The 517,419-nt window shown below is 46.2% G+C and overlaps 2 protein-coding genes, 1 long non-coding RNA gene and 1 pseudogene across 5 annotated transcripts; 1 reads left to right on the top strand and 3 right to left on the bottom strand.

Moving 5' to 3' along the window:
- Positions 1-41,593: 41,593 nt before the first annotated feature.
- SERTAD4 (SERTA domain containing 4) lies at positions 41,594-50,558 on the bottom strand. The gene is made up of 4 exons (XM_006136905.5): positions 49,708-50,558; positions 49,278-49,429; positions 47,658-47,773; positions 41,594-44,467 (listed from the first exon to the last, which is right to left on the bottom strand). Exons 2-4 carry the CDS (start codon positions 49,414-49,416, stop codon positions 43,715-43,717), a joined length of 1,008 nt encoding a protein of 335 aa, XP_006136967.3. The 5' UTR covers positions 49,417-49,429; positions 49,708-50,558; the 3' UTR covers positions 41,594-43,714.
- A 50,734-nt stretch (positions 50,559-101,292) lies between these two features.
- On the bottom strand, positions 101,293-385,211 carry SYT14 (synaptotagmin 14). 3 transcript variants are annotated; one of them, XM_089777423.1, is made up of 10 exons: positions 384,078-385,211; positions 372,362-372,409; positions 349,374-349,441; positions 285,655-285,733; positions 283,335-284,655; positions 262,759-262,977; positions 163,830-164,098; positions 160,415-160,864; positions 116,376-116,565; positions 101,293-108,584 (listed from the first exon to the last, which is right to left on the bottom strand). In XM_089777423.1, exons 5-10 carry the CDS (start codon positions 284,290-284,292, stop codon positions 108,271-108,273), a joined length of 2,400 nt encoding a protein of 799 aa, XP_089633549.1. In that variant the 5' UTR covers positions 284,293-284,655; positions 285,655-285,733; positions 349,374-349,441; positions 372,362-372,409; positions 384,078-385,211; the 3' UTR covers positions 101,293-108,270. The 3 variants fall into 3 exon arrangements, with proteins under 3 accessions (XP_089633549.1, XP_075781221.1, XP_025034134.3); XM_075925106.2 differs by lacking the exon at positions 283,335-284,655 and having other exon boundaries at positions 285,655-285,819; positions 384,078-384,760; XM_025178349.3 differs by lacking the exons at positions 283,335-284,655; positions 349,374-349,441 and having other exon boundaries at positions 285,655-285,819; positions 384,078-384,760.
- LOC149525162 (zinc finger BED domain-containing protein 4-like) lies at positions 274,311-280,700 on the top strand (annotated as a pseudogene).
- A 5,519-nt stretch (positions 385,212-390,730) lies between the features above and the next one.
- On the bottom strand, positions 390,731-398,254 carry LOC149525161 (uncharacterized). Its single transcript, XR_016349250.1, has 2 exons — positions 397,328-398,254; positions 390,731-393,481 (listed from the first exon to the last, which is right to left on the bottom strand). It is a non-coding gene; the product is annotated as an uncharacterized LOC149525161 (long non-coding RNA).
- Positions 398,255-517,419: the final 119,165 nt, after the last annotated feature.

The following is a 517,419-nucleotide window of genomic DNA, read 5'->3' as shown; positions in this document are numbered from 1 at the left end:
GTAAACCTCATTTTACGAGGATTAAGCCTAGTTCGAACTAGCTAGTTCGAATTAAGGGCTGTGTAGACCCTTAATTCGAACTAGTGGGAGGCTAAGGCTTCCCAAGTTTCCCTGGTGGCCACTCTGGCCACTGGGTCCAGGAGGACCTGTGGCTGCGCCGGAGGAGTCTGGAGGCCCTGCGAGGCCACCTCCAGAGCCTGCTCGACCGCTTCCCATTTCCTCCTCCCTCTGCTCCCCCTGCTCCCCCTTCTCCTCCTGCTCCCCCTGCTCCCCCTCCTGCTCCCGCTCCTGGTTCTGCTCCTGCTTCCTCCACACCCCCTGTCCCTCCTGCCCCCCCCCCCCACAACCATTTCCCACCGACGCCCCCGGACCCGCAGTGTGGCGAGACAGGAGAGGCAGCCGGACTCCCACCACTGAGCTTTCCCTTCCTCCCTTCCCTCCCCTTCCAGCTCCCTCGTCCCAGGATTCCCCCTCCCCTCTCCCACCCTCCCCCCTCCCTCCCCCACCCCACTTATGTTTGAAAAACAGGTGTCTTTATTTTACAGTAGGTAGGGAGGGGAAAGGGGAAGGGGGGTAGGGTGGAAGAAGGCCCCAGTGGGGCATGCAAGGGAGAGGTCAGTCCTCCTCCTCCACCAGGAAGCTCTCCCGCAGGGCTTCCCGGATCCGGACGGCCCCCCGCTGGGCTTCCCGGATGGCAGCGGTGCGGGGCTGACTGTAGTGTCCAGCCATGCGGTCAGCCTCAGCCATCCAGGCTGGCAGGAAAGCCTCCCCCTTCCGCTCACACAAATTGTGGAGCACACAACATGCTGCCACCACGGGAGGGATGTTGTGCTCGGCCAGGTCCAGACGGGTGAGGAAGCATCGAAAGCGGGCTTTCAGTCGCCCGAAGGCCCCCTCCACCACGATGCGGGCCCTGGTCAGCCTGGCATTGAAGGCCTGGCGGGAGGGATTGAGGTGCCCCGTGTAGGGCTTCATGAGCCAGGGCTGCAGTGGGTAGGTGGCATCCCCCACCAGGCACACGGGCATGTCCACATCCCCGACCCTGATGTGGCGGTCGGGGAAGAAGGTCCTGGCCTGCAGCCACTGGCACACGGAGGAGTTGCGGTACACCCGGGCGTCGTGTGCTTTGCCGGACCAGCCCACATTAATGTCTGTGAACTGTCCCCGGTGGTCACACACGGCCTGCAGGATCACGGAGAAGTACCCCTTGCGGTTGACGTGCCGGGACGCCTGGTGTTCCGGGGCACGGATGGGGATGTGCGTCCCGTCGATGGCCCCCCCGCAGTTGGGGAAGCCGAGGGCGCCGAAACCCCGGATGACGGCGTCTGGGTCGGTGAGGCGGACCACCCCGTGGAGCAGCACCGGGTTGATGGCCTTGACCACCTGCGGAGAGAGACACAGCAAAGCGCCAATCAGTGGGGTGCCCGGGTGGCTGGGAGCATTCCTGCCCTCATTGCCCCGTGCCCCACTCCCGGTAGCAACCCCCCTGGCGGCGTGTAGTATGGCTGGGACAGCCCGACCCCTCCGGTGCGGGGCGCTTTCGCCTCCTCCCGCCCCCCCTTTGTCCCTAGGGTGGCCCATCCCCTCCTCGCAGCCTCCCTCCCCCCCGGCTCGGTGGGCGACGAGTGCCATACCTGCATGAGCACCGCTCCGACGGTGGATCTCCCCATGCCGAACTGGTTCCCGACGGATCGGTAGCTGTCCGGCGTGGAGAGCTTCCAGAGGGCGATGGCCACCTGCTTCTGGAGGGGGATGGCGGGCCTCATGCGAGTGTCCCTTCTGCGCAGGGCAGGGGCGAGCCACTCGCAGAGCTCCAGGAAGGTGTCCCTCCTCATCCTGAAGTTCTGGGTCCAGTGTCGGTCCTCCCAGCGCTCCAGGACGATGCGGTCCCACCAGTCGGTGCTGGTGTCCAGACGCCAGATGCAGCGGGGCACGCCGGTGCCGGGGCGCCGCCGGGGCTCCTCCACGGCCCGCAGGGCGGCCAGGCGGAGAGGCAGGGGGCTGACGTGCACCAGGAGGTGCCAGGCAGCCTCGAGCCATTGCTGGCAGGCTTGCAGCAGCAAGTCCAGAAAGTGCACCAGAAGGTGCAGGGCGAGCCGTGGCTCCATGTTGCCACCTGCGGCGGCCCCCCCGAAGGGAAGCACCAACACAGACGGGCACAGAGACCAACGCTTTGCTGTCCCTCGGCGAGGTTGGCAAGCAAGCAGGAAAAGCTGAGAACCGGCTGTCCAGGGGGGTCCCTTTAAGCACGAGCCTCAGATAGCCTCAGACAGCAGCCACACAAAGCAACTACTGACCTGATGCCCTGCCAGAACCGGTTTCAGCTGCCCTTAAATGCCCCCCTGCGTCCAATCAGTGTGGACGCACTAGTTCGAATTAGCAAAACGCTAATTCAAACTAATTTTTAGTTCTAGATGCGTTAGTTCGAATTAGCTTAGTTCGAATTAACTAATTCGAACTAAGTTAGTTCGAATTAGCGCTGTAATGTAGACGTACCCCTTGGGGGTTACACTAATTTTATGAAGAATAGCACCTATTTTGAAATAGGTGTAGACAGAGAATAGGGGCTAATTCAAAATAGGGAGCTTCCAGCCCTTCCCAGGGTGCCCTGCTGGCTGCTCTGTCCACACACACAGGAAAACTCTATTTCCCCCACCACCCTTGGAGCCCTTAAAGCTGCAGTCTTTGCTGGCAGGGTTTGTGTCTCACAGCAGGTCTGACAGCCCTGAGCTACCTTGCAGCTGCCCTGACTCCATTTTGGCCTGAGATGAGCCAGACAGATGGTGCCAGGCAGCTCTCCACTGCTCCCCGGGAGTATTCAGCCAGCTCCCAGGAGCCTGCCAGGGGCTGCAAACAACGTGCACCTTCTTGGTCTGGTGCAGACATCATGGACCTTATTGAGGTTTGGGGGGATGAGATTAACCTCCAGGATCTCCATACAGGAACGCAAACATCTATGGCTATATGGCAGTCAGCCTAGCCTCAAAAGGTTACATCTACACCCAAAAACAGGTGCGGATGAAAGTTAAGGCGCTCCTCCAGGCTTATGCCAGGGCCATGGAGGGCAGCTCCCAATCTGGGGCAGAGCCCCAAAGCTGCCCTTATTTTAAGGAGCTCGACTGCATCCTGTGGATCACGCAGCACCTTGTACACGTGGGCACATGTGCCATGCCACTCCTGGGCATGTGGCCCCAGGCGGCTGCCACAACGGACCTTTGTGCTATTGGCCAGAGGGTGTCTGTGGAGGCCTGCCATGCTCCTGACCCCGGGGTGGGACACCCTCCCTCCACAAGCCACCTCTAGAAGGGGCAGGGGACATACACACAAACAGAGCACTCCTGCACATGGCACACAGGCATGCCCACAGTCTTGTATCAGCCACCACTCTCAGGGACATCTGGGGCCACTGGCCAGAGCACACATGGACTGGCTTCCAGCACATTGCCTGCAACGACGCCGAGAACTGTGACTCTTGGCTTCCAGAGGGGGGCTGGGCTTCAGGCACAGTGTCCCCTGGGATGACTGGCCATCTCTTTTTCTTCCCCACAGCCAGACCAGCTGTGAGTGGAGGGCAGTCAACACCACCTGGGACAGCCTCCCGGACCCGAGGCTTCCACGGGTGCACCCATACCAGAGGCAGCACTCAGCGGCATTGCAAGCCCTGCATCGCACCATGCAGGGCTGGGTCCAGGAGGACCTGCAGCTACAGTGGGAGATCTGATGGGAGCTGCTTGTGCAGGGCCGCTCCCTGTGCACAGATGTGCACTCCCTTGTGCAGAGCATATTGCCTCCTCCCGCTCCAGCCTCTGCTCCATCCCCTGCTGTCGCTCCTCCTCCCACTGCATCTCCTGCTCCCACTTCTCCCTCCACACTCTCCCCACTCCTCACTCCCTGTGGATGCTGAGGCCCCGCACCTATGGTTGTGGGATCCACAGAGCCCTGAGCCTCTCCTCTTCCTTCCTCCAAGGTTTTCAGCTCCACCCTCTTTCCTCCCCTCTCCCAAGTTCTTTCCCCAGTCTCTCCCCGGTTTCTTTGACCCCACAGTTAGTTAAAATCTGGAGTGTTTAGTTTTTCAGCAAAATAAGGTGTCTTTATTTTTTCATTAGGAAAGGGGGAAGGGAGGGTAAGTGGGGGGACGGCAGTGAGGGGTGAAACAGAAGCCCCTAGTGGGGCGGACCAGGGGAGAGTGTCACTGGTCCCCCGTGGAGAAGCTCTCCCTCAGGGCCTCCCAGATGCGCACGGCCCTCTAATGGGCCTGCCAGATGGCAGCCATGAACGGCTGCTCGTAGGTCCTGCCTAAGCAGTCCGCCTCCACCTCCCACCCTGGTAGGAGGGCCTCAAAGGACTCTAGGGGTATGTCTAGACTGCATCCCTCTGTCGGCAGAGGGATGCAGATTAGGCAGGCCAACATTGCAAATGAGGCAGGGCTTTAACTATCCTAATTTGCATAAAAATGGCCACCGAGTTTTGCCGACTCAGCACTTTGTTGGCAAAAAGTGGCAGTCTAGAGGGGGATCTGTTGAGAAAGAAAGCCTTTTTCAACAGATCCTGTAAACCTCCTTGCAGATTACAATTACTGGCTGTCCGCTGTTGACACATGAGATACTGTGTACTGCATTCCAGTGTTCACAAATGAGAGGCAAACACTGCCTTGAGACATGAGCACACAACTGCCATTGTCCCTGAGTCAGCCTGCTCCTCAGCCTTCAAAACAACCCTCTTTTACCCCATAGTGATTCAAGGCTAAGATTCAGCCTTTGTCTTCCTGTAGCTGTACCCTGTGTTTAACCACAGGATTGCCCCTTAACATGGTTGTGTGCACATATCCCATTCCTCTGTCTGTGCCACATGGTGAGGCAGCCACCATGCCCTGGTGCAGGGCAGACCTGAGCCAGTGTATCCAGTGTATCCAAAATAACATCAGTGAAAACAAGCAGCCACACGTAGTCACAGCAATTAGTAGATGATGGTTCTCTAGATCCCTTCTCACAAGTCCCCTGAACATCAGTCCTATGTATTTATCATGCCATTTACTTATGTTCTGAGCCTGGCTCTTCACATGCCGCTGCTCAGCATCCCTGGTCCCACACTGCTCACTTGTATTCCAGAGTCAGCTCCAGTCATCTCCGGAGTGTGGTGCCAGCAGGGTGCTGTTGCAGCCCCCGCTCAGAAGCTGACATCAGAATCTTGGCGTGCCATTAGTACACCCCACGACTGGCTTTGCTCTAAGAGGAACAAAGGCCTATCCCAGCTCATGCAACAAAGACAGCAGGGCAGGGAGATGAAGGGGCTTGAGGTGAAGTACTGAAAGGTGCAGGATAATTTCAAATCCAAGGCTGCCCAACAAGCTCCTTGCTCTACCTCAGCTGGGACATGTTCTCATCAGTCTGATGAGCATGGAATACTATTTGGCCATGTGGGTTTCAAACGTTGTTGATGCCCATGAGGACATCAGCACCTCCTCAGCCCATCACACAACGGACTCAGAACGGGATAGGACTGCAGCCCCCAAATCACGGGAGGTCTTCCTTGGTCAGGCCCAGGAAGAATACCAGAGTGGATGAACCTTACAGAAAAACATCAGGGGAGCATCACAGCTAGGGCTTTCTTCCTATTGTTCTGAAGTCTGTTAGGAAATATTTACATGGGTTTTACCCTATAATTCTGGCTGCCACTTTAGTTGTGAGCAGATGCAGTTCACTACCACTGCCATGCCTCATTCCCTCCTAATGTTGTCAGGGGTCTGGTTTTCAACCAAACACCTGGTTAAAAGGGGCCCTGTCAGCTCTGGTTGGTACCGTCAACAGGCACATTAAATGTCCAGTCAATGATACAGCGGGGGCCTGAGGCTAAGGCAGGCTCCCTATCTGACCTGGCTCTGTTCAGCTCCCAGACGTGTCTATGAAGTCCCTGCAACCCCTAGGTTGAGGGAAGCATCGTGCATTGACCCCATCCAAAGGGTCCACTGCCACAGCTCCCGTTGGCTGAGAACTGCAACCTATGGGAGCTGTGAGGGCAGTGCCTATGGGTAGGGCACAGAGCCTCCCTGGCTACCCCTGGGCTGAGGAGCTGCAGGGACCTGACAGCTGTCGTCAATCAGGCGGGGTCATCCCAATGGGTTTCTGACAGGTCTTCTACTCAGTAAATCATGATAAACTTTCAGCTGCGTGCATGTGTGTACGTGTACCCCTATCTACCATGTTAACCATGCAAACTTAGCCAACACAACAGACTCCGAGAGAGCTTCCAGAGACCACAAATCAGATAAGGATCGAAAGCACCCAAACATGTTTATTGTCAAATACAATAATAGTTGTCAGCAAACAGACTCACCGCTCCACCACTATACATATGTGCTCTGTGAAAATGGACTAACACCCAATTAATGCTCTGGATTTTAGCATCACCCCCTCAGTCAGCCAATGACCACCTTTTGGGGTGCACTTTTATACACAGGTACAAACAAATTACACATCACTCCTGTTGTATCAGGTTGCCACCCTTTGTTAGCTAGTTACCACTCCATGCCTCTCAGAAGAGTCCATTACCATCCATCATGCTCCCAATTTAGACCTGGTCCTGAACCTGGGTTGGTGTATGTGTGTTATTTTGGGGGAGGCAGTTGGTGCCAAGGTGTTTCTGAATGAGCTGTTCTGTTACAACCCCTCTGGAATGTGTTTTAGTCTGTGCCTTGCACCTTTTGCAATTCTATATACTTGACTCTGTCTTATTTCTCTTTAGCCAACCCTCTTTCCTGCCTGCAGTTTCACTGAGCCAAAGTCTTGCTCACTAGATTTCAGGCCTGCTGATTTTATGTTACAGACCCTCATCTTACTACAACAGTCACTTCCTGGGAGCCATGGTAAGCACCCCTGGGGCGCCACACCCCAGAGTCCACTCCCACATCCCAGTCCACTGCCCCAGCCAAGAGTCCCCTCTCCACTCCAACCCCTGTCTGTACCCCAAATGCCACTTCTGTACCCCAAATGCTTCATCTTCAGCCCCACTACAGAGCCAATAGCTCCACCCAGAGCCCTCACCCCCTCTTGCACCCCAAACCCCTGCTCCATCCAGGTAAAAGTGAGTGAGGATGTGAGAGAACAAACAGGAAATAGAGCCTCTGAGAAGGGGTGGATCAGGGTGTTCCGTTTTATGCCCTTAGAAAGTTGGAAACCTTCTTACCTCAAATTCCAAGACTGCTGCTCAAAATGGCAGACAAGCAGAGAAAACCCCCTCTGCAAACCAACCAGTTATAGTGGCTTAATGTGCTAGCATTTTATTAGTGGAAAAGCAAAAACCTTTGTGGCCCTACTGCAGCCAAAATATAACTTGCCAAAACATGGTCCTTAAAGGCACTAGTAACAAACTACACAAGCACATTAAGGCACCCTATCACTAATGCTGTGTTATTGCTGATCTGATTTTGTTCCATTCCTGGAGAGTAATAAAATAGAATTTTTTGCTTGGTAAAAATTCCAGGCAGTCTCTAAGATGCCTTCCACTGCAAACCTACCTCTGCTTCCCTTGTAACTGAGAAATCCTTTCCAGTCATTTATCAGTTCATCTGTTCCAGAATGCAGAAAGGCTTAGAATAGGAATAACTGCTCCCTCATCCCTTCTGGAAGCTCAAGCAAGACTAAATCTTGTAAGCAGCAGCCTGAAAAGGTTTTGACACACTTGCCAATGCTTCTCTGCCTCCCAGGACCTGGACTCCCCTAGTCCCACTTTCGGGAGAGCTGGAATGTAAATTAACTCTCAGTTTCTTTTCCTGGGAACAGTCCTTTTCTAAGCATCACACCAGGCAGAATGTTGCTGGGTGGGTGAATCAATAAAACGAACTGCACTTTCCAGAGCTAAGAGCGGATACTTTTTATTTGCAGCTGCATACACTGAAAAAATTCTAGCCTCTCAAGCTTCTTTATCCCATGTGTCAGTCAGTACCATCTGCAACAGCAGAAAACTCCGTGAGGGAGAGGAGGGTAGCAAGGAGACCAGTGATTGTTGGTGAACAGGTTCAGAACCTGAGGCCTGAGCAATGAAGGACCAGGCATTCATTGCTCATGGAAGAACATAAGGACTGATCCAGGTGATTTGGGGGCAGAGGGGAACACAACGCACACTCCAAAAGAGATGACTAGAGGGAAATAGAAAGAAGGATAATGTGAAGTTGAAGAAGATGTGATGGAAGGACAGGGAGCCTGAAAAGTTCTGGTGAAATTTCTCCCCCATGACTAAGGAGATTAAGGAACAGCATCTGGCATTTCAAATAGACATGTTTGAGAGACTGTTCAGGCTCCTAAGACAGTCCCAGCAAACCTCCATGCCACTAATGCGGGGGTGGAAAAGCAGGCGGCCAGCAGGCTGACTCTGACCCACCAAGCCACTGGATCCGGCCTGCAACCACCTCATCAGGACCCTTAGCACAGAGCAGCTCATGCTTTAAGCAGCTGGCTGCTCTCTACTCTATGCGCTGGATGCTAGGGAGGGAGGCTTCACCAGCTGCCCCACCCCAAGAAAAATCTTTCTGTTCCTATTGGCCAATTTCTGGGGGGCAGGGCAGCATGGGAAGTCTCCCTCCTCCCATGCCTCCATGCCTTGAGAAGAGCCACATGGAACAATCAGGCAACCGGCCTGGGACTTCAGCATACAGTTAGAGAGCCTGCATCAGGTTCCTGCAGGGCTGCTGCCTGGGAGCTGCCTAGGTAAGTGCTTCCCACCCAGAACCTGCCTCTGACACCCCACCCTTTCTCCCACCCCCAACTACCTGCCCCAGACCACCACCTAAACCCTCTGTACCCCTTTCCCCCCTTGTCCTAGGTCACGACTCCCTCCCAGACCCTGCACCCTCTCCTGCACCTGTCCTCAGGCCAGAATCCTCTTCTGCACCCTGACTTACTCCTGGACCCTGCACTCCAAGCCCCTGCCCTAGATCACAACCCCCAAAATACCTCTCAGAGCCCAAGCCTCCACCTGTACTCCAGTCTTCTACATCAAGCTCTCTTCGGCATCCAACTCCATCCCAGACCCTATACCTTCTTCATACAAATGTGGCCCATGACCACTTGCCAAAGTCTTGGAGTGGCCCTCTCATTAAAAATTATTGCCCACCCCTGCACTAATGCCAAAACTCATGGCTGCACCTAGACATTGCCATGACTCACAACCTAGGGGCAACAATGCCTGAGGGACCCAGTCCATGAGCCAAAGAGCTGCACCCCATCAGCAGTATCTGCTGTGCTCTGTGTCTGCTCCAGTGAAAGGATGCATCAAAATCTGACCACAAATCAATGTTTTGTGCTTGTGTGTGGGTTTTTGCCCACCTTTGAACCATGTTAGATTAGCTGGTCTGCCCACATTTTTAGCTTAAATAAAGTTAGAGAAGAGAATATTTTTTTCTTTAAGTCATGCTGCTCAAGAATACAAGCACACGGGGTGTCCCTTACGGCCTTTGCTTTCACAGACTATGTGCCAGTGAAGGGTGCATTTGAGGGCTAGCAGTAAGTAGACTTCAAAACATCAGCACCATCTCATCCTATCCTGCAGCACTCTTTCTTGTCCCCACCTACATTGTGTGCTACTAGAAACACTAGCGCCCTAAGGAGCCCGTAAACAGTGCCGGTCACTCCCAGGCACGTTCCGCCGCACTGGAAATGACACACCTGTTCGGCGTGTAGTTCAGCTGCCACTTGTCTGGGGAGCATAAGTCTGGATAAGCCTCACTAGAGTGGCAACAGCACATAGGATGGGGTGATCTACAGTCAAACTGGGCACAGACACCCCCACTTGATGACTATCAGTAGGAGGAACAATGTACCATCTTGTCTATATTGAAACAGGCCAGACTTGAATACTCTGGCATTATGCACCCATCCAGAGCATGCAGTTATGAATGTGTCATGGTGATCCACAAGAGCCTACGTACTATAGAGTAGTATTCTCACCTGTGAATAAACTTGCTTGCTTGAAATGGCAGACACAGGCTGGGTGAATGCTTGTCATCACTCACACCTGCACAGCCTCATCTATTCCATTCCTGCAATTATTGCAAGAATATTTTCCAAGTTTTACAACCCTCAGGGCCAGAGGTTTGCACTGGAAACCTCCATGACCACTGTGCCAGCTATGGATTTGTCTACCTCAGGCAGGTTGCCAGCTTGTACAAGGAAATAGCAACTTGCTTCTGGACCATTACTGGCTCTCTCAGTTGTCTGTTCTACTGTTCCAGAATGAGGGCAAGTGCATCATGCTGCTCCTTATGTGAGAGATCTGGCCCACTGTGGTGTGATGCCATTTTTCCATCACAACGTAGTTCCACCACTGAGTGCTCCTGAGCCTAGTCCAGAAGCAACAGGCAGCAGAGGAGGTGGTTTGCTATGAAGAACAACATCAGCTCAGTCTACTCCTCCACATCCATGTGGTCCTGATCTGAGCTTGTTGTTATGCTTCTGCTTACAATTGCAAGCCACTTCTGCCATCTTCTCTGGGGAAAAAGCTGCCTCTGAAACACCTTTTGGCAGCAGCTTCTGCAGATTTGTGCCAAAACAAATACAGGCCTAAAGCACAGCAGCTGTTGGCCCCAGCTATTGAGATGAGCAGAAACCATACCTTTGACATGTAACACCAGCTGGCTCCTGCCAGGAAATAAATTTCCTGGGCCTAGGCCACTTCCTCCCACAAGCTCCAGAGTAGGCAGACAAGCTGACCCACGACACCCTGTGAATACAAGCACACTCTGTCTTTCCACCATGAGTTGTGGGGCTATGAATCACAGGGTGCTTCTCGTGGACGGATACAGCACCAGTATGGGCATGGGACATGACAGCAGTGCCCTGGTATCTACAGCCTGGTTAGTCTATACACCAGTAGGTTAGGCTGCTGTGTGCTGATTGACACCTGATTGTTCACCCCATGTTTAGCCTGCTGTGAGGACATTGTCTTACACTCTATATGGACTTGAACTAAAATGGGTCTGGATTCAACTCAAATCTCTCCCTGTTACAGACTGGATCCAAACAAAAATTCAGATCTGTATTTCACTTCCATGTTCCCAGGACAGAGCTACCAAGACTGATTCTGATCCAGAATTTGGCTGCTGTTTTAGCTTGGATTTCATTTCTAGTTTAAACTTTGGTAGAATACTCAGACTTGTTCCATGTGGTGGAACAGTAAGTTCTATTTACTAGATAACTTTAACAAATAGCTGGGTTACAAAAGAACTGTCTTCACTGACTCTGGGTGGAGATCAGACATGATGTATAGTGATTAACTACAGGATCACAGAGATGAAGGGGGGAGGGACAAGTTAAGTCATTGTAGTCCTTCTCTAATGGTAAATCGAGAACTGCTCCTTCCAGCATGTTCTTCAGCCCCTTGTCCAGACTAGTTATAAATGACTCAAGCATATAGGCTTTCTCAGCTTTCCTTCTGAAGCTCTCTAAGGCTTCGTCTACACTGCACAGTTATTGTGAAATAAGCTATTCCAGAACAGTTATTCTGAAATAGCTTATTTCAAAATAGCGTGTCTACCCTGCAGGGAAGCCTCAAAATGAGTCCGAGGCAGGCTTCCCTCATGTGGATGCACTACCTTGATTTAGAGCCCCAGGAGGAATAACTTAGAATGGCCCTGGGGAGGGGCTATTTCAAAATAGCAGAAGTGGAACATCAACACATAACTATTTGGGAATAGGAGTTATTCTTCGTAGAATGAGGTTTACAGAAGTCGGAATAAGCCGTCCGCTATTTCAGCCATTATTCCAAAATAACTTTGTTGTGTAGACACACCCTAACAGATCTCACTGTTAGGAACATTTCCTGATACTCAGCCTCAATTTCTCTGCTTATTTCATCCCACCTTTGGCCTTTATCCCCTCCAAACACCAGTAGAGGTCATCTCTTGGTTGGTTACCTAGCGCATACATGTTTGGTCTTCTTGTCTTTCCACTCTAGTTCCACAGGCTCGCAAACAGGCTCCTTTACCAGCCCGGGAAGATTTCAGCACCATGCTCACATCCATGCAGACCATTCTTCAGAACATAGCTCATTAAGTCAGACACAAACCCTCACAAATAACAAACCAAAGCTATTCCCCAGAAACCTTTCCCCTTGCACCGCTCTCTCTGCCCCTGGAAAAAGGGACACACCTCTTCCCTGAAAGCCCTGCTGAATCATGTGACAGGCAGGCAGGACTTAACCCTTTCCTGCTTGTCCCATCCTGTCATATTTACCATAGCTAAGTTCCCAGTATAGACTACATAATGTTCCAGGAGTGGTCTGAAAAGTGCCATGTAGACAGGATCTTGTCAGATCACTGTACTATAATAGGCTGCTTCTGTGTCATCTTTTTTGCTGTCATGTTACACGGGAAGATCACACCTAATTTTCTGCCTACTCTGAGACAATGTTCAGATGCCACAGACATGAGCATGGATGGCTAGAGCTCCCCAGCATTACTCCCTTCCAAGTTGCCATTAAATAGTTATAATTTTTCTTCAGCTGTAATAATTTGCGTTTTTGTAGGTTGACTCCCATCATGCTATTTTCTGTTCTTTCTTCTGACTCTTGATGAGATGCTTCCTATTTATTCTAGTGGGACTGAGCTCAGACAATGCAGTGCTAGAGAATCAATCCAATGGAATGTGTCAGGGTGGTAAGTGATGTCTCTCTCAACATGCTTAGTTTTGACAGTTCTTCATAATCAGGATAGTTACCTGCCAGAGATGGGTGAAGGCCTGTCTTGAGTGCCCCGGGAATACAGAAGGTGGGTTTTTACTCTAGCTTGGATATTCTGGGCCTGCTGTTGCACAGCCTGGCACTTGGTGTAATCATTTACACCTGTGCAAAGTGGTTATAAAATGCTATTGCGGATGTAAGATAAAAGAAGAATTCTCATTAGGTGTCATTGTACAATCACTTTGAACAGGTGTAAACTACTACATAGGGTGCAAGGCAAGAGACAAAAAATCCTTTTTTATGTGCATTCTACTGGACTGTTTTATGCTAGAGCAACATTAGATTTTACAAGCAGTAAATAACCAAGTATGTGTCCTAGATGCTTCACTGTATGACACAGAATAAGGTATGTAACCCCCAAGGAGATTACTTACATTGGTGGGGCTCTGTCTGCTGGCAGCTCAGGGAGAGGCACACTGTCCCTGGTAGGGAGGGGGAACCAAGGCAAACTCAGAGTCTGCCCAGCAACCAATAGTGAGTGAGATGCCCCTCCCGGGGATTTCAGGAGAGAGGAGAAGCCATTTTTTTGGTGTGAATCAGGAGCAGCCAGGGTAAGGGCAGGCCTGGCTGTGTGGGGAGCTGGTAAGCCCCAGGCCTGCATGCAGAGTCCCCCCTGAGAACTGGCCTCTAGGGACCTGAAAGCAAGATCCCTCAGCTGGGTTTTCCTTCTCCACTGATGATTCTCAGTTTGTAGAGTTTGCTGGGAAACTTCCCTAGCCAGGCTGAGTCAGCCCTCCAGCTTTCTCTGTGAGACCAATCACCACATAGAATCATAGAATCATAGGACTGGAAGGGACCTCGAGAGGTCATTGAGTCCAGCCCCCCGCCCTCAAGGCAGGACCACGCTCCGTCTACACCATCCCTGACAGATGTCTATCTAACCTGTTCTTAAATATCTCCAGAGAGGGAGATTCCACCACCTCCCTTGGCAATTTATTCCAATATTTGACCACCCTGACAGTTAGGAATTTTTTCCTAATGTCCAATCTAAACCTCCCCTGCTGCACTTTAAGCCCATTACTCCTTGTCCTGTCCTCAGAAACCAAGAGGAACAAATTTTCTCCTTCCTCCTTGTGACACCCTTTTAGATATTTGAAAACCGCTATCATGTCCCCCCTTAATCTTCTTTTTTCCAAACTAAACAAGCCCAGTTCATGAAGCCTGGCTTCATAGGTCATGTTCTCTAAACCTTTAATCATTCTTGTCGCTCTTCTCTGTACCCTTTACAATTTCTCCACATCTTTCTTGAAATGTGGCGCCCAGAACTGGACACAGTACTCCAGCTGAGGCCTAACTAGTGCAGAGTAGAGCGGCAGAATGACTTCACGAGTTTTGCTTACAACACACCTGTTGATACAACCTAAAATCATATTTGCTTTTTTTGCAACAGCATCACACTGTTGACTCATATTCAACTTGTGGTCCACTATGACCCCTAGATCCCTTTCCGTCATGCTCCTTCCTAGACAGTCCCTTCCCATCTTGTATGTATGGAACTGATTGTTCCTTCCTAAGTGGAGCACTTTGCATTTCTCTTTATTAAACCTCATCCTGTTTACCTCTGACCATTTCTCTAACTTGCTAAGGTCATTTTGAATTATGTCCCTATCCTCCGAAGAAGTTGCAACCCCACCCAGTTTGGTATCATCTGCAAACTTAATAAGCGTACTCTCTATCCCAATATCTACATCATTGATGAAGATATTGAACAATACGGGTCCCAAAACAGACCCTTGAGGAACTCCACTTGCTATCCCTTTCCAGCAGGATTTAGAACCGTTAACAACAACTCTCTGACTACGGTTATCCAGCCAATTATGCACCCACCTTATCGTGGCCCTATCTAAGTTATATTTGCCTAGTTTATCAATAAGAATATCATGCGAGACCGTATCAAATGCCTTACTAAAGTCTAGGTATATGACATCCACCGCTTCTCCCTTATCCACAAGGCTCGTTATCTTATCAAAGAAAGCTATCAGATTAGTTTGGCATGACTTGTTCTTCATAAACCCATGCTGGCTATTCCCTATCACTTTATTACCTTCCAAGTGTTTGCATATGATTTCCTTAATTACCTGCTCCATTATCTTCCCTGGGACAGACGTTAAACTGACCGGTCTGTAGTTTCCTGGGTTGTTCTTATTCCCCTTTTTATAGATGGGCACAATATTTGCCCTTTTCCAGTCTTCTGGAATCTCCCCTGTCTGCCATGATTTTTCAAAGATCATAGCTAAAGGCTCAGATACCTCCTCTATCAGCTCCTTGAGTATCCTGGGATGCATTTCATCAGGACCTGGTGACTTGCTGACATCTAACTTTCCTAAGTGATTTTTAACTTGTTCTTTGTGTATCCTATCTTCTAAACTTACCCTCTCTCTGCTTGTATTCACTACGTTAGGCACTCTTCCAGACTTCTCGATGAAGACCGAAACAAAGAAGTCATTGAGCATCTCCGCCATTTCCAAGTTTCCTGTTACTGCTTCTCCCTCCTCACTAAGCAGTGGGCCTACCCTGTCCTTGGTCTTCCTCTTGCTTTTAATGTATTTATAAAAGGTCTTCTTGTTCCCCTTTATGCCTGTAGCTAGTTTGATCTCATTTTGTGCCTTTGCCTTTCTAATCTTGCCCCTGCATTCCCGTGTTGCTTGCTTATATTCATCCTTTGTTAGTTGTCCTAGTTTCCATTTTTTATATGACTCCTTTTTTATTTTGAGATCATGCAAGATCTCCTTGTTAAGCCAAGCTGGTCTTTTGCCATATTTTCTATCTTTCCTACACAGCGGAATTGTTTGCTTTTGGGCCCTTAACAACGTCCCTTTGAAATACTTCCAACTCTCCTCAGTTGTTTTTCCCTTCAGTCTTGCTTCCCATGGGACCTTACCTACAAGTTCTCTGAGCTTATCAAAATCTGCCTTCCTGAAATCCATTACCTCAATTGTGCTGGTCTCCCTTCTACCTTTCCTTAAGATCATGAACTCTATTATTTCGTGATCACTGTCCCCTATACTGTCTTCCACTTTCAAGTTCTCAACTAGTTCCTCCCTATTTGTTAAAACCAAATCCAGAACAGCTTCTCCTCTGGTAGCTTTTTCAACCTTCTGAAACAGAAAGTTGTCTCCAATGCAGTCCAGAAACTTATTGGATAGCCTGTGCCTCGCTGTGTTAGTTTCCCAACATATGTCTGGATAGTTGAAGTCCCCCATCACCACCAAATCTTGGGCTTTGGATAGTTTTGTTAATTGTTTAAAAAAGGCCTCATCCACCTCTTCCACCTGGCTAGGTGGCCTGTAGTAGACTCCTAGCATGATATCACCCTCGTTTTTTACTCCTTTTAGCTTAACCCAGAGACTCTCTACACGGCTATCTCCTACGTTCATCTCCACTTCAGTCCAAGTGTGTACATTTTTAATATACAAGGCAACCCCTCCTCCCTTTTTTCCCTGTCTGTCCTTCCTGAGCAAGCCGTACCCTTCCATACCAACATTCCAATCGTGCGTCCCATCCCACCAGGTTTCTGTAATACCAATGATATCATAGTTGTATTTATTGGTTAGCAATTCCAGTTCTTCCTGCTTATTACCCATACTTCTCGCATTTGTATATCGGCATCTAAGATACTGATTTGATCTTGCCTCCCTGTTGTGCCCTGACCCTCCTTTGTCCTTGCCATTATAGGCTGTAGTCCCCCCCATTTCCAACCCATCTCCCAGTCCCGCACATGCAGCACTTACCTGTGGGCTTTGCTCACCTGCCCCCGTCGAACCTAGTTTAAAGCCCTCCTCACAAGGTTAGCCAGTCTGTGTCCAAACAAGGCCTTCCCGCTCCTGGAAAGGTGAACTCCATCTCCGCCAAGCAGTCCCTCCTGGAAGAGCACCCCGTGATCAAGGAAGCCGAATCCCTCCTGGCGACACCATCGTCGCAGCCAGGCATTCACCTCCAGGATGCACCTCTCTCTGCCCGGGCCCCTACCTTTGACAGGAAGGATCGAAGAGAATACCACCTGCGCTCCAAACTCCTTCACCCGTACTCCCAAAGCCCTGTAGTCACACTTGATCCGCTCAGTGTCACACCTGGCAGTATCATTTGTGCCCACGTGGATGAGTAGCATGGGGTAGTAGTCAGAGGGCCGGATAATCCTCGACAATGCCTCCGTAACATCTCGGATACGGGCCCCTGGCAGACAGCATACCTCTCGAGATGAGCTGTCAGTGCAACAGATGGGTGCCTCCGTTCCCCTCAGAAGAGAGTCTCCAACCACCACTACCCTGCGTTTCCTCCTCGCAGTGGTGGCAGGAGACTGCTCAACCTTGGTGGTGCAAGTTATGCCTGACCAATCTGATTAGCTTCTATGATGAGGTAACTGGCTCAGTGGATATGGGAAAGTTAGTTGATGTGATATACCTTGACTTTAGCAAAACTTTTGATATGGTTTCCCACAATATATTTGTGAGCAAGTTAAGGGAATATGGATTGGATAAATGGACTGTAAGATGGATAGAAAGCTGGCTAGACTGTCAGGCCTAACGGGTAGTGATCAATGGCTCGATGTCAGGTTGGCGGTCTGTTTCTTGCGGAATGCCCCAAGGATCGGTTCTAGGACTGGTTTTGTTCAACATTTTTATTAATGACCTGGATGAGGGGATGGATTGCACCCTTAGCAAGTTTGCAGAAGACACTAAGCTGGGGAATAGGTAGATAGGGGATAGGGTCCAGAGTGATTTAGACAGATTAGAGGATTAGGCCAAAAGAAATCTGATGAGGTTCTAAAAGGACAAGTGCTGAGACCTGCACTTGGGACAGAAGAATCCCAAGCATTCTGTAGCAGTTCTGTGGAAAAGGACCTGGGGGTTACAGTGGATGAGAAGCTGGATATGTCAGTGTGCCCTTGTAGCCAAGAAGGCTAACGGCATATTAGGATGCTTTAGGAGGAACATTTCCAGCAGATCTAGAGAAGTGATTATTCCCCTTTATTCGGCTCTGGTGGGGCAACATCTGGAGTATTGTGTCCAGTTCTGGGGCCCCCACTATAAGAAAGGATGTGGGTGCATTGGAGAGGGTCCAGCGGAGGGCGACCAAAATGATTAGGGAGCTGGAGCACATGACCTATGAGGAAAGACTGACGGGTTTGTTTAGTCTGCAGAAGAGAAGAGTGATGGGGGATTTGATAGCAGCCTTTAACTTCCTGAAGGGAGGTTCCAAAGAGGATGGAGAGAGGCTGTTCACAGTAGTGATGGATGGCAAAACAAGGAGCAATGGTCTCAAGTTACAGAGGGGGAGGTCTAAGTTGGATATTAGAAAACTATTTCCCTAGGAGGGTGGTGAAGCACCAGAATGGGTTACCTCGGGAGGGGATGGAATCTCTATCCCTAAAGGTTTTTAAGTCTTGGCTTGACAAAGCCCTGGCTGGGATGATTTAGCTGGGGTTGATCCTGCTTTGGGCAGGGGGCTGAACTTGATGACCTCCTGAGGTCTCTTCCAGCTATATGGTTCTATGAAATGAACTATATTTTTTTAAGAAAACAAGGTGGTTGAGGTAATGTCTTTAATGAATTAACTTTGGTTGGTGAGAGAGACACCGTAGAGCTACATAGAGTTCGTCTTCCTATTTGTTTTGGACAGATAAGGTTGTCTCGTTGTTTCTGGTTTTTCAGCACAGGGATAAAATTAATGTTTGGGTGACCTTTACATTCCTACTCCATATTTTCTAATCTTTAGGATCTTTCAGGATCTTAAACAAACTTCCTGGTTGTCTAATATTTATTTTCTCAATACTGTCAATGATCCTCTTATGCTTTTACACCTTTAGGCTAGAAAGAAGAACTCAGCTTCAAAAGGAAGCAGTCACCTTCAAATCAAATCAACTTAAAAAGGAGGTAGAAGTTGTCTCAGGTATTACTTATCCTCCTTTCCTACAGACATTGGCCAAGTTGTGTGTTTTCACAATTACTTTTTCCTTTAAAAAAAAAGATTCTTTCACTTCTGTTGCTGTGTGAAAAACTCTGACAACAGAGGAAGCAGTGAAATCGAGTGTATACAATGAACTGGCAAAGGGAACATCACAAATAAAAAGTATATGCAATTCTTTTTCTCTAATCTCTTTTAGGGTGTGTCTAGACTACATGCCTCCTTCGACGGAGGCATGTAGATTAGCCAGATCGGAAGAGGGAAATGAAGCCGCGATTAAAATAATCGCGGCTTCATTTAAATTTAAATGGCTGCCCCGATCTGCCGATCAGCTGTTTGTCGGCAGATCGGGGGAGTCTGGACGCGATGCCCCGACAAAGAAGCCTTTCTTCATCGACACAGGTAAGCCTCGTGAAACCAGGCTTACCTGTGTCGATGAAGAAAGGCTTCTTTGTCGGGGCATCGCGTCCAGACTCCCCCGATCTGCCGACAAACAGCTGATCGGCAGATCGGGGCAGCCATTTAAATTTAAATGAAGCCGCGATTATTTTAATCGCGGCTTCATTTCCCTCTTCCGATCTGGCTAATCTACATGCCTCCGTCGAAGGAGGCATGTAGTCTAGACACACCCCTAGTCACAGAGCTATTTAAAGAGTTACTTTTAAATGAAATAGGTAAAACAATTCAGATGGAGGAGTGCATTTTAAGTTAACAGTGCCCATTAACACCAATTTAAAGATTTGCCTAAAAAATATGATCTATTATAATTCACAGGTGGAAAGCCCAAACACTGGGGGTGCGTCTACACAGCAGCTTTATTTTGAAATAACACCCATTATTCCAAAATAACAATGCGAGCGTCTACACAGCTATTCCATTATTTCAAAATAAATGCAAAATAACGGACAGCTTATTCTGACTTCTGTAAATTTCATTCCACAGGGAGTAATGCCTATTCTGAAATAGCTATTTTGGAATAGCAGTAGTGTGGACACTCCACTGCTGCTATTTCAAAATAGCTCCTCCCCAGGGTCATTCAGAGTAATTACTCCCCAGCGCCTCCTGGGGCTCTAAATTGAGGTAGCACGTCCACATTAGGGAAGCCTGCCTCGGACTAATTTCCAGGCTTCCCTGCAGGGTAGACGTGTTATTTCAAATTAAGCTATTTTGGAGTATTTCTTCCGGAATAGTTTATTTTCAAAATAAGCATCCAGTTTAGATGTACCTAAGAGAGTTTTCAATAATCATTTGCAACTAGACATGCCCAAAGCTTTCTTAAATCTACTGCAAATGCCTGTGTAAGAACCATAACATCTTACTGCCATCACTTTTCTTTGTCCTCACCTGCCCCAGAACAGAACTTCTTTAGCTGTACATATTGCAGTGCTCTTTTGCATTGCTTCAGCAAGCCTGTTGTTTAATGCATAAGCAAGACTGCGCCACGGGACCCAGTATGCTCTTTGCTACAGTAGTGTCTCTGTGTAGCCCTCTTTGGCTAGGTTATCCTTACACATGGGCTGTGTCTAGACTGGCAAGTTTTTCCGCAAAATCATCTGCTTTTGCGGAAAAACTTGCCAGCTGTCTACACTGGCCACTTGAATTTCCGCAAAAGCACTGACGATCTCATGTAAGATTGTCAGTGCTTTTGCAGAAATACTATGCTGCTCCCGTTCGGGCAAAAGTCTTTTTCCAAAAAACTTTTGCGCAAAAGGGCCAGTGTAGACAGCAGAGATTTGTTTTCCGCAAAAAAGCCCCAATCGCGAAAATGGCGATCGGGGCTTTTTTGCGGAAAAGCGCGTCTAGATTGGCCACAGACGCTTTTCCGCAAAAAGTGCCTTTGCGGAAAAGTGTCCTGCCAATCTAGACACGCTTTTCCGCAAATGCTTTTAACAGAAAACTTTTCCGTTAAAAGCATTTGCGGAAAATCATGCCAGTCTAGACGTAGCCATGCAGTATATTAATGAAAAAATAGCACAAGTGGGTGATAGCTGCCACGGCACAGGAGCCAAGCAAACAGAGCTGTAAACGGAAGTTTGAGTGGGAGTTTGTAAGGGGTGTTTGGATACTGGAACTTGTTTGGAGTTTGTTTTTGCTGTGGAGGGGGTGTTCTGGTTTCTTTTTGTGTTCACCGGACTAATAGGATTTTGGTGAGAATGTAGGTAAAACACAGAGGCATTAGTGGCCATGGCCCAAGTAGTAGAAAACACAAGGAGGATGATTGGATGTGGTAGCTGCAGTATGTACATGATTCTGGAGGGGGTACCTGAAAGGAGTTTTGTTTGCATGAAGTGCCGCCTGATAGAGCTGATGGAAGAAAAGATCCGAGGACTGGAGATGCAGGTGGAAATTCTGGTTGAGTTTAGAAGGGGGGTTGAGCAGGTGATGGGGCAAAGGCATGACATGGCTGAAGGGGAAAGCTTAGATATGCAGATGGAAGCAGGATCAAGGGCCTCAGAGGAGGGACTGCTGGGCGAAGAAAATGGACAGTGGAAGCATGTGACTCAGAGGACCAGGCAGAGGAAAAGATGGGTCAGTGAAGGAAAAATAGAGCTCAAGAACAGGTATGTGGAGCTGGAGAATGAAGAAGGGGTACAGCAGGTAGATAATGAAGATGGAAGGGTGAGGAAGAAGAGAAGAGTGGCTAGTCCCATAGATAAAGGGGAAGACTTAATGGAGACAACACCAATAATGAGCATTAGGATTACAAGGGAAAATAGGAATGGCAAGGACTTGCAGCCAGAGGAAGCTAGAGATAGACCAGAGAATATCACTGTCACTAGGAAAAGGCAGGTCTATGTGATTGGGGACTCCTTATTGAGAAAAATAGATAGGCCTGTAACCAGAGCTGATCCAGAGAATAGAAGGGTGTGCTGTCTGCCAGGTGCTAAGATACGAGATGTGGAACTGAGGTTGAAGAGAATTATTAAGGGAGCAGGAAGGAATCCATTGATCATCCTTCATGTAGGAACAAATGATACGGCTAGATTCTTGCTGGAACGAATTAAGGGAGACTATGCTAGGCTGGGGAGGATGCTCAAGGAAATTGAGGCTCAGGTGATCTTTAGTAGGATTCTGCCTGTTACTAGAGAAGAGCAACTAAGATGTGACAGGATTATGATGATCAATAGATGGCTTAGACAGTGGTGCTATAAGGAGGGCTTTGGGATGTATGGTCACTGGGAGGCATTTATGGACAGAGGACTGTTCTCTAGAGATGGACTTCACCTAGGTAGGGAGGGAAATAGACTTCTAGGATGGAGGCTGGCTCAACTTATTAAGAGAGCTTTAAACTAGGAATTTGGGGGAGACGGTTGGGAGATGCCCAGGTAATCTCTACGCCAGATTTTAACACTGAGAGGGAGGAAAACGAAGTAAGAAAGGATATAGCTGGGGGTAGGAGAATGAACATGAGGAAGGGTGGGGTGGATACTAGTCTAATAGGTCATATTGGAGGTATAGCGTCTGTGCCAAATTGGGTAAAGAATGTGAATGAGGCCAAACAGCAAAAATTAAGATGTTTGTACACCAGTGCGAGGAGCCTAGGTAACAAAAGGAGGAACTAGAGCTATTGGTCCAGGAAGTGAAACCAGATATTATAGGAATAACAGAAACATGGTGGAATACTAGGCCTGACTGGAGTACAGGTATTGAAGGGTATGTGCTGTTTAGGAAAGACAGAAATAAGGTAAAGGTGGTGGAGCCGCATTGTATATCAAAGATGAGGTAGAATGTAAAGAAATAAAAAGTGATGGAATGGAGAAGACAGAGTCCGTTTGGGCAAAAATCACATTGGGGATGAAAACTATCAGATCCTCCCCTGGGATAGTGCTTGGGGTGTGTTATAGACCACCAGGATCCAATTTGGATATGGATAGAGACCTCTTTAATGTTTTTAATGAAGTAAATACTCATGGAAACTGTGTAATCATGGGAGATTTCAACTTTCCAGATATAGACTGGAGAACAAGTGCTAGTACAGGCAGTCCCCGAGTTAGGGAGCCAGCAGACCAGGGAGACGCTGAGCAAAGCCGCGCAGGACCCGGCCGGACCCACGGCACTTCCAGCTGATCTGGAAGCGCCCCGGGTCCGGCCCCGGGTCCTCCGCCGCTTTGTTCAGCATCTCCCTGGTCTGCGGCGCTTCCAGCTGATCTGGAAGCGCAGCGGGTCCGGCCCGGGTCCTCCGCCGCTTTGCTCTGCGTCTCTCTGGTCTGCTGGGGGGGACGCAGCTAGTGCCCCCCTCAGCAGACCAGGGGGATGTGGAGCAAAGCCCGGGGCCTGTGGTAGAGCAGGTGGGGCGCTGCCGGTTGGTCCCACAGCACCGCTCCTTGGCGCTACTGGACCAACCCAGCAGCACCCCAGCTACTCTGCCCCAGGAGTCCTGATTCAGCCGCTGCTGATCAGTTTCAGCAGTGGCTGAATCAGGACGCCTGGGGCAGAGCAGCTGGGGTGCTGCTGGGTTGGTCCAGTAGCGCCGAGGAGCGGCCGCGCTACTGGACCAACCCAGCAGCACCCGAGCTGCTCTGCCCCAGGCGTCCCAAAGTCAGCCGCTGCTGAAACTGACCAGCGGCTGACTACAGGAAGCCCGAGGCAGAGTTGCTTTGCCCCGGGCTTCCTGGAATCAGCTGCTGATCAGTTTCAGCAGCAGCTGACTTGGGGACGCCTGGGGTTCTTAAGTTGAATCTGTATGTAAGTCAGAACTGGTGTCCAGATTCAGCGGCTGAATCTGGATGCCAGTTCCGACTTACATACAGATTCAACTTAAGAACAAACCTACAGTCCCTATCTTGTACGTAACCCGGGGACTGCCTGTAATAGTAATAGGGCTCAGATTTTCCTAGATGTGATAGCTGATGAATTCCTTCATCAAGTAGTTGCTGAACTAACAAGGGGGATGCTATTTTGGTTTTGGTGAGTAGCGAGGACCTCATAGATGAAATGGTTGTAGGAGACAACCTTGGCTCGAGTGATCATGAGCTAATTCAGTTTAAATTAAATGGAAGGATAAACAAAAATAAATCTGAGACTAGTGTTTTTGATTTCAAAAGGGCTAACTTTAGTAAATTAAGGAAATTCGTTAGGGAAGCTGATTGGACTAAAGAAATTATGGATCTTAAAGTGGAGGAGGCCTGGAATTATTTTAAGTTAAAGTTGCAGAAGCTGTCAGAAGCCTGTATCCCTAGAAAGGGAAAAAAAATTATAGGCAGGTGTGTTAGACCAAGCTGGATGAGCAAGCATTTCAGAGAGGTGATTAAGAAAAAGCAGAAAGCATATAAGGAGTGGAAAATGGGAGGGATCAGTAAAGAAAGCTACCTTATTGAAGTTAGAGCATGTAGGGATAAAGTGAGAGGCTAAAAGTCAGGTAGAGTTGGACCTTGCAAAGGGAATTAAAACCAATAGTAAAAGGTTTTATAGCCATATAAATAGGAAAAAAACAAAAAAAGAAGAAGAAGGACCGCTAATTACTAAGGATGGAGTGGAGGTTAAGGATAATCTAGGAATGGCCCAATATTTGAACAAATACTTTGCTTCAGTCTTTAATGAGGCTAATGAAGAGCTTAGGGATAATGGTAAGTTAACAAATGGGACTAAGGATAAGGAGGTAGATATTACCATATCCGAGGTAAAAGCCAAACTTGAACAGCTTAATGGGAGTAAATCGGGGGGCCCAGATAATCTTCATCCAAGAATATTAAAGGAACTGGAACATGAACTTGCAAGTCCATTAGCAAAATTTTTTAATAAATCTCTAAACTCAGGGGTTGTACCATTTGACTGGAGAATTGCTAATATAGTTCCGATTTTTAAGAAAGGGAAAAAAAGCGACCCGAGTAACTATAGGCCTGTTAGTTTGACAACTGTAGTATGTGAGGGTATTTCTACACTACAGCGCTAATTCGAACTAACTTAGTTCGAATTAGTTAATTCGAACTAAGCTAATTCGAACTAACAGATCCAGACTAAAAAACTAGTTTGAATTAGCGTTTTGCTAATTCGAACTAGCATGTCCACATTAAGTGGACCCTGAACCGGGGTTAAGGATGGCCGGAAGAAGTGCCGGCAGGGCATCAGATGAGGACTTAGAGCGTGGAGCTGCTGCCTCAGGCTAGCTGAGGGCTGTGCTTAAAAGGACCCGACCCCCACCCCGGACAGACAGTTCTCGGGTTCCCCGCTTGCAAAGCAGTCCTGGCTTGGAGTGCCCTGAGTGCCCACACTGGGCACATCACAGCACTCAGCCATCAGATCGGCTGCACTTGCCGTAGGCTGCCATCTGGGGAGAGGGGGCAATTGGGGGGCTGCAGGAGAGCTTCCACCCCCAGAAGCCCGCAGAGCCAGCCCAGTCCTCCCCATTCGGGGGCTCGTACCCTCACCTCCTTCCACTTACCCTTCCCTAGCCCCTCTTCCTGATGTACAAAATAAAGAAAACGTGTGTTCAAAAATAGAATCTCTCTTTATTGACCAAAACTCTGGGAGACTGGGAAAAGGAGGTGGGAGAGGGGAAGAGAGAGGGTGGGAGAGGGGAGGGCAACTACAATGATCAGAGGTTTGGAACAGGTCCCATACGAAGAGAGGCTAAAGAGACTGGGACTTTTCAGTTTAGAAAAGAGGAGACTGAGGGGGGATAGTATAGAGGTCTATAAAAGCATGAGTGGGGTGGAGAGGGTGCATCAAAAAAAGTTCTTCATTAGTTCCCATAAAGAAGGACTAGAGGACACCAAAGGAAAGGAATGGGTAGCAGGCTTCAAACTAGTAACAGAAAGTTGTTCTTCACAAAGCAAAGAGTCAACCTGTGGAACTCCTTGCTCCAGGAGGCTGTGAAGGCTAGAATTAGAACAGAGTTTAAAGAGAAGTGAGATAAAGTCATGGAGGTTGGGTCCATGGAGTGGTATTAGCCAGGGGTAGGAGTGCTGTCCCTGCCCAAAGTTTGTGGAAGGCTGGAGAGGGATGGCATGAGACAAATGGCTTGGTCACTGTCTTTGGTTCATCCCCTCCAGGGTCCCTATGGTTGGCCGCTGTCGGCAGACAGGCTACTGGGCTAGATGGACCTTTGGTCTGACCCAGGACGGCCATTGTAAGCTCAGGGTCGGGGGTCTCAGTGGACCACCTTGATTTTCATGCACACCTGCTCCTGGGTGGCCAGGCTGGCAGCTCTCCTGCCCTAGACGGCCACTTTCCTGTGCCTAGTGCGGAGGTCGTGGACGAGGTCCACGATGTCCGCACTAGACCAGGCGGGTGCCCGCCTCTTGCGGTTCCAGGCAAGCTCCCGGGAGCCGCCAGCCTGGTCCCGGGAAGAGGGAGAGGGCTGGGGGGCATCGGGTGGCTGGCTCGAGCCGTGCCAGGTGCAGGTCTGCTATCTGGGTGCTGGCAGGCTTGCACCTGGCACAGGCACCGTAGCCAGCCCATGCCCCTTTAAGAGGTCCGGGGCCGGGAGGGGGGCAGTAGAGTTTCCCTGGTTGTGCCCAGAGTGGCCACCAGGGAAAGCTGGGGAGGGCTAGCCTCCCACTAGTTCGAATTAAGGGGCTACACACCCCTTAATTCGAACTAGTAAGTTCGAACTAGGCTTAGTCCTCGTAGAATGAGGTTTACCTAGTTCGAACTAAGCGCTCCGCTAGTTCGAATTAAGTTCAAACTAACGGAGCGCTAGTGTAGCGCCTATGAAAGTTAATTCGAACTAACGTCTGTTAGTTCAAATTAACTTTGTAGTGTAGACATACCCTAAGATCCTGGAAAAAATTTTGAAGGAGAAAGTAGTTAGAGACATTGAGGCTAATGGCAATTGGGACAAATTACAACATGATTTTACAAAAGGTAGATTGTGCCAAACCAACCTGATCTCCTTTTTTGAGAAAGTAACAGATTTTTTAGATAAAGGAAATGCAGTGGATCTAATCTACCTCGACTTTAGTAAGGCATTTGATACAGTACCACATGGGGAATTATTGGTTAAATTGGAAAAGATAGGGATTAATATGAAAGTTGAGAGGTGGATAAGCAACTGGTTAAAGGGGAGACTACAGCGGGCCATACTGAAAGGTGAACTGTCAGGTTGGAGGAAGGTTACTAGCGGAGTTCCTCAGGGATCAATTTTGGGGCCAATTTTATTTAATCTTTTTATTGCTGATCTTGGCACCAAAAGTGGAAGTGTCCTAATAAAATTTGCGGATGACACAAAGTTGGGAGCTATTGCCAATTCAGAAAACGATCGGGATATCATACAGGAAGATCTGGATGATTTTGTAAATTGGAGTGATAGCAATAGGATGAAATTTAATAGTGAGAAAAGTAAGGTTATGCATTTAGGGATTAATAACAAGAATTTTAGTTATAAGCTGGGGACACATCAGTTGGAAGTAACGGAGGAGGAGAAGGACCTCGGAGTCCTGGTTGATTATAGAATGACTATGAGCCACCATTGTGACATGGCCGTGAAAAAGGCTAATACGATCTTGGGATGTATTAGGCGAGGTATTTCCAGTAGGGATAAGGAGGTGTTAGTGTCATTATACAAGGCATTGGTGAGACCCCAGTTGGAATACTGTGTGCAGTTCTGGTCTCCCATGTTTAAGAAGGATGAATTCAAACTGGAACAGGTACAAAGTAGGGCCACTAGGATGATCCGAGGAATGGAAACCCTGTCTTATGAAAGGAGACTCAAGGAGCTTGGCTTGTTTACTTTAACCAAAAGAAGGCTGAGGGGGGCCATGATTGCACTTTTTAAATATATTAGAGGGATAAATACCAGGGAGGGAGAGGAATTATTTAAGTTTAATACCAATGTGGACACAAGAACAAATGGATATAAGCTGACTAGTAGGAAGTTTAGACTTGAGATTAGACGAAGGTTTCTAACCATTAGAGGAGTGAAGTTCTGGAACGGCCTTGCAAGGGAAGTAGTGGGGGCAAAAGATCTATCTGGTTTCAAGATTAAACTAGATGGGTTTATGAAGAGGATGGTTTGATGAGATAACATGATCTTGGTAACTAATTGACCATTCATTATCAGTGGTAAATAGGTCAATGGACGGATGATAGGAGTTACTATAGAGAACTTTCTGGGTGTCTGGCTGATGAGTCTTGCCCACATGCTCAGGGTTTAGCCGATCACCATATTTGGGGTCGGGAAGGAATTTTCCTCCAGGGTAGATTGGCAGAGGCCCTGGAGATTTTTCGCCTTCCTCTGTAGCATGGGGTACAGATCACAGCTAGAGGATTCTCTGCATCTTGGGGTCTTCAAAGTATTTGAAGGCTTCAATATCTGAGATATAGGTGAGAGGATTATTCTAGGAGGGGTGGGTGAGATTTTGTGGCCTGCACTGTGCAGGGGGTCAGACTAGATGATCATAATGGTCCCTTCTGACCTTAAAGTGTATGAGTCTATGATAAGACTTACTTAGCCCCCTGCTGCAATACATACTGCCTGGGGGTGGTGGGGTGGACAAAACTGGTGTCCTAATCTAGGATTTACTCTTCTGCCCTGACAGGGACTTGATCCAGAGAGTGGAGAGAAAAATCTCATATGCAGTTTCGGTTTTCAATTCCTCAGTCAGAGAACATGAAGCATCTGTGTGCTGCAAATCTATCTGACAGCCATTGGACCCAGGGGAGGATCAGCTTCAAGACATCGTACCACTGCTCCCTTGCTTCTCTTGCTTCATTCTCTGTTCCTATGCTAACTCCTTGTATATGTGATTTCACTCAACAGCTAGCTCCACAGGGAACAGCCTATACAGCCATCACAAGATACCAGCACCCACAGGGGAAGCACAGCCCCGTTAGGATAAAAGAGGCAGATTAAAATGAAATGGGGACTGCAGTGTATGCTATACAAGGGTCACATGGCTTTAATAACAGACTCAATCCAGAATTCTAACCGCAGGCAAGAGGAGACATGTCAAGAACCGTGGCTATGAAACACAAAGGACAAAGAGAAGCATTAGCAGTTCTGGGGGGTGTGCCAAGCCTAGCGTCTGAGCAGCTGGATAAAAAGTTTACAGGAGACCCAAGAACAAAAACTTAGTCTCTTGGGTTTCTGGTTTGTTTAGCCAAAATAACACAAACCAGCAAAATCTCTGGCCCTATTCCCTACATGCAGTGTGAGTTTGTAAAGTCCAAACCAAAGAATATTAATAGGATATCTTCCTTGCCTTTAGATTATGCACAACAACCCTCTTTCTCAGGGGCAGATCCGAGTGCTCCAATTGTGTTAGCTTTTAGGAAAGGGTGTGGGTATGTGTCTATGTGGATTTCTATATTACTACCTGGAATTCAGGTCTATGTAACATCCTGAATGGTGTCACGCTATTTGAAAGCTCAGAAATGCAAAGTACAATGTCATAATATGGCTCTTTGTTATTCTAATGATTTCTTCCCAGCCGTTCTTGCAAAGACCTAGCCAGCCCATCAAATAGGAATGAAACCAGCGAGTAACCTCTCTTTACCTACTGCTAAATGTTTTCTTTTGAGGGGCAAAAGTTGAGTCTTTCTTGGAACCTGTATACAGTGCAAAGAGCAAAGACAGACCAGTTTCCCATTATTTGTCCATTGCTATGGAGTGATCACTGCAATGAAAAATGATGCCCCCTGCCTACAGTGATTCTATCATTTACATGTTTTCCTCTTTTCTTCCCCATTCCCCAATCTGTTCCCCTTTTCAGCAGCGTGGAAAAAGAGGCAGTGTTACAAAACCACTCATAAAACTTCATATGATATAGGTACTTATGTGGCCCCCTCAATGTATTTATGAAGATTTATTATTTGTATACTCATCATAATCTTACCCAGGAGAATTTACAATTGGGGGATTGAATAAGAGAAAGAGTAAGTGATTTTGCCAAGAGCACACAAGAAGTCATGACAGAGCCAGGATCCGAATGCACATCTCCTGAGTCTTAACCCCTAGACAATCCTTGGTTCAGAATGCCTGCAGCCTTAAAAACAAAAAAGACCCCTGCGTTAATTTATGCTCCGTTCATATTTTTAAGTTACCTTCACAGTTGTGGGGATGAAGAACATTTTAAAATCAGATATAATGGAGCACTGTTCTATGGCAGTGGGACAAGGACAGGATTCTATGGCAAATTCCATCATTGCAGAGTTTCCAGACATGCTATTTTTAAAAGGGAACTGATCTCTTTAGATTAATGAATCCCCCTGTAAAACTAAGCCATATTTGCAATGAGAGGAATGGGCCATAAAGGAACAACATTTACTCAGTTTTCAGGGATCCAAAATTACACAAAGTAAGTGTAGAGGAAAATAACATATGGCGGAGAGTTTTGAAAAACACAGATAGTGGTTGATAAACGCACTGAAATCAATTTCAGAGACATTTGGGCCAAATATGATATTGACATGACCTGACATTTACAAAACGAATCCATACATCACTTAAGCTATGTATATCAGCTGGCTAGTCACAAAATAAAGGACCTCTAAAGTTCAATTCAACTGCTGATCACCTTACGGAAATGGGCTTGTAGTAGTCATGTGGATCTGTAGGCAGTAGATCTGGTCACATGAATAAGGGGAGCAGGAATTTGCCCTTAGATAGTGACTGATGATAACAAAGAGCCCGGCATTTCGTCCTCCCTTCCTAGGATAACAAAGACCAAATGATCATCTGTCACCTGAGATGCTCTTCTAATCCACTTCCCAGAGTGTGCCATTTTCCCAGTAACCAGGAGGTTAATCTGGGTCCACTCTCTACTCTGGGTTGCAGCCCAGGGACACGATGTCCAGCAATCATGCTCTGCTCAAGCTCTGACCCTTGTTGCAGTCTCCCCTTGGACTCTTTTCCACCTCTCTGGACAGTGACTACAGACCTCCTTTCCTAGCACCAACTCTGTATCAGCCTATCCCAGCTCCTGCCCCAGCTGGGCATCATCAGTCATGAGGCCTTATTAGGTCTTGGCTCTCCTCCAGGTGCAGCCTGTCAGCTAATTGCCCATTGTTATTTATTCAGGCCTTGTGGAGGGGTAGACACCCCATCACAGATGGGCATTACCTTGCATTCCTCAAGGAAAATGCTGTGCTCAGAGGAAGAATTAAATGTACCAACCTAAGTGGGGCTGTTTGTTTGTCTTCTTTCTGCAAGCTCAGTGCATCTGAAAAGATGGTCTCTGTTGTAAACTGGAAACTGATGTGGAGCTGTCAGAGGGCATGTCTACACTGGGGAGTTACTGTGTGATCCAGGTGGGTTCCATCACTTTCCCTAGACATGTGGGGGCAGGTGGCGAGCATCCACCATGGCTTAACCACCATGTAAAAGAAGCAGTGAGGGACAAAAAGGTATCTTTTAAAAAGTGGAAGTCCAATCCTAGTGAGATAAATAGAAAAGAACATAAACACTGTCAAATCGAGTGTAAAAATGTAATAAGAAAAGCAAAAAAAGATTTTGAGGAACAGCTAGCCAAAAACTCAAAAAGAAATAACAAAATGTTTTTTAAGTACGTTAGAAGCAGGAAGCCTGCTAAAAAACCTGTGGGTCCCCTAGATGATTGAGCTATAAAAGGAGCAAGGATGATAAAGCCATTGCGGAGAAACTAAATGATTTCTTTGCTTCAGTCTTCACCGCTGAGGACATTGGGGAGATTCCTGAATCTGCACCATCCTTTGTGGATGATGAATCTGAGGAACTGTCCCGGATTGATTTTGATCTGAGGAAGTGGGTCTGGCCCACGAAAGCTCATCATCTAATAAACCATCTTGTTAGTCTTTAAAGTGCTACATTGTCCTGCATTTTGCTTCAGCTACTCCAGACTAACACGGCTACATTTCTATCACTGGATTGAAGTGTCATTAGAGGAGGTTTTGGAACAAATAGAAAAACTTAATGTTAACAAATCTCCGGGACTGGATGGCATTCATCCAAGGGTTCTAAAAGAACTGAAATGGGAAATTGCTGAGCTATTATCTGTGGTTTGTAACCTATCCTTTAAATCGGCTTCCATACCTAATGACTGGAAGGTAGCCAACGTGACACCAATATTTAAAAAGGGCTGTAGAGGTGATCCTGGCAATTACAGACCAGTAAGTCTAACTTCAGTACCGGGCAAATTAGTCGAAACAATAGTAAAGAATAAAACAGTGAAGCATGTAGAAGAACATAATTCGTTGGACAAAAGTCAACATGGTTTCTGTAAAGGGAAATCCTGTCTTACTAATCTGTTAGAGTTCTTTGAAGGGGTTAACAAACATGCGGACAAGGGGGATCCAGTAAATATAGTATACTTGGATTTTCAGAAAGCCTTTGACAAGGTCCCTCACCAAAGGCTCTTGTGTAAATGACATTGCCATGGGATAAGAGGGAAGGTCCTTTCTTGGATTGAGAACTGGTTAAAAGACAGGAAACAAAGGGTAGGAATAAATGGTAAATTTTCAGATTGGAGAGGGGTAACTAGTGGTGTAGCCCAAGGGTCAGTCCTGGGACCAATCCTTTTCAACTTATTCATAAATGATCTGGAGAAAGGGGTAAGCAGTGAGGTAGTAAAGTTTGCAGATGATACAAAACTGTTTAGGATAGTCAAGACAGAAGCAGACTGTGAGGGACTCCAAGAAGATCTCACCAAACTGAGTGATTGGGCAACAAAATGGCAAATGAAATTTAATGTGGATAAGTGTAAAGTAATGCACATCGGGAAAAATAACCCCAACTATACGTACAGTATGATGGGGGCTAATTTGGCTACTACAAATCAGGAAAGAGATCTTGGCGTTATCGTGGACAGTTCTCTGAAAACTTCCACGCAGTGTGCAGCGGCGGTCAAAAAGGCAAGTAGGATGCTAGGAATTATTAGGAAAGGGATAGAAAATAAGACCCAGAATATCTTACTGCCCCTATATAAAACTATGGTACACCCACATCTTGAACACTGTGTACAGATGTGGTCTCCTCACCTCAAAAAAGATATTTTGGCCTTGGAAAGGGTTCAGAAAAGGGCAACTAAAATGATTAGGGGTTTGGAACGGGTCCCATAGGAGGAGAGGTTAAAGCGACTGGGACTTTTCAGTTTAGAAAAGAGGAGAATTGAGGGGGGATATGATAGAGGTATATAAAATCACGAGTGGTGTGGAGAGGGCCGATAAAGAAAAGTTATTTATTAGTTCCCTAAATAGAAGAACTAGAGGACACCAAATGAAATTAATGGGGAGCAGGTTTAAAACTAATAAAAGAAAGTTCTTCTTCACACAGCGTGTAGTCAACCTGTGGAACTCCTTGCCAGAGGAGGCTGTGAAGGCTAGGACTATAATAGAGTTTTAAGAGAAGCTAGATAATTTCATGGAGGTTAGGTCCATAAAAGGCTATTAGCCAGGGGATAAAATGGTGTCCTTGGCCTCTATCTGTCAGAGGCTGGAGAAGGATGGCAGGAGACAAATCGCTTGATCATTGTCTTCGGTTTACCCTCTCTGGGGCACCTGGTGCTGGCCACTGTCGGTAGACAGGATACTGGGCTAGATGGACCTTTGGTCTGACCCAGTACGGCCGTTCTTATGCTCTTATGTTCTAAGCCCGTTATTTCAAAATTGTTTTGAAATAACGGGCTTGTCATTTTGAAATAATAGCCCCTGCTTGTGATGAGGAATAATGCCTATTTTGAAATTATTTTGAAATAGCATTAATGTGGATGCTCAGCTGCTGCTATTTGGAAATAATTGGCCTCCAGAGGCCTCTCACAGCTCTCTTTGTGTCCACTCTGGCCACACAACAGACAACTCCACTGCTCCCCTTCTCCTGCACTCTTTAAAGCAGCAGGCAGAAGGGAAAGGGCTTGTGGCACCACACTGGCCCTGCTAGCTCTGGGCCACACAGCAGCCTCCTTTTTTGGAGCCATGAGCGACTCCTGCACCCCCTCTGAGTCCCCCGTGGCTGCAAGCATGCCTGCAGCCACCTCACAAGCCTCTGGCTGGGGAGAAAGGGGGAACCAGCCTGGAGAGTGCAGAATTCCTGCATCTCATTGCAGTCTGGGGCGAGGAGACAAACTTCCAGGATCTCCACAGCAGATGCTGAAATGCCAATGCGTATGGATGGATGGCTGCCAGCCTGGCCCAGAAGGGGCACAGCCAAGAGTGGATGAAAATTAAAGAACTGTGTCAGGCTTACACAAAGGCCAGGGAACAAAATTCCCACTCTGGGGCAACACCACAGACCTGCCGCTTTTACAAGCAGCTGCATGTCATCCTGGAAGGGGAGCCAAGTTACCTGCCCCTCCATCATTGACTCCAGCCAGGACACACCCATCATCAGTCTCCACAAGGGTGGGGCTGTGGAGGAGGACAACGATGAAGAGGAGGAGGAGGAGGAGCAGTCCAGCCTGAACAACATGTGTGCCAACCAGAAGGTCATTACCTGCCTGAAGCTGGTCTCCCCCCTCCCAGGATGTCGCCCAGGGCTCGGACGAACCCAGAGAATGTAGTTCAGGTGAATTCCATCACTTTCCCTAGACATGTGGGGGGAGGTGGTGGACAGAGAGAGGCTGCACACTCCTTGCTTGGCCTACTCGGCCTAGGGATCACACAACAGCCTGTGCATGTGGGTTTACATGGAGCACCAGTCCAGAGCACTCAGCCCCATGATGCTCTCACACAGGAACCCCTCGCTCCTTCTCACAAGACTCCTGCACAGGGCTGCGTTACTCCAGCCTCTCTGGTGGGACACTTTCCCATGACAAGCCACCACTAAGGAGGCTGGGATCTTGGAAACACACAGCAGTGCTGCACATGGCACAGGCTCATGCCTGTATCCACTCCTGGTCAAGGGCAATGAGGTGGCAGATGCCAATCCCCTGCATGGGAACCTGCTGGGGGAAGAAGAGGAGGGAACTCCAGTAGCAATCTCCCCAGAAAGCATCTGCCACTCACACACACCTTCCCCAACACCCTTCCCTTCTCCAAGGGGCAGGGATAGAAGTTCTCTCTTTGTGGGATGCTACCAGTGCTGGACAAGGTGTATGAGGGACACAGAAGGAAGCTGAGTTGCCCTGCTCCCCTCTTCTCTCTACCCGACCCCCTCCCCAGGCTCCTTGCCTGGCCAGCACCTTCCCATGCTGGCTTGTCCTCAGGACATGGGGATAGTGAGGCTCCCCTGGGACGTTCATGCCCCAGCAAGACAGGGTCTGCCATCTAGGCCACATATGGCCTTGCTTGAAGCACATCGCCATTGTCTGAACTGAGACGTTTGGTGTGGGCTCAGAGATTACAGCTAAACTTCTCCTGGGATGACTGCTCCTGTCACTTTTCTTCACAGCTAGGCCAGCTGTGTGGTGCATCCACCACCTCCTGCAACATCTTCCTGACCCCGTGAGAGCTACAGGCGAAGGTGACCCTGTGAGGACCTGGTGTGGGAACAGCTTGAGTGCTTCTGTTCCCTGAACTGAAACTTCAAGGAGGAGCACCAGGAGCATTGGGCTGACTGGGAGCAGAAGTGGATGATTTAAGAGCAGTTTTCATGCCAGCACAAGGCTATGTGCTTCTCAATCAACACCGTTATCAAGAGCCTGGTCGCAGCTATGTACATGTCCACCAGCCACACCCTCCTCACCTGCCCCTCCAATTCCCTGCCCAAGTCCCTGCAACCACCCTCCACTCCCAGCACCTGCACCCGCTCTCCCAACTCCCACACCTACCCCCATCTTCCTGGCTTCTTCTCCTAACCTCCTCAAGGGCTGTCGAGGCCTTTGAACACATGGCCTTGGGACCTCCTGGGCAGCCAAAGCGTCCTGAGGTACCAGAGGCAGGCACTAGTCCCAGCCCCATCCCTGAGCCCCTTCTCCCCCTCCCAAGTTCTTTCCCCAGGCTGTTTTCTGTTGAATATTCCACAAATACAAATTACGTGTTTGTGTTTTCAAGATTTCTTTATTACACATATGGTTGGAACTGGTGTCCCGGCACCAGAAGCAGCGTTGCCCGGTGTGCAGGGGCGGACGGAAGGGAATGTGGTGCATGAGGAGCGCCTGTGTCTGGGTGAGGAGGTCCCCCAGTCCAGGCTGGTCGTCGTGCTCCTGCAGCACCACGTGGGCAGTCTGCATGAACAGCACCATGAAGTGCAGCAGGCGGCCAAAGAGCCTGGCACAGCTTTGCAGCAGCTCTGGCTCCATGTTGGCAGTGTTATGGTATCCGCAAGGGCAACCAAAGCATGTGGCGTAAGTTTGCTGTCCCTCAAGGAGGTAGGCAGCGGAGAAGTGGCTGTATAGCAGAGCCCCTTTAATCACGAGTCTCAGCTAGCATCAGGAAGCAGCTACAGGACGCAATTGCTCTCCTTATGCCTTCCCCGGAGTGCTTCCAGGGGGCTTTCAATGTGATTCAGGCTCCAATCAGTGTAGATGCCTATTTCAATATAATTCTGCGCTATTTTGATGATGCCTTGTAGCATGGAAGCGCTATTTTGAAATAGTTATTTGGGCAGTTATTATTTTGAAATAAATAATCTCTTGGGATACGTCTTATTTTGAAATAAGCTATTCCAGAATTTATTTTTCACAAAAAATCAATTATTTCAAAATAGCACATCTACACACAAAAGACTTATCAAAATAGCACTGAGCTATTTCGAAATAGAGCGTCCTCACTGATTGGATCTCGCATTTAAGGCCACCTGGAACCAGTTCAGGCAGGTCATCAGGATAGCAGTGACTTCCTGGAGCTACTGCCTGAGGCTATCTGAGACACAAGCTTAAAGATACCCCCCTGTACAGCCATTTCTCAGGTTCTTCTCCTATTTGCCTACCTCTCTGAAGGAAAGCAAAGCATTTCCACTCTGTGCTTTGGTTGCCTTGTTATTGGACACCACAGCACATGATGGCCCCTGACTGTCGTGTTGCAGTTTCTGTAGGCTGCCCTTCAGGCCCTGCAGGAATGGAACCCTCAATCACTGTCTGGGAGCGCAGCTCTTCCAGCTGCACCCCACTGTGCACCGCCACTTCTGGTGGCTGGACACCAGTGTCAACCAGCAGTGGCTCCAGAATTTCCACATAAGGAAGGAGACCTTTCTGGAGCTGTGTGCTTGAATCGCCCCTTCCCTCACACAACAGGACACCCAAATGAGACCTGCCATCCCCCTGGAGAAGCGGGTCGCCATCACTGTCTGGAAGCTTGCCAAACGGGACAGTTACAGATCCCTGTGCTGCGTTCACACACTCCCTAGGCATTACTCCTCATGGAATGAGGTTTACAGAAGTCAGAATAAGCCCTCTGTTATTTTTGAATGTATTTTAAAATAACAGAATTGCTGTGTAGACACTCGCATGGTTATTTCAAAATAACACTAGTTATCTCAAATTAACGGTTCAGTGTAGGCTCACCCATAGTGTAGACATAGCCAGAGAGAAATAACTAGCTGAGGAGATAAGAGATACAAAGTGAGTGAGGTAGTATCTTTAATTGAACCAGCTTCCGTTGGTGAAACAGAAAAGCTTTAGCTTACACAGAGCTCTTCTTCAGATCAAGATGTTACCTTGCTTACCTTTTGTAACATCCTTGGACCATTAGTACTATGACTCTTCATACAGCTGAGGAGACATCATTTTCCAATAAAGCAGCTTTTCTTATTGACTTTTCCTGACATCCTAACAACCTGAAATCTTATGCCTTTTCATTGAGCACATTGCTCTGTGCAGTAAGGATCTAGAATGCAAGAGTGTTTGCGCCAAATTATACAGTAACTTTTGAAAAGTCAAATAGGCTTGCAAACTTGCCTATTTGGTCTATGGGCCTAGCTGAATTGGGTGGGGAAACTTTGCTTAACTATGGACTCATGAGAATAAAGTCTCCACCGTCTTTCTGGAGGCATTTGCAAAACTGGAATGTTAAAATCCCTTCAGCCTGCATTTGTAGCATCATTAGTGATGGACAGCATTGCCTGGCATAAGAGTTTGAGAAAGCAATTGAAAGCCACACAGCTCTGGAGGTAGTAATGTCTGAATAATCACTTAGCTGAGTTCACACGTCTGATCTGAGACATTCCATCCTTTCCCACAGGTTTCTCTGATTTAGAAAGCCACAGCCCCCAGTGGTGAATTCAGCCTGGCCCACAGCTGCATCAGCTTTGTTTGACCCTTCCAGCCCTCAATGAGTCGCTCTGCACCCAAAAGTGATCTTTGCTCAGTTCACCCAGCTAAAACACTGCCTTACATGGCCTTTGCAACATAGCTCACATTGTCAAAAATAATCTGTGCTGGATTCACTGGTGCAGAAGCTCTGGGCAGAATGCCCAAGTAATGTTTATATTAGAGAAAATGGACCTCACAGAGATAGTTTGCAAACATCACAAGGAGAAGTTGTGTAAACTCCCTTAGTTTAGTCATCCTTTTCCATCTGTTATTGAACTGAAAAGTGATATTCAAAAACACAGGAAATTACTGTATATTCTAAGTGCTCTTGATTGGACTCATTGGCAGTTGTGAAAGGTTCATATCTTTACAACCTCCCACCTGGTTCTTTGTAAGTACTTTCGTAATTGTATTCTAGCAGACGTGTCTATATTGCTAGGAAATTAATTACTATTGTTTCACACCACTGTGAAATAACTTTATTCCTAAACTAAGTATACTGGATTTTTATCTTAATAAAATAAGGATTGTTTCACTTCTTATAAATTGCATGGAGATGAGTAGACAAGCCGTTTGAGATCCTTAGTGTAACTGTGATAGTAATTTAATAAAAAACAAAATAAAATCGGTGATTTCATAGCTGTTTAAACTGTCCATTTAAATAAATTAATCATTTTAATAAAAATTACCTAATTTTTATAGCTGGACATTGGTCTAAATATACCTAAGCCAGCCTCAAAGTGGAAGCATGTGTTAGCCGACTCATGCCGTTCCTTCCAGCCCTATATTTCTATGGTTATAAAATAAAAATTGTTTTAGTTACACCATTGGATTTCATCTTTATTTCAGGAAGTCAATGAGATTCCTTAGGCATGCAGAATTTAGCCTGGTTTGTCTGCTTAAAATATTGGGTTAGATTTACCAGTACTCTATCTGTGTGCCATTCTGGCAACATAAATTAGCTGTAAATCCAATTTAGCCAGACAGTTAAACTGGTTTGCAATTGCTTTGTATTGCCAGTCTGGCACAAAGCAGCCAGAATGAATTGGTGAATCTGGCCTGTTGGTTTTAGTTTTCTTTTAAACACTCAAGTCTTCCTGTATCTTTTAATGAGTTCCTTGTATTTGCTGTGCGGAATTGGATCTTCCAATTAGTAGGGCAGCAAATGGCACAGCACTGGTTAAAAGTTCAAGATTTCAAATCCAAAGGAGATTTGGTAAGATGGTAAATCTGGTAAAAGAAGAAAAGAAAGAAGAATGACCCTGGAGTGATGAACCCTAAGAACAGCCATTCCGAGTCAGACCAATAGTCCATCTAGCCCAGTATCCTGTCTTCCAGCAGGGACTGGCACCAGATGTGGAATGAGGGAATGAACAGAACAGGACAATTGTTGAATGGCCCATCCCCTGTCATCTAGTTCCAGCCTCTGACAATCAGATGTTTAGGGCCACCTGTGGCATGACATTGTGTCCTTGACAATCATGGCTAATAGCATCCACAGACCTATCCTCCATGAATGTATCTAACTTTTTTTAACCCAGTTGTACTTTTAGCCATCATGACATCTGCTGGCAATGAATTCACAGAATGAGTTGTGTGAAAAAGTACTTCCTTGTCTTTGTTTTAAACCTGCTGCCTACTATTGTAATGACTAATGTAATGAGTGGTCCCTGGTTCTTGGGAAGGGGTGAATAACACAATCTATTCACTTTTTCCTAATATAAAAACAGCAATTACTCTCCAATTTTTGCTCTGGAGGGGATCACCTGTAATAAGCAGTGAAAGGCTAGCTCAGCTTTCATGGCCCATTCAGCTTTTGCCCCCCAACTTGTCAATTAGTGCCAGTTATGCTGGTGATATTGACACTTGTCCTCTGCCCATATTTAAATGCTTGCACTTCAAATACCTAAACAACTGTAGCTCAGGCTGTTTCCAAAAGTTATCCAAAGAGTATACACTGTAAACTCTTTTAAACTATAATAAATATGCACTAAGCACAATAGTGGTACTGTGTATGTTCCAGAAATGAAGTGCAGTACTTTTTTCAACTGAAATATACTCTCCATTTCAATGGGAAATGTATGATCTACTGGGAAATGATCCTAGAGGTAAAACAGCACTTTTATTCCTACCCACAGTAAAACAGGCATAGCAAAAGAAACACCTTGTTCTGTTTCTACTTTTTGTTGTATTCTAAGATTTGAAGTATCAGTATAAAATTGCCTGATGAAAATCTCAATGCTTTATATTTCTACATGTCATGAGTAAAGTATCTTATGGTGCAGAAGAAAACAATTATTGGATAGATAAGAAGTTCTGAGCAGTTCTCTCGAGCAGATAAATTGGTATCAAGTTGGGGAAGATGCATTAAGCTCCACATAAAGATATAAAAAAGAAGGGAATTAATATGATCTTGGAAAAGAACCAATTGTTGGAAACTTGTGCTACGAACAAAAGTGACTTTGGTACTGAACAGTCATAGGGAAAAGACCCTATCTGGTGTATTCCTTAGTATAAGTTAAAGTAGACCAAGACAAAAATGTAACTTCAAAATACACTATGATTGTTTAGGTTGAAACTTATAGTAATAGCTATTATATTTTTGACAGTTTACCCAGCTTGTCCAGACCTCCTTCTCTTTTTCTTTTTAACATAATAATAGTTTTCCCCTCTGAAAAACAAATAGTAATATTTAGTACATTGTTGAGTTTTACAGATTTACTCTCAATATGTGCTATATTTTGTAAAAAGGGGGCAGGGAAAAACATAAAGGATCACTTAAATTCACATTGCTGTTCTCAGAGAATAGATAAAATAACACCATCTTTGTATAAATTCTGAAATGTCTTAATTTTGTCCAACATTTAGACATACCAACATGGTAAGTGGCTGAGAAATACATTACATGTACAGAGATAATTATAGAATTGTTTCAGATAATTCAACATTTCAGGAGAATGTAAACAAGCCCCATAAACTAATACCATGGAATTATGGCTTCATGCATTGGATGCAGTTTTCTCAAATGGGCCTTAACTGGATAGAGTGCTGAACACAATGGGACTAGCTGACAATCAGCACCTCACAAATGTTCATCACTCTGCAAGACTAGCCCTTGCAAAGTTTGGGCCAATTCTGTCCATTACATATACCTATTACAATCCCAGATGCTGCAAACACATCTTTTACATTTGTCAGCATATTTTAAAATTCTGTTCCACAGTATTCTAAAAATTGACAGCTCTGTATTGGTCTGCATCTGTGGTAAAACAACTGATTGTAATTTAAATCTTTTCATCATTGGAACAATTTAATTAAATGATATTTCTTTTGGGCAGGCTGAGAGGAAGAATTCAACAGCCATTAAAGATGTAAAATCAAAATGAATTTTGGTCATTTTAATAAACATATACCAATGAAACTTCACTTTACTACAGCAACACATTAATATTCAAGGGACTAATAGCTATGCTTAAAACATCAAATGTTTATCAAGTACTGAAAAAGCAGATATTACTAAACTAACTAGGTATAATACAAGAAAAACAGCTTTTAAATAATTGGTCCGTGTGGACAGATGTCCAAATGATGATCCTACTCATACACTGTATGAATGAGATCTATATTTGATATAATTATTAATAATAAAAAGCTTCTCTCTTGGAGAAATCTGGTGTAATCCATATTTTCTGTTTCTTGTGTGATTCCTGTTACAGCGATAATCCTTACAAACATATCAGCTTTGTTTTAGGTCACTAAATAAAGGTTATCTCAGTTATTCAATATCATTCCTTTAGGAAATGTTGCAAATATTGGAGTAACTGTATTAAACTATGTAGTTAAGACAGTTAGGGAGCTTCCAAGTATAACCAGTGGAGAGGCTGCTGAAAGATGACTAATTTGTAATCTTAAGTATGGAGTATACATATTATCTGCCATAAAGAAAAATAATGGCAGGGCAGGTTTTAGAAAGGCTCTTTGAAATCCATGGGCTACATTCTAAGAGGGACCAAATGCAGTAATGAATCAGAACTTGATTGTGTATTATTAAACTCCATGGATTTGCCAGTGACTTGAATGAGTGCCGAACTATATACTTAGAATGAAATTTACTCCTATGCAAAAGACTAGCATGGAGGTTTGCGATCCCCCATAAGTCCCACTTACACCCAATTTGGAACCAGGCTGCTTCCATTCACAGGGGTGAATTTCAGTTTTAGGACCTGTCCATACTACAGAATATATTGACCCTCCGGAGGTCGCTCTTCTAGCATTCAATTTAGCTGGTCTAGTGTAGACCCCCCAAACCAAATGCTTGAGGGCATTCCCTGCTGACATCCTGTACTCCTCATTCTGTGAGCAGTAAGGGAAACCGATGGGACCATGTGCTCCCATCGGCCTCCTGCAGTGTAGACGCTGCGGCGGCTCAGATTAAGGTAAACCGAATCCAAACTGGATTCGGTTTACCTTAAACCAACCTGCCTGGTCTAGTGTAGACTAGGCCTTTGTGAACAATGTACAGCATAAGCACAGCTAATGGTTCCTAAGGCAAAAGCTAATAAGAAAGAGCTGTTGTTTGGATTCACAGTGTCCCAGGCAGAGACAGGATACAAAAAGGTGGCATCTCAGATTTTGATTTGGCTGGTATGCACAGCACATCTGGCCAGTTGGTCAGGTGGGTGTGGAAACCAAAAATGAGATGGATTCAGGACTCAACATATTCTCAATCAACCCTTGAAAAATGCAATATATATGCTTTTAAAAATGTGCATTTTAAAATGATATACCTACATGTGACCAAATTTTGCCTTTAATCATTAAAACTTCAAATCCTGATTCTCCAGAATAATCCTTTTAAAAATTAAAACACATTTATTTCAAATAAAATTTGATCGCCACATCATTTATTAACATTGTGCTTTTTGTTTTGTTTTAAATCAACAGCAAAAGTCATATAAAACCCTCACGTGCTTTTGCAATCTAAAAGAGAGAAATTATGCTAAACAGAATAAAGTATAAAGCATGCCATTGGTTCATGAACTTCATTATATGGAAGAATTTAAAAAAAGATCCTCAGCAACAGACAGTTGCCATAGAAATGCTCAAGCATCTAGTGCTTGTATACAAGCCACATCTCTCTATTGTTTCTTAAATCCCTTCCTAAGGATAGCAAATCAAAAAGCAATCAAGCATCAAAAAGGAAGAATAGAGCTGTTTGAATAAGAAGTTGAATTCAGCATTTTGAAGGTTATAGGTTTCTAATAATATTGATCCATCTTGGGCTTTTTCCCTGTTTAGATTAAATCCCTGCTGTAGCTCAGATGTTACACTCAATTTTCACGCTGGCAAAAATTAAGGTAAAAAGTAAGGCACCAAAAAACCTGCCCTAGATAATAACAAACCACCATAAGCCTCATTAATTATTACAGTTGAGCTGAAAATGTGCAAATGATTGAGCTGTGTGTGGTATTTCTGGCTAAGATCCCATAAAACAGAGATTTCCTTACATCCTATCTTTGTCAGGTGTACAAGACTTTTAAATGTGTGAATTTAATGGTGTCATTGGGACAGCTGTTTAATCCCAGTCCACTGTATCACAATCTTTTGTGATAACAAATATTGTGTTACAAGAAGAAGAGCACCCTTGCTGGTAATATCAATTTGTTTACCAGACATCTAATTAATTGGTAAACATAATGGAAGTTCCTTCTAATTAATGGCAGACTCCATGGGGGAGGGCACACATAAAAGGGTATGTTTCTCCATCTGGTGTACTGGTATTTTCAGTAACAAAAATTAAACTACAGTTGTATGCAGTAATTCAACTGTGCTCTTTATGAAGTCTCCATATTAATAAATAGTTCACTGATGCAGACTGTTCAGATGCTTTATGCAATCTGCTCTCTGGTCATTTAAAACTATATGCAAGGTTTGTGGCATGATTGTGTCAGTTGTACAAAACTATAAAAAAATCCATCCAAAATAAAATGTTGATAGATAACATTCTGTGCATGCTTCCAAGTTACAGCAAAAAAGATGGCTCATATTTGACTTCCTTTGCTGCAATACATTTTATTATTTGGTAAAGATTCCTTTTTCCTTAAGGACTTTTTCCAAGATTCATTTATGTTGCTCTTGTCATTACATCCAGTCTCAAAATAGTTATAAAATTTGCCGTTACATTCAAGAGCAAGGTTTCCTTTCCTAGGTTCACAGTTTAGAGTGACACCATCTGGTTCAGTTTCATTACCTCCTTTCTCATTTAATTTTGCCTTTTCCTGATTACCATGAGACTTGGCATTAGTAATGAATATTTCATTAGCAAGAATCTGGTCATCATGCCTGTAAACAGGGGCACTGGTGATGCTATAATCCACCTGGTGGGAACAACTTGGCAAAGATATAGGGCAGGAGGAGGAAGAGGAGGAGTAGGAAGAAGAGGAAGAAGCATTCTCCCCATTAGTATTAACAGAGAAGGGTAAATTTAAATAGTGACTGCCGCATTCTTGATAAACGCAGCAAGTATGGAACTTTTCACACTCTTCCTTTGCCATCCGAAGACGTTTTCGATAAGGACAGTCTTGAGGCATAAACCACTCTTGCGAGGATGGACCACCAAAGGAGTAAGCAGAGAAGCACCAGTTATTTTGCATGATAATTTCTCCATGGATTCTCTTCATTAAATTGTTGATGAGGACTGATCTCCGTAGATAGACTTCAGGGTCATCGATAAATTTCAGTTTTTCCAAAGACATGTAAAGAATGTGTGCTCGCTCCTCAAAAACAGAAACTGTCTGAAAATGAAAGAGACAGAAAGATGCAAAAAGGGGGATGAGTGTTTTGCTTTATGCAATAAGAAGAAAATTTAAGCACTGCACTGGCAGTATGTAAATCAAGGTAATATTTTGGGTGGGCCAAATTTCCATGGGGATCTTAGCTTGGCCTCTGAATATGTGCACCCATGCATTTAGGGACCCTATTGTTTCTGGCCAGAACGTCAGATGCGCAGTGCACTCATCATACCAGGGAGACAAATAGCTCAGTATTTGATATGTGTAGGCAAACACTATCTGCATGCCCAAAGTCGGTTTTAGAGGGACCAAATATATGTGAAAAACCGACTCTTTAGTTACATCCTGTGTAAACTATAAAGCTATCATGTAATGTCCCTGAAATTTTAGCTGATGTGTTTTTGTGCGAGAATGGAGCAGGGATCCGGCCCTATCCATTGTTAAGGGTCACCAAAGCCACTGGACTGAAAGAGGGCTTACTCCTGGATGTCCTTTGTACCAAAAGCCTTCCAAGTCTAGAAAGCCAGCTAGTACCAATGATGCAGATGGAATGAATGTCAGAACTGTCGATGAAACAGGCCTCCACAATGAAGAGTCTATTAGTCAAAACGCTTTTATAGAACTAGTGTGTAGAAGAATGTTAGTAGCGTGGTAAAAACAATCAACTAGCACTACAGCATCTGGAGTGCAGCTGTTGGGCTGAGTACTACACCCAACAATCCCTGGGTCTAGTGGGAATGTGACTGGGCAGGAACAAGGTCAGGAAACTAGAAGAGGCTGGGGATTTATGAAAACCCTGGCCACCAGCTCACAGATTTGCTCTCCCTTCAGGCTCCTGCCAGAAATTCCTTCTCAGCATTGGCAGTATGGTCAGGTTACTACTCCCAGGAGGTCCTGGGTCTGCTCTGTGACCTCTACCATGGGAACCGAAGTGGGGAGGGGTAGTGAATGTTACTGCCAATAGTATTAACTCATTTCCATTTTTAGCACAGAGTTTAATCTGAGTAGGAGTGGAAAAGCACATCACACAGGCTGCTCAAATTCCCCCAGCTGTGCTTTGCTCATTCCCCCTTTTCCTATTTGGCCACATACTTTGTGCAGAGGAGAGAGTGGTAGCTAGGAGGACTGGGGCACTCTCTACACAGTTGCTTTCCTCTACTCATCCGCTCCTCTCAGCCCAGAGGCTGTGGCTAAGAGAATACATTCATTCTAACAACAACTATTAGCTGTATTATGAGTTCACAGCCAAAACTTGGCTCTCTGGTGCACTAATTTTCTACAATCTAGTTCCAATTATTCGCATAGGTTAATTTGAGCCCCTCATACTCTTCTGCTGACTGTCTAAAGACTTAACTGAACAATTAAGCCTGGTGCTTTAATCTGAACACCCCCAGATTTGTGCCCTGGAGGACCAGTAATGGCAAGTTCCAGAGACCTTCCCCTGTGTGTGCTCTGCTGTCAGTTCTGGAGACTGACTCCAGAATTGGGCAGCAACAGTGACCCAACGAATCACACCCACTGTGACAAAACAAAAGGAAGAGCAGTCTGTGCCAGGAAAGGGGGCGGAGGGATATATGTCTTTCGTTATACCACGAGCACAGGAAAGAGAAGTGTGTGAACTCTTCCATTAAATCTGAGAAAAATCATCTCTCCATCTCCCCTCCTGCCCTAACGCTACTGAAAACTGGAAAACTTTTTTTGCACTTGAAGGAATATGAATAATTTCAGCATGATACATTTCATTGATAGCAACAGAATGGTACCACAAAATAGACCCATCGGAGCTCTGCATGCCTACTATGTATCTAGTCTTTACACTAGCTCCTTCCCAAACCATAGTTCTTTGCCTCTTTCTGACAAAAAAACACAATTCATTGTTAGAGGCAAATGAGACATGGAAATGAAAAACGCCCTGTACAGGACAAAAGAACTGGTTTAAAATACCACTATTTTAAATTATATTATACTAAAGCACATTGTCTGTACAGCCAGTGTATTGTGTAGATGATATTGAGTAGACTGAACTCAGAATGGGACATAGCCTTTCACATCCAGTAAAATAGTTTCATTCCAGCCAGTGCTATCAATTGAAAATTGGTAGCCTGTTCTGGGTCTTTCAGAAAGGATCTTATAGTTGCTCTGCATTTCCAAGTGTGAAGCTGTCCACAGAAATCACTACCATAACTGGGATCCTTCCTCAGTAGCAAGTAGTCTGTGGTATGAATGGGAAACTACTACCTTATCACTCCTAAGGCTTGCCTCTCTGGGGAAAGGTTGAGATGTGCTACAAGGCTCTGTGGGAAGTTTGCATGGTTTCTGGCCTTGCTTTAACTATTCTAGAGATAGAGAGAGGGCTTCAATCTCTGGGATTGTCAGCTTTCACTAGCAGTCACTGAAACAGATATTTGCAATAAAATACTATATTGAGGGACTTGTTAGCTGTAATTCAGATACTAAATGTACAACGTAGCACAGCCAGAGAAATCAGTAAGGGGCAGGGCAGGGAGTTCAGTACCTTTCAGGATCGAGCACTTACTGAGCAGGAGCCTAGAGAGTTTTCTGAACATCTCCCATGAACTGTTGAACATCAATGTATATGCTCACGTGTCAAATGCAAAGTAGAACTTCACCCAGGCCCCTTTTGGAAACAAATGTGTTGTCTGGGTTTGAATTTCTTGTTTTGAGTTATTAGAAGGCTTTTTTTAAAACAAGTAAGATTAAATTTTGGGGTAGACTGTATTCCCCTTTCAGATATTTCTGTTTCTATGTAGGCTTCAGATACCCAGTGGAGAACATTGAGCTTAGCAATCCTAGAAAAAGAGTACTGAAAAAAAAAGGGAGAGCCTGGAGCTTACTCTTGTTAAATTTACATTATGCATTTTTGGTGTGTATTCTCCAGAATAACCTCTGTAAACACAGTGTAAGTGTTTATGAATAAAATGTGTGACAAGTAAGATATTCAGAGTGTTTCTATTAACTGTTATTATGGTTGAACAAACCGCTTTGTTTCTTAAACTATGTGATGACAATAATAAAATAAAATAAAATAAAGTGTGAACTATTTGTTTCCATGCAAACAGCTGGGCTATTCTCATCATCTGGGTGGAGTATTTCAACTTCTGGAAATGAGTCAAGCAAGTGTTACTAAATATCTGAAATGCCCAGTAAAAAAAACCATCTATTAAAAACATACTTTATGCGTACAGCTGCTGAATGATGGATGAATATCCTCTTCTTCCACATATTTCCTTTTAAAGTATGTGATCTTGGATGTTGTTATAGGATTTGAAATTCCCCTGTAATGTGATCCTGTGGGTAATAAATCAGATATGACAAATGACATGTGGTTTGCCTGAGGTTCTCCAAACAAAATACTTTTAATTTCCCTTCTCACTACAAGATAAGTCTACCACATCTGTTTATATATATTTGCAGTGATCAAAATAAACTTTTTACCGTACGAATAAATAGCTTGTGATGCAATAGGCTAGCACGAGCAATTAAAGCTCTTTGTGATAGACACTGTAAGACATTTGTGTGTCTGGCATACTTAGACATTCTCTGTATATTTTTCTTTAATAAAATTTTCATCTCGAGTTTACAGGTCCAACAAGTAGCGGCATTCACCAGCGCATCCTGTTCAAATTCCAGGGACCATGAATTACAGGTGAAATTTTATTTTACAATTGCTAAATATATTCCATATATCTGGAATAAGATTTAGTAGTTTAAAATAATGTTTCAAAAGTTGGTCATTTTGTGTCTTAGTGTAAAACCAGAAATGTACATGGAAACATATAATTGACGAAAGCAAAGATCAGATATACTCCACCAAAGGTAAGAGTTTGTTACTACCTTTCATGACAAGAAAAGATAACATGTCTTTGGACAAATACATTTTATAGAACCATCATTATTCAATATTTTTATTAATTGGCACCCAGAATAGTTACAATACAATTTTGTAATATTTTATCTTTGCAACTATGTAAAGAAAGATGGCCATGTTTGGACTCCTTTCTCCTCCCACTCCACATTAAAGAAAGACTCTAGAAAGCCCAAGACATATATTGTGTTTATGACAAATCTCTTGTTATTATAACCAAATATGAGCAGGATTCCTTAAAGTCAGTAGAAAAGAAATGACAGCTAGCCAAAATGTTGTGACTTTTACCCCTTTGGAGAGTGACTGTAGGATAATATGGTGTGACTATCTAAGCAAGTCTTTTTTAATTCTAGAGAGTCCAAGCATGAATCAGATGTACAGAGCCTTTTCTCTAAACCAGTGGTTCTTAACTGGGGGTGCATGCACCCCCTGGGGGTGTGAGATGCCCTTTCTGGAGGTGTGAGACATACCAGATTTTTATGATATATCTTAGGTTTAAAGAACTGACCTACTTCAACGATTTTTAAGAAGGGGTGCGAGAACATATTTTGAGAACCACAGGGTTGCAGGCTGCAGTAAGGTTAAGAACCACTGCTCTAAACCTATGCTCCGTGTGAATTTTCACTTCAAACATTACCTTTAATCATTTTCCCCCGGGCCACAGTCTCCAACCTATCCCTATGCTTCCATAGATGGTGAAATTGAAATTACTGCCATCTGTACACACACACACACACACACACACACACAGGCACTCCCTCCCCCCTTGGATGAATGAAAGTAGCTGCATGTTCGAGCGGCCCCAGGCTCTGGTGCCTTGGATACACCCAGAGGCGCGATACTGCGGTTCATGTTGCCCGGCTCACCGTGCGCGTCGGGGAATGCCCCCTCCCTCCCCCCGGCCACCAGCCCAGCTGCCGTGCCTACCTGGCGTCCTGTTCCCCTGCGGCGCGGCCCGGCTGGGCTCCGCGGGGCTGGCCTGGCTGCCACAGTGCGACTCCCACGGGGTGTGGTACTCCGCGAGCTCGGGCCCGCAGAACCGCTGCATGGACAGCACCAGAGTCATCGCTGCCCTCTCCCTGCAAGCAGAAGGCGCAGCGGGTCAGAGGCCCGTGGGACCAGAGCCCGGCGGCTGCCTCCTCCGCTTCCCAGCGTCTCTCGCGCCGGGCCCCAGCGCCCCTGCCCGGCCGGCTCAGCGCGCCTCTGGCTCCCGCTCTCCCTGGCTGGATCCCGGGCTTTGTCGTTCCCCGTACCCGCCCCGCCTGCCTGCACCCAGGTGCCTGGTGCTCTCCGCGGGGACGCCCCGCGCTCCGCTGAGTGACCAGCTCACTCGCAGCAGGGCCCCCCAGCCACGCACCGATCTCTTCTCGTGAAGAACCGCCAGGCAGACCCGAGCCGAGCGATGCTCGCAGCGCGTCGGGGTCAAATCCGCTCAGTCGCTTCCCGGGCTTGTTCCTAGGAGCCCGGCCGCGGCAGCCACATCGCGCGGGGCCGGGGGGCGGCTTTCTCCCGGAGCCCCAGCGACACACACCGAGAGGCTCAGGCAGTTGTTTCCACTAGCCCCGATCGGACGGAACTGGATCTGCCTCCAGTCAAAACACTGGGAGAGTAAGACAGAAAATTGGCTGCCGTTTCAAGCCGGGAGTTGCAGTCCCCCAGGAGCCAAGCACAACATCGCCGGAGCAGGCAGAATATTAAGCAGGAGCGGGGACTCCAGGGCCAGGGCCAGGGCCAGGCAGCGATCTGCCTCCCATTGCCAAAGCGAAGCGAGGGAGAGAGCGCGCAAACTTTCGGAGAGGGGCCACCGCTCACTCCCCCCCGCGGCCCCGCATCTTGGCACTGGAGCACAGAACAATGCACCGAGACAGAGCTGGCCCCGCCCCGCCCCTCGCCAAGAAAGCTGGAGTTCGTTTCCTCCTCCTGCGCCTCGCAGCTCAGTGCTACTGCAGGAAGACAGGGATCCAAGGGGAGGGCAGTAGGGAACCGGGACAGGGTGAAGAGAGGGGTGTCTGTGGTCCCAGCGATTGAAAGTGCAACCAATTAAACACTGCCCGACAGGAGAAAGATATGCGAGGCTGTAGAAGAGAGCAGTTATGAAAAACAAATCATTAACATCTGTCAGGTACAGTGAAAATGCACAGGAGTGCCACTTGCTTCTGAAACGGACAAGTATCGACTTGCTAGCTACTCTGATGGCTCAATCCTGTAGACCTTACTCACGCAAAAATTCACGTTCACTTCAAACTGAACAGTGGGAGTCAAATGGGTTTTCAACTAAAGTATGTGCGAGTTTTTGGCTGAGAAAAGACTACAGAATCCAACTATCAGGTGCAATTTCAACTTCGCCCCGGGAAACCAAATTATGATGTGGCTTGGAATTCTCCTAGACACTGGGAAACACACAATGTATTTTTAGTTCATACTTTCAATGATAATATATTAATTACGTCTTTCTTTTACTGGAGAAAGAACCAATGGCACAGGGAATTACTGACCACGACCTATTAGCCTCGCAGATTGTATTATATTAGTTACTGTAGCTTATTTATTTACCATTCGAGTGCCCCCAAATGGACAAGTTGATCCCGACTAAGAAAAAGTCAGTCTCACCCAGCACAGAGAATCAGCTAAAAATCAAATATATATGCTACCGAAAAAGATTATGCTGTCATTGGCAAGCACTCATGAACTGATCTACTCATTAATCTGAACAGTCACTCACAGTTAGACATCAGTTTCCTGATGCTGGCACTATGTCAAGACTTTGCATTTGTCCTTAGAGAAAAGAGGCTTGGAAGAGACCCTGTACTGCTTTGGAGAAAGCTTCAGAGGGGTAGCCGTGTTAGTCGGTAACTGGAAAAACTTAAAAAACAACGGATAGTCTAGCAGGTCATGATTTCTCTGCATGTAATAACTTCTGTCAAAAAAGGTATCCACGAGAGATGCTGATTTATAAGATGTTTTTATTAAAATGAAATGTGGAATATAAGTTTTCAACCCTGCTTTTTAAAAAACTATTTCATTTCAAACAGTGCTTTCTGTATTTGAGCACAAATACACAGACCGCACACACGAAAAGAACAGACAGGGATGCTTTCTGCCCAGTTCTCAGAGTAGAAACAGATTCATCTTGAAAAATACAACGTTGCCGTTTTTAAAGTAAATTAACTGTGCCTGCTATTTAGAACATACACAATCAATAGTTTGATTGCTTTTAACTTTTATAAATTGCTACTGTCCATGGACAAAATGTGTTCTCTGTAACATTTCATAACAGGATAAAAACAAAGCATAAATAATAATAATAATAAAAAATAATAATAATACATAGCACAGAGCATTTAATCTGCTGATCTCAAAATACTTTGCAAAAGTGTCACCATCTCCAGTTTTGCAGCAGAGGAACTACTTTACATGCACAGAGGTCGAACTGCCCTTACTTCTCCCAACTCCACTTGTCTTAAATGAAAGTTGCCGGTACTCAGAACCTCTGAATAGCTGGCTCCAGAGGGCTATAGGGAGACTCCAAATCAAAGGGCATATTTGAAAAATAATGTCTTAAAGCATCCTGCTTCCCTAGTAACTCAAGGTAAGTAATACCTGACTGCACAAATAGGGACTTCATCGTGACTGCCTGCAGGCTAGGGCAAGTACCATTCACCCTGAGTAAGGACGACAGAATTCGGACAAAGGCCTTTAGCGAACCAGTGGCACAACCAGAACTAGAACCCAGTTCCCCTAGTCTCCCAGTCACCTTGGCAATCCATTAACACTACTTTGTGATATGCACTATGGATTCCAGTCAATAGGCACTTAGGTCATTGAGCCTTTTTAGAAAATCATGAGAATAGTGAGTTTCCAACACAACCGGCTAGAAAAGGACACACTATGTATACTTGAGTGTACATTACAGTCACTACACGAATCGGCAGCAAAAGGTTGACATTTAGGGCTACAATTAAAAAAAACCGCCAAACCAATCCATTGTGTAGCCTTGTGGGGGTTCCGTAGCATTTTTACTGACTCCAATCCTTAATCCGTACACTGCCACATCCTTCCCACGTTGTCAGCCAAATGCCTGCAGTAGGACACCCTGAGGCACCTACAGCGGCCTGGAGGTTAAACGTCAGCCGTTCTCCGCACGCAGTTGTATATGGTAAGGCCACTCCACATTACTGCTCGCTGCCATCTGCTAGGATGTGCACTCGCTATTCCTGCAGCGGCTCTCTGGTGGCAATCGGAAAACTCCGGGGATGCCACTCCCTTTGTAAGAAGCTTGGTGCAATGCCAGGGAAAGAGCTCTGTGCACTCGGGGAATGCCTCTGAGACATTAGCTATTGTCAAACGCTTGTTACAGCATTGCTGCGGGGGGTCACACTGGGACAGAAACCGACTTACCGTGGCTACTCCCTGCCTACACAGCTCAGGTCTCTCTACGCGCCGTGTGGTTCGGGGCCAGGCCGCAGGGCACCGGCCGGACTTTCTAAGCACTGCCGCGCCTTGCGCCCCCCAGCGGGGCTGAACAGCCCTCGAGCCAGGGAGGTAAGAAGTAAACTGGACCCCATGGTCTGGCTGCACCACGCCTTGGGCTCAGTCCAATCCCCGGCACCCACAGCCCCGGCCCAGCCGAGCTTGCGGTCCAGGAAGGCCCCTGCCACGCCACGCGGGGGGAGGAAGGGGAGAAGCGCAGCCAGGCGCGCAGGGGTGTGCACGAGTCTGGCCGCTGAGCGCGAGCGAGCCCCTCTCTCCGGCGGAGCTGTCAGCCGCACGGGCGGTTTCTGGGCAGGGCTGGGCCCTGCGGGTCTGACGGGGCGTGGCCGCGCCCGTGCAAAGGAGGCTTCGGCGGGAAGCTGGCCCGCAGGGAAAGCCAGGCCGGAGCGGGCCGCAGGCCGAAAAGCCGCTGGCACTTGGGGCAGGGCGGTGGAGGGACGGGGGCGGCGAGCCCAAGCCCACAGTGGCGGTAGCTGCAGGAACAGCGCTGGGCGAGGCTCCAGGCCGGCAGGGGACGCGGCGCGCTGGCCGAGACGCTCCGGGTGGGGCCGCAGGCCGCCGCGGACCCAGCCTGGAAGCGGCAGCCAGAGGAAGGAAGCCTTCAGAGAGCCCGAAGCGAAGGGAGAACGGCTCTGTAGCCCACAGCGGCAGAAAGTCCCAGGCGCTGCTGGGTCACCGCTCGGCTCCCAGGAGGAGCTGTGGGCTTGCGCGGGGAGAGGGACACGTGGGAGCGGAAGGAAAGGTTGTCTGCTCCCTGCGCCTTCGGTGCGGTCATTAGGATAAAATGCTCATAGAGCTGCCCAGCTACGGTGCCCTCGCTTTGCAAATCGCGGGGCAGAGCTGGTCCCGGCCCTGCCCAGCTTGAGGTGGGACACACGAACAAACACCCACGGCCTAAGACAAAGTACTTGCCCACAGATGAGGTGTAGGGAAAGGCGGGGCTGTTCTAAAGAGAAGCAAGCAGGAGTTTCCTGAGGAGGTTGGTTTGAAAAGAGAGAGAAGGTAGGTCACAGATGGCTACGTCTAGACTGCAGGCTTCTTTCAGAAGAACCTTTTCTAGAAGAGATTTTCTGAAAAATCTTTTTCCTAAAGAGAGCTTTCACACTGCAAAGTGCATCGAAAAAGCGATCTGCTTTTTCAAAAGAGAGTGTCCAGTTTGAATGGATGTTCTGGCATGTAAGCTGTGATTGCTATGGCTGGAATAGCCACCAGGGCATCTGTGCTTTTTCCTCTTTCATCTTCTTCCAAAAGATCACCCTCTTCCCCGTCCACACACGCCTTTTTCCAAAAGAGCTCCTTCGCAAAAAGACTTCTTCCTTATAGAATGAGAATTACCAATGCCAGGAAAACCCCTCTGTTCTTTCGATTTTCTTGTGGAAGAACACAATTGCAAGTGTGGACTACTCTGTACTGTAGATATATCCAGACAGAAAGGAAGCTCTTTCAGCCAGAAGGTATGAAGCAGATTGAGGTAAAAAGTAAAGTGGAAGAAAAGTGCAAGGGGAAGAAGGGTAGAAGGAGGAAACGAGACTAGTTATGTCGGGGGAGGACAAAATCATGCAGGGCCTTGCAGTCATGTGATTTTCCATTGCTTCATATGGAAATGTAGATACAAGCTACTGGGCATACATCTGCATGTGCCAACAGCAGCAGCAGAATTAAGTCAGAGCTGAAATACCTAGACTGTTAGAACAACAGTTCTACGCCTTCTGAGGTAAACTACAGACCTGCCAAATCTAGCATTTTTTCCTATAAGTTCTGGCCCTTCATTCAGGAAAACTCAAGCAATCCACCAGTTTTTCTCATGTCGGACTTCCAGCTCAGTATGAGGGTGTGATCCTGAGGGTGTGATCCGTGTGTTTTAAGAAATAGCTCTGGCATGAAAATGCTTCTAAATTATCATTTGCTTCTTTGACTTCTCTAATTTAGATTATCCAAAACCAGCTGCTCCAGCCTCTCTCACAAGACCTAATTCTAAGAATATTTTCTCTGATTTTTTCAATGGACACGTGCCTCAGATTTTTCATTTAATCCCCTTACTACTGAAATCATCTTATGGAAATTTCTTGAGGCTACGTTTTGGGAGCTTGTTGGGGCTACCGGGTTAGTCCCTGATCTTAGACAGCAAACACTTCCATAGTAGAAAAAATATACTTTATTTTCCAGTGTACGGCATTAAGATTTTATTACCATTTAAGCCAGAACACAACCGTTTTAAATTTGTTGACTGCCTGCATTTCCCTTTCATATTTTGAGTTTAATTGATAATAGCACTAAGGGGACACTGCTATCCATCATTTTCTTACTGCTTCTCATGATGCAAACAAAAAATGGCAAAGAGTCTGGAGAGTTTTTATTTAATTATTGGGCTTTAAAGAGTATATTATACCTCCCAGGCACTCCTATCACTTTTGTGTAAATATCTCCCCCCACCCCCCTGAAACTCATTACAGCTAAACTTTAAATGGGAAGGCATTTATGCAATGACAACGTATGCAAATTTGCAATTTTTGCCAGAAGATTTCAGCAGGTGTGAAACTAGATTCCATGAAGTATATATTATACTCCCCCACCCAGATGGGCCCTTAAAAGCCCAGGGTCCTCCCTGTTCTGTGAGAACAATAAGATTTGTGATATGTTCTTAAAAATAAGAATAGATGCTTGTTTTCCTCAGCCAGTGTTCTTTGTCCACTGCAATGTGCCTCAACACCAGGTGGCTCTTCCCTTCCTGCTCTACTGAAGTGCAGGGAGATTTCGTTTGCAGTACTGTATACTTTGGGATCCTGAAATCCTCAGCGGTGAAAGGTGTTCCCGTTACTGTAAACTGTTATTTTAACATGAGGTAGGAATTCTGTTATTAGTATTTCTAATTGGTTAATCTTTGTAAAGTTTGGTGTAGCGAAATAGGGCTGGATAGAATTATGACTGAAATAACAGAAAGGGGTCACACAAGTCTGGATGCACTGATGAAGCAAAGCAGTTTAATAGCAGAGTTCCAAAATCCCAATGCAGTTCTCTTCATTTATTCTTCCAAGACGCACCAATTACATCTGCTTTCCCAATTCACTGGCACCATACATTAGATATTTTATCAGATTAATTATGTTGCCTTCCTTTTGTCCGCTTAAGCAGGTAAACAAAACCACACAAAACATATTTTGGAACAAAGAGCAAGTTGTCTTCCACTGTACTGTGTGCTACTTTCCATTATTCTTTTACGAGTTTCCTTCTAAGGGAAATAAACACCAAAGGTAGGATTCCAAGGAAATGACTCACAAATATTGGCAACAGATTTTGAAAATTGGATCCAGTCTTCACAAAAGCCTGTTGCAGAATACTCACCCTTATTTTTTTTAAAAAACCCACGTTTCAACTAGGTCAGTGGTCCCCAACCTTTCGTGGCTGCCGGGCGCCCCGAGGCGGGGCTACTCATACGCCGTGCTTCCGGGGGTGGGGCCATGCATGTGCCACACGCCAGGAGTAGGGGCTGCCCATGCGCCACATGCCTGGGGCCGGCACCACCCACGTGCCAGTGGCTGGTGCCATGCACCGGGGACGGGGCCAGCCAAGATGTTTCGGCGGGCGCGCATAAATGCCCCGGCAGGCGCCATGGCGCCCTCGGGCACCGTGTTGGAGACCACTGAACTAGGAGATGAACCTTAGTTGGGTGTGTAGGGAACTCATTTTTCATGTGTCTCCTGCCTCCCCTGGGGGCATGGGTTCTGAGACCATTTGTAGCTGGCAGCTGGACTGGACGAGTGACAGTCATCCTCAGGCAGAAAATGAGACGCTCGCTTTCTTGCAACGTGCTCTCCCCAAACACCTCAGCTGGCTACGGGGTGCAATGGGATAGCGCATCAAAGTAACCTTCAGCCCTGCCATACCTCTCTGTGCGGCCAGCCAAGGGAGAGCCTGGAGGGCCGCATCGCCTTTCCCGCCCGCGCTTACGCCAAAGCGGACTGGCTGGGTTACACTGCTTGCGGTGCGGTCCCAGTCCCCAGGCGCACCGTGTCCCAGGCTGCTGTTTTGCAGCCCGGGGGCCCGCTCCCCGGAAGCGCTTCCCCGAGATCTCCGTGCTTGTGTCGCCTGGCTTCAATGAGCGCGCGGCCGGGCTCTGAGGCGAGCCCGGCGTGTCCCAGCACCCGGCGCGCTGGCCCCTCTGACACGCCCCAACCCGCCGGGCTGCCGGGCCCGCCTAGCTGGGCGCCGAGCAACGGGCTGGGAGGGAGCTGCCCAGCTCGGCGCATCCGGGGGCGCTGACAGGAACCCGAGCTCGCGCCCTTCCTCCTCAGCCGTTGGGCCAGTGAGCCCGGGAGCTCACCAGGCTCTACCCCCACCCCGCTTGCCGGCGCCGGGCCCTGAGCGCCCTCTGCCGCGCGCGCCGCCTCCGGGCTAGGAGCCCTGCAGTTCGGCGCCGGCGTGGCTCCGCTGCGCATGCGCAGGGCGGGCTGGGTGTGCAGTCGACGGGTGCTGCTCTGGACGCGCCGCGCAGGGTTTGCGCAGCGGCGCTCTGCCCAGGCCCAGCACGAGGGGCGAATGAGAGGAGGAGTGGTGCTGCGGCTGTGCGCGCAGTTGCGAGGGGTGCAAGCCGAGGACTTCCAATAAGGGCGTAGCTGGCACCCCGTGGTGTAGCGCTGCGACCTAGTCAAGGGCCTTTTCAATTCTGCCCCTGCCCCCCAGGTTCTTGTGAGGCCGCTTGGGGTCACTGCACGTGCCCTAAGACATTCCGCGCTCCCTCACCCCAGTAACAAACGAAGCGATTGAATAGTACAGGACCTAGTTGGGTCCACCAGACACTGCCTTGCGATCTGACAACAGTCCATAAGGCGTGTGCAGCGCATTTCATTAGGGTGTGCGCCCAAAGAATTTTTTAAAAATGTACTTTGACCCCCCCACTAGCCACACCTCTGACCCCTGTAACCATGCCCTGACCTCCCCCCCTTAGCCACACCCCCTGACTCCCATTAGCAGGGGAATCTCCCCTCCCAGGGCACAAGTAAAACATTCCCCAGCACAGTGCCTTCTCATGGGGGCGGATTTGAACCCAATGTGGCTGAGTCCACAGGTGGGCTGGGGAGCCGAAGGGCTTCTCCCACAGGGACAAGACAAGGTCCCTTGGGTGGGTCTGTTCTCTTCCCTTGCCCCTGGCTTGGCATCTCTAAGGGATCGCCCCGCCACACTCCTGCTCTGCGTCTCCCTCCTCCAGCAGCCTCGTCTGTGTTCGGGCGGCTTCGCCCCCCGCACCCTGCCTCAAGCCCAGGGGCTAGGCGAGTCCCTGTGGGTTTATCCTGCCCTCCTCCAACCTGGCCTGAGGCGGAGGTACCGAGGGAGGATGCTTGTGTGTGTCCCCCACCCCCAGGAGCCTGCAACTGCGGGCGGGGAGTGGAAGGGGTTAAAGCCCCACCTCTCCGCCTGCCCCCACTGCAGCCCTGCTCCACCAGCTCCGGGCAGCGCTAGCGGCTGAGCTGTCCCCTCCCTCCCTCCCTTGCTTCTGCATTCAGAGCCTGATTCTGAATTATCCACCCCCACTGGAGCCTCTCCCTCAAAAACTTTCAGAGAGTGGGCAGGGCCTTGCCTGCGCGAGTCTGACCCTGCCAGGCAGCCTCCCCAGCCCAGCGCTGCTGGCCCATGGGCTCTATGCCTCCTGTACTGCACCTGGGCTCTGTGCGGCGTCCACCAGCCGGAGGACGGCCCACTGGGAAATTCCCTGGGCACAGGCAGGCCAGCAGCACCAGCGAGGCTGGGAGCCCAGCCGCATCCCTCCCCCTGTGAGTGGCTCCACTCCGCTGCCGCCAAAGCCACACCAGGGTGGCCGGCAGTGGGGGTACACAGGTGGGGGGGGCCCCACAGGCAGGGAGGGGAAGTTTCAGGGGGGCATACGGGAGGGGGTTGCCAGCCGGAGGGGGCACACGGGCAGGGGGGAGTTGCAGGGATGCACACGGAAGGGGGTGGCCGGCCAGGGGGGGCCATACTCATCTGAAGGCCTCCCACGTCCTCCGCCAGCTTCATGGTGTGCGGCCTTGGTTTTAGAAGTGCCCGCAGGGCTGCGGGAGCATGCGCAGCAGCGCCAAGGCATGCTGGGCTGCTCAGCTCCTGATGCCACGGCTGCCGGCGTCTTCTTGCGGGGGCAAGGGGACAGGCTTGCACTGTCACACCCCCTCCTCCTCCAGCAGCCTCCAGCCGGCCCGTCTGCCAGTCTGCCCCTGCCTATGAGTCCATTTATAACTGAGTACAATCTTCCAAGGATTTGGGCACCCACTATGCTATTCTGGGGTGCCGTCCCAGACAGTGAGGGGTTGTGTCATTCTTGGGTGCTTCACAATCACTGGATACTGTAACTCCCAGCTGGGCTGTTCACAGATAGTCAAACAGAATGCAAATCACTGCATAATGCCATTGTTTACAGCTGCAGCTTTCCCACACACTCCAAACATATTCTGGCTTCCATCAGCTTTAGTGAATATATGCAGGATGATCTGAAAACATTCCATCCCCCCTCAAGTGGGTTTTACAGTGCATTTATCAGCCCTTTCCCAGTCAGTTCAAATAACAAAAGTATTTTGTTCTCTTACAGCAGTAGTCATCAACCAGTTTATCGCAGATCGACTGGTCAATCACGAGGACACTTCCAGTCGATCTCAACACAGTGTTCCCAGACCCCCCTTGTTGCTCCACACCTGCAATGAGGACCCATGCTGGCACTACAGCCTCCTGCCCCTCACAAAATTGGAGCCAAAATTGGAGAGGAGTCCTTGGCTCCGCACCAGATCTGGCTTCTCAGGAAGCACTTGCTGCTCCTCCCCTCCCCATAGCAACACCCGCACTTTCTTGTCTTGCCTTCCTTCCCCCGTGCACCAGGGAGGGGGTTCTAGATGGCAGTGGAGCGGCTGGATTTCTTAAAGGAGCTGCATGTGCACTTCTTCCAGTGCTGCCTGCAGATCCTTCCCAAGAGACTCCCAGGTAGTCGCCGAGCTGCTCCTGCCCCCCTCCCCCTTGGCCAGACACCCACTAGCACCCTGCCCCCTGGCCAGACACCTGCCAGCACCCTGCTTTTGCCTCCACCTCCTGGCCAGATACCCACCAGAAGCCTTCCACTGCCCACTCTCCCCTGGCAGACACCCACCAGCATCCTGCCACTGCCCCCTCTGTCCTGGTCAGACACGCACTAGCACCTTGCCCCTACCCCCTGGCCAAACACCACTAGCTTCCTGCTTCTGCTCCCTGGCCAGACACTCACCAGCACCCTGTTCCTGCTCCCTCCCTTATGGCCAGACACCTACCCCCAGCCAGCTCCTACTTCCCACCCAGATTCTGCACCCCCCCATTCCTATCCCACTCACTGGCAGTCCTGTCTTGCACATTGGATCCCTCATTTTTGGTCCCACCTCAGAGCTAGCAGGGCCCACAAAATCCACTAACCCTGCAACCCCAGAAGAGTTAATCTGGCCTGAGGCCTTGAACCTCAGTCCTACCTGCCCTCCCCCCACTAGGGGCTGGAGTGCACCCTCCATGCCTCCCAACCCTGAGCCCATCATACATCTGAACCTCCTGCCATGAGTCCCTCATATTCCCGAACTCTTGCACCCTCACATCCCTGGTCTTCTGCCATAACACTCCTGCACCATCCACACACCGCAAACCTGTGCCCTGAGCCCATCATACACCCAACCCCTTGCCCTGAGCGCTTTACACACCTCAACCCAAACTCCTGCACCCCCACATCCACAAGCCTGCAGCTTGCTCAGCACCCCAATCCTCCATCTCACCCCAACTCTCTCCAGCCTGGGACCCCCTCCCCGAGCCAGCATCCCCGTCTCCACTTCCCTCCTGCACCCAATTCCCTCCCAGAGCTTGCACCTCTACCCCTTCCCACACCCAAATCCCTCATTTCCACCCCAGAGCCTGCACCTCCTGTCTCAAACCAGTGAGAGTGAGTAAGGGCTGGGGACAGCAAGTGATGGAGAGGAGGGACATGGAGAGAGCGGGGCCTCAAGGAAGGGGTAGGGTCTTGGGGCAGGGAGGGGATAGATCTTTGCTTGCCCGGACATTTAAAAGGTGCTATTGGGTGTAAAAAGGTTGGAGATCACTGTCTTGCAGGACATTGGGCATCAGCTTGCCACCTTAAATGGAGTTACTCACATGGTTCAAAACACTGAATTAATTTTGCTTGAAGAAGAAGAAGAACAACAAAAATGTTTAACTGCAGAGAAATAGGTTTGAAGTGAGTACAAATAATAGGCCCTTAAAGTGAGAAATGGTTGCAAGAAAAATAAAGATAAAGCACTTTCTGAGCTTAAACTACACTTGATTTAATGTAAAATTCTTATCTCAGGTTTCCAGTACCATTGCTGAATAAGTTTGTCGGCAGGATCTGCCCCTCAAGACCATAGGGTGTTTCTTGTATCTTCTTAGGTGAAAAGAAGGGTACAGAGAGGTAAGTTAGGGTGTTTTTGCACCTCACTTTGGGTATGTCTACACTGCCACCCTAGTTCGAACTAGGGTGGCTAATGTAGGCAATTGAAATTGCAAATGAAGCCCGGGATTTAAATATCCTGGGCTTCATTTGCATCTTGCCGAGCGCCGCCATTTTTAAATCCCCGTTAGGATTTCTAATTCGAACTACCTACTCCGTGCCGCGTGTAGCCACGGGCATGGAGTCCGCACTAACAGGGATTTAAAAATGGCGGCGCCCGGCAAGATGGAAATGAAGCCCGGGATATTTAAATCCCGGGCTTCATTTGCAACTTTGATTGCCTACATTAGCCACCCTAGTTCGAACTAGGGTGGCAGTGTAGACATACCCTTTTATAGTTAACGTAAGAACGGCCATACTAGGTCAGTCCAACAGTCCATCCAGCCCAGTATCTTGTCTGCCGACAGTGGCCAATGCCAGATTTTCCATAGGGAGGGATCACAACAGGTAATCCTCACGTGATCCGTCCCCTGTCACCCACATCCGGAGAAGCAGAGGCTAGGGACACCATTCCTGCACATCTACTCTAATAGCCATTGATTGACCTAACCTCCATGAATTGATCTAGCTCTCTTTTGACCCGTTAAAAGTCCTAGTCTTCACCACATCCTCTGGCAAGGAGTTCCACAGCCTCCACTAATGACACCTCAATCTGGGACAATTCCTCAGAGTTCTCACCTAAAAAGAATGGCTCAGGTCTGGGAATCTCGCCAGTATCCTCAGCCATGAAGACTGAAGCAAAGAATTCATTTAGTTTCTCTGCAGTGACTTTATCATCTTTGAATGCTCCTTTAGCATCTCGGTCGTCCAAGGGCCCCACTGATTGTTTAGCTGGCTTCCTGTTTCTGACGTACTTAAAAAACATTTTGCTATTTCTTGTTGAGTTTTTGGCTAGTTGTTCTTCAAATGCCTTTTTGCTGTTTCTTATTGTATTTTAAAGTTAATTTGAAGAAGTTTACGCTCCTTTCAATTTTCCTCACTAGGATTTGACTTCCACTTTTTAAAAGATACCTTTTTATCTGTCACTGCTCTTTTATTTGGTTGTTAAGCCACGGTGGCACTTTTTTGGTTCTCTTACTGTGTTTTTTAAATTTGGGGTAAAAATTTAAGTGGAGCTGCTCTCATGGTATCTTTGAAAAATTTCCATGCAACTTGCAGAGATTTTCCTTTTGTCACTGTATCTTTTAATTTCTGTTTAACTAACTTCCTCATTTTTGTGTAGTTCCCCTTTCTGAAATTAAACACCACAGTGTTGGGCTGCTGAGGTGTTTTTCCCATCATAAGGATGTTAAATTTTATTACATTAGGGACACTACTTCTAAGAGGTCCAGTTATATTTACCTCTTGAACCAGTTCCTGAGCACCACTTAGGACTAAATCAAGAATTTCCTCTCCTCTTGTGGGTTCCAGAACCAGCTGCTCCAAGAAGCAATCATTTAAGGTATCAAGAAATTTTATCTCTGCATCTCGTCCTGAGATGGGGCTAGTTGCAATCTCCCACTATTACTGAGTTTTTTATTTTGGTAGCCTCTCTAATCTCCCGTAGCATTTCATAGTCACTATCATTGTCCAGGTTGTCGATAATATATCCGTACAGCTCTATTCTTACTATTGAAACATGGAATTACTACCTATAGAGATTCTATAGAACATTTTGACTTATTTAAGTTTTTTACTTCATTTAATTCTATATAGTGCCACTCCCCCACCAGCATGACCTGTTTTATCCTTCCGATATATGTTGTACCCTGGTATGACTGTGTCCCATTGATTGTCCTCACCAAGTTTCTGTGATGCCTATTATATCAATATCCTCCTTTAAAACTAGGCACTCTAGTTCACCCATTGTACTATTTAGACTTCTAGTATTTGTGTATAAGCACTTTAAATATGTGTCACTATTTATCTGTCTTCCATTTCCTGATGTGTTAGACACTTTTTCATTTGTTTTGTCTCATCTGATCTGACCCAGACTTCTATACTCTCCTCCTGAATAGAACATAGAGCATCTCTATTAATAGACCCTCTTCTAATAGATGTCCCTGTCCGATCTATGTGTTCCTCTGCACCCATCAGCTTTCCCCCAGCTCTTAGTTTAAAAACTGCCCTACAACCATTTTAATGTTAAGTGCCAGTGGTCTGGTTCCATTTTGGTTTAGGTGGAGCCCATCCTTCCTGTATAGCTGAGACACTGAAGCTCTGCCTGTCTAACTAGCCCTGCTCATGGAACTGGAAGCATTTCAGCGAATGCTACCATAGAGGTCCTGGATTTCAGTCTGTTTCCTTGCAAACTAAATTTGGCCTCCAGAACTTCTTTCCTACCCTTCCCTATGTCATTGGTACCTATGTGTACTACAACCACCAGCTCCTCCCCAGCACTACATATAAATCTATCTAGATGTCTCCAGAGATCCACATCCTTCACAACAGGCAGGCAAGTCACCATATGGTTCTCCCAATCATCACAAACTCAGTTGTCTATGTTTCTAACGATCGAATCCCCCATTACTAACACCTGCCTTTTCCTAAAGACTGAAGTTCCCTCCCCTATACTGTTTAGACTACACCTTTCTGTAGACAGAGAGATGTAGATTAGGCACGTCAAATTTGCTAATGAAGCAGGGATTTAAATATCACGTGTTTCATTAGCATAAACATGTCCGCCACTTTTTTTTTTTTTAAATGGAGCTTTTTTGGGAAAAAAAATGGCAGTCTATACGCGGATCTGTCTAAAATAAACCCTTTTTCAACAAATCCTGTAAATCTCATTTTTTGAGGAATACAGGATCTGTCGAAAAAGAGTTTATTTCTGACAGATCCGCGTCTTGACTGCCTTTTTTTTCAAAAAAGCTCCATTTCCAAAAAAAGCAGTGGCCATGTTTATGCTAATGAAGTGCGGGATATTTAAATCCCTGCTTCATTAGCAATTTCAACATGCTTGATTTGCATCCCTCTGTCGACAGAGGGATGCAGTCTAGACGTAGCCCTAGAGATTTATCCTCAGTGTGAGAGGAGACCACAACATCCTCTGGGAGGAGGGTTCTAACTATGGGCTGGTTTCCCTCTGCTCCAGTTGACTTTTCTTCCCTGAGACTTTCATCCTCCTTAACAGCACAGGGGCTGTCTGACTGGAGGTGGGACAGTTCTACAGTGTCCTGGAAAGCCTCATCTATGTACCTCTTGGCCTCCCTTAGCTCCTCCAATTCAGCTACCCTGGCCTCCAAAGCGCGTACATGGTCTCTGAGGGCCAGGAGCTCCTTGCACAGAATGCACACATACACCACCTGTCCATTGGGCAGGGAATCATACATGCTACATTGGGTGCAATGAACAGGATAACCCCCACTCTGCTGATGAGCTTCTGCCTGCATTCTCTCTTAGAGCTACTTAGGTTATTGATAGGGTTTTTATTTAAATCAGGAAGTTTTGGTTTTAGTTTAGTTTAAAATTTAAAGAATGGGAAGTATACCTTGTCCCCTTACAACTCCCCTTCTGAACTCCTTGTTTGCGAAGCCTTTCAGTCACCTTTGAAGTATATTTTCCCGAGAGTAACCCCTAGATAACATTCTTTCCAGCTGCAGAAACTGAGGAAGGAATAGTGTGCATACAGGATTGTCTCCTCCCTAGTCAGCTGGGAGCAGATGCCCAGGACCAAATGGCTGAGTCAGCATCCTTGCATTCAGGCACTTCGCATGTGACTCAGGTTTGGAGAGGGAATTTCGTAACTCACCTCCAGGAGGGGAGAAGTCCTTGATTTTTCAGAGAGTGAGAAAGGGGTGATGGAGAGTGTGATGGATAGGAGAAGTGCAGGCCAGCACTTGATGACTAAAGGGTTAAACTCTGGTAGCTTGGAGGTGTTGGCAAGAAGCCAGAAGAACCAATGGGACACAGTGCTGAAATTTGAATTGTAAAGATTACCTGCTTGCCATTTCTCTTTGTGTGAGTTTAAGACATAAATTTGGAGCAACAGGATGATTTAAATCCAGGCAGGACTACCATGCCTCCAAGGAATACTGGGCATGGAAATGGACAGGGCTGTCCCTTCCCCATTTGCCGTATTTAAGCTGCAGCCCAAAGAGACTACTTTCTTTGTGTTTTAGTCTGTTCTTTTCTCAGTTGCACCTAGCCACCAAGTACAATTTATCAAGTACATCTCTTTGTTTCATTAATAAAATCACCTTTTTAAGATGATGATTTGATCCTTGTGTCCTGAAAAGTAACAGGCGGTCTGTGTATGTGCCTGCCTAGACTGAGAGGTCAGCTATCAGAGAATGCAGTTTGTTTTCTGTGGGTTCCCCCCCTCCCCCAAGCTCTCTTATAGTAAAAGACTTTGGGGGTACCCCTCAGGAAGAAGTTCAAGTGTTTCTTCCTCAGTTTCAGGGTTTTAATTCACTTGATGGTGACAGCTATCTCCCAGGGCCAGTGAATCTGTGACCCTGGGGAGTTTGTGTAAGCAGAAGCCTATTAAGGCAAGCTGTTTTTAAGGTCTCTTGTGGGCTCGCACCTTCTGCTCTGGGAGTGCCAGAGTGGGGAACTGCCCTGACAGAGGGTTTCCCAACCCACTGCCCAGTTTTCAGGGTGCTATTACTTGTAAGTAACTGTGTCTCTTGAACTCAAGATGCAGCTCCAGAGGCGTTAACATGGGTGGTAGATGAACCCAGGGCTGGCGCCAAACCCAACCTCTCCCACTCAGGCAACGCCCGGGGCGAGTAGATGGCGGGCAGCCTCTCTGGCCCTGGAGTGTGGGCAGCACCCAATTCCAGCCTCCCAAGCCCCATGAGGGTTGGTGGCAGACAACGCCAGGAGACAAATGGGGGGACTGGAGATGAAGTGTGGGTAGGCCTGGGCTGCCAGTTTGGAAAGGCCTTGGCTTCCCTTGCCTTTTGTGCCCACCACCCATGGATGCTGAGACCAGGAAACTGTCAGGTGGTGGGTGAGAATGCAAATAACCCAGTTGCCAGGGAGAGAAGTGTGTTCCCCCAGGCTAGTGTGACACAGAGAGCAGTTATGGGAAAACCACACTGTTTGAATAGAAGGCATGGTACACAGACATCTGTGATAACAATTTTGATATCGATGTTAAATTGTCAGATAACACTACTTTTCACCCTGGGAGGATCCCATCACAGTATAAAAAACATATATAGTCCATTCTCACCAAACTTTCTCTCCAGCAAAAATCCTGCAGATATCTCACTGATATTTGAGCAATCAGAAACAATGTGGCTGAAGGACAGGTTCCAGGCAGCTTATGATTCTTGAAAGAATAGTACAAAGATGATCCAGTGAAAACTTGCTCATGAGAAAATTATTAAATTCTTATTATTCTCTATCAATTTATTTTCATCAAATCACCAAGAAAAAAAACAGTGCTCAGAGGTTATATTCTGTGGCTTGCTTATTGCCATTTCAATGAAATTTGAATAAAATAAAGGCTTAGATCTTCAGTTAAAAACAGAACTCTAGCACAACTCACATCATAATTAACTAAAGTTTCCATTCCCTCCTATCTCGACATCTGATCGCCCCATTACCTTGCATCATTGCCTCTCTTCTACACATCCTTCCCTATTTTTTCACAAAAGAGTGAGAGAAAAACATATTTCCTCTCCTCCTTTCCAGAACCTGCCAGCCATATTCCGGTGGAATTGTTCCTCACCTTATCTTAGGCTATGTCTACACTACAGAGGTTTTTTTTTTTAAACAGCTGTTTTTTAAAAAAAAAACTTTACGTCTACACTGCAATCATGTTCTTTTGAAAGTAAATCAAAAGAACAGAGAGCTACTCAACCTGAGTAAATCTGAAAGAACCTATGCCCAGGAGTCATCCAAAGAGAAAACAAACAGCACAATTCCATGGGAAAGAGTCCCATTTGAAAACTACGTGCCAAGATTCAGCCACAGGCTTGGGAGAGGTTTGATCAAGGCTAAATGAAGACTAGTCAGCGCTGGAGAGGGGATTTGTAGTTGCTTATGAGCTCAAGCAATTCTGTTACTATGAAATAGGAACATATACCTCATTTGTATTTGTAATTAAATGTACAGCCCTACTTCTGTTTTTTCTCTTTCACTGTTTTTAACAAGAAAATTTTAACAAGGTTACAGAACCTTCCCATGTAAATATCAGAAACAAGACAATAATTACAACAGTTAGCTTTTATTGAAAGAGAGATTAGATAGCAGCATAGTCATCAGCTCTTTAAGAGATGGTACCATATTACAGAGTGACCATCATAACAACACATTGTACACAACACAATTTCATAACAATTAAAAAAGGCCTTTACTTTTAAAAATATCCAACCCTTTGGGAGAGTACATAGAGTCTCTTGCAGCTTGTGTGGTGCTGCTTTCTAAACAGCAGCTTCATAGCATCATTTGAAGAGAGCAGTTTTTATAACAAAAATCTTGTTGGGTTTCATAATCAATAAAGATAAAAATGACAATAAAAAGAAATCTTAGGAAGCAATTTCTAAACTGAACAGAGGAGGTGGGAGGGTGGGAGGCAGGAAAGAGAGCATGTTCAAGGCTGTGACGTTAAATTAACAAGCTCAGTTAACTTGAGAGCCAGAGCTGTTCATAGTAAACAGTAAGTGCAGGCTAGAGTTGTTGAAAAAAATATAAGAATAAATTATTTTTATTGGGACCACAGTTGCATATTTTCTTGAATAATTTGACCGTATGGATAGATTCATCTCTGTTTGTTCCTAAGTACTCAAAGTAGAAAGGAAAAGAGTGGGGGATTCATGCAGTAGCGTAAAGTAAGTTTAAGATGAGGAAAATTTGAACTTTAGCCTTTTACCAATTACAAAAATTGTAGTTGTTCTGCATTTCATAGTTTTAAAAATACTAAAATAAAAGTTTCATATACAGTACATATACTATGTGTGTTGTCAAACATGGGTGACTTTTACCTTCAAAATCTGACTTCTGGTAACATCTGATGTATCTTATATTTTAATGTGCATATGTAAAGGTAATAAATTATGTGATAGAAGTATAAAGGTAGATTAATGAATCTGAATATGGACTTTAGCTATTTGGATCACAGTTTCTATTTGCTATAAAAAGTGTGGAAATGAAAGGACACTGAACTGTGTTTAATCTTGTGCTTGTATAGCATCTACAACAATGAGCCCATTCTTTGCTGATCTGGAGGCACTATTATCATCATGTTTATTATTATTAGTCATCATCATTCAGAATAAAATGTATGGTCATGGATGGAGTTGACCTTAAAGTTATGTAGATCATTAAGGCTCTTTACACTGCCACAGTGGTGCCCTTAACATAACTGAGAATCAGCCCCTTGTGTGTATATATTTTTAATTTTACCAGCCCATTTTCAGGTTAAAATTATGACTCAATCAATCAGTCAGTCAATTCCTGATCTCCATTGTACTAACTTAGCTTAATAAAACTGACTATATGTATTTACTTTTGCATTTCACTCCTATTAGATGATGAAAACAGTCATGGCAGTTTTACTCTAGTCTTTCCAAATCTCAGGAACTAGCACAGTTGCAAGTTCTATGAAGGAAGGTTAAACATACACAAAAATTGGTCTTAATTAAATTGCAACCCCCTTTTAAAATACAAGTTCATACACATTTTAAAGTCCTTTGCTTTTAGGAGGGCTTTTGTTTCCATTAGTAAGGTTATCTTGTGCTGTAGGTGGTGTTTAAATAAATAAAATAAAATCTATTTATACAGTAACTTACATTCTGGGCTTAGATAGCTTGCCAGAATTCTTTAACACACAAGTCAATTCCAGTACCAATGGGACACAATAAAATCAGCTCTGGTCTGTTTTATGCTGGCAAGACCTTTTCAGCCCATACATTTTTCTTCAGTCACACTTTCTCCAAACTTGAAAGTAATATTCTCAGAAATACAGATGGTCTTTAGAGAGAGAACCTTTATAGACATGGAAACATCATTCATCCCAGAAAAGTAATTCTCCCTGGGATGTACACTGTCGGCAGAAAATCCTGATACGAAATCTTTCTGGGAAAAAAGAGGGTTTCCAGGTTACAAAGGATGCCAGTGAATGATTCATCTGTGTCTGGACTATTAAATAGCTAAATAGGTGCTCCTTGGTATTAATAAGAGACTTATTATTAAAGTACAGGCCCTAGCTGTTGATATTCTCCAGCACTTGGTCATCTGCCGTAATGATTGGTTCGGATAATGGTATGACAGGTGTTGGCTGAAAGAGCACCATGGTCTTACATGTATTAAGAGTCAGTCCCAACCTGTGGTAGACCATGGTGAGAACGTTGACGATTGCTTGGAGCCCATCTTCTGAGGTGGCACTGACCTGGGCATCATCAGCGTATTGGAGTTCTACCACTGACGTTATTGTGGTCTTGGTCTTGGCTCTGAAGTAGATTGAAGAGGCTTCCATCCATCCTGTAGGTTATTTCAACTCCTGGGAGGCCATCTTCAATAGTCTGGAGTATGGCTGCCAAAAAGACACTAAATAGCATAGGGGCTATCACACACCCTTGTTTGATTCCAGTCCTTACGTCAATTGGTTCAGTTACGTCATCATTGTTGAGTATCATGGCCTGCATGCTGTCAAGTAAGAGATGTATAATACTGACAAATTTTGCTGGACAACTAAAGTGTCGCAGGATCTTCCAGAGGGCCTCATGGTTGACAGAGTCAAATGCTTTTGTTAAATCGAAGAATGCCATATACAGAGGCTGATGTTGCGCCTGACACTTCTTCTTCCCTTATCTTGGAAGCAATCTGACCAGCAATGCTGACATCGACAATGAAATCCGCCATCGAATCTTCATTGCCAGTGCAGCTTATGGATGTTTATGGAGGCGAGTTTTCAATGACCGTGACATCAAGATGCAGACCAAGATCGATGTCTACAATGCCCTAGTCATCCCAACGTTGCTGTATGAAGCTGAAGCCTGAATTCCCTATAGATGACATATTAAAGATCTAGAGAAATTCCACCAAAGGTACCTGAGGAGACTATTGGGCATCACCTGGCAGGAAAGACGGATCAACGTTAGAGTCCTCACAGAGGCTGACTCTTGTAGCATCGAGGCAATAATCACCCACAGGCAGCTACAATGGTCTGGTCACGTGGTTAGGATGCCTGACACCCATTTGCCTAAACAGATTTTCTATGCTCAGCTGAGGACTGGGACAAGGTCTCATGGTGGGCAGAGGAAGCACTACAGGGATGTTCTAAAGAACACCTTGGTAAAGTGCAGCATTGATGCTGACACCTGGGAGAGGCAGGTGAAGGATTGTGTAGACTGGAGGACTACCATCAAGAACGGTGCCCAACACTTTAAGGTCAAGCAACGTCTCCATGAAGATCAGAGAGCCCGATGAAAGGAGTGTGCCCGGCCCCGTGTTGGTGCAGCAGGCGTCGGTGCCACTGGAGATAGAGACCTCACATGCAGCCACTGCCAGAGAGTGTTCCTTGCCAGAATTGGCCTAATTTCTCATCTACATACTCATCAGTTATAGGTGTCCAAAGGGAAATCTTGCCCGATTCGAGGAATTTCAGAGAGCGAGAGAGAGACAGGCCCTAACTACTCCTCCTTGAGGTCAATCCACATCTACATTGGTGCTGCAGAAAGCAATACTGTGGAATCATTGGGTTGCACTTGGCTTTCAGCCAGTCTGGAATCTGTGCTCTAGAACGATGACAGAGAGCACTGTCTTTCCAGACATGCCATCTTTTAAAGAAGATGTAATACTAAGATCTTGGGTGCTTGTGTTCATAAAAGACCTTCTGGCATAAGAATAGAGGTGTTAATACAAAGCTCTAACAAAATTCCAACTCCATTTAACAACCTATATTCCCCCTGAAATTTTAGTTGCTGTGATATGTATCATCACTTCTTCCCCCAAACTGTTAAGCCTGAAGAACTGCTGTATAGTATTAAGAAGCTTATATGGTCCAAATGAGAGCTGGCTGCATTTTGAGGGCGGGTGAAATGGTCTTTGATTTCTCTGTATATTCATTGCCTTGTTTGCAGCCATTTTTCAGGATTATAATGAGTGTTTGGAAACGTTACCTTATTTCACTAAAGACCAACCCAGGGTTACACTTAGATTGATTTATTCAATGCCTCTAGTGGATCAAATGGCAAGGGAATTGAACCTCACACACACACACACACACAGAGTTCAGACACTTATGTAAGGCGCAAGTTGCACAGAGACAGCAGACGAATCCAAGCACGATGGGTGCGGTGTGTCTGCCTACAGTCATGAATCCGGGCCGCGAGCTGATTGTATGACTTGAGGTCTGCATGCTCTCGCCTCTTTATTGAGCTGGGTGGCTCCTGTCACGTACACTGAGTTCTTTTTCCATATCTGTCACCAAGAAGCCTGCCCACATCTCATTCTCCTCATGCATTTCAAGTTGTTCTTCTCACCTTCACCGCCCTCCATCTTTGCTTTTCTCATGTGCAAGGGAAGATTACATTAGACACCACTTAGGCATTGCCTGGATCCAGGCTCCGAGTTTACAGCCTTGCAGTTTCTTTCCATCCACACACAGACATGCCCTTATTCCAGTGATCTCCAACCTTTTTACACCCAAAATGTCAGGGCAAGCCAGGTTCTATCTCCATCTCTTTCCCAAAACCTCAGCCCTTCCTTGAGGCCCCGCCCTCTCCATTTCCCTCCTCTCCATCACTTGCTGTCCCCAGCCCTTACTCATTCTCACTGGGTTGAAACAGGATGTGCGGGCTCTGGGGTGGGAATGAGGGATTTGGGTGTGGGAAGGGGTGAGAGGTACAAGCTCTGGGAGGAAATTGGGTGCAGGAGGGAAGTGGAGAAGGGGATGCTGGCTCAGGGAGGGAGCTCCAGGCTGGAGAGTGTTGGGGTCAGGTGGAGGGTTGGGTTGCTGAGCAAGCCGCGGGCTTGTAGATGTGGGAGTGCAGGAGTTTGGGTTGGGGTGTATGATGGGCTCAGAGTTTGCAGTGTGTGGATGGTGCAGGGTTTGTGGCGTGTGGATGTGGCACAAGACAGGGGATGTAGAGGGTGCAGGAGTTTGGGGATGTGGGGGTCTCAGGGCAGGGAGTTCAGGTGTATGATGGGCTCAGGATTGGTGTCGGGGCGGGTGTGCAGGAGTGTTATGATGATGCGGCCAGATGGGGGCTTGCCCCCAATTGGGGCTTGCTGGCCAGGCTTCATTTTTAAATAAAATAGTATGTCCAACACAAAATGTTTGATCATTTTGGGGGAGGGGCGGGGAAACTTTTTTTGGGGGGGGCACTGACCCACAGAAAAATCAGTCAGGGACCACACAAGTGGGATGCAAAAAGCAACCCCTCCAACCCCTCTCCCCCAAACCTTACTGATGTGGCCCCAACTGAGACACCTCATTCCCCTGGCACTCCAACCCCATGGGAGAGGAGGGTCGGTAGGACTGAGGTTCAAGGCCTCAGGCCAGATTAACTCTTCTGGGGTTCCAGGGTTAGTGGATTTTGTGGGACCCCTCTACACTCTGAGGTGGGGCCGAAAATGAGGGATCCAGGGTGAGGGACAGGGCTGCCAGAGAGTGGGATAAGGATGGGGGAACAAATTCTGGGTGGGAAGTAGGGTACAGGAGCAAGCTGGAGGTAGGTGTGTGGCAGGGGGTAGGAGCAGGCTGCTGGTAGGGGTCTGGCTAGGGAGCTGGAACAGGGCACTGGTGAGTGTCTGGCCAGGGGACAGGGGGCAGGAGCAAGGTGCTGGTGGGTGTCTGGTGAGGGGACAGGGGCAGGTTGTTCGGTACCTGGGGATCTCCAGGGACAAGTATTTCTCGGGAAGGATCTGCAGGCAACACTGGAAGAAGTGCACGTGTGGCTCCTTTAAGAAATCCAGCTGTTCCAGATCCTCCACTGCCATCTAACACCACCCTCCTCCCCCCGACCCTGCCTCCCTGGTGCATGGGGGAAGGAAGGCAAGACAAGAAAGTGCGCCTTGTTGTGGGTGGGGGGGAACAAGAGGGACTGGGAATACTGCATCAAGAGCGACTGGAAGTTCCTCCATGATCCATCAGTCGATTGCTATCACTGTCCTATTCACACTCCCTGATCACTCACACACAAACATACATACACCCTTCCTTGTCACATGATGGAATGTTACATAGCTTAAAGGTTGTACAAGCAATACAAGTTACAATGCTTACAAAAAGTTACCTGATTTACAATATTTGAAAATTACAAAAGACAGAACTATGTAGCACTTTAAAGACTAACAAGATGGTTTATTAGGTGATGACCTTTCGTGGGCCAGACCCACTTCCTCAGATCAATATGTGGAAGAAAATCGGCACAACCATATATACCAAATTGATACAATAAAAAAAAAAGCGAACGCATGTGAAATTGACAAATCAAATTTTAGAACCGAGTGGGGGTGAGGGGAAAAGGTAAGTTTCTGTGAGATAGTGACATAGGGGTGATAATAGGGGAGGTTTCTGTGAGGTAATGACATTAGGGGTGATAATTGGGGAAGCTATCTTTGTAATGGGTGAGATAATTAGTCTTTGTTTAAACTCATACATAAAGTGTCAAATTTAAGCATGAATGACAATTCTGAAGCTTCTCGTTGAAGTTTGGAGTTAAAGTCTCTTTGAAGCAATATGCATGTTTTATGGTCATTAAGTGAATGATCAGTCTGACTGAAATGGCAGGCAACAGCTTTCTCTCTGTGAGAGAGTCTTATGTCTGTTTTGTGTGCATTGATTCTTTGGCGAAGTGTCTGAGACGTTTGTCCAATGTACATAGCAGACGGACACTTTCGGCACATGATGGCATAAATTATATTTCTGGATGAATAGGAATATGTGTTCTTGATCTTGTAACTGGCACCAGACTAACATGGCTGCATCTCTATGAAAATTACAAGACTGATAATAACAGAAGTGTACATGACTTACAATAATTGAAATGTACATGACTTACATCCACATTATACTGGGTTGGGCAGAACTTTTACACAACAGAACATGCTTAGAGATTGTCATAGGAAAGGCAATACAGAAATGAAAGCATTTTGTTAGTAAAGGGTGCATTGTACTTAGCAGAGTAGCCAGAGGAGACTCTCTTGTAGTCTTGCTCAGAAATCCATAACAAACGGTAGACTAGGCGGGTGTAAGTGAAGGAGATGCAAATACTGACTTTTATGACATTTTAAACTGAGATTTTTTAAAAAATCTGTATAATATTTATATACTGTATTACTTCTACTTTTCATTCCCAACATGAATATTTGTCATTCATTGTTCCTGGAGATATGCATTGTAAATTTCATTGCATCATTTTACAGCTTTTGTTCTTTTGATTGCTGCATTTGCAAATCACATTTAATTTGGATTACAATGAACATTTTAAGTGTATTCTGCACTTCACACTTTTGTTGTAATAGATCTTATGCAGCATGATGCAGCATGCCTACCCTCTGAGAAAACTAACAGTGAAAAAAATGTGTAATTACATGGAGTAGGATATAGACCAAGAGAAAATCCATTCCTTAAAATGTTTCTACCAGTAAAAATCTTTACCTCAGGCTAGATCACCCCATGCTGCAGAAAAATTCTTTGAAGGAGGCAAAGGGAGGATCTCTGGGTATGTCTACACTACCGCGCTAGTTCGAACTAGCGGGGTAATGTAGGCATACCGCACTTGCAAATGAAGCCCGGGATTTGAATTTCCCGGGCTTCATTTGCATAAACCGGGCGCCGCCATTTTAAAATCCCAGCTAGTTCGAACCCCGTGCCGCGCGGCTACACGTGGCACGAAGTAGCTAGTTTGGATTAGGCTTCCTAATCCGAACTAGCTGTACTCCTCATGGAAGTAGCTACTCCGTGCCGCGTGTAGCCGCGCGGCATGGGGTTCGAACTAGCCGGGATTTAAAAATGGCGGCGCCCGGTTTATGCAAATGAAGCCCGGGAAATTCAAATCCCGGGCTTCATTTGCAAATGCGGTATGCCTACATTACCCTGCTAGTTCGAACTAGCGCGGTAGTGTAGACATACCCTCTGTAAGAAATGGGAGGGTTTGAGCTCTAACATCTTTGGATCTCGGGGGATCATCTGGAAGCTTCTGTGCTTAATAACCTTCAAATTTCCCCTACCTCTTACTACTTCCTACTAGTGCAGCTCTACTGGACCCCCCACTTCACACTGTCTTATCACCAACCCCCCCAGCGCTCTCCCTAGGATCCGACCACCTTTGCAGAGAGCCCTTCTGCGATACAGACCCACAGTCCAATCTAGCCCAGGGATAGTCACTAGGCAGACAGACTATGGGACACATATGGACTGACAGTTACTTTTGAATGAACCTCAGTCTTTTCATTTACTTATTCAGTGTTATTTTAATTAGTTTCTCTGGCCTTGACAAAGACATTTGGATCTTTACAAAAAGTAATTGACTATGCCTGATCTAGCCCCATAAAAATAATTAGCAGATTTTATTTTTAAGGATTGGAAGACCCCCTTCATAGGGAAGTCAATTAGAATTCAATAAAAGTATTCATCATTGTTGTCATGAATAGGAGCTGCAAAGGAGAGTCTGGTTTATCTGTAGAGTGAGGAAAGGATTAAGCAACTTTAGAGATGCACCTGAGGCTTTGGGCATTCAGCCAATGAAACATAGATAATGTTACCTACCAGCCCTGTGCTCTTGGGAGCCACGGAGTGACATTCATGGAAAACCATCCTGCTCCCCCTTCCCCGAAGCCTTTGCTAGAATCAGACAAAGCAATGAAAAGGCCAGGGAAGACACACCTAAACTAATTAAGGAAACACCCCAGCCTCATCTGCATTGAAGATAGAACTCATTAGCATACAGAATGGAGACCAGCTTTCTTCCAAGGCAGGAACGGCAGTGAACTATGGGATACCGAAAGCAAAGAAGCACTGCCTGATGGGAAATCTCTATTCCAGATGCTAATGAACCCAGGCCTGCTCACACCCAAATTAGTCATTATCAGACCAATTCTAGTAACAATCCTATTGACATCTAAAATACTGAAACTGCCTAGTTGCATTGTGAGCTCATTCAAGGAACATCACCCATAACCAGGGGTGATCAGTCTCTATTGTCTCTCCTCTTTCTCTTTGAACTATTGTCCTATCCCTATAAAAACTCCTACCTTTGCCCAAGAAAAACTGTTCTGATACCTGGATTTAAACTGCATCAGTTCCATTGAGACTTCTTCATCTCCTGTCTGATCATGCTGGGGGTTCTGCTCTGCTTGTCTCCGGCCCTCTGGACCCTCGGCTACCATCATCATCTGGGAACCCCAATCAGTGCATCATCTGGAGTGGTGAGGTCTCTCTCTCTCTCATCAACTACCTCTCTAAGCATAGCCTCCTGCCCCTGCCCTATGTAAACTGTTATAGGGTTAGCTAGCCCTAACATTTGTAATCAGTTCCAATTTAGATTTAATATTGTAACTGTTAGATTTAATATTGTAACTGTTTTGTGTGTTTGGCTCCCTATATATATAATAAATAACTTTCATTGTTAAGCTGGTTGCTTCTCTCTCTTTCCTTCTCTTTCGCTCACTCTTCCTCAAGGGGTGTTGTTCTGTCTTCCCTATTCACTCTGCAACAATGCTTCTTGTACCTGAGCTAAAGATCTCTGTAGTGCCCAAAGTCCTGTGGGGTTTGCTCATCATGTGGTTTACCAGTGAATGATTGTGGTGTGAAAGTGGGGATAGAGAAGTGCTGAACCTGGGGGCGTATGAGGATGGCAGCTTTAAGTGCTATTTAATCCAGCCCACGGAGTCCAAAGGCACATGAGGGTGCAGTGTGGCATTGCTGTTAAACCCAGCCAGCTGAATCCAAGGACATATGAGGGGGTCAGCTTGTGAGTGCTGATTACCCAGTCCTCTCAGACGTGCTCTGTCAGTGGGTGTGAGTATCTGTGTGTGTTGCTAAGGTGGTAAGAACCCCATCCCGAGGAACCTAGTTCCTGCAGGAGAGCTCCAGTGGGAGGGGGAATTGGCAGCAGGGAGAATTCAGCTCCATATAAGAACACAAGTAAGCACAAGCAGCACACTGATAACCTTCCCCCAGTCCCATAAGAGTAACCCTAATAAATGAGCATACCCCAGAGTATTGGGCAAATCTGGTACGAATAAGGAATTTCAAACCAAGAAAGGGTTGCTCTAGGGCTACTTTGCCCAACCACAAGTGCATGCATTGGGCTACTTCCCTGCCCTATTCTAGCCTAGTTATCCAGTTGCCCCAAAAGCTAAAAAAACTTGTTTAGGTTGGCCTGTCTGGCTTTACAGGGTTAACCTTCTGTGTGCCTTTCCAAAGGCAGAAACAGACAAGAAGAAAGAAAAAAACTCAAAAGCTTGCAAGCAGTCAAAAAATAAAACCTGTGTCCTTTTAAAATTCTGGGTTCTCAAAATGATCCCACTGTTAACACCATGTCATGGCTCAATTCCCCAACCTGGCACTTCGAGTGTAGATATGGCAGCCGGCTAGCAGAATAAACTCTGTAAGAACAACAACGCTAGGATAGGAGGGAGAGCAGGGCAGAGCAGGGAGCAGCCAGCCCTCAGCACTGCTCAGCATGCATCACACCATGCCCCCTGCTCCTGGCAGCCCTCAGAGCCGCCCCAAGCACACCATGTGGCATTCAGGTGGCAATTTAAAGGGTCCAGAGCTTCGGCCAATGTTACAGTAGCAGCAGTCATGGCAGGAGCTCCAGGCCCTTTTGAATCGTCAGGTTCTGTAGCAATTGCCCCTTTGTCCCTCCCCACCTTCCATTGGCAGGTATGCTCATCGTCAAAGGAAACCTGGGCAGCACCTTCAAAAGATGAGCATGGTGCTTACATTGCTAACTTTGTTTGAACTGAGATGCTGGATGTATGAGTCATGGTAACAACCTATAACCCGTTAACCCTCCTGTGCCCTGTGACTACAGAGGTGTTAACTGCCTACTTTACCTGCAATGGTCTCCTACAACATGTTCATTCCTCTTGCTATCTTGTGCTTAGCTGAATGTCTCCCAGACCTGTAGAAGAGCTATATGGCTCCAAAGTTTCTCTCTCTCACCACCAGAAGTTGGTCCCATAAAAGAGATTACTTCACTCTCCTTCTCTGTCTAATATCCTAGGACCATCAAGACTACAACAACACCGCAGACAGCTAGGCTATGTTTACATTGGCAAGATTTTGTGCAAATACTCTTTAACACAAGAGTTTTTGTGTTAAAGTATTTGCGCAAGAGAGCATCTACACTGGCATGTGCTTTTGTGCAAGAGATGTGCTTTTGCGCAAGAGCATCCGTGCCAGTGTAGACACTCTCTTGAGCAAGAAAGCTCCAATGGCCATTTTAACAATCGGGCTTTCTTGCGCAAGAAATTCATGTTGCCTGTCTACATTGGCCTCTTGCGCAAGAACACTTGCACATGAGGGCTTATTCCTGAATAGGAGCATCATATTTCTTGTGGAGGAAGCCCTGATTTCTTACATTAGTAGACAGGCACCAAGTTTTTGCGCAAAAGCAGCCGCTTTGGTGCCAAATCTTGCCAATGTAGACACAGCCCTATAAAAAGACTGTCTCACTAGTTATTTAAGAAAATTTCTGTCAAACCCTATTACATGTGGCAAGCTCATCTCATCTGAAGAAGTGGGTTTTGTCCACGAATGCTCATGATTTTATATATATATATATATATAGTGACAGGGCAGGTTGGCAGGTTAAAGGGCTTGATGGAAGGGGAGAGAGGCAGCACAAAAACAAAACAAAACAGCAATGGCCCTGGCTAATCAGGGGCAGCTGAGAGAGGGCAGCTACCAATCAATTAAGAGCCAGGTGAGCTGACTTCAGGCTGCCACGGGCTCCCTTTAAAAACTTTCCCTGTTGGGGGAGGGCAGTGGAGAAGGAGTCTGAAGGAGGAGGGGAAGTGAAGTGAAGTGAAGTGAAGTGAAGTGAAGTGAAGTGAAGTGAAGTGAAGTGAAGTGAGAGCTGATAAGGAAGGAGATAGAGAAGCTGAAAACAGAACTGTCAGGCTGCCACAATAGATGAGGAAGGTGAGGGGCCCTGATAAGGAGTGTTTGGGCTCCCTTCTCCAAGTGGCTTGAGAACCCAGCCGTTGACTGAGGAGGACTGGTTACTCAGCCCAGGCTAATCAGGGTGTGTAGCCAAGAGGCAGAAGCCCTAATGCTAGAAAGGGCAAGTGAGACGGTGGGATTGAGGACAGAGCAGGGGTCTGGGACCCAAGAGTGGGTCTGACCCTGCCACAGTTGGGGTATGTCTAGACTACATGCCTCTGCCGAGAGAGGCATAGTCAATGAAGCAGGGATTTAAATATCCCCGGCTTCATTAAAATAAAAATGGCTACCATGCTGTGCCGGCTCAGCTGATCGTCAGCACAGTGCGGCAGTCTAGACGCGGATTGGTCAACAGGGGCAGCCTTTGTTGACTGCTCCTGTAAACCTCATTTCACGAGGCATAAGGGAGCGATCGACAAAGGCTTCCCCTGTCGACCGATCCACATCTTGACCGCTGCACTGTGCCAGCGATCAGCTGAGCTGGCACAGTGTGGCAGCCATTTTTATTTTAATGAAGCCGGGGATATTTAAATCCCCGCTTAATTGACTATGTCGGGTACCCTATTTTACATGCCTCTGTCGGCAGAGGTATATAGTCTAGACATATCTGTGGTTTCAGAAGTGGGATCCTTACTGCTGTGAGATTTTGCCGTGGACCCACTCAGGGTAGACCAATCCGCCCCAGTAAGAAGGGAGTGGAGCAAGATGGAGGACATACTGAAAGTGCTTGTACAGGCCACCAAGTGCAGCAGGAACCTACCCAGGTTCAGGTGGCTGTCCAGTGGGAGTCAGTGTGGCTACAGCAAGAAACTAATCAGCTGCTGATGAGCCAGACTGCCCAGGACTAAGCCACTCTGCAGGATTAATGGAGTTGAAGGCTCTGACTGCTCAGGTGCATAGCCAAGACAGGACTTGGTCCCTGCAGGCCAAGAGTTGCCTCCAGCAGATGACAGGGGAGGAAGATGTGGAGGTGTACCTGTTGGCATTTGAGAGGACAGCCCTGCGGGAAGGCTGGCCCTGAGCTCAATGGGCCAGCATCCTGGCCCTATTTCTGTGTGGTGAGGCTCAGAAGGCCTATTTCAAAATTCCTGAGTAGGCAGCCGCTGAGTACCCCCAGCTGAAGGCAGAGATCCTACCCAGTCCAGAGTAACAACTGCTGTCATAGCCCAAAGGTTCCATGAGTGGAGATGCCAGGGGGACAGAGCCCCAAGGTCATAGCTATTCGACCTGATCCACCTGGCCTGAAAGTGGTTGTGGCCGGAGACCCACAGCCCAAAGAAGATTGTGGAAATTGTCATCCTAGACTGTTATGAGGGGCCTACCATCCGACCTTTGATAATGGGTCAGCCAGAATGACCCCTCTTCATATGAGATGGTAGCCTTTGTAGAAAGACAACTAACGGCTAAAGGATTCTTGCAACTCCTCGGGGAAGAAGTCTGGAGGGGTAAGAGAGCTGGCCTGGTCACAAGGGCCCACCTCTCCAAACCCTCAAATAAGACTTGAAAGGGGAGGAAGGAGATGGAAGAGTGGCCAGAGGCCATGAAGGGACTTGGGAACCGGGGGAAGAAAGGCCAGGGGATAAGACCCAGTAGCGCAAGAAATAGGAGGGTGCCCCGCACAGAGTAGCAATGCTATGCATACGGGGAGATAGGGCATATAGCGGCACAATGTCCAAACATGGAAGAACCCATGTAGTGTAACCTTGGGGACCTAGGAGACCCCTGCAGTCTCATAAAATTGGTAAGCATAGCAACGGCCACCCATCGGTACATCCAGCCCATTAGGATGAATGACATAGAGACCACGGCACTGGTGGATTCAGGGAATGCTGTCACATTGGTGTCAGGGCAGCTGATGGGACAGGACCAGCTGTCCCATGCCAAGTGCATGGGGATCTCCTATGTGCATGGAGAAGTCAGTTATTACCCTGTTGTCCTCATGCAGACAGAGATCCAGGGAAATGTCACAAGGGTGGCAGTGAGGGTGGTCCCGAGGCTCCCATACACAGTTGTGATTGGGCAGGACCTCCCTGGGTTTAGTGACCTGCTCCCTACAGCCGGGGTGAGAGTAGAAAGCCTGCTCCCAATCTTTCACAAATTTTATTGAGCCTGGGAAACCCCAGAAGTCAAGGCAGGAAAGGAGGGCAGCCAAGAGGCTGGGCACTCAAATCCTGACCCAGAACCGAAGGCAGGCCCTGGCCGGTGGTGAGACTGATCCAACCAATAGTGGAGCACCGCAGAAGGTAGCCGAGCCTGAGACTGGGCCAACCTCAGCAGGGGCCCCTGGGATGGAAGGGGCCGATGGTCCCCCAGAGCTTGTGCATATAGGGCCCTCACTCAAAAGTTTTGGACGGAACCAAGCCAATGACCTGTTGTATCAAAACATTTGTAAGAAGGTAGTTGAAGTAAATGGGGTCCCAGTAAAAGGACGGACCAAGAGCCCTAGACCATATTATATCATCAAAGGTGCTCTACTGTACCGGGTAGTGCCAGGCCAGGGACTGGTGGTGGAACAGCTCTTGGTGCCCCAGAAACACCGGCAAGCTGTGCTGGACCTGGCCCATAGCCATTTATTCACGGGTCACCTAGGAACTGAGAAAACAGTGGACTGGATTTTACGAAGGTTCTACTGACCTAGGGTATATGTGGAGGTCCGGCGGTATTGTGCCTCCTGCCCCAAATGCCAACTGCATGGGCCCAGCTGCACTTAAGAGCCCCACTAGTGCCCCTGTCTATTATTGAGGTCCCCTTTGAGTGCATCACTATGAACCTAGTTGGCCCATTGGAGAAGTCAGCCCGGGGCATATTAGTGGTCCTGGATTACACCACCTGATACCCAGTGGCGGTGCCCATGCAGAATACCCATTAAAGACAATAGCGAGGGAGTTGGTTCAGATCTTTTCGAGGGTGGGGATACCCAGGAGATCCTAACCGATCAGGGTACTCCCTTTGTTTCTAAGTTTATGAAGGACCTGTGTGCACTGCTTCACATGCAGGCCCTGAGGACCCGCAGACAGACAGCCTTGTCGAGCAGTTCAACCGCACCCTCAAGGACATGATCTGGAAAGTAGTGGGTCAGGACAGGAAGGACTGGGATATCCTACTCCCATACCTCATGTTTGCCTGCCAGGAAGTTCCACAGGCATCCACAAGTTTTTCCCCATTCAAACTGTTGCATGGATGTAATCCCCAAGGCATCCTAGACCTCACCAAAGAAGCCTGGGAGAAGCAGCCAAACCACAAATGCAATATTGTAGAGCACATCCTCCAGATGAAGGACAGGGTTGCCCAGGTTACCCCCATTGTAAGAGAGCACCCGGAAAAGGCCCAGCAGACCTACTACAACTGTCGGACGATGGTCTGGAAATTCCAGGTGGGTAATCGGGTGATGGTACTGGTCCCAATAACAGAGAGCAAGCTCCTTTCCAGGTGACAGGGGCCCTATGAAGTGGTCAAGGTCCCAGGGGAGGTAGATTATAAGGTGCAACAACCCGGTCACCGGAAACTTGAACAAATCTACCATGTTAACATGCTAAAACCCTGGCAAGACCAGGGGACAGTGATACCAGAGGAAGAGGAAAGACAACAGGGACAAGTGGGGATCTCCCCAGAGTTAACCCCAGCCCAGCGGGCTGAGGTTCTTGCAATGCTGGAGCAACACTCAACAGAGCCTAGGTGGACCACTGAGGTCGAACACCACATAATCCCAGACCCAGGAGTAAGGGTGAATGTGAGGCTGTACTGAATCCCAGAGGCAAAGTGAGAGGAGGTATGAAAAGAAGTAAGAAAAACGCTGGAACTGGGAGTCATTGAGATATTGCACAGTAAATGGTCCAGCCCTGATGGCAGCCTTCGGTTTTGTAATGATTTCAGGAACTTAAATGAGATGTCAAAGTTTGATGCATACCCTATGCCGCGAATAGATGAGCTGATTGATCAGCTGGGAAAGACTTGATTTTTGTCCACCCTTGACCTGACTGAGGGTTACTGGCAAATCCCCTTGGCCAGGGAAGCAAGAGAGAAGACAGCCTTTGCCACCCCCTGAGGGCCTATATCAGTACACTGACCTCCCGTTTGGGCTACATGGGCCCCTGCGACCTTCAAGTGACTTATGAATAAGCTACTGCGCCTACACGGTGCATATGCAGCCGCTTATCTCGATGATATCATCATGCACAGCCCATATTGGGATACACATCTGGAGAAGGTGGAGGCCGTATTGGACACCTTAAGGAGAGCTGACCTGACCGCAAACCTGGCAAAGCATGCAATGGCCAAATACCTGGGGTATTTGGGGCCTAGTGAGGCCCCAGCTGAATAAAGTGGCCGCAATTCAGAACTGGCCCTGGCCAGTCGGAAAGAAGCAGGTCTGGGCATTCTTGGGACTAGTGGGGTATTACTGGAGGTTTATCCCCCACTTTGCATCCAGGATGTGTCCCCTGACAGAGCTAACGAGAGCCTGGGGCCCGGACGTGGTGAAAGGGACCCCTGCAGCAGAGGAGGCATTCATAGACTTAAAATCAGCCCTGTGCAGTGACCCGGTGCTCATTGCCCCTGACTTTGAGAGGGAGTTTTTACTCCAGACAGACACCTCTGAAGTTGGATTGGTTGCTGTACTGTCCCAAATGGTTGGGGAGGAAGAGCATCCCATCATATACATGAGCCGGAAGCTCCTCCCAAGAGAGAAGAACTATGCCATCATTGGGAAGGAACTATGCCTCACCTGGTGGTGAGGTGGGCCATGGAATATTACCCGCACACATTTCTCTATCTTTTCCACACTGTAGGGACACACACCTTTACCCAGTTCCTAGGGCTCAAGGTGCAACCCTATTAATTTATACACCCACCTGGACCCAATTGCTAGGGCTCAGGGTGTAACAACCCACGGGTTGGCAGGATCTTTAGCCACTTGAAAGAGCCTCACACAGTAATATTCTTATACTCTATTAACAATTCCCAAACAAGCAGAATGCACATGCTAAGCACACAGTGTCATGCTCACCAATCCTGATAAAGGCAGGCAGACTTCCCCTGTTGGCCAGGCAATATCAGTCTCTCTGGTCTTAGGCTGTGTCTCAGAGGTGAGTTCTTCTTTTCCAGGTTTTTCCCCCTCCTCCTGGTCCTCTTTCAGCCCTTTCTTCCTTCTGTTGTTTCTGATCTTATTTTTTTCCTTCTTGAACCCCAGGTTATATGATGAAACCTGAGTCTTGATTAGCTATACCTTAACAAATTATTTTAGTATAATTTTACTAACCAATCATACCCCACCACCTTAATTGATTTACACCTAGCAAAATTAATTAAACAGCAGACAGATACAGTTCCAAACCAGACAGAGATCACACAGTCAAACAATAGGAAAGTGTAGTGACAGTGCTCAGAGGATGAGATTTCCACAACATCCTCTATTGATAAGCAGTTTCTTGCCAGACAGAATGGTGTTACGCACAAATTTCTTTACCCATCTTGAGATCTGCTTCTTTATCTGGTGACAGTGGGGGAGCTGTCAGGGCAAAGTCCCTCCTCACAGCCTGGTGTGACACTTTGTAATACAATTTAGATGGAACTGTGAGTATGTGAGTATGTATATTAGCTCACAGACATTTACCTTCCCCTCCCATCCCCCTTCTGTTCTGAAATTTGATTTGTCCTTTTCGTATGTGTTCATTTTTTTAATTGTATCCTTTGGTATATATGGTTGTGACAATTTTCTTCCACTATTTGATCTGAGGAAGTGGATCTGGCCCACGAAAGCTCATCACCTAATAAACCATCTTGTTAGTCTTTAAAGTGCTACATTGTCCTGCATTTTGCTTCAGCTACCCCAGACTAACACGGCTACATTTCTATCACTAAAGACAGGAATGAGAGAGTAACGTGGAGGTTCTGTCCCTGCAGACCACCTGTGGAGGGTGCACTGCCTGCCATCTCAAGTAGCCCAAGCCCACAGTGTTGAACAGGGGAGGGGATTATGTGACAGGGCAGGTTAAAGGGCTTGATGGAAGGGGAGAGAGGCAGCTCAAAAACGAAACAAAACAGCAATGGCCCTGGCTAATCAGGGGCAGCTGAGACAGGGCAGCTACCAATCAAATAAGGGCCAGGTGAGCTGACTTCAGGCTGCCACGGCTCCCTTTAAAAACCTCCCAGGAGGGGCAGTGAAGGAGTCTGGAGAGGTAGAGGGAAATGAGAGCTGATAAGGAAGGGAACAGAGAAGCTGAAAACGGAACTGTCAGTGCTGCCAGACTAGTCGAGGAAGGTGAGGGGCCCTGATAAGGAGTGTTTGGGCTCCCTTCCCTGAGTGGCTTGAGAGCCCAGCTGGTGACTGAGGGGGACTGGTTACTCAAACCAGGCTGACCAGGATGTCTGCCCCACCACCCATGTAACCACGGGGCAGAAGCCCAAATGCTGGAAAGGGCAAGTGAGACTGTGGGATTGAGGACAGAGTGGGGATCTGGGACCCAAAAGTGGGTCTGACCCTGTATCTATCTATCTATCTATCTATGGGTGTGTCTACACTGCATGATTACCTGGAAATCAGCTATGCAATTTGCACTATGCAGATTGTGTAGCTTATTCCAAGGTAATTTCAAAATTTGAAGCTGTCTCCACAGTGCCAGATTTCAGAATAAAGCGCTATTCTGAAACATCCCTTAAACCTTGTGGAATATTTCAAAATAACGGGCATGCTCAAAAGATGCAGAATAGCTATGTTGGGGATACTTCCAATATCCTGAAATAGCGTCACAGTGTAGACCTAGCCTAAGGTGCCACAGGACTACTCACTGTTTTTTTAAAGTTACAAACTAACACGATTACCTCTGTGAAACTACTACATGTGGGTTCATTTTATACCTATTTTTATAGGGCCTCTTAATAAAGGGTTAGAGAGATTCCTTACAGGCAGGAGGCTTCATGGTAAAACTTGTCCAAATTAGTATGATAGGAATCACACAGTAGTCTTCTTTGATTCTTGATTATACTGAGGATTATGGAGAGATCCTATACTGAGCTATTTTATACGTCTGAAATTAATCTTATGACTTCTATGTAAATGCAGGATATATGCTGCTTTTTTGTATAATAGCATTTATAGAGGGTCAGCCTTTGGGAAAATGGTGTCTTGGGCACTTTGCATTTTGGTGCCTCTCCCTTCCCCCCCAGGCATGGTGCCCCCCCATTTCCCTTGGAAGCTGCTCAGTCCTTTGCTCCCCTGAGTGCAGGGCTATTGTCTTTCCCCCTTGCAAAGGCAGTTGTCACAGCCCTTTACCAAGCCCTTCCTTGAAGAGCTACACGGGCAATGGGTTATTTGTAGATTAAATATTCTCCCCCCCCCCCCCAGATATGACACACAGAAGATGGCTTCTGTGTGAACGGCATCAGAGAGTGAGAGCAAGAAAAATGCTGCTTGAGAACTTGTTAGAGTTAAATTCAATGATATAAAGTTGGGAATGGGGCAAGTAAATGAATAGTTAAATCAACAAATCATGTCTAATTAGGATTGTATTTTGTATATTTTGACATGTGATATGGTGGGTTTTGCTGTTTTGTTGTATTCATGTCGGGGCCCAGAGAAGAGTCACGAGATGAGTGACTATCTTTAATTGGACCAAATATGGTTGGTGACAGACACAACCTTTGGAACTCCTGAGAGCTCTTCTCCAGGTCTGTGAACCTCAAAAAAGGCTGTGTCTACACTGGCCACTTATTCCGGAAAAGCAGCCACTTTTCCGGAATAACTTGCTGTCTACACTGGCCGCTTGCTTTTCCGGAAAAGCACTGACGATCTACTGTAAAATTGTCAGTGTTTTTCCGGAAAACTATGCTGCTCCCATTCGGGCAAAAGTCCTTTTCCGGAAAAACTTCCGGAAAAGGGCCATTGTAGACAGCACAGTAGTCTTTTCTGCAAAAAAGCCCCGATCGCGAAAATGACAATCGGGGCTTTTTTTGCGGAAAAGCGCATCTACATTGGCCGGATGCTTTTCCGGAAAAAGTGCTTTTCCGGAAAAGTATCCTGCCAATGTAGATGCGCTTTTTCTGGAAATACTTATAATGGAAAACTGTTCCGTTTTAAGCATTTCTGGAAAAGGGTGCCAGTGTAGACGTAGCCTCACCAACCAAAGCTGTTCCAAAATTTTTAAAAAAATTACTTCACCCACCTTGTCTCTGTTTGTTTGAACAGATGTAAAGCTTGAACTCTTTGCATCTCTGCTTTGTCTGTCAGACCTCCCTCCACAATTGCCCATAACTGTGAAAATTATAAAAAGCTTAAAACATATGACAGTTATAAAATATACAAAGTGCATTTTACAAACCGTTTTATAAGCCAGAGCAGCAGGGGTGAAGCACTGCAGAGGGGACGGGGCAGAGCCTATGTTCCCACTGAGTTCTTCTGAGTTTAAGGACCTGATTGCAACTGCAAGTCACAACAATCACACCTTATCTCCAGATTCTCACACTAAGAACCCCAGTTACTTCCAGAGCAGGAAGAAGGTTTGCAAGTTAAGATGGGAGCAAAGCAAATTTCCTTATTCTTAATCTTGATGCAAGAACAACACTGCTCAAAAACAGCATTAACAAGGCCCCTGCCCTGAGACATTTCAGCAGACTGATGAGTACAACTTGTAGAGAAAACACAAACAAAATCTGAGGGTGTGGATTGTGATTGAGTTGAATGGAAGGTAAATATGTTTCAACCATCCAGCTGGACATCACCCACTGTGCCTCATTTCCCTGGGGTCACATGGGAAAGCTGATTTCAGTAACACCCATCTCCTCTGCACCCACTTGCCTCACATTGAGGAAGCAGCAGCAGCCCCCACCCATGCCAAAAACATGAGCAAAGCTTCTGAGCCAGCCAGGGAAGCAGGAGGACAGGACCAACTGCTCATGAGGGGAGTGGGGGCAATGTAAAGGTTCCCCCCCAACAACTCAACTGTCATATCCCCCTCCCCAGATGGTAGGTCAGCCCTCCCCCTCAGTTCCCCTATGGAGTTCTTAGGGGAGAAGGGGAAGAAAGGGGGTGTGTGTGGACCCAGACCTGCTCCACACTAACACACCCCCTGATAGCAGGGCTGCTGCAAGCCCTAGACAGCCAGCATACAGAGAGCAGCTGCACACACACACACGCCTCATGGTATCATGAGCTTTCGTGGGCACAGCCCACTTCTTCAGATGACCGGAGTCTGTAAAGTGTACACTCTGATTATCTGAAGAAGTGGGCTGTGTCCACGAAAGCTCGTGATACCATCTCCATGTTTTGTTAGTCTATAAAGTGCTACCAGACCATTTGTTGTTTTTAAAAATTTTTCTGTTACAGACTAACTCCGCTACCCCTCTGAAACAATTTTTTATTCTGATCCAAAAATAAAGCTACATCTAGACTGCAAGCTTCTTTTGGAAGAAGTTTCTCCAGAAGATCTCTTTCAGAAAAGCTTATTTTGAAAGAGAGCATATAAACAGCAAAGCGCAATCTTGCATATAAGGCCACCTGGAACCACTTCAGGCAGGGCTTTAGGTCACCAGTTGCTACTGAGTGCTGGTGCCGAAGCCTAGCTGAGAAATACGCTTAAAAGGACCCCCCTGGACAGCCGTTCTCTGCTTTTGCTGCATGCTTGCCTGCTTTCTGAGGCTATGTCTACACTACAGAGTTTTTTTCAGTAAAATGGCTGGTTTTTCCAACAAAATTTCACTTACGTCCACACTGCAATCACATCCTTTCGACAAAAAATCGAAAGAACAGTGGCAATGGCCCCACACTAACATGATGCAGGTTCTGCAGACGGTTTTCATGGTTCTGCATGAGCTCAAGTCCAAGCCCTTGCAACCACACCCCACGGCACAGAGACACTTTTGGAGGCTGAACACCAGTTTTGACTGGTGGGACTGGCTGATTATGGAGTGGTGGGATGACCAGCAGTGGCACCAAAATTACTGCATGTGGAAGGCCACCTTTATGGAGCTGTGTGCCTGGCACGCCCCTGCTCTCCGACAGCAGGACACCCAGATGCAACCGGCTTTCCCCCTGAAGAAACGGGTCACAATCACCATCTGGAAGCTTGCCACCCCAGACAGTTACCAGTCCAAGGGCAACCAGTTCGGCATGGGGAAATCCATGGTCGGGGCCCTCCTCATGGAGGTAAGGCACCCTGCGGGGGGGTAGAGGGGGGGGGTTGGAGGAGTCTTGGAAAGGGGAACCTTAGGGAAAAGGGGATGGAGGAAGTCCTGCCCTCACACAGCCCTGCAGGGGGGGTGACCTCACAGGGGGTGGCTCCCGAGGTATTTGGGAGGATGGGAGTAGGGGTGGGCACCTCCCAAGGGCTCAGGCACCCCCTCTCAATCTCTATTTTGTGAGTTTCTTTGTCTCCTTCTGCAGGTGGTGAGGGCCATCAACACCATCCTGCTGCACAGGGTCATCCGCCCGGGAGACCTGGACCCAACCATTGCAGGATTTTCCACCCTGGGGTTCCCCAACTGTGGGGGAGCCATCAATGGAAACCACGTCCCAATCCACGCACCACACCATTGAGCTGCCCAATACATCAACCAAAAGGGCTATTTCTCCATGATGCTGAAGACCCTGCTCAACCACTGTGGAGAATTTACAGACATTTTTGTTGGGTGGTCGGGCAGGGCACACAACAGCCACATTTTCAGAAACTCCAGCCTGTACCACAAGCTGGAGGCTGGCACATTCTTCCCCCAGTGTGACTTTCGCATTGGGGACATACAGATGCCACTGTGCATCATGGGGGTCGTGGTCTACCCCCTAATGCCCTGGCTCATGAAGCCCTACACCGGCCACCTGGACCCCAGCAGAGACCAATTCAATGAACATCTCAGTGAGGCCCGAACGCAGTTGGAACGTGCATTCGGGTGCCTCCTGACCTGCTTCGATGTGGGAAAGCACAATATCCCTGATGTGGTCTCAGCCTGTTGTGCTCTCCACAACATTGTGGAGAGGAAGCGGGAGGCCTTCCTACCTGGGTGGAGGGCAGAGGCCGGCTGGGAGGGAAGGGCTTCCAAGCAGTTGCACATAGCTGCCATCTGCCAGGCACATCAGGCTGGGTGTGCATCCAGGAGGCCTGGAGGGAGAGTTTCTCTCAAGGACCCCAGGAACTCTCCCCGGAGCCTTGCCACTAGGGATTTGTGCCTTCCCCCCTATGCCTTTCCCACCACAACCCCTCCCTTCCCTCTTCCCTGTACTCTCAATAAATACACCAGTTTTGGGTTGAAAAACAAAACCTTTGTATTTTTTTCAGAAAAGTAACTGGGGAGGGTGGAGGGGGGCTGAGAATCTGGATGGAGGAGGGAGGACGGGGTGCTCAGGGCTGGAAGTGGCATGTGGTGCAGCTGGAAGTGCCTCCTTGGGTCTGGGGACCTCAGTGGTGAGTGGGGTCTGGGACAACAAAGGACGGGGCAGGAGGGGGGTTGGAGCGGGTCAGGTAAGGCAGGAAGGGAATGGGGAGGGGGCAGAGGCATAGTTAGGGGGCACGGAGTTGGGGCAGAGGCATAGCAGGAGAAGCTGGGGGGGCAGGAGCAGGGACAGGAGCCTGACGTGCTGGCACGCATGTTTTCGCCGTGCCGCACAAGCTGCTCCCACTTGCGGGTCTGCCATTGGGTGTCATCCTGAACCTGCTGGGCCAGGGTTTGCTTCATGTCGTGGAAGACGGCCATGTACTGTCTCACGAGGTCCTCATGGACCCTCCTGTGCTTGCAGCTGCCTCTGACAGTATGGATAACCTGGTCTGCTGTGAGGAATAAAGAGGGAGAGATGGTCAGCCATCTATGCAGACACTGTCCCTGAGGCCGTGCCCTCCTCTGCGAGCTGTGAGCAACAGTCTTCAGGCCAGAAGATGGGGAAGTCCAAGGAGCAAGGTCATGTGTAGCCTGCATAGACCAGGGACCACACTTCCCGCTTCCCCCTCCCATCCCATCCCACGGACAAGCAGCCAAGAGAAGTGTCCATCCACGCTCGGATCCCATGGGCAGAAGAAGGGCCTGGAGTAGCCTGGCCTTCCAAGGGGCTTGCACACACACCTGTGCCTGGCAGCGCTGTCTGTGGTAGCGGGTGGTGCCTCATGGGCAGGCATGCCTGTGTGCCACGTGCAGCACTCCTCAGTCTGTGTGCGGGCATGCATATGCCCTTGCCCCAGACTCCTTCCAGCAGTGGCTGGTGGTGGGAAGGTGTCCCCTGCAGTGGTCAGATGTGTGTATGGCCACCCCAGAGCCCATGCATAGGAGCCCAGGGGTGCTCTGGGGCTGCTTCCTGAGGCTGCATGGCACAGACTGGCACTGCTCATGATTCCACATGCACCGACTGCAGCACGATGTCCAGGCCGAGCGACGATCACACCCTACCCCCTCTGCACCCACCTCCCCTGCTCAGTGTCTGTGGAAAACTGAAAGCACTCACCTGATGATCCCTCACCACCCTCAGAGGATGCTTGTGACATGTCCAGGCCTTGGGGTACCAGCTCCAGGGTCAGAGTGACCATCTCCTCTTGCTCCTGCAGCTCGTCCTCCTCCTCCTCCTCCTTGGTAGGGAACTCTGGGCAGGTGATGATGGGCATCTCTAGCCCCTGAGTCCACCACCACGGGTGGGGAAGGGGCTGCACCCCCCCCCCCCGGATTTGGTGGAGCTCCTGGTAGTAAGGTCAGGAGTGGGGTCCTGTCCCAGAGTGAGAGCTAAGCTTCCTGGCCCTGGTGTAGCTCCTTGACCTTGCTCCTGACTTGGTCCAAGTGTCAGTGTTTCATCGCTGGGAGCAGACAAATTGTGGTTGGCCCTAGAAAGATATGTGGCCATGCCACTTGGTATTAGAATTCATTTTCAATCTGGTATTTTTTCATGGGGATGGGGATAGAGATAGTGATGTAAGCAACTAGTCAAATGACTATTTGACTACTCGTTTCCTCCTCGCCGCTGCCTATGTATCAGGAGCAAGTGCTGGGGAGAGGAGCCAGTGCCGGGGGGAGCTGGCTTAAAAGCCAGTTTCCCCCAGCACCATCTTTGCAGTGCCGGGGGAAGGGCCAGGGAGGCAGAGCCACAGTGGTCCTGGAGCTGGCATGAGCCGTGACTGTTTAGTGCTGGTTCACGCTGGCCCCAGGAGCTAACCCCATTGTGGCTTTGCACTTTAAAGGTAGTAAAAGCCCAGCGGTTCTTACTACATTTAAAATGCAGAGTCACAGCAGCAGCAGTAGCAAGTGAACTCCTTTATTGATTTATCGAGTAGTTGATGGAAATTCCATCAACTACTCAATTAGCTAATTAACCATTATTTAACATGGTTATTATTTAACATTTATTTAATAGCTGGGGAGTTCTCAACAAAGGGTTCCCACCCTAGGGCAAGTCTATTTAAGGAATGGAAAGCAATCTTTGTCTTCAGCTGGCCTTTGAAACTGCCTTGCCCACCCTAAGAGGATACACAAAGTAACCTGAAAACAAACAACTCTGAAAAAGATCAGCTCTGGCTTGCATCATTTTACCTGAGCTAAGAACAACCGTTTACGATAAGAATTTGCATGTAACACGTTTCTTAGTGTATTAGAATGAGCTGGTATCTTGTTTTTGGAATCAGTAACTTACTCTGAACTGGTTTCACTTGCAATCACTTAAATCCTACTTTTTATAGGTAATAAAACATTTTTATTATCAAGCCCAGTATAAATAATTGTTATTTGGGAGGAGTGACCAATGTGCATAGCTCTCTTTCATCGATAAAAGGGGAAGACATCATGATGGGCTTTCTCTGTGTAAAACTTTTACACAAGGTAAGACAGATTTATTTGGGGTTTTTGTCCCTTGGGGGTTGGGTTCTTGGATGCTGCAAATTACCTTATAGCTGAGTCCTCCAAGAGCTCAGTTGGTTCAGTGTCTATGTTGCCCTGCAGGGGATAACCCCTATCGTGCCTTGGTGGAAGAAGACCAAACCTTCTGGCCCAGCAGGACATGGTGGTGGGGAGTTGCAGAAGGCAGGCCTCAGTAGGGTGACAACTCCAAGGGACCTCTGTGATCTAACCCATAAATAAAGGTAGTCAATGCTCACGAACAGTATCATGTAATTCTGCTCTGTAACATCCATGTAATCCCACTCACCATAGGATGCTGCACAAATGTCACAGAAGGCAGAACTTAGTATAGGGAGGACAATACACGCCCTATTCATGATTATTCCTCATGCCAGTACTATAGATATTTAAGTTGAATGTATGTAAATCAACAGATACCAGACTGAATTTTTTCTTCACTGCATCATGAGTCTTTTCCAGTTCTCTACCCACCATATTTTCAAAGCTTCTTAAATCACTTTTCTCTTCATACTTGGTTTATAGGAATATGGTGGGTCACACGTCACACCGTTGTAGAGCTCATAGTACAGATTATATTCAATCATAAACACAAGGCCAAATTTTATTAATATAATAATAGCAATTTGTATACGAGTTGGCTGGAGGCATGAGAGAGCTACTCTGCACTTTGAACCACCTGTCCTCTTTTCTTGCCATATGCCAAAAAGCAGTAACTAGTGCACAATCCCATCCCAGGCCCAAGTTCTACTAAGCACATTAGCTCACTGCCAGCTACCAACTTAGTTGGTACACCAGCTATGTGATCTAATAAACACCACATTGCTCAATAGATTGCTACCATTTGCAAGACTTTTTTCTACTACTAACTTTTCATACACTACTCACCTGTAATGTGGTTGACTATCCTCCTCCGTGACAGATCAGGGCTATGTTCCTCCACTGGCTGCTGCTCTGCTTTGCTCTTCAAGACGCACTGCTCTTTGCACTCACACATATTTTGCAAAATTTCAGCATTAAAACTGACAAGACCGACAGTAACATACTTGCAGAGATCCTGTGGGCTGCAGAGAAGATTGGGGGTGGGAGGCAGGGAAATGGGGTGGTACAGTAGAAATGCATTCCTGCTTCTGCACTCTATCTTGGCTCCAGCTGCCAGGACTGTGCCACTTCCCCCTGCAGAACTAGAGGCAATGACAGGGCTCCTGATGTTACTTTTCCTATTTTTTGGGCAGAGAAAATTGTATGTTTATTTTTAAGCAAACTAATCAATGATTTTTGTTTTATTTTTGTACGTATGTCATTTTGGTAAAACTCCATGATGAAAAAGTATGTAATCACACATTCTTTAAGCAGAGACATTGTGATGGCACTAGAAGTTTTGTTGTAACATGCATAACAAAATCATTAGAGTGCTGTGGAGCACTAGTGTGTGTGTGCGTGTGTGTGAATGAAAATGTAACTTTCAGTAAATAATCTTAGGTTATTTAACTCTGTCCTTTAAAAACTTGCCATAACTTAAGCATACCGCTGTTCTGTGAAATCTACGGGTAGAATAAATTCACAGAAGCCTAGATGAGGTCTACAAAATGCTGTATGAGCCCTTTTCAGATGACAATCAAACTAGCCATCTGAATGTTCCTTTCTTTGCATTTGGAACATATGATACCAAGGAGCTGTTAAAAATTCTGTAGTTAGTAGATTCAAGATACCAGCAGAGCCTATGACAGCTGCAAAAGGTATCCAGGAAACTCTTTAAAAAGTTAGGAAATAATACTAAAGGCAGTGTGTTGTGTCTAAGTTTAGCTTCATCCTTTCCTTAAAACTCACACTGTCAACCTGCAAATAGTGGAGTTAATTATATTTTCACAAGACTAAGAAAACTTCAAAGTAAAAGAAACATTAGTTACTACAACTTCTTTTTCTTTCACTCAAATATTTCCCAGCTAAAGGACATCCCCATTATAAGTCACCCTGGTATACATCAGTTCCACACTAGCATTGTTGACACTTGTAGGAACTGATGCGTTATAAGTCCTCCCATTCCCCACTCTTACATGACGTAATCTCCCCCCCCCCATTTGTGCAAATGGAAGTGAGCCGTGGGGAAAAAAATCACTGCTTTAGGTCATTTCACTATACATCCATGTTTTTTGGAACATATCTTGGATGTATAATGGGGACATCCTATATTGCGTTCAAAATGCAAAAGTTCTTTGTTTCTATTTCTAGTATCAACAAAAAGATAACCCTTTTCAGGAAGAGGGGTGGGGAAACCACTAATAGGACATTGATGTTTCACTTCAAAAAAATTAATCGGGAAGGCTTCTGGTTAATTCATAGAATTACAGGTTGAAAGGCTGTCAGTGACTTGATCGGAATGTATGGATTTTAATTTCTGTCATAGTTATAGTCTGATATTTAAAATTCTTTTTCATGTGCTGAATAAGACTTTGAAAGTAGGTAAGTTGTCTTAAACTGCTCTTGTTGTTGTAAGTCTTTGTTAAGAGTGTGCAAACAATTTGTAAAGATAGAAGAAAATGGAATAAGAAAATCCTGTAATGTTCTATATTAACCATCTAATGAAAAGCATTTAAATGGAAACATAGTGCTTGGAAATTGTGTTATATTACAAAGATTAACACTATTCACTTTAGTATGATAAGTATCTGTTTTGGTAAAGTCACTAAGAGTGTCTAGACTACACAGTTTTTTCGAAAAAAGTGGCCTTTTTAAAAAAAAACTTCACCCGCGTCTACACTACTGCTCTGGTCTTTCGAAAGCAAATTGAAAGAATGCGGCAGTTTTGTCGACAGCGGTAAACCTCATTTTACAAGAAATAACACCTTTTTCAGCAGTAATCTGTCGAAAAAAGGCGTGAGTAGACGTGGTTTTTTTTTTTTTTAAACAGACCTCCAGGGAAAAGCCCGGGTGGACACTCCATCTGTAGGAAAACCTCTATTGTTCCTGTCTGTAGCCATGTCTTAAAGGCACAGGCACCCTGGGCAGCCATTGTGGCAGGAAGGCAGCCAGAGGAAGCCTCTGACCACACGGCTCTCCCTGCCTCTCTGAGAATTCATCATGACACAAGCCCAAGACCCCCGAGGCCCACAAGGACCTTCCAGGGAGCCATCCCAGCAGCCTTCCAGGGGCAAGAGGTGAGCTCCAGCCTGGTCAGGGCCAGAGGTCCTGCCCCTTTTAGAACTATGCTCCAGGCTCTGCGTTCCCGTCGCCGGAATGCAGACATTGACGGCCGCATGGCCGAGGGGCTGGCCGAAAAAGGGACACCAGCCCAGAACCTTGGACCAGGTGCAGGTCAAGGTTAAAGAACTAAGGCAGGGCTCATACTTCCAGGAGCTGGACAGAATCCTGGATGGTAGGAACCCCTCTCTGCCCTGGTTCTGGTCCAGATCAGGTTGCAGACACCAGTGCAGCGTTGCCAGGAGGGGGCCAAGGATAACCACGAGGAGAGTACTGCAGGATGAAGAGGAGGAGGTGGAGGAGGACCCCAGCCGCAGTGTGGTTACCTGGACCCTGGAGCCGGTCCCCGAGACTCAGGAGGCCTCGCAGGCATCCTCTGATGCTGGTGAGGGACCATCAGGTGAGTGCAGTCAGGGTCACACACACAGAAGGGGGTAGGTGGGAGCACAGGGAATGCGGGGCAATCTGCACATGTCATGCTCTTCCTGCATGTGTAAGCATGTTCATTCCCAGGGCACACATGAACAGCTGCTCACAGCTCAGGGAGGACCCCACACGTCTGACCCCAGGGAAGGCTGTCCTCCCCCTGCCAGGAACTGCGGGAAGTAGGCTGGTCACAAGGGCGCACGCACAACACCACACTGACCACTGCAAGTGTCACACCTAGCACTTGGGCATGTATGCACAAGTGACACAACAATCAGTCCAGCAGACAGTGCTGCCACGGACGGGTGGTGGGTGTGTGGGTGGGGGCCCTGGGAGACCCAAGCTGCTCTGGGCCCCTGTACTATGTCTTGTGATCCACTGTGACTGCACACTTCCCTGGGCTGTATGGCCATTGGGGCCCCTGTGAGGCGGGGGCTGCTGGCCAGGCCAGACGTGGGCTTGCAGTGAGAACATTCCCGTCCCTTGTTCTAAGGACTTACTCACTGATCACAAGCAGGGACAGTGTGTGCATTCATAACACTGATCACTTCTCCCTCTTCTCCTCCACAGCCAGAGCTGCTGGATCAGAGCGCCATGTGACACCTGTGACACCACCCACCTGGTCCCACGGAAGCCGCAGGCACTGGAGGGTCTACAATGACCTCATGAGGAGGCCCTCGAAAGGATGGAAGAGACCATAGCAAAAAGGGAATAGGAAGAGGCTCAGTGGCACAACCGATTGCTGGAGGATTTCCTCCCACAGTGGACAGCTATGTGTGGGAGTATCTGAGGGTACGTCTACACTACAACGTTAATTCGAACTAACGGATCTAGACTAAAAAACTAGTTCGAATTAGCGTTTTGCTAATTCGAACTAGCATGTCCACTCAGAGAGGACCCTGAACCGGGTTAAGGATGGCCGGAAGCAGTGCCGGCAGGGCATCAGATGAGGACTTAGAGCGTGGAGCTGCTGCCTCAGGCTGTGCTTAAAGGGACCCGACCCCCACCCCGGACAGACAGTTCTCAGGAGTGCCCCGCTTACAAAGCAGTCCTGGCTTGGAGTGCCTGGACTACCCACACTGGGCACATCACAGCACTCGGCCATCAGACCGGCTGCACTTGCCGCAGGCTGCCATCTGGGGAGAGGGGGCAATTGGGGGGCTGCAGGAGAGCTTCCACCCCCAGAAGCCCGCAGAGCCAGCCCAGTCCTCCCCATCGGGGGCTCGTACCCCATTCCTCCCTCACCTCCTTCCACTTACCCCTCCCTAGCCCCCCTTCCTGATGTACAAAATAAAGGACAATTGTGTTCAAAAATAGAATCTCTATTTATTGAACAAAACTGGGGGAGACTGGGAAAAGGCGGTGGGAGAGGGGAAGAGAGAGGGTGGGAGAAGGGAGGGCAACTACAATGATGCGGGGTTTGGAACAGGTCCCATATGAAGAGAGGCTAAAGAGACTGGGACTTTCCAGCTTAGAAAAGAGATGGAGGGGGGATATGATAGAGGTCTATAAAAGCACGAGTGGTGTGGAGAGGGTGCATAAAGAAAAGTTCTTCATTAGTTCCCATAATAGAAGGACTAGAGGACACCAAAGGAAAGGAATGGGTAGCAGGCTTCAAACTAGTAACAGAAAGTTGTTCTTCACAAAGCAAAGAGTCAACCTGTGGAACTCCTTGCTGCAGCAGGCTGTGAAGGCTAGAACTAGAACAGAGTTTAAAGAGAAGTGAGATAAAGTGATGGAGGTTGGGTCCATGGAGTGCTATTAGCCAGGGGGTAGGAGTGGTGTCCCTGCCCAAAGTTTGTGGAAGGCTGGAGAGGGATGGCACGAGACAAATGTCACTGTCTTTGGTCCATCCCCTCCAGGGTCCCTAGGTTTGGCCGCTGTCGGCAGACAGGCTACTGGGCTAGATGGACCTTTGGTCTGACCCAGTACAGCCATTGTAAGCTCAGGGCTCAGGGTCGGGGGTCTCAGTGGACCACCTTGATTTTCATGCACACCTGCTCCTGGGTGGCCAGGCTGGCAGCTCTCCTGCCCTAGACGGCCACTTTCCTGTGCCTAGTGCAGAGGTCGTGGACGAGGTCCACGATGTCCGCACTAGACCAGGCGGGTGCCCGCCTCTTGCGGTCCTGGGCATGCTCCCGGGAGCCGCCAGCCTGGTCCCGGGAAGAGGCGGAGGGCTGGGGGGCATCGGGTGGCTGGCTCGAGCCGTGCCAGGTGCAGGGTCTGCTGGCTGGGTGCTGGCAGGCTTGCACCTGGCACGGGCATCGTAACCAGCCCATGCCCCTTTAAGAGGTCCTGGGCCGGGAGGGGGGCAGTAGAGTTTCCCTGGTGTTGGCCAGAGTGGCCACTAGGGAAAGCTGGGGAGGGCTAGCCTCCCACTCGTTCGAATTAAGGGGCTACACACCCCTTAATTCGAACTAGTAAGTTCGAAGTAGGCTTAGTCCTCGTACAATGAGGTTTACCTAGTTCGAACTAAGCGCTCCGCTAGTTTGAATTAAGTTCTAACTAGCGGTTTGCTTGTGTAGCACCTATGAAAGTGAATTCGAACTAACGTCCGTTAGTTTGAATTAACTTTGTAGTGTAGACATACCCTGAGAGGCCCTGGCTATCCTAGATCCTGTCCCCATTGCTGCTCCTCCCGCTCAACCTGCTCCAGTCCCCTCTGCCCGCCCTTCCTCCCCTTCAGCCCCTGCCACTCCGTCACCCCCTGCTAGCATAGAGCCAGCTGCAGCTCCACCCCCCCCCACACACACTGTCCCAGGCCCCACTTGGCCCTGAGGACGTTTAAGGCCACGGACCCAACGCGGCAGAGTTTTGCGGGCCAGGCGACACCCTGAGACCTAATCTGCCCACTCTCCCTCTCTCCCTCCTTCAGGTTTACATCCCGCCTCCTCCCCAGTTTTAAAAAGACTTCGCTAGTTGCACCAGAAAGTTTATTTTTGAAAACATTTTGCACACAGTTTTATTTTGTTACAAAAAGTTATTAATTTGCACATAGTTTGTTAATAAACATAATGTTTTTTATATTAAACCCGGTGTGTGTGTGTTCACTGTCCAGAGACTGGTGCAGGGATGGGTTGTGGGAGGGAAGGTTTTGGGGCGGGGGGCCCAGGCCAACAGGTCCCATTGGGGAGACACTGGGGAGAGTTATTGGGCTCCTGCTGAGAATCTCTCTCGCAGAGCTTCCCAGATGTGGACCCCCACCTGATGGATGGCAGCTGTTTGGGGCTGCTTGAACCACCTCCCCTCCACATCAGCCCATGTCCCCCACCCTGGAAGGAAGGCCTCCCCTTTGCTCTCCACCAGGTTGTGGAGCACACAAAATGCAGCCACCACCTCAGGGATATTGCATTCCCCCATGTCGAGGCGAGTGAGCAGGCACCTAAACCTTCCCTTCAGCCGGCCAAAGGCGCATTCCACCTGCAAGTGCACCCGTGTCAGGTGCGTGTTAAATTGTTCCCTGTTCACGTTCAGATGCCCAGTGTATGGCTTCATGAGCCAGGGCATGAGGAAATACATCGCATTGGCCACAATGCAGATTGGAATCTCCATGTCCCCAACAGCAAAGTTTTGCTGGGGGAAGAAGGTTCTAGCCTGCCGCCTTTGGTAAAGGTAGGAATTTCGTAAGATCCAAGTATTATGTGCCCAGCCCGACCACCCCACACAAATGTCAGTGAATAGTCCACGGTGGTCAACCAGGGCCTCAGCACCATGGAAAAGTACCCTTTTCTGTTGATGTACTGGGCTGCTTGGTGGGGCGGTGCGCAGATCAGGATGTGAGTTCCATCGAGCGCTCCTCCACAATTTGGGAATCCCATCCCAGCAAAGTCAGCCATGATGGTGTCCAGGTCTCTGAGGTGGAAAATCCTCACCACCTGCAGAAATAGACACATACAAGCACACAGAATAGGAAGTTAGAGGGGTTGCCCGAGTCCTTTGGAGGTGCCCCTTCTCCCTCCCCACCAAAGGCCCCAGGAGTCCCCCCCCCCGGTGGCCGCTCCCAGCAGTAGGGCAGGGTGAGGCTAGGAGCCCTCCGTCACTCCCACTCCATTGTCCCCCCCCTTTCCTGTTACAGTCCCCCTACCCCGCATGGACTGTCCCCCCAGAGGGACTTACCTCCATCAACAGAACGCCAACAGTAGATCTCCCCACGCCTAATTGGTGTCCTACTGAACAGTAGCTGTCAGGGGTGGCCAACTTCCAGAGTCCCATTGAAGTATCTTGGGCTACTCATTGAGGACTGAGTTCTGCCACTGTTACTCCTTTACCTTGTTCTGCGAGCAGTTTCACTGCCCTCAGTGGAACTGTGTGTGCAGTAACAGTAGTTCTATTCAACATGAAGAAATGTGGCAGAATCAGATCCTGAGTAGGGGCAGTTGGTTCAGACCCTTAATCATTAGTAAAGGTTGGATCTCCCTGGCCCGGCACCTTTGGGACCACACACACTGATTGTTCCCTTGAGGTAACAAGTATTTACACTGGGCTTGACAGTAAATAAAAGTGATTTTATTAAGTACAAGCAGTAGGATTTAATAGGTTGCAAGTGAAAACAGGCAGAGCAAAGTAGATTACAAAATTAAAATAACAATCAAAAAACCCCAACCAAAACCACTTAGCTAATTCTTACATACACTCAAGCTTATTACAAACTCACCCTAAAATTGTTCTTATTCCAGCTAAGCCTTGAAACCAGGGATGTCTCCTTTTCCCTGGGGTCTTTAGTTATCTTCTTGGGTATGCCATGCCAGCCAAGACAAAGAAACTGATAGGTTTCCATTGCTTTATAGGTTCCACTTTGGGCAGGAATTCTGTTTCTACATTCCACCCTTACATGGAAAATTACCTGGCCAGCCCCTACCAGTTAGGGAGGTCACATGACTTCTTACGACCAACCAACCACTGCTAAGACTTAAAGGACAAAAGGGCTGTTTACAGGTGACCAGACCTTGAGGGAAACACTCTTGATGGCTTATATTTGCACATTTAAAACCATACACCATTCCATACTCCATATCTCTAACTTTACATACAAGAATGATACATGCACCAAAATAAAATACACAGATCCAGCAGATTATGACATTGATAGATTACATGAGGTAATTTGTTCAAAGCATCTATGAATTATGCGTATTTGTGTCCATAAATTCATTTAATAAAGCATGGAGGTCTGTCACAATAAAAATAGATAAGAAAGCTCTGTAAGAAAGTATATATCCTATACTCCTGTATATATCCTGTATAAAGCCTCTCCTTAAAACAAGCAAAGAAAGGGGAAACGTAAATAAAAAGATTTTCCTAATTACCCTTTGTCAGGAAAATTGCATTAAAAATAGTGGCAATAAATTAAACAGTTAGTGAACTTGGTAGTTTACTGGAAAGACAACAAACTAGCTGTATCATAAAAAAAATGTTGCTTTTTATTTTCTGATATTTCTGAAAACATTCAAGCTACTTAGAAATGTTCTTAAAATGTCATAATGAAGCATATCAAAACTATCAAAACTAGTTCAAAGTTCTGCTGCTGAATGTACTGTGTCTCAGTGCCCCACTAATGTTTCTAACTCATTTATATTTTGGAAATCAATCAAAAATGATGAATCAATCCACTCTAGGAATAAATGATGGAGGAAAGATTTTGGAAAGCACACTGCTATAATTAACTATACACAGCAGGCCAGGTCAATCTCCATGGACACAAGAGGAAAGAGGAGGTACAAATTATATCCTCACTACAGCCAGAAGCTACTCATCCTTGTTGAGGGCAGGTGATAGTACAGCTGTCGCCCTACTCCAATAGGTTTCTGCCATGAGTGGGCAGCTTTATTTGATGGCTGGCACTCCCTAGGCAGTCTCAGTCTGCGTTGCACTAAGAGAAGCTAACAGTGTCTATGGAGGGACTTGGATACAATATTTCTCTATGGACACATTATGCACTCAGTCAGACCATTTTAAATAAGAAGTAACTTCACTAAAGGCAATGGAGTTACTGCATATTTACACGGCTGCAATCTAGATCTAAATCAGGTAGCTGAGCCTCAAGAAGTTCTACAGAGCCCATGGCTGGGAAGAATTCCAGATCCCAGGATACAGAGTGGCAGCAGGAAAGCTTTAAAATTGCAGTAACCCAGACCATTCAAGAGGAGACAATGGCCAGTGGTACAAGCCGCCTCAAGTCCATAGCCTCTGCTCCTCCCACATGGTTTAACCAGAGGGTGTTAAGACCCACAGAGCAGTGTATGCCTTTTAAATGGGGGTAGCCCCCACAGCTCATCAACAAAGCATTCATTTTCCTACATCTGGGCTTTCACAGCTCTAGAAGAAGGAAACAGACTTACTACTGACAGCAGAATTTGACCCATACAACAAAAGACTGTTTAAAGCTGTCAAACGTATTTTTAATTCTCACCTGCTTTGCTGACATTTTGTCAGGCATTCCCTCAGTGACAAGCAAATGCTTCCCTGGATCTTCCTTGAAACAACAACAACAACACAAACAAACAAACAAATCTGACATCTACCTACAGTAAATTACAAAACCTGGTAATAGATTTAAGAGATAACAAGTCCTACTATATCCCTGGGGCAGCTTACTTTAGCACTGTATTTTTCTGAATGCTACAGTTAAAAACAATCCAAATATGTGTGGACCATTTTTATTACAGGTTAAGTTGATGCTACAATAAAAGAAAGACTGAAGAAGCTGGAACTAATAGAACCAAAGCAGAGAGAAAAAATATTGACTCAAATGGTCTCTTGATAATTGGCCTTTGCTGCCATCAAAATTGAAATCACATTTGGTTGTATTGCTCTAATCTGTATCATGTTCTATCAATGTTCTAATCTGCTGATCCCATTACTGTTTTGGGGTCGGGTCTAGTCTCCCATTAGTGTCTGTCAGTGCCTCACATTAACATTAAAAGGAGTTAGGCATGCTTTTCACTTCGAGACTGGAATCCTTCAGCTGGTACTGAAAATTCACCATACGGAGAGAGGACAGTGTGCTTTACTGGACAGCGCTGAAGGGCTGGTAGGAGGAAGACTAGCCATCCAATCCCACCCCTTCCTCTTGAGGCCCCACCACTTCTGCGATCACCTTGCTCTGGGACCCAGCAATTCTGTTGGTTAACTTGACTGTGCTGTACTTGTCAAGTAGCTGAACCCACAGCTCTTGCATACCAGCAAAACCTCAGATGCTGCTGTGTCGGCCAAGAAGCTAAACCCTACTTTAAGGCCGAATTGTGCAATGGCCAGCATGTAGATTTGCTGCCATAGGAACAGATAGGGAACCAGACTGTGACTTGCGAGTGCCATGTCCCCTCTTTTTGAGGGAGAAGTGATCTGCACCAGTTCTATGCCTGGCAGACAGTCACTCTCCCCAGAGCACGGCTTCCAGATGTTCTGGTGGGAAAATGGAGCCCTCCTCCACCTGCACAGCAGGCTGTCTTCCCTCATGCACTGCTCCATGTCTGGCCAGTGCAGAGGGTAACAGCATGCTTGATAACATCATACTACCTCATCTTGGCCTGTTAGTCAGATCGCAATCTGCCCCTTAATCTTTTGTGCAAACTCAAGTGTGAAGCCAGTCATTCTCTTTCACTTTTATAATCCTTTTTGCAATGAACCACGTATATTGTGGAAGGTTTTAATCCTATCTTCAAATATATAGGTCTCTATAGTACAGAAAAGATAGAAAAAGTATAGTTTCTCCAAGAAACCTTTTATGTCAATCTAAGGGTAAGGGAAGGGGGGGATAAAAACAATTGCAGTGATGAATCAAAGCCCAGTATCAATTCAAGGATATTAATTTCTGTGTAATCCTGATATACAGGAAAAGATATTTTTAAAACGGAGGGTTGAAGGGTAAACAATAAAAAAAGTCTAGAGAAAAAACAGAATCATGCATAATTCTGAAGCAAGCACAGAGTTCATGGACATTTGTTCTTTGGGTTGTCTGTTACTTGGCTGAGGTTTGGTCACTCTGAATGCATACAAAAGACTCCATGGATCAGCCACTGAGGTAAGATTTGAATAAAGCTTTATCTAAAGGCAGATTTAAAATATGACGGGGTAGATTCACATTAAGCTAATAACAATCCCCTCCCCCCAAAAAAACCTGCAAGTCATAACATTGATCTAAAGAACAACATAGGAGTTACCAGTATTACCATTAATTTATAAGAATTCCCATGTGAATTCCAATGGACAAAGATGTGATTAGTTTTGCAAAGACAACACGTCTGATCCTATTCTGTTACCTGTATAATATTTCCATCTAAAATTAGAAATTCCTTCAAGCCCATCATATACATTTGTACTGCATAAGTCTAAATAAGTAAGACCTTGAACTTTGTGATATACTTGTTGAATCTGCAGTCTAGTAAAATCATATATGAAAATCTTGGAAAAGCAACATGATCTAACAAAAATAAACTTGTTAGATATACTCAACGTGCATCTAGACACATTTTGTCTGAGTTAAGCTGTTAATGTCTTATTTGTCAGAACTGTTAATACATGAAAATGTCATTCCTAAACCATATCATTTTTCAAAAGGAATATGATTGCTCACATGATTTAGTGTAGTTTGGCTTTATTTTCCAGGTTACAAATTTATAATATAGTCCGTGGTGACCTGAGATATTTACCACCTTCTGCAATGGAATTACCGTGTTCAATAGTTACTATGAAATACTGTGTGCTGCTATATACAGTGAAACCACCATTTTTGTTCGTAGAACACTGCCTCAAAATATTCACAAATATGAGTACAATTTTTATAAGAACATCGGCATTAAGAAATTTCCTTTTATCCTTTAAGTGGTTCATGACTCTTAAGTTGCTATTTAAGACATGTTTACTGGTCATAATTCAGTAAATAACAAGCATGTCTATTGTAAGTGAAAACAAAATCAGCTGGGAAAACGAGGGTGGTTTGTCTTAAGTACATAAAATTAATGTATATTTTAATTTAAACATTTATGAGTTTGAAATTGCACCTCACAAATCGAGCAGCAAACAGAAGTGAAGGGAACATGTTATACTGTACTACTACTTACAATGTTTCTGGCTAATCAAAGTTCTTGGATGTCTGAATTACCAAAATGGAGATTATTGTGCCATGCACACAAAACAATCCAGCCTCGCTCCCCCCCAAAACAAACAAACAAACATGCAAGACAGGGAAGACAATTCCTGTGAAAATGTTCTGAGAAATCCTTAAGTCAATAAAAATTGGAGGCCCAGTTCTACAAATACAACCATCTGTTTGTATTAGCAGCTTCAACTGGTGTGATATGAAAGGCACGAAATAATATTACAGTAAAACTCCAATAGTCCGGCATCCAATAGTCCGGCACTCCTGATAGTCCGGTATCAAAATGGCAAGAGCCTAGTGAGTGAACTCGGCAAAAAATGAGTCACAAGATAGCAGCAGCAGCAACAGCAACTGAACTGAGCCAAAAGGGTAAAAAAGGCTTAAAAAAACTAAAACATTACAGTATACTGTATACAGTATGTACAATAAAAAGGGCTAGGAACACTTTATATATAGTATATAATGTATACAGTATATATAAAACCAGCTTATAGTACACCTCCTGATAGTCCGGCATATCTGATAATCCAGCACCACCTAGGTTCCATAGGTTCTGGATTATCGGAAGTCTACTGTAATTGAAAATTGTAACTGCAGATTTCTTCGGAAAGAGATTATGAAATCATTAAGTATTGTGTCTGAGAAGCACATGCTGTATCTTTAACATTATACATTATGCAATCACATAGTACCTGACTGTTTTTGTATCCCAAAGTTTGAACTGTTCAGAGGTAAGAAGAGTTTCTTTCTTAATCTAAATTCATTGAAACATCAGTAACTCTCACCAAAAATAACATGGTGGTTGTTCACTCCTTCTCAGTGAATGCTGTACTAGGGGTCTCAAATTAGTAAGACTTCATTATTTTAAGAAATTAACTATGGTATGTTTGCTCACATGCTCTACAGTAGCAATGAAATAAAATATTGTTGTAATACATAAAAACACATTTTGAGAATCCCGATTTTTTAAAAAATGGTGTCATTACTTACTCAATCATCCGCAATATTCAGTAATATGAGTGTGAGTCAGTGAGACTCTACTGTACTTCTGATACTTTGGCCTAAACCTCACCTAAACACACATTTATATCTCCCTAATGCCAGTGGAAGTTGGGGGTATATAGCCAAAGGCAGAATTTTTCTATTATGCTGCAACTTTTTTTTACTGTGATGTTGTTTATGAAGCCAACAGTGCCCACCTTAAATACATGCAAAGTAAATGGACCCACACTTTTGGGAGTTCAATGTTTTCATGAAAGCCCTGACAACTCATGGGCTAGCCCCTTCTCTCTCTGCCACCCAGAAAACAGGGAAGAAATAACTCTCTGCTAGATTCCCTGTATTCCTCCTCCAGCAATAAGACTAGAAACTTATGGTCTGAGTCCCTATTTTCTTCTTTTGAAACTCTACAATTAATATGAATAGCAATGGAAACAAAAATATCTTTCTTTTCCCGAATGTCATAGAATTTCTTGTTTGTCCTCAGCAGTTTAACTACTACTGTTTCTTTTGTGGTCTTTCAACATAATTTTCACAATATTGTCATTTTAAAGAAATGCATATCAATTGGTTTAATTAAAAGAAATGTTTAGTAAACTCGTGCTTTATGAGCTTCCTATATTGGAATACAATGAATACAGGAAGTGCTTTCAACAGAAAGTTACGTAGTTTTATAGTACAACCTGTCTAAACAGACTTGCAAAGGACCAGAAGAGTAATCTGGTCTCTTTGGGTTAGGCAGAAGCCATTTAATGCCATAATGTGGAGCTTGTCCTGTCACCGATTGAAGAAATATTTATTTTATGTCAAAGTTCACCTGATTCCACTGAGTCCTAGAGTTGTTCAGGCTAATTTCACATCAGAAATGAAAACTTAATGCTACTAAGCTCCTAAAAATAAAATCAATCTAAAATATCAAGATATTCAAAATTAAGCTTTCTTTCTAAGTGGTTGTGATTTTGTTGTTGTCGTTTGGTTTTCTTGTTTCACGGTTTAGTATTCTGTTTCTTGTATTAAAGGCCTGTGTCTCTAAATTGGGGTATATGCAGGTGATACATTAAAATAGAAGAGCACAAAAAAATAACAACACGAGAGGATTTTATAATAATTTGGGGATTTTTACATAACATATATGTGAATTGCTAAACAGAAAATAATCCCAAACCAAAGCAGTACTGAAAACATCAAGAAATGGAACAATTGCTATCTCATCTGTGTACAGTAAGGGTAATCTGACACCAGTGAGGTGTTTGATAAATTAATTGAAGATGTGTAAAATGATCTGTGCATTCTTTAAGGTGGAATGTTAAATTTGTCAGTCTTGTTAAATATGAAACTCCCTGGAACCACAATTGATCTTTGTTATTACCTATTAAGACTCTAATAATGAGTGCCATCTACATATTTGTTGTCCTTTTGATTCCTTCATTTCAGTCCAGTGATTTAGTTCCTCATCTCCTGAGCTGTTGAGACCTAGAGAAATCCAGCCTATCATCTCTTTTCGTTTCATGCTGCGTTTGTTATACACAGACAATATGAGTGTCACATCTGAAAGCTGAAATAGTGCCACTTGAAAAATGAAGGTTTCTTTGTATACTGGATTTGGCTGCCCTCGGCGGATGGATGTCTTGCACTTGGACATCTCCTGACCCATGGAATTCAGCAGTGTTAACTTAACATATGTATCTATAAAATAAATAATATTTTGGAATGTTAGTTTGTGTTACACTAGAACTTTTTGCTAATGAGACATGTAATAACATACTACATAAGGATACAGAGTATACCATGTTGACTGAACATAGTTCTTTTGGAACATACATAGTTATAATGTGACGAAGAAAATAAGTAAGCAAAAATATTTTTATTGCATTAATGACATAGTTGGTATTTTCACTATGTTAATAATATTACTTAAAAGTATCCCTTGTAATTCTTCTCTTCCCCTCCACCCCCACCATCTGTACACAAAGCAGACTTGTATATCATTAACGCTTAGCAAGCTTCAACTAGCCACAACACCATTGAGTTTTCAGAAAATATGAACACACAAAGTGGAATGAAGACAACTAATGAAGAGGAAAAATGAACATTGGTGTGCAGCAATGACATCAAACAGCTAAGGATGAAATGCTTAAAAAAATCTCTGCATGGATGTGGTTTCTTATTTAAGGCTTTTTGGTTTTATTTACATTTAAAGACCAAAATGTAGCCATATGTATTAAATGGTGGATATTTACAAAACAGATTAAGTCTATTTTATAGTTCCTAGTTTCATACAAAATTACATTTAATGTGTTTGGAGAAGAAAATAAAGACTCTTTGCACAATTTAACATGGTTCTTTAAGATGTGGCTTGCCTACTGCTTCAGGAAATACTTTAAAAAGCGGAAGTAATATTTAAAATAAATACTGTAAAATACATTTAACACACCATGGTTTTTAATATTGGAGTGATAAGCCATTTATTTTGAAAAACTATTTTTTCTTGTTTGTCTCCTATTAGGGGAATAAACAACTGTCTCAAAAATCTCCCTTTTTAATTCCTATCTGTGGGTGTGTCTAGACTACAGGGTTTTGTCGACAAAAGTGGACTTTTGCCGACAAAACTATACCTGCGTCTACACTACCGCCGAATTCTGTCAACAGTAAGTCGACAGAACATGGCAGTTTTGTTGATGGTGGTAAACCTCATTCTATGAGTTATGTCGAAAAAAGGCGCTATTGCATCCACACTGTGCTTTTTCAAAAGCGAGCGGCTAGACTCTGTCGAAAAAGCGGCTTGCTTTGTCGACAGAACTGGCTGTAGTATAGATGCTCTTTGTCTACAAAGCCTCTGTTGACAAAAGCCTGTAGTCTAGACATTCCCATAGACATGACAGGAAGATTATTAAAAAGACAAGAGATTGTGTAAAAAGAAACTCATTCATTGTATGTTTTTACTTTTTAGATACTCTGAAATACCCATCATCCATAAACAGAGATAAATGCTACTACCGCTTTTAAGAATACCACAGATAATAAAAATACGTTTTGGAAACCAACATGGTGGACAGTTGTGGACAGCTTTACTACTGGCAAAGTTTTTTTTGCATGAAAAAGACAACATCCAATTAGTCTGTACAGGGAACTCACCTCGGATTATATAAACCTGTCCACCTATCAAGTGTTTTAGACAACAGAACAGTCCGTCTGACAACAGGGGGTGGAAAGCAGTAAAAGAAATAATGACCAGATGTCAATAGTTTGGTGAGAGAGGGTCAAAGGTTAAAGTTTAAGAGGAAACACTGTTCATAGGAGCAGAAGAACACAAAACTTTAGCAGTTTAGTTCAGATAGAGGATTGAACACAAGGATTGTTGGGTAAAATTCAATGAAATGAGAATTTTGTACATTCATTGTGTAATCTTTACTAAATTACACTGTTTAAATAGCAGGAGATTTGTATTAATAGGTATTGGATTTAAAGAACACTGAACACAGAAAGAATCACACAACTGATCAGGTTATAAAAGACAGGATTAATATCACCATATTGTCTTTACCAAACCTTATGCTTTTTCATGCAAACTCCAGCATATTAAGTAAGACTATAGACAGAAATTATACTTAGTATATTACAAATAACAGAATGAAAGATGATTGACCTGGGAAGGTATTCCTATAAATGTATAATTCTCTTCATCAGTCATTATTTTCAATGTTACCTGGCTTCTGTTTGATGAAGCAAGATGAAGTTGAATCACAAAGTGAAACTGATCTAAACTTCTGCAAAATTCACAGATGTTCAGACCTAGGATTCAAATGTGGATCCATCTTTTCTTTAAAATGTAAACAACTCATCAATTAAAATTAATTATCTCATGAAAGTTTATGCATTACTTTATCACCTTTAAAATGGAATTTTAAAAATACATAAACATTCATCAGGATTAGTACATTCATCTTCATCACTCCATAGAGATAATTATAGGGTGACCATATTTCTTTATGTTGAATATGGGACATCTGATCAAATTACTTGTATTGAAGTGTGTTCAATAGCAATGAATCAGAACTAGGCAGTACTAACTTTTAAATGAACACTAAGCTGACGTGTTATAGCCTGTTAAAAAGAAATACTGTGTAGTTGGACTCTATTTACCTTCTTATCTAGACAGCTTTAGGGTTCACATAGGAAGGGGTGAGCACACACACACTCCCACTCACCTCTTACTCAGAGGGGGAAACAACTGACCCTCTCCTCCCTGCCCAGCATTCTCCACTCTCCCATGCCTGCGTGGGTCCCTAGGATGGGCTCCCTCTCCTGGGACCTGGCACCATATCTTCCCATGGCAGCACATGGGGAGGCTCACAGGACCCCTCCACAGCTGCTTCTAGCCACAAGTGGGGGAGGAGGAAGGGATAACTTGGCCTTTGTCTTTGCAGAGCTGTAGCCAGACATGAACCCCATCTTGTTTCCTCCCCTCCCTCAGAGAGCAAGAGAAAGGCAGTCAGCCTTTGATGCCCTGGGAACGCAGGTGTGCTGCCTGTCCCCGACTCTACCATAAACAGAAACCAGACAGTAAATGGGCTAGCTGATGACCCAGGGCCTCCCGTCGCCCTGATGGCTAGTACCAGTAATTGACAAGCCTGCACTGTCCCAGGAGAGAAATCTTCGCCCATCACATACCAGAGGTGCCCATTGTCTGCATTTTCCCAGGTGTGAATTATGCTTTGCACTCTTTATGGGAAACTTGGTGTTCAAAGCCATTTTTCCTAATTGGCCACTTGAGACCAGGAAGAAGCCTACGTGACCCAAGCCTACGAGACCAGGAAGAAGCCTACGTTTAGTAGCCCACCCCATTTGAGCTCCAATCATCTATACCTGCTGGCAGGTATTGATTGACTCCCGAGGTCTGTGGGATGCCCAACCTCGCCCTACTTCTTCCCGAGGGATTGAGAGAAAGATGCTGGCCACGCCAAGCCTGGAACACAGGGGTGAGAATATATACCTGCTAGGTGTCTATTTTGCATGCATTTAATAAGAGCTCAGAAAACCAAAAGGGTTTCATGGGACCTGTAAGTGACTTATTAGTGTAATTTCTGTCCTGTCCTTTGTAGTGGCTGTGTTATCTGTAACATAGTAGTAGCATTTAACAGCTAAGTTTACCCTGTAACAATAAAATAGTAACTGTTTAAGCTGTGACCTGACTCCTTCGGTTGCTGTAACAGAACCACAAATTTTAGAACAAGCACAATTTTAAAAAGGAACTCCAGCCGGTCATAAGGGACAGATATAGGGAAAGCTTGAGCGCTGGATCATGTTGGGGCATCTCTCAGCCTCCCCAGGCTGCCCGCTGCGAAGAGATCGTGTATCCTAGCAGTAAAAATCTGAGGTGTAATAAGTTCTCCCTGTAAACTTCTTGGGGCGCCCGTCAACCTTCTCCAGGTTACCCGCTACGAAGGGATCCTGGTCCCAGCAGTTGAAGTCTCGGGTGTATAACACACACACATACCACTCACTCCCTGACCATCGGCTGACAAGAGCTCATCTCTTCCCCCTTTGTACACACTCCCCTGTGGCTGAAGGCAGCTTGTCCCTCCCTGGCTGCCCAGCATTTCAGGGCAGCTGACACCTCCAGGCTGCTGCTGGCTACTAATAGAACACTGCCACCTCCTGTCCCCTGCCTAAAACATGGACAGGACCAAGTTAAGCCCTAAACTGCACTGTGCCACCAGGGCCCAGGCAACGTAACTGCTGGGACTTGAGCAAACTCAGCCAAAGCAATGGCTGAGCAGGGGAGGTGGTTGCCTAGGCCTCAGAGGAGCCGCATGCTTCCCGTGGGCAGCATCCAGGGAGGGAGTAATGAGGGTGCTAAATGCCTGTCCTGAGGGCAGCTGGGAAGCCTGCCAGGTCAGGGCATGAACAGACTGGAAATCGCTCCCCTCCCCATTCCATTCCGGAGCTTAGTGGGGGTGGAGGGGCTTCCTTGTTCCAGTGCCAGGCATGGGTTTGGCACATGACAGGCTTTGTTCCTCTGGGAGGCTCTTGAGTTTTCCCAGGGCATCAGCCCAGCCAGAGGCAATGGGAGAGGGAATGAGTCTGGCCGCCAGGCTGTAGGTGAGCTGAGCACTGCGACCTGGGGCTGGTTCCCTGCACAGTGCGGGGAGCAGGATATGCCCCATTGGGGAGCATATGGAGGAGTACTGGGGCTTTGATAGATGAGGATGCATCAGTAGGGATGGGATAGAAAAAGGGGGAACATGGTAAGGGCCAATGGGTGAGCAGCAGAAGCTACCCAGAGCCGTCTGGCACCTGCCCATACTCACCAGCCATCACATCAAGTAGTGAGCAGCTAGTGACAGCTGGAAATGAGACAGGGTCCGAGCCAGCAAACAGTTGTGGCTGCACTGGTGGACCAGCAGTGGGAGCAGTTGGCCACTCATGCTGCAGCCTTGCCCCACTACCAGCCTTGCACTGCCACTGCCATCACTGGGCCCTGGACCCCGCCCCTCACTCACCACTGGTGGGTAGGTGGCTGGCAAGCAGGGATCTGGCCAGCAGCAGACCTGCCAGTACTGACGAAGACAGAAAATAGGGACCATTTGCTTATTTTGCAAATCACACCTGCAGGAGGAAGTAAATATGGGATTGTCTCTTTAAAAACAGGACATCTGGTCATCCTAGATAATTATACTATAGAACCTAAACCAGGCCAAATTCCAAACTCTTCTTGTTAGTATAGGTCAGTCTGTAGCTTGATAAGTTCAGTACCACTCTTCCATCAGTAACAGATATGTGGACCCTCTGTCAGGTTTGGCTAGAAAAGACTTCGCCAAATGTATGTGGGTTCACAGCCGTTCAGAGCAGTGTCTGAACAAGCCCTTATTTTTCACAGTCAAATCTCATTGAAATCCATGGGTGAAACTTGGATTCTATGGAACCAGGAGTGTTCAGGAACTCAGATCAGAACTAGAAATTAGAATGTAAGGAAACAATAGAACTCTGGTCTCACATTTGCACACATGGAATTAGGCCCTCATGTTAATCAAACCATATACTAATACAGTAATTCCTAATAACTGGGAAATAAATGAAAGTTAAATATTAGGGCACTGCTACACTTGCCATGAATGACGCATTAAAAAAGCTCAAGATCTAATTTGCATAAAATGTGTACACTTATATCTAATAGGAAACTGCAGCTTATTCCCCCTCCAGCAACTTCAAGGGCAGTCATCTATTCTTTCATCCCTCAAGGAATACAGGGTCATCTCTGTCCTTCCTGGATTCGTACATCTCCCCTTCCGCCCCCTTATTCTAACTTCCCTTGTCCCACTCCGCACTCACCGGAGGCCCCCATCTCTCCATGTTTCTTCTGGCTTTTCCCTCCTCCGGGGCTTTGGCTCCTTCACATTTCCTCATCTCTTGCTCCCCTCTCCAGCCTTTCCAGTTTCTCTGATCCCCACCCTCTATTTGGTTTTGACTCCAAAGAGATGTCTTTGGAGCTGCTGTTTGGCCACACAAGGACGCTGGAGAGGATTCTACACACTTTTTTGAGCTCAGCTCCATCGCTATACAAAGCTGTTCAGAGGAGGAGGAGGTGGCTGAGGCAAAGGTAATTGGGATAAATAAGGACAAGAGAAGGGAGAGGAGAGAGTCTCAAGTCTCGGTGTCTACTCTTGACTCAGCTGCTCAAGACAAGAACAGCCCTAGAGATGGGCAGGATATGAAAACAGCTTTTTTAATATTGGCAACCAGCCAGATAAGCCTTCAAAACCGTAGGAAAATTACAGATTGGGGAATAATGTGGTGAGAGCATCCAGGCATATTTGGCAGCAACCTGCGTGAGTCAGACAGACACCCATTGAACCTTGCCAAGCTGGAGCAGAGAATTAGAATGGAATATCACAGGAACCAAATCAAAGGAATTCTTATTAGCTGGGCTTATTCTCCACACATGAGAAAGAGCAACCAGTCACGGATTGAGGTATAGTTCCAGGATTGTCCTGGGGATCTCCAGAATTTAAGATGAATCTCTAATTAAAGATTATGTCATGTGAAAAAAACTCCAGGAATACATCCAACCAAAATGGCAACTGTAAATGAGGCTATGTCTAGACTGCAGTGCTTTTCTGGGATTCCAGAGGTATCCTGGAAAAGCACTGTCACGTTCAAGGAACATGTCTGCTTTTCCGATTTTTTTGGGGGGAAAGTGGACACATTCTTTCACCAAGCCTGTAAACCTCATTTTATAAAGAATAAGGGATGTGCCGAAAGAGGAGGTTTTTCTGAAATTTGGCACCGGAAGGGAAGCCTCTTTTGGAAAAAAGCAGAAAAAGATACACAAATTGCGTTTTGCAATTTGCATATCTTTTTTCCGACTTTTCTTTGTAGTGTGGACATAACCTAAATGAAAAAAATCACATGACTTATTCCATGTGTCTTATTTCAGCAAATTATGCTCACATTCAAAATACAAATTTAGAAAGTTTGGAGATATTTTCAGATACAGGTTCATCTTAAACCAAGTTTTATTTGGGGTACTTTTAGAGACTAAGTTAGAATGAAAATGTTTTCCCAGCTATAGCCAATGATGAATTTTCCAAGTTAAGTGGTACTCTGTACTACATCACATAGAAGGGTAACCATATTTGTCAAAGGGAAAATGGGACACAGCATAGGGCTAGCCCAAGGCCCCCTCCCGCAAGGTACTGACCCCAGACTGTCACTGGACACTGGTACCCTGCTTGCCTCCCAATGAAACTCTTTCTCCCTCCCCCCACTAAGCCTCACTTCTGCACATGGCTGGCATCATCAGTTCCCCCCTCCCATGTTTCTCAGTACTGCACCCCTCTTTTTTGATAAAGTTGATCAGTTGGCAAGAGCAAATGGGACAAATGCCCAGTTTTGCTAAAAAGGTTGGAACAGCTGGGACAAAGGTTAAAAAAGGGACTGTCCCTGACCAAATAGGATGTACACATGTGACATTTCCTGTCACATGGAAAAGGCTAGAATTTGTCTTAGATTGTCTTTTTTGAGATTTCCGAAGTGAAACATAACTTTCCAAATGGATCACATACATACACAAGCCCATACACAATTAAAGACTGTAATGTTGATTCCCTAGTAACAGCAATAGCTTCATCAATTTTACACTAATATTGGTTGGAACATATTTTTTCTTTAAAAGCTATATTTTTTTATTCGTGGCCTGTGATATGAGGTTAGCAATTAATCATTAATAAATTACCTTTATTATAGTCATCTTGAAAAATTAAAACACTCTTGTCAACTTATAACTAATATTTTGAATTTTAGATTTTTGCTATTTCCCAACTGAGTAGAAATATAAAACATGAAACAGATTAGTTGATGATTGCTGTATTTCATTTTGACTGGATAAGACTAAATGATAGGATTGAAGTTCCCACCACTGAGAGCCCCACAAGTACAAAAGTATTAGGATAATTAAAAAAAAAGATTATCACTCACTGGGTGGTCTGTTTGCTGCCAAGTTTTTGAAGTGGCTGCCTTTTATCACTTCTGCTGATAGTCTTCCAGTTGTGGCATTGTAAAGTAGGCCGATGAGGATTTCTGGAGTTGAGCCATGTACGAGGGACTGACAAGAAGAGGTACTTTCACTGCAGGACATTTCTGACATGCTCATCTGAGAATCACAGCCCTATAAGCAGAAAAGAAATATTTCAATTGGCTTTATAGAGTGGAGTTACTGGAGATATTTTTTTAGTGTAGCTCTTAGGGAATTACATGAGTAACTTCAACAATAAAAGGCGTTGCATGCCTAAAACCTTGATGCATCAGATGAGAAATGTAGTCCTTTAATGTATTTGAGTTTAGATATACACTTGAGGCAATAAAGAATAAAGTTATCTGGAGACACAGTTATTATTACTATTTTGATTCCATTATTAATCAGTCAGGAAGAATAAAAGGACCAAGACAAAAACACCATTTAGGGCCTTTACTTTCTTGAATTAGTAAAAAGAGGTATACAGTGTAGTTTGCTGGCATCTTAGAGCTCACTAATCTTAGGATATTTGCTGTTTTTCATAGAGGGAAATCACCATTTAAAATTGGAACACAATAAAATACAAAGAATTCTTATTTCTCCTTTGAAAAGGCTATTCACTAGACTGAAAACTCATAAGAATATAGTTAAAAAATATGAGGAGAAACACAATATTAGAACATAAAAACACACATTATCAAGAAGCATAAAAAACAACAAATGGTCCTGCAGCACCTTAGAGACTAACCAAAAATATAGATAGCTTTCATGGGCACAACCCACTTCTTCAGATGACAAATAATGAGCAGAAAGCACAGAGGGTCAACTATAAAGCAGAAAAAGAGAGAAGAGGGGGAGGAGAAAAACACCTGTCAATTAAGGTGTCCGTGCTAAATGAGGCTAATAGAGTGGGCTGTAACTGTCTGATACTTATATTAAACACCCAAATGACATCAAAAGCTAACGGCCTATCCAAGAAATGTCTTTGTTCAATCCCTGGCTAAATGTGTCAAATTTGCATATGAAGGCCAGTCCCGCAGTTTCTCTCCCTAGTTGGCGCGTGAAATTGCTTTGTAATAACGAGGATAGCCACTTTTAAATCCATTAATGAGTGTCTGGGCAAGTTAAAAAAGATTTAAAAGTGGCTATCCTTTTACAAAGCAATTTCAGGAACCAACTAGAGAGAGAAACTGCAGAATTGGCCTTCATATGCAAATTCGACACATTTAGCCAGGGATTGAACAAAGACATTTTTCGGATGGGCTGTTCTATTCAACACCCAAATGACATCAAAAGCTAAACATTGGGCACTTACAACCCACCCTACTAGCCTCATTTAGCATGGGTACTTTAGCTGACAAGGGTTTCTTCTCCTACCCTTCTCCCCTCTTTTTCTGCTTTATATTTGACCCTCTGTGCCTCTTGGTCATTATTGGTCATCTGAAGAAGTGGGTTGTGTCCGTGAAAGTTCATGATACTGTCTACACGTGTTGTTAGTCTCTAAGGTGCTGCAGGACCATTGATTGGTTTTTTTTAAAGTTACAGACTAACATTGCTACCCCTCTGAGACTGTCAAGAACCAGTTTGCTTCTTAGGCAGACTGAGTCAGACACATGGGCTGTGTCTAGACTGCATCCCTTTTCCGTAAAAGGGATGCAAATTAGACACATCGCAATTGCAAATGAAATGGGGATTTAATGGCTGCCGCTTTTTTCCGGCTCGGGGTTTTGCCGGAAAAAAGCGCCAGTCTAGATGGGGATCTTTCAGAAAATAAAGCTTTGAGGAATAAGGGATCTTTCGGAAAAGGCTTTATTTTCCGAAAGATCCCCGTCTAGACTGGCGCTTTTTTCCGGCAAAGCCCCAAGCCGGAAAAAAGTGGCAGCCATGTTTATGCAAAGGAAGCGGGGGGGATTTTAATCCCCGCTTCATTTGCAATTGCGATGTGTCTAATTTGCATCCCTTTTACGGAAAAGGGATGCAGTCTAGACACAGCCCTGGAGTGTAACAGGCCTCTGTGCCCTGACTAGTATGACAGGAAAGTCATTTTAAGGTCACGCAGGCAGTGATCCACTTCCTCCACACTGGTTCCTGCTGGGAGGAAGCTTTAATTTCCACCATGGGAGCCTCTAAGAGGATACAGATCTCCCAGCCATTATGACTGTGCTGCTTCCCTGATCCTGGCTGCCCACACACACATTGGCCTCTTTTAGACTCCCAGCTTCACTCTAGTGCAAACAAAACTTTGGCCCAAGCACTATTTGCTTGGAAGCTGTGCTGAGAATTTAAAATACCAAATTTATTCCTTTAAATTCCTCCCTGAAAGAGCCTAAGGATCTGTCCACATTGCAGCTGGAAGTGAACATCGCAGCCTGGGTAGATGGACTTGCACTAGTGAGACTCAAACTAGCTCATTGCCCTGGGTGGGTATTTGGACTAGCAACCTAAGATCATGCCCACTGCCACACACCTTTGGGTCTGGGGTCAGGCACTTAGCCCAAGTCTTTAGCAGAGCCATAATATCTACACTGCTATTTTTCAGGGCATTTGATTGAGTCCCTTACCACAAGTGTGCCCTTGTAACCAAGAAGGCTAATGGCATATTAGGTTGCATTAAGAGGAGCATTGCCTGCAGATCCAGAGATGTGATTATTCCCCTTTATTCAGCTCTGGCGAGGCCACATCTGGAGTATTGTATCCAGTTCTGGGCCCCCCACTACAGAAAGGATGTGGATGCATTGGAGAGGGTCCAGCGGAGGGCAACTAAAATGATTAGGGGGCTGGAGCACATGACCTACGAAGAGATGATGAGGAATTTGGACTTGTTTAGTCTGCAGAAGAGAAGAGTGAGGGGGGATTTGATAGCAGCCTTCAACTTCCTGAAGGGAGGTTCCAAAGAGGATGGAGAAAGGCTGTTCTCAGTAGTGACAGATGGCAGAACAAGGAGCAATGGTCTCAAGTTACAGTGGGGGAGGTCTAGGTTGGATATTAGGAAAAACTATTTCCCTAGCACTGGAATGGGTTCCTTAGGGAGGTGGTGGAATCTCCATCCCTAGAGGTTTTTAAGTCTCGGCTTGACAAACCTTGGCTGCGATGATTTAGTTGGGATTGGTCCTGCTTTGGGCAGGGGGCTGGACTTGATGATTCCTGAGGTCTCTTCTAGCCCTAGGATTCTAAGTTTATTTACCCTGGCCGGGAGGATTAGTGCCAAGGCAGACATACCCTAAGTTGTGACTACCTGTTCTTCAAAGAGAATTTGGGATGGCTTCTTTCGTTATATAAAGGTGTTCCTGAGGGAAGAGGGATTCTCAGCAACAGAAATAATGCTTCCAAATAAATGTACATTTCCAGATCTTGTATGTGAATGCAAAATGGTATTACTAAATTCATTCCTGCTGGAGAAAGTCCTAACCCAAATCCTCAGAGCCCAGTCCCCTGCAGCATCCAAATTTGCATTTTCAGCTTTTGGTAATTCTTCCCAATGCTCATTATTTCAGGCTGAAAATGATCTATCATGTATTTTCTCATTGCATTTACTCCGTGCTTCTTTGGTGTACAGCAAATAAGCCCCCCACAATCCACAAACTAACCCATGAAGCACAGAGTGCAAAGCTGAAAAGGAACATGACAACTGCCAGAAGCACTGTGTACATGGTCCATTCCACAAGCACTAGCTGTCAAGAAACACATCAAATCAAGGTCTGGCCCATCTGCTTTTACAATGTGTTTTCACAACTCCAGGTATAGCATAGAAGAACAATTTTTCCCAGCTGTTGAAACTATATATATTCTCTATTGAACTTATTCATTTTGTCTACTTGAACTGGAATTATACTCTATGATTGCACAATTGATATACCCACTATTGGTCAGTAAAGTAGGCAGTAAAGTTAGCCTGTGAGCAGCCTAACTGTTGTTAAGCTTTTGAAGGCATCAAGGCAATGGAGAGCTTTAAATAGAGATCTGAAGGAGGACAATTGGAGGGAGGCCAATGGTAAAAATGGCGGGGTTGGGAAATGTCAAATCATCTGATAGCTTTCTTTGATAGGATATCAAGCCTTGTGGATAAGCGAGAAGTGGTGAATGTGGTATACTTAGACTTTAGTAGGACACTTGACATGGTCTTGCATGACCTTCTTATCAATAAACTAGGGAACTACAACCTAGGTAGGGCTACTATAAGGTGGGTGCATAACTGTCTGAATAACCGTTCTCAGAGAGTAGTTATTAATGGTTCACAATCCTGCTGGAAAGGTATAACAAGTGGGGTTCCGCAGAGGTCTGTTTTGGGACTAGCTCTGTTCAATATTTTCATCAACCATTTAGTTATTGGCATAGAGAGAACGATTATTAAGTTTACAGATGATACCAAGCTGGGAGGGGTTGCAACTGCTTTGGAAGATAATATCATAATTCAAAATGATCTGGACAAACTGGAGAAATGGTCTGAGGTAAATAGGATGAAGTTTAATAAGGACAAATGCAAAGTACTCCACTTAGGAAGGAACAATCAGTTTCATACATACAGAATGGGAAGCGACTGTCTAGGAAGGAGTACAGCCGGTCCCCGAGTTACAAACGGTCGATTTTCAACCGTTCACATTTATGACCAAACCTCCCATTAAGCGGTCGTAAAGGCGGTCCCCGATTTACAAACGCAAAGCACGCTTATGAACAGCGCGGTTGCAATGTAACTCAATTGGGTCCGACTTATGAACATTTTGAGTTACGACCAAGTGTTTGGTCCGTAACCCGTTTGTAACTTGGGGACTGGCTGTACTGCAGAAATAGATCTAGGGGTCATAGTGAACAACAAGTTAAATATGAATCAGCAGTGTGACACTGTTGCAAAAAAAGCAAACATGATTCTAGGATGCATTAACAGGAGTGTTGTGAGCAAGACACGAGAAATCATTCTTCGGCTCTACTGTGTGCTCATTTGGAGTATTGTGTCCAGTTCTGGGCACCACATTTCAAGAAAGATGTGGAGAAATTAGAGAAGGTTCAGAGAAGAGCAACAAAAATGATTGAAGGTCTAAAGAACATGAGCTATCAGGGAACACTGAAAGAACTGGGCTTGTTTAGTTTAGAAAAGAGAAGACTATTAGGGGACATGATAGCAGTTTTCAAGTATCTAAAAGGGTGTTAAAAGGAGGAGGGAGAAAAATTGTTCTTCTTGGCTTCTGATGATAGGGCAAGAAGCAATGGGCTTAAATTCCAGCAAGGGAGGTTTAAGTTGGACATTTGGAAAAATTTCATGCCTGTCTGGGTGGTTAAACACTGGAATAAATTGCCAGGGTTGTGGGAGGGTTGTGGAATCTCCATCACTGGAGATATTTAAGAGCAGGTTAGACATCTATTTGGGATGATCTAAACAGTGTTTGGTCCAGCTGTGAGAGCAGGCGATTGGACTCAATGATGTCTCGAGGTCCCTTCCAGTTGTAGTGTTCTATTATTCTAAATTGGTTGTTTAAAAATGTGTTCCACTATCTTTCCAAATCCCCCAGTTCACTTTTTCTCCCTTTTTAAAAATAGGTTCTATGTTCACTCTTCTTCCATTTTCTAAGTCCTGCAAAATGAACTTCATCAGGTCTGATGACAACCATATGTAACTTATTAATATATTCTTTAACCTGTTCTTTCCTTGTTCTGATTTGCATTTCTTCCCCCATGTTGTTAATATTACCTGTGAGTATCTGATCACCATTAACTTGTTTTAATGAAGACTGAAGTGAAATAGGCACTAAATGACTCAGTCTTCTTGATCTCTTCTGTTATTAGCTCTCTTATGCTGGCTAAGAAGTGGCCTTACAGTTTCTTTCAGCTTTCAGCCCCTAATGTATTTACAGAATTTTTCTTCATTCATTTGTATTATTCTTTGGCAGATGATGACATTAGGTTTTGATGAAAACATTACTATTTGAATAATATTGAACAAACACTGGGTGATGTGGGATGTAATGTCCTTTTTTTCACCCAAACTTGTCACTGAAAATTCTGAGGGCTCAAACCTACAATGGAGTGAGCAATAAGATGGTCAATTATAATGGAGTATAACTTTATTAATACTAGGAATTAGTATTTATGCACTATTGATCTGACAATGGAAACCCTACAGATGATGAAACAATAGTTGTAATTTGTGACCCATATGGACTGGTGAATGAAGTGGATACATTTTGTATCCATGCCAAGTTATACATTTTCCTATCTTCACAGGTTAAAAACATGCCTTCATATTTGTAATAAATAAAAGCACCTGAAACTTTCAGATTTAAAAAATGTACATATGAGAGATTAAACCTTGTTGATAACTGTAGCAAAAATGTGATCCACTACAAATTGTAGAAATGTCTAATATTTAAACCATTAATATATACTGAACTCTTTTGGACAGCTTTTGATTTGTTAGTACTGTATTCATATAATATATTGAAATACTAGCCTTAATGACTAAGTTGAACTGGATTTGATATTGTAGCTTTCATTTGTTTCAAACATTCAGCTCGATATGTACCCTTATTATAGGCTTTTACAGAGCAAAGTTGGAAAACGCTTCTCCAAACCATCTCAAGACCTGTATCTGGTATATACATTCCTTGCAAGCTTTGTTTGGGCAGAGAAGAGAAAAATGGAAAATATGAAGTGGTTTTAGAGCAAAATTCTTCAAGTAAATTCAGTTTTTCAGACTTTTGTACAATGTAAAGGCAACTCTCAATGGACACTGTTACGCGGTCTCTATTTGATATTAAATCTCCACCAGAGTTAAGACCACATGACAACTCAGGAAATCGGTGAGATGGTACAATATACATGACGTAATCATAGTATGTTTTATAGGGCTTGTTCCCAGGAAGCCAGTTTAACCTAATGGTAATGAATGACACTGACAGTTAGTTAACTAGGACAGTATTGGCATAAATTCTGCTTAGTGGAAACATATTCTGCAGAGATAAGTGATGCTTATATCCTCCTGTTAAATATACATGAAATAATAAGCTTCACTCTATTAGTAAAGATGTTGCCAAATAGCAGTTAAATGAAGAAATAAAGATTAAATGCAACAACTACGGCTTTTAATCTAGGTTTAGAGGGGTTTTTTTTGTAGTACAGCATTTTATGTAATTTTACAACTTTCAGACTTTTGTTAAAATGATCTCTAAACTGGCTGCCCACTGTGTTTTCCAGGTACATTTCTATTTATGGACACTCATGAAACTTAATCCAAATGAACTAACATTGAGCATTTAAACAGGATTAATAAAGCCACTTTAATCCACTGTTTGGACACATTTATTCAGAATTAAATCATCTTAATTTGGTTTAGTTTAATTTGCTTTAGAAGTACATTAAACTGAGTTACAGTACAGCCAATGTAATTCTGAATGGGCGTGTTTGCAAAGGGGTTTAATCTAACTTAAAAATTAATTTGGATTATTTTGGATTAGACAAGCTCTAATACTTCTGAAAACTGAAGGAAGGCAACTTCCAAACACATTTTATGGGAATCTTGACCCTATTTGAAGTCATTGGGCATTTTTCCATTTGGTAGGTAAGGTTCCATGAAAAGCAAGACACAGAGGAAAAATAATTGAAGAGAGTTGGCAAGTTTTCAAAAGGACTTTATTAAGGGCCCAGAACCAAACTATTCCTCTTTGTAGGAAAGATAGAAAGTATGGCAAGACACCACCTTGGCTTAACCAGGAGAACTGACATGATCTGAAAATCAAAAAGGAGTAATAAAAAAATTGGAAGTAGGTCAAATTGCAAAGGATGAATATCAGCAATCAATACAGTATGCAGGGGCAAGATTAGAAAGGCCAAGGCACAAAACGAGCTCAAACTAGCTACAGACATAGGGTATGTCTACATTGCAAAGTTAATTTGAAATAACACTGTTATTTTTAATTAACTTTAATAGCGTCTATACATGCAAACTGCTATTTCGAATTTAATTTAATTCACAATAGCGGAGCGCTTAATTCGAATTTGGTAAACCTCATTCTACGAGGTGTAACGCCAAATTTGAAATAGCTAATTTGAAATAAGTGCTTAAAGGGGTAGGCTCTGTCCAGACTGCACGTGCCAGATCCAGGCCTGCCAGCAGTCTCTGTCCCTGACCTAGTGGCCCCACCATGAGCCGGGCAGCCAGGGCCAGCCAGCTGTCCCCCACCCAGTCCCCCAGCACCCAGGTTGTAGACGCCGCGCTTCCTCCTGGACTAGTGAGGCAATCATGGACCTTATTGAGGTTTGGGGGCAGGCCCCCAGTGTCCATGATCTCCACACTAGACAGAGGAACGTGGCCGTCTACGGCTCTATAGCTGCCACCATAGCCCAGAAAGGCCACAGGCGCACCCAGGAGCAGGTGCGCCTGAAAATTAAAGAGCTGAGGCAGGGGTACACCAGGGTCACTCGGGGCCCCTACTTCGAGGCACTGGACCACATCCTGAGGGGCGGAACGGTCCGTGCCACCCCGGGGGGCAGCGAGCTGGAACCAGAGCGTGGAGGAGGAGCTGCCACGGAGGGAGACACACCGGCCGGACCCCCGAGCTGTCCCATCAGCAGAGTCACCAGGGTCATCCAGGGAGGCCACACCATGTAAGTGCCATCACTGTCCCCTACCCGGGGGGGAGGGGGAAGGAGGGAGACCAGGGACCGCGCACGGGCCCTTGCTTACCACAGATCACGCAGCAACCTGCGTATGTGCAAGCACGTGCTGTACCACCCCTGGGCAGGTGGCTCCAGCTGCGTGCCACACAGGGCCTGTGGCCTGATAGCCACATGTGTGTGTGAAGAGACCTGACATGCTCCTGACCCCAGGGTGGGACACAGCAGGATGCCCTCCCTTTACAAGCCCCTTATAATATCTCCCCCATCTCACCCACACTATACACAGCACAGGGGCATGGGTGCGGTCTCAGGGCAGCTCCCATTCCTGGGGATAGCCGGACATTCTGACCATGGCCTCTGTGCAAGCACAGTGGCTCTGACGGTGCAGGACACGGTCGCCCTCACCTCGCAGAAGGGGGCTGGGCTTCACCCACTGTGTCCCCAGGGATAACTGACCACTTCTCTTCTTTCTCCACAGCCACATCAGCTGCACGTTCAGGGCACAGCACCCCACCCGGGACACACTCCCGCACCCAAGGGCTCCACAGGATGACCGCAACATGGCAGGGGTACCGAGAGCAGCAGCTGGGGACCCTGCAAGCCCTGACCCGCATCATAGAACAGCGGGCACAGGAAGAACGGGAGTTCTGGAGGGAGCTGCTTGCCCAGGGTCATGCCATCTGTGCCCATCTGCAGACCCTGGTGCAGAGCGTGCTGCCTCGTACCGCTCCAGCACCTGCTGCTGCCCCCCAGCTACCGTTCCTCCTTCCACTTCTTCTCCCCCTCCCATTTCTCCCTCCTCAATCTCCTCCTCAATTTCCACACCCCCCACCTCAACCTCCACACCCTCCTCCCCATCCCCCCAGAGGTCAAAAGGCCCCTGCACCCGCTGTGCTGGGAGATATGTGGCCCAACGAGACCCCCCAACCCTGAGTGCTGAGCTTTCCCTCCCCCTTCTTCCCCTTGCCAACCCCTTCCAGCTCCCTACTCCCAGTTTTCCCCCTCCCCTCTCTCACCCTTTCTCCTGTTTCCTGCCTCCTTTCCCCAGTCTCTCCAGAGGGTCATCCCCCCCCCTCACAGTTTTGTTCAATAAACCCAGTTTCTATTTTTGAAAAAGGTGTCTTTTATTTGACATCAGAAAAGGGGGCTAGGGAGGGGTAAGTGGAAGGACATGAGGGAGGAATGGGGCACGAGCCCCTGGTGGGGAGGACTGGGGAGGCTCTGAGGGGTGGACGCTCTCCCACAGGGCCGCCTGGACCCTGACAGCCCCCCGATAGGCCCCCCAGATGGCAGCCTGCAACAAGTGCAGATGGGCTGATGGGCTGATGGCAACGACCCCACGAGATGCACTGGCATGCCCAGGGGCAGCTCTGGCTTCATGTGCTGTGGTGGCCCAAGTGCGGGCACTCAGGGCACTCCAAGACAGGACTGCTTTGCTGTCCCTCATTGAGGTAGACAAGCAAGCGGGGAACCCTGAGAACTGTCTGTCCGGGGTGGGGATAGGATCCCTTTAAGCACGGAGCTCACTTTGCCTCAGGCAGCAGACCCACACACTAAGTCCTAACCTGATGCCCTGCCGGCACTGGTTCCGGCCAGTCTTAACTTCGGACATGCGGTATTTTTTGGTCAAGCAAAAAAAAAAAAAAAGAAACATGGGATAATAAGCCCCTCTGTTCTGGGGTGCCCTGTTAATAAGCCCCTTTGTTCTGGGCTGCCCAGAGCGGCGATTGCAACCCCGCCTCCCAGCTGGGACTCCCAGGCTGGGAGGTGGGGCCACAATTAGTGCTAGGAATTTGTGATTGCACAGAAACTTCGTAGGGGTGAGGGGAGTGGCCGGGAGTCCCCACCACTCTCCCCGCCCCCGCCAGGCTTCTGCACAATCACAGGCTCCTAGCACCAATCATGGCCTTCCAGCCACTCCCTCTACCTGTGCCCCTTTTAATAGGTTAAATGACATTTAACCAATGAAATGGCCTTTTACATCCCTACTCACTTCATCCTTATCCTTAGGACAGAAGAGACAGGGAGAAAACAAAGAAGGGACAAAGATGGAGTATGTGGAGCACACAAATTCCACTCTTGGGCTCAACCCTGCCCCAGGCCCACTCTCAGGAAATGGAAGGTGGATTATTTAAGGTTGCTGAGGCCTGATGGGTGCTTCTGTCCCTTCATCAGGCTAACTGCAGGGCCTGTAACTTTGTCAATCGGCAGAATGTGTCCAGCAGTGCAGTTCCTGCCTCAGCTGCACAATTTGGTTCAACTGCTTTCTTCCCCACTTCCCTGCCTCATCTCTGCTCTGCCTGGACTCTTGGGATAGTGAAGATGGGAGCAGTAAATGGGAAGGGAAGTACCTGGAGTAGGCTGTAAAGCATAGATAAAATTCCATTGCTGGACCTCTTCTTAGAAAAGGCAGGGAAGGGAGGACAGTCGCTCTTAAATTGATGGAACTGTCCCTGAGCCAACTTTTTCTTTAATAAAGATCTATGTCTTGGTCAGTGGGGGGCATTGTGCCAGGAAAATAAAATTTTGCTTAAAAAATTGGGATTCAGGAAAAAAACCTCTTTTAGTTCTAACAAAGCCAGGAAAGTTTGGCCCAGAGCTGCCATTGTCTGCCTTTCTGAGGCTGGCAAAGTCTGGAGTTGAAGGAGTGCATCTCCTACAATGCTCTTGATCCATGCGCCACAGACTGTCTAGGACTCAGGTCTCAGCCTGGCTAAAAGTGGTCTCTGTGAGCCAGGAGATGACTCATGTAAGGGATAGAACCGGCAGGAACAGGCCCCAGGAGTTCATCCTGACTTTCCCAACCTGAGAAGAGCAGCTCTGGGCCAAAATCCTCTTGCTTTGGCAGAACTACAATACAGAAAAAAGAGGCAATGGTAGCCAATTAGACTGTTCTGAGTTGTTCACCCAACACTTAAGAAGCCTGTTAATGGTGCCCCACGTGATTCGTTCAGGTCAAGTTATAACTCATGGGCAGAAGATCCCCAGATGTTTTGCAGTTTGAAAATGATCTGCTTTAGTCTTACAACTATCAAGTAAACAAGAAAGAAGGATAAGAAGTGCAGATAAGATGGATTCTCTTGGGATCCAGCAGCCAGTTCATTCCGCACATCAGAAAGACAGGAAGTATAATGTACAGTATGCAGGGCAAGGTCAGAATTAGCAGAGAGCTAAGCATTGAAAAGAGGCTAACCTTTCTAAGGCTATAAGAATCCTTCTTAAAGGGACAGCCTAAATAGAAATGTTTAATCTGAAACAGGATGATGACTGCATGAATACAAAAAAACAAACGAAAATCCTTATGTCTAAAATGGAGAAAATTAACTAATAGTTTTTATGTTAAAATGTACTAGCCAAGGAAAGGAGAGAGCCCACCAAGAAGCCACAGAGGACAGAGCATGTAAACTGAAAATTAAAATCACAACACAAGAAAAACATAAATCAAATAGCTGAAAGGCAAACATAAGAGAGGATGCATAATAGTCTATATCCTTTGTTTGATTAAATTCACTGTTAATTCCTAACTCCAGAGCTAGTCCATAGGGCACTAAGACTAGAAGCAGACAGTTCAGGTGATTTGGCAGGAAAATCTAAGCCTAAAATACACCCTTTGGCTTCCTGCTAGATCCGTGGTCCCCAACAAGGTGCCCGCGGGCGACATGGCGCCTGCGGGAGCATTTCTCTGTGCCCGCCAAGTGCTCAGGGCTGGCCTGGCCCCGGGCATGTGGCGCATGCGCGGTGCCGGAGCTGGCCCCGGGCGCGTGGCGCACGGAGATCGCCGGCCCCGGGGACGCCACGGATTCACGCCCCGCAGCGCATGGGGGGGGGGGGGGGGGAGAAAGCGCTAGCGCCGGTGCAGCGACCGAAACACTAACTTCTCAGAATTTGTGACTTTGGGTGCACTGAGCATGCGCACCCGAACTGAGCAAACTCAGTATCCCTCGCTGTAGCCGCTGCCCTCTCTCTGCCCTCACTGCCTCCTCAGATTTGCTTCCTCCTCTTTGGAGGTGTTTAAAATGATGAAGGGGGGCAAATTGCAGGGGTGTGTGTGTCAGGTTCTGAGCATGGGGCAGAAATTTACCGGCTGGAGGCATCGATCTTCTTTTTTTAGCTGCAGAAGAGGGGCAAAATTTGAAAAATCAGGGGGGTGGGGGGTGGTAGCCTTGGTTAAGCCCGGGCTGGGGGGACACTGCCAGACCCTGTGCGTGGACAAAACCCCCTCTCAGCCAAACCAGTGATTTCAGCTCTCAAATGAATCCAGCTTTCACTGGACTAGCAAACAAAAAGACTCCTCAGGGAGTCTGCTTTAGGTCTGTCCTTAAAACAAAGGGGGAAAGGTGCAGGCTGGGCCAGTCTTATAGCTCACACCTGGTAGGTGTGAAGCAGGCTGACTCAAGTCCTTTAACCCTTTCCCCCAGCTCTGTCCTCTCAACTCTGGAAGGGGGGAGGCTTGTTCTTCCGAGACCTCTTACCATGATGGTGGTGTCTCTCCTGCAAGCACTGGTGGCATGTTTTACAGTTCCCACATTTAGGGGTAGCATGATTAGTGACCCCCACAACAGTCCCAAATTATATACAATTCTCCACATTCCATTCCAACACTGACCCTCCATCAACCCTGGCTGAATGGGATTTACATAGCCACACCTTGGATTCTCTCCTGAGCAGTATTTACATGTCAACAGTTAACAGTTAATTACCTTGTAGAGCTAAACAACTGTAGTGGGCACACCCACCCCTCCTTTCAGCTGGCTGACAGCAAGCAGCAGTTCAGCCCCTGCTTACATCCTCCCCCCAGTCAAAAATTTGCCGTCCCGGCAAAATATGTTCCTGATTATACCAGCAACGTGAGTTCTCTTCAAAGGGTCTAAGGAACCCCACTATGGCCTCTACCAGCCTGTGTGCCAGGTGTATCACATCCTCACTAACCACTCCTGGTGCATTGTAAGTTAGCCTGTTCACTGGTTTTATAACCCTATCACGCCTATCGAGCACAGGCACAGCAGGAACTGTGGGGACTTCTTCTGGGGGTAGGGCTGACAAGGGGTTATGTGTAGGTACCCTCTCTTCAGATACATGCCGTTGCACCTCTTGTTGAGATGCTGGTATGTCCAGGGCACTGGGGACACCTTCCCCTGGAACATACTCTCTGTCCACTGACACAGGTGTGTCATCACAAGCCTGTTCCTCTCCCAGAAGTTCTGAAGATGTAGATGGGACAAACTTATCCTCCGAGGTTTGTCTAGGTGAGTACACCGAACCTCCTTCCACAGGCCTAAATGCCTCAGCCATAGGATTCAGAGCCAAAGAAGTGGAGCTCTCTCCATGTCTCATTGATGGAGTCCGGAATCTGGTCTGCATCCCAGTATACTCAATGGGATCATCTTCCTCTTCAGATTCACTCTCAAAGGTGCTGGATAGAGGCAGATTAGCTTCACTGGACTCACCACACATGATGGGTGGTTGACTTGGCCGGACACTTCTTTTTCGCTGAGGCCCCATGTCATGGTCCATTTCGTAAGGAGCGCCTACCAATTCTCCCACAGGCAGCAGAAGGTTCCGATGTACTGTTTTTACTTGCCCTGGCCCAGTTTCTGGTTTAATCTTGTAGACCGGTAGATCTCTAAGTTTTTCCACCACCCGGTAAGGCATTGCCTTCCATCTGTCGGCAATCTTGTGTTTGCCAGCAATACCCATATTTCGTAGCAGAACTCTGTCCCCAGGTTGGAGCTCTTGTGGGCGCACTCGCGCATCATATCGGTGTTTATTACGGTCTGCATTTTTCCGGGCAGCTGCAGTAGCCAAGCGATAGGCATTCTGCAGTTTTTCTCGTAATCGGGAGACATATTGCAAGTGTGTCTCATAACTCTCGCCATCTCCTGATACTCCAAAGCATATGTCTATAGGCAGCATCGGCTCTCGTCCAAACATCATGAAGAATGGGGTGACCCCTATAGCATCATTTCTTGTAGCATTGTAGGCATGCACCAAAAATGCGACATGCTGGCTCCAGGATGCTTTCTGGTCTGGGCGTAAAGTCCCCAGCATATTTAGTAGAGTCCGATTGAACCGCTCAGGCTGAGGGTCACCTTGGGGGTGGTAAGGTGTTGTTCTGGACTTCTTAACTCCGGACAATCGTAGCACCTCCTTCAAGAGGTGACTCTCAAAGTCCCTCCCCTGGTCAGAATGTATCCGAGTTGGGAGACCATACACTGAAAAATATCTTTCCCACAAAACTCGTGCCACAGTAGTGGCTCGCTGGTCACGTGTGGGATATGCCTGTGCATATCGGGTATAATGGTCAGTCACTACTAAAATGTTCCCCATATTTTTCCTGTCCACTTCTAAAGACAAGAAATCGATACACACCAGCTCCAAAGGCCTGCTGGTGGTGATATTCTCCAGATAAGCAGCTCTGGTAGGCAGAGTTTTCCTATGAACACATCGGGCGCAGGTCTCACATTTTTTTCGTACATCTTCAGCCATTCGGGGCCAGTAAAACCTACTACGGATAAGTTCCAGGGTTTTCTCCATTCCCAAATGCCCAAAATCATCATGCAGGGCTCTCATGGCCAAGGCTCTGTACTCTTTTGGTAGCACTAGTTGCGTTCGTCGATTTTGCAAAGGATCTACGGTGATCCGGTGCAGCACCCCCTGCATTAGTTCCAGTTTGCACCACTCCCGCAACAGTAGCTTACCCTCAGGGGTGGATGTGGCAACTGCACTAGGGCTTTTCCCTTCTCTTTTTGCAAGTAGTGTGTTACGGATGTCGACATCTTGCAGCTGTGCTCTCTGCCAGTCAGAAGCATTGAGCCTGGGCAAGGGGGACTGGTCCAACATAATGTAGTTCACGGAGACAGAGGGTACACTCTCAGGGGGTAGGCCCAGTGTTTCTGCAACACACCCATGAGGACTCTCATGTGCCTTGGATTTCTGATAACTACCGTTGCAGATAGCTCTCACTCCATCTACAGGAATTTCACCAATTTCTGTTGGCTGTGGACGCCGAGACAACGCATCTGCATCTACATTGTTTCTCCCTGATCGGTACTGTATGCTGAACTCATAGCTGGCCAGGGCGGCCACCCATCGTTGTCCAGTAGCATCCAGCTTAGCACTTGTCAGTACATAAGTCAGTGGGTTGTTGTCTGTCCATACCTGGAAATTAGCACCGTACAAATAGTCCCGAAATTTCTCAGTGATGGCCCACTTCAAGGCCAGGAACTCCAACTTGTGGATGGGGTAACGACTTTCACTGTCAGACAGCCCTCGGCTCGCAAAGGCCACAGGTTTACGGTTGCCGTTCACATCTTGGTACAAGACTGCTCCCAAACCATCCAAACTGGCGTCTGTATGTAGGAGGAATGGCTTGTTTGGGTCAGCAAAAACTAAGACTGGAGCATGAGTTAGACAGCTAATGATCTCTCGGAAAGCCCTTTCACATCCCTCCTCCCATCGTGGTCCAAAAGGCTCTAGGGGGCCATATTGTCTTGGATCGGGAGGTCGTAGGGGTCTCCCCTTATTCTTGGTCTTAGCTTTCCTCTTGATGGCCGGGTATCCCCTGGTAAGATCATTCAGAGGCTTTACAATGGTGGCATAATTCTTCACAAACCTCCGATAGTAGCCACTAAATCCAAGGAAAGTCTTAAGCTCTCTGTAGTTTCTGGGGCGCGGCCAGGTAGTGAGTGCTTCTACTTTATCCGGATCGGTACTCACACCTTCTTGGGATACAATATGACCAACATACTTCACTGATGTTCGGCAGAATTGACACTTATCAATGGAAAGTTTCAGCCCATGGGCCTCCAACCTGTCAAGTACTTTAAGAAGTCTCTCTTCATGCTCTTCCAAGGTCCTTCCAAATACAATCAGATCATCCAAATAGACCAAGACTTGCAGTAAGTTCATATCCCCTACAACTTTCTCCATGAGGCGCTGGAATGTGGCGGGGGCCCCAGAGATCCCTTGAGGCATGCGTTCAAACTGATAAAACCCCAATGGGCAGATGAAGGCGGTCTTCTCCTTGTCCTCTGCTCCCAAGGGGATCTGGTAGTATCCACTTCGAAGATCCAATACTGAGAACCACTGGCTTCCCAATAAACAATCTAATGCATCTTCTACTCGGGGCATTGTGTACTGGTCAACCACAGTACGGCGGTTCAGGGTGCGGTAGTCAATACACATCCGAATTTTCCCATTCTTTTTTCGGACTACCACAATGGGTGAAGCATAGGGGCTGTGGGACTCGGAAATGATGCCAGTTGCAGCCAGTTCCTGAAGGTGATGTCGCACATCATCCATCTCTGAAAGTGCAATTTTTCTAGATCTCTCCCTGAAAGGTCGGGGATCATGTAGTCTGATGTTATGCTCAACCCCTTTGGCACACCCCACATCCCACTCATGCAGTGAGAATACCTTGGGTCTTTCAGAGAGCTTCTTCCTCAGGCGATCCTTCCACTCTTCGTCCAAGGGTGAATCTCCAAAGTCAAACCTTGATGGATCTATAGTCTGAATGTGCGGTTCACACTGGGGACTCACAATCGATTCAGTCTCGAAAAGATCTGCTATCTTTTGCCCTTGATTCACAATAATATCACGACTTGTTTCATTCGCAATCAGTACTGTGACTGTGTCCTGGGATGCTGCTGGTAAAGTTATAACTCCACAGGGGACCAGGACCCCATCAGGAAGCTCTCCCTCAGTTGGTTGTTCTACCATGGCGAACACTCGTTTATTGCCTTTCAGCCAGGTGCTCATGACGAGCACTTCCTGCTCTGTCCTTGCAGGCACTACTAAAGGGTTTGCGCCTGCATACCTTAGAGTACCCATTGGTAGCTCAGACATCTCCTGTTTAGCATCTTCAATCTTCCTATAGGCTTCAGCACAAAGGGTATGGATCATCAGGGTATCCAGATATTGGTCCCCAGCCCGTCGTCTGCAGTATTCTGCAAGCACCTTGAAGAGACTGGAGTTGGTCCCTATCAGTACTGACACATCAGGGACCCCTTTAGGGTCAGGGCATATCAAGGCTACTGTGTCCACCTCTTCTCTTACCCCTGCCACCTCCTCAGGGAATTCCAAATGCACTATGACATACCCTTTGTAGGGATATTCATTCATGCTGAGACCACACAGGCCAAGGCCAGTCAATGGCTGGATAGGCAGGTGCCTGAGCACCTGTTGGTAGAATGACTGGAATATAATTGTCACCTGAGATCCGGTATCAAGCACTGCTTTGCACTCTGCCCCTTCAATCCTTACAGTGACCTCTGCTCGAGGCCCTATCAGTCCTGAAGGGATCCTAGCTGAGTGGTCTCTTCTGGGGAATCCGTCAAATCCTGGGGGTCTGGGTGGTCCCTGTCCCCCGACCGTCTCATGACTGATTCTCAGCTTTCCATAAACGAAACTGGGGTTTTCCTCATTTGGGCAATGTGCAGCCCTGTGCCCATCTTGACCACACCGGTAGCAGAAGAATGATCCTCTCCTCTTTTGGCTGGGTGGGATGGCAGCTCCAGGCGCTGACTTATCCATCACCACAGCCTGAGGTTCCTCATCCCTGCAAATCCGCGCTTGGTCAATGGCTCTCTGCAACTCAGCAATCCGTTCTGTCAGGATCTGAACTTGCTGGGCAATGTCTCCTCTGGTGTTCACCATGAGCACACCGGCTGTTTGTCGGGGTGCAGGACCCTCCATGCTCCCAAAGGTGTGAGTGAGGGCCTCTAGGCAGTCCTTTACACTGACCTCAGGGTTAGTGAGCTTCAAGGTGCGAATCACATCTAAAGCTGGGCCCCGGAGACTGTCTACTAAACATCTTCGTTTTTCTCTGTCTGGCACAGCCCAATGCTCTAGCATTTCAGTGGTGTGTTCCAGCCAGGGTTCAAACTCCTCTTCCCCAGGGAATAATCTTAACTTACAATAGGAGCTTGCCATAGCATGGGATAGCACACATTTCTCCAAGATTTGCCCCAGGGCTTTTGCCCAATCATCTGCTGAGGTTGCTGCCTCTGAGCTAGAGGCTTCTGGGCCAGGGCCCAACAAACCTGACAGACAAGCCATGATACAAACAGTAATGCCCTCAAATACAAATCACAATTATTTCCCACAACAGCAACTCACTCAACATGTGCTTGCGAGGGGTACTGACCCAGTAAATCCCGGACGAGCCCCCAAAATGTAGCCCTTCTGCCGGGTAGGCCTGGCAGGAACCAGGGCTGGGTTCAATATCTTGGGGTCAATCTCACAAAGAACCGGCTCGAGCCCCCACCCAGTGATCTGGGAAATTCACGCACCCCTGGGCGCCTCTGAGAGGCAATGCTTCCCCACTCGCAAGCACTGAGTCTGAGTGTAGGAAAAGAACATTTAATGAAACAGAGGAAGAATTCATACGGCATTAGCTTGGGGAAAACACCACAAACAGAGTTCATAACCCAAACATGAGCCCCCACCCCGGCCAAGATTCGCCCGAAGTCCACCGACTCCCCAAAAGTCTCTGTCCCCACAAGTCTCTGTGCCACCCAGAGTCCCAAAGTTCACCCGCAGGGTTTCACCTCCCAACCTGGGTAGAAATGGGGGTGGGGAGATAGATAGGGGGCACCTTATACGAAAACTCCGCTACGCTTCACCAGCTGTCTCGTCCCACACCTCTGGACGCTCCGCTGGGCACCTGTCGCCACTTCTCGCCTGCTGCCGCTCCACGCCACGCCACTGGTCGCCGCTCCTCGCCTGCCGCCGCTCCATGCCATGCCGCTAATGGCCGCTCCTCGCCTGCCACCGCTCCACGCCACGCCGCTGATGGCTGCTCTTCACCTGCCGCCGCGCCGCGCCGCGCCACGCCGCTAGTCGCCGCTCCTCGCCTGCTGCCACTCTACTGGCTGCAGTAGGTCTGGCTCTCAGCCAAACCAGTGATTTCAGCTTAGTGATTTCAACTCTCAGCCAAACCAGTAATTTCAGCTCTCAAATGAATCCAGCTTTCACTGGACTAGCAAACAAAAAGACTCCTCAGGGAGTCTGCTTTAGGTCTGTCCTTAAAACAAAGGGGGAAAGGTGCAGGCTGGGCCAGTCTTATAGCTCACACCTGGTAGGTGTGAAGCAGGCTGACTCAAGTCCTTTAACCCTTTCCCCCAGCTCTGTCCTCTCAACTCTGGAAGGGGGGAGGCTTGTTCTTCCGAGACCTCTTACCATGATGGTGGTGTCTCTCCTGCAAGCACTGGTGGCATGTTTTACAGTTCCCACATTTAGGGGTAGCATGATTAGTGACCCCCACAACAGTCCCAAATTATATACAATTCTCCACATTCCATTCCAACACTGACCCTCCATCAGCCCTGGCTGAATGGGATTTACATAGCCACACCTTGGATTCTCTCCTGAGCAGTATTTACATGTCAACAGTTAACAGTTAATTACCTTGTAGAGCTAAACAACTGTAGTGGGCACACCCACCCCTCCTTTCAGCTGGCTGACAGCAAGCAGCAGTTCAGCCCCTGCTTACACAATGATAAGGGCTTGGATACAGGACTGGGTTCATGCCAGGGGTAGGAGTTAGTGATGTATGCTCCATTTTGTCACTGCTGGTGACTCCTAGATGGTGGTGGAGTGTGCCTAAGGCAGGCTCACCCATGGCCTTGCCCTGTAACACTACCTAAAGCTGCAAGAAAACTCCATCCCTGGTCCTGTGTTGAAAGGATACAGAATGGTATATGTTGAACCCTGACATCAGCACCCCTCTTTTTCCTCCCCTGCCGTGCACACAAAGCAGCAGACTCCCAGGCGTGGTATCAGCTGCAAGGCAAAGTGCAGGACATCGACAGCAGTGGGGGGAGGCGCATGTAAGTGCTGGCACTTGATATCCTCTTGCCCACACCAGTCAGGATCACCTGACAGAGGATACAAGATCTACCAGTATATCCCTATCTACTGGTTGGTGACCACTGCCTCATAGCGACTGTCTGTCCAGGGTCAATGTGTCATATCATAAGAACATAAGAACGGCCGTACTGGGTCAGACCAAAGGTCCATCTCGCCCAGTATCCTGTCTACCGACAGTGGCCAGCACCAGGGAGGGTGGACCGAAGACAATGATCAAGCAATTTGTCTCCTGCCATCCCTCTCCAGCCTCTGACAAACAGAGGCCAAGGACACCATTTTATCCCCTGGCTAATAGCCTTTTATGGACCTAACATCCATGAATTTATCCAGCTTCTCTTTAAACTCTATTATAGTCCTAGCCTTCACCGCCTCCTCTGGCAAGGAGTTCCACAGGTTGACAACACGCTGTGTGAAGAAGAACTTCCTTGTATTAGTTTTAAACCTGCTCCCCATTAATTTCATTTGGTGTCCTCTAGTTCTTCTATTATGGGAACTAATAAATAACTTTTCTTTATCAGCCCTCTCCACACCACTCATGATTTTATAGACCTCTATCATATCCCCCCTCAGTCTCTTTTTCTAAACTGAAAAGTCCCAGTCTCTTTAGCCTCTCCTCAAATGGGACCTGTTCCAAACCCCTAATCATTTTAGTTGCCCTTTTCTGAACCCTTTCCAAGGCCAAAATATCTTTTTTGAGGTGAGGAGACCACATCTGTACACAGTATTCAAGATGAGGCCTACTATAGTTTTATACAGGGGCAGTAAGATATTCTGGGTCTTATTTTCTATCCCTTTCCTAATAATTCCTAGCATCCTATTTGCCTTTTTGACCACTGCTGCACACTGCGTGGAAGTTTTCAGAGAACTGTCCACAATAACTCCAAGATCTCTTTCCTGATTTGTCGTAGCCAAATTAGCCCCCACCATACAGTACGTATAGTTGGGGTTATTTTTCCCGATGTGCATTACTTTACACTTATCCACATTAAATTTTATTTGCCATTTTGTTGCCCAATCACTCAGTTTGGTGAGATCTTCTTGGAGTCCCTCACAGTCTGCTTCTGTCTTGACTATCCTAAACAGTTTTGTATCATCTGCAAACTTTACTACCTCACTGCTTACCCCTTTCTCCAGATCATTTATGAATAAGTTGAAAAGGATTGGTCCCAGAACTGACCCTTGGGGTACACCACTAGTTACCCCTCTCCAATCTGAAAATTTACCATTTATTCCTACCCTTTGTTTCCTGTCTTTTAACCAGTTCTCAATCCAAGAAAGGACCTTCCCTCTTATCCCATGGCCATGTAATTTACACAAGTATACTATAATCCAAGTATACTATATCTACTGGATCCCCCTTGTCCGCATGTTTGTTAACCCCTTCAAAGAACTCCAATAGATTAGTAAGACAGGATTTCCCTTTACAGAAACCATGTTGACTTTTGTCCAACAAATTATGTTCTTCTACATGCTTCACAATTTTATTCTTTACTATTGTTTCGACTAATTTGCCCGGTACTGAAGTTAGACTTACCGGTCTGTAATTGCCAGGATTGCCTCTAGAGCCCTTTTTAAATATTGGTGTCACGTTGGCTACCTTCCAGTCATTAGGTACGGAAGCCGATTTAAAGGATAGGTTACAAACCACAGATCATAGCTCAGCAATTTCCCATTTAAGTTCTTTTAGAACCTTTGGATGAATGCCATCCGGTCCCGGAGATTTGTTAACATTAAGTTTTTCTAATTGTTCCAAAACCTCGTCTAATGACACTTCAATCCGGGACATTTCCTCCGATTCATCACCCACAAAGGACGGTGCAGATTCAGGAATCTCCCCAATGTCCTCAGCGGTGAAGACTGAAGCAAAGAAATCATTTAGTTTCTCCGCAATGGCTTTATCGTCCTTGATTGCTCCTTTTAGAGCTCGATCATCTAGGGGACCCACAGGGTTTTTAGCAGGCTTCCTGCTTCTAATGTACTTAAAAAACATTTTGATATTTCTTTTTGAGTTTTTGGCTAGCTGTTCCTCAAAATCTTTTTTTGCTTTTCTTATTACATGTTTACACTTGATTTGACAGTGTTTATGTTCCTTTCTATTTAGCTCACTAGGATTGGACTTCCACTTCTTAAAAGATACCTTTTTGTCCCTCACTGCTTCTTTTACATGGTGGTTAAGCCACGGTGACTCTTTTTTAGGTATCTTGCTATGTTTTTTAATTTGGGGTATACATTTAAGTTGGGCCTCTATTATGGTATCTTTAAAAAGTTTCCATGCAGCTTTCAGGGATTTGGCTCTAGTCACTGTGCCTTTTAATTTCTGTTTAAATAACCTCCTCATTTTTGCGTAATTCCCCTTTTTAAAATTAAATGCCAGGGTGCTGAACTGCTGAGGTGTTCTTCCCACCACAGGAATGTTGAATGTTATTATATTATGGTCACTAGTCCCAAGCGGTCCTGTAACGGTTATATCCTGGACCTGATCCTGCACTCCACTCAGGACTAAATCGAGAATTGCCTCTCCCCTTGTGGGTTCCTGCACTAGCTGCTCCAAGAAGCAGTCATTTAAGCCATTGAGAAATTTTATCTCCACTTCTCTTCCTGAGGTGACATGTATCCAGTCAATATGGGGGTAATTAAAATCCCCCATTATTATAGAGTGCTCTATTTTGGTAGCCTCTCTAATCTCCCTCAGCATTTCTATGTCAGTATCGCTGTCCTGGTCAGGTGGTCGGTAATATATCCCTACTGCTAATTTCTTATTATTATATCACCGCAGGTACAGCCCTGCTCCACCCAGCCTCGTACAAGGGCACTACTTACAAACTGACATACAGTAGCCCTCCTGGCACTGAGCTGATGCCATCATGCATCTTCTTATTGTGGGCAGGCCCATGCCGCACTGTGCTACCCTGCCTATCACCCCTCTAACCCCCTAGACCCAATGCCACAGCACCCAGAGACCCCCACAAATTACTATGCCTATTGCCCTCCCGCAGACCGCTATGCCCTGTGCACCCCATAATCCCCCGCCAATATTCATTAACTGTTCAGTTCCCCCCATATTCCCACCAGCACAACTGCAGTGCTCCTCAGACCCCCCACGCTTCACAGTGCACTGACACCCATAGATCTATCTCCCCCACTGCACATCCCCCCTTCACTTCCCACCACCTCACCAGTCCACTGTCCACAATACCAAGCCTTGATAACAGGCGAGGGTCCAGACCCATCTGTATTACTGTGCCTGCTGCCACAGTGCCATTGTATTTCCCTTAATAAAACTCAGTTGTGGTGTTTGGCTTGGCTATTTCACAACACCAACAGAAAGTGGAGGGTTGAATCTGAAATCATTGCCTTGATACTGACAGTCCCCTTGAAAAACGGTTAGAGTCCAATCGTCTAGGCTATCCACATTAACAGGGTGGTCAGGCTAATCAGGGAGCAAGGATGCCCTTAGTTTCCTGTCCTCTGTGTGTGCTTGATTACCCTTGTTCAGACACATTTGGCCCCAGCTTAGCATAGAGCTAGTCTTGCCAGATGTTTTCACCAATACTGCGCACACTTCCCATTACGTCACAATGGACATTCCATCGTCCTGATCACATGCTGAAGACAGTGCTATTGAATCAATAATACTTTATAAATTGTTTTCGAAAATAGAAAGTTAAAATAATGGACTGACTGCCTGTCTGTTCAAAACTGTACACCTGGGAACCCTACATAGAGCATTTCTCAGAGCTGAGCTGTGGATCTGAGCAGGGCCAGAGACACAGGTGCCACAAAATCAGCACAGGAAGCATAGAATCATAGAATCATAGAATAATAGGACTGGAAGGGACCTCGAGAGGTCATCGAGTCCAGCCCCCCGCCCTCAAGGCAGGACCAAGCTCCGTCTACACCATCCCTGACAGATGTCTATCTAACCTTTTCTTAAATATCTCCAGAGAGGGAGATTCCACCACCTCCCTTGGCAATTTATTCCAATATTTGACCACCCTGACAGTTAGGAAATTTTTCCTAATGTCCAATCTAAACCTCCCCTGCTGCACTTTAAGCCCATTACTCCTTGTCCTGTCCTCAGAAACCAAGAGGAACAAATTTTCTCCTTCCTCCTTGTGACACCCTTTTAGATATTTGAAGATCACTATCATGTCCCCCCTTAATCTTCTTTTTTCCAAACTAAACAAGCCCCGTTCATGAAGCCTGGCTTCATAGGTCATGTTCTCTAAACCTTTAATCATTCTTGTCGCTCTTCTCTGTACCCTTTCCAATTTCTCCACATCTTTCTTGAAATGTGGCGCCCAGAACTGGACACAGTACTCCAGCTGAGGCCTAACTAGTGCAGAGTAGAGCAGCAGAATGACTTCACGAGTTTTGCTTACAACACACCTGTTGATACAACCTAGAATCATATTTGCTTTTTTTGCAACAGCATCACACTGTTGACTCATATTCAACTTGTGGTCCACTATGACCCCTAGATCCCTTTCCGCCATGCTCCTTCCTAGACAGGAACTGATTGTTCCTTCCTAAGTGGAGCACTTTGCATTTCTCTTTATTAAACCTCATCCTGTTTACCTCTGACCATTTCTCTAACTTGCTAAGGTCATTTTGAATTATGTCCCTATCCTCCAAAGAAGTTGCAACTCCACCCAGTTTGGTGTCATCTGCAAACTTAATAAGCGTACTCTCTATCCCAATATCTACATCACTGATGAAGATATTGAACAGTACGGGTCCCAAAACAGACCCTTGCGGAACTCCACTTGTTATCCCTTTCCAGCAGGATTTAGCACCATTAACAACAACTCTCTGACTACGGTTATCCAGCCAATTATGCACCCACCTTATCGTGGCCCTATCTAAGTTATATTTGCCTAGTTTATCAATAAGAATATCATGCAAGACCGTATCAAATGCCTTACTAAAGTCTAGGTATATGACATCCACCGCTTCTCCCTTATCCACAAGGCTCGTTATCCTATCAAAGAAAGCTATCAGATTAGTTTGGCATGACTTGTTCTTCACAAACCCATGCTGGCTATTCCCTATCACTTGTGTTAGTGTTCGTAGCAGAGTCACAGAAGCAGGCCACAGAGCAGACTTGTGCTGTATTCAAAGCTGCAACAACCAGAGCCAGGGTGGCCAGACAATCATCCCTGTGAACTAGACGCAGATTAGAATCATTTCTAAGGAACAGTGAAACTGGAGATGAGTCATAGGGGTGGAGCTGGAACCATCTGGAGCCAGTTTCATTCAGGGGGACACTGGGCAGTGGTCCTAGTGTATTGAGATTCCCCCAGGCAAGAGTACAGCTGCAACATGAGAGGATTTTTCCAGCGACAGAGCACGTGTCTGAGCCACATCATGTCCGCACTACAGCCAGGTCCTGAGATGGGGCCTGTGACTTGTGATGAACAGAAATAACTTCCCTTGCATTCCTCATACACTGTGATATCCCACTGTGTGCCTTCTAGTGCATTTTTATTTTCCTTTGAGCTTTTCACAGTTCTAATAAAAATTAAAAAAATTTTAGCAGTGTCTAGATTGGCAATATTTTGCTCCAAATCATCCCCTCTTTCAGAAAATCTTGCCCCTTTTCTTATCTGGCCTTGAGTATTTGCACAAGAACACTGACCTTCTCTCTGGGAAAATTAAGTGTGAAGAAGGACTTAGAAATAACTTTGTAGTGTAGACGTACCCTAACTAAGAGACGTCAATTCGAATTAACTCAGAGAGGCGCTACACACGCGATCCGCTAGTTCGAACTTAATTAGAACTAGCGGAGCGCTTAATTCGAACTAGGTAAACCTCATTCTACGAGGACTAACGCCTAGTTCGAATTAACTAGTTCGAATTAATGGCTGTGTAGAATTGATAGAATTGCTAAGCTCACCCCAGTACTATATCTGTAACAGGGACCAATTTTGTGCAGAACCTCACATCCATTACAGTGATATACAATTTTCTCTATAATCTAGTTACAATATATTATTTTTGACAATTAACATTTTTGTTAACTGATTCTTTAAATGCAGTATTGAGTATCAAGTCATACTTATATGTATGGGTATGTCTAGACTACAGGGTTTTGTCAACAGAATTTTTGTCGACAGATACTGTCGACAAAGCTTCTGTCGACAAAGAGTGTCTAAACTACATCCAGTTCTGTCGACAAAGCAAGCCGCTTTGTCGACATAACAGTGTGGACGCAAAGAACAGTGTAGATGCAATAATGCCTTCTATCGACAGAACTCTGTCGATAAAAGGCATTATTCCTCGTAGAATGAGGTTTACATATGTCGACAAAACTGCTGAGTTTTGTCGACGTTATGTCGACATAACTCAAAGGCAGTGTGGACGCAGGTATAGTTTTGTTGACAAGAGTCCACTTTTGTCGACAAAACCCTGTAGTCTAGACACACCCCAAATGTTCTACTTATTTCTTTTAATTCACATCCATCATACTTTTTCTACAGTATCTGTTCCTCATATATTTTCAACACGCAAAAACTTTCCTGTACTACACACATCATTATGGAAGGTACGTTTACTTGTCCAATATTCATACAGAACTGTTTTATTGTTCATTCATCTGCTTTATGAACTATGAGTTTTAGGGGTTAGGAGGCAGCATTTTATAGGGTAGCTTCTGGAGCAATGGGAGGAGACATGGAAAAATAGGGCAGAAAGTTGAAGATTATAATGCATGCATTGATAACAGGGAGCATATTTTATTACTAATGTATTTGCAAATACTGTTCTTATTATTACTCGGAATTTATTAGCTTTAAGTACATTTTTTTTCTTGTGGTATCAAGTCCCTTTTCTGTCTGTCAAGTCATGTTTTCTATTATTTGTCAAGCAATGACTATAACCAAGGTTCTAGGTAATATCACTCTCAAAAAACATTAGATCATCATTGATGGAATACATCCTTTTTTGGTTACACATCAATTCTGGAGAATTGTGCATGGTCCTTAACTTAATTTATGTCTGTGTTGTCAGTGGCTTGACAATCAGGCCATGTTAATATTGTTTGACCTTGCTTATATGTATGCAATATTCATCTCATATTTTCTAATTGAACTGACTGTTATATGGATTGATTTTCCTATTTTCAAATTCACTAACTATTTCCTGTTTTGAACAATTCTCAGGGAAATGTTTTGAGGGAAATGTTTTGAGGACCAAAAACCCCAGTTCCTCTGAATTTGTAACCCATGGACCAGGAGCAAAAGGCCCCCGCCCAAGGCAAAACACCAGCATCCCCTGAGTCCGTTATCAAGGCGGTAGCAAATTGAGAGATTTTTCTACCAAAAAACACAGTCCCTCTGAATTTGTGACCCATGGACCAGGAGCAAAAGGCCCCTGCCCAAGGCAAAACACCAGCATCCCCTGAGTCCGTTAGCCAGGAGGTAGCAAATTGAGAGATTTTTCTACCAAAAAACACAGTCCCTCTGAATTTGTGACCCATGGACCAGGAGCAAAAGGCCCCCGCCCAAGGCAAAACACCAGCATCCCCTGAGTCCGTTAGCCAGGAGGTAGCAAATTGAGAGATTTTTCTACCAAAAAATACAGTCCCTCTGAATTTGCAACCAGCCAGCAAAGGTAGGTAGCAATTCCTGAGCAGTTGTACTGAATGTCATGTATGTATGACAGAAACTGTGACGGTCACAAAAACGGAGAGGTTTCACTTTTTGCCTATACACCGGGCCCGGGCCCGGGCGCGCGGCGCTTGGGGGAGGAGGGGGAGGGAAGAGAGTGCCGGCCCCGGGCGCGCGGCGCTTGGGGGAGGAGGGGAAGGGAAGAGAGTGCCGGCCCCGGGCGCGCGGCGCTTGGGAAAGGGGGGGAGAGAGCGCCGGCCCCGGGTGCGCGGCGCTTGGAGAAGGAGGGGGAGAGAGTGCCGGCCCTGGGCGCGCGGCGCTTGGGGAAGAGGTGGGGGGGAGAGAGCGCCGGCCCCGGGCGCGCGGCGCTTGGGGAAGAGGTGGGGGGGAGAGAGCGCCGGCCCTGGGCGCGCAGCGCTTGGGGAAGAGGGGGGGGAGAGAGCGCCGGCCCCGGGCGTGCGGCGCTTGGGGAAGAGGGGGGGGGAGAGAGCGCCGGCCCCGGGCGCGCGGCGCTTGAGGGGAGAGCGCCAGCCCCGGAATGCGGCTATGGGGAGGGCGCCCCCCCGGCGCCCGGCGGGTGAACGGCCACGCCCCCTGGCGCCTGGCAACCCCAAATGGTTGGGGACCACTGTGCTAGACGAATAATCCCAAAGATGCAAAAGACAATAACTTGTTCTGAGCTAAAGCATCTTTAATTTGAAACATTTTGGGGGGTGGCCAGCAAAGGGAAGATAACAATGTATATAAACCAAGCTTTGGAAGAGAGCAGAAATGAAAAAAAGATGTCACCAACTGCTGAGTTTATGGATGGTTTCAGATTAGTAGGAACAGAAATCTAAGAGAAAATAGTGAGTTAACCATGTTCCAATTCTTCAAAATGTCTCATTGCTGGGGGAATTAGCAAGTGTTTTTTGAGGATCCATGATTTTTAAGGATGCTTGGCAGACAGTTGAAAAAAGTTTGAAATTTCATTTCTGAATTCCTTCAATGTTTCTAATTACAAATTCTTTTGGGGAAAAAACTTTTAATAAAATAACTATCTATGGTTAGTGAAGCCGCAATAGTATTTTAGGAAGAGTGATTAAACTAGATTTTGGGCTCCAATTCTATATTTTCATTCAGTGGTGGCTGATTTTTTTTTAAACATTGTCCAAGTGTTCCCAGTCCAAGGAAGGTAAGCCCTTCCTTACTAAGGGGTGAAAAATAGGCAACAACACATCAAGCAATGTTCCTTAATACTCAAACACCTCTACATGGTCAATTGTACCAAAAAGGGTCTAAGAGGGCAAGAATGATCAAAATGGCCAACCTCACTCTAATCTAAAATAGGCAGATGATCACTGACCAGTGTTCCCTCAAAGCTGCAGCACAGCTTTACAGGTGATTAATTGGCCTGCCCAGTCAGTCAGCTCCAGAACCCTGAGCCTCTAACTAGGTGGGGCTGATTAGTCACCCATGAAGCTGTGTTGCACGCAGTTTGGGAATACTGATCATGACAACCAGGATCTAAATTAAAAAGGAAGGCTGAAAACCCAGATTTAAATCCGTGCCAGATATCAGTGGTATCCAAGAAAGTCAGGCTTGTTTGAGTTATGGATATAAAATTCCATTTAATTAGGGTATGTCTATACTACATGGCTCTGTCGATGGAGCCATGTAGATTTGTTTACTGGGCATAGGAAAATGAAGCAGCGATTTAAATAATCACAGCTTCATTTAAATTTAAATGACTGCTGTGCTGAGCCGATCAGCTGTTTGTCGGCTCAGAGCGCTAGTCTGGACGCTCCGCGGTCGACATCAAAGGCATTTGTCGACCTCCCCGGTAAACCTCATCAAACGAGGAATACCAGGGAGGTCGACAAATGCCTTTGATGTCGACCACGGAGCGTCCAGACAAGCACTCTGAGCCGACAAACAGCTGATCGGCACAACGTGGCAGCCATTTTAATTTAAATGAAGTGGCGATTATTTAAATTACTGCTTCATTTTCCCATGCCGGGTAGCCTAATCTACATGCCTCTGCCGCCAGAGGCATGTAGTCTAGACATATCCTTAGGCTACGTCTAGACTGGCCACAAATTCCGGAAAAGGGATGGAAATCAGATAAGTCAGCATAGGGAAATCCGCGGGGGATTTAAATATCCCCCGCGGATTTAAATAAACATGTCCGCCGCTTTTTTTCCGGCTTGGGGAAAAGCCGGAAAAAAAGCGTCTAGACTGGCGCATTCCTCCGGAATAAAGCCCTTTTCAGGAGGATCTCTTATTCCTACTTTCAAGTAACTGTCATGTAACAGCATGAAATCTTAGTGGTTACATGACTATTCGATAGTCCCCGGGGGTGGGGCAGTTAGCCAGCCCCATTCCTGTGGAGCCCCCCATCACCCTACACTGCTGCCTCTGTATCAAAGGCAGCAGCACAGGTTGGCAAGTGGGAGCCGGTCTGTGAAGGGAGCCAGTTTAAAAACCAGCTCCCCCCTCAGACAGGCTTCATTTACAGGTTTGAGACCCATCACAAAGGTATGAATAAAGACATTACCTGGCTAGCGCATGACTTTCCACATCCTAATGACTTAACCAACCAAACAATGGGTACTTAAGAAAAATTTGGCCCTTCTCTATTAGCTTCATGTAACATGAACACTCTAATTCGCTATTTTCCTCCCTTCCTTTTCCCCACCCCATCCTGTATTTATTTTGGAACTGAACTTTCAATAACTCCATTCATCTGAAGAAGTGAGTTGTATCCATGAAAGCTCATGACACCATCTTCATGTTTTATTAGTCTTTAAGGTGCTGCTAGACTATTCGTTGTTTTTTGATTTTTTCCAGGCTTATTGGTTAATCATGTAATCATCTACACATTTAGGGTATGTATACACTAGCCCCCTAGTTCGAGTTAGGGAGACTAATGTAGGCATTCGAAGTTGCAAATGAAGCCTGGGATTTAAATATCCCGGGCTTCATTTGCATCTTCCCGGACGCCACCATTTTTAAATCCCCCTTAGTCCGAACTCCGTGCCCGCAGCTACACATGGCATGGAGTAGGTAGTTCAAATTAGGATCTCTAATTCGAACAACCGGTACACCTCGTTCCACAAGGAGTAACTGTAGTTCGAATTAGAGATTCTAATTCGAACTACCTACTCCGTGCCGTGTGTAGCCACGGGCACGGAGTTCAGACTAAGGGGGATTTAAAATGGCGGTGCCCGGGAAGATGCAAATGAAGCCCGGGATATTTAAATCCCAGGCTTCATTTGCAATTTCGAATGCCTACATTAGCCTCCCTAGTTCGAACTAGGGGGCTAGTGTAGACATACCCTCACAGAGTATGTTTTATAATTCTTCAAAACAACCCTATATTGAAGAAATTTCAAATAATCACTTCTATAGTATGATGTGAACCTGAGTATAAAGCTTTCTTTGTTACTCTTCATAGAGAGTATTCATAGGCCATGGAACAAACTCACCATTGACAAACAACTGGCAACGCCACTGACATTAAGAGTTGCAGTATATATCAGCTATTAATTTGGCCCTACACCTAAAGTGTGCTGTTACCTTGGTGAATGAAAAGCTCCAAAGCCCCAAGGGGAAGCTCTTTAGAACCAGTATGGATCTTTCAGAAAAGGCTTTATTTTCCAAAAGATCTGCGTCTAGACTGGCGCTTTTTCCGGCAAAGCGCCGAGACAGAAAAAAGCGGCAGCCATTTTATGCTAATGAAGCGGGGGCGATTTAAATCCCCGCTTCATTTGCAATTGCGATATGTCTAATTTGCATCCCTTTTACGAGAAAGGGATGCAGTCTAGACACAGCTTTGTGATTCTTTGTGACATGGAGAAACAACTACTAGATATTGTTGTTGTCTGAGACCACTAAACTCAATTAAAGTGAAATTCAGTTCACCAGCATATAGCCTAGGTAATCAAGCTTTATGCAAAAGAAATGCACTCCAAGCTGGAGCCACATCCTTACACATCTACTACCCATGGAGACAGACAGTGGCTGCATGCCTTCCGTGTGATTACACTGGATGTGAATAATTATTGTTCCCATGACCAGTTGTCCCTCTAAGCTACCGGGAAGCACAACTTCACAGGTGATTAATTAGCCCCGCTCAGTCAGTCAGTTACATACACAGAGCCCTGAGTCTCTGACTGGGCGGGGCTGATTAATCATTTGAGAAGCTGTGTTGTCATGCAGCTTAGGGGGAACACTGCCCATGATCTACTTCCTGTCTTGAAAGCTGAGGCACATGCTGTGGTACACAGGGCTAGTACACAGGTCCCTTGCTGGTCTGCCCCCTGTGATTCTACCACAGGATATAAGTGGTGTCAAGAATTGGGCACTAACCATCTGCATCCATATGAATTTCACCCTTAGTTTTTGACTAAAACACAAACCAAGGTTTTCAGACCTGAAAGGTCAGTGTGTTAAGGCTATGCACAACATGCTTGTATCTTCCAAGAGCTACATCAGTACACAGAGATTCTCTTATAACCTGATAATAGCCTAAATGTGCAGTATCACCTTTCCTTTTTAGATTAACACATTTTAAAATTTCCAAACTAGCTCTATTTAGTTTATCTGGTCATAACCAATTCCATTTAGAACAACTTCGAGCTGAGCTGCCTTTTCATATATTACATGTCAGGTTCTGTCAAATTAACACACTTTAATTAAAGATTACGCATAATCTTTGGTTAAATTTTGGCATCTGAATCTGAAAGTCTGCTTTTCTTCAGGCATCATGCAAAACTAACATTGCTTTTGCTTTCTTTCCTTTAAATTATCTTAACTATACCTTCTTATAAGGCTTACTTTTAGACCCCAGTTTATCTATATAGCCAACAAACTCTGCTTACAAAATACCAGTAAATGCCAGCAACATTTTGAAACTGAAGATATAGAAATATTTACTGATCTCTAAGAAGAAAACCTCTAATTATTCATGCTCGAATTTCTGTTTTAGGCTTTTGTAATGCACATTAAAAAGATCAGAGTCTCACAGCAAGCTCAATGAGAGCTCACAGCCTGATATGTTTAATTTAGCTCAGCCCTGTTAATGTTTGATTTGTTTTAATCCTCTATTAAACCTTTTCAAAGAAATCCTAAAAGTTTCATGATCTGCATTATGAACTTCTATGCCTGATTCTGCTCTTACATATTTTATACCAATGTAACTCAATTAATTGACTTCAGTTGAGTTATTCTTGATTTAGTCCTGTGTAATAGAGATGAGAATGAAGCGGTAACAATCTCAATATCTTACACTGGAGTTTGATTTTATATTTTCATGAGTTTCCTTCAGCAACTGGATAATTAACAATAGGGATGTGTGATTTTGATAGAAGAGGAATCTTATACTCTTTTCTATAGATCTCTCAATCTCATTGAAACCAGTTTTTCCAGTGACAATGTTATATTTGGAGTTGCCTGTAATAATTTATGAATATTATGTGTTGACCTCATTGGGGTAATTTTTACTATATGCGCATATTGAGATAATTCAATAGGAGGACTGTCACAAAGTACATCCAGAAAGGTGCAATGGATCCAGATATAAACTTGAGATAATGCAAGTGCCATTTGCTTTGAGGCTGTGATGCTAACCTTTCCTCTCCCTCTCCATGGACTTGTCAGTCAGGTTTCTCCAAGACCAATAAATCTCTGTGAAGGGTGAGATGGATCAACAGAACTAAGGGGAGGAGAAGGTATGGAGTTCCATAGAATCTTAGAACACTAGAATTGGAAGGAACCTTGAGAGGTCATCAAGTCCAATCCCCTGCCCTCACGGCAGGAACCAGTACCATCTAGACCATCCCTGATAGATGTCTGTCTAACCTGCTCTTAAATGTCTCCAGAGATAGAGATTCCACAACCTTCCTAGGCAACTTATTCCAGTGTTTAACCACCCAGACAGTTAGGAAGTTTTTCCAAATGTCCAGCCTAAACCTCCTTTGCTGCAGTTGAAGCCCATTGCTTCTTGTCCTCTCCTCAGAGGCCAAGGAGAACAATTTTTCTCCCTTTTCCTTCTGACAACCTTTTGGATACCTGAAAACCGCTATCCTGTCCCCTCTCAGTTTTCTCCTTTCCAAACTAAACAATCCCAGTCCTTTGTCTTCCTTCGTATGTCATGTCCTCTAGACCTTTAATCATTCTTGTTGCTCTCCTCCGGACCTTCTCTAATTTTTCCACATCTTTCTTGAAATGCAGTACCCAGAACTGAACACAACACTCCAGTTGAGGCCTAATCAGTGCAGAGTAGAACAGAAGAATAAATTCTCATGTCTTGCTCACAACACTCCTGTTAATGCATCCCAGAATCATGTTTGCTTTTTTTTTTGCAACAGTGTCACACTATTGACTCATGTTTCACTTGTCGTCCAGTATGACCCCTGAATCCTTTTCAGCAGTATTCTTTCCTAGACAATCACTTCCCTTTGTGTGTGTGTGCAATTGATTGTACCTTCCTAAGTGGAGTACTTTGCATTTGTCCTTATTAAACATCATCCTGTTTACCTCGGACCATTTCTCTAGTTTGTTCAGATAATTTTGAATACTGACCCTATCCTCCAAAGCATTTGCAACCCTTCCCAGCAAACTTAAAAAGCATGGGTATGACTACACTACAAAGTTAATTTGAACTAACAGCTGTTCGTTCGAATTAACTTTGATAGGTGCTACATAGGCAAACCGCTAGTTCGCGCTTAATTCAAACTAGGTAAACCTCATTCTACAAGGACTAACGCCTAGTTCGAATTAAGGGCTGTGTTGCCACTTAATTCGAACTAGTGGGAGGCTAGCCCTCCCCAGCTTTCCCTGGTGGCCACTCTGGGCACCACCAGGGAAACTCTTCTGCCCCCCTCCCGGCCCCGGAGCTGTTAAAGGGGCACGGTCTGGCTACGGTGCCCGTGCCAGGTGCAAGCCTGCCAGCACCCAGCCAGCAGACTCTGCACCTGGCATGGCACGAACCAGCCACCCGCTGCCACCCAGCCCTCCGCCTTTTCCCGGGACCAGGCTGACCAGGAGCCTGCCCGGGGCTGCAAGAGGCGGGCGCCCGCCTGGTCTAGTGTGGAGATCATGGACCTCATCCACGACCTCCGCACTAGGCACAGGAAAGTGGCTGTCTAGGGCAGGATAGCTGCCAGCCTGGCCACCCAGGAGCAGGTTTGCATGAAAATCAAGGTGGTCCAGTGAGACCCCCCGACCCTGAGCCCTGAGCTTAGAACGGCCGTACTGGGTCAGACCAAAGGTCCATCTAGCCCAGTAGCCTGTCTGCCGACAGCGGCCGACACTACGTACCCCAGAGGGGATAGACCGAAGACAATGACCAAGCCATTTGTCTCGTGACATCCATCCCCAGCATCCCACAAACAGAGGCCAGGGACACCATTTCTACCCCCTGGCTAATACCACTACATGGACCCAGCCTCCATGAATTTATCTAACTTCTCTTCAAATTCTGTTCTAGTTCTAGCCTTCACAGCCTTCTGTAGCAAGGAGTTCCACAGGTTGACTATCTGCTTTGTGAAGAACAACTTTCTGTTGTTAGTCTGAAGCCTGCTACCCATTCATTTTATTTGGTGTCCTCTAGTCCTTCTACTTTGGGAACGAATGAAGAACTTTTCTTTATGCACCCTCTCCACACCACTCATGCTTTTATAGACCTCTATCATATCCCCCCTCAGTCTCCTCTTTTCTAAGCTGAAAAGTCCCAGTCTCTTTAGCCTCTCTTCATATGGGACCTGTTCCAAACCTCTGATCATTTTAGTTGCCCTCCCCTCTCCCACCCTCTGTCTTCCCCTCTCCCACCTCCTTTTCCCAGTCTCCCCGAGTTTTGTTCAATAAAGAGAGTTTCTATTTTTGACCACATGTGTCCTTTTATTTTGTACATCAGGAAGGGGGGCTAGGGATGGGTAAGTGGAAGGAGGTGAGGGAGGAATGGGGTAGGAGCCCCCAATGGGGAGGACTGGGCTGGCTCTGCGGGCTCCTCGGGGTGGAAACTCTACTGCAGCCCCCCGATTGGCCCCCCCCTCCTGGATGGCAGCCTGCGGCAAGTGCAGTCGGGCTGATGGCCGAGTGCTGTGATGTGCCGAGTGTGGGCACTCAGAGCACTCCAAGCCAGGACTGCTTTGCAAGCAGGGAACCTCTGAGAACTGTCTGTCCGGGGTGGGGGTCGGGTCCCTTTAAGCGCAGCCCTCAGCTAGCCTGAGACAGCAGCTCCACGCTCTAAGTCCTAATCTGATGCCCTGCCGGCACTGCTTCCGGACATCCTTAACCTCAGTTCAGGGTCCACTCAATGTGGACATGCTATTTCGAATTAGCAAAATGCCAATTCAAACTAGTTTTTAGGTCTAGATGCACTAGTTCGAATTAGCTTAGCTCGAATTAACTAATTCGAATTAAGTTAGTTCGAATTAGTGCTGTAGTGTAGACATACCCCATGCTCTCTATGCCAATATATAAATTGTTGATGAAGATATTGAACAGAACCAGTCCCAAAACAGAACTCTGCAGAACCCCACTTGTTATGCCCTTTCAGCAGGATTGTGAACTGTTAATAACTACTCTCTGAGAAAGACTATCCAGCTAGTTATGCACCCACCTCATAGTAGCCCCATCTAAATTGTATTTGCCTCATTTATTTATAAGAAGATCATGCGAGACCATATCAAATACCTTACTAAAGTCTAAGTCTGTCATGTCCACCACTTCTCCCTTATCCACTAGGGTATGTCTACACTAGAAAGTTAGTTCGAACTAACGGATGTTAGTTCGAACTAACTTTCATAGGCGCTACACTAGCGCTCAGTTAGTTCGAGTTTAATTCGAACTAACGGAGCGCTTAGTTTGAACTACGTAATCCTCATTCCACGAGGAGTAAGCCTAGTTCGAACTTAATAGTTCGAATTAAGGGCTGTGTAGACCCTTAATTCAAACTAGTGGGAGGCTAGCCCTCCCCAGGTTTCCCTGGTGGCCACTCTGGCCAACACCAGGGAAACTCGTCTGCCCGCCTCCCGGCCCCGGACCCCTTAAAGGGGCACGGGCTGGCTACGGTGCCCATGCCAGGTGCAAGCCTGCCAGCACCCAGCCAGCAGACCCTGCACCTGGCACGGATCGAGCCACCCACCCGATGCCCCCCAGCCCTCCCCCTCTTCCCGGGACCAGGCTGGCGGCTCCCGGGAGCTTGCCCGGGACCGCAAGAGGCGGGCACCCACCTGGGCTAGTGCAGACATCGTGGACCTCGTCCACGATCTCCGCACTAGGCACAGGAAAGTGGCCGGCTTGGGCAGGAGAGCTGCCAGCCTGGCCACCCAGGAGCAGGTGTGCATGAAAATCAAGGGAGTCCACTGAGACCCCTGACCCTGAGCCCTGAGCTTACAATGGCCGTCCTGGGTCAGACCAAAGGTCCATCTAGCCCAGTAGCCTGTCTGCCGACAGCGGCCAACCCTAGGGACCCTGGAGGGGATGGACCGAAGACAGTGACCAAGCCATTTGTCTCGTGCCATCCCTCTCCAGCCTTCCACAAACTTTGGGCAGGGACACCACTCCTACCCCCTGGCTAATAGCACTCCATGGACCCAACCTCCATGACTTGATCTCACTTCTCTTTAAACTCTGTTCTAGTTGTGGCCTTCACAGCCTCCTGCAGCAAGGAGTTCCACAGGTTGACTCTTTCCTTGGGGAAGAACAACTTTCTGTTACAGTTTGAAGCCTGCTACCCATTCCTTTCCTTTGGTGTCCTCTAGTCTTTATGGGAACTAATGAAGAACTTTTCTGTATGTACCCTCTCCACCCAACTCCTGCTTTTAGAGACCTCTATCCTGTCCCCCCTCCGTCTCCTCTTGTCTAAGCTGAAAAGTCCCAGTCTCTTTAGCCTCTCTTCATATGGGACCTGTTCCCAACCCCTGATCATTTTAGTCGCCCTCCCCTCTCCCAGCCTCTCTCTTCCCCCTCCCACCTCCTTTTCCCAGTCTCCCCAAGTTTTGTTCAATAAAGACAGATTCCATTTTTGAACACAATTGTCCTTTATTTTGTACATCAAGAAAAGGGGCTAGGGAAGGGTAAGTGGAAGGAGGTGAGGTAGGAATGGAGTATGAGCCCCCGATGGGGAGGACTGGGCTGGCTCTGCGGGCTTTTGGGGTGGAAGCTCTCCTGCAGCCCCCCGATTGGCCCCTCTCCCCAGATGGCAGCCTGCGGCAAGTGCAGCCGGGCTGATGGCCGAGTGCTGTGATGTGCCCAGTGTGGGTACTCCGGGCACTCCAAGCCAGGACTGCTTTGCAAGCGGGGAACCCCTGAGAACTGTCTGTCCGGGGTGGGGGTTGGGACCCTTTCAGCGCAGCCCTCGGCTAGCCTGAGACAGCATCTCCACGCTCTAAGTCCTACTCTGATGCCCTGCCGGCACTGCTTCCAGCCATCCTTAAGCCTGGTTCAGGGTCCACTTAATGTGGACATGCTAGTTCGAATTAGCAAAACGCTAATTCGAACTAGTTTTTTAGTCTAGATCCGTTAGTTCGAATTAGCTTAGTTCGAATTAACTAATTCGAACTAAGTTAGTTCGAATTAACGTTGTAGTGTAGACGTACCCCAAGACTCATTATCGTATCAAAGAAAGCTATCAGATTGGTTTGACATTATTTGTTATTTACAAATCCATGCTGGCTGTCACCTATTACCTTATTATCTTCCAGATGTTTGCAGATGAATTCCTTAATTACTTGCTCCATTATCTTTCCTGGCACAGAAGTTAAATTGACTGGTCTGTAGTTTCCTGGGTGTTCTGATTTCTCTTTTTATAGAGGGGCACTATATTTGCCCTTTTCCAGTCTTCTGGAATCTCTCCCATCTTCCATGATTTTTCAAAGATTTTAGCTAAAGGCTCAGATACCTCCTCTATCAGCTCCTTGAGTATTCTATGATGTATTCAATCAGACCCTGGTGACTTGCAGACATCTAACTTTTCAAAGTGATTTTTAACTTGTTCTTTTTTTATTTTATGTTCTAAACCTACCCTGTTCCCACTAGCATTCACTATGTTAGGCATTCCTTCAGCATCAGACTTCTTGATGAAGACTGAAACAAATAAGTCATTAAGCACCTCTGCCATTTCCAAGTTTCCTGCTATTGTTTCTCCCCCTTCACTGAGCAATGGACCTACCCTGTCCTTGGTCTTCCTCTTGCTTCTAATATATTTATAGAAAGCCTTCTTTTTACCTTTTATGTCTGTAGCTGGTTTGAGCTTGTTTTGTGCTCTTGCCTTTCTCATTTTGCCCCTGCATACCTGTATTGTTTGCTTATATTAATCCTTTGTAATTTGTCCTAGTTCCCACTTTTTATATGACTCCTTTTTGCTTTTTAGATCATGCAAGATTTCCTGGGTAAACCAAGACAGTCTTTTGACATACTTTCGATCTTTCCTATGCAGCAGAATAGCTTACTCTGAGGCCCTTAATAATACCCCTTGAAAAACTGCCAACTGTCTTCAATTGTTTTTCTCCATAGTCTTGCTTCCCTACCAGCTCTCTGCCAGCCAAAGTTACTGATGTCATCAGTACCAACAGTGCAGATGGAGTCCTCTTCGGCTTCTGTGCCAAGACTGCAGGGCACGCTTCCCTGGTTGGCAAAGGTCCTTGGGACTTGTCTACGCTGGACGTATCTGGTACCTCTGCATCCCCCAGAGACCGCACTTTTGGTGCTGAGGAAGGCATCTGCTGGGGGGATATCTTTTTAGCAGGTCTTTCGGCAGTAGGAAAGTAGTGATTCCTCTTCAAAGTTTTCTTGGCTGGAGGATCCTGTGGTGCCACTGAATCCTGGTCCAAAACCGCTGTGGGGGACATACACAGTGGAGAGGCTTGGGGCATCAGTTCCAAAGCTGGTCTCACCATCTTCTTCATGGTCAGGAGCTTCAGTTGTAGATCCCTGGCCTTGAGGGACCTGGAGGACAACTTTTTACAGTGATGGCAGCTGTGTGAAGAATGCTCCTGAGCTAAGCATTGCCCATCTGATATTGGGATGGACATTCTGCAGGTCAGGCATCTCTTAAATCCAGGAGAGCCTGGTATGACAATTCAACTAATTGGGGAAGAATAGGAGAAAAAGGCAGGCACAGATTGGCCAGCCCTGGACTAGACAGTGCTTGGTCCTGCTGTGAGGGCAGGGGACTGGACTCGATGACCAGGTCCCTTCCAGTTCTAGTGTTCTATGATTCTATGTTGATGTTTGTTCCTTGTCAAGTTCTCTGAAGATCTATGGACTGGCCGTGAATTTTTTAAGTGACTAGAGACTTTTTTATGGGTTTTTGTCCAAAATGTCCTGTAATGTTATTATTATCACTACATTTTGTGTACTATATCTATCTATATTTTATAAATATATAATACATGGCTTTTTGCACTCTATCCAATGCTATTTTGGCTCTTTGTCTCTAATTGGTTGAAGCCTTTTTTTTAAATGAGAAAAAGGGAAGAAAAAGGCACCCAAAGAAACTAGGGGGAAAACAGTAACAACTCCTTTAATAACTAGCTTATCTGAGAGGAAAAACGGGGAGCTGCTGGGTTCTGACCAAGCCTGGAGTGGTTGAGAAGGAACTGGGGGACAGTTGACGGTGCGCTCACATTGGTACACTCGCTACGTGTGAGTGGCACTGTGCATGCGTGCTGGCACCCAGGAGTACTACTGCTAAAAAGTTCCAATTATAAGCGCAGGGATGCCGAGCCCGCACAAGAACACTCCGAAAAGAAAAACTATTTCCCCATAGCACTGGAATGGGTTACTTAGGGAGGTGGTGGAATCTCCATCCCTAGAGGTTTTTAAGTCTCGACTTGACAAAGCACTGACTTGGCTGATTTAGTTGGGTTGGTCCTGCTTTGGGTAGGGAGCTGTACTCGATGACCTCCTGAGGTCTCTGCCCACCCCGGGATTCTACGAGGTACTGCATTATGTATAAGGAACACAATAATGTAGCTAGACTTCAATTAAGACCTCAAAAAGCCCTGCTCCTCACCCAAGGTAAAATATCCTCCCTCCTTGCATACCAAAGCCTGCATTGGTCTATACCTGCATGTGCCTGAAGTGGGGAAGGTTGCCATGGGACACAATGGCAACTGTATGTGTCTGTGGGGCAGGAGCAGAGTTGAACTAACCCATTGGCTTGGTCTCTTGCTAGGATCCCTTGAAAGTATTTTTAAAGGTGGAAGTGAAGCTATGCTTCATGAGACTTATGCAGGACATGTCATTTTTCCAGACTGATTACTAGCAAATAATAATATATTAATATATTATCAGGCAGCAGCAAATATTATCAACTTCTTGATTATTACAGATGTTTCAGTGAAGTTGGAAAAGTTCAGTGACACACGTGTAATATTACAAATATAAATATATTTTAATTTTAAAATATATTTAATATATAATTATATCTTAGATATACACAATTAAAATAATGAGAACCAAAGCGGGGAAGGTAGCTACTGTTGCCTACATGGGAAATATCTGTATGTACAAAGAATCAGTCAAATACAGGTAGGGAATGTCTTCCCTCGCCGTGCCAGAAATCGACGTCTTGGCATTCAATTTAGCAGGTCTAGTATAGCCCTGTAAATTGAATACTAAGGGCAGTTCCGACCGGTATCGGTACTCTTTGCAACCGTAAGGAATAAGGGAACCGGATGGGAGCAAACCTTCCACAGTGTGGAGGCGCCAAACTCGGCTTAAGATAAGCCAACTCTAGCTATATATTCTCTGTAGCTCGAGTTGCGTTCCTTAAGCCAATCTTCCAGGTGTAGTGTAGACCTGGTCTTAGCATTTAGCAACAAAACAGACTAACACTAACATAGATAAATTTGGTTTTAAATTCAGAAGCCATGTAAGTATAAGATTTATAATTTCCCTAATCAGTTGTAGCTACCCAAATTAAAACAATCCTCTCCTTTTCTTTGTTAAGTAATTTTAGCCCTGCTTTTAGGGTCACAAGAACAATAACAAAATGCAAGCTTTAACTTTACTGTGGAATCATGTACACTTTTAATTAGCCACACTAACACAGGTCCTACAATCAACACATATTTGTGCTGGTATATAGATACATATCTTGTGTTTTATTATTTCTACTCCAATTCATCTAATGAAGTAACTTTTACCCATAAAAGCCCATGATTCTGTTAGTTTCTAAGGTGCCACAGGACTACTTGTTGTTTCAGAACATGAAGTAAATCAGCCTTCCCGTTGAAAAACTATATATAAAACACATTGTGAATATCAAAATAAGGTCTTCAAAAGATTTGGCAACTGGTTCACATAAGTCCAGAAGTATGAATTCTTATTCAAACTATCCAAACATGAATGCTTCTGGCAGGTCATTTGGCCTTCCATTCTATGCAATTCATTCACCTGCAACAGGCTATGTACAAGATCCTTTGACCTACCACCAATAATCTCCATTTCCCTCATCCCTGGCATTATCTTTTAGTGAAGAAGGAAGGGGAAGACTGGAAGACTGACGCACATATCTATTTTCTCTAGAGGATGGGAATCTCAGTATCATCTCTGATATCTCTCAGAGGCATACCTCCAGTTCCCTGCTAAGGGCTGGCCTACACAACTGTGATAAGTTGACCTAAGTTATACTACTTCAATTACACAAATAATATGACTGAAGTCAATGTAGCTTACGTTGACTTACCTTGGTGTCTGCAGAATGCTGTGCCAACAGGAGATGCTCTCCTGCCCACTTACCCCACTCTTCTCAGAGAGCTGGAGTATAAGAGCCATTGACTTAGTGGATCTTCACCAGACCCAGTAACTCAACACTACTGCATTGATCACAGCAATGCCGATCTACCAATAAGTGTAGACTGGTTTTAGAAAATAATTCAAAATTACTTCTGATGAGTACCAGATTTATGATCATATAGGGCTTGATCCACTCACTTCCATAAGCTTTGAATCAGACCCTTAATCAGAATTTCAGCCATGTGACCAAGCCCATGTCAGCTTAGAGCTCAAAACTTTAGCAAAATAAAGCTTTTGTTGACATCCAAAGGGCATGGAGGGAGGGGAAGGAACTCAAGCTCAGCACAATTTTCACTGACACAAAAATGTTGCAAAATACATATCATTGTTGCAGGATATCCAAGAACAAGAAAAACTCACTCTAGTACTAAGCACTTCAATAGTATGAAAGTTCACTTTAAGGCATATGATCAGAATTTGTCCCCAGAAAGCACTACCCAGGATTCCCTTGTATTTCTTAGAGAATCATAAAAAATAGGAGATGATAAAGTCCTCTTATATCACCTGTTTCATCCCCAGGACTTCATATTCCACTTTTAGCTGATCTTAGTTTCAAATCCCAACAGATTATTGTCCTATATATCTTAACATGACTAAAAACCAGTTTAACAACACTTTATTTTGTTTGTCCTCTGAAGTAATTAAAATAAGGGCTTCAGCACCTTCAGGTTCCCTATTGTTCCTGGGAAAGCAAAGCATGGATATTCTATCACAAACTGGACTTTATTACGGAAGACAAAAATCACTGACTAATACAGATTTTTAAAAATGAAAGCACAATGGTTAACAGTTTGATAAACTGAAGCTGTAAAACTAATCTCAAATTAATATAATATTTTTAACTCCTTCCTACAATTATAATATTTGTATAGTGGAAATACCAAAGCAATCAAAATGAAAAAGTATAGGCAGCTTTCACACATGATTAATAAATTGACCTAGCAGTAGCTAATTGGATCGTTGAGCTGTAATGACCTTCCTTCCCCAGACAATTATTTTGCATAAAGTGCGCATGACAATGGAGATGGGACGAGTCAGTGGAATGTTGTCTCTATAAATACATAAACTATTCCTAATAATCAGGACAATTTATATAATCACATACTCATTCTGCTTTGTGCAATACTCACAGAAAAACTGTAAGAAGGCTCCATTATCACTGGTACTGACATCTTCCCTTGAAGATTCAATTTGGTTAAGTAAAAAATCTTTTCCCCAACAATCCTCTCTTTTTTCATGCGTCGTACACTGTACAGTCTAAAGCGAACAGCATAATTCCCAATCATCTCAGACTCAACATGATTAAATTTGAATGTCTCTGTGAAGACAGGGCATGGTCCCCGTTGGATGCTGGTTTTTGCTCTCTGTTTCTTTATAGGTAGAAGAACTAGATGTACTTGCCATGAATTTCCACCTGTCCTGTTATATGTTGGGATATCTGTGACAGCTGTCACTGTTACTAGAAGTTTCTGTTCTTGTGAGTCATAGTCAAAAGTCACATCCAGCGTGCCATATTTAGCTACGGGCTCAGGATCAAAAGTTTTAGGAAGCTGTGAAGATGATCCTCGAGCTGACATATCCTAAGAAAAGAAATATAAATGCATTTATTTATTTTTGGTGTTCTATTATTAACTCTAACATGGAAATCCATGGTTTTCTCTAATCAGCATGTTGTGATTATGATCTTTTTGTTCACATCATAAACAAGATAATTAAACACTGCAGAATGAAGAGGTGGCTGACTGGCAACCAAGGAAAATCCAAAGCTATCTTCAGCTGGTCAAAACAGACAAACCCAGGTGCCAATTGGAAAAGAAAAAGCTAAAACTAATGAAGTTATACTAATCACAATTTTTTCAGCTCCACATATGCTTAGATAAATAAAATGCCATTCAAGAAAGGGATTCTGCAGATTTTTAAAAAAATACTCAACTTAATATATTTAACACATTAATACCTGATTGATGGTAACAGAACATTGTGAAATATACACAAGTAAGGCAAGTAATGGGCCAAATGCTGCAGTTGGTTGCCCATACAATATCCGCTGCACTCAGGGAAAACTGTGCCCAAGCAGCAGATGGCTATTATAGCCCATTAAATATATCTTCCTTAGAAGTATACAAGAAACATACCTTTGTTTCTGTATCTTCTGTTCTTGCCATATACAGTGTATCAGTCCATAAAGCAAATATTACTAATGCTTAATTTTTAAAATCTTCAATGTTCTTTTTAGATGTGCAATTACATTTTTAATAGCTAATAAAGGCGTAAGGACATCCTGTTGCTTTATGTTTCAAATATAATTGCTTTGGTTTGCCCAATGAATCCTTCTTTAACATGGGTTGATTTTTCTCCCTTACATTAGAAATAGTTTACTATGAATATACTGCATTTGCATGACATTGGTAGTGTAGAAAAAATTACCTAGCTGTACCTACAAATATATTCTAATCATGAGGCATGATTAAGGCTGTATTTTTTTATTAAAATAAATACTATTTTGTGTGGAGCAACTTGTCAGATTTCACAGAACAACCTTCAATGTCATAAATACAGCGAATGCTTCACACAGTGCTAGAAATATTTCAACATATCTCAACAAACAAACAATTTCTATTCACTATTTGTCAAAATAATTTTGTTTTTAAAATGTCAGTGATAAGGAAATAATTTGTGTACCTCACATTCGAAAACACAATAATATTTCAATAAAACCAACAATCTGAAACCCCTCCGATCAAATTTTTTTCTGTGGTGTTCATTCAGACATAGGATGTCTACATAAAAATTCTCTGGCATTTATCATGCAGCAGAACATGAAAAGAATCTTTTAACGCATCCACTGTGGACTGGCCCAAAAGATGGCTGACCACTATGGTGACCAGATGCCTTGATTTTATAGGGACACTTTCAAGCTTTTCCTTATATAGGCAGTTATTACTCTCTACCCCGTTCTGGTTTTTCACATTTGTTATCTGGTCCTCCTACTGACTACAGTATTTGTCAAACCTATACTTTTTTCTATTTGGGAAAGCCTATTTGTGCATCTGTGTTTTCATTCCCCATGTGATTGTTGGGCTCTGTCAGGACGCTCAACCCAAGTAAGCCCGAAGACCAACCCAAGTAAGCCCGAAGACCAGACAAGCTATTTCCAACCAAGCCCTCCACAGTACCTCTTGTATTCTCTTCCCTTGGTCAGCAATACTCTTTGTTCAGTAATACCTCACATCTTTGGGGCTTTTTGTCTCTAAAAGTGCAGCATAAAGTTTCAATGCACGTTTTACATTGCAAATTGTCAACTCCACACTTTCCATTAGATCTGTGATTATATGGAAAATGATACAACCTGTCATGAGGACAAGGATCAGAGTGAGCAACATCAGGAGTGAGAAACAGGTCTTTAAACCTACTGGGTGTTCATGAAGTTACAAAAGCAACAAGGAGTCCTGTGGCACCTTACAGACTAACAGATGTATTGGAGCATGATCTGCTTTTGCAGATCCAGACTAACACGACTACCCCTCTGATACATGAAGTTACATTGATTCCCATTTAATGTATTTATTAATTAATGAATGGGACAATTCTAGATCACCTAAGGAACATTTAACCAAATGTTGGGCCTGAATTGACTTTAAAACACAAAATAGTTTTGATCACAATAAATGGTTCTGTATGGTTGCACACTGTACCTCACTAACTTCACTCCAAGGACTGATACAATCAGCAGTGAAAGAAATCCAATGGCTAGTGTGACAAAAGGTAATGTATGAATAAGATATTTTGAAGTTATTTTGTATTATTAATATAACATTCAAAACCTCAATATAAATCTTGAGGTCCTTTCAGGACTTGTTCATCTCAATGAATAGCATATGTTAAAATATAGTTTTTTAATCTAAAAATAGTTTTCTTATGGTTTACAAATTGTTTTGATTGGTTGTCTTTACACATGCTAGACATCTAAAGAAGTTGTAGTAAAGTTTCAATTTAGGAAGAATAATCATTGCAAATTATAAGGAAAAAATAAGCAAGTAAGTATACCATAAATATACTACATTATCCATAATACAAATATTTCTTTAATCTCAAAACCATAAGGATTGTTAATCAAGGATATTGTCCAATTGTTTGGGGAGTTTAATATGAAAGGCACTAAGAGAAATATAATTTTGATTGATTTATTGCTAAATTTTTAATTGAAAACTTTTGTGAGAAGCAAATTGTTAACACATAGTTCCCCATGATTATAATATCTATCAGAGCTTTTTACTGGTTTACAAAATAAGCCATTCTTGGTGGGGGATTGCTTTAAAATGAAGTGTCATTATACATAGCAAGTTAAAAATCTTATTGCTATACTATTTGGCAATATACATTTTTCTTTTTTATAATGGAGCTTTACATTTAACATAGACTCTGCAAGATGTAAATTAGAAGCAAGACATTTATAAATTTATAATATCAACCAGAGAAGTTAAAATACTATTATGTTACATCCAAGATGCCTACAAATGTAGTGCTAGACTGTATTTTATTTACCTCTGGGCTAAGGATAGCTGTGCTATCACTGGGTACATCCTCTTCATATCCTTTGTTATGGAAGCTTTCTATTTCATGACCAGTGCTTCCTTCACTTGGGCACTTGTATGAACATCTTGGACTGTTGCTACAGTGGGAAAATTCACATTTATTGTCACCAACTTCAGAGGGGGTACAAGAGAGGTGAGGAGAACCACTATCATCCTGATACGGGGGAGGCTGCAGTTCATCCAGCAGAGGTGTTCTTCTCATTCGCTGAATGCAGTTTGCTGTGAATAATGATAGTTCTTTACTTATACACTTTATGAATTGAAAATCGATGTAGCATTTGGTTATTAACTGCTGAAATATTTATTTGCAAAATACTGAATTCAAACATCTGAACACAACATTTAAAAATTACTATTAACTTTAATTTCTTGACGATTCAATTTAAATAGGATATACTTGAAAACATACTATGTTACTAAACTAACTCATCTGTCTCTTTTAAATACAAATCACAGGGATACATGAACTGGATATGCATGCATGACACAAAGATGTTATAAAATATGAATACTTGGGCCCTGATGGTGAGATGTACCAAGCCCCTGCAACTCCATTGGGTGCAATGTCAGAGTTCCGGGTGTGAAGCAGCTGGGGAAATGAAATCCATTCCGAGCCCACAGTAGATTGATGAGCGGCTGCGATGTGGCTGCTGTTCCAACAGGCTGAAAGAGTGACTAGCACCCCTCCATGTCAGAAGCATGAAGTGTCAGGGACAATGGACCTATGTAAATGAATATCTGGCACCCCAGTATGTATCAGTAACGTGATGTAGTACACCGTCTTAGGGAAGGCTGGCACCAAGGCTTTTTCCCCATGACTTTTAGAAATTGCATTGGCACCACTGTGGGAAATGCCCAGCCTTTACACAGAGAGACTATCAACGCGCTCCTTCACACAGATCAATTTCACTCACTGAATTTAACACGCTTACAGGCTTCTCAGGATCATCTCCTGTGTTAATTATAAAAACCAAAGGGCTCAACGTTTGGTATCTGGGAATCAGACATTGGTGCCTAACCACTGGAGCCAGAGGAAAGACTAGAGTGAGCTTTAGATTGATCCTCAAAGTGGCATGATTTTTCAAGGGCAAAACTTTTTTAGCTTCCACTCACAAATGGATCTTTGTCTACTCAGAATCATGGAAAATCGAGGTGCCTGAATATAAATGTAGAAACCTGATTTTATGCACTCATTTCAAATTTTGGTTTATTGCTTTACCACTTGGTACTACCAAGTAAACTGCAGTTGGAAAAATAAAATATTGTCTGTGCTAGAGGAAGAAATAGAAAATTCAATGACATAGGTAAAATATGTATAACATATTAGGGCCTGAGGGTGGGGGAGCATCCGAAGCCTTCTCCGCTTTGCCACCATCCTGAAAGCAGCGTGTGGTGCTTCAAAGTGGGGGGGAGAGTGGAGGAGGCTTCGCATGCTCCCCTGCCTCCAGGCCAATCAGGACCTGGGGGTAGGGGAGCTGTGTGACGCTTCCTTCACCCTGCCCCGGCCTTGTGAGGAGCCCGCAGCACTTCAAAGTGCCACGTGCTCCTCGCAGGGCAGGAGGAGGCTTCCCACGCTCCCCCACTCCCAGGCCCTGATTGGCCTGGGGGTGGGGGAGCATGCCAAGACTCTTCCAGGACATGGGTGTTGTCAAGGCTGATTCCCCACTCTGGCATGATAAATGCAGAAGTGGGGGCTCGCAAAAGTATCCCAAAACCTTATCTTTCCAGGCTTTGGTATAAAGTTTCCCCCAAAAATCTTAAAAACCTATATTTTGGGGGTAAAAATCTGCTGCCACCACCCAAGTAATGGTAAGAACAACCAGGGAAGAGATCACTTGGGAAATCTCAGCCCTAAAGTAAAACCAGGACACAAAAATTAACCAATACCAGGTTAATAAAAAAGAAAGAACTTTTATTATCACCACAATACTCCTATTACAAGCATACTGACAAGATGGAAAAGTCACCAATTAATATACTCATGGGGGGACTCCCCTGGGCCAAAAACTTAGTTACAAAAGAGAGGAAAACCCATTTTTAAATGCACAGACATCAGGTTCCCATTCCCAAACAATAAAACAATGAAACCTAACAGATTTATCTAAACTTTACCCTACTTACAGATAGTGAAGAGCCTTTTCTTGGAGATAGACATGTTGTCTGTCCCCCTCAGTATCTGCAGTCAACTGCCCAGGGACAAAGGAGGGAAAAACCAAAAATTCCTTTATCTCAGTTTGAAATCCCTATCTGCATTTCCATTGGCTGACAGCTACCTGGCGAGGTACAGTTAACCCCTTAGTCCCCAGGCTGCTGCCCATCCCTCATGGTCATGACAGGTGCCTAGTGGGAAGGGGGGCCAAGGCGCTCCCCACTCCCAGACCAATCATGGTCTGGGGGTGCGGTAGCTCCACCTCTTCCTATTTAGGCCCTGCCCTTCCCATTTAGGCCCTGCCCCTTCCGGGGTGGCCGGGAGCTACTTCAAAAATTTTTGAAGTGGCCCCTGGGGAAAATTATTACCCATCCCGGCTCAGATGATGGTAGGGGCAAAATTATGAGCTGTTGATGGTAAGATCTTGTTTGATAAAGCAAAAGACATGGCAACACAAACATTTCTGACAATGAAGAGAGACCACAATCATATTCATACAAGCATTTGTGAAACCAAAAAATTAGTGAAAGTACATTAAACAATGTAAGATTTTATTTCAGTCTGTTTTTGAAGTTTTTTTTGTTGCAGGATGGCTACTTTTAAATCTGCTACTGTGTGTCCAGGGAGACTGAAGTGTTCTATTGGATACATAGTAGAAGATTTAAAAGTAGCCATCCTGCAACAAAAAAAAAAAAAAGTCAAAAAAGACTTCAAAGAGAAACTGCATAGCTGCAATTCATTTGCAAATTTGACACTATCAGTTTAGGATTAAACAAAGACTGTGAATGGCTAGCCAACTACAAAAGCAGTTTCTTCTCCCTTGGTGTTTACACCTCCACATCAGCTGCTAGAAGTGGGCCTCATCCTCCCTGACTGAATTGACCTCGTTATCTCTAGCCTTACTCTTGATTGGTACTCTTTTCATGTGCCTGTATATTTATACCTGCCTCTGGATTTTCCACTACATGCATCTGATGAAGTTAGTCTTTGCCCATGAAAACTTATGCTCTAATAAATGTTAGTCTATAAGTGCCACAGGACTTCTCATTGTTTATGCAGATTCAGACTAACTCGGCTACCCCTCTGACAATTGTTTCTGTATTAATTGTATGTGCCCAGAGAACTGGATCGATACATTATTTAAAATCTAATTAATACTTTTATAGTATCACTCCAATCTATTATGTAATTAAGGCTTCCGTTTTGCAAGTAATGTTGCTAATGTTATTTCAAATCTAATGCAATAGTTTCTGCTCAAAGTGGCAACATGCCCACAAACACTAAATGAGACAATAACTATCATACATCTATGCCTCGATTTTTTATATTTTTTTAAGGTTGCAATCTACACTGACAATTTTTTCCAGCAATTTATGCGCAATTTAGAGAAACCAAAGTGTGTCCGGATAGCTATAAGCACCATTATTGTCTTAAATGAGTAAATAAAATGACTGTGTGATTCTTTTTTCACTTTGATGAACACTATTATACATCCCTATGGGGAAACTACATAAGGCTGTATGACAGAAAAGGTGCTCTTAACGTAGGTGGAGTAAAAATGAAGAGAAGAAAATTCCTTTTAAGCAGCTAGAGTGATTCATAAATGTCAGAAAAACTGAAACATAAATGCAAGTTTTTAAACTATTTATTTTTGAAAGCTTACTTAGTAAAGAGAACTACAATGTAAACTATTAAAAACAGGTTTTGAATGCTGATATTAAGGATCTAAGTACATGTTTCTATAATCAGTCTAAACAGGCACAAAGCATTTCAGAATCAAAAAAGCCTTTTAAAAGGTAACAAAGCTTTTAAAGGAATTAGACTGAATTTTTGGGGGGTAAAGTACTTTAAAAAATACTAACCCTGGACTTTTTGGTATTAAGATTCATCTAATATTAGATAGACTTTTCTTCAGGTGAAATTTTATTTCCCCTATGTGAGCACACACAGATGTTACTTGCCATGACTTGAATCGGAACAGCAAGTAATCCAGCACTTCTGAAAATCAGGCCCATTAGCTCACAGCTGCTTACATTCTTGCTGATACATTAGCACAGTGGTTCTCAAACTTTTTTGGCTCATGGCCCACATGGCTCAAGGTAAACCTTTCTGCAGACCTCCAGCAGCTAATGGAAACTAGCTGCTAATTATATAATCATGCCCGAGCCATCTTGCTAGTGCTGTGGCTAGGAAGAATGGTTTAATTCAACCAGTAAGAAAGGAAGTATTAATTGAAATTATTAAACAGATTAAGTGCTTTAACTTTCTCATGTTAGTTTATCAAACTTCATTTTAAATAAAGTAAAATACTAATTTATGTCCAACACAAAACATTGTCTTTATTTATGGCAGGGGTAGGGAACTTTTTTGGGTTGGGGGCCACTGACCCACAGTAAAATCAGTCAGGGACCACACAAGTGAGAAGCAAAAACAAACAAATGAAAACCTTTCCAAAACCCCCCAACCCTCACTGATGTGGCCCCCAACTGAAACACCTCATTCCCCTGGCACTCCAGCCCCATATGGGGGGAGAAGTAGGACAGGGAGGACTGAGATTCAGGGATTCCCAGAGGCCAGATTAATTCCCTTCTGGGGTTCTGGAGTTAGTGAATTTGGTGGACCAACTCAGGCTCTGGGGTGGGGCCAAAATGAAGGATTCAGTGTGCGGGACAGGCTGTCAGTGAGTGGGATAAGGGTGCAGGATCTGGGCAGGAGGTGGGGGGGCAGGAGGGAGTGTGGGTACAAGGTCTAGGTGGGAGGTAGGAGGCAAGAGTGGACTGGGAGGAGAGTGCAGGAGATGCGGGGTCTCGGTGTGTATGTGTGAAGGGGGTGAGGTGCAGGGCTTGGGCATGAGGTGAAGGGAGTACTAACCTACCTTCACAGTCCGCACCTCCCCCAGGCACCATGTAACATGACTTCCTGGTGCTCCCATTGGCCGGAATCCAGCCAAGGAGAGCAGTGAGGAAAGCCTCTAGGCAGCACATCCATGTGCTGCTGTTCCCTCCACCAGGGAAGGAGGAAGGGAGCAGCAGCGCCTGGAGCCATTTCTTCCCTCAGAGCCAGATCACACAGCAAGGTTTGGAGCTTTCTCCCCACTTCCCAGAAGGAAGCCACTGCTGGTGCTCCAAGCTCATGATATGGGGGGGGGGGAGGGGAAGGAGACGGAGGAACAAGGCTGGAACACCAGCATGGGTTCCCCACTGCAGGGGCACTAATAGGTTTTGAACTTGAGCTGCAAAGCACCTGCAAGGCGTCCATGACCCACCAGAGATCTGCGGATCCCACTTTGCGAATCACTGCATTAGGATACAATTGTTCCTGTTTTCAATGTGTTTAAACCCTTGCCCCAAAGTTCAGAGTCAAGCAAACAGAAGTATGGATTAGTAATTGCCCAGAATTGTAGACCTAATTCATTCTGGATAGAATTCCACTAAATCCAATGGAGTTGTACTGAGATTAATTCGCTCTTGCATTTTTCTACTGCCATAAGCCCATCCTTTACAAACCAGAAGTATAGAAGTACTGCCAATTAGGGATGTGATAGTGTAAACCTTCCCTCCACCCCATGTAAACATGTACCCACTGAAAATTTCAGCATGTACGCATTTACCAAATAACACTTCAGCAGTCACTGAAATGGGATTATATGGATATTTTCCTCAGACAACGCAGGTCACATGGAAGACCATCAAGGAAAGAGTTGAAATATAGCAGAAGCAATTAACACTTGCTAACTGCTACCACACAGTTACCCTGGATACCTCGCACCCTAATTGTGCTAATTTTATAAATGCTAATTTATAAAAGTCTATCACTGTGTATGTATCATTGCATGCACTAAAGTACTATCAGAAGGAGCCCTGTGAAGATAATTTAATTGTTGGCAGACACCAGTGACCAGTGAAATCACAGAATTCAACAAAGCTTATAATAAGAAGTTGGGCATTGTCCCTAAGAATGTAACTACTAAAAGAGGTAGAAGAGGAAGTTACTCACTATGGGCAGTTACGCATGTTCTTTGAGATAAGTGTCCCCATGGTGCTCTACAGCAGGATTTGGGGTGCCCCTGTGCCATCGACCAGAGTCTCTAGAAGTGTGTTCTGGGGTCCACACATATGCGGTGCCTGGAACACCTGTATTCAGTGTCCTGACACTGTGCATGTGTGGCCCCCTCCTTCAGTTCTTTCTCTACCTGGAGAACTGGCTCAGACACTCTGAAATAGAGGGGAGAAAGGGAGGATAGGGATGCTCAGGTTGAAGAACATCAGTTACTGCACACAGTGAGTACCTCCTCCTTTTCTTCTTCAAGACCCATCCCTGTGGGTGCTTCAGACCAGATGACTACAAAGCAATATGCATCATGGAGGTAGAGGCCTTGGATCAGGCAGGTATGCTGTGGACAATACAGCCTCGGCTACATTAGTGGTAGGAAGTGTTCTGTGAGACATTGCATAATGCTTGGGGAAAGTCTGGTCAGAAACCCATATGGCAGCTCTGCACATGTCTGTTATGGGAACCTTGCATAGACAGGCTATGGATGCAGCCACTGCCCTGGTGGAATGCGCTTGCACTGAGATAGGTGGGTTAATCAGATGGACTCGTAGCAGGGACAGATACAATATGAGATCTCGAGGAAAGCCTCTGGAATGAGATGGCCTTGCCCTTGTTGCAGTCTGCTATAGATTCGAACAATTTAGGTGAGGATCTAATAGTTTTTGCCTTGTGTATATAAAAGGAAAGTGCTCTGCGGACATCCAGTGTAAGCACTGATTATTCAAATTGGTTAACATGAGGCTTGGGGAATACATGGGAAGGTGAATCATCTGATTTATGTGAAAAGATTATCAAATTTTTGGTAAAATTTTGGGAGGGTATGGAGGTCACTTTATCTTTAAAAAAGACAGTATATGGGGGTTAGCAATAAGGACTGTGATCTCTCCAATGTGCCAGGCTGAAGTGATGGCCACCAAAAAGGCAGTTTTAATTTACAGGTGGAGTAGAGTAGGTGGCCATGGGTTCAAAGGGCTGTTGGGTAAGAGCATTAAGTACTAATGATCCCAAGGCTCAGTTGTTGGTCTGATATCTGGTTAAAGGGCCTGGAGGCCTTTGAGAAATCTTTTTGTCATTGGGTGCACAAATATCGTTTTGTGGCCGATGTTCATATGGAAGGTCATTATTGCAGCTAAATGAACTCTGATGGAGCTCATCAAGTTGCAAAAGGTATTTACTTGCAGAAAGTATTCAAGAATGGAAGGCAGAGGCCCTACATCTGGTATAATCTGTCTCTCTGAACACTCTAGCTCTAGAGCAGAGAATCATCTAGGCACCATGTCTTGAGGTAGAGCATAGATAGGATGGGGTGCTGCGCTGGTGTCCCTGATTGGTTTAGTGGATTAGAAATTGGAGGGAGGATGGCTGGAGGGAAGAGTGCCATCTTAGTGAGGAATGGATACCAGGTTGTCTGGGACATGAAGGGGCTATGAGTCTGACTTTGGCTTTGACCCGTCGTATCTTGTGTACAGTTTTGTTGAGAAGTGGGATGAGAGAGAAGCCTAAAGCAGGTGGTGGTTTCATGTGATTAGGGGAGCATTCCTTAGGGATCTCTTGCCTATGCCAGCGCTGGCGCAAAAGAGATTGCACTTTTTGTCATTGCTTTTGGCAAACAGGTTTATCATGGGGCAGCCCCAGTGGTGATAGATGGTTCTGAGGATGTCATTTACTTGCCAATTGTGCTCAGAGGTAGAGCCCTGCTGAGAGCGTTGGCAGCGGTATTGAGAACCCTCAGGAGATAAAAGATGCTTATGGTGATCTTGTGCTTGAGGAACCCATTATGGTGGTTTGGCCTCCATACAGAGAGGGCTGGGAATGGTTTATGTAGAACATACAGACTACATTGTGTGTGTAGACTCTGGTGTATCTGTTGACAATGATTTATAAGAAATGGGAACGAACATACCTGATCACCATTAGTTCTAGCACATTTATGTGTAGTGATCTGTCGGTGTTGGACCATAAGCTTTGAGTCGTGTGTTATGCTAGATGGGCTCCTCGTGTAAGAGAAGCATCTGTGATGATCATTACTGAGGGACTTGAATTATTGAATGGGACTCCTGTGCAGAGATATGCTGTTTGTCCACTATTGTAGTAAATTTTTTACTCATGTGGGAATGAAGAGAGACTTGGACAGGGGGTGTACATTTGGCTTGTAAACAGTTCGGAGCCAACTCTGGAGGCATCACATGAAGAAGCATGCATTTGGCACCACATGGTTGCAAGAAGCCATGTGACCTAGTAGTTGGAGATAGTCATGGACCATGACCTGAGGACTGATCTGTAGGGATAGGGAGTTGGTTAGAGGGAATGGAGATAAATGGAATAGTGTATCCTGATCGAACTGCTTGCAGAACCCATCTATCTGATGTTATGTGCTGCCAATTGAAATAGAAGGGTAGGAGCCAGTGCTCGAATAGTTTTTGTGGAGATGGTGACACTGAAGAGAATGAGTGGCTTTCTGAACCCTGGACAAAAGCCTCAAATTTGTTTATTTGATTGGGGAGGCTGGTTTGTTGAATTTGATGGCGTGAGATGAGGCTGAGGCCTGTTATGGCTACGTTGATATCGCAGGGCCCTCAGCAATAACTGCTTTATACTGTTGCTTTTTTGCTTCTGGGATGTAATTAATAAAGTTAATAAATTTTGAGTAATTGTTGTAATCATATTTACTCAATAGAGCAACATAGTTTGCTACTCTACATTGTAGTGTAGTGGAAATATAAACTTTCCTCCTAAACAGGTGAGTGCTAACAGGGAGTTTAGAGAGGGAGTTTGGAAGGGGAGAAGGAAGGGCGGGAGGTTCTCTTGCCTTTCTTTTAAATCCCTTCTCCAGGACAGCAGTGATGGATGGTGATGGATCTGCTGCTGTTACCTGCACAGCGTAGCTATGTTTGTCTTCCTCCCGGAAGACAGAACAGATTTCATCTGCACGAAGTGCAAGCTGGTCGACATTTTGGAAGAAAAAATTAGAGGACTGGAGGCCCAAGTGTTGACCCTACGCTCGATCAGAGAGGATGAAGACTTCCTTGATAGAAGGCAGCGTTTAATCCTTCAAGCACGGAAGGCAGAGGAACCAGAGAGGGCAGTATGTGACCAAGAAGAGAACTGGCAGCATGTAACTTCTAGAAGGGGAAAAAGGCCAGCATAGGAATCCCCCGATGCTATAGAGGTAAGTAATCACTTTCGAGCTCTCTCCACAGGCTCTGCAGAGGTGAATTCTTTGGAAGGGACCTCACAAGGAAGAAACCAGAAGCGAACACCATCTACTGGAAGGCATGGGATGCATAGTCCTAGGGATGGGGGTTCCACGGCCACCAACCCCAAAAGAAAAACGACGGGTGGTGGTGGTCGGGGACTCCCTCCTAAGAGGGACTGAACCATCCCTCTGCCGTCCGGACCTGGAATCTCAAGAGGTGTGCTGCTTACCGGGAGCTCACATTCAGGATGGGACTGAGAGGCTTACCAAGCTGATCAAACCTTCCGATCACTACCCCTTCCTGCTTCTCCATGTAGGAATTAATGATACAGCCAAGAATGACCTTGAGCGGGTTACTGTGGATTATGTAGCGCTGGGAAGAAGGATCCAAGAATTCGGAGCGCAAGTGGTGTTCTCGTACATCCTCCCTTTTGAAGGGAAAGGACTGGGCAGGGATCGTCGAATTGAGGACGTAAATGCATGGTTGCGCAGGTGGTGTCGCAGAGAGAGCTTTGGTTTCTTTGACCATGGGACTCTGTTCTGGGCACAAGGATTGTTAGGAAGAGATGGGATCCACCTAACGAAGAGAAGAAGGAGCATATTCGCGGGAAGGCTTGCAAACCTAGTGAGGAGGGCTTTAAACTAGGTTCGTCGGGGGATGGTGACCAAAACCCTGAGGGGAGAGAGAAAGTTGGATACCAGAAAGAAATGCAGAGAGGAAGGAGCAAGAAAGGAGGACCCCTGTCTCGAATGGAGAAGATAGGGCAATCAACTGGTTACCTGAAGTGTTTGTACACTAATGCGAGAAGCCTGGGCAACAAACAGGAAGAACTGGAGGCCCTGGCCCAGTCCAATAAATATGACTTAATTGGGATAACAGAGACTTGGTGGGATGACTCGCATGACTGGAGCACTGTCATGGAAGGGTATAGACTGTCCAGGAAGAACAGGCAGGAGAGAAAAGGAGGAGGAGTTGCGCTACATGTAAGAGAGCACTACGATTGCTCTGAACTCCAGTATAAAGAGGGAGAAAAACCTGTTGAGAGTCTATGGGTTAAGTTTAAAGAAGCAAACAACAGCAATGATGTTGTGGTTGGTGTCTGCTATAGGCCACCAAATCAGGTGGATGAGGTAGATGAGGTTTTCTTTGGACAACTGAGCGAAGCTTCCAGATCGCAGGCTCTGGTTCTCGTGGGGGACTTTAATCACCCTGACATCTGTTGTGAAACCAATACGGCAGTACACAGGCAATCCAGGAAGCTTTTGGAGAATGTTGGGGATAACTTCTTTACACAAGTGCTGAAGGATCCGACCAGGGGCCGTGCGCAGCTTGACCTTCTGCTCACAAACAGGGAGGAACTAATAGGGGAAGTAGAGGTGGGTGACAACCTGGGAAGCAGTGATCATGAGATGGTAGATTTCAGGATCCTGACCAAAGGAAGAAAAGAGAGTAGTAAAATACACACCTTAGACTTCAGAAAAGCAGATTTTGACTCCCTCAGAGATCTGATGGGAAGAATCCCATGGGATGCTAACATGAAGGGGAAAGGAGTCCACGACAGCTGGCAGTATTTTAAAGAAGCCTTATTGAAGGAACAGAAAGAAACCATCCCGACGCGTAGCAAGAGAGGCAAACATGGTAGGAGACCGGACTAGCGTACAGGGGAAACCCTTTGTGAACTTAAGCACAAAAAGGAAGCTTACAAAAAGTGGAAACTTGGACAAATAACCAGGGAGGAGTTTAAATGTATAGCTCGAGAATGCCGGGGGGTTATCAGGAAGGCGAAAGCGCAAAAGGAATTGCAACTGGCTAAGGATGTGAAGGATAACAAGAAAGGTTTCTACAGGCATATTAACAAGAAGAAGGTGATCAGAGAGGGTGTGCAGCCCCTAATGGATGAAGGAGGTAACCTAGTGACAGATGATGTGGGGAAAGCTGAAGTACTCAATGCTTTCTTTGCCTCTGTATTCACGGACAAGGTCGGCTCCTGGACTTCTGCGCTAAGTGACACAAGATGGGATGAAGATGGACAGCCCGTGGTGGGTAAAGAACAGTTTAGGAACTATTTAGAAAAGCTAAACGTACACAAATCCATGGGCCCAGATTTAATGTATCTGAAGGTACTGAGGGATTTGGCAAATGTCATTGCGGAGCCTTTGGCTATTATCTTTGAAGAGTCGTGGAGATCGGGAGAAATCCCGAATGATTGGAAAAAGGCAAATGTAGTGCCCATCTTCCAAAAAGGGAAGAAGGACAATCCAGGGAACTATAGGCCGGTCAGTCTTACCTCAGTTCCTGGAAAAATCATGGACGGGATCCTTAAGGAATCCATATTGAGGCACTTGGATGAGATGAAAGTGATTAGGAATAGTCAGCATGGATTCACAAAGGGCAAGTCGTGCCTGACCAATCTGATTAGCTTCTATGATGAGGTAACTGGGTCGGTGGACATGGGGAAGTCAGTGGATGTGATATACCTTGACTTTAGCAAGGCTTTTGATACGGTCTCCCACAATATTCTTGCCAGCAAGTTAAGGAAGTATGGATTGGATAAATGGACGGTAAGATGGATAGAAAGATGGCTAGAAGGCCGGGCCCAGCGGGTAGTGATCAATGGCTCAATGTCAGGATGGTGGTCGGTTTCTAGCGGAGTGCCCCAAGGTTCGGTTCTAGGACCGGTTTTGTTGAATATCAAAGCTTGTGGATGACACTAAGCTGGGGGGAGAGGTAGATACGCTTAAGGGCAGAGATAGGGTCCAGAGTGACTTAGACAAATTGGAGGATTGGGCCACAAGAAATCTGATGAGGTTCAACAAGGACAAGTGTAGAGTTCTGCACTTGGGATGGAAGAATCCCAAGCATAGTTACAAGCTGGGGACCAACCAGCTAAGAAGTAGTTCTGCAGAAAAGGACCTGGGGGTTACAGTGGATGAGAAGCTGGATATGAGTCAACAGTGTGCCCTTGTAGCTAAAAAGGCTAATGGCATATTAGGTTGCATTAAGAGGAGCATTGCCAGCAGATCCAGAGATGTCATTATTCTCCTTTATTCGGCATTGGTGAGGCCGCATCTGGAGTATTGTGTCCAGTTCTGGGCCCCCCACTAGAAAGAGGATGTGGACGCATTGGAGAGGGTCCAGCGGAGGGCAACCAAAATGATTAGGGGGCTGGAGCGCATGACTTATGAGGAGAGGCTGAGGGAGTTGGGTCTGTTTAGTCTGGAGAAGCAAAGAGTGACGGGGGATATGATAGCAGCCTTCAACTTCCTGAAGGGAGGTTCCAAAGAGGATGGAGAGAGGCTGTTCTCAGTAGTGACAGATGGCAGAACAAGGAGCAATGGTCTCAAGTTATGGTGGGAGAGGTCCAGATTGGATATTAGGAAAAACTATTTCACTAGGAGGGTGGTGAAGCACTGGAATGGGTTACCTAGGGAAGTAGTGGAGTTTCCATCTCTAGAGGTGTTTAAGTCCCGGCTTGACAAAGCCCTGGCCGGGTTGATTTAGATGGGATTGGTCCTGCCTAGAGCAGGGGGCTGGACTTGATGACCTTCTGATGTCTCTTCCAGTTCTATGATAAGGGGATGGTTTGAGAACATGATCTTGGTAACTAATTGACTATTCATTATCAGTAGGAAATAGGTCGATGGAGTTACTATAGAGAACTTTCTGGGTGTCTGGCTGGTAAGTCTTGCCCACATGCTCAGGGTTTAGCTGATCGCCATATTTGGGGTCGGGAAGGAATTTTTCTCCAGGGTAGATTGGCAGAGACCCTGGAGGTTTTTTGCCTTCCTCTGTAGCATGGGGCACAGATCACAACTGGAGGATTCTCTGCATCTTGGGGCCTTCAAAGTATTTGAAGGCTTCAATATCTGAGACTTAGGTGAGAGGATTATTCTAAGAAGGGTGGGTGAGATTCTGTGGCCTGCACTGTGCAGGGGGTCAGACTAGATGATCATAATGGTCCCTTCTGACCTTAAAGTTTATGAGTCTATGAGATCCAACCTCTTACTGTCGCAGTCAGAGAGTGTAGACCGAAAATGTTGCTGTTTGTTCCTCTAGTGTGCCAACTCCACAACCAGGGAATTTGGAGAGATGTGAGCAAAAAGAAACTCAGAACCCTTGCGGGGGGGGACGGGGGGACGGGAGACAGTATTTCCTGTGCACTCTTTTACAGGTAGGTGGAATGGGGGTGGGTGTTTGCCTGATGGTCTTGGCAGGGTCTATTATTTCAGGGTTGATGGGCAATGCAATCTTTGATGATGATGCTGATTGTAAGATGCTGGTGAGTTTGTGCTGGTTCTCTGCAACTTCTTCCAACGTGATGTTAAGATCTGCTGCTACTCTTTTAAAGAGATGCTGGAAGTCAGTGAAATTCTCTGCAGCCGCTGCTGGTGGTGGCATAATTGCCTTATTTGGGGAAGATGAGGAGTTAGGGTATGTCTACACTACCGTCCTAGTTCGAACTAGGAGGGTAATGTATGCATACCGCACTTGCTAATGAAGCCTGGGATTTGAATTTCCCGGGCTTCATTAGCATAAGCGAGGAGCCGCCATTTTTAAATCCCCGCTGCTTCGAACCCCGTGTAGCGCGGCTACATGGGGCACGAACTAGGTAGTTCGGACTAGGGTGCCTATTCCGAACTACCGGTACACCTCGTTTCACGAGGAGTAACGGTAGTTCGGAATAGGACCCTAGTCCGAACTACCTAGTTCGAGCCCCGTGTAGCCGCGCTACACGGGGTTCGAAGCAGCGGGGATTTAAAAATGGCGGCTCCCCGCCTATGCTAATGAAGCCCGGGAAATTCAAATCCCGGGCTTCATTAGCAAGTGCGGTATGCATACATTACCCCGCTAGTTCGAACTAGGAGGGTAGTGTAGACATACCCTTAGTGTCTGGGAATGTATCTGGACCAGTCTGTTGGGGTTGTGGTTCTTGGGTTTCTTCCCCTTGGTGTTGCTATGATGGGTATTGTGGAGGTGGAGATGAGGCATGTTGTGTTTTGTATTCCTTTGTAATCCTTGGCCTATAATTGGGTCCCTGTGGGCTCCAATATGGCCAATGTCAATGTCTCCAATACTGCATAGGTGGCGGCATCCAGCCCAGGAAGAAAAGTCTCTAGTTGCGGCATATCTCAGCTGAGTATGGGCTGACAGTATATTTGTGGTGAAAAAGTTATGTTCATATCATCATTTTCATCACTAGAAAATTCTGTAGGCAACAACTGTCACTTAGGTGCCGGGGTGCCTGGTGAGTTATTGGCACTGAGAAATGGAGAGTTAAATGTGGCAGAGACTAGCAGGTCTCATATATCTCAGGTTTGGCATATATCTCAGTGCCAGAGTAGACAGTGTCATGATGGTCTGCACCATGGTAGAATTTGGTATGGATGGTTGTATCGGTGCTAAATTAAGTGCTAAATTGTGGCGGCTCCACGGTGCTGGCAGTTGGTGCGGAGAGAGACTGAAGGATGGTAGACAGGTCTTACTGCTCCGATGAGGCAGCATCAGTTGTACTCGGTGCCACAGTTGATGGTGCTGCAGTACGTGAGACAAGCAGCTTTAAGCCTTTAAGCATGGTGTCTGTGAATGCCATGCATATTTGCAGTGCGGACGGTGTCAGAGATGCCTGGAGCGTTGTACATACTGAGTTGCGGTACCCTAGGGTACGTTTAGACTACAGGCTTTTGTCGACAGAAGTTTTGTCGACAGATACTGTCGACAAAGCTTCTGTCGACAAAGAGCATCTAGACTACATCCAGTTCTGTCGACAAAGCAAGCTGTTTTGTCAAGACAGTGTAGACGCAAAGGACAGTGTAGATGCAATAACGCCTTCTGTCGACAAAAGGCGTTATTCCTCGTAGAATGAAGTTTACAGCCATCGACAAAACTGCTGAGTTCTGTCGATGTTATGTCTATAGAACTCAGCGGCAGTGTAGACGCAGGTATACTTTTGTCGATAAAAGTTCACTTTTGTCGACAAAACCCTGTAGTCTAGACACAGCCATAGATGTAGTTGGTACCATTTTGGCTGAAGAGTGCCATTTGGGAGATGCAGCACTGAGGAGGCACGCTTTTTTGAAGGTTTCTTTCCTTTGTTAGGCTGAGGGACTTCTGATATCTCAGTGCCCGGGTTGGAGGCTGGGTAGATGGATTTTTCAAGCAAGATACACTTGTTGCGCAGGCCCCCATCTATGTAGAGTCATGCCTTAAAATTTGAGCAATGGTGGCAGTCATGGGGAAGGAGATTCCCCCACAATGCATGCACTTGGAGAGCCCAATGGACAAAGGCATAGAGTTGTTACAAGTACTACAATGTTTAAAACTTGGAGAGCCAGGCATAATTATCTATAGAATCTTAACTGGAACAAGAATATGGAAAGAATTTTTTTATATATATAGGGAGAAGAACTTGGAGAACTAGTCTTCATTTTTTCCCTTATATAGTTACAAACTACTTATCTAACAGGAAAAAAGTCTAGTGAAGATAAGTTGCTGAGGAACACTGCTGAGCTCCGTCTCTGGCTGGGGATGGTAAGAAGGAACTAAAGTGGAGGGGCCACATATGGATAGTGCCAGGACACTGAATATACGTCACCCAGGCACTGTACACTTGGCTCCCAGGACACTGTTCTAAAGACTCCAGTCGATGGTGCAGGGGTGCATCAACACCTGCTCTGGAGCACCCACAGGGATGTCTCTTGAAGAAGCAGCACAATTATATACCTAACAACAAATATTGTATTTCATCCATTTGTGTATAGATCAAAGTTTAAAATTATAAAAATTTTTTGTTTCTATGTGTTGTCTCTTCCTGAGAGATACTATTGATTGCAATCACACTGAGTAAGAGGGCAGAAGTGGACTTCAGAAGTGAAGATCTTCTTTAAATTTTGTTAATCAAAAGATGATTTTTAGTCTATTTTTCAAGAGTCTCTCTTCAAAGCCCACTGAAGTCAATAAAAGTTCCACTGACTTCAGTGGGATTTCCATAAGTCCTCATAGAAATAACCTATTTCTGGCTGAATACCACTAATAGAAAAAATTCACTCTTTTCAGAGTGGAATCATGCTTTAAGATTGGAAGAGCTTATTTCATAGAAAGCTTTTCTTCCCACATTTTTGGTGTTTTTAAAAATGCTTCATCACCTATTTTTGTTAATTTTCTCCACTTTATTCTGGTCCATTACCTTCCATTTTCGTCTTAACAAAAGTATATTGTTATTGGTAAAGCTCCTTTCCTTGGCTGTGTCTACACTGGGCCACTTATTCTGGAAAATCAGCTGCTTTTCTGGAATAAGCTGTGAGCTGTCTACACTGGCCCTTGAATTTCCGGAAAAGCAACGACGCTCTACCGTACAAAATCAGCCGCTATTCCGGAAAAACTATTCTGCTCTCGCTTGGGCATAAGTCCTTATTATGGAACACTGTTCCGGAAAAGTGCCAGTGTAGACAGCCCAGTAGTCTTTTCCGGAAAAAAGCCCCGATCGCGAAAATGGCAATCGGGGCCCTTTTCCGGAAAAGCGCATCTACATTGGCCACAGACACTTTTCTGGAAAAAGGGCTTTTCTGGAAAAGCAGCCTGCCAATGTAGACCCTCCTTTTCCAGAAAAACTGAAAACGGAATAGTATTCCGTTTTAAGCAGTTCCGGAAATTCATGCCAGTGTAGACATAGCCCTTGTGTTTGCAAATGTAGGATTTGGGGTATTTCAACTACTTCCCTCAAATGGTCATCATCTCCACAATCCTACAATTTTTTATTCATTTTCTCCAATCTACTTCCAAGAATCACTCATTAGCATCTGGAATCTACAACTTCATGTAGAATGTAGCCTCTAATGGACTATTTCTTCCCCTACTTTTTTTCCCTTCTTTCCCCCCCCCCCCCCTTCCCTTATTTATTTTGGAACTGGACCTTTAATAACTCCTTTCATCTGAAGAAGTGGGTTGTGCCCACAAAAGCTCCTGATATCATCTACATGTTTTGTTAGTCTCTAAAATGCTGCAAGACTATTTGTTGTTTTTTAAGTTTTTCCAGGTACAGACTAACTTGGCTACCCCTCTGATACTTTGTTCTTGTGATTGTAATTCCCTAGACCAATGTTTTTCAAAGTGGTTTGCAGAACCACTCTGAGAAAGCTGCTACTGGGCTTCTCCAGTTTGTTTACTTATCGGCACCACAGCCATGGAGTCTCCGATTGAGACTCCGATTGGCTGTAGTTTGCTGTTTGTGGCCAAGGGAAGCCGTTGGAAGCAGAATGACTGGGTCACTGCTTCCCATGGTGCCCCTTGGCTGCAAATGTTGAACCGCAGCCAATGGGAGCCATGAGGCTCTGTGGCTGCAGACCAGAAAATAAACAAACCAGAGCAAGCCAGTGGCATCTTTCTCAGAGTGGTTCTAAGGACTGCTTTGAGAAACCCTGCCCTAGACACATAAATAGCAATCAATACATATTTTTAAGTTAGTTTTGAATATCCCATGTGTGTTATTTCTTTAAATATTCACAGTAGACAATGAGGGAGACAATCTTTACTATAAACATCATAGTGAACCTGGTTCTGAGTTTCTTTAAAATAATGGACTTCATACAAATTCACAATTTTTGGAAGTCATGTTTTGTAGTTACTATGAATATCTTTACACTCAGGCTACATCTACACTGCAGGCTTTTTGCACAATAATAGTGTTCTTGAACAAAAGCTTGCAGAGCATCTACACTGCATGCGTGTTCTTGTGCAACTAAATTTACAGTACAGCATCGGAAAACAGGGCTTCTTCCGGAAGAGTTATTCCTCTCCCCATGAGGAATAAGCCATCTTGCACAAAAGCTCTTCCACAAGAAGACAGTGTAGACAGGAAACACGAATCTGTTGCACAAGAAAGCCCTATGGCTAAAATGGCCATCAGAGCTTTCTTGCGCAAGAGGGCATCCACACTGCCATGGACACTCTTGCGCAAAAGCACATGGCAGTGTGGACGCACAAAACAGTTCTGGCGCAAGAAGCCTGCAGTGTAGACGTAGTCTCAGTGACTTCTTTCCTTCCTCTGCAATTTTGCTAGATACAATATTTTTCTCTTCGTTTTTTAATCTACTGTAAGTTTTTAGTTTTAATCCTTCAGGGGATCTATGCAAATGTTAAGAATTTAAATAAAACATAAAATGAAATACATGTTTAAAAATTAAAGGAATCCTTTTTTATTTTGAATGATTAAGCACCCAGAGCTGTTGCTGTTCTGCAGCTCAATCAGTCCAAATGGAATTTTCAGGTTTTAATATTTTGGATGGGAGAAAAGTTCAATGGACTGAATAAACGTACATCATAATAGTGAATGAAGGGTTTGTCTTCCCTGTAAAAGGAAAAGATTTTGAGTATATGTAAAAATGTTGTTTTACAAGGTAGCACATTCTCTTGGAATTTTAATATTTACAAAGGAAATTATGTATATGTGATTCACCTATCAAAATGTGGAGAATCTAAGGTCAACATGGAGGCTACATCTACACTGTCCCCTTTTCCGGAAGGGGCATGTTAATTTCAGAAGCCGTAATAGGGAAATCCGCGGGGGATATAAATATCCCCCGCGGCATTTAAATAAAAATGTCTGCCGCTTTTTTCCGGCTTTTAAAAAAGCCGGAAAAGAGCGTCTACACTGGCCCCGATCCTCCGGAAAAAGCGCCCTTTTCCGGAGGATTTTATTCCTACTTCAAAGTAGGAAACTTTGAAGTAGGAATAAGATCCTCCGGAAAAGGGCGCTTTTTCCGGAGGATCGGGGCCAGTGTAGACTCTCTTTTCCGGCTTTTTTAAAAGCCAGAAAAAAGCGGCGGACATTTTTATTTAAATGCCGCGGGGGATATTTAAATCCCCCGCGGATTTCCCTATTACGGCTTCTGAAATTAACATGCCCCTTCCGGAAAAGGGGCCAGTGTAGACGTAGCCGGAATGTATCTGCCCAATGGGAGCAAACCCCTTTTTAACAATCCTCTTTTTCCAAATACCATATTTTGGGGGTTTTATTCACAACACAGTGATCATGGATTATCTCTTCAAATGTAGAGGTTCGTATAGTGTAGAGGATGCATAGTCCTAGGGATGGGGGTTCCATGACCACCACCCCCAAAAGAAGGCAGCGGGTGGTTTGGTGGTTGGGGACTCCCTCCTAAGAGGGACTGAGCCATCCATCTGCCATCCGGACCTGGCATCTCAAGAGGTGTGCTGCTTACTGGGAGCTCGAATTTAGGATGTGACTGAGAGGCTTACAAAACTGATCAAACCTTGATCGCTACCCCTTCCCGCGTCTCCATGTGGGAACTAACGATACAGCCAAGAATGACCTTGAGTGGGTAACTGCGGATTACGTACAGTTGGGAAGAAGGATCAAAGAATTCAGAGTGCAAGTGATGTTCTCCTCCATCCTCCTTGTTGAAGGGGAAAGACTGGGCAGGTATCATCGAATTGAGGAAGTAAATGCGTGGTTGCGCAGGTGGTGTCGCAGAGAGGGCTTTGGTTTATTCGACCATGGGACTCTGTTCCAGGCACAAGGATTGTTAGGAAGAAATGGGTTCCACCTAACAAAGAGAGGAAGGAGCATCTTTGCGGGCAGGCTTGCAAACTTAATGAGGAGAGCTTTAAACTAGGTTTGTTGGGGGATGGGGACTAAAACCCTGAGAGGAGTGGGGAAGTCAGATACTGGGAAGAAATGCAAAGAGGAACGAGCAACAAAGGTGGACTGCTGATTTGAATGCAGAGGGTAGGGTGATCAACTGGTTACATAAGGTGTTTGTACACTAATGTGAGAAGCCTGGGTAACAAACAGGAAGAATTGGAGGCCCTAACCCAGTCCAAGAACTACGATTTGATTGGGATAAGAGACTGGGTGGGATGACTTGCATGACTGGAGCACTGTCATAAAAGAGTATAAACTGTTCAGGAAGAACAGGCAGGGGAAAAAAGGAGGAGGTGTTGCACTGTATGTAAGAAAGCATTATAATTGCTCAGAACTCCAGTATATTGAGGGAGAAAAGCCTGTTGAGAGTCTATGGGACAAGTTTAGAGGTATAAGCAACCTCAGTGATGTTGTGGTTGGTGTCTGCTACAGGCCGCCGAACCAGGTGGATGAGGTAGACAAGGCTTTCTTCGGACAACTGAGAGAAGTTTCCAGATCACAGGTCCTGGTTCTCCTGGGGCACTTTAATCACCCTGATATCTGTTGGGAGACCAATACAGCAGTACACAGACAATCCAGGACGTTTTTGGAGAATGTTGGGGATAACTTCTTGGTACAAGCGATGCAGGATCCGACCAGAGGCTGTGTGCATCTTGACCTGCTGCTCACAAACAGGGAGGAGATAATAGGGGAAGTTGAGGTGGGTGACAACTTGGGAAGCAGTGATCATGAGATGGTAGATTTCAGGATCCTGACCAAAGGAAGAAAACAGTAGTAAAAAACACACCTTGGACTTCAGAAAAGCAGACTTCGACTCCCTCAGATACCTGATGTGCAGAATCCCCATGGATGCTAATGTGAAGGGGAAAGGAGCCCAGGAGAGCTGGTAGTATTTTAAAGGAGCCTTATTGAAGACACAGAAAGAAACAACTGAGGAGAGTTGGCAGGGGAAAAACAACTGAGGAGAGTTGGCAGTTTTTCAAAGGGACATTGTTAAGGACCCAAAATCTTTCCGCTGTGTAGGAAAGATAGAAAATATGGCAAAAGACCGTCTTGGCTTAACCACGAGATCTTGCGTGATCTAAAAATAAAAAAGGAGTCATATAAAAAATGGAAAGTAGGACAAATTACAAAGGATGAATATAGGCAAACAACACAGGAATGCAGGGGCAAGATTAAAAAGGCAAAGGCACAAAATGAGCTTAAACTAGCTACGGGAATAAAGGGAAACCAGAAGACTTTTTATAAATACATTAGAAGAAAGAGGAAGACCAAAGACGAGGTAGGCCCACTGGTCAGTGAGGAGGGAAAAACAGTAACAGGAAACTTGGAAATGGCGGAGATGCTGAATGACTTTTGTTTCGGTCTTCACCGAGAAGTCTGAAGGAATGCCTAACATAGTGAATGCTAATGGGAAGGGGTGAGGTTTAGAAGATAAAATAAATAAATAAAAAGTTAAAATCACCTAGAAAAGTTAGATACCTGCAAGTCACCAGAGCCTGATGAAATGCATCCTAGAATACTCAAGAAGCTGATAGAGGAGGTATCTCAGCCTTTAGCTATCATCTTTGAAAAATAATGAGAGACAGGAGAGATTCCAGAAGACTGGAAAAGGGCAAATATAGTGCCCATTTATAAAAAGGGAAATAAGAACAACCCAGGAAACTACAGACTAATAAGTTTAACTTCTGTGCCAGGGAAGATAATGGAGAAAGTAATTAAGGAAATCATCTGTAAACACTTGGAAGGTGGCAAGGTGATAGGGAACAGCTAGCATGGATTTGTAAAGAACAAATCATGTCAAACCAATCTGACAGCCTTCATAGAATCATAGAACTGGAAGAGACATCAGAAGGTCATCAAGTCCAGCCCCCTGCTCTAGGCAGGACCAATCCCATCTAAATCAACCCGGCCAGGGCTTTGTCAAGCCGGGACTTAAACACCTGTAGCCAGACAGGAACCCCCTTGTAACATCCATTTTTGCTTGCCTGGAGCATACAGGGCACACAGAGCAGAAGGCCCAGGCTGTGTGACCGTGAATGGCTGTAAACAGAGATACGCCAATTGCTGACCAAGAGGCTGCCAAGGAGTGTCCTTGACTCAAACCCATATTGATACGAACACACATCCATCCGCGGGGGGAGGAATCTCTCGCCCAGTAAAAAAATGTCTAGTGCTCACAATTTAGTTATCTCTCTTGCAAGTGTAAATTAACTTGAAACTTGCTTGTAAGAACTGGCGCCACAAAACGGACCAGTAGAATTCGGCATCTTAGATAAGAAAGAGAATACGGGCCCCTAGGGGTATAAAGATAGGTCCAGCAGCGCATTCTCTTTGAGTGTCAATCTACCATCTATCTGCTGGTCGGGTTTGGTGTTTGATCTCCCGAGGTTCCAAGGGGACGCCCACCTCGTATTCGTCTTTCCTAGGAATTGAGAGACCGGCCCTGGCCTGACACGCTGAAGTCGAGAGGCACAGAAAGGGGTAAAAATTGTACCTGGATGTGGTCCTTTGTTTAAGTATATATATACATAGACTTAGAGCTCTTTAAAGATTAAGCTGTCACTTGGTACCATTATTTCTATTTTCTATCTTTATTTTCTTTGTAACCATTTTTAAAATCTGTATTTGTTAGCATTTAAGAAATAGAGCAATAGCCATTGTAACCATATGCTTTTATAAGTCTTTTAATAAACCTGTAACTGTTTAAGCTTTAACCTGACTCCTTCAGTTGCTGTAACAGAACCAAGCACAATTTAAAAGAACTTCAGCCGGTCATAAAGGGACAGACATAGGGAGAGCTTGGGCGTTTGGATCTGTGTCACTCCCAGGTGACAAGATCCATTGGGGGCACCTTTCCAGCCTTTCCCAGGCTGCCCGCTGCGAAGGAACTTTGTGTTCTAGCAGTTAAAATCTAAGGTGTAATAAGCTCTTCCTATATAACGGGGCGTCTGTTGGCCTGCTGGCCACCCTCTGCGATGGGACCCCGGTCCTAGCAGTAAAGACACGGACGTTAAACCTTTTCTCAGAAGCATACATACACACACTGCCCTGACCGTCGGCTGACAACACCTCTAGAGATGGAGACTCCACTACTTCCCTAGGTAACCCATTCCAGTGCTTCACCACCCTCCTAGTGAAATAGTTTTTCCTAATATCCAATCTGGACCTCTCCCACCATAACTTGAGACCATTGCTTCTTGTTCTGCCATCTGTCACTACTGAGAACAGCCTCTCTCCATCCTCTTTGGAACCTCCCTTCAGGAAGTTGAAGGCTGCTATCATATCCCCCGTCACTCTTTGCTTCTCCAGACTAAACAGACCCAACTCCCTCAGCCTCTCCTCATAAGTCATGCGCTCCAGCCCCCTAATCATTTTGGTTGCCCTCTGCTGGACCCTCTCCAATGCGTCCACATCCTCTTTCTAGTGGGGGGCCCAGAACTGGACACAATACTCCAGATGCGGCCTCACCAATGCCGAATAAAGGAGAATAATGACATCTCTGGATCTGCTGGCAATGCTCCTCTTAATGCAACCTAATACAGGCAGTCCCCGGGTTACATGGATCCGACTTACATCGGATCCCTACTTACAAACGGGGTGAGGCAACCCCACACTAGCTGCTTTTCCCCCTAGCAGACCAGGGAGACGCGAAGCTGGCGCCCCACCCAGCAGACTAGGGAGACGCAGAATGGCTTTTCTCAGCAGACACCTCAGCTTGAGAATAAAGGACTGAGGGAAGTGAGGTGCGGGAGAATAAAACTGAGCTCTGGAGAAATGTTTGGCTAGAGTTTCCCCTACAATATGTACCAGTTCCGACTTACATACAAATTAAGAACTTAAGAACAAACCTACAGTCCCTATCTTGTACGTAACCCGGGGACTGCCTGTATGCCATTAGCCTTCTTAGCTACAAGGGCACACTGTTGACTCATATCTAGCTTCTCATCCACTGTAACCCCCAGGTCCTTTTCTGCAGAACTACTTCTTAGCTGGTTGGTCCCCAGCTTGTAACTATGCTTGGGATTCTTCCATCCCAAGTGCAGAACTCTACACTTGTCCTTGTTGAAACTCATCAGATTTCTTGTGGCCCAATCCTCCAATTTGTCTAAGTCACTCTGGACCCTATCTCTGCCCTTAAGCGTATCTACCTCTCCCCCCAGCTTAGTGTCATCCGCAAGCTTTGATATTCAACAAAACCGGTCCTAGAACCGAACCTTGGGGCACTCCGCTAGAAACCGACCACCATCCTGACATTAAGCCATTGATCACTACCCGCTGGGCCCGGCCTTCTAGCCATCTTTCTATCCATCTTACCGTCCATTTATCCAATCCATACTTCCTTAACTTGCTGGCAAGAATATTGTGGGAGACCGTATCAAAAGCCTTGCTAAAGTCAAGGTATATCACATCCACTGACTTCCCCATGTCCACCGACCCAGTTACCTCATCATAGAAGCTAATCAGATTGGTCAGGCACGACTTGCCCTTTGTGAATCCATGCTGACTATTCCTAATCACTTTCATCTCATCCAAGTGCCTCAATATGGATTCCTTAAGGATCCCTTCCATGACTTTTCCAGGAACTGAGGTAAGACTGACTGGCCTATAGTTCCCTGGATTGTCCTTCTTCCCTTTTTGGAAGATGGGCACTACATTTGCCTTTTTCCAATCATTCGGGATTTCTCCCGATCTCCACGACTCTTCAAAGATAATAGCCAAAGGCTCCGCAATGACATTTGCCAAATCCCTCAGTACCTTCAGATACATTAAATCTGGGCCCATGGATTTGTGTACGTTTAGCTTTTCTAAATAGTTCTTAAACTGTTCTTTACCCACCACGGGCTGTCCATCTTCATCCCATCTTGTGTCACTTAGCGCAGAAGTCCAGGAGCCGACCTTGTCCCTGAATACAGAGGCAAAGAAAGCATTGAGTACTTCAGCTTTCCCCACATCATCTGTCACTAGGTTACCTCCTTCATCCATTAGGGGCTGCACACCCTCTCTGATCACCTTCTTCTTGTTAATATGCCTGTAGAAACCTTTCTTGTTATCCTTCACATCCTTAGCCAGTTGCAATTCCTTTTGCGCTTTCGCCTTCCTGATAACCCCCCGGCATTCTCGAGCTATACCTTTAAACTCCTCCCTGGTCATTTGTCCAAGTTTCCACTTTTTGTAAGCTTCCTTTTTGTGCTTAAGTTCACCAAGGATTTCCCTTGTAAGCCTGTCCTGGACTCCTTTCCCCTTCATGTTAGCATCCCAGGGGATTCTGCCCATCAGATCTCTGAGGGAGTCAAAATCTGCTTTTTTGAAGTCCAAGGTGTGTATTTTACTACTCTCTTTTCTTCCTTTGGTCAGGATCCTGAAATCTACCATGTCATGATCACTGCTTCCCAGGTTGTCACCCACCTCCACTTTTCCTATTAGTTCCTCCCTGTTTGTGAGCAGAAGGTCAAGCTGCGCACGGCCCCTGGTCGGATCCTGCAGCACTTGTGTCAAGAAGTTATCCCCAACATTCTGCAAAGCTTTCTTTGATAGGATAACAAGTCTTGTGGATAAGGGAGAAGTGGTGGATGTGGGATACCTAGACTTTAGTAAGGCATTTGATACGATCTCGCATGATATTCTTATCAATGAACTAGGCAAATACAACTTAGATGAGACTACTATGAGGTGGGTTCATAACTGGCTGGGGAAATCCTTGGTGAATTTAAGTACAAAAAGGGAGCTTTCAAATAGTGGAAACTTGGACAGATGACTAGGGAAGGGTATAAATGTATAGCTCGAGAATGCAAGGGAGTTATCAGGAACGCAAAAGCGCAATTGGAATTTCGACTCGCAAGGGATGTGAGGGATAACGAGAGAGGTTTCTATAGGCATGTTAGCAAGAAGAAGGTGAACAGAGGGGGTGTAGGGCCCCTACTGGATGAAGGCGGTAACCTAGTGACAGATGATATGGGGAAAGCTGAAGTACATAATGCTTTCTTTGCCACTGTCTTCACAGACAAGGTCAGCTCCCAGACTAATGCGCTAAGTGACGCAATATGGGACAAAGGTGGAAAGCCCTTGGTGGGGAAAGAACAGGTTAGGAGCTATTTAGAAAAGCTAGAAGGACATAAATCCATGGGTCCAGACTTAATCCATCCGAGGGTACTGAGGAAGCTGGCAAATGTCATTGAGGAGCTTTTGGCCATTATCTTTGAAAAGTCGTGGAGATCAGGAGAGATCCTGGCTGATTGGAAAAGGGCAAATGTAGTGTCCATCTTTAAGAAAGGGAAGAAGGACGATCCAGGAAACTATTGGCCGGTCAGTCTTACCTCAGTCCCTGGAAAAATCATAGAGGAGACCCTCAAGGAATCCATTTTAAAGCACTTGGAAGAGGGGAAGGTGATCAAGAATAATCAGTATGGATTCATGAAGGGCAAGTCGTGCCTGACCAATCTGATTAGCATTTATGATGAGGTAACTGGCTCTGTGGATATGGAGAAGTTAGTGGATGTGATATACCTTGACTTTAGCAAGGCTCTTGATATGGTCTCCCACAATATTCTTGCCAGCAAGTTAAGGGAATGTGGATTGGATAAATGGACTATAAGATGGATAGAAAGCTGGCTGGAAGGTAAGGCCCAGCAGGTAGTGATCAACGGCTCGATGTTGAACTAAACATTGGAAAAAGTTTGGCAACTGCAGTTATCAAAATAGCAAACTGATTCTGTCACAAAAGTGCATCCGACATTGTCAAAACTGATTAATTTTTTGACTGATCAAGTTGGCTTTGAAGTGTGAGCATATCTTCTTTCAAACAAATGTTAGGCCAAGCAAATTGACAAGGTCTTAAGAATTAGCAATGTGAAACTGAAATGGGTTTTTCATGAATTGAAATCCTGACATGAAGCTTTCAAAATCTGCAAATCTTGGTTGTTAAGCCATGGAGGCACTTCTTTGGTTCTCTTATTGTGTTTTCTTAATTTGAGGTATATATTTAAGTTGGGCCTCTATTATGATGTCTTTGAAAAGTTTCCATGCCATTTGCAGGGATTTTACTGATGTATTAGACTCTTTTTCATTTCATTGTTTCTCATCTGATCTTACCCATACTTTTTATCATCTTCCATCCTCTCCTTCTGACTAGAATGATTAAAATTTCAAATAGCTTGTAAATAAGATTTCATCCTCCAAAACAACTAGCATCACACCTAGTACTTGCTCCTTCGGACTCACATAGCAAAGAACTGGCCGTAATGGAATACAATTTACCATGTATTGATTAGTAACACAGGAGTTAAAAATGATTAATATCAGAGTTTTAGATATCTGCAAAACACCAAAACATTCTGTTAAAAGAATCTTTTTCTTTTTTACCTTAAGCCACTAACACCTATGTAAACTATGTTTGAAATGTAATCATACATATGTCCTGGCGCACGCGCGCATGCACACACGCATACTTTGCAGTCTGCTTTCCCCCCCTCTTCCTCCAAGACAACCAGAGGGGACTTCAGCAAGTGAGTCAGGACACACCAAACAATCTCCCCCATGTCTCCACCTCACTGTACAGATGCCAGTACCCACCCATCCTCTTGTCTCCTACCTACTCCTGTGCAATCTGCTCCCCCCAGCCCAGCCTGGGGCTGGGATAAAATCCTTCTCCTCAAACTTGCATGCATAAACAGCCTACAGGACATAATACAAACAAACTCACCACCCCTCCTCACCTCATCCCAGGATATGCAGCACAAACTCCCCCACTCTCCCCAATGCCAGCACCCACCCACCCATTCTTTCCCCCACCTACTCCATGTAGTCAGCCCCTTATCTCCCACTCCCAGACCAGAAGGCTTGATGAGGATGCTGATTTTCTGCCTCTGCCTCTCTCTTCACACAGATAGGACTCTCCAAACTCCCCTCCCGTCTGGGACCCCCCCAGTCAATTAATCTCACCCTCTTCTTCCCCCTTCCCCTCCCACTAACCACTTATTCCCTCTTTATCTCTCCTCCTTACTTGCTCTGGGAGCTCTTCCATTTGAAGCATGCAGCAGTTCCCTTTGAAATCACTGCTTAGCAAGAAGGCCCTCCCCCAGCAGTCAGCTAAGATCCCTGCCTGCACGGGAGCTTTGAACCTCTGAGAGGGGCTCAGAAAATAGCTGTGCAGCCATGCAGCTGTGCAGCTTACAGGGAACTTTGCTCTTGTCCTTCTTTCAGCATCGCCAGATGACTTCCCTGTACCTTTAAGCAGGGGACATTCAGTTGGCTGGCAGAATGAAGTGAACAGTGTTTTATGGCAGGGGAAGAGGGCAGAGATGGAAACAGTTGAAAAGGAATCAGCAGGGTCACTGATTCATACTTGAGGAATGCTAGGTTTAAAAGAAGCAACTGGGCACCTGAAGCCTCTCTTGTACATGCAGCAGGCTGAAGCAGGTCCCATCTTCTTTCCCCTTTAGTTTATAAAATGTAAGGTTTGGTCAAGACCTGCTGTGAGCATTATACTAGCCCTCCCCCCCCCCCCTCCCCTCACACACACTTTTTAGGAGGATTGGGAAAGAATTTTTCCCTTGCCATCATATTTACTTGGGTGCAGTTGGGGTTTTTCGCCTTCACCACAGTGTGTTCAGGAAAAGCTCTGTTCATGCATCATAAAATGGGCATATGCTTTATGTCACAGATCATTATTTAGGTTCTGGACACCCATGTTTAGAAAAGGACTTAAAAGAGGCATTCATAAACAAACCAACAGGGGACAGTTAGGACTCCTATGATTAGTATGGCATGGAACCAACCCTCCAATATTCATGACTCACCTTAACTTTTCTACAAGGGGGGCATGGATGGTAAGGTTCCCATAATGGATTTATTGGAGGGACTTGGATGGAAAAAGAAGGGGAGCTGGTAGAAGCCTACAGGATAATTATGGAATAGTCATGAGGTTACCTGCACTATATACTTGTATCTGCTGGGTAGTCACAGACATCTAATAATAAAATTACAGCTTAATTAAACACGTAAAATGTGTCTTGTACTTCTTAGGGTGTAGCCAGACAACCTTCATATCCACAAAAGGTTTTTTATCATTTACTCTGCATTAAAGTAAGCAAAATTTTCATTCAGCTGTTCTCTGGCAGCAATAAAGTCCCAAAATATAGGCTGTGTGCCATATACCATGTGGCTTAATAGAACTGGATAAAGTGCTAGAAAGGTGAAAAGGCTATCTATGGGTCCAAAATCTTACTTCAACAATGCAAAATATTGTTTTCTCTACTGATTACTCCAGCGCAGTCTGAAAATCCATGAATGAGCTATACAGAAATGCCAGTTTTTTGACCAATGCATTTGCTCCAAAACTTGGTCTCATAGACAAGGAAAAGCAGATGTGATGATGTAGATAACAAAGTTCTTAAACAGCTTGTTTCAGAAATGTTACCATGTGACTTGACAAACATTATCAGAATAAACATCTTTTCCAGATATCACAGAAGAGTTACTTCTTTTTCAGGAATTACATTAATAAGAATATTAATATGTAATAAATGCAATCCAATCAGCAGGTAAAATAGTCTCAACACTTTCCTTAATTCCAAGAATTCCACTTACATTTTAGTTGGTTTTCTGTATCTTCAACTTAACAAGGCATGTAAAGCATTGCATTTAAAAAAAGCTGTTATTATAGGTTAAGCTATAATTTCCCCTTTTATAGTTTCTTGGGAAAAACTCTAATTTACGTATTTAAGACTATCACCATGGCAGCTAAATCTTGTAGTAACTTTCAGAATGGCATTGGGCAGTTTTACATATATTAGGCCGCATTCATTATTGCCTTAACACCCCTTTACACCAGACGGACTGGAGCAAAGCTCTGTAAACGCTCCATATTCACCTTCTCGGAAGGGAGCAGGGTTTCAATACCAGATACAGAATCCTCAGGTGCAGGTGCATTCTCAGTTCCTTCTCTATTCCAGAACCATGCCTGTGAAGAGGCCAGAATTCCGAAGTAGAGGGAAGAAAGGGAGGGTAGTGGAGCACCCACAGGGATATTCAAAGAACGTCGGTTATTATTGAGGTGAGTAACCTCTTTTTCAAGAGAGATTTCCCCGTGGGTGCTCCAAATCAGGTGACTCCAAAGCTATTCCTGGTTAGGGAGGTAGGAACTTCAGATCTGGTAGAAATGCAGTGGAAAGAACCACTTTAGCAAGCTTCAGTTTGGTGAGAGGTCCCAACTGTGTAAGTGCGTAGTGTTTTGCAAATGTGTGATCTGGCAACCACGTAGCAGCTACACAAATGTCTCTTTTGGGTACTTTGCAGAGGAATGTTATTGAGGAAGCCATGGTTCTGGTCAAGTGTGCCCATATGATGTCTGGAGTGGGCATCTCTGCTTGGGAGTAACAGAGCTTGATACAGTCCAAAATCCAGCGTGATAGTCTCTGCGATGAGACAGCCTGGCCCTTATTGTGGTTTGCTATCAACATAAACAGTCTCGGAGATGCTCAGAAAGGTCTAATTTGTTGCAGGCAGAAAGGGTATGTCTACACTACCCCGCTAGTTCGAACTAGCGGGGTAATGTAGGCATACCGCACTTGCAAATGAAGCCCGGGATTTGAATTTCCCAGGCTTCATTTGCATAAGCGGGGCGCCGCCATTTTTAAATCCCCGCTGGTTCGAACCCCGTGCAGAGCGGCTACACGCGGCACGAACTAGGTAGTTCGAACTAGGCTTCCTAGTTCGAACTACCGTTACTCCTCGTGAAATGAGGAGTAACGGTAGTTCGAACTAGGAAGCCTAGTTCGAACTACCTAGTTCGTGTCCCGTGTAGCCGCGCTGCACGGGGTTCGAACCAGCGGGGTTTTAAAAATGGCGGCTCCCCGCTTATGCAAATGAAGCCCGGGAAATTCAAATCCCGGGCTTCATTTGCAAGTGCGGTATGCCTACATTACCCTCCTAGTTCGAACTAGGAGGGTAGTGTAGACATACCCAAAGAGAGCACTCTGTGCAGGTCAAGAGTATGCATTTTCATCTCAAAAGAGTTGGCATGTGGTTTGGGGAAGAAGGTGGGAAGGTGTATCGTCTGATTGAAGTGGAAGGATGAGTTTACCTTGAGGAGGAATTTGAGGTGGATACGTAAAGTGACCTTGTCTTTAAAAAAGGGTGGTGTATGGAGGATCAGCCATTAGGGCTGTGATCTCTCCCACTCATCTCAAAATTGATGGTATTGGAAGGTCACATGATTGCCAGAACAGCATTGCAAGCTGCATAAGATGCTGCTGACACAACTGTACAATCCATAGCAACAGCAGTAATAATGAGGAGGGCTTCATAGTTTAACTCCACTCTGTTCCCCAGAGAGATCCAATTGACGGTAGAAGATCTTCCATTTGATGGTTAGAAGCTGTTCTCAGCCAACACCAATGAAATTCTTCATTTCAGGAAGAATTCCAGAGCAACGCTTTGCTCTTTAGGGATCCACAACCAGGCACCTAGAAGAAGACAATACAGGTACCAGCCCTACCCAAGACCTCAATACCCTCTGTATACTCAACATTACAGCAGACAAGATCAACACCACCAGAATAGAGGCAGAGCAGAAATCAACCATGATGCCTTTCCTCTACCAACTCTCAACAGTCACAGCAGTCCAATAAACAAATCTGAACAAGGTCAAGGGTCATGAGAGCCTCTCACCTATTCCAATGCCATCGTCACAAGCAAACTTTTTCCATTATCGACTGTTACCCTTCTTTAACAACTGGCAATGTATAATTTCTGACAGATGGGTACTCCAGCTAATTGAGAGAGGCTATCTTTTCCCCTTTGTGTCTCTACCATCTTTCTACCCCGCATCCTAGTCCCTCTTCAGGGACCACTCTCATGAGATTATACTTCAACAAGAGGTAGAACACCTCTTGCACATAGGTGTAATCGAACCAGTACCTGCACAATTTAGGGGCAAAGGTTTTTACTCCCAGTACTTCCTGATGGAAAAAACATCAGGATGTTGGAGACCCATCTTAGACCTCTGGGCAATCAACAAATTCGTTCAGAAACAAATATTTAAGATGTTAACACTTGCCACTATCTTGCTGCTGTTGGAACAGGCAGTAATAATAATCTACAACCTGTTGATAATCTACAATAAAACTAAGAAAGCATCTCTGAGCACCTGGAACGAAGGGGATTCATTTGGAGTTGAGCCTCGTTTTACTGATTGCATTTAGTTTTCATTTACATGGGAGGCCCACAAGCCCACAGCCCTATCTGACCGGTACCTTCTCAGTAGACCCATGCTAGCTGCCAGGAGAGGCTCCACACAAACAAACTATTTTAGTGGCAGGTGGGGCAGGAGCAGGAAGGGTGTTTGTGGGAGGCAGGGAATGGTCAGTGATTGAAGGGTGCAAGTGGGCAAGATGGGTCAAGAGTGTTCAGATAGAGGAATGTGGTGGGGCAGAAGAGGAAAAGGGTCTGAGTGACTTTGGGCCATGAAGAGCGCAGCTAGGCTCAGTGTAAGATTAACAGGCTCTCTGGCCATGAAAGCAGTACAGTGAGGGTATGTCTACACTACAAAGTTAGTTCGAACTAACAGACGTTAGTTCGAACTAACTTTCATAGGCACTACACTAGCACTCCGTTAGTTCGAATTTAATTAAAACTAACGGAGCGCTTAGTTCGAACTAGGTAATCCTCATTCCATGAGGATTAAGCCTAGTTCGAAGTTAATAGTTCGAATTAAGGGCTGTGTAGACCTTTAATTCGAACTAGTGGGAGGCTAGCCCTCCCCAGCTTGCCCTGGTGGCCACTCTGGCCAACACCAGGCAAACTTGTCTGCCCCCCTCCCGGCCCCGGAGCCCTTAAAGGGCCACGGGCTGGCTACACAGTTTGTGCCAGTTGCAAGGCTGCCAGCACCCTTGCCAGCACACCCTGCACCTGACACCCATGAGCCAGCCACCCGATGCCACCCAGCCCTCCCCCTCTTCCCGGGACCAGCCTGGCGGCTCCCAGGAGCCTGCCCGGGGCCGCAAGAGGCGGGCGCCCACGGGGTCTAGTGCGGAGATCGTGGACCTCATCGAGGTTTGGGGGGAAGCCTCCAATATCCACGATCTCCGCACTAGCCACAGGAACGCGACTGTCTACAGCCTCATGGCTGACAGCCTGGCCGCCAGGGGCCACCAGCGCAGCCGGGAGCAGGTGCGCTGCAAAATCAAGGACCTGCAGCAGTCCTACTCCCAGGCCTGCCTGCCAGGGGCCGACCCGGAGGCGTGCCCCCACTTTCACGCCCTGGACCGCCTCCTGGGGGCTCATGCCGTCCCTGCACCTCGGGACGTGATAGACCCCGGGGCAGAGGGACCGCTGCAAGAGACCGAGGAGGAGGAGGAGGAGGGCTCCGAGAGTCAGGAGCCTGCCGGCAGCGTTCCCAGGACCTGGGACCCCCGAGGCACCCCACAGAGCCGCTCGCCTGTGTCGTCCGAGGCCGGGGAGGTGTCCACTTGTGAGTACCATCGTACTCCCCTTATGTGTACAGGAGGCTGGGGTGAGAGGGAGCCCCGGGACCGTGCGCCTGGGCCTTGCCCACCACGGAGTAGCAGCTGGGGATCCTGCTGGGGCCCTGGCCTTGCAGCGGGGAGCTGGGTTTCACACACCTGGGCCCCTGGGGTAATTGACCGCTGTTCTTGTTGCACCACAGCCGCAGCACCTGGGACTGCAGGGCGCACCACCCCACCTGCAGCAGCCACCCGCGCCCGGGCCAGCAGGAGAGCCAGGAACCAAGAGGAGAACCAGAGGCGGCACCTCCAGTTCCTGGAGCAACAGATCCGTATACAGGACCACTGGGTCCAAGAGGACCTGAGGCTGCGCCGGAGGAGTTTGGAGGCCATGGAGGAGCAGGGCCTTGCCCTGCGAGGCCACCTCCAGAGCCTGCTGGACCGCTTCCCAATTCCTCCTGCTCCTGCTCCCCCTGCTCCTCCTCCTCCTCCCCCTGCTCCTCCTCCTCCCCCTGCTCCCCCAGCTCCTCCTCCTGCTCCCGTTCCTGCTTCCTCCACACCCCCCGTCCCTCCTGCCCCACCCTCCACAACCATTCCCCACCAATGCCCCCAGACCCGCAGTGTTGCGAGACGGGAGAGGCAGCCGGACCCCCACCCCTGAGCTTTCCTTTCCCTTCCTCCCTTCCCTCCCCTTCCTGCTGCCTCGTCCCAGGTTTCCCCCTCCCCTCTTCAACCCTTCTTCCTCCCTCCCCCCACCCATTATGTTAAATAAAAAGACGTTTTTCTTTGAAAAACAGGTGTCTTTATTTGACAGTAGGTAGGGAGGGGAAAGGGGAAGGGGGGTTGGGTGGAAGAAGGCCCCAGTGGGGCATGCAAGGAAGAGGTCAGTCCTCCTCCTCCACCAGGAAGCTCCCCTGCAGGGCTTCCCGGATCCGGACGGCCCCCCGCTGGGCTTCCCGGACGGCGGCAGTGCGGGGCTGACTGTATTGGCCAGCCATGCGGTCAGCCTCAGCCATCCAGGCTGGCAGGAAAGCCTCCGCCTTTCGCTCACATGAATTGTGGAGCACACAACATGCTGCCACTACGGGAGGGATGTTGTTCTCGGCCATATCCAGACGGGTGAGGAGGCATCGAAAGCGGGCTTTCAGTCGCCCGAAGGCCCCCTCCACCACGATGCGGGCCCTGGTCAGCCTGGCATTGAAGGCCTGGCAGGAGGGATTGAGGTGCCCCGTGTAGGGCTTCATCAGCCACGACTGCAGTGGGTAGGCGGCATCCCCCACCAGGCACACGGGCATGTCCACGTCCCCGACCCTGATGTGGCGGTCGGGGAAGAAGGTCCCGTCCTGCAGCCGCTGGCACACGGAGGAGTTGCGGTACACCTGGGCGTCGTGTGCTTTGCCGGACCAGCCCACATTAATGTCCGTGAACTGTCCCCGGTGGTCACACACGGCCTGCAGCATCACGGAGAAGTACCCCTTGCGGTTGACGTACCGGGACGCTTGGTGTTCCGGGGCATGGATGGGGATGTGCGTCCCGTCGATGGCCCCCCCGCAGTTGGGGAAGCCGAGGGTGCCGAATCCCCGGATGACGGCGTCCGGGTCGGCGAGGCAGACCACCCTGTGGAGCAGCACTCAGTTGATGGCCTTGACCACCTGCGGAGAGAGACACAGCAAAGCGCCAATCAGTGAGGCACCCAGGAGGCTGGGAGCATTCGTGCCCTGGCAGTGCCCCGCGCCCCACTCCCGGAAGCAACCCCCCTGGCGGCGTGTAGTACGGCCGGGACAGACTGACCCCTCCGGTGCGGGGCGCTTTCGCCTCCTCCTGCCCCCCCTTTGTCCCTGGGGCAGCCCATCCCCTCCTCGCAGCCCCCCTCTCCTCCCGGCGCAGTGGCCGACGAGTGCCATACCTGCATGAGCACCGCTCCGACGGTGGATATCCCCACGCCGAACTGGTTCCCGACGGATCAGTAGCTGTCCGGCGTGGAGAGCTTCCAGAGGGCGATGGCCACCCGCTTCTGGAGGGGGATGGCGGGCCTCATGCGAGTGTCCCTTCTGCGCAGGGCAGGGGCGAGCCACTCGCAGAGCTCCAGGAAGGTGTCCCTCCTCATCCTGAAGTTCTGGGTCCACTGTTGGTCTTCCCAGCGCTCCAGGACGATGCGGTCCCACCAGTCGCTGCTGGTGTCCAGATGCCAGACGCGGCGGGGCACGCCGGTCCCGGGGCGCCGCCATGGCTCCTCCACGGCCCCCAGTGCGGCCAGGGGGAGAGGTAGGGGGCTGATGTGCACCAGGTGGTGCCAGGCAGCCTCGAGCTATTGCTGGGAGGCTTGCAGCAGCAAGTCCAGAAAATGCACCAGAAGGTGCAGGGCGAGCTCTGGCTCCATGTTGCCACCTGCGGCGGCGGCCCCGAAGGGAAGCACCGACACAGACGGGCACAGAGACCAACACTTGGCTGTCCCTCAGCAAGGTTGGCAAGCAAGCAGGAAAAGCTGAGAACCGGCTGTCCAGGGGGGTCCCTTTAAGCACGAGCCTCAGACAGCCTCAGACAGCAGCCACACAACGCAACTACTGACCTGATGCCCTGCCAGAACCAGTTTCAGCCGCCCTTAAATGCGCCCCTGCGTCCAATCAGTGTGGACGCGCTAGTTCGAATTAGCAAAATGCTAATTCGAACTAGTTTTTAGTTCTAGATGCGTTAGTTCGAATTAGCTTAGTTCGAATTAACTAATTCAAACTAAGTTAGTTCAAATTAGCGCTGTAGTGTAGACGTACCCCTCGAGGGGAATTGGTGAGTGCAGCAAGCAGGGTGCAGCCCCCTAGTTATATATTAAGTAATCCAGTACTGGGACTATATTATTTCAAATGTCTGTTCAGCATCTGTTTTAAGAAACATAAAATAGCTCAGCTCCCCATGCAGTTAACTGTGCAGCTCATTTCGGATCTGCAGTTGTTCTAGTCTACTTCTGAAACTCATCTGAATCTACCAGTCATGCTGTATTCTACAAATCATACATATTGGTATTTCTGTCACATGAAAAAACCCAGCAGGGATTAGAAAAGACACATTTACTTCATTAGCATTTATGGTATAACCTAAAATTTTTACAAGGTCAAGTGTTCCTACAGTAATTCCTGCTGTGAACATAATATCACTGAGAATTTGTACTTTGTCCAAATTAATAAAAGACGTGGATTTCAGATATATTTAATAACTTTGTAGTTTTAAATTTAGCATGACTAAATCACCATGTAGCCAAGAATGTCATAAATAAAAATCAATATTAAGAACACTTATGATCTATCAACTATAACTAAGATTAGATTTACCAAGTATAAAACAGTTACCTGTTCTGTAACCAGTGCTCTTTGAGGTGTGTTGCTCATGTCCATTCAACATAGGTGTGTATGTGTCTGCCACATGCACTAGTGCCAGAAATTCTTCCCTAAGCCGTACCCATAGGGGCCAGGGTCCCCAGCGACTCCTGGAGTGGTGCACATATGCCATGCTATAGAGGATGCTCCCCAGCCCCTCCTTCCTCAGTTACTTTTAGAAAGAACTCTGACAGAAGGGAAGAGGGGGGAAGTTGAATGGACATGAGCAACACATCTTGAAGAACACCAGTTACAGAACTGTGTTTTCTTCTTCGAGTGCTTGCTCACGTCCATTCAACACAGGTGCCTGTAAGCAGTGTCTGTGGAGGTGGGTGGGAGTTAAGGCCATGCAGAGTGCAGTACAGCCCTGCCAAATGCAGCATCATTCCTAGCTTGCAGTATGATGGCATAGTGAGATGTGAAGGTGTGCACTGATGACTACGTCACTGATTGGCAAATGTCCTGAATTGGGACATGCATGAGATCAGCGCACAATGAAGCCTGAGCCCTGATAGAGCATACTCTGATCAGCACTGGTGGCTGAGCCTTTGCCATCTTGTGGCATATACAGATGCAGGAAGTGATCCACTTCAAGAGTCTCCGGGAGGAAATCAGAGAACCCCGCCCTTGCTCTGCATAGGCTACAAAGAGCTGTGTGGATTTGCAGAAGGGCTCGTCCTTTCTAGGTAGAAGGTCAGTGGCCTCCAAATGTCCAAGGCATGGAGGCACCTTTCTTTACTGGTCAAATGAGGATTAGGATAAAAGACTAGCAAAAAAATCCTGGTCCACATGGAAGGTAGAGACTACCTTAGGAAGGAAGGCCAAATGAAGCCACAACTGGACTTTGTTCTTGAAGAACCAGGTATATGGAGAGTCCAACATCAGGGCTTGAAGCCCAGACACTCGTCTAGCTGATATGATTGCAATGAGAAATGACACTTTGAAAAAAAGCAATGACATAGGGCAAGTGGCCAGGGGCTTGAACAGTGCTCCCATGAGCTGCACCTAGGCCAAGCTTATGTCCCACTGTGGGAGAGGATCTCAAGTCTGGGGGTAGTGCCATTCCAGACCCCTCAGGAACCAGGATGTGACATCATGGTAGAAGACAGAGCAGTCTTGGAGGGGTGGATGGAATGTGGAAATGACCACAAGGTGGACTTTTATGGTGGCCAGAACAAGCCCTTGCTGCTTCAGGTAGAGCAGGTAGTTCAGGATTTCCTGAATGACAGCCTCAAATGGAACAAACTGTTACTGATGTGCCCACACCGAGAATCAAGTCCTCTGAACCTCACTCAAAAATACTTGCTCCTGAGGGTTCAATCATGGATGAACCACGCCATTAGGTGCAGCGAGCTAAGGTTCGGGTGCAGAGATGTCCGTGGTCCTCAGACTGCAAATCTGGTCTCAGGGGCAGCTGCGTGGGCACATGGGATACCAGGTTCTTGAGCGCCCTGAACCAGTACTGGCAAGGCCAGACCAGAGTGATAAGAATCACTATCACCTTGTCTCTCTCGACCTTCTGCAAGACCTTGTCAATGAGGGGAAACAGAAAGAAGCCTTAGAGAAGACCCTCCAGCCACTGGAAAAGGAATGCACCCAGAAGGGAACCCTGCTCGAGACTGAACTGAAAGCAAAATCAACTGCATTTTGCATTCTATTTCACTGCCAAGAGGTCCACTCAGGGAGAGCCCCGGTCATGAAAGAGGAAAGCAGTCACCTCAGGGTCAAAAGCCCACTTGTGATGAGAGGAGAACTCTCTGCTGAGACAGTAATAGAAATGTAGCCGTGTTAGTCTGGTGTAGCTGAAGCAAAATGCAGGACAATGTAGCACTTTAAAGACTAACAAGATGGTTTATTAGATGATGAGCTTTCGTGGGCCAGACCCACTTCCTCAGATCAAATAGTGGAAGAAAATAGTCACAACCGTATATACCAAAGGATACAATTAAAAAAAATGAACACATATGAAAAGGACAAATCACATTTCAGAACAGAAGGGGATGGGGGAGGGAAGGTGAATGTCTGTGGGCTAATGATATTAGAGGGGATAATTGGTTGTGACTATTTTCTTCCACTACTTGATCTGAGGAAGTGGGTCTGGCCCACGAAAGCTCATCATCTAATAAACCATCTTGTTAGTCTTTAAGGGTACGTCTACACTGCAACCCTAGTTCGAACCAGGGATGCAAATGGAGACAACCGAAGTAGTTAATGAAGTGGGGATTTAAATATCCCGCGCTCCATTAACATGATCTCGCCGGCACGCTAGTTCGAATCATAGCTGATTCAAACCAGGAAGTGCGCACCGGGACGTATTAGTTCGGACTAAAGCCCTTAGTCCGAACTAATGTTACTCCTCAAAAAATGAGCATCCTACTACAAAGACCTTTCAAATCTGCACTTGAAAGGGAATCCTCTGAACTGTCATTCATGCTAAAATTCGACACTCTACATCTGAGTTTAAACAAAGGATCTAGTTATCTTACCCACTATAAAGATAGCTTCCCCAATTATCACCTCTAATATCATTAGCCCACAGACATTCACCTTCCCCCCATCCCCCTTCTGTTCTGAAATGTGATTTGTCCTTTTCATATGTGTTCATTTTTTTAAATTGTATCCTTTGGTATATATGGTTGTGACTATTTTCTTCCACTACTTGATCTGAGGCAGTGGGTCTGGCCCACGAAAGCTCATCATCTAATAAACCATCTTGTTAGTCTTTAAAGTGCTACATAGTCCTGTATTTTGCCTCTGCTGAGACAAAATCCATTTTACGAGGATTAAGCCTAGTTCGAACTAGCTAGTTCGAATTAAGGGGTGTGTAGCCCCTTAATTCGAACTAGTGGGAGGCTAGCCCTCCCCAGGTTTCCCTGGTGGCCACTCTGGCCAACACCTGGGAAACTCGTCTGCCCCCCTCCCGGCTCCGGAGCCCTTAAAGGGGCACGGGCTGGCTACGGTGACCGTGCCACGTGCAAGCCTGCCAGCACCCAGCCAGCAGACCCTGCACCTGGCACGGATCAAGCCACCCACCCGATGCCCCCCAGCCCTCCCCCTCTTCCAGGGACCAGGCTGGCGGCTCCCAGGAGCTTGCCCGGGACTGCAGGAGGCGGGCACCCGCCCGGGCTAGTGCAGACATCATGGACCTCGTCCACAATCTCTGCACTAGGCACAGGAAAGTGGCCGTCTAGGGCAGGAGATCTGCCACCCTGGCCACCCAGGAGCAGGTGTGCAAGAGAATCAAGGGGGTCCACTGAGACCCCCGACCCTGAGCCCTGAGCTTACAATGGCCGTCCTGGGTCAGACCAAAGGTCCATCTAGCCCAGTAGCCTGTCTGCCGACAGCGGCCAACCCTAAGGACCCTGGAGGGGATGGACCGAAGACAGTGACCAAGCCATTTGTCTCGTGCCATCCCTCTCCAGCCTTCCACACACCTTGGCCAGGGACACCACTCCTACCCCCTGGCTAATAGTACTCCATGGACCCAACCTCCATGACTTGATCTCACTTCTCTTTAAACTCTGTTCTAGTTCTAGCCTTCACAGCCTCCTGCAGCAAGGAGTTCCACAGGTTGACTCTTTGCTTTGTGAAGAACAACTTTCTGTTACTAGTTTGAAGCCTGCTACCCATTCCTTTCTTTTGGTGTCCTCTAGTCCTTCTTTATGGGAACTAATGAAGAACTTTTCTGTATGCACCCTCTCCACCCAACTTCTGCTTTTAGAGACCTCTATCCTGTCCCCCCTCCATCTCCTCTTTTCTAAGCTGAAAAGTCCCAGTCTCTTTAGCCTCTCTTCATATGGGACCTGTTCCCAACCCCTGATCATTTTAGTTGCCCTCCCCTCTCCCAGCCTCTCTCTTCCCCTCTCCCACCTCCTTTTCTCAGTCTCCCCGAGTTTTGTTCAATAAAGACAGATTCCATTTTGGAAGACACGTTATCTTTATTTTGTACATCAGGAAGGGGGGCTAGGGAAGGGTAAGTGGAAGCAGGTGAGGGAGGAATGGGGCACGAGCCCCTGATGGGGAGGACTGGGCTGGCTCTGCGGGCTTCTGGGGGTGGAAGCTCTCCTGCAGCCCCCCAATTGCCCCCTCTCCCCAGATGGCAGCCTGCGGCAAGTGCAGCCGGGCTGATGGCCGAGTGCTGTGATGTGCCCAGTGTGGGTACTCCGGGCACTCCAAGCCAGGACTGCTTTGCAAGCAGGGCACCCCTGAGAACTGTCTGTCCGGGGTGGGGGTCAGGACCCTTTAAGTGCAGCCCTCGGCTAGCCTGAGACAGCATCTCCACGCTCTAAGTCCTCCTCTGATGCTTTGCCGGCACTGCTTCCGGCCATCCGTAAGCCCGGTTCAGGGTCCACTTAATGTGGACATGCTAGTCTGGATCCGTTAGTTCAAATTAGCTTAGTTTGAATTCACTAATTCAAACTAAGTTAGTTCGAATTAACGTTGTAGTGTAGACATACCCAGGATGAGGGAGGAGTATAAATATGTTGCTTGAGAATGGAGGGGAGTTATCAGGAAGGTGAAAGCGCAATTGGAATTGCAGCTAGCAAGGGATGTGAAGGATAACAAGAAAGGTTTCTACAGGCATTTTAGCAATAAGAGGGTGATCAGAGAGGGTGTGGGGCCCTTACTGGATAAGGGAGATAACCTAGTGACAGATGATGTGGGAAAAACTGAAGTACTCAATGCTTTCTTTGCCTCTGTCTTCATGGACAAGGTCAGCTCCCAGACAACTGCACTAGGCAATGCAGTATGGGAAGGAGGTGGACAGCCCTTGGTGGACAAAGAACAAGTTAGGAAGTATTTAGAAAAGCTAAACATACACAAATCCATGAGCCCGGATTTAATGCATCCGAAGGTACTGAGGGAGTTGGCAAATGTCACTGCGGAGTGTTTGGCCATTATTTTTGAAAACTCATGGAGATTGGGAGAGATCCCGGATGACTGGAAAAAGGCAAATGTAGTGCCCATCTTTTAAAAAGGGGAGGAGGACAATCCAGGGAACTACAGACCAATCAGCCGTACCTCAGTCCCTGGAAAAATCATGGAGGGCATCCTCAAGGAATCCATTTTGAAGAACTTGGAGGAGGGGAAAGTGATCAGGAACAGTCAACTTGGATTTACAAAGGGCAAGTCGTGCCTGACCAATCTGATTAACTTCTATGATGAAGTAATTGGCTCTGTGGATATGGGAAAGTCAGTGGATGTGATATACCTTGACATCAGCAAAGCTTTTGATATGGTCTCCCACAATATTCTTGCCAGCAAATTAAGGGAATATGGATTGGATAAATGGACTAAGGTAGATAGTAAGCTGGCTAGACTGTTGGTCCCAATTGGTAGTGATCAATGGCTCCATGTCAGGTTGGCAGTTGGTTTCTAGTGGAGTGCCCCAAGGATTTATTCTTGGACCGGGTTTGTTCAACATCTTTATTAATGACCTGGATCAGGGGATGGATTGCACCCTCAGTAAGTTCGCAAATGACACTAAGTTATAGGGAGAGGTAGATACGTTGTAGGGCAGGGACAGGGTCCAGAGTGACCTGGAGAGATTAGAGGATTAGACCAAAATAAATCTGATGAGGTTCAACAAGGACAAGTGTAGAGTCCTGCACCTTGAACGGAAGAATCCCAAGCATTGTTACAGGATGGGTACTGAATGGCTAAGTAACAGTTCTGCAGAAAATAACCTGAGGATTACAGTGGATAAGAAGCTGGATATGAGTCAACAGTGTGCCCTTGTCGCCAAGAAGGCTAATGGCATATTAGGATGCATTAGGAGGAGCATTGCCAGCAGATCCAGAAAAGTGATTATTCCCCTTTATTCGACTTGTGAGGCCACATCTGGAATATTTTGTCCAGTTCTGGGCCCCCCACTACAGAAAGGATGTGGATGCATTGGAGAGGGTCCAGCGGAGGGTGACCAAAATGATTAGGAGGCTGGAATGCATGAACTATGACCTATGAGGAGTGGCTGAGGGATTTGGGCTTGTTTAATCTGCAGGAGAGAAGAGTGAGGGGGGATTTGATAGCAGCCTTCAATTTCCTGAAGGGAGTTTCCAAAGAGGATGGAGAGATGCTATTCACAGCAGTGACGGATGGCAGAACAAAGAGCAATGATCTCATGTTACAGTAGGAGAGGTCTAGGTTGGATATTAGGAAAAACTATTACACTAGGAGGATGGTGAAGCACTGGAATGGGTTACCTAGGAAGGGGATGGAATCTCCATCCCTAGAGGTTTTTAAGTCTCGGCTTGTCAAAGCCCTGGCTGGGATGATTTAGTTAGGATTGTTCCTGCTTTGAGGAGGGGGCTGGACTCTATGACCTCCTGAGGTCTCTTCCAGCCCCAGGATTCTATGATTCTTAGTGGACTCCATTAATAGTGCTTAGAGTCAAATGCTCCTTTCTTTAACGGTTCTGGGATGGTAAGATCTGAAAATTTGATACTTGTCTAAGTTTTGTCCTTTCTCTAGACACGGAAGGCAGTCAGCATGTGGCTCACTTACTGGTATAGCCTAGGGGCACACTGCATGGGCTTTGAAGCCAGGGAAGTGGAGCAAGGCCTGTCCCCCAGGCAAAGTCTCTAGGAGAATCAAAGTCTAACTCCGTGGTCACCAACCAGTAGATCGTGAGCTACCGATAGATCTCAGGGGCTCTAAGAGTAGCTCTTGAGCCCTCTCTGAACTGCGCACCTGCGCAGTACATTTACATTAGATTTCCTCATTTGAGGAGCAGCTACTCACTGAGCAACAACACAGGTGAGTAGCTGCGAGGAATGGTGGGAGTTGGGAGGTCGGGAGAGCTGAAACACCCCAGCCAGCTGACTGTGGCTTTCACAGCTGGAGCTAGGCGCAGCCTCCCTGAGCTGAGCGCTGGGCAGCTGGGCTGGAGGGAAGAGAAGCAGCTGCCTGGCCAACTGGCCATGGCGCTCAGCCAGGGTGCACCATGCTCCACGTGGGCTGGCGCAGAGGAGAAGCTGCCTGGCCTGCTGGCTGTGGCATTCAGCCCAGAGGAGGCTGAACCGCGCTCCAGCTGATTGGGCGGCTTCCCTTCTGCGCTTGCCCACGTGGAGCTTGGTGGCACCCTGGCTGAGCACCATGGCCAGCTGGCCGGGCAGCCGCTTTTCTTCGCTCCAGCCTGGCTGCCCTGCAGTCAGTCCGGAGGGAGTGCGGGTCGGAGGCTTCCCTCCGTGGCTGGTGTAGGGAACTCCCTGCCTCCAACCTTGTTCCCTCTCCTCTGCCCCAAACTTGTCCCCTGCCCTCCTGGCCCCCTGTTCCCTCTCCCTTGCCCCCCGACCCTGCTGCAGAAACCTGCCCCCCCTGCAGAAACTTGTCCCCTGGCACCCTGCCCCCCCTGCAGAAACCAGTTCCTTCTGGCACCCTGTCTCCTACTACAGAAACCTGTCCCCCTGCTCCCCTCTGCAGAAACCTGTTCCCCCCAATACCCTGACCCCTGCTGCAGAAACCTGTCCTGGCACCCTGCCCCTCTCCCCTGCCCCCACTGGCACCCAGTTCCCTGCTCCAGAACCCACTAGCACTCCTCCCCAGTACTGTGTCCCCTGCTCCCAAATTACTTTTCTATGGGTCAGTGATCCCTGACTCAAGGCAGGTTCCCTGCCATTCTCATAAATAAAGATAATGCAGAAACATTTTGTGTTTAACATAGTATTCTATTTAAAAATGAAGCCTGGCCAACAAACCCCCAGTTGGGGCCAAACCCCCATCTGGCCACAATCACTCCTGCACTCCCCCTTCCCCAGACCCTAGATCTGAGCCTATCAAACACTGGAACCTCATGCCCTCAGCCCCTCACATACCCCAACCCAAATTCCTGCACCCTCACATTCGCAAGCCTGTGGCTTGCTTAGTATCCCAACACAGCCCAGCCTGGAGTCCCTTCCCCGAGCCAGTGTCCCTTTCTCCACCTCCTCCTACATCCAGATTTCCTCAAAGAGCTTGTACCTCTCACCCCTTCCCACACCCAAATCCCTCATTCCCACCCCAGAGCCTACACATCCTGTCTCAACACAGAAAGGGTCCAGCTAGACTGCAGGAGTTTTTCAGGATTCTGGAGATATCCCAGAAAAACTCCTCTGCATCCAGGGTTGCGTTTGTTCTTCCGCTTTTTTAGTGGAAGAGCACACAGGCTCTTTTGGTAACCCCTATATTCCTCTTTCCACAAGGAATAAGGGGGCTTCCAAAAGAAGAAGTTTTTTTCTGAAATTTGGTCCAGTGTAGACAGGCCAAATGTTGGAAAAACCTCTTCCTACAGAAGAATAAAAAAAATAAGCAGCAGTATAAGGATTGGGGATAGCAAGTGATGGAGAGGAGACTAGAGAGGGCTGGGCTTCAAGGAAGGGGCAGGGCAGTAGATCTTGGCTTGGTCTGTCATTTAAAAAGTGATCTTGGGTGTAAAAAGGTTGGAGACCACTAGTCTAACTGTTCAGAGATACTTAAGCTATTGATAGAACTATTTACAAAACAATCAGATTAGGTCCTTGATGTCTGTATAGAAGCTGGTGTTGGTCATCTTCCTTTCCAAGTGCAAAGTAATAGTTCTTATCAGCCACTTGTAACTACTTAGTCTTTAAGGTGCTACTAGACTATGTTGTTTTTTAAGTCTTTCCTGTTACACACTAACTTGGCTACCCCTCTGAAGCTTATCTAATCACCGTCTCTTTTTTCTTCCTCCCCTCCATTTTTTTCCTTCTCTCCCCCTTCCCTCCTTCCCTGATATATTGGATCTGGACTTCCAACATTCCTGACATCTGAAGAAGTGGGTTATGCCCATGATACGGTCTACATATTTTGTCTCTAAGGTGCTACTAGACTATTTGTTGTTTTTTAAGTTTAATCAGATTAGGGAATGCTAGCTACAGCAAAGGCTGAAGCACCCTGTTCTAAGCAACATCAGTGGCATTAAGAAGGAACTGAGGAAGGAAGGGCTGTGGAGCGTCTTAAACAGTATGATATATGCGCGCCACTCCAGGGGGCACTGGGGACCCTAGCCCTTACAGGTATTGCTTGGGGAAAAATTTCCAGCACCAGTGTATGTGGCAGGCACACACACCTATGTTGAATAGACATGAGCAAGCACTTGAAGAACTATTATACCATTCTGATATTCGATAGAAATATGTAATTCAGCAAATAAAAAAGACTTAACTTTCTTGTAATTCAAGTTTATACAATAAGTATGGTAGCTTAAGCAACAGAAACAGATGAATGTAAACAAACAAACAAATCAAACCAATAACCTCATATTAACATTTTGCCCAGTCAACAATTCATCAATATTGAAATATGTAGCTTTAGTCGAAATCAGATGAAGCAATTTAATAACTTAAAATAAGAAATCAATTCTGAAACATTAGAATGCTGATAAGTGATCACAGCTGTACTACAATTACTTTCTACAGCATCAGAGAAGAAATAATGTGATGAATTGCACCACAATACAAGATAAATTATTTATGAATGATGTAATTCAAACAGAAATCTTTAAAATAATTTATTTTGTATTTTTTAAAAAAAATTATTGAAGTATATTATATTCTGTACTTTATTTTTCCTATTTTGTTTTTCCTGGAAACAATTCTAACCCATCCACTCAAATTTCCAATTACATTTCCTACACACCATTGCTACATGCTCCCTTAAAAAAAAGAAATTAAAGTCATATTAATGTAAAAATAATGTAATTTAACCTAAGGCTGGTCTGCATTTTCAACTATACAGGCAGTCCCCGGGTTACGTACAAGATAGGGACTGTAGGTTTGTTCTTAAGTTGAATCTGTATGTAAGTCGGAACTGGCGTCCAGATTCAGACACTGCTGAAACTGACCGCCAGTTCTGACTTACATACAGAATCAACTTAAGAACCCCAGGCGTCCCCAAGTCAGCTGCTGCTGAAACTGATCAGCAGCTGATTCCAGGAAGCCCGGGGCAGAGCAACTCTGCCTGGGGCTTCCTGTAGTCAGCGCTGGTCAGTTTCAGCAGAAGCTGACTTGGGGACGCCTGGGGCAGAGCAGCTGGGGTGCTACTGGACCAACCCAGCAGCACCCCATCTGCTCTGCCCCAGACGTCCTGATTCAGCCGCTGCTGAAACTGACCAGCAGCGGCTGAATCAGGACCTGGGGCAGAGCAGCTGGGGTGCTGCCGGGTTGGTCCAATAGTGCCCACGGGCGCTGCAGGACCAATCGGCAGCGCCCCAGCTGCTCTGCCCCAGAGTCCAAAACAAAAGCCTGGTCTGCTGGGGGGGGGGGACCACACTAGCTGCGCCCCCCCCCCCAGCAGACCAGGGACACGGGGAGCAGAGCGGCAGCGGCAGCGGGGTGCCGCGCCTCTGAGGCTTTGCTCTGGCAAAGCCTCTGAGGCGCGGGACCCCCGCGGCTGCGGCTTCAGTCAGGGTGCCTGTGGTCTGCTGGGGACCGTCCCCAGCAGACCACAGGCACCCGGACTGAAGCCGCAGCCGCGGGGGGCCCGCGCCTCAGAGGCTTTGCCAGAGCAAAGCCTCAGAGGCGCGGGGAACCGTCGCTGCTGCCGCTTTGACTGAAGCGGCAGCAGCGGCGGTTCCCCGCGCCTCTGAGGCTTTGCTCTGGCAAAGCCTCAGAGGCGCGGGACCCCCCCGCGGCTGCGGCTTCAGTCCGGGTGCCTGTGGTCTGCTGGGGACCGTCCCCAGCAGACCACAGGCATCCAGACTGGAGCAGCAGCAGCGGGGGTTCCCGCGCTTCTGAGGCTTTGCTCTGGCAAAGCCTCAGAAGCGCAGGAACCCGCCCGCTGCTGCTGCTTGGGTCCCGGTGCCTGTGGTCTGCTGGGGACGGTCCCCAGCAGACCACAGGCACCGGCACCCAAGTGGCAGCAGCAGCGGTTCCCGCGCTTCCGAGGCTTTGCTCTGGCAAAACCTCAGAAGCGCGGGAACCCGCCCGGTGCCCCTGGTCTGCTGGAGACGGTCTCCAGCAGACCAGGGGCACCGGAGCAGCTTACGAACGGGGCTTTCTCGCCCTGACTTCCGGGGCGAGAAAGCCCCGTTCGTAAGTGCGGATCCGACGTAAGTCGGATCCGCGTAAGTCGGGGACTGCCTGTATCTATTGTGTTCTATCTGCATAGAGGCACATATTAAATATATCTTACCAGTAATACATTTCTAAAACACAAAGGAAAGATTTAAAGATGATATTCATAAGAAGCAGCATCATAGCGATAGGAATTAACATTGATATGCAATTTCCAAAACTTGTAGTCATGAGACTTAAGACTACCTTTTATCAATGTACTCTTTCATGTTCCAAGCATGATTAAGAAACCATGACAAATCTATTAGTATTTGTAGTCTGCCTACACATAATACAGTAAGAGAAAAGCCTATCAGTTAAGCATATCTTTATATTTTAAATGTTGCCCATTTCAAAGAGTTATATTGTTTCACCGCAGCTTTTCTGTTTCCAGCTATTTTTGTAAACTAATTAAAAGCATATACCTGAACCTTTTATGTATTTTGCCCTTATAATGAGACCTATTACTGTGGCTTACTCTATCCTTCTGAGTTCCAAAGTATCTCTCAGTTACCAAGGCAACGAATGACATGCTTTCTCTCACAACTGCTTTGTGCCTCTTTCAAACATCAGAAAATTGACACACTAGGAATTCAAGGCATCTATACTGGATGAATATTTAAATCTCTTGGTAGCATTGCTCATGCTTTCAAGAACAAGAATACACCACACTTTAAATATTTAATGAAACATACCAGTAGGTTGTTTCCTACTTTAAAGCTACTATTGTTTTTAAGAAAACCTGAAGTGAAATTGTGGTTGTACATACTAGACTCAAACTAACCTGATCCAACTTCAAGATGGAATTATAAATGGTGTCCAATGGGAAATAAATGTCCTTAAACAATTTCATGTTTGCTGTTCATTTTGAGTGGAGAGAGTTTAAGTGTTTTTGAAATGATACCCAATGTTTCTTGTGAAAATACAATGTGTTGCAAGTTTCAGAACTCATCACAGGACCAAATTCAGAGATACATAAAGGTGAGGTAAATTAGATTCCTTTAAACATAATTAGACCTCTTGATATTTTTTTACTATATGTATGTGGTTCATGGAAGCCCAAACTAGTGTAATTTACATTTCAAGGAGCCAGGAAAATATGTAAAAAGCAATACGTTAGCATTATGAATGGTCTATTAGTTGATTTTCTTGTTACACTCCTATTTGTTACACCAATTTAGACTCCTTCACACACAGATAGCCAAAATCAGAGATGATGTAAATGCAGGGGATAACTTACATGATGGTTCTGAGTCTAAACTGATGTAACATACTTGTGGGAGGGGGTGAGATGGGCCGAAGAAGAAAATATTAGTTAAACTAATTTAGACTCACTATAGGGTCATTCAGAATCAACTCAAATTTTGACTCACCGAGCTCAAGATTATGGTAAGGTTTAAAGGAAGGGAGGTCAACATTGTGAAACAGGCATCCCAGAACAAGAATAATGGAATAGTTTTAAGGCATATATGCAAAGTGGATTATCTACTACCCAAACATGCTTCAGGATTCCCATCTTAACCTCCTCTCTTTATGAACCTGTGAAACTAAAAACAAGTGGAAGTAAATATTTTAGACTTCAACATTATCTAATCACATAACACACAGGACAGTGTTAGAAAGTTTCAGTTGTTTTTTTCTCCAATTAGAACTCTTTGGCAAATAGAACTTCTGTCCAGAAAGACATTCTGATATTTTGACATTTGTTTTTATCAAGAAGTAAGACAAAAGTCAAAATATATAAAAAAAATTGCATGACAAAAAGCTTTGTGTCAAAATAAAAAATGGACATTTTTGATCAAAATGTTTTGTTTTAAAATGTTGATCTGAAGAAAAATATTTCATTTTGAATTTTTCTATCAAAAATTGTTTTTTTTCTGTGAAAATTGTAAAATTTCACTGGGATTTTTTTTCAGCTGAAAAATGTCACCCAGTTGTAGTTCCCCTACATATGCTCTTGTTATTTGTATTAGCTTCTCAGCATTTTTTCTCCCACATTCTGGTTGCAGGTGAGAGATGGCAGAGCAGTAATACATGTGATGCCACAGTAGCTGCAGCACAGGGATATAAAATCACTGTTAAAAAGATGTCTTTTTGTTTCTAGCCACCTCTCTTAACTCCGTTGTTTAGCCAAAGGGGTAATTTTTTTTGTCCTCTTACTTTTCCCCTCATGCAGGGTATGCATATAATTTGGGCTTCTATCATTTTTACATAGGATCCTTTTTTTAAGTTAAATGCTACTGTGATGTATTTCTTTGGTGTGTCCCCCCCCCCCAATTAAGGATGTTAAAATTAATTTCATTATGGTCACTATTACCAAGCATGTAGCTGAGGGTAGAGCTTGGGTACTGAACCTACAGCCTGAGACACAGCTTCCAAGTGCTGTTTATGTAGCATTTTCAGAGTGCTAGCACAAATCTAGCTAGCTCAACTCTGTAAGCTTGGGCTAGGAGGCTTCTTCCTGCTCCTTCCAAAATGCTGTGTGTAGTAAGTTGAGAGTCTGCAACATAATATCAGCAGGCCTGAATAAAGGTCTGTAACATACAATCAGCAGGCCTGAAATCTAGTGAGCAAGACTTTGGCTCAGTGAAACTGCAGGCAGGAAAGAGGCTGGGCTAAAGAGAAATAGTACAAGCAGAGTCAAGCATAAAAAAAAATGCCAAAAGGTGCTAGACACATTTCAGAGGGGTCATAACAAAACACCTCATTAAGAAACATCTTGGTACCAACTGCCGCCCCACAAATAACATACATACCGATCCAGGTTCAGGACCAGGTCTAAATTAACAGAATATTGAATAGTAAGTAACCCCCCTATCTGTGAGGTAAGGGGCGGCAACTAGGTAACAGATGGTGACAACATAAAAAAATGTCAGAAGTGATGTGTAACGTGTTTGTACCTTTATACAAAAGTGCACCCCAAAGAGTGATCGCTGACTGACCATGAGGAGGCGCTGGAAATCCAGCATACATAGAGTGTAGTGGCTCAGTGGCAAGTCTGCTCATTGACAACTATTATTGTATGGCTCTTGGCAATAAACCTGCTCGGGTGCTTTTGATTATTATCGGCTTTGTGGTTTCTGGGGGCTCTCTGGAAGTCTGTAGTGTTAACCGATTGCAAATGGTTAACATATTTAGACAGGGGAGCACACGCGTGCATTCAGCCAAAAGTTTATCATCATTAGTGGAGTAAAGGATATGTCAGGAACTCATCGGAATGACCCTGCCTGACTGACAACACTGGTGACCCTTTCACTGTGTAGACATACCTTTAGACTAGGGCTGTCAAGGAACTGAAAAAATTAATCACAATTTATCACATGATTGATTGTGCTGTTGAACAATAATATGGCATTGATTTCAATCTTCTTGGATAGCGTCTACATTTTGCAATATGTTGATTCCAATTACAACACAATATAAAGTGTACAGTGCTCTTTTTATATATTACAAATAATTGCACTGTAAAAAACAAAATAAATAGTATTTCTCAATTCATGTAATACAAGTACTGTAGTATAATCGCTTTATTATGAAAGTTGAACTAACAAATGCAGAGCTATGTGCCAAAAATAACTGCATTCAAAAATAAAATAATGTAAAACTTTAGAGCAGAGGTCAGCAACCTATGGTTCACAAGCCAAATATGGCTCTTCAGATATGGAGCCCCAGCTCAGCCTCCTTGCTCCCCTCACAGCAGGGACCCTGCACTGGCACTACAGCCTTACAGCCCCCGCAAGACTTGAACATCAGTGCTAGGTTCCTGTGGGGAGGGGCGGAGGGAGAAAGCCCCCTCCTTGCTGGATCCAGCATGCAGAGAACAAGCATAGCTAAACACGGCTTGGCATGCTAGTGTTTTCCTTCCCTCTGACGTGAGGGGTACCAGGAACCAAAGATGGCTCCCTGTGGACTGACATTTCCTTCCCTCGGGACACACTTCCCACAGACTCCCCTGCCAGCCCTTCCCAGAGGTTTCTAGGGAATGGAAGCACGGTGCCTGCCATGAGGCAAGAAAACAAGTGCCCCCAAGCTCCTCATTCCCAGACCCTCCCACTTACTCTTCCCAGCCAGACAGCCTGCTCCGAGCCCCATGGCCAAAATCCCCTCTACCCCCAGCCAAACAGTCCCTGCTCCTGGCCAGTCATTCCCTGTCCCCAGTCCCTGGCCAGACATCTTCTGCCCTCTGGCCAACATTCCCCACGACCCCAGACCCCTGGCCAGATACCCACTACCCTCTCTGCCCCTTGGCCAAAATTCCCCCAGGCTCCCGGCCACACATCTCCCAGGCTCCCTGCCAGACATCCTCTGCCTTCTGGCAACATCCCCTGGCCAGACACCCTCTGCCCTTGACCAGAGAGCCAGCCCCAGCCTTCTCCTGCCTTCTAGCCCGGCAGCTTGCCACCTGGCCAGATCTCACATCCTCACCCCTCCTACACCCCACCTCCTCCTTCCCAGATCCTGCACTCCCATCTCTATATCATTCACTGGCAACCCTGTCCCGCATACTTAATACCTCATTCTGGCCCCACTATGGGACTGGAGCCCCAGGGAGCGGGGAGAGGTTTTGTTGGGTTTTTGTTTTGCTTCTCAGTGTGGTCCCCACCAGATTTTTCTGTGGGTCAGTGGCCCCTGACCCAGAAAAGGTTCCCCACTCCTGCCATAAATCAAGACAATGTTGAAACCTTTTGTGTTGAACATAATATTTTACTTTATTTAAAATGAAGCGTGGCCAACAAGCCCCCACTTGAGGCTCAGTCCCCATCTGGCCACAGCATCATAACACTTCTGCACCCCTGTGTACACCAACCCTGAATCCATCATACACCTTAACACCCTGCCCTGAGGCCCTCATATCCCACATCCCCAGACTCCAGCACTTGCACATCTCCAGTCCTCGGTCATAACACTTCTGCACTCCCCACACACCCCAACTTTGTGCTCTGAGTCCATCATACACCCAATCTCCTGCCCTGAACCCCTCGTATACCCACACCCAGACTCCTGCACCACCATGACCCCAGCCCCCTGCCATAAGATTGACAGAAGACAGCCTGAATGCGTGCATGAAGTTGGATTTGACCAGTTATGATGGAAACTTCAAAGAAATGTGCGAAAAGATGCAGCAGCAGAAATCCCATTAAATAAAGTCTGTGAGTGCAATGTTTCATGTATGCTATTATTAATCATCATGTCAAATACCAGTAATATTACGTTGTATATTTTCAGTCATGCAAATGGGCATTCTTATAGGGCTCTTTGTTGACACTTGTTCTGAATTTTGATGTAGTTTGGCTCTTTGGTTTGAAAAGGTCTCTGACCCCTGATTTAGAGCGTATGATCCACTTCACCCTATTTCTTGTTCAGCTAGGCACTCCAACAAACAAGTTTGGTTATAATATGCAGGAAATAATGCTGCCCACCTATGATTTACAATGTTACCCTAAAGTGAGAACAGGTATTCACATTATTGTTGTAGCCAGTGTTGCAAGATATTTATTTATGTGCCAGATGCTCTAAAGATTCATATGTCCCCTTATGCTTCAACCACAATTGCAGGGGATGTGTGTCTATGCTAATGATGGATTCTGCTCAGTAACGATCCAAAGCAGAGCAGACTGAAGCATGGTCATTTTTATCTCAATCAGATGCCACCAGCAGCAGACTGATTTACTTTTTAGGTGGTTTGGGTTCTTAAAAAAGCAACACTCCGATGCAAAAAGTAAGTCTTCTGAAAGCACACTGCACACCTCATTTCACACAGATTTTGGATGGTGCTCCAGATCCATAAATCCCCTAGGTTGACTGCTGTAGCTATTTTTAGACTCTCATACTGGATACTTCTTTGCGTTGTGTCAAATCTGCTGTGGAAGTGTTCTTATAACAAGAATGTACCAGTCTCCACCTAAGCATGACAGAACATGAACTATGTGGCAGAACGTGGGTTAAATAGAACAGGAGACATACAATTTCCCACCAAGAAGTTCAGTAACACATTCAATTATCAAATCATTTTTTAACTAGCATCATCCGCATGGAAGCACTTCTTCAGGATTAGTGAATGAGCCATAAAGGGACATATGTCTGGCATGTAAATACCTTGCAATACCAGCTACAACAATGATTTGTGATCGCCTGTTCTTGCTAAGAAGCGGGCAGCATTATCTTCTGCAAATTGCAACCAAACTTGTTTGACTTAGTAATTGGCTGAACAAGAAATAGGATTAAGTAGACTTGCAGGCTTTAAAGTTTTACATCAATTTGTTTTAACGTGAAGAAAAAAAAAGACTACACAATAGGGATGTAAAACTCTGATTAATTTGTTAACCGGCTAAATGTTAGATCAACTAATGTTTAACCGGTTAAGTGATGAAGCAGGATCCCAGGCAGGAGACCGCTTCAGTCCAGCGGGAACAGCTCCCAGCTTATGGGGCTCCCATTCCTACCCCCTATGCAGGACTGGCTACCAGGGTTTGCCAACTGCCAGTCACAGGGAGCTAGCTGTCAGGGCCTTCTCCCAGCCCCAGACGCACAGGATAGGCTACCAACTGGCAGCTCCACACAGGGGCCAAATAGGTTGGAGCACTCCTCTGCCCACAACAGGCTGCAGATGGGGAACTGCTCCCAGGGAACTGGTTAACCATTACCTGGTAAGTATCACCCAGTAAGATAAATTGAAAATTTATCTGACATAAATTGAAAATACTATTTCTTTTATCATTTTTACAGTGCAAATCATAGAATCCTAGGGCTGGAAGAGACCTCAGATCATCGAGTCCAGCTCCCTACCCAAAGCAGGACCTACCCCAGCTAAATCAACCCAGCCAGGGCTTTGTCAAGCTGGGACTTAAAAACCTCTAAGGATGGTATCAGATATTTAAAAGGGTGTCATAAGGAGGAGGGAGAAAACTTGTTCATCTTGGCCTCTGAGGACAGAACAAGAAGCAATGGGCTTAAACTGCAGCAAGGGAGGTTTAGGTTGGACATTAGGAAAAAATTCCTAACTGTCAGGCTACGTCTACACTGGCATGATTTTCCAGAAATGCTTTTAACGGAAAAGTTTTCCGTTAAAAGCATTTTCAGAAAAGCGCGTCTAGATTGGCAAAGCGCTTTTCCGCAAAAGGACTTTTTGCGGAAAAGCGTCCGTGGCCAATCTAGACGCGCTTTTCCGCAAAAAAGCTGCGATCGCCATTTTCGCCATCGGGGCTTTTTTGTGGAAAACAGTACTGTGATGTTTACACTGGCCCTCTTGCGCAAATGATTTGCGCAAGAGGGCTTTTGCCCCAATGGGAGCAGCACAGTATTTCCGCAAGAACACTGACGATCTTACATGAGATCGTCAGTGTTCTTGTGGAAATTCAAGCGGCCAGTGTAAACAGCTGGCAAGTTTTTCCACAAAAGCAGATGATTTTGTCAGTCTAGACACAGCCTCAGGGTAGTCAAACACTGGAATAAATTGCCCAGGGAGGTTGTGGAATCCCCATCTCTGGAGATATTTAAGAGTAGGTTAGATAAATGTCTATCAGGGATGGTCTAGACAGTATTTGGTCCTGCCATGAGGGCAGGGGACTGGACTCAATGACCTCTCGAGGTCCCTTCCAGTTCTAATATGCTATGATTCTATGCCCTACGAAGGTAACCCATTCCAGTGCTTCACCACTCTCCTAGTGAAACAGTTTTTCCTAATATCCAACCTAAACCTCCCTCACTGTAACTCGAGACCATTGCTCCTTTTTCTGCCATCCGTCACAACTGTGAACAGCCTTTCTCTATCCTTTTTGGAATCTCCCTTCGAGAAGTTGAATGCTGCTATAAAATCCCCCCTCACTCTTCTCTTCTGTAGACTAAATAAGCCCAGATCCCACAGCCTTTCCTCGTAGGTCATGTGCTCCAGCTCCCTAATCATTTTAGTTGCCCTCCGCTGGACCCTCTCCAGTGTGACCACGTCCTTTCTAAAGTGGGAGGCCCAGAAATGGATGCAATACTCCACATAAGATCTCACCAGTGCCAAATAAAGGGGAATAATCATTTCTCTAGATCTGCTGGCAATGCTCCACCTAATGCAATCCCAATATGCCATCAGCCTGCTTGGCTACAAGGGCACACTGTTTACCCATATCCAGCTTCTCATCCACTATACCCTCAGGCATTTTTCTGCTAAACTGCTTAGTCAGTCAATCCCCATCCTGTAACAGTGCTTGGGATTCTTCCGCTCAAGGTGCAGGACTCTACACTTGTCCTTGTTGAACCTCATCAGATTTCTTTTGGCCTAATCCTCTCATTTGTCTAGGTTACACTGGAACCTATCCCTGCCCTCCAACGTATCTACCTCTCCCCATAGCTTAGTGTCATCCGCAAACTTGCTGAGGGTGCAATCCATCCCCTCATCCAGGTCATTAATAAAGATGTTGAACAAAACTGGTCTAAGAACAGATCCTTGGGGCACTCCACTAGAAACCAACTGCCAACCTGACATCGAGCCGTTGATCACTACCCATTGGGCCCGACAGTCTAGCCAGCTTACTATCCACCTTATAGTCCATTTATCCAATCCATATTTCCTTAACTTGCTGGCAAGAATATTGGGGGAGACTATCAAAAGCTTTGCTAAAGTGAAGGTATATCACATCCACTGACTTCCCCATGTCCACAGAACCAGTTATCTCATCCTAGAAGCTAATCAGATTAGTCAGGCATGACTTGACCTTGGTGAATCCATGTTGACTATTCCTGATCACTTTCCTCTCTTCTAAGTGCTTCAAAATGGATTCCTTGAGGATCCCCTCCATGATTTTTCTGGGGACTGAGGTAAGGCTGACCGATCTGTAGCTCCCTGGATTGCCCTTCTTCCCTTTTTTAAAGATGGGCACCACATTTGCCTTTTTCCAATCATCTGGGATCTCTCCTGATCTCCACGAGTTGTAATCAAATATTTGTAATCAGATATTGAAAATAAAAAATAATATAAATGAACACTTTATGCTTTGTATAGTGCTGTAGTAGAAACAATGTATTGGAAAATATAGAAAAAAAATCTAAAACACTGAATAAAATTTCAATTGATCTTCTATTGTTTAACCATGAAAGTAATCACTGTTTTTCTTTTAATCATAACTTTTTAAATCAATCATTTAAGTAACCTTGATTAACCAACACCCCTACTTTGGAGGGATCATCCTTATACAGTTTCATTTCGCAAGGTTCACTTTTTCCAGATATGCACTTATTACCTCTATTTTTAACCTTCTGCTCATACAGCATACTTAAAATTCAGAACATGCTTACATTATCCATCCAGCAGGCTAATGGAACTGCACACCAGACAGTCATGCATAATTCAAATCAATATCCTCAGGCTTGCAACTTTAAGTCAAAGCTGCCTTTAAATAAGGTAGGGTGTGACTTTAACATGAATAAAGTGCATCTCATTTTTAACTTCATCTGACAAATTGATACATTCTGCAAGGGAATGTCATAAGTGTGCTTCATCTGTATAATAATTCATTTGTAAACTACTGGAAAAAGATAAATAATAATAAAAATAACTAAAATAGTCTTAGAAAATGAGCTCTATCTGTGACAGTGTGGAGTGGTTCAACAAGATTCAAATACAAAAAGATGCAAGAAGACAATAGACACATTTTTACAAAATATTCTACTAATTTTCATGAAAGTTACAGTGTCTGAAGTTTAAGTAGTTAAGAGTGATTTCTCCTTTGCAGACCAAGAATGAAACATGTTCAGTTTGATTGATATCAAAACCCTATGCCCAATTTAACACAACTAGGGTAGGCTGAAAATTAGAATAGCAGAGGTGAAATTGTAGCATCTGAAATGAACAGTTTTGCCACTGATTTACATGAGGCTGTTTATGTACATTGCAATCAGGTATGTGCACATCATGTACAGATATTGGAAATTTTTTCCTCTAGTAGCACCCATCATGTCGGCTGTGGAGCTCAAGAGTGGTGCTCTATATATAATTCAGCCAAGCTGACTGCCATGCCCCTCATTTCCCTCTTGTTGGCTACTCCCACAGAGGGGAAAGAGGGTGAGTACTGGAATGGACATGAACGTATCTCAAAGAACAACAGTTACGAGTACGCGAGTAACACTTTTTTCTTCATGTGCTTGTTCATGTTGATTCCAGGCAGGTGACACCGAAGCTGCTCCCCACAAAGGTGGGGTTGGAGTTAATGAACCACGGATTTAGTTCTACTCTGCACTGATTAGTCTTCAACCGGAGTATTGTGTCCAGTTCTGAGCTCCACATTTCAGGAAAGATGTGGACAATCTGGAGAAAGTCCAGAGAAGAACAACAAAAATGATTAATGGTCTAGAAAACATGACCTATCAGTGAAGATGGAAAGATTGGGTTTCTTTAGTCTGGAAAGAAGATTGAGAGGGGACATGATAACAGCTTTCAAAGGCTGTTACAAAGAACAGGGAGAGAAAAATATTCTCCTTTACCTCTGATGAAGAGAAGCAGCACTGGACTTAAATTGCAGCAAGGGAGGTTTAGGTTGTACATCAGGAAAAGCTTCCTATCAGGGTGGTAAAACAGTAGAAAAAATTGTCAAGGGAGGTTGTGGAATCTCCATCATTGGAAATTTTTAAGAGCAGGTTAGACAAACACCTGTCAGGGATGGTCTAGACCTGTGGTCACCAACCCATCGAATGCAATCGACGGGTCGATCGCGAGGGCTCGACCAATTGATCACGAGGCATTCGGCCCCCCCCCCCGATTTCTCCCCAACCTGAAGAAGCCTCACTACCTACTTCCAGAGTCAATGGAGGTAGTGCCAGCTTCCTGCGGGGTGGACGGAAGTCCTGCAGCTGCGCGCCAGTTCCAGGGGTGTTGTAAGTGCGCTGGCTGCTCCCCTCCCCCAGGTCTGTGGCATGCCGTGAACTTGCGGGAGGTATGGGGAGTTCCCAGAGGAGGCTCATACCGGGGAGGAGAGGTAGGAGTCGTTAGTTCGAATTAACTTTGACAGGCGCTACACATACAAACCGCTAGTTCGAATTTAATTCGAATTAGCGGAGCGCTTAATTTGAACTAGGTAAACTTCATTCTACGAGGACTAACTCCTAGTTCGAATTAAGCAGTTCGAATTAAGGGCTGTGTGGCCACTTAATTCTAACTAGTGGGAGGCTAGCCCTCCCCAGCTTTCCCTGGTGGCCACTCTGGGCACCACCAGGGAAACTCGTCTGCCCCCCTCCTGGCCCCGGACCCCTTAAAGGGACACGGGCTGGCTACGGTGTCCGTGCCAGGTGCAAGCCTGCCAACACCCAGCCAGCAGACCCTGCATCTGGCACAGCACAAACCAGCCACCCGCTGCCACCCAGCCCTCCGCCTCTTCCCGGGACCAGGCTGGCGGCTCCCGGGAGCCTGCCCAGGTCCACAAGAGGCGGGCGCCCACCTGGTCTAGTGCGGACATCATGGACCTCATCCACGACGTCCGCACTAGGCACAAGAAAGTGGCCGACTAGGGCAGGAGAGCTGCCAGCCTGGCCACCCAGGAGCAGGTTTGCATGAAAATCAGGGTGGTCAAGTGAGACCCCCGACCCTGAGCCCTGAGCTTAGAATGGCAGTACTGGATCAGACCACAGGTCCGCCTAGCCCAGTAGCCTGTCTGCTGACAGTGGCCAACACTAGGGACCCTGGAGGGGATGGACCGAAGACAATGACCAAGCCATTTGTCTCGTGCCATCCATCGCCAGCCTTCCACAAACAGAGGCCAGGGACACCATTTCTACCCCCTGGCTAATAGCACTCCATGGACCCAACCTCCATGACTTTATGTAGCTTCTCTTTAAACTCTGTTCTAGTTGTAGCCTTCACAGCCTCCTGCAGCAAGGAGTTCCACAGGTTAACTATTTGCTTTGTGAAGAACTTTCTGTTATTAGTTTGAAGCCTGCTATCCATTCATTTCATTTGGTGTCCTCTAGTCCTTCTATTATGGGAACTAATGAAGAACTTTTCTTTATGCACCCTCTCCACACCACTAATGCTTTTATAGACCTCTATCATATCCCCCCTCAGTCTTCTCTTTTCTAAGCTGAAAAGTCCCAGTCTCTTTAGCCTCTCTTCATATGGGACCTGTTCCCAACCCCTGATCATTTTAGTTGCCCTCCCCTCTCCCACTCTCTCTTTTCCCCCTCCCACCTCCTTTTCCCAGTCTCCCCGAGTTTTGTTCAATAAAGAGAGTTTCTATTTTTGAACACACATCTCCTTTATTTTGTACATCAGGAAGGGGGGCTAGGGATGGGTAAGTGGAAGGAGGTGAGGGAGGAATGGAGTATGAGCCCCCGATGGGGAGGACTGGGCTGGCTCTGCAGGCTCCTCGGGGTGGAAACTCTCCTGAAGCCCCTTGATTGACCCCCCCCCCTCTGGATGGTCATATCTGTATAGCTAGGTAGCTTGGTGACCGGCACCCCCATTGGACGGAGAGTAAGTGCCATCCCTGGTGACCTGGGATGGTGGCCCTTTGAGGCTGCCTAGTAGGAAGCCAGTGAAGAGGTGCCATGGGCCTGGTGGTAAGCCCAGGGGGTCAAGAATGGCCACTGAGGAGGTGAAGGCCACTGTGGCTGCCAGAACTTAATAAACAATTAATAGTTTTGCAGCACTTTGGAGACTAACAAAAATGTAGATGGGATCATGAGTTTCCGTGGGCACAACCCACTTCTTCAGATGAAACTGAAGAAGTGGACTTTGCCCACGAAAGCTCATGATCCCTCTAAGTTTTTGTTAGCCTCCAAGGTGCTACAAGACTACTAGTTATTTTTAATGTTTTTCAGTTACAGACTAACACGGCTACCCCTCTGAAACTTGTGGCTGTCAGGACATGTGGGGCTTCCCCTTGTGCTTGCTCGACCTATGCCTGACACTTCTGGATGGGATTGACTAGGCTTCTGACACAGACAGCCCCAAAGGAGAGGACCCGGAAGGTGCTGACTTGGATGGCGGGAGTGGATGCCATGTCGAAGAAGAGTGAGACTGGTGCCAGAAGTATGACAAGGAATGGTGCCTGCTACTGAGGGAATAGGAACACTGCTCATCCCATGGCATTGGGAAGCAGTCTCCGGAGTGGTCTCTTAGTGCTCTTGGAGACTACTAGCCAAGGGGTGGGGAACCTCTGGCTCAGGGACTGGATGTGGCCCCAGGCTTGCCTGGATCCAGCCTCTGAGGCTCAGGGCTCCCCTGCAGCTCTGGGGAGCCTGCGCTGTTGCTCCAGCCCCCTGCCACTCCACTGTGGGGCTGGAGCACACAGAATCTACTAGTCTGAACCCCCTTGACTGAGGTGTACAAGGGAAATGCAGGGAATGGTGGCTTTTTGGCTTCTCACTTGTATGCAGCCCTCAACTGACTTTTCTGTGGGTCAGCAGCTCCTGACCCAAAAAAGGTTCCCCACACCTGATATAGCCCATCAGGGCTCAAAGAGGGTCTCTTCCCCTTCCAGATCAGTGGGTGGTCACTCCACCACTGTCCAAGTCCCAGTAGTCCTTGTGCTCAGGCACATGGTCAGATCAAGTCAACTGTTAACAGGTCAAAGACTCTTCTCAGGGCAGGCAATACTAGTTCTTGGGCTCAGGCCAGTAGTCGAGCTGATATAACAGTTAATGTTCTATAGGCCCAGGCCCTGGGCCAGGGTGGGGACACATACAAATAGTAAAACAGCTTAGAAGCCCAGGCCCTGGTTCAGGTAGAGGCGGCAAATAGACAGTTAATATAGTGTAGAGGCCCAGGCCCTGGATTAGGGTTGGGTGGCAAATACACAGACAGTGAGAAGCAGTTTAGAAGCTCAGGCTAAACAGCAGCTCTTAGGCCCAAACTCTGATTCAGAGATGTTTCTTTGGATCTACTGAGAGAAGTTCAGGTTGGGGCAAACAATCAGATTTCCTTGCTGAGGTGGAGATCCGACAAGCACAAGCAGTTGGCCTGGAACAGCAAAGGGCAGAAAACTGCCACCTAGGGATTGAGTGGCAGGGGGACACAGACCCACTCGCTCCATTGCATCCCAGCTCAGGGCCCTAACAGCAGCCAAACAACAGCCTTGGGTCACTAGGAGTTCTGACTGAAACACACTGACTCACAATCTCTGTTTTGGTCAGACTAACATTGGCTTTCCCAGGACTTCTTCCATTCTCCCCCTCTGTGCATACCCGGCTCTGGGGCACGGAGAGGTCAAAACCTTTGGCAGGTTTGTAGTTCCTCCAGATCAAAGTCCGCAAGGGGTCCCAGTGGTTCAGGCGAGTCTTCAACTTCCTATAGTTCTTCAGCAGGTGCCCAGCTTAGGAGCACGGGGCAGGCACCTAGTTTTTCTGGCAGCTGAGTCCTGACTGAGCTCCTAGGATGGCCTTTTATACTGCTAGCCATGCCCCCTGACTTCTGGTCCGTTGACTGGTTGGAGCAGGGTTCTACCCAAGAAGGGGCTCTCCCCGCTTCAGTCAGTGGGCAGCCACTCCGCCTCACTACAGAGATCAATGAGGAGTGGCGTGAGCCACTTGGTGCTGAGAAGCATGGCGACATCTGCCTCAGTGATGGGCAAATCTGAGATGCCACAGGCTGATGAGCAGTCCTGGGAGGACAAGGACCGGGAATGGTGCCTTGGATGGTGCCAGTCAATGGATGGAGAGCAATAGATCAAAGAGGGCTTGCCTCAAGATGGTACCTGCCTAGGCAGTACTAGGTCTGGACTTATCTGCCTGAGCCAGGGAAGTCATGGAGCTTAATCAAGTCTCTGGCTGCCTCAAATGTATCAGTAACTGAAAGCCTGAAAATCTCCACCAGGTATTGAATGGTGAGAGAGCTGCCTGGCATCAGATTAAACAGTGCCTGGGCTCCCGGAGTCAACAGTGTCGGCTCTCGACACTTGGCGGGAGAACCCTGCCTGGTTGTTCTCTGGCCTATAGGAGGTCTGGCAGACCTATTCAGGGAACAACCTTTGTCTCCCTTATAGTGGTTGGGATAGACCTGTGAGGTTGAGCAATGCTGTGGCTCTGTGTCACAATGCGGTACCAGAGACTTGTGGTGCAGGGGCTCCTTTTTAGAGTCCTTTTCCTGCACCATATCACAAAATGATGCCAGGCTGCTCCACACCAAAGAGCTTGGACTCAAGCATCAGGATCTGCAGGTCTAAGTGCAGCTTTCAACAGAAGACGCTTAAGTATGAAGCCTCTTTCTTTTTTTGTGCAAATCTTGAAAGCCTTGCATATTTTGCAGCGTTCCGTTTAATGCATTTCCCCCAAGCAGAGTAAGTGGGAGTTGTGGGTGTTGCCACAGGGCTTAGACTTTTGGCTACAACCACAAACCTTGAAACCCTGAATTTGTGGCTTATCCCGCAGTCCTGGGCAGGCATTAGGGCAGGCGAACATTGATGCCCAATAAACTACTAACATGTCCCTAACTACAACTAACAGAAAAACTACAGGTTGGACTTCACTAGTCTGGCATATTTAGGGGTAAATTATTCCTAAAAACCAGCACAGAACACTGAGAGCCAGGACTGGTCGCTGTAAACTTTATGGGACCACAGGAAATGTCGCCACACCCAATGATCAGTGGCCATCTGGCTAACCAAAATCATGATGGACCACGGATGTTGCCGGACCAGAGTGTGCCGGATTAGAGAGGTTTAACCTGTAATAACTGACAAACTTTAACTACTCTTAACTGTAAAATGATAACGCTAAGGAGCACTTGGAACATGGCTCAGTTGCTCACAATACTGACACAGATGGTAAGAAGGAACTTAGGGCTGTTTGAATTGGCAGGGTCATATATAGAGAGCCATGCTGGACCACTGTGGGGCTCCACAGCTGACCTGATAGGCACCACTAGAGGGAAAAGTGTCCAATGTCCATGTACATAGTGCACAGACATTTACTGTAATTGGAATCGACATGAAAAAACACTTGAAGAATTGAAAGCTACCTAGATGCAAATGGTCATAAACCAATTCCATTTGTTATTTGCAATCACAATATAGTCCCAACCAGTCAGACAAAAATACTAAAAACATCACTGAAAATAATCTGTGGCCAGTAAAGATAAAGACTATAAAAAGGAATTAAATGTCAGGAACAAATGAAATTCCAGTGATGATATAAGTTTGATACTAGATAGCAAAATTGTCATTCATCATGAAAAGGCAGAATTATTCAATATATTATTTCTATTTGGTATTGCAGAGAAGCATGTTTATGTATTCGTATCTTATAGTGATAGTGAAATACTTTATTATATCAGTAACTAGTTAGCTATTGAAGTTACACATTTTTAGATCTGCAGGACTAGATAATTTGTACCCATGAGTATAAAAAGAGTTAGTCAAGAAGGAGTTCTCTGCATCATCAATATTGATTTTTAAATATATCATGAAGCACTGGCAAAAAAGAATACAGTGCTAATATATAAAAAGGATAAAAGGGATGACCTAGTTATATAAGCTGATTAGCTTGACATTGGATCTAGGTAAAATCATGCAAAAGCTGATTTGGGACATAATCACTAAATAATAATAATAAATAAATAAAAGATGGCCACATAATAAATGCCAAATACATGATTTCATGGAAAATAGGACTTATCAATAGGCCTTGCTATTTTGTTGTTTTTTTTTTTTTTTTGGCTAAGATCACAAATTTGGCTGATAAATTCTGTTGATATAACATATTAGATTTCAGTAACACAAATTGCCCTTGTACTTCTCCACATGGGCAATTTGGAGCACAGTAACATAGGGTGTTTAAATTTATAGTGCTTTGCATTAACTCCCTGTATTGGCAGCTTTACCACACACTCAAAATACCATCAAGTGATATAACTTAATGCATTTCTAAAATACATTAAGGCAGAGCTACTGTACACAAAGACACTCCTAGAGTTTCTTGACATAGGGGACAATCAGGAAAGTGAATCTGAATTAACTTTAAAAGTGGATTAAGCTAAATCAAATTGAGGTCACTTCAATTCTTAATAACAGCATCCATACAGGGATTTAATGTGATTTAACTAATCCACTTTAAATTCACGTTTTTAGTTAATTTGGAATTTCTTGAGTGTACCTATATCTACAAATCTTTAGTATGCAGTACAATTATTCACAATGGGTAAGAACATAAGAACATAACATAAGAACATAAGAATGGCTGTACTGGGTCAGACCAAAGGTCCATCTAGCCCAGTATCCTGTCTACCGACAGTGGCCAGCACCAGGTGCCCCAGAGAGGGTGGACCGAAGACAATGATCAAGCGATTTGTCTCCTGCCATCCCTCTCCAGCCTCTGACAAACAGAGGCCAAGGACATAATTTTATCCCCTGGCTAATAGCCTTTTATGGACCTAACCTCCATGAATTTATCCAGCTTCTCTTTAAACTCTATTATAGTCCTAGCCTTCACAGCCTCCTCTGGCAAGGAGTTCCACAGGTTGACTACACGCTGTGTGAAGAACTTTCTTTTATTAGTTTTAAACTTGCTCCCCATTAATTTCATTTGGTGTCCTCTAGTTCTTCTATTTAGGGAACTAATAAATAACTTTTCTTTATCCGCCCTCTCCACACCACTCATGATTTTATAGACCTCTATCATATCCCCCCTCAGTCTCCTCTTTTCTAAACTGAAAAGTCCCAGTCGCTTTAACCTCTCCTCATATGGGACCAGTTCCAAACTCCTAATCATTTTAGTTGCCCTTTTCTGAACCCTTTCCAAGGCCAAAATATCTTTTTTTGAGCTGAAGAGACCACATCTGTACACAGTATTCAAGATGTGGGCATACCATAGTTTTATACAGGGGCAGTAAGATATTCTGAGTCTTATTTTCTATTCCTTTCCTAATAATTCATAGCATCCTATTTGCCTTTTTGACCGCCGCACCACACTGTGTGGAAGTTTTCAGAGAACTGTCCACAATAACTCCAAGATCTATTTCCTGATTTGTCGTAGCCAAATTAGCCCCCATCATACTGTACGTATAGTTGGGGTTATTTTTCCCGATGTGCATTACTTTACACCTATCCACATTAAATTTCATTTGCCATTTTGTTGCCCAATCACTCAGTTTGGTGAGATCTTCTTGGAGTCCCTCACAGTCTGCTTCTGTCTTGACTATCCTAAACAGTTTTGTATCATCTGCAAACTTTACTACCTCACTGCTTACCCCTTTCTCCAGATCATTTATGAATAAGTTGAAAAGGATTGGTCACAGAACTGACCCTTGGGGGACACCACTAGTTACCCCTCTCCAATCTGAAAATTTACCATTTATTCCTACCCTTTGTTTCCTGTCTTTTAACCAGTTCTCAATCCAAGAAAGGACCTTCCCTCTTATCCCATGGTCATGTAATTTACACAAGAGTCTTTGGTGAGGGACCTTGTCAAAGGCTTTCTGAAAATCCAAGTATACTATATCTACTGGATCCCCCTTGTCCACATGTTTGTTAACCCCTTCAAAGAACTCTAATAGATTAGTAAGAGAGGATTTCCCTTTACAGAAACCATGTTGACTTTTGTCCAACAAATTATGTTCTTCTACATGCTTCACAATTTCATTCTGTAATGCACAGTAGTTACTGCAAGCTTTTTGGTGTAGAAAAGCCCTTAGCCTCACATAACATAATAAAATAATTAGTTCTGTACAAAATCAATGTAGCCCACATTAAATTGTTTAAATGATAGCTATGCGATAGACCTCAAGTAGTAACTGTAATTGAGGAACAGTCATCCAATAGGAGTATAATTACTGGTTCCTGCAAGGATCTATTCTTGGCTGAGTGCTATTCAGTATCTTTATTATCTGAAAGAAAGTATTAAACCATTATTGGTAAAATTTGTGGACAACACAAAATAATGAGGGAGACATGTCAGCTGTACAGCCAAACCTGGATTACACAGAGAAATGGGTGGTTTCTCTACCAGTTCAAGTCTTTACATAGAGGTTGGATAAATCTCTCAAAGGACTGGTTCTCACATTGGTTTGCAGACTACTAGTGGTCTGTGTCACCCTCCATGTTTTCTGCAGCTCAAGCTCAGCCCTCACCCTTCCCCCCACTGGCATTCTAGCCTTACCTCCACCACCATGCAGTTGGAGTGTACAAGCGACAGTTTCTTGCTGGGTGGTGGGGGAGAGAAAGCCACAAGCCTTGCTGCACAATCTGGATCACATAGAAGAAGTACTCCCCTTCCCCCAACTGGAGGCTTTTCCCATTTCTCCCATTGGCTGGAGGAGGACCAATCAGAGCAGTGGGAGATAGTGCCTGGGATCAGCTCGGGATGTGAAGGCAAGTAAGTGCCCCATATCCACTCATGCCCCAAACCCTGCACCCACTGCCCCTTCATGCACCCCCTAGTTGCGGGCCCCCGAAGGGTGGGGAAAGGTAGGAATGCATAAAGCAGGACAGGAGGCCACCTGGCCTGCAATACGTCCCCCTTGGACTCCGGTCCCTGCCCTAGATAGGAGTAGTACTCGAGGCACTTCCTGTTCCTGTGGGAGGCAAAGAGGTCTACCCAGGGACAATCCCAGCTCTGGAAGACCTCCCCCAGTACATTGTCCCTGAGGGACCATTCATGGACAGTGAATGAACAAATGACTGGCTGAGCATTCCTGCTTCCTGGTAGGTAAGCTACCTCCAAATGGATGTCGTGGGCAATGCAGAATTCCCAAAGGAGGAGGGCTTCCTGGCACAGGGAGAGAAACAAGCTTCACCCTGTTTGTTGATATGGAACATCCCTGCCACGTTGTCTATCAGAACCAAGACCACCCTGTGTCTCAGGTCGGACAAAAACACACGGCAGGCCAGTCTGATTGCCCTAAGCTCCCTGACATTTATATGAAGGGCCTGCTCTGCAGGGGACCACATACCTTGAGTCCAGTGATCGGACAGATATGCGCCCCAACCTGTGTCTGAGGCATTGGTGACCAATTGCATCGATGGGCTCTGAGTGGCGAAGGGGACCCCTGCTCACACCACCGTCTCCTGTAGCCACCATAAAAGGGAGTGAAGGATGTCCTGAGAGACTGTGTCCCATGGGGTGTAAGCCTGATTGGGGGCTCTTGCCAACCAAGCTTGAAGTGGCCAGAGTGGCAGACATACATGACAGACCACGTAAGTGCATGCTGCCATGTGACCCAGCAGTCTCATGCAATTCCTTGCTGTTATGAGGAGCAAGATCCTGAGACCTTCTATGATCAGTCTCATTGTCATAAACCTGGCACGTGGGAGTAAGGCCATGGCAGTAGTCGAATCCAAGTGAGCCCCCACAAAGTCTATCACCCGTGTGTGCATAAGACTGAATTTCTCATTTATGAGGAGGTCCAGTCTGCAAAACAGCCTTCTGATAAAATGTGTGTGTTGCAGTAACTGTTCCCTGGAGTGGCCCCTTATTAGCCAATCATCCAGATAGGGAAAAGCCTGAACCCTGTGCCTCCTTAGGAGGGCCACTACAGCGGCCACACACTTTGTAAAAACCCTTGGTGATGTAGATAGGCCAAAAGGGAGGACCGAAAACTGGAAGTGGCCCTCCCCTACTGTAAACCTGAGGAATCTCTTGTGGGTAAGGACTATAGAAATGTGAAAATATGCATCTTTCAAATCAAGGACAGAGTACCAGTCCCCTTTTACCATGGAAGGGATGACAGAGGCCAATATGACCATCCTGAACTTTGTCTTCGTTACGAAGGCGCTGAGGCCACTGAGGTCCAAAATAGGTCTGAGGCCTCCTTTCAACTTTGGAATAAGGAAGTAAGGAAAATAAACTCTCCCCCCCTTGAAATCATTGGGAACAGTCTCCACAGCCCCCAGCTGTAGAAGGGAGGACATCTCTTGGTGTAAGAGATGCTCACGCAAAAGGTCCCTGAAGAGGGACGAGGACAGGAGGTGGGAAGGGGGTAAGGAGTGGAAAGGGATGGCATAGTCCATTGCCACCAGGCTGAGCACCCAATGATCAGTTGTAATTTTAGCCCAGGCCTGGTAAAATGGGAAAGCTGGCCCCCCCAAAGGGTGGGGTCAAGGCAGGTACTAACACTCTGTCCTTGCATGCATCTTCAAAATAAAGACTTTGGCTGTTGAGGGGGGAGGTGGCCCACTGCCCCTTTCTGAGTTGGATCATGACCTCTGGTGTCCATTGTGCCTATTACCATTGCTGTTGGTACCACTACTCCTGCCCCTACCCCTGCCCTGACCCTACCTATAACCCTGATAGCCCAGTCTTATCGGGGGCCTGAGGTTAAAGGGGAGTCTCTGTGTTACAGCAGTATGGATGCCTGGAAACTTAAGTGTGGCCCTAGAGTCTTTCAAGCTATGCAGCTTGGAATCCATTTGCTTGGAAAAAAGGTCCGTGCCCTCATATGGTAGGTCCTGCAGCATGTTCTGGACCTCAGAAGGTATACCGGACACATGTAGCCAAGCTCTGCAGCGCATCACAATGCCCATGACCATTGTGTGTGCTGCAGAGCCAGCCGCATCCAGGGCAGCTTGTAGCACAGGGAAATCACTCTGCCCTCTTCTGAGATCGCTGTGAATTCTTGGCGAGAGTCCTGCAGAAGACGCTTCCTGAATTTCTCCATCGCCCACAGCTGCAAGTCCCCCCATGTCATACACCTTTCTACCCAGTAAGTCCAGTTTCTTCAGTTCTATACTTTTGGGTGTTGCCCCAGGCTCGCCCTGTCTATGAACAGGCTGGCCCTGTTTCTCTTTCTGGTTGGTGGCCTATACCACCAGAGAGCCGGGAGTGGGTGAAAGTATAAATGTTTATGTCCCATCTGATGGACAAAATATCGCCTTTCGATTCCTTTCTGGGTATGCGATTTAGATGCTGGAGTCTGCCATAAACTCGTTGAAATCTTTGAGATGGTCTTGTTCAGTGGCAATGCCAGTCTCTGCTTGAATCCCCAAACTGGACACTAGCCTATGGAGTAGGTCCTGATGGGTCTTGGAATCTATAATTGTGGCAAGGTCTGCTACTGCCTTGTCAAGGGAGGATGATGACAACTCCCTAAGGGTATGTCTACACTGCCCTCCCATTTCGAAGTAGGAGGGTAATGTAGGCATACTGCACTTGCAAATGAAGCACGGGATTTGAATTTCCCGGGCTTCATTTGCATAAGCCGGGCGCCACCATTTTTAAATCCCGGCTAGTTCGAACCCCACGAGGAGTACAGCTAGTTCGGATTAGAAGCCTAATCCGAATTAGCTACTCTGTGCCGTGTGTAGCCGCGCGGCACGGGGTTCGAACTAGCAGGGATTTAAAAATGGCGGCGCCCGGCTTATGCAAATGAAGCCCGGGAAATTCAAATCCCGGGCTTCATTTGCAAGTGCGGTATGCCTACATTACCCTCCTAGTTCGAAATAGGAAGGTAGTGTAGACATACCCTAAGAGGAGGCTGATCCTGGGGAGGCTCAGCACTCTGGGGGGTGGGCATTAGTGGGGAGTGATCCTGGGGCCTAGGCCCTCATCCTCAGCTGGGGGCTGCTGTATTTCTTTCTGTAGACTACTCCTACCCTCCAAGGTCGAGGCTCTTGTCAGGGGGGTGGCTAAGGAAGTACCCCTGGAGTAAGAGGTCACAGATCTCTAAGCTGACAGCATCGGCCCCTGGGCCCGATGGTAGGCCCAAGAAGTCCAGAAGTGAAGTCCCCGGTGCCGCAGAGTGAACTGTCGTGGTTACCAATGCCTGAAACTGCACTGATGCTGCCAATGTTGGTGCCATCAACATGGCCAGTACCACTATCAGTACTAGAACCTGTGGACCCATCTGGGCTACTGGGTGTCTAGCATGCTGCGGGTCCAAGTCCGGTGCTGGAGGAGAATCTGGAAAGGCTGTGAGCTCTATCCCCTCTATGGCAGTGTCAAAAGTGTCTGGAGTTGACAGTGGCCAGATATAATATTGGGAATAGTGACCATAATACAATAACATTTAACATTCCTGTGGTGGGAAGAACAACTTAGCAGTCCAGAACTCTGGCATTTAATTTCAAAAAGGGGAATTACACAAAGATGAAGAGGTTAGTTAAACAGAAATTAAAAGGCACAGTGATTAGAGCCAAATCCCTGCAAACTGCATGGAAACTTTTTAAAGACACCATAACAGAGGCCCAACTTAAATGTATACCCCAAATTAAAAAACATAGCAAGAGACCTAAAAAAGAGTCACCATAGCTTAACCACCATGTAAAAGAAGCAGTGAGGGATAAAAAGGTATCTTTTAAGAAGTGGAAATCCAATCCTAGTGAGATAAATAGAAAGGAACATAAACACTGTCAAATCAAGTGTAAAAATGTACAGGCAGTCCCCGGGTTACGTACAAGATAGGGACTGTAGGTTTGCTCTTAAGTTGAATTTGTATGTAAGTCGGAACAGAGTTGCTCTGCCCTGGGCTTCCTGGAATCAGCCGCTGATCAGTTTCAACAGCAGCTGAATCTGGACACCTAGGACAGAGCAGCTGGGGCGCTGTCGGGTAGGTTCCCGCAGCGCTGCACCTCAGCGCTGTGGGGACCAACCCGGCAGCACCCCAGCAGCTCTACCCCAGGTGTCCCCAAGTCAGCTGCTGCTGAAACTGATTAGCGGCTGATTCCAGGAAGCCCGGGGCTGAGCAACTCTGCCTCGGGCTTCCTGTAGTCAGACGCTGGTCAGTTTCAGCAGCAGCTGACTTGGGGACGCCTGGGGCAGAGCAGCTGGGGTGCTGCTGGGTTGGTCCAGTAGCGCCGAGGAGCGGCGCTGTGGGACCAACCCGGCAGCGCCCCAGCTGCTCTACCCCAGGCGTCGTCAGCGAGAAAAGTCTGGTCTGCTGGGGGTGGGGTGCACTAGCTGCGCCCCCCCCCCCCAGAAGACCAGGGAGACGCGGGTGGCGGGACCGCCGAGACACGCCGCGGTCCCACCCGCATCCTCCACGGCTTTGCTCCGCATCTCCCTGGTCTGCTGTGGGGGGTGTTCCCCCCAGCAGACCAGGGAGACGGGGAGCAAAGCCTCGGAGGACGCGGGCAGCGGGACAACCGCGGCGCGTCTGGGCTGTCCCGCTGCCCGCGTCTTCCGCAGCTTTGCTCCGCATCTCCCTGGTCTGCTGGGGAGAGCTCCCCCAGCAGACCAGGGAGACGCGGAGCAGCTTTTCTCGCCCCGGAGGACGTGGGCGGCGGGACCGCAGTGCATCTGGGCGTCCCGCCGCTCGCGTCCTCTGGGGCGAGAAAAGCCCCGTTCGTAACTGCGGATCCGACATAAGTCGGATCCGCGTAACTTGGGGACTGCCTGTAATAAGAAAAGCAAACAAAGATTTTGAGGAACAGCTTGCCAAAAACTCAAAAAGAAATGACAAAATGTTTTTAAGTACATTAGAACCAGGAAGCCTGCTAAAAAAACCTGTGGGTCCCCTAGACGATTGAGATACAAAAGGAGCAATCAAGGACGATAAAGCCATTGCGGAGAAACTAAATTATTTCTTTGCTTCAGTCTTCACGGCTGAGAACGTTAGTGAGATTCCCAAATCTGCACCATTCTTTGTGGGTGATGAATCTGAGGAACTGTCCCAGATTGAAGTGTCATTAGAGGTGGTTTTGGAACAAATAGAAAAACTTAATGTCAACAAATCTCTGGGACCGGATGGCATTCATCCAAGGGTTCTAAAAGAACTCAAATGGGAAATTGCTGAACTATTATCTGTGGTTTGTAACCTATCCTTTAAATCGGCTTCTGTACCTAATGACTAGAAGGTAGCTAACGTAACACCAATATTTTAAAAGGGCTCTAGAGGCAATCCTGGCAATTACAGACCAGAAAGTCTAACTTCAGTTCCAGGCAAATTAGTTGAAACAATAGTAAAGAATAAAATTGTGAGGCACGTAGAAGAACATGATTTGTTGGACAGAAGTCAACATGGTTTCTGAAAAGGGAAATTGTGTCTTTCTAATCTATTAGAGTTCTTTGAAGGGGTTAACAAACATGCGGACAAGGGGGATCCAGTAGATATAGTATACTTGGATTTTCAGAAAGCCTTTGACAAGGTTCCTCACCAAAGGCTCTTGTGTAAATTACATGGCCATGGGATAAGAGGGAAGGTCCTTTCATGGATTGAGAAAAGGTTAAAAGAAAGGAAACGAAGGGTAGGAATAAATGGTAAATTTTCAGAATGGCGAGGGGTAACTAGTGGTGTCCCCCAAGGGTCAGTCCTGGGATCAATCCTGTTTAATTTATTCATAAATGATATGGAGAAAGGGGTAAGCAGTGAGGTGGTAAAGTTTGCGGATGATACCAAACTGCTTAGGATAGTCAAGACAGAAGCAGACTGTGAGGGACTCCAAGAAGATCTCACCAAACTGAGTGATTGGGCAACAAAATGGCAAATTAAATTTAATGTGGATAAGTGTAAAGTAATGCACATTGGGAAAAATAACCCCAACTATACGTACAGTATGATGGGGGCTAATTTGGCTACCACAAATCAGGAAAGAAATCTTGGAGTTATCGTGGATAGTTCCCTGAAAACTTCCACACAGTGTGGAGCGGTGGTCAAAAAGGCAAATAGGATGTTAGGAATTATTAAGAAAGGGATAGAAAATACGACACAGAATATGATAGAGGTCTATAAAATCATGAGTGATGTGGAGAGGGCAGATAAAGAAAAAGTTATTGATTAGTTCCCATAATAGAATAACTAGAGGACACCAAATGAAGTTAATGGATAGCAGGTTTAAAACTAATAAAAGAAAGTTCTTCTTCACACAGCATGTAGTCAACCTGTGGATCTCCTTGCCAGAGGAGGCTGTGAAGGCTAGGACTATAACAGAGTTTAAAGAGGAGCTAGATAATTTCATAGAGATTATGTCCATAAAAGGCTATTAGCCAGGGGACAGAAATGGTGTCCCTGGCCTCTGTTTGTCAGAGGCTGGAGAAGGATGGCAGGAGACAAATCACTTGATCATTGTCTTCGGTCCACCCTCTCTGGGGCACCTGGTGCTGGACGCTGTTGGCAGAGAGGCTACTGGGCTAGATGGACCTTTGGTCTGACCCAGTACAGCCGTTCTTATGTTATGGTCAGATATGTTGTGGAACCATGTCCTGCACTGGATTCTTTCTGCGTGCTGAGCTCAATCGGTGCCTGGATGGCTCAGGAGCATCAAGGCACTGAGGGGACATTTCTCCATCCAGAATCTTGTCAAGGTGCCACCCTTTGTGTCCGTGTTTAGAGGGGGACCTCCCTCTATGTTGCCTTGTCTTCATGGGCACCAGGGATCATAAGCAGTGCTGCAGTTCTGTGGTGCCACTGAGTGCCTCAGTGCTGTAGAAGTCTTGCATACTGAAGTCGGTGTGCTTTGCACCACCGGTGCTGATTCTGGTGCCAGTTACAGCACAGAATAAGTTTTAGGCAGGAATCACGTTCCCATTTCGTGCGAGGCTTGAAGATCTCACAGATTTTATATTAATCTGCCAAATGGCCCTCCCCCAGACTCTTCAGGCAAGAGTCAGAGTGGTCTCCACATTGCTTGGGCTTAGAGCAAGTTGCACAAGATTTAAAACCATACATACCTGGCATCCTCTCTCTGGTGTGGAGAGATAAGTGCTAATACTGCTATCACTACCTAACTGACTAACAACACTAACAGAAACAATTAAATTTATCTACAAGGTTAACTATATACAAACGCTGGGGTGTAGCGACAGCAAGAAGATGCTCCAGCTACCATAACGGGTGGTAAAAGGAACTAAGGGCGGGGACGGCCAGCAGGGGTATTTATACCCCAATATATTGCCGCCTCTCCAGGGGGCTCTCTTGCTGTCCCAACAGGTACTGCTCAGGAAAAAAAGCACTGGAATCTGTGCATGCAGCACCTGCACACCTCATTCAAATGGACATGAGCAACCACTAGAAGAACTAAAACTTTATATCATAGTGCAGATATCCCCGTCTGAAATTGTGTTGGGAAGGATTCTTTTGTTGACAATTTTCATACATCATACTACCACCACTAACTCTGAACTTGGCTACTTCTTTCTCTGTTGATCATCTGTTGTACATATTGTTCAGTATTTGAACATGACATCATCTATCAGCTCTGCTGTTCATGACCAACTAGCATGGTTTTGGGGATAAAGTTTTGTGTTCATCTAAACTTCCTTCACATATATCAATAGACATGAGACTCATCTCCAACGAGATTTTAAGGCATTTTTCAACTCAGACATCTTTATTTACCTATACTGTCTTCAATATTGATACTAACCTGACCTTAGATTCTCTTCCTCCTGTCACTATCTCCCATACCTGCAAATCTATCTACTGCAATTCCATCTCTGCTGCAATATCCAGCTTTACTTTCAACTTTGCTCACTTTAATTACTTCATTTCTATGGACTCTGTACATTAAGTAATCCAAATTCTAATACGCGCAACATGTTTGTATGCCACTTACTCATGCATAAATACGCAACCATCCCATGATATCAAATAATTTGAGTGGCTTTCTATTCACTTCAGTATCATTTCAAAACTGCTCCATCCCTTTAAAACAACTCCATCCCCCCAAAAAACACAAAAAGATCCCCTCAATGGATTTGTTCCAGCCTGCCTCACATCTCATTTTATTTCACCAGTTTGCTAAATCAATGCATTCATCTAGTTCTACCCTTCTTTTCTTTCCTCTAAAGTGTGTATCACTGCTGGTCTGAGAAGTTTGCCCTGTGGAGCTCTTGCAACCTGAACTTCTTGCAACCAGTCTTGCAACCAGACTTCCTATCTTTTTGTTTCTGGCCCTCCCCATTTCAGATCTCAACTGTAAAGAGAAAATTATCCACTTGTAATTCCGCTTCCCTGAAGATCTCTGGTAACTGGATTCCTACTTTTGAACTTGTGCTTTTAATGTGAATAAATGAGCTCCAGGTCTCAATGTTTTGGGGCTCTTGGAGACATCATCAACTGTCTTTTATTCTGACCAGCTGCTAGTGCCTCAGGGCACATCTACACAGCAGGGCTAAAGCCAAAATAAAATGCGCAACTTCAGCTATGTTAATTGTGTAGCTTAAGTCAAAATAGCTTGTTTCTGTTTTTGGAACTTCCTGCACATCAGGAACTGCACTGTTCCGCCAACTTCCCTTACTCCTCGTAAAATGAGGGTTACAGGAGCTGGTGTAAGAAGTCCTCCAGCTCAACATTATTTCAACATTATGTTGAAATAACTGCTTGTAGTGTAGATGCAGACTATATTATTTCAGAATAATGTCAGTTATTCCAAAATAACACTACTGTGTAGACGTACCCTCAGAGTCCTGCCTCCTTAATGAGTGGGAAGCAGAGTTTCTCTAACCACTTCACAAAATTTAGGCATGGAAAATATATCTATATAATCAGATGACCACAAATCATGTCACTAGGAAATACTGTAGCTCCCAACTTTGAAGGACAGGAGAAGGGATGAGTAGAAAGCATGTAGAATCATAGAACACTAGAACTGGAAGGGATCTCGTTCTCCTGCCCTCATGGCAGGACACAGTACTGTCTAAACCATCCCTGATAGATGTCTATCTAACCTGCTCTTAAATATCTCCAGAGATGGAGATTCCACAACCTCCCTAGGCAACTTATTCCAGTGTTTTAACCACCCTGATAGTTAGGAAGTTTTTCCTAATGTCCAACCTCCACCTCCCTTGCTTCAGTTTAAGCCCACTCCTTCTTGTCCTATCCTCAGAGGCCAAGGAGAACAATTTTTCTCCCTCCTCCTCGTGACACCCTTTTAAATACCTGAAAACCGCTATCATGTCCCTTCTCAGTCTTCTCCTTTCCAAACTAAACAAGCCCAATTCTTTCAGTCTTCCTTCAAAGGGCATGTACTCTACCCCTTTAATCATTCTTGTTGCTCTTCTCTGGACCTTCTCCAATTTCTCGACATCTTTCTTGCCCAGAACTGGACACAACACTCCAAATGAGGCCTAATCAGCGTAGAGTACAGCGGAAGAATGAATTCTCTTGTCTTTCTCACAACACACCTGTTAATGCATCCCAGAATCATGTTTGCCTTTTTTGCAACAGCATCACACTGTTGACTCATATTTAGCTTGTGGTCCACCATGACCCTAGATCCCTTTCTGCAGTACTCCTCCCCAGTCGCTTCCCATTCTGTATGTATGAGACTGATTGTTCCTTCCTAAGTGGAGCACTTTGCATTTGTTCTTATTAAACTTCATCCTATTTATCTCAGACCATTTCTCCAGTTTGTCCAGATCATTTTGAATTTTGAGCCTATCCTCCAAAGCAGTTGCAACCGCTCCCAGCTTTGTATTGTCTTCAAACTTAACAAGCGTACTCTCTATGCCAATATCTAAATTATTGATGAAGATATTGAACAGAACCGGTCCCAAAACAGACTGCTTCGGAACCCCACTTATTATGCCTTTCCAGCAGGATTGTGAACCTTTAGTAACTACTCTTTGAATACAGTTATCCAGCCAGTTATGTACCCACCCAAATTTCAAATTTTACTTTTTCTAAAGATACTGTATTGACAGGATTAATACTTCTGGAGGTGAAAAATCTCAAGGGAAGCCTCAAAACAATCACAGCTTTTTAAATGCTAAAAGAACAAGAAGCTACTTGTGGTGGGTTCATATATTTCAGAAAATTTTAAATACCTCCCAAAAGTGCATTCCACCAAACAAAAGGTGACACAGTTAGGGAAAAATACTGGAGACAAAGTACTCTTCCTCCTCTCTCCTCCCCCCCCCCCCCCCCCCCCCCCGAATCAACATCTCAGGACATTTTGAGCCATTATGGTCAATGGATTCCTGGAATTTACTTATGGAAAGGTTTATTGATCTTCAACTGGATAACTCAGGTTCAAGTTTAAAGAGTATGCTTAGGGTCTATCAGCATCTATCTAGGTATTCCTTTTAATGTGTTATGGAGAAATATTTCTGAATTACTTTGATTGGTACATGTAGAGGAAAGCAGCAAGCAATGCAGTAGACTTTGAAGGGATCTCACAAATTCCAGTATGACCACCAAACAGTCTAGCTGAAAAATGTGTACCTCTGGCTGTTTACCACATTACACAACTACAAGATAACATTGGAATGGTTATTTTAAACCTGAATATCTATAGAATGGAAATTATATACTGTATCATCATATGTATATAAATTAATGAACTACCTGACCCTTTATGAATAAATTATTACCATTTTTTCTGCAATATGGGAAATGAGGAACAGTTGTAACAGTAGGAAAAACCTAGCATTCTCATTAGAAGTGTGTAGAAAGTTTAGGTTCTGCTATTATGAGGTCATGAAGACTATTTTCTTTATTGATTTGGAGACATAATAGGAAGAATATCATAATATTGTCACTGTTTTTATACATTTTATTAAAGGACAGGAATAAGTATATATTTCATTGTCACTATAATTTGCTATCCAGGGTTCACTCTCATTATTTTCCTGCATACAGAATAAACAGCAGGAAAAGCATAAGTAATAAACAATTTGTGCATCACAAGAAATAAAAAACTGTTCAGACACTCACTCTCGGTACAGGCTCCTTTCCCATCATATATATAGTAGCCCAGTGTCTGTGAGTCTGTAATGCTAACGTACACGGCTACGCCCGCTGGCCGTGTACGTCAGCGCCCCGTCCCCCTTTCCCATTCTACCGTGGCACTCTGCGCCACTCAGCTGGGCCCCGGCAGGGAAGCAAGCAGTGGTAAGCAGCCGTTTGGGGTCCGTGCTCCCCATGGATCCCGCGCTGCTCAGCTGTGCCCTGGCCGGAGCAGAAGGGGGGCGGGACGCTGACGTACACGGCCAAGGGGCAGGGCCGTGTACATCACTGTCCCCCCTTCTCCCACCGTGGCGCTGAGTGCTGCATCCCTCAGCTGGGCCCCGGCGGGAGAGGGGAAGAGGAGGTGGTGACGTACACGGCCCCACCCCCTGGCCGTGTACGTCAGCACCCCGCCCCCCTTCCCCTCCCTCTGTGGTGGCTGGGCTGAGTGTTGCGCACTCAGCCGGGCCGCTGCGGGGGAGGATGGGTGGGGCGGTGACGTAAACAGCCAGGAGGCGGGGCCGTGTACATCATTCCCCACTCCATCCCCTCTCCCGCCAGGGCCCGGCGGAGGGGCGCAGCACTCAGCCCAGCCACCATGGTGGGAGGGGAAGGGGGTGGAGCAGTGACGTACACGGCCAGGGAGCGGAGCCATGTACGTCACCACTCCCCTTCCCCTCCCGCTGTGGCACACAACTGAGTGCTGCGCCCCTCAGCCGGGCCACCGGGGAAGCCAACAGCGCAAGGGGCCGTTTGGGTTCACCCGCGGCAGGATGGGAAGGGGGGCGGGGCGGTGACATACATGGCCCCACCCCCTGGCCATGTACGTCACCGGCCCGCCCCCCTCCCTCGTGGCAGCCCAGCTGAGCAGGCAGCACTCAGCTGAGCCCACGGCGGGAGGGAAAGAGGGCAGGGAGGCAGGAGGAGAAGAGAAAGGGAGAGTGAGGGGCAGGAGGGGGAGAAGAGAAAGAAAGGGACGGAGAGAGAGGCAAGAGGTGGAAGAGAGCTGAAAGAGAGGGGGGAGGCAGTAGGAGGAGAGAGAAAGAGAGAGACACGGAGCGAGAGAGCTCAGGAGAGAAGACCTGAAAATCCTGTCTTATGACGGGCTAATTGGCTAGTTAGATATGGGAAGGGGTATTCATAGCACCACTTTCCCCTTGTGGCCAGAAGCAAGATGACCAGAAGAACAGGGGAAACATTTTTCTTCTTTTTATAGGAGGTGAAGGAAGAGGAAGCTGCTAAGACAAATCTTACCACATAGAGTTGAGTGGCAGGTTCAGAACTCTGCTTGATACCTGCCAATAGGGAGCATGGTTCAGCACATAATTCTATCATATCAAAACACACAAAATATGGTTGAAAACATTTTTCAATCAGTTTTAGCTAAATATAAAAATACTACAAACTTAGACTTCTCAGGAGCCCTCGAGTCTGTTGTTGCTTTTAACTTGGAAGCTTGTACTCAAAGGCTCTGATACTGCCAGTGGAGTTTTTGAAATAGAAGCAGTTGGGGAAGAAGAGAAGATATTAAGTTATCACAAATGCTTTTTTTAATGGTTACTTTTTTCTTGTTTTCATGACTGTGCTGACAAGAAAACTGTGTTTAAAAATACACTCTGTTTACTTCCAACTATGTCAATTTCACACACATTAAAATCAGTCTTTCTATCTGGAACTGCTCCTAGACTAAAAGCTTCTACTTCAGACTTCTGAAGGACTAACACTGCAGTAAACTTATACTAAGTTAAACTAAAAACTAAAATAAAAATAGTAAAAAAATAAAAATGCATACGTTTACTGAACCATATATATTTTCTCCCATGGTCTCACAAATTCTCTGGTTTGGCACTGGTCAGGTCCCAAGGGTGCTGGACTAAAGAGGTTGAACCAGTGTCTCATAAGGAAAATTGCTAAGGCAACATCACTTATGTCAGGGCAGGGCAAGATGCAGCCCAGGGGCCAACTCCAGCCCACCTAACACTTTGATTCAGCCTGCAGACTGCATCTGGATGCTTTCTATTTATATCCTGCTGCCCATGCCTCCAGATTTCCAGGTGGTGGTCAGGCAGCCAGATCCTATTTAAATGGCTCATGGCTCCCAGTCGTGGTGTTACCTCAGCAGGGCTGGAGCTGCTAGCCTTTTAAATAACCACAGGAACCCCAGGCGGCTGCCAGACAACATGGTAGCAATGGGTTCTGTGTTTTTAATTCAAAGCCTTGGGCCCCAGACAACTGTGAGGTGAGGCTAGTCCCCAGCTCTGCCCCTTCTACCTTAGGCCCCATGGCTGCCTGGGGTGGAGCTGGCCCATGACTACCTACCACAATTCATAAAGTGCCCACCTCTTACTTATGTGTTCACTAACAATACAAATGAAACAGTACAGCCAGAATTTTATCATTTTAATGCCAATCGCTTTAGTGGAACTGCATCAAGGATTAATTTGACCTTAAAAGCCACATCCTAATCTGTTAGAAGATTGGTTTATGCAAATACAAGACTTCAGCACATCTCTTTACATTGCACACTTCTCCCTGATTGTACCCTTGGTAGGGATGTCATAGGTTAACCAGTAAGCATTACGCTTACCCAAGTGATGCTTACCACTCAACTGGTGGCCAGGCTGAGCTGGAGCAGCCCTCATCCCACTGCACCATGGGCAGGAGACGCTCCAGCCAGCTGGGTGCCCTGCCTGTGGGATGCCATTGAAGAGGTTAACCAATTAAACATCACTTTTAACTGGTTAACTGATAAAATGGAATTTTACATCCCTAACTCTTGGACCTTCCACAGATCAGTGTGTGTGGACTTGGCTGTGAGTAGGTTTTCTAGAACCAGACTGGCAAAATATTGTACTTATTTAGCTTATAATTGAGACCAATGTAGGTCTCTAGTTGAGGGCTTCTTTACACTACCATGATAAATCAATCTTACCTGTGCAACTTCAATTATGTGAATAAGACACAAGCCAAGGCTACACTGGTGGAGAACAGTCGATGCAAGATATACAACTCCAGAGACGTGAGTTGCATAACTTGAGTCAACATACCTTGCAATGTTTTTCTGGAGTGGCCCCATAGTGGGAGGCCAACAGGAGAAACACTCCTGTCGACTTCCCTTACTCCTTGTGACAGAAAGGAGTACCGGTGCTGACAGGGTACCCTCAGCATTTGATTTAGTGGGTTTTTTCTAGACTGGCCAAATCAAATCCTGAAGGATCGATCATCAGAGCATCAATCCTCTGGCAAGCGGAGACATGGCCACAGACAACTTTCTAATGCCCCTATTTTAAGAAACTCAGGAGTATGAACTGCTCTTTCAAAAGTCCACCAGTGTGGAAATGTGCACTCTGTTTCTCTCACTAGCATGGGAATAAAATTTTGGCTTTAGATCAAAATACATCTCTTATCAAAAAGAACATAAAAACATGGATCTGAAAAACCATATTTTTTTAATAAAATGGAAGACTATTAATAGATCAAATGTTAAATCTGAGGTTGTTGTCAGTCTCCCAAAAATTAATTTTACTGTATTTTCAGATATTTACAGTGTGGATTTATGGCTTTTACTAGCAGAACTGACTACCTTGCATTGTTGCACAAGAACTAGATGACCCAGAAAGCCATTTCCTGATCTATGATTTATGAAAACACCTTAAAATATAACAAAAAGTCTTATAAAATGAACAGTTTCAGACTATGAAACCATAAAGCAAAGGAACAATGAATAATATTTTAAGATTTCTAAATTTACAGAGGTGCATAAGGCATACAGTGTTGGTGGTAATCACGAGCCATTATAGATCCAGTAGAGGCTTCTGGAAAGGAGCCTCTGTTAGGAGCGTGGGAGAGAGCCCTACGCTGACACTTGAGACACCAAGGCAAGGTCTTCATCAGAATCTTCCTCAAGCCAACTCTGAAATGGTACAGTGGTTGGAGAAATCCAAGATGAAAATGTCAGACAATCTTGATGTTATTTGGCATTCAGTGGAAAGTGCAGTTGCTAATGGTACCGCCAAAGAAAGCACTGAGTCCAAGCAGGTTTCTTGTTATTGAGGAAGGAAAGGAAGAGTGCTTCGGCCCAATAACTGTATCAATGGCCTATCTGGGCCCAAGGCTTTATCATCTTTAGGTCTAGCCAAGCCCTGGTTCCCTGAAGAGCCAGCAGCCAGAAAACATGATTGGACAGATGATTATACTGGTGCAGCAGATATCAGTGGCCTCAACTTCTTAGAGTTAGAAGAGTTGTGAGCCAAGACATGTTCCACCAAAAGCTTATGGGAGGAGTCCTGTGTCTTCCTCTTAGATATCCTGGAGGTGTAAAGTTTTGATGTTGTAGAGGCAGCAAACTTGCTTGAAGATCAGTGTATTGTCGATCTCCTGGTTTTGAAGGCAGGCATAGAGAGTTCACCATAATGAGGAGGTGAAGCTTTATCTCTTTTGTTTGTTTGTTTGTTTGTTTGGCTGGGTTTTTTTGGCTCTAGATTTCAGTGCCTGTCAAAAGTTATTCTTCTGGACAATGTATGATTCACCAAGGCAACGGATGCAGTGGGACTCTATTGCTGAACTAAAATCTCCTCCCTGAATAACAGACAGCATCTGATGCTGGTATAATGGAGCATAACCTCTCAGTAAAAGAAAAAACTATTAATCTAAATATGAAAAAAAATATTTTTAAAGAAGAGATAAGCTGTACCACTACTGCTTACCAAATATAGAAACTACCACTACCACTGACTATTAATAAAAGAAGCAGGAAAGTTAAGGAAATCTCAACAGGAAAACTGCCAGAGCTCCATCTCAGGCTGTGTCAGTTGAGAAGGAACAGAAGGCAAGTCGACCATGTGGTGCTATATAACAGTGGCACAGGGCACGAGGTTGACTGACATACATATATGGGCTGAACAGACACGGCTATGAGAAGTCTCCAATAAATGGTACAGGGAGCTCTAGTGCACCTAAATTGAAGCACCATAGGGACACTACTCCTAGAAGAATCAGAGCTCTGAGTCCCAGAAAAACCTCTGCCTTCCTGTTTAGAGACTCCACTAGTCCTGGCAGCTCTGGTCTTAGGCTGCGTCTTGGAGGTGAGTTCTTCTTCCAGGTCTTCCCTTCTCCTTCTTCTTGTTCCTTTCCTCTTTCCTTTTCTTCTTTTCCCATCTCCTTCTTCCTGATGGTCTCTTCTTCTTGGACCATAGTTAATATAGTAAAACTTGAGTCCTGCTTAGCTATACTTTAACTAATTATTTTAGCATAATTTTACTAATTAATAAAAACATACTGTAACAGAATTACCTAACCAATCATACCCCAACACCTTAGTTCATTTACACCTAGCAAAATTAATTATACAGCAGACAGAAACAGTTACAAACCAGACAGAGATCACACGATAGGAAAGTGGAGACCATAATCATAGAATGCGGATTCCACAACCTCCAAAAACTTATCTAGTTCTTTTTTGAACCCTGTTAAAGTCCTAGTCTTCACAACATCCTCTGGCAAGGAGTTCCACAGGCTGACTGTGCACCGCATGCAGAAAAACTTTTTTGTTTTAAACCTGCTACCTATTAATTTCATTTCATGACCACTAGTTCTTATGTTATGGGAACAAGTAAATAACTTTTCCTTATTCACTTTTTCTACAAAAGTCTTTATTTTATAGACCTGTATCATACCCCTCTTCATTTCCTCTTTTCCAAGCTGAAAAGTCCCAGTCTTTTCATATGGCACCCGTTCCAAAACTTTAATACGTTTTGTTGCCCTTTTCTGATCCATTTCCAAAGCCAATATCTTTTTGGAGATGAGGTAACAACATCTGCACGTTGTATTCAAGATGTGGGCGTACCATGATTTTATATAGAGGCAATAAGATATCACTGGTCTACAATTTTTTAGAAGTCGTCTGCCTCAGAGATAAAATGTGCTATTTATTATGTATTTTGATGTGCTGAATTCAAATATGACAATTAAAACAACTGATTGGCTTCTGTTTCCAAGATATTTGTTTTTACATTTTACGTCTATGTATATTGTGTAGATAGTAGAGTTTTAATCATAAATTGTAAACCTAGGTCTTTTCATGAGTTTATGCTTGCTTTACATGATAATATTTCACCTGTCCTGTTTATGTAACACTTTAAAAATCAGCAAAAGGTTATATAAATAAAATTTATTATGAAACAAAAGGCAAAAAACTATTATGTACATAGTTTAGTCCTACTCAGTGTCTACTCGGCGCTTCTTGGCTTGTCTCTTGTATTCATTAAATGGAACATCTCTTGTCACTGTCCAGCAATAGTCTGCAAGCATTGATGGGCTCCATTTGCCCTGATAGCGTTTCTCCATTGTTGCAATGTCCTGGTGAAATCGCTCGCTGTGCTTGTCGCTCACTGCTCTGCAGTTCAGTGGGAAACAAAATCTAAATGAGAGTGCAAAAAATGTATCTTTAGTGACATGTTGCAACCAAGGCTTTTTATGCAGCAAAACAACTTTAAGACTCATCTTCGATGAATCAATGAACAGTCTCCACTCATCTGGATCATGAACGATGTTGAGGGCTGCCATCACACCATCGATGTTGTTGCAGGCTACAAGATCACCTTCCATGAAGAAGAATGGGACAAGATCCTTTTGACGGTCACGGAACATGGAAATCCTAACATCACCTGCCAGGAGATTCCACTGCTGTAGTCAGGAGCCCAGCAGCTCTGCCTTACTCTTGGGTAGTTCCAAATCCCTGACAAGGTCATTCAGTTCACCTTGTGTTAGGAGGTGTGGTTCAGAGGAGGAGGAGGATGGGAGAAAATGTGGGTCCTGTGACATCGATGGTTCAGGACCATAAGTTTCATCCTGTTCCTCGTCTGACTCAAGTGAGAATGATTCTGGTGCATCAGGAACCGGCAGTCCTTTTCCGTGGGGTACTGGGCGTATAGCTGATGGAATGTTTGAATAATGCACAGTCCACTTTTTCTTCTTTGACACACCTTTCCCAACTGGAGGCACCATGCAGAAGTAACAACTGCTGGTATGATCTGTTGGCTCTCTCCAAATCATTGGCACTGCAAAAGGCATAGATTTCCTTTTCCTGTTCAACCACTGGCAAAGATTTGTTGCACAAGTGTTTCAGCATATGTGTGGGGCCCACCTCTTGTCCTGATCTCCAATTTTGCAGCCAAAATAAAGGTGATAGGCTTTCTTAACCATAGTGGTTATACTGTGCTTTTGTGATGCAAAAGTCACTTCACCACAAACATAGCAGAAGTTATCTGCACTGTTAACACAAGTACGAGGCATCTCTGCTCACTTTGGCTAAACAGAAATGTGTCCCTTTGCAAAATCAAACACTGACAAATAAGAGAGCACGACACTGTATGATTTCTAGAGCTGATATAGGGCAATTTGTTCAGCAGAGCGATGTAAGCTTCATTATGATTGCATCATCCATGACTTCTAGGAATAACATGATGTAATTCTTATCATGTATGACGCAATACCAGCTTCAGATTGCATCATTTCATATTTGGTATGATGTAGCAGGGCCAGGGAGCAGTGGAAAAGTGCTAGAAGGGAGATATATAAGCCGTAGGCTAATTAAGGCATGATTCCCTGTAGACTAGGGAAGGTTACTACAAGCCACTTGAAGCACCTGTAGCCAATTAAGGCCCTGTCAGGATCTAATCATACCCCTTTGCTTTAGGCAGAGTGAGTAAGGAGCAAGGACTGGAGTTTGGAGTTGTTTTGCTGAGATTGGAAAGACAAGAGGAATGGAAGAAGGGAAGCCTTGTCTCAGCAGAGCAGGAAGATTCCCTTCCCGAGTGTCAAGTACTGAGAGTAACCCTACCCAGAGGGAAGAAACCTGCAAGAGTTGAAAGTATCTAGGACTCAGATCCAGATTCCTAAAATCATAGAATACTAGAAGTGGAAGGGATCTTGAGAGGCCATCAAGTCCGGTCCCCTAATTTCATGACATGGCTGGGTCTGGCATACAGACCACCCTTCCCGAACCCTTAGGCATGTAGCTGCGTGGTATAAAGCTCAGTCTATGCATCTCTGCTCTCCAGGGAGAGGGAAGCTTCGTGTGATCTCCCCACCCCAGTCCAATCCTCGGCTCCTATTGGCCAGAAATAACCAGCCAATAGGAACTGACCCCAGCCAATCTCTCAGCTCCTATAGGCTGGAAACAACCAGCCAATAAGAGCTGAGAGATTGGCCTGGAGGATGAGAGCAGCACAAGTCTCTCAAAAAATGAGTAACGTTATTTCGAACCAAGGGGTTTGGTTCGAACTAACGCATCCCAGTGCGCACTTTCACTATCAAAACAGCTGTTGAGTGGAGTAACGCGCTGGTGAGATCATGCTAATGAAGCATGGGATATTTAAATCCCCGCTTCATTGATTATTTCGAATGCCTACGTTTGCATCCCTAGTTCGAACTAGGGTGCAAGTGTAGACATACCCTCAGGCGAGGGTCTATTAATAGAGATTCTCTATGTTCTAGTCAGGAGGAGAAGATGGATGAGGATAAAGTATGGGTAAGATCAGATGAGACACAAACAAATGAAAAGAGTCTAAAATGTCAGGAAATGGCAGACAAATAAATAGTGACATGTTTTTAAAGTGCTTATACACAAACATTAGAAGTCTAAATAATAAAATGGGTGAACTAGAGGGTCTCATATTAAAGGAGGCTATTAATGTAATAGGCATCATGGAAACTTGGTGGAATGAGGACAATCAGTGAGACAGTCATACCAGGTTACAAAATATATCAGGATAGAACAGGTCATGCTCGTGGGGGGGGAATGGCACTGTTTATGAAAGAAAATATACAATCAAATGAAGTAAAAATCTTAAATGAACCAAATTGTTCCCTCGAATCTCTATGGATAGTAATTTCATGCTCTGATAATAAGGATAAAGCAATTGGAATATATTATTGACCACCTAAACTAGGAATATATTATCGACCAACTAAAATTATTAGGGGTTTGGAATGGGTCCCATATGAAGAGAGGTTATAACGACTGGGACTTTTCAGTTTAGAAAAGAGGAGACTGAGGGGGGATATGATAGAGGTATATAGAATCATGAGTGGTGTGGAGAGGGCGAATAAAGAAAAGTTATTTATTAGTTCTTATAATAGAAGAACTAAAGGACACCAAATGAAATTAATGGGTAGCAGGTTTAAAACTAAGAAAAGAAAGTTCTTCTTTACACAGCGTGTAGTCAACCTGTGGAATTCCTTGCTGCAGGAGGCTGTGAAGGCTAGGACTATAACAGAGTTTAAAGAGAAGCTAGATAATTTCATGGAGATTAGGTCCATAAAAGGCTATTAGCCAGGGGATAGAAATGGTGTCCCTGGCCTCTTTTTGTCAGAGGCTGAAATATTCAGTGCTTGTGATGAAATAAAGAAGTTTTTGCATGTAAAACTGGACCAGATACAGCAAATCGGGTAACAATATGTAAGAAAGATTTCTTTTTATCTAACAGGATCATAGCAGCATTTGAAATGCTAGGAAAGGTAACTAAATTTACAATAAGAAAGGGAGTATAATTAAAAGTGACACAGCAATCACACTGAGCTAGGAACAAGGAATAGTGATTACTTCACTCTCTCCCTTAGAAAACATTTTGTCAAGATGTTAATGCCACAGATACTTTTTTGATAATGATAATGAATAAGGTGACCCTTGTCTCAGAAGATGGTAGAACATGATGGGAAAAGAAAAAAAAAAGAATGTGACACTGGGATCCGAACAGACATCTAGTATGTCATGGAGAATGGCATATGTCTAACTTGAAGAGATGTAAAATGATCCTTTGGCCTATGCAGAAAAGACTGAATTTAAACCCAGTTCGGGTCAAACTTCCATTACAAAGGTAAATTTTGATTCTACAGAACCTGAATACATCATATTTGCTACAGAAATACATGAAGCCAGATAGATCCATCTCGTAAAGCTATGTTTGACCTCCCAGAATTAGAAGAACACTATTTTTCTAGATAAAATAATTAACAAAAGATTCACAGACTAAATTAAAATGGAGTCATAAAACAATGCACTTAAAAACAGAAATCCAGAAAAAAATATTACAAAAATATAGATAAGCTGTTATTACTTGTTTTCTCCATTTGAATATTATTTGACATGATATGTAGTTTCAATACTTATAAAGTGTAAAGAAAGGTTAATATGCCACCTACAGGAGAAAATAACAAAATATGCCACATATTTCCAAGCTTCAAAATAGCACCTTTTCAGACTATATGCATACTGTAAATGTAAAATTAAATACAATCTTCTGGTAAAGTATAGATACATGATTTCTAATTAATATCAGTATTGTATTAGTAATATAAGAAGATTTTAGGACATTATCATTGAGTTTTTGCAAGTGTTTAATTAGAGGGCAGAAGAGAAGAGTGAGGGGGGATTTGACAGAGGCCTTCAATTTCCTGAAGGGAGATTCCAAAGAGGATGGAGAGAGGCTGTTCTCAATACTGACAGATGGCAGAACAAGGAGCAATGGTCTCAAGTTGCAGTGGGGGAGGTCTAGGTTGGATATTAGGAAAAACTATTTCCCTAGGAGGGTGGTGAAGCACTGGGATGGGTTACCTAGGGAGGTGGTGGAATCTCCATCCCTAGAGGTTTTTAATTCTTGGCTTGACAAAGGCCTGGCTGGGATGATTTAGTTGGGATTGGTCCTCTGCTTTGGGCTGCGGGCTGGACCTGATGACCTCCTGAGGTCTCTTCTAGCCCTATATTCTATGAATTAGCCTGTGTGTTCTAGCAAGTTCCAATTGATCCCAGGTGCCTGCCTGATTATGCTGGACTTGGGTTTGCCCTCCACCCCACACACACACTTTTTAAACCCAGGGAAGAGAAAGCTGTTTACCCAAGCTCCAGCATGTATTCCCTCAACCAGGGAACAGCAGACTGCTGGTCTGGTCTGTCACACATATAACAGCAGGATTGGCAAAACCAAAAAAGGAAACAAAAATATAAATATTTATGTTTAAGTGCAGAAGCCTTACCCGTTGGGCCATTGGAGGACCCAGGCCACTACCCTATCTGCAGTAGCTGCTTTATCCTCCCTACCTTCAGCTGGTGCTAACTATAATACTCTAAAAGTAGAACTAAAATATCTAGGGTGCAGAAGTGGAAAAAATTAAACACATTTTCAAAAACCTCATTATATCGAGAGCAAAGATGTTACTAAGTAGTAAAATTGTTTATTTGTTATATGACATTTTCTATATGTTCATAGAGCAATGTTGTTCCTTTTCCCAAAGAATTACAAAATTTCTCTATTTTTTCTTTATAGCATATATATTTTCAGTTTAATACAAAGTCATATTAAGTAAACTACAACTAAACTATTTGTTAAAAATTTCAGTTAGGATTGCTGTGAGGCCTCATAGCATTAAGGATTCATGTCTAGATTTCAGAAACAGTAAGACTTGGCACTGCATAATTTGCACTGAAACATAATGGCTAAAATGTCCCTTGATGTTCTTCACTTTTAACCTGAGATGAACTTCAAATGTTTAAATATGTTTTTCTCTGAACATGTACAAACTGGATGATTATATGCTCCAACCTCTTTCTATGAACTGCAGGTGTTCTTTATCAGGTTCCCACTTTCTCTGTCACTAAAGCTCTTGGACGTGAAGCTTGCCTTTATTGGTGAATAAATTGCAACCATGCACACTCTTCCTTCTCTTTTCCTGTATTCAGAGCAAATTTATATGGGACATATTTTAATAATAATGCAAGTAATTTGCTGTTATATTTGAAATTGTTTTTGAAGAACTAAGTAGTATCAACAAAATATACACCGTAGTATGCCACCTTCTGGTCATAACATATTAGAAATAACATCGTTTGGGTTTTTTGCTGACTTGTGCAACATTATTGAGCAGCATCTCCTGGAGACTAATAGCTACAGAAATCATTATAAAACCTGGCCCTAATTCTACAAATGCTTTGCTTACAACTTCAGCACAATTGAAGGTTTTCTGGCAGACAACACTGCTGGTACTGAGTTCTTGATAATGAGTTGAAAAAGGATGTCATCTTACATACAACAGCAAATGCAACATAAGCATTTACAAAACTCTGATAAATAATGCTTTGACATGTTTTTGCAAATTAAAATACAGTATATGCAAATAATCTGAAACTGAACATATATTAAATAAAATGTTTAAAAATTATCTTTAATTGTGTGCTATAATCCCAAATACTTTTTTAAAACTTCAAATGCTCTTCCATTATAATAAATTAATCAATTTACTACTTTAGTTGAGAGTATATTTCAGTTTTTTGTGACAAACTACCCCATTTCTTGAATGGAGACACTGTTTAGACTCATGGGCACTGATGACATCTACAGTAGGACACATGAAACAGGTGGGCAGATTCCTAACTGGTATGCTTAGAACCTGCCAAAGATGGTGCATCGTGCTCTAAATTTCCAACCTGAGGAATAAAGACTCCAGCTCAGGAGAAAGGGAGAAGCTAGCACGAGCCTCAGCATTTTCAAGACAGGGGTGATACAATCTTACTACCCCTGAAAGACAAGCTTGGGAGATGATTTCAGATCCAAAGCTCAAACTTGGAGGTAGGAGGAAGTGGGCAAGTGGAAGCTACTTGAAGGAAAAGCAGCAAACAGCATTGAGCTTCATTAGGCTTTGTATCTTTCTTTGATTTGCTGATGGCAATATCTCCCTTTCCTATCATCAGTTATATTTCTCCCCTGGAAGTAATTCCAACTGAAACTGGCTTCCCCACATTGGGGGAAAAGACAGCCGGCAATGAGAGGGAAGGTAGAGGATGCTGTTAGCAGATTTAAGTGAATAAAAGGTACTGAAACAGAAAACACATTCTTCTATCCTTACTCATCTTTGTCTTTCTCCAAGTGCTTCCTAAGCATACAAAAACCATCACTTCTCCTCTTCCCTCCCTATATGCTGAGACACAAACTCCAAACGCCAAGATGTGGTCTTGAAGCAGAAGGATTGAGAAATTTAGATAGTGAAGATGGAAAGTGACATTTTTCCAAAATAAAAATAAATCATGCATTTACATTATGAAAAGACTTTCCAAATTTATAAGAATGTTTTTAGGTTGCAAGCTATGCTTACATGTAAACACTCATACATTTGAGATGCATTGCTTTTTTTGGCTAGGAAAAGTTATCTTTAAAAAATTTCATGTCCATTAAAATATACTTGTAGTTTTATTACATTAAACACTTTTAATTACTCCATCAAGAAGGTCTAACTGTTGCACCCACATGAAAAATATAACCTGATTTTTTTAAAACTGAACCTCGGACAGACAGCTATTTTATGCATGCAAATGCACAATTTTGCACCTGGAAGTAGATGAACCAGATAAAAATATCATTCTGATATCTCCATACCTGATTTTATACTTAGATATTTACCTAGCAATCATGGGGGATGACTGCGGTTTGTCTAGAACTATCTGAAATAGCTTTAATCTAGCAAGCTTGGATATCAGTAGCAGTGAAGCTGTAGCAACACAGGTTTCAGTCTGGGCTATACAAGCCCACTCAGAACCCTAGGTAATTGTGTACCTATACTATCTTTCGTCTACAGTAGGGTATGTCTACACTACCCCGTTAGTTCGAACTAGCGGGGTAATGTAGGCATACCACACTTGCAAATGAAGCCCGGGATTTCAATTTCCTGGGCTTCATTTGCATAAGCGGGGAGCCGCCATTTTTAAAACCCCCGCTGGTTCGAACCCCGTGCAGCGCGGCTACATGGGGCACGAACTAGGTAGTTCGAACTAGGCTTCCTAGTTCGAACTACCGTTACTCCTCGTTTCACTACTCCGAACTACCTAGTCCGTGCCGCGTGTAGCCGCACGGCACGGAGTCCGCACTAGTGGACATTTAAAAATGGCGGCGCCCAGCTTTATGCAAATGAAGCCCGCGAAATTCAAATCCCGGGCTTCATTTGCAACTCCGGTTGCCTATATTACCACCCTAGTTCGAACTAGGGTGGTAGTGTAGACATACCCATAGCTGCCAGCACTCCTGCTGCTCCCTTGGCTGCCACCGGCCAGAGATGCAGGACAGCTCTGGCCTGGACTGGTGCCGAGATCCTGGACTTCCTTGAGGTTTGGGGGGGAGGAGACCAACTTTGAGGATCTCTGCACCAGAAAAAGGAATGCAGTGTTCTATATCCAGATGGCCACTACCCTGGCTGAGAAAGGCCCCACCTGGACAAATGACCAATGTCAGATGAAAATTAAAGAGCTCTGACAGGCCTACCACAAAGCCAGGGAGCAGAGTGGATGCTCCAGCTGCTGCTACTATGCTACACAGCTGCTGCTACTATGACCAACTGGATGCTATCCTGGGAGGGGGCCAGTTACGTACCCTATCGTCATCATGGAATCCAGCCAGGACACACCCAGCGTCAGCGTACAGGAGGGTGGGGTGGCAGATGATGAGGGGGAGGATGAGGAGGCAGCCAGCCAAGAAATCATGCCCACCAGCCAGGACCTGCACCTCACCCTGGTACCAGTCCCTGCCCTGTCCCTCCCCCCCCCCCCCGCCCTCTCCCCGCCCCCCGAATGCCTCCCAGGCTTTGCACAAATGCAGGGAAGGCACTTCAGGTGAGTTCTATAACTTTCCCTATCTGCATGGGGGGGCAGGCGACAGGCTGCGAGAGGCTGCGTGCTCCTCTCTCGGCCTACTTGACCTGTTGGTGGCACAACATCCTGTACACATGGGTGCACCTGGAGCGCCAGTCCAGAGCACTCAGCTCCATGACACTCTCACACAGGAACCCCTCGCTCCTTCTCACAAGGTTTCAGGAGAGGCCTGCCTTACTCCAGCCTCTGTGTTAGGACACCTTCTCATGACAAGCCACCACTAAGGAGGCTGGTGTCATGGAACCACACAGCAGTGCCACACATGGCACAAGGGCATGCCTGCACTGAGGCAACATTAGCTCTCAATCGATCGTGGTAATGTGGAAGAGACTGATTCCATGCATGGGAACCAACTGGGGGAAAGAAATGGAGGGGAACCCAGTACCACTCTCTTCGGCAAGCGGTGTCCACCATTTACACAAAACTCCCCCAACAAAGACACTCCCTCCCTCCCCCCCCAGAGAGCAGGGATAGAAGTCCTCTTTCTGTGGGACACCACCAGTGCTGGACCTGAAGTGTGGGGGACACAATAGGAAGCAAAACCGCCCCACCTGCAAGCTCCTGGCCTGGCTGGCACCATCCCATTCCTGCCCGTCCCTGGGCCATGGGTGTATTGATGCTCCTCTGGGATGTATGTGCGTCTGCAGGGAAGTACCTGCTGTCTAGGCAATATATAGCCTCACTCAAAGGAAACACCACCACCTCGAGGACCTCCTGAAAGAGCAGATGGCTTCCCTGCAGTCCCTCATCTGGGGGCTTGAGGAAGAACACCAGGAGCGGGCTGCTGACAAGGAGGAGTGCCAGGTGGACCAGGAACAAAGGAAAGCCACCTGGGACCAGTTGGCGAGCCAGCACAATGCCATGTGCTCCTCCCTCACCTCTGAAATGGAGCGCATGGCATTGTGCATGGAGCGGGCCACCAGCCACCTCTCAACCCATGGCTTCCCCTCCTAGCTGCCCCCCACCAGAGGCCACGGGACCCCAGAACATGGGGCGGTGGGACCTCTCGGACAGCTGAAGCATCCCAACCACTTGGAGGCAGGCACCAGTTCCAGCCCCATCCCTGAGCAACCCTTCCCCCCTCCTCCATTCCAGGTTCTTTCCCCAGTCCCTCCCTTCTTTTATGTCCTTCCCCAATAAACATGTCCTTATTATTTGCTCTGCAGCGGAGCAAGGGAAGGTGGGAAGTGAGGGCAGGGGAAGAGAAGGGTGGGGGAGGATAGACACACAAGAGGGCCTCCCTGATGTGCTCTCCTGATGGCACTGGTATACAGCTGCTCAAATTCCCTGGCCAGACATTCAGCCTCAGCCCCCACACCTGGCAGAAGTCTTCCCCTAGATCTCATATAAGTTGTGGAGTACACAGCAGACTGCTACCACAAAGGGAAGTTGCATTTTCTGAGGTTCAGACAGGTGAGGAGACTCCTGAATGTCCCCTTTAAATGGCCGAACGCACATTCCACCACCATACGGCACCTGCTCAGCCTGGTGTTGAACTGCTCCTTGCTGGGCTCCAGGATGCCTGTGTAGGGCTTTATCAGCCACGGGAGCAAGAGGTAGGCTGCATCGCTCAGGATGACAAAGGGCATGTCCACTTCCCTGACTCTGATGGTGCGGTCGGGGAAACAAGTACTGGCGTGCATCTTTCAGAACAGGCAGGAGTTCCAGAAGATGTGGGCATCGTGCACTTTTCCCAACCACCTGACGTTGATGTCGGTGAAGCAACCCTTGTGATTCACAAGGGCCTGGAGCACCAAGGAGAAGTACCCCTTGAGGGTCATGCACAGCAGCAGGAATGCCAGGACATGGGTAAGCAGGGCCTATGGTCCAAGCTGGAGTTCATCCTGTAGGTCGTAGTCCTCGTCCTTCTGGAGCAACATGTGGGCAGTCTGAAAGTACTGTGAAATGCGGTGCAGCATGAGGCCTGTGAGCATTGCACTACTTTGCTCACGGGGTGCTCTTCCAGGAGGGACTGCTTGGTAGAGATGGAGTTCACCTTTCCAGGAGCGGGAAGGCCTTGTTTGGACACAGACTGGCTAACCTTGTGAGGAGGGCTTTAAACTAGGTTCGACGGAGACAGGTGAGCAAAGCCCACAGGTAAGTGCTGAATGTGCGGGACTGGGAGATGGGTTGGAAATGGGGGGGACTACGGCCTATAATGGCAAGGAGAAAGGAGGGTCAGGGCACAACAGGGAGGCAAGATCAAATCAGTATCTTAGATGCCTATATACAAATGCGAGAAGTATGGGTAATAAGCAGGAAGAACTGGAATTGCTAACAAATAAATACAACAATGATATCATTGGTATTACAGAAACCTGGTGAGATGGGACGCACAATTGGAATGTTGGTATGGAAGGGTACGGCTTGCTCAGGAAGGACAGACAGGGAAAAAAGGGAGGAGGGGTTGCCTTGTATATTAAAAATGTACACACTTGGACTGAAGTGGAGATGAACGTAGGAGATAGCTGTGTAAAAAGTCTCTGGGTTAAGCTAAAAGGGGTAATGTCATGCTAGGAGTCTACTACAGGCCACCTAGCCAGGTGGAAGAGCTGGAGGAGGCCTTTTTTAAACAATTAACAAAACTATCCAAAGCCCAAGATTTGGTGGTGATGGAAGACTTCAACTATCCAGACATATGTTGGGAAACTAACACAGCGGGGCACAGGCTATCCAATAAGTTTCTGGACTGCATTGGAGACAACTTTCTGTTTCAAAAGGTTGAAAAAGCTACCAGAGGAGAAGCTGTCTGGATTTGATTTTAACAAATAGGGAGGAACTAGTTGAGAACTTGAAAGTGGAAGACAGTATGGGGGACAGTGATCATGAAATAATAGAGTTCATGATCTTAAGGAAAGGTAGAAGGGAGACCAGCACAATTGAGGTAATGGATTTCAGGAAGGCAGATTTTGATAAGCTCAGAGAACTTGTCGGTAAGGTCCCATGGGAAACAAGACTAAAGGGAAAAACAACTGAGGAGAGTTGGAAGTATTTCAAAGGGACATTGTTAAGGGCCCAAAAGCAAACAATTCCGCTGTGTAGGAAAGATAGAAAATATGGCAAAAGACCAGCTTGGCTTAACAAGGAGATCTTGCATGATCTCAAAATAAAAAAGGAGTCCTATAAAAAATGGAAACTAGGACAAATAACAAAGGATGAATATAGGCAAGCAACACGGGAATGCAGGGGCAAGATTAGAAAGGCAAAGGCATAAAATGAGATCAAACTAGCTACAGGCATAAAGGGAAACAAGAAGACCTTTTATAAATACATTAGAAGCAAGAGGAAGACCAAGGACAGGGTAGGCCCACTGCTCAGTGAGGAGGGAGAAGCAGTAACAGGAAACTTGGAAATGGCGGAGATGCTCAATGACTTCTTTGTTTCGGTCTTCACCGAGAAGTCTGGAGGTGTGCCTAACGTAGTGAATACAAGCAGAGAGAGGGTAAGTTTAGAAGATAGGATACACAAAGAACAAGTTAAAAATCACTTAGGAAAGTTAGATGTCAGCAAGTCACCAGGTCCTGATGAAATGCATCCCAGGATACTCAAGGAGCTGATAGAGGAGGTATCTGAGCCTTTAGCTATGATCTTTGAAAAAGAAGACAGGGGAGATTCCAGAAGACTGGAAAAGGGCAAATATTGTGCCCATCTATAAAAAGGGGAATAAGAACAACCCAGGAAACTACAGACCGGTCAGTTTAACGTCTGTCCCAGGGAAGATAATGGAGCAGGTAATTAAGGAAATCATATGCAAACACTTGGAAGGTAATAAAGTGATAGGGAATAGCCAGCATGGGTTTGTGAAGAACAAGTCATGCCAAACTAATCTGATAGCTTTCTTTGATAGGATAACAAGCCTTGTGGATAAGGGAGAAGCAGTAGATGACAAAGTAAACTTTAGTAAGGCATTTGATACGGTCTCGCATGATATTCTTATTGATAAACGAGGCAAATATAACTTAGATAGGGCACAATAAGGTGGCTGCATAATTGGCTGGATAACCGTAGTCAGAGAGTTGTTGTTAACGGTGCTAAATCCTGCTGGAAAGGGATAACAAGTGGAGTTCCGCAAGGGTCTGTTTTGGGACCCGTACTGTTCAATATCTTCATCAATGATGTAGATATTGGGATAGAGAGTATGCTTATTAAGTTTGCAGATGATACCAAACTGGGTGGGGTTGCAACTTCTTTGGAGGATAGGGACATAATTCAAAATGACCTTAGCAAGTTAGAGAAATGGTCAGAGGTAAACAGGATGAAGTTTAATAAAGAGAAATGCAAAGTGCTCCACTTAGGAAGGAACAATCAGTTCCATACATACAAGATGGGAAGCGACTGTCTAGGAAGGAGCATGGTGGAAAGGGATCTAGGGGTCATAGTGGACCACAAGTTGAATATGAGTCAGCAGTGTGATGCTGTTGCAAAAAAAGCAAATATGATTCTAGGTTGTATCAACAGGTGTGTTGTAAGCAAAACGCGTGAAGTCATTCTGCCGCTCTACTCTGCACTAGATAGGCCCCAGCTGGAGTACTGTGTCCAGTTCTGGGCGCCACATTTCAAGAAAGATGTGGAGAAATTGGAAAGGGTACAGAGAAGAGCGACAAGAATGATTAAAGGTCTAGAGAACATGACCTATGAAGCCAGGCTTCATGAACTGGGCTTGTTTAGTTTGGAAAAAAGAAGATTAAGGGGGGACATGATAGCGGTTTTCAAATATCTAAAAGGGTGTCACAAGGAGGAAGGAGAAAATTTGTTCCTCTTGGTTTCTGAGGACAGGACAAGGAGTAATGGGCTTAAAGTGCAGCAGGGGAGGTTTAGATTGGACATTAGGAAAAAATTCCTAACTGTCAGGGTGGTCAAATATTGGAATAAATTGCCAAGGGAGGTGGTGGAATCTCCCTCTCTGGAGATATTTAAGAACAGGTTAGATAGACATCTGTCAGGGATGGTGTAGACGGAGCTTGGTCCTGCCTTGAGGGTGGGGGGCTGGACTCGATGACCTCTTGAGGTCCCTTCCAGTCCTATGATTCTATGAACTCTGGCTCCATGCTGTGAGTGCTATGGTGTCCACAAAGGCTATCAGAGCACAAGGAGGCACATGCCCATGGTGTCTCTTTTGTGTCTGCAAGTGGGGAGGCAGCGGAGGAGTGGTGTGTGAGACACAGCCATAGAGATCAACCCCTGAAAGCACGAATCACAGCTTGTCTGACCAAGCAGCCACAGGGAGTATCCGCCCTCCTGATGCCCTCCCCAGAGTGCTTCCAGGGGCTCTAAGTCAGAGGCAGGCTCCAAACAGTATGGATGCACTATTTCAAAATAATTCTTACTAATTTCAATGCTTCACCATAGTGGGGACGTGCTATTTCAATTTTGTTAAAGTGGGAGTTTTATGTCTTTGATTTTACTTATTTCAAAATAATTTCCTACTGTAAACATGCCCTACTTCATGAGGAACCACCCAAAAAGTTTAAAAGGAATTCTTACAAGAAAAATATTACTGTTGGTTAAGCTGCATTCTATTAATACCTGTCATATTAAATTCCATATGCAATGCTTTCAGGAAAGACATGAAAGCATGTTGGTACCTATCTTCTACAATGTGTGCAGATAGAAAAAAAATTAGAATTGCTAGCAGAAAGTGATTATTTTTAAACCAGTCTGTTTTTAACTGCAACATTCTTATCCACAGTGTAACCTGAAAGTAAGGGATGATGGAAGAAATATTGTAAATCACATCTTACCTTCATCTATTGAGGCTTCACTACTGTACCCATCATACTCTGCTGACAGAGGACTATATTTTTGTCTAGTTTCCCAAATGTAATTTTTTTGCTGTCTGCTATCTATCGTTGATGGCCTGGAACTTTGTGTTCTGGACAAGGCCTCATGGTATTTACCCAGTGCCTCATCTTCACTTTCAGAGGAGGAACCATGCTGATCTTTATTCATATATGAGTTGTCTGTTTGAAGAAAAAGAAGAGTAAATGACAGTTCAAGAAAAAGTGAAACAAAATCAATTACAATTTAAATATTTTTATTGTTGGCTTAAATTTATAGTGAAAAACAATATATCTAACCAACTTTTGTAATAATTTTACCCAGACTAAAACTGAACTGTACTAGCTCAGAAATTATTATTTTTGTACAAATAGAGAAAAATTAAAAATTCTTAGATATAATACTATATTATATTTAATATATATAATATTTATATATATATTTAATGAGAAATGAGCTAGGGTTTGGTGGTTTGTTTTTTCTTTTTTTGAGAAAGCATACTTATCCAACTTCTTGAATCTATTTATTTAAGAAATAAAATTCCCAAATATTTTATGTAATTCGACAACACTGTAATGTCATATTTTGGATTACTGACTCACAGTAGAAAGTAAGCTACTGATAGCTTTGTTGTGAAAGGGCTAATAGAGTAAAATATGGCAAAAACAAAATGTTGGTGTAAAAACAAAACAAATTACGAAATTATTTGAAAATATTTCAGGCTAATAATACCTAGTATACCAGTGTTTCTTAAACTGTGTTTCGCAGCACACCGGTGTGCTGCAAGACAGTCAGAGGTGTGCCGCGGAGAACAACAGAATGCAAAATGGCCACCCTGAAAGGGGCAGGCTCCTGAAAGGAGCAAAGCTCAATAACTTTCCCCCAACCCTTTTTTTTCCCCTCAATAACTTCCTCACCCTCCGGAACCGTTTTCTTCCCCCTCCCCAACAAAAAAAATCCTTGGTGTTCCTCATAAAAAAAATTGTTTGGTGTTCCTCAGTCTTAAAAAGTTTAAGAAACACTGTAGTATACCATTTCTCTCCAAAAGTGTTGCTGCATTTTTAAAGAAAATCTAACAAGCTGACCAATATGTTCACTACTAAAAAAGAAGATTTACACATACCAATAGATGCACATATCCACAGATGAGTACTTTTATACACCTTACACATTTACAGGAAAATCAAAATGTGCATAGTGTCCTATTTTACTTGCAGCAACTGACCTAGGTTGGATATTAGGAAAAACTGTTTCACTAGGAGGGTGGTTACCTAGAGAGGTGGTAGAATCTCTATCCCTAGAGGTTTTTAAGTGTCAGCTTGACAAAGCCCTGGCTGGACTGATTTAGTTGGGATTGGTCCTGACTTGGACAGGAGGCTGGACCTGATGACCTCCTGAGGTCTCTTCCAGCTCTATGATTCTATGTTTCTATGATTATTTTTCTCTAATGTGGAATTGATTCAGATTCTCATAACAGCCACCTACCAGTAGTAAAGGTTGCATAACGGTTTCTATTCTAACCTCTGTTTTTATCTAGTTATAATTTCCAAAATCATCACTTTTGTGTTTACATTTTTCCAATATGACATCTTTTCAAGGTTTGTTTTTTGCTTGTTTGTTTTTTTTAATTTCAGCTGCTTTCAGAATGGAGTGAAAAATAAACCCTTTTTATAAGAACATAAGAAAATAAGAACAGCCATACTGGGTCAGACCAAAGGTCCATCTACCGAGTATTGTTTTCTGACAGTGACCAATACCAACTGCTCCGGAGGGAAGGAACAGAACAGGTTCCCATCGCCCATTCCCCGCTTCTAGCAAACAGAAGCTAGGAACACTATCTTTGCCCATCTTAGCAAATACCCATTAATGGAGCTATCTTTCATGAATTTATCGAGGCCTTTTTTTAACCCTGTTATAGTTTTGGTCTTCACAACATCCTCTGGCAAGGAATTCCACAGGTTGACTGTGCATTGTGAGAAGTACTTTCTTTTGTTAATTTTAAAAATGCTACCTATTAATTTCATTTAGTGACCTGACCCATAGTCTTTGTGTTACAAGAAGGAGGGTATGTCTACACTACAAAGTTAGTTCGAACTAACGTTCGTTAGTTCGAACTAACTTTCATAGGCGCTACACTAGCACTCCGTTAGTTCGAACTTAATTCGAACTAACGGAGCGCTTAGTTCGAACTAGGTAAACCTCATTTTACGAGGATTAAGCCTAGTTCGAACTAGCTAGTTCGAATAAAGGGCTGTGTAGACCCTTAATTCGAACTAGTGGGAGGCTAATGCTTCCCAGGTTTCCCTGGTGGCCACTTTGGCCAACACCAGGGAAACTCTATTGCCTCCCTCCCGGCCCCGGAGCCTTTAAAGGGCCACGGGCTGGCTACACAGTTTGTGCCAGTTGCAAGGCTGCCAGCACCCGTGCCAGCACACCCTGCACCTGCCACACCATGAGCCAGCCACCCGAGGACACCCAGCCCTCCACTGCTCCCCAGGACCAGCCTGGCGGCTCCCAGGAGCCTGCCCGGGGGCGCAAAAGGCGGGCGCCCGCTTGGTCAAGTGCGGACATCGTGGACCTCATCGAGGTTTGGGGGGAAGCCTCCAATGTCCACGATCTCCGCACTAGCCACAGGAAGGTGGCTGTCTACAGCCGCACGGCTGACAGCCTGGCCGCCAGGGGCCACCAGCGCAGCCGGGAGCAGGTGCGCTGCAAGATTAAAGACCTGCGGCAGTCCTACTCCCGGGCCTGCCAGCCAGGGGCCGACCCGGAGGCCTGCCCCCACTTCCACGCCCTGGACCGCCTCCTGGGGGCTCATGCCGTCCCTGCCCCCCGGGACGTGATAGACCCCGGAGCAGAGGGCCCGCTCCAGGAGACGGAGGAGGAGGAGGGCTCTGAGAGCCAGGAGCCTGCCGCCAGCCTGCCCAGGACCCAGGACCCCCGAGGCACCCCACAGAGCCGCTCGCATGTGTCGTCCGAGGCCGGGGAGCCGTCCCCCTGTGAGTACCATCGTACTCCCCTCATGTGTATGGGGGGCTGAGGCGAGAGGGAGCCCCGGGACCGTGTGCCTGGGCCTTGCCCACCACGGAGCAGCAGCTGGGGATCCTGCACGGGCCCTGGCCTTGCAGAGCGGAGCTGGGTTTCACACACCTGGGACCCTGGGGTAATTGACCGCTGGTCTTGTTGCACCACAGCTGCAGCACCTGGGCCTGCAGGGCGCACCACACCGCCTGCAGCAACTATCCGTGCCCGGGCAAGTAGGAGAGCCAGGAATGAGGAGGACTACCAGAGGCGGCACCTCCGGTTCCTGGATCACCAGCTCCGCACCCAGGACCACTGGGTCCAGGAGGACCTGAGGCTGCGCCGGAGGAGTTTGGAGGCCCTGGAGGAGCAGGGCCGTGCCCTGCGAGGCCACCTCCAGAGCCTGCTCGACCGCTTCCCATTTCCTCCTGCTCCTACTCCCCCTGCTCCTCCTGCTCCCCCTCCTGCTCCCGCTCCTGCTTCCTCCACACCCCCCGTCCCTCCTGCCCCCCCCCCACAACCATTTCCCACCGACGCCCCTGGACCCGCAGTGTGGCGAGATGGGAGAGGCAGCCGGACTCCTACCACTGAGCTTTCCTTTCCCTTCCTCCCTTCCCTCCCCTTCCAGCTCCCTCGTCCCAGGTTTCCCCCTCCCCTCTCCCACCCTCATTCCTCCCTTCCCCCACCCCAGTTATGTGAAATAAACATACGTTTTTGTTTGAAAAACAGGTGTCTTTATTTTACAGTCGGTAGGGAGGGGAAAGGGGAAGGGGGGTAGGGTGGAAGAAGGCCCCAGTGGGGCATGCAAGGGAGAGGTCAGTCCACCAGGAAGCTCTCCCGCAGGGCTTCCCGGATCCGGACGGCCCCCCGCTGGGCTTCCTGGATGGCGGCGGTGCGGGGCTGACCGTAGTGTCCAGCCATGCGGTCAGCCTCAGCCATCCAGGCTGGCAGGAAAGCCTCCCCCTTTCGCTCACACAAATTGTGGAGCACACAACATGCTGCCACCATGGGAGGGATGTTGTGCTCGGCCAGGTCCAGACGGGTGAGGAGGCATCGAAAGCGGGCTTTCAGTCGCCCGAAGGCCCCCTCCACCACGATGCAGTCCCTGGTAAGTCTGGCATTGAAGGCCTGGCGGGAGGGATTGAGGTGCCCCGTGTAGGGCTTCATCAGCCACGGCTGCAGTGGGTAAGCAGCATCCCCCGCCAGGCACACGGGCATGTCCACGTCCCCGACCCTGATGTGGCGGTCGGGGAAGAAGGTCCCGGCCTGCAGCCGCTGGCACACGGAGGAGTTGCGGTACACCCGGGCGTCGTGTGCTTTGCCGGACCAGCCCACATTAATGTCCATGAACTGTCCCCAGTGGTCACACACAGCCTGCAGGATCACGGAGAAGTACCCCTTGCGGTTCACGTAATGGGACGCCTGGTGTTCCGGGGCATGGATGGGGATGTGCGTCCCGTCGATGGCCCCACCGCAGTTGGGGAAGCCGAGGGCGCCGAACCCCCGGATGACGGCGTCCGGGTCGGCGAGGCGGACCACCCTGCGGAGCAGCACCCGGTTGATGGCGCCCGGGTGGCTGGGAGCGTGCGTGTCCTGGCAGTGCCCCGCGCCCCACTCCCGGAAGCAACCCCCCTGGCGGCGTGTAGTACAGCCGGGACAGCCCGACCCCTCCGGTGCGGGGCGCTTTCACCTCCTCCCGCCCCCCCCTTTGTCCCTGGGGCGGCCCATCCCCTCCTCGCAGACCCCCTCTCCCTCGGCTCGGTGGCCGACGAGCGCCGTACCTGCATGAGCACCGCTCCGACGGTGGATCTCCCCACGCCGAACTGTTTCCCGATGGATCGGTAGCTGTCCGGCGTGGAGAGCTTCCATAGGGCGATGGCCACCTGCTTCTGGAGGGGGATGGCGGGTCTTATGCGAGTGTCCCTTCTTTGCAGGGCAGGGGCGAGCCACTCGCAGAGCTCCAGGAAGGTGTCCCTCCTCATCCTGAAGTTCTGGGTCCACTGTCGGTCCTCCCAGCACTCCAGGACGATGCGGTCCCACCAGTCGGTGCTGGTGTCCAGACGCCAGACGCGGCGGGCACGCCGGTGCCGGGGCGCCGCTGCGGCTCCTCCACGGCCCCCAGGGCGGCCAGGTGGAGAGGCAGGGGGCTGACGTGCACCAGGAGGTGCCAGGCAGCCTCGAGCCATTGGTGGCAGGCTTGCAGCAGCAAGTCCAGAAAGTGCAGCAGAAGGTGCAGGGCGAGCTGTGGCTCCATGTTGCCACCTGCGGCGGCCCCCCTGAAGGGAAGCACCGACACAGACGGGCACAGAGACCAACGCTTTGCTGTCCCTCGGCGAGGTTGGCAAGCAAGCAGGAAAAGCTGAGAAACGGCTGTCCAGGGGGGTCCCTTTAAGCTCGAGCCTCAGATAGCCTCAGACAGCAGCCACACAAAGCAACTACTGACCTGGTGCCCTGCCAGAACTGGTTTCAGCTGCCCTTAAATGCCCCCCTGCGTCCAATCAGTGTGGACGTGCTAGTTCGAATTAGCAAAATGACTTTGAAGTAGGAATAAGAGCCTCCGGAAAAGGGCGCTTTTTCCGGAGGATCGGGGCCAGTGTAGACGCTCTTTTCCGGCTTTTTTAAAAGCCGGAAAAAAGCGGCGGACATTTTTATTTAAATGCCGCGGGGGATATTTAAATCCCCCGCGGATTTCCCTACTACGATAGGTGAAATTAACATGCCCCTTCCGGAAAAGGGGCCAGTGTAGACGAGCCCCTATTGTATTCCCCCCCTTAAGTTATCTCTTTTCCAAGGAAAAGAGTCCCAGTCTTATTAATCTCTCCTTATATAGCAGCCATTCCATACTCCTAATCATTTTTGCCCATTTAAAAAAAAAATATAAGGTTTATATAGTTTTTTAAAAAAAATCCTCCATTTGAAATGACTATAGTTTAAAAGTTAAAATTTAACAGGAAAATACCTCTCACTTGGGAGCACAATACAGCCATGTTCCAGTAAAAAATTGTTTATATCTTGCATTAATTAAAAATTAATTCAAGTAGACTCATTTTTTTCTCTATCCACATTATGAAAAAACATTCACTCAGTGCAGATGGCTAGTACAATATTTACACTACCTTTAAATTCCACTTAACCCCTCTACAGAAATATAACACCACATAAGTATGTGGAGCATAAACCTATGCACTCTACCTCAAGTACACACCCAAAAATAATACATGAATAAGTACTTCTAAGCAGAGTTAATTTTACAGTCAACTGGCTGCTAGCATAAATTATTGCATATTAGTTGGAATAACTATGACTGAGACCAGTACTTTTTTTGTTTAAAAAAAAAATGTTGGTACTCCAGGGGAAAAGAAAAATGTTGGTACTCCAGGGGTACTTCAGAAAAAATTTGTTGAGCTCTGATTAGAGGTGCGGTACTGCGTCTGGAGGTGCCGGTACTGCGTACCAAGCAATATCATCACAAAAAAGGCACTGACTGAGACTTTGCATGGTGTACAAGGACTAGGAAAAGACTCCTGTAGTTTGTTGGGGATTGCTACTGTCTATGGTATGCAAAAGGATTAAAGAAGGGTTCTGACCAATTCTGTAAGTTGCACAGTAGCTGAAGCAAAGGTATGTCTGGATCTTAAGTTCTGAGAGGGATAACAACCGGCTCCTGAGAATCTGACATTGGTCAACAGGATCATTGCCTGCAACTCCAATGAACTGCATATCATCTGCAGAAGCTCTTTGCCCCTGGCTCACTTTGGTAGATTGGCAATTGGCTGAAGGAAAGCCTGAACAGCAGTTTTTTCCAGTGGAATTTAGGAACTTTGCCAGACTTGAATTAAGACTGCTTGGGGCTACATGCACAACTAGCTTAAGTGCAGACTAGCATTCTCTACTACGATTGCGATTTAAACCAAAGTTTATAATTTAAATTGGCTTACTTGGGAGGTGGCTAATTTGAACAAATCTTATAAACAAAGGTGAGGGGCATTCTAGTGGTATCTAGTCAAGAAAATCCATATTACAAAGTTGCTGCCTCATTCACTGCATACCTTCCAATTTCTGCAACAAATGAGGCAGAAGTATTAAAGGCAATAGCCATTCACTAAAAAACCTTACATAGCCCATCCTGTCCGATGAATCCAGAGGGTCTGTGGGGAAAAATAGCATGTGATAATTTAATTAAAGATTATATCACAATGCATATGCAAAAGAGAGATGATTTAAGTTTCCACATTAATATAACTTTAATACTGACATTTTCTACATTTTTTGCAATCAATTTTTTAATATACAAGGGTGTTTTTTTTCTGTGCAACTTCTCATGTTTCTGAAAAAACAGATTGAAATAACAGACATTCCAACATGTGGAATCAGACTGACATCCACATGACTTAATAGCAGAACTGAAATTCCTGGATTCACAGCACACACTTTTGCTAACTGAGCTAACAGAGGGTACGGTACATCTACACTACAATGTTAATTTGAACTAACTTAGTTCAAATTAGTTAATTCGAACTAAGCTAATTCGAACTAACAGATCTAGACTAAAAAACTAGTTCGAATTAGCGTTTTGCTAATTCGAACTAGCGCATCCACATTAAGTGGACCCTGAACCAGGCTTGAGGATGGCCGGAAGCAGTGCCAGCAGGGCATCAGAGGAGGACTTAGAGCGTGGAGATGCTGTCTCAGGCTAGCCGAGGGCTGTGCTTAAAGGGTCCTGACCCCCACCCCGGACAGACAGTTCTCAGGGGTGCCCCGTTTGCAAAGCAGTTCTGGCTTGGAGTGACCAGAGTACCCACACTGGGCACATCACAGCACTCGGCCATCAGACCGGCTGCACTTGCCGCAGGCTGCCATCTGGGGAGAGGGAGCAATTGGGGGGCTGCAGGAGAGCTTCCACCCCCAGAAGCCCGCAGAGCCAGCCCAGTCCTCCCCATCGGGGGCTCGTACCCCATTCCTCCCTCACCTGCTTCCACTTACCCTTACCTAGCCCCTCTTCTTGATGTACAAAATAAAGGACAATTGTGTTCAAGAATGGAATCTGCCTTTATTGAACAAAACTGGGGGAGACTGGGAAAAGGAGGTGGGAGAGGGGAAGAGAGAGGGTGGGAGAGGGGAGGGCAACTACAATGATCAGGGGTTGGGAACAGGTCCCATATGAAGAGAGGCTAAAGAGACTGGGACTTTTCAGCTTAGAAAAGAGGAGACGGAGAGGGGACAGGATAGAGGTCTCTAAAAGCAGGAGTTGGGTGGAGAGGGTGCATACAGAAAAGTTCTTCATTAGTTCCCATAAAGAAGGACTAGAGGACACCAAAGGAAAGGAATGGGTAGCAGGCTTCAAACTAGTAACAGGAAGTTGTTCTTCACAAAGCAAAGAGTCAACTTGTGGAACTCCTTGCTGCAGGAGATTGTGAAGGCTAGAACTAGAACAGAGCTTAAAGGGACGTGAGATCAAGTCATGGAGGCTGGGTCCATGGAGTGGTATTAGCCAGGGGGTAGGAGTGGTGTCCCTGCCCAAAGTTTGTGGAAGGCTGGAGAGGGATGGCACGAGACAAATGGCTTGGTCACTGTCTTCGGTCCATCCTCTCCAGGGTCCCTATGGTTGGCCGCTGTCGGCAGACAGGCTACTGGGCTAGATGGACCTTTGGTCTGACCCGGGACGGCCATTGTAAGCTCAGGGCTCAGGGGTCTCAGTGGACCCCCTTGATTTTCATGCACACCTGCTCCTGGGTGGCCAGGCTGGCAGCTATCCTGACCTAGACAGCCATTTTCCTGTGCCTAGTGCGGAGGTCATGGACGAGGTCCACGATGTCCGCACTAGCCCAGGCGGGTTCCCGCCTCTTGCGGTCCCGGGCAAGCTCCCGGGAGCCGCCAGCCTGGTCCCGGGAAGAGAGGGAGGGCTGGGGGGCATCGGGTGGGTGGCTCGATCCGTGCCAGGTGCGGGGTCTTCTGGCTGGGTGCTGGCAGGCTTGCACCTGGCACAGGCACCGTAGCCAGCCCGTGGGCCTTTAAGGGGTCCGGGGCCGGGAGGGGGGCAGACGAGTTTCCCTGGTGCTGGCCAGAGTGGCCACCAGGGAAACCTGCGGAGGGCTAGCCTCCCACTAGTTCGAATTAAGGGTCTACACAGCCCTTAATTCAAACTGGTAAATTCGAACTAGGCCTAATCCTCGTGGAATGAGGATTACCTAGTTCGAACTAAGTGCTCCGTTAGTTCGAATTAAGTTCGAACTAACGGAGCGCTAGTGTAGCGCCTATGAAAGTTAGTTCGAACTAACGTCCGTTAGTTCGAACTAACTTTGTAGTGTAGACATACCCAGAGAAGGTGGTGGCAGCTATAGATTCTCATTCTTTCTACGAACCAGCTACTAGGAAAATGAGATACACTTTGCCAGTGGATTTCACAGATAGTTGCTTACATTCCATGTTCTGAAGGGGAATGTGTTCTAATGGTCACAGTCCCCTCTGACTGACATTCCCCCAAGCCTGACCTGTTCTGAAGATTCCCCTATCGTGTTGCTCTCCTGCCTCACCTCTTCCTTCCTCCTCATCTCTTCATCCCAGTCCCCACCACTAGCCCTTGCCCGAGCAGATGTTTTGTTTAGCCAACCCTCATCTCCATTCTATGAGCTCCTCATCCCAGTCCCATTCTCTCTACACAGCAAGTCTCGGACTTCCTCTCTGGGATTCCACCTCAGCTGCAAGTTCCAGTAAACTGCCGTGGTCACCTCATCCCTTCAGTTTCCTTGTCTACCCATTCCTGGGACTTGTGCCCCAGCTCCACATTCAATCTCAGTTTCTCTCAACCAGACTGTGATGGGGTGCATTGACAGAAGACAGAAAACCCTTTGGGGTGCTTCCTGGAGTGCTGGCAAGACCACTGACACTCACTTCTTTGCTTTCTGGGGCTTCTCACAACTCTGTCCTGCTGAGCCAGCTCTGCTGGTCTCCCCCAGCCAAGGCACAGAACTGAGATCGCTACTCCCCACCCCCCCTCAAGAAGCAATACAGATACAAACTCTGTAGGTCCAAGGAAAATGCAGTTTTAGGCCCATCTTCCAGGGAAACCACTCCCCAAATGGGATGAGAACCCCAAATGGCTTATTTAGATAAGCCTCCTTTAGCAATGAAAGGAGAATGTACACATCGATTGCTCCCCCAGGTAACAATTATTTACACTGGGCTTGATAATAAATAAAAGTGTATTAAGCCTCCAAACCAGGGAAGCTCCCTGAGGTCCCTGGTTCATTCTCTCGGGAGACCCATTCCAGCCAAAGACACAGAACTGAAAAACTTCACATCTTATATAGCCTTCCTTTCAGGCAGGAATTCTCTGTTTTACATTCTCCCCTTCCATAGAAAATTACCTGGTCAGCCCCGACCAGATAGGGAGGTCACATGACTTCCAAACACCAACCACTGCTAAAACTTAAAGGACAAAAGAGGCTTTTTACAGGTGATCATCCAGACATTGAGGGAAACTTGTGGAAGCCATCTTTGATGGCTTTTATTTGAACTTTAAAACCATAACTCATTCCATACTTCATATATTTAACTTTACACACAAGAATGATACATACACCAAAATGAGATATACATATCGAGCAGACTGAGACATTAAAATTGATTGGTTACATGAAGTATTTTATCCAAAGCATCTTCAAGTTATGCATATTTGTGTCCATAAGTCAATTTCATAAAGCATGGAGGAAGAGGGGGGTAGGAGAAACTGTCACACAGACCCTAGCTCCCAGTACTCCTATCTAGTCACTTCCACTGCCCACCTCCTCCCTGCTCTCAATCCCAGGCAACTTCATCCAGGGGACTCTGCATTCCACTCAGTTTTTTCTTCTATACAATCAGAGTCAGCAGTGGGGACACTGAAAGCACAGGGTAGAGAGTAGGGATCTAGATATCATGTAACTGAATAGTCGTGTAACCACATGAAATCTTAGCATTTACACAACTATTGGATAATCCCGGGGTATACAGAGGAAGCAACGTAGCATGGCAGCAGCCCCTGTCTGTGGGGGTCTGAGCTCATTGTGAACAAAGGCTGGGATTCTGGAGCAGCCTCTCACTACAGGGAGCGGTAGCCATCTGGGGTGGGTGCAGGCAGCACGTTGGAGCTGGTGATTGAGGGTCTGGGCCCCTTGACTTCTTTCCTGGTCTGCCCTGATTGCAGGACATAACTCTACACAGTTTGGTGCCCTTCCTTGCCGGAGGGTCTGAGCTCTTAGACTCGTTAAGTGTTCTACCCAGACTGAATGTCGCTTGGCCCAGCCATGAAAAAATACTAATTTCCTCCTTTGATAGATTGCCACCCTAAGGGTAGAACAATGAGGAAGTGTGGCCTCCCTCTGAGACTGACAGGGAGGGATGGCAATACACATCTACAAAAACAAAAAAAAACTACTAAAACAGAGCATGGAAAATTTCAGCCTAAACAGTGAAGTCTGGCAAAGTTATAAGCAACTGAAAATTAAATATCAAGATGGAAAGGGTCAAGCAACTGTAACTATATATGGGTATGTCTACACTACCCCGCTAGTTCGAACTAGGAGGGTAATGTATGCATACTGCACTTGCTAATGAAGCCCGGGATTTGAATTTCCCGGGCTTCATTAGCATAAGCGGGGAGCCGCCATTTTTAAATCCCCGCTGCTTCGAACCCCGTGCAGCGCGGCTACACGGGGCTCGAACTAGGTAGTTCGGACTAGGGTGCCTATTCCGAACTACCGGTACACCTCGTTTCACGAGGAGTAACGGTAGTTCGGAATAGGAACCTAGTCCGAACTACCTAGTTCGAGCCCCGTGTAGCCGCGCTGCACGGGGTTCGAAGCAGCGGGGATTTAAAAATGGCGGCTCCCCGCTTATGCTAATGAAGCCCGGGAAATTCAAATCCCGGGCTTCATTAGCAAGTGCGGTATGCATACATTACCCTCCTAGTTCGAACTAGGAGGGTAGTGTAGACATACCCTATGGTACTATCAGCTCTGTTTAGAATAGGTTTACAAAGCCATCTTTAAGTTATCATTTACTGGGTGAGTTGATGCCTTAAGAATATCGCTCATGAGCTGCAGCATTTTTCACTTGTAGGTTACCAGTTTTAATCCAGTCCAGATCAAATATGGATTAAGAAGTATTTTCCATTTTTTGCCTCTACGTGAAATCAGTTTCATAGATTTCAATTCTGTATCCCACAAAACAAACTTATCAGTATCCTTTGTGCTAACTGATCATGATGAACTGCCTCAGACACCTTGCTATCTCTAAAGAACTGAACTGGCCCTCCTCCAGTTCAGAGCTAAAATATGCTGGCAGAATGTGTAAAGGCCATTTGCCCAGCTGCTCCCCTTTAGATCTTCATTTATTAGGCTGTCACAATCTGATGACTTTTACTGGCAATGAATCCAGACAATTTTTAAGACTATGGTTATACTTATAATTTAGTTGAAAATATGAAAATTAGCTCATTAAATAATTTATGTATTGTTGCACAGGTACATATTTTAAGCTTAGTATACTAAAAACAAGTCACAAAAGGTTACGGATGTTAGCGACTAGGCTTACTTACAAGGCAGGGATGTGGAATGGGTTCTGGAGTGGGCTAGCAGCTAGAGTATTTGCCTGGGGAGGGCAAAGCTATGGGCTCAAGTACCACCCACCCTGGGAGCTGCTGGACAGCTGGCCCAGGGACGGAGCAGTGGAGACAAGGCAGGAGCTTATTGATTAGTACTATCGACCAGTCACTTCCCCCCCACTTCCCCCTCTTTTCATTCAGGAGCCCTCACACACTCAGCTGCTGCTCTGCATTGTACAGCCCAGTGAAGCCAGCATGCAAAGGCTCTAGATTGGTCTCTGCTTGCCCACCTGTAGCATCCCAGCCCCCTGCAGGATTTCTATTTCCAAGCAGCCATGGCCTCCTGGCTTGCTCAGTGTCCTGGCTGTCGGTGGTACCTGAGGGTTCTGTGTTACTCCCTGCAACTAATTTCCTTTATGTCTGTCTTGATGTCAGCATTCTTGATGTGGGCTGCTGGCCCCTACTTGGGCTTTTCTTTGTCAACATCAACCTAATCCGCCCCAAACACTCCCCTGCCCTCACACTGGAGCATCCTGCTGGTCTGTCCTATCACATGCCTTTGTTTCACTCTACGTAATCCTCCCTCCCAGACACTTTGCTGCTGTCCTTTCAGTTGCCTCCTACTACGTGTCTTTGTTGCTATCTCCTCCCCAAAGTCTTCCTCCACCTTCACATTTCGGTAGCCATCTTCAAGTAGCTACCACCTGTACTTGTTGGTGTCCCACCTGTTTGTGACACTTTGCCAGCTTCGCAGTTGAAACAGAATTGAAGCTTTAGTTTTACTTTACTGTTGGTGACAGCTACTGGATAGTTAAGATGGAGCGATCAAAAAGGAGTGCTGCCTGGAACTATATCACAGAACCAAGTGCAGACACTGTTAAATGTAAACTGTGTTCTGCACAGCTCAAGTGTCTAAGGAATACTGGAACCATACACAATCATTTGAAGCTGAAATATCCAACAGTTTCATGTGAGCTAGAAAGCACACAGCAAACATGGACAATATTTGTTTCTGGCAGTTCTTCAAGAAGACGCAATGCACAATATGAGGAACAACTGACGGAATTGCTGTGCAGCATGATCACTTCAGATATGTGTTCCATAAGTTTCTTTGTGCTGATGAGCTTTGTGGAACCTGAATACTGTGTGCCTACAAGACAGACGAGGACCTTGCAATTAGAACACTGCTATGAAGCCTGGGTAAAGTCTCTCTGTGAAAAATTGGATAAAGCTGTAACAGTAGTTTTAACCACTGAATGCTGGACTTCACTGACTACTAAAAGCTACATTACAGGCAGTCCCCGGGTTACATGGATCCGACTTACATCAGATCCCTACTTACAAACGGAGTGAGGCAACCCCGCACTAGTTGCTTCCCCCCAGAAGACCAGGGAGACGGGAAGCTAGCGCCCCCCCTCCAGCAGACCAGGGAGACAAGGAGCGGCTTTTCTCAGCAGACACCTCCGCTTGAGAATAAAGGACTGAGGGAAGTGAGGTGTGGGAGAATAAAACTGAGCTCTGGAGAAATGTTTGGCTAGAGTTTCCCCTATAATATGTACCAGTTCCGACTTACATACAAATTCAACTTAAGAACAAACCTACAGTCCCTATCTTGTACGTAACCCGGGGACTGCCTGTACTGTCACTTACCATTACATGGAAAACTGGGAGCTGCCATCTGCTGGGACAGTTTCCCAGCCAAATATACAGCAGAAAGCCTTGATGAAAATGACATGCTGTGGTTGAAAGATGGGGACTGGTAGGCTGTGTCCTGGCATGCGTGCATAACACTGCAAGCAATATTGTATGTGCTACCTCGCCAAGGTTTGTTACATGGGAATCCATCGATTGCTTTGCCCAGACCTTGCAGCTAGCCATAAATGATGGCTTCTCTGGGAAACAAATTCAGAAAGCAATTGCCGCAGCAAGTCAATTAGTTAGGCACTTCCACCACAGCACCATAGCCACCAACGCACTGGAAAGAAAACAAACTCAGCTTCAAGTTCAGAAACACTGTGTGATCCACTCATGTAAAACTCGCGGGAATTCCATCTATGGCATGTTCAAAAGACTCTCTGAACAAAGGTAGGCAATATCAGCTGTGCTTTCTGATAGCACTGTAACAAGACAAAACGATGCTCATACCCTTCAGCTGCACAATGAGCATTGGAAATTAACAGAAGATACGTAACCATTGCTCTCCACTTTAAAGTGCATTACAATTGTCATGTCTGCTGAACAGTCAGAGTCAATTTAAAATATTTACCCAATTTGCAACAGTCTTCTCCACACTCACCTGAAAAGTGAAGCTTCTGCTGAGAATAAAATTGTCAATACCTTAAAAAATGGTGTTAGTACCTCTCTGGAGCGTCGCATGACACCCAGTGACCCTGACATAACTACCAAACCGGCACTTATTGCCTCTTTGTTAGATCCACACCATAAGCCCATGAGGTTTCTGTTATCTGCTGTCCAGGATGCTGCCAAGGCTTCTTGAACTTGCATCAGCACCGGAAACAGAAGAACCTACAAGTGCTGGGGCTGAACTAATAGGTGCTGAGCCAGATCAGCCAAGAGACCCAGCGCCGAAGAAAAAGACAAGTGGCGTGGCAATGCTTCTAGGTGAAGGTTACACCAAAAGGATACTGAGGAGAATGCTGTGGGAAATGAACTGGATAATCACTTCAGGGAGCCTTGCCCTTCATTGGAATGCACTGCTCTGGAGTGGTGGAAGATCAATGCCCAGCATTTCCCAAGGCTTGGAAAACTGGCGAAGAGTTCCTGTGCATTCCAGGGATTTCTGTGCCTCCAGAACGTGTGTTTTCCAGCACTGGCCTTACTATTAATTGGCTGTGCTCAAGGCTGAGACCAGGCCATGTAAACACATTCTTTTTTCTTAAAAATAGGAAGTAGAATTGCAAGTGTAACCTGATATATTGGGGGTTTCAGTTTGGACAGGTCAGGGATACTATGCACAAAGTTTAAAAAGTTTAATTTTTGCACAGAAGACTGGGCTGGTTTTGTTGTTAATGAAGGCATTTGGAAAAGATAACACACAGGTATGCATTATTCATTGTGAGGCACTGACAAATCTGTAGTGGGGACCCTGGATGCAGGGCATGGCAGAGCCAAGCTGTACTGGCAAATACACTGGGAAGGGATGTTGGCCATGAACAGAGCCCCAAGATAGGCACAAGCAGAGTCCCAGGTGAGGGGCTGGCAGCTGTAACCATAGTCCACAGTAGGGTGCACGCTTGTGTGCCTCCACAGGAGGAAATGAAAGGCTTCACATATAAATAGTGGCAGGCAGGGCAGTGGTTCCACTAACTGGGTGCCTCTGAAGCTCCTGCACCTATACCCTGAAGAAGACAAGGCAGGTGGGCTGGGGAGAGGTGCAATAGAGAGGTGTGTGAGGATCAGTGACTCAGGTGGGGGAGGGGGGGCAAAGTTTGAGGTGTCCATCCCACTCCCAGCCAGGCTGCTATGACAGACAAGAGAAGTCCCCACTGCAGTGGCACCTGGAGAGCAGAGGAGCATTCCATTCCATGCAGCCTGGGCTGGCCTGCGGGGTAGGGGGCTGGGAGAGACTGGAAGTGTGAGCTACAGCTGTGCTAAGGCAGCACATAGAGGACAGTGCACCTTCATTTCAGCCCACCTGGGCGGGGGTGCTGGGAGAGACTCAAAGTCTGATCTCTACCCATACTGGGCAGCAGGGAGAAGGGAGTGGAATTGCCTTTGAGTCCCAAGGGCGGAGGTTGGAGGGGGAGGAAGGGGGAAGAAAGACAAGTTTTGTCTGGAGAAAAATTCCAGTAACCAGAGAATCTATGAAAAGGAATCCAAGTATTTGTAATCTGTTATGTCTGACTCTGAGCCCCATCTCAGGGGCTGCAGCAACACTGTGGCTAGGAGAGATGCCTATTCACAAAGCAATTTTTAAACCTCCATGGAAACCACTTGGGTTCCAGAAAAGAGACTGCCATGCAATGTGTTTGGGGACAGGCACTGAAAACCATTCAGGGCAGATGCCAGATTTTTGTTTTCTAGTGTAGTTTCTTGGTTCTTCAGAATAGGAGGACTTGAGCAAGAATTTTACCTGTGGTTGAAAGCAAGGAAATCCCACAGTAGTTTCCACAGTCCATCCTGTTACCCTTTTTAAAGTTGGTCACTATGATGGTATCTCTGAGCTCGCTGGGTATGGTTTCCTCTCTCCAGATCATCAGAATGAGAGAGTATAGGCATGACAGCAGGGATGGTCCTCCCTCCTTGAATGTCTCAGCGGGCATTCTGTGAGTGCCTGTTGCCTTGTTGTTGTTTTTTTGGTTTGGTTTGTTTTTTTGTGGCTGTTTGGATCTCGCAGATGGAAGGTTCACGATCCATATCAACACGCACAGGTAGACTGGTGATCACACTGAAAATACTGTTGTCAACAATTGCGTCACAGTTGAACAGGTGACTGAAGTCCTGGATCTCCTTATTGTTAGTATCAAACCAATCCTGGTTCCTTTTTTTGGTGTATCCAAGTGTTTAACCACAGGTTTCCAGGACCTCAGGTTTCAAGGACCATGAGACAATCCCCTGTGGATCTTGGTTACATAGCTTGTTGCTAAGGCTTTGTCGGAAGATAAGCCTCATCTCATGATTCTTTAAAGCCTCTGTGTTGATTTTCTTGCAGTGTTTTTTTGGGGGGCGGGGGGAGAGGGTTGAGGTGAGAACATGCCTTGGTGCTAGTTGGAGCGGCATAATGGAATGTATTAGTCGGTGGTCAGTCCAGCATTCATCAGCATTTTACGTTTCTTACACGATAACATGTAGGCCGTGATACTCAATAATGGTGACGTAACTGAACCAATTGATGTAAGGACTGGAGTCAAACACGGGTATGTGATAACCCCTATACTATTTAATATCTTTTTGGCAGCCATGCTCCAGATTATTGGATATGGCCTCCCAGGCAGAGTTGAATTAACCTACAGGATGGATGGTAGCCTCTTCAATCTGGGCCACTTCAGAGCCAAGACCAAGACCACAGTAATGTCAGTGGTAGAACTCCAATACACTGATGATGCCCAGGTCAGTGTCATCTCAGAATATGGGCTCCAAGCAATCATCAACATTCTTGCCATGGCCTACCGCAGGTTGGGACTGACTCTCAATACACGACAGACCAAGGTGCTCTTTCAGCCAACACCTGTCATACCATTATCCGAACCAATCATCACGGTGGATGACCAAGCGCTGGAGAATGTCAACAGCGTGCCTTACCTTGGAAGCTATCTGTCCAGCAATGCTGATAATCGATGATGAAATCCGCCATTGACTCTCCAGTGCAATGAAGCTTATGGATGTTTACAGAAGTGAGTTTTCAATGACCGTGACATCAAGATGCAAACCATGATTGACGTCTACAATGCCCTAGACATCCCAACCTTGCTGTACGGAGCTGAAGCCTGGACTCCCTATAGATGACATAATAAAGATCTGGAGAAATTCCATCAAAGTACCTGAGGAGAATATTGAGCATCACAAGGCAGGACAGATGGACCAACGTTAGCGTGCTCGCAGAGGCTGACTCTTGCAGCATCGAGGCAATAATCGCCCACAGGCAGCTACGATGGTCTGGTCACATGGTTAGGATGCCTGACACATGCTTGCCTAAACAGATTTTCTATGCTCAGCTGAGGATCAGGACGAGGTCTCATGATGGGCAGAGGAAGCGCTAAAGGGATGCTCTTAAGAAAACCATGCTAAAGTATGACACTGACGTTGACACCTGGAAGAGGCAGGCGAAGGATCAAGTAACCTGGAGGACATACCATCAAGAATGGTGCCCAACACTTTGAGGTCAACAACATCTCCATAAAGAAGATCAGAGAGCCTGATGGAAGGAGCATGCCCAGGCTCATATTGGCACCACTGGTGTTGGCACTGCTGGAGATAGAAATCTCACATGCAGCCACTGCCAGAAAGTTTCCCTTGCCAGAATTAGCTTAATTTCTCATCTACACACTCATCAGTTATAGGAGTCCAAGGGGAAATCTTACTCCATTTGAGGGATCCCAGAGAGAGAGGGAGAGAGTGTGTATGTGAGAAAAGAGACCCGCAGAGCAGGGACTAACTTAGCACCTTCGCAAACCAGTTTCCCTGGGCTGTACAATGCACAGCAGCAGATGAGGAGGTTGTGCTGTTAACCAGTACAAGCCAGAGTGAGCACCACAACTGCCTACCCTTGTCGACTAATTGAACAGTCAACAGAAAATCTATCGAGTATTCGACTGGGAAATTAACCGCATTTTTACATCCCTAAAAACTATATTTACCAACAGACCACATAAAAAAATTTGTGTGTGTCAGATTGTAATCTTCCTTAACTCAAGCCATAGAAACAATTTAGGAGATTGCAAAATTTGTTAGTCTATAGACTCCTTAATTACCACTTGTCAGGGATTAGTCTATCCTAAAATTACTGTGTTATTTAACTAGAAAACAAACTCTGGGAAATTTTCTACTGCAGTACAAAATAAATTTAAAGATCAGTTTTTTGTTTCACATTCTTTCAAAATCCCATCTGAAAGTTTCTTCAAACCTCAAAAACCTGGTTTATAAGAAGTCTTTAAAAAAGAAAATGAACATAGAATTTGATTTAATTACTTTTGAAGAATAAATGGACAATTAATTTTGATTTTTATTGTTTGAGAAAATATTTTAAATAAAATGTTAGAAAAATAAATTTAAATCTCAATTACATATATATATGCCCTGATCCACATGCAATATTAAGGGCAACAGATGCTTTGAACCTGTTCCTAGACAATATAGCGCAGCTTGCTGCACTAAAAGTTCTCTTACATAATCTGACCACAGCCTCTGAAATAAACAGAGCCAAACAAAGACCTAGAGAAAAATTCCCAGTATCTAACAGAAATCACACAAAGCACTTCAGAATATGCAAAACAGTTTTTATTTAGAAAAAAAGAAATTTAGAATAAATGACATGCATTTAATTATGAGTACTAGAATAGATTCATAGAAGTTTAAGATCAGAAGGGGCCATCACAATGATCTAATCTGACTTTCTGCAAACCCACTCACTCTCATAACAGATCCCTAACCTCTGGCTGAGTTTCTGAATTCCTCAAAAAATGGTTTAACACACTTCAAGTTACAAAGTATCCACCATTTACACTAGTTTAAACCTGACAGTAATCCATGCCCCGGAGTTTCTGCCAATCTGACGCTCAGGAAAATTCCTTCCCAATCCCAAGTATGCTGATAAATTAGACTCTGAGCATTTGAGAATGAACCCACACGTCAAACATCTGGGAAAGAATTCTCTGTAGTAACTAATAGGCCGCCCCCATTTAGTGTCCCATGATCAGTGCAGCTAGCAACTGCAGACTGGCTACAAGTCATTGTAGACAATCTTATCATAGCATCCCATCCCATCCATAAATTTACCAAGCTCAGTCCTGAAGTCAGTTATGTTTTTGCTCCCACTGTTCCCCTTCAAAGTTAATAGAACTTCACTCCTCTGATGGTTAGCAACCTTCACCTAATTTCAAGCCTGAACTTGTTTATGGTAAGTTTATATCCATTTACTCTTGTGTCCACACTGGTATTTACCTTTATTTCCTCTCCCATGCTGGTTTTTATCCTTCTGTTGTATTTATAGAAAACAATAATATCTCCCCATAGCTTTCTTTTGGTTTGGCTAAGCAAACCAAAGCCTTTGGATCTCCAATTATAGAAAGAAATTAACTGGTTTTCAATAAATATAATGGCAATTGGAGAATAAATTACCTAGAAAAGAAATGTATTGTGAAGTGGTCCAATTTAAAAAGCGTTCAAGTGAAGTCTATGATTTAAGTGGTAAAAGTAGTATGTAGAAAAAGATTCAGGAAAGGCCTAATGGAGAAAATTTGATGAAAGACACCTCACCTTTTCCTGGTGTCTTCTTGTTACTTACTTCTCTTGAAATCTTTTCTGATTCTTTATAGTTTCTCTTTTTACCTTCTTTTGAAAATGTGGTTGTTGAATTTTCTTCATGTTTCACTATGGCTTGTTTATTACCATCAGAAAAAGTTTTGTATTTCTTTTCTTTTACTTCATTAACACAATCAGGATGATCTCTAGGTGCCTTTTTAAAATTTGACTCTGATAATCTCTGCTTTTGTACTTCATTTGCTTTTGCTTCTGAATCCTTGGATCCATTTGTACATGGATGTTCTTTGGGGTTCTGAAAATCAATCACTGAAGATTGGGATTTGACATTTCTATGCGAGTGATTCTTAGAATCCTCCAGTGCTACATGTAACCCATTACCTAGGTCTTTAATAACAGAGTCATCTATTGAGTTAAATTCATTAGTACTCAAATTATTCTTTTCGTTTTCCAAGTATGTATTTCCAGTGGCTCCTTTGCTTATAATGTGTCTTCCTACTTTCTTCATATCCTCAGATACATCCATACTATTAAAATGTTTGTTAGCATCTCCCCATTTTAATTGATTTTGTCTTTTGTCCTGGACATGAGCTGACATTTTAACTTGATTCAGTTGTTTTAAAGAATCTAATGAATTAGAATAATGAATCTGCTCTAGTTGATCTTCTGCAACACATCTTTTTTCCTCCATATTAGTTTCATTTGAAACTACTAATGATATTATATTTTCCTCTTTAATAGGCATAGATTTATCTTCTTGCATTCCAGAGTTTTCATCATCTGTGCGAAGGCCATTTATCAAGCTTGTTACCTGCTCTGTGACTGAATCAGCTACAGTATAACTGACCTCTCCAACAGCACTGGTCAGGTCATCTACAGCATTGCTAAGGGCATCCATAAGAGAAGACACAGAAGGAAGGCTCAATTTTGGTTGAAAGTTTTTGAAAAATGCCATTTGTCCAATCTTAACCAAAAAATTATTTTTGGTAGAAAGGTCTTCAGTTTTGTGAATCTGTCACCTACCCAAGAGACTCAAATTTACATGTATCTGGTTTCGATGTCCAAAAAACCTACTATTCTACCTGAAGCAATTGCAGATTTGTTCATGCCCAAAATTCTGTATGTACTGAAGGAAATAATAAATTGAAGTAAAAAAAAAAAGATCTTTGAATTGAAGCCAAAGTCAACAAAACAATATTTTTCCACTTCAAAATAAGTAGTTTTTCATCAAAGTTCAGTATCAACTAGCCATAATACAATGAGTATTTGTTTTCAAAAATACAACAAAACAAGGGGAAATGTGTATTTTATTCTATACCTGCAAAGAAGAAGTTTTAAACATTTTAAAATTATATACTTTTACTATATTAATTACACTGCAATGAACTACTGTAGATTAACAAAATAGCTGCACAACCGAAACACCCCAAAAGGTTTCGTCACCTCAAAATATGTGTTGCTTTTTCAGCAATATAAGATAATCTTGGACTACAGACAGTTGTTCCACAGCTGGCATGAGAGAGAAAGCCCCGGCCCCAGAAAATAAAACATAACCCTCCCTTTTGGAAAGCAACTTGAAAGGAGATAGGAAAGATCAGTCCAAGTAAAATAAACATATCTCCCATCCTCTATACCCCCTTACCCGCAGGCCTCTCTCCTCTTTGCAAGAGAGCCAGCAAAGCTATCTGAAATTTTTCCATCCCAAAAGCCATTTTCCCAACCTCCAATTCCAGAGAAATAAAATATGTGTATCTCTGCCCCCTTTAGAAATTTGATAGGCTAGTTTCTCTAATAATGTTTTGACAGTCTGGTTACTATCTTGGGCTTTCTTAATCTTATTTTACATAAAAGCAAGCTCTAGAAATGAGTTATTAGCTATGGAAGACAAGCCCTTGTGTTTTCTGGTGAGTGATTTCCTTGAAAATTCTTGTATGACTAACTGAATGAGCTACCTGTTCAAGGATACCGGAGAACTCACTCAGTATGCTGAGTGTGAACTAAACAATGTGGCTCACTTACATCTATTTGAGAAGTTCAATTATAGACAACCATGTCATGTTTCAATCTGCATTACATATCCAATATCAAAGAGCATAGAGAGGGAAAATGATCTTCTCATTAGCAAAGGTAATCTCTTTGGCTATATAGCCAAGGAGATTTCTAGAATTTCCAGGGGCAAGCTGTCACAGAGACTGCCTTTCCTCCAAATAGCTCACAATAATCAAACTTTACTGAGAATAGATCTCATTTGGTCCAACTATAAAACTGTCTAACTTTTACATAATTAAATTGAGTAGAATTTATTTCATATACTTACAAAGTTTGTCTTGTGAATTTTTCCTTGCACTGTATCCTGAATCAAGGTCTGGGAAACCACCAACATTTTCAAAACACATCTTCTTATTAATATATAGAAAAAGAAGAAACATGAGGATAATGAACACTCCAACAGCTGACAGAAATCCAACTGCCTCAGGAGACACTAAAAGAAATAAAAAAAACCTACAATAGATTTCAAAATATGATGATTCAATAATCATTCTGTCTCTAATGTATATGCAAGATATTGCTGACATAAAATTATATTTGAGTTTTGACCTATTTTGGGTCTGGTGTTAAATTTAAAAGTGATCAGCTGATTGATCTACAAAAATGTTTTCTTACATCCTAAAATAATCACACAGATTTGCCCAAAATAAAGTTATTATTTAACATTGCTAGCACCATTCTGAATAATTTGTCTTGACATGCCATGCTATACAGTTTTTTAATCACATCTTGATGAACTTCAACTAGTTTACCAGAAACTGAAAACAGAATCATTAACTCTTTTCACACTGAAGAGCATGTGCACAAACATGATTTTTTTAAACTGGGAATATAGGTTGTCTCTAAAAAGGTACATCTATCCCATGGGTATTCCAGAACAATGTACAGGACGTCCCCACTATAAGTCGCCCCGGAATATGTTGGCTCCTCACTAGCATTATTGGTAACCGCACAACAACCAACCAACCAACCAAATAAATAAGACTAATAAGACAAAGTCAGCTGCAGGGAAAAAGATTCCCCGCTTTACGTTCTTTCCCTATACATCCACGTTTTTTGAATGTATCTTGGACGTATTTGGGGGAGGGGACCCTGTAAAGAAACCCTGAATTCTGTAATGAGTAGGTATGGAGAAGAATGAGCTTCAGCTACCGACAACCAAGTTATGTTGAATCTGAATGTTTGATTGGTTAACCTAATGAAAACTAGGGGTGTGAATGGGTAACTGGTTGGGTAACCGGTTATAAGTAAGCATCACTCGGTAAGGTTAATTGGCAGTCCTGTGGGAGCCACAGCCCCATGGGAGCCAGCAGCCCTGGGAGCTGGGGCTGCTCTGTCTGGGTCTGATACAATTTGCCATGGGTGGATGCGGTGCCTCCAGCCTGGCTGGGCTACAACAACCCCATGCCCATGGGATCCCACTTAATCAGTTAATTCGTTAAACATAACGTTTGACCATTTAAATGATTAAATGGGATTTTACACCCGGAGGCCGTGTCCAGACTCAGGGGTTTTTTCGGGAAAAGTAGCCTTTTCCCGAAAAAACTTCCCCTGCGTCCAGACTCAAGCCGCGTTCTTTCGAAATTATTTCGAAAGAACGCGGCTTTTCTTTTGATGGCGGTAAACCTCATTTCACGAGGAAGAACGCCTTCTTTCAAAAGTTCCTCTTTCAAAAGAAGGCGTTCTTCAATGTAAAGAGGCCGTCTTCGAAAGAGAGCATCCAGACTCGCTGGGTGCTCTCTTTCGAAAAAGCGGATTTCTCTTTCGAAAGAGCCGCCTGCAGTCTAGACGCGATCTTTCGAAAGAGGCTCTTTCGAAAGAAGCTTTCGAAAGAGCCTCTTTCGAAAGAAGCCTGCTGTCTAGACATAGCCCTAATGAAAACATTACAAACATATGAGTTCTTTTTCAAGAGAAGGAGAAGTTATTTTCCTGTTCAGTATCTGGAATTCATCAAGGGGTGCATGTACCCAATGCACCTTCAATGAGAGATTTTGTTGCTATTGCAAGCACTGTCTGCTTAGTCCACACATGTGCCTTAAAGTGCCTCATGCACTTTATCCAGGGTACATACGCTAGTGAGAGACTAGCTGGTGATACAGTTTGTTTTCTAACATAGAACCCAGCTTAAACTAAGGTCTTTGAAACAGACCGGAGGGGAGCGGGGAATGGTGGAACATGATACAGATAAATAACGACTCCTCTGTTTGTCCCTGTGGTTGCTCTGTTCTAGGTGCCTCCAAAGTAGTGATTCAGCTGTAATGGTAGGTATTTCAGAGTTCTATTCAAACCAAACTAAAATACAACCACTTCAAATAATCATCTGCATCAGAAACCTAGGCATGTAATTGCCTTAAAGATGTCAAAAACTGGAGGTTTTTCTCAGCACAGCTGTTGATATGGAAAGAGCCCACTGAATGGGCTCCAAGGTTAGGAGAGCAATCTATTATTATGATCTTACAACCCCAATCCTTTCCACAAAGAAGCTTAAAAAAACTCAGTGAGTTTTTGAAAGATCTATTTTCTCAATATAAAAAGCCAACACTGAATGTCTAACACATATAACTTAGATTCCTCATGGCTGACATGAAATTTCACAGAATACTAGTAACCAAGACCATATCACTAGCTGACAATTTATGTCAGCATGCAAATTGCCACAGTCAGCACATACCTAGTTGACTCCTTGTATAAGCAGCATTCATTCTCATCAGAAGAGTTTGCATCAATGCACAGGGCAATGCACTCTGGGTATGTGCCACCATAAGCAATCCACCATCATCCTATGCATGGTCTTTCGGGAAGTTTTGGAAATGCATGCTGGGGTGCAAGTGTGACTGGGAGCAAGAGGTCAGTTTCTCAATATGCAACTGTCTCCAATCCATAAAGTAATCTACATCTCGTAATTTTTGCATGCACCTTTATTAAAAATCCCACAACACTGTGTGGTGTTTCATGCTTTCCATCTCTGACAGGAGCGTGGAATCTGTACAACTCTGACCTATTGTCATAAATGTGACAAGCACAAAATGCCTGGTCTTCCTGTATTGGTAAAGCAGCAAGAAAACTCACAGGGAAAGTGACAATTTGTTGGACAGCCAATTGCTGTGGGGCATAGCAAGAAACAATTCAAGATTGTTGATGGTGTTCACAGACAGTGACAACTAGTGAAGCATCCCTACAAGACCAGAAAAACAAGATTAGACTAGTGCAGACTTTGGATGACAAGCAGTATCTGCAGAACTTTCAGATGTGCAAGGTCACATTCCTAGATGTGTGAACAGAGTTTACCAGTACTCTGATACAGGGACACCAAAATGACAGCTGCAGTGCCGGTGGAGAAGCATGTGGTGATCACGCTGTAGAAACTTGGAATGCTGGATTGCTACTAGTCAGTAGGAAATCACTTTGGAGTTGGAAAATCCACTTCGGGGACTGTTGTCATGTAAGTGTACAGGGCCATTAATCATCTCCTGCTATGCATGACAGTGAATCTCAACAATGTGCATGATACAGTGGATGGATTTGTAGCACTGGTGTTCCAGAACAGCGCTGGAGTAACAACACAGCACTTATGCTCCTATAAGCACCAGACAATCTTATCACAGAGAACAACCACAGAGAGGGCCACTTTCGATGGCACACTGCTGAGGGCATTCTGCACTCCCCCCAAAAAAATCTGCCCCAAAATACTAGAAATTCTGCACACATATTTAAATTCTGAAAGTTTTGTCAAAATAATACTACAAAATCACACAAGTTTCAATTATTTTCATAATTTATTTCAAAATACCTGTCAATAATAATAATATAGACACATTGTCAAGGGACTACCCACTCTTGGAGGTCCCTCGACCCTATTCTGTTTTGACTGGGTGACTCACCCATCATCACGTCATTTTATAGGACGGCTCCACAGCCTCAGTTTGTACCCACGATCCCCTACTCAGGGTATTAAGGCCCTGTGGCCCAAGTTTATCTGTAAGGGTACGTCTAAACTACATGGCTCCGTCGACGGAGCCATGTAGATTTGTTGATTTGGCAAAGTCAAATGAAGCCGCGATTTAAATGATCGCGGCTTCATTTAAATTTAAATGGCTGCTGCGCTGAGCCGACAAACAGCTGATCAGCTGTTTGTCCGCTCAGCGCGCTAGTCTGGACGCTCCCCTGCCGACATCAAAGCCCTTCGTCGTCAGCTCCGTTATTCCTCATGGGATGAGGTTTACCGGGGCTGCCGACAAAGGGCTTTGATGTTGGCAAGGGAGCGTCCAGACTAGCGCGCTGAGCGGACAAACAGCTGATCAGCTGTTTGTCGGCTCAGTGCGGCAGCCATGTAAATTTAAATGAAGCTGCGATCATTTAAATCGCGGCTTCATTTGACTTTGCCTATGTGTCTAATCTACATGCCTCTGACGACAGAGGCATGTAGTCTAGACACAGCCTAAATCCCTGCTCTTCAGGGAAATATGGTCCAGTGACTTATTTCATATGCAAGCTCCTGCTCTTCAGGGTAATATGGCCTCATGGCCCAAATCTATATGCGTGTAGGAAAACTCCCCCACACGGGGTATGTACTGAAGGGGTAGGAGGATCCAGGCCCTCCCATTCTACAGGGTTCCAGCCCCAGTCCCTGTTGGCAGTGACATGGCCTGTTCACTGCCTGCTCAGCAGGGAATCCTGCCGTAACACGCTGAGTACTTTGAGGTGCAATTCCCCACCCAGGGCTACTTCCTACCATCACCTGGCAGATGTCTTCCCCACCTGGCTCACTCTGGGTCTGTGGCTCCTCTGGTAGCCTCTTTCAGCCCGGCTGCCACTGTGTGGTCTGGTTGTGCTTCCTCCTCTGTCTTTGGAGTTCTCTCCGCACCTCCTTCCCCTTCAGCAGTCAGCCCAAACTGAGCTGCTCCAGAGGCATTTATAGTCAGTCTCCAGTTGGAGCATGCCCAGCAATGCTGTGGGGTGAGGCTCTTTCAGCCAACTGGGCCAAGGCAATTCCTTTCGCTTCAGTGAGGGGTTGATATCCTCCATCACACACACACAAATTGCCCCAGGAATAGAAAGTTAAAGAAAACCCTATGACAACTCAATTCTGGTTTCTCTGTCTCCTTTCCCCATCCCTTCCAAGCCCAGCTGCAGGCCTGCCTTGCCCTGATACCTTCCCCGCTCCCCTCCCAGAGCCCACAGATCCAGAGGGAGAAATAACCTGATGGTCAGTCCCAGGCTTGCATGGCGTTTCCTGCATGTCGCCCCCTCCTTCCCTCTGGGCATGCTGGAAACTGAAAATGCCAGGAACCCTTTAGGTTGCTCTCCCTCCCTCTCACAGGGTGTGTCTAGACTACATGCCTCCTTCGACGGAGGCATGTAGATTAGCCAGATCGGAAGAGGGAAATGAAGCCGCGATTAAAATAATCGCGGCTTCATTTAAATTTAAATGGCTGCCCCGATCTGCCGATCAGCTGTTTGTCGGCAGATCGGGGCAGTCTGGACGCGATGCGCCGACAAAGAAGCCTTTCTTCATCGGCACAGGTAAACCTGGTTTCACGAGGCTTATCTGTGCCAATGAAGAAAGGCTTCTTTGTCGGCGCGTCGCGTCCAGACTGCCCCGATCTGCCGACAAACAGCTGATCGGCAGATCGGGGCAGCCATTTAAATTTAAATGAAGCCGCGATTATTTTAATCGCGGCTTCATTTCCCTCTTCCGATCTGGCTAATCTACATGCCTCCGTCGAAGAAGGCATGTAGTCTAGACACACCCACAGTGTCTTCTATGTGCAAGTTAAGCTCTGTTCAATCCAGTAGCTCCCCAGTGGCAGCTAGCAGGACTGCAACCCATTTTTGTGGCAAAAAGGAAATTCTGCACACACACAACATTAATTTCTGCAATATTTTGCATAGTACGGTGGTGCAGAATTCCCCCAGGAATAATGGCTATACAAGCATTGGTGGATCACTGGAGCCAATCACCAACATCAATATTGGCTGGTCAAAAAAGAAGAATGAAGCACAGATTTTTGAGAATGCAGAAGCATTCAGAAAGCTACAAGATGTGACTTTTTTCCCATTGGCGATGTTGAGATCTGGGTAACCAACCCTTCACCTTGCTCTCCTGAAGCTCTAAACTAGCAAAAATACATTTGCACACTTACCTGAGGTTTCCTCATCTGCATCTAGCTGGGACCCGCTATTTGCAGATCCCTCATGCTCCTTGCAGTCCATGCCAGTTTCCTGTGTATCTATGGTGGCATACAGCACAGTAGTAGGGTCTCAGGATGGCATAAAGCTCTGAATAAAAACAGCTGGTCTGTGGCTCAGTTCTGAATCAACCTGACCTTCTGATATGCCTGACACAGTTTCTTCACTTTCACGCAGCTCTGCTGCTGATCCCTATTATACTTTTTCATATAATGATTATAGCTGTGCTTGCACAGTCTCTTCTCTCCACAGGCCCAAGAGATCCAATCTTATCTACTCTAAGATACAGTACATCTGGAGCATATAGCCAGCATGGTCTGTTGTCCACAGCACCAGGGAGCTGCTAGGTGTGCTCATGAAGATGAACAAGTTCAAAAAGACATCTAAAAAATTCAAAGGTTTAAAAGAACACTGGGGAAAGCCTTCTGGGCTCCATGAAATAGCGATCACGATCACCACACTCATGTTATAACTAGTACCCCAGGGCCTGGATATCTCCCAGGCAGCCTAAAAGGCCGGGGAGGAGGCATGAGGTGAGTTCATTCAGATTTTCACATACACAAGGCGGGGGTAGCGGGCGCTGAGGAGATGTGGTGCAATCATCACTTGGTCTTCTTGGCCTGCCCATCACGCTGCCGTCCATGCACGTGGATTCATGTGCAGCACCAGTCTTTATAGCTACTATGCCTTTTGTGCTTAATACTACTTGTGATTAATGTATATATGACGTGGAGAACACATTTTATATATAGCATATATTGAACATCACTGCAATCCAAAAGATGCAAAGGTACTGAGTCAAAAAGCTTGCCAATGCTCATATTATTCATAGCTTTTGCATGCATGAGGTTCCTAAGTTGTACTGCAGAAATGGGACAAATGTGCCTACTGTTTGCCCACCAGCACCACTCCACTAGGTCTCAGGGCTATAAACAGAAAAACATATTTCTCCACAGTGCTACACTGGTTGATCACTATGAAAAGGTCACAAACATGGCTGGCAAGAATAAGAGGCAGGGGGAGACAATGCCGTCCTAAACTGCCAGGTATGGCCCCGTCCACACTTCACCCTCCAGAACACCCACTCTGGGCTTTAGCAGCGTTGGGGCTGAAGACACTTAAGCAGTGTGCCTTCCTCATGCTCTCAGGCCAGGGAGGCTCTTGTGGGGGGCTGGTGGCTTGTCTCTGGCATGTGTGGGGGCTTGGCTCCTGGGGGGTTGGACTCTCAGGCAGAAGGGGTGGGACTAGGGGCTTATGTCCTTCAGCCCTGGGTTAACCCACAACTCATGTTCACAAACATTAATGCAGAGTGGTTTGAAAGGTCCATGCATTCCGAACTCTTCGCCTTAAAGAATAAGAGAGGATTCATCCCCAGGATCATTATCAGCATTAATAATGTTGAGATTATCTCTGGCATTCTGGAAAATATTACTTAGCCTCTGCTCCTCTGACTGATGAAACCATACAGGATAGAAGAAAAGAACTATACTTTGAGCTGCTGCAAGATGATTGTGCATTATGGCAGACTGAAAAGTAGGTAGTGCTCTCTCTCATGACTCGGTTCGAGGCTGCAAAGCACTACCTGCCTCTGATTAAAAGTGTGATATTTTGCATATCAGAGAGCAAATGGCAGTGCCCCAAGAGTGGGTGAAAGACAACGGTGCAGAGGTTTACAAAGTAGTTTGAGCTGCCAGTAAGATATCTATAACCTCGTGGGATGAGGTTTACCAGGGAGGTTGACAAAGGCCTTTGGTGTCAACCGCGGAGCGTCCAGACTACAGCGCTGTGCCGCCAAACAGCTGATCAGCACAGCGCGGCAGCCATTTTAATTTAACTGAAGTGGCGATTATTTAAATCGCTGCTTCATTTGGGTATGTCTAGTAAACTAATCTACATGGCTCTGGCGACAGAGCCATGTAGTCTAGACATGTCCTAGGTGACTTCATAGCAGTGGCCAGAAATAAGGAAGGCGGGATTCGGAGTTAAGGTTTCACCACTGTGGAGAGCACTGCAGAGTCAACTGCTGAGTCACTAATGAAATTGTTGGGAATAGCATAATGCTTTGCAAAGGTGTAGTTAGAAGACCAGGTGGCCACTCAATAGATGTCACATAGGGAAACTCCCTTCAGAAAGGCTGTAGATGCTGCTACTGCCCTGGTAGAATAGGCTCTTGGTGTCTCTGGTAGTGGCTTGTTCTGCAACGAATAGCAACGCACTATGTACTGAACGATGAGTTCGGAGATGTGTTGTGCAGAGAGAGTTTCTCCTTTCAAACGATCAGCCATGGAAATCAACAGTCATTGAGATTTCCAAAACGGTCACGTCCTATCGAAGTAGAAGGCCAGTGCCCTGCGCATATCTAATGTGTGAAGGGTGGCATCATGTTGGGAGGAGTGTGGCTTGGGACTGAAAGTTGGGAGGATGATAGGCTTGTTGATGTGAAAGTCTGAGTTTATTTTTGGCAAGAAGGATGGTTGAGGGTGGAGTATAACCCCCTGATTTGTAAATACTGTATATGGAGGTGCAGCCGAGAGAGCAGTGAGTTCCCCTACCCAGTGTGCAGATGGTATAGCTAACAAGAAGGCAACGTTGGTGGTTAATAGTGACAGAATGCAGGTCGCCAAGGGCTCAAAGGCTGGTAGTGTTAGGGCATCCAAGACAAGTTCTAAATTCCATGGCTGAGGCAGTTCTCTACATGGTGGGTAGAGATTCACCATCCCTTTCATGAACCTCCTAGTAACTGTGTGAGTGAATACGGAATAGTCCTCAACCAGGGCCGTCCTTAAGATTTATGGTGCCCTACGTGAGATTATTAAACTGGTGCCCCTATGCCTGACTTGCTCTTCCACCCCTACTCCCACCCCTTCCCAGAAACCCCAGCAGCCAATCCCTTCCCTCAGACTGTGCTGCAGGCAGTGCATTCGGCTCTCTAGGACCCGGCCCTGCTGTTACATGCTCTACTGCTTCCTGTCAGAGGCATGCACAGCATATTTCATTAGGGTGTGCACCCAAAGAATTTTTTTAAAATGTACTCTTTGCCCCCCCCCCCCATTAGTTACACCCCTGACCCCCATTAGCCATGCCTCTGGAGGCAACATTCTCAGGTCAAGATGGACACATGACCAAAAGTAAAAGGTGTCATCTGACACCCCCCTCCCCAAAGGACTTTTCCCACCATCCTCCTACCAACAGGGATTAGTTTGGCCCCCACCAAACCCCCCTCATGCAACTATCCTGCAATTACATTAACCCAATGTGTGTGACATTAACTCAGGGGGCAGAGAGGCTGGGGGAAGTGTTCCATCTCAGGCTGTGTCTACATTGGCACGATCTTGCACAAAAGCAGCTGCTTTTGCGCCAAAACTTGCTGCCTGTCTACACTGGCCGCAAGTTCTTGCGCAAGAACACTGACGTTCTAATGTATGAAATCAGGGCTTCTTGCGCAAGAACTCTGATGTGCCCACTCAGGAATAAACCCTCTTGCGCAACTGTTCTTGTGCAAGAGGCCAGTGTAGACAGACAACATGAATTTCTTATGCAAGAAAGCCGTATGGTTAAAATGGCCATCAGAGCTTTCTTGCGCAAGAGAGCGTCTACACTGGCATGGATGCTCTTGCGTAAGAGCACATCTCTTGCGCAAAGGTACATGCCAGTGTAGAGGCTCTCTTCTGGAAGAGTTTTTGCACAAGAACTCTTCCGCAAAAGAGTTCTTGAGCAAAATCATGCCAGTGTAGACGTAGCCTAAGAGTTTCCTCCCATGAGCAAAATGAATTTTGTGTTGTGCACCAGTACTGAGTTCATGTGGCTTGTTTGGATGTGCCACTGTGGCACCCAAGTTATTAATAAATATCTTTTAAACCTCTACCTTTTCCCTCTGCTGCCATGTCTCCTCCCCTTGCTCCATCAGCTCCCCTGGTGCCTGCTCCCCCCAACCCCTCACCCTCCTCTGCTGTCCTGACTCCTGTCCTTCTCACTGCCCTCAGCCTTCCTGAGACCTGCCCCCCTCCACCAGCCCTTCTCTCCCCTCTGTGCCCACTCCTCCAGTAGCCCCACTCTGATCATGTGAGCTACCCCTCCTCATCCCCTCTTCTAACACCTCCCTCTACACACCTGCCCAGCCTCTCTCCTCTGGTGCTGGTCTCTCCCCTGCAGGTGTCTGCCCTTCTGCTTCACCTCCAGAATCCCCTGGCACCTGCACCTTCCCTTACCCCTGGACCCTCCTGGTGCCTCCCCCTTCCCTTACTGCCCCTGCCCCCTTTTTCCCTGAGGTCCACCCCCTCACCACTCTCTGCCTCATTCCCCTCCTGCCCCTCTGTGCCCTCACACATGACTTGCTCCATCCCCACCTTTCTCATGCCCACCCCTTCTTTTAAGCCTTTGCCCCTCCCCCTCTAACTCCCAATGCCCTTCCCCTCTCCTCTCCCAGCATCACCCTGTCCCCCCTCCCACTGACACCTCCCCCTCCTGCCCTTTTCCTCATTGTCTCCACTTGCCCCCCCCCCCGCATTAGTCTCTCCTGCACCTCTGCCCCTTGGTGCCTTCCCCTTTCTTCTCCTGACCTGCCCACTCTTCCCCTTCCCATCAGCACAAGCCCCTTCCTCTCCCACCCCTCCCCTTCGCCTTGCTTCGCCTCACCTGCCTTCTGCCTTCCCATTTGCAGGGCTGGAGTTTAAAAACAGTGCCACAACTCCAAGCCATTTTTAAAAACAGCACTGCAATGCCAAGCCATGCATGACCCCACCCCCTTCGGCTAGCCACGCGTGACCCCGCCCCCGGCACAGCCCCGGCTCCTCCCAATGCTGCCACCCAGGCTGACAGCTTCCCTTCTCTAGCCGGGGTCAGCTTGCCGGCCTCCTCACCGGAGTCCCTCGGCTCAGTGGGGTCTTCTGGCAGGGCCATAAGAGCCGACAGCGCCCCTACTGGCTCCGGTGCAGAGCGCACGCGTATGCTTCCCCTTCGTGCCAGGCCGGCAGAGTGGTGCCCCAGAAAGTGTGGTGCCCTACGCAACTGTGTACTCTGCGTATGCCTAAGGATGGCCCAGCCCTCAACTGGCTGCTGGAACCTTGAGAGAACCTTGAGAGAAGCCAGTGCTAGTACGGAATGTTTTAAATGCAGGAAGTAGTCTAGAATGTGATGGATGAGGTCAGATCTAGACTGTTGTTAGTGCAGCAGGAACGAAACCTATGCTACTTGTGCAGATAAGTAGTCCAAGTGATGTATCTTCTACTCTGGAGCAGGACATATTTAACATCCTGGGAGCAGATCATTTCCGAATCTCAAAATCAACTGGGAACCACATTGTGAGGCGAAGGTGATTGGGTTGAGGGTGCAATAGTGTTCCGCAGACCTGGGTCAGCAGGTCGTGGTGTCTGGGTAGGTGGAGACGACATGCAAAAAAGATAAGGGAGTTATGAGAATTATTGTTGCATTGTCCCTGGAGATCTTTTTTAAGGCTCTTGGTTTCATGGGAGTTGGGGGAAAGGCATAAAGCAGGTGAGCACTCCAGTCGAGGAGTAATGCATCTGCCAGGGACCTCGGTCAAATGCCCACTCTGGAACACAGAAGTACCGGCATTTTGCATTTCAATGTGTGGCGAATAGGTCTATAGTGGGGAACCCCCAGATACGGAAGACGTCTTGTAGCACCTGATAATGTACCTCCTACTCATGGTTCGTAGCAAAATACCTGCTGAGCGCATCGGCAGTGATGTTGTCTTTGCCAGGTAGGTACGATGCTAAAATCGTTATGTCATGGCAGATACACCAGTTCCATAGTCATAGTGCCTCTGCACTCTCTGACAGTTTACATAGAAAACTATGGTCAAGTTGTCGGTAAGCACCCTGATGGTGCAGCCTCGGCTAAGGGTAAGGAAGTGCCGGCATACAGTGAAGATTGCGCTAAATTCTAGGAGGATGATATGGTGGGAGGCTTCTCCTATGGACCAGTGGCTCTGAATGCGATGACCGTTAAGATGTGCTCCCCAACCTACCAAGGATGCGTCAGTCATATTTGCATCATGAGCTGAGGTTGATAGAAAGGTACATCTGCTAACATTGGCAGGGATGGTCCATCAACTCAAGGATTTCATCACTTTTGGTGACAGAAATGTAGCCGTGTTAGTCTGGTGTAGCTGAAACAAAATACAGGACTATGTAGCACTTTAAAGACTAACAAGATGGTTTGTTAGATGATGAGCTTTTGTGGGCCAGACCCACTTCCTCAGATCAAATAGTCTATTTTGATCTGAGGAAGTGGGTCTGGCCCATGAAAGCTCATCATCTAATAAACCATCTTGTTAGTCTTTAAAGTGCTACGTAGTCCTGTGATTGTCCTGTGAACATTGTGTTTGCCAGGAACGTAGACCAAGGCTATCCAGTGCTGAAAGCACCGCAGGTGAAACCTGGCATGTGCTACAACATATGTGATAGCTGCCATGTGCTCCATGAGTTGAAGACAGGTAAGTACCAAAATTGTGGGGCTTGTGGAGAGGACCTGTACCAGATCCTAGATAGCCTGAAATCTGTTTAAAGCCAGATAAGCTCAGGCAGTAGTTCAGTCTAGGAGTGAGCCGATGAATTCCAAAGATTGTTACAGAGTCATGGACAATTTTAGGAAATTAATTGTGAGGCCAAGGGCTTCAAAGACTACCCATGTCGTCTTGATGGACTGAAGCACATAGTCGAAAGATGGCCCCTTGATCAAACAGTCGTTGAGATAAGGGAAGATAATGATCCCGTCTCAGCCGAGGTGGGCCCTTATGACCGCAAGCATCTTTGAAAACACTCTGGGTGCTGAAAACAGGCCAAAAGGTAGAACTCAGTATTGAAAGTGTTCCGTTCCAACTACGAATCTCAGGAAGCGCCAGTGCACTGCATGAATTGTGACATGGAAGTAGGTGTCCTGCAGGTCAAGGGACACTGTCGAAAGCTGGGATAATGGATGCTAAGGTCACCATTCTGAATCTGTTTGCAAAGGTGTTGTTTGAATTGATGGAGATCTAAGGATCAGTCATCCAGAAAAAGTTGGGTGAATGGTAAGAAAATAATGTGAACAAAATCCCTTCCTCTTGTACTCTTCTAGTACTCTTTCCACTCCGATGGTAAGGAGACATAGGACCTCTTGTCTCAACAGAAACTCGTGAGAGGGGTCCCTGAAGAGGGATTGAGAAGGTGGGGAGGGGAGGAGAGGGAATTGAAGGGGATCGAGTAACCTGATGTTATTAAGTCGAGAACCCATCGATCGGTGATGATGGTGGCCATCTTTGGAGTTGTTTTAGACAGTGATGGAATAAACGAGTCTCTTCGCATTGATGACCAGACAGTGGGACAGCTTGCAGACAGTGGGAACTTGCTGCTGACTGTTCTGCTGGTGGGACATCTTTTTGTTCTGTTTTTGCGTACGCTGTCTAGGATGGTGCTGGTTGGTGGCCCTATATTGAGGGCCGAGTAAGGGAAAGGTCTGCATCTGTGGAATGGAATGTAGCACTTGCATCTGTATGGGGGTGTGTACATGTCCAATGTTCTTAAAGTAATTCTTGAGTCCTTACTGCTATGAAGGACCTTGTCAGTTTTCTCCGCAAAGAGCTTCTGTCTATCGAAGGGGAGGTCCACCTTCAACTGCAGTTCGTTGGGCACTCCCACAGATTGCAGCCAAGAAGCTCTGCACATTACCACTGATGTTGCTGTAGATCACACGGCTGTGTCTGCAATGTCAAGTGCAATTTGAAGAGCAATACACGAAGCAATGTACCCTTCCTGCACTGCAGATTTTAGGATTTGGCGTTTGTTGTCCAGAAGATGTTCTATCAGTATGGGGTCAAATTTAATGTAATTATCAAAATTATGGTTCATAAGGAGGGCCACATAGTTAGTCGTCCTCAGTGTTAAAATAGCTGAGGAATACACTTTTCTACCAAAAAGGTCTAATTTTTTACTGTCTTTGTCGCCAGTATTGGTCCAATATTGTGGGTTCTTGGCCCCCTGCTGTGCTGCATCAACCATGAGAGAGTTGGGGTGAGAGTGCGTTAAGAGGAAATCCAATCCTTTGGCAGGCACAAAATATTTATCAGCCTTCCTGTTAGTTGCTGGTACTGAAGCTAGAGTCTGCCATATATCATCCACCACTTCTAAGATTGCCTTGTAAAGGGGCAAGGCAACTTTGGACTTTTGGGATGGCTGCAGATTTTTTAAAAGTCAGTGCTGCTTTTGCTGTATCTTGGTGAGGTGGACTTCCTGACTGCCTGCCACTTGTTTAAAAAGGTCCAGGAATTGACAGAGATCATCAGATGTGATGAGTCCCCCGGGATTACCACCTCGTCGGGTGAAGACGAGGATGGGTTGGTTGGCAAAAACTCCTATGGCTCCTTATGGTCTGACAGTTGATCTTCCTCAGGCTCAGAAAGCTGGGGTGGTTCAGGTGTGGTAGGCTGATGTGTGCCAGTTGGGGGAAGAGATTTGATCCGGCTCTGTCTGGTGTCTGATCTGTGGCAGCAAGGAGACCAATGCCCAGAATAGTGCATGGAAATGGAGTAGCGTGATGGGCAGTGATATTCGTAGTAGCAGTGACCCTGGTGGTGGTCACAGTAGTATCTAGACAGTGAGGAATATCTCGAGGAAAACCCACTCCTGCGATCATGAGGATAGTGGACGTACATAGAAAGCATGGGCGATCTGGGTGACCTAGACCTTTACCTTGGTGATCTCGGAGATGCCGATATACTATGGTGTTGATAATAGTGATGGGGGACTGCGGGTCATTGAACTGCGGTGTTCCGAAGTAGTACAGTGCCACAGGTGGTCGTCCAATAGCTGCAGGGAGGGAGACAAAGGCACGGAGAAAAGGTGATAGACTCGGGACTGGGTGAAGGAGCAATAACCCTGCGTGACTTGCACTGGGCTTTAGTCAGTCCCAATGGTTGTGGTATCACTGGCTCAGGTGAAGGCTGCAGAACAGTATGCCTGCTCGGTGCCACACGCAGTGCTGGTGCCAACTGCAGTGCAGATAGAGGTGTCACAGTAGTCGGCACCGCCGGTGACAGGTGCACTGTCAGGTGTGGCCCCGGGTGCTGATGTTCACCATCATTGGTGCCATGGATAGTGTAGGTGTCAGTAGGTGGTGGCGACTTCTGCGCTGGACTCAGACCCAGTGCTGATATGCTAAGGCTTGGTCTTGTTTTGTCTGGACAGTATAAGGCAGCCATACCTGAGGTGCCCAGCTTGTCCCCAAACCTAACACAGAGTGGTGGCAGGGACCTTGCCAGAGAGGGCCTCTTCTTGGCTGAAGCATGGGAGCTCAGCGAGATTGCTCAGCTTTTCTCTCTTGTAGCCGAGTCCAACACAAGCAGGGAAGGTTTCGTTTGAGAAGGCTGCAGTGCTTTGTCGAAAAGAAGCATTCTGACCCTCATGTCTCTGTCTCTGCGCACTTCTTCAGTCAATTTTGAGCAGTCAAGTGCCCTTCCTTGAGACATTGTATACAATGGGAGTGCCCATCCGATGTGGGCATGGGCTCCCTGCAGGCATCACATTTTTGGAAACAGGGTGTATGTTTGCCTCTTTTCTATCTATCTGTGCCTATCTATAAAAATTGTGGGTTTTTTTTTAAACACTGTAAAATGGTTGACCTTACTGCTAAACTTAACTAAGAACTATTAAAGAGAACAACAACTATCTAACAACAAGTAATTTAATGTCTGACGGGATCTGAGGAGAAGGAGCTCACTCCATCTGCGACCAAAGGATGGTTAGGAGAAACTGGCAAGAGCTGCATTGTGCGCTCTAAGATATGGCACAAATGGCACAAGGGTCCTGACGTGCATGTGTGGTCCAGCAGACCACTGCTGAAAAATCTCCAATCTGTGGTGCCAGGACAAGCCCAACAGCTACAGTGGAGCACCCACGGGGACACTACTCAATAACTCACCTTCCTCTGAATCTCGGTCTTTTTTTGGATCCACAGTCTCCTTGTGGGGGCAGAAAGCATCAGCAATGTCCACACCTGAACTGGGTTTGATAATGGTGTGCCTAAAAAAATCCTATCAACTCCTCATAAAATGGACAGGATGCAAGATCATTGCTGGAGACTAGATTTACATTCATGGTTTTCTTGAAAGGATATTAAGCATTTTACTCTTTAGGTAACACCGATTAGTGTCCCCTCTGAGACCCACTGCATCCAACTACTTCACAAAATCTGTGAATACGTCTTTATTGTGGTGGTTGCTGGCAAGAAATAGTTGCACTATTGCTTCTACCCAGAGATGGCAAGATCTCAGAATGGTGAGTGGATGCACAAGGTATTGTATATTACTTCTGTAATAATACCACTGTAATAATGATGTATTCAAATCTAGGAGCAAATGAACAAATCCTGACTCTGTGCCAGCTTTTAAACAGGGCACGGGAGATTTGACTCCAGAGCACTGGAAGGCACATGGGTAAACAGACAAGTCGGTCACGGCAGCACACAAAACAATGTGGGTGTAGTGGCTGGAAGACTGATAAAGGAGTATAACGGAGCATTAGGAGAACTCAAACACTTAATTTGAACTATTAACTAATAATGTAGCTTATGTATCTTAACTCAGTTTGCGATGAATGTGCTACATTTTACAGGTGTATTACTGATTGCACAATTAGATAGTTATTGTGCTTTTTAAGGGGTTGTGTTATATGTGCAGAAGCCATTTCAATGTGAACAAACTCAAGTTAGCATGTAGTAACCTCCTCCCATCCATACAGATAGGCTTAATGTTAATGTAATGACACATCACTTAACAAGATAACTACTGAATTTTGCACTAGTTGCAGTTTCTAGATGGATTTAATATGTACCCTATATAAGAATACATTGCATTAGCCTCATCTCGACGTGACAAAACTACTGAATACATAAGAAACAAGAAATGAGTATATGCTTCTGGCCATCAGAGATGAAAAAAAGCCAACTTAACCTCTTCTAACAGCAGTTGAGAGTTTAAACCCAATTCTCGGCATACAAACTCTGTCCACAAAATAGTATACAGTAGGGATGTCAGCATGTAGCTGATCACATGATTAACCAATAAGCCTGGGCTTCTCAGTTAATCCTATTGAAACCACACACACACCCCTTGCTGCCTCTGCCTCAAAGGCAACAAGGTGGGGGAGGTGGGAGCTGATATGCATGGGGAGCCAGCTTTTAAGCCGGCTCCCCAGGTGTGCCGGTTCCCACAGAGCCAGCTGCCACAGAGGCAGCACCAGCTCCGGGAGAGCCACCTGAATACCCCCTGCCTACTACTGCCTTTTAAACTGGCTCCCCACAATCACTGGCTCCCGCCTGTACCCCCGCCCTCACTGTGTAAACGTGTAACCACTAAAATTTCCACCAGTTACACGTTTACACAAATACATAATATTTAACATCCCTAGTACACATACACTTCTCATCAAAAGGATACAGATATTATTTCCTGCCATATTTTCTGGTTATTTACCTCAATCTACCAAAATCATTTCCAGCATGACTGGACTGAGTTGCAGACAGCTTTCCCTCTTCCTATTTCAGACTCCCACAGACAGTAATGCATCTAACCATTATGGAAAGCTGAGCTGATATGGAGACAAAGTTGTGCCTCATCAGACAGAATACCAAATACAATACAACCCATATCTCCACACTAATCCTCCTAAACACAGCGGGTACATCTAGACTATAGGCTTTTGTCGACAGAAGTTTTGTCGACAGATACTGTCAACAACGCTTCTGTCAACAAAGAGCGTCTACACTACATCCAGTTCTGTCGACAAAGCAAGCAGTTTTGTTGATATGACAGCGTAGACGCAAAGGACAGTGTAGATGCAATAACGCCTTCTGTCGACAGAACTCTGTTGACAAAAAGCATTATTTCTCGTAGAATGAGGTTTACAGCCGTCAACAAAACTGCTGAGTTCTGTCGACGTTATATCGACAGAATTCAGTGGCAGTGTAGACGCAGGTATAGTTTTGTCGACAAAACCCTGTAGTCTAGACACACCCTTAGTCTACTTTTTCAGTATGTCATGTCAAGATGGATCCCCTAAGATATAGGCAAGCGCACCTTCATATTGGAGATGTAGTCTACCACCACCCTGTGGGTATGTCTACACTACAGCGCTAATTCGAACTAACTTAGTTTGAATTAGTTAATTCGAACTAAGCTAATTCGAACTAATGCGTCTAGAACTAAAAACTAGTTTGAATTAGCGTTTTGCTAATTCGAACTAGCATGTCCACACTGAGTGGACCATGAACCGGGCTTAAGGATGGCCGGAAGCAGTGCCGGCAGGGCATCAGAGGAGGACTTAAAGCATGGAGATGCTGTCTCAGGCTAGCTGAGGGCTGTGCTTAAAGGGTCCCAACTCCCACCCCGGACAGACAGTTCTCAGGGGTGCCCCGCTTGCAAAGCAGTCCTGGCTTGGATTGCCCGGAGTACCCACACTGGGCACATCACAGCACTCGGCCATCAGACCGGCTGCACTTGCCGCAGGCTGCCATCTGGGGAGAGGGAGCAATTGGGGGGCTGCAGGAGAGCTTCCACCCCCAGAAGCCCGCAGAGCCAGCCCAGTCCTCCCCATCGGGGGCTCGTACCCCATTCCTCCCTCACCTCCTTCCACTTACCCTTACCTAGCCCCTTTTCTTGATGTACAAAATAAAGGACAACTGTGTTCAAAAATGGAATCTGTCTTTATTGAACAAAACTGGGGGAGTCTGGGAAAAGGAGGTGGGAGAGGGGAAGAGAGACGGTGGGAGAGGGGAGGGCAACTACAATGATCAGGGGTTGGGAACAGGTCCCATATGAAGAGAGGCTAAAGAGACGGGGACTTTTCAGCTTAGAAAAGAGGAGACGGAGTGGGGACAGGATAGAGGTCTCTAAAAGCAGGAGTTGGGTGGAGAGGGTGCATACAGAAATGTTCTTCATTAGTTCCCATAAAGAAGGACTAGAGGACACCAAAGGAAAGGAATGGGTAGCAGGCTTCAAACTAGTAACAGAAAGTTGTTCTTCACAAAGCAAAGAGTCAACCTGTGGAACTCCTTGCTGCAGAAGGCTATGAAGGCTAGAACTAGAACAGAGTTTAATGGACGTGAGATCAAGTCATGGAGATTGGGTCCATGGAGTGCTATTAGCCAGGGGGTAGGAGTGGTGTCCCTGCCCAAGGTTTGTGGAAGGCTGGAGAGGGATGGCACAAGACAAATGGCTTGGTCACTGTCTTCAGTCCATCCCCTCCAGGGTCCCTAGGGTTGGCCGCTGTCGGCAGACAGGCTACTGGGCTAGATGGACCTTTGGTCTGACCCAGGACGGCCATTGTAAGCTCAGGGCTCAGGGTCGGGGGTCTCAGTGGACCCCCTTGATTTTCATGCACACCTGCTCCTGGGTGGCCAGGCTGGCAGCTATCCTGCCCTAGACGGCCACTTTCCTGTGCCTAGTGCGGAGATCGTGGACAAGGTCCACGATGTCCGCACTAGCCCAGGCGGGTGCCCGCCTCTTGCGGTCCCGGGCAAGCTCGCGGGAGCCGCCAGCCTGGTCCCGGGAAGAGAGGGAGGGCTGGGGGGCATCGGGTGGCTGGCTCGAGCCGTGCCAGGTGCAGGGTCTGCTGGCTGGGTGCTGGCAGGCTTGCACCTGGCACGGGCACCGTAGCCAGCCCGTGCCCCTTTAAGGGGTCTGGGGCCAGGAGGGGGGCAATAGAGTTTCCCTGGTGTTGGCCAGAGTGGCCACCAGGGAAACCTGGGGAGGGCTAGCCTCCCACTAGTTTGAATTAAGGGGCTACACACCCCTTAATTCGAACTAGCTAGTTCGAACTAGGCTTAATCCTCGTACAATGAGGTTTACCTAGTTCGAACTAAGCGCTCCGCTAGTTTGAATTAAGTTCGAACTAGCGGAGCGCTAGTGTAGCGCCTATGAAAGTTAGTTCGAACTAAGGTCTGTTAGTTCTAACTAACTCTGTAGTGTAGACATACCCTGTGAGAGTAACCATTAAGCTACTCTCCACCCCACTATATTTCACAAATAAGCCAACAAAACCTCATAGTTTCCTTTAGTACAGTTAACCAACAGATGTAAGAACATCAGCAGGGATGCCTGATCTTTATCCACCAGTAAGAGGAGATCATCAACCAATACAACCATAACCATTTATTTTGTGTACCCAGGTCATTAACCTGATTCACAAAGATAAAAAACTAGAAGAGGGTCAAAAGACATTTTATATTTCAGGCTGGATGTATATAGCACAGCAATACACCCTGTATGCCGAGGTGGGCAATAATTTTTGACGGGGGGAGGGGGGGGCACGCCAAGATTTTGGAAAGTGGTCGAGGCCCACAATCTTCAGTGATACAAATGGAGGAGATGCGGAGTCTGGGATTAAGGTTGGGTGCAGAAGGGAGCTTGGGGTAAGGACCTGGGTTACAGGAGGGAGACTAGAGTCTGGGAAGGAGTTTGGGTGAAGGAGGCAGGAGATTGGGGTGCCAATCTGGGAGGGGGTATGGTTTCAAGAGGAGGACAGAGGGTTTGGTTATGCCAAGTGGGGAAGCAGAGTGTTGGGGCAGAGAGGGGTTGGGGTACCTGTGGAAGGATGTGGCCAGGAGACTTACTACCCAGCAGCCAAACCAATCTGCCTGGCTGCAGAACTAAGGCTTGTAGAGTTTAAACTGTTTCCCAGTCAGCCAGCCTGTCTGCTTGTCTGGCCATGTGCTTCATTGAATAACTAAGCCGAGGAGAGGGGTCCTTCTTGGCTGCCTGTTATTCAAACAAGCAGCGCTCATTGGCTGGTTTCTGGCCAGAAACCAGCCAATGGGATTGTGCTGAAATTTCCCCCGTCCCTTCCAGTTTTGAAACAGAATGGGAGCCCTACAGCTGCGTTTCTGCACGGTACGCAGGGCTGCGGGCTCCCTGAGGCTCCCCGCAGCCTCTGTGGGCCAGATCCAGTGGCTTGGCAGGCCAAATCTGGCCTGTGGCCATAGTTTGCTCAGGCTTGCTCGATGCTGATCTTTATTTGGCTCATCATGCCACACCAAGCACCCAACCACAACCAATTGTACAAAAACTGGTGCAGCAACATCATTCAGTCAGATTTCTGATCCATTATACATGCAAAATCAGGGGCCTCCTGTTTTACCAAATGATAAATTGATGTTACCGTTCTGGCTAGTGACCTTACATTAATCATCTGGTATGCTATCTGTGACGGGGTGCAATCACAGAAGACCCTTTGGGGCTGCTTCCTGGTATGCTGACAGAGCCACTGACACTTGCCTCCTTGCTCCCTGGGGCTTCTCACCAACCTGTCGTCCTTGGCTAGATCTCCTGGTCTCTCAACCAAGGCACAGAGCTGAAATCACCACCACTTCCCCCCCATCCCAAAGAGCAATGCAGATACTGAATCACCTCAGGTCTGAGAAGAATGCAGTTTCAGGCCCAGCAACCAGGACACCCACTCCCCAAAAGGGATCAAAACTCCAATTAAATCAATCAGGCAAGCCCTCTTTAACAACGAAAGAAGGATGTACACACTGATTGCTCCCCAGGTAACAAGTATTTACACTGGGCTTGATAACGAATAAAAGTGATTTTATTAAGTACGAACAGTAGGATTTAAGTGGTTGCAAATGAAGAAAACAGGCAGAGCAAAGTAAATTACAAATTTAAAACAACAAAAAATGTGTAGTTAAAGTTCTAACACGTTAGAGCTTCTTGCAAAATTACCCTAAAAATGTTATTTCAGCTAAACCTCCAAGCCAGGGAAAAAAAATTTTCCCTGGGGGTCTCTGGTTTATTCTCCTGGGGGTGATGTGCCAGCCAAAAACAAAGAGCCTGAAAATTCTGCATTTTAAATAGCCTTCCTTTCCAGCAGGATTTATTTGTTTCTACATTCTTCTCTTCCATGAAAAAGAACCTGGTCAGATCCTACCAGTTGGGGGTAGTCACATGTCTTCCTAAAACCAACACTGCTTATATTTAAAGGACAAAAGGGTGATTTACAGATAATCACCCAAACACTGAGGGAAATACCCTTGATGGCTTTCATTTGCATATTTAAAACCATAAATCATTCCATAGTCTATATTTTTAACTTTACATGCAAGAAGGATACACCAAAATAAGCTATGCAGATCCAGCAGATTGTGACATTAAAACTGTTAGGTTACATAAGGTATTTCGTCCAAAACACTTATGTATATTTGTATCAATAAGTCAATTTCATAAAGCATGGAGCAGGGTTCATCACACTTTCCATTTGTTTAGTTTGATCTTTTTTCATTTCTCGTCAGAAAGGTACATAAAGGAGACTGATCAAGCGGAGTAAAAAGGTCAAATGGCCCAAAATTACACAGGCCTAGGATAACTAATGGTCAACTGCATTTATTTTTTAAAGCATCCTACATTCTCATAGACAGGTGTCTTGTTTCTTTCAATATTTAAATATGCAGACAGAACATGTATGTCACCAGCAGAAGGGAATGAGACTCTTATTTGCAAAGTCTGCAATTTTGTCTCTAATCAGGTTTCTAATCAGTTGATCAGTGGCTCCACATGGGACACAGGGAGGGTTATAAAATAGGTGTGTTTTTGTTCTTTTTATTTTTAAATTAGACATCTTACCATCCAAGTTAACTGCAATTATTTCATCCTAAAAGTTAAGTGTACTTCCAATTATTACTCACACTGGTATTTAAAACTAAAAACAACTGCAAGTGCTTATCTCATTAACATGTATATTGCACAGACCAATCCCGGTCATCCTCAGAGGTGATTCTGAACTATTCAACATGAGCCCTGAAACAAAAGAACCTATACTACAGCTGTTTATTCCACAATACAGTAGCCCTACTATTAAACTAATTAGTATTCAAGCAATACTCAAGAAAAAAAGCAAGTGAGCTGCGCAAAGTATCTGATGACATCATTCTGAAGTAAAGAAAGCACAGTATCTAACCTTACAAGAAGACTGAAACTTTGGCCCCAGAAAGGCTAATTAAATTATGGGACTTTGATATGAAAAAATATAATTTCCAAATTTGCATAAAAGAAGGATCTTAGAATGATTGTATATGGACTGAATACATTAATTTAATATTATTATAAAAGCCATAATAAAAAAGTAAAACTATAGTGTGTTCAAACAATATTTTGATTTTCCACACTTTTATGAAGGTATGATCACTAACAGTATAATATAATATGAACTATGATGAATGATAATGATAAATTAGTTTCTCATAGGTCAAGTGCTAACAAGTTGTGCTCCTTGTACAGAAAACAATAAAAAGTATTTTACCAGGGTGTAAGATATGGTCTTTACTACATTCATGCATGGTATTCTTTTTATTCAAAATCTGTGTACACTTAAATTCTAATTAACAATCCAAATTGACATTAATTGAACCACGAAAAGTATAAAAAAAATTAAGTCTCCAGTGATTATAAAACCAGAGGAGAAAGATTTTTTTTTACTCAAAATACCTTCTGTTAATGATCAAATTCACAATTTTATTGTACTAATTTAATAATTATCTCCAGCTTTTACACTAAACAATAAAATATGGCTGAAAGGAAAGTACAATAATTACCATAATAACTCTCTTTCAATGTATTAAAAAAATCAAAATGTCTTACCACAAAGTTGGTATTATGACTAATACAATCACTGGATGTGAAAGTTAATGTTACAGAAAATATACTCAGTTTAGAATAGTATTATTAAATTAATACATTATAATTATTCAATAGCACTACATTAGAATACAAATTTAGCTCAGCTATCTTAAAATATGAAAATTAGTGCCTCTCTCTCAAATCTAATCTGTTATTAAAATGTTACAAAAAGTAGTTTCAAATGTACTGTGAAATCTCATCAAAATATAAGCATCTTTTAAAATATCAAATGAAAATGTAATTCTTCAGATATATAAAATATAAAAACAAAGAAAATTTAAAAAATAGATAAATTAAGAATTTGTAATTAAAGGCAAATTATTTTTGGAGCTCATGCAATGTAGTATAATGCTCACCTGCCCAGTAATGTATGAAGCCATATGGTAATCTAACTCTCTGTCAATGAAGCTTTAATTATTTATTTCACAGATGAAATCCTATCTGCTGCCCTCTGCACAAATTAAGTAACTATGGGCTTGATCCAAAGTAACTGTGGGCTTGATACCACTGATTTCAACGGACTTTGAATAAGGCTGTGCGTGAGAAGCAGCTTGAATAGAAAAAAAGTATACCTACTTTCTAGTTTAGATATTGGATTTTTTACAGTGACTTATCAAACACATTCTAGCTTTTGCTTTCTGTATTAATCAAATGTAAAGTGCTATTTTTAAAATGTCATCATCTAGCTCATAATATTATTCTAATGCAAAGATTACTCATTATAGTTTGTCATTTTAGTCAACTACCTGAAATAGCATGTGACCTTTCCCTCTTGCCATACAAAATGCATACAATTAATGGCAAAAAGTAATTCAAACTAAAATCCCTCCTATCCATCCCTTAGTCTCCTCCACATATTATGTGTATACACACACACACCCCATCTCACAATGAAAAACTCCAGTTAGTTTTTAAGTGAAATGTCCAGCATGATTTGATAGCAATAAAAGCTGTAATTTTCTAGGTTTGTATCAGTAGTGTGCAGACAGTTAAAATCTCTTCTTTTACAGATAATTATGATATTGATCACTTTTCTAACAACAAGCAACTGAAGCTGAAGGTCACCTTAGTATTTTACTTTTTTACAAAAGAGATTTTTGGTTGACAAAAACGAGTTAAATATATAGGGCTTCAAAACGTGGAACTATTCACCTGAATAATATTTTACTTATAGAAAACAACAACATCTTTATTTTACCATAGATAAAATACTAAGGATGTTAAATATCAATTAATTTATTAGTTGAGTAGCCAATGGAATTTCCATCAACTACGCAACAGGCACTTTCACATTCCTTCTTTGAAATGTACAGGAGGCCCAGCAGGAGCTCTTGTGCATTTCAAAGTTGGAACTGCGTGTGCAGCACAGGCCAGCAGGAAGCTCTTCTGCATTTCAAAGCAGAAGTGCCCATATAGAGCCCAGAGTCAGTGGGACTTCCCATTGGCCCTGAGCTGCACGCAGCATGCCAACTTTGAAATGTACAAGAGTCCTCCACTGATCCCAGCCTCCATGCGGCGCTGCTGCTTTAAAATGCTGCGCAGAGCCTCAGTCAGCTGGTGTCACCCCGGGGTTAGCTTTGCACGGAGCCTGTACCCGGGCTCTGTGCAGCACTGCCACTTTGAGGTATCCCCTTTGTTCTCCCTGCCCCCTTTACTGCCTCTTTCTGTGTGCTCACAGGCTTCCACAGCATACAGGAAGAAGATCAGCTGATCTTATAACATGCCCTCCTCCCACGCTAGCTCAGGACTGCTTCATCACTGAAATGCAGCCATCAGTGCCCTTGCAAGTGCTTGGAAGAGTAACAAATATTTAAACATTGTACTGCAAATGTTCTTACCAGCCTCATAAACCTGTGTGATTTGGAGGATTGATGTTTCTTCCCACCATAATGACAGTATATTCAAATTACTCAGAAGAAGTTCCCACACTCCCAAATAGGGTGGCTAAAATTATTTTTAAAAAATTAAAAAATAGGATTTTTTGGATTTAAATCCGATTTTGGAATATGAAGAGTAAGAAGCCCGGGGTCAGCTGGGGACTCCCCAGCTCACCCCGGGTTCCGTGGAAATGCTGCATGGAGCCCGGGATCAGCTGGGGACTCCATCTGACCCCGGGCTCCAAACAGTGCTGCTGCTTTGAAATGCCACCGTGGCATTTCAAAGGGGCAGTGCCACACGGAGCCCAGGATCAGCTGCATGGCGCTGCCCCTTTGAAATGCTGCCATGGCGTTTCCATGAGACAGCACCGCACGGAGCCTGTATGCTGGACCCTGGGCTCTGTGCAGTGCTGCTGCTTTGAACTACCCTCTCTTCCCCCCTCCCCCCGTCCCCTTTGCTGCCTCTATCTGATAGAAGCATCAAGGGGGAAGTAATTAGTTGACTCGACTATCCAATAAGCATTTGCTTATCAGATAGTCAACAAGTCGACTAGTCTGCAACATCCTTATAAAATACCATAATTAAAATGGTAATATTTTATTGAGCTTTCTGCTTTAATGTTTAACAAATAAATCCAATATTACTTGAACAATTTTCATGTTCTGGATTAAAAACAAGATAGAGCATAATCTGTATTTTAATAATATTCAGGTGTCACCTACTCACCCATACAAGAACAAGTGTCTTAAAACAGATATTGAACTGTTTGTGCTTCCACATAAGTCAGTGGGAGATCTGTGAATAACATCAAGGAGAGCTCGTCCCTTCCAATCATTCCTATAATCTTGTAGTCAATTCAAGTCAGGCCGCTCTCTGTCTGGATCCATAAACCTAAGGTGCATCTCATCATGATTCTTCTTCCTACACAGCATTTGAAATATCTAGCCTCTTCTATCTGTTCATATTGACAATGGTTGCATGTACTTCACCTCCGTCATCTTCTCTCTGGCCTATAGCTGCAGGCTTCAGCCTCTATTCAAGCTTACTCAAAGCACTGCTGTTAGATCATCTTCCTGGCTTATCATTCTGCTTAAGTCATGTTTTGAAAGTTTCCACCGACTATGCCTTTCTCCATTGCATCAAATATAAGCTTCTTGTCAATACCTTGTAAGCTCTTCTAGATGTAGGCCAGACATAATTATCAGATCTACCATCTATCATGAAAATAGATCTCCTACCTTCAATTTACCAATAATTTCAACCTTGATTACGTATTCATCCACTTTTCTCAGAAATGCCTCCAAATTTCTTCCACATAACCCTTTCCACGCCACCTTTTATGTGAGGGAAAAACTGTCAAGAACCACTATTATATCTTTTTTTAAAACTCAGACATCAAGCTTTCTAAATACTGCTAGATAATAATGGCTCAATACAATATGAGCTGTGACTGCAACCTACTATGCAAACATACTCATTCTGTGAAAAAATGTAAAACTGTAGTATATGAACTATGTTCTTGTTATTTGTTTTAACAGTGCATCGCATAATGTTTCTTGACTGGGGCTATCTGCTATTGTAATGCAATTAATAAATATAAAATAATAAGTCCCATTCTCAACTTGTATACAGTGCTCTAAGTTAAAAGGGAATTCTGATAGGGAAAGAAGTAGCAGCATTGTGTGTGCATTGTATGACATTTCTCAGAAACATTTAGAAATTTGATTTGTAATATTTCAGAGGACTAACTAAAGTAACCAATAATATACTGCAGAGCCTATGTGCATTCATAATATTATTGAACATATATATCAACTGCATTGCTCATGACTAAAGTATAATTTTCACATGGACAAAACTGTCAAACAAAAAAAAACATTTCACCATAAATAGAACTGTTAGGAAGATCCACCTATTAAATAGAGGAAGGACCATCTTCATGGACAGGCTTGCAAACCTAGGGTATGTCTACACTACCCCGCTAGTTCAAACTAGCGGGGTAATATAGGCATACCGCACTTGCAAATGAAGCCCGGGATTTGAATTTCCTGGGCTTCATTTGCATAAGCGGGGCTCCGCCATTTTTAAAACCCCGCTCGTTCAAACCCTGTGCTACATGGGGCACGAACTAGGTAGTTCGAACTAGGCTTCCTAGTTCAAACTACCGTTACTCCTCGTGGAATGAGGAGTAACGGTAGTTCGAACTAGGAAGCCTAGTTCGAACTACCTAGTTTGTGCCCCGTGTAGCCACACGGCACAGGATTCGAACGAGCGGAGTTTTAAAAATGGCAGAGCCCCGCTTATGCAAATGAAGCCCAGGAAATTCAAATCCCGGGCTTCATTTGCAAGTGCGGTATGCCTACATTACCCTCCTAGTTCGAACTAGGAGGGTAGTGTAGACATACCCCTAGTGAGGAGGGCTTTAAATTAGGTTAATTGGGGGACAGTGACCAAAACCCTGAGAGGAGTGGGGAAATCAGATACCAGGAATAAATGCAAAGAGGAACGAGCAACAAAGGTGGACCCCTGATTCGAATGCAGAGGGTAAAGCGATCAACTGGTTATCTAAGGTGTTTGTACACCAATGCAAGAAGCCAGGGTAACAAACAGGAAGAATTGGAGGCCCTGGCCCAGTCCAAGAACTACAATTTGATTGGAATAACAGAGACTTGGTGACATGACTGGCGCGTTGTCATGGAAGGGTATAAACTGTTCAGGAAGAACAAGCAGGGGAGAAAAAAAAAAGGAGTTGCACTGTATGTAAGAGAGCACTATGACTGTTCAGAACTCCAGTACACAGAGAGAGAAAAGCCTGTTGAGAGTCTATGGGACAAATTTAGTGGTTCAAGCAACAGCAGTGATATTGCGGTTGGTGTCTGCTACAGGCCACCAAATCAGGTAGATGAGGTAGACGAGGCTTTCTTTGGACAACTGAAAAAAGTTTCCAGATCGCAGGCTCTGGTTCTCATGGGGGACTTTAATCACCCTGACATCTGTTGGGAGACCAGTAAGTCAGTACACAGACAATCCAGGAAGTTTTTGGAGGATGTTGGGGATAACTTCTTGGTACAAGTGCTGCAGGATCCAACCAGAGGCTGTGCGCAGCTTGACCTGCTGCTCAAATACAGGGAGGAGCTAATACGGGAAGTAGAGGTGGGTGACAACCTGGGAAGCAGTGATCCTGAGATGGTAGATTTCAGGATCCTGACCAAAGGAAGAAAAGAGAGTAGTAAAATACACACCTTGGACTTCAGAAAAGCAGACTTTGACTCCCCCAGAGACCTGATGGGCAGAATCCCCTAGGATGCTAACATGAAGGGGAAAGGAGCCCAGGAGAGCTGGCAGTATTTTAAAGAAGCCTTATTGAAGGCACAGAAAGAAACCATTCCAATGTGTAGCAAGAGAAGCAAATAAGACAGGACACCGGATTGGCTTACCAGAGAAATCCTAAGTGAACTTAAGCACAAAAAGGAAGCTTACAAAAAGTGGAAACTTGGACAGATGACTAGGGAGGGGTATAAATGTATAGCTCGAGACTGCAAGGGAGATATCAGGAAGGCGAAAGCGCAATTGGAATTGCGACTCGCAAGGAATGTGAAGGATAACAAGAAAGGTTTCTACAGGCATGTTAGCAAGGAGAAGGTGATCAGAAGGGGTGTAGGACCCCTACCGGATAAGGGCAGTAACCAAGTGACAGATAATATCGGGAAAGATGAAGTACTTAATGCTTTCTTTGCCTCTGTCTTCACGAACAAGGTCAGCTCCCAGACTAATGCGCTAAGTGATGCAATATGGGACAAAGGTGGACAGCCTTTGGTGAGGACAGCCCTTGGTTAGGAACTATTTAGAAAAGCTAAAAGTACCTAAATCCATGCATCTGGACTTAATATATCCAAGAGTACTGAGGGAGTTGGCAAATGTCATTGAGGAGCCTTTGGCCATTATCTTTGAAAAGTCGTGGAGATCAGGAGAGCTCCCAGGTGATTGGAAAAAGACAAATGTAGTGCCCATCCTTAAGAAAGGGAAGAAGGACGATCCAGGGAACTATAGGCACTGGTCAGTCTTACCTCAGTCCCTGGAAAAATCATAGAGGGGATCCTTAAGGAATCCATTTTAAAGCAGTTGGAAGAGGGGAAGGTAATCAAGAATAGTGAGCATGGATTCATGAAGGGCAAGTCATGCCTGACCAATCTGATTAGCTTCTATGATGAGGTAACTGGCTCTGTGGATATGGGGAAGTCAGTGGATGTGATATACCTTGACTTTAGCAAGGCTTTTGATCTCCCACAAGGCTATTGTGGTTTTCCACAATATTCTTGCCAGCAATTTAAGGGAATGTGGATTGGATAAATGGACTGTAAGATGGATAGAAAGCTGGCTGGAAGGTCAGGCCCAGTGGGTAGCGATCAACGGCTTGATGTCAGGATGGCGGTCTGTTTTTAGCAGAGTGACCCAAGGTTCGGTTCTGGGACCTGTTTTGTTCAACATCTTTATTAATGACCTGGATGAGGGGACGGATTGCACCCTCAGGAAGTTTGCAGATGACACTAAGCTAGGGGGAGAAGTAGATACGCTGGAGGGCAATGATAGAGTCCAGAGTGACTTAGACAAATTGGAGGATTGGGCCACAAGAAATCTGATGAGGTTCAGCAAGGACAAGTGTAGAGTCCTGCACTTGGGACGGAAGAATCCCAAGATTGTTACAGGCTGGGGACCAACTGGCTAAGTAGGAGTTCTGTAGAAAAGGACCTGGGGATTACAGTGGATGAGAAGCTGGACATGAGTCAACAGTGTGCCCTTGTGACCAAGAAGGCTAATGGCATATTAGGTTGCATTAAGAGGAGCATTGCCAGTTGATCCAGAGATGTGATTATTCCTCTTTACTTGGCTCTGGTGAGGCCACATCTGGAGTATTGTGTCCAGTTCTGGGCCCCCAATTACAGGAACGATGTGGATGCATTGGAGAGGGTTCAGCACAGGGCAACCAAAATGATTAGGGGGCTGGAGCATATGACCTACGAGGAGAGGCTGAGGGAGTTGGGTCTATTTAGTCTGCAGAAGAGATGAGTGATGGGGGATTTTATAGCAGCATTCAACTTCCTGAAGTGAGGTTCCAAAGTGGATAGAGAAAGGCTGTTCACAGTAGTGATGGAAGGCAGAATAAGGAACAATGGTCTCAAGTTGTGGTGGGAGAGGTCCAGGTTGTATATTAGGAAAAACTATTTCACTAGGAGGGTGGTGAAGCACTGGAATGGGTTACCTAGGGAAGTAGTGGAGTCTCCATCTCTAGAGGTGTTTAAGTCCCGGCTTGACAAAGCCCTGGCCGGGTTGATTTAGATGGGATTGGTCCTGCCTTGGGCAGGGGGCTGGTCTTGATGGACTTCTAAGGTCTCTTCCAGCACTATGGTTCTATGATTCTATGAATTACATCACGCCAAATTTCAATTCTCTATTCTCAACTGTGCTAGCAGAATAGCTATTAAAGTCACAACTTCTCCTTCATTTTCTTTGTTTTCTTTTTAATAAATGAAAAAATGGATTTCCCTATGACAAACTTCTTTCAAAGTTCTGATTTTTTAATTGTTCATACTTAATAAAAAAATAAAACGTCCAGACAGACCAAGCTGGAAATTTTCAGCCCCCAAAAAGTTAAAATTTTAAAAAGTAATGATAGAATGAAAACATGGTGTCAGAATAGAGTTTATTCGGCCTTACATACCAATTCCTCGATAATTAACAGCATTAACGATTTTAGTGTGTGAAATGAACTAAAGACTACATGCATAAGGGATAGAATTTACATTATGTTAACTGAAAAATATAATGCTTTAATATAATAATGCTTTATAAACATTGAAAATACCAAAATATATATTGTAATATTACTAACAAATATCACTAAGGAAATATGTCTTACTTCATTCAATCATTAGAGCTTGTCCACACATGAAAATTTACTGGCATTGCTGTACAGGTATAAGTATTCCACTGTAGTTACGCTGATCAACCCCAACTGGATTTTCTTATTTGTGCTAACAGTGGCCTTTTTTTAGTTTAGTTCAGGTTGTTTCCAAAGTATAAAAATGTGAAATGCAAATACAAAGTTACATAAGCTAATTGGTGCTGCCATCTATTGGCTGACTTATATGTCTAACATGTCACTAAATAAAATCAAAAGCTAAAGGCTTGACCTCCACAAAGGGAAATTTATTGGCATTATTAGACTTGTATTACTGCACAGTGCACACTTTTTTAGAACTACAGTCTTTTTTCAGTTTATCTTATGTCACTTCATATTGTCCCAGTAACATTCTGTCACTACTGTGAAGATAAATCAGATTTAGGATTTATAAAAATGAAATATCTTGAAGCTACTGATGACAGAAAAAGAAAGGAAGTTACTCACCCAGTGCAGTAACGACTGTTCTTCGAGGTGTATGTCCCATGGGCACTCCACTGTAGGTGACGCGTGATGCCTGGAGCCATGGGATCAGAGACTTTTTCATAGCTGTTAGCAGTCAGGCCGCATATGCACAGCAGGTATCTCGCACTGCTAGCAGTTTGACAGCTAAGCGTGGCCCGACCCTCCCTCCCCTCAGTTCCTCTTCTAACGCAGAGCAATTGGACTCTAAGTGGCGGGGAAGAAGGGAAGGTCATGGAGCACGCACAGGGACATGCAGCTCAAAGACCAGTCATTACTGCACTGGATGAGTAACTTCCTTTTCTTCTTCAGGTGATATCCCCATGGGTGCTCCACGTAACAGGACTACAGAGCAGTGCACGCTATGGCTGGTGGAACTCACTGCTTCATAGCACTGCAACTGATTTGTCTGCCACCAGCTGAGGCATGATGGCGTAATGTTTTGAGAACGTGTGGTCCAATGACCAGATGGCTGCCCAATAAATGTCTTTGAGCGGCACACTGTTAAGGAATGCTGTGTTTGTTGCTGTAGCACGGCTGGAGTGTGCTCTTGGTGCCATCTTCAGTGGTTTGTTGCCAAGGGAATGGCACTGGAGGATGCAACCCGCTATCAGTTTGGAGATGCATTGTGTAGAAATTGGGCTGCCCCTGGAGTAGTTTGCAATAGAGACACAGATGTGAGAACTTGTGAAATGCCTGAGTTCTGTTGATATAAAAGGCCAAAGCCCTTCTGACATGAAGGGTGTGAAGCCTGGCGTGTGCAGGAGATGTATGTGGCTTTGGAAAAAATGAAGATAAGACTATAGGCTCATTGATGTGAAAGCAGGTGCTGATTTTAGGTATAAAGACGGAATGTGGTCTCAAAGTCACTTTATCTTTGGCAAAGACCTTGTATGTTAGGCCCACCATTAGGGCTCCTAACTCGCTGATGCTTTTTGCGGAAGTGATGGCCACTAAAAAAAGCACCTTAGTTTGTGAGTAGTAATATTGGGCACGTGGCCATAGGTTCAAAGGAGAGGGTCTCATAAGGGCCTCAAGAACCAAGTTCAGGTCCCATGAGGGTGTCGGTGGTCTGCTAAATGGGTAGAGGTTCTGAAGGCTAAGTGGGTAGAGGTTCAAAGGAATCTTATAGTCATGGGATGTGCAAACACTGATGACCCTTCAATGTGGTCATGACAGGCAGTAATGACTGCCAAGTGCACTTAATGGAAGACATTGAAAGGCTGTCACTCTTGGTGTTGTCAGAGTCAACTCAATTCGGGTAAAGTCCTGACCCATACGATCCTCAACTATTTGCATGGCTTGAACAAGGTCAAAAAGTGGTCAGGAAAGTGAGGAGAGAAGTGCCTGTGAGGAGAGAAGTGCCTGAAGTGGCAGGAGAGCTCCATCTGCGACCAAGGGCAGTAGACAAGGAACAGAGGGGAGGGGGTCAGGCCGCACTCAACTGTCAAACTGCCAACAGGGCAAGATGCCTGCTGTACATGCGCGGCCCGACTCCTAACTGCTATAAAAAAGTCTCCGATCCTGCGGCTCCAAGGATGATCCATCACCTACAGCGGAGCCCCCATGGGGACATCACCTGAAGAACAAAAGTAGTCTGCTCTTCTTACACATCATCAACATTTAAAAAGTGAAAGTGAGAAGGATTAATCATTTAACTTTGCCTGATTTCTCACTGTATCCATTTGGCACTAAATAAAAGCAAATGATATAATGCATCAATACAGTGATTTTCAACAAGAATCTCAGAGCAATTTTGTACAAATACATTAATCCTCATCACACCCCAATGTGATGATCTTTGCTGAAGAAAGATGAAACTAACAATGTAGCACAAAAATCTAGTACAGTCAACGTAGACTCAAAAGGAAAAAAAATAAAAAATGATTACTTGAATATAATGTAATAATCCCTACACACACTTTCTCTCAATTCCTCAGTTATAATGACTTTCTACAAGCTTTCAAGCCACACAATGCTCTTCTTCAAATCTTAAAAAGGTACTCATTGTGTCACAATTAAATTCAAGGTGGTACTGATTTTTTGGCATAAATTGGCAGATACTGTAAGGGTACATCTACACTGCAAGCATATTCTGGAACAGGCTATTCTGGAAGATATCTTTCTAGACACAAAAAGTGCATCAAAATAGCGATCTGCTATTTCAAAATAGAACATCCTCATTAATTGGACATTAACTCACATTTAAGGTCACCCGGAACCAGTTCAGGGAGGGCGTCAGGTCAGAAGTGACTTCCTGGAGCTGCTACCTGAGGCTATCTGAGGTGTATGCTTAAAGGGACCCCCCTAAACAGCCATTTTTCAGGTTCCTCCCCTGCTTGTCTACCTCTCTGAGGGAAAGCAAAGCATTTCATAGACTCATAGACTTTAAGGTCAGAAGGGACCACTATGATCATCTAGTCTGACCCCCTGTACAATGCAGGCCACAGAATCTCACCCACCCACTCCTGGAATAATCCTTTCACCTATATCTCAGGGTATGTCTACACTACTCTCCTAGTTCAAACTAGGAGGGTAATGTAGGAATACTGCACTTTGCAAATGAAGCCGGGATTTGAATTTCCCGGGCTTCATTTGCATAAGCCGGGCACCGCCATTTTTAAATCCTGGCTCGTTCGAACCCCGTGCCGCGCGGCTACATGCGGCATGGAGTAGGTAGTTCGGACTACGCTTCCTAGTCCGAATTACCGTTACTCCTCGTGGAATGAGGGAGTAACGGTAGTTCGGACTAGGAAGCCTAGTCCGAACTACCTAGTCCGTGCCGCGTGTAGCCGCGCGGCACGGGGTTCGAACGAGCCGGGATTTAAAAATGGCGGCGCCCGGCTTATGCAAATGAAGCCCGGGAAATTCAAATCCCGGGCTTCATTTGCAAGTGCGGTATGCCTACATTACCCTCCTAGTTCGAACTAGGAGGGTAGTGTAGACATACCCATAGATACTGAAGTCCTCAAATGATGGTTTGAAGACCCCAAGATGCAGAGAATCCTCCAGCAAGTGATCTGTGCCCCATGCTACAAAGGAAGGCAAAAAACCTCCAGGGCCTCTGCCAATCTACCCTGAAGGAAAATTCCTTCCCGACCCCAAATATGGCAATCAGCTGAACCCTGAGCATGTGGGCAAAACTCACCAGCCAGACACCCAGGAAAAAATTCTCTATAGTAACTCCTATCATCCTACCATTGGCCTATTTACCACCGATAGTGAAAGGTTAATTAGTTGCCAAGATCATGTTATCCCATTAAACCATCCCCTTCATAAACCCATCTAGCTTAATCTTGAAGCCGGATAGGTCTTTTGCCCCAGCTACTTCCCTTGGAAGGCTGTTCCAGGAGCTCACTCCTCTAATGGTTAGAAACCTTCATCTAATTTCGAGTCTAAACTTCCTGATAGCCAGTTTATATCCATTTGTTCTTGTGTCCACATTGATATTGAGCTTAAATAATTCCTCTCCCTCCCTGGCATTTATCCCTCTAATATATTTTAAAAAAGCAATCATGTCTCCCCTCAGCCTTCTTCTGGTTAAGGTAAACAAGCCAAGCTCCTTGAGTCTTCTTTCATAAGACACGCTTTCCATTCTTCAAATCATCCTAGTGGCCCTTCTTTGTACCTGTTCCAGTTTGAATTCATCCTTCTTAAAATGGGAGACCAGAACTATACACAGTATTCCAAATGAGGTTTCACCAATGCCTTGTATAACGGCACTAACACCTCCTTATCTCTACTGGAAATACCTCGCCTAATGCATCCCAAGACCGTATTAGCCTTTTTCACGGCCATGTCACATTGGCGGCTCATAGTCATCCTGTGATCAACCAGGACTCCGAGGTCCTTCTCCTCTTCTGTCACTTCCAACTGATGTGTCCCCAGATTTCCACTGTGTGCTTTGGTTGCCCTGTTACTGGATCCTACAGCACTCCCAGCTATGGAGCCGGAGCTGCCTCTGGGCATGCAATGACCCCTCAATGTCATGCAGCAGTTTCTGCAGGCTGCCCTCCAGCCCTGCAAGAACTCGATCCCGAGCTGCTTGGGGAGACCTTCAACATGTGTCTGGGAGTGCAGCTCTTTCAGAAGCACCCTACTGTGAAGCACCGCTTCTGGTGTAACTGGCTCATTGTGGAGTGGTGGGGCAACCAGCAGTGACTCCAGAACATCTTTCTGAGGAAGGAGATGTTCCTGGAACTGTGTGCCTGGTTCGCACCTGCCCTCACACAACGGGACACGCAAATGAGACCTACCATCTCCCCGGAGAAGTGGGTGGTCATAGCGATTTGGAAGCTCACTACGCCGGACAGTTACTGATCCGTCAGGAATCAGTTTGGCATGGTGAAGTCGACTGTATGGTGCTCTCAGGCTGGAGAGCACCCGGGGTGGGGGGAACACGGGTGTTAAGTGCTGGAAAGGGGAACCCTAGGGAAAGGGGTGGTAGGGGTGTGGGGGGAAGCTCCCTTCCCCAGGTAGTTCTCTAGTCCAGCCCTCACACAGCCCTGTCAGGGGGTGAGCTACATAGGGGGTGGATGTTGGGGCATGTGAGAAGGGAAAGGGTGGGATGGCTCAGGGACCTCCCCAGGGCTCTGGCACCCCTTTGATTCAATGTTTTCTTTGTTTGTCTCCTTCTGCAGGTGGTGAGGGCCATCAACACCGTCCTCTCATGCAGGGTCATCCACTTTGGCAATGTGGCCCACATCGTCGCCGGCTTTGCTGCCCTGGGCTTCCCCAACTGCGGGGAGGGAGGGGTAGGGCGGCTGATGGCATCCACCTGCTCCTAGTCTGGATATGGCCCTTGATGGCCAGGCTATCGGCCATGTTACGACATTTGGAGTAGAGATTCTGGAGGTCTTCCTCCTCGCCCCACACCTCGATGAGGGCCAGGATCTCCGCCCCAGACCAGGATGGTGCACACCACTTGTGGCACCTGGCAGGCTCTTGGGAGCCAGCAGAGTGCTCCCTGGGATGGGCAGGGAGCTCTTGGGGGGTTTGAGGATTTGTCATACTGGCCAGATGACGTGCAATGGCAGCTGCGGTGTGGCTGTAGGCTATGAAGGCCAGATTCCTGTCACAAGCCCTTTCCCCTGTGTCTGTAGCTTTAAGAGCTGAAAGGGAAGAGTCCTGAGGAGTGTGGATGGAGGGGCCAGGAGGGCACCTGTGGGATTTCCTGGAGGCCCCTTATTTCGAAAAAAACTCCCTGTACCATGTCCGCACATTCCCTTTTCTGAAATAGCTATTTCGGAAGAGGTGTTATTCCTCATGCAATAAGGTTTACAAAGGTCAGAAAAAGCCAACTGTTATTTCGATTTTTTTTCAAAATAACACAATTGCTGTGTAGATGCTAGCATTGTTATTCCTGAACAACAGCTGTGTAGACACACCCTCAAAAATTTAAAATCTCCTCCATCAGGATTATCCGGTCAGGTCCAGATTCACAGATCTGATACAATGATTGTCATGACATAGGCTCCTTGGCAAAGGGTGACCTGTTCTTTGTAAACAACTCTCAACTCAGACCTGACCAACTGACTACACCAAATGCATAGATTGAACCTCTCTAAATCATGACTTTTTGATCTGGCAACAACCATAGTCTGGCAACAACCAAAGTCCAGCAGCAGGCGAGTCAGGAGCCCTGCCGGGGCTGGGAGCCCAGCCAGCTGGCGGCATGGGGGACAGCAAAGAAGCCCTTTTGAGATGATGGTGGGGCTAGCAGCAGGGATCCAGCATTGACCTTCCCTGGTCTCGCAAACTTTCTCATTTGGGACCAGTCAGGTCCTGAGGATACCAGATCAGAAAGTTCCAACCCGTATAAAGGATATTTATTAAAAAAGAATAACATGTAAGTTATGTATAGAAAGCTCATCATTTGTCAAGATTCATAATCAATAAGAGATATACGTACTGATTCATTAGAAATATATTATTCTTTAAAATGTAAGTATGCTTTATAGACTTGGAATAAAAATTAGTTATCAGGGAGCAATATGTCTCTGATGGCCCATTTCAGCAGGATGGAGTTGTCACCCTATCCTGGTTAGCCAAAGATATAATGCAAGGCTTAACTTTGTAACCCAGGCTATGGCTACTCTACATGTTAAATCAAAACATAAATTCTGTGGCTCATGGGTATGAATTGTTCACCTTCTTGAGCGATATAATTTATGACAATTTAAGTGCCACTGTGCACAGTATTATATCAGTAGGAGAGTATCTCTTGCCAACATACTGTTTGTAGGGGCTGGAGTAATTAAGCTGAAAGGATATCTCTCTCCCTTCAGCTTCAAGTGGCTACACTAGAGAGTTAACAGCGGCACAGATGCATTGATGCAGCTGCATTGCTGTGAGCTACCCAGGTTAGCCATAGCCCTAATATTTTTCAATTACCATTATGGACTACTGCCTGAGATCTTCCTGACACGATTTAGGAAAGCAGCAAGCAAGTCCTTGATAACAAAAAGGTTAAGAAACACTAATGATTCACACAAGACTTTCACTGGAAACCATCAGAGACAACTCCACACAATTAAAACAGTAAGGGAAGCTTTGATAGCAGACTTTAACTACCTGAACAGAGGTTCCAAAGAGGATGGAGAGAGGGTGTCGTCAGTAGTGACAGATGTCAGAAAGAGGAACAATGGTCTCAAGCTGCAGTGGGGGCAGTCTAGGTTGGATATTAGGAAAAACTATTTCACTAGGAGGGTGGTATAGCACTGGAATGGGTTACCTAGGGAGGTAATTAGAGCAGTGGTCACCAACCAGTAGATCGGGATTTACCGGTAGATGTTGCAGCCTCTGACAGGGGATCCTGATTAGTTTGACTGGGAGACTATCAAGCGCTGGCACTTCAGCTGCCCTTCCTACTACTGCCCGGCTGCTCCTGCCCAGAGCCTCAGAACTGCCCTTGGGAGCTTCCTGCTGGTTGTGCAGCGTTGGGGAGACAGAGGCAGGGGGGCACTGATGTCTCTTTGTCCCCCTCCCCTGTACCCCATAGTCACAGAGTGAGAGGGCGGGGTCTCAGCAAAGGGGTGGAGCAGGGGTGTTTGGGTTTGAGGTAGATCCTGGTCTGACATAAATTCAAAAAGTGATCTCGTGCTTAAAAAGGTTGGAGACCACTGCATTAGAGTCTCCATCCTTATAGGTTTTTAAGTCCCAGCTTGACAAAGCCCTACTTGGGATGATTTAGTTGGGGTTGGTCCTGCTTTGGGCAGGGGTCTCTTCCAACTCTATGATTCTATGAAAACTACCTGAAGATGAAAATAACAAGAATCACCATGACTATGAACAAAGACAAAGGACTTTTTCAGTGGAAAACAAGATAGGGAAAGGTACTCTGTATCCCTTTACTGAGGAGACATCATGTGAAGTTCTCATGACAAATTTGATCTTCATTCCTGTGAAACTAGCCAGCTCTGCAACACACTGAGCTTGAGAGGAAGGTGAAACCTATTTTAATAGACAGAAAAGACAAATGTAGACCCAAGTTTGTTTTTTATTATTTTGTTTGTATTGTAACAAATTTTTTCCATCTCTCCCTCTTATTTCTAATAGAATGTCTATCCTTTTTTAAATTTCAGAGGGGTAGTTGTGTTAGTTGGTATCTTTAAAAACAACGAATAGACCTGTGGCAGCATAGAGCCTAACAAAAATATATATATTATCATGAGTAGTTCTCGCCGAACCGCGGCTGGGTGCCCTGAGAACCATCACAATTGTCTACTGAGATTCTCAACAAAACAAGTCCATGACTACTTAAAATACTTGTATTTTGCTCTCCCTTTATGATATTGTGCAAGGAAGTTTATAGGCTACATGTGAGTAGACTATTGTTAATGCATATCTATATATTAAACAGAAGAGTGTAACCTTCAGAATGGAGCAGCACTCAGATAAGATACACAGCCCGTGACATACACAGGATATAGGAAGGAAGAAAACATCCAGTAGAGTAGCGATTAATCCATAGGCCTTCTCCATTACAACTTCTGTATTCCAAGAAACAGCAAATCCTAGCTGAGTTGCTCAGTTGCAAACTGGTGTGGACTCCCTCATAAACGCTAAGGACTCACTCCTCTCTGATATAACAATTCACAATATCCAGGACCTTCTGCACCTATTGATAAAAAGGGTGAGGACTAGGTATAATCTTTATATGAATTAATTTTCATAAAGACTGCTGTAATACGTTGAAGGTTGGTAACATAAAATCAGCAGACTTGAAATCTAGTGAGCAAGACTTTGGCTCAGTGAAACTGCAGGCAGGAAAGAAGCTTGGCTAAAGAGAAATAGTATGAGCCAGGTCAAGCATAAAGTACCAGGTACAGGTACCAAGCACAGGCTGCAAACACATTCCAGAGTGGTTATAGCAGAACGCTTCACTCAGGGTACGTCTACACTACAGCGCTAGTTCGAACTAACTTAGTTCGAATTAGTTAATTCGAACTAAGCTAATTCGAACTAACGCATCTAGAACTAAAAACTAGTTCGAATTAGCGTTTTGCTAATTCGAACTAGCAAGTCCACATTGAGTGGACTCTGAACAGGGCTTAAGGATGGCCAGAAGCAGTGCCGGCAGGGCATCAGAGGAGGACTTAGAGCGTGGAGATGCTGTCTCAGGCTAGCCGAGGGCTGCGCTTAAAGGGTCCCGACCCCCACCCCGGACAGACAGTTCTAAGGGGTGCCCCGCTTGCAAAGAAGTTCTGGCTTGGAGTGCCCGGAGTACCCACACTGGGCACATCACACCACTCGGCCATCAGCCCGGCTGAACTTGCGCAGGCTGCCATCTGGGGAGAGGGGGTAATTGGGGGGCTGCAGGAGAGCTTCCACCCCCAGAAGCCTGCAGAGCCAGCCCAGTCCTCCCCATCGGGAGCTCGTACCCCATTCCTCCCTCACCTCCTTCCACTTACCCTTCCCTAGCCCCCCTTCTTATTGATGTACAAAATAAAGATAACGTTTCTTCCAACATTGACTCTGTCTTTATTGAAAAAAACTGGGGGAGACTGGGAAAAGGAGGTGGGAGAGGGGAAGAGAAAGGCTGGGAGAAGGGAGGGCAACTAACATGATCAGGGGTTGGGAACAGGTCCCAGATGAAGAAAGGCTACAGAGACTGGGACTGTTCAGCTTAGAAAAGAGGAGACGGAGGGGGGACAGGATAGAGGTCTCTAAAAGCAGGGGTTGGGTGGAGAGGGTGCATTCAGAAAAGTTCTTCCTGAGTTCCCATAAAGAAGGACTAGAGGACACCAAAGGAAAGGAATGGGTAGCAGGCTTCAAACTAGTAACAGAAAGTTGTTGTTCTTCACAAAGCAAAGAGTTAACCTGCGGAACTCCTTGCTGCAGGAGGCTGTGAAGGCTACAATTAGAACAGAGTTGAAAGGGAAGTGAGATCAAGTCATGGAGGTTGGGTCCATGGAGTGGTCTTAGCCAGGGGGTAAGAGTGGTGTCCCTGCCCAAAGTTTGTGGAAGGCTGGAGAGGGATGGCATGAGACAAATGGCTTGGTCACTGTCTTCAGTCCATCCCCTCCAGGGTTCCTAGGGTTGGCCGCTGTCGGCAGACAGGCTACTGGGCTAGATGGACCTTTGGTCTGATCCAGGACGGCCATTGTAAGCTCAGGGCTCAGGGTCGGGGGTCTCAGTGGACCCCCTTGATTTTCATGCACACCTGCTCCTGGGTGGCCAGGCTGGCAGCTCTCCTGCCCTAGACGGCCACTTTCCTGTGCCTAGTGCGGAGATCGTGGACGAGGTCCACGATGTCCGCACTAGCCCAGGAAGGTGCCCGCCTCTTGCGGTCCAGGGCAAGCTCCCGGGAGCCGCCAGCCTGGTCCCGGCAAGAGGGGGTGGGCTGGGGGGCATCGGGTGGGTGGCTCTGTGCCGTGCCAGGTGCAGGGTCTGCTGGCTGGGTGCTGGCAGGCTTGCACCTGGCACGGGCACCGTAGCCAGCCCATGCCCCTTTAAGGGGTCCGGGGCCGGGAGGGGGGCATAGAGTTTCCCTGGTGTTGGCCAGAGTGGCCACCAGGGAAACCTGGGGAGGGCTAGCCTCCCACTAGGTCGAACTAAAGGGCTACACAGCCCTTAGTTCGAACTAGCTCGTTCGAACTAGGCTTAATCCTCGTAAAATGAGGTTTACCTAGTTCGAACTAAGCGCTCCGCTAGTTCGATTCAAATTCGAACTAGCGGAGCGCTAGTGTAGTACCTATTAAAGTTAGTTCGAACTAACGTCCGTTAGTTCGAACTAACTTTGTAGTGTAGACATACCCTAAGAAACATCTTGGTACCAACTACCTCCCCGCAAATAAAGTACATAATGACCTAGGTTCAGGACCGGGTCAAAACTGGCAGCATGATAGACAGTACCGTAAATTAGCATATATAACCTGCACACAAGTATTACCCGCACCCATGTATTACCCGCAGTTTTTCCTGATTGAGTAAAAAACATCTTACATACCCCGCGCACATGTATAGCTCGCGGGAGGTGAACAGCGGGTACTGTTAATGAAAGATAATGAGGGTAATTAACTCAGGTGCCAGAATCTGAGCCTGTCGTGCAGAAGCATTTGAAGCATTTGAGCTCCCAGATACACAACTGCCAAAGTGCAGAGTAGATGGCCGCAACCCGGCAGAGCAGACAGGCTGGCTCTCCCGGGGTGAGCAGTCTGCCCCAGGCTGAATGAGAAGGGAAGGTGACTAGGCTTACTCCTTGAACCATCTCCAACCCTCCCAAGCTGCCTTCCACCCATGCAGTGCACTCCTCCGGGGTGAGCTGTCTGACCCAGGCAACCAGAGCCAGGAGCTGAGCAAAGAAGCTGTGTCCTTAAACAGAGCACTCCCCCCTCATGGAGAGCCTGCCATGTTCAGACAGATGCAACAGAGGGAAGAAAGGTTGCTGGGTATTACCACAGCAGAGGAATCTCCTCTCCCTCCCCACAGTTGATTACCTCTTCCCTGAATTCTCATCCCCCTCTGCTCTGCCTGCTCGGTCCCTCCCTGTGACAGCTGCTCAGCCTATGGCAGTGATTCTGATTCAGCACCTCAACCGTTACTGAAGTAAAAAAAAACCTGTATTACACACGGACGAGTATAACCCGCGGGGGTGGGGAGGTTGTAAAACTTTGCATAACCCACGGGTTATCTACGCTAAAACACAGTGAATTGACAGCATGAAGAATAAAAAGTAAACCCCTCTTCTGCAAAATAAGGGGTGGTAACCAGGTAACAGAGGGTGGAAACCTGATATGTAAGTGATGTGTGGCTTGTTTGTATCTATGTATAAAAGTGCACCTCTGTCAGCTGACGGTCAGGGCAGTGTGTGTGTGTATGCTTCCGAGAAAAGGTTTAACGTCTGTGTCTTTACTGCTAGGACCGGGGTCCCATCGCAGAGGGTGGCCAGCAGGCCAACAGACGCCCCGTTATATAGGAAGAGCTTATTACACCTTAGATTTTAGCTGCTAGAACACAAAGTTCCTTCGCAGCGGGCAGCCTAGGAAAGGCTGAAAAGGTGCCCCAACGGATCTTGTCACCTGGGAGTGACACAGATCCAAACGCCCAAGCTCTCCCTATGTCTGTCCCTTTATGACTGGCTGAAGTTCTTTTAAATTGTGCTTGGTTCTGTTACAGCAACTGGAGGAGTCACGTTAAAGCTTTAACAGTTACAGGTTTATTAAAAGACTTATAAAAGCATATGGTTACAATGGCTATTGCTCTATTTCTTAAATGCTAGCAAATATATATATATATATAGGTCTTAAAAATGATCACAGGAAAAAGGTAAAGATAAAAAATAGAAATAATGGTACTAAGTGACAGCTTAATCTTTAAAGAGCTCTAACACTATGTATATATATACTTAAGCAAAGGACCACATCCAGGTACAATTTTTACCCCTTTCTGTGCCTCTCGACTCTAGCGTGTCAGGCCAGGGCCGGTCTCTCAATTCTTAGGAAAGACGAATACGAGGTGGGCGTCCCCTTGGAACCTCGGGAGATCAAACACCTAACCCGACCAGCAGATAGATGGTAGATTGACACTCAGAGAAAATGTGCTGCTGGACCCATCTATATACCCCTGGGGGCCCGTATCCTCTTTCTTATCTAAGATGCCGAATTGTACTGGTCCGTTTTGTGGCGCCAGTTCTTACAAGCAAGTTTCAAGTTAATTTACACTTGCAAGAGAGATAACTAAATTGTGAATACTAGACATTTTTTTACTGGGCGAGAGATTCCTCCCCCCGCGGATGGATGTGTGTTCGTATCAATATGGGTTTGAGTCAAGGGCACTCCTTGGCAGCCTCTTGGTCAGCAATTGGAGTATCTCTGTTTACAGCCATTCACGGTCACAGCAGCCTGGGCCTTCTGCTCTGTGTGCCCTGTATGCTCCAGGCAAGCAAAAATGGATGTTACAAGGGGGTTCCTCTCTGGCTACAACCTCAAAGGGTGATCATCAGCTGACCATGGGGAGCGCTGAATGGTGCTTAATGTGTATTAGCACATTGCCACGGCTTACATAAGGTACAGCGGCAAATCTGTTCATTAGTGTATGTCGTTTGGCAATTAACCTGCTTGGGTGATTTTGATCCTTATCTGATTTGTGGTCTCTGGGGGCTCTCTCAGAAGTCTGTCATGTAAACTAATTGTGCGTGATTAACACGCTAGACAGAGGAGCAAACTCGTGCATCCACATAGCCAAAAGATCATCATCATTAACAGAGTAGAGGACCTATCAGGAACCCATCAGGACAAACCCTGAAACCTGATCAACAACACTGAATGACAAAACTGGTGACCCCAACCACTGATCTGGTAAGCAAGTGAACGGTTATCCTCTGTTGAGTCGCGATCGAACATGGCAGAAAACCACGAGTTAGGTAACCCCCTGATTCCTTCCCTTCAAATCCCATAGAGTTTGATGAAATATGAACCCATTGTATTACCAGGAAAGAAGGGCAATAGGAGGTGGGGTAACATGAAATGGTATATGTAGAGCCATGGCAGAAACTGAAGTGCTGAAAAATAGTAGTAGTGGTAGTAAAAAGCCTAGGATTTTGCAACTCACGTCTATGGCAACGAGATGGCTTAAACAGCATGCCACGCTGCTAGCCTCCCAAGTAATGGAACAGACCAGGAAAGTAAAAGCAGCAACAGAGCATTGGAAAGCTCAAGAAGGGCAATAGGCAATCCAAACACACAATCTCCTTGAACAGGTAAAGCAGGAAAATAGGAAATAGGGAAAAGCTGTAGAAAACTTGCAAAAGAGAGAAGTGCCATCCCTTACTGAAAAGCAACAGACTTCAGGAACTTTAACAGTACCTGAAGATGTGGGACAGAAATGGATAAAGGTGGCCCTGGCAAATGTAAAAGATGAGACAGGGTCCACTACATTGCAACCACAACCTTATGATAAAAGCCAGGTTCCAGCTGAACTTGAACTGTGACCTAGACTGATGCCTGTCAGAAGGGGAAAAGTCAGTGCACAGGAGGGAGAAGTAGCAAACAACAGTTTCACTGAATTGGTAAATAAAATGAAGGGGGAAATGGAACAGTTCACAGAATACACTAGGAGACAGAGCTGCTACTTGATCGCAGGGAAGTGAATAAAAAAGAATTTCAAAGTGAAAACACAAGATTAAGCAAGTTAACAAGATTGATGCATTAACTTGTAGAGTTGCTCCAAAACAGTTAACTGCATCATGCACGGGCACTCTTGCAATACATCAGGCATGCAGACGCTGGGGGAACAAAATCGCAGGTAACTACCCCCACTCTAATTTTAGAATTAGAATAAAAACCCTTGGTGTGGGTTCCCAACTGCTCTGACCCATGGCACCATACTCCTCACTCAGCTAAAAATGTATCCTTCTTTCTGAAATATTCTAACATACTGATATGTTTTCCTTTATATCCTCTCTCAGTTTGATAAACTTGCTGCTGATGCCTGTACCTTAAGACAACCTTGAGAGTTAAACTCTCTTGGTTCAAGTCCCCTACCTTCCAAAATTGCACATCTCCCCCTCATCTTTCCTCCCTTTGACTTTCTTTATTAAAAGTTAAAAGTTAGTTTTTACAGAAACCTTCAAAATATAAAGCAATTAAAACAAAACGAGGAACAAAAAAATAAGGCAAAAATGTTACTTGGAATACATGCAGTAAATTAATTATTTTAACCCTTCAGAAATGCAATAGCAGGAATTACTACCAATTTTCCAGAAGATAATGTTGCTAAGCAACAGACATGCAGACTCTGCTTCTAATTCTGACCACTATTATTTTAAACACGTTCTTTTCTTATTTCAATACACCTGCATAGCAGAGTTTTAAAAGAAGTAATGGAAAATGCCATGAGTTACTTAAGTAATACAACAAATTTAGCGAACATTAACATACATTTTTATAATTTTATTAAAAGTTTTAAATAAGGTAAAAACTTAGTGATTTAAATGTTTAACTATTTTGTTTATATTTCCATTTATTGTTTGACTTTTGTGTAGTTATACATGTAATTTTGGCCATCGAGGAGTCTGAAGCAAACTGCTGCGCGATCGCAAAATGCCTCATGAAAGTGACATTGGAGGACCATGTTGCTGCTCAGCAAATGTCACGAAATGGGACTCCTCTTATAAAGGCTGTAGATGTCGCTACTGCTCTTGTCGAATGAGCCTTAGGTTGCGATGGGAGCGACTTATTGCATATGGAATAACAGGTAGTAATACATGCAACTATTAGCTTCACAATCCGTTGAGAAGATAACGGTTGGCCCTTGGAGCAATCTGCTAGTGATACGATGTGGCAGTTTGTTTTGCAGATTCCTCGCGTCCTGTCAATATAGAACTCAAGGGCTCTATGTACATCAAGCATATGGAAAATTGCTTCACGCGAAGAGGCGTATGGTTTGGGACAGAAGCAGGGAAGAACGATTGGCTCATTAATGTGAAATTCAGTACAGACTTTAGGAAAAAATGCTGGATGGGATCTCAACATTACTGAGTCTTTACTGAACACCGTATATGGTGGAGATGACATGAGGGCTGCTAGCTCACTTACTCTGCGTGCCGATGTTATGGCCAACAAAAAAAAGCAACTTAATCTTGGAAACTTGGAAATGGCAGAGATGCTTAATGACTTCTTTATTACAGTATTCACCGAGAAGTCTGAAGGAATGCTTAACATAGTGAATGCTAGTGGGGAGGGGATAGGTTTAGGAGATAAAATAAAAAAAGAACAAGTTAAAATCACCTAGAAAAGTTAGATGCCTGCAAGTCACCAGGGCCTGATGTATCCTGGAATACTCAAGGAGCTGATAGAGAAGGTATCTGAGCCTCTAGCTATCATCTTTGAAAAATCATGGGAGACAGGAGAGATTCCAGAAAACTGGAAAAGGGCAAATATAGTGCGCATCTATAAAAAGGGAAATAAGAACAACCCAGGAAACCACAGACCAGTTAGTTTAACTTCTGTGCCAGGGAAGATAATGGAGCAAGTAATTAAAGAAATCATCTGCAATCACTTGAAAGGTAGTAAGGTGATAGGGAAAAGCCAGCATGGCTTTGTAAAGCACAAATCATGTCAAACCAATCTGATAGCTTTCTTTGATAGGATAACGAGTTTTGTGGATAAGGGAGAAGCAGTGGATATGCTATACCTAGACTTTAGTAAGGCATTTGATACGGTCGTGCATGATATTCTTATCAATAAACTAGGCAAATACAACTTAGGTGGGGCTACTATAAGGTGGGTACAAAGCTGGCTGGATAACCATACTCAGAGAATAGTTATTAATGGTTCTCAATCCTGCTGGAAAGGTATAACAAGTAGGGTTCTGCAGGGGTCTGTTTTGGGACCAGCTCTCTTCAATATCTTCATCAACGATTTAGATATAGGCATAGAAAGTGCGCTTATTAAGTTTGCAGATGATACCAAGATGGGAGGGGTTGCAACTGCTTTGGAGGATAGGGTCATCATTCAAAATGATCTGGACAAATTGGAGAAATGATCTGAGGTAAAAAGGATGAAGTTTAATAAAGACAAATGCAAAGTGCTCCACTTAAGAAGGAACAATCAGTTTCACACATACAGAATGGGAAGCGACTGTCTAGGAAGGAGTACGGCAAAAAGGGATCTAGGAGTTATAGTAGACCACAAGCTAAATATGAGTCAACGGTGTGATGCTGTTGCAAAAAAAGCAAACATGATTCTGGGATGCATTAACAGGTGTGTTTTGAGCAAGACACAAGAAGTCATTCTTCTGCTCTACTCTGCACTGGTTGGAGTATTGTGTCCAGTTCTGGGCACCGCATTTCAAGAAAGATGTGGAGAAATTGGAGCGGGTCCAGAGAAGAGCAACAAGAATGATTAAAGGTCTAGAGAACATGACCTATGAAGGAAGGCTGAAAGAATTGGGTTTGTTTAGTTTAGAAAAGAGAAGATTGGGGGGGGGACATGATAGCCATTTTCAGGTATCTCAAGGTGTCATAAGGAAGAGGGAGAAAACTTGTTCATCTTGGCCTCTGAGAATAGAGCAAGAAGCAATGGGTTTAAACTGCAGCAAGGGAGGTTTAGGTTGGACATTAGGAAAAAGTTCCTAACGGTCAGTGTGGTCAAACACTAGAATAAATTGCCCAGAGAGGTTGTGGAATCTCCATCTCTGGAGATATTTAAGCGTAGGTTAGGTAAATGTCTATCAGGGATGGTCTAGTCTAGTCAGTACTTGGTCCTGCTATGAGGGCAGGGGACTGGACTCAATGACCTCTCGAGGTCCCTTCCAGTCCTAGTATTCTATGATCCTATGAATCGTAAGTAAGTGCAGTGAAGCAGTAGCCATTGGTTCAAACGGGGAACGTATTAAGGTGTCTAGTACCAAATCAAGATTCCACGAAGTGGTGGGGGCCTCTGTGGTGGATTAAGATTTGTGAGCCCCTTCAAAAACCTTTTGGTGGTAGGATGGGAGAATCATGACGCACACACCTTCCACGGTGTGGTGAATGCGTTAATTGCTGCTAGATTTACCCGCAAGGAGGCTATCGAAAGTCCTGCTCTTTGCAAGTGTAGGATTTAATCAAGTAAATGGTGCAACGGGGGGAGGGATAGCTCAGTGGTTTGAGCATTGGCCTGCTAAACCCAGGGTTGTGAGTTCAATCGTTGTGGAGGCCATTTAGGGATTTGGGGCCAAAATTTGTCAGGGATGGTGCTTGGTCCTGCTGTGAAGGCAGGGGACTGGACTCAATGACCTTTCAAGGTCCCTTCCAGTTCTAGAAGATAGGCAATCTCCATTAACTTAAAATTTTTTATATCATTATTGTTACACCATGTTTTAAATCTACACCATTTAGCCAAGTAAGTGGCTCTTGTGGAGTCCTTTCTGCTGTGGATTAATACATGTTTAACTTGCTCGGAACAGAGGTTTTCAGATGCATGGAACCAGTTAGCATCCAAGCGGTCAGATGTAGGATTTCAGGTCTTGGGGTGGAACAGAGAGCCCTTCTGTTGAGTGAGCAGATCTGGCGGGAGGAGGGGAGTGGTAAGGTGTTCACGTGGACATTTGGTGAAGTGTTGAGTACCACAGTTGCCACGCCCAAGCAGGGGCTATGAGAATCACCTGGGCTGCATCCATGTTGATTTTTTCTAGCACCCTGGGTACAAGGACAACTCGTAGGAATGCAAAGAGTAACAATGTTCCCTAATGGAAGAAAAAGGCATCTCCCAAGGACTGACGGCTGATTCCCGCTCTAGAACAATATTTTAGGCACTTCACATTGGTGTAAATAGCGAATAGGTCTATCGAAGGGAACCCCCAACAACAGAAGATATGATGCAGAATGTGGGCCCGGATTTCCCATTTGTGGTTCTGAGGGAATTGTCTGCTGCGTGAATCCATAATGGCATTGTTGGCACCAGGTAAGTACAACATTATGAGGGTAATATCGTTGCGGATACACCAGATCCATAAGTGGATCGCCTCTGCACAGAGCGATCAAGACCGAGCCCCACTTGTCCGTAGACATAATATATGGTTGCAATGCTGTCTGTGAGCACTCTGGTTGTTCTTCCCATTATGTAGGATTTGAAATGTCTTCAGGCATGGAACTCTGCTCTGAGCTCGAGTATGTTGATGTGCAGCAACATTTCTGCTTCAGACCAACGACCCTGAACTGTTAACTCGCCCATGTGAGCACCCCAATTGGTGAGGGAAGCGTCTGTTTCAATGATGGGGATGGTGAAAGGGGGTGTCCGCCAGAAGATTCTTTGGTTCAGTCCACCACTGGAGAGATTCTCGGACGTGCTGTAGTAGAACTACCAGTTTGTGGATGCTGTGCTTCGCAGGAATGTAAATGGAGGCGAGCCAATGCTGGAGGCAGCGGAAATGTAACCTCACGTGTTGGACCATGACGGTGGTAGCTGCCATGTGGCCCATTAATTATAGGCAAATACACACAGGAAGTGTCGATGACTGCATCAACGTGTTTATTAGGTCCTGAATTGCATGGAAACGTTTGACAGGTAAGTATGCTCATGCCAAAATCAAGTCTATTTGAGCTCCTATGAAAATCAGAGTTTGAGCTGGTTCTAGTGATGATTTTGGTATGTTTATAATGAGTCCAAGGGACTTGAATGACGGTCTTGCTATCGCCAGCATTCTGCGTGTCTGTAAATAGGTGTGACCTCTGAGGAGGCAGTCATCTAAATAGGGAAATATAACCTCTATCCTGAAAAGGTGGGCTGCAACTACTGCCAGGGTTTTGGAGAGTATCCTGGGAGCAGATGCGAGGCTGAAAGGAAACACTCTGTACTGAAATGTTAATCTCCTATTACGAATTGAAAAAACGCCTGTGCGCCACATGTATTGCAATGTGGAAACAAGCGTCCTGTAAGTCGAGGACCGCAAATCAATCTCCATTGTTCAGCGATGGTATAATCATGGTTAGGGTCACCATCTTGAAACGTTGCTTCCAAAGGTATCTGTTTAGGTTTCGTAGATCCAGAATAAGTCTCCATCCCCCGGACTTTTTGGGAATGAGGAAACACCGAGAATAAAATCCTTTCCTCCGGAAGTTGTTGGGTACCCTCTCTATGGCTCCGATAGCAAGCAAGGGGTGGACCCCCTGTTTCAATAGGTCCTCGTGAGATACGTCCCTGAAGAGGGAGGGGGCCGGTGGGGGAGTTGGGGGTATGGAGGTGAACAGAATAGTGAGACCGGATGCTATTATTTCTAAGACGCATCGGTCTGAGGTGATGTTGACCTACTAATGGGAATAGTCTTAGCCAATGGTGAAACAGAAGAAGCACGTTACACTTTGTGCTGACAATGGGAGACTTGCACACGTCCTCGACAAAGCAGTTAACTCTGCAGCTTTGAAGAAGGTTGAGTTCTCCAGGTAAAAGAGGAGTTCTCCAGGTAAAAGAGGAGTAAAAACGGGACCCTTGTGGTAAGTGGCTGTCTGGAGTGTGTGTTTGTGTGTGGGGGAGTTAGTTGCAGTGTACTGAGCTTGTGTTTGTTTGTTTGGTTTGTTTGTTTGAAGGAGATTCTAAAAGGTTTGAAATCTAGAAGCCTCTGTTAATTGGCTGAGCCTCAGTCAGGGGGAGGGGCTACCAGAGCTATATAAGCCTGTGACTCAGCGACCAGGGAGAGTGCGAACAGGAACAGCTAAAAGGAGAGTTTGGAGAGGAAGTTTAGAGGGGGAGTTTAGAGGGCACTAGTGACTTCTGACCTTCTTTAAAACATAACTCTTAGAATAATCTATATTACAGAGGTTTAAAAAGAATCCCAGTTTATACTTAAACTTATTCATTAGAAAAATGGAGACAGAAGCCCAGCAGCAGAGTGGGGGCTATCCTGTTTATTGTGTCGAGTGTAACATGTATGATTACCTGCCCTGTGGGCAGGTGGCATATGTGTGCACCCGTTGCAAGGAGCTCCTGATCCTCAGAGACCGAGTTCGGGCTTTGGAGGCCAGGGTGGCTGAACTGGAGGAACTAAGGGAGGTAGAGAGCTATGTTGATGAGACTTTCCAAGACACTGTAGTACTGTCCCACCTCCAGTCTGAAAGCCCCAGTGCTCTTAAGGAGGATGAAAGTCTCAAGGGAACAGAGCATTCAATGGGAGCAGAGGAAAACCATCCCGTAGTTGGGACCCTCCTCCCAGAGGATGTTGCGGTATCCTCTCGCACTGAGGATACCTCTGAGGGGGAGGGAATGCCAGTTAGGAAGAGGCAGGTGTTAGTAGTGGGTGATTCAATCGTTAGAAACATAGATAGTTGGGTTTGTGATGACCGGGAGAACCGTATGGTCACTTGCCTGCCTGGTGCGAAGGTTGCGGATGTCTCGAGGCATCTAGACACACTTATGTGTAGTGCTGGGGAAGAGTCGGTGGTCCTGGTACATGTAGGTACCAATGACATAGAGAAGGGTAGGAGAGATGTCCTGGAGGCCAAATTTAGGCTGCTAGGAAAGAGACTGAAATCTAGGACCTCTATGGTGGCATTCTCGGAAATGCTTCCAGTTCCACGCGCAGAGCCAGTTAGGCAGGCAGAGCTTCAGAGTCTCAATGCGCGGATGAGACGATGGTGTAGGGAAGAGGGGTTTAGATTTATTAGGAACTGGGGACACTTTGGGGAGAGGGGGAGCCTATACAGGAAGGATGGGCTCCACCTAAACCAGGGTGGAACCAGACTACTGGCACTAAACATTAAAAAGGCCGTAAAGCATTTTTTAAACTAAGAGATGGGGGAAAGCCGATTTGGTGCGGAGATGCATGTAAATCGGAGGGAGACTTCTCTTAGAGGAGAATCCGTTGAAAGAGATTCTCTAAGCTGTAGTCAGAAAGAGAGATGGGGAGAGGGCAAACCATGGGCCAGAGCAGACAAACAACCACATACAAAGGAATCCAATGCATCAGGGAAGGGCAGACAAATAAGCAGTGGCAAATTTTTAAAGTGCTTGTACACAAATGTTAGGAGTCTGACTAATAAGATGGGTGAACTAGAGTACCTCGTATTAAATGAGGAGATTGACATAATAGGTATCACTGAAACCTGGTAGAATGAGGAAAATCTGTGGGACACAGTCATACCGGGATATAAAATATATAGAAAGGATAGAGCAGGCCGGGTGGGTGGCAGAGTGGCACTGTATGTGAAAGATAATGTAGAATCAAACGAAATAAAAATATTAAGTGAATCAACATGTTCAACAGAATTGCTATGGATAGTAATTCCATGCTCCAATAATAAGAAATTAGCAGAAGGGATATATTACTGACCACCTGACCAGGACAGCGATACTGACATTGAAATGCTGAAGGAGATTAGAGAGGCTACCAAAATAAAGAACTCTATAATAATGGGGGATTTTAATTACCCCCATATTGACTGGATACATGTCACCTCAGGAAGAGAAGCAGAGATAAAATTTCTCAATGGCTTAAATGACTGCTTCGTGGAGCAGCTGGTGCAGGAACCCACAAGGGGAGAGGCAATTCTCGATTTAGTCCTGAGTGGAGCGCAGGATCAGGTCCAGGATATAACCGTTACAGGACCGCTTGGGAATAGTGACCATAATATAATAACATTCAACATTCCTGTGGTGGGAAGAACACCTCAGCAGTCCAGCACCCTGGCATTTAATTTCAAAAAGGAGAATTACGCAAAAATGAGGAGGTTAGTTAAACAGAAATTAAAAGGCACAGTAACTAGAGCCAAATCCCTGTAAGCTGCATGGAAACTTTTTAAAGACACCATAATGGAGGCCCAACTAAAATGTATAACCCAAATTAAAAAACATAGCAAGAGACCTAAAAAAGAGTCACCGTGGCTTAACCACCATGTAAAAGAAGCAGTGAGGGACAAAAAGGTCTCCTTTAAGAAGTGGAAGTCCAATCCTAGTGAGATAAATAGAAAAGAACATAAACACTGTCAAATCAAGTGCAAAAATGTAATAAGAAAAGCAAAAAAAGATTTTGAGGAACAGCTAGCCAAAAACTCAAAATGAAATAAAATGTTTTTTAAGTACATTAGAAGCAGGAAGCCTGTGGGTCCCCTAGATGATCGAGCTATAAAAGGAACAGTCAAAGACGATAAAGCCATTGTGGAGAAACTAAACGGTTTCTTTGCTTCAGTCTTCATGGCTGAGGACGTTGGGGAGATTCCTGAATCTGCACCGTCCTTTGTGGGTGATGAATCTGAGGAACTGTCCCAGACTGAAGTGTCATTAGAGGAGGTTTTGGAACAAATAGAAAAACTTAATGTTAACAAATCTCCGGGACTGGATGGCATTCATCCAAGGGTTCTAAAAGAACTTAAATGGGAAATTGCTGAGCTATTATCTGTGGTTTGTAACCTATCCTTTAAATCGGCTTCCGTACCTAATGACTGGAAGGTAGCCAACGTGACACCACTATTTAAAAAGGGCTCTAGAGGCGATCCTGGCAATTACAGATCGGTAAGTCTAACTTCAGTACCGGGCAAATTAGTCGAAACAATAGTAAAGAATAAAATTGTGAAGCATGTAGAAGAACATAATTTGTTGGACAAAAGTCAACATGGTTTCTGTAAAGGGAAATCCTGTCTTACTAATCTGTTAGGGTATGTCTACACTACAAAGTTAGTTCGAACTAACAGACGTTAGTTCGAACTAACTTTCACAGGCGCTACACTAGCACTCCGTTAGTTCGAATTTAATTCGAACTAACGGAGCGCTTAGTTCGAACTAGGTAATCCTCATTCCACGAGGATTAAGTCTAGTTCGAACTTACTAGTTCGAATTAAGGGCTGTGTAGACCCTTAATTCGAACTAGTGGGAGGCTAGCCCTTCCCAGCTTGCCCTGGTGACCACTCTGGCCAACACCAGGCAAACCTGTCTGCCCCCCTCCTGGCCCCGGAGCCCTTAAAGGGCCACGGGCTGGCTACACAGTTCGTGCCAGTTGCACGGCTGCCAGCACCCGTGCCAGCACACCCTGCACCTGACACCCATGAGCCAGCCACCCGATGCCACCCAGCCCTCCCCCTCTTCCCGGGACCAGCCTGGCGGCTCCCAGGAGCCTGCCGGGGGCCGCAAGAGGCAGGCGCCCGCGTGGTCTAGTGCAGAGATCGTGGACCTCATCGAGGTTTGGGGGGAAGCCTCCAATGTCCACGATCTCCGCACTAGCCACAGGAACGCGGCTGTCTACGGCCTCATGGATGACAGCCTGGCCGCCAGGGGCCACCAGCGCAGCCGGGAGCAGGTGCGCTGCAAAATCAAGGACCTGCGGCAGTCCTACTCCCGGGCCTGCCTGCCAGGGGCCGACCCGGAGGCGTGCCCCCACTTTCACGCCCTTGACCACCTCCTGGGTGCTCATGCCGTCCCTGCCCCCCGGGACGTGATAGACCCCGGGGCAGAGGGACCGCTGCAGGAGACGGAGGAGGAGGAGGAGGAGAAGGGCTCCGAGAGCCAGGAGCCTGCCGCCAGCCTGCCCAGGACCCGGGACCTCTGAGGCACCCCACAGAGCCGCTCGCTTGTGTCGTCCGAGGTCAGGAAGGCGTCCACCTGTGAGTACCATCATGCTCCCCTTATGTGTACGGGGGGCTGGGGCGAGAGGGAGCCCTGGGACCGTGCGCCTGGGCCTTGCCCACCACGGAGCAGCAACTGGGGATTCTGCAGGGGCCCTGGCCTTGCAGCGGGGAACTGGGTTTCACACCTGGGCCCCTGGGGTAATTGACCGCTGTTCTTGTTGCACCACAGCCGCAGCACCTGGGACTGCAGGGCGCACCACCCCACCTGCAGCAGCCGCCCGCGCCCGGGCAAGCAGGAGAGCCAGGAACCAAGAGGAGTACCAGAGGCGGCACCTCCGGTTCCTGGAGCAACAGATCCGTATACAGGAGCTCTGGGTCCAGGAGGACCTGAGGCTGCCCCGGAGGAGTTTGGAGGCCCTGGAGGAGCAGGGCCGTGCCCTGCGAGGCCACCTCCACAGCCTGTTGGACCGCTTCCCAATTCCTCCTGCTCCTGCTCCTCCTGCTCCCGCCTCCTGCTCCCCCTACTCCTCCTCCTCCCCCTGCTCCCCCAGCTCCCGCTCCTGCTTCCTCCACACCCCCCGTCCCTCCTGCCCCACCCTCCACAACCATTCCCCACCAATGCCCCCGGACCCGCAGTGTTGCGAGACGGGAGAGGCAGCCGGACCCCCACCCCTGAGCTTTCCTTTCCCTTCCTCCCTTCCCTCCCCTTCCTGCTCCCTCGTCCCAGGTTTCCCCCTCTCCTCTCCCTCCCTTCTCCCTCCCTCCCCCCATCCCAGTTATGTTAAATAAAAAGACGTTTTTGTTTGAAACACAGGTGTCTTTTTTGACAGTAAGTAGGGAGGGGAAAGGGGAAGCGGGGTTGGGTGGAAGAAGGCCCCAGTGGGGCATGCAAGGAAGAGGTCAGTCCTCCTCCTCCACCAGGAAGCTCTCCCGCAGGGCTTCCCGGATCCGGACAGCCCCCCGCTGGGCTTCCTGGATGGCGGCGGTGCGGGGCTGACCGTAGTGTCATCCAGTGTCATCCAGGCTGGCAGGAAAGCCTCCCCCTTTCGCTCACATAAATTGTGGAGCACACATCATGCTGCCACCATGGGAGGGATGTTGTGCTCGGCCACGTCCAGACGGGTGAGGAGGCATCGAAAGCGGGCTTTCAGTCGCCCGAAGGCCCCCTCCACCACGATGCGGGCCCTGGTCAGCCTGGCATTGAAGGCCTGGCAGGAGGGATTGAGGTGCCCCGTGTAGGGCTTCATCAGCCACGTCCCCGACCCTGATGTGGCGGTCAGGGAAGAAGGTCCCGTCCTGCAGCCGCTGGCACACGGAGGAGTTGCGGTACACCCAGGCGTTGTGTGCTTTGCCGGACCAGCCCACATTGTGGTCCGTGAACTGTCCCCGGTGGTCACACACGGCCTGCAGGATCACGGAGAAGTACCCCTTGCGGTTGACGTACCCTACACAGAAATGCAGGGCTTCTTCTCCTGGGACTGCCGCTTCAAAGAAAGTAAGGGCGTCCCCAGCACGGTCCCTACCAGCTGCTCCAATCGTGAGAGTGAGCTCAGGGGATAAACCTGGCACATCTGAGATGGCCACCTCTGGCTCTCGGCAGATTTTGGGCTGCAAGCCAAAGAAATCAGCTAGCATGGCACCGAAAGCGCGACCATCGCCGGCGTCGGGAAGGCCGCTAAAGCAAACCGGGCATCCCTGGCACTGGCCTTGGCAACATCTCTGACAGCACTGACATTGACCTGACACAGGCACCAGCCACCACAGCGGCACTCATGTTTGCCAGCACCGGGAGAAACGGAGCCGGCACTGCACTACCCGGCACTGACAGCGGATAATGACATGGCACCAAGGAAGGCTACAGCAAAGACACATTCACACTTGAGTCCTCAGTCTCCCTCTCCAATTTTTTCTCCAGAGCCGTCTCCCTCCCCACCACCTTCGCAGTCTCCAATACCGATTGCCTATACACGGGAGCGTAGGGACCACCCTCAGCGTAGCCCACCATCCCCATACCACCGACGCTGCAGAGGCTCTAGCTGTGATCAAAGAAGACTGTCTGTCGCATTCTCCTTAACCGAGACTTTCATCACACCACCCACGATCACCGATACGATCACTGCAAGCTGACTGCCAGAGCTCGACGAGACCAAGAAATGCGCCTAAAAATGATATTGTTCGACATGGCGCTCCCACCTTCTGACGCCCCTGCAGCTGCTAGCTGAACACCCTACACAGAAATGCAGGGCTTCTTCTTCTGGGACTGCCGAGGGCATTTGAAAGGAACTGGGCAGGGCCGGACCACGTGAGAAGGATGAAAGGTGCGAACGGCGCAAGGCGCTGTCCGCATATGCGCAGTCTGGTGGAGCATGGCTATGGCAAGTCTCTGATCAGTAGTGGAGCACCCATGGGGACCACTCGAAGAAGAACCATAGTTAATTAATTTAAACTTGGCTGCTGTTTAAAACCAACTGTTGATTGCGATATCACTGTATTATTGCTTATTGCTGTATTGTTGCTGTACACCTTTTACAATGTGCATAGCATTGCTAAACTGTTTAACCATCACAGGTGGGTACTCCACTCTTGGTGACTGTAGAGCAGTATCCGGAATGCGCTCCAGAGTTAATGTTTGTCCGCAACCGACAATACTGCAGAGGTGACAGCCAAGTCCATGGCTGAATGTTGTACACTCTCATAATGTCAAATAAAAGTAATGTTTGATGACCAGGTGGTTGATCGACATATCCTTCAGTGGAATTTCATGGCTGAAGGCTGTGAATGTAGCTACCGCCCTCGTGGAATGAGCTCTTGGTAGCACGAGAAGAGGTTTATTTTGTATATCGTGAGAGGTGGTAATACATATCCCTATGAGCCTTGAAATACTAGAAAGCACGTTGGCTAGAAAGTGTGTTGCCCTTAGATCATTCTGCTATTGACACTAGTAGTCTGTCTGTTTTGCTCCATTCCCAAGTTCTATCAATATAGAAGGAGAGTGCTCAGTGCACATCGAGGGTGTGTAATAAAGCTTCTCATGGCGATGAATGAGGTTTGGGATAAAAAGATGATAATACTATGGGTTTGTTGACGTGAAACGAAGAGCAGACTTTTGAAATAAATGCTGGATGAAAATGTAGTGTGCCCGAATCTTTAGTAAATAATGTGAATGGTGGAGTTGCCATCAGTGCAGCCAACTCGCTGACTCTAAGGGCTGATATAATCACCAACAGGAAGACTACCTTCATAGTTAATATTCGAAGAGGTATCATTGCTAACAGTTCAAACGGACGATAAATTATGGTATCGAGTATTAAATCTAGATCCCACGAGTGGGGAGGTGGTCTCTGTGGGGGTGGGGGGGAGATTTTCCAGGCCTTTCATGAACCTTTTGGTGGTTGGGTGGGAATATCAAGAATCCTTCTATGGGATTATGGAAAGTGCTAATGGGTGCCATATGTACTTTCAGAGACGAGATCGAAAGTCCCGAACACTGCAGATAGAAGATACAATCAAGGATCTGATGGAGTAGAGAGCCTTTGGGGTTAACTTGGTTGTCAGAACACCAATGCTTGTATCTACACCACTTCATGAGGTAAGTCTTTTGGGTAGATAATTTTCTACTGTGCAGTAAGCCTGCTTTCACTTGTTCTGAACAGAAGTGTTCATTTGCCTTGAGCCAATCAGGAACCAGGTTGTTAGGTGGAGAGTTCCTGGCATGGGATGAAGGAGGGAACCTTGATTCTGTGAGAGAAGATCTGGTCAGGGGGAAAGCAGATTAGGTGGTTTCACCAACACCCTGTGGAAGAATGGATACCATGGTTGTCTCGCCCATGCCGGGGCCAACAAAATTACCTGTGCCAATTTGGCATTGATTTTTTTTATTCTTCTGGGTATGAGTACGGTGGGGAGGAGGCATAGAGCAGTGGCCCCTTCCAATTGATTAGGCGTGTGTCTCCCAATTATCCCTTCCCGATGCCTGCCCTGGAGCAAAAAAGTCAGCACTTCCTGTTGTGCAGAGTGGCAAATAGGTCTATAAGAGGTGTTCCCCACATACGGAAGATTAGTTGAAGGATGTCCAGTCTTACTTCCCACTTGTGGTCGAGTGGGAATTGTTGGCTGACAGAATCTGCAATCGCATTGTTGGCTCCAGGTAAGTAGGATGCTGTGATGGCGATGCTGTTTCAAATGCACCAGTTCCACAGACGGACTGCCTCTGCACACAGGGATCGTGATCTTGCCCCTCCTTGCCGGTTGTATAATACATTGCAGTAACATTGTCCGTCAATACCCCAACCGTAGTACCTCTTATATGAGTGCAAAAGTGTTTGTATTCAACCACAGAGCATCCATGCCAAATCATGCAGGTACGTGAGGCTGGGATGCAGAAGCAGACCTTGGTTCTGTGACAGGAGCTCCAGGTGATTTGGAAGGGGTTAAGGTGGGTAGAGAGCCACACTCATGAGCAGGCCAAACCAGTGCTGGCGGGGCCACACGTGAGTAATTGTAATCACTTGAGCCTTGTCTGGTAAAGCTTGAGTTTCTGGAGGTACATGTTGAGGCCTCACAGATCCAAGATGGGCCACAAGCCTCCATTGGCCTTTGAGATTACTAAGTATCTGGAATAGAACTCACTGTTCTGGTACTGGGGCAGAATTTTCTCTATTACCCCCAGAGAGTCTCGTGAGAATCATAGAATCCTAGGGCTGGAAGAGACCTCAGCAGGTCATTGAGTCCAACCCCCTGCCCAAAACAGGACCAACCCCAACTAAATCATCCCAGCCAGGGCTTTGTCAAGCCAGGACTTAAAAACCTGTAGGGACAGAGATTCTACCACCTCCCTAAGTAATCCATTCCAGGGATTCACCACCCTTCGAGGGAAATAGTTTTTCCTAATATCCAACCTAGATCTCCTTCTTTCTACCAGCTGTCCTTACTGAGAACAACCTCTCACCATCCTCTTTGGAACCTCCCTTCGGGTAGTTGAAGGCTGCTATCAAATCCCCCCTCATTCTTCTCTTCTGCAGACTAAACAAGCCCATATTCCTCAGCCTCTCCTTGAAAGTCATATGCTCCAGCCCCCTAATCATTTTTGTTGCCCTCTGCTGGACCCTTTCCAATCCATCCACATCCTTTCTGTAATGGGGGGAGCCAGAACTAGATGCAATACTCCAGATGTGGTCTTACCAGTGCCAAATAAAGAAGAAGAAACACTTTTCTAGATGCTCTTCCTAATATGCCATTAGCTTTCTAGCTACAAGGACACACTATTATCATATCCAGCTTCTCATCCACTGTAACCCCAGATCTTTTTCTGCCAAACTGCTGTTTAGCCAGTCGGTCCCCAGCCTGTAACAATGCTTGGGATTCTTCCATCCCAAGTGCAGAACTCTGCACTTGTCCTTGTTGAATCTCATCAGATTTCTTTTGGCCCAAACCTCCAATTTGTCTAGGTCACTCTAGATCCTATCCAATGTATCTACCTCTCCCCCAACTTAGTGTCATTTGCGGACTCAGACCAGCATTTGTAGCCCATGCTCTTCTTGACAGCAGGATTCTGGCATAGCTGGCTACCTTGAATGGTAAGATGTGAGGGCCTGAACCGCTTACAACCCATGGTCTTAAGCATAGTGTATGAGTCCTTAAACTCATTTGATTTTGGATCTGTCTGTTTAGAAAACAGAGTGCAGCTGGTGAATGGGATGTCTTACAGAGGCTGTTGAGCCTCTGATGACAGATCGGAGCGAAGCAGCCAAGACACCCAACACTTAGAAATGCCCAACACCATCGTGCAAGCAGCTGAATACACCATATCAGAAGCTGCTGGCAGGGCCAGTTTGGCCATCTCTGCTCCCGCTTCCAGCAGAGTTCTGAGCTCCTTCCTGAAATCCTCTGGGAGAGCATCTTTGAACTTAGGCCTGGCTCACCACATGTTGAAGTCATAGAAGTCAAGGAGGCCTTGGTGGTTAGCCACCTACAGTTGTAGACTGGCAAAGGAATAAACATTTCATCCAAACAAGTCCAGTCTCTTGGAAGTTTTGTCCTTAGGTGCTCCCCCAGCTGTCCCTGCCTCCCCTTCTGGTTAATCACCTCTGTAGTAAGATGAAGGCCTAAAACATAAGCCCATGCAGCACAGGCCTGGCCTGAGGAGCTGAGGCCTAGCTAACAATGGACAAAACACGGCTAACATCAAGCAAAGCTAAGCTGTGAACAAGAGGCAGGTCCCAGCTCACAGAATTTGGCACGAACAGGACTGAGAGTGCAAACCCAAGTGCATAACAATAATTGGTACTGTTCATAAGTTGAAATCACATAGTACCACTAACTCATTAAAAAGACCTTGATACCCACTCCTCAAAGATAGACCAAGGTTCAGGAAATGATCTAAAATGACAGAATGATGGAAAGAGATGGTCTAATCAAGCCACAAGGTACAGAGTAATGGGTGGTATCTAAGTAGCGTCAGAGGGTGGTAACCTCACAATGTCAGAGGGTGGCAACCTGATACATCAGCAGTGAGGTGTGACTTGTTTGTACCTGTATATAAAGTGGTGTCTTGGGGAGACAGCCTTTGTATGACCGGGCGGGGGAGCAGTGAAAATTTCCCACTGATTGAGTCATTCCATTGTGGCAAGTACATGTGCGTAGTGGTTCAACAGAGCCTACTGACAACAGTTATGTACTTCGCTCTAAAATAAACGTGGCCTGGCACCTTCGATCCTTATCTGGTTTGTGGTGTTTGGGGGCCCTCGCGGGATCTGCTGTGGTCTTTGGGCCCACATCATTGAGCACACACGCCTTCTGGTTACCATCATCGACAGAGCCAGAGACCTGTGAGGACACCATGGCATTAAAACCACCTAACTACAACCTCCACTACAAGAGAGTTTGGAGCAGGGTGGGAGTAGAGGTAGTCATGGTCCCTAGCCAGGACAAAATACTTCCTCTCATCTCTTTTGGAGATGGGCAGGAAGGAGAAAGGGAGTTCTGCCACAAGGCAGTGGTAATTTTTCAGATCCCTTCATGCAAAGGTAGGGTCAGCTGAGCAGGTGCTGGGGAGCTCAGTACATCAAATAGAGCATCTGCTGGCTTCTTAAACTCCTCTACCTGATGCCCCAGATTAACTGCAACCCTCTTCAGGAAATCTTGATGCATCTTAGAAAACCTCCTATGGTGAAGAGGACTTATAATGGCCTCTTGCGAGGAGGCTGAGGTGGATACTGATCAGTCTCATCCTCCTGCAGGACAGACTGTAGGATCAATAGGGTGTCAGGGCACAGTGCCAGACCTCAAGAGCTTGCTCTGCATTCCCTATAAGCTGTGTGCCCACAGCTAGCAGCATGGTTTTCTACTGGTGATACACATCCACACATGCCTGAAAGCACATAACAAAATGTATTTATTCTGGATAGTAACTGAGGATTCCAACTGAAAAAAACTGTCTTTTTATGAACTTGTGGAGTAAAGACACATCACATTAAGCACTGACCTGGAGAATGGCCTTCCCTGAAGCAAATTAGAAAAATGAATCTACTGGACTCTGAGAAAATGGAGGTGATAATGAAAATCTTTTAAAGATCGGTCTTCTTAGAAGCTGAGTCAGCCATGACATCCAGAACTGAACCTAAGAAACTCTGGACACTAATTTGTGCAATGGCACAAATGTTACCTAGATTTGGTTTTAGATAAATTTGTAACTATATACACAAAACATAATCTGGGGGATGCAGAAGATTAGACTTTGAATATGGCAACATTCCTATATTTGCAGCTTACTATATAAAAGAAGGAACTGAGGTGACTGTGCATGTCTGGCTACAACAGGCACTACTTATTGGAAGATTTGAATGCTCTGCAGCCCCAGCAACAATGCACCTCGTATGTGGACTATGCAGTAGCCACCTCAAAGAACTGTATTTGTGTTTCAATTTAGGTATTCCATTGAGTCATAGTCAAATACTCAACATCAAAACAGAATTACATCTTATTTTTAAAACCAAAAACTTTAACTTACAGTTTTCTGAAGGCTTAGTGATATTCTATGAACAACATCAAAACCTCAGTTGTAGCTTTGCAACTCATGGGATAATAGCTATAGATTTTCACACAAGACATTTATTACAAAAACAAATATAGGCTCGATTACTGCTTTGCAATCATCTAGTGAATGGACTATTGTTGTCTTCTGAAAGGGTTCTAAAATTACCTCAAAAACTATATTTTGTTTTAGTTCAAGGGGTTTTGTTCCTACTTAAAGCAACAGAGGAAAACTGCTAACCTTTGTATCTTCAATATTATGAAATACATACGGAACAGTAACTTGAGAGAACTACATTTTGTTTCACTTTTTAGTCATGTTACCTAAGTTAAAGAAGCTTGTCATGCTCTGCAGTCTTCTTTTTCTCTTGAGTTCTAGCTATAAACACCAACTGAATGAGAGGCAGGGGAAACAAAAGGAAAAATTACTTTTAAAAAAATCTACTTTTTTATGTAAAATGTGTCAAAAATAAAATGCAATTTGAGTTTCATAGGTAGTTTAATTCTGTCACTCAAACATCTTTAGTAATAAAATGACATTCACAAAGAAGTGTGAATTAGATTTTTGTACACATGAATAAAAGGGAATAGATCTTGGGAACTTAACAACCAATGGGATAAATATCAGGAAATAATATTGCCTTGAATAACTAAAGGGACAAAGAGTACTTAAAATCACAAAATCATGCTTCAGCTAGATTTTATTTTAAACAGAGATTAAGTGACATTTAGGATTACATTACTCCAGCAGACCAGGGAGAGGAAGCATAGCGGCGGAACACGCGGGCAGCGGACAGCCCAGACGCGTCTGGGCTGTCAGCTGGCCGCGTGTTCCGCCGCTTTGCTCTGCTCTGCTCCCCGTCCCCCTGGTCTGCAGACCAGGGGGACGGGGAGCAGAGCAGAGCAAAGCCGTGGAGCACGCGGCCAGCGGCCAGCCCAGACACGTCTGGGCTGTCCCGCTGCCCCCATGCTCCGCTGCTTTGCTCCGGACGCCTGTGGTACAGCAGCAGGGGCGCAGCCGGTTGGTCGCGTAGCGCCGCTCTGGGCGCCACTGGACCAACCCAGCAGCACCCCAGCTGCTCTGCCCCAGGTGTCCCCAAGTCAGCCACTGCTGAAACTGACCAGTGGCTGACTACAGGAAGCCCCTGCCCCGGGCTTCCTGGAATCAGCTGCTGATCAGTTTCAGCAGCAGCTGACTTGGGGATGCCTGGGGTTCTTAAGTTGAATCTGTATGTAAGTCAGAACTGGCCTTCAGATTCAGCCGCTGTTGAAACTGATCAGTTTCAGCAGCGGCTGAATCTGGACGCCAGTTCCGACTTACATACAGATTCAACTTAAGAACAAACCTACAGTCCCTATCTTGTACGTAACCCGAGGACTGCCTGTACTTGTAATCCTGGACATCTGGTCTGTAAGGCAAAGAAAGTCTCAGCCTACCCAAAGTTGGGGCTGTGCTGGCCTCATCCCGCCCCTCCCTGCTTTCAACTGCCACATGGGGGTGCTGTGGAATATTTAGTATGGTTCAGACAGGTTCCAAGGCCTCTGGGAAGGCAGAGAAGCAGGGGGCCTCTTCAACAGCCCACCCCAGAACCTACATGGCACATAAGCAAGGTTTGAATTACAGTCACCTAGCCTCTCCCTGCTGCTGCAGCAGCCTACAATGCCATTAATCTCACCAGCTCCAGGAGGACTGCTTTGCAGAGACCACTGCCCCCAGTATGCTGTGTTTCTATTGCTGCTGCTTGCTTGCTTGCTGGTTTCTTCTCCCGCTTAGTCCCTCACCTCATCCAGGCCCCCCTCCCTGCACTTTGGTCCAAGATGGGCAAAGTGGGCTTCCTCCTTGCTGCCCCCCTTCTCCTCCTGTGCATTCTCCATACTCAGTTCCTGACAAGCCCTGCTCCCCTAAACATGGACTCATCCAACAAGCTCCCCACGCCCACACGCCACTGAGTCCCAGCAAGCTGTATCTGGACCCCCTATCTTATTAAGTCCCACTGCCCCAACACATGGACCCCACACCAAACCCCACCTCCGCTGGCTGGGGTGTAACAGTTAACTTGAACTAAGGACTTAGTTCGAGTTAACGTTTGACTGCCACGTGTAGCCGCGGGCAGTTAGTTCGGACTAGGGATTTAAAAATGGTGCCCCGACAGGAAGATGCAAATAAAGCCCGGGATATTTAAAGCCCGGGCTTCATTTGCAACTTCGAATGCCTACATTAGCCTCTCTAGTTCGAACTAGGGGGCTAGTGTAGACATACCCAAAGGGTTTTTCCATAGGTTAAAAAAAAGACCCCAGCAAATAAGGAACTCCTGTGCCTCAGTTTCACCATCCAAAAAAAGGGATAATATAATACTTGCCTGCATCACAGGAGTTTGTGTAAATTCATTGGTTTTAGTGATGGTGTTTTGATGTCATCAAATGGAAAGTGCTGAGAAGTGCAATTTTGCAAAGTGTTTTTTACAATTTCAAAATCTTTCTGCATTATTCATTCAGTAGCCCCTATTCCTGGCTTGCAGGAGAATTTCAATTTGGGACTTTATGGGATGATGATGACTCCTCCCACTGTGAGATGCTGGAACAATTTGCCAGAAGAGTCAGGGGCAGTAAGAGCAGGGCTTCACCCGGCCTTCCCCGTCATCATTTTTCAAAGGGCTAGTCAAAAACGCAGGTAGGCCAGCCAGCCTTATGCTGTGTGTGCTGCAGGGAGAGTTGGATCACTTGTGGCTGTAGGTACCCTGTGCTGGCCTGCTAAGTGGGACTGGGCAGCACAGTAAATGGCCAGGAGGAATGGACCACCCCTCCACCGGGGCCAGAGGAGCCCTTCAGAGCTTTCCCACAGGTAAGCAATGACCTGAGCCAGGGCAATGTTTTTTTCTTACTTGTTCAAATTCTGTGATGGTCAGGGCAGAGGGAGTTCTTGGTTGGGGACAGCAGTGATCTTGAGCAGTGGGAGTCTGGGGAGAAAGGGGTGTGGAAGGAAGAAAAGGGGGGTAGAGGGAGGAAGAACATGATGCCAAGGAAGAGAGAAGTTATTAGTAGGATAGGCCTCAACTCTTTTCAGTTTCAACACTTCTCAGTGGTTGAGAGATTACATTTGCCTGGTGAGAACAGGGCAGGGGAATTGGTTCCTTCACCCCAGGGATATTGGATCTACCAGTCTGACACAAAGCTGTCACCATCATGCTGCCTCAGTGGGCCATTTTACCATCTTGGTTCTATGAGCTGAATGCGTGCTGTTGTTAAAGCAGCAGCCAGTCTGCCAGTGAAAATGCATGTCCTTATGCATTGTCTGAGGTGCTTACTGCTATTGAAACTATCAACATACAAAGCCCTCACTTGTTTATGTGAAGAAGTGAAAATGAGGTGTCAACTTTTGCAGTCTGATTCTAGTCATTTTCTTCCTTTCAGGGGGCAAATGCCAGCTCAGGGGGAGGCCTGAAGAGTTGTTCGATTGTGTGAAGAAAGGACAGAGACTTCTCAATTAGCTGTGTTCCCCTGGATCAATGAGAGGGGCTAGGGGCATTTGCATGCTGCCTGCGTGTCAGTTATGAGGGTATATAATAAACCTAGTGATAGAAATGTAGCCGTGTTAGTCTGGTGTAGCTGAAACAAAATACAGGACTATGTAGCACTTAAAAGACTAAGAAGATGGTTTATTAGATGATGAGCTTTCGTGGGCCAGACCCACTTCCTCAGATCAAATAGTGGAAGAAAATAGTCACAACCATATATACCAAAGGATACAATTTAAAAAAATGAACACATATGAAAAGGACAAATCACATTACAGAACAGAGGAGGGATGCAGGGGGGTGGGGGGGGAAGGAAGGTAAATGCCTGTGAGTTAATGATATTAGAGGTGGGGAAGGGGAGATGTCTGTGAGTTAATGGTATTAGAGGTGATAATTGGGGAAGCTATCTTTGTAATGGGTAAGGTAGTTGGGGTCTTTGTTCAGCCCCCTGCGGAGAGTGTCGAATTTTAGCATGAATGCCAGTTCAGAGGATTCCCTTTCAAGTGCACTTGAAAGAGGTTAACAAAGGTTTCTAGGTAGTCCCTGAGCAGAACTAGAGACATGGTTCAAGCAAGGGGGCGCTCCCTACATACTTGCTTGAGTTGCAGAAGTAAAATAAGTGAAAGGCTGCATTCCTATACCGGTTGTGATGGGAACAGCTAGTTTGAGAACTGATAAGGTAACTCCCTGTTTCTGTTCTCACCTTGATCTTAACGAACTGTCTCTGCCCTCTGTTGTTTTAACTCCCTGTCTCCTTGTTGTTTGGTACTTGCCTTCTGGGCTGATAAGAAAGCTGTTGCCGTATTATGAATTGCTTAAGGCCATGAAGTATACGCATTAACACTAGAAGCTTCTAACTAATTAAGGGGGGGCTGAGATGCTTGGGCAAATGTTTTATGACGCGACGGAACTGTCTATATAATCTTACTTGTTACTGAAATCGTGGCTGGTTCACTTGGGAGACAGGCTGCTCTCTATTGTAGTGCGCACTATTCAATAAAGAGCTTGTGATTGGATCTTGCTGGTGTTGCCTGTCTCTTTGCGGTCAGACAACAAACGGAGGCCGTCCGGGTTAAAGTCCCCGACATTCCCAAATTTAGCACTGTAAATTAGGTACCTTCTGCATATTTGGCATATGGTACAAAACATGCTCCATTTTGTTAAGAAAGAAATTGCAGAAAAGTGGAGGGTTTTTTCAAAAATAATTTGCTTGGGTTCAGGGATTTCACTGGACGGGGACAAGCACGCAGTGAGCAGGGACACCAGATGTGCAGGAAAAGAGGAGGGTGACAGCGGGAAGAAGGAAGGGCCTGAGCAGACAAGGGGGTGGAGCCTACCTTGGGAAGCTACTGCCTCCTCATGGGCATATCTAGGCTACGCCAAACAGTGGAAAGAGGAATTCCTGCGGAATTTGCATATCCTCTTTCCAACGTTCGGCGTAGTCTAGATACACCCCGGGCTGCGTCTAGGCTGGCAAGTTTTTCCGCAAAAGCAGTCGCTTTTGTGGAAAAACTTGCCAGCTGTCTACACTGGCTGCTTGAATTTACGCAAGAACACTGACGATCTAATGTAAGATTGTCAGTGTTCTTGCGCAAATACTATGCTGCTCCCGTTCGGGAAAAAGCCCTCTTGCGCAAATGTAGACAGCTAAAAACTGTTTTGTGCAAAAAAGCCCCGATGGCAAAAATGGCGATCGGGGCTTTCTTACGCAAAACCGCGTCTAGATTGGCACGGACGCTTTTCTGCAAAAAGTGCTTTTGCGCAAAAGCGTCCGTGCCAATCTAGCCGCTCTTTTCCGCAAATGCTTTTAACGGAAAAACTTTTCCGTTAAAAGCATTTGCGGAAAATCATGCCAGTCTAGACGCAGCCCTCAAGCGTAAGCGTCACCATCCGCCCATGCTTGAGTGAAAGAAAATATTTCAATCTTTTCACAACTTCTTTATGCCAGTGGTTCCCAACCTTTTTTATACCAGGGACCAGCAAACTCATTCACACACTTTTGGCTGACCGATAACATTTTATTTGCATATTCATTATGCAAGTGAATATTCAAATATGCAAATGAAGTGTTACCAGTTTGCCGAAAGTGTGTGAATGGGTTTGCCGGGCCGCGGTATAAAAAGCCCCGGTCCCTAGAAGCCCCAGTGCCAGCCCTAATCCCTAGAGCTCCTCACGCCTCTACTACCTACCCCCAGCACCAGCCCCTGACTGCAGAGTCCCCTGCACCCATCTCCTAGCACCAGTCTCTTGCCCTCAGAGTTCCCTAGTGCCAGCCCCCCTGCCCTAAACAGCTCAGTGCCAGTCTCTTGTTTCCAGAGCCCCACCGCAACCAATCCCCCCAGTTCCTCCTGTGTCAGTCCCCAGTCCTCAATATTAGCCCTGTCCCCAGTGCCAGCCCTGCCTCCCTAGCCCCCTCACTACTAGCCCCACCCCCAGAGCCTCCCTCTGCCAGCTCCCCACCCTGGATGTTGCAGTGTCCTCACTGTCATCCCCCCTGCCTCTTAGAGTCCTCCACCTCCAGAACCCCCCATCATTAGCCCTGCACCCCTCACCTAGCCTTGCCACTGCCTCCCAGCCATCAACTATGCGCAGAGCACTTCCCTCTGGGAAGTGGCAGGAGATGGGAGGGCTGCATGGAGGCTGCAGCATGCCGGGCTCCTGTTGAGTGCCACAGCAGATGGGCTCCACATGGTGCTTGACACCCGCTGAGTGTCGCGGCAGCCGGGCCCCTACTGAGTACAGCTGCAAGCACTCAGTCAGGGCCAAGCACCATGTGGAGCTCGGCTGCCACGGCACTCAGCTGGGGCCAAGCACCATGTGGAGCTCAGATGCTGCGGCGCTCAACTGGGGCCAAGCACCGCATGAAGCTCGGGTGCTGTGGCAGCCAGATCCCTGCTGAGTGCCATGGCAGCCAGGCTCCACGCAGCGCTTGGCTCCGTCCAAGCACTGCAGCTGCCCATCACATGGCCTGCCAGCCAGACCACATAGCAGCCAACAGAGCTGGAACTAGGGCCACTGTGAGGCAGCCCCAGTAGGGTCAGCCTCGCTGCGGCCCTACCTCCAGCACACCCAGTTGCCCACCTGGATACTCACTCTGCTGCTGTGTGGGGAACCCCAGCGGGCGGGGCTCATTACCAGCTGGGGTGTGGCAGGGGCTCATGGATAGATGGTTGAGAACTGCTACTTTATGCTGTGCATTTGCTGAGTATGTAGTCCATTTCACTGTTTCTGCTCTACAGTTTGCTTAAGTTTTTCCTGCTTGTGTGGGTCTTCCACACCACCAGAAAAGGAAAAAAAAATAAATTTGAAAAAAGGGGGAGATAGCAAAACCACAAAAGTTTGCTAAGGTTCTCAGGAGTTCGTGAGGTACCCATAACTAATTTTACTTCAGTCATTAAAAATTGACCGCATTTCAGAATTGAGACGTTCCTTTAAATCCTGGGGAAAAAAACCTATATAAAATCTTTTGTGATCACATAGTGTTTGCTTATAGAGCAGTTTTCATGGGATAATAAGTAATAGTTTGTAAAATATATTTATCATTTTTAATTTACAGTCCAATAAACATTCTGAATTTCATACTCAGTGAAAAAAATGCATAAAAGAGAGTTCAAAGCTTAAAGTACCAGTACAGGCTCTCCTCACTATAAGTCCAAGACATGTTCCAAAAAAAATGGACTTTTTTCATGCAGCTGGCTTCCATTTGCGCAAATTGGTGTGTGGGGGGGTGCGCAACTTAAGAGCACAGAATGAGAGGACTTATGACACATCAGTTCCTATAAGTGTCAATGCCTTTAGTGTGTAATGGAGGTATACCAGGGCAACTTATAGTGGGGAGGCCCTGTATATCTAATACTAGCTAACTGAAAACTGTCCAAGCAGTCTTGCTACAGTGCAGCATAGAGCCAAGTAAGTATCTGAGGGTATGTCTACACTACCCCGCTAGTTCGAACTAGCGGGGGTAATGTAGTCATCCGCACTTGCAAATGAAGCCCGGGATTTGAATTTCCCGGGCTTCATTTGCATGAAGCCGGCTGGCGCCATTTTTAAATGCCGGCTAGTTCGGACTCCGTGCCACGCGGCTACACGTGACACGGACTAGCTAGTTCGGATTAGGCTTCGGATTAGGCTTCGTAATCTGTACGGTGCACGTACAGCTGGCGGTGCCAGCATGGCACACAGCTTTGCCAGCACCCGCTTTTCACTGCTGGCGTCTTAGACGGTGCCGGAGCGGTGGCTTGATCAATCGGGCTCGCTGTACAGCTCTCTAAGGAGGGGCGAGCCCTCTGCTTGTGCTCTTGGCTTTTATGGGAGCCAGCACTAGAGCTTTTAACTGCCCTTCCTGGTAATGTAGGGGCAGCAGTATCAGGTTTTGTGCTCGTCAGTTTCCTCATCAGGGATGTAGACCACAGGAAAGTGTAAGACCTCTTCCTCCCTGAGGGAGATTTTCCTTTGGTGTTTGGGCTTGTAACTGGAATAGCCCTTTCACCAGGGTCTGCCCCTGGTGGACTATGCCGGAGGGTGCAAGTTTGGGGAAGAGTCGGAGGGAAGTTTCAATGCTTTCTCCATTTCTAAAATGCAGAGTTGAAGCTGTCTGGCTTTCCTTGTGCGCTTAGTCAATTTCCTACAATGCTGGCAGCGCTCTATATCATGGTTTTGGCTCAGGCAGCAGACACATAGAAAGTGGTCGTCTGCTACGGATATGGACAGACCGCAGTCCAAACACCTTTTAAACCCAGGCGAGCCAGGCATGTCCCGAGTAATAAACAGAAACAAGGGCCACTGCTATCAAAGTGGAGCCACAGGATGCGGTGAATAACACTGCCTGGCAGAAACTCGGGGTTTTTTTCTTCTTAAGAAAGAAACAGCTGAATAACGTCATAATAAGAAAAATAATTGAAAGGGAGTAAACAAATTAGGCTAAGTAAAGAGAGAGGAGTGTGTGAGGGCAAATGCTGATCTGCGACCGAAGCCGGCAGCAGTCAGAGAAGAACTGAAGAGCTGGCTGGTTGCACATGCGCATTACACGCTCCGAGCATCTCATGCCTGAGACTCACATGCGCAGCCAACTGGGGGGAGCACTGCTACCAAGAATCTCCGACTGGTGCACCTAAAGGTGGAGCACCCTAGGGACACACCTCAAAGAACTGAAGGATTCGTTGAAAACTGTTTCGAACTGGCTTATCAGTTTAAACTTATCAACTATTTCTAAACTAACTACAGTATTTGCTTGTTTCCTCTCAGAAAGGAGGGAACTGCTATGACTCCATCTCCAGCTGAGGACAGTAGAAAAGGAACTGAGGGAGGTTTGCTCCATGCGCACACCTAACAGACAACAACAGTGTGAGACGCAGAGTGCTGAGGCAAAAATCTCCAATCAGCAGCATGAGGACGCACCAAAACCTGAGTGGAGCACCCACAGGGACACTACTTGAGGGAGAATGGTATTTCTCTGATGAATAAGATAATCTCTCTTCTGATGGATTTTAACTTACATCACAACTGAGCAAGCATGAGAGAGAGAGAGATGACAACACTGCACAATTTTGGGGGGGCTCTAGCCCATTGAATCTGCTGTTGCCTACCCAAAACAAATTCCACAGCTATTGTAATTGAACTGGGATGAGAAAGGCTCTTCGCTGTAATGAAATAATTGACCTATTCACATACTAGGGATGTTAAGTAGCAGTTAATTAGTCAATGTAATTTCCACTTGATTAGTTGAAGAGGACGGCACCCACTACCACCGCTGCAGCTCTGCAGTTTAAATGAAGTAGGAGCCGGGCACACAGGGTTTCAACCATCCGAGCCATGTGCCATTCCCAACCACAGCTTCTCCTCACCCCTCCTCCCCCTTTTAGCTCTCTCGTCCCCCTCCAAGGTTCTCATCCCCCCCCTCCTACCCTTCTCCTCCTCCCAGGTTCTTTCCCCAGTCCCTCCCCAGTTACTTCTACCCCAAATAAATAACCGGAGAGGTTTTTTTTTTAAAGTTTGTTTTATTGGCTCAGCAGGGAAGAAGGGTAGAGGGGTGAAGGGAAGAGTTGTTGGAGGAAAGGCAAAGAGGGGCAAGGCACAGGCCCCCAGAGCTCGAGGCCCTGGGGGAGTGTCAGTGGGGTCCCCAAGAGAAACTCCCTCTCAGGGCTTCCCAGATGCACACCCCCCGCCGACGGGCCTGACAGATGGCAGGTGTGTCTGGCTGTTCAAAGGCCCTGTCCTCCCGACTGGCCCAGAGGAGGAATGCCTCCCCCTTCCTCTCACACAGGTTGTGGAGCACATAACAGGCGGCTACCATGTGGGGGATGTTCCTCTCCCCAACATCCAGAAAGGTAAGGAGGCATTGGAAACTGGTTTTGAGATGCCCGAAGGCACACTCCACCTGCATGCAGGCCATGCCCAGCCTGGCAATAAAGAGGCCTTTGCTCAGGTCAAGATGTTCAGTGTAGGGCTTCATGAGCCATGGCATGAGAGGGTAGACTGTGTCCCCAATGACACACAATGACATGTCCACACCTCCAACCCTGATGGTGCAGTCAGGGAAGAAAATGTTGGCCTCCATCTTACGGAAGAGACTAGAATTGCAGAATAGGATGTCAGTAAACTGCCCACAGTGATCAACCAGGGCCTGCAGGACCATGCAAAAGTATCCCAAGCCTCCCCTTCACCTTCTCCTCCCAACCACACCAGGAGCCATCCCCTATATAGCCCACCCCTCTGGCAGGACTGTGTGAGGGCGGGACTGGAGAAATGCTTGGGAAAAAGGCTTCCCCCCACCTCCAAGCCTAATCCCCCTTTCTCTAGGGCTCCCCTTTCCAGCACTTCACACACCCCTCCTGGGACTCTAGCCCAAGAGCACTATACCTGCATGACGAGGGCCCTGACGGTCAAATTCCCCAAGGATTGGTAACTGTTTGGTGTGGTGAGCTTCCAAATCACAACGGTGACCCGCTTCTCTGGGAGGATGGTGGGTCTCATCTGTGTCCCCTGTCATATGATGGCAGGGACAAGCAAGGCACACAGTTCCAAGAACGTCTTCTTTCCTCAGATGGAAGTTCTAGAGCCACTGCTGGTTGTCCTGCGCTCCATGATGAGCTAGTCCCACCAGCTGGAACTGGTGTCCAGCTGCCAGAAGCGGTGCTCCACAGTGGGGTGTGTCTGAAAGAGCTGCATTCCCAAACACATGCTGAGGGTCTCCTCAAGCAGCTCGGAGTTGCGTTCCTGCAGGGCTCGGAGGGCAGCCTGCAGAAACTGTAGCACGACAGTCAGAGGCCACTGCATGCCCAGAGGCAGCTCCAGCTGCATAGCTGGGAGTGCTGTAGGGTCCAATAACAGAGCAACCAAAGCACGCAGTGGAAATGCTTTGCTTTCCCTCAGAAAGGTAGGCACGCAGGAGAGGAACCTGAGAACTGGCTGTACAGGGAGTCCCTTTAAGCACTTCTGACCTGATGCCCTGCCTGAACAGGTTCCAAGTGGCCTTAAATTCAAGTTAACGTCCAACCAGTATGGACACTCTATTTCAAAACAGCCAAGTGCTATTTCAATGGGCTTTTTGCGTGCAGACACGCTATTTATATATAAGCTGTTTTGGAAAATAAATTCCGGAATAGTTTATTTCGAAATAAGATACAGTGTAGACATACCCCTAGGGATTACAGTGGATGAGAAGCCAGATATGGCTCAACAGTGTGCTCGTTCCCAGAAAGGCTAACAACATATTAGGTTGTATTAGGACAGGAGTGGGCAAGAGAGCCTCTGTGGGCCTAATCTGATACTCCAAGCCAGTCAATCTGGCCCACAGCCACCCTGCTGCACCCCTGTCTCCAGGCCCTTATTGGTCTGGGGGCTGGAGCAGCACGGGAAGTCTCCTCCCACCACCAGGGGCGCACAGCACCAGAGAGAACTGCCAGCTGTTCAGAACAGAAGCAGTTCACTCTAGGTATAATGCATCCCTTGTGAGGTAGGGAAGAAAGCAAGAGACTTCTCCCACTGCCAGGGTGCACAGCTCCTAGAGAGAACCACCAGCTGTTCGAAACATCTAGTGGTTCTCTCTTGGCGACAGGAGGCGGGGGGCAAAGATTTCATATGCATCCCCACCCCCAGGCCAATGAGGGTCTATGGGCAGGAGGGGCAAGGGAAGTGCCCTGGCCCCAACCTTCTGCCCAAGGTCCCCTCCTCCTGGGGCAGCCTGGGGCCACATCAAAAATTTGTAAAGTGGCCCCCCCTCAAAAATTATTGCCCACTCCTGCATTAGGAGGAGCACTTGCCAGCAAATCTAGAGAAGTGATTATTCCCCTTTATTCAGCACTGGTGGGACCACATGTAGAGTACTGCGTTCAATTCTGGGGCCCCCATTACAGGAAGGATTTGGACACATTGGAGAAATTCCAGCAGAGGACAACCAAAATGATTAGGGGGCTGGAACACGTGACTTATGAGGAGAGGCTGAAGGATATGGGTTTATTTAGTCTACAGAAAAATGAGGGGGATTTGATAGACTTTACCTACCTATCTGAAAGGGGGGTTCCAAAGAAAATGGAGAGAGGCTGTTCTCAGTAGTGACAGATAACAGAACGAGGAGCAATGGTCTCACTGAATATTAGGAAAACCAACTTTACTAGGAGGGTGGTGACACACTAGAATGGTTTACCTAGGGAGGTGGTGGAATGTCCCTCCCTAGGAGTTTTTAAGCCCGGGCGTGGCAAAGCCCTGGCTGGGATGATTTAGTTGGGGTTGGTCCTGCTTTAGGCAGGGGGTTGGACTCAACCTCCTGAGGTCTCTTCCAACCCTATGATTCTGTGATTCTATTCCATGATGAGATATCTTTGAGGTATGATGTATCTTAATTCAAACTATCTTTACATCGAATGCTTTCTGCGGAAAAAGCCAATCAAAAACTGATTTAAATTAAAAAATCCTATTTTTTTTACTTTTTAAAAATAATTTTAGCCACCTATTTGGGATTATGGAAACATCTTCTGAGTCATTTGAAAGTATTGTCATTATAGAGGGAAGAACCATCAATCTTCCAGATCATACAGATTTATGAGGTTGGTAAGAACATTTGCAGTACAATGTTTAAATATTTGTTACTCTTTCAAGCACTTGCAAGGGGACTGATAGCTGCTTTTCAGTGATGAAGTGCTGTGGAAGCCTGTAAGCAGACACTAGACATAACTAAGCATGTTAAGGAATACAGGCAGTCTCCGGGTTACGTACAAGATAGGGACTGTAGGTTTGTTCTTAAGTTGAATCTGTATGTAAGTCAGAACTGGCATCCAGATTCAGCCGCTGAATCTGGACACCAGTTCTGACTTACATACAGATTCAACTTAAGAACCCCAGGCGTCCCCAAGTCAGCTGCTGCTGAAACTGATCAGCAGCTGATTCCAGGAAGCCCAGGGCAGAGCAACTCTGACTCGGGCTTCCTGCAGTCAGCCGCTGGTCAGTTTCAGCAGCGGCTAACTTGGGGACGCCTGGGGCAGAGCAGCTTGGGTGCTGCTGGGTTGGTCCAGTAACGCGGCCGCTCCTCGGCGCTACTGGACCAACCCAGCAGCACCCCAGCTGCTCTGCCCCAGGCGTCCTGATTCAGCCACTGCTGAAACTGATCAGCAGCGGCTGAATCAGGACTCCTGGGGCAGAGTAGCTGGGGTGCTGCCGGGTTGGTCCAGTAGCGCCAAGGAGCGGTGCTGCGGGACCAACCGGCAGTGCCCCACCTGCTCTACCACAGGCCCCGGGCTTTGCTCCACATCTCCCTGGTCTGCTGAGGGGGGCACTCGCTGCGTCCCCCCCAGTAGACCAGAGAGACGCTGAGCAAAGCGGCGGAGGACCTGGGCCGGACCCGCGGCCGCTTCCAGATCAGCTGGAAACGCCGCGGGTCCGGCTGGGTCCTGCGCAGCTTTGCTCAGCGTCTCCCTGGTCTGCTGGCTCCCGCAGCAGACCAGGGAGACGGGGAGCAGCTTTTCTCGCCCCGGAGGAGGCGGGCGGCGGGACCAGGAGTCCCGCCGCTCCAGTCCTCCGGGGCGAGAAAATCCCCGTTTGTATCTGCGGATCCGACATAAGTCGGATCCGCGTAACTCGGGGACTGCCTGTAGTTGATAGAGGCAGCAAAGCGGAGGAAGACAAGGTACTTCAAAGCGGCAGTACCGCATGGAGCCCAGGGTACATTCCTTCTACCAAGCTCTTGTGCATTTCAAAGCGGAAGTGCCTGCGTGGATCCCAGAGTCAACGGGACTTGCTGCTGGCCCGGGCTGCAAGCAGAGTTCCAACTTTGAAATGCACAAGAGCCCCTGTTTGGGCTCTTGCACATTTCAAAGGAGGAATGCGGAACTGCCTATGAACTAGTTGAGTAATCAATGGAAATTCCATTGACTAATCACAACTAGTAAATTAATAGATATTTAACATCCTTCGACATGACTATATCTCACAATGGGGGACATGATTTGGGAGTGCATAAAGAGATAAACTTAACAAATCAGAACTAAGACAGACTTGGGGTAGAATCTGGTACTTTTTCCAGGAGTAAAATAAAAATTGTGTGATCTGACACAACACAGAGCTGGTGGAGCTGTGTCGCCTTCAGGGGTCAACAAAGCTAGGAGGTATGTGAATAGAGGCCCAACTTAAATGTATACCCCCAAATTAAAAAACATAGAGAACTGAAAAAGAGCCACCGTGGATTAACAACCAAATAAAAGAAGCGGACACAGATAAAAAGACATCTTTTAAAAAAGTGGAAGTCAAATCCTAGAGAGGAAAATAGAGAGCATAAACATTGTCAAATTAAGTGTAAAAATATAATAAGAAAAGCCAAAAAGGAGTTTGAAGAACAGCTAGCCAAAAACTCAAAAAGTAATAGCAAAATGTTTTTTAAGAACATCAGAAGCAGGAAGCCGGTTAAACAACCAGTGGGACCCTTGGACAATGGAGATGCTAAAGGAGCACTCAAAGATGATAAAGTCATTGCAGAGAAACTAAAGGAATTCTTTGCTTTATACTTCGCAGCTGAGAATATTGGGGAGATGCTAAGGAGATTCCCAAACATGAGTCGTTCTTTTTTGGTGACAAATCTGTCCCAGATTGAGGTGTCATTAGAGGAGGCTTTGGAACAAATTAATAAACTTAACAGTAACAAGTCACCGGGACCAGATGGCATTTACCTAAGAGTTCTGAAAGAACTCAAATGGGAAATTGTGGAAGTATTAACTGTGGTTTGTAACCTATCCTTTAAATCAGCTTCCATATCTAAGAACTGGAAGATAGCTGAAGTTACACCAATATTTAAAAAGGGCTCTAGAGGCGAACCTGGCAATTACAGACCGGTAAGTCTAATGTCAGTACTGGGCAAATTAGTTGAAACAATAGTAAAGAAAAAAATCATCAGAAACCTAGATGACCATAATTTGTTGGGGGAAAAGTCAACATGGTTTCTGTAAGGGAAATCATGCCTTATTAATCTGCTAGAGTCTGTGGGGGGCGGGGTCAACAAATATGTGGACAAGGGGCATCCAATGTACTTAGAGTGTACTTAGATTTCCAGAAAGTCTTTGACAAGGTCCCTCACCAAAGGCTCTTAAGCAAAGTAAGCTAACATGGGAAAAGAGGGAAGGTCCTTTCATGGACTGATAACTGGTTAAAAGACAGGAAACAAAGGGTAGGAATAAATGGTAAGTTTTCCAAGTAGAGAGAGAGAGGTAACTAGTGTGGTCCCCCAAGGGTCTGTCCTGAGACCCATCCTATTCAACTTATTTATAAATGATCTAGAGAAGGGGGCAAACAGTGAGGCAGCAAAATTTTCAGATGATACCAAACTGCTCAAAATAGTTAAGACCAAAGCAGACTGTGAAGAGCTTTAAAAAGATCTCACCAAACTAAGTGATTGGACAACAAAATGGCAAATGAAATTTAATGTTGATAACTGTAAAGTAATGCACATTGGAAAAAATCATCCCAACTATACGTACACTATGATAGGGACTAATTTAGCTACAGCTACTGCAGAGAGAGACAGACAGGATACTGGGCTGGATTGACTGTCGGTCTAACCCAGTATGGCCATTCTTATGTTGTTATGAATAGGGAAATGGCCAAATTCACAGGTGTCAAAGGGGGGAGTCAATAATTTTAGATCAGGACATTGAATAGTTCTAGTGCCCTATATGCTGAGAAGATGGGATCCACCTGTCAGACTTGGAAGTTTTAATATTTGCTAAAAACGAGAAAAGGGCATTAGGAGATGTTCGGGAACCCAGCTAGGTATTGAATTGGGTGAAGGCAGCTGGCACTGCCACCTCTTTGTGATGGCTGTCCAATGCAGGTACTCCAGAGAAAAGGGATACAGAGATCAGATAAAACTTACTAATAAAGTATTTAAAGGAAATAATTAAACCACATCCAAAAAATGAGGTTTACAGGATCTTTCGAAAAAGTGCCCTGTTTCGAAAAAACCGCGTCTAGACTGCGGTTTCAATTTCGAAATAGTGCTTTTTCGAAAGAGCGCAATTACATGATTATGCAAATGAAACATGGGATATTTAAATCCCCACTTCATTTGCACTTTCAAAGTGCTTCATTTACATCCCTATGCTAACAGAGGGATGTAGTCTAGATGTAGCCTAAGAGAAACAACTAAGCAGTACCTCTAGCAGTTTGAAGATTTTTTTCTATCAGGCATTATTTGATGTAAATATTTTGTTACTGGCTCAAGTAACCTTTGCAAATGTATATATAAATGCAACTAAACCTGCTTTTAGAAAAAGGTTTTAAAACTTCCTGTCACAATTTTGTAGGAGTGTTTCTTCTTAATTTTTGAAAATGTCATTTGAGATTAGGGATGTTAATGGGTAACTGGTTAAACAGTTAACCAATAAGCATCAGTCTTAACGGGTGATGCTTACTGAGTAATGGTTAATGCGATCCCAGGAGTAGCCACGGGTGGAGGGCTGCTTCAGCTCCATCAGGCCCTGCAGGGGGGGCTGAGAGTAGCCAGGCTGGAGCAGCCCCTACCTGCAGCAGGGTCTGCTCTAGCCCCAGCCCAGCACACAGGGAAGCCACTCCAGCCTCGTTGGAGCAGCCTTCCCAGACACCCTGTCTAATCAGTTAAACAGTTAAATGCAGTGTTAGCACTACATTTAATCATCTGACCAATTAAATGGGATTTTACATCCCTAGTTCAGATAGACTTTATTAATATATCTGGTCTGTCATCCTAATTCAATCCTGGCCTCTGATCCTCTGCCTGGATAGTAATAATGTCCACTAGGGATGTAAAATCCCGATCAATCAGTTAACCATCACATTTAACTGGTTATCTAATTAATCAGGAACCTGCAGGTGGGGCCACTGGGTTACCTGTTCACATCCCTAATATCTACCATCCCTTTCAAACTAATTTAGGGCCTGCTTCTGCAAGGATTGAATGCCTTCAAATTAGGGATGTAAGTGACTAGTTGACTATTGACTCAACTAGTCGCTCCCCCCCTCCCGCTGCCTCTATCAGAGAGAGGCAGCAAGAGGGGGAGAGCAAGATCGCTCTCTCTCTCTCTCTCTCTCTCTCAAGTCTAAAGTCCAGCTCACACCTGGAGCTTTCCACGGTGCTGCTCTGTCCTCCCAGTCAGCCTCTAGATTTGGCTAGGTCAAGCTCCAGTGAGGCCAAGCAGCTTCTTTTATATCAGCCTGCTGGACTCTGACAGGCTACAGCAGAAGTAGACACTCTGTTCTGCTTGGAGGGCCTCTCTTCTGCTCTTCTACCTGGGGTATGGTGCGGCAAGGCCTCCAGCAGGGAGCATTGGGCTTAATCCACCCAGTCATAAGATCCCAGAGCACTGATGTCAATGCTCCCTGCAAAATGTCTCATTCAATAATCAAGCCACAGCATTCTCAGCTAGCTTCAGCCTTTGAATATTTTTAAGATGCATCTTGTGACAGTCCCCTCATACTTTATGAAATTGGCTTATGAATATAAATATGCTACTCGGAGATGCTTTGGACAAAATACCTCATGTAACATATCAATTTTAATGTTACAATCTGCTGGGTCTGTATGTCCTGTTTTGGTGCATGTATCATTCTTGTGTGTAAAGTTAGGAATATGAAGTATGAGACTGTTTATAGTTTTAAATGCTTTCACGAGAGCCATTTCTAATGTCCCCCTCTTCCCCCCACCCCCCCGAACCCTTGAAGACTAGGTGATAAATGTAATGGCATGTAAACAGCCTTGTTTGTTCTGTAAATCCAAAGGTGACTGGGCTAGTAAGACATGTGACCATACTTCTTGGTCCTGGGATTCCATTTTGATGAGATAATTTGCCATGGAAGGGGGAATGGAGAACAAAGGATTCCTACCACAGTGGAAACATTATTTAAGCAAGAGGAAGTTATCAGGTCTTTGTCATTGGCTGGCATGGAACACCCAACAAGAGAGCTGGGGACCAAGGTCAGGGTAAAAGAGTACCTGACCCGAAGATTATGGTTATAACAAGAAGAATGTTTAGTGTCAGAACCTGTTTGCAATAAGTTTTAGTGAATTAGAACTAGCTATGGGTTTTCAGTTCATTTTAATTTGGTAACTTACTTTGATCTGTTTTCACTTGCAACCAGCTGCTTAAATCCTACTATTTATACTTGATAAAAAAATTGTGTTTAATGTCAAGCCCAGTGTAAATACTTGTTACCTGGAGGGAACAACAAGTGTGCATATTCCTGTATAATTGATGAAGGGGGCTTACCTGAATAATCTTTCACTATGTAAAACTTTTACACAGAGAAAAATGGATTTATTTAGGGGTTTTGATTCCTTTTGGTGATTGGTTTCCTGGGTGCTGTGCCCAAGAACTGAGTTCTCCCAGAACTGAAGTAGTTCAGCATCTGCATTGCTCTTCTGGAGGGGAGGGAGTAACCCAACTTGTCTGGGGGAGACCAGAGGATCTGGCACAGCAGGATAGGGTGGCAAGGAGCCCTAGAGAACAAGCAGGCAGGCGTCAGTGGCATGATCAACACACCAGGAAATAATCTCATTGGAGTCTTCTGTGACCGCACCTGCCACATATCCCATGGAAAAGTACACTGCAGTTGCGTAATAGGAAAGTAACAAACATATCAATTTCTGTAGCAAGATCTGCATCCAAAAGGAAAAGTCACAATATCCTAGCCAAATAAATATAGTAAAAAGCTGACTGGGTTACTTCTGTTACATATGTGTTAAACATTTGGAGGGTCTAAAAATCACTTCTAAATTGAGAACCCTGGTAGCTAACAGTACATATACTTCCTCAATAAAAGAAATAAATATTACCTCTGACGTTTCCATACACCTTTAAAATAATCAATATATTTTAAAGAACATCCCTTTTTATAGTCATTTTGTAGCAATAAACCACTTTGATTTTAATGTATGGTGTAAGTTACCCTAAAACAGAAAAAAGTATAATGGAACTCTGATTAACTGATGTGCTTGGGACCAGGGCCCGATCAGATAATCAAAAATTCAGATAATCAGCAGAATGGGCAGTACTCTGGCTGTTAGCCCTCCAGAGGCTGCAAGGCTGACAGCCCAAGCTTCACTACCTAATTGGATTAATAGGGAGAGTCGAATGGTAGAGGCTTAAATAAATGCCATTTTACTGTATTCTAATTATTACATCTTCTATTAAGCAAAAGTGTATTATATAAAGAATTATGAAACTTTGCTAAGTGTTTTTAATAAAGAAATTAAAATTCTCAAAATAAAAGTTTGATTTGTCCACACAAGTTTATCATCTATTAAAATATATATCAACTTGAAATCAAGCTGAATTTTAAAACAATTCGTTAAGAGCTTGAAGTCCTGAGTCCATATACCAAATTTGTGATTGCATATTCAGGTTTCATTATTTTCAAAAATGTTTCTCTCTCACCTATTGCTGTATGAAATACTCATGCAAACAAAAGGGGGAAACTGATTGATAACCCACAAAAAAATTATGAAATTGACTATTCTCAAAATGTTGAGGAACATATAAAGCCCTTTAAAAAGCGGCATGCACCAGGGTTCATCCCACCCCTGCCAGCTTCCCACCCTACCCTCTGCCTCCTGCCCTTCTCGTGCCGGTCGTGTGGCGGCTCAGCCAATGGATAAATAAAACTCAGTTATATTAATCTTAGATACAATTTATCAGAGTAGTAAAATTTTCATGTGTGCCTATAGATTTTTAAGTTGATGATTTTTTCATCACCCTGATACAATTTCTATTACAGTCAGTGGAAAGACTACTATCAAATTCAATGATATTGGATCGGGTTCTTAAATAAACACTAAAAAATTTTTTAAAGCCACTCCATCTACATCTGGGACAAAGCAGGGTACACCTATTGCTTTCAACGTATGTTATGCTTTCTTGTTTCCCCTTTAACTCACACTTGACCCCAAATTCAATGTACCTTTTATTGTAAACTTGGACATACTTTAACTATGTTTGAAATATTCACTTCAATAAAACTTTTCAACCTGCTCTATGCCAAAAATAAATGGATATACACCTGCTTTATATGCTGGATATAAAGCACAGCAACATAACAGGCTCCTTTTAATAGGACTTTCTTGCATATCAAAAATATCAACTGCATTCACAGGACAAAAAAGAGTGTGACTGTGTGCATGCATGTGCACACACACACACAAATAAAATTATAAGCATCTGCAAATATTTCCATTCCAAAAGATAATGATAATCTTCAAGTAGTACATGTGTCATCCAATGAAACTAAAAGATAACATGTTTAAAACAAGTAAGAGGAAGTATTTCTTCATACAATACACAGTCAAATGTGGAACTCGGTGCTGGTGATGTTGTGAAGGTCAAAAGTATAATTGGGTTCAAAAAGCACTTAATTCAAGAATGAAACCCCCATGCTTCAGATGTATCTAAACCTTTAACTGCCAGAAGGTGAACTGGATAATAGGTTGGATCATTCAGAACTGCCTGTAGTTTTCATTCCTCCTGAAGCATCTGGCACTAGCTACTATCAGAAACAGGAAACGGCTAGATGGGCTACTGGTCTGAACCAGTCTGGCCTTTTTTATGCTTTTTAATCGAAGAGTGTGCTGAAACTAGTGTGCACATACCAATGGACAATAAAAGACTTTACCAATATTGATTAAAGGGAAGTATTAGTGACTAGTGGCAAAGTTTCCCTGAATGTTCCCTCTAAGCACAGAAATGAGAGTAAAGATTTATAGATAAATAAAATTGCAACTAAAATGAACATTCAGAGAAACACCACCAACTCATAACTATATTTTTAAATATGGTTTCCAAAGTTAATAGAAACACTGTATGCGCACTGTACCAAAACAATAACTGTATTTAATAGGAAAAATATCTAACTTTCATTACCATTACAAAAAAACTGCTATCCTTATGTTTGCCTATTTTAATAGTGTAGAGTGAAATCTGTGTTCATGCGCACGCGCTCTCTCTCTCTCTATAGATATAGATATATACACACACACACAAACACACACTTGCCTCCTCTATTTGATGTAGATATCTTTGATGATAAATTTGCAGCAGCATCTGATAAACTATAGTCATGTAAAAATAACTAAGTCTTGTGTTGATACAAAATTGGTATCTGCATCTGCAAAAGTGATCTACAGATATCTGCAAATTTGCATTGTTGTAGATCCAAAATTTGTATCCATATCCATAAACATGAGCTGTGGATATCCGCATCCACATCTGCAGATTTGCAGGACTTTAAATATAACTGCTTCATCTGCCTTCTGACCCCTAATCCATCACCACCAGGAATTAAAATTCCAAACCTCTAACATTCCAAATCTGTAAGCAGCTTTCAAACAGTTTTGATTAAAAAAAAAATTTTTTTTAAAGAAGTACAATCTCACACACCACCAACAAAAAAATCACTTACACCTCTCCAAAGATATTTCCTGCCAAAACCACATTTGTCTGACACATAATGGGCAACATTCAACTCTGGATCAATGACATGTGTAAGGTTCAGTAGCTCTCAAACTACAAGAGCTAAAACCAAATATTTGTATATCATGATACTCTTTCCAGTAGTATGCAACATTTTTAGTATTATATTTTCATTCAAATTGAGAGCTTTCATTATGAAAGCTATTTTCAATACACTTTGGAGATTTTGAAAATTTACTAATTGATAATATTTGTCTTGCTCGGAGGTTGAATGGTTATGTCAATCCTAATGTCTTCCACAGAGCTTTATTATTTTTAAGACTTTTCTTCAAAGTTAGAGATGTGTACACTATAAAATAAGTTTGCAAGCATGAGACTATGAAAAATAGCACCAATAAATACAGTCATTAAGGACACCAATTTAAGAAGTAAACTAAGATTGCCAGCACAGTGCACCAAAGAAGAAAAATACAATCACAACTTCAAACCTCTCTGAGTGCTTACTCCTAGTTCTCACCAATCACTCAATCCTGGAATCCATACAAGACAGAATCAAACAACTAAAACCCCTCCTCCATGGTGTATCCATCCTGAATCTTAATGGACTCGTTTAACCTTCACAGTTACATGCAAGTCCACCCCCTTCCAAGTTCACCCCCCCCTCTCTCCCCCCCCCCCACATGCTGCTGCCAATGAGGGGGGAAGGGGCAGGCAGGAGCCAGTGTTCGTGTGGAGCTGCCTTTTAAACAGACTCCTGGGGAGTTAGCTGCCCCCCTTATGCAGCTGTCTCTGATACAGTTCAGGGAAGGAGGCTCCCCATGTGTGCCGGCTCCTGCCTCCCCGCCACTACCGCTGAGAGGGTATGTCTACACTACCACCCCAGTTCAAACTAGGGTGGTTAATGGAGTCATTCGAAGTAGCAAATGAAGCCCGGGATTTAAATATCCCGGGCTTCATTTGCATCTTGCCGGACGCCGCCATTTTTAAATCCCCGGTAGTTCGGACTCCGTGCCTGCAGCTACACGCAGCACGGAGTAGGTAGTTCGAATTGGTAGTTCGAATTAGAAAGCCTAATTCAAACTACCTACTCCGTGCTGCATGTAGCTGCGGGCACGGAGTCCGAACTACCGGGGATTTAAAAATGGCGGCGCCCGGCACGATGCAAATGGAGCCCGGGATATTTAAATCCCAGGCTTCATTTGCAACTTCGAATGACTACATTAACCATCTTAGTTTGAACTAGGGTGGTAGTGTAGACATACCCATACAGAGGTGGGGGAGAGGGGTTTGTGTGGGCTAACCAATGAGCCCAGGCTTATTGGGTAACTGTGTGCATGAGTACACATTAACATCCCTACTGGTTAACTGGGTAAAAGCAATTTTTAACCACCTAATTGATTAAAGAAGTGGGGGGGATTCTGGACTCCTATTCCTTCTCAACCCAGCCAGCCTAGCAATTGGGAGCCCCAGGTTCCTAGCAGCATGCAGAAATCAGATATCACAGGGCAGGGATGGGCATGTTTCCTGGTTTGACACACATTTTTCACAACCGTGAAATTGGTAGGACCCTAGCTTTTATGTCTGTAGTGTAGACATAGCCTAAGTTTCCCAGACCTGAAGAAGAGCTTTGCATAAGCTCCAATACTTTTCTTTTTCACCAACCCAAGTTGGTCTGATAAAAGATTTTACCTCCCCCACTCTGTCTCGCTAACATCCTGGGTCTAACATAGCTACAACAACATTGCATACAAACTAAATGGAAGTATTTTTATAGAAATTTAAAAGTATAGCTCAATATTTAGTTTAAAATATTGTATATATTTCATTGCTTCCAAAAATTAGCCTTAAAATTAAACACGCATTTTAAAAAACTGTGTACCTTTTCTAATGCAGATTAGCTCATGTATACCACAGGTTCGTTCGCCACCTATTTGGGAAAAATAAATTAGAATATAGTAAACAGATATCATGAAATGTATTCTAACATTTAATGAGGCTTACAAACTCCAAAAAAGATAAAAGTGGAAAACTGAGTGTCACTTAATGAGGATATTACAAAATAATAAGTTCCCCTTTTCAGAGGATATATGTAAATAGGAAATATGAAAACTGAGTAAATAGTTCTTTGGTATTACTACTCTACTAAAGGTGAAAATATTCATACGCTTGATTCAATGTATTAGACTGAAGAAGTTATCCTTAAACTTTGTGTGTGGAATTTACATACTGAAATTAGTGAACTGAAGTCACTCCAATTTTTTTCCTAACTATGCTCCAAGTCATCTAGTTTTGAAAAGTTGTTTATCAACAAATGAAGTTTCAGAAAGCTGAAGCTTCTGAATATCATCTTGTCATTCTGTTGCAATGTTTAAACTAAAGTGTACAAAAAAGTTTTTACACAGTACCTCATCATAGGATTTATCAGATTTTTCCATTTGGTGTTTTAAAAAAACCAATTATATTACTCACATAAGCACTTAAAAGTATAACATATATTTGAAAAGTCTTTGCTACTAAAAAAAATTAGGTTGCAATTTTAGATTGCAAATAAAAACTTTAACTATTCTAAAATGTTCAAAGGAAAGCAATAAGAACATGAAAGCTTGTTATGCCTACTCAGGAAAATTAAGAATTGTCAGAAGCCTAGAGAAAAAGAATGAATTTAGAATGGTGCTTAGAGAGAAAGACTTGGATATTGTGTGAAATAAGCTGTCATTAAGTGTTAAAAAAGGGGGGATAGGTTGAAATTATGAATTTTTAGGGAGGTTGTCTTGCCATAATTTATATTAAGTTACAGGTCACCTCTTAACCATATCTTAATGCCCACTAAACTGGTTTCCTCTGACAACAGATTGTGTATTCACAATGAACTTCTTTCTGCCTCCAAAAGATAAGGAAACACACTACACACAATACATTAATCTCCCTCAAAACATAATGCAAAACTTTGATTACATCCTCACCATTTAGAGTTGATAGAAGTGAACCAGTTGAGTGTGTGGTGTATTAACTGTTTATGGAGGAGAGTGCATGAGACTGTAATTAAGGTTACCTTATAAGGGAAATTAATAGTTCATACATAGTATATTTTTTTATATGTTGGAGACAAAATGTTCCTTATGAAGACAGAGTCTGTTCCTGTCAATGAACAAATGCTGTGTAGACATTAAAAATATGGTAAATAGATCTCTCATGACTAGGTATTTTCTTGACTTTTTAGATCTTGAGTTGGAGAAACTACTAATCTCAATCTCTTTAAACAGTTTGTTTATGAAATTTCTCTGATTTTTAATAGATCTAGTGTAGGAAAGTGGTTTTGTTTGAAGGGAGTGGGGCCAAAAGGCAATAAGAATGCCTCTAATTTCCCCAACAGCATAGGGCTATGGAGAGAATAAGATGTTTGAGGTGGGGGGGGGGGAAGAGAGGAGGAAGACAGCAGGCATGGTGAAGGAGAGGACTAACAGTGTGAAAGGAGATGGGTGGAAACAAAAAAAAGATCCTTTTCTATGCTTCGAACTCCAATACAATAGTTCCCACATTCAAACATGGTAGGAGATCTTGTCAAGTGCTGGATATGCTAAACTGAGCAATCAAGTGTATATCTACGCAGCCTGGGACTAGAGACCTGAACTAGCAGAACTCAGGCTAAAGCTCTAAATATAACTGTGTATATAAGGAATGTGAAAGTGTCACCAAGTACCTGGTTAACTGATGAGCCTAAGCTCATCAGTTAATGCTCACAGTTGCACACCGGCTCCTGGCACACATGGGGAGCGGACTTAAACCAGCTCTCAGCGTGCGCCAGCTCCTGGGGAGCTGTCTGCCACCCCGCGCTGCTGCCTCTGATACAGAGGTAGCAGTGAGGGGCAGCAGATGGGAGTTGGTACGCGCAAAGAGCCAGCTTAAAAGCATCCGAAGGGTAGCCATGTTTGTCTGGATCTGCAAAAGTGACAAGGAGTCCTGCGGCACCTTACAGACCAACGGATGTATTGGAGCATAAGCTTACATGGGCAAAGACCCACTTTGTCAGATGCACGTAGTGGAAATTTCCAGAGGCAGGTCTAAGTATGCAGGCCAGAATATGGCTAGAGATAATGAGGTTAATTCAGTCAGGAAGGATGAGGCCCATTTCTAGCAGCTGATTGGAGGTGTGATCACCAAGAGAGGAGAAACTGCTTTTGTAGTTGGCTAGCCATTCACAGCCTTTGTTTATTTCTAACGTGATGTTGTCAAATTTGCAGATGAACTGTAGCTCAGCAGTTTCTCTTTGCAGTCTGGTCTTGAACTTCTTTTGCTGCAGGATGGCTACCTTTAAATCTGCTACTGTGTGTCCAGGGAGACTGAAGTGTTCTCCTACAGGTTTTTGTATATTGCCATTCCTAATATCTGATTTGTGTCCATTTATTCTTTTATATAGGGTCTGTCCAGTTTGGCCAATGTATATAGCAGAGGGGCATTGCTGGCACATGATGGCGTATATTACACTGGTAGATGTGTAGGTGAATGAACCAGTGATGGTGTGGCTGATCTGGTCAGGTCCTGTGATTGTGTCGCTGATGTAGCTATGTGGGCAGAGTTGTCACCGAGGTTTGTTGCATGTATTGGTTCCTGAGTTAGTTACTGTGCTGCACTGCATAGTTGCTGGTGAGGAATTGCTTCAGGTTGGCGGGTTGTCTGTTGGCGAGGACTGGCCTTCCTCCCAAGGCTTGTGAAAGCAAGGGATCGTTGTCCAGGATGGGTTGTAGATCGCTGATGATGCATTGGAGAGGTTTTAGCTGAAGACTGGAGGTGATGGCCAGTGGTGTTCTGTTGGTTTCTTTCTTGGGCTTGTCTTGTAGTAGGAGTCTTCTGGGTACATGTCTGGCTCTGTTAATTTGTTTCCTCACTTCCTCGTGCAGGTATTGTAGTTTCAGGAATGCTTGGTGAAGATCTTGTAGGTGTTGGTCTCTGTCTGAGGGGTTGGAGCAAATGAGGTTGTACCTTAGTTCTTGGCTGTAGACAATAGATCGTGTGGTGTGTCCAGGATGGAAACTGGAAGCATGAAGGTAGGCATAGCGGTCGGAAGGTTTTCAGAATAGGGTGGTGTTCATGTGACTGTCACTTATTTGCACCATGGTGTCTAGGAAGTGGATCTCTTGTGTAGACTGGTCCAGGCTGAGGTTGATGGTGGGGTGGAGGCTGTTGAAATCGTAGTGCAATTCTTCCAGAGTCTCCTTCCCATGGGTCCAGATGATGAAGATGTCATCAATGTAGTGTAGGTAGAAAAGGGGCGTTAGTGGACGAGAGCTGAGGAAGTGTTGTTCCAGGTCAGCCACAAAAACGCTGGCATATTGTGGGGCCATGCGGGTGCCCATAGCGGTGCCACTGGTTTGGAGGTATATATTGTCACCGAATCGGACAGCATGTATTCCATCTATGTGTGGGATGTTTGTGTAGAGAGCCTCTACATCCATGGTGGCTAAGATGGTGTTTTCTGGAAGATCACCAATGCATTGTAGTTTTCTCAGGAAATCAGTGGTGTCATGGAAATAGCTGGGAGTGCTGGTGACATAGGATCTGAGTAGAGTCCACATATCCAGACAGTCCTTAAAAGCAGACTCCCCACATGCACAGGCTCCCAGGAAGCTGCCTCTATATTAGGGATATCAACATGTAATCGATTATACGATTAACCGATAAGCCTGGGCTTATCAGTTAATCTTATCAACTACACACACTCACCCCTTTGCTGTATCAGAGGCAGCAAAGTGGGGGAAGTGGAAGCCGGTGCCCATGTTCCTCATCACAAGCACAAGCACTCCCCATGAGTACTGAATCTGCAGAGCCACCTGTCCCAGCAACCCCCATGCTGGTGCCTTTGATAGAGAGGTAGCAACGCAGAGGTCGAGGGGGACAAATGTGAACCAGTACATGTGGGAAGCTGGCTTTCAAGCCAGCTCCCTGCACATATTGGCTCACATGTGCTGCCTGCCCCACCACACTGCTGCCTCTTTATCAAAAGCAGCAACTCTGGGGGGAGTGACAGGCAGGAGCCAATATACATGGGGAGCCGGCTTTTTAGCCGACTCTCCTTGTGTGCCAGCTCCATGGAGCCACCTGCCCCCCCCTTGCTGCCTCCCACAGAGGCAGCAGGTGGGGCAGGGAGGAGCCAGTGCAAGGGGAGAGGCAGCGTAAAAGCTGGCTCCCCATGTGCACCGGCTCCGCAGAGCCACCTTCCCACCCACACATGCTGCTGCCTCTCATAGAGGCAGCAGCGTGGGAGGAGGGCAGGAGAGGCTGCCGCAGAGCAGCCTCTGTCCGCAGCGGGCCCAGGCTTGCTGCATACAGAGGCTGCGCCATGGGATTCTGGCACAGCTCCTGTCTGCAGGGAGCTCGTCACCTCCCTCCCCCACGTACAGGGGCTGCTGTCACCCCATGCTGCTCCCTCTGTATAATAAGCAACAGCACGGAGCAGCAGGTGGGAGCCAGTCTGCACAGGGAGCCAGTTTTTGGATGCCATGGGCAGCCAACAGCAGGCTATAATAACTTAGATGTGATTCCCCCCCACCTTCCCAGCGTTAGACACCTAAACGCCTCTTCCTCCTGATTCTGTGCTGCACCTCTCACCTCCTGTCTGTAATACACACAGCCTCATTGATTCAGCCCCTCAGAATGCATCTGCCAGATCCATGCACTTGGCTGTGCTATCAATAACCATGGTTCTAACCACAAAAACCTGGATTGTACCCTCAGTAAGGAGACATTGTGAGATATGAAACACATGGTAGGACAAGACTCTGGATAAAAAGGAAGATGATTGTTAAGTTGTGTCTTGCTTTTGGAGATGCAAGCTGGAGCCTCTAGTAAATTTGATCTGTAGATGTTATTTTAGGGAGTTAAGGGAGGGGGGAATTCTTGGAGTTCCCTTGGAAAGGACCTGGGGGGGAGCAAATTCCAGGGGGAGGGTGTGTCAGGACATTTGCATGATTACATTTTAAACATAGTTTACATAGGTGTTAGTGGCTTAAGGTAAGAAAGAAAAAGATTCTTTTAACAGAATTTTTTGGAGTGCTATAGATATCTAAAACTGTAGCCTTAATGATTTTTTAAACTCCCGTGTTACTAATTAATACATGGTATATTATATTGCATTAAGGCCAGATCTTTGCTATCTGGTAGAGTTCTGACTCTTATGAGTCAGAAGTAGCAAGTAGTAGGTGTGATGCTAGCTGTTTTGTAGGATGAAATCTTATTTGCAAGCTTTTTGAAACATTAATCTGTCTACAAACCCTGAAACCATGTGTTAATTTGCTTTGAGGCTTCTTTCAGCTGGTGACACACACAAGCTGAAAGCTTCAAACCAGCAAAATATTCTGGTTTTAGAGGTCTGTTTCACTTGTATTAGTATAGCATGGATCCTTACCATTCCCCAAAGAAACTATATAAGACACAGTAAATGCCTTTTACTCTCCTTTCCGGTGGCAGTAAATATTGAATTAATATTTGCAAGGAGAGCATGACTATTTCTGGTTGAGTAGATTTCTTTAGCATCTAAAAGCTGAGCTATGTGTGGATAGTATTCTTTTTGCTTCATCCAGGTAATCCAAGGACAGTGTTAATTCTCCTTTTATTTGATTTCATATTAAATAAACTTCATAAGCATTGCTCCTTGTTAATTATCCCTTGTTTTAATATATTCCACACCTATTGACTGTTTAAAATATATATTTATATCTAGGGGTTTTGTTTGTCGGTGGACATTCACACATTACCTCATATAAGTGTTGCACATAAAAAATTCAACCCACCCAAGGATGGAAAATATTATAGGGAACACTGCTTGCCACCCAAAAAATGACAAAGAATAATGAGAGATTTGGCTATTTTATAGCAAAATGCTCAAACCTGAACTCAGTAATATAGTCATAACTTTTTTATATCAACTTAATCACCTTCAATGGAATACAATGAAGAAAGACAGAAATACAGGTTAAAATGTTGAAATCAGTCTCTCTCTGATCCAGCAACACTGGATCATGGATATTCCTGGATCTGGGAGCAGGGGCTGGCCAGGTCAGGAGTGAAACCTGGGCTGGTAGCAGCAGGTCTGGAGGCTGTGAGCCCCTGCCACATGGATGACTAGGAGCACAGCCTGAGCAGGTAGGTGCCTGAGCAGCAGCTTCTGCCAGACCAGGGCAGTCATGGGTTCCACCACAGCTGCAGGAGGCCTTCATGAACCCTCCCCTCCCCACAAACCAGCGCCTCCTCGGGCACCACAGGAAGCTCCAATGAGCCTCCCAGCCCTCCCAGTGCCCTACCCTGAGCCCTCCACATCCTCCACCCTGCGCCCTCCCACACACATCTAACTTCCTGTCCTGAGACCTGCAGCCCTGTCCTGACCCCTGCACTTCCACCATCTGCCCTGAGCCCTCCCCCCCACATACTCACCTTCCACCCCCCTAAAATTAAAGACCCAAGCAATCTCAGGTGTCTGCTAGTATCTTCATAATTATTAATATTAAACAATCTCTCCTCCTCACAGCAAAACCTGCAAGAATGAGTATAAATTCAAGAACACAATGAGTCTGAATTGGTGAATTTTAGCTGCATTCTCATCTTGGAAAATAAGGTATACAACTTTAGAGAATGAACAAGTTTAAGTACAGAAACCTGGCAAAAGTACAGGATTTATAAATCTATCCAAAGGTATCAACCCAGATCATAAAGTGTGCATTCTGATCACGTACTTTTCCATACATCCTTCAAACAGCATGGCTAAAGAGATGCTACCATCAGCTTCTCAACTGGGCCCTCTTTCCCCAAAGCTCTTTGCCATATATCTGAGCTTAGGCCGTGCTCGAAAGAGGAAGGGAATGCAGAAGTGGAAGCGAAATTAATGCTGCTATAAGCAACATTAATTTATACCATGTGATGATGAAAGAAGCATTGCTGCAAAGAATGGCTCCTCAGTGGGGCACCCTCTCTCTCCTCCCACCCCAGCACATTGCCTTAAATCTCCCAAACCCCAAACCCCAGAGAGCTGTGGGAAAGTAGCCCCAATGGAGTCATAGGGTGGAGTTAATATGACATATTCCTTTCAACTGCTACTTTCGGTGACTTACTGCTCCACTTTGCTTTAAGTTTTCCCAGAAGCCCACTCTTCCAATCTGTCAGTCACTCTTCCATTTGATACTATCCCTGATTGTGCTTACAACTTTTCCAAATTTTGTGTTGTATGAAATTTGTATTAGTTGAATCTTTATCATCTACTATTAGTGGAAATATTAAGCAACATGCTTTCTATATCTACACACTGTATCTTATACTTGATGTTGTGTGCTATTTGTTTTGTTTGAGAAGGGAGAAACATACCACAGCTAAAGTTGTCAAAGAACACGTGAACCTCTGTACTCCATGTGCCCCTAATCTGGGAACACTGCCACTCCTCTTCCCTCCCAGCAGAGGAAATGGCAATGCAGCAACACGCTTCTCTTAAAGCTTTTCCCCACTGCTCTCATAGCAGCAGAGGGCAGTGCCAGGGAGGAGCAGGGGCTGAGGTGCCAAGTAAGCACCCCACTACTGTTTCCCCTCATGTCCTGACCCCACAGCACCTTCCCTGGCCTGACTAATTCTTTAATTTGGCATACCTTGTTTCCTAAGATTGCCAGATTAAAGAGGTTCAAGTATAAATCTTTAGTCCCATGTCTGCCTGCACCTTTCCTACTTGGTTGATCCTGTGCTGTTTCCTGGTTTCTCAAGCCAGACTAACGACCTGATATTAAAAAAAAAAACATGTTGTTTTTTTAATTACTGTCCCCACATGGACTGGAAATTCAGCTTCATAATGACTTTAAACAATTTATTATTTTATAACAAAATTTATCAAAATAAACATAATATCAGCAAGTTTTATAATGGTAGCCTCTACCAGAAAATGTAGCTAACCAAACTTCACCTCATGAGGTAATACTTCATTTTTAAAACTTTTTCAGTAACCAAGATATTACCCCACTTCAAAAATGTAGCTATAAATATTTTCACTGATCAAAATAAATTGCACTTCCTTTCTTTCCAATAACTCTTAATATAAAGAGCTTTACATAAGAAAAAACCTGAGGTTTTTTCAGTTAGCACTGATGTAAACTGGTATATATTAACATGACTGACATTTTGAACAATAATGTTTCAAATTCTTTAAAACACACCAATAGCAGTCCTTTACTCTAGCTAATAAATAATATATCGAAGTTAATAGTTTAATTTTTGTAGATTTCAAATGTAACTATCATTACTTTGTTGCCAATGTTTTTTTTTAATATTTATTCTAAATACTGAAATTTTTACCTTGCAGATTCCCTGTAGCTACAAATAGTTATAATATTGAACTATTACATGGTTTTTAAAATCACCTTAATACTTTCTATGAACATATTTTATGTATAATTTAGGGTTGCCAGGTGTCAGGTATTGTACCGGACAGTCCGGTATTTGCACACTCTGTCCGGTAAAAAAAAATAAAAAATTCCAGACATGTGCAATGTCCAGTATTTTCTGACTTTTCCGGCTGCACACCGGACAGAAGCCTGACAGGGGTGGGGGGAGGGGCTGGGAGTCCCAGCTGGGAGGTGGGGCCGCGATTGCCTCCAGGAGCCCTCGGTTGAGTGTGAGGAGGAGGGGAACCTCCTCCTCACTCGTGCGTCGCCGGGAGCATGCACGGGACAAGCAGCAAGCGCCCGGGTCAGTCCCACTCCCCGCCAGCCAATTTGCTCACCCCCCCCTTCCCGGCCGGTTCTCACCCACTTCCCCTCCTGATCTTCCCTGGCCAGCCCCCCAACACCGCCCCCCCCAGCTCTGCTTCCCACCGCCCGCTGCTCTCGCTGCACCCCCCTCCCCCCGCCAGCTCTGCTTCCTGCTCCCCCTTCCTCCCAGCCAGCCCCGCAGCCCCCGGCTCCCCCCTCCCCAGCTCTGCTTCCCGCCAGTCCGTTCCTCTTCCTAATCTCCCCTGGCCAGCACCGCTGCACCTCCCCCCCCCCAGCTCTGCTTCCTGCCCCCCTTTCCTCCCAGCCAGCCTCGTGGCCCCCACAGCCCCAGCTACTTCCTGCCCCCCTTTCTCCCGGCCAGCCCTGACCCCCTCCCATCCCCCTCCCCCATATCCCACGGTCAGCTCCATTCCACCTGACCCCCCCCAATGACCAGCCCTGCTTCCCAGTGGCCCCCCCATCTCCCCCAGCCAGCCCCATTGCCCCCCCATTAGCTGTTTCCAGGCCCCCTCCTTCCCGGCCAGCACTGCTCCCCTCCTTCCCCCTGCCCCCCTCCCCCATGAAGCATGTCTGTTTTTGGGGTTTTTTTTTTTAATGACTACCTGGTAACCCCTAGCAGTGATCCTATCCCTGTGATTACCACAGAGATTTAAACTGAGAAGCATCTTGCCTCCCCCCCCAGCCCCTAGGTTCTTGGCGTTTTGTTTTTTTTACTCAACAACTTTGGTCCCCCCCCCCCCTTTTTTTCCTTCAACAGAATTTTTTCTCAGTGATTTTTTTTTTTTTGGTGGAGGGGGGTGTTCGGTATTTTTGTTTCAACCATCTGGCAACCCTAATAATGATATATGTCTTGGACATTCTATATTTTATTTACATTTCGATATTTTAGTGCTGTAAGTCCTGCTGCTGCTTTAGCCTGATTGCAGGGGGAAGACAAAAGCAGTAGCATGTACCAGGGCTAACTAATATAAAAATATCAATTTCATTTGTCGACTGATAAAGAGGTTTGTCAAACAATGAAGGCAAGATGCTAACATGTAGACTAATGAAGGAAGAAAACCAAACTGGGGAGGAGAGAGGACTATATCTATGTGTGTCCATTCTGTTCCATAAGTAATTACGTAACAGTAATGCTGAACAAATGTTTTATATATATAAACTTTTTTCAGCATTACGGATATGTAATTATTTATTAAACAGAATGGATACTACACTTTTGCTACAACCTATAGTAATGAAATTCATTTCAACTCCTGCCTTCAGCAATCAATACTTAACTGCTCAACTTCATGATGCGATTTGCATCAGATTTTCAGAAGAGATCAGCTCCTGTTTTAGGCCACTTTAAGTGTGCAAGAGGAAACTGAGTTCTTTCCAGCTGGCCCCCACTGCAGATTGAGAGCACTTTTGAAGGTCTGAATCTGTTTTGTTTTAACATTTTAAATAGTGTGATTCCTCTTCTTTCTAGCACTCGTCTATCAAAAATAGATTTCAAATACAGATTTCAAAGGATGATAACAATGTTTTATGAAATGATAACCTCTCAGGAATTTGGAAGAGATTCTCTATTTTAAAAGATAAAAGTCAAGGCACTGTTTTAAGGGACACTGTCAACTTGATTTTTTTAACTACTTTAAAAGATTGCAAGTAATGATAGCGCATCCTTTAGATTATATAGTAAGTCCTGGTTTCTCTATTCCCCACAAAGACACCTGAAAAGGGGTTTTTGTTCCATTGCTACTTAAAGGGACTTTTCAGACCAATTCAGATTCCTATCTTGCAAGCTGCTCCATGCACTCCCTTGATTCTGTGTGAGCATTGGAAAGTGTTTGCATAAAGCAACTTTCACAGCTTTAGAAAATCAAGCCCTTACCCTCTGACACTGAAACTGACTAAAAAGCTCACAAATAAACAAAGTAACCAAACTAATAAATAGTTTTGGATTTTTTTTAAACAACTAATTCTTTCAGCTACAGTTAGGGGTGGAAATTCTGACAAATGTGTTCAATTTGACAGTACTTTCATCGTCTCTTTCACTGGAAATTAGAGTTTGGGAGTTTAACTCTTTTTTTTTTCAAAACAAACTATGCCAGTTCAGGAGTAGCACCCTTTTCTAAATAAATGGTCATCTTCTCATAGGACCAACAAGTGTCTATCATCCCTTGTCCGAAATGCCTACTAGGCCCTCACACCTCACTCCTTTAAAAAAAAAAAAAGCGGTGCGTGTAAGGAACCGGGAGCAGGCGCACACGGCCCCGCAAGTCTCACTCCGTGGCCAGCAGAACAAGGGGGTGGGGGGCGAGTTTTCAAGCAGCTGATGAACTCCTTCCCGGAGGAGGAGGGATGCGTGGGTTTCCATGCCTGGAAACAGCGGCAGTCCCCGAACAGGCTGCGTCCCGCTCCGCGCGCACCCCAGCCAAATCCTGCCGCCGCCCTCCCAGTCCTCTCACAGCCAGCACCCAGAGCGGGATCAGCCGCCACCAGCCTGGGCAGAGCCCTCGATAACAGCCTCCTGGGCGGGGGCAGCCGCCTGGCGCCCTCGAATTACTGCTTTACCTGCTCTCACGCGGCTCGGCGCAGGCACCACGGGGGGAAGAGGCCCGGGAGGGAACAGCAACCTCCGCCCCACCCACCTCGGGGCAGCTGCCCTGCTGCAACCACAGCGGACTGGAGCCCACCCAGTGGCTCAGCCGCCACCCGAGTCCCACCGCAGCCGCCTGGCAACGGGTTATTTACCTGCGTGGGGAGTGCCCCCCATTGCCTGGCGCGGGGAGCCCCCGCCCCCCCGTGCCCGCGGCCGCTGTCGGGCGGGAGAGGGATGTTCGGAAGGAGGGAGCCCGTTATTGGCCTACTTACCATCAATCGCCATGATCTTCCAGGTGGGCCGTACCAAGTGCAGCGCACGCAGGAGACACACGGACAGGCAGAGGCTGGAAGAAAGAAGCAGGGGGGGGGTATTACACGGGGAGGGAGAATGGCGCGTGCCAGGGCAGTGGAGCTGCACGTGACTCCGCCCCCTTCTTCCCGGCCACGCGCGGGCGTATTCGAAAGGGCGGCAGTTGGGCGGCGGTGGCCGACACCATCCCGAGGCCAACAGCCGCCGCAGTCCTCGTTCGCTATTGCCGCTGCCAGGGACCCCCAGCGACGCAGCTCTGCGTTCCATCCTGCGGCTGCCCTGAGCCTCGCGCTCTTCCACCCGCTGCCCGCCGGGGTCTCAGCCTGAGCCCAGGGAAGGCAGCGGGTTTTGCGCCCGGCAGTCACTCCAGTGGAAACAGGATTTGGCCCGTTAGGGAGTGCAGGGCTCCTCTCTGCGGCTCGCCCAAGGAATCGGGGGCCAAATCCCGAGTTCACCGTGCAGCTTGCTGGGAATTTTGGCCTAGAGTTCAGTGGGATCAGAATTTGATCCATTTAAAGTTAGGCATCAATTGCAGATATATTCTTTCCCCACTGCAACAGATACCGATGTTTGTAAGCAATGGCAGCACTTTTTCTCATACAAAATAGGCAGAACTTTGAAATTTTGCACATCTGGTATCAGTAGCTGATCATCCTTGAACTGATGAAAATATTCCAGTTCTTGTTAAAAATGGTATATTTTCAAATGGAAAATAATACAGTTGTTCAGGTTTGGGGGTTATATTTGTTTAAAAAGCTATACATTGATTCATATAGAAAACAAAAAGACCTGAAATTGTAAATTTGGGAATGTATTTCAAACACAACAGTTACTTTAATCATGTGAGCTTATGAGCTTTATGCACTAGGTGTGTCTGCAGGAACAGTGCTTAGAAAAGAGAATGAGGTAGTCCTAATTCTTGTATTTCCTTAACTTTCAAGTGCCTCCTTTTGCTACATTAACACTTTTAGTATAACATTTATGTAATCTTGATATTTAAATATGTAAAAAGCAGAATTTAATCCACTCTGTAAAACAGTATTGACTTCCCCCTCTTCCCCACCCATCAACAAGATTTGAGATCTTTAAATTCACAGCACTGTCATCTATCAGTTGAGGTAAATATAACCAGTAGAAGACTTATCTCCTACGTGAGCCTTCCACAATATCATGGGTGGGAAACCTTTTTTGCGTTGGGGGCTGCTGACCCATAGAAAAATCAGTCAGGGATCGCACACAAGCGAAAAGCAAAACAACCCAACCCTTGCTGATGTGGCCCCTGACTGAGAAGAAGAAAGATACTCCCCCCATTCCTTCACACAAACCAGAGCATAGGGAGGCCCTGTCTAGTAGATTTTGAGTGCTCCAGCCCCCTGGGGGTGCTATAATGCCAGCACAGGCTCCCCACTGCTGGGGGAGGAGCCCTGAGCCTTGGGGGCTGGAGCCTAGCAAGCTGAGGGCTGCATCTGGCCCCTGGGCCTTAGGTTCCCCACCACTGCACTAAACGAAAACAGTGGTTTCCACAGTTATTTGCTACAGGCCATACTCTCCCTAAGTCCAAGATATGTTCCACAAAACTTGGACTTATAGTGAAACAACTTAAAGAGAGGATTTTTTTTCCCTCAGCTGACTTCCACTTGTGCAAATTGGGCTTCTTTTTTTTGTGCACGACTTAAGAGCGGGGAATGGAAGGATTTATAACACATCAGTTCCGACAAGTGTCAATGACTTTAGTGCAGAACAGATGTATACTGTGGCAACTTTTAGCGGGGATGTCCTGTATGCAGAAAAGGAATGTTGAGCCATGTAATTGTGAAAATGTGCCCGTTATAAGCCACTAAAAATCTCAGTTTTTACATAGACAGATTTTGGCAGGAAGAGTTTCTAAACATTCATCTGCAATGAGCATGCTCTAGCCCTTAACTGATTGTAAACACCAACTAGATTATGGGTGTGCCATTCCTACACAGCAACTGAATATACCCTGGGTCCCACTGAATATAGGAGTCTGCCCTTACAGGATCTGGGCTCCAGTTTGAAAGACATTAATGAATCATCGCAAATTTGTGGGTGGCATGCAAAAAGTCATCCCATTATCACATGCTTGCATACCATTAATATGTTATGACACACAAGTTTGTCTCTGATAAACTCAAATAAGTGGTAATCCATCCTTTGGAGACAGTGGAGTTAATGGTTGCTTGGGTCACAAATAAAATGGTGATTGGAAATCTCATTCCAGTTCCCCTTTTTTTCACATCAGAAAATCTCCACACAATTCGTCCCAATTAACTGTTTGCTCTGGAAAGAGTTCCAGGACTAAAATAATAAGTCACTTCAGGTCAGCAAAGAGGTAATTGGCAGAGATGTACAAGAATCATGAACATTGCTTGCCAGCAATGTTCAAATCAAAATTACTACCTGCCAGTCACATGTAGTATGTTTACATTTTTAATCTTATACTAAATCAATAGATCATAGAATGAGATTGTTGGCTACCACTATGTCCTATTTTCTCAACTGCAGTGTTACTAAATGAGGATCAAAGCTTTAAATCAAATAGCAAAATTAGTTCTTTGTTCAGGCCATATAAATCAATTTTCTTTTAAAAGTAGTGTGGATGCTTGTGACAAACTGAACTTTGTCTGAATACATATTGCCCTTTATAAAAGTAATATAAAGGATCTGCTGGTGGGTAAAATTCTCTGTGCAAAATTCAAGGATCCAGTCATTGATTAAGAATCGTTTCTTGGACTCTCTCTCTCTGATGTTTCTCGCCCTCCTAACTAACTATTCCCTATCCAAGTCTTCTCTTTAGTTTCCTTTCCACTCTTTTAATTGGCTTGAGTGGAATCACTTGATGACTTTTCGGTTCTTTTTCTTTGTTATCTCTATCTGATAAACAGTTGGGCCAGCTTTGTTAACAATGTGGCATGGTCCCATCAACTGTGGAGACAAAGGATGACTTTTCTCGCTGAAGTGTCGGTATAAAACTTTATCACCGACGTCCCATTCATGGAACTTCAGCTCGTCAGCTAGTCTCTTGTCCATTTTCTGAATGTTGCTCTTTAGGTTGACGGCTACTGATTTTTGAATTTCGCTCATCGTTTTCAGGAGTTGCTTCAAGTACTCGGAGGTTTTGATCCGAGGATGGAAACCATCTGGCGGCACCCCTCCTTCGACCCACCAGATTTCTGGCATTCTCATCGGTCGACCGAAGAGGACCTCATAGGGCGTGTAGCTGTGAGCTCCTACGGTAGATCGTATTGCCATCAAGATGAGTGGGAGGTGTGTGTCTCACTGTTTTCCTGAAGTCTCCACTACTTTTCGTAGAGCTGTTTTTAGGACACGATTCAACCTTTCCAGTAATCCCGAGGACTGTGGGTGTCCTGCTATATGGAAACGTTGTTTAACATTAAGCGCAATGCAGAGTTGTTTTATTACTTCTGCGGTAAAGTGAGACCCTCGGTCACTATCAATGACCGATGGTAATCCGTACCTTGAGAAAATGTCATTCAATAGCACACGGACTGTTGTTTTTGCTGTACAATTCCGTGTAGGGATGGCCTCAATCCATTTGGTGAACGGATCAACTATCACCAAACAGTACTCGTTCCCTTTTCCTGTTTTTGGCAACGGTCCAATAAAATCAATTTGGATCCGCCTCCAGGGTCCGTCAATTGATTGATGCTTTAAAGGGATACGAGTGTTAACCGTCTTTGGGTTATTCTGGGCGCATCTCAAACAGTTGTTTATGTAAGTTTCAGTGTCCGCCCTTATTTGAGGCCACCAAGCCACTGTCTCTATACGGGATAGGGTCTTCTCTAGGCCAAAATGACCTTGCGCATGAGCTAATTCCATTAGATCAACCCTAAGAACTGTTGGCATTATCAGAAGTGGACAAGATCGACTTCCCCCTTCTGGGTCTTCCACGACTTTCTGAGCCATCGCAGGTTTCTTTTCATGTCTTTTGATTACATTATTCCGACACCGTCCTTGCTTTAACAACGCCATAATCTCTTTGTCCGCATTTTGTAACTTTACAATGTCCACCATGTCCTTTAATGGTAGGACATCATTGACAGCAGTAATCTTTTCTACCTGTGTTGGCAGCTTCCAGGTCAGATTCTTGTCTAATATGGCAGCTTGCTTGGCTAGCTGGTCTACTTGATTATTCAACAAGGAGATCTCTTGTTGGTCTTTCCTATGTGCACGTACTTTAAAGAGGTAAGTTCTTCCTCTCCTTGCTTCAGCTAAACTCCAAGCATAATTCAGTAATTGGGCATACTTGACAGGTCACTTATCATTCGTGCACATATCCCGCTCTTTCCATATGACCATCCAATCAATAAAAGATCGGAGCAACCAATCTGAATCGGTGCAGATAGCCAGATCTTCTTGGGGGTCAGCATTTTCCAAGGCTAAAATTATAGTAATAATTTCCACAGCTTGCGCTGAGGGAATTGTCATGATTATGAGGGTTAGCCAGCAGCCTGGGGATTAAGGGGTTAACTACACCTAGCCAGGTGGAGTGACCAATAGGAACGTCGGTGGGACTTTTCAAACTGGGACAAAGGAATTGGGGTTTTTTCTTTTCTCCCTTTTGTCTCTGGGAGAGTTCTCTGCAGCTACAGAGAGGGACAAGCATGTCTCTCTCTCTCCAAGACACCATTCTTCATTTTCTGTAAGTAGGGTAAAGTTTAGGTAGTTTCGTTGGGTTTTATTGTTTTAAGGATTGGGTATGGGATCTGAGATCTGGCACTGCTTAAAGATGTTTTGGCTTTTCTTTGTAACTAAGTTCTAGGCCCATGGAGTTTCTCCATGAGTATATTTTGTTACCCTGCTATCTAGTCATTATGCTTGCAACAGGAATATTGTTGTAATAATAAAAGTTCTTTCTTTTCTTTTTATTACCTTGGCAGTGGTTAATGGTGTGCCCTGATTTTTGTTTTAGGGGTAAGATTTCCCAAATGATCTTTCCCCTGATTTCTTTATCAACATTTGGGTGGTGGCAGCGGAAGTTTTATTCCCAAGATCTAGGTTTTTAAGATCTTGGGGGGAAGTTTTATACCAAAGCCTGGTAGATAAGGCTTTGAGGTATACTTGCTGGCCCCCACTTCTGCATTTATCATGCCAGAGTGGGGAAGGAGCCATGACATGGTGGCATAGCGGTGGGATTATTTTGAGAACCCAGGATTTTTAAAAGGGCACAAGTTTTCTTTTGAGTTGCAAGCTTTGCAGTTTTCCTTTTGTTTTTCTTTTGTTTCTGGGCTGCCTCAGGGAGGGGCAGACCTTAAGCCAGACACAGACCTACCCAAACAGTTTGTTTTTTTCTAGCTTTCGGGACAACTGGATAGCTAGGCTAGTTAAGACAGGATGTCCAACTCTAGGACAGATTCATTCCCCAAGGAGAGAGCCGGAGCAATGTATAGCAGCGCTTCTCCCCCCTCACCAATGCTTTCTACATGGGAAGTTGCCTGTAAGACCGGCAGGCCTCTAACTGACAAGGAGATGGAGTTTTTCCTACAGCTGGAGGACAGGCGTGCACAACGAGAGGCCAAAGACAGGCGTGCACAACGAGAGGCCGAAGACAGGCGTGCACAACGAGAGGCCGAAGACAAGCGTGCACAACATGAGGCCGAGGAGAAGTGTGCCCAACAAGAACATCTGGAGAGGCTAGCAGCAGCACATGCAAGACTAGCAGAAATAAAGGCCGAGACCAGGCGAATAGAAGTAGAAACACAGAAGAGGATTGCTAAAGCGAAGGCCCCATCAACTGACCATCCTGCTCCCATGAATGTTCCAGTCCCTGTTCAATATCCCAGGAAACTCCAGGTCCAGGGAGTGGAAGAACAACAGAGACTGTATCCTCATGGGGGTTCAGTAGGGAACCATGTGGGATGGGGGTGTGATTATGGCATGAATAGTATGTATAATCAGACGGATACCTTAACCCAGCCCCAGAACATGCATGAGGTTTGGAGAGGGGGTGACTGTGAATCTGGGAAGTTGTCTGTGACTAGTCTGTCCTGGGAGCAAGGTAAAAGTTTCTCTGAGTGTTTGCCTGAGGGAAATAGTTGGGTGTCTGTGAGTGAGGCCTCTACATGTCTGCCTGCAGCCTCAGAGGAGAGGCTGGAGTCAGATTTTTGGGCTCTCCCTGCCCTGTTTCGGGAAAGGGTCCCTCTGGTGCAGTCTGGAGTGGCTGGCCAGAGTGAAAGCTTAGTTGGGGGAAAAGATCAAATTCTGGAGGGTGTTCAGTGTGAGCAACCTCTGTGTGTGGAGCCTGGCAGTTTGGCTGCTGAGGAGGGCAGTATGCATGTGGGGGAAGGGTTTCTTCCCAGTTCTTTGTCTACAGGAGGTGCCTGTCAGCCTGGATTGGCTGAGGAGAGTGCTGTGGGCCCAGATTTAGCTCTGGGGGCAGCTGAAGCCCAGAAAGGCAAGGGGGAGGTCTCTGATCTTTCCCCAGTGGAGTCTGTGTGTTTTCCTGAAGGGGGGTTGTGTGAAAACCTGCCTGTTCAGGGGATAGAGGGATCACAGTGTTGCATAAATTGCAAGGTTTCGTCCCCTTGGAGGCTAGTCTGATTTACCCCAAGAAGAGAGTCACACTTTCAGGCTGGGTCCAACTCAAGTTTATTGGTTGCAACCAAGGTACGGCTAAGGAACTCAATGTTCAGATCAGAGCCGACCCCCAACATCTCATAGGCAGGGGTTTTTATAGGGTTCACATCTTTCCTGGTTTAGGTGCCTTAACATGATAGGTTACTTCATCTTTGACATTTAGCATTCCTATAGGTCAGGTTAATTTTCCAAATGAGGTTAAATACAGTGCCTACTTGCTGAACAATGGGCAAGCCATACTTCCCTTTTTCCTTTCCTGCTTGAGCCGGTCACAAGTTTAAAGGATGTGGAATCTATCCATATCTCCACTTAACAGAAGACTGGTTTCACTTCCCCTCGTCTCCTTATTATAAGTTATTACCTGTGACAGGCCTTGACCTTTGTCATGTCTTACTCCTATACAAATAGCAAATATATCTAAGCATTAGCAATGTATGTATATTGTACGTGCCCCTCATAGGGGAATCAATGGCTCCGCGGGATTTGACTTCCCTTTTACACATCAATTCCCCCCTCAAGAGGCTTTCTCTTTCTTATACCTCATCAGTTTCTTCTTTGGCTAATCTTTGGTAATGTACAAGCATTTCACGGTTGACAGTAGTCAATACAGTGCGACATATAGAGGCAATTATACAAGGTATAAAACAGGGCATTAAGCATAATATAATCACAACAAAACAAAACTAAACAGGAATGTGTACCAACATAGCACAACAAGAGTTTTCCTCTTTTTCTTTGAAACAGTCGTGGTTCAGCATCATGCAGGGGAGAGGTTACTAGCACATCACCCTGTAATATTTCGATTCTTCTGGTGTCCAACAGGTGGGAAAGCAGGACCAGAAGAGAGAGGCTTATCAGCAGTCGGGGTAGGATCATTTTGCAATGGGAAGCATTGGCTAACAGTCAGTTCTTGGCACTTCACAGCGCTGATGGACATAAGAGTCTTTATTCTCTGAGCCAAAAGCCAGCTAGCTCTTTTGGAACCAAGGTTATTTCCTAGGAATAAAGCAAACCATAAAACCAATCCCACGCGGTTGCTTGATACCGGCCTTATAAAGTGAGGCCTTTTTGGCATGTGGTTGCCAGGGGAACCAGGGTCGCAGTTACTGCTGTAGCATACGCTTCTCGGGCTGACTTAATTATTTGAGTTTGTCAGTCCTTAGCAAGATACCATGGACTGCCTCAGTTTACTCCTATAGTTCTTTCCTCTTGACTTTGGGGTTCTTCTTAATCTACTAGGTTAAATACAACAATTTAAGGGATTTTAATTTACTCTGGAAGTGCTGGTACAGCACTATCATTATTATAAATGTTAATATTTAAACTCTCTACATAATTTGGCAAACACTATTCAAATCCATCCCCAAGATATTTCGTCGCCTTACTGGCACTGCCCATGATTATAGGTTTGACCTCTACTGCCTGGTTGAGTGCTGCAGAGATAGGTGGTTGGCATGGTCCACGGTGTTTCCCTATCTGTGTGTACCTCAGACGGCTAGCCCCAATATATCTTTGGGCATTGGCCACCAACTTCTTGATCTTTGCCTGCAGGGCCAGTAAACCCTCCTCTTGGTACTTACTTCCGCCATGCCACTCAGCATCTCATGTGTAGTTATCTCCACTACCAAAGTGCGATATGTCCACATTCTATTGACGGTTAGGCCGCTTGATGAGGGACCGTTATGCACACAGACGGATATACAGAGGGGCAGGATGGAGTGATCTGTCTGGGTAGTCAAACACCAGTAGGTACCGTTCATTTGGACCAGCTCGATGTTCATTTGTTTTTCTATGACAACCACATCAAGCCTAGGCAGATTCGTCATGATGTTAAATGGGCAGGTACATAAAATTTCCTTATCAAAGTGGGTGCAACAATCCCTGGGTATAGGGAGGCTCCCACACCTTCAGAATAAGCAATGCCTTCTATTCTATCTATATGCCCTTGCTTTGGTACAAGCAGGGAGGTTACCATTCTGATCTGATCTGAGTGAGGAATCCTCAGAGGGACCAAAAACAAATGGTTGTACTATGCCCTGTCCAGGTGGGCCTTTGGGTCCTCATGGATTCTCTCTTTCCCTACTCCCATGGGTAGGCACAGGGGAGATTGGGGACTCACCACCATAAGAACTAAATGGTAGTGGCTAAAGCTTACCTTATTCTTCAATACTGGCCTTCTAATTTCTTTATTTTACTTCCAATCCAATTAGCTTCTGGTCCAAACATCAGGTTAGGTCTACAGAGCTGGACAGATCCTTCAAACTATTTAGGATCAATTGATTAGCTTGGCTGGTGTGTAGGCCTTTACGGGCACTGGATATTACTGCATTTACAAGTCTGGATTCTCATACAATTTCTGGGTTATGACATAAGTGTTGCTGATAGGGTTACCAGGCTCAAACCAATCTGCGATGGTATCTGCTAAGCCTTGTCATTGCCTAATCAGGCATTTGCCAATTTGATTAACCAGTCTAGCACACAGCTGGTCTGTACCAGTGTGGAACATCATCAAGGTAAGGATCAGTGACAGTTGTCCTTGTTCTGGAACAGGGGCCTGTTCAGGGCATGGTGCACAACTGGGAGGCTCCATTTTGTCCTTAAAGTCCTTGTTGATGATATCCAAATGAGGGCAAGTTAGCAATGGTCATTAAAACAAAACTAGTCTGGTGGGAAGGAGCTAGTACTGTCTCCCATCCTTCTGTTCACGTGATGTACTCCTTGCTTCCTTCCAGTTCTTTTTGTTCACCTGTGGAGACATTGTTAACATTCTCCTAGCCTAAACAATTTTCTATTCACAACATTTGCAATACGTATTACAATTAAGACACACAAGACAAACTTGAACAGAACACAAACACATGTCATGACACAGAACCATGGCATTTTGTTGTTGTTTTTCTTCAACTGGCGCCAGCGCTTTCTGATGATCTGAAAGACAAGAAAACATTTCTCCCCCCCCATCGGGGTGGCCTATTATAACTTAAAATACTGCCTAAGATCTGCTAGGGGAACAGGTTACAGCTAGTTCCTTACCATTTTCATGTGCGAGTGAGCTGCAACTTTCTGAGAACAAGAGCGCTTCATCGGTACTCGTGACCTTCCACTCCCTTGAATTACCTTAGAGTTGCTAGCACTCCCCAACAGTGGCATGGTTCAGTTTCCCTCTCGTATTGCAGACCGGGCTCTTTTTTTTCCTCTTATGATCTGTCTTGATCCTGCTAATTTACTTTTCTTAATTACACAGATTTGTCTAGCATTAATTTGGTAAGGAGAGTGGGCTTTCTAATTAGCCCCCACACTTCCTAATTCTTTTCAGTATATGATTTTCATAACATCCAGGCTGCAGCAGTTGAGTTATGCTGCTGGCTCTGGGGTGAATCACTTGCTCATGTTCTGTAAGGAGATTTATGTTGCAGAATGTGTCTCCTTGTTAGGGCAGATTTAGTTTTTAGTGATTACATCTTCACATTCAATTTCTACTGGTTGACATTTGGGTGGCTTTTAAGTTACCTTCCCCCACGCCCTCAAGCCAATTATAACGGCGTGTGAGGGAAAGGTTTTAACTGTTTGTTATGTTTTTTCCTCTGGATGGCCCCCACTCATATGTTGTGAAACATCTTTGGGTTGCCTGCGTTTCTAGCCGTAGAGGCTGTCATTTTCTATTTGCTAAGAAGGGCTTGAGAATTTCCTGAAGTTGCTTAGATTCGATCCTTGCTCAAAGCCCGCATTCCCTTTTCAATCTCATAGCTTAGGAAGGTGCATATTTGGGCCTTCTCTTGTGAAACTTTATATCCCTTCTTCCCTAGGGCATTCAACAGGGGCTCCGTTGCCCTTTTTCCCTTTTGCATATCAGGACTGGTAATCAACAAATCATCAATATACTGGAGGAGAGCTACCTCAGGGTGCTGCCCCCTCCAGTCTTCTAAGTCTTTTTGCAATGTCGTCCCAAAAATATGGGGGGATGACACAAAACCCTGGGGCAACACAGTCCACAACAGCTGGGTTTTGTGATGGGTGTCCGGGTCTTCCCATTCAAAAGCAAATAATTTCCAACTATCTTTGTGTAAAGGTATAGAAAAGAAAGCATCTTTCAAGTCTAATACCATAAACACTGTTGTGTCTGCTGGAATTTGTGTTAAGATAGTGTGTGGTTTGGGGACCATAGGATGGTCTACAAGAACTTTCTTATTTATTGCCCGTAAGTCTTGCACGAGTCTATAAGAGACGCTATCCGGTTTTGGCATCCCTAAAATAGGGGTGTTGAAGGGAGAGGAACTTTCTACTACCTAGCCATATCTTTTGAATTGTTCGATTAATGGCTTTAAGCCTATCCAGGTGGCTCTTTTTTCTCTCTCAGGGGATATGGCTTTACACCCACAGAGCCTTCTCCTTTAATGAAAGGAATTCTTACTGGAGTCACAAACTTTTCTCGGGCAGGGGTCTCATCTGCCTAAACACATGGATTGACTCCTTCTAAGACCTCAGTCCCTTTTGTCTCTAACAGCATCTCAGCTGCACAGAGAGCCATCTGGTAATTTGAGCCCTGTTTCACCGGCAGCTGCACTACATTCTGATCACTACGGAAGAAAATTTCAGCTTGCAGCTTAATTAGCATATCTCACCCTAGCAGGGCAACTGGGCATGCAGATGAAACAACAAAGGCATGCTCTAACATAATTTTTTCTAATCTTCGTGAGGAGGGGTCTACATACGGGTAGCCTGCTTCTCTTTCCCTCAATTCCTTCTATCATCACATGCTTTCCACTTTCTTTAGCTGAAGGGGGTTTTATGGGGATCATAGAGAACGTGGCTCCAATATCCATCAGAGCCTCATAGTCCCTGCCACCCACCCTTATTTTTACCATGGGATCCTTTCGAGCTTTAGCTCGTAGGGTAGTGGCCTTAGATTCCCGTCCCCTTCAACTAGATTCTTCTCCGGAGGATTCTGCCCGCATCTGGCGGTTCTCCGGTTGTCTTTTCTTCCCCTTTGCCTTCTATTTTTGGGCAGTCTCTCTTCCAATGTCCTTTTTCCCGTCAGTGCACACATCCATCAACTGCTACCCGTCCCTTTCCTTTCTGAGGAGGCCCCTTATGGTCCGGCCTCTGGTTGCTGGAGAGTGCTGCAGCCAGCACTGCCATCTGCGTCTGCGCTCTCTTATCTTCCCTCCTCTATTACTTCTCTAAGGGGGTACTGATGGTATGATGATCCCGGATCTGATGGGCCTTTTCGCAAGAAGTATTTTTTTGCCCGAATTGAGTAGTCCACCCTGTTGGCTCAGCCCCCCCTCACTTCAGCCTTTGCAAGGGGGGGCTGAAGTGAATCCAGGACCAGCAGGAGTCTGATAAGGGGGGGTAAATTTTCAGATGTAAGTTCACTTATGATTTCAGAGTTACTGTTTCCTCCTGAAGTGGCAGGAGAGGAACAATTCTCATTCTCCCTAATAGGGCTAGACCCTCCTGAAGAAGAAGGGGGTTTCCTCTTCTTTCCATAGGACTCAAATTCCTCATCACTAGAGGGAGCCAGTATTTCAGGGCTTTTACCTCCCAAGGTCTTTGCCTTTGCAGCCATGACCTTACACACACCCATACTACATTTTAATATCCATTTTGGTCGATCTGGACGTGGAATAACCAACAATCAATATATGGGAAGTGATCCCACTGTCCGTCCCGCGTCACAACGCTATGTGTTAGGGATACCAGGTTTACATCAAAGGAGCCCGTATCTGGCCATCCGACACCAAAAGTAGGCCACTCAAGTTGACAAAATTTAATTAACTCATCTTTTGCCATTTTTACTCTATAGTCACTTTTAAAATTACTAAAATTCTGTAACATGCATCCCAATGGGGTTGCGGAGTTTTCTATCCGGGAACTTCCCGAACCCATATCTATCTATTTATATATATTGCGCGCACACACACACACACAGTCAACAAGCTTTTATCGCGGCTCCGTGTGTCGATGGAATGACACCACACCAGCTTTTAGCGTCCGAACTCAGAGAGGGGTCCAGCGCTTGGCTGCCTCACTAGAGACACCGGTGTGCCCTTATGGAGCCGTGACACTTAAGACGGGCCTATTAGACAGCAACAAATATAGACAAACAGGGGGCTTGGAGACTCGCTGGGTCACGAGGTTCGGCTGACCCCCCTTGCAATCAAGAAATCCTGGTCATCGGGTTTCCCCTTGCAGGATTCTTGGGGCGGCTGGAGTCAGCTTAAGTCTCAGACCTGGTCAGCGACAGTCATGCTTACACACAAACCTGTGGTTTCACAATTTAGGTTTCCAACAAATCATTAAAACAAAGAACAAGAGTACTCCTACTAAAAACAAAAGCAATCCACTGGAGTTTTCCTAACTCCTCATAACTTCCCCACGCAACCCACGGGTTCATGGTGTTCCTTCTGGGGCTTACAGAGGTTTCTACCATTTGGGAGCGACCCAATTCCACAATATTGTGTTCTTTCCAATGTTCAGACCTATGTGCTGAACGCAATGCCCCCGGGGGACAAACAAATACTCAGACCTATATGCTGAGTGCAAACTTACAGATCAATATCTGCTAGAACACAGGAATAGGTATACTCACTCCGTCTATACCCCGGCGCCTTCCTCTTTTCTTCGGACCTGACAGCCTCGTGTGACTCATTCAATAGAGACTCCTTTAACTTTCCGGATGTCCCGACTCACGCTTTCGGTGCCGTGACGGACTCAAACAGTCCGGTGCGCACTTCACGGTCACCTACGGCGAATCTTGTCGTCCGACTCCGGAGTAGTCCAAGGGATGTCCCATCTGGGTCGCCAATTTGTTGCATAAATTGCAAGGTTTCGTCCCCTTGGAGGCTAGTCTGATTTACCCCAAGAAGAGAGTCACACTTTCAGGCTGGGTCCAACTCAAGTTTATTGGTTGCAACCAAGGTACGGCTAAGGAACTCAATGTTCAGATCAGAGCCGACCCCCAACATCTCATAGGCAGGGGTTTTTATAGGGTTCACATCTTTCCTGGTTTAGGTGCCTTAACATGATAGGTTACTTCATCTTTGACATTTAGCATTCCTATAGGTCAGGTTAATTTTCCAAATGAGGTTAAATACAGTGCCTACTTGCTGAACAATGGGCAAGCCATACTTCCCTTTTTCCTTTCCTGCTTGAGCCGGTCACAAGTTTAAAGGATGTGGAATCTATCCATATCTCCACTTAACAGAAGACTGGTTTCACTTCCCCTCGTCTCCTTATTATAAGTTATTACCTGTGACAGGCCTTGACCTTTGTCATGTCTTACTCCTATACAAATAGCAAATATATCTAAGCATTAGCAATGTATGTATATTGTACGTGCCCCTCATAGGGGAATCAATGGCTCCGCGGGATTTGACTTCCCTTTTACACATCAACAGGAGGAGTTGGTGGTGGCACAGCAGGGTGATGCTGCTGTAGAGCCAGGGGAAGATGAGCTTTTGCTTGCAGAAAGTCATAAGGAAGAGGATCCTTATGGTGAGGCTGGCCAGCAGGTTGCTGTGCCTAAGGGGGGTAAAAGTGACTTGGGGATAGAAAGATCCTGTGAGGAGCAAAGGAATTCCATAGCCATTGTGAGCAGGGGAGCCACACCCAGCCAGGCCTATGTCTGTGTGGGAGGGAGTTCACAACCTAAACACACAGGGCATGGGGGAGGGGCAAGACTTGTGTTTGCCAAGGATGGTTACAACTTTTTAAATCTAAAAGGCCAGAATTGTCAATGTACACTGAGGACGTATTTGTTCCTGCTACTTATGTTAACTTTCATGACCACTGTACTGCTGTTACTAAGAATGGTAACGATGTCCACTGTGCATGATTTTGTACCACAACCCTGGAAACTGTTACAAGATGTACCCAAGGACACACTGGATGTTCAAAAGCTTTGGGACCCTGGTATTTCACTGTTAATACTTGTAATTAGTGTTGGAGCTTCTCGCCTGAGAAGGGGCATTCCAAAATTGATATGCTGTGTGGGAAGGGAAACTGAGGCACGGCAACATTTTGTGCAAAGGGACCCATGTAAGGTGTCTAATGAAAGCTTGTTCACTGTTGATCCTATGTATGAGACGTGTACATGTGTGATGTTTATATATGAAGGTTCTCATTAACAATCTTACTCTCGACATTTTCTTCCTTTCATTAATGTATCTTTAGAGTTTAGATTCTAAAGGATTGGCCCAGCGTGATCTTGTGGGTAAGATCTAAAGTGGAAATTGGCTTGGGACTGTGGCTGGGTCCTTTGGACCAGGAGGATCTGTTTGGAGTTGGTGAGTGGGTTTTGTAACCTCTCACCTGTGTGTGGAGGCCTAAGTCTGGTGATGGCACCGGGAAGCTGGAGTGTCTAAGGGGTTTTGCTGGTGAGGCTTGCGGCTGACCGGGGAGGCAGCTGAAGTGCTCGGTGTAATTTGAGGGGTGCCTAGGGAAGGACCCCAGTTGAGGGTGGTAAGTAGCCCTGGTTTTTAGCAATTCGCCCTGAGCTGACACTCTCAGTGGTGCCAAGACTTGGCCTGGTGTATGATAGTGGTTTCGCAAGAGACACAGAACCTGGTCAATTGAACTTTAGATCAAGACCCCACGCTATTCTAAATTTGATTTTGAGACTGAGAGTTTGATTGGTTAATGAGGCATTTCTGGACTCAACTACTTAATATTCTCTGTATAGCTGTGATGGTACTCTATGGATATGGAAGCATTTGCTTACTTTTCATGTCTTCAAGTGTTTAGTCAAGTGTGCATAATGTATTTACTATGTTTTATCTTAGACCTACAGGAAGAAATCACAGCCAGTGTGGCCAGAGACTGTCCAGCACCGTCTGTGATTTGGTGGGCATGTCATGATTATGAGGGTTAGCCAGCAGCCTGGGGATTAAGGGGTTAACTACACCTAGCCAGGTGGAGTGACCAATAGGAACGTCGGTGGGACTTTTCAAACTGGGACAAAGGAATTTGGGTTTTTTCTTTTCTCCCTTTTGTCTCTGGGGGTATGTCTACACTACCCCGCTAGTTCGAACTAGCGGGGTAATGTATGCATACCGCACTTGCTAATGAAGCCCGGGATTTGAATTTCCCGGGCTTCATTAGCATAAGCGGGGAGCCGCCATTTTTAAATCCCCGCTGCTTCGAACCCCGTGTAGCGCGGCTACACGGGGCTCGAACTAGGTAGTTCGGACTAGGGTGCCTATTCCGAACTACCGGTACACCGTTTCACGAGGAGTACCGGTAGTTCGGAATAGGACCCTAGTCCGAACTACCTAGTTCGAGCCCCGTGTAGCCGCGCTACACGGGGTTCGAAGCAGCGGGGATTTAAAAATGGCGGCTCCCCGCTTATGCTAATGAAGCCCGGGAAATTCAAATCCCGGGCTTCATTAGCAAGTGCGGTATGCATACATTACCCCGCTAGTTCGAACTAGCGGGGTAGTGTAGACATACCCAGGGAGAGTTCTCTGCAGCTACAGAGAGGGACAAGCATGTCTCTCTCTCTCCAAGACACCATTCTTCATTTTCTGTAAGTAGGGTAAAGTTTAGGTAGTTTCGTTGGGTTTTATTGTTTTAAGGATTGGGTATGGGATCTGAGATCTGGCACTGCTTAAAGATGTTTTGGCTTTTCTTTGTAACTAAGTTCTAGGCCCATAGAGTTTCTCCATGAGTATATTTTGTTACCCTGCTATCTAGTCATTATGCTTGCAACAGGAATATTGTTGTAATAATAAAAGTTCTTTCTTTTCTTTTTATTACCCTGGCAGTGGTTAATGGTGTGCCCTGATTTTTGTTTTAGGGGTAAGATTTCCCAAATGATCTTTCCCCTGATTTCTTTATCAACATTTGGGTGGTGGCAGCGGAAGTTTTATTCCCAAGATCTAGGTTTTTAAGATCTTGGGGGGAAGTTTTATACCAAAGCCTGGTAGATAAGGCTTTGGGGTACACTTGCTGGCCCCCACTTCTGCATTTATCATGCCAGAGTGGGGAAGGAGCCATGACAGGAATGTCCACAGGTTTTTGGATCTTTATCCTTGTAGACAGTTGGAGAGCTGCAGCCCCAGTAGCTATATTGCCCTCGTGACGATAACAGCTGCCATCTACCACAAATATCTGGGTGGCTTTATTCTTAACGTCTTCATATTTAGTCAACAAGTCAAATGGTGAGTTGATCTTTAGTTCTGTAGACTCTGGAATGGGACATTGGTGGTCTTGATTAGGATCCACTGGCGTGGTCAGGACTAAAGGAACCATTGGCGGGTTTTTCGTCGGCTCGATCTTAAGGTCGTGGTTCATCAAAGTCATCATCCACTTGGCTAACCTTAGATGACTGACTCGACCATTGTTGGCTTGGCTGGATATGATGTGGCTGGTTTTTAAGACAATGGGTGCTTTTCCAATCAGGTACTCCCAATGGATTAGCGCCCACGTCAATGCCAAAACCTCTTTCTCACAAGGTGAATACTGTCTCTCACAACCGGATAAGGTTTTTGAGCCATAAGCTACCGGTTTCAATGAGGTACCTTGATACTGCAATAGAACCGCTCCTACTGCCTCTTTGCCAGTCATCAGGGATAAGTGATATTCCTTATCTGGATTGGGGTAAGCTAATGCCGGCGCTCTCATCAATGCTGTTCGAAGGTACTGAAAGGCTTGTCTCTGTTCTTCGCCCCATTCCCACTCTTGTTTCTTATTTAGTAATTTGTAAAGTGGTCGGGCGTTTCGTCCAAACTCCTCTATAAAATCTCGCGAGAAGCCAATTCGGAGGCTATGTATGTCGGTAGGAGCTGGCAACTTTGAGATCAGCTCCATCCTTGCTTGGTCTGGCCTCCTTCCAGTTTGACCAAGGCGTACTCCTAGATAATTCACCTCCTTTTGGACGAGCTGTGCCTTTTCTGGATTGATCACAAATCCAGCTTGTCTTAAGGCTATCAGTACTTCCTTCAATACTTGCAAGTGGGTCTTGCGGTCTTCAGTGGCGATCAAGATGTCGTCTACATATGACATGATGTTTTTCGCACATGGTAAATCTTTTAAAACCTTTCTGATGACTCGATGACATTTAGTGGGTGAATTGTGAAATCCTTGAGGTAGTCGGGTGAAGGTATATTGCTGGTCTTTATACTTAAATGCGAACTTGTGTTAAGCAGAGGTGGCAATCGGGATTGAAAAGAACGCATTGCTGATGTTGATCACAGAAAACCATCGGGCACCTTCATCTATCTGGGCCATGATTTCGGGAAATTTGGCCACCACAGGAGCCATTCTCGGGGTCGCTTTATTGACGCCCCGGTAGTCCACCGTAAGTCTCCAGGTCTTCCCGTCTGCTTTGATCACAGGCCATATAGGAGAATTACATGGACTTTGGATCTTTATTAAGACTCCTTGGGAGATTAAATTGGTGATAGTCTCCTCAATTCCTTCCTCTGCTTCTGAAGGATACCTATATTGACGTAATGGCTTCGGGTCAGGACCAGGGATGTCCACTACCTCTGTTGTTTTTCCACAGCTTTGTTTATGACGGGCAAACACTGCTAGCTGATCTTTAATAGCTTCTTTGATATCATCGTCCCATATGGGTATTTTCAAATTTTCACTCGCTTTGATGGCTCCCAAGCAGTGTAGACTGGAAACGACAACAGCAGCATCTTCTCCAATATTTTCCGCCCTTCTAACTCATTTATTTGGTAAGTCAATGATTAAACCGAGCTCTCTCATTATGTCACTTCCCAGTATGCCAACGCCGTCTAATTCTTGAAGACCAATGGGCACCTTAGCTTCCATTGTCCCAATCTTACAGATGATGTCTTTGGCAAAGGGTACTGTCAATCTCTTTCCATTATATGATTGTAGGATTTTGGAAAAGATAAACTTGGAGTTCTTAGTCATTGGGGATGTTTTAGTACAAATGATGCTAGTAGACGCCCCTGTATCTACTAACATTCTTTGCGTAGTCTTTCCAAATTGGCCTCTCAATTCTACTGAGATGGTTGGTCTTCCGAAAATATCATAGTCAATCTCAGCAAGTTCTCCCTGGGGCTGAGGCCAATCGAGGCTCCTTCAATAGAGAGGGTTATTTGTAGATGGCATCTGGGTAGTCTGATTCTCCCCAGATGTTACAGCTGCATTGCTGCTTTCAAATCTTGCTAGTGCTTCAAAGATTTGGTTAATATCCATATCTCGCACCTTTGGCCAAGGGATATATCTGGCCAGCACCTGTTTAGTGGCAGCTAATTGTTCTCTTCCTCCCCTAAATAATTTGGTGGGTTGGAAGGGTAACTTGGTGGAAACATCCTCTGGATCATTTTGTCTCTCTAGGAGTTGACGAGATTTGTTCACACCATAGTTCTTATTTTTCCCTGGAATGGGAGGAGGTCATCTTTTTCCTGCTCCCTGGGGCTTTACTTCCTTTACTTCTGATATTCTTTTGGATGGACCTGCTACTTTTATAAGTCCAGCTTGGGCCTGCCATTCGAACACCTCTCAGATTCTGTTTTTCACTATATCCAGTGGCGTCCTTTCCACATCCAAACTACTTAAAGCTGCTTTCACCAAGGGAAGAAGTCCTAAAAACAATGATCTTCGGAACTCGGGGGTGTCGTGGACCACATTCCCATCGCTCCCCATACTTAGTCCCGCTAATCTTTGCAGCAACTCTTTTCGAATGAAGTAAAGTTCAGGTCTTTCACCTTCTTTCTGCTTATCAGCATAATATCTTCCTCTAATGTCATCATTTGGGTGAAAGATGTTGTATAAAGCCGTAAACATCTGATTGAAGTCTGGATTTATTGTGCTTGCAAGATCCACTGGGAAGGCAATAAAGTTTTCTGGGAGCAGACATTCCTTCAAAACGACCAGCACATCGTCACTGGTTAAATTTGTTCTGGCTAACTTCGCCATCCAGTCCAGTGCATTTTTTTTCGACAGGGACCTAAATTTTGTCCCACAGCTCGTGCTTGCTCAGGCGACAACACTCGTCTCTCATACTTTACAATAGAATTTGGGTTATTAGGCTGAAATACTTCTGTTGTAATAATTGGTTCTATCATTCCTTCAACCAGTTCATTTGTCAATATGGTGTTCTCATAGATATCTTTCTCAATGCCTTCATTTATTGCTGATACAAAGCCTCTAGCTAAGCCTAGCTTTTGTTCTAATTCTTGTACCTTCTTTCGGCACTCTGAATGGTCCACTGTGACAGAGTTGACTTGCGTCTTTTCATTTAACAAGTGCCGCACAGTAGCCTTAGAATCGTTAAATCGGGCTACCTTTTCAGTCAGCTCTTGTTCCAGTTGCTGACATTTATTAAGGACCTCATCCATTTGATGCATTACTGCATCTTTTTGAGAACACACTACACCATATTTATTTTCTTTAATAGGCAATTCACCTTTCAATTTGTCAATGGTCACGTCCTGTAACAACCTTATTTCTAACGAATCTTTCAATTGTTTATTCAAAGCCTGTACCTCTGCATCCAAAGACCTAGCCACTATAGCCAGTCCCTGGATGAGGGCTCTTTTCTTTAACTTTTTATTAGGCTTTGGTTTAGTAGTTGCAAAGCTTTCCCACATAGTTTTAAAATTGTCTAAACTCTTTACACCCTTAAGATCTTTTACATCCCATACATCAAAATTTTTAATAAAAACATTAATATCATGTTCCAAGGCAATTTTATTAATCAGCTCCGCTGGTCGACTGCCTTCTAATCCAAAGGTCTTGGGAACTTTATTAGTCGTCATGGCTAAGTCTCATGAGCTACTTACTTACTCACAAAACTGAAGAAAAACCTTATAAATTCTGTATTATTCAGGAACATCAGGTTAGCTAGGCCTCTGTCCTGCAGAATTTATATTCAGAACTAAATAAATGTGCAGTTTGGGTTTGATTCACTTCGGAACCCTGCACAGTAAACTGCGCGGCTCCTTTAAGGTGCTCCACGCAGGAAGCGGCAGTTGCTAAGCAACTCCGCCGAACGTTCCGTACCAGGCAACGTTCCAATATGTAAATTACCTTATGCAAATCAACCCTATTTAAATTACCTCGAACGTTCTACGCCAACCCAAAATGGCGGAACTTTGAACGTTCGGAACCCTCAAAGGAAAATTTTTGTGAGGGTTTAAAATTGAGGCTTCTCACCGCGGTTGAGACTTAAACTCTTAGTTCGATAACTTAAATTCGAACTACGGGCTCTTGGTATACAATTAACCAAGCGGGGCTCTCTGAAAGTCTACAGAGAGTTCCGGATCCCCAGTTCGGACTACTCCGAGCCGAACTACCCAAAGGCACTAAGCTTCTCAGCTCAAGCTGAGATTGAAACGTCAGGCTCGAATTGTTCACTTCGGACTACTCCTAGTCCGGATTAAGACTTATCTCGAGACACTGACTTAGTTCAACCTAACTTAACATCTCTTAGTTCGATATTGAACCTACTTAACTCTATACTCTAACCTGCTAGGCCTCTTAAAGGGACAGAGACTGAAATAAGGCCGAACCGTTTCTGGCCGAGGATTAAGGAGACATTGGGCAGCTTAGAGGTTCCTAGGACCCCAAAACTATGGGTGGCCAGTCCACATCCCAAGGATACCTATCCCCTCCTTGTTACCCTCTATCTACCTAAAACCCACAACATTAAACAGAACAAAACCCCACAAAGCCACACCTAATGTTAATTGGAGGTATTTTAATTAAAATAAAATCTATTAAATAACACTCTAAGAGGGTCCTGCCGCGGTCGCCAGATTTCTGTTACCTGTATGTGAAACAGAATGAGGAAATGTCAAGGGTGTTTAAGGACATTTCCCAGAGAGATAATTTAATATCCTGACCAATCCGCTTGGGGATGGTATTTCAGGATGGGACCCTCTTTTCCGTATCTAATCACCGGTTAGAGTGTTTGTGGCGCGTTGAAATGAAAACGAGTCTGGGTTTTAAACTGATAACCACAAGACTATATTATGCAAAGTTAAATTTACAAGCAATACCTCCATTTAACATCGGGGGCAGTCCCCGTTTACACTACAATTAGACCAGAAGGGGAAGTCCCTTAAGGTCCCTATGCCTACGACAGAGTCTTTCGACAATGGACGATTGGAGCTGGCGACCTAGTAGCCTATGGCTGGTTTAGAGTCTTGGGCGAGGAACAGCCAGGTGATCCCTCGTCGGCTGGTCCGGTGCTGGCGACCTACTAGCCTCTGGCTGGTTTAGAGCCTCGGGCGAGGAACAGCCAGGTGATCCCTCGATGCTGGAGTTGTGTTCGACGACCGACGATTCGCCTTCCGCTGAATCTCTGCTCGCCGGCTTCCCTTCTCGCGCTTCGGTAGTGACCGGAACAGACGATGGACAACTCTGTGCCCTACCTATCCTTAATCCTATCCTAAAGATAAAACCCTACACTAATCTCGATGTGCCCGACGTACATACTCGATGACGGCCGACGTGCGTTGACCGACGCAACCTGACATACAGACACGATGACGAGATCTAACTATCTAATACTACCTAACTAACTAAATAACCTAAGTAGGAGAACTGACCTTCCGTCAGACTCCCTGAAGGAAAAGGTAGCTAGAGTACCATTAGAAACTATACACGACCTCTTTCGCTCTCTTTCACTCCAATCTAAGCCTATTCCTAAGACCTGACGGACAAGCGATGCTCTGATCCCGGGTTAAGCCCGACAACCAGAACAAACCATCGTTCGATCAGAACCTTTATAACTTGATCTCATGCATATTCATCACCTTGGTAGTTCAAACTGATTGGATACTACAAGGATGCACTTTACACATGGTTCAAGATAATTGGCTGGTAGGAATGCTACTGAATATTCATGGATTATGCAAATGACAACTGGCAGGTGAATGATGTTTTAAATCTCAACAGTCACCTGCGGACGTGACAGAACCTATGGCTGATATGGATGGTATCAGAAGCTTCTAAATCCAAGATGGAGTTTCAGACTCCATCTTGAAATATGGCAAATCTTGGCATACAGGCAGTCCCCGAGTTACGCAGATCCGACTTATGTCGGATCCGCACTTACGAACGGGGCTTTTCTTGCCGCGGAACTCGCGGGCGGTGGGACCACCCAGACGCGCAGTGGTCCCGCCACCGCGTCCTCCGGGGCGAGAAAAGCTGCTCCAGGTGTCCCAGGTCTGCTGGGGGGGTCCCCAGCAGACCAGGGACACCCCAAGCAAAGCCTTGGAGGCGGCGGGGTCCTGCGCCTCAGAGGCTTTGCTCGGGTGTCCCTGGTCTGCTGGGGACCCCTCCCAGCAGACCAGGGACACCCCGAGCAGACCAGGGAGTCCCGGAGCAAAGCCACAGAGGCGGCGGGGTCCCGCGCCTCCAAGGCTTTGCTCGGGGTGTCGCTGGTCTGCTGGGGACCCCTCCCAGCAGACCAGGGACACCCCGAGCAGACCAGGGACACCCGGAGCAAAGCCGCAGAGGTGCGGGACCCCGCCGCCTCCAAAGCTTTGCTCCGGGTCTCCCTGGTCTGCTGGGGGGGGGGGCACAGCTAGTGCGCCTTCCCCCCCCCCCCCAGCAGACCAGGCTTTTGTTGTGGACGCCTGGGGTAGAGCAGCTGGGGTGCTGCCGGGTTGGTCCTGGGGGGACCTACCCAGCAGCGCCCCAGCTGTTCTGTCCCTGGCTCCAGATTCAGCCGCTGTTGAAACTGATCAGCGGCTGATTCCAGGAAGCTGGGGGCAGAGCAACTCTGCCTCGGGCTTCCTGTAGTCAGCCCCTGGTCAGTTTCAGCAGCAGCGGCTGAATCTGGAGCCAGTTCCAAGTTACGTACAAATTGAACTTAAGAACAAACCTATAGTCCCTATCTTGTACGTAACCCGGGGACTGCCTGTATTCTAAATATACAGACATTTACAAATAAAGTTCATTGACAAATATATTATGCAGTCCTTTTGCACTGTTTATCTATTTTACAGGGTGATATACATCAGACCTTTTACATTTACATTCAAATAGATCTACATTTTGACATCTCTGCCTTACAATACTGTAAAACAGAATACAAAATTATACCTCATTACCTGCCAAAACTAGCAGTAGGAGCTTTGTACAATTAGAAAACGGAGATTTCCAACACAGGAGGTACTTCTGTCTCTGGAACATTGTGAGGTATTGGGTCATGGAGTATCATAATATCTGATCAATACTAATCTGAGCAAGACTATACAGAGAAACAGGAAGTGAATATTCAGTATTTCATTACGTATCCCCCTAAGACATCTTATTCCACATAATAAATATATTAACATACATTAAATATAATCAAAGACTAATAGGAACACAGTGAACTGTGAAAGATTATGAGCAAATAACTAAAATTACAAACATGTAAAACTTCTTAAGAGTCTAAAGCAAAGCCTTAAAATAATGCCTTCATGTATCTGTGCATGTTATCATTTGACATTTAAATATGAACTTGCTATTGGTATTGAATACTGTCAGAATTCAGGTCTGCTTTTGAAGAGGGGGAAAAATCGCTCTCTTCTGCACAGCCATACCACACTAATTTTCATCAAAAAATGGCAAATAAATTATCTCAGAGGTGCTGCTGAATTATCTGACTTTTGCCCTTGTAAATTAACTCTGTGCACACATGATGCATGCTCTGTATAGAATCTGTTCTAACTTTCTTTTATTTCTTGCATGAATGATTAGAGCCTATGGTAAAGTGACTGACTAAAGGGCAAGAGAATCTATGCTTAGAAAGTATAGGTGGAAAGACTAACTGATTGATAGTAATAGAGATGTAGCCAGGTTAGTCTGGTCTGGCTGAAACAAAATACAGAACTATGCAGCACTTTAAAGACTAACAAGATGGTTTATTAGGTGATGAGCTTTCATGGGCCAGACCCACTTCCTCAGATCAAATTGTGGAAGAAAATTGGCATGACCATATAAACCAAAGGGATACGGTCAAAAAAAGTGAACACATATAAAATAGACAAATCAGATTTTAGAACAGAGGGAGGATGGGGGGGGGGGGAGGTGAGTATCTATGAGCTAATGATATTAGAGGTGATAATTGGGGAAGCTATCTTTGTAATGGGTAAGATAATTAGCATCTTTAAGGCCCATTCGTAAAGTGTCAAATTTAAGCATGAATGACAGTTCAGAGGCTTCTCTTTGAAGTCTTGTGTTAAAGTCTCTTTGAATCAGTATGCATGTAGTCAGGTCATTGAGACAATGCCCCATCTGGTTGAAATGGCAAGAAACTGTTTTTCCTTTGTGAAACCGTCTGATGTCTGTTTTGTGTTCATTGATTCTTTGGCGAAGTGTCTGAGAAGTTTGTCCAATATACATAGCAGACGGACACTGTTGGCACATGATGGCATAAATTATATTTCTGGATGAGCAGGAATATGTGTTCTTGATCTTATAACTGAAATGGTTAGGTCCAATGATGGTGTCAGCAGAGTAAATATGAGGACAAACCTGGCAACGGGGTCTGTTGCAAGGGAAAGTTCCAGGTTTGGTATTAGTGTGGTATATCTGTAGTTGTTGGTAAGAACCATCCTGAGGTTAGGTGGTTGTCTATAGGAGACTATGGGTCTGTCTCCCAGAGCCTCTCTGAGTGTAGTATCCTGTTCCAGTATAGGTTGTAGTTTATTGGTAATGTGTTGGGAGGGTTTAAGTTGGGGGCTATAGGTGATGACAAGTGGTGTTTATTGTTGGTTTTCTTGGGTCTGTCTTGAAGTTGATGGTTTCTGGGTATTCATCTGGCTCTTTCAATTTGTTTTTTTATTTCTCTGTGTGAGTAACTACCTACTCCATGCCGCGTGTAGCCGCGGGCACGGAGTCCGCACTAACGGGGATTTAAAAATGGCGGCGCCCGGCAAGATGCAAATGAAACCCGGGATATTTAAATCCCGGGCTTCATTTGCAACTTCGAATGACTACATTAACCACCCTAGTTCGAACTAGGGTGGTAATGTAGACATACCCTACGGCTACGTCTACACTGGCCCCTTTTCTGGAAGGGGCATGGTGATTTTTGAGATCGTAATAGGGAAATCCGCGGGGGATTTAAATATCCCCCGCGGCATTTAAATAAAAATGTCCGCCGCTTTTTTCCGGCTTTTAGAAAAGCCGGAAAAGAGTGTCTACACTGGCCCCGATCCTCCGGAAAAAGCGCCCTTTTCCGGAGGATCTTATTCCTACTTCTGAATTGAGAAAACATGCTATTTGGCAATGAAAATTATTTTAATAATTCTGTATTGAAATGGAAAGTTTCTAACATATTGCGCACTCAATTTCAAACAATCTGTCATCAACCTCACCTCTTAATATACTACAATTTATTATGACTACTCACTTAGAGTCATATCCAAATTTATCAACTGCTCTTAGAATATTCCTCACTTTGCCAGTAACTATGACTAGCAAAGAACAAAGTTTCAGTAAGTTAAAGCTTATTAAAATATATATATATTTACATTCTAGGGCAGCAGAAGATATCAGGACTATCAGTTCTCTCTCTTGAGCATGAAATATCCCAAATAATAGAATTCAATGATATAAGTGGGTTTGCCATTCTAAAGGCACATAAAGTAACTTTATAATAAATATTAGAATTATTTTGTCACTTATTATGTTTCTTTCTTTATATTAACAGTCACATTTTATTTAATTATCTATGTAAAACATGTTCCTAATATCATTGAAAACATATCTTTTTTATATTACTATACTAATTAATTTTTGTTTTTTCTTGAAGTAAAGATAAATTTAAAAATATCTCTAGTTCACTGATTTTTATTTGAAGGAGGGGGATGTGTAATTAATATTTTTGCCTCAGGTCCAAAAATACCGAGTGACAAGGCTGAGAATAAAAGCCAATTTTCACAATAAATTTATTGTGGAGTTGGAAGTAGGTCAAGTTGTCATTTATTATTTACATTTTTAATCTAATATGGTTTTTTTCAACAGTTTTCCTATCTCTGAAAATGATTATCCCCTCTCCCCAATTTATGAAAGTAATAGGAAATGGGATTTTTTGCTCTTTTTGTTAGGAGAGAAGTAAGTTCCAAAGCTTGGCTTCTTTAGAAGCACAAATTAAGGTTGAAAGGAAAAATGTTCAGAGAGGACCTAAGTGACTGTGGAGCCCATGTTCCATGAACTTCAATGGATCCTAGGCTCCTAACTCAGGGTATGTCTACACTACAAAGTTAATTCGAACTAACAGACATTAGTTCGAATTAACTTTGATAGGCGCTACACATACAAACCGCTAGTTCGAACTTAATTCAAACTAGCGAAGCGCTTAATTCGAACTAGGTAAACCTCATTCTACGAGGACTAACGTCTAGTTCGAATTAAGCAGTTCGAATTAAGGGCTGTGTAGCCACTTAATTCTAACTAGTGGGAGGCTAGCCCTCCTCTGCTTTCCCTGGTGGCCACTCTGGGCACCACCAGAGAAACTCTTCTGCCCGCCTCCCGGCCCCGGAGCCCTTAAAGGGGCACAGTCTGGCTACGGTGCCCGTGCCAGGTGCAAGCCTGCCAGCACCCAGCCAGCAGACCCTGCACCTGGCACGCCACGAACCAGCCACCCGCTGCCACCCAGCCCTCCGCCTCTTCCCGGGACCAGGCTGGCGGCTCCCAGGAGCCTGCCCGGGGCCGCAAGAGGCGGGCGCCCGCCTGGTCTAGTGCAGAGATCGTGGACCTCATCCATGACCTCCGCACTAGGCACACGAAAGTGGCCGTCTAGGGCAGGATAGCTGCCAGCCTGGCCACCCAGGAGCAGGTTTGCATGAAAATCAAGGTGGTCCAGTGAGACCCCCGACCCAGAGCCCTGAGCTTAGAACATAAGAACATAAGAATGGCCGTACTGGGTCAAACCAAAGGTCCATCTAGCCCAGTAGCCTGTCTGCTGACAGCGGCCAACACCAGCTACCCCAGAGGGGATGGACCGAAGACAATGACCAAGCCATTTGTCTCGTGCCATCCATCTCCAGCATTCCAAAACAGAGGTCAGGGACACCATTTCTATCCCTTGGCTAATACCACTCCATGGATCCAGCCTCCATGAATTTATCTAACTTCTCTTTAAACTCTGTTCTAGTTCTAGCCTTCACAGCCTCCTGCAGCAAGGAGTTCCACAGGTTAACTATTTGCTTTCTGAAGAACAACTTTCTGTTATTAGTTTGAAGCCTGCTACCCATTCATTTCATTTGGTGTCCTCTAGTCCTTCTATTATGGGAACTAATGAAGAGCTTTTCTTTATGCACCCTCTCCACACCACTCGTGCTTTTATAGACCTCTATCATATCCCCCCTCAGTCTCCTCTTTTCTAAGATGAGAAGTCCCAGTCTCTTTAGCCTCTCTTCATATAGGACTTGTTCCAAACCCCTGATCATTTTAGTTGTCCTCCCCTCTCCCACCCTCTCTCTTCCCCTCTCCCACTTCCTTTTCCCAGTCTCCCCGAGTTTTGTTCATTAAAGAGAGTTTCTATTTTTGAACACACGTGCCCTTTGTACATCAGGAAGGGGGGCTAGGAAGAGGTAAGTGGAAGGAGGTGAGGGAGGAATGGGGTACGAGCCCCCAATGGAGAGGACTAGGGTGGCTCTGCGGGCTCCTCAGGATGGAAGCTCTCCTCCAGCCCTCTGATTGACCTCCCCCCCCCCCCCGGATGGCAGCCTGGGGCAAGTGCAGCCGGTCTGATGGCTGAGTGCTGTGATGTGCCGAGTGTGGGCATTCAGGGCACTCCAAGTCAGGACTGCTTTGCTGTCCCTCATCGAGTTAGACAAGCGAGCAGGGAACCCCTGAGAACTGTCTGTCCGGGGTGGGGGTCGGGTCCCTTTAAGCACAGCCCTTGGCTAGCCTGAGATAGCAGCTCCACGCTCTAAGTCCTAATCTGATGCCCTGCTGGCACTGCTTACGGCCAGCCTTAACCTCGGTTCAGGGTCCACTCAATGTGGACATGCTAGTTCGAATTAGCAAAACGGTAATTCGAACTAGTTTTTAGGTCTAGATGCACTAGTTCGAATTAGCTTAGTTCGAATTAACTAATTCGAATTAAGTTAGTACGAATTAGTGCTGTAGTGTAGACATACCCTCACTAGCTCCATATCATTTTAAGGAGAAAATTCTGCCCAAGGAAATAGGTGTGCTTCTGCTGCATGGAAGCAGGATTTGGGAAGTCTGTTCATAGTAGCTGGCAAACAATCTGTGTACTGCAAAGCTGATTTTCATAGATTTATGCATGAGAGCACATGGGTATGCAGCAGGCAAGAGATGTGTGGTTTATGAATCCATGCACAAGCTATTGCAAGACTGAGGCTGCTGTAATAGCCATAAGTACCTCTGGTAGTCTTCCACAGCCAGGAGGGGAGGATTTTGCCTCCATGGAGAACTCTGTATTTCACTGGGGCTAAGTGAAATAGCATGTATAGACAAAGAGCTAGTGTCCTGATTTACCAGAGCTTGGAGACAGCCGTATCTTTCTATTAGCCTTTATTGTACTATTATCATATTTATTGTGGTGAGTAGCCTTGCTCATTCCAATGAACCCGAGAGTGATGCCGTAGGGAGTCTCGTACTCCCAGCAGGGTTACCCATGGCGGCAAGGTGAAGGGGGAGGGAGCAGTCAAAGAATAATCCTAAAAGTCCTCAATGGCAGACCAGGTGGAGGATAGCAAGGGTAATGCTACAACGGCTGTGAAGGCCGATGAAGGCTGCAGTGGACAGGATTCCATGCCATTGGACTCAGTCCTTCTATCGGTCAAGGATCATGTGGTGGCTACAGTATAACAGTCCCCCCATATTAAAAGAAGTCACATACAGGTGTCTTCCTATGTGCTCTACTCTTCTAAGCTTAAGCCCCACGGCAACTCTTCTGCCCCCCTCCTGGCCGCGGAGCCATTAAAGGGCCACAGTCTGGCTACAGTGCTTGTGCCAGTTGCAAGCCTGCCAGCACCCAGCCAGCAGACCCTGCACCTGGCACAAGATGAGCCAGCCACCCGCTGCCACCCAGCCCTCCACCTCTTCCCAGGACCAGGCTGACAGCTCACAGGAGCCTGCCCGGGGCCACAAGAGATGGGTGCCCACCTGGCCTAGTGCAGAGATTGTGGGCCTCATTGAGGTTTGCGGGGAGGCCTCCAACGTCCACGATCTCCACACTAGTCACAGGAACGCGGCCGTCTATAGCCGCATGGCTGCCAGCCTGGCCACCAGAGGCCACATGCAGACCCAGGAGCAGGTCTGCTGCAAAATCAAGGACCTGCAGCAGGCCTACTCCAGGTCCTCCCAACCAGGGGCCGAACAGGAGGCCTGCCCTCAATATGAGCCTCTGGATCACATCCTGGGGGCTCACGCAGTTCATGCCCCCCGGGTGGTGATTGACCCCGGGGCAGAGGGCCCTGTCCCTGACACGGAGGAGGAGGATGCTGAGAGCCAGAAGCCTCAAGGGAGCCTGCCCAGGACCTCCGAGGCATCCCAGAGAGCACATCGGCTGTGTCGTCCGAGGCCGGGGAGGACTCCACATGTGAGTGCCATCATGCTCCCCTTATGAGTGGGGAGGGGGTGTGTGGGGAGAGGGAGCCCAGGGACCATGCGCCTGGGCCTTGTCCACCATGGAGCAGCAGCTGGGTGTCATGCAGGGGCCCTGGCCTGTTCCCCACATGCCGACCTCGCTCGCCTTGACCTCACCTCGCCCAGGGAGAACTGACCACTGCTTTTGTTTCACCACATCCGCAGCACCTGGGACTACAGGGCACAGTCTCACTTACACTTCATTCCATAAGGAGTAACAGTTAATCCGAACCAAGGATTTAGTTCAGATTAACTTCTGACTGCCGCGTGAAGCCGTGGGCAGTCAGTTCGAAGTAAGGGGATTTAAAAATGTCACTTGTCCGGGAACATGCAAATGAAGCCCGGGATATTTAAATCCCAGGCTTCATTTGCAAGTTTGAATGCCTACATTAGCCACCCTAGTTCGAACTAGGGGGCTAGTGTAGACATACCCTAATAGATTAGTAAGACATGATTTCCATTTACAGAAACCATGTTGACTTTTGTCCAACAAATTATGTTCTTCTACGTGCCTGACAATTTTATTCTTTACTATCGTTTCGACTAATTTGCCCGGTACTGAAGTTAGACTTACCGGTCTGTAATTGCCAGGATCGCCTCTAGAGCCCTTTTTAAATATTGGTGCCACGTTAGCTACCTTCCAGTCATTAAGTACGGAAGCCAATTTAAAGGATGGGTTACAAACCACAGATAATTGTTCAGCAATTTCCCATTTGCGTTCTTTTAGAACTCTTGGATGAATGCCATCCGGTCCCGGTGATTTGTTAACATTAAGTTTTTCTATTTGTTCCAAAACCTCCTCTAATGACACTTCAATCCAGGACAGTTCCTCAGATTCATCACCCACAAAGGATGGTGCAGATTTGGGAATCTCCCTAACATCCTCATCCGTGAAGACTGAAGCAAAGAAATGATTTAGTTTCTCCACAATGGCTTTATCGTCCTTGATTGCTCCTTTTATATCTTGATCATTGAGGGGACCCACTGTTTTTTTAGCAGACTTTCTGCTTCTAATGTACTTAAAAAACATTTTGCTATTTCTTTTTGAGCTTTTGGCTAGCTGTTCCTCAAAATCTTTTTTTGCTTTTCTTATTACATTTTTACACTTGATTTGACAGTGTTTAAGTTCCTTTCTATTTATCTCACTAGGATTGGACTTCCACTTCTTGAAAGATGCCTTTTTGTCCCTCACTGCTTCTTTTACATGGTGGTTAAGCCACGGTGACTCTTTTTTAGGTCTCTTACTATGTTTTTTTTATTTGGGGTATACATTTAAGTTGAGCCTCTATTATGGTGTCTTTAAAAAGTTTCCATGCAGCTTGCAGGGATTTAGCTCTAGTCACTGTACCTTTTAATTTCTGTTTAACTAACCTCCTCATTTTTGTGTATTCTTCCCACCACAGGAATGTTAAATGTTGTCACTATTCCCAAGCGGTCCTGCAATAGTTATCTCCTGGACCTGATCCTGCGCTCCACTCAGGACTAAATCGAGAATTGCCTCTCTCCTAGTGGGTTCCTGTACCAGCTGCTCCAAGAAGCAGTCATTTAAGCCATTGAGAAATTTTATCTTTCCTTCTATTCCTGAGGTGAGATGTATCCAGTCAATATGGGGATAATTAAAATCCCCCATTAATATAGAGTTCTTTATTTTGGTAGCCTCTCTAATCTCCCTCAGCATTTCAATGTCAGTATTGCTGTCCTGGTCAGGTGGTCAATAATATATCACTACTGCTAAATTCTTATTATTGGAGCATGGAATTACTATCCATAGTGATTCTATTGAACATGTTGATTCATTTAAGATTTGTATTTCATTTGATTCTACATTATCTTTCACATACAGTGCCACTCCGCTACCTACCCGGCCTGCTCTATCCTTTCGATATATTTTATACCCCGGTATGATTGTGTCCCACAGATTTTCCCCATTCCACCAGGTTTCAGTGATGCCTATTGTGTCAATCTCCTCCTTTAATACGAGGTACTCTGGTTCACCCATCTTATTAGTCAGACTCCTAACATTTGTGTACAAGCACTTTAAAAAATTGCCACTGTTTATTTGTCTGCCCTTCCCTGATGCATTGGATTCCTTTATATGAGGTTGTTTGTCTGCTCTGGCCCATGGTTTGTCCTCTCCCCTCCTCTCTTTCTGACTACAGTTTAGAGAATCTCTATCAATGGATTCTCCTCTAAGAGAAGTCTCCATCCGATTTACGTGCTTCTCCGCACCAATTGGCTTTCCCCCGTCTCTTAGTTTAAAAACTGCTCTACGGCCTTGGTAATGTTTAGTGCCAGCAGTCTGGTTCTACCCTGGTTTAGGTGGAGCCCATCCTTCCTGTATAGGCTCTCCCTCTCCCAAAAGTGTCCTCAGTTCCTAATAAATCTAAACCCCTCTTCCCTACACCATCGTCTCATCCACGCATTGAGACTCTGAAGCTCTGCCTGCCTGCCTGGTCCTGCGCGTGGAACTGGAAGCATTTCCGAGAATACCACCATAGAAGTCCTGGATTTCAGTCTCTTTCCCAGCAACCTAAATTTGGCCTCCAGGACATCTCTCCTACCCTTCCATATGTCATTGGTACCTACATGTACCATGACCACCAGCTCCTCCCCAGCACTACACATAAGTCTATCTAGATGCCTCAAGAGATCTGCAACCTTTGCAACAGGCAGGCCAGTGACCATACGGTTCTCCCGGTCATCACAAACCCAATTATCTATGTTTCTAACAATCGAATCATCCACTACTAACACTTGCCTCTTTCTAACAACTGGTGTTCTCTCCCCCTATGAGGTATCCTCAGTGCGAGAGGATACTGCAACATCCTTTGGAAAGAGGATTCCAACTACGGGATGGTTTCCCTCTGCTCCCATTGAATGCTCTGTTCCCTTGAGACTCATCCTCCTTAAGAACACTGGGGCTCTCAGACTGGAGGTGGGACAGTACTACAGTGTCCCGGAAAGTCTCATCAACATAGCTCTCTACCTCCCTTAACTCCTCCATTTCAGTCACCCTGGCCTCCAAAGCTCGAACTCGGTCTCTGAGGGTCAGGAGCTCCTTGCAACGGGCGCACACATACGTCATCCACCCACAGGGCAGGTAATCATACATGTCACACTCGACACAATAAACAGGATAGCCCCCACTCTGCTGCTGGGCTTCTGTCTCCATTTTTCTTATGAATAAGTTTAATTATAAACTGGGCTTCTTATTAAATGTCTGGAATATAGATTATTATAAAAGTTATGTTTAAAGAAGGTCAGAAGAAACTAGCACCCTCTAACCTCCCCCTCAAAACTCCGTTAGCTGCTCCTGGTTGCAAGCTCCCTGGTCACTGACTCACAGCTTTATAAAGCCCTGGTAGCCCCTCCTCCTGACTAAGGCTCAGCCAATTAACAGAGGCTTCTAGATTTCAAACCTTTAGAAGCACACGGCTTCCAGCTGCTGGCCACAGCACACGCTCCTTCAAACAAACAAACAAACCAAACAGACAAACATAAGCTTAGCACACAGCAAGTAACACCCCCCCCCACACACACACACACACACAAACACACACTACAGACAGCCACTTACCTCAAGGGTCCCGTATTTACTCCTCTTTTACCTGGAGAACTCCCTCTCAAAACTCCCTGTTAGCTGCTCATGGTCTCAGGCTCCCTGGTCGCTGACTCACAGCTTTATAAAACCCTGGTAGCCCCTCCCCCTGACTAAGATTGATTATTGGCAGTAAACCGGGCATTTCAGGCATGTCAACGGTGCACATGGCACCGTGTAAATCACTGAAATCTGCCTCTTTAGTGCCGACTGAATGCCATTCATTGGCACCGGCACCTACGGCACCGTCAAGCTCCGCTTGTGGAATGTCGGCACCATCGACACCAACAAGCTACACTCGAGTCACGCCTGCACCACCAACACTGACTTCAAGGGTTGCGCCAACTCCCCCTGAGCCTCACGTGGCACCGACTCCAGTGCCGAACCGCCCAGAAGACCAGCTTACCCGTGCGGCATCGATGTTATCAGCACCGGTGCGTACAACCCCGCCTCTCATGGTGGATGACCTAGCACCAATCTCGGCACCGAGATGGTCACAGCCTAGGAAGGCTACAGCCAAGACACCACGAGAGCGGAGTCCATCTCCCCGGTCCTCTTCTCCAACGTTTTCTCCGGAACCCTCCTCGCCACCACCTTCTCAATCACCTAGGCAGTCACCACTCAGGAGATTCTCTTTCCATGGGTGCCTCCCAGCTCCATTCTTAACCACACCAATGGAGCATCATTATCATCATCATTTTTCCACCTCCCCTTCTCCCTTACCACGGAGGTCTTATGCTCCCTCAGTGTCACCGCATTCACCTAATTGCTCATACAGTCAGTCCTATAGCAGATCTCATCGCTATGAGCGCTTACCAGCTCGTTCCTCCAATTTTTATCGGGACCCGTATGATAGCTGCTCGTATTACAGGACCTATTTGCCATACCACCGTTCTTATTACCGCTCATCCAGAGCACTTCATAGATCCAGGACACACTACTCTTCTGAGAGACACTCACCTGTGACCGACCCACCCCATTCGGGGCATGGCACAAGATCCCCACTCCCTCCCCATCCTCACATCAAGGAAGGGCAGCCCCTATTGGAGGAAATGCACGAATCTGAGACATCGCCTACTGACCCATCGTCATCCTCACCAGATGAGGTGGTTGTACCAGGGGACACTTCACCCCCTGACCATTTCAGGCAATTTCAGGAGCTTTTTAAAAGAGTAGCATTCTCCCAGGATATTCAACTGACTGAGATCGAGGAGAAACAGCACCGTCCCTTAAAAACTCTTGAGATGGCTCATGCTCCTAAGTTGGCTATCCCCCTGGATGAGTCCATATTAGAAGTCGCCAGCGAGTTGTGGCAGACCCCAGCATCAGTATTAGCTACAAATAAGAAGGGGAAGAAGAAATACTTTGCGCCCCCCCCCCCCCGCAAAGGGGTCAGTATTCCTATTCACCCACCCACTCCCCAACTCCTTGGTGGATGATGCGGCGCAACAAAGAGCATGGGCGCCACAATATAGAAGCCAAACATCAGAAAAAGACTCAAAGAGGCTGGATTTATTTGCAAGGAAGGTATATACGTCATCGACACTTCTTCTCTGAATAGCCAACTACTTGGAACATTTATTCAACCATAATTTCGACAATTACTTGTTCCAAGTAGTTGGCTATTCATGGAGTCTCTACCTGAATCTAAAAGACCCATTTTGAAGGCTGTTGTTCAGGAGGGTCACGCTGCCACTAGGACCAGCTTGCAGATAGCGGCTAATGTAGCTGACACTGCAGCCAGAGCCACTGCCACTGCAGTTGTCATGCAAAGGGGCTCATTTCTCCAGGCAGCAGCAGTTCCCAAGGACCTGCAAGCGAAGGTAGAGGTCTTACCTTTCGAAAAAGATAACCTTTTTGCGGAAAAGACAGATACGCTGTTACATTCCAGCAAAAATACCAGGTTGGCACTAAGTGTACGTACCAACGCTTGGTATGTACACTCTACCATATAGGAGATGGTGATACACGCCATTCCAGATTATTACCATCCTAGGCAGCCATGGCAACAACAGCACCGGCCCTTAGATAACTCCCGCCAACAGCAATGGCCTCCCACATGCCGGAATCAGAATAACCATCCACAGAACCAACCCAATACTAGGCAGCAGGCTTGACTGCCTGGTTGAGAGCACTCAAACAGTCTTGCCGTTTACCATCCCATTGTTTCACCATCGCCTACACCCATTTCACAAGTACTGGACACACATCACCAGTGACAAATGGGTGTTAGAGATAGCCAAAAGCGGTTATGCCATACCCTTCCTGTCCATCCCACCTACAACCCCCTTTTCAGGGACCCCTATCACGAAGATCTGCTCATTACCGAAATCAGTCATCTGTTGCAGATTGGCACGGTAGAAAGAGTGCTGCACAAATTCCGAGGGAAAGGGTTCCTGGTTCAGAAGAAAACAGGAGTTGGAGACCGATTTTGGACCTCAGGCAACTAAACAAATATTTTCGAAAACAGCATTTCAAGTTGGTAACCCTTACATCTATTATCCCAGCCTTGGATCAGCATGACTGGTTTGTTGCTCTCGACCTACAGGACACATATTTTCATGTTACCATACACCCCGCACACAGGCAGTTTCTCAGATTCATTGTCAGCAAAGATCACTACCAACACTGGGTCCTACTATTCGGACTTTCCACTGCTCCCAAAGTGTTCACAAAGGTCCTCTCAGTGGTGGCCGCTCACCTCCAATGCAATGGGGTGATCATATTCCCCTACCTAGACGACTGTCTCATAAAGGGCTGTTCATCTTTGCAGGTAGACAGCATGCTTTCCATCACCAGACAAACTTTCCAATCTCTCGGCCTACTAGTGAACGAGGACAAGTCAACATTGCTTCTCCTTTGAGTGGTCCCCGTGGGTGCTCCACTCTAGGTGCTGGTGCGTCCTCGCGCCGGCGACCAGAGACTTTTTCTAGCTGTTTCTGCCGTGGCGCGCAGGCGCCGTGGCACCCTCTAGTGTCATTGAGACTGAAGGGCGCCTGCGCGCGCACGGCTCCTCAGTTCCTTCTCTACCATCCTCGGCAGTAGACAGAGCCCTCTCTTTGCCTTATTCCTGTGGGAAAAAAACAGTTAAATTCTTCGTTTTACCCCCTAGTTACCTCATCAACCAAGTTTTCGAACCCCCCCCCCCCCCCGCCAACTAGTTCTTAAAAAAAAAAAATTTCACTCATTGCGGCTTGCCGCTTGTTCCTCAACCCTTCATGCCCGGCTCACCGGGCTTCAAACGTTGTGAGACATGTCGGGATGCCATGCCGGCGTCCGAAGGACATTCCGCCTGTATTAAGTGTCTTGGGGAGGCACACCAGATGCAAAAGTGCCTGCATTGCTCTAAATTGACAGCGAGGGCGCGCCATGACAGAGCCAATAGACTGACGACTCTCTTGTATGAGAAGTCGCTCCGTCCCTCCTCAGAGGACTCGCCTCCGCCTCATCCGACTAAGTGTATGGAAAAAGACCAACCCCCTACCCACTCTTCCTCTGCGGTGTCAAAAACCGCACTCTCTCCGGCTCCAGCTATATCCTCGGCACCCTCAGCATCGCAAGTGAGCACTGAGAACACGCCAGGAACCTCTGGTGCGCCACGATCTAAGACGCAGGCACCGCACAAGAGAGCTCATTCTGAGCCAAAACAAAAATCAGCAGCACCGACCGCTACGGCACCTAAGCCGTCCTCGGCACCGACGGCGCCACCTAGAGAGCGCTCGGCACCGAAGCACCACCAAACGGCACCGGGCTCGGCACCGAAAAAGGCCCGCACCGATAATCCACCTCCTAGCACTTCGGTACCGGGATGCACGTCGGCACCTTCATCTCCACCGAGACCACACTGCTCGGCACCGTCCCAAAGCCGAAGCCGGTACCGATCCCCGGTGCGGAGCCACACCTCTTCGGCACTGCCGTCCCCGGGTTCCTCTATCCACTCAGCGAAATCGCACCATTCCTCGGCCACTTCTCGTTCAGCTAGTGACATCGGCACTGAACCCAGAAGCAGGTTCTCATCGCAACATTCTAGCCCAGCTCACAGACCTCCATCCTGGCAAATGCCTGCGGTTCAATATGCATACCCTCCCCTTCTGCATCCGTGGTATCCACACCAGTATGCCTATCCACCCCCGCCATATGCCACCCAATGGCAACCGTGGAACTCACATCCAAAGAGGTCTCACCATCGACCCTCTTCTACCGCTTCCAGGCCACCTCCGGCCTCTCCTCCTGCCACCACATCGGCCACAGAGCCAAATTCTCCAGCTCCTTCAGGCGGCCATGACTCCCTTTCTGAGGGCGAGACCAGATCTCCGCTACACAATTTCTCCTCCTCCCCAGACGAAGCGGTCACCACCGATGCCCCACCGTCGGGAGACGATACAAAAAAGTTTCAAGAGTTGTTTAAAAGAGTTGCCGTAGCGCAGGAAAAAGATCTTCAAGAGGTGCAGGTCAAACAATATCGACTCCTTCGCACGCTTCAACCTCCAACTGCTTCCAGAATTGCCATCCCTATGGATGAGGCCATTATGGACCCAGCTGACAATATTTGGCAGACCCCAGCATCCCTCCCTTCAACAAATAAGAGAGCAGATCGCAAATACTTCATCACTCCAAAGGATATGGACTTTCTTTTCACCCACCCACCCCCTAACTCCCTAGTAGTGGATTCTGTACGTCACAAGGGTAAACAACCTAACCTAAGAACAACCCCACAAGACAGGGACCACAAAAAGGTGGACATTATGGGCCGAAAGGTTTATTCTTCGTCCACATTGCTCTTTAGGGCGGCCAATTACACTGCTATGCTCGCAGACTATGATAATGCCAATTACTCAAAGCTCCAGGACCTCCTCCTACATCTTCCGGAGCATAAACAGCCAACCCTGCTTAGTATTATGCAGGAAGGCCTCACCATTTCCCGCACAGCTCTGCAGTCCGCTATGGACGTGGCAGACACTGGCTCGAATCACGGCCTCGGCGATAGTGCTCCACCGAATGTCATGGCTACAAGCCTCCGGCGTACCTAGGGACCTCCAACAAAAGGTCGAGGATTTACCCTTCTATCGGACCAACCTATTTGCAACCAAGACCGATGAGGTGTTGCATTCTATGAAGGACTCCCGTACAACCCTTAGGACCCTAGGAATGTATACTCCTCCATTTAGAAGGACCAGATACCAGCCTTACCAACGACCGAGAGAACCGTTCCGCCAACAACCCAAATATGATTTCCGCAAACAGAGATCCCAGCGTCGTAGACCACAACGCCAACAACAACAACATGCCACACCTCATCCCCCAGCCGGCAAGCAGCAGGTTTGAAGGCCTGGTCGAGAGCCAGGAAGCCAATCCGCCGACCCTCCCAACTGCTACCCTTCAGTTCCACCACCCCCTCCGAGCGTTTTTCCACCAATGGTCCCTCATTACCTCAGATAAGTGGGTTTTGAACCTAGTCCAATTGGGCTACGTCATCCCCTTTACCTCTACCCCGCCCAACCACCCTCCTACCCCATCCCTTTTCAGGGACCCCTCTCACGAAGCCGTACTCCTGCAGGAGGTTTCACACCTCATTCAACTGGGCGCAGTAGAACACGTACCAACACAATTCCGAGGCCGGGGATTCTACTCAACATACTTCCTGACCCAGAAGAAGACAGGAGGTTGGCGCCCCATCTTAGACCTCAGGCGCCTCAACAAATACATTGCATGCCACCGTTTCAAGATGGTTATCCTCTCAACTATCATTCCTGCACTCGACCAACACAATTGGCTTTCGGCTCTCGACCTTCAGGACGCATATTTCAATTCATCCTGCTCACAGACGCTTCCTCCAATTTACAGTGGGTACCCAACACTACCAATACAGGGTGCTCCCGTTTGGCCTCTCTACGGCCCCAGGGTATTTTCCAAAACCCTATCGGTAGTAATGGCCTTTCTTCGATGCCAAGGCATCATAATATTCCCATACCTGGACGATTGCCTCATAAAAGCTGCATCTTTCAACGAAACGAAGGCCATGATAGATACCACAGTAGCCCTTTTACTCAGTCTCGGGTTTCACGTAAATTACGCAAAATCCACTTTACGCCCAACACAAAGACTGGAGTTCATAGGCGCCCTCCTCGATACAATCGCAGCAAGGGTCACTCTTCCTGAACACAGGTTTGCGATAATACGCGACCTTGTCCGAGCAACACAAGCGGTACCTAGTGTCACGGTCCGCCACTGCCTCAAAATCGTCGGACACATGGCGTCCACGACTTACGTCGTCAGTTTGGCCAGACTCCACATGAGACCTCTTCAGTCCTGACTTGCTACGGTGTACAGACCCTTCAGGGACCAAATCTCCAAGTACGTGGCTATCCCACCACGCATTATCAATTCCATGCTCTGGTGGACAATTCCTTAAAACATGCTACACGGCGTCCCCTTTCAACGTCCAACTTCCACTCTCACGCTTATAACAGACGCCCCACTCATGCAATGGGGAGCCCATTTGGGAAGCATCACAGCCCAAGGCAAATGGTCATTTGTGGAGCAAACACTCCACATCAACCTCCTCGAGTTACGGGCAGTCAGATATGCATGCCAATACTTCATTCACCATATAGCACACAAGACCATCACTATTATGACGGACAATACCACCTGCATGTACTACATCAACCGTCAGGGTGGCGCCCGTTCCCCTTCCCTATGCTCGGAAGCCGCCAAATTCTGGACCTGGTGCCTCTCACATGGGGTCACCCCTTCCGCTGTATATCTTCCCGGAATACTCAACGTCACAGCAGACGCCCTAAGTCACATGTTCATGGACCAGCACGAGTGGGAGATTGACAGACACGCCCTCACTCCGCTCTTCCTTCACTGGGGCCAACCGGAAGTCGACCTCTTCGCCACAAAGAACAATCGAAAGTGCCACCTCTACTGCTCCAGGGGAGCCCTGGGCAGAAGTTCCCTCGGAGACGCCTTTTCCATCACATGGGACGCCTCCCTCCTCTACGCCTTTCCCCCTCTCCCACTCCTACACAGAGTCCTGGACAAGATTAGATCGAGCCAGGCACGGGTGATTCTGGTGGCACCTGTTTGGCCCAGACGAACATGGTATCCTTACCTCCTCAAGATGATGGTAACAGACCCATATCCCTTCCCTCCACAGCGCGACCTCCTCTCACAAAACCACGGTCGGACCCTTCACCCGGACATCCCCAAGCTGAAGCTCCATGCCTGGTTCCTTCATGGCTCCAAGATGCCGAAACGGCCTGTTCAGAACAAGTGAGACACATACTAATTAATAGTCGGAGACGCTCCACCAGGAAAACCTACCAGTACAAGTGGACGCGTTTCTCCCAATGGTACGCTCAAACCCATGCAAGCCCACCACATCTTGCTCCTATACATACCTTATTGGACTACTTACTCTCTCTAAAACACTCCGGCCTAGCACTCAGTACTATCAAGGTCCATGCTGCGGCCATAGCGGCTTTTCACCGTTCTCTACGAGGCACTTCTTTTCTTGCTGACCCACTGACCAAGCGTTTCTTCAAAGGCCTGCAGAACACCTTCCCTCCGGTTCGGCCACCAGTCCCCATTTGGGACCTGAACCATGTCCTTAAGAGCCTCACAAAACCCCCGTTTGAACCAATAGCGACCTGCTCTTTGTCTCATCTGTCCATGAAAGTGGCTTTTCTCGTCGCCATTACCTCCAGTAGGAGGGTGAGTGAGCTTGCAGCCTTAATGGCTGACCCTCCATACACCGTATTTTTACAGGACAGGGTGGTACTCCGACCCCACCCTAAGTTCCTACCTAAAAAACCCTCTCCCTTCCATGTGAATGAACCCATACACTTACCTGCATTCTTTCCGAAACCACACACGGAACCGATCCAGACCGTGTGGCACACTCTCGACGTCCGACGAGCATTGGCGTTTTACATAGATCGCACGAGACCCTGGCGAGCCTCGCCTAGACTTTTCATCTCATATGCTGAAAGATCTAAGGGACAAGTAGAGAATCTCTAAATGGATTACATCCTGTATTAAAACCTCTTATACCTTACATAACAAAGACTTACCTGGACTTATCACAGCTCATTCCACTAGAGCGGTAGCTTCGACGACCGCTTTTCTTCGTAATGTTCCATTGCAGGACATTTGCAACGCTGCTACCTGGTCATCTGACCACTCGTTTGCACAACACTATGCTCTCTCCACCTTGATAGCATCTTCTATGGTGGTTGGACAAGCGGTGCTATCCACAGTTACTACCACACGGCTCCAAACCCACCTCCGCGAGCTGACAACTGCTGTGTAGTCACCTAGAGTGGAGCACCCACGGGGACCACTCGAAGAAGAAAGAGTTACTCACCTTGTGCAGTAACGGTTGTTCTTCGAGATGTGTCCCTATGGGTGCTCCACTACCCTCCCTCCTTCCCCTGCTTGGAGACTGATACTCTGGTGGGTAGAGAAGGAATGGAGGAGCCGCGCGCGTGCAGGCACCCTTCAGTCCCAACGACACTAGAGGGCGCCACGGCGCCTGCGTGCCGCGGCAGAAACAGCTAGAAAAAGTCTCCGGTCGCTGATGCGAGGACGCACCAGCACCTAGAGTGGAGCACCCACGGGGACACATCTCGAAGAACAACTGTTACTGCACAAGGTGAGTAACTCTTTCTTCCCACCCAAGTCCATAGAGCTGGAAGAGACCTCAGGAGGTCATCAAGTCCAGCCCCCTGCCAAAGGCAGGACCAATCCCAACTAAATCAACCCAACCAGGGCTTTGTCAAGCCGAGACTTAAACACCTCTAGGGATGGAGACTCCACTACTTCCCTAGGTAACCCATTCCAGTGCTTCACCACCCTCCTAGGGAAATAGTTTTTCCTAATATCCAACCTGGACCTCTCCCACCACAACTTGAGACCATTGCTCCTTGTTCTGCCATTTGTCACCACTGAGAACAGCCTTTCTCCGGCCTCTTTGGAACCTCCCTTCAGGAAGTTGAAGGCTGCTATCAAATCCTGCCTCACTATTCTCTTCTGCAGACTAAACAGACCCAAATCCCTTAGCCTCTCCTCATAGGTCATATGCTCCAGCCCCCTAATCATTTTGGTTGCCCTCCACTGGACCCTCTCCAATCCTTTTTGCAGTGGGGGGCCCGGAACTGGACACAATACTCCAGATGTGGCCTCACCAAACCCGAATAAAGGGGAATAATGACATCTCTGGATCTGCTGGCAATGCTCCTCCTAATGCAACCTAATATGCCATTAGCCTTCTTGTCTACAAGGGCTCATATCCAGCTTCTCATCCACTGTTGACTCATATCCAGCTTCTCATCCACTGTAACCCCCAGGTCATTTTCTGCAGAACTACTACTTAACTGGTTGGTCCCCAGCTTGTAACTATGCTTGGGATTCTTCCATCCCAAGTGCAGGACTCTGCACTTGTCCTTGTTGATCCTCATCAGATTTCTTGTGGCCCAATCCTCCAATTTGTCTAAGTCAATCTGGACCCTATCTCTGCCCTCAAGTGTATCTATCTCTCCCCCTAGCTTAGTGTCATCCACAAACTTGCTGAGGGTGCAATCCATCCCCTCATCCAGGTCATTAATAAAGATATTAAACAAAACTGGTCCTAGAACTGAACCTTGGGGCACTCCGCTAGAAACTGACCGCCATCCTGACATTGAGCTGTTTATGTTACATTGTAGTCATGGGTGGCAGGTATAAGAGGTGCCTTCACAAACTTCCAGGAATGGCCCCTCACACACTTTGCCTACTGCACTGATGCAGTAAACATTCTGGAGGTGGAGTGTTGCTGCCCTTGGGATTCAGCCACTCTGAGGCCAGGGAGGCTGGAGCTCTGTGTCACCTACCCTCTCTGTGCTCCAGAGCTGGGGAGGCTCCTGTGGGAAGCTGGAGACTTGCCCCTTGATGGGGAGAGGGTGGGCTCCCATGAAAGGCGGGGCCTTGGGCAGAGGAGGTAGGGCTGGGACTTGCCTCCCTCCTGCCCTGTGTTTACTGTGATGGGGTGGACAAAGCCTGACATCCCTGCTGAAGGCCTTTCAGCACCCTGGCCAGCAGCAGGAGCAGGAGAGAGGTCCTCCGAGCAGAACAGAGTGGCAGCCCCTGCTGCAGCCAATCAGACTACAGCAGGCTGATATAAAAGGAGCTGCTAGGCCAGGGCCTGTTAGGCTATGTCTACACTACAAACTTCATGCTTAAGAACCCTTTTTCAGAAGAGATCTTATGCAGAAACCTCTTGCACAAGAGCACGTCCACACCGCAAAAACTCATTGAAAAAGTAATGCATTTTTGTGAAAGAGAGTGTCCAGACTCATTGGATGCTCTCCTGCATAAAAGGCCACCTGGAACCACTTCAGCCATGGCTTTAGGTCACCAGTTGCTTCTGAGTGCTGGTGCTGGACCCTTGCAGAGACATGCGCTTAAAGGGACCCCCTCCCCCTGACAGCCGTTTCTCTGCTGTTGCTGCCTGCTTGCCTACCTCTTCGAGGGACAGCAAAACTCTCACAGTGCCTGCTGTGGTTGCCCTCCTTTTTTGGATTCCACAGCTTTTCTATTGGTGCCATGGAGCCAGAGCTGCCCCTGGGCATGCCATGGCCGCACATGGCCATGCTGCAGTTTGTGCTGCAGTTTATACAGGCTGCCTTCCTGCTCCTGCAGGAGCTCAACCCTGAGCTCATTCTGGGGATCCTCTCCTTGGGTGCAGCTGCTACACTCTGGCAACTGAAGCCCACCGTGGAGAGGCGACTGGTGGGACCGGCTGGTCATGGAGCAGTGAGATGACGAGCGGGCCGGGGGGGGGGAGCAGAAGAAGGGTCAGGGTTGGCAGGAGGGGCAGAAGGAAGGGGGCACAGGCATCAGTTGGGAGGGAGCAGAGGCATAGCAGCAGGTGGATGGTGAATGGGCATAGCAGGGCGGACAGGAGGGAGGGAGCAAGGAGTAGCAGCATGAGGCAAGTGTGCTGCCATGCTGGCCATGATGTCACACATGCGGTCACACCACTCAAGAAACTGTCCCCAGGCATGTTCCTGCCACTCAAGGTCAGTGCAGACCTTGCACCAGCGTCCGCTCCATCCGCTCCAGGACAGTGATGTGCTACCACATCAGCTGCTCCAGGACCCTGGTGTGCTTTCATGTCCCCCAGACTTTGGCAGGTGACTGTGGTGGACTGGCTGGCACTTCTCTCCCAGCTGGTCTGGATGTGGAGAACACAAAGAGGGAGAGGTGGTCAGTCATCCCTGCAGACACTGTCCCTGAGGCCTTGCCCTCCTCTGTGAGCAGCGACTAACAGTCCGCAGACCAGAGGACCAGGCTGCCTGCTTCCCCACCACCCTCCAGCCCACAGACAAGCAGACCAAGGAAGTGTCCAGCCACAGTGGGATTTCCCCCGGGGCAGCAGAGGAGTCAGGAGCATCCTGGGCCTCCCTGGGGGCTGCACACATGAAGCAGCTTGCAGCACTGCCTATGGGCATGGCTTCTGTCTCGCACGTGTTGTGTGTAGCACTCCTTGGTGTGTATGGGGTCGAGCCTGTGCTTTAGTGGCTAGCCTGCTACCAGACAGCGCACACATCTCCCTCCACTGTGGCAGGGCATGTGTGGCCAGCAGGATCCCAGGCATGCTCAGGGGCTGCCTGCTGCATCCACATTCCACACAATAATGCTGCATGAGGTTACACGTGTGCGGACTGCAGCACAATGTCCAGCCCAAGCAGTGCAAGCAACATTCGCTCCCCCATCCCCTGTGTGAGTGACAAAGAGACCACTCACCTAAGGATTCCTCCCAGGCATCCAAGGAGGCCTGGGAGACATCCTGGTTGATGGGCAGTGCCTCTCTGCTGCTCCTCCTCCATGTCCAGCTGTCCCTCATCTTTCTGCTCCTCCTTGGGCTGGGTGATGATAGGGGTCAGGAGCCCAGAGTCCATGAGGGTGGATGGGAAGGACGTTTCCCCATCCCCCAGGGTGGCATGCAGCTCCTGGTAGTAGGGGCAGGTGTGGAGTCCCACTCCGAGCGCTCAGTGGTATGGACATATCTCTGGCAAAGTTCTTTGACCTTACTCCGGACCTATTCCAAGATCTGGGGTGGGTGTCCGTGCTCTGACAGGGACTGCACCATCCAGCCATAAATGTTGGCATTCCACTGCTTTGCCTGGGGATCCTGGAGCATCTTCTCTTGGCCTCACAGCTCCAGGAGGGACTTTATCTCCAGGCCTGACTAGGAGGGTGAGCTCCTCTTGCTCCCCCTTGATGGGTCCTGGGACCCCTAGGTCTGCTCCCTGTGCGGGCCAAGAGAGTCTCAGGGGGCTTGTGGCTGTGCCATGGGCCAGCAGGCTGGTGTCAGGGAGAGCTGCGCGGTCAGGGTGCTGCTCTCTGGCTGGCTTTCTGCCACCTGGCTTGTCCAGGGGGCCTGCAGCTTTAAGAGAGGCCAGGAGACAGGAACTATGGAGCTGTGATGAGTTTTAAGGAGTGTCCACCAGAGCACGTGTGGTTTTTCCTGGAGGCCATTTCTTACACAAAAACCCCTCCTCCCCATCCACACATGCCTTTTTCCAAAAGAGCTCTTTCACAAAAAGGCTTCTTCCTTGTAGAAAGAGGAATACCACTGCCAAAAACTCCTCTGTTCTCTCGATTTACTATCAATTTACTGTCGAAAGAAAACGCTTGCTGTGAGTTTCATGAGCGCTTCATGAGTTTTTGTGGGAATACAGATGTTTTTCTGCAAAACTCTGTAGTGTAGACATAGCCTCAGTTTCTTCCTGGAGCTCGGCCCAGGCAGACCTCAAGGCTGACTGGGGAACACCAGCACTCTGGACAGCTCCAAGTGGGAGCCGGGGCATTGTACCTGGTCAGAGCCAGGTCCTACGGCTGAAGGCTAGCCAAGAAGCCAGGAAACCCTGCAGAACCCTGGACAAGGGGAACTCAGCCACAAGGCCCTAGAAAAAGGGCTGGATGGAACAGTGTCCCAGGGAAGTGGCCCAGGGTCACGACAGCAACTAAGTACTTTGAAACTCAGCAAGTAACTGCTACTTATAGGTTCCCTGGGCTGGGACCCAGAGGATTGGGCAGGCCTGGGTCCCCCCTCAACCTGCCTGCAAACCGCACTGGGGTGCGGGGGGCACTCTGGCCACTTGTTGGACACTGCCTCACCCGCAGACAGGCGAGTAGAGACTGTAAGACTCCCCCCAGCCACCAAGGGGTGCTCACCCGAAGGGTGGAAACTTTTACATTTACCCACTGCCTATATTATAATTTTTTCCTTTTATATATCTTCCTATTCCTCCCTCACACATGCTCAGTCTTGGCCACTCTCTCAGAATTCTGATTGACGGCTTTAACCTTTAGAATGATTGGTGACCTGTGTGACTGGGTTCTGACTAGCTAACTGCTTAACCGACTGACCTCTGTCCCCCCCCTTACTGCACATGCTCGGTAGTTGCCAGTCTTGCAATGTTCACTATTATCCTTTACCTCAGAGCTGTGACTCTGCTGTGCCCCCCCATTATCACCCTCACAAACTTGCCTCTTTGCCATAGCACCACCTCCTTCTTCTTTTTCTTTTTTTCTTTTTTTCTTTGTTTCAGAAATTCTAAGTTCTTATTGAGCACGCCCAGAGTTTGCAGCATCCATCTCAGAATGGACTGATTTTTTGCATATTTAGAACGGAGATCAGATACACAAAGTAGAGAGTGAAGAATTTTCTGTGGTAATCATATAGACTGTCATAAAGGCCTTGCTCATTCCCAACCCCATGAATCCAGGGACCAGAAAGCAAGTGTTTCCTTTCCACATGCTGGAGAAAGGAATCCTAGTGCAGCAATAATGCTTGGCTTTGCTAGTCTTCCCATATTCTGATAGCTGCCATTAGGACCTGCACTCCACTGGTTGCAACCCACCAAGGCCGCCCAGTAATAGTAACAAGAGGACCTAGTGGAAAGTGGATTACCCCAGGCAGCTTATCCTCTGGAGATCTGCTCACATTTCTGCACTAAAACCTGAATGCAGGACAAATGATGACACTGAAGGACATAACATCTCCCTCATTTCACCCCTTTGTTTTCTCACAGGGCTCCTTCTGTGTGAACTTTCCAAGGAGGGACATCCATGCAGAGTTAAGATAAAAGTTGTTTTGCAGAGGTTGTACCTTCTCATTTGTGCATGGAATGGGAGAGACCCTTCCTTCCAGACATATATGGGTACGGCCAGACTGCGGGGAGGGGAATGGGGGTTCGGGATACCAGAGGTATCCCGAAAAAGCTCTGCCACATCCAGGGAATGCATTTGCTCTTCTGCTCTTTTTTGGGGAAGAGCAAACACGCTCTTTTGGAAGCCCCTGTATTCCTCATTCTACGAGGAAGAAGGGGCCTTCCAAAAGACGGGGGGTTTTCTGACATTTGGCCCAGTCTAGACAGGCCAAATGTCAGAAAAGCCTCTTGCGACAAAAGATTGGAAAAAGGTACGCAAAATGCAGAGCACTTCGTCTCAGACACTTCGCCAAAGAATCAATGCCCACAAAACAGATATCAGACAGGATCACAAAGAAAAAACAGTTTCTTGCCATTTCAACCAGAAAGGACACTGTCTCAACGACTTGATTACCTGCATCCTGCTTCAAAGACCTTTTAACACCAGACTTGAAAGAGAATCCTCTGAATTGTCATTCATGCTTAAATTCGACACTTTATGCCTCGGACTAAATAGACATTAATTATCTTACCCATTACAAAGATAGCCTCCCCAATTATCACCTGTAATATCATTAGCTCACAGACATTTACCTCCCCCCTCATCCCTTTCTGTTCTGAAATTTGATTTGTCCTTTTCATATGTGTTCATTTTTTTTATTGTATCCTTTGGTATATATGGTTGTGCCAAATTTCTTCCACTATTTGATCTGAGGAAGTGGGTCTGGCCCACGAAAGCTCATCATCTAATAAACCATCTTGTTAGTCTTTAAAGTGCTACACAGTCCTGTTTTTTGTTTCAGGTACACCAGGCTAACACGACTACATTTCTATCACTATTCTACATCTTTGGTGGTGTTCACATTCTTAACAAAATTAATTGAATATTGCATGAGTGATTAATGAGAATACTTTGGTCCATTAACGAGGTTTGTGTTCTAATTGTCAGATTTAACCTACTTAATGCTTAAGCTAATTCCCAGGCAAAACAATTAAATTGGAGTTAAGATTGTTAACATAATTTACTTAATAAAAAAAAACTTAAAGAGAGGGCTTAAGATCTCAAAACCTGAAAGGCCCAATTTAAAATATATTTGTGTGTAACTGTAAGTAGAAACTTTGGAAGTTAAATATTAAAGCTACGCAACCAGTTTCAACTCTGTCCCTTTTCTAGCTCCTAAATTCTTCCCAACATGCCCCTCCACATGTCTCTTCCTCTTACTCACCTCCTGGCAATCCCTTCATGATTGTTCCCCCCCCCCCCATACCCTAGAGAAGAGCAACTTTTTCCACTCCCCTATGTAATTCTCTGGCACCCATTCCCCTCATTTTTACATAATTCTAATACCACTTTGTGACACATGGCAAATTAGAACGTAACTGTTGGATTTTAGAAATATGCATAAGACAGAGGAAATTAGAATAATTTAGCTGCACCTTGTAAATGTCATGGTTCAAGCACTACATGAAGGAAAGTATCCTTATGAATAAAAGGAGACTGTAAAGGCCTTTAGGTCACCCCGAAGCACAGAGCCTGACTTTCTTACCAAAGGAGTTACCCTATCTTGTAAATCTCTCCTGAAAAAACACATTTCTTCCATGATGCCTGCAAGAAAACATGATAATTAAGTCGGGTACTACTTAGAACAATGATCTGATCCATCATGGGTTGCTGCAGCCAGCAACACGTAACTATGGAATCTTAGTGACATTGCTCAACTATTCCCCACTCCTCCTTCAGCATCTTGTTACCTCACCTGATCCTGCCTCCTTGCCCTCCCAATGTGTCTGTAATTGGGCTGAAAAATCTTCAGGCAAGGGACCAGATTTTCTGGGGAGAGCCATTATGACAATAATAAAAACCTACTTCCCACAATGTAGCAAAACACTTTTAGGGACTAAAACCAGCATTCCTTATTCAAGCAAAACTCTCCTTGAATTTGACTGCAACCTTGAATGTTCCTGCTGAGAGGTGGTATATAAATTATCACTTTGAGTTTTCCCTTAGTTTGCATATATTTACATATATTTGAACTTATGTCTGCCTTCACTGAGGTCCTGATAAGTTTCTTTCTCATTTACACAAATGCGATTTCTTCCCAAATTGAAATAATTATAATAGGGAAAATTGAGCTCAGTGTGCTTATTACTCATTTCTCTCATCATGTATTCTGAAGCTGCAATTAAAATATTTATTTAAGATTAAATCTTTGCATATTGTATCAAGAACCACTCTTTCACTTGATATATTGGTATTGTTACACACAATTTTATCCATGTCTCCTCTCAATGCTCTCACCTTCACTTGCTGCTCTAACAGAATGGGACGTCCCCAGATGTTCAGAAATTGTATTTGCAAATACAGTTCCCAGTTTTTATGAAGCTTGAGGATGAGTAGTGCAGACACGAATTCTCTTGTTACCTCCCAGCTCTGGGGCAGACATTTTCTCTCAGTTAACAATTAACAGACTGCACTTTCAGTGTGCCAGAAATGTATCACGTCATAATTAGATTGTATAAATCATGGATTGTTTGCAGAGAAAAATACAAGTCTTAAATATACAACAGAAAAGGCAGGGTGGGGGGAGGGAAGATGGAAGGGGAGGGGGCATTTGTATCCATGCATAAGAGGACGTTTCAGAGACAAACAATTGTGCCCAAGCCAGTTTCTCTCTAAACTGCATCTCTTTGTCATTATCTAATTTCCTAATAGCTCTTTTCCATGAAAGCAATTGCTACAGTTACCAAGGGATTATACATGATTATGAACAAAAGGAGAACTGCTCCATTCAACAGTGAGTGGGAGGTGGTAGTGCAACCACTAATGGGAGAAGGAGATACTTTTTTCCAGGAAGATGTAGATTTGCACTATGAAAAAGATAGAGAAACACGATTGTGTTCTATTAGCGCTGTACACCTGATCACCTGCACTTAAGCTCAAAGACTTAGTTTATTACTTCTTTGCATATGCATAATTTTACAGTTCACTCTCTATAATTGAACTTCTCTGTCTTCTGTAGTGAGTTCTTCTGAGCATAGTAATACTGAAGGGGAGTTTAATATATAGATTCAGTGATGGATGGCTATGTTCCCCCCATATGCAATGGGATGTTTGCTATTCTATCATTCTTTCCGCTGCTCAGAATTCATCATGACAATATACCAATGCTGATAGTGTTAATGACAGTGCTATTTTGAACTGAATATGATCAATAGTAAGTGTGTTTGGAGAGGCAACAAATAAACAAGTTTTACAAGGGCCTTTAAGTTATGCAATCTTGTGGGCAGATTTCTTAAAATTATATTTATTTTCTATGTCCCACAGGCTACATAAATATACTTTCGTTTGCATGGCCTACTATAGCATGAATCACAATGTGAATGGAATTTATTGACTGTCTTTTAGGAATTAAAGTTTGAGATCAGTATTTTTCATGCTAATTTACATTGACACAAAGCTTGTTTTTCAAAAACAATGTGATGCTCAAAAGGACACATTAATTTTATTCTTAATTTGTGCATTCAGTTATCGTAAATGAATGCAGACAGTTGCTTCTTACTTGCTGTTCTGGTGCATGAAAGTTAAGCAGGCAATTGAACAGGCCTTTTTGGTACTGCTGACTTTTTGAAGTAACCCAGGTAGGTCAGTGATACTTTTTAAAATGAATTATTATGAGGTTAAAGTGTTGACTGATACAGTGAATTTCATGAAGAGTTTATTATACTACTCATTGAATTTGTTGCTACTGCCATGCAACTATTACAAATCCACTGTATGACTCTAGTTAAAGTCCATTTTAGATAATGCTATCCTTTCCAGGTTTGGGCTTTCTCTTTTGATCATACTCTTCTAGTCCAACCATCAGAATAGATTTGGATATATATTTGGACATCAGCACCACCACTGGAACTTTCATCAACCTGTCATTCACCATCTAAAATATAACCTCTGACGTCCTATCAGGAAATTGTTTTATGCTTGCAGCCAAGTATACGCTATTGATTAAAATTGCATTTAAGATGTTAGTAATAAGTCCATCTTAGAAAAAGTAACTGTATTCAAGCAATTTTGATATCACAATTAAATTACCTGTCTTTACATAGCATAACCACAAATGCCCTATTGCCTGGGGGTCAATTGTTTTTTTAATTCAATTTAAGTGTAAAAACTGTTCATATAACATTAAAGGATGAGCATTTTAATACACAGAAGTCAGAAAACTTAGTCTTAAAGGAATGGTAACACAGACAAATTACAAAGATGAAATGGGGCACTAAACTACAGTCTTTATTCAAGCAAAACTTCTATTGACTCCCTCTTCAGGAAGTATTACCATTAAAATAAATTAAATACAGTGTGGTGTATACTTTCTCTGTGCACCAATGGGCTTAGTTGGAGGCATTAAAATGTGTCTGCCTTTGCCTGTGCTCCACTGGTGGAGATTTTTGCTCCCAAACCCAGTATAACCATAGCCAAAGGAAGATCTCACCAGTTCGAAAGGGCCTGCAGTGACAGGGCTGTTGACACGAGTCTTGGGCTAAACCACTGGCTGGCAGCAGAGAAGGAGGGGTGGCCAGGAATTCCCTACAGCGCACACATGCCTAACTGCCATTTGGGACTTTGTGGCCAGTGGCCAGTGAAGATAATTTAGAATGTCTTTAAATTCTTCTGGGGGAATTGAACTAGCACATAGCCAGCCCAAGATTGGGGCGTGTAAAGGCCACTTTTGCAAATCTTCCTGCAGTGCTCTGAGCTCTTTTGCTACAGCTGCCAATTTAGACCAGGATGGGCAAACTATGACCCATCAAGGTGGGTATTACCAGTCCAGCAGACACAGTGGTGCAAAGGCAGGCTCCATAGAAATTTGGCTTGTTTCAGACTTAATTGGCTGTGCTGGTTAGGGAGAGATTTCAGGGGTGCACAGAGAGCCTACCACAGTCCTAGACTGCACACCGGGGGATCTCGTTGTGTAAAGTATTGGGGGTTTTTAAGGGACTGGTTTGTTCGGTCTTGTTTTGAAATGGGATCAGCTTCATTTCTGGTTTATTGTGACAATCAAGATGCTTATCTCATCCACATGAAAGTCAGCAGCAGAAGCTGTCCCCAAAGCAGCCATTGGCCTGCACCAGGGAATCCCTGTCCATGGAAGCTGTGGAGATAGTGCCTGCAGCTGAGGGCAGTGCACAGAGTTATCTAGCCCCCCACTCTAGAGCCGCTGCCAGACATGCCGGTGGTGCGATGCAAGCAAGGGCAGCGGGAATTCTGCCTTAGTCCTGTTGTGTCACTGACCAGGAGTTGCCTGAGATAAGTGGTGCCCACCTGGAACCTGCACCCCATCCCCCTGCCTCAACTTCTCGTCCTGAGCCCGTCTTGCCCCTGCACCCACTCCTACAGCCCAGTCCCCTGCCCCAGCCCTACATTTATGGCCCCCCTGTACAATTTCTCTATCCAGATATGGCCCTCAGCCGAAAAAGTTTGCCTACCACTGATTTAGACCATTGGATCTAATTTTACTTCCATTGAAGTCAATGCAAATTACCAAAGGGAGCAGGGTCCTCTGCTACATAAGAATATTAGCAAAAATATTTATCTATCTTTTAAAATTATACCATTGAGAAGGTTTATGGTTTTGACTTGAGAATTGTAGAATGGTTTATATTAGCTCATGCCAAGGAAAGGCAACTCAAATCAAGGAACATTTGAATATTTATATTCTTTAGGCCAGAATGACGCAGCAATAATTAAAGTTAGTTCTTCCATTACTTGGAACACTCCCAAACAGATAGGACTGTATGTATAATTCATCTTTCAATCAGCATTGTTGTTAGCACTTCTGGCCACAGTGTCTCTGGGAACATCATCTGTTACCTCCTCAGTAAATCAGAAGGCAAATGCTAGGAGCCAGAAATGCAAGTACTTTTAAATAAAACATCCATTATTTCTTCCCCATTTCTTTTTTATTAATACTCTGGCATATTTCCTAATGGGAGGTTGGAAAGTACCTTTTACAATTCAGACAGCTTATTTAGTGGAAATAAGAAAGAAAAAGAGAAATCATAAAGCAGAGAACAATATTAATGACTAATTAAGGCTAATCTAAACCACTAGCTAAAATAAAATAGATGTAAATACAGTTAAAATGAAATATAAATAAATCTGCTTTAAGGATAACTAGTGCATCCTATGGGAGATGGAAATACCATACATGGTCTAATCCTGCAGACTTCCTTAAAGCAAAGCTCTCATTGATACCATTGCTGCTGAGACCAATGGAAGTTTTGCCTGAGACATGACATCAAGAAAAGACATACAGTAAAACACATGGATTTAGAACAGTCTCGACAAGTGTTGATCTGTTTGAACATAATTAAGAAATGGATAATGGATATCTGTTTTAACTGACATCCCTAGGAGATGGTTATTTACTCCTACTTTTTGAATATTTTTTTTCAATTTACTGGAAGGCACTTACTAATCTGTAGGAATTTTATGCAGCATGTGACTTAAGAAGGTTAAAGAAGGAGAAATGTAAAGTAATAATGGCCCTTTGAAAGATGAACACAATTTGCAAACATCTGGGTTCTTAAGACTTACTTCCTCCCATTTTATCCCTGTACAAACAATTTCATCTATCATAAGCTTTGATTATGTTACAATATATCTCAATCTTCCTCTGTTCCAAGAGTTGTCATTTATTTTAGTCCTAAAAATCACCTGCATCCCCCACATATGATGTCCCCTTATTATTGCTTCAGAAAATTATTTACAGAAGAACACAGAATCATTAAATTGAGGTTATGGAAAGAGTTATTTAAACTGAAGGAGGAAATTTCACAGCACTGCAAGTCTGGGGGGGAAGGGGGGCAATGGATCCATGTGATGAAATTCTGTTCATCTGCAGTTTGATTGACCCAAAGGGATGTTAGTTTTGTATTCTTTGTTCTCTTCAAACCAACTACACTCCCCAGAGTTCTTTATTTGACATTGTAGGTCTACTTGAATTAAATGTATATGTTTTTAAATAGGTACATTTTATAGTTTAAACAAATAAAGAAGCACATAAATACGTGATGTGTCCTGTGAGTTAAGCTAGTGCAAATGTTGAAATAAAAGTTGTAAGCTTGGACTTCAAACGAGAAAAATTGACTTCACCTCACTACTCCTTCAAAACCAGTCACACAATGGACAAAAAATGGCTCCAGTTCTACTCTCCCAGCCAAAAGTTATCAACAATGTTAATTTAATAACAGCAATTGACCCTTGCAGTGACCTTCATTAGTGAATCTTTAATGGCTTGACAGTCATTAGCTGATTAAGTTATACAATACTTGGTAAGACATTCTACGGATACAGTGTGACCGCTTCTCCCACAATTAAATGCCACCACTTCTGGGGCAGAATACAGCAACTGTTTAACACCACACAGCAATGCTGCAAAGCAGTTTAGGATAGGAACTAAAGAATGTCATTTTCAACTAAAGTCGCATGTAGACTTTCGGTGGGTAGGCTATAGCTATGGAAATGGATGCTGATTTGAATACCAGGTATTTTTGAGCTCCCAAGAATCCTACTGACTTCAGAGGGAGCATAAAAAGTCAGTATTGGGACACACATTTACTAGTAGAACACTACACGGGCTTTTTTTTATTAAAAAGGGAGGTTCTTTCCCGCCTTGTATACATTTGAGTTGCACTTATGATTCCTTTTCTGCAAGGTATCAACACTATGCTCATCAACAGAAAGCATGTATTTCTTCCAACAAATAATTTTATATGAAAAGACCTTTACAGAGAGTGTTAGATGGATCATTTGAACACATCTTGCAATCATTTTCCCCCAGAATACCACATGCGTAGCAGAATCCTATATATTTGATTTTCATATGCAACCTCTGGGGGGTGGAATACATTACTGCTCATTTAAATTTTTTTGAATGAAATTATCTTCTGCTACCCTTCAGTGTTATGGAGTTTTTCAATACTTGCTATTTTTTCCCCCTCTGCCCTAGTTCTGAACAATTCCAGGGAGTGTCATTGCATAACCACCTGCCTTACAATAGGGACTTCGTTCACACATGAAGCCTCAGGTTAAGCTCAGCAGGACTAGTCCACACTGTGATGGTGAGAGACCATTCCTGAATCATTTTCAGACACTGACATCAGCTAAGGAAAACAAATAGGCTGCGTCTAGACTGGCATGATTTTGCAGAAATACTTTTAATGGAAAAGTTTTTCCGTTAAAAGTATTTCCGCAAAAGTGCGTCTAGATTGGCATGGATGCTTTTGCGCAAAAGCATCTGTGGCCAGTCTAGACATGATTTTGCGCAAGAAAGTCTAGACATGATTTTGGCAACTGTTTTAGCCATCGGGGCTTTTTTGCGCAAAACAATTCTTCCCTGCCTACACTGGCCCTCTTGTGCAAGTATTCTTGCTCAAGAGGGCTTTTTCCTGAGCGGGAGCGTGAAAGTATTTGCACAAGAAGCACTGATTTTATACATTACAAAGTCAGTGCTCTTGCACAAATTCAAGCAGCCAGTGTAGATAGCTTTTGCGCAAAATCTTGCCAGTCTTGACACACATACTGTTTAAATAAGAAAATAAGATTTGACAGCTATGCTGGGAATCTTCTTGGGCAGCATGAGATACTGCAATTGCAGTACCAGAGAGACCCACAATATCCACAGAAAACTATTCCAGCTTTGGTGGTCATTCACTTATTTAAGTGAAAAAAAGCTAATATGACAAAAGAAAAACTAACTATACTTGAACCAGCAAATCTTCCTGATTGAAAACAGCCCTAAGTCAACATGCCCACAGGCCAGCTGTCTACCCAGAGAAAGAAGTTTTCTTTCACATGCCACTCTTACCTCTGACACTAAGAAAGAAAGGACCTTCTAATTTGAAGGTCCCAAGTCACCATTCCTGCCTCAGTCAATTCCTCTCTGGACAATCCTCAGTCAATTAACCCGTGTCTAGATGGCCCCCACTTCTGAATTATCTGAGCACTTTTCAAGCATTCAGAAATAGGAATAACAGTAATTAATAAAGCACTTTCTTCCTTTCTAGCTCATGTAAGCAGTAGCTTGATATGTGTGTATAGATTTTATTGAAGAAAAACCAGGTCAAAGAGCAGGAGTTTTGCATTTAGTTCTGAAAGAGGTAAGATCTACTCTCATTATTTTCATGAGAGAACAAGTTCTGTAGTGCCAACCCAGATCTGTTATCTTTATTCTCCTGTGTCTCACAAACCTCCAACTGCTGGCTGACAGTGTTCCATTGAAACACTGTCTCAGGAGCTGATGAGCACCAAAGAAGGACCAATAGGTAGAGCCAGTCACACATATGGCTTGCATATCAGGATGCAGCCCTTAATTAGACATTGTAGTTCTTTGGGAATTCGTGCAGAAAGAGCAGAGACCCACGGTGATATGCTCAAAATGACCTGGACTACAGCATTTTGTCTCCTCTGGATTTTTTTGTTACATGTGACTTCATTTCTAGATTTAGCCTGTAGTGTAATTTCCTAGGATTAACATAGAGGATGATTTAGTCTATTATGTATTTACAAGAGAGAAGTTTGTGATTTCCACTCCAGATAGAAGTTCTCTCCCTTGTTCCCTTACACCAGGGCAACTCAACTTTGGAAGCCCTGGGGTCCACAATGATATCCACAGTACATGCCAAGGGCTGCAACTTAGGTGTGGTTCCATATACATGCAAATATATATGCAAATATATGCAAGCAGATTCTTTCACACTGATGGGCATGAATAGAAAGTTTAAGGCAAGACTACACAACTCGCAGGCTCCATTTAAGTCAGTTCTGCTGATATTAATAAAAGGCGATATTTACCCGATTTCCACCCATATGAGAGCACTTTTAATGAGCAATGACAGTCCAGGAATTTAACTACTAAAACACATCTCAACAGAAGACCATTATATTGACTCACTGTTGTGGAGCGTGTTCCCAGTGCAGGCCATGTTCAAAGGATCCCACCCATGGGCCATGTGTTGAGACCTGTATAAACCCAAACTGCATCACAGGCTACAAACAAGCAGACCGCGGGCCGCATGCAGCCCACGGGCCACATGTTGAATAGCTCTGCCTTACACCATTGGCACATATCTAAATAAAGTTCTGACTGTCTGTGTCTTTTGGCTGACAAACCAAACTAGGGGGATTTGTGGTTGCTTCTGGTTTGCATCTCTCAGCAGCTGGCCCTCATACTGGCCCTAGCCTAACAGCTAAATTGAAAGGAATTTATAGAAAAATAGATCTAGCAGCAGCAGCTGTATTGCACACGGTTTGGTTGTTCCATAAGACAGCAGGTGAGTGACAGACTGCCCCAGAAGCAGAAAGGACTGATCAAGTGCTATCCTACATTTTCTCTGTAGTGCTATGCTGAAGACAACAATAAGACTGCAAGTGCAACATCAGTGAAGATACAAGCGGCTTCTGAATCTCCTCAATAAAATCTAGACCATCTACTCTTTATTATGCACTGTATGTTGCTCACAAAATATGTGTAAAGCTGAAGACATAAGTGGACACAAATCCATTGACATGAATATAAATGATCTTGAATGAAAGATAAGAGTGTTTTGCCAGCATTTGATCCTGGGATTTCAATGGGATCCAGATCCTCCCTTTTACAAGTGCTAATAATCTGATTTGTCTTATGTGATGTAACGGTATTGTCTAAGCCTCACTCATAGACTGTTAAGGTGGATCCTCTTGCTGAATATCAGAGGGGTAGCTGTGTTAGTCTAGATCTGCAAAAGTGACAAGGTGTCCTGTAGCATCTTAGGGTATGTCTACACTGCTACCCTAGTTCAAACTAGGGTGGCTAACGAAGGCATTCGAACGTGCAAATGAAGGCCAGGATTTAAATAGCCGAGTCTTTATTTGCATGTTCCCGGGCACCGCCATTTTTAAATACCCCGTAGTTCGAACTCGCTGCCCGCGGCTAAATGTGGCACAACTAGGTAGTTCGAATTAAAGCTCCTAATTCGAACTACTGTTACTCCTCATTGTATGCATCTGATGAAGTGGGTCTTTACCCACGAAAGCTTATGCTCCAATATATCTATTAGTCTATAAGGTGCTACAGGACTCCATGTCTCTCTTGCTGAAATAAAGTATAAACAGAGATTGAGAAAACTTTATTAGCATGTTGTGTCAGGTGCACAATTTGCAGTAGAAAGTACTTCAAAAAAAAAATGCCTCCTGGGGAGCGAGGTGTTGAAATAAGCCATCACCTATAATTTACATTCACCTCTGGCATAAACCAACAGAAAGAAGGAAGAAATCATAATATTTAATCTGGGCTTTCTCTGCTCCATAGCTCCCTATAACATACCTCAGCGTGCCAAGGTCCAAATGTAGGGCACAATGTGAGACACAGATCTGAACTGAGAGAGTTCCTGCAGCAGGCATACGCTGGCATGGGATTAATTCCTCCCATCCATGTAAACAGCTCTTTCTAACCGCCATCTCCCAATTCTGTCTGATTGAAACCATTTGGTGTAGAACATACATAGCATTGGATCTAACCTGTGTGACAGTTGTGTTATTCCTATCTATTTCTATGGCCTCCCTTTCCTTTCCTAGCTCCCTTTTATCTCCCTCATCCTATAGTGATCCCTACTGCCGTGGTCCTGGGACTTTGGTCAGAGCTGTAGTTACCCAGGGCAAGTTCACTAATTCAGGGATGGTCTTAGTCAAAGCAGGACTGTGCTTTGACAGAAGTTTGCACAGAACTTGTCTGCGCTATGCCTGGCATAAACAAGGGCTATTCATTCTCTAGTTTTATAAGGATCAATTTAACGCAAGTTTCAAGGGGAAAAAAATGCATTTTAAAGGCAGTGAATGGGTATAATGCATGATTTACCAAAAAAGTCTTGGAAAGAATACCCTTAGGACCATGCAGTTTACCTGAATATTCCCCAGGACCCTCTAGTCTTTTCAGAGTCACATAGAGGCCCCCATCCTGCATTCATTGTTCATAGGTCTATAGTTTTACATTTGGCCATATTAAAATATGTTTTTTATTCATGCAAACTTACTGAACAATCCAGATTGCCTCTGTATAAACACCCTCTCCATTATTTACCATGCTTCCAATGGCTGTCCTGTGCTACCAATGGAATCACCTCGGCTAGGGGTGGGCAATAATTTTAGATGGGGTGCCACTTCAGAAATTTTTGAAGTGGCACTGAGCTGCCCCAGAAGGGGCAGGGCCTTGGGCAGAAGGTGCGGGGCCAGGACACTTCCATGCTTCCTCTTCCACAGACCCTCATTGGTCTAGGGGTGTGGGTGTAGTGAAGTCTTTGCCCCCACTCCCACAGAGAGAACTGCCAGCTTTTCTGAACAGCTGGCGGTTCCTTCGAGGCATCTGTATCTCTGGTGGTGGAATGAGACTTTGCGCGCTCCCTCCACCCCAAGCCAATCAGTACCTCGGGAGGGGGAGCACAAGAGGTCTCTTGCTCCCTGCCCTCACCCATCAAGAGGGTGTTTCACGTAAGAGTCAACTACCAGCTGCTCAGCTGGTGGTTGACTCCAAGTGCCACGTGCCCCTTGTAGAATGGGGACAGGGCAGGAGGAGACTTTGCACGTTTCCCTCCACCTCCAGGTCCTGATTGGCCAGGGGACTAGAAGAGAGTGCGACGCTTTCACCTTACAAGAGGCACGCAGCTTAGAGTCAACCCTGGTGGGGGAGGAGACTTTACGTGCTCCCCCTTCCCCCGGTCCTGATTGGCCTCGGAACAGGGGAGGAGCAAGGCATCTGCGGGCCAGATCAACCCATGTGGCAGGCCCGAGCTGGCCCACAGAGACCCTTTTGACAACCCCTGTACTATAAGCTATGAGAACCTTCGTTAGCCACATAAGTTGACTTTGTGGTCACTTTATCAGGCTAAAGTAGTGTAAAGTCATCTTAATGGGGCTAAGGCTGTGGGAGAAATCCTAGCCCCAGTGACATCAAAAGGAGTTTAGCCAGAGACTTCAGTGGAACCAGGATTTTATCACTGGTGTTTAGGTCTTGATCCTCTGAGGTGCCAAGTACATCCTGGAAGGCTGTGAGCACACTCATCACTCGTGACTTCTTGGGAGTCAAGGCACCCCTCACCAACCCAGAAGCATTAGCGCTTTACCGGAGTGGTCTATTAATGGGCCATCCTTACTCACAGAGCATACCTCAGATGCAATAAGAATGTCAGGGCTTGGAGAAATGCAAGAGTTGTGTGTTCCATAGAATCTGATATCATTGAGGTAACCACAACTTCCTACCGAAATGGATATGCTGACCACGTCATAGCTCAGGTGTGATTGTTTTGGAACGGACAAGGACAAATATCATACTGTGAAATGTTTCTGACATATAATGGAGATAAAGTTGATAAGCTCAGATTTCCAGGTTTATTGCAGATATATAACTGCTGAGTTGTCAGAGCAACAGCCAGTCAGAGTGCAGAGAATGGTTACTGTGTGGTGATTGAAAACTAGCTCCCAGCCTGGATTTGAGACCATCCATTTAATTGTACCAAAGAATCAAAGCAGTGGTTTGTGCTGTATCTTAAGTTTTGTTTGTAACCACAGCTGAGTAGGCATCACATTGTGTATGACTGGTTGTCTAGCAACTTCAGTTCATTTAGCAACATTTAATTTCCATTTTTTTAATTTTATATCAGATACAACCAAGTAATATTTTTTCCCCACTTTGTTACTTGTTGTGTTCAGATTTTCTATCAGAACTAAAACAAGTAGGACCTTGGAATCAAAGCAGGGGCAGGAGAGCAGAGGATAGAATTAAAGACACACATGCAATATAGGCCAAAATGTGACCTAACTTTCTATTATAATTAAGCAGAGGAATGCCGCCAGGGAATTTAACTATTTAAGTATAACAAATACACCCTTTCCCCCTCCTGGAAAACTATAATGATGGCTCATGCATTATTTACCGTACCGTGTGAAGCACAGTCACATCTAACTTATCCTTAGATGACCCCAGGAGGCAGGTCAGTCTTGTCCCCATATTACAGAAGGCACAAGGAAGGAGGGAGTGGGAATCCTGGGGGCAGTAAGAAGAGCACAGGAGCCCCCTGACACTTCATCCCTCCTCTAGAGAACAAATAGATTTTATTAAGATCCTGTGAGCATACTGCAATTTTATACCCTTGGGGGGAGTCTTTGCATGCTAGTGAATATGGATTGTTAGTTATATAAATTGCATTAATTGGATCATGTTTCTTTGTGGCGGGGCTGTTTTGAGGGGGAACCTACTGGACCCAGCCAACCTCATTTTTAATTATTGTGGAACCTTTTTAGGAATCACTGCAAGAACAGACTACACCTTAAAATCAACTTCAATATGTATGTATGCCTCATTATGGCAATCTATACCTCCTCTTGATGTAGATACCAATACACTACATGAATATATACTCTGCACAGTTATTACATCATTTCCACATGGAACCTGTGTAATATGTGTATGTGGCTTACTAACCTCACACACATTCTTAAAGCAGTGAAAGGGTCTACTCAGTGAGCACACCAAGGGTTGGCAAAAGTTGGTCGTCTTAACCGTCACATAATGAGCACATAGTAGTTTTGGATACAAAGGAAGAGGAAGCTGCAGAGGAAAAAATGCAACTCCTAAACTGAAAATCTGCAGCTATTCTCCACTTTCCTGAATAATGTGTCCCTCTGAGACATTTTAAGAGTCCATGGGGAGGCCATTTTCCTTGAACCAGAAAATAACAGCTGAGTCTGCCTTAGGGGATATGGTCATTAGTCTGAAAGATCTATAGGGAGTCTGTATAGTTCATGAGCAGAGTTAGGAAAAAATGAATTTAAATCTGGGGAACTATATGTTAATGCCATAATGTCAAAAATAGATGGATTGACAGAGGGGGATCTCTTGCTTTTCCCAACCAAAAGTATCAGGAGGCCTTCAGAAATTGTGCTTTATTGTGGGCACTTCAATTGCATTGCTCAGAAAATATTCATAAGTAAGCAACTCCAATTCTCCAAAACACCTTCCTGACTAGATGGGGCTTTGAATCACAGGGATAGACTCAGAGGAGTCTCACCACTACCCTCTTCTGCAGAGGAAGAAAGGGTGGAGGCAGAGCCTTGGCTGCTGCTTTGTAGTGAAAGTCTGGCTTAGGAGAAGCAGTGAGCAAATCCCTTCCAGTTGTATAAACAGTGCAAGGGGAGATATAGAGGATCTCATCAAATCGGTTTAGTTGGGAGTCACCTTTGGTGGCTAGGGACTGTTGTCTGGCCTGGCTAATACCACTCCATGGACCCAACCTCCATCACTTTATCTCATTTCTCTTTAAACTCTGTTCTAGTTCTAGCCTTCACAGCCTCCTGCAGCAAGGAGTTCCACAGGTTGACTCTTTGCTTTCTGAAGAACAACTTTCTGTTACTAGTTTGAAGCCTGCTACCCATTCCTTTCCTTTGGTGTCCTCTAGTCCTTCTTTATGGGAACTAATGAAGAACTTTTCTTGATGCACCCTCTCCACCCCACTCATGCTTTTATAGACTTCTATCCTATCCCCCCTCAGTCTCCTCTTTTCTAAACTGAGAAGTCCCAGTCTCTTTAGCCTCTCTTCATATGGGACCTGTTCCAAACCTCTCCCACCCTCTCTCTTCACCTCTCCCACCTCCTTTTCCCAGTCTCCCCGAGGTTTGTTCAATAAAGAGAGATTCTATTTTTGACCACTCGTTTTCTTTCTTTTGTACATCAGGAAGGAGGGGGCTAGGGAAGGGTAAGTGGAAGGAGGTGAGGGCGGAATGGGGTACAAGCCCTCAATGGGGAGGACTGGGCTGGCTCTGCGGGCTTCTGGGGGTGGAAGCTCTCCTGCAGCCCCCAATAACCTCCTCTCCCCAGATGGCAGCCTGCGGCAAGTGCAGCCGGTCTGATGGCCAAGTGCTGTGATGTGCCCAGTGTGGGCACTCCAAGCCAGGACTGCTTTGCAAGCGGGGAACCCCTGAGAACTGTCCGTCCGGGGTGGAGGTCGGGTCCCTTTAATCACAGTCCTCGGCTAGCCTGAGACAGCATCTCCACGCTCTAAGTCCTCATCTGATGCCCTGCCGGCACTGCTTACGGCCAGTCTTAACCTTGGTTCAGGGTCCACTCAATGTGGACATGCTAGTTCGAATTAGCAAAATGGTAATTCGAACTAGTTTTTAGGTCTAGATGCACTAGTTCGAATTAGCACTGCTTCCGGCCATCCTTAACCCCAGTTCAGGGTCCACTTAATGTGGACATGCCAGGGCTTTGTCAAGCCGGAACTTAAACACCTCTAGGGATGGAGACTCCACTACTTCCCTAGGTAACCCAATCCAGTGTTTCACTACCCTCCTAGTGAAATAGTTTTTCCTAATATCCAATCTGGACCTCTCCCACCACAACTTGAGACCATTGCTCCTTGTTCTGCCATCTGTCACTACTGAGAACAGCCTCTCTCCATCCTCTTTGGAACCGCCCTTCAGGAAGTTGAAGGCTGCTATCATATCCCCCCTCACTCTTCGCTTCTCCGGACTAAACAGACCCAACTCCCTCAGCCTCTCCTCATAAGTCATATGCTCCAGACCCCTAATCATTTTAGTTGCCCTCCGCTGGACCCTCTCCAATGCGTCCACATCCTTTTTGTAGTGGGGGGGCCCAGAACTGGACACAATACTCCAGATGTGGCCTCACCAAAGCCGAATAAAGGGGAATAATGACATCACTGGATCTGCTGGCAATGCTCCTCTTAATGCAACCTAATATGCCATTAGCCTTCTTGGCTACAAGGGCACACTGTTGACTCATATCCAGCTTCTCATCCACTGTAACCCCCAGGTCCTTTTCTGCAGAACTACTACTTAACTGATTGGTCCCCAGCTTGTAACTATGCTTGGGATTCTTCCATCCCAAGTGCAGGACTCTATACTTGTCCTTGTTGAACCTCATCAGATTTCTTGTGGCCCAATCCTCCAATTTGTCTAAGTCACTCTGGACCCCATCTCTGCCCTCCAGCATATCTACTTCTCCCCCTAGCTTAGTGTCATCCCCAAACTTGCTGGGGGTGCAATCCATCCCCTCATCCAGGTCATTAATAAAGATATTAAACAAAACCGGTCCTAGAACCGAACCTTGGGGCACTCCGCTAGAAACCGACCGCCATCCTGACATTGAACCGTTGATCACTACCCGCTGGGCCCAGCCTTCTAGCCATCTTACCATCCATCTTACCGTCCATTTATCCAATCCACATTCCCTTAACTTGCTGGCAAGAATATTGTGGGAGACCATATCAAAAGCCTTGCTAAAGTCAAGGTATATAACATCCACTGACTTCCCCATGTCCACCAACCCAGTTACCTCATCATAGAAGCTAATCAGATTGGTCAGGCATGACTTGCCCTTTGTGAATCCACGCTGACTATTCCTAATCACTTTCCTCTCTTCCAAGTGTCTCAAAATGGATTCCTTAAGGATCCCTTCCATGATTTTTCCAGGAACCGCGGTAAGACTCACCGGCCTATAGTTCGCTGGATCATCCTTCTTCCCTTTTTTGAAGATGGGCACTACATTTGCCTTTTTCCAATCATCCGGGATTTCTCCCAATCTCCACGACTTTTTAAAGATAATGGCCAAAGGCTCTTCAATGACAGTTGCCAACTCCCTCATTAAATGCATTAAATCCGGACCCATAGATTTGTGTACGTTTAGCTTTTCTAAATAGTTCCTAACCTGTTCTTTACCCACCACGGGCTGTCCATCTTCATCCCATCTTTCATCACTTAGCGCAGAAGTCCAGGAGCCGACCTTGCCCGTGAATACAGAGGCAAAGAAAGCATTGAGTACTTCAGCTTTTCCCACATCATCTGTCACTAGGTTACCTCCTTCATCTATTAGGGGCTGCACACCCTCTCTGATCACCTTCTTCTTGTTAACATGTCTGTAGAAACCTTTCTTGTTATCCTTCACATCCTTAGCCAGTCGCAATTCCATTTGCACTTTAGCCTTCCTGATAACCCCCTGGCATTCTCAAGCTATACATTTAAACTCCTCCCTGGTTATTTGTCCAAGTTTTCACTCTTTGTAAGCTTCCTTTTTGTGCTTAAGTTCACCAAGGATTTCCCCTGTAAGCCAATCCGGTCTCCTACCATGTTTGCCTCTCTTGCTACGTGTAGGGATGGTTTCTTTCTGTGCTTTCAATAAGGCTTCTTTAAAATACTGCCAGCTGTCCTGGGCTCCTTTCCCCTTCATGTTAGCATCCCATGGGATTCTGCCCATCAGATCTCTGAGGGAGTCAAAATCTGCTTTTCTGAAGTCCAAGGTGTGTATGTTACTACTCTCTTTTCTTCCTTTGGATCCTGAAATCCACCATCACATGATCACTGCTTCCCAGTTTGTCATCCACCTCTACTTCCCATATTAGTTCCTCCCTCCTGCCCTTGCCGACACCACAGCACTTCCACCCCCGAGCTGGAGCTGCTGCAAAGCAGTCACTGGTGCTAAGACCCCATGCTGTAACTCCTGGCGCAGTTTATGCAAGCTGGCCTCGTGGCACTGCAGGACCATGCTGACCAGCTCAGAATGGGGCCCTCAGGAGTTCCCTGAGTCCAAGCCCCTTCCCTCTCCAGGAGCAACCCCAAATAAACCATCCCAGGGAAGGCTTTCCAAGCCCAGGATTGAAAAACCTGCAGGGAGTAAGATTCCTCACCCCTCCCTGGCAATTCATTCCAGTGCTTCACCACCCTCCTAGGACAGTAGTAAGAGAGCCAAACCTGCATGAGCACGGCCCCGCCAGTCGATCTCCCCATGCTGAACTGGTTCCCCATAGTGCGGTAAGTGCCTGGTGTGGCGAGCTTCCAAAGTGGGATGGCAACATGCTTCTGGAGGGGGGTGGCGGGTTGTGTGTGGGTGTCCTGTCACCAGGGGGTAGGGGCGAGCCACTCGCAGAGCACCAGGAAGGTGTCCTTCCACATGCAGAAGTCCTGGAGCTACTGCTGGTCATCCCACCATGACAATGAAGTGCCACCAGTTGGAACCAGTCTCCCAGCACTGGAAGCAGCAGTGCATGCTGTGCAGGGGAGGTGGGAAGGGACTGTGGGGTATGAGGAGCACCCAGGCCAGGGTGAGGGCTCTCGCCACCTTCTGATTCTGTTTCTATGAGTTTATGGGTAGCCAATGCCATCAGTGCCATCCTGCTGTGCAGGGTCATCACCCTGGGCTATCACCTCATCATTGTTGGCTTTCCTGCCATGGGCTTCTGGCACGTTACTGGATTTTAACAGGATCAGACAGGTCACTGCTGTACCTGTGTGGGGGGGTTGCCCCAAAAGTTGGCACAAAGGGGGCCATGTGAGGTGTTGAATGAGAGCTTATGTTCTACTGATTCTGTATATGCTATTCATGTACTTGTGTGATATCTGTGTGTGGAGTTATAAGTATGTACTCTATGTTGATGCTGGAAGGTTCTCTCTCTGAGGCAGAGCAATGGACAAAGAATGTTCAGCCAGTGGCCATGCTAATTAGCAAGGCTCCAGAGACAATAGATATCTATGGGTATGTCAACACAGCAAAGTTATTTTGAAATAACAGCCGCTATTTTGAAATAACTTTACCAGCGTCTACACAGCCAAATTGCTATTTCGAAATTAAATCGAAATAGCAGAGGGCTTATTTTGAAATTGGTAAACCTCATTTCCTCATTTTTGAGGAATTTACCCTGAGCAGACGCTCTCAGCTGTGGCCAGACCTGGCCCGGTCCGTCACAGCTTCTCCAAATGCGGGAGCAGGAGGGAAGGAATTGATGGCACCCACATCCCCATCCTGGCCTCCGACCATCATGCATCAGACTTCATCAATAGAAAGGGGCACTTTTCATCGGTGCTGCAGGCCCTCGTGGACCACCAGGGCCAGTTCATAGGTGTGTACGTCAGGTGGTTGGGGAAGGTACTCTTAAAGGCACAGCCTCTTAAAGGCACAGGAACCCACTGGCATTGCTGTCCAGCAGCTATCCAGGAACTTCAACCTGATCCAGAGGATGCAGGCTGGCACTTTTTTCCCCTGGGGTCAGGGAGGTGGACATACACATCTGCATTGTCGGTGTTGCAGCCTGCCTCTTGCTCCCCTGGCTAATGAAGCCCTACACAGGACTCCTGGGGTGTGTCTAGACTACAGGGTGTTGTTGACAAAAGTGGCTTTTTGTCGACAAAACTATATCTATGTCTACACTATTACCACATTCTGTCAACAGTAAGTCGACAACGCAGCAGTTTTGTCTACAGCGGTAAACCTGGATTTACGAGGAAGAACGCCTTTGTTGACAGAGATCTGTTGACAAAAGGTGTGTGTGGATGCAGGGAGCCAGTTCTGTTAACTAAAAAGGCCTCCAGGAAGAAGACCTGGTGGACAGTCTAGCCTTTACAGGTACAGCACCTCTATGGTTCCTGGCCACAGCCTCTTAAAGGCACAGGAACACACTGGCATTGCTGTCCGGCAGCTAGCCAGAGCACCCATGCCAGCCATGTCCCAGCCTCAAGTCCCCCCGGCCCTTCTCAGAACAGAGAGGAGGACCCACCCAGGGGCACCAAAAGGCGGGCACCAGCCTGATCAGGTCCAGAAATCCAAAACCTTCTGGAGCTCTGGTCCCAGGAAGAAGCCCTGCGCCCTGCAAACACTCCACAGGAATGCAGACATTTATGAGCACCTGGCCCAGCGACTGGCCACCAAAGGGCATCTCCCCCGCACCATGGCACAAGTCAGGGCCAAGGTTAAGGAGCTGCGGCAGGGATATGCCAGGGCCCAGGACCAGAGCTCCTGCTCTGGGGCAGCCCCCAAGACCTGCCCTTACTAGGAGGAGTTGGAGCAGATCCTGGGCAGTGGGGAAGCCCAGACTCCATTATGTGGGGTGGAGTCTGGGTTGCCCCACCACATCATGGACTGACCCCTCCTGAGGGAGGAAGTCCAGGCAAGAGAGGCGGGAGAGCTGCACCAGGACGAGGAGGAGGAGGAAGAGAAGTCAGCAGGGACCCAGAGCCCAGAGTCCTCCTAGCCATCCGTGGACATCGGGGAGGGAACATCAGGTAAGTGCTTTGAGGGGTCACCACACAAGGGCAGGTTGGCAGTTGTGGGGGGGCCAGCTAGCCCCATTACCACTGTGAGGCTCCTGTGAGACTTTCAGGCTGCTGCCCAAATCACACACGGTGTCATGTGTAACACCCTTGAGTCTACTGTCCAAAGGAGAGCCCCTGACAGCGACAGCAGGGGTGCACACAGACATTGATCGTCTCCTCCTCTTTTCCTCCACCGCCAGATCCTCTACCCAACAGGGGAACACCACACCTGCCCCACCACTATCTTTGACCCGTGGCACCCGCAGGCACTGGTATGTCTACACAGACCTGCTGTGTGAGCATGTTGTGGCACTGCAGGACCTCAACAGGTCCCTCCAGCAGAGGATGGAAGCAGAGGCCGAGTGGCACACCAGGCTGTTGGACAAGCTGGTCCAGCAGCGCACTACTATCTGTGCCACAATGAGGGAGGTCTTCACCTTGCCTGCCCGTGTGATGGGCACCACTCCTCCTGCACACCAAGCCCCTGCTCCTCCAGCTCCTCCAGCCCCGCCTGCTCCCGAGCCGTCATAGGTCCACCAGCTGCCCTTCCCTCCTGCCCAGGCCAGGATTACCTCTAGCTCCACCCAATCCCAAGGCCATGGCAATGCCAGGACACAGGAAGGTGGCAGGACCCTGCGATCAGGGAAGCAGTGGCCTACTTGAGCCCTCTTCCCTCCTCCAGGTTTTCAGTCCCCTGCCACTCCAGTTAAAGGTCATTTCAGTTATATAACAAAATCTTTATTTTTGAGTGAAAGATTTACCTTTACACATTTGAACAGTACACAGAGAATTATTTTTAAACAGCACATTTTCTTTACTGATAGTGTTTCTAATAAAAAACTAATGTCTGTGTACAAAGAAACCTGGGTGTGTATGTATTCTTAATGGGAAGAGGGTGATGGTAGTAGAGGGACAGGTAGGGGTGGACCAGGCCAACCCCCCCCCCCCCCCCATAGGGGAGGACCTGGGGAGAGTCAGCGGGCTCCTTCTGAGAATCTCTCCCTCAGGGCCTCTCAGATTTGGACACCAGCCTGGTGAGCCTGGCGGATGGTACCTGTCCGGGGCTGTGGCCTGTCCACGCCATCAGCATCTGTCCCCCACTGGGGCAGGAAGGCCTCCCCTTTCCTCTCCACCAGGTTGCTGAGGGCACAACATTCAGCCACCATTCAGCTGGAGATGTTGCGTTCACTCATCTCCAGCTGTGTGAGGAGGCAACGGAACCTCCCTTTCAGCTGGCTGAAGGCACATTCCACCTGGATGCGAGCCTGGCTAAGCTGTGTTTTGAAAAGCTCCTTGCTCGCATTCCGATGGCCTGTATAGGGCTTCATGAGGCACGGCATCAGGGGGTAAGCCAGGTAAGCCACTATGCACACCGGCATCTGCACACCCAAGTGCAAGGTTCTCGGATGCTCTTCAATCACTCATCTTCTGCAGTGCCCACCTCTTTTTATGATTCAGTCCTCTAGCCATGTCATATTCAAGTCCCACCCCTAATATAAGGTCCAGCAAAAAGAAATGCCTAATATGTCCAGCCATCTGGCCTCAGTTCACACACCTTTTCCTCAGGCTTTCAGTAGTCCTTAGCCCCTTCTCAAGGGCTTCACGAAAATGGAATGGAAACCCAGGTCCATCCTCTACACTGGGATGCTGTACAACAGTGTTTCTTAAGGCAGTTGGCAGTATGCCGCAGAGAACAACAGAGTTCAAAATGGCCGCCCTTAAAGGCCATTCCCTTGACCTTTTTTTTCCCCCTCAACAAACAATACTTGGTGTGCCTCATTAAAAAAAAAATTATTGTTCCGTGTTCCTCGGTCTTAAAAAGTTTAAGAAACACTGCAGTACAGAGATCCTAGGACAGTCAGTCAAGATTTACTCTGCCAGACTCTTTGCTGCCACCTCCTTGAAGTCCTTCCTACCAAACCTGATGGCAAGGCCCTTTCACAACCTTTCCAAGTTCCCTCTTTTCTTGGGCCAAGACTCACAGAGCTTTCCCTTGGAGCCCCCTACAAAAATCTCAAATGTGGATGAGTTCATTTTAACGGGATCACCAGGAACAGTGTTAGACTTACTGGGGTCCAGTGCAAAAAACCAAAGCCTGAGCCCCACTATGGAGGGCTGAACCCAAAGCCCAAGTGTAAGTGAGGTGAAATGTGGTGTACGCAAGACAAATCAGACTCCTGAAAGGGGTACTATAGTCTGGCAAGGTTGAGAACCCTACTGGTGCTTTTTTGGGAGGGGTGGGGGGTTGGAACTTTAACTACCCATGATATTTTTTGTATAGACTGATGTGAACAGTTTTTACTAACAACAAAACGTAAACTGTATTGTCGTAAAAAGCAAAGTTGCAGGAGCAACTTCACATAGATTTTTCTGGCAAGTTGAAGCACCGGGTAATCATACAGACTAAAACAGAGCTGGTGCTTCTCAGCTGAATAAACACTGGCAGCTGTTCACATCAAGCTACTTTTTCAAACATCTTCTGTAAAATCTGTAACCCTTCTGCCAGGTGGAGCTGGCAGAGACAGGGCAGGTTCAATATGTCGGGGTTCCTTTCCATCGATACAACACAGAACCGGCTCAAGCCCCCAGCCAGTAACCGGGAAATTTATATGCTGCCCTGGGCTCCTCTGAGAGGCAATTCCTCCCCACTCATAAGCACACAGTGTGAGTGTAAAAAAGAAAATGTTAATAAAAAGAGGCAAGTAACTCAGCATTAACTTGGGAAAACACCACAGACAGGGTTCATAAACAAAAACCATGAGTAAAAGATCCACCCGCCAAGTAGGCTGGAGAGCGTCCTTTCCCCCTCATGTTCTTAAGCCCAGCAGCCCAAAATCCCTTTCACGTACCCAACACTTCTTTGCGCTCCAGTCACAGTTGCTGTCCTTTGTTAGATCAAAGCCAGAGTTCAGCGGTACAGCTACAGAGTTCAGCTCCCACCCAGGTCGGAGGGGGGATAAAGAGACACCTCACTTGCTCCACTGCTTGGGCTCTTGCTCACTGCCTCTCTCAGCGAGTTACCAGCTGTCTGTTTTCTGGTCACGCCTGCTAGCCGCCTGATTATTGCTTTCACTGGTTGCCTGCTCACTGCGCCTCTCCACCACTGCTCTGCTGGCCATTTGTTGCCCCTCTCCATTAGTTGCCCTGCTGGCCACTTGTTGTGCCTCCCTGCCTCCCCAGCCTCTCTTTCGCCAGATGAATGTCAGACACTTTCTGCTGTCACCTGACTCTCCATGGTGACATCACTTTCTTAGTGGTTTTAGCTTTGTGCAAAAACACAATCCTGCCATAAGTGATTTCCAGGCAGGGGAGAAACAGTTCTACTACAATGGGTTTCAGCTCTGATTTAAATAATTAAAGAAGCTTGTAATTAAGCCTATTTAGCTCTGTTCTTTGAATCAGTTTTAGGGTATGCAGCCTCCTGGCTGGAAGACCTATTTGTCTCATCTCGTCTGTACCCAGTCCCACTGCCTTCCCCATTCCCTTCTCTTCACAGGCCTCTGACATTTGAGCCCCTTCCTCAGGTTTTTTCACCTGAGGGGGACTACTTCTTTGGAACATGTTAAGCATAGCCCTGCTTTTCTATGTTCCCCATATAATTACATTAGTAACTAGATTTCATTATCCAGGCATTTGGTCATAAGGTCATTGGTAACTTATACCACCCAAAGTTGATCACTTTGACACCACTGTATCTGCTAAATGCCTAAGCAAAGTAGGAGCACGTTCTATTTACATAAACACACCCACCTTGCTCTTCCTCCCAGCTAGCTGTCAGGGAAGCATTCATTCAGACCCGCCCTACAAATCTCTCAAGCCTGATTCTCTTCTCATTCATACTTGTATAATTCTGGAGTAACTCTATTCAAATCAATAGTTTATGCAGGTGTCAAATTGGTATGAGATTAAAAATCAGGTTCAAACTTGACCATGTTATGCTAATAAGGCAACAAGGACCAATCGGCTAATTTACATTGTCAGATTAAATTAGCTATATATCTGCTACCTATTCATTTCATTTGGTGCCCCCTAGTTCTTTTATTATGAAAAGGAAGTAAATAACACTTCCTTGTTTATTTTTTCCATAACAATCATGATTTTACAGACCTCTAACACATGCCCCTTTAGTCATCTCTTTTCCAAGCTGCAAAGTCTCAGTCTTATTCATCTCATGTGGCAGCCGTTCCATATCCCTAATCTTTTTTGTTCTTTTCTGAACTTTTTCCAATTTTTTTTTTAGATGAGGTGACCACATCTACAAACAGCACTCAAGATACAGGTATACCATGGATTTATTCAGTCAACATGATATTTTCTGTCTGATTCCCAACATTCTTTTTTCACTGCTGCTGCACACTGTGTTGATATTTTCAGAGTACTATCCACAATGACCCCAAGATCTCGCGCTTGAGTAACAGCTTAGACTCCATCATTTTATATGCATAGTTGGGATTATGTGTTTCAATATGCCTTACGTAGTATTGATCAGCATTGAATTTCACCTGCCATTTTGTGGCCTACTCACCCAGTTTTGTGAGATCCTTTTGAAGCTCTTTGCAGTCTGCTGTGGACTTAACTATCTTGAGCAATTTTGTATCCTCTGCAAATGTTGTCACCACAATAATTACCCCTCTCTCCAGATCATTTATGACTATGTTGAATAGCATTGGTCCCAGTACAGACACACAGAAGATCTTGGGTTTGCAGTCTCAAAAATTTCTGTTCTTGGGCGAGTGTCTCTCTTTAAATGTCCCTTGATTGTGGGTTCATTTCACAGGGACTGATTCATCCCTGGAGAAACCTGTCTGGCAGATGAGGAAGCGGGGGGCACCATAGCAAATACCTCTTAGCAAACATTTGAGGGAGAATATGTCTGGATCCAGTTCCCCCTCCCTGGCTGCATTTACTGGTAGCCCTGCTATTGAATTAACCCAATAGATGGATAAGTTAACATCACAGGGTAACACAGAATGCTCATAAATTATGATAAGCAACTGTAAACCCATTACAATTGCTTTGACAATTCCTCCTATCTATAATATCAGACTTCAAGATTGAGACAGTACTTGCCATGAGATGGGGTAGGCAGAGAAAGCAAAGTCCCTCCATATCTGGAGCTACAGAGCATTTCTGAATTGGGTATGATTATCTCTAATTGCCAGGCTAAAAGGAGACTATGTACCGAGTCTGTCAAATCAAGTTCACAGAGATGGACGGGACTATGGAAACCAAGGTTGGATAAAGCAGGGCTGACCATGGAAGGTGCTGAGTGCCTCTAACTCCCACTGATGTCACTCATTAGGGGAAGGGCATCTTGCATTTGCATTTGCATATCTTCTTCCGATACTTTTTCTGGAAGAGGCTTTTCCCATATTTGGCCCGTCTACACAGGGCCAAATGTTGGAATAAAAACCCTTTTTCGGAAGCCCCCTTATTCCTCGGAAAACGAATCGGCAGAAGATATGCAAATGTGAGCGCAATTTGCATACCTTCTTCAGAACTCCCCCCGCCCCCCAGTGTAGCCCTACCCTAGAAGAGCAGGGGGTTGAAGGTGCCTAGCACACTGAATTCAACCTCAATATGGAATAGCAACCCTAGCCTCAATTTCACTTCTCCTCAGTCACTGCCAGAGGACAAAAATCTTCGGCACATGCTCTGAGCCAGAGGTGAGAGTGGAAGAGAGTCTATTCTAAAGATTAGAAGAGAGAGAGGAAAGAGCCTTTCCTTAACTTGCCTTGGTGCCAGTGAGCTGTTTCCTTCCCAGAGAAAGCTAACTGCTGTTTTTGAAATGTTTGATGTCAGCTGGAGGAACAGATGGCTCAATGGTTCATTTCAAAGTTCTCTCTCAGCCAAACAGTGCAGCACAAATTGCATTAAATTGCGTCACAGTATGAATAAAGAACTAAATGCTCCACATGGCCACAGCTGCAACTCACTGAAACATCTTATTGTCATCAGGATTTTGGGACTTGTCCTGATAGGTTCCTGACAGGTCCTCTACTCTGTCAATGATGATAAACTTTGGCTGCGTGAGTGCATGCGTTTGCTCCTGTCTAAGCATGTTAACCATGTGCAATTAGTCAATATGACAGACTCCTGAGAGAGTCCCCAGAGACCACAAATCAGATAAGGATTGAAATCACCCAAGCAGGTTTATTGCCAAATGACATACACTAATAGTTATCAGCAAACAGACGCGCCGCTGCACTGCTACACCTTATGTAAGCCATGGCAATGGATTAACACTCATTAAGCACCCTGGATTTCCAGTGCCCCTCTCCCCCATGGTCTGTCGACAATCACCCTTCGAGGTGCGCTTTTATACACAGGTACAAACAAACCACAGATCACTGAGGTATCCGGTTGCCACTCTCTGTTACCTGGTTCCCACCCTTACCTCACAGAAGGGGGTTTACTTACTATTAATCTTTACTATCAACTTATTATCTATCATGTTGTCAACTTCAACTTGATCCTGAACCTAGGTTGGTATGTACTTGATTTGTGGGGAGGCGGATGGTACCAAGATCTTCTCAGCGAGATGTTCTGTTACAACCTCTTTGGAATGTGCTCACAGCCTGTGCTTGGCACCTGTGCCTGATACGTTTTGCAAGCCTCCCCAAGCATGGAGAAGGCAAGCAGGTGGCCATGGGGCCCCAACCTCTCTGGCCCCAGATTATGGGGTGGCCAGCTGCTCGGAGGCAGCAACACTCTGCCCCCAGAATGCCTACAGTGTTGGCAGGGTAAGGCTGCTAGTTTGAGATGGCACTGCCTTCCCTGCCTAGCATAGCAGCCAGTCATGATTAGAACGTTACCGGTCTCAGATACATGTATATCCTCTCATCAGATTTCTATAGCCCATGTCCTGCACACACTCACTCTCTCGCCATACCCACGTATGTTCTGCCTTCCCTTGATTGCCCAATTTATTACTTAGGACCAAGCAGTAATACTCTCAATATTCTCCAGTGGGGCTAGTTATGGAATAAATTACTAGTCATCAAGTACAGAGGTATCAGAATCTGACCTTTGATTTGTAAGTTTAGATAGACCTTGAAACACCTCACATCTGTCACTACATTATATTAAACATATTTAAATTAAATCTGTAATCAACTAGAAAATTTGGACCAGGATGGGAAGATGGCAGTAATACAACTGAGTTCTACACTTTCATGCCCAGTTTTTTACCTAATTTGCATGGTGGTGGAAATTTGCATTCTTGCATAAATGGACACAAACCAGATATCAGAAATGGAAACATACATAAACCTGTAAGGGAACACTTCAACCTCCCTGGACATTCAGTAATGGATTTAAAAGTAGCCAGCCTTCTACCAAAGAATTTCTGAACATGATGACAACTGAACTGGAATTCATTTGCAAATTCAATAACCTAGTATAGCGTAAGGATCTTAACTGGTTAACACATTACAAAGGCAATTTCTACTCTCGATAGCCACATTTCCATATCAACTGCTGTGAATGAGCCTCTTTCACCTGACTTGATTAGCCTAATTTACAGAAGTTCCCTCTTTCTTTTGTTGTGCGTGTACACATACCCATGCCTCTGTAAACGCCACTGCAATTCATCTGATGAAGTGGGTTTTACCCATGAAAGCTTATGCCCTAATAAAATGGTCCCCAACCTTTAGAGGTTCCCGGGTGCCTGGGGGTGGGGCCACTCATGCGCCGGGAGCCCGGAGGTGGGGCCACACGTCCTGGGGCACGCCAGGGGGGGGGATGCCCTTGCACCCAGCGCCGGCATGTGCCCCAGGGCCGGGGCCGCCCGAGCGCCTTGTGCCGTGGGCCCAGGGCCGGCTCTGCCACCCAAGTCATGTGCCTGGGGCCGGCAATGACGCCGCGCACCCAAATGTGCCCCGGGACTGGGGCTGCCTGAGCGCCGCGCACCAGGCACCAGTGCGTGTCGTGCATCTGGGGCCGGTGCCTCCAGTGCTCCGCACGCCACGGGCAGAGCTGGCCCAGGTTGTCCGCGGGCGCACACAAATGCCCCGGCGGGCACCATGGCACCCACGGGCACCGCGTTGGGGACCACTGCCCTAATACATCTGTATATGTTGTAAAGGCCAGTACTTTAACTAGATAAATTCATGGCGGTTAGTTCCATCAATGGCTATTGGCCAGGATGGGTAGGAATGGTGCCTCTGTTTGTCATACACTGGGAAGGGGTGACAGGAGAGAGATCACAGGATGATTCCCTGTTGTGTTCCTTCCCTCTGGGGCATCTGGCACTGTTGGCAGACAGGGTACTGGGCTGGATGGCCTTGGGTAAGGCTGGGGGAAGGGAGATGGTGTCTGGCATGTGACAGAGCATCAACATCATTGCAGCAGCCAGTGCCAAAGTAGCTGCTGTTCCCTGTGCAAAGTTCCCTGTTAAGTTGGACTGTTCCTCCCACCCCAGAAGCCCAGGTACCACTACAGGTAGGGGAGGGACCAGTGAGCCAAATGAACATGCATGTTTGGCCACTCCTTCAGATACAGCAAGCTGGACTTCCAACACTTCGGTCATCTGAAGAAGTGGGCCGTGTTAGTCTATAAAGTGCTACCAGACCATTTGTTGGTTTTTAAATGTATCCTGTACAGACTAACTCGGCTACCCTCTGAAGCTTATGTTGATGAAGTGCGCGTTTGTATGTATGTCCTCTTCCAGTTAGGTATGGCCAGGACGCCCTTCAAGGTTTGATGATGTGGAGGGCAGCTGCTCCGGCGGCATGAATTGCGTACGCTGCTTCACTACCCAACAAGGCTGACTACATCGCCGGATATTTCTTATCCCTCTGAAGTGCAGAGGAGCAAGGCAGACTACAGCAAAAGTCCACAGCAGGAGGAACACAAGTGCAGAGCAGAGGGCAGGAGGCAGGAGGAGGAGCAGGAAGAGTGGCACTCAGAAGATGGGAGCAGTGCAGAAGGTGCAAAGCATTGAGCTGAGACACTGTGGAGACTAGAGAGGGTCAGACAGAGTGGGTGGAGGGTTGCTGGAAGGGAGAGATTTGAAGAGATCTGAGTTATTGGGGCAGTAGGCAGGAGCTGGAAAGATTGCCCAGGGTGTATGTTCACTTTATTACTTTAACCCTGGTGAAACCAGAGGTGGTCACAAATGTGACCCAGGACACTCAAGGAGCTGATAGAGGAGGTATCTGAGCTATGAGCTTTGGAAAATCATGGAAGACAGGGAAGATACCAGAAGACTGGAAAAGGGCAAATATTGTGCCCATCTATAAAAAGGGGAATAAGAACAACCCAGGAAACTACAGTTTAACATCTGTCCCAGGGAAGATAATGAAGCAGGTAATTAAGGAAATCATATGCAAACACTTGGAAGGTAATAAAGTGATAGGGAATAGCCAGCATGGGTTTGTGAAGAACAAGTCATGCCAAACTAATCTGATAGCTTTCTTGGATAGGATAACGAGCTTTGTGGATAAGGGAGAAGCGGTGGATGTCATATACCTAGACTTTAGTAAGGCATTTGATATGGTCTCGCATGATATTCTTATTGATAAACTAGGCAAATATAACTTAGGGCCACGATAAGGTGGCTGCATAACTGGCTGGATAACCGTAGTCAGAGAGTTGTTGTTAACGGTGCTAAATCCTGCTGGAAAGGGATAACAAGTGGAGTTCCGCAAGGGTCTGTTTTGGGACCCGTACTGTTCAATATCTTCATCAATGATGTAGATATTGGGATAGAGAGTACGCTTATTAAGTTTGCAGATGATACCAAACTGGGTGGGGTTGCAACTTCTTTGGAGGATAGGGACATAATTCAAAATGACCTTAGCAAGTTAGAGAAATGGTCAGAGGTAAACAGGATGCCCCTCACTGGACTATCAGTTCCCCACTGGGCCTAGCTACGTTTTGAAAATTTTATTAGCTAGATAGCAGTATTTTTGAATTGTTAAAGTAATACTAAAGAGACTTCTCGATCCATTAGAACAAACAATTACAGCAAAGCACAAAAATCACTACTCAATGTCTGGTTACACTGCTATTTATCAAGGCAGAAGTGATATTGATATCATAAAGGAAAGGAGGTATGGTGAGCTGTGATACCAGTTAAGCTTCCAAGGCACAGTAACAGAACTCTTAAGCTAACAATGTGTTCTCCTGAGAAAGGGGGTTTTGCCAAATGTACACCACATCTGGTATCAGATAAGCAAAACAGCTACTGAAAGTTATATTTGCTTTGTGCTAACTGCTTAACTGGTGCCTAGCCACACGTGATATGCAACTGTCATAAATGAAGAATTGCAGGCGTTAGGTTCAGTAATTGAAAAACCTGAAACTGGAATTTTTATTTGCAAGAAAGATAATGGTATGACAGTTCAATCAGTTGCGGGGGATTAAGTCATTAATGAGAGTTAGAGTATTCTAGGAGGTGTAAAGTACGTTTTCATTTGTGGCAGGTCAGGTTCTGCAAACCTTGAGAAGAGCAGCACTTGCTCTTTGCCAAGGAAACCAGTCCTGCTATCATTTATTACTGTGCTGGGTAGCAGCGCAGCACAGGTCTGTAAGAAAAACAGCTCATTATTCAGACTTTGCAGGTATGTGTGAGGAGATGATGGCTTTTTACCTTCTCTGTAACTGATGGCATGATACATTATATTCTGGGGCTGGCCACACTGTGCTCAGGTGAACGCTGGTGGGGCACCCCCAGGTCAGGGAATGGTGCTGCACCAATAAGGACTGCTGGAAAGGTTCCAGGATGGGTTTGCCCCTCAATAGGGCACCTTGCTGGCCAACACTAGAAGAGACAATATTTCCTTAACAGCGTGAAAGGCCTGTGGCATGGAGCAGGCACCCAGTGCCTCTGCCACTTCCCAGAGCTGCCCTGCATAGGTCTTCACTCTTCTCTGGCACTATCCTTCCTTTTACAGACATGGAGAAAGAATGTCCTCTCTCAGACTCTTTGCTTTTTAGTCAGTACCATGGTTGTACATTGGTGCCGGTGGGAGGCCAGCGCAGACAGCACCTGCTGCACTGATGGCGTGGTCCTTGGAACTAATAGGGGAAGTAGAGGTGGGTGACAACCTGGGAAGCAGAGATGGTAGATTTCAGGATCCTGACCAAAGGAAGAAAGGAGAGTAGCAATATACACACCCTGGACTTCAGAAGAGCAGACTTTGACTCCCTCAGAGAACTGATGGGCAGGATTCCCTGGGATGCTTACATGAAGGGGAAAGGAGTCCAGGAGAGCTGGCAGTATTTTAAAGAACCCTTATTGAAGTCACAGGAACAAACCGTCTCGATGCGCAGCACGAAAAGCAAATATGGTAGGCGACCAGATTGGCTTACCAGGGACCTTCTTGGTGAGCTTAAACACACAAAGGAAACTTACAAGAAGTGGAAACTTGGGCAGATGACTAGGAGGTATAAATATATTGCTCGAGAATGCAGGGGAATTATCAGGAAGCGAAAGCGCAATTGGAATTGCAGCTAGCAAGAGATGTGAAGAATGACAAGAAAGGTTTCTACAGGCATGTTAGCGAGGAGAGGGTGTGGGGCCCTTACTGGATGAGGGAGGTAACATAGTGACAGATGATGTGGGAAAAGCTGGAGCACTCAATGCTTTCTTTGCCGCTGTCGTCACAGACAAAGTCAGCTCCCAGACTAATGCACTAGGCAACGCCATATGGGAAAGAGGTGGACAGTCCTTGGTGGGGAAAGAACAAGTTAGGAACTATTTAGAAAAGCTAAACATACACAAATCCATGGGACGGGATATAACGCATCCGAGGGTACCGAGGGAGTTGGCAAATGTCATTGCACAGCCTTTGGCCATTATCTTTGAAAACTCATGGAGATCGGGAGAGATCCCAGATAATTGAAAAAATGTAAATGTAGTGCCCATCCTTAAAAAAGAGAAGGACAATCCAGAGAACTACAGACCAGTCAGCCTTACCTCAATCCCCAGAAAAATCGTGGATGGGATCCTCAAGGAATCCATTTTGAGGCACTAGGAAGAGGGGAAAGTGATCAGGAATAGTCAACATGGATTCACAAAGGGCAAGTTATGCCTGACCAACCTGATTAGCTTCTAAAATGAGGTAACTGGCTCTGTGAATATGGGAAAGTCAGTGCATGTTACTTACCTTACTTTTGATATGGTCTCCCACAATATTCTTGCCAGCAAGTTAAGGGAGTATGGAGTGGATAAATGGCTGAAATGTCGGACCCAACCGGTAGTGATCAATGGCTCAATATCAGGTTGGTAGTCAGTTTCTAGCTAAGTAATCCAAGGATCAGTTTTGTTCTAGGACCGGCTTTGTACAACATCTTTATTAATGACCTGGACGAGGGGATGGATTGCACCCTCAGCAAGTTTGCAGATGACACTAAACTAGGGGGAGAGGTAGATATGCTGGAGGGCAGGGATAGGGTCCAGAGTGACCTGGACAGATTAGAGGACTGGGCCAAAATAAATCTGATGAGGTTCAAAAAGGAGAAGTGTAGAGTCCTGCACTTAGTACGGAAGAATCCCAAGCATTGTTACAGGCTGGGGACCAACTGGCTAAGTAGTAGTTCTGCAAAAAAGGACCTGGGGGTTACAGTGGATGAGAAGCTGGATATGAGTCAACAGTGTGCCCTTGTAACCAAGAAGGCTAATGGCATATTAGGATGCATTAGGAGCATTGCCAGCAGATCCAGAGATGTGATTATTCCCCTTTTTTCAGCTCTGGTGAGGCCACATCTGGAGTATTGTGTCCAATTCTGGGTCCCCCCCCCACTACAGAAAGGATGTGGAAACATTGGAGAGGGTCCAGCGGAGGGCAACCAAAATGATTAGGGGTTGGAGCACATGACCTATGAAATGAGACTGAGAGATTTGGGTTTTTTTAGTCTGCAGAAGCGAAGAGTGAGGCGGCATTGATAGCAGCTTTTCACTTCCTGAAGGGTGGTTCCAAAGGAGAATGGAGAGAGGCTGTTCTCAGTAGTGACAGATGGCAGAAGAAGGATCAATGGTCTCAAGTTGCAGTGGGGGAGGTCTAGGTTGGATATTAGGAAAAACTATTTCCCTAGGAGGATGGTGAAGCACTGGGATGGGTTACCTAGGGAAGTGGTGGAATCTTCATCCTTAGAGGTTTTTAAGTTTCGGTTTGACAAAGTGCTGGCTGGGTTGATTTCTTTAGGATTGGTCCTGCCTTGGTCAGGGGGCTGGACTTGATGACCGCCTGAGGCCTCTTCCAGCTATATGATTCTATGAAGTGAGATGCAAAAAAACAACCACTCCAAAATTGCCCAACTCTTACTGATGTGGCCCCAAATGAGACACCTCAATCTCTTGGCACTCCAGCCTCATGGATTAACTCTTCAGAAGTTACTATGTTAGTGGATTTTGTGGTCCCGGTTACACTCTGTAATAAAAAATGAGGGCTCCAGTCGGTGGGACAGGGCTGGCAGTGAGTGGGATAGGGATGGGGGTGCAGAATCTGGGTGGAAAGTAGGGTACAGGAGCAACCTGTGGGTAGGTGTCTGGCCAGGAGGAGGGGCAGCTCAGCCAGTACCCAGGGGTCTCCAGGGACGAGGTTCTTTGGGGCAGGATTTGCAGGCAGCTCTGGAAAAAGCGCACATGTGGCTTCTTTAAGAAATCCAGCCCCTCTGGATTCTGCGCTGCCATCTTAACTACAGCTCCTCCATCCTCCCTGGGCTTCCTGGAACACAGGGAAGGAAGGGAAGACTAGAAAGCGCGTGTGCTGCTGTGGGCAGAGGAGAAGCACATGCTTTCTTTTCTTCTCCATGCTGCTTTCCTTCCTTCCTGTGGTGTGGGGAGAGGGGAAGTCCTGAGGTTCCGTGCCAGATCCAGCTCTGGATTTGATGTGGAGCCATGGAACTTCCCTTCCTGCCCCTTCCTCTCTCTCTCTTCCCCCCCCCCCCCCCCACGCCACAGAAAACTGGAGATAGCTCTATTTTTGCAGGAAGCTGTTGCTCCAGCGCGGGCTCCTTGTTGGGGGTGGGGGAAACAAGGTGGGACTAGGAACACTGTCTCACAATCCACTCGTTGTGCCCCTGTGATTGACCAGTCGATTGCAATTGACTGGTTGGTGCCTACGGATGTAAAACAAAGCTTTACTCCCTCCCTCGATCCCAGGGCTTCCTGCTGACTTCCACATTCAGCCATCTAGGTTAAAGGGTTAGCTAGGGGCACACCCAGTGATGTCCCCCGCCCTGAGCTCTTTCCATCATTTCAAGCGGGTGGGCTGTAGCCATACATATTGGTCCCTGCATTTTATGCAGCAGTTTCTGCAGCCTGCAGCCCAGGCCCTGCAGGAACCCAACCCACTGCTCCACTTGGACACCCGCCTCACCTCTTTGTGGGCATGGCTCATGCTGCTGGATCCCGCCTACCCTCCCTTGTGCACCGTGCACCACCGCTTCTGGCAGCTGGACACCAGTGCCGACTGGTGGGACTGGCTTGTCATGGAGTGGCGGGGAAACCAGCAGTGGCTCCAGAATTTTCAGATGAGGGAGGAGACCTTTCTGGAGCTCTGTGAGTGGCTCAACTCTGCCTTCAGGCAATGGGACACTCACATGAGACCAGCCATCCCCCTCCAGAAGCGGGTCACCATCGCCCTGTGGAAGCTCACCATGCTGGACAGCTACCGATCCATTGGGAACCAGTTTGGCATAGGGAGATGGACTGTCGGGGCCCTGCTTATTCAGGTATGTCGCTCTTGATCTATTGTCCCAGGAGGGCGGTGGACTGCAGGAATGGGGTTCCTTAGGGAAAGGGGAGGTTGGAGGAAAGTGGTAGTGGAGTGGTGCAAGCCCATAAGAACATAAGAACGGCCGTACTGGGTCAGACCAAAGGTCCATCTAGCCCAGTATCCTGTCTACCGACAGTGGCCAGCACCAGGTGCCCCAGAGAGGGTGGACCGAAGACAATGATCAAGCGATTTGTCTCATGCCATCCATCTCCAGCCTCTGAAACAGAGGCCAAGGACACCATTTTATCCCCTGGCTAATAGCCTTTTATGGACCTAACCTCCATGAATTTATCCAGCTTCTCTTTAAACTCTATTATAGTCCTAGCCTTCACAGCCTCCTCTGGCAAGGAGTTCCACAAGTTGACAACACGCTGTGTGAAGAAGAACTTCCTTGTATTAGTTTTAAACCCGCTACCCATTAATTTCATTTGGTGTCCTCTAGTTCTTCTATTATGGGAACTAATAAATAACTTTTCTTTATGCACCCTCTCCACACCACTCACAATTTTATAGACCTCTATCATATCCCCCCTCAGTCTCCTCTTTTCTAAACTGAAAAGTCCCAGTCTCTTTAGCCTCTCCTCATATGGGACCCGTTCCAAACCCCTAATCATTTTAGTTGCCCTTTTCTGAACCCTTTCCAAGGCCAAAATATCTTTTTTGAGGTGAGGAGACCACATCTGTACACAGTATTCAAGATGTGGGCGTACCATAGTTTTATACAGGGGCAGTTAGATATTCTGGGTCTTATTTTCTATCCCTTTCCTAATAATTCCTAGCATCCTATTTGCCTTTTTGACCGCCGCTGCACTCTGTGTGGAAGTTTTCAGAGAACTGTCCACGATAACTCCAAGATCTCTTTCCTGATTTGTCGTAGCCAAATTAGCCCCCATCATACTGTACATATAGTTGGGGTTATTTTTCCCGATGTACATTACTTTACACTTATCCACATTAAATTTCATTTGCCATTTTGTTGCCCAATCACTCAGTTTGGTGAGATCTTCTTGGAGTCCCTCACAGTCTGCTTCTGTCTTGACTATCCTAAACAGTTTGGTATCATCTGCAAACTTTACTACCTCACTGCTTACCCCTTTCTCCAGATCATTTATGAATAAGTTGAAAAGGATTGGACCCAGGACTGACCCTTGGGGTACACCACTAGTTACCCCTCTCCAATCTGAAAATTTACCATTTATTCCTACTCTTTGTTTCCTGTCTTTTAACCAGTTCTCAACCCAAGAAAGGACCTTCCCTCTTATCCCATGGCCATGTAATTTACACAAGAGTCTTTGGTGAGGGACCTTGTCAAAGGCTTTCTGAAAATCCAAGTATACTATATCTACTGGATCCCCCTTGTCCGCATGTTTGTTAACCCCTTCAAAGAACTCTAAGGGTACGTCTAAACTACATGCCTCCATCGACGGAGGCATGTAGATTAGCCAGATCGGCAGAGGGAAATGAAGCCGCGATTAAAATAATTGAGGCTTCATTTAAATTTAAATGGCTGCCCCGCTCTGCCGATCAGCTGTTTGTCGGCATATCGGGGCAGTCTGGACGCGACGCGCCGACAAAGAAGCCTTTCTTGATCGGCACAGGTATGCCTTGTGAAACCAGGTTTACCTGTGCTGATCAAGAAAGGCTTCTTTGTCGGCGCGTCACATCCAGACTGCCCCGATCTGCCGACAAACAGCTGATCGGCAGAGCGGGGCAGCCATTTAAATTTAAAAGAAGCCGCGATTATTTTAATTGCGGCTTCATTTCCCTCTGCCGATCTGGCTAATCTACATGCCTCCGTCGACGGAGGCATGTAGTCTAGACACACCCTAGTAGATTAGTAAGACAGGATTTCCCTTTACAGAAACCATGTTGACTTTTGTCCAACAAATTATGTTCTTCTACATGCTTCACAATTTTATTCTTTACTATTGTTTCGACTAATTTGCCCGGTACTGAAGTTAGACTTACAGGTCTGTAATTGCCAGGATCACCTCTAGAACCCTTTTTAAAAATTGGTGTCACGTTGGCTACCTTCCAGTCATTAGGTACGGAAGCCGATTTAAAGGATAGGTTACAAACCACAGATAATAGCTCAGCAATTTCCCATTTAAGTTCTTTTAGAACCCTTGGATGAATGCCATCCGGTCCCGGAGATTTGTTAATATTAAGTTTTTCTATTTGTTCCAAAACCTCCTCTAATGACACTTCAATCCGCGACAGTTCCTCAGATTCGTCACCCACAAAGAACGGTGTAGATTCAGGAATCTCTCCAATGTCCTCAGCCGTGAAGACTGAAGCAAAGAAATCATTTAGTTTCTCCGCAATGGCTTTATCGTTTTTGATTGCTCCTTTTGTAGCTCGATCATCTAGGGGACCCACAGGCTTTTTAGCAGGCTTCCTGCTTCTAATGTACTTAAAAACATTTTGTTATTTCTTTTTGAGTTTTTGGCTAGCTGTTCCTCAAAATCTTTTTTTTCTTTTCTTATTACATGTTTACACTTGATTTGACAGTGTTTATGTTCCTTTCTATTTATCACACTAGGATTGGACTTCCACTTCTTAAAAGATACCTTTTTGTCCCTCACTGCTTCTTTTACATGGTGGTTAAGCCACGGTGACTCTTTTTTAGGTCTCTTGCTATGTTTTTTAATTTGGGGTATACATTTAAGTTGGGCCTCTATTATGATGTCTTTAAAAAGTTTCCATGCAGCTTTCAGGGATTTGGCTCTAGTCACTGTGCCTTTTAATTTCTGTTTAACTAACCTCCTCATTTTTGCGTAATTCCCCTTTTTGAAATTAAATTCCAGGGTACTGGACTGCTGAGGTGTTCTTCCGACCACAGGAATGTTGAATGTTATTATATTATGGTCACTAGTCCCAAGCGGTCCTGTAACGGTTATATCCTGGACCTGATCCTGCACTCCACTCAGGACTAAATCGAGAATTGCCTCTCCCCTTGTGGGTTCCTGCACTAGCTGCTCCAAGAAGCAGTCATTTAAGCCATTGAGAAATTTTATCTCCGCTTCTCTTCCTGAGGTGACATGTATCCAGTCAATATGGGGGTAATTAAAATCCCCCATTATTATAGAGTTCTCTATTTTGGTAGCCTCTCTAATCTCCCTCAGCATTTCTATGTCAGTATTGCTGTCCTGGTCAGGTGGTCGGTAATATATCCCTACTGCTAATTTCTTATTATTGGAGCATGGAATTTCTATCCATAGCGATTCTATGGAACATGTTGATTCACTTAATATTTTTATTTCATTTGATTCTACATTATCTTTCACATACAGTGCCACTCCGCCACCCACCCGGCCTGCTCTATCCTTTCTATATATTTTATATCCCGGTATGATTGTGTCCCACAGATTTTCCTCATTCCACCAGGTTTCAGTGATGCCTATTATGTCTATCTCCACATTTAATACGAGGTACTCTAGTTCACCCATCTTATTAGTCAGACTCCTAGCATTTGTGTACAAGCACTTTAAAAATTTGCCACTGCTTATTTGTCTGCCCTTCCCTGATGCATTGGATTCCTTTGTACGCGGTTGTTTGTCAGCTATGGCCAATGATTTGCCCTCTCCCCTCCTCTCTTTCCGACTACAGCTTAGAGAATCTCTATCAACGGATTCTCCTCTAAGAGAAGTCTCTCTCCGATTTACGTGCATCTCCGCACCAATCGGCTTTCCCCCATCTCTTAGTTTAAAAACTGCTCTACGGCCTCTTTAATGTTTAGTGCCAGCAGTCTGGTTCCACCCTGGTTTAGGTGGAGCCCATCCTTCCTGTATAGGCTCCCCCTCTCCCAAAAGTGTCCCCAGTTCCTAATAAATCTAAACCCCTCTTCCCTACACCATCGTCTCATCCACGCATTGAGACTCTGAAGCTCTGCCTGCCTACCTGGCTCTGCGCGTGGAACTGGAAGCATTTCCAAGAACGCCACCATAGAGGTCCTGGATTTCAGTCTCTTACCTAGCAGCCTAAATTTGGCCTCCAGGACATCTCTCCTACACTTCCCTACGTCATTGGTACCTACATGTACCACGACCACCGGCTCCTCCCCAGCACTACACATAAGTCTATCTAGATGCCTCGAGAGATCCGCAACCTTCGCACCAGGCAGGCAAGTGACAATACGGTTCTCCCGGTCATCACAAACCCAACTATCTATGTTTCTAACGATCGAATCACCCACTACTAACACCTGCCTCTTCCTAGCTGGCATTCCCTCCCCATCAGAGGTATCCTCAGTGCAAGAGGATACCGCAACATCCTCTGGGAGGAGGGTCCCAACTACGGGATGGTTTCCCTCTGCTCCCATTGAATGCTCTGTTCCCTTGAGACTTTCATCTTCCTTAAGAACACTAGGGCTCTCAGACTGGAGGTGGGACAGTACTACAGTGTCCCGGAAAATCTCATCAACATAGCTCTCTACCTCCCTTAGCTCCTCCAGTTCAGCCACCCTGTCCTCCAAAGCCTGAACTCGGTCTCTGAGGGTCAGGAGCTCCTTGCAATGGCTGCACACATACGCCACCCACCCACAGGGCAGGTAATCATACATGTTACACTCGATGCAATAAACAGGATAGCCCCCACTCTGCTGCTGGACTTCTGTCTCCATGTTTGTAATGAATAAGTTTAAGTACAAACTGGGATTCTTTTTAAACTTCTGGAGTATAGATTATTCTAAGAGTTAGGTTTTAAAGAAGGACACAAGTCACTAGTGCCCTCTAAACTCCCCCTCTAAACTCTCTCTCCAAACTCTCCTGTTATCTGTTCCTGGTCACGCTCTCCCTGGTCGCTGAGTCACAGGCTTATATAGCTGTGGTAGCCCCTCCCCCTGACTGAGGCTCAGCCAATTAACAGAGGCTTCTAGATTTCAAACCTTTTAGAAGCCCCTCCCCAGGAGGTTTTTTTCTGAGCCACACTGATGGAGGATGGGGTAAGTGGAGGGGGGGGGGTGTTGCTCCTGGTGTTGTATATGTGGTCGGGGTTGGGCTTGGGGACCTCCTGAAGGCTCTGGCCACCCTATGATTCTTTGTTTTTGTCTCCCTCTGCAGGTAGTATGCGCCATCAACACCATCTTGCTGCGTAGGGTCATCAACCTTGGTAATGTGGATGCCATCATTGCTGGATTTGCTGACATGGGCTTCCCCAACTTCAGGGGGGCTATTGATGGCACCCACATCCCAATCTGGGCCCCCAATCAGTGGACATCTGTCTACATCAAATGGAAGGGGTACTTCTTGATGGTCCTGCAGACCATCGGGGTCAATTTATGGACATCTATGTCAAGTGATCGGGGAAGGTACATGACGCCTGCATCTTCCGCAACTCCAGCATGTTCCAGAAGCTGCACACCAGAAGGTGCATGCCAGAAGTTTTTTCCTCTATCACACCATCAGGGTCACGGATGTGAACATGCCCATGTCTTGCCCTGGCTCATGAAGCCCTACATTGGCCACCTTGACCACTCCCAGAAACGGTTCCATGGCAGGCTTAGTAGGGCCCGCATAGTCATGAAGGGCACCTTTGGGCATCTGAAGGTATGGTTGAGATGCCACCTCAATCGGTTGGACATCAAAGGAGTGGAACATTCCTCAAGTGGCGGCTGCGTGTTGTGTACTCCACAATATTTGTCAGCGGAAGGGAGAACCATTCCTGCCAGAGTGGGGGGGCAGAGGCTGACTGCATTGGCAGGGCCTTTGAGCAGCCACACACGGCTGCTATCCGGCAGGCCCATCAAGGGGCTGTGCATATCTGTGAGGTCCTGAGGGAGAGACCAAACTGGATTGTCTCTGTGAAAAAGAACCAATAGACACAATCAGATATCAAGAATGGTGTGACAGTGTCAGCGGAATCCGCACTCCCAGCCCAGGGGCTCCCCAAAGCGGGGAGAGACGGAGAGCGCTGGCTCCTCTGGGGAATGCCAGCGGCAGCATCACTGGGGCCACAGGTGTTGCTGACGTGGCCGGGGATGCGCCACCAGTGGGGGAAGCCGCCGGGGAAATGGCACCGCAGCTGAACGCCGGCCCAGGCACGGGAACGGTGGTAAGCCTCGTGAGAGGCCTCCCCCTCTGACGGCGAGGGACGGAAGGCCGACGAGAATGCATGGGCATGTCCAGGAGGAGGTGCCGACCCGGGGGCGCCAGATTTAAAACCGGCTGACCTCCAGTCAGGGTGGAGGACTGAGCCCGGGGAGGGACTGGTCTCTGGGGGATGAGGCATAACCACAGGAGAACGGCCAACCAGAAGCACATTTGGGCTGTGAAGCGCTAGCCTGGGAGCTTAAGAGGGTGAATAGGAAGCAGCCCAGGGAGGGCTTCTGGCCTGTAGGTCAGTGAGTTTTGGGCGGCGTCCCTGCTGACCACAGGAAGAGGAGAGAATGACAGCTCCCCTTCCCCAGGGCCCTGGACTGGGACCTGGAGGTGAGGGCGAGCCCGGGCCCCCTACTCCCTGCCGCAAGATGAGGAGGTGAGGGGCGGCAATAGAGGCACGGAGGTGCATCAGTTAATGTAGACAGAAAACATGACCTGTACATTAAAGACATTGAACTTATAACTGGTGGGTGTGTGATTGACTAAAGAAGGAGGGGGAAGGGACCGAGAGCCCAGAGGGGGCCTGGGCCTCTGTATGGACCCCTTTACAAATTCATTCAAAAACCAGTAGGAGACCACCTCATTCTCCCTGGACATTCAGTAAAAAACTTGAAAATAGTCATAGTTCAGCAAAAACACCTTCAAAAGCAAACTTCAGCATGGAACTGTAGAGCTGTATACACACTGGGAATGGCTAGCTCACTACAAAACATAATTTTTCCTCTTTTAGTATTCACACCTTCTTGTCAGCTGTTGGGAGGAGCCAATCTACCCTGACTGAAGTGACCTTGTTAGCGCTGCATAGTAATGTAACACACCTATCTTTTCATATGTGTTTATACCTGCCAAAGAGAAGTTTCCATTTCATACATCTGATGAAGTGGGTTCCACTCCATGAAAGCGTATGCGCAAATAAATTTGTTAGTTTTTAAGGTGGCATAAGACTCCTTGGTTACTATTCAGAAGAGCAGTCTTACCAGGTTTAACATAGATTACTCTGTCCACTAGGTGTCTCCATGAATTCATGAAATTCACATAAGAAGCCATAGATACGTTCATTTAGGCTGTGTCTACATTGGCACCCCTTTGGAATAGGCAAATCCGTGGGGGATTTAAATATCCCCTGCAGCATTTGCATTAACGTGGCTGCCGCTTTTTTCCGGGAAAAGCCGGAGAAAAGCGCCAGTCTAGACGTTATTCTCCAGAAAATAAAGCCTTTTCCAGAGGATTTCTTATTCCTACTTTCAAGTAAATTCCTCTAATAACTGGTGCATTATATTATGAACTAGCAGAAATACCCGATGTCACCCGGGGAAAATATAGTAAAAGGTGTGATGAATGAACGATGTCAATTACATTAACATAGCATATTTTATTGGAAATACTTTTATCATATATTACTTTAAGAAATTAACATAGTGATGATGTGCTAGTGATGTGCTTACAAAATGACAAATCCCATAGGTTTCTTTTCTCAGTCCCCACAAATCAGGAAGGCCCGTCTTCCCTTAAAGACTCTATGCAAACCAATGCCTGCAGCCTCCTTGCCAGAAGCCTTGATAAATGGAGGGAATGTCTTCTGGGCTCTGCAGCAGCAAATCACTGCTCCCCAAGTAGCCTCTCCCGGAATGCCTTCAGCGCACACTCCATGAGGTAACCTGAATGGACTTCCTAGCAGCAGCTGGACTGGTTGTATTGATCAGACAAAGTGAAACACCTTCAGACCGGGTGCAATGAGTGATATCTAGATGATCAGAACATGCAGCACCTGAACGTATCTCTTCTAATGAGAATAGGCTGTTCTGAGTGTACCATGTCCTCCTCAGGCTCCACGGTGCTCAAAACCTTGTCCTCCTACCCACCTCCTCTTTGTACTGTGAGCTGAATCCTACAAAGTGCATGATGCCCCTGGAACTTGCTGATAAGTCACACAGGCCTGCCAGGAGAATGCACTCATCCCAGAGGAGGGCAAGTGGTGGGATGGCTCGTTTGGGCGTGGGGGAGGGTAGCAACTTTAATTTCCAGAAGGGAAATTTTCAGTCAGAGCCCAGCTGCGTGAAGATGTTGAGAGGCTGTGATAGCTGGAGGCTTCTCCCAGCCACAATTAGCAAGGCTAGACCCCAGCCAGCATCAGCCACATTTGTGTCTGTCCTGGAGACCTGCTGGTGCCCTAGTATAGGGGAAGTTGCGGATTCTCTGCCCTACTGCAGCCTCTCCCCCATGGGCTTTCCCTTGATGGTGCTGCAGGTGCCCACATGCTCTATCCTCTAGGATCTCGTAGTTGCAGTTTATGTGACATGCTTAACAGAAGAGGCCAGCAAATGCCTATGATCAGGCGCTACTAAAAGCTAATTATCAGTGAGCTCAATTGGGGCTCTGGGGGAACCAATTTCAAGATATAACCAATCCAGTGATTTAAGTTAGGAAATCAGGAGTATCTATGCAAAATGTTGTGTTTCTATGATCAGGCGCTTCTAAAAGCTAATTATCAGTGAGCTCAATTGGGGCTCTGGGGGAACCAATTTCAAGATATAACCAATCCAGTGATTTAAGTTAGGAAATCAGGAGTATCTATGCAAAATGTTGTGTTTCTATGATCAGGCGCTTCTAAAAGTTAATTATCAGTGGGCCCAACTCAGGCTCTAGGAGAACCAGGGGGACTGATTTTGAGATATAACCAATCCAGTTATTTAAGTTAGGAAATCAGTAGTATCCGTGCAAAAGTTGGTGTTTCTAACTCTTACTGTTTCGGAGCTCTTTTGGGACAGAAAAACAAACAAATGAACACACGAACAAACAAACAAACCAACCTTAAGAACATAACATAAGAACATAAGAATTGCTGTACTGTGTCAGACCTAAGGTCCATCTAGCCTAGTAGCCTGTCTGCCGACCGTGGCCAGCATCAGATGCCAGAGAGGGGGTGGACCAAAGACAATGATCAAGCGATTTGTCTCATGCCATCCACCTCAAGCCTCTGACAAACAGAGGCCAGGGACACCATTTCTATCCTCTGGCTAATAGCCTTTTATGGACCTAACCTCCATGAAATTATCTAGCTTCTCTTTAAACTCTGTTATAGTCCTAGCCTTCACAGCCTCCTCTGGCAAGGAGTTCCACAGGTTGACTACATGCTGTGTGAAGAACTTTCTTTTATTAGTTTTAAACCTGCTACCCACTAATTTCATTTGGTGTCCTCTAGTTCTTCTATTATGGGAACTAATAAATAACTTTTCTTTATTCACCCTCTCCACACCACTCATGATTTTATATACCTCTATCATATCCCCCCTCATTCTCCTCTTTTCTAAACTGATAAGCCCCAGTTGCTTTAGCCTCTCTTCATATGGGACCCGTTCCAAACCCCTAATCATTTTAGTTGCTCTTTTCTGAACCCTTTCCAAGGCCAAAATATCTTTTATTAGGTGAGGAGACCACATCTGTACACAGTATTCAAGATGTGGGTGTACCATAGTTTTATACAGGGGCAGTAAGATACAGTAAAACTCCGATGGTCCGGCACTCCTGATGGTCCGGCACTCCTGATGGTCCGGCACCATCAGGAACCCAGAAGTGCTCCAGGCAGCCGGACCATTGGAACTGCTCTGCCCCCAGCTTCCCCGATTCAGCCACCGCTAAAACTGACCAGCGGCTGAATGGGGAAGCCGGGGGCAGAGCAGCTGGGGCGCTGCCGGGTTGGTCCCGTAGCGCTGCCCCTCGGGGCGGCGGGACCCACCCGGCAGCACCCCAGCTGTCCCCGATTCAGCCACTACTGAAACTGAGCAGCGGCTGACTCCAGGAAGCCTGAGGCAGATGCAGAGGAAGAGGGAGGGGGAGCAGGGGTGAGAGGAGGAGCAAGAGCTGGGGCGGCCGCAGGGGCTGGAGCAGGAGGAGGCAGGAACCTGTCCACCAAGGTCTGGAGGTGGCCACGGAGGGCACGGCCCTGCTCCTCCAGCACCTCCAAGCTCCGCTGCCGCAGCCACAGGTCCTCCCGGACCCAGTGGTCCTGCATGCGGAGCTGGTGCTCCAGTAGCCACAGGTGCTGCTGGTGGTAGTCCTCCAGATTCCTGGTACGCCTGCTGGCCCGGGTGCGGGTGGCTGTTGCAGGCGGGGTGGTGCGCCCTGCAGTCCCAGGTGCTGTGGCTGTGGTGAAACAAGAGCAGTGGTCAGTTCTTCCTGGGGACACAGTGGGTGAAACCCAGGCCCCCTCTGCAAGGTGAGGTCGGCGTGTGGGAACAGGCCAGGGCCCCTGAATGACACCCAGCTGCTGCTCCATGGTGGACAAGGCCCGGGTGCACGGTCCCTGGGCTCCTTCTCCCCCCACCCCTCCATACACATAAGGGGAGCATGATGGCACTCACATGTGGAGTCCTCCCCGGCCTCGGACGACACAGCCGATGTGCTCTGTGGGGTGCCTCGGGGGTCCTGGGTAGGCTACTGGCTCTCGGCATCCTCCTCCTCCGTGTCAGGGACAGGGCCCTCTGCCCCGGGGTCAATCACCACCCGGGGGGCATGGACTGCGTGAGCCCCCAGGATGTGATCCAGAGGCTCATAATGAGGGCAGGCCTCCGGTTCGGCCCCTGGTTGGGAGGACCTGGACTAGGCCTGCTGCAGGTCCTTGATTTTGCAGCAGACCTGCTCCTGGGTCTGCATGTGGCCTCTGGTGGCCAGGCTGGCAGCCATGCGGCTATAGACGGCCGCGTTCCTGTGGCTAGTGTGGAGATCGTGGACGTTGGAGGCCTCCCCGCAAACCTCAATAAGACCCACAATCTCCGCACTAGGCCAGGTGGGCGCCCATCTCTTGTGGCCCCGGGCAGGCTCCTGTGAGCTGTCAGCCTGGTCCTGGGAAGAGGTGGAGTGCTGGGTGGCAGCGGGTGGCTGGCTCATCTTGTGCCAGGTGCAGGGTCTGCTGGCTGCGTGCTGGCAGGCTTGCACCTGGCACAAGCACTGTAGCCAGACCGTGGCCCTTTAAGGGCTCCGGGGCCGGGAGGGGGGGCAGAAGAGTTTCCCTGGTTTGGCCCAGAGTGGCCACCAGGGCAACCTGGGAAAGGCTAACCTCCAACTAGTTTGAATTAAGTGGCTACACAGCCCTTAATTCGAACTACTTAATTCAAAGTAGGCATTACTCCTCGTAAAATGAGGTTTACCTAGTTCAAATTAAGCGCTCCGTTAGTTCGATTTAAATTCGAACTAGCGGTTTTTTATGTGTAGCCCCAATTAAAGTTAATTTGAAATAACGGCTGTTAGTTCGAATTAACTTTGTAGTGTAGACATACCCTCAGTATACTATATCTCCTGGATCCCCCTTGTCTGCATGTTTGTTAACCCCTTCAAAGAACTCTAATAGATGAGTAAGACATGATTTCCTTTTACAAAAAACATGTTGACTTTTGTCCAACAAATTATGTTCTTCTACATGCCTGACAATTTTATTCTTTACCATTTTTTCGACTAATTTGCCCAGTACTGAAGTTAGATTTACTGGTCTGTAATTGCCAGGATCGCCTCTAGAGCCCTTTTTAAATATTGGTGTTACGTTAGCTACCTTCCAGTCATTAAGTACAGACGCTGATTTAAAGGATAGGTTACAAACCACAGATAATAGTTTAGCAATTTCCCATTTGAATTCTTTTAGAACTCTTGGATTAATGCCATCTGGTCCCGGTGATTTGTTAACGTTAAGTTTTTCTATTTGTTCCAAAACCTCCTCTAATGACACTTCAATCCAGGACATCGCCTCAGATTCATCACCCACAAAGGATGGTGCAGATTTGGGAATCTCTCTAACAACCTCAGCCGTGAAGACTGAAGCAAAGAAATCGTTTAGTTTCACCGCAATGGCTTTAGCGTCCTTGATTGCTCCTTTTATATCTCCATCGTCTAGGGGACCCACTGTTTTTTTAGCAGGCTTCCTGCTTCTAATGTACTTAAAAATATTTTGCTATTGCTTTTTGAGTGTTTGGCTAGCTGTTCCTCAAAATCTTTTTTTGCTTTTCTTATTACATTTTTACACTTGATTTGACAGTGTTTAAGTTCCTTTCTATTTATCTCACTAGGATTGGACTTCCACTTCTTGAAAGATGCCTTTTTGTCCCTCACTGCTTCTTTTACATAATGGTTAAACCATGGTGACTCTTTTTTAGGTCTCTTATTATGTTTTTAAATTTGGGGTATACATTTAAGTTGGTCCTCTTTTATGATGCCTTTAAAAAGTTTCCATGCAACTTGCAGGGATTTGGCTCTTGTCACTGTGTCTTTTAATTTCTGTTTAAGTAACCTCCTCATTTTTGTTTAATTCACCCTTTTCAAATTAAATGCCAGAGTGCTGGACTGCTGAGGTGTTCTTCCCACCACAGAAATGTTAAATGTTATTATATTATGGTCACTATTCCCAAGCGGTCCTGTAATAGTTATCTACTGGACCTGATCCTGCGCTCAACGTGGGACTTAATCGAGAATTGCCTCTCCCCTTGTGGGTTCCTGTACCAGCTGCTCCAAGAAGCAGTCATTTAAGCCATTGAGAAATTTTATCTCTGCTTCTCTTCCTGAGGTGACATGTACCCAATCAATATGGGGATAATTAAAATCCCCCATTATTATAGAGTTCTTTATTTTATTAGAGTTCTTCTCTAATCTCCCTCAGCATTTCAATGTCAGTATCTCTGTCCTGGTCAGGTGGTCGGTAATATATCCCTACTGCTAAATTCTCATTATTGGAGCATGGAATTACTATCCATAGTGATTTTATTTTATTTGATTCTACATTATCTTTCACATACAGTGCCACTCTGCCACCCACACGGCTTGCTCTATCCTTCTGATATATTTTATATCCCAATACGATTGTGTCCCACAGATTTTCCTCATTCCACCAGGTTTCAGTGATGCCTATTATGTCAATCTCCTCCTTTAATACGGGGTACTCTAGTTCACCCTTCTTATTAGTCAGACTCCTAGCGTTTGTGTAGAAGCACTTTAAAAAATTGCCACTGTTTATTTGTCTGCCCTTCCCTGATGCATTGGATTCCTTTATATGAGGTTGTTTGTCTGCTCTGGCCCATGGTTTGTCCTCTCCCCTCCTCTCTTTCTGACTACAGTTTAGAGAATCTCTATCAATGGATTCTCCTCTAAGAGAAGTCTCCATCCAATTTACGTGCTTCTCCACACCAATCGGCTTTCCCTCATCTCTTAGTTTAAAAACTGCTCTACAGCCTCTTTAATGTTTAGTGCCAGCAGCCTGGTTCCACCCTGGTATAGGTGGAGCCCATCCTTCCTGTATAGGCTCCCCCTCTCCCAAAAGTGTCCCCAGTTCCTAATAAATCTAAACCCCTCCTCCCTATACCATCGTCACATCCATGCATTGAGACTCTGAAGCTCTGCCTTCCTACCTGGCCCTGCGCGTGGAACTGGAAGCATTTCCGAGAATGCCACCATAGAGGTCCTGGATTTCAGTCTCTTTCCTAGCAACCTAAATTTGGCCTCCAGGACATCTCTCCTACCCTTCCCTACATCATTGGTACCTACATGTACCACGACCACCGGCTCCTCCCCAGCACTACACATAAGTTTATCTACATGCCTTGAGAGATCCACAACCTTCGCACCAGGCAGGCAAGTGACCATATGGTTCTCCCGGTCATCAGAAACCCAACTATCTATGTTTCTAACGATCGAATCACCCACTACTAAAACCTTCCTCTACCTAACAACTGGCGTTCCCTCACCCTCAGAGGAGGGAACTCCCTCTCAAAACTCCCTGTTTGCTGCTCCTGTTCGCAAGCTTCAGAAATATTAATAAGATATTAATATGGGATGATTGCCAGACAAGATATAAAGTTTATTAAACAGCTAGAATTAAAAGTTTATTATCACAAAAAAGCCTTTAAAAGTGAATCTAAAACTGGGCAAAGAGATAGCTTACAGTTGAGCCTGGTATGGTTATTGTACACAAAGACACATAAGAAAAAACAGGAATACGAAAATCTCCTATGCAGAGATAAACATCTAATTTAAACGTTAAAGTCCCCCTCAGACCAAGCAAAATCACTTTATAGTAACAGAATTAATTATGACTTTCAAAACCTCTAAATTATGCAAAGACTGTAATCAGTATTTCATAACATAGAAGCTACGCCAGAATCCAAAACTGCAGATGAAAACTCGGATTTGACCAAAAAATTGGTAAAGGCCTGAGGTCCCACAAGGATTTAAATCAATTTTTGCAGGTATATAGAGCTTCCTTTGGTGTCTCTGTTATAACTGTAAGGTGTATAATAAATGGAAATGACTTGGTAGAAAAATGTCAAAATTTGAGGGCCCTTTGTCTCCTGTGGCCTGGGCCAAATGGCCCTCTTGCCCCCCCTCAAATGTGACATGCCTGCAGGCCCTTTTAGTAATTCTGGTAGGGGGAAAAAACCTATGCAGATGGAAATCGTTAGAGTCTGGCAACCTTGTGTGTGGGCAACAGTAAACAAAATGTCTTGTAGACCATTGCATATAGCCTGTGACTGCAGGTTACCCACCATTGCTTTGGAGCCTATCCCTTCCCTCTCCCACCATCTTAGTGTCATCTGTGAACTTGCTGAGTGTGCAATCTCTGCCACCATCCAAAACTCTAATGAAGATGTTGAACAAAACTGACAGACACCTGGGGCACTTCACTTGAAGCCAGCTGCCAACTAGATATCAGTCACTGTCCTTTGAGCCTGACCATCTAGCCAGCTTTCTATTGACCTTATAGACCATTCATCAAAGCCGTATTTTAACTTGCTGGAAAGAATACTGTGGGAGACCATATCTAAAGCTTTACTAAAGTCAAGGTATATCACATCCACCACTTTCCCTGTATCCATAGAGACAGTTTTCTCATCATAGAAGGCAATTAGGTTGGTCAGGCATGACTTGCCCTTAGTGAAACCATGTTGACTATTCCTGATTACCAGGGATCGACAATTAATGTAATCTACTCACCCAGAGCATGTAGATTACAAGACGGCACAGCCGTGCAGTGCAGTCAGCGCACGCGCAGCACAGTCTGCGCATGCGGAGCGTGCAAAACTGCACGGCTGATGAGCAGAGCTTGCCGCGGCTTAGTGAGCCCTGCTGATTACCTTCCTCTCCTCCACTACTTAATATATCAGTCAACACAAGTGCCTCCTCCTTTCGACCTTTTACTTAGTGTTACATACATTAGATATGCTGCAATGAGGAATGGAGAAGATACAAAGGAGAAGGATGAAGACCTAGAATACCTCTATGTCAAAAGAGGAGAAAATGCCACAAATTTCTAAAAAGGTGGGATTTTCCATGGGAAGGAAAGGAGAATAAGACTCAAAATCAGGAGAGGAATTATTTAGAGTGGCACAAGAAGGTCTTATGTAAGGAATTGTTTCCCTGGAAGTCTAAGAAAGATAAACTAAGCAAATATCAAGTAAAACTCTCAGTGAGATCTAGAAGACTGCATAACAGACTCCAAGACAAAATATTTTTTTAAATAAAATTAGATTTAACAAAGCATTTTTATATATATATATATATATATATATATATATATATATATTATATATATATATAATATTGATGTTGTGGGGAGCACAATCAAGTGGGTTTACTAGATGACATTATTGGTATCTTCCTCTTATACTCTTATGGAATAGTGGCAGTGTGGTAGTGTCCAGGAAGACCGGTACAATGTATTATGGGTTAAATTCTAGCCTTAGTTACACCTCAGCGCAACAAATTGGCCCTATATTTATGAGCAAGAAATTTTTAGTGTGTGAGAGATGTGGCTCAAATATCCCAGTTCGACTCCAGATTAAAAGTTTTCAGAAGTGATCTAGTGATTTTAGATGTTGTGGGGTTTTTTGTTTTTCTTTGTGTGGGACAGCAGGGGGGGAATCCAACTTGAGGCATCTTAATTTTCAGAATTTGCTAAATATCTGGCCTCTTTTCAATACCTCAAGTAGGGCACTGCAGAGAGCCTAGGGCAGCAGCATGAGTGCCTTCTGACCCAGAAGAGGAAGGGCTCTTTAAGACCCCTTGGTGGGTGGGACCAGACTTACTCAGCCCCCCCCCCACCACAGGAAGCAGGAAGGTGGGGCCTGGAGTATAAGGGAACAAGCTCAGAGCTCAGTTAGAGCCTGACTTTCTGAGCAGGCCAGATGCTCTATCCAAGCTCCCAAGGAGGAAGGCCCAGCCACGCTGCCCTTGATGGGAGGACTGAGTGGGGCCACCAGGGCTGTTGCTGGCCCCTGAAGAGTGGCCAAAGCCACCACGGATGCTGCTGGGCCCTGATAACTAGTCTGGGTCACTGAGACTGTTGCCTGGGCCCGAAGATTTGCCAGGATCCTCCAGGACCCTCGCTGGGCCCTGAAGACTGCGTGAGTCCACCAGGACCCCTGCCTGAGCTTGACCTGGAGCCCCGGACATGCTGCCAGCTCCTTTGTCCTCGGCAGACCCCACAGAACAGTCATGGAGCCAGGTAGGTCCCCTTGGCCCCATGGAGTCAAGCAGCCCAGGTCAACTAGGCGGTGTGTTGCGGCTTGGATCCCTGCTGTCCTGGTTGGTGTGTTGCAGCCTGGATCCCTGCTGCCCCGGTGTTGCACTGTTAGGGCCCTGGGCTTGGGCGCAGTGGAGTGGGTGGGCCTGCATCCCACCTCTCTACCGTCCCTCCCTGGGTGGCAAGTTCCCCCTGGAAGAGGTAAAATCTCCTGCGCTTGTCGGCTCTCCGCCAGCGAGGAGACCTGACCCCCACCTCAGCCTGGAGACAGACCTGACTGTTAAACTGTTTAAACTGGGGGTAGAAATGTAGCCGTGTGGCTCTTGCCCCACCTCGACCAAGAGCAGGGCCTTATCAACTGCTATTCAGCCTGCCACCAGGTTTTGCCCTGGAATGGCGGTATTGTGTGCACCCATTGCCCCACCCTGCCTATGGGTGTGGTCTCTATAGACTGCTGCTTCAGCTTGCAGACAGGCCAAGCGTTAAACTGTGCACCTATTTGTGAGTTACTCCACCCTGACCAAGGGCAGAACTGGATAAGCGATTTGGCTGCACTTGTTGAGGGCATGGCACCCTTAGCTGTGTAGATTACTGTTTATAAACTGTCTGTTGCCCTGCCCTGATAAACTGCTGCTCAGCCTGCAATCAGGCTTGAGCCCCTGGTTGGTTGTTCATCTGCCCTGCCCTGCACCAGGGCTTGGGCCAGTGTAAAGAACATTGAAATGCTTTTGGTTTCTGGCTCTGCCATGTACTCTAGGCCTGGCTTAAAGGGGACCTCTAACAGTTTATTTACGGGACTGAGCACAGGTTTAGGGCCCAGGACTAAGCCGCTGAGCTTACAGGCACCCAAATATTGAGCCAGCTAAAATACCTAGATTTTGAAGAACTAGGGATCAATGTTTAGATCATTCAGTGTAGGGATGTAGATGAATAACTTAACTTTGACAGTTAACTCACTGAAAACCATTAACTACTGATATATAAAATGCATGGAATATAGTTTTCATCTGAAAATTCTTAAAAATAGCTATTTTAAATCAATAAATGATCAAATTGTTAAAATATAAAAATCTTTTAATATGTTCACACTGAGGCAAAAAGTGTAATATTTGTTTGTCTTAATACGAATGATGTGCTATATAGTATGGAATTAGTCCTTTCAGAAAAGACCCTTCCTCCGCATGCTCTCCCACCTCCAGTCTGGAGTTCCAGGGAAGGCTTGGCTCTGATCTCACACTTACATAAATCAGGAGTTAATCTATGGAATTGCTGGTGTTACCATGGAGAATATTGCTGTGAAATTGGAACCAAGCCCTTTATTTCTGGAGAATCTCATTAACTGGATATAGTTGGCCATTTTCTGGGAGGGATGCTCACAAACTTTCACATGTTTGTTTTTAAATATTTAAAAATGTACTGAAGTGAGGGAAGAGTTCAAAAAAAGACATTTCTAATTTTTATTATTTCAAGCGGTAACTTAACTTTCAGTACAAAACAATACATAAACTGTAGAAAACATTCTGCATCTTGTTGCCATGACAATGCCCTACTTATAGCACATTAAGCTGATTCATGTCTTTTTCTCAGTTCATAGTTAATAAATTATTGTGGTGTATGAGAATTAAGCTAGCTAGAAGAGTTTGAATACAACTAGTAAATTAATTTGTCACCTAATCCAGTTGTCTTTTTTGGAAATCAACCCTCTGTAAGACAAAATACTTTGATATATATAAAACTACATGAATGGATTTGTTTATTTTAACACTGATGTATGAGAGCATCAGTTGCAAAAAAAGAAAAAAGAAAACATGATTCTGGGATACATTAACAGGAGTGTTGTGAGGAAGACACAAGAAGAAGAAGTTACTCACCTTGTGCAGTAATGATGGTTCTTCGAGGTCTGTGTCCCCGTGGGTGCTCCACTGTGGGTGTCGGGCTCGTCCCAGCACCGCAGATCAGAGATCTTTTAGCCATTGTCTGATCATCGAAGCCTGGAAGACATAAACAACAGACTCCGAAAAGGGGAGGAGGGTGCATCGTGGAGCACCCATGGGGACACACACCTCGAAGAAACATCGTTATGAACAGGGCGAGTAACTTCTTCTTTTTCTTCGGGTAGTGTCCACATGGATGCTCCACTGTGGGTGACTCCACAGCAGTAGCCAGACTAAAGGCGACGGGTTCGGAGTCAATGCGTTACCACTGAGGAAAGTACTACAGTGACTACCGCTGAGTCCTTCATGAGAATGTTTTATAGCACATAGTGCTTTGTGAAAGTGTAGTTGGACGACCAGGTGGCTACTTGGCAAATGTCTTTTAGGGGAACCCCCTTGAGGAAAGCTGCTGAGGAGGCCATTGCCCTAGTAGAGTGGGCCGTTATGGTTTGTGGAATTGGAACATCCCTTAATTCGTAGCAGTGCATAATGAAAGAAACTATTATTTTGGAAATTTGCTGTGCGGACAGTGGGCAGCCCCTGGAACAATCATCCAACAAAATTAGTAGGTGTTGGGACTTCCAGAAATCATGAGTTCTTTCTATGTAAAAGGCTAAGTCCCTACGAACGTCGAGAGAATGTAGTCTCAAGTGATGTTCCGAAGTATGTGGTTTGGGATAGTATATGGGGAAAACAATAGGTTCATTTATGTGAAAAGAAGAGTTAACTTTGGGCAAAAATGATGGTTGGGGACGTAACATGACTCCCTGTGCCGTAAAGATGGTGTAAAGGGGAGTAGCCGAGAGCTCCCACTCTGCGAGCCGATGTAATCGCTAGGAGGAATATGACTTTCATTGTTAAGGTATGGAAATCACATTTTGCCAAGGGTTCAAATGGTGGACGCATTAAGGTGTCCAAGACCAGTTCCAAATTCCAGGGGTCTGGCAGTTGTCTGTGCTCAGGGAAAAGGTTGGTGAGGTCTTTAATAAATCTTTTTGTAGTCGGATGGGTGTATCCATTGATAGGCTGGTGGAACACTTTAATAGCAGCCAGATGCACCTTGAGCGATGAGCGGGCCAGTCCAAGGTGTTTGAGGTGTAAGACATAATCTAAAATGAAGTATAATGGTGATTTGGCAGGGTCTAGGTTCCTGGCTGAGCACCATTCTTAGAATCTTCACAATTTATGGAGGTAGTTACTATGAGCTGAGGATTTCCTGCTATGTAACAGCACATCCTTTACCTCATAGGAACAATTCATCTCTCTCTGTCTGAACCAATTAGGAACCATGCGGACAGAGCGAGGTGACCTGGTTGTGGATGTAGTACTTGCCCATGGTCTTGTGTCAGCAGATTGGGTCGACTGGGAAGATAGTACGGAGGATGAGGAGACATTCGAAACAGGTAAGGAAACCAAGTCTGGTGCGGCCAGAATGGTGCTATTAAAATCACCTTTGCCTTTTCCATGATTATCTTCTCCAGGACCCTGGAGATTAGGGGAATGGGAAGGAATGCATATAGGAGACGATGGCCCCAGTTGTAGAGGAAAGCGTCACCTTTGGATGCTTGGCCGATGCCTGCCCTCAAGCAATATTGAACGCACTTCGCATTATACTGCGTGGTGAAGAGGTCTACGGATGGGTGGCCCCACCATTCAAATATGGTACAAAGGACGTGTGGGTGTAGTTCCCATTCGTGTTGATGGGCGAATCGCCTGCTGAGCACATCCGCCGTGATACTGTCCTCCCCTGGAAGGTGGGCTGCTGAGAGAGAGACGTTGTGCTGGTTGCAGAAGTTCCATAGATGGACAGCTTCCATGCAGAGGGAGTGGGAGCGAGCTCCTCCCTGACTGTTTATATAATAAACTGTTGTGATATTGTCTGTAAGTATCCTCACCACTCGATTGTGAATAAGTGGTAGGAAATGTTTGCAGGCATTGGATACAGCTCGGAGCTTGAGTAGGTTTATATGGAGTAGGGATTCCTCGGGAGACCAGCGACCTTGGACTTGACTGTTTCTCATGTGAGCTCCCCAGCCGAGAAGGGATGCATCTGTTGTAATTTGGACCATGGGTTGAGGTCGGTGGAACAAAACACTAGCCAACATGTTGCGGGGAACAGTCCACCATTTTAATGATTGTTTGACTATTGTGGGTACGACCACCATTCTGTGCATGTCGTGTTTGCAGGGGGTGTATATCATGGATGCCCAGTGCTGGAGGCATTGGAAATGGAGCCTTGCATTGGCCACAATGAACGTCGACACTGCCATGTGGCCTAGAAACCGCAGGCAGGTAATTATGGGAACCGTCGGGCTCGTAGTAAGGACCTGTATGAGGTCTTGTATGGCGAGAAGTCTGGAAGCAGGTAGGTAAGCAAGGGCCATGGTGGAGTCGAGGCGTGCGCCTATGAACTCTATGGACTGTTGCGGCATCAGGGAAGACTTCTGGATGTTGACAATGAGAACCAAGGCGTCGAACAGGGACCTTGTTATGATGACTGCTCATAATGTTTCTTTGAAAGATGGGGCCCTGAGGAGGCAGTCGTCCAGATATAGAAAAATAATGATCGCTAGTCGACGAAGGAACGCTGCCTCCACAGCCAGCATTTTGGAGAAAACCCTGGGGGCTGATGATAGTCCGAATGGAAGTCACCGACCACTATCATAAAGCAGAGGAATTGTCTGTGAGCTGGGTGAATGGTAATATGAAAGTAGGCGTCCTGTAAGTCAAGGGATGCAAACCAGTCACTGTGCTCCAGTGCAGGTATGGTTGTTGCTAGCATCACCATCTTGAAGTGCTGCTTGTGGAGGTGTTGGTTTAGCCACCGAAGGTCAAGTATGGGTCTCCAACCCCCAGATTTTTTTCTTTGTTAGGAAATAGTGGGAGTAAAAACCCCTCCCTTCGAATGCCTCCGGTACTCTCTCTATTGCTCCTATGTTGAGTAGGTGAACTACCTCCTGTTTGAAAGGAGATTTGTGAGATGGGTCTCTGAAGGGGGAGGGAGAGGGAGAAGTGGGGGGAGGGATGCAAATGGGATCACATAGCCTGATGTTATAAGCTGCTTGACCCATCGATCTGATGTTGTTGTAGCCCAGAGATGGAGAAAGGGCCTCAAGCGATGATGGAAAAGTACATTGGTGACATTGTGACTGTGCAATAACTGGATGGTTTGCAATCCCTCGATGCTCATGTCAAACCTGCTGCTTGGTTGACTGCTGGTGGGTTGGCCTAGTGACCTGTGGACATCGCCTCTGGGGACGCTGCCTTGGTTTTTGAGGATCATAGTGGCATGGCTGAGATGATGTGAAGGAGAATGGTCTCTGCCTTTGATAAGGTGAGTATTGCCTCCGGGGGTATGGTGGTGTATACATGCCCAAGGTTCTTAATGTTGTGGGTGAGTCTTTGCCAGAGTGGAGGACTTGGTCGGTCTCATCCGCAAACAGTGTTTATCTATCAAAAGGTAAGTCCTCCACCTTACTCTGGAGCTCCTTCGGAACTGCTGCCATATGTAGCCATGAAGCCCTGTGCATGAGCACGGATCTGGCTATGGTGCGGGCTGCTGCATCAGCCATATCCAGTGCGATGAGTAGTGTGGAACGGGAGGACGCATATCCTTCCTGAATGATAGCTTTCAGGACTTGATGTTTATCCTCCAGAAGATGTTCAGGGAGGGAGACAAGTTTGGTATAATTATCAAAATTATGATTAGCCAATAAGGCAGAGTAATTCGCCATATGGAGTGTTAATGTTGCCAACGAATATACTTTTCTGCCTAGTAGGTCAAGCCTCTTGCTATCCTTATCCATGGTGGCATTCTTATAATGTGGTGCTTTGGCTCTCTGCCATGACCAAGGAATTGGGTTGAGGATGGTTAAATAGAAACTCCATTCCTTTGGCTGCGACGAAGTACTTCTTGCCTGCTCTTTTGTTAGTAGGCGGAATGGAAGCTGGAGTTTGCCAGATGTCATTGGCTATCTCGAGTATGGCCTCATCCAATAGGAGGGCCACCTTGGATGACTGGGATGGGTGTAGATTCTGCAGCAGATGGTGTTGCTTCTGCTGAACCTCTCCCAGTTGGACGTTTTGACTCTCAGCGACTCTTCTAAACAGTTCCTGGAGGTCTTTCATATCATCCGTAGGTGAGGTATCTTCCTAGAATACTGCATCATCCAGAGAGGAGGACACCACATCCATTGGGGATTGTCATTGAGATTCCTCCATGTCTGATAAGTGCGTGCTACGCTCCGTGACATGCTGGACCATCGGCAGTTGGTTGCCAGTAGGTATAGGTGGTCTGCGTGTAGATGGTGAGACAGATTTGCTCTTGTCTGGGACAGTATGTGAAGGAGCAGGTGAGCAGGGGGAATGTTCCTGGTGACTCCAATGTCTGTGCCAGCAATCATCATGGTATGGCAAATACCTGTATGCACATCTATAGTCCTCCCTGTACCTAGAACTTCTACGGTATGAGGGGGATCGAGGTGATCTCGAGCATCCCCATGAGTAAGGTGGTGACGGGGAATAGTGACTGTGATTTCGGTGATATCTTGAGTGCAGAGATATGTTGTGCTGTGAATACCATGGTCCGGAGGAATGTTGAGTTGAATGGGATGGGTGTACCGGAGATGGAGATGGTGGTTCTGGAGAGAACGCCTCTAGCTCAGGGCTAGGAGATGAAGTAGGAAGCCTGTGTCTTCTTTCTTTCCCTGATTGGTGCCAGTGATTGGTATACTGGAGATGAAGGAGGCATCGATCTAGGGGTTGTTAAGACTTGCGAGTAGGTCGGTTCCAGAGAGGAGAGTGTTGGTGCCGACGGAGCGGTTTTGGAGTGGCTCAGTACCGAGACAACTGGCATTGGCACTGTCTGTGCCAATGAAGTGGTTGCCTACATGTTTGGTGCTGGAACAGGGTCCGGTGCCGATGTTGTGGCCAGACTCAGTGCTGAGGATGTCGGTGCCGAGGGTGCCAACAGCGTTGGTGCCAACTTTGGCTGAGGTGCAGCACACGCTACTGGACTCGGTGCCAAAGTGCTGCGCATGTGTTTGTCCTTGTGCGTTCTACAGGTCACCATCAGTCCTGAGGTGCGTGGCTTGTCCCCCATACTCACTCTGGGCGGTGGTAGTGAGCGGGATGGGGACAAGGTCTTCTTTTTATGTGCCACTTTTGGAGAAGTGCGACACACTGGCATGGTCAAAGGATCCAGCTGCAGCTGAAGGGCTTTGTTGAAAAAAACATTTTGAGCCACATTTCACAGTCTCGACGTGCCTGGGCCATCAACTTCAAACAGTGGGAACACTTTTGGGGAATGTGTCCCTCACCAAGGCATCTTATACAAGATGTGTGACCATCTGAAGCGGGCGTGGACTCTGCAATTCAAGCACTTCTTAAACCCTGGGGATCCAGGCATCTTAACAAATTCTACTAATTAATTTTTTTTGTTTTCTTAAACACTCTAACAAAATAACTAGAATAATATGTAAACTAACAACTAACAAACTAACTAAATACAACTTTTTTCTCTCTCCTCTCAGATCCTGTCAGGATTGATGCAAGAGGGAGCTGTTTCTCTGTCTACGCCTGAAGATAGTTAGGAGGAACTGGCGGAGCCGGATTGCACAACTGAAAATGGTGCAAAAAGCCGCAAGATGCATGCATGTGCTGTCCAACAGACAATGGCTAAAAGATCTCTGATCTGCAGCACCAGGACAAACCCAACATCCACAGTGGAGCACCCACGGGGACACTACCTGAAGAAGAAGTCATTCTTCTGCTCTACTCTGCGCTGATTAGGCCTCAGTTGGAGTATTGTGTCCAGTTCTGGGCACCACAGTTCAAGAAAGATGTGGAGAAATGGGAAAAGGTACAGAGAAAAGCAACAAGAATGATTAAAGGTCTAGAGAACATGACCTATGAAGGAAGACAAAAAGAACTGGGGTTGTTTAGTTTGGAAAGGAGAAGACTGAGAGGGAACATGATAGCGGTTTTCACGTATCTAAAAGGGTGTCACAAGGAGGTGGGAGGAAAATTGTTCTTCTTAGCCTCTGAGGATTGGACAAGAAGCAATGGGCTTAAACTGAAGCAAGGGAGGTTTAGGTTGGACATTGGGAAAAAATTCCTAACTGTCAGGGTGGTTAAACACTGGAATAAATTGCCTAGCAAGGTTGTGGAATCTCCATCTTCGGAGATATTTAAGAGCAGGTTAGATAGATGTCTATCAGAGATGGTCTAGATGGTACTGAGTCCTGCCATGAGGGCAGGGTACTGGACTCAATGACCTCTCGAGGTCCCTTCCAGTTCTAATGTTCTATGATTCTATGCATTGAATACAATGACTGGATATAGAGAGAGTTTTGACTGGCTTAGTCTTGGAAACTTTCACGGGAAAGTGCATTAGCCACTTTGTTAGAAGCTCCTGAGATGTGTTGTAAGTCTAAGTCAAGGTCTTAGAGAGCCAAACTCCACCTAAGGTGTTTTTTGTTAGATTCTTTACTGAATGAAGCCACTGCAGAGCAGAATGGTCAGTCTGAATATGAAAGTGTCATCCCCAAATATATGGCCATAGCTTCTTTAGAGCATATATAATAGCATGCCTTCTAGAAGACAGACCAATGGCTTTCCCTCTCCAAGAGTTTTTTTACTGAGGATATGTCTAGACTACATGCCTATTCCAACAGAGGCATGTAAAATAGGCTACCTGACATAGTCAGTGAAGCAGGGATTTAAATATCCCCGGCTTCATTAAAATAAAAATGGCTGCCATGCTATGCCAGCTCAGCTGATTATTGGCACAGCACGGCATCCAAGATGCGGATCGGTCAACAGAGGAAGCCTTTGTTGACCACTCTCTTATGCCTCATGAAACGAGGTTTACAGGAGCAGTCGACAAAGGCTTCCTGTTGATCGATCTGCGTCTTGACTGCTGCGCTGTGTGAACAATCAGCTGAGCCGGCACAGCATGGCAGCCAATTTTATTTTAATGAAGCCGGGGATAGTTAAATCCCCGTTTCATTGACTATGTTGGGTAGCCTATTTTACATGCTTCTGTGGGCACAGGCATGTAGTCTAGACATACCCTGAGGAACACAACAGGATGGAATTGTTGATCTGGCCCTATTTTCATCAAAACTGCCCCCACACCATTCTCTGATGCGTCCAGTGACAAAGAAATGTTTGTCGTAGTCTGTGGTCCTTAGGATAGGGTCAGACGTAAGAGAAGCCGTAAGCTGCTTAAAAGCTTCCTGACACTTCAATCCACTTAACTGCGTCCTGTTGCTTTTTTGCAGTCAGGTCTGTCAGTGGTAATCTCACTGTAGTGCGGTACAAATCGCCTGTAATATCCTGCCAAGCCTAAGGATTGAACCTGTTTCTTTGACTTAAGGACAGGCTGGTTTTGGATAGCCTCTACCTTAGCCGGTAGGGGGTTGATAGTGCCTTGACCCACCTGATGTCCCAGGTAAGTTACTGACACTTCCTCACCTTAACAGTCAGCCCGGCCTCCCTTATGTGCTGGAAGACATCTTGGAGGTGTTCTAGATTTCTGCCCATGAATCAGAGATTACAGCCACATCGTCCAGATAGGCTACTGCAAATTCGCCAAATCCCTCTAGCAGATTATCTACCAGTCTCTGGAAGGTTGCGGGTGCATTGCATAGCCCAAAAGGGAGAACATTAAAATCATACAGCCCCATATGTGTAATGCAGGCTTACCTTTCCTGGGCTGACTCATCCAGAGGTACCTGCCAGTATCCCTTGTTTAAAAGTCTAGGGTAGAGATGAACTGGGCACACCCCAGTTTCTCCAATAGCTCATCCATGTGGAGCATTAGACAGTTGTGTGGGTGAGTTAAAGTACTGAACTCATGATAGTCCACACAAGCAGATTTCTCTATCCGGTTTGGGGACAAGAACCACTGGAGAGGCCCATGAACTTTCAGAGGGGCGAATTACACCCATCTCTAACATGTCCTTGATCTCCTTCTCTATAGCAGCTTTGGCTGAAGGAGCCATCTGGTAGGGTTAGACTCTGGGTGCGTGCCTCCTGTGTTAATGGAGTGGTAAGCCTGTTCAGTCCAAAATAGGGTGTCTGAAAACATCGGCGCAAAGCTGGTGCACAGCTCCTGGATCTGCTGTCACTGCTCACGACTGAGGCGCATGGAGAGGGTTACCTCTTTGATGCCACCCTTGCCTTTCCCGTCATAGTAGGCACCTTCAGGCCACTCAGCATCATCTCTCTTGTGGGCTGTGAACTGAAGAACATGCATCTGATGAAGTGGGTCTCTGCCCACGAAAGCTTATGCTCCAATACATCTGTTAGTCTATAAGGTGCCACAGGACTCCTTGTCGCTTTTGAAGAACCTTGAATTCTTGGGAATATAAGGGCTTTAGAGACATAACATGATATACTTCAGGCTTATGGTTAGCGTCTGGGAACTCTATGAGGTAGTTAACTGCTCCTATACACTCTCAGACGGTGAACAGTCTGTCCCAGGATGCTTCCATCTTATTGGCCTGGAGAGCTTTCAAGAGCGTGAATGCTCTCTGGAATGTTTATCACATCCGGCCTTCTGTTCTTGCTGAGCATTCTGTAAGTGTTTGCTGAGTGAGCACTAAAGAGTATCTGATGGTGTTTTGCAAGTTGCCTACAAAAGTCACAATGTTAGTTCCTGGAGGAGGGATAGCTCCCTCCCCTTGCTCTTTTATTAATTGCAATGGCCCCTTAACCTCATGGCCATGAACAAGTTCAAATCCCAAACTTGGATGGGGTACAACTCTGTAGGCAAACAGTAACTGCTGCAACACCAGGTCACAATCTTTGGAGTGCTCATTTACAAATTTGCATATCATTGCTCTCAAAGATCCATTAAATCTCTCCACCGGAATATTTGTCTGATGGTGGTAGGGGGTGGCAACCCAAAGACGTTTCATAGTCACTGCCCAGAAGTTAGTTCCTGAATCCATAAGGATCTCGGAGGGCCAATCGACCCTGGCAAAAATATCTGCTAGTGCCTGGCACAAGATCTTGGCTGTGGTGTTCCCTAGAGCTGCTGCTTCGGGCCATCGGGTGGCAAACTCCATGAAAGTCAGGATATCTCATTATATAGCATTACCCAGATTTCCAGTTTTTCTGACAGCTCTCTCCAGAATGTCCTTAAAAAGGATTGTCTAAAAACTGGGAGAGTTTTGAAGTGTGGACACCAAAACTAGACATGTTATACTTTATTCTGTGTGTTATACCAATTAATACAACTTCCTAAGCATCCGTTACATTTTCCTCTGTTTATATATTTAAAGACCAAATTAGTGAATTTAGACACAGTGCTGTACAGGAGCTCATGTTCATTTGGTTCCCTTCCAGATCCTTTAAATCTCAGTCATCCTTTCAAGAATATAGCCCCCCATCATACAGATATGGCTTACATCCTTTGTTTTTAGATGTATATGTATCAAAACTTATGATATTTGATCACACTCATTTAGAAGTAAATGTCCTCATTGTTAAGTATTGCACCTCTATTATTTGCAACATTTTCAGTAATAATTTTATATTTTCTTCCAAATGAGGATTAAAAATGGTGAGCCTCATTGACCCATAGGATGCCTCTAGAAACACCTCCATGCATTGATGATTCTCTATTATATATTGCATTTTGAGATTTCAGCTGAACAATCTTAATTCATTTCATATGTGCCATGTTTATATAGTAAAGTGCCCCAGAATGCAGCACTAATCGTTACTTTTATTAGGGGTTAGTTGAGCCACGGGTTTGAGAGAGCCGGAAAGGTGGCTAAGAGATATCTTTCCTTCCTTTCTATCTTGGCCAGGGCCTGATTTACAATTAGGGATATTATCTAGTAGGCCATTTTCTAGCCCAATGTGGCTATTTTTAGCTATCAGTCCCTGTGGGATTTTAGTGGTTGCAAGTTGTGGGATTTTCATGGGTAGCAGATAAACCCCAGCTAGAGAAGGCAAGCCCCCAGCCCTGTCCCTTCTATCTGAGGCCATGCCCCTTCTGCAACATCACCCCCATGGAGCCAGGCCCATCACCCACTGCAGCAGCTGGTCTTGGCCCCAAGCTAGTGCTTCCAACCCTGAAATATCCCCAGCCTCCCCTCTCCTAGTGGGTGGTGCAGCCTATGTCATCCTGGGTGATTGGGCAGCTACACAACCCCAGCCTTCCTAGATGACTGGATAGCCATACACCTCTCTCCCTTTTCAGTCAGCTGGGCAGTCGCATGACCTCAGCCTTTTCAGCCCAGATGCACATAAGTAGAAGGGCACCTGAGACCATGGGTGGGGAAACCTGTCTTTCTGGGAAAGAAATGCCTTCTCTTGCTTTATTACCTGCCACCCATAGGTATTTTGGACTATTTTGGTGCTTTGCCACCACTGGGCACATTGCTTGGGAGTTCACAGGAAGGAGGGAGCCTCTTGTTCTGCCCCACCTCCTTCTGAGGTTCGTCTTACATCACCCCTCACCATAGCTGATGTTTGCAGCATGAGCAGAATTCTTGTCTGAGCACGACAGAATTTTTTTCCTGCAGAAAATGCCCTGCAGTTCCATCTTTCACCCACAAGAGGCCACTGTGGCACCAAACCAGCCTGAGTTGACAAGCAGCAGCAAATAACTAGCAGGTAGGTGGCCCATGCATCTTTTCCTCAAGCGAAAAGTCATACAGCCTTTTTACAACAAGGGTAGGTGGCATAGCAGGTTCTGGGATGGTTGCTGGGAGGCCACAGGGCCTCATGGATATGGTGGAGGGGGGCTTCTTGCAGGACCACATGGAGAGAAAAGGGGAGTCACTGAAGATACTGTGCTAGAAGCACATAGGGTATGTCTACACTACAGCACTAATTCGAACTAACTTAATTCGAATTAGTTAATTCGAACTAAGCTAATTCGAACTAACGCATCTAGACCTAAAAACTAGTTCAAATTAGCATTTTGCTAATTCGAACTAGCATGTCCACATTGCGTGGACCCTGAACCTAAGTTAAGGTTGGCCAGAAGCAGTGCCGGCAGGGCATCAGATTAGGACTTAGAGCGTGGAGCTGCTGCCTCAGGCTAGCCGAGGGCTGTGCTTAAAGGGACCCGACCCCCACCCCGGACAGACAGTTCTCAGGGTTCCCTGCTTGCTTATCTACCTCAATGGGGGTATGTCTACACTACCCCGCTAGTTCGAACTTGGGGGGGGGGTAATGTAGTCATCCGCAGTTGCAAATGAAGCCAGGGATTTGAATTTCCCGGGCTTCATTTGCATGAAGCCGGCCAGCGCTATTTTTAAATGCCGGCTAGTTCGAACCCCGTGCCGCGCGGCTACACGTGACATGGAGTAGCTAGTTCGGATTAGGCTTCTAATCCGAACTAGCTGTACTCCTCGTGGAAGCCTAATCCGAACTAGATACTCCGTGCCGCGTGTAGCCGCACAGCACGGGGTTCGAACTAGACGGCATTTAAAAATGGCGCCGGTCGGCTTCATGCAAATGAAGCCCGGGAAATTCAAATCCCGGGCTTCATTTGCAACTGCGGATGACTACATTACCCCTGCTAGTTCGAACTAGCGGGGTAGTGTAGACATAACCTGTGGGACAGCAAAGCAGTCCTGGCTTGGAGTGCCCTGAATGCCCACACTCGGCACATCACAGCACTCGGCCACCAGCCCGGCTGCACTTGCCACAGGCTGCCATCCGGGGGGGTGTCAATCGGGGGGCTGCAGGAGAGCTTCCACCCCGAGGAGCCCGCAGAGCCACCCCAGTCCTCCCCATCAGGGGCTCGTACCCCATTCCTCCCTCACCTCCTTCCACTTACCCCTTCCTAGCCCCCGTTCCTGATGTAAAAAATAAAGGACACGTATGTTCAAAAATAGAAACTCTCTTTATTTAACAAAACTGAGGGGGAGGAGGATTAACCTCTGGGGAGACTGGGAAAAGGAGGTGGGAGAGGGGAAGAGAGAGGGTGGGAAAGGGGAGGGGGAAACCTGGGAGGAGGGAGCTGGAAGGGGGAAGCCAGGGGAAGAAGGAAGAGGGGAAGTATCAAACTATGGTACGCCATATCTTTAGTACTGTGTACAGATGTGATCTCCTCACCCCAGAAAAGATATTTTGGCCTTGGAAAGGGTTCTGAAAAGGCCAACTAAAATGATCAGGGGTTTGGAACAGGTCCCATATGAAGAGAGGCTAAAGAGACTGAGACTTTTCAGCTTAGAAAAGAGGAGACTCAGGGGGGATATGATAGAGGTCTATAAAAGCACGAGTGGTGTGGAGAGGGTGCATAAAGAAAAGTTCTTCATTAGTTCCCATAATAGAAGGACTAGAGGACACCAAATGAAATGAATGGGTAGCAGGCTTCAAACTAATAATAGAAAGTTCTTCTTCACAAAGCAAATAGTCAACCTGTGGAACTCCTTGCCACAGGAGGCTGTGAAGGCTAGAACTATAACAGAGTTTAAAGAGAAGTTAGCTAAAGTCATGGACGTTGGGTCCATGGAGTGCTATTAGCCAGGGGGTAGGAACAGTGTCCCTGGTCTCTGTTTGTAGAAGGCTGGAGATGGATGGCACGAGACCAATACCTTGGTCATTGTCTTTGGTCCATCCCCTCCGGGGTAGCTGGTGTTGGCCGCTGTCGGCAGACAGGCTACTGGGCTAGATGGACCTTTGGTCTGACCCAGTACGGCCGTTCTTATGTTCTAAGCTCAGTGCTCAGGGTCGGGGGGGGGGGGGGGAGTCTCACTGGACCATCTTGATTTTCATGCAAACCTGCTTCTGGGTTTGCATGTGGCCTTTGGTGGCCAGGCTGACAGCTATTCTGCCCTAGACGGCCGCTTTCCTGGGCCTAGTATGGAGGTCGTGGACATTGGAGGCCTCCCCCCAAACCTGGATGAGGTCCATGATCTCTGCACCAGACCAGACAGGCCCCCGCCTCTTGCGGCTCCGGGCAGGCTCCTGGGAGCCGTTAGCCTGGTCCCGGGAAGAGGTGGAGGGCTGGGTAGCAGCGAGTGGCTGGCTCGTGCCATGCCAGGTGCAGGGTCTTCTGGCTGGGTGCTGACAGGCTTGCACCTGGCACGGGCACCGTAGCCAGACCGTGCCCCTTTAAGGACTCCGGGGCCGGGAGGAGGCAGCAGAGTTTACCTGGTTGTGCCCAGAGTGGCCACCAGGGCAAGCTGGGAAGGACTAGCCTCCCACTAGTTCCAATTAAGTGGCTACAGAGCCCTTAATTCGAACTACTTAATTCGAACTAGGCATTAGTCCTCATAGAATGAGGTTTACCTAGTTCGAATAAAGCGCACCGCTAGTTCGAATTAAGTTCGAACTAGCGGTTTGCCTGTGTAGCGCCTATGAAAGTTAATTCGAACTAACGGCTGTTAGTTCGAATTAACTTTGTAGCATAGACATACCCATAGAGTATAAATTTGGCCCTGCACTTAGAATCATAGAATTATATAGTCATAGATTACTAGGACTGGAAGGGATCTTGAGAGGTCATTGAGTCCAGTCCCCTTCCCTCATGGACAGACCACAGTACTGTCTAGACCATCCCTGATAGACATTTATCTAACTTACTCTTAAATATCTCTAGAGATGGAGATTCTACAACCTCGCTATGCAATTTATTTCAATGTTTAACCACCCTGACAGGAACTTTTTCCTAATGTCCAACCTAAACCTCCCTTGTTGCAGTTTAAACCCATTGCTTCTTGTTCTATCCTCAGAGGCCAAGAAGAACAATTTTTCTCCCTCCTCCCTGCGACATCCTTTTAGATACCTGAAAACTGCTATCCTCTCAGTCTTCTCCTTTCCAAACTAAACAAGCCCAATTCTTTCATTCTTCCTTCTTGGGTCATGTTCTCTAGACCTTTAATCATTCATGTTGCTCTTCTCTGTACCTTCTCCAATTTCTCCACATCTTTCTTGAACTGTGGTGCCCAGAACTGGACACAATACTCCAACTGAGGCCTAATCACCGCAGAGTAGAGAGGAAGAATGACTTCTCGTGTCTTGCTCACAACACACCTGTTAATGCATCCTAGAATCATGTTTGCTTATTGATTCATATTTAGCTTGTGGTCCACTATAACCCCTAGATCCTTTTCTGCCGTACTCCTTCCTAGTCAGTCGCTTCTCATTCTGCATGTGTGAAACTGATTGTTCCTTCCTAAGTGGAGCACTTTGCATTTGTCCTTATTAAACTTCATCCTGTTTACCTCAGATGATTTCTCCAATTTGTCCAGATCATTTTGAATGATGACCCTATCCTCCAAAGCAGTTGCAACACCTCTCAGCTTGGTATCATATGCAAACTTAATAAGCATACTCTCTATGCCACTATCTAACTTGTTGATGAAGATATTGAACAGAACCGGTCCCAAAACAGAACCCTGCAGAACCCCATTTGTTATGCCTTTCCAGCAGGATTGTGAACCATTAATAACTACTCTCTGAGTATGGCTATCCAGCCAGTTATGCACCCACCTTATAGTAGCCCCATCTAAATTGTATTTGCCTAGTTTATTGATAAGAAGATCATGCAAGACCATACCAAATGCCTTACTAAAGTCTAGGTATAACATGTCCACCGCTTCTCCCTTATCCACAAGTCTCATTATCCTATCAAAGAAAGCTATCAGATTGGTCTTGGTGATATTGAATTCAGAATAGCTGAGGATCTAACCCAAATGTCCTTTGTTGTAGCAGGGACCACTTCCTCCTCCCAGGGGTGGCCTTTGAGTCTAGGCAAACTAGGCAGTTGCATAGGGTGCCGCTGGCCGGGGCGCCCGATGATGACGTCATGGCCATTGACGGTCATGCAGGCAGGGGCGCCGATCGTGCCTTCTGCCTGGTGCCAGCTGCCGCAGCCGGCCTCAAGCCACTCCTGCCTCCTCCCATATCGTGTGTATAAAAAAAAACAATAATCCTCAGACTGCCTCCCTAGGTGATGGGTAGGAATGCTCTGGTTGGCTTTCTGAAAAAAACAGGAAATATTTCATGGGTTAATGAACACATTTCTTAATCATGCATTCTACACTTTTAAATAGTTTTGCTGTTGTTATAAGGAGGTTAGTTAAGGACCGGTCTAATTTCTGACGTTTTAAGCTAGTGTTGACGTTGTCAATAAACTGAGATTATCTATCTATTTAGAGAGTTTCTGTGCCTGTCTGTCTCTGAGTCCGTCCGTCCATCTGTGAGTCTGTTTGTCCAAGAACTTCTAAACAGTAAGAGCCAGGACCACTACATTTGATATGGAAGCTCCCTTTTATCCTAACAACCAAGTAAGGAACGTGAAGGGTAACAAGAAAGGTTTCTACAGGCATGCTAGCAATAAGAGGGTGACCAGAGAGGGTGTGAGGCCCTTATTGGATGAGGGAGGTAACCTGGTGACAGATGATGTGGGAAAAGCTGACACACTCAATGCTTTCTTTGCCTCTGTCTTCACAGACAAGGTCAGCTCCCAGACTAATGCATTAGGCAACATACTATGAGAAGGAGGTGGACAGCCCTTGGTGGAGAAAGAACAGGTTAAGAACTGTTTAGAAAAGCTAAACATACACAAATCCATGGGTCCGGATTTAATGCATAAAAGAATACTGAGGGAATTGGTAAATGTCATTGCAGAGACTTTGGCCATTATCATTGAAAACTCGTGGAGATCAGGAGAGGTCCCAGAAGACTGGAAAAAGGCAAATGTAGTGCCCATCCTTAAAAAAGAGAAGGACAATCCAGAGAACTACAGACCAGTCAGCCTTACCTCAATCCCCAGAAAAATCGTGGAGAGGATCCTCAAGGAATCCATTTTGAAGCACTTAGAGGGGAAAGTGATCAGGAATAGCCAGCATGAATTTACCAAGGGCAAGTCATGCCTGACCAACCTGATTAACTTCTAAAATGAGGTAACTGGCTCTGTGGATATGGGAAAGTCAGTGCATGTTACTTGAGTTTAGCATAGCTTTTGATACGGTCTCCCACAATATTCTTGCCAGCAAGTTAAAGGAGTATGGATTGAATAAATGGATTGTAAGATGGATAGAAAGCTGGCTATTATGTCGTTCCCAATGGGTTGTGATCAACGGCTTGATGTCAGGTTGGCATTAGGTTTCTAGCAGTGTGCTCCAAGGATCAGTTCTAGGACCAGTTTTGTTCAACATCTTTATTAGTGACCTCAATGAGGGGATGGATTACACCCTCAGCAAGTTTGCGGATGACACTAAGCTAGGGAAAGAGAGGTAGATACGTTGGAGGGCAGGGATAGGGTCCAGTGTGACTTAAGCCGATTAGAGGAAATCTGATGAGGTTCAGCAAGGACAAGTGCAGAGTCCTGCACTTAGTACGGAAGAATCCCAAGCATTGTTACAGGCTGGGAACCAACTGGCTAAGTAGCAGCTCTGCAGAAAAGGACCTGGGGATTACAGTGAATGAGAAGCTGGATATTAGTCAACAGTGTGCCCTTGTAGCCAAGGAAGCTAATAGCATATTAGGGTGCATTAGGAGGAGCATTGCCAGGAGATCCAGATAAGTGATTATTCCCCTTTATTCGGCTCTGGTGAGGCGTGCTGTGTGCTGCACAATTTGTGTGAATGGAAAGGGGAGGCTTTCCTGCCAGGCTGGATGGCAGAGGCCGACCACTTGGCTGGCCTGTATGCACAGCTCCACACAGCTGCCGGCCGGGAGGCCTATCAGGAGGCTACCGGTATCCAGGAGACCATGCAGGAGAGCTTCCTGACGGAGGAGGAGTGAAGTCTCCCTGGCATGCCCCACTGGGGCCTTGTGCTTGTTCCACCCTCACATCCTTCCATTTTCCCCTCCCTAACTGCCCTTCCTGATGTCAAATAAAAATACATGTGTTGCCAAAAAAACCTTCTATTTATTGACCATAACTGGGGGAGGGGGCATGAGATTGGAGGGGGAAACCTGGGAGCAGGAAGCTGGAAGGGGGAGGCAAGGGGAGGAAGGTGGAGAAGAAGCTCAGGGTTGGGGGTCTTGTCAGCTGTGACAGGTTTCCGGGGTGCGAAAGCCCCCTCTCAGCCGAGCAGGGGGGTTCAGCGGACCCACCGTCAGGTCTATGGCAGGGTTACAGGGTCCTCTCTCTTTGGGGTTAGCACCTCCCGGGGGGGCCTCCACTTACCTTGATTTCTAGGGTCAACCGACTCCAGCATGCACAGGTGTACCAGTGAAAGTGGAGTTGTGTAGGGGAAGAAGAAAGGGGGAAGAGGGACCTGGCCCCGTCACACTGGCCCACCTGTCTCCCAGCACTGCGGGTTTGGGGGCCTCGGCATCCCCGGGGGGGAGCGGGTATGGAAGGGAGAGAAGGGGGGGAGCAAGAAGCAGGAGGGGGAGCAGGAATGGGAGGAGGAGTGATAGCTGGAGCGGTAGGAGGCAGCAATCTCTGCACCATGCTCTACAGGTGGTCGCGGATGGCATGGCCCTGGTCACTCAGCTCCCGCAAGCTCTCCTGCTGAGCTGGAGGTATTCCTGCACCCAGTGCTCCTGGCTATGGACCTGCCTTTGCAATAACCCCAGGTGCTGCTGCTGGTATCTCTCCTGGTTCTGGATGCGCCTGCTGGCCCATGTGCAGGAGGATGTCCTGGGTGGAGTGGTGCGCCCTGCACTCGCAGCTGGTGCAGCTGTGAAGAAACCAGAGAGGTGGTCAGTTATCCCTGGGGACACAGTGAGTGAAGCCCAGCCCCCCTCTGAAAGGTGAGGACAGCAGGTCTCTGCACCATCATGTCCTGCTATTCCCAGGAGTGTGAGCTGGCCCGGGACTGTACCCATGTCTCTGTGCTGTATATAGTGTGGGTGTAGTGGGGAAAGGATGTGTCCTGCTTCTGCGTAGAGGGGACTTGTGGAGGGACGTCATTGTGCAGTGTCCCTCCTCGGGGTACGGAGCATGTCATGTGCCTTCATACATACATGTGTGTGGGTAATGGGCCAGGACCCCTGTGTGGCAGCCAGCTGGGGCCACATGCCCCGACTGGCACGGCACATACACAGGTTGCTGCATGATCCATGCTCAGCAAGGCCCATACGCGTGGTCCCTGGTCTCCCTCTCCTCCCCTCTGCCCCGCATAAGGGAACAGTGATGGCACTCACATGTCAAGGCCTCCCCGGCCTCGGGAGACAGCAGTGAAATTGCTGCTGGTATGCCTCGGGGGTCCAGGGTGAGTGCCATGCTCCCTCCAGGCTCCTGCAATTCCTGGCCATCGTCCTCTTCCTCCTCCTCCGTGCAATGGTTAGGGTCCTCTGTCCTGGGGTTGATGACCATCTGGGGGGCATGGACCGTCCGGTCCCCCAAGATGCGGTCCAGGGCCTCAAAGTAGGGGAAGGGGTCTGGTTCTGCCCCTGGTTGGGAGCTGCTTCCTATGGCCCTGGCATAGGCCTGCCTCAGCTCCTTTATCTTCATGCGCACCTGCTCCTGGGTGCACATGTGGCCTTTGGTGGCCAGGCTGTCAGCCATCCATCTGTAGACGGCCGTGTTCCTGCGTCTAGTGCAGACATCATGGACGCTGGAGGATTCCCCCCAAATCTCAATGAGGTCCATGATCTCCGCACTGGACCAGGAAGGTGCCCGCCTTTTAGGCCCCTGACAGGCTCCTGGGAGCTGCCAGACTGCTCCTGGGGAGTGGTGGAGGACTGGCTGGCTCATGCTGGCAACTGGGTCGGGGCAGTGCCTGTGGGCTCTGGGCTGGCAGTCTTGGAGCTGGCACAGGGCCTATTGCCAAAAATACTCTACCCCTTTAAGGGCTCCAGGGTGGGGGGCAGGGAACAGAAGAGTTTTCCTGGGCATCCTGGGAAGGGCTGGAGGCCCCCTATTTCAAAATAAGCATCTACACAGTGCTTATTTTGATTTAGCTTTTTCAAATCTAATGTTCTTCCTCATAGAATGAGGTTTACCAAATTCAAAATAAGCACTCAGATATTTTAAATTTATTTCGAAATAGCGGTTTGCTTGTGTAGACGCTATTAAAGTTAATTCAAAATAATGGCTGTTATTTCAAATTAACTTTGATGTGTAGACATACCCTGACGGATTTGGGTTTGTTTAGTCTGCAGAAGAGAAGAGTGAGGGGGAATTTGATAGCAGCCTTCAACTTCCTGAAGGGAGGTTCCAAAGAGGATGGAGAGAGGCTGTTCACAGTAGTGACGGATGGCAGAACAAGGAGCAATGGTCTCAAGTTACAGTGGAGGTGGTCTAGGTTGGATATTAGGAAAAACTATTTCACTAGGAGGGTGAGGAAGCACTGGGATCGGTTACTTAGGGAGGTGGTGGAATCTCCATCCCTAGAGGTGTTTAAGACTTGGCTTGACAAAGCCCTGGCTGGGTTTAGTTGGGATTGGTCCTTGGCCAGGGTGCTGGACTTGATGACCTCGTGAGATCATGATTCTATGATTCTAACCTAAAACAAAGTCAGGGTTTCGTTGTGGCAGGACAATGGGATGTGCCTGGAATTCCATTGTTTTCCATTACTTTGAAAGGGAGAGAGCTGATCCGAGGGACAGTTATGCTCTGCAATGACCACTGTGAGCAGCTAGCACAGGGGACAGCTATACTGCAGAGTGACCACGGAGGTGCAGCCCAAGGAAGACACAAGGAAGACAGTGGTCAGCTGGGGCTGAGCCTTGACATATTGCTGGCCACCAGCCCAAGTAAGTGACTCCCCTGCCCCAAACCTATCCCCCTCCCCAGCCTGTTGGTCAGAGTGCCAGACTGGGAGTGTGGGGGTTCCAGCAGTGTTCCCTCTAACATTTTCTATCATTGGGAGGGCTGAATTTTCTTTTGGGTGGGTTGAAATTTCTTATGTGCAATACTACTATTGCAGTAGTGTGTGGATGTGCATGACCAGTACAAACAAAATATAATTTTAAACAGTCCATTGATGTGGAAAAATATATATAAAAACAAAGGATAGTTAAAAAGGTGCCATGCTTATGATATTTAGAATATAAGAATGGCCATACTGGGTCAGACTGAAGGTCTATGCAGCCCAGTATCCTGTCTGCCGACAGTGGCCAATGTCAGGTGTCCCAGAGGGAGTGAATTGAACAGGTACTGATCCTGCCATCCATCTCCACCCTCTGACAAACAGAAGCTAGAGACACCATTCCTTACCCCTCCTGGCTAATAGCCATTAATGGACTTAACCTCCATGAATTTATCTAGTTCTCTTTTAAACTCGGTTATAGTCCTAACCTTCACAACCTCCTCGGGCAAGGAGTTCCACCGACTGACTGTGCACTGTGTGAAGAACTTCCTTTTGTTTGTTTTAAACCTGCTGCCCATTAGTTTCATTGGTGGCCCCTAGTTTATATTATGGGAACAAGTAAATAACTTTTCCTTATTCACTTTCTCCACACCACTCATGATTTTATAGACCTCTACCATATCTCCCCTTTGTCTCCTCTTTTCCAAGCTGAAAAGTCTTAGTCTCTTTAATCTCGCCTCACATGGGACCCTTTCCAAACCCCTAATCATTTTAGTTGCCCTTCTCTGAGCCTTTTCTAATGCTAGTATATCTTTTTTGAGATGAGGAGACCACATCTGTACATAGTATTCAAGAAATGGACGTACCATGGATACATCCATGGTAAGGGCAATAAGATATTCTCCATGGGTATATCTACACTACAAAGTTAATTCGAAATAACAGCTGTTATTTTGAATTAACTTTAATAGTGTCTACACATATAAACCACTATTTCAAAATAAAATAGTGGAACCCTTCGAAATAGTGGAACCCTTATTTTGAATTTGGTAAACCTCATTCTACGAGGAATAACACCAAATTCGAAATAGCTAATTAGAAAAAAGTGCCATGTAGACACTTATTTTGAATTAGGGGGCCTCCAGCCCTTCCCAGGGAGCCCTGGTGGCCACTCTGGGCACAACCAGGAAAACTTGTCTGCTCCGCCCCCACCCCCTAAACCCCGGAGCCCTTAAAGGGGCAGACTCTGGCCACAGTGCCTGTGCCAGTTGCCAGTCTGCCAGCACATAGCCAGCAGACTGTGCACCTGGCACAGCATGAGCCAGCCACATGTTGCCACCCAGCCCTCCACCGCTCCTCAGGCCAAGGCTGGCGGCTCTCAGGAGCCTGACAGGGGGCTGCAAAAGGCGGGCGCCTTCCTGGTCTAGTGCGGAGATCGTGGGCCTCATTGAGGTTTGGGGGGTGGCCTCCAATGCCCAGGATCTCCTCACTAGGCGCCGGAATGTGGCCATCTACAGCCGCATGGCTGCCAGCCTGGCCACCAGAGGCCACATGCACAGCCAGGAGCGGGTGCAGAGTAAAATCAAGGAGCTGCGACAGGCCTGTGCCTGGGCCTCCCAACCAGGGGCTGACCCAGAGGCCTGCCCGCACTATGAGGCCCTGGACTGCATCCTGGGGGGGGTCAGAAGGTCCGTGCCCCCCTGGTCATCATCGACCCCGAAGGGCTTCCCGGCTGGCAGCCGTGTGGGGCTGTGCGTACTGGCCAGCCAGGCAGGCAGGCAGCCTCTGCCATCCAGGCTGGAAGGAAAGCCTCCCCCTTCTTCTCACATAAATTGTGGAGCACACAGCACGCTGCCACCATGTTCGGAATATTGTGCTGGGAGAGGTTGAGGCAGGTGAGGAGGCACCTAAATCGTGCTTTCAGTCATCCAAAAGCTCCCTTGACCACGATGCGGGCCCTGCTGAGCCTGGCATTGAAGGCCTGCTGGAAGGAGCTGAGGTGTCCTGTGTAGGGCTTCATCAGCCAGGGCTGTAGGGGTTAGGCCGCATGTCCCAGCAGGCACACTGGCATGTCCATGTCCCAGACCCTGATGTGGGGGTCAGGGAAGAAGGTCCCGGCCTGCAGCCGCTGGCACACGGAGGAGTTGCGGTACACCTGCGCGTCATGTTCCTTGCCAGACCAGCCCACATTGATGTCCGTGAACTGGCCCCGGTGGTCAGACACGGCCTGCAGGATCACAGAGAAGTACCCCTTCCTGTTGATGAAGAGGGAAACCTGGTGGTCCGGGGCACGGATGGGGATGTGCGTCTCGTCAATTGCCCCCCCACAGTTGGGGAAGCCCAGGAAGCCGAACCCCTGGATGACCATGTCCAGGTCGGTGAGGCAGACGACTCGGCGGAGCAGCACCCTGTTGATGGCCTTCACCACCTGCAGAGAGACACACAAAACTGAGGGTCAGAGGGGTGCCCCGGTGGCTGGGAGTGTTCATTCACTGCCACTGCCCCGCACCCCACACCCCGGAGCAACTCCCGCTGCAATCCTGGCCACCGCAGGCGGTCTATAGCGTGGCCAGGACAGACCAAACCCTCCCGGGGAGGGCACTTACAGGGAAAATGAGGGGGAGATGGTGTAGCAGCCCATGTCCTCCTTGCAGCCCCCCCTCCTGGCCTAGTGGCCGGTGAGTGCCGTACCTGCATGAGCACCGCTCCGACGATGGATCTCCCCACGCCGAACTGGTTGCTGACAGATCAGTAGCTATCTGGCAGGGAGATCTTCCAGAGGGCAATGGCCACCCACTTGTGGAGGGGAATGGCGGGCCTCATGCATGTGTCCCGTCACCGCAGAGCAGGGGCGAGCCACTCGCAGAGCTCGAGGAAGGTGTCCTTCATCCTGATGTTCTGGGTCCACTGTTGGGCTCCCCAGCGCTCCACGATGATGTGGTCCTACCAGTTGCTGCTGGTGTCCAGACACCAGATGTGGTGGGGCACGCTGGCGTCCAGGCGCCGCTCCTCCAGGGCCCCCGGTGGCACAGGAGGAGGACCAGGGGTCTGACCTGCAGCAGAAGGTGCCAGGCAAACTCCAGAAATTGCTGCCAGGCTTGCAGCAAGACATTCAACATGAGCACCAGAGTGCCCAGGGGCTGCTCTGGCTCCATGATACCGAGTGCTGCGGTGTCCCAAATGAGTGTGACCGAAGTAGGCGGAGTGGAAAACACTTTGATGTCCCTTGGCAAGGTAGGCAAGCAAGTGGGAAAGCTGAGAACCAGCTGTCCAGGGGGTTCCTTTAAGCATGAGCCTCAGAAAGCCTCAGACAGCAGCCACACAAAGCAACTACTGACCTGATGCCCCGCTGGAACTGGTTTCAGCTGCTCTTAAATGTGATCCAGCGTCCAATCAGTCCACACTGTGCTATTTTGAAGTAGCAAAACGCTATTTCAAATTAGTTTTTGTTTCTAGATGCTGTGACAGAGCGGGTCGCCTCCACCCCATGGACGCAGACCCTCCCCGCACTGAACCCGCGGTTGCCCTAACACTCCTAGGGACGACCGGAGGAGTAAAAGTGAAGTGCCCCGCTTGCTCTACCGCCGCCGCCCAGCTGACGAGCAGCACACAAAAAACATGGCCAGCAGAGGGGCGGGGACTGGGGAAAGGGGAGGAGCTAACATGCGCGGCGACCGACATCATCATGTTGGGATGCCGGTGCGGGACTTTTAAAATCCCCGTTCGGCAGAGAGAAGGAAGGAGGACGGAGGAACGGAGCAGGGGGAGAATACAGGAGCGGAACTGGAGGACGACGCAGGGACGGAACGGGGGGAGGACGCAGGAGTGGAGCAGGGGGGAGCAAGGGACACGCAGGGGGGTGAGACTAAGACCAAGGTGGGAATCACGGGGGAGCTAGGGACGGAGGGTAGGAAGTAGCCCAGGGCCGGGTATACCTGGCGTGCTGGTGAGTTTCGGGCAGGAGCCCCACCAGCAGGACAGGTCTCTGTGCACCTGTCCTTAGGGCCCTGGGCTGGGGTCCGGGAGAGAGGGCGGGCCCGGACCCCCCCATCCCCTCCATTGGTGACAATAATCAAGGGGTCGCAAATAGAGACTGAAGAGAACAGGGAGGGGGACTAGACTCTCCTGTTACAGGTGCGTTATTTGGAATTACCTTATTTCGGATTAACTAATTCAAAATAAGTTAATTCGAAATAGCGCTGTAGTGTAGACATACTCCGTCTTACTCTCTATCCTTTTTTTAATGATTTTTAACATCCTGTTTGCTTTTTTGACTGCTGCTGCACACTGCATGGATGTCTTCAGAGAACTATCCACGATGACTCCAAGATCTCTTTCCTGATTAGTTGTAGCTAAATTAGCCCCCATCATATTATATGTTTTGTTGGGGTTATTTTTTCCAATGTGCATTACTTTACATTTATTGACATTAAATTTAATTTGTCATTTTGTTGCCCAATCATTTAGTTTTGTAAGATCTTTCTGAAATTCTTCACAGTCCGCTTTGGTCTTAACTACCATGAGCAGTTTAGTATTGTCTGCAAACTTTGCCACCTCACTGTTTACCCCTTTCTCCAGATCATTTATGAATAAGTTGAATAGGATTGGTCCTAGGACTTTGGGGAACACCACGAGTAACCCCATCCATTCTGAAAATTTACCATTTATTCCTACCCTTTGTTTCCTGTCTTTTAACCAGTTCTCAGTCCATGAAAGGATCTTCCCTCTTATCCCATGACAACTTAATTTATGTAAGAGTCTTTGGTGAGGGACCTTGTCAAAGGCTTTCTGGAAATCCAAGTACACTATATCTACTGGATCCCCCTTGTCCACATGTTTGTTGACCCCTTCAAAGAACTCTAATATTTAATATGAAATCAAATAAAGAGAAAATTAACATGGAGTACATATATCATTGTTTCTAGCAAATCAAACTAGTAAACACACCAAAATGCATATTATCTGCACACATAGCTCAACTTTAAGACGCTAAACAAATTCATGAGTCAACTAGAAATAGTCAGGCACTCCCTGTAAATATTAATACAATATTTACTGACACTGGAAAGGAGAGTGAAAGGCAGTTACTCAGGCTTACAAAGTTTATCTGGGGAATGTTTAGGATCCATGCTATTCAAGAACAAGTGAAACAGAGACCCGTAAAAACGGGTAAAAGTTCTCCTGGTTTGAAACTTTCACTTTGTGTGTGTCACCAACTCAAAGATTGGAAGCCCCAGAACAAATTAACACATGGCTTCAGGGTTTGCAGACAGATCTATGTTTCAAAGAACTTGCAAATAAGGTTTCATCCTACAGTACTAGCACCACATCTAGAACATGCTACTTCTGACTCATAAGAGCCAGAATTCTACCACATAGAAAATATCTGGCCTGAATGCAATACAATTTGTGGTGTATTAATTAGTAAGACAGGATTTTAAAAAAATCATCAAGATCAGAGTTTTAGATATCTGCAACACTCCAAAAAATTCTATTAATGGCTTAAGGTAAGAAAGAAAGATATTCTTTTAACATCTTTGTAAACTTTGTTTGAAATGTAATCATGCAAATATCCTGATACACACGGAGCATGAAGCTTGCTTTCCCTGCCCCAACCCAGTCAGACAGAGAGAACTGAAATCTGGATTGCAGCAAGTAAGTCAGGAGGACATCCAAAAAACCCCTCCATCCCCTGGCTCCACCCCTCACTTTACAGATACCAGCACCTACCCACCACCTTTCCTCCACTTACTCCAGTGCAGTTCTGCTCCCCTCAACCCAGCTTCTCAGACTTGCAGGCACCAGCAGTCTAGCTGGGAGTTAGGACAGGATACAGAGAACAAACAAATTCTCCATCCCTCCCCCACCTCACCCCAAGACACACAGCACAAACTCCCCCTGCCTCCACCTCACCCCAGCACCCATGCACCCCTGTTTCCCCCATCTACCCCCCTTCCCAGCCCAGGAGGCTTGAGGACAGTGCTGAGTTTCTGCCTCTATGTCCTCTCCTGGTGCAGACAGAACTCTCCAAACTCCCCTCCCCTCGAAATCCCCTAGAGCCAATTACTTACTCCCTCCTTCTAGCCCCAAACTCCCCTACCCTACAACTCTCAACCATTTATTCCCTTCTTCCCTCCTCATCTCCCTTCCCTGCTTGCCCTCTGAGCTTCTCCGTTTGAAGCAGGCAGCTTCCTTTGAAGCTGCTCAGATGCCCCCTTCCAAAGAGTCAGATGATCTCCTGGCCTGTGCAGGAGTTCTGAGCCTCTGGGCTGGGCTCATTAAACAGCTGCGTGGTCGTGCAGCCACACATCTTAGAGGGAACTTAGCCCACCATCCCTGCTACCGCAGCCCCATTGAGAGTACTGCTGGGGCCAGGCAGTGCAGCCACATCACCCTTATAGAGACACAGCCCATCTCTTCAGTACTGCCAGGGCTGCCCAGAACAACCCCTATGCACACTCATCAACAATATCAATTCATTCCCCAGGATGGGCCCAGGGAGAGCCACCAGGATTGGTCCCCCTCAACCCGAGGGCCAGCCTGAATGGCCCTGCATCTCCACCCCAACCCTTCCCCTAAGCCTTCACTTTCTCCTCAGCTCCCTCCTCCCAACCCCTCTCCTATACCCTCAAACCACTCCCCAGCACCTCCACCCGCTTCCCTGAGCCCCTCCTCTTCCCCCAAACCTGACTCCCATACCACTCCCAACACCACCCCCCTGCCCTGAAAGACCTGAGCAATGCTGGGTAAGTCTTCTAGTGTGTGTGTGTGTGTGTGTGTGTCTATATATATATAGACACACACACACACACACACACACACACACACACACAGACTTACCCAACATTGGATAATATATATATATATATATATATATATATATATATATATAAAAAATTGTTTTTCATTTTGAATCCAAATTAGAAGTCTGGGATTATATTCTATTGAACAGGTGTCTCCAAATATAAGGCAAAACAAAACTACAGTTGCAAGCATAATAAAGCCGCTAGATGGCAAGGGCCACCAATTGATTTAAATACTCAGGGGAAAAGTCCCTGGGATAGGAAGCTTTCATTACAAAAGAGAGAGAACCCAATTACCAGCTCAGACATTATTCCCAAATTCCCAAACCAGAAAACAACAAAATCCTGATGGCCTATCTAAACTTTGCCCTACTTACACATTGTGAGTTGATCTTTTCTTGGAGAGAGACGTGCCTCCCATCTCCCTGTTAATTGGAAGAAAATGCTCTGACCCAGGCAAAGGAGGGAAAAAATAAAAATTCCTTTGTCCCAGTTTGAATTCCTTTGTCCATCTACCTGAATTGTTATTGGCTGACCAGATACCTGGCTAGGGACAGGAGACATAGTTAACCTCTTAGTCCCCAGGTACTGGTTGCTAAAGCGCTCTGTGTAACTGAAGCGGTGCATTATAGAAAGGATCCCCAGTGGAGGGTAGTAAGTAGCCCTGGTTTTAAGCAATTCACACTGAGCCGACGCCCTCATCAGTGCCAAGACCCACCCTGGTGTATGACATTACAAAGATAGCTTCCCCAATTATCACCTCTAATATCATTAGCTCACAGACATTCCCCCCCCATCCCCCTTCTGTTCTGAAATTTGATTGGTCCTTTTCATATGTGTTCATTTTTTTTGATTGTATCCTTTGGTATATATGGTCATGCCAATTTACTTTCACTGTTTGATCTGAGGAAGTGGGTCTGGCCCATGAAAGCTAATGGGCTTATAAACCTAATAAACCATCTTGTTAGTCTTTAAAGTGCTACATAGTCCTGTTTTTTGTTTGCAGAAGAGGGGCTTACTTACTATCCTTCATGCTGTCAACTTCGACCTGGTCCTGAACCTAGGTCGGTATGTACATTAATTTTTGGGGAGTCAGTTGGTACCAAGACGTTTCTTATTGAGATGTTCTGCTACTCCCCTCTGGCTTAAAATCTGTACTCCGTGCCTCCCTATGTCCTTCCATGCTCAACCTAACTTACACAAACATACAGTTTATCAATGGGGCCTCTTTCTTGGTTGCTGTGCTACTGATCCAAAGTCTTGCCCACTACATTCCAGGCCTGTTGCTGTTTTCATATTACAGGCCTTTATTCAGGCCTGCTGACTCCATGTTACTAACCCTCAACTTACTACAACAAGCACTCAGAAACCTCACTCAGATACACAGCTATCTCCCTCAGGCAAACGCTAAGAGAAACTCTCCCTTTGGTCACAGTAGGACTGGCTAGTCACAGACAACTTCCCAGAGTCATGCACCCCTTCACCAATCTCCCTGTTAGCTACAGGCAACACAGAAAATTTACACTCATACATGTTCTGGGACTGCGTGAAGATATTAGCCTTATTACACATATCTACCAGGCCATAATCACAACACATACCCACACGGTTATAAACTGAAATTCTAGGAGGATACCATCTCTGCTGTTCTTTCATTCTCATGATCTGGAGTTTCATCCTAGCAATTTTCTCCTTGGCTTCTCTTCACTTCACTTGTAGTAAGAACTTCATCTCTTTCTCAAAAAACAACAAATAGTCTGGTAGCACTTTAAAGACTAACAATACATGTAGATGGTTTCATGGGACCAAAAAAGCTCATGATCCCATCTACATGTTTTGTTAATCTTTAAAGTGCTACCAGACTATTTGTTGTTTTTAAGTTTATCCTGTACAGACTAACTCGACCAACTCTTTCCAAGTTAAGAGATCTGCCTGCCCTAAAGCCACTCTCCCACAAAGAAGATAGCAGTAAGTGAGGAGAAGGGCTGCCATTCGCTGCTCCTGCCTCCTCAAGGTTACTTCTCCCTGGACTCACAAGGACATGGCTCCTGTCTCCCCTCCTTGGGGTGTGAGTCTCCCCTGGAGCTGGACATCTTGCCTTGATCTGAGGCTGCTTTCACCTTGGGGTGTCGCTTAGGAAGAATTGGTTGCTACTGTGCCCAACTGCAAAAACATGCATTGGGCTGTTTCCCTGCCCTATTCTAGCCTAGCTATCCAGTTGCCCCAAAAGCTAGAAAAAACCCAAAACATTGTTTGGTTTGGATTCTCTGGCTGTGCAGATTTAACCTACTGTGTGCCTTTCCCCAAGGCAGCAGCAGAAAAGAAGAAGAAAAAAACCCTCCAAAACTTCTAACAGCAAAACAGAAGAAAAAAAAAGTGTCCTTTTAAAATCCTGAAGTCTGCGTTCCTGGTTCAAAATGATCCCACTGCTCTCCCACTAGGTCAGGGCTGTTCCCTACTCTGGCATGCCGAATGCAGAAGGTGGGGGCCCACACAAAAGCTCCAAAACCTTGTCTGTACAGGTGCTAGTTAGAAAAAACTTCCCCCAAAAATCCAAATGCTCAGATTTTGGGAATTTCGCTGCCACCATCAAGTGCTTTGATCCCCTAAAAAAGGGGGGTGAACACTTGAAACCACCCTGAGGGGCACCCCAAGCTCTTTTACCCCGAAAGAGCTTGAAAAGAGAAAAACAAGCTGTAGTCTGTGGTAGCTCTCCCCTCAGTCAGAGGCATGCAGATACACACTGCCAGAGCCCCCAGTACACAAGAATCAAATCATCACCTTAAAAGAAGTTATTTTTATTACGAAACAAAAGATAAACTTGATAAAGCATACTTGGTTGCTAGATGTCACAGAGCAACTGAGGAAAACAAATTAAAACAGAGAAAAATCTTGGCACAATGATTAGATGGTAAGTGTGGGGGGAGAGAGGGAAGGCATAGATTCCTACAGATTAGTTCAAATCAAACCATAAAATAAAGAAAAATGACCCTAAATGCTACTGGACTCATATTTCCCTGGTACTCACTTCTAGTTTTTCTCTTTGTTCAGTCCGCTTCCCTGCTCTGAATTTCATGGTGGGAGGAAGGGCATAGTAGTCCTGCCTGGGTTAAATCATTTTGTATCTCTCAACCCTTGGTGTTACTTTCTCACACAAAGAAAGCAGGCAGGGAATCTATATCCAATTCAGATTCCAAGCTTCTATCTTGATTGGCTCTCCCGGCTCCCTGGCTGACACCTTGCTAGGTATCTGAGTTAACTCCTTGGCCACCGGATGCTGGTCATGACACAAGCTTGAAGATACAACTGGATTTGCTCCAATCTCACAGACAGAGACAAACACCTACAGGATCTATATAGAGCAGGGATGGTCAATGCATTTAACAAAGAGAGCCAAAACAGCCGCGGAAAAAATTCAAAGAGCCGCACCAGAATTGTCAAAAAAAAAAAAAAAAAAAAAAAAAAAGCCCCCCAGAACAGAATTGTTGAGCAAAAACAAGAAAACTAAATAAAAGAAAATTTTTAAAAGGAAGCTACCCCTTTAAGACGATTGCCATCTTGGACACCATTTTTAAAACCCTGCAGCTCCAGCCTGATAAGCACAGGGAAGCTGGGGGCCGGTGAAGGCCGTTTGGGGAGGACGCAGGAGTGGCTTTGTGAGCCACACCTTTGGGGGGCAAGAGCCACATGCGGTTTGTGAGCCATGAATTGGCCACAGCAGATATAGAGTATTCATAAAACTGAAATACCAACCCGGAGAAGTGAAAAAACAGATGGACAGAGCTAGAAGAGTACCCAGACCTGAACTACTGCAAGACCGACAAGAAGAGAAAACAACAGAATTCCACTTGGCATCACCTATAGCCCACAACTCAAACCCCTCTAACACATTATCAACAATCTACAACCTATCCTGGGAAATGATCCCTCACTCTCACAGGCCTTGGGGGACAGGCCAGTCCTCACCTACAGACAACCCCCTAACCTCAAACAAATTCTTTCCAGTAACCACACAGCACTTCTCCATCATAATCATCCAGGAACTCACCCCTGCAATCAGTCCCAGTGCCAACTCTGCCCACACATCTACACAAGCGAGTTCATCACAGGACCTAACCACATCAGACCCTGCATCAGGGGTTCATTTAACTGCACATCCACTAATGTGATCTATGCTGTCAGATGCCAGCAATGCCTCACTGCCATGTATATTGGCCAAACTGGACAGTCTCTATGGGAAAGAATGAATGGACACAAATCAAATATCTGAAAAGGCAACACACAGAACACTTTTGGAAAACACTTTAACCTGCCTGGACACTCATTCATGGATCTCAGTCACTGTGTTATTTCAGGCCAATTCCACAAGCCAAATACACAGGGAAGTCTTGGAACTCAGCTTCATTTACAGGTTTGATTCCTATCACCAAGGTATGAATAAACGTATGGCCCACTACATTC

The sequence above is a fragment of the Pelodiscus sinensis genome, chromosome 3, assembly GCF_052426305.1.
Source record: "Pelodiscus sinensis isolate ZL-2025 chromosome 3, ASM5242630v1, whole genome shotgun sequence".
NCBI classification, from domain to species: Eukaryota; Metazoa; Chordata; order Testudines; family Trionychidae; genus Pelodiscus; species Pelodiscus sinensis.
This window is presented reverse-complemented; position numbering and strand designations above follow the sequence as displayed.

Bases quoted from the DNA above. Each gene is read 5' to 3' on its own strand.
- SYT14 (XM_089777423.1), bottom strand. From the start codon at position 284,292: ATGGCATTTTTCAAAAACTTTCAACCAAAATTGAGCCTTCCTTCTGTG. The intron at 160,865-163,829 runs GTAAATAAAATA...TTCTTTTCTTAG, and splicing joins CAGCTATCCTTAGCCCAGAG to GATATGTCAGCTCGAGGATC. The intron at 108,585-116,375 runs GTGAGTGATAAT...TTTATTTTATAG, and splicing joins GGCAGCAAACAGACCACCCA to ATACATATGTTAAGTTAACA.
- SERTAD4 (XM_006136905.5), bottom strand. From the start codon at position 49,416: ATGACTCTGGTGCTGTCCATGCAGCGGTTCTGCGGGCCCGAGCTCGCG. The intron at 47,774-49,277 runs GTAGGCACGGCA...TATTACCCACAG, and splicing joins GCAGGGGAACAGGACGCCAG to GATCACATTACAGGGGAATT. The intron at 44,468-47,657 runs GTATGTTTTTAA...TTTCATTTTCAG, and splicing joins TCAGCAGCTGTACGCATAAA to ACAGTTTCTGTTTTTGAGGA.